A 576,716-nucleotide genomic window follows, 5' to 3' on the forward strand; every position below is an offset into this window, starting at 1 on the left:
TATTTATTAAGAGAGTTAGAGACATTTGATAGTCTTTCTAAAACATCAGCTGCTGGAATCAAGAGATTGTATAAGAACATCTGCTTCCATTTTCTAAGTGTGCACACTTCTAGCACTCCGTATGTGAAGAAAAGCTCTAGCCCATGAACAAAATATACCACAAAGGCTATGAACCCAGAGACACACAGATATAACTGAAAATATATTTTTCTAAAAAATCCCCAAACCTTTAGTCATATTTTTGAAAGCTCAAAGTTCACATTACTGCATTACTAATATTTTATACTTTAAATAAATCATCAAGGAGATTATTAACAGAAAGAACAATGAAGTGGAAGGGATGGGAAGGGGAAAGACACCAGACAACAAACTGGGTAGTGTTAGGGGTAAGACGAGGCAGAAAAGATCTTTCAGAGGAAGAGACAGGACTGGTAGTATATGTGGAGAGATACTCGTGCAAAGAGAGTCAGGCAAAAAGAGATGATGGGCAAAAACTGAAACAATACTGAATACAGAAAATCTGATACTGGTGACCAATAGATACAGGCAAGGCAAAGATAAGCCAAGGCAGGAAAGAGGCAGGAAAGGGTCAAAGAGAGGGAAACTGGGATTATGAAATCAGTTGACTAGGATTGTGAGAAGAACTGGGAGACAGCAAGGCACAAGATCAAGGAAACAGAACTGGAACAAGAAGCTGCAGAAGCAGAGTTCGAGGCTTAAGAAGACTAGATACAAGATACAAAGATGGATGAATGTAAGATACTAGCCAGAAGAAGAAACAAGGTTGTGTGGACTGCCCAGAGAGGTTGTGGAGACTCCTCTAGAGACATTCAAGACAGACCTGGACGCATTCCTGTGCAATCTACTCTAGGTGTACCTGCTTTAGCAGGTGAGTTGAACTAGATGATCTCCAGAGGTCCCTTCCAACCTTAACCATTCTGTGATTCTGTTGACTCTTTGTTTTTCCTGTGCAGCCCCCAACCACAGAACCACAGACTCGTCAGGGTTGGAAAGGACCTCTGGAGTTCTTCTAGTCCAACCCTGTAAAAGCAGATTCACCCATATATAGAACTTCTTATGTGATATAAACATTATTAACATTGTAACATAAACACAAGTCCCAATGTGGATTCTTCCATTATGTTATTACGTGCATTTTTTCCAGTTGTCATACTGGAAGAAGAAATCTGCCCAGTGTCATCTCCAGTCATGGTTCCATCTACACATGGCACACATCCCAAATGAAAGCTCTACCCAGCAGCTGACTAAACATACATCCTCCTGGTGATTGTAAAGGCTGCATGAAGACCACTGCCCGTGGAGTACTCAAGGAGCCCTATGTCCATTAAGGTAGCCCTATACTTGTTCCAGGAATGTATTAGGATGCTCAAAAGGAAACAGCTTGCTATAGCTACTGCTTCGTTTGTCACAGAGGCTGTAAGATCTGCAGCAAATGAGGCTGTGGATTACAAAAAAAGTAAGAAGTTGTCTAATGGCTAAGTCAGTAAATGACCATGTCAATACTTTGACTGCAAAATTCCTGTGGCCAGAATGGTGCTGGGGATCCCTCTCTGTTTCAAGATCTGATCCCTCTCTCCTTAAGAGTCTGGGTTTCTCTACAGAAATACTGAATGCCTCTAAGCAACCTTCTCACAGAATAGTACATTCATGAGGTATTGGAGCCTGGGGAAGGAGAAGGGACCAGAAACTAGTTCCTGACTTCACATGTAATTAGGAGAGACAAGAAAGAGAACTGTGAAAATACTTTGGTTTAGAAAGATCAGAATGCTTTCTTTGTCACTCCCACTTCTTGCTCCAAATTAGTATTCTCCATTTAAAAAGATGGCTGAGCATTTAATCCATAAATAATAGCAAAGTGAAAGCCAGTTCGTTCTGGTTAAACAGAAGGGAATTGTTGCAGTGGAAAAAAAAAAGGAAAAAAAACTTGATTCTATCCAAATCAATTTTTCTCCTGTTTGCTCATTTGTTTATTTTTCCTATTCAGTCACCTAATGAAAAATATCTTATTTGCTGAGCTGTTTTTCTGAGTGCTCAAAATGGCAAACTGAAGGCAGTGGAAGTCATACCTTGAACATATAAAGTGGCAGGCAGCTCCAAGTACTAGCTCAAACTACCTGCTGCCGACCAAGCACTTGAAATTAGTAGGTACTTTTGACATCTCTTTTTTTCTGTGTCAGGGTTCTTGTCTGCAAAGTGAGAATCTCAAGATTTATGTTTTATGTGGAAGAATAATTTCCATGTAAAGATAATTTAATTAATGTTTGTACAGTATTCATACACTAGAATAAGGAGCATCATAGAAATGCTTTGTCTTGAGAAAAATGCTAAAAGAGTGCAGTGAATCAAGCATGAGCTATACACAGAGGAATGGAAAGAAAACATGATGCTGAATATCTACTCATTAGATAAGAACTGTCCATTCTGTTCACTTAGTAAGATTGCAGTCCAGGGGGAACTGATATTATCATAGTGGAAACACAAATGGGAACCATACCAAATATGCTAAGACAACCATACAGTCAGGACCATTTGTTTTCCTAACTTTTGCATGCTTAACTTCAAAACCTCAGTGATATCTTTATAATATATTTTTAATTACTGTGTAATTTAAAGAAAAAATACTACTTGATATGTAGGACAGAGGGCAAAATACACTGTCTTTTTTCACAAGGATGTAACCATTAGAAAAAGTCTTAGCCATAGAATTAATCCTCTACCTTACTTTTTCTGAAAGGAAGACTGAGATGTACTGAACTAAGCTATCTGTCTCTAATATCAAAAACATCCAGATACTTGAAGGAAGGTTCCATCTATTTGAAAGTAGGACAGTATCCAAAGCTTTAAGATAAAGCCAAAGCTGTGATTTTGAGTATTATGAAAGAAAATGTTAAAAATAAACACAAAGAATGGGAAAATACAAAAAGGTGAGACTTCAACAATAAGAAACTGTAGTGAATACAGTGCAGTTTCTTTTCTTTCTAAAACACTGCCAGTATCTCTTCACTTAAGGCTATTTTAGCAAAACTCTACTCACCCCACTGCAATTACTGTACATTGATGGTAAAGATGTTTATGCTGTGGCTAAAGCTGAATAAATAACTGGAAATTGTTATGTAGTATACACAATTGACAGTAAAAATGAGGAAAGAGTGATATATGGGACCTCTGCTTAAAAATATAGTAACATAGAATCTGGCAAACTCTTCAGGGTGTAACCTACATTCCTGCAAGGTAACCATGAAAGTTTCCAAATTTTAATTGCTCAATATTTACTACTCTGCTAGTTATTTCCATGGGACACATGTAAATTAGCAGCATTTAAAAGCTTCCTCCAAGCTTCTTGCAGCATCCTAGTAAGGACTTTGAATAATGGGATCTTCACAAGGGGGTAAAAATGAAAAGAAACTTCCAGAAAATATTTTATGTGCAACCAACTCCAAAAGCTTCAGAGCTGAGTAAACTGCACTGCTCAGTGATCCCACTTCATGCAATATTATATTTTGCCTGAACAACAGTGTCCCATATTAGGTATAGTGCAAAAATGAGGAGAGATACAAACACAAGCGCTGCCAGAATTATTCATGTTGTTTGTCTCATAGTGCCTCTACCCATTTTCACACCCTTGCCTGTCAATTTCCCTACTTTGTTCTAGACTTTTCGGTCTCCTCTTGGTCACCTATCCCTAGTGTATCATCTTTCCAATCCTACCCATCCTTTTCTCTCTCCATTTTGTCAGTTATTTGAAAAGAGAGCAGTAACTGCACTTTGTATTTCAGAGGCCTCCAGAAAAATAGTAAAGCATTTGTAAATAACTCTTGTGCTACCGGATACTACATGCAATTACTGGGCCCAGGTGGGTGCCATCCTCCCAAGTCTCTATGACAGGCAGTGAAGTGATACTTCACCAAAGACAGTCTGTGGAAGGTGGCAGCGTGCTGGTTCAGAGCATCAGGAGGACACAGAGAGAGAGCTCTACTGATACTGCATGGAGGACAGGTCTCCTCCCTGGCTGAGCTTCCTTGAACCATAAACATCATGGCCTTCAAAACCCATGAGTAGTACATGGGATGTTTTTTGTGTGACAAAGGTGTAACTCTGCTCCAGTCCTACTTAAGATAACCAGCAGAAACTGTAAAATGAAGCAAGATCAAAACCAAAGAAGTTTGTTTATGGCAGTTTCATTTCACATTTAAAATTTATTTCATTGCTTTTCTTATTTGCCCAGAAAAAGAACAGGATGCATGTTAAACCACAAGAACATTTGACCACAGAATAAAATAAGTTATACTTAGCTAATGCCAGACTAATGATGAACAAGAGCAAAATATTTGTGATTGGCTGATAAAAATAAGATTGCATTGATGTTAATGTTGCATTAACCTTATAAAATAGCTGATTTGGGAAGTTAGGGTTTTTGAGTGATGAGTGCTTACACTCTCACTTGAAATCCAGTTTCATCCTAGGAGGTACTTACTGGACTTAATATCCTGTTTAATTTTTTCAAATTAAGGTCCCTAAACAAAGGATCTTAAGTAAAAGATCCTCTCAGGGACAAAAGGACAAAAGAATAACTTAGGAGTAAGAAACACTGATTGAAGTAAACAGACACACTTTTAGTGCAGAGAGCAGTTGCCAGCAGACTATTACTGAGGTACATATTCTTAATGGACATGGAATAGGAAGGAAGAAGTAAGGTGACAATGTCTGATGATGATACTAAGTTGGTAAGAGAGCTGACTGCAGAATTCCAAAAATGAACAACTGGGTATTGAAATGGTACATGAAATTCAACGAAGAGAAATAGAAATGTAACAGAAAAATATCATTTTATAAGTAACAATTATTGCCAAGGAGGAACAAGATCTTAGGACTCTAAGGTCTATGAAAACATCATTTTAATGGCCACTAATAGCCAGAAAATAAATTAAATATCAGGATGTACTAGGAAAGGTATAGAGAACAAAAGGAGAAAACACAACTCTACCATGTTATAAATCTAAGAGTTTAAATCTTGATTACTGTGCCCAGTTCTGGCCTTCCTCTATTTCAAAAAGAATATAGAATGAACAAACTATCAAAGAAGCAGAACAACAATAACTGCAGGCTTGGAATGGCTTCCATGGGAGGTATGCTAAGCAGGTTAGGAAAATTCAGAAAAGAGACAACTGAAAAAGGTGTTGCATAGGTCTTTAGTATTCTAAACTATCGCAAATAGTAGCAGAGCAACAAGGAAAGTTGGATCTATCATCATACCCATAATATAGAAAAGATTAGCCATGCAAGTTCTACAGTTCCTTCACATTGGAGGTAGTTCACAGACGCCAATGAAAAAAATATCCAGCAGGAAGCAGAGGACTGTAACCCTTCACACTCTTAATTACTGCATCTGGTGAAAAAACAACAATAACTTAAAGGGGACTTTTGCAGTTAACAAGAAGTGAAAACTAAACAATTCTGCTTTATTTCAAATTCCAAGAGTGTGAGTCTTCCCTCAAGATACATCTACAGGAATACATGTATGTATTCTTTCATACACACACACACACGCACACATACACACATATATATATATAAAAGAATATCAACACACATAAGTGTTCAACATTTAGGTGTTCTTCTAGTACCTTAACTGAAATATTTACTTTACTTCCCTAAAAAAAAAAAAAACCAAACAACTATTGCTTTGCTTGGGGTTAAAAAAGGTTAGATATTAGACACATAAACTGATGTTACCTTATTTGTGAAATTACTCATTCTAGATGTAAAAGAATTTATTCTGCTCTATGCAAAATCTGTTGTTCAGTGTTTTTCTCTACTCTACTCTACTCTACTCTACTCTACTCTACTCTACTCTACTCTACTCTACTCTACTCTACACTATGTTACGCTATGTCACACTGTGCTACTCTCTACTTTTCTCAGTGTTTTATACCTCTCTTCAACACTGGTGAGGCCACATATGGAGTACTGTGTCCAGTTCTGGGCTCCCTGGTATAAGAGAGACATGGACATGCTGGAGAGAGCCTAGGGAAGGGCCAGCAAATGGTGAAGGAATTTGAGCATCTCTCCTACGAGGAAAGGCTGAGAGAGCTGGGACCGATCATTCTAAAGAACAAAAATACCTAAAGGCAGGGTGTAAAGAGGACACAACCAGGCTCTTTTCAGTGGTGCCCAGTGACAGGACCAGAGGCAGCAGGCACAAACGGAAACACAGGAGGCTCTGTCTGAACAACAGGAGAGAGCTTTTCAGTGCCTGACCAAGTACTGGCACAGGTTGCCTGGGGAGGCTGTGGAGCCTCCATCCTTGGAATTATTTAAAAGCTGTCCAGACCCAGTTCTGGGCAGTCTGCTCTAGGTGGTCCTGCTTGAGCAGGGGTGTTAGACAAGGCAACTTCAGAGGTCGCATCCAAACTCAATTCTGTGATTCTGTTTTTGTTACTGTCTTGTTTACAGCCAAACAAAGACTAACAAAAGACTGAAAGTGTGTGTATATGTATGCATATACACACACATACGTTTATTGTGACAGTGCAAAATGTTTTTCCTTCCCAAATTATAAATAAAAAGGATATTGATCCAACAGATTGTTACATTTTCAAGACAGCTGCCTGTAACTAAGTACCTATTTAATGATTAGTCTCATGCCAATCTGAGCAATAATAAGTGCTATATCAGCCTAAGATCATAAAGATAGAGGTTTGTGTAAATTCTTTCTTTCCTAATAATTATCTGAGAAATTACCTTTCAAGCCGACATCATGAATTATTGATATTGATTTTTATAATCTTTTCCTTAATATTTAGTCCCCTGTTATGAATTAATCTGAATTATTAATTGAGGCATTAAAATACATATACATGTTATAGGAAACCAGCTGAAGGACTAGGTTTTTGGATGCAAGCTCAGAAAGCAGTCTTAGCAGGAGCTGGTACTGAAAGTGTCCTGGAAGAATTACTCTGTGGAACAGAAATGGCAAGCTAATTCATCTGTTCACAAAACATTTTCTTTCCTGCCTCAGCATGAAATAAATGTATTCAATAATAGATCTAAAATATTTTGCTCAAATATTCTCGGGAAGGAGGGAACAGTGTCTTTGGGCTACAGCAGTGGAACAGACCAAAGAACATGACCTGTGATGAGCAGTATCCAGAAACATTTTTCCTGGGGTGTTTGAAATTTATTCCAATGCAGCAAAAGATCTATTTGAAATCTGCCTAAGTTCTGTTCAGGGGCTTATGCTGCACGCAGATCTTTTAAGAGCTCTTTATACACAGCAAATCTTATGGCTACTGGTTACTTGTGTTGCTGCAAAAATCAACATTCCTCTCAGTATTTTCTGTCAGTTTGAGGGGCTGAACTTGGGATACTGTCTGTAGCTGACCAATGTGGACATGGGCAGAGTATTGAACATTAAGACAGTTTGTTAATCTAGATCAAGAAAAGCCATAAATAGTATAACAATAGCACAACACTGTACACATTCTCATTTTAATTTCCTTTAAGCCTACATACTTTGGTATAACAAGCCTAATAGCTATTAAAAGAGAACAGAAAATCCTCCAAACATGGGAAAGCATTTGTAGGAAAGTCATTATTGTTACCATTACTTTTGCTGAAACTCTACTGGGACCACAGTCTTTTTATTTTTTTATTAGCTCTCTACGAATAGGATGTGAATTCCAGCATATGCACTAATCAATACTTTCTCCTTTAGTACCACAAGAAAATAAGTGATTCAGATGATATCTCCTTAAATGTCTTAAGAGAATGCCTATGGCATCTCATATGCCTTAAATGCTAATCTGAAAAAAAAAAATCCAACCAACCAACAACAACAAAAAGCTGAGTACATCCTCCCTCTCTGTCGTGAAACATCACATGGTTTCATTGCACAGCCGGCTACTTTCCATTTAAAAGCATCATGAAATAAAGCTTATTAACACTTAAGGTAAGCTTTAAAGCTACCATAAATCTCAGTAATCCACCTTTTTCAAAATCTGCAAAACATTTTCGGTAGTCAAACAATACCAAAGACCGTTGTTTTATCCTGTGTGTTAGAGGCCTGATACAAAGCTATTCATTAACTTCAGGGGGACTTAGATCAACTTTTTTCACTCATTAAATGGTCCAGGCTTTATTTTATTAAGCCTGGACCAAAGATTTGTCCTCTGTTCAGAAGAGAAAAATACCTTATTGATTTATAGCATGATACTGTACAACTACATTGTCTCTGCCTATTTAGGTGGTTGCATTTATATGATAGTTGACAAAATGTTTCCAAAATAGTCTGGCCACAATTAAACACTGAAACAAATTGACTAGATTCCCAAAACCTGTTTTTCAACTGGAGTTCCCAAGTACTGTAGCTTCAATCTTCTGCCAAAGAAAGACTGTTCTGGTTGGCAGAATGGCTTTTTTTTCCAATCTCTCTCTTTTTTAAAAATTTTTTTTAAGATGGCAATAATAAAAACATCCTCTATTCTAGCAAAATATTGAGGTCAAGATTTGCCCTTCTCACCATTATGGTGAGAGGTTTTGCTTACTCTGTAACAGCATTTGAGGAACCACGAACAGCAGCACTGTGGAAAATGTAGTGCCAAAGGAAGAGGTGACATGGATACGGGATTGCAACTCAAAGTAGAAAGTTTGCTAAAAAAAAAAATCTCATTTGCATTCTAGTGCTTAGATAATAGCTCTGTATTACCCACATCACAGCATATTCATTTCAGTTCCCTCTCGGATGATCTCAGTTCACAGATCTGAGATGTCAGAAATGGAGTAAGACCATTCTGAATGAATCACCTTGTTGCTAAAACATCAGGGGGTGATAAGACAGCTTGGAGAGCCAGCTAAGATGTATTTCCAAGAAAGCAAGGCATGACAGCAAGTATCTGCAACCATCCCTGTTGAACATTAGAAATATAATTTAACAAGAGAAAATTGGCTTTCCCAGCACAGATTGAAATAAGCAGATGAACAATGACTTTACTTCCCACAAGACTTCAATTACTCAAACTTAAACAAAAACAAATTCACAAACGCAACTGGAAGAGTAAGAGTCATAGTTCTAGTGCTGAATCAACTTAACAAATGTAATGGTGTAACACCAATAGAGTAGCTGTTGTTCTAATAGCTATATTAAACCTCTGAGCATAATCAAAATGACTTTGATATTTCCATAAGGCAGAGTAAACTCAGACTGAGTACTACGCTTAAACCATTAACAGTATTGTTGCCTTCTTGATGATTAGTTTGTGTTTGGAGTAATTTACTATATTTTACACTAGAAAAGGAGAAATTATGCATTAGGGAAGGAACATTTCTTCTTATTTGTCCCTTTTTGGAAATGGAGAAGTTTATCTGGCCCTTAGCATACTTTTCAAATCTCGTTGTTCTCCAAGCTGGTTGAAGTTGCAAATCATCATCCCAGCACTGGGTGGGCTAAATTCTGTTCTGAAACATGTATGTATAATCCTCAACTTAGCACACTTCCAGGGCTACCCTATACACATATAAAGTGAGAATTTAGTCCTCTTCATTACTTTTATTTGTCTCTTCATAAGGTTATACATTTGTCCAACAAAGCAAAAAAAAAAAGGATACACATCATAAAAAAATCAATAACCATGTGTCTTTCTTGGCTGGCCCTAAGGTAAGGCCCATATGTTTTAAGCAATGCCCCTATGAAACGTAACATCTTCTAAGCGATTTTGAAGGCTACTTATCTCTCTGTCAGCATCCCGCAAGTGAACGCTGTATGCATTATGCAAAGCATTAGCTGGGCACCTGACATGGGGGTGGTCTCAATCTGGAGTCTCATTTCCCAGACTAGCATAGGATGCAAGTGTCACGGAGGCAATGTGTTGAGCTCCTACGAAAGCTGCAAGAAAGAGGAGACGTGTGCCCTCAGTGACGCCTGCACGCAGAGAAGAAGCTGGAACTCTGGTTAGAAGGGCGGCCTGAGACAAAGCCTAAAAAATGAAAGGATGTAAAGAGATGAATGACACAGCCTGCAAAGGATTTGGCAGGGTTCCAGCAACGATTCAGGCTGTCTCAAAGGAGAGGGAAAGGGTGAAGAACAAGAGGGGGGAAAAAAAAGCAAGAATTTCATTTATACCAACAAAAATAGGAAATTCAGCTAAAAGGCTGACAATCTGTTATCTGCTTATCACTCTGCATAGATATTTCAGTGGTATCGGGCAGTAGAGAGTGTCAAATTCTGTTCATGCTGTTACACCCACACACAGCTCAGCAGGTTAAGACTGGTGTGTTCCAGCATAATTGTGCTTCAGTCAGTCCAAGCACATATTTTTGTAAGGTACTTTTCCTCTTTACAGTTTCCTTTTCTTATTTTTATTAACAAGATCAAAAAGGGCACATACAAGAGAAGACAAAAACACAAACCTTGTAAGATTTTATCAGGTCCAAATTAAGCTGTTAGTGTGTTCCCACCAGCAGACTATTCAATGGCACTTGAATGCCAAGCTCTTACCAGGGTTTTACACTCTCACAAGGTGCTGAGTTCTTCTGACGGAATTTGTCACTCACTGTTTCATACTACAACAGTAGCATCCACTGTACTTACTCGTTTTGCCAAGTAACAGTTGATCTCAGGGGCCATTAGAGGGGCACAGAGTGGCTTTTCACATGACAAACACCACTGATGGAATGCTAGCCCACATTTCACATATAACAATACAGCTCTGTTGCTGTGGCATAGTTACACACTGTGTCAAATAGCAGGCTCACATTTATGTCCACACTTTGGGTGAGTAGCCACCAAGTTCAGAAAGAAGACAATGTTCAGCAGCAAAAAATAAAGGTGTTAATACTGCAGGTCCAAAGTGTACCTGTAAATGGGAAGTGGGAAGAGAGAGTGAGGAGGAGGAGGTACGAACTCTTTACATCTATCCTGGAATTTAAATGTCCTCACTCCTATTTTTTCTCCAACATTTTTCATAAAGAAAAAAAAAGAATAATGCATGTTCCATATAATTTTTCTTTCTTCCAGAAGTTTTGAGATAAAATAAAAAAGGCAAAAAAATAATCACATCCAAGGTTATCTTGAACAGAGGAAAAAATGAATCTCTCTTTTTTCATATTGTAAATTCAGTTGCACCTGGTAAGCAATAAAGAATTAAAACCTTTCTTTTATTTCAGGTGGCTAGTTGATCCTGTTCTCCTTTCAGCAACAAACAACACAGAAGAGGATGTGTCCAGGGTAAGAAAAGAGCACACATTACACACCCCCATTACAGGAAGACACTGTGCATATTTCATTTGACAAATTATGCTGCGTTAAAAGGGGTAATGTCTTCTGCATGGCCAGGGATAGGTTCAGGCTGCTGATCTATGCCTTTGAGATACACTAATGACAACAGGAGCAGCTCAGTTCACAGGAACCTCTATTAGAGGGATAGCAGTTCAAATAAAAGAGCCACCTGAATCCTTCTCAGCATCAGGGTGCCTGGAGTTGTCCTTGCTGATGGATGGCTGACTGGATCACAAGAATATTACAGTACTGTCAAAATAAAGCTGAAAAATATTTATTTTCCTAAATATCTTTTTAACGTCCCCAGAATTTCAGCTGAGAAGCTTCATGCTTGTCTGCCAGTCAACCCACCAGCAAATACTTCCCATACACACTCCTTTCAGAAAATGAATTTTTACATTAAAAAATATTTTATTTAATAGAAAAGTAGTTCTACACACTTTATAAGTTTCTTCACTGAAGAACAAGTAAGCTTTCCCTTATACTAATCTAACTGAGAGAAGTATTCTCAAGGGCTAACTTTAATAAAGAGTCAAATTTCCCTAAATGGCCTTTGTAGTGGATAGAAAAACACTTCCATAGAGAGTTAATTCAGCAGCCCCATGGCCACAGAGACCTTGTCTCTCTTCATCGTCTTTTGAGGGAACTTGGAGAGCGTGCTTGATATTAGCGTTCCAGAGTAGCCCCTCCCACACTACACCTGGAAAGATTTGTGGTTGTTTGACCGAGATTATGGAAACAACAGAAACACAAATGAAACCTCCTCAAATATATACTTTATGTAACAAAATAATGGGATATTAGCTGCTTACTACACCAAAGCAGGATAAGAAGGGAAGTTCTGTCTACTTAGGTTACATTCCTATTTTCAGAAGGTTGGGTATTTTTTAATTTATGAAACAATCCAAACACAAACTAGGCAGAATCTGTGGTACAACTTCTTCAGGGTTCCAAAATGGCTTTGTGTTAATTGAGACCAGTTGGTGTACGAAAGGAACAATCCCGTGTAACAGAAGAATTTCATACATGGATGGGAAAAGAACAATAGTGCCTGAGATGTTTTGAACACAGCATGTTGAAAATGTTTTACTTGAAGTCCTGGAATGAAAAGCAGAAGTGTGAAATCTGAGAAAACTGAAGCATCCAGACACAGAGAAGATCCAGAAGACCTTCCAGTGTGATTTGTCTTATCCTGAGCAGCAGAATGAAGCCCCAGTAATGTCTGAATTTTCTGAAGAAAGAGAAATTCACATGAAAGCATTTGGACAGTGACTGGGCAAGGAGCCTAACAGAGCACATACAGATCTCCATAAATAATTCTCGTGTTTGCCTCTGATTCACTAGTCATGAATCAAGTCTTCCTTACAAAGCCTATTTTCCAGTGTTGACCTCTACCTCTTCCCCTCTGCCCTTTTCCAGGGAAATACAAGCTTGTGGTGTGACTTCCCCTTCCTAAACACAGGGAAGTGTCTTTGACCACCAGCACTGCCCTTTGCCTTCTACCAGATGGAGGGAGATGTTTCAGTGTGTGTTCGGTCCATCACCTCTTACAGGCAGTCATCACCTGGTACACGTAGAGGACAAATCTCTTTCCCAAAGCCTTAGCTCTTTACTTGTATGGGATGAAGTAACACGGACATCAAGTAGAGAGGAAGGTGCCAGTTATTCAGTGAAGACTTGTTCGAATGCTAGCACACCATGACAGACCGTTGCATGGCCGACATCCACTTAAATTTCTGGTCAGTGAATTCACAGTTTGTGAACAGATTGATCAGTTAGTGTTTGCTAAAATACCTAATCCATGCATGTTTCCGCTTTCTATGCTTCACGAAGCCGGGTACCACAGTGTACAGGAAAACAGAATTACTTTGCATGAATGCTCTAATCTCCAGTTCCGAAGCGTAACGGGACCACGGCAATTCCACCTTGTTGTAGGCATCAGTTATTGGACCACAAGTTTGTTTCACCTGGAGTGAATACAAAATGTGATCTCTAAAGGCTTGTACTTTGCTTGAACAGAAGATTTTTAAAAATCAAGCAGTAACTTGTTTCTACACAGTTAAAATAACAAGCATATTAAGTTAATTTCTTAAGAATGTCTTCTGGGATCATATTTAAATCACCCCTTTGAAATAATGACAGAGATCTATTTACAGGCAAATGCCAGTAAGAGGAAGCAGCATTTCAAGATGTTTAAAAACCTATTCAAGAAGTTTTCACTGAGAAGCGCAAGGAACCATAAACAAGAGGGGCTGTAGCTGGATGCCATTATAGGATCTGAAAAGATTATTCCTTAGAAAACATGACCATGATATGATTATTTTTATATGGATTGGATACAGTGTTTGGCACTATATCCTTTCTAAGGATGTAGTTAACTTTCTTGAATTTCGTAATAATGGCATATGACACAGTGTCCTCTGGGATTAATCACAAATATTTTTAAAAGATGAGGCTTCTTTATATCTTTGTTCTTTGTATCTTGGCTTTTGTTAACGCATTTTAATTAGGATCTGGTATCTGCAATAAACAGTAAACATAAAGAGCTTTGCAAAAATGTATTAGACTGTTTGTTTTCACACTCTAATGCATATTTGCACAATTTTACCATGAAAAAAGGAAAACATGCTAAGCTCTTGGGCTCTATCCCAAATGTCCTGGAATAGAATCCAGAAATTACTTAGAATGAAACCAAACCACATCATATTTCAGCAATTAACCTAAGAAAAGAGGGCACACTCTCTGTGTGAAAGATAGTTTTGTGGGAGACATTGTGAAGGAAAGAAGCTTCTAGAGAAGATATGCAAGCAACTATTTAGAATTTGATTTAATTTTCTTTGACCAGGTAAAAGCTTGATAAATGCACTGAGGTTATAAACTCTTTTTCTTTCGTAACAGTGGAAAAAATATTTATCATGTATTCCTTGTTGTTGAAGCAAAAGGTGCCTAAAAGAATTTGAAAATAAAAATACAGCCTGAAAGTCAGTGCAGTACCATTTATTTTACCAGTTACACAGATGCCAAAAATACAAAAGAACAACTTTGGGAATGTGCAGGATAAGTAAATTTACAGTGGATAAAAAAACAGATGCTGACAACAAACAGCCTCAGATACAGCGGACTGGATAAATGGACTTCATTATAACCACACGTATACGAATTTGAAGTAAATTCTGGGATTAATATTGCTTTCATAATACACTATAACATCACATTAAAAACCAACCAACCAACCAAACAAACAATCAAACAATCAAACCACCACCACCAAAAACCATGAACAAACAAAATCCCAACAAATTAAAAAAAACCACACCACCACCACACCAAAAAAACAACTCAGACTGAAAATGCCATTTGCCAAAGACAGATGCACTTTCATTTCAAAATATTCCTATCAAACTCTATCAGAAAACTTGAAAGGTTTAAAATGTGGCTCTTGTGAACAATCGGTATTGATATGACACCTTGATAGTATTTGAACGTGACACAGAAGTCATAAAAGTATATAAGCAATTGTAAGGTGCAAAGTGATTTTTTCCCACCAAAGCTAGACTTTAATGTGTTTCCAAATAAAACACAAGATTAAGTAATTTATTTTGTCATATGATTTATTTATGGGCTGAAACACTGTAAACAACAGATAAAAGATACAGACTCAGATGTCAAAGTAAAAGATGAAAATCATTACATTTTATTAGCAGAAGATATATAAAAATGCCAAAATGAACTGTAAAGAGAGGGAAAGTGTTATGCTCAGAGGTCCTGCATCAGAGTTGCATTTGTTTTTCCCACCTCCCCTAAAGGGGAATAATAGCTCTGAATTTAATTAAAAATCTATTTTTTAAGATTAAAGTCATGAAAAAGTTAAAAGACTGAATCACAAAGAAGAGTAACTGTGAGTATCTTAGGGAATATGAACTGATGAACTCCCTTATATTTTATTTTCTGTCAACTGTTAGTGGGAGGATCAGTAGTGTTGCATAGGAATTGTTAGTCCTGGATAAAAGCAAGGATTTTATAAACCAATAAATTTTTCATTAGTTTTACATAAATTTTAGTAGCAATAGTTTAATTCCAGTCAAATTATTTCAATCAGATGAGTTGCTGCTGAATGCAACATTATACATTATATTAACTGGGGCATTTAGAAACCTGGTTCCTAACAGTGCTGCTACGCTCGAGGCATTGTTTGCCATACATTTTTTCTTAACATATAAAATAAAAATAAAATAGAAGAGATAATGAGAATGAAACTGAAAAGGAAAACTTCTAACCATTGAGAGAATCAGAAAACCCAAAGCGACTATTTAGATACTTGTAAGGTTTTTTAGTATATTTATATGCCTAAAGTTTTCTTGGTCCTCTTAGAAACAAGTCAAAAGTGTTATGAAATAATTTCTCATGCTTCAACTGCATCTGCCCTTTTTCTCATGCTGCACACTGAGACTCCAGGAAAAGACTGGAAGAAACAATCATGTTGCATTTAATCCCAACATCCAATTAAATCCTCGATTTAATTTCCGAACTTGGACTCGGGGAGGGCAAAGTGATACATCCCTTCAAGTACGTTCACAGCACACATTAAAATCTCAGACAAGCTCAGGTGGAGAAAGAGAATTTGTCAAATCAATCAGAAGCATTATAAGTAGGTCAAAACCAACCTCTTCTTCATCTACATATCTGGTAACAGACTATGGGACTAAGCATAATGTGGTCCCATTCAAAGAAGACATGGCATCTAGTCACAGTTAAGATAAAGGTTTTCAGGGCAGCTTCATCTGGGTGATATTCCAAAAGTGCAATTCAAAGGTGACAATAGTTTGGGAAACCATGGGTGGAGCTGTTTATGAAAGAACAACTATTGTGCTTCTTTCTTGCAAAGTGGTTGATTGTAACCATCCATTGCTACTTGGTCGTCCACGCTACTTGGTCGTCCACACTTCTTGGCCAGCCTGAAAGAGGATGAGATAATGAGAAAAGAACTGGTATTAATCTTCAAAGAATAGTTTCATTTTTGGGGGTGCATTCCAGTATTTATAGAAAAGAATTGGTATTAATCTTCAAAGAATAGTTTCATTCTTTGGGGTGCATTCCAATATTTATAGGTCAATGCTGGTTGACTCCAATCAGAATTATATGCTCTTTATTATCATTTTCATAATACTCATACATTAGCCTTCCCATTTTGCCTCAGTTAAAATCAGAGAATGGCACCCCAAGGCCTGTACATAGAGTTTTCCAGTGCCAAATAAACCAAGTATATCTTTTTATGCTGTATGGTTTATAATTTTCTTGATCCTGACTTCAATGGAAATGCTGTGTGTGGAAGGATGACAAGATTGGGCCCTCAGGCAAGAGCTCTGTAGAATAATGTTGAGGAATGTTATTGTTGGAATTTCAAGAAACAACATCTCCTAATTGGGCCAAATCCAGTCCATCTCCCTCATGCAATTAATCAGTCAAACTACTCATACAAGAAAAGACAACAGCTATGAATCTATTATGGTTTACTTGAAGAGAGCTGTATCTTTTGGGGAGTCTTCATCATCTGCACACCGTTGTACTAATGCCATCTAGTTGTCAGGAGGGACAGTTCCCTAACTCATTGATCCAATGATACAGATAAATGGATTGGTCTGATCCTCCATTTCTAGTGGGTATTAGGCCCTGTTTAAAAATGGGCAGAAACTTTGCTAACTGTGTTACTGGCAAGGTTAAGCAGAAGTATGGTTCCATACCAAACCAAACCAAACATGGCAACTTGTAACACTTGCTACCTGATGCTTAGCACACATCCCACTAGCTATTGCTCATTTTCATGAGTAAGAAAATCATTATTCATAACATTTGAATTTATATAACTACTCAGAGAATTTCAAGTTTGCCCTTTAAACACTACAGCTCACAATAACTTGACCATTCTTACATAAGTATTTTTAGCAGACTATTTGAAGACCTTATTAAAGTTCACAGTAACTCGGTGCAATTTTATGCAATTATGCAACATGTTTTGGACACTAAAGGAACAATTTTTGTTACCATTCCCTGTGCATGGAGTACTTTTTGTTGATAACTTTATAAAACATAGTGTCTTCTACTAGCCAGCTTAATGGAGTGAGGTGGGAAAGGAGACAGAAGGATAAAAATAACAATGAGAACACAGCTGTAATAAATTCTCAATCTTTATTGCTTGACATACCCTGAGAAGCTTGGAAGTACAAGTCTTTTCCCTACGAATTTTGTCCTCTGTTTGCCAAACATTTTAATTTGTTGGTTTTTTTAGCACTGAAGAACCCAGCATGGTTTTGCCTTTTCCTTGCATTGCTGTCGGTGTGTTAAATTCATACTATTATATTTGTAAAGGTGTCAGCAGCAATGTGCACAGCTCTGGAAACACAGTTGCATACTAGAAAATTGCCATGTAGTCCACCTATTACCTTTCTTCTGTGTAAAAGGCACGTTCCTTGTTAATTACACACCACAGTACATAGAACAGAGGGAAGTCAGGCAGGGGACAAACACACTGAGCCATATCATCCCCCGTAGCGTAACAAGGAAGAGAATGAAAAGGTGCACCAAAAATCTCTTCTCAAATAGAGCAGAGTAAAAAGCACTCAATATCCCCATCACCCCCAGGTGAGTTTGTTCTGCAAACAGAAATCAACTGATGTTGCAGTGAGTGAGAAAGCTTCAGTAATGAAAGGGCAACATTTATCTCCATGCAGTAAAAGCACGTGAACTTTTATCTTCTGGACACCTAATAAACAGCCGGTTGCATATGACCATATTTTGTGAAGGGACAAACTCTGCTTACCATTGACTTGGTGTTTTAATGAGCTGCATCTCAGAGCAGGAGAAAACTCTTGCCAACACCTCAGGAAGCCCAAACAGGCAGACTGTGGGTAGCACTGTGGATCACCCAGTTAACCCTGTGACCACTTGACCACAACACAGCAAACAGATGTAGGAGTTTATTATGCTGAGCAAATGAGGCAGCAGATACTACTCAAACACTGTTGACACAGACAACTGAAAAAAAGTCACATTAATGGTTAAAAGGGTATAGAGATGCTGCCTGCAGAGATAAGGCTCATGGGCAGCTGGCTTAAACATTGACTCTAGTGGCCTTCAACAAGCATGAGAGACCTGCACCAGCAATTAGCTTTCCCCTCTCTCATTCTCTTCACTGAACTCAGGGCATTCTGATGCATATTATGAGGTTTTAGGTGTCATTCTACCTCTCATACAGCTTAATCTGAAGTTTTAAACAAATTGGAAAGTGAAACATTTTGCGTATAAAAAAGTAAAATGCAGACTTGCTGTACAAGCCACAAAGCCATGAAAAGATTTTTTAATATGATCATCGGAGACAATAGCTAAGAAAAAGAAAGCACATACATAAGAGACATATTACCGATTATGAGAACAATAAATCACAGACACAGTGCACCAGCACTTAACAGCTGAAGACAGAATATGGACTAGCACCTAGCCACAAAGAGACAGGCTCCAATAAATGTACTTCTAAGTATGGAACAACCTACCCTATGTATGCTGTTTTCACTAAGGGGTAATCACCCTGCACTACAACAACAATTGGGTGTATTTTCAGGTGGAGAAATGACAGCGAACATTTTATTGCCACCTCTGTCACTGTTCATCGACTTCATTTTTTATGTATATTACTACTTTACATTGACTCAAGACAAAAGAGAAAAAAACCAGCCATGGCCTTAAAAACTTCTTTACAGGAGGCTGTACCTAGCTCTCCTCACAGAGGGTTTGTTTCAGATTCCACTGAAGTCAAAGACTCTTTCCATTCCTTTAATGTGACTTTGTCCAAACCAAACAAACATGTAGGAACCTGCACATGTTGCCACTCAACCCACTCAAGCACCTGATAGCAATTTCATGGCAATTTTCTTTATCTTGTATTTTTGTACTCCATCTTATTTCGACTCTTTTCAACAAAAAGCGAGCCTGTTCCACAAGCAGAGCTCTTAGGCAACACGTAATAATACAGCTGAGTAAAACAAGTGCAGAAGCTGACAGCAGTTTATAAATTTGCGCAGAGTTTAGTTTCCTTTAACTCATGACTATGTGGGTGTATTTTCTAAATTCCTACATGTATTATAGTCTGGATGAACACTCCTGAGACAGAAGCCTTAAATACTGTACAAACCACAAAAGGGCTAGAAGCTTTACCAGATCACAAAGCAGCCCTACACAGCCCCGCACCAGTACAGACAACAAAACCCTACAGGCTCCCTGTCTTCTCTATCATCAGCGATGGCCACTGGGAAGGGGAGGATGACACTATCAGGGAACACCAAATTCTACATGGGCCATACACCCAAAGGTGCCCATTGTAAACTGATAGGAATACTTAAGCCAAGAAATCCGCCTGTACAGATTTGTGCCAGTTCAGGATTTATCCCAGAAATTTTTAAATGATCTCTAAGAAACTGACAACTCTCTATGGAAAAATACCTACATTGCACTGTTAAAACTGTTGTTTTCCAGGCATAAAAGACACTTTTGAGAGGTAGTAAACACCACAGGAAGAAAGAAGAAGAGAAAAAAAAAAAAAAAGAGCTTGAGACATATTGGGAAAACTTAATTTTCAGTTGTTCTGAGAAACATCCATTTGATCAAACCAATGAGAGTGAAAGAAGTGCTTTTTTTTTTTTCAAATTAGCATTTAAGGTAAGTCATTTTGTCAGATTGATAGCCTTTTAACTGATGTTTATTTTTCCACCAGTTTACACAGGGCAGGCTGATTAAAATAAACACTTTGTTAGTTTACCTTGAAATGTGAAACTTAAATCTGAATGACCAAGTTCTATATTACTAAGCAGCCTTTGAAATGAAAAATGCCTTACTCTTAAGACTGGTTATATTTTTATCATACACGGCTTATTTGTCCACGTTCATCTCGCACTGCTTTGATATTTGTAATAATCTGAATACTTATTACAAACCTAATTGTGCCATCAAAATAATAAGAGAACAAAGTGGCTATACTAATAATTCAAACAGCAAAACTGTTTGGTAAAAATACCAAACAAAATGAGAAGATACAATATAGTTTACATTTTGCCTTAGCTAAATTTCACAAAGGAGCTCTATACCCAAGGAAAAGCATATTTCTCATCTACAACTGATTATCAGTGGCACTCATTGCATAAATCTACTTCATACAATAATGGAGTGGCTTCTTATTTAATATCTTTAAAATATATACAAACCAGCAAGCATAAAATTTAGTTTAATAGCAGAGAGCAAATTCCAATATCAATGTCCTTCATCTGGAGATACAGTGATGAACACCAACTATCTGAGAAGCTTGCTGTCATGATGAGAATTAGGCTGTGTGACTACAGTGTACATTCAGAAACACTTCACTTCTGGAGAATTTCTGCTGCTTGCATTTCAATATAAAAAGGTGACAGAATCTTCCCATCAGTTTGTCCTATGCATGTGTGATAGAAAAACAGCAAGAAAAATAATTTAATTTCAGCTGAAAGTTGAATGGAAGGTGGATACTTTGTAGTTAAAAAGAAAAAGGAAATATATGACTGCAAGACTAAAATTTACAAACACGAAGATAAGCAGCTTTATTTCTTGAACCTATGAGTAGCTCTACTGACCCCAATGAAGTAAGTTCAGACTCCTTTTCTGTGGAAAATCAGTATTACATGAGGCAAGGCATTTTTTTGTGGAGACAAAAACCTGTTTGGGAGTAAATTGAGAATTAAAGTGCATGGATTCCTTTTATCTGATCATATAACAGTGAAATAATAGAGATAATTTGAAGAGAGGAGAATAAAAATGGTTTGCATTGGAGATTCAATACTCTATTACTTAAGGATAAAGAATTTCTAATAGCCATTAAAACGAAAATCAAGGAATATATAAATTTTAATTTGGTCTCTGCTTCATATGATAGTGTACTGAAGGCTTTCAAAGTGACTTTTAGAAGCTGGATTTTAGGTGTATGTCATGAAATTAGGAAATGCCAAAGGCAAGAAAAATTGGAGCTATTAGCAAAGCTAACAATAAAAAATTAGAACATCAAAAATCCCATAGTAAAAAGCTTATGTAGAATTGCTACAGATTAAGGCACTATTGAATAATATTGCTGTTAAAGAAGCCAATTATTTTTATAGAGCAAATAAATTTTTCTATGATAATTCATATAAAACTGGTAAATGGTTAACTGCCTTAATAAAAGGGGAAGAGAAATCTCGACGTAACAGCAATTTATAAAAAACAAGGGGTGATAATGAACAAGAAGAATTAGGTATGTGATATCTCCAGGGCATATTATGAGACTACATAAATCTGAAACTTCTGAACATGATATCCAGATTTTGGCACTGAAAATTAAAAACTTCAGTCTTACCTATTTTTTCCTTAACATCGGAATAAAGAGGGTGGCTATGGTCCAAAAGACACTGGGAACAGTCAGACCTCAGTAACACCCAGCAAAGATGGTTGTCCATCAGATGTTTTTCATGCCCCAGTTAAAGCAATTGGCCTCTTCATGCCACAGATCTTTATATTTTCTTTTGAATGGAGCTAAACAGTCTCTATTACATTACTGAAATAATTTCTGTTTTGAAGCAGAAGAAAAGGTCTTTGTGATTGTTCAGCTGTCACCCTTTTCTTCTCATTTGTGACAATACCAAAGTGTTTAGTCAGCAGGAAAAGCAAGTTGGTGAAAAAATACTCATGGAGATCAGACAAATTCCATAAAAAAGACTCCTGCCACAGAACACAAACCAGGTATTAACATTACTAGTAGCTGTGCCCCAAACATTTTTTTCTCCTACAACTGGTAGCTGCAGCAGCTATAGAGACACTGTATAAGCAGCATGATTGGCAGAGCTGCTTAGATTTTTTGAAATAGTGTCTTAAAAAGGCAGCTCTTGAGAGCAAAAGCTCTCATTGAATTAAGTCTTTGAACTCAATCTTTGTTTCAAAGAAACACTTATAAGATGGGATACCCTCCTGAGACCTCTCCCAGACGATTTGTCTTTATTCATTACTAAAGCCACCTCTGGCCAAACTTAGTGGTAAACCTACAGTGACCTCAGTAGGTGAAGATTCTGGTTTGTTCATGTCTTCTGCTGTGATATCAGGCAAATTCCAAGAAGTCAACAAAGACTAACTGCATCTGGTTATTTTCATATTGTTCCCACTACTCAGTTTTGTTAGAAAGAATGGACTAGATGAAGAAGTTGTTCCTCCATTTGACATTCACTACTCAGGGACAGAGTGATGATGCAGGAATATGGATGTTCAGGTGTCTTCCTTTAAATTCATCTACCTCTCCCTGCTGCCACTTGAAGATTTGTTTCATTCTGTATAAAGCTTTATTCTGAGAAGAACATGACACTTGGTCTCTGATCACTCTTGGTCTCAGACACAACTCACTCCAACTGACCCATGTTCTTCTGCTCAGGATGAAACTGATAGTCAAGGAGAACTGAGCACATTGTATGAAGTTTAAAACCTTTGAGTTCTGTCCTTCTCTTGTTGTCATTGGCCTGTGAAATAACATGAAAAAAAGTTGTTCCTGGGGAAGTCAAAAGTCATAGTGCTCAAGATTAGGATAAGAACATACATTGTCTGGAGATGGCTCATAACTAAAAGTGCTATATTTACACTTGTCTAGCTAAAAAGAAGTCCTTTGTGTGGTGCCTTTGAACTATCCCACTTTGGTTGCTCATGTTACAGGTTGACACTTGCATTTTTTTGCAAGAGAAACTGATTGTCCTTTCCCAGGTTTTTGTGTAGACTTGGTAAAGATAGGGAAAGGAATTACAAAACGTCATAGAAGATATTACTAATTCTTTACACAGGTATCAGTCCCCCCTCAAGAAAACTTGCCCTTTGATGGGAGAATGGCTTTTGTTTCACAACTCTTCACGCAGGGACAGTCGTATCTCATTGGTGTGCTGGCACAATAGTAGATACCCTCAAGCTTTATGATTATTTAGCACCACGGGGACTATTAACTGCTGGTAAGACTGCAGTTTGAGTTATTGGATTTCAATAACAGTTGCAGACTTGGCCTTTAATCCGATTTCCAGTGTGCTGTTTTATTTCTGCTTCATCCAGCACAGTGTCAGCAATGCAGGATCAGGCCCTTCATATTTGCTTACTGACTACTAATACAACTCAACACAGAAATCATGGTTTGAAGTCAGCAAGACTCTTCCTACTTACAGACATTTTAAAAATATTTAATAGTTTGACTTCTTGTGATCTAAAGAATATTTTCATTTAAAATGGGTTCAACGAATTAGTGCATTTCTGAAAGGAATAGCAAAGCAGAAGATAGCCATATGCCTTTCTGTTCTTCACTGCAGATCTTTGCAAGTGTTCACTCATCTTTGTAAAGAGTAAAGAAACAACAATAAAAAAAATTAATTGCATTTAGAATTCTAGATCTTCTTCAATAGCTCTATACAGTTCAGATTTGGAAAAATAGCTTTTAAATTCAGATATCAAATTCAATCGTGGACAATCTGACCCTCCGTAAAAAAATTTAAAAGTTTGGAATGCAATTTCTGCACGTACTAAAATTTAGAGAGATTCTTCATTTCTTCAACAACTTCTACAAGATGCTCCAAGAAATAAAACTTCTCTACCACTTGTAGAACAAATTATAAGCATCCGAAGAAGAGAGAAGTACAATTTCATAGGAACATAGAATAATTTATGTTGGAAGAGACCTTCACGGGCTGTCTTGTTCAGACAGCTACACAAACAGGTCTAATAAGATTAAGTTGCTCATGGTTATGTCCTGCTCAGTCTTCAATACCTCAAAGAACAGAGATCCTTTTTGAGAAACCTCTTCCAGTATTTGACCAATCTAATAGTGAAAAAAAAAAAATAATTCTTAATATCTAAAGGGAATTTTCCACGTTCTGTTGCCTCTCTCCTGATTTTTGTGCAACTCCAACCAGTTTGTTTCTGTCTTCTCTGTATCCTCTGATAAGGTGGTTATAGACTGCAATAAGGTCTCCCCTTCTCTTTTTAAGGCTGGAGAGGCCCAGCTCTCTCAGCTTCTCCTTGTCCACCATGTTCTCCAGAGTCCTGGCCAGCATGGTGGCCTACACTGGGAGCTTCCAGTGTGTCAACTGCTTTCCTGTCCTAGGGAACCCAAAACTAGACACAGTACTCCAGATGCAATCTCATAAATGCTGAAAAAAATATATATAAGCACTGGTGGTAAGAAGATTATGGGAGTCTGTATTAAAGGCTTTGCTAAAGTCAAGGCATACAGCATCCATTGCCATTCCCTCGTCCCCAGCTCCAGACTCCATTTTGTAGGAAGCAGTTTATACTACTTGGAAATTGTTAAAATTCAGAGCCAAGTCAAAATAAGTCTAACAAGTTTATATTCTCCAGTTTATTCCTTGTTTGTGTCCTGCCCCTCTATCTGTAGATAAAAGCCCTTAGACCAGGGGTGTCAAACTCATTTTCACCAGGGGCCATGTCAGCTTCGCGGTTGCCTTCAAAGGGCTGAATGTAATTTTAGGACTGTGTAGTTTCACTCCTACAGAAACATACCAACATATCACTTACACCCCCACCTAATACCAACAGAAAAAAATGAAAAGGTGTTCAAAAAGGGCAGAAATAGAGACAAATAATGGCAGTTGTCTTTAGTTACCTTCACACTGGCAAAGTGAATTTTTTCCACTGTCTTCTGCTGGCCCAGGCTCTACAAAAGTTTAATTGGACAGGAATAGGGCCAGTTGCCTCTGTTCACTCAAAGGGGAAAGAAGAATTACAGAGAGAACAAAAATAAGACAATCTTCCCCTGGCAGCACTGCATAAAGTGTTCTAGAGGAAATATTTGCTTCATCCCTTCCCAATCTCTCACCAGTTATTACACTAAAATGCACCCCAGACAATCACTATCATAATGAGGTTAACGGATATGATAAATTCAGCAGAAGTGTTCTTTGTTTTTGATTGACTTTGTGGCTGTGAACTCCTAACATCATCCTTCCCACACTTTACTCCATGACTGACAAATATTTTTAAGGGCTAATCTGAATATTCATGGGGACATTTAAAGCTTTTGTGAAATCCTTGAATGAAAATTGTGGCAATAAAAAGTAATATTATTTTGAAAACACCTTAGAGAGGGAGTTCCTTCCTTTTCTAGGACACCCCTCTGGTGAAGCGGCATGCTGCTACATCAGATCACCAGAGAAGAAAAGATTGTGCTTGAGCACAGAAGATTCTGTGTACATTTTGCAGAGCCAGAGGGTAATTATTGTACTGTTGTCTGGCCCACACAAACACCTTATCAGGAAGAAAGAAAATTTAAACCATGTTTTTAATGCTGCAAGACAGAAAAAGACAGTGCCAGAAACAATTGTCACTATTCAATGTATGATATTTCACTCATTTCAAACTGTCAGTGTCCCTTTTAAGACCCATAAAAATCTTAGCAGTTGTGCTGCTGTAGGGCTTACACTTAATTGTTGTAAAAAACAAGTGGGAGTCAGTGAAATGAAAGATGTGCTCTTGCCCTCACATTCCTTTAGGCATGAAATTAGAGTTCTCCAAAACAGGGCACGGATCCGAACTACCGTCTTCTGCTTACCAGGGGAACAGTAATTTTCAACATAAATGAAAGCCATTGTGTGTTTTTTCACCTGTACATGGGGATGTTCTTTATTGAATACAATTTTGGAAATAGAAAAATCAAAGGGAAACTGGACACTCTCTTTTCCTTTTTTTTTCTGTACTCTTGCTCCTAACTTCCACCTATCCTCCACCTGCACACCAGCAACAGTGTGCACAGCCATATGTTCTCAGCTCTGTAAGCTGAAGGAAGCTTTTGCACCAAGAACTGAAATGTTGGGAGTATTCTTAATTATGTTCTAGGCTAGTGAAAGGACAGAATAGAATAATTATTAGCACAGTACATTAGTGTTTGAGAAAAAGAGCTTTACAATTTGGGTCTATTTTTAGAAAAAAATACCATAAAGTTATATGTGAAAAGGGACTGAGGGAAAAAAAAGCTAACTACAGAGGAAGAAAAATTACTGAAGCAGCCAGACAGCACAACAAGATTAAAAAAGCTGCCAGAGATCACCAGTTACCAAGTACTAAATGTTACTACAAGGGGCAAAGGCTCTTCCAGTCATCGGTACTTTTTTAATTTTATGGAAGTATGGCTATGATGTTAGCCTCATACATGTATATCCAACCGGAGCTGTAAAGCAGTTGGGATGTGGGCACCTTCCACAGTGTAACTAAAGACAGCATTAGTCCCACAGCGAGTTTCAAGTTTTAAACATGAAAATGGAATTACATAGCTTAAATACAAAAAGACTAACCTTTTTCAACAATATTTAAAGAATTGTCACTTTCAGCAGAGGAACAGATTTTGCTTAAACTAAAAAAAAAAGAAAAAAAAAATCACAAAATTTTTCACCAACTTATCATTTCTAAGTAAAGATAAGACCATCTGCCCACTTACACCAGCTGGGTGTCTGGCCATGAATGTCTGATATTTCATGCCAAATTGTGTAGTTATCAATGGTTTATTATTTGTTTATTTAAAAAGAAAAAATGAAACAAAAAACCCAAAACAAACAAACAAAACCCCAACCCAAAAAACCCAATTTGCAGTCAGTTTGTCTAGTTTGCAGTTCCACATTTTCCCCTCATTAGATTTTTAATGCACCTGAAGAGGCTGGTTGCCTGAGGAAGTCCCACCACTTCCAGTGGAACTCTAAGCAAATGCTACCCTGGGAATCAGACTGTACTTTTCAAAAGAACACAAATGTTCATTTATCAAAATAATAATATCAACTGCCATTTGAATGCTTTATTTATATATCATATTTAAGTGGCTAATCAGAAGTAATAGCTTATTATTAAATACAAATGGTTTCTTATTTACATAAATAAGACTTATTTTATTTCTCTTGCCAGTTTTGGCTTCCTTGCTAGCCATCACAGACTGTATTGGCAACCACAGTACGTTCACTGGTCTTGCCAGCTTAAGTGGAAATAAATCTGATCTTTATTTTTAAGTTGCAGATTAATATTGCTGAAGTATACAAGATTGATTTTTTCTTAGACTAGCCTTTCCTACAAAGCTTGGAGTTTCAGAGCATAGTTCCATTGCCATGTTCACTGACTGCAATTTGATCTCATTCCTGCTGTTTCTCAGCACACTGGTGGTACTGGAATTGTAAAAATTAAAGATTTCATCCCTTGCCAATGCAGAATTGCTATTTATTTAGTTTGGGGCCTATTTTAATTTTGACTCATTTGGGGACTTTATTGAATACACTAAGGGTTTGCTTAAACAGGGACACTCAGGAAAGTTAATCCAAAGTAATTAAAACAGTGAATTTAAAGTGGATTAGTTAAACCACATTAAACCCCAGTCCACACTGGGGTTTAATGTGGTTTAACTAATCCACTTTAAATTCATACCTTTAGTTAATTTGGATTAATTTTCCTGAGTGCCTCTGTTTAGACAAGCCCTAAAGCCCCAATCCTGTAAACAATTTATGCACACGAGTATTTGTATGTGATGCACTTAATTAGCCTTGATTCAGGAAAGCACTTAAGCCCTGCTGAAATCAATGGAACTTAAGTGTCAACGGGCGGTTTTGCCTGAATTGGGACCAAAGGCATTATATGCAAAAATGTTGCCCTGGACACTCACATTCACAGGAATTGCTGTGTATTTTTGGATACTCTTAGCAGGAACATTTTCTGATATCCAGTTTGTCTTCTATTTGTCTCTCTGCACTCAATCTTTGTACAGCCTTGCTCTGCTCTAACCAGCTTCTCCGTCTTCCTGGGCACTGATCTAACAGCTATGTAGTACATCAGATTACGCTGATGTCACTCTCGGCTGATGTACCGTGTGTTTCAAAACCAGAAGGTTTGTTTCTTTACACCTTTCAGACGAAGTCTCACCTACGGCAAATTTGAGTACAGCTGGTCTGGAGTACACAGTTCTTTTTATTCTTTCCAACAGTAATTCATCAGTCTCTGTTCTTGCTCACTCCACTTTACTCAATTCCTTTAAAAGTTCTCAGAATGCCTTAAGTAACACCCCTTTGTCAAACTTTTTACTTATTTTTCCACAAGAAGGCTTAGATGGAGACTGAAAAAGATAGAACAAAAATGGTAATTTTATTCTTACAATTGGTAAATATTTTTTAATATGTACCAAAGCAGAATTTGAGAGGGAATAAGTTAATACAATGGAAACTGCCGGCTGACAATGGTGTCAAACACACTGTCCTGGAAGAAAATTCCTCAAGTATAAAATCAATATAAATTTGTTCTTAATGAGTGTGCATAGAATACATTTCATTATAGGGTCTAGAAATGCTGAAAGTACAAGCATTTCTTAGTTTCTCTCTGAGATTACAGCTAATACAGAAGTGGAGCTTCTTTTGACTCACAGGAGAAGCTGCAGACATTAAAACTTTCCTGACATTTTTTCAGATTCCTGAGATTCCAAAATATTCTGGATTACAGATCAAACATGAAATCCAAACAAGATACAGCTATGATTTAAAATACAACCATTTTGTGTATGTATATTCATATATTTATGTATGCACACAATCATATAACTATATGCATTCAGTAATATACTTTGTATATAATTCACTTAAATACATATTAAAAATATGTGGACACTTTATATTCTGTTTGCATGTATCAGTTAACTAAACCAAAAAGTCGAGATCTTTTACTTTGTATTTTATGAGACTGGAGAACCTATACTATACTCTCTAAAAACAGATTAAATCCTGCTAACTAGTTCATATGCATGTAATAGCTTTATGCCATAGTTGATAAACAAACTGGACATCACCCTCTGCAAAGGACTGGAAACTAGAGTGCATTTCTAGATACTTTACCAGGTGAGACTTGGAAGGAATGAATACAGAGCATCAGTATTTTACACTTTTCTTACTCTTATATTGGCTTCTACCATTACAGGTGTGCGAGCAAAGTATGCATTTTTTTGCTGTGGATACTACTTACATTTGAGATGTTATGAACTATATAAAACTTGGCTAGATCATAGACTAAACTATTTAAATGAACAATGTAACTATAAAGGTAACTAAATGAAGATTTTTCAGAATTCCAACGAGCAGCCAAGTAAAATTTTAAAAATATTTCTAACCCTATTTTCTTCACCTATTCAAAGCTTACCCACCTTTACCTGTGACTCTGCAACAGGACATATTTTGAATGTACATAAACACACAGTCCAAGCAGTTTGTTCTTACCTCCCCCCATAATCTTGCAAATACAGAAATTAAAAATATTTGGAACTTATTTTTCCATTTATTGCTATGTAAGTAAAAGGGATTAATCTCTTTACAATGTTTTAACTTTGGGGTGGAACCTCCATTCATGCTTAAATTGGCATTTCAAGTGTTGTGATGAGCCTAACAATTGATTGCCAATGAAACAAGAATAAACTACTTTTGGCAGATTCTGCTGTTGTTTTTCCTGCTGGCTTTTGTTCTAGTTTCAATGGGAAAATTTTCATATTGAGAATACTAAGAGGGCCAAACCTTTTAAGACATCCCCTAAGTGCACACGCAATTAGATATCCTATGCTCATATAATTACTCCAGTAGTTATTTAGACAACTCACAATTGCCTGATTTAAGTACACAGTGAGAGTATGTGCCAAAGGCAGGTGCATGTTGTGGTTGTTTGGTTTTTTTTTTCCTTAACAGTAGTACAAATCTGCAGGTTTATTAAAAAATTGTTTTGATACTTCCAGTAAAATTTGTACTTAGTGAATCCTGTCAATATACCTCTGTCTTCAATATATAATGTGCTATAATCCTTTGTATTGCCATTTCACCTCCCAAGCACATGCTGCTTTCGCATATGTTACTTTTGCATGTGTTCTTGTCTAAAATGCACTGTATTCCAAAGGCAGAAAAAACACATTTCCATGTATTTATAGTGGACAGGTCACTGCGATATACAGAGACTGACTGTAGATGGCTGTATGATTTCTAAACTAAATGTTGTGCCCTGTACTGAACAAAATTATCATTTCACCACTGAGCTGTTCGAAGCATTCAAAGCATGCTATTACTAGACAAGAATTCGATGCTTGACTGTTTGGCTTTTTTTAATATTGCAATCTGCTCTAACGCAAAATAAATGTAAGGACAGACAAACGGAATATCATTATTTCAAATAGAAAATGAAACTATCTGTTCAAAATTAATGGGTATATGGACATGCAAAGAAATTTCTATGACTTAGGGGTTTTTTGTTCTGTGCTTTTTTTCTGTTAAATCTGATATCATTTAACTTTAAGCGGCTCTTTCTACTTTAAATATTCTTTTGTAGTAAGAAATTTAAATGCGCTGCTGTAAAACACTATCATCAGCAGGCTGGAACCTACTCTGGTCTTTCTTAATCAAACATCTGGGATTCAAAAACATCTGTAGACTGGCATGGAGTTAAGACTTCCTCTCTAAGTATCTTTGGCAAAACCACATAGATGGGCCGATTATCTTGCCCTGAAATGGCCCACAAAGCAAAAAAGTTCCTCCCCGGGTATCAGAAAAATTATAGGAAATATCTTCAGAGATCAGATACATGAATAATGTAATTATTACTGAAGTTCCTAAGTTTTATTCCTGTTTTGTATATCTTGGCATATCTCAGATCGCTCATCTTCCTTCCCATGTTGCCATGAAGCACAGTCTAATAGTCAAACAGTGCTACCTTTAGTTTTACCAAGGCTGGTGTTCAAATAATTCTGCTTCAGCTAGCATGGATGATGGAGTATTTCTCTATAGTTTGTCCTTTCTGTCTTCTACTGGAGCCCCCAAAGAAAGCCTGGATACCTAGTGTATTATGAGGCATAATCTGAAATTATACAATTGTCACAAAGAGCAACCTAGGACATGTAACACTTCATCTTCAAAGGGTTGCATAAATGCACACCTTGCAGCTTTTCTTGCAAGTAAAATGAACTCTCCAATACTAGGTGACATTCTACAATAGTTCACATTCCTTAAGCATTTTTTCATGAAGGCAAATGCCAACCAAATGGAAGATTTACCGGATTCCTCAAAACTTAAGAAAGTGAATCTTTTTGATTAAGCTGATCTCAAACACATGTCAGGGATCCAAGCGTGCCTTGCAAATTCAGGTTCTTTGTCTTGGGCGAACTTCTACCAGTTTGTATAAAAACGTTCTTAGAGGGGTTTTCTTTGTTCCTTGGGCAGCTCAAGAACAGTGACCCCACTGGCACCCAGCTCTGACCCCTCTGGAGCTCCAGCTGGAGAACTGGGCACGAAGGGGCCCAGCAAACACAGCCCTGGACGCTTCGTTTTCACACACACCACCACCTCTCTCCTCCTTCCACGAGCACGTTTCCCAAGGCGCCTCAACGCGGCCAGTTGCTTCCAGGGCACAACGTACCGGATTCACGTTAAATTACTTCATTTTAGGTTGCTTCCCCCCTACATGCCCGCCTTGCGTGAGTGGAAACTACACTCCGCGAAGGCTTTATGTAAATCAAAGCGCCTCGGGCTCCCTCAGAGGGTAAAAGGCCCCGAACAAAGAGAAAGCCTCCGATTTCAAAACGCCCTTTTGCCGTTGCCCGCCGGGCCTCCCGGGGAACCGAGCTGCGCCACCGCCCGCCACCAAGAAAGCCCCGTTCATCGCCCTTCCCCTTCTCGGGGGCCGCCACAGCCGGGCTCCCGCCGAACTGCGCTGACGGCGGGCACAGGGAGCTGACGGCGGGCACAGGGAGCTGACGGCGGGCACAGGGAGCTGACGGCGGGCACAGGGAGCTGACGGCGGGCACAGGGAGCAGGCGCGGCCCGCGGGCTGGGCGGCCGCGGCCTCACGGAGCGGCAGGCGCCTGCGCGGAGGGAGCTGAGGGGGATGGTGGGGGGCGGTGCCATCGCGCGTCCCCGCGTGCGGGCAGGGAGCTCTTCCCCTTCCCTTCCCTTCCCCGGGCCTCCCCACCGCCTCCCCCTGCCCCGCGTCCCTCGCAGGGCGCCGAGCTGGCGCGGGGGTCTGTGTGCCGCGCAGGGAGGGAGGGAGGGAGGCGGGGAGGGAGACAGAGAGAGAGAGGCTGAGCCAGATCTTCATGCCACTGCAGGCAGCAGCAGCAGCAGGTAAAACCAGCCCCAGAGCATCTGCTCCCCTTAACCCGCTTGCCCCCCTCCCCGCCGGCCGCCCTGCAGTCAAAGTCCGCTGCCCCGGCCCCTGCCGAGGCCGTTCCCCGGCGGCGGCGGCTGGTCCCGCCGCCCCCGGCCGTCAGTGGGCAGCAGCGGGGCCCGCAGGAGCGGTGAGGCCTGCGCGCTCCGGGCGGCCGCCGCCGCTCCCCGGCCTCCGCAGGCGCCTTCCCGCGGGGCTGCCCGCCGAGCGGGCTCGGCCCGGGGAGTGCGGGGGGCAGCGGCTGCCCGCTCACGGACCGCTGGAGCCAGAGCCTCGTTCCTGGGAGGTGAAAGCAGGGAGGGAGGAGGAGGCAGATTTGTCACAAGGTTTCCCCTTCTGGTTTTTTTTTTTTTAATTGTTGGTGATGGTGATGCTGGTGGCTGAAGGGGGAAGTTAAGGTCTTCGTGATTTTTTTGTTCCCCCCCCCCCCCCCCTTTTTTTTTTTCTTCAGGCCTTGAAAAAAGAGTTTTTAGAAGAAACTTGGTGTCCCTCCACTTTTCCTGCCCCAGAGCCTCTTTTCTTCTCTTTTCCCACGTATCTGACTCAGTCTGTGCTAGCCACCCAGTTTATTGCCATCAGTGGTAGATACTTATATGTCACACTTGTTTTTCTTTGGGGTACAGTAGTTCAAGTGGTATACAAGTTTGGATTTCAGTGCGAGGGCTGCAATTAGCACATTTTAGCAGTTGGAGAGTTTTATACTCTTAGATTGCTGTACTGTACCCATTAGTAGTTTAGTTACGCTACATATCCTATGATATTACACATCCTGGAGGCTTTGTGGTCTGATTTTAAGACATAGTTGCCTATCATATGGACATAATATTGCTTTAGTGGTATATACACATGAAAGTGGTGTATACGTGAAAGAATCATATTCCAAAACGTACTGGGATGGCACTTGGGAAACAAGAATACTCATCTTGTTCTGCTGCTCAGCTCCACAGCATCCATGTACCACTTTATTCTCAGTAATCCTGCTTACCTTCCTTTACAAAGCACTCTGAAACTTGATTAAAAAGCAGCATGTAGGGGAAGTATTTATTTTCAGACCAATGAAACTTCATTAAAGTTGTAGTTTGTCAGTTCCATTACTTGCCACACACGAACTCAGCTGGTTACTGGTAATACCTCCTCTGTGAAAACCGAAGCTTTCAAAATGTATTCCAAATAAATGTGGGCTGGTTGTTAGTATTTAAAATAATTTTAAGCATTTGAAGATCATGAAACATTCAGTTAAATTAATCCTAGATCCCACCTGTCTCTGAATCATCATCCACTATTGCATTTATAGCTCGCAGGTTGAAATACAGTAAGATCTGAAACTGGGCAATAAGAAAAAATCATTGTTTGTGGATGATAATGATTTCTGGTTTTGAAACCAATATTTCTTTTTTTATGTAAATGTAATAATAGTCTGAGTTAACACAGCTGTGCATTACCAGTTGTCATACTTCTTTTTTGCTGACACATATGGCCAATGTATGGCCTAAATACTGCTGCCCTAAAAGTCATAAGTATATATATAATAGTAGTGATTACTGGAATTGTTAAAATTAAGGTTGTGTTGTAATATGTCCAGACTATTAGGTAAACACGAAACTAGACACAGCCTTTACAATTTTTGTAAGTTTTCTTAGTTGAAATCGTTAATTGCTGCAGAGGCAACAACAGGAGCTTACCCTTGGATGAACTGTGAACATACATAATGAACTTCAGTTCATGACAAAGTATGAGCAGTTACCATGTATAAGTGCATACTGGGAAGAAGGTGCATTTATTCCCCTCTAGATTTTGTGGTGGGTTCTTTAGGTACTATAGATATGATAAACTCCTATGAAAACTGAACACATTTTGAAATATGTTAATAGCATCGTTTGGTTAGTGAGAACAAGAGTGTGTTCTTTGGTTTTGTGGATGGGAAGGTGACTAAGTGAGGCTCCGCTAGTGGCTTCCTTTAACGATTAGTTAAACTGACAAGATACTTGTATGTTTCACTTCATTTCACCTCAGAAATCAGAGGAAAGACACAAACTTGATTTTTTTACTAATTGTTTTCAGTGTCTGCTGCAATATTAGCAAAGCTCACTTGTCACACAGAAACGGTTCAGAGCTTTTCTTAAAATGCTCTGCCACCTGCAAAAGTGGCACTTACCTTTGAGTGAAAACATTCCTCACACATTTATCTTTTTTTTTATGTTTGCTTTCCTCAAACATTGTCCTGTGCACTTTTGCTTGCATTTGAGTAGCACTTGCATCTTTTGGACTTTGGTACCTTGTATTAATGTGCAAGAAAAATGTGCTTTGGTGGAAATGTGTTGTACATTTTCTGCCTGCCTATGATTTATGCTAATGTAGAGATCATCTTTGCCATCTCCCAGTTATTGTTGCTATTGTAACTTAATTTTTCACTGAAAAAGGGCTAAGTAAAGAACTGTTTTACACTTTGTCCTGAAAGAAATTCCATTGATGAAGTCTTAGAAAGTTTACTTTCTGCTCCGTCCTTATGAGTTTTGTCTTAAACTGTTAGGTACGCTGCTGTAATTGACAACAGCTGTTGCTGAGAATTGTAGAGGGTGGATGGTTTCTAGGATAATCAGTTCCTAGTCCATTTGAGGCTTTGTTGATTAGCATGTGTAAGAGCATTTTGGATCAGAAGCCAGTGATGTCTGCAGAGTGCAAATGTGGTATGTTATCTAAACTGTTTGACTTAGACTCTACACTGCTTTTCAGTAAATAAGCTGGAGGTTTTGTGTGCTTTTTCTTCTAGCCCAGTAAAGTGCCCAGAGCAAAGTCAGTCTATAGCCTGTAAAACCCCAGATCTTTGGCTGGGTTGTGCTCTCAGAAGGTTGTTAAACAGGATGGGAGGTGTTGCTTGCTTCTGTTTGGTTGCTACCTTAGCAAAGCTTCCACTTTCTGGTTTTGACCTCCAAAAGAAGGGGCATAGCTATTACCATTTCCAGGTTTTGGGAAGGTTGCTTCTGTAGTTTGTGTTTTGCCTAGTTATCCATATGTCAATAACTTTTTTTTTTTTTCCCTGATATCACAGCTCCTGTGATCAAATACTTAAAACAAACAAACAAACAAAAAACAAACCAACTTGAAAATGATGCAGATTTCAAGATCCCAGTTAAATAACGTTATAATCTGATGATTCGTATTCTTTTTATTGACGTTGAAAAAGGTGTGATTACTCCGATTCTTATAGGAATCTATGTGTGAAAATCTTTGAGGAGACATGGTTGACCATATTTGTCCTGAGAGTTGGGATAAGAAGCAAGAGCCAAGCTGCAGCAGTTAGTCAAACTGCATCCAGATCTTGGAGATGAACATTTGACATTTAGCATATTTTGGGTAAAGGTTGATGAATTACGAAACAGAATGGAAATGAGTGTTTTGCCTCTGTTAATGGTTTGGTGTAGATTTCCCAAAAGCACTGAGTCATAACATGACCTGAAGTCTGGTTGGAAATCGTTTCAAAATAATAGGAAGAATCACATGTCACTGATGTTGAACGGTATGCAGCAGAAAAGAGACAGCATCATGGTGTCCTGTGTTCTGTTTGAGGGGCTTTTCCTGTTAATGGGCTGGTAAATTTTTATTTTAGATTTATTAAAGAAATTTATTACCACACTACTAATGAATCCAGTTGTGAGTATGTGAAAAGTTCATGTGCTATGTGCTTGCTTAAGCTGACTTGCATTTAGTGCTGCACATGGTGGTGCATTAGAGTGGGGATCAATTCTATCTTCATACGTGAACATTTCACTTTAAATGTATTACAGCATGAGTTTTTCTCTTGATGTTTTGCTTTTTTTTTTTTTTTCCCTGAACTTCTAGTTGGCTAAGCTTCTTTTTTTTTTTTTTTTTAAGTGCATCAAGATACTGAGAATCTACCATTTACTTCTCTGGATGACTTGTTTCAGTGATTCATCTTTTCCACTATTTAAAAATAAGGCGTGCAATTATTGTTTGAATACATTTGAGTGCATCTGTCTTTCACTGGTTCTTGTTATCTCGTCTGAATTCTCTATCATATCAGATTGCCTTAACACTTGATTTGTCCCTTTGACACTGAATTTTCGCTCCTCTGCATGGTGGCAGTCCCTAGCATTTAAAGACAGATACAGTTATTAAAATACATAGTTTTAAAAGAGCATCAACAGATCGTAGATTTGCTGGGCTAACTACTCCAGGACTCTTGGATAAGTTTAACAAGTATGCTGATTTAAAATGTTTGTCTTGCAATGTTTTTTTAACATCTGATCTGGAACATCTGTTTAACAAATGAGTTGGAAAGAAAATCAATATAATGTGATACAATTATACCATTTTGAATCTTTCCAACTATAGAATGAAAGTATTTATTGACTATTTTTGATCTTCCCGTATGATTTTTAACACTTGTGCCACCTCTGTCTGATCACGGGCTTCCGCTGTTGTTGACGTGGTGTTTGTTATTAACGTACTTGGCTGTGTCATGTGGATGTTTTATGGCTCTCAGTTTCAACACTCTGTAACACTGATTTATGTTGATGGTGATCCAGCCTCCCCTTTTCTACAGTGTTGATCTTATTTTTTTGTTGTTATTTTTTCTTTACACTTTTTTGTTTGTTTGTTTCCCCAAAAGCATCAGGTTTTGAACAACTGAGATGAGCTGTAGCCAAAGTTGTCCTCTTTGTTAGCTGTAGAGTTGCCTGAGCATAGAGAAATGTCCTCTTAAGGAAGTTTCCATTTTTGTGTTTTTCTGTCTGAGGTTATTCTTCCCAAACAATTTTGTTCATAAATCTTTTCAGCCTCAGAAATTTTGAAACCTCAGGAATATTAGTGTGGACATGCATCGTGTGTTTACATAGATGTCAGTAATCTCTATCTGGCTATGTAATCTGGTCATGATCGGTAATCCTTAGACTATCTCCAATTTCTAGTCCAGTGATTTACTCATTTTAGCTGTTATAATGGGATATGTGATAATTTCTCTGCGTTGGTTATGGTCAGTGCTGTTAGAAAACTGTTGCTAATAATTTTTAAAAGCTGATGGTTTTGCTGGTGATTGCATAAGATCCTGAGATATGAGGTTTCATTATTGAAGACTTCAGTTTTGACATTTTTCTTCCAGCACATTACAGATAGGGGCTTGCAAAAAGTCCTCCTGTTCTCTAGCTTGAGTTGATGGTCTGTAACAGACTTCTCCTGGCATCCCCTTCTGAGTGAGCTGTCACATTTAGCCCTTAGACCTACATATAGTCAGTATATCCTCTAGTCCTGAGCTATCAAGTAATGAATGTCTGAATGATGTTTCTTGAAACCTGAATTGTGCCTGCTTGATAATAGCTGGTATTTTAATTTAATCTCTAGCTTTTACACAAATGGACTTTTGACTTTTTTCCTGTTGTGGAAGAAGTATAGCTGTATGATATATATTGAGAATAGACTTGAATTTCGAGAAGCTATGGAACTTGTTGAAAGTTTTAAAGAATCTTTCTAGAATTCCAGAAGTGCATTTTGAGAGTTTAGACATCACTGTGATGTTAGCATAAGAATTGTACCTGGCATCAGATGAACTGTCATCCAGGAAGTTGTTTTGTCACTTAAAGTGGCCAATAGCAGGTGTTTTAAAGCAAGTTACAAAAAAAAATTCCAAATGGTGGAATAATCTCCATACCATGGAGCTCCTCAAATTCATGTTAGTTTATAATACTTTACGGTGCTGATATTGAGCTTTCTTCCCCATAATATTTTTCTCGTTGATATGTCATTCTATAAGGGTGGGTGTTTTTCATTATGCACGGAAATAGGTAATCTTTTCACAAATTTTACAGTGTTGTATTTATAATCTACCTTCCCACTGTCATGATCAGCACTGTTTTCTGAATTGTTAAGATTAGCTTAAAGCTCAGTAGTTACTTGAGCTGATGATTATTTCTTATCTCCTGTGCTTTAGATGCATCCACAACAAATTTGATTTGCCAACATGCCACCCGTTTACTTTTTTTTCTTTAAGTGTAATTAATCTCACATAGTATTGATGAATATAATTGTATTCTGGGTCTCGAAATTTTCCATTCACCACTGATGGATGTGACCAGTGACTATTGCCTGCTATATGATGTGGATATACACAATCTTTCCTCCAGCCTTTTTTCTTCTCCTGCTATTGTTGACAGCAAGACAACATCTATAGCTGAATGAAGATCTGCCTATATTTTACTGATTAAAGCTTGACATGCGGCAGAGTTGAAAACTGTTGATGTATTTTATGATCTTCCTCAACAGATTCTCTTTTTCAATTATTTTCTTAAACTGTGATTACTTTTTCTGTTATCTCTGCTTGAAAAGTGTTTGCCTGTGTTCCCACTGACCTTCAGATGTGAACTTGACCTCTTTTAAAATTAGAGACTTCTAAGCTGGTAGTAGTGTGTGCCATGTTTATTTCGTAATTTTTTTCACATCAGCGTGCTTGCTGCACTGTAAAACTGACTAAGAGGACCCAGTGTCAAGGTGGTACTTTGATTTCTTGTACCTTCTTGACTAAACTTTTATCTGGAGTATTCATGAGGAACATTTAGTAGTTTTGTAGAGCCTTTCATCTCTAAATGAAAATAGCATTAATCATTTTCAGTGAGAGAGAAGTGATTTATTCAAAGCCGAACAACAACTCAAAGGGGAAGCTCTAGTTAGAACCCAGATTTTGTAATATCCCATCATAGCTAAATGGGAGCACACTGTAAAATGTTTAATAAATCACACAACTTAAATGAGTTTGTTAAACGGGAGAGATGAAAATTAGCTGATACTCATGCTTGTTTTGCATGCCCTGCTTCCTGTAGAACTTACATGTACTTTCAGAACAGTGACTTGGACACTTGCAGCATGTACAGCCTGTTATTTCTATTGGAACCATGTATTTTAAAAAATATGTGGGAGCCTTGCTTGTCTTTCAGTTATTCATGAGTCAATAGCATAGTGTTTCCTCCTTTAGGCTTGACTCATTTTTCGTTTACATCATTTACACGTATGCCTATGGTGCTAATAAATATGCATAGTTTGGGGAAAAGTTAATAAATTCAAATACATAACTGGGCAATTCTTTTATATATCTCTGTGTCTTTTTTTGTAGACTGAAAACTAAATGTAGTGCTGCTTGTGACGATACCTTCTAAAGTTTGTTATACCTCATAATCTTTATGTGCTTTAAGTAGTCAAGGCTAGCAGGCCAAAGATTTCACCTTCTTTGGTTTTCATTGTAGATGCACATTTACACGTAAGCTTATACTGGTTGCGCCCTGCCAGTTTTACTACTTCATGAAAATATGTAGCAGATAATGTTGAAAATATTCTTTTGTTTTGAAGTGTGCAGAAATCTGGACTCCTGTAAATTTAATTTTTTATGGCTGGATGAGAAAACAGTGATGAGCAAAAGTAGAGGAAAGTGCAACAACAAACGGGAAGTTTCTGACTTCCTGTACCAGAGGAAACTTGTGTCCTAGTCACTGGAAAGGTTTCTTCTGAACACATCAGTGGTAAATGTTCATTGTGCACAAAAAACATTTAAAGCATTCAGTCAAGACCGTGTCTAGATTGTGGAAAAAACAAACAAACAAACCTGCAATAATAAACAAATTAAAAAAAGCTAGCATTTTAGATTGATGGAATGTGTGTGTTACAGTTAGGAATGTTGAATGGTTTTTCAAATGTGCTTTTCGGAGAAGGCAGACAGTTAAAAGAAAGAAGAGCATTTTATGAATTAAAGTAAACTTACCTTTTTATTTGTGAAATTTGCTTCACATTTTTCTGGGGAAGTACTTAGGACAGTGTGAAATGCCCTTTGAAATTTTCTGTTGGTACTTTGCATATTACTTTAAGGTAATTTTGGGCAGTTATCCTTTCAAGATAAAATTCATTCCTATATAATATTTCTGAAAAATACTGTGAGGCAGTATACATATTTTACACTTGGAACTTTAGATTTGCCTTTTCACAAGGTTTTCTTCTGTAGGCAGGATGTGTTTCACCTAGTAGAAAGCTCTTTGGTTTTTGGATTTGTGCAGTGGTCCCAGCTCTTATTTATTGTACTGCCCATGAGTTTTGGTTTGAAGATTGCTTGATTCAGGTGCAAGATGACAGTAGAGGCTCACCTGCAGGTCAGGGAATTGGAAAGACTTTTAAGGGATAGATGGAATGAGGTGTGTGTAGGGCAGGATGTGCGTTCTCCATTTCCAGCTGATTACCAGCTGCTTGTGGCCCCTTTCATGCTACAAATTTTTCAGAACTGTATATGGACCCAGTCACTTTGCTGGTTGCTTTTGTTTCCCGCCTTTGATCAGTGAAGTTATTTGTTGATTTGACGCACCTTCAAGATAAAATGTCAAGCTCCAGTTTGCAGAGATGGAAAAGCTGCCCAGTCTTTTATGACTTTTGTCTTGAGCCTTAAATACTTCCTAAGGATGAAGTGAGAGGAGTTCTGTACCTGAGAAGAAATTAAGACCTATATTGGCCAGATACAAGTTAATGTTGATTTTTAATAACTATAACTGATGGTGATTTCAGACATATATTGGTACAGTCGTGTTGCCTTTACCCACAGATGCAGAATCCATTTATTGCAAGGTTCAGTCCTTGTGAAAATGAGTGGGGAGGAGCACAGGACAGTCGCAGCTGCTGTCACTGGACATGCTCTATTTTGAGGTTGTGCATGACTGCAGAGGGTTGGGGTACATGTACAGAATGAACAAGTGGCACTGTCAGCTGTTGCAAATCCAGCTGAGATGCTGTGTTACTTCAGTAGCACCCCTGTGCACTCCACAGCCCCAGTGATTGGAGAAATTCCTAATTAGTTTTTAGTATGCTATACATTTTTGTTCTCATCTTTAGGGATTTTAGATAAACTGTCAAAGTTCTTGTATATTAGAAGAAAAATACGTAGTTCTACCTATAAGTCAATATTCAAAACTGACACATGCTGGGAGTTAGAGCATGCTGTTGCTGTTTCATGGTTGTTGGGTGAGACTAGATTTTTACATTAATTTACAGTAATAGCGTATGATCAGTCATGGTTATAATTTCCACTGTGAGTAATTTTATCTGAGAAGAGGGGAAATGTGGGATGAGTGAACATCATTTTACTCTTTATAACAGCTTACCCAGATTGGGATAAAAGTATGTTGATAGACTCATGCTATAATTTTTGGAGGTTGACTGGAGTTCTTCATTTGCTAGAGCTGCTGTTATTTATCATTTAGTCCATAAGCAAGTTAGACATCTCCTAAAACAGATAGTCTTTTACCAGTGTTTCATGGTAGCTTTCAGTAAGACTCAGGGTAATGTCCTATTTTCTATTATGCTCAGAAGCTCCAGACTCACATCATCCCCTTCCAGAAATAATAGATCAATCTAGCTCAAGCTATGCAAGCTTGAGAAAGAAGAACGGCTGGATAGGAAGTGTGTAACTAGGGCTTAAACCAGTGGGTTTAAGAGGAAAATCTTCAATGTAAAGCTTATTGACAGGCATTGAATAGCTTAACAGTGAGCATTTCTTTTAGGTCCCTTTTACCTGTTTCTGTGCAGTCTCACTCCACCCTAATGCTTGCAACCCTGGACTTTCCTCAGCATGAAAGAATCTAGCATACTTCCAAGATTCCCCCTTCTGGAAAAATGGAATAAAATCAAACCCAAGAAAGCAGAATGTGTTTCTTGAACCCTTGCTGGCCATTATTCTTTTTTGTTTTGTTTTTTATAGTATGTGTCTTAATGCTTTGTTTGCCTGATGTTTGTGCATGTCAAGCTCCTCTGTCTTTGTGTTTTCAAGCCATGAATAGGTGCAGCTGCGACAGAAATACTTGTAAGGCGATGTTGCGGGTTAACCACAGTAGGCAGCTCAACACCACATAACTGCACACTAGAAAGGAAATCACAGAATCATAAAATGGTTTGGGTTGGAAGGGATGTTGGGCAAGGAAGAACAAATACACTGCTAATAAAAATAGTTTTAGATATTGAAGCACATATTGCCTAACTGCATTTGTGAGAGTAATGGAAGGCATAGAGTTTTACAAGGGTTTTTACTATGGTTGCCGTCAATTTTTGTAAAAGGCTATGCAGTGATAAAGATGCAAACAGAAAGAACAATGTAGAGTTACTGGTGAGAGGCATGATCATTAAGTCTTAACACTTATTGAAGACTTTGGCAGCCAGTGAGTTGAGCGTTGTAGAGGTTACTCACTGCATGGATTGATTAGAAGGTGAGTTGGATTGTATGGGTAACTGGGGAAAATGAGAATTTTAGATGGATAGGCAGGTTGACTCTTATACATATAGGTCGTATTAAAAATAAGAACAAAGTTTCAGATGAGATCTGAATATATTGAAAGATGAAGAGGAGCTAATAAAGATCATCTCATTTTGAACCTGAGTGGTGAAAATGGTGACGAAGATATATTTGGTACTGAGAGTGAAAAAGTATTCAAGGATTTCTCATTTTTCTCAAATATTCAGTTTGCTTTAGGAAGAAGGATATCTGTAGCAGTACATTACATCAAGCTGACACTCTTTCTGATGGGTTTGGTATACTATTTGTACTTTATCCTCTAATAGAAAAAGACTCAGGTTGCCAGCAAGTCTCTAGATTGCTAGTATTTTATTTCGGCTAATGTTTCTTACTCACCCTGACCAGACAAATTCTAAAATTATTATTCAGGTTAACTTCAGAGTAAATGAAGGTTGGGTAGCAGTTTCATTTTTTTACCATGAGAGAATTTATCTTTCAAAGCTCCGAGTTACAGTTTGCAATGATTTCATCATTGAAAAGTATCCTGAACTGACAGCAATAAGTTAACTGCCATTTCACTTGAGACTAATTCCTGTCTACAGTTAAGAATTTTGCTTGGCGAAATGTTATGGCCACGCCAATTTTATTCTTGTTCATTTTGCCTGGGTTCTGAAGGAACTGAAACAAGTGTCCAGAATTCCGTTGTAGCAGCTGGTAATGGGTTTGCCATGATTCATTGCTGTGTCTGTTTATAGATCCACTGGATACTATGGGTTTCCAAGTAGTCCCTTCTGAGATGCTAACCTCTTCCCCGTAACTTGAGATACGTTTCTGTACTTTCAGTGTCTTTACAGAATGTTTCAAAGTATTTTTACTTCCATTTGACCTTTGCCTTTTCAAACAAAATCTGTGGCACCATTATGATATGTTGACTTGAAGACACAGGCAAAGGATGAATGATAGTGAAATGAGAGTGAAATGCAAACAGAATTTCTAGTCACATGTACATGTAAACAAATGAAAAAAGATTTAACTGACATCTGTCATCTTGCATAGGTGAAAGGCAGAGAGAGAAGCTCTCTCTTCCGCACCAGACATTTGCTTGGATACCTACGTCTCAGAGCTCCAGCTCTACCATCCAGCCTCTTTAGTGTTTCTGAAGTGGACTGTCTTAGAGCTAGAGCTCGAAGTTCAACACCCTGCTGTAAGCCCTGTCATCTGTGACACTTGGTCATGGATCATCTGACTGTACTGGACCTTCCTGGGCATTTCTGAATCCATGGGCATGTATAAGTTACACCAGTTCTTGAAAGACTAGTTATTTTATTAGTACTACCATTAAAGAAAAAACAACCAAACAAATGAATACAATCCCAAACCTCCTGTGTCCTCAGCTGACCTGGTCTTTTGAGGAGAATTTCTTTGTGACTTCTCTAATAGAAAAGTTCCAGCTTCCAGTCTGGAAGCGCTGCCCCTTGTTAGTGACCCAACTTCACCTTGATGATGGAATGGCAGAGATCCGTCATCTGTAGGTCTAGACCGGGGCTGTCAAGCTCGTTTTCACTGGGGGCCACATCAGCCTCGTGGTTGCCTTCAAAAGACCGAATGTATTTTTTAAGACCGTATCAATGTAACATTTATACATGCATCCATGTAACACACATGCAACCATGTAAAACTTATACATGCAACAATGTGACATTTATACAGTTTTAAAATTACATTCAGCCCTTTGAAAGCAACCGGGAGGCTGATGTGGCCCCTGGTGAAAACGAGTTTGGCACCTCAGTCTAGAGGGAATGGCAGTGATGAGGTGAGATTAAAGCTGGGCTTTTGTTTCACTCTGCTCAAGTAAAACTTCATTTGAAGTGCCATTCTATAGAAATACAGTGAGGAGTGACTGGTAACCATGAGGGGCTGCTCGCTGTCTGCCCTCTTGTACACGTTGTCAAAATCCTGCCAAGTGATGTTTGGCAAGGACTGTAAAAGGGAAAGTCTGTCACCAGAAATAAGCAAATAAAAACCAACACTGTATTGATGTGAATGGCTACCATGTTCTGCCCAAAACAGAATTATCTTTTTACTTTGATTTTTCTCTTTGTACATCTGATCCTCACACTTTTTAATGTTCAGTAAGGCCTTTATGGGCCAATTGATAATGTGTTACTAAGAAAAACTCATTCATTAACTGAAATACTTTTACATGGTCTCATGCATCTTTGACCATTCAGCTGTGGTGGACCTTGACGTATATGCTTGTGTCATCCAGTCTGTCTTGGTTATGACAGTTTATGAAATGTGTTTCCAAGTACCACCTGTTCTCTTAATTATCTCTAATGAATTTAAAGAAAAAAAAAAAGTTGTTTTTTTGCCATAGTAGCTACTGGGAGATTTTCAATATTTAGTCGGTGTAAAAGATGCGTATACATATAAGCATTTTAGAATTCTAAATTGGATACATAAACTTCATACATATGCATAGTATTATAAGCAAATTATCTCTTTGCTTTCAATGAATCTTGATCCTAAGGTGTCTGGAGCATTCTGTCCAGAAAACAGCTGCCATTTCTTGAACAGCACTAGAATGTGCATACATGGGAAAAAAGCCAGGAAAACCTGTTCTGTGATAGCTCACCATGTGGCCTCTCTGCTCACATGCTGTTAGTGCTGCCTTAGTCCATCAGAAATTTGCTACAGTCCAACAGGTGGACGGTATTTACTAAACTAAAGTCTACTTGTTAGGCATTGCTACCCTCAGTGACTGATTTGCGGATGACAATGTTACAACAGCTGGTCTTGTATGACAGCTGACAAAATGGTTCTTTCTTAGACTTGGACTCTGAGAGCACAACAAAGTTTTTAAATAAGCAGAAGTAACAGTAAATTAGACTTGCATTTATTAAGAACTTTCACTTGATACCTTTAGTTCTACAGCTCAGTCACTTGATCAGGTATACAGTCAGTGAACTGGGAAATTTTTTTGAGTAGTCCAGCATGTGGAACAAAGGAGGGCTAATTAACAACTAGGGCTTTAAATGGTGACCCAGACTAATAATTAAACGTACAAGTATCCTGGTAATCCTTGAATGATGTAATCTTTGTGTTATCTTGTTATGTGACTAGAAGATAGAGATGCAGCAGATTTCTTTTTATATTTAAGATCATGTGAAATTTGTATCTGTAGTGCACCTCTTTTGATCCTGTAGGTAATAGCTCATAATAGAAAATGTTAAAGAACTTTAGGATACATTTTTGAAGTTGATGTATTTTGCATTAGTAAAAGTACAGAAGATTGGGAAGTACAGGCTATAAAACTTAAATGGACATTATTCCTGCTGTTTATGGTTGACTTGGCTTCATATTTAGATTTTGAGCTTTAACGAATTTTGTTAGTTAAGCTAATTGGTTGTTGAATGTTGTTGTTGTTGTTGTTGTTAGTAAGTATTACTTGCATTATGTGTATAAATTTAGGTTAAAATGAGATGGATATTTGTGATGGTAAGCACTCTGGATAGGTAGCCTATGCCATCTCACAAACAAAAGGTTTAATGAAATTGGTTTACTGTGAAGTAATATATGTGATGCTGTACATTACTGAAACCAGTTTTAACAGTAGGATGGATAATTACTTGAATGCTGTGTACTTTTTAAACCTAGTTCACTTCTTCACAGCATATACTCTTTGGCTTTTTCTAGCATTTGAGAGGTTTTCTGTTGTCTTGCTTTGCTGTTCTGAAGGCATTTATCTCTGTTATGGAAATTAGTTGATCTGACAGGGGTCAGAGGAAATATCTAGCTGCTGGTTGCCCATATGTTTCTGCTGCATGTCAAACAATGCAGTTGTTATCGTTATGAATTCTTACGTAAAACGGATAATGAAATGCTGATATGGCTAAGTGAGATAATGCATTGCTTTCTGGATGCCTGCTGAGTAAGCACTTAATTCATGAAGTCCCGGGCTTCTGGATGCTTAAGATTTGTTCCAGAAAGAAAACGTTTGTCTGTAAAGTCCTGAGTGACTTTGCTGTTGACTTCAGAGATGCAGAAACCTGCAGCTAAACAAACTTGAACTGACCCATATAGTTATAATTAGAATGAATTTACTGGAGGTGAGAGGTGGGAAGAAGAGGGTGTGCCCCAATCGGTTAAGTTAAACTATTGTCTACCCTTTGTTTCTGGCTATGTTTCTAGTCATTAGGTGTTTATTTTTGCTGTTACACTTCTGTAGTGTTCATGGCATCTGCAGTTTTTAACATTAGTTTACTTGGCATGGGTTAAAATTAATTTCAAATAAAGTAATATCTAAAATGAGAAAGTAGACTGATGAATTTGGTTTTTAATGGCTAGCAGCAGAAATATTATAAATACACTGGAAAATTACACTGGAAGGGATTGTGTTGAAAGTTGTTTAGTGAATGTAGGCTTTTTTTAAAATTAGAATTGTTTGCGTAGTAAGGATGGGCAGAATTATGTAGGACATTAGAACTGACGCTGAGAATCAGGAGTTCAGGAAGGACAACTAAGGATAACTTCTGAACAGAAAAGATGGTATTTTTAATTGCCTTTATTTGAATTAAGAGCATGAAATAATGTATTTTAATGCTTAGTCTTTAAATGGGGTGAATTTTAGATTCTGGTCTCTATCAGTGAAGTGTTTTATCTTGAAGTCTTGTGAATAACAATCCAATTTCCATGTGACTAATACAATATGGATACTTTGGAGTTTAGTCAGTGAACAGGTCTGAAAAATTGTTTAGATTTAGGTAGTGAAACAAAAAAACATTGGTTGAAAGCCACTTAAAAGATGATTAAAACCTTTGTCATCTTGGTGCTGGGATTTCGGTGACAGCAGGAAAAGTAAGATTAGTTAGAAAAACCAGTCCCATGCTTGTTTATGGGCCTGGGTCATATACGTTTGCCTTGGTAATGCCTGTTTAGTTTGATTAAAAATATCCAGAGCTTATGACATCAAAAACTCCACTGTGTGGAAAAAACAAAAAGATTCCTTACTGTTGACTGTGGTGTTATGTTTGGCTTTGAAGAAACTGACTTGTTTTACAGTTTCAGTCAAAGATCAACACGATCATTTGAGCCTTGACTTTCTCTTCCAGGAGTCTGACAGAGCTGGCGGCATTTTTTTCCGTCAGGCTTTTGTTGTTTAAGATCAACTCTTTGACTCACTGACACTATAATGAGGAGTAAACAAGCCTTATTTCTTTGAGGCAATTTGTAGTATGTTTCTAGTGGATTCTGGATTTAACAGTATTAGTTTAACAGTTGTTAAATCATGTAGCTGTAGTAAACTACTTTACTTGCAGTAATAATTGTGTTGAGGAAATGAGTATCACAGCCCCATATGGATGAGTTTATCTTTGGTCCCCCTGGTATTAGCTTTTGCCCTCCACTGTTACCTGTCCCCTTGCGTTAGAATACCATCTCCTCTGTTCTTCTGCATTTAACTACTACTTTGTAGTCACTGGATTTTTGAATGTCCTGCTAGGCCTTTTTTTCCCACTGAAAAATTCTTTAGGTTATTGCAGGTCCATGTGTGCTTCCGATCAGCTTCATGAATGGATGTTCTAATACAGGGAGCTTAAAAATATGTGTCTGTCTGAGAACAGATGCTCATAAGGTATTAGAGGATAGCATGTTACTGAGAAGCAAAGGTTTAAATTGCATGTAATGTCTGTGATTAGAGAACATAACAGTGGTGTCTCTTAAAACCACCATAAAAATAAACATCTAGGGGTATTGATTCTATCTAGCAGGTATATAAGCAACTGAAGCCTTCTGGATCTCTGTTGTTAAAAAAAAAAAAAGACAGCACGTTGTGTCTTGCAGAATCTTTAGTATAATAAATGTAAGGGTTTTTTGTTTGTTTTAGAGAAAATTATTGAATTTGAGATTACATTTATTTATTTGTTTGTTTATTTATTTATTTTGTTCTGTATTCTAACCAAATGTTATCTATGTTTATTTCTCAGTGGATGGTGTCTATTCAATGTGCAGTTTATTGTTCATTGATGACATTTTCAGCAGGCCTGAAAGTTATGGTAATTAGGTAACAAGAGTGAAAGGAAAGTTATCCTGGCATAATTATTTGAGAAAATTTGCCTCTTTTGTTCCAAATTCCATATGGGGTAAGCTAAAGCATTATTTCCATGATTTTTCGGTACTTCCACGCAGTCATTAATTCATGTTGAAATCTACTGTTAAGAAATTACATATTGAGAATAAAGAAGAGGTTATATGCTTATTTACCTGGAAATAAATGAAGATTTGATAATGCTGGATACCCTTGACTGGGGTTTTATTGTAAAGTTTTACATAAGAAAGTAATTTATTTAGGATGAGGAAAAGATAAACCTTCTTTCATGCATCCCCAGGTTAATATATTTGATTTGGTCTTAGGTAAACCAGCAGTGCGTGTTCCTTGATTTGACGTTCTGTGAGCCATTCCGTGCAGACATAAGTTTTCCACTCACTGAACAAAAAGATCAAGAACGAAAAAAGTCTCAGATCATAGTATCATATAGTATTTTGGATTGGAAGAGACCTTCAAAGGTCATCTAGTCCAACCCGCTGCAGTGAGGTGGGGCATCTTCAACTAGATCAGGTTCCTCAGAGCCTTGTCCAGCCTGGCCTTGAATGTCTCCAGGGATGGGGCATCTACCACTTCTCTGGGCAACCTGTGCCAGTGTTTCACCACCCCTCATTGTAAAAAATTTCTTCCTCATGTCTGAATCTCCCCTCTCTTAGTTTAAAAGCATTACCCCTTGTCAGGCCCTGCTGAGAAGTCTGTTCCCATCTTTCTTATCAGCCCCCTTGATGTACTGAAAGGCTGCAATAAGGTTTGCACAGAACCTTCTCCTCTCCAGGCTGAACAGTGCCACCTCTCTCAGCCTGTCCTCACAGCAGAGGTGTTCCAGCCCTCTGACCATTTTCGTGGCCTCCTCTGGCCCCTCTCCAACAGGTCGATGTCTTTACTATACTGCAGGCCTCAGAACTGAACATAGTACTCCAGGTGATGGTTTAGAAACACTAAGTCAACAAAACTCTTGCATGATGGAATGGTGATGCTGTTGCCAACATTTTTTTGGCTACTACCTCCGTTGCTAGAGCAGTCTCATTGGTCATAGGAGATCAGGTTCAGTAAAGTCTTTTTTGCACCAGGGAATTATTTTGTACCTGTTACCTCCTAGAATAATACTGGAAATTTTGGGTATGAAGTGCTTATAATAAGTCTCCTGTGTAATAAAGTTTCCCGCTATAGAAATTAGAAATTAACTGAGGCTACAAGTGGAGCTCATGGCACCTACATGATGGGTGAATACTGTCATCAATAGAGAATTGAGTAGCTCTCAGTGTTTCCCTGACAATGCACGTTTTTATGCGAAGTGAAGCAGAGATAAGAGAGCACAAATGGCAAAGGAGGGATTGGTTTGTCTACTTTGTGTTGATCCTCAAACCGCATGCACCTTAGTACAAGGAGAGTACTATCTGGTTTTAGTCATGACAGTAAGGTTCTTTTTGATTGCAAGCTGCCTTTATAGATTGAGTAACAGGCATGATCACAGCCAAACACCAACCAAACTGGAGACTAATAAAAGCTGCAGCTCGAGTATCTCATTTTTCATTCCACTGGTAATTGTAACTATAGGGAAGGGTCATACGTAGTTCATCAAACAGTTTAATTAATCATTCTAAACATAATAAAAGAAAAAATCAATCTGTATGTATGTATTTAGTTGAATTAGCCTTAAAAAACATTGATACAAGTATGTTTTGTTAATTGTCAATTACTATAGATATTGGGTCCTGATTTAGAGGCTGCACAATGAAAAGAGTTTTTATTTAGTTGAAAAAAATTATTTTCTTGTTTTTAGATGACATTGGAACTGAAATACATAATCTGTAATGCCTAAAGAAGAAAAAATTAACAGCTTTTTTTTTTCCATGTAAAAATTAGATACACAGTTGTTAATCTGAAGCCTTTTACCCAATTAAATTCTGATATAGGGAGTCCTTTTCCTCTTTTATTATAAGAACTTACGTTTTTTTGTATTTGATTTCATCAATTAATTGGTAAACCTGGCTCAAACATTTTCTTGTAACAGTTAGAAAAGAGGTTAGTGCATTACTATTATATCATTTAAAATATTAATTTACCTTAATGAGAGATTTAATTTTAGTTAAAGGAATGTAAATAGTGAATGTGTACAAAATATGTCAACCAAGTCTTTGGCTAAAATAAAAAAACAAGGTTTTGGACATTCAGACTTAAAGATATATTTTAATTCAGGCACAATGATCTTGTTAAGTCAGTAGTTCCTGTTCCCATAATAACCTTAATTCTGTCTTCCTTCAGGTACTTTATATAGCATAGTATGTAACTATGTAACTTATTTCCAATAGGATACCCACTAATGATCATTGTCTTGAAATATCTTTTGAAGTCTTCACAACTTTATTTTCCAATGTCCTTTGTGTTTAGGTTGTCTGAGTTAAAACAAAACAAACAAAACCAGCACCACCACAAAACAAAGAAACAAAAACATTTAAAAAAACCCACAAAAACCCCAAAACACACACACAAAAGTAATGGCAAGGGACTTTGTTTTTCCTACTTGCCACTAGGGTAGGTAACTTGTCTGCTGAGAAATAATACCAGAGACTTAAATGCTGTCATTTGAGTTTCTGTTAGTTAAATCTTTCCTCCCTTTTTGCTGTTTTATCTTATGCTGACAAAATTACAGCATTTTCAATGATTAATCCATTCTTTTTCATACAGGACTGGTATTCATGAGCCTTCTAATGTATCTGAGTAACTTACAGGACATAGAAATTTCTGACATGTAGTTTTGTCTTTTCCAGACCAGGTGTTTCTATCCTTTTATATTTAAAGGTGAAGCCCTGGTTTCTTTCTTCACTAGTACCGTATTATTCTATAAATCTAATAATCTGTTTGGTCATTTGAGTTATAAAAGTGTTCCCAGTCTTACTGTAGTGGATAAACCAAGTTCTTTAGTACAGCGCTTGCTAACAGAGATGGCCATTTTATTGATGAATATGGAAAAAATGTATAGTCCAGTGCTTTGTTCCATTCCTCTAATTTATGACACCAGTAATAATGGATGATGAATGAGATATCCAAAACATTAATAAATTATCTTAAGAGGTATACTAAATCAAAGAGGAGGAGACTGAGAAATAATCTCATATAATGCCTCCAAGAAAAGTAAGCTAATTCCAGAGTCATTTATTCAGTGATATGCAAAAACCCAGAGAAATTTGTTGAAATTAAACTGCTATAGTTAGTATGATGTTAATATAACTCAGCGTTCCAAATGCGCTATTCTAGACATTTGGATCACCAGCTTCAGGTGGCAAGAGATGTAAAATGTGTAGATTAAAATCTTAAATATTTAAGTTAAAACGTTGAGTTTAAGCATGTTTTAAAATAAAATCCAGCAATTTTATCCTAAGTTGATGATGCTTACATCCTCTTCCCTCAATTCAGCTATCCACTAACAGGGTTGAAATTTGCAGCAGTTTTCTGCTGTGGTTTGCATTCAGTAACTGGATGATTTTCTGTGAAATATTCATTTATTCTAAGAGAAGCTGTGCAGCCTTTTTTTTTTTTTTTTAGCAGTGAGTTGCCACATTTTGTCCAGTCGGATGCCACGAGTAATAGTTCTCCCAGTGACACTGGCTACAGAAGGAATCTTCATGTCAGAAGAGGCATTTGGCTGCTTACAAAGTATTCAATGTACCATTTTGCTATAGACAGGGGGCATCAAAGTGGTGGGTCAGTTTTGTGCAAACAAGCTATTGGCATTCTTGTTAATCTGTTTCTTGTTAATAAGTCTAGTGAAATTTAGTCACCGTCATTAAATGGAATGAGATTTAGGAAGTATAAATGCAACTGGTATTAGTAGAAATAAAACATCCTGGAACTTGTATAAGATTTTCCATTTCACAAACTGACAATTTTGAAGTTCTATGAATGTGTTTTGTTGTTGTTGGTTGGTTTGTTTGTTTGTGTGTTTGTTTTTTCCCATGTTTAAATGACCTGTGTGTGGGTTTAGATCATTTTGTCACCAAAACGAGCAATATGTCCTTTGTCCTTCTCTCTTTTTCTTTTATTTATTCTTTTTTTTTTTTTTTTTTTTTTTTTTGGTATTTTCTTTCCATGTCTTTACTGGGGTTTAAATGGCTGTATGGGACTGATGGAGCTGATGGGTATAATATATTTTTTTGTTATTCTTGTTGAGGTTATGGAATAGTTAAATGTTTTTGGTGTGGAGTTAACATCATAAAGACTATAGTTTCTACGTCAAGGACAACAGAGAACCTTTTTCCTTCATTTCTAACCAAAGTGAATCACCTTTGGATACAAGTGGTTACTCTTACCTGTCTAGTTGTATTGAACTTACTATCTATTTCCATGTTTATTTGTTATGTATAGAACAGTGCAAAAGAAAATCTTACTGTACAACAGAACCAGGATAGTTATTTGTTTTCTGTATTTTGTTGATCTCAACTTCATTTTTGTGGCAGCTGGATACTAAGCCACTTGTTTTGAGCTTCTGGATTTTTTTCCACCAGTTCACAGGGAAGTGGTTGAGGTCATTAGGGACATGGTTTAGTGCCAGTGTTAGGTTAATGGTTGGACTTGATGATCTGAAGAGCCTCTTCCAACCAAAATGGTTCAGTGATTCTCCCTGTCATGATCCCCTTTAGAATCTCAGTGATCCAGACTGGCCATAGTGGTCTCGATGGTGTTACATTGTTGCTGCACTCATAATGTTTCTCTTATGGCTGGACATTTTCTAGCTATGCTACTTTCTCATTTCCCAGAATGCATTTTATTGGTGGTGTTTTTACTCATAGCTTCAATTTAGACTTTTAATGTGGAATTTATTGCTAGTGTAATTCTTGACATAAAAGTTGTCATCGGAAGTCACCAGTTGCTTTCTACTTTTTGTTCCCTCTCAGGTTTTAATAAATATACTGAGTATTTAGTCATACTCTACTTCTAATCATTGATCTTTATGATGAGTAATTGACATACTTTATTAAAACAGTGAGTTGTAAACAGTATTTTTTTTTGTTTCCACCTTAAACCAAGTTCAGGAATCTTGTGAAAATGTTAATATTAATTCTAACTTTAAATGAATGTGCTGTATTTATGAGTCAGACTAGCACTGCTTTGGCTTAGTTAGCCCATACTTATGCAGTTGTTAAATTTTACTTGTTTTTCTCTGTAGCTGACGTGACGAGGTCTGCAATTTTTAACACTGTCAAGTTTAAAGAGAAGTGGAGGTTATCAAGCATTTTTAGAAACGAGGAATTGTGTCTATTTTCCAAGTTCATTAGAACTTAGCACATAAAGAATATATGTAGATTTTCTTCTCAGTGTATTTGTCTTACCTTTCATGTCCTACTGTTTTCTTCTGGCCATTTATATTTGAGTTTCACATATAATTTTAGAATCTTTACTTCACCCTTCCATTTATCTGAAGGTCTGCCTTGGCTACAGAAGTATAAACCCTATAGTTGGTCTTTAGGGTGGTTAGCTTGCAGCACTGCAATGTGCAAAAGAAACGAGGGGCTTTCTGCTTCGATATCTGTGGTGTTAAAATTAGGTTAATGATTAGTGTGGGATGAATTTCCCCTTTCTACAGATCTCCAGACTTTCTCATTATGTTCAGGATGAAATCCAGGATCTGCTGGACACCAAGAATGGATATCCCAGTAAGGGAAAGATTGAAGAGAATTTATTTGCATTACCAGTATTTACCATCATGCCAGACCTTAGTTTAAGAAAAGCAACTATTAAGAAAGCAACAGAATCATATAATATATTCAATACTTCTGTCATGTACAGTGTGAAATCAAGACATTTTAAAAATCAGAAAAGTCCATTAACCAGTGCTTTAGAGATTAAGGTACTTGTTCATGATTGTGCTAACATGGCTTTAAGTTTCTTCTGTCCATGATACATCATAGAAATTTGTATCAGCTTTATATAGCTGAGTGCTCTCATGTCTTTATGCTGCTTTTTGTTCTGGAGAATGTATTCCCAAATTTCATAATGGATAAATTTCACTTGAAATTAATTGGAGCAGACAGCCAAAAAGGTAATGGTAGCGGAACCCAGACTGTATGATGCTCACCTGGATAAAAGATGAATAGACTGAACACATCATTCAGTTATTTATAGAAAGTAGAAAGATTCTGCATTTTCTGCAGAAATTACAGTATCTGTATCGGTGTTAAGATATACCAAGAAAGGGATTAGTCAGCTCTTGCTTTACCAGAATTGGAGCATAAGTCCACCAACTACTAAGACCTAAATCGAGAGAGCCCCGATTATGGAATAAGAGATGATTTGATCTTTTTGAGAGCAAAATGCAATATCCACTCTCTTTTATATTAATATATTTAAAGAACAACCACCATTAATTGTATGAGATGCCGATTTCACACTGTAGAAACTTAAAAAGGCATACTGTTGAAACTTTAAAAGTAGTCAGTCCTTCCTATGCAAATCTGTGCAATTTGTTATTTTGTATTTGATGCTTCAATAAATAGAACATTTGAAATACAAATGTAATTGCAAAGAATAAATTTTCGGCTGTGTAAGGAAAAAAAAAGTAAACTCATTCAGTAGTATGTTTTGTGACTGCAACAGAGGAACGCTTTGGCGTTAGGCCTATTACTTGAGAAATATGGATCTTATATATAGGGTTGTATTCTGTCATGCATATGACATTTGAGTGTTTATTAGAATCAAGAAGTGCACGACTAATGTTCTTTGAAAAAGAGAAAAGAACTTTAAGTAGCAAAATGTTAATAGAAAATAACTACATTAATTCTTTGCCCACTCAATTTATTTAAAGATTAATTATATTTCATTGTTTCTAATTAATATACAATGCATTGTTTAAATAGAGTAGTAATTTTTTTTAAACACAATAGAAGAGTGTCTTTAATTGGAAAAATAAAATTTTGCTACCAGAATAAAGATCTCGTAGTTTAGATTACTTCCAGGTTGATGTATTATGGAGAAGTCCACAGTGAATACTGCAAATCAATACAATGAAGGGTTAATTGTGAAAACTGATATAAGTTTTATTTTCTTATAAATCAAGAGGTTGATAAAATGTACGCTTACTGTTGATCATTAGAATACAAAACTATCTGTTAAAATCAATTAACATGCATATCTGATGACTGATTATATAAATATGAAAGTCAAATAATTGTAATCGTTAACCATGGCTTCAGGTCATATGAGTTGTCAGCTCAAAAAAACTAGAGGAGAAGGAGGTTGATTTGCATATATTTAATGTGGCATGCTGTACATGTGGGAATTTGAGATAAACCTTTGCTAGTAATCTGCTTGTTTTTATCTAAAAATCAACTAGGAAATGTGGGTCATAACAGTCAAATGAGCTGTGTTGTATTGATAGCAGTTGATTCCGTAGCTTGGGATTTCACATTTTACTATATGTTTTAATATTTTAAAATTGATTTTTTACTAAGAGACACTTGGAAGAAGCTGGTTAAGAAGTTATTCAAGAAACACTCAAAGTTCTTACCAGCAACATACTCAAAATTATCATAATTGGTTGTAAGACTGGGTTACTTTTACAGTTTTTAGTTAGACTTATACAATATGGGTAACAAGCACCTCTTTGCTTTTTATGATAGAAGAAATCAGAACTATATTAAAAATTTAAATGAAGTACTGTATTGAGTCACAAAAATATCTTTCTATGTGAAGCGAACAGATAATTTTTAATTTAATTGATCAATTGTATTTAATAGCAGGAAGAAAGCATGGTAGGGGAATGAGCTTTCTGTCCTGGAAAGGATTGAAATATTATTCAAGTTCTTGAGTGTTATAATCCATTGCAGGGTTTTGTTTGTTTGTTTTTCTTCCCTTCATTGATAAAGCAAAATATTCTATGTAACTCATAACAATTCAGAGAATCGTTGAAATGTGAGTCAGAATATAGTGGTCAGTACATTACATTGCCTATAATTTGGTTACGCATGTCTCTCCAATCTTTCTATTTTCTCCTGTGTTTACACTTGAACCTAAAAAAAAAATTCCTGCTCAAAATTTTGAAATTGTATGGTAATCTCTTTTCCAAATTTCTGTGGTTCACGAGTTGCCAAGGGGAGGAGCAGCAGTATGCGCTTTCCTTTGATCTGATTTATACCTGCAAACTAAGAAACTTTCTGATGATGGCAATATCAGGAGGTGAAGAAGCAGCGATCTTGTTGCTTGATGCTTTTTACTGTGACCTTTATTTATAATTTTGCTGCTGTAAATACCTGAAATTTGTTCTTGCATACGTGGTACAATTGAGTTCCTTGCATTTTCACCCCAATTAATTTAAGTACTAGCAAGGCGGCTTCCTTATTGTAGCATTCAGCTTCTCAGAGCACAGAACACACAGTTCATTCTCTTTCTAGTGTTCTTGCCCTGTGAAGTAGCCCCGAATGGCTCTGACTTTTACTTTAGTTGTCCATTGACCAGTCTTTTGAATGATCTGTTGAGTAAAGGCAACTACGCTGTGTTTGAGGGCTGGCGGGGGGGAAGGACCAGCTGGTAGGACAGAGGAATGGAATAGCATTCCGTTTCTGTCCTTTACTTCTTGTCTAGGATGGAATTTGCCTGTGATTGCAAGAGAGAGAAAGGTGGCTCTATCCCAGGTCATTGGCTGTTTTGTCTTCTTTCTTTAAATTATTTACATGTCTGTTTGAGCAGGGAATTGTGACCTTCTAACTTAAACAGAAATAGTTGCGTACAATAGAGTAGAAGCACAAATTAAACATGAAAGTAATTAAAAACTAAGCAAATTTTAAATGGAAGGAGGAAAAAAGTGTTTTTAAGACATTGCAGTGTTTTTAATGACAGTTGTAGCCCTACTGCAACCCATTGGTGAAAAATCACTTTGCTACCAGACTGCCAAGATGCAGATGAATGAAGATGATCTATGTCTAAGTGGTACTTCCTAGAGAAGGTCTGATTCCAGAATCTCAGATAATTCCTGAGCTGTTGCATGTCCCAGTAATCCTCAAAATCTTTTCATGTGTGAAGGTATATACTGCTTTTACAAGAATCCATTCCTTTGAAAAAAGAAGAAATTGGGATACGTATGATTTGTTTTGGGGCTAGATGGGATTTGCAGTTGTGGTGTGGGAATTGTCATTTTCAAACAGAAACCTGGACACTAAAAGAGAATACCATAGCAAAAAAAAGAAAAGAAGTCTCATTTGTCCCACTTCAGAAACATATATTTTGAGAAAAAAGTGCTTCAGATTCCTTAAAATATTGAAGTTTTTTGTACTGTTGTGTTCTGGGGCTTGCAGCCTTGGTAGCTTAGAGGGGAGGTGTGCTTTTTCATGATGACTATATTTGGCCAGGAGGAATAGTCCTTTTTAAAGCAAATTGAAATGAGGGTATGAGAGCGTGAAATTATCAGCAGCGCTGGTGCACATTTACATTACTTCTACATACTCTTTTGAATGACCACACAACAGAACAAGTACTTCATTTCCACTGTGTTGATTTTTCTTGACAAAACATGGCAGTCTATCCAAAGGAGAGTGTTTAGCCAAGATAAATATAAAATTTATGATTAAGCAAAGTGTTTCCTTATTATAATCCCTAAAGAGAATTTGAGACTTGTTAAATATAATGTGCCCAGGTAGTTTTAAGAGTAAATTATCCTTTATAATTTTAACTGCTGAAATACAACAACACCATCGACCATTTGAGATCTTACTAGCAGAAGCAACACTACATCATGTTTTTCTTTGAACCGAGTAGCAAAAATCATACATATGTAAAATATATAACTTCAGATTTGATGTGTTCACTCCCTTTTACAGACCTGTAGAGAAATCAAGAATCCATGTCAGTAGCATGGTTTATAAAACCATATGTCACGCTTTCCTGTAACATGTGTTATAGAAGAAAGCAAATAAACGTTTTCATAGGATGAGTAAAAATTGATAACATTACACTTCTGACACATTTCTTTAACTGCTATGTTTAGGGAATACCACTTGAAGAAAACTATGGTGACTGTCAATACTATTGATTAAAATAAATGGGAAATGAAAACTGATTCAGGAGATGAGTGGATTTTGACCTTTATGGTGCCAGTGTTGGCTTTGGAGTGCAGTGTTCTAATTAAATTGTGAATGTACTTAGATAGTGGATATTAAATGATCTCACTGTATTCTTTCAAGGACTATGAACTTCCAAAATCAAGGATAACATTAGATGTCAGCCAAGTATTTTGTCCTTCTCGTGGTTTGTCTTTACATCTGAATTAGTGCCAGTTTGCACAGATTGTGTGTCAGCTTAAATACAAGAAACAGGCCTCAGTCTGCTTGAACTCGTTCCACCAAAGACTTCTAAAAACTTTCGGTAGTCTGCAAACTGTAATGGTTGTTTCACATTAAGTTGCTTTGTAGAATTATAAAACAGCTTTTCTTGTGCTTTCAAATAAAATGTTGTCATCTGCTAATGAATGAGATACCATCTGTAATAATTAAGGTTATTCTACTTGTTTTCCCCCTGCAGCAAAACTTCTGAAGGTTTGCAGAAGACAGTAAGAGAACCACCAAGAAGGCTATTGCAGTATTGTAAGTACTGCACCCAGAAAAAGAAAAAAAAAAATATATATACATATATATATATGTGTATATATATGTGTGTGAATTAAGAATGTTGTAAAGAGATTTTCATTTTTTTTTTTTAGGGGTGGAAATGAGGAACATAAAGGGATTACGTGTAAAATACAGAGCAGGATGTATTGTAGCAATCATGTTAATAATTTACAAGGGAAAAACTGCACTCTTGTAAAATCTAAAATTGTATCCTTGTGCAGTGTAATCAGGAATTTACCAATAGCAGTGAAAAATATTTCTCTAACCACCAAAGATTGATCTAGTTTATATACATTTGTTTATTTAAAACTATCAGAATTTAGAAAATCATTGTAGTTTTGTAGGTTTGTCATTTGTTTTAGTGACTTATTGTTTAGGTTATTTTGCAGAATTATTTATTTGCTGATTTATTTATGTATTTCATTATTTATTTATTTGATTATTTAGTAAATTATTTATCTGATGAATTATTAATACATCTTCATGACATGCTTTAAATTATTTATAACTTAATTTTGAGTTTATTGCTTTTCGACGCTGCATTGTTACTGACTAGTTTTGATTTTTTTCTTTTTTTTCTTGGTTCTTGAAAATTAAAGTACTAGCTCTAAGGCAAAAGTATATTCTTTGCAGAATCCATAGATGGTTTTCAGTGAAGTAATTTACCATGTAGATACTGATTTTGTTTAGCTCTATATTGCTTAATATAACTTTTCTACTTATTTAGCTCCTGCTTCTATTATTCCATAGATATATCAAGATCAAATGAATGACCTCTGAGGAGCAAAGATAAACGCTAACTTTAGAACACATAGAAAGAAAATAGTTCTATTTTCCCTGTATTAATTGTTATTTAATTATTCTTAAAGTTAACTTGAGATATTTTTGTCCCAATAAAATGGATGTTTTTTAAATGCGACTCTTGATATTTGAACTAATACATTTAAGTTCTAATAAGAAAATAATATATTCAGATTAATAACTCATAATGAGAGTTCCTCTTTAGTGACAGGGTTTTAAATACATGGGGAGGAATGGTGGTGTCTTTGGACACAGGCAGAAGAAGATACGTGTCTAGGGGGAAGGTGGGTAGTAGTTTTTTGGGGTTTTTTATGCACAGTGTTTTTTGCCTGCATAGGAATTTATAAGCTCTGAAAATGTATCATCTCTGTGTTATTGTCTCTAAACTACTCTCAGGTTCTGTGTTCACAAAGAGTAATTTCTATAGCACAACATGTTGTTGTGAAGTCTGTTTTTGCATTGCTTTCTTTTGCCAATTAACGAGGTCAGAAGTATCATATTTTTCTCCAGAGGGACTTCAGTGGCTGTATAAAAACAGTGTGAAGGGCCAAATGTAGGCTTCACATATGAGCACCAGCTCTGTGGAGTTTAAAACAGGTGCCTGGGATCGGGATTTGACTCAGAGTCAGTTCTGAGTGCTGGTGTTTTTAGGAGCGATGGGCCTCTCACCTGGAGTTGCCTGGTTGACCTCGGTTAAGGAGTAATTCTCTGGGCAGTCGGAATCCGCCTTGCATGGGAGCTCTGCGACCGACAGCCTGTTTCAGAGCTGTCACGAATAGGGCAGAGCAGCAGCTCCTCTGCAAAATGCGGTGTGCATAACGTGGCCTTTATTCTATGTTTAGTGCCTGAACTGAATTACTATATGCTTTAAAGTTTTAACACAGCATGGGAAGGCTGCATTGTACTTTTCAAGTTTTAGTGCTGTTGAAATACAGAAGAAATGGCCTCTGTAGACAGGTTTCACTATAGAACTTAAATTATGCATGTGTATATCCAAATTCCTTATTTTGAAATATTGAATGTATGAATATTTAATTTGTATCTTGCTTTAGTATCTTCATATGCTTGCCTTAAAGGAAGCTGTTTCCTTTGATTTATATACATGGATAAAAATGTGTGTACAGTATGTATCAATGGTTTTTCTCTTTACGGTGTTAGATGAACAGCTTTAGATAATGATAGCTGCTGATTTTTATTCTGCAGCTTGCTACCATTGTATAAAACATAAATTTGTCGTATTTGTTCTATTAATCTTACTTGAATTTCAAATTCATTTGCTTTCCAGAAATATTTTCTTAATTACATATGTTAAGAAAAGTCAAGTATGTTGCAGATCTTAACGATGCAGTATTTTTAGTCTGTGCACAGTAACAAAGCTCTGAATATTATTATTTGGGGCAGAATTCCAAACTGAAATTTGCGTTTCTCCTTATTTGAATGTTTTCACTGAAGCTGAGAACTCCAAGGGAGTTCCTCAACATGTACTAGTTTATGTGATATGCTCGATGAAATTCGGTACAGTCACTCTTATTCTCTTGTGTAAATGAGGTCTTATTATTGAATAAGACCTATTATAAGCAGTTGCAAAGGTAAATGCTGTCAATACGTTCTGCCACCCGTTTCTCGGAGTATAAAACACTTCCTGAAAGACGTGCTACTACTGTTATAGGGTAATGTAACGCAGCTTATGTGTTGGCACTGAAAGTAGCTACTTCATAATGATGACAAGTGAAAGTACAGCCAAAGGTCACATTAAACAAGAGATTTCTTTCACACCTCATCCGTTTTCTGGATGTGGTATGAAAATAGCTTTGTTCCATACACTTCAGTATGTTTAAAAAGAAGTTATCTTGAAGTATTTTTTTATGCCTTGTATATTACTTTGTTCATATTTTAAGAGATGCACTGTGGAATTCTAGCACACTAACTTCAGTGCTGCAAGTGTTTGAATTAGGTTAAGTTTTGGGTGCAGTTAGACAACATACGTAGTATTTCATCTCACTACATTTTTTCTTTGTTTACAGATTTCCTTCAAGGCATAGCTTTAAGTTCTAAAAAAGGATTATTAATGTGCAGAGCAGTATTTATATTGATTTTTTTTACTAACCATGGTTTTATTATTTTTGTATCTTTTAAGAAATATATGGATTTTTTTTCTGCAAATTGCAGTCTGTTGTTCAGAAATAGAAAAAGAGTGAGCCCATCCCTATTGGCACACTGTTTCTTAGCTCTGTTTTAAAGAGATCCCACCAGTAATATGAAAAGATATCTTACATTGTATGCTCAGTCAGTTCCCCATCTTACACTGATTGCTAAAATAAGGTGTCATTTTAAAAACCTGAATAGTCATGTATTAAATAATGAAAATGAATCTGGCTTGTTTCACAAAGGTTGCTGAGCAGTTAGGAGATGCTCGTTGGGAAGCCTAAATCTGGTGTGTTATTGGTATGTGTATTTCTGTTCTAATCTAACTCCATAGAAATCGCAGAAGCCATATTAAGCTCTTCTTCAATTTATTCCATACAGATAAAAGAATTTACATCTCATGAGTCATATATTTCCTGTTGTATCTTTAATACAGCCATTTTTAGTATTTTTCTTGCCTCTCTCCTCTATTGGTATGCTTAGAGAATCTGTGTGTAGGAGCCTGTTATTTCACCCGTGAGGCAAGGAGGAGTTCAAATCAATAGCAGTGTGTTGTTGACACTAAATGATGTTTCTTCTTGCCACAATAAGACTTGATTTTGTCATCCTAATGACGCTAGCTTGCTTCACAGAATAAGGATCAGCACTCTCTCAAATCAAACTTTACAAGTATTAAAAAAAGTAATTTGAAGGAAATACTAGAGAATTACTCCAGTATTTGTAACCAAACCCACACATCGGCTTTGTAAAATGAATATCCAACTTCTGTTTCACCTTGTAGGGAAGCTGCTTTGCAATGCAATTCGGAAATCTGTGTTAAAGGATGTAGGACTGATCAGAGCTGACGATAATGAAGCCATGATGTTTTAAAAAGAAATGATGCAAACATTATTTAAAGTAAAAGTTCACATAAAACATGGATTGTAGTAAAAAACAAACAAACAAACAAACCCCACACCACAAAATAACCACACACCGAAAACCAACAACAAAAACCCCAAACAAACAAACAAAACCAACAACAAACTGAAACCAGCCAACCAGCCAAAGAAAAAGCAAAACGAAACAAACAAACACAACCACCACCCACACCACTCCCCAAAAAAATGCCTCAAGCTAGTAGAAATTCTGTGTGTTTCACAGAAAAATCTTTACAGCACTGTGTAGAAAGAGACTGCATGAGCAAAAAAGGACAGCCAGCAAGATGTTAGCATGCTAGGTCTGGGATTGTGCTCTATAGTGTGGTCAAATGGAGTAAGCCAATGTTCTTAACTTGAACTAAGGATCCCACAGGGAGATGGGAGCTGTAGAAGGATGGGAATTTGAGAGGAAATAGTGTAACCATGGGAAGCAGTAGCATGATGATAGGAACTTATGGGCATGATGTTGGTAGCAACAGTGGGTTTTTGAGCAGCACAGGATCTTTTGTGTTGGACATCTGAAAGCAATAGCAGAGTTGAATCATCCTATTAAATTATTAAAATATCCTGCTCCTTACAACAATGTGCATTTATACCCATATTTTTCACTGTACGATAGATGTTACCTTTTTTTTCTGTCTGAAATAATATTAGGAGATATGGGAGATATGCATGGTTAAACATTCACATAGTAAGTTGTGAAATTTAACTTGAGTATTGAACCCCAGAAACCTGTTCTGTGAAAGTCTTTTAATACTAAGCAGCTTTACTACTAGCTACAAACGTGTAGCTTTTCTATTTGCACTATTTTAATTGTTTTATATTTGACGCAAAACATGGGCTCTCAGATTTTCATAGTGTAAGCTGCAATGTAATATTTTTGGGTTTTACAATATGTCCATTTCTCATTTCTTCTATATCATTTTCATACACTCATCTGAGGTAAACCGCCTGCATATCTTGGTGACCTTTCCTGGAGAGGAAATGCCTCCTGTTCACTGCAGGCAGTGAAAAAATCATCCTGAGAATTGCAGTAACTGGTTATATTTCAGTAATGATGATGGATATTATATAAACTTTAAGCAAACTTTTGTAGGTTTTTTTTGAATGTGTGTTAACTGCAAGAAATGAGTAGCACCTAACAGAAGATGACCATCAACTTCAGAAATATAGCTCACTGAGTTTTGTCTGCCTCAAATCCAGAAAGTTTTTGATGATTCTCCTTCTCATTGAAATATGTTTTGATGAGTTAGGTCAGGTCTACATCAGGAGCACTTTGCCGTTTCATTTATACTAGCAACACACGTCTACTTCAGGTGCAACTCACCAGCAAAGTGGTAATCAGAAGAGCTTAGTCTTGTTCACGTGTCTCCTGCTTCTTCGTACTGTCACCAATGTTGAGAGAAGCTAAAAGTCAGTTTTCCTAGTATAACTTCTCCTTATCTCCATGAAGATAACACATATGAAATACCACCAGTATACTCTCCTGCCATGTGTAATCTTACAATATATGTTAAGGTGCCTGCCAGAATGAGCCTCTGCCGTCCTGTCAGCAGTACACTGAAGATGCGAGTTCAGTGAAGAACGCTGTGCCTAGTGTGGTGACTTGTCTCTAATGAAATGTATTTTTCCTTTCAGCTGATATTCTGATCTTGTAACATGTGCGCATAATTTATGACAAGCTGATAGTGGCACTGAAGTTGATGAATACATGCTCTTACAGCGTTATATTTAGTAAACACTGAACTATTTTCTTTATCCCAGGCACTTGCACTTGACATATGGTTATAGGTGGATTTAATGTTTCTTACACTGTTGTGAGGGTCAACAAACATTGAAGACATCCCTTATAGTCATTGTGAAAACAGCAAAAATATAAAATGAAAGAGTTTTATTATTCTTTCTTCTTTGGTTGGTGTTTATGTTGTTTCTCATGTGTATGTGACTGCCATGTTTCAGTTCACCAGAGTTTTCAAAGACTTTGTGCATCTGGGATTATCCATTTTGTTGTATTTATGTCAATTTAAACATTTGAAAAAAAGTTGGGAAGTTTATTTTAATACTGCAAAACTGAACTTTTGTACAATAAGTTTTAACATAAATTTCATATGACTTGTATGTTCACACGAACAAGAAGTAATTCCTTTGCAACTGTAGTATCTGTTGATAAAAACATATTGGGTGTATATGAGTTATCTAGAAAGTCAATGTATAAGCTTTTCTTCGAAATTTCTCCCAATTTGCAGCCAGCAAATGAAATTGTTGTAATTATTTGATGAGATAAATTTGCTTTTTTTCTGTTTCTATACAAATGTGATGTGTTTTGATTTTGTTTGTTTGTTTTCATTACTACGCGATTACTTGCCATGGTTTATTTAAGCTATTTCTTCTTTAATTGGTTCAAAAGATAATTTTCTTAACATTTTCATTCACAATTTATATAGAGTTCTATTTGCCTTTCTATGCTCACTTGTACTTAATAAATATCTGCACTGCTTGGCAGTGAATATAAAAATAATGTGGTGGTGAGAAGTATATTTGGGTAAAAACCTGAAAAACGGTATCTTTTGTTTCTCTTTAACCACCTAAAATGTACAGTACTACTCTTAAGACTCTTTCTTAGAGAGAGACTTGCTTGTATGCATGTGCACGCAATAAATTCTTAAAACGATGAGTAAAACTACAAGCACATCAGAAGGCATGTTCTGCATTTTCAGTGAAACATATTTTGAATAAGTAGCTGATCTATTGAGTATGGTTGTCCGTTGATTCTAAAGATACATTTTTCTGTGCTCAGACAAATCTAGATAGTAATCATTTATAATTTCTTGCCTTGATGAAAAGTAGTGATGAATAATATGATTGGAAGGAATGCATGAGTCATGAAATGGGGAGCTGGGCAATCATGGAAAAATTCGCTTTAAAAACTCTCTTCTGCTTACCAGGATCCTAATGTGAGTTCAGTTTTCTGTAACATAATTCAGAAATTACAATGGTGGAGGTTTTAATAAAAGCCTTGGATGGATGAACAACTCCGTAAGTTGACCTGAACATTGGTTGGTAGGTTATAAAAAGGAGTTTTTTAACTCTCAGCTAAAGTTATCATGGATACAATGGTCAGAGGACACTCTGTCTTCTCACACCCACATAAGTGTGAAAATAAAATGTCTTAAAATATACTATAGTTAATATGGAGTGAATGGAGATCCTACGGTCCTGAAGATATCTACACTACTATAAAACAGCTTTTAAGAGCTGTTAAAATATTGATAACTTGGTAGAGCTCTTCAGAAACTCTCATTTCTATTTCAGATGTACATCTGTGTAGCCGGTCAACGTTTGTACTCTTGAGTGTACAACTACACATAAAAGAGAATAAAACCAAGTATTGTTACTAAATAAATGGCTTAATTTGTCATAGAAAAAAATCCATTGTTTTTCAGCTTTTTCCCATACTAAAGTCATCAAATGTATTAAAAAATTGCTAGGTGAAGTCAAGCACCGGCTCTGTGTCCTGGGCAAGGCTTGAAGAACCAGCTGTTGTTCTCCTTGCAGTGACCTGGGCTAGGCAGCCTAACATCTGCTTCTCTTTTCTTTCCAGTGACCCAAGCCAGATTTCTTCAAAGCCTATTGCTGTTATTTTCCCTGCAGTTGCTCGTGCTGTTTTCTTTTACATGCTACAGCTGTTCGTGAAAGATTTCTTCCCTTTTTCTTTTCTGACTTATTCTTTCTGTAAATTTAAAGAGGTGATTTTAAAAATTCCTGGGTAATGTTGAGCATAGGACTGTTCTGGTTGTCTTGCTTTAAGGCATATGTCAGCAGTATAGAAAAAGGACAAATTAGATTTAGTTTCCAAAGGAAGGCTCAGTCTTGCCTTTGGTTCTTATGGACACAGAATCCTGATCTTGAACTGAGTTAATTACATGCATTTAGCTTGTGACAATTGAGGTGAGGCTGTTGGTCGTGGCTTGGGACAGGGCAGAGTTAAGAAACAAAAAGGGAGATATTTTGCTGGGTGAACTAATAGTATGAAAAAAATATGTGACAAAATGCTCTAAATGAGGATAAAAGTGAAAGGCTATCAATGACACAAACCTTAGTCAATAGGATTAGGCTGACCTTGGGAAGGCAATATTACTGTATGCTTAAATGCAAAACATGAAAGTATAAGTTTGCCATTTTGGAGGAGATACAGCTTAGCTTTCACAATCATCGCCTATGGAAATTATGGAAAATCTTTTAGAATGGCTTTTTTTTTCTGGTAAAAACGAGATTGGTTGGTTTGTTTGTTTGTTTCAATTTTTTGTAAGACTTTCAAATGTTAAAGTGAGCAAGACGTTCCTGATTGTTTGCATGTTTCATGCTGACTATATTTTAGGAAAGGTCGTGCACCTTGCTTTCAGTTTGCAGTCTTAAAATTTCTCTGGCAGCTCCAAAACAGTTTATGTGGGCAAGTGATTTTTTAAAAAATACACTGGCTATTACTGAGTGACTAGAGTTTGCCTTAGCTGAAAACGCAAATTATATACATAAGATGAAAATTTTAGCCTTTCTAGATCAATGTGAAGTGCTTTTTCAGTCATCATTGTTCCGGGACAACTAGTCTAATTATTATTTGAATAGATGCTACTCTACAATATAAACTGAAGCATAGTAAGGACAATTGATTGGGAGAATCACTTCAGAAACTGAAGAAGGTAGCTTTCCTAATCCCCTTTCTCTAGCCATGTGTTCTCACCACTTATGCAGGTTGCTCCTTGCGCACCCATGCACTCTTTTGCTACAGTAATTTTAACCTTTATTAATTTTCTGATCTGACTGCATTAGTACTAATGGTAGTTCAAGGAAGGAGTGGGGAAGAGAAGGTTGAAGGGGATAGGAGGCAGTCATGAAGCAATACTCTGAGCCAGTGCCTACATATGGTGTTCAAAGATATGCTGCCAGGTATGTAAAAGGCTAGGGTAGCAATTGCTCACTGTCTCTGAAGATTATCTCGCCGTGTTTTACAACAGCAGGGGTGTAAATTATAACATGTTTGGTTACTTCTAAATCTGATCTACTCATTTATACTTTTGTTGATCTTCTACAGAAAGTACAACTCTTAAGACACCAGAAAAACTAATGCAGAAAAAAACCCCCCTGTATTGACTGAAAGAAATGTGCTGTTTGGCCCAATGTGATAGAGCTTTTCTTACATAAATTCCCTGTGACTCATTGTCTCTTCAGTGTTCGAAAGTTGTCTTAAGGTAAAAATTTATGCATAATTTATAAGGCCTAGTTGACATCCTATGTATAGAAATTCAAATTTTATCTTGTAATTTTTCTCGTTTACATCTCCATTAGTTCATCTATCTTGAAAGCCTTTGGTTCTCGAGATTTACCAAAATTTTTCCCTACAAAGGATTTCTTTCCAGTTCTTGTACTCTTCTGGTACAAACATGAATGTGCAAATCCTCCATGTTCAGAACTGATGCTGTAGTTAAATTCATTATACGTGTGTGCATACCTATTTTGATGTTAAAGAAATACTTTTGTGTGGTTATTTCATGAAGATCGTGCTATAAAGTACAGTGTTTTGTTCACATGCATTCAGAGTCTTCAAAAACAACAGAAAAATAATGCATGTGACAAAATATCTGAGTAAAGATTAATACAGTGATTTGGGAGGACCTACATTAACATGCTATTTAAGGTCCTGTTGCTGATTTCTATGTAATTAACACTAGTGATGTATAAATATCAGTTGAATACAAATAACTTGAGCAAAAATGTTTATGGTTTCCCTTAAATAAAATCACAGAATCACAAAATGGTTGAGATCAGAAAGCACCTCTGGAGATCATCTAGTCCAACCCCTCAGCCCAAAGCGGCGGTACCTAGAGCAGGTTCCTCAGGACATTGTCTGGTTGGGTTTTGAATATCTGCAAAGGTGGAGAATTCATGAATGGTCTGGACAGCCTGTTCCAGTCTTCCATTATTCTCATGGTAAAATAAGTTTTTCTTATTTTTAAATAAGATTCTTGTATTTGTGTCCATTGGCTTTTCTCTGTTCACTGGATACCACTGAGAAGAGTCAGGCTCCATCTTTTGTACCCCCTTATATAATAATCTGAGCCTTTTCTTCGTGAGACTAAACAATCCCAGCTCTCTCAGCAACTGTTCATACTCCATATGCTTCAGACCCTTAGTCATCTTTCAAGCCCTCTGCACATATGTCCATGTCTCTGTTGTACTGGGGAGCCCAGAACTGCATACACTAACCTCCCTCAACTTTCTGGTAATACACTTCAAGCTATATGGACTTGTGAGCATCTGGTTAGTTTAAATATTCCCAAACTTTGTTGTGCTCCACCTGAATCAGTCTGCTGTGCCCTGGACTTTCACACTGGTTTCATGGGCCTGGGATTGCTGAAGGCTTATCTCACCAGTAATGACTGAGATGAAGAAGGCATTGAGGATCTATTTGTCCTTTCTGACCAAGTTCCCATTGAGCAGTAGGCCCACTCATTCCCTAGGCTTCCTGTTGCTGCTGATGTACTTGATGGCCATCAAATCCCTTGCCACAGTCACTTCTAGCTGGGCTTTCACTTTCCTAATCTCATTCCTGCATATTTGGATGATGTCTCTATATTCCTCCTGGGTTACCTGTCCTTGCTTCCATCTCCTGTATGCTTGCTTTTTTGTGTTTGAGTTTTACCAGCTGCTCCTTGTTCATCCATTTAGATTTTTCTGCCATATTTGCTTGATTTCCTGCTTTTGGGGATGAACCATTCTTAAGCTTGGAACAGGACATCCTTGATAATCAAGCACCTTTCCTGGACCCTTCTCTCCACAGCCACCTGCTGCAGAATTCTTCTGAGCAGATACCTGTGCAGGTCATAAACTCTTTTACTGAAGTCTGCGGTCATGATCCTGCTTTTTGCTTTTTTCCCCTCCTCGGAATGCTGAATTCCACTATCTCATGGTCACTGCAGCTAAGGTTGCCTCCAGCTTTTACATTCCTGATCAGTTCTTCTTGTTTGTAAGTGTAAGGTCTGGCAGAAGACCTTGTCCTCAATAGCTCATTGACAATTTGTGTCATTAAATTGTTGTCAATGCACTCCAGAAAACCTCTGGATTGCTTGTTCCATGCTGTGTTATTCCTCAAGAAGCAGGTACTCACATGATTGAAGTCCACCATTGAGGATCAGGGCCTGCAAATGTGAGGGGAGTCATAGGGATTGTTACCCAACGGGTTGTTCCACTCATAGATTAAGTTGTTAAAGGTAAGAAGAAATAGTTCCGTTTGACAAGGGAGAACGGGTAGAATATATGCATTAGGTTAGGAAAAAGTAATTACTTTCTTGTCTGATATTAGGAATTGGTCATTGGCCTAATTAGTTAGAAGGGATTTGGGGTAGAGATCTTTTTACCCAGATACTGTTTATGAAGCAAGAGATTAGTGCATATTTTGCTAAAAAGCTTAGAAAATTGCAACTAAATATTTTTAATTTCCACATGTCTTATTAACAATGCTTCTGTGAAAACATGATCATCCTCACTATTTCTTTTTGACAACTGGAGGAGGAAGGGATTGCGTCGAAGAATTGCCAAGAGTCCTGTGATGCAAGGTTTCATTTTTGTCACTGATAATTTTCCGATACTCGGTCCCTTTCAGTCTTTTACCTTCAATTAATTTTTAAAAATATATTGTTGTTAGAACTACAACTGAAGTTTAGTGATTTATCTGTTTGGTGGGTTGTTTTGTTTGTTTGTTTGTTTTTTAGAAGAGGACAGTTAGAGCATGCTAGAGACCTCGTGTTTGATTGTATTTGAGCTTCCGAAGTTGTAATATTCCAGCTTTCTTACATTGTTCTCAAGTAGATAGTGTGTCCATAATCTTAATAATTTAAAGACAGCAAAGACACATCTGAAGTGCATTCCATTCATTCAGTAGAAGAGGCGTTACTTGTTCCATATGGTTGTGTCTACCAACCTGTTATCTAAAACGTGATTAGAAGTTGAGTTGCTTTCTCTCATGCTGCCTTTGTTATGCTGATCACAAGAGTATGCCACTCCATCAGTCTGGGCATTTCTTTACGTAGAACATGATTTCTCACTGAATAGTTATGCCTTTTATTTGTTGTGTGAAATAGCAAAATGAAGTAATTTGCGCAAACTTTTTTGTACAGAATACTGAAAATAATATAGCTTGTGCTGTTGTTGGTATATGCTCAAAATGGCTGTTTTATTGCAGGGATGAGCTATACATTCCCCAAGATGTGGGCAACATGAATGAGGCCTGCTTCTGCTACTAAATAATAAACCTCCTTTACTCCCTTATGTAATGTGACTTCCTATCTTATCTCCATTTGTTTAATCCATTTCAGTCTTTGAGGATGATCCTTATGTGTAGAAAGAAAAGGCTTTTACAGGAGGATAGACCTGAGTGTCTGCAGATAAGAACTGTGATAATGGAATTTTTTTTCTTCAACATCAGACTTTTATATATTGCTAGCTTGACTTGGTAACTTGCATGTTAAAATTAACAATAAAATGAAGCAATTAAAAGCCTCCTTCAAGAGGAAGGGGAGAATTGTCTATTTTTACAATATTTTTCAGGTGTTTCTATATTGATGTGGTTTACTTTTTTTGATGAAACTTCTAGGAGTGAGTTGCCTTTTTTTTTTTTTTCTTCCTCCCTGCCATGCCCCTGAGTCTTCAATTGGTTTGAAGCCTTTATGACAATTGACAGAGGTCAATTCAACTTCTAGCAATTGTCCAGACATTGGTTAGTAACCCTGAATTAGGTCAAAATGATATTGGGTTCTTTCTTAATAGCTTTTTACAGATTTTTTTTTTATAGTGACTGGTTTTGCTTAAAATTATTTACAAGCACTGGTAAAGAGGAAAGGAACTCTCATGAGCTTTTTCCTAGATAAAATTATCTCTCATTTCTCGTAGTCTATTGAAAATTTCTTGTTTAAGGTTCCTATTGAGAAACATACCTAGCAGGATTCGTAACTTTGGCTTACCTTGCAAACCTTGTAGTTAGCTCTGGTTGCCATTTTTTGGTGGTGGTGGACAGAAAAAGGTCTTTGGTAGCTCAGGTTAAAATGTAACTTTGGAGAGTCTTGGAGGTTTAGCCTATGCCTTCTGCCAGAATAGTGACGATGGATGCATTGCTGATTTGTGTACCTCTGAGAGTGTCTCTGTGAGACTCGGGAGATGACAAGTTTGGTTCCTAATGTGCTGCCACGAGTGCTCTGTGGCCTTCTTCTGCCTCACTTCCTTGTGGAGATGACAGATTTACTGAATGGTAAATGCAGATAAAACTAAGTGTTCCTTTCTTCTTCTTCATCTCAAGGTTTTGTCAGAGTGTACAAGTAGCTGTGATGAAAAAATGTGAGAAAATGAAACTAGATTGATGGAGGTGAAAAATCACACCCAAGAGTGACTGAGGGTGAGAAAATCTGTGAACCTGTGCCTTAGGTGAAAATGTTTTGTCAAAACTAACGTTTGCCAACGCAATTCTTCTTTTGGGATAAATACAATTATAAATTTACCCAGTACTGCCTTAGAGACATTTCTTATCAGCAGACATTATTGACTATAGATAGACCCAGAATAGATTGGAACATGAAGAAATGCAGTTACTTTCTTATATACCGATAACTAAGTATGAGAACTTCTCATACATTTTCTTTGTATTCTTCTAGAGGCAGTGAAGATTTCAGTGAAACTTTCTAATTGAGTAAATTAAGGCTGATTTACTCTTCTCCTTGGGCTTGATACTTCTTGCCCATGTTTTTAAATCTCAGTTATTTTTTTCTATTTAACCTTTGAAGAAAGTCTAGTTGAATCTACATACTTAAGACATTACTAAATCATTCATATGTGAGAGACGTCATTTGGGAAGTTTCTGATTATATCAATAACTGTGACTGCATTTCCATTAGAAGAAGATCAAGGATTCAGTTCTCTTACCCAAATTGTTTCAGTGTCTCTACTGGGCCATTTTCTGTGACCAGCTATCACTTTGTCTTGCTTTTGCATAAGAGTATGAGCAAACTCAAGAAGTGAGGTCTGGACACACAAGTTTTTTAGCTATAAGGAAATGTGTACAGCAATAAAACGTCATTGTATACTTTCATTCAAGACTCTTATTAACGGAATTGGTGTTGAAATCCATTTTTCTTTAAGTCAAAAAGTCCATGCATTTGTTCAAGGAAGATGCCGTCATAAGTTGGCATCAAAAATTAAATAACAAACCGCATTCCTGGATTTCTTTATTTATAGGGCCCATGTCTGAGTTGTATAAGCCACAGACAACATATTTTGTAATTTTTTTTTTAATTTGGCAACAGAAAGTAGTTTCTTATGGATCTAAATAACTGACTTCATGGGCAAATGGCTTTTGGCTCAGTGATCTGATGCTGACATCAAGTGTATATTCCTCTTTGGTAGGCTTCCCAAAGTGTATTCCCTCTGTCTACTGAGACCTAAGTTCTTTGAAGGCCTTTTTGGCCCAGCTGCTGGGGAAAGCTTAGATGTCAATACCTTGCCTGAGATTTAGTTTCTCCAAGTTTTGTTTTAGTTACAATATTTCTTTTATTTTATTTTATTTTATTTTTTTAGGTTTGGGATTGTTTTAAAGCATCCCTTTTCATAGTGATAAAAATACTCAGCCCTAATTACAGTGTCGTTTTGGGAGACTGAGTTCAGCTGTGCTTGGTTGGTTGCAGGAGATGATGATCTGTGTTTTAAATGAAGAAAGGAAATATCTGGCTTTACAGTAAAATTGGAATACAGATTTTGCAGTCTTACTAGAAAGAATAATTGATGTTTGAGAAATACATAGGATCATTAATTGCTTTCAAATAAATCATCTTAAATTTCCTGTGTTTTTAAATTTTTTTTGTATTGTTAAAAGCAGTATGAAAACATATTTGCATGTCAGCTATTTTGGACTTGGAGTTCATACTGTACTTTTCTCTATATTGAGATTAATGATGAGAAAAAGAGTAAGCCATTTTTGTTATGGCCAATTTATTTCATTTCAGACTGTATTATCATTTGGTGAAAGCCCTATTGATTAGCCTTCATAGCTTTACAGAGCTTTTCTTCTAAGCACTTAAAGTTTGAGTTGTCTCAGTCCCATAGGACTTAAAGAAAGCTGTTAGTACCATGAAATTCTTCTTCTCTATGTTTACAACAGCTTGAAGCCTCTTCTTGGAATACAAAATATTAGCACATTAATGTTATTAACTCCTTTAGTACAAAATGCTTTTGGAAGAAAAAATATTGTTGTATCTTCAAAGTCTGCATTGTTTCTTCTACAAGAGTATGGTTTCTTAAAGCTGAAAAATGTGTTGCTGTGCAACAAACAGATGCTGCTCTAACAATGCAATACATTATGTACCAAAAATGATCTTGGTTTTAATCATAGATGCTGATTTAATGAGACAAGACTAGCTTACATCAAAAATGGATTTAGGGTGTGATTTTGTTTTCTCTGTGTTTTCTCTACATAATTAATAGGAATATGGTACCTTATATATTCTGTTTTAAATTTGAAAGTGTACTTTGGTTCTATGCCATTTTATACTCCTGGTTTCTAATTCTGCCTTGTACAATACCCTTTTTTTTTTATTCCTTTTTGTGATATTAACACAAGGGCATTAGTAAATCATGTATCTTCATTGTATTTCCTCAAAAAGTATTTCCTTTTTACAGAATAATTCTATTTGTGCTTAATCTTTCCATTTTGCCAACATCTCCTTCTTCATTTATTTTCTGAATGTTTCCCATCCAGGGTTTTCATCCTGCTTTTACCACGTGGGACATTTAAGATGTTTGTCTGTAACTAATGTTAGTTTATGAATCAGAAAAACAATGCTAATCAATATCTTCAGATACTATCAGTACTTTATATGTTGTGAACAGGCCTGATCCCCTGGGAGCATTTCATTGTTGATATCTTTTCAGTTCAACTTTCGTTTTATTCTGCAGATATTTTGTAACTTAGTGTTAGTTGCTACCTCTAATCCTTCTATCACAGATATAAATTTTGATTGACAATTTCACTTTTAGATAAAGTCAGATACAACTATACTTGGGGGTGGGGGAAGTCTTCATATTGTGTTTTTAATTCCACTGAACCCAGCAGAGTTAAATGTAGTTTGGATGCACAGGGAAGAATTAATGATTGGAAGATACAGAGTTGGTAAATTATTTATTCTGGCCCTGAGGAAGCTGAAAAGCTGAGTGAAAGACTAATAAATCATTTGTGGTAGTGCTGGTTGTCACTTCCAATTATTTTAGACGGTTTTGTGATAAACTGCAGCACCTGCTAGATATCCCTGCACCATCCCTTGATGCTTGCAGTGCAGCTTGTTCAGTCGATTATCAAAGGCAAATTTGTCTAAAGTTTCCTCAGGTTGGAAAGAGAATTACTTTTCTCAGTCCCCCCTTCCCTCGTTTTTATAAGCTCCTTTTTACAATGCATGCATGAGGTAGGTAAAATTGATGATACATGTAGAATTTTATTGACCTAATGTACATTTAGGTATGGTCAATTGAACCACTGAGGAACAGAATGAGGGTGACATGTCTGTTTGAGTGTAAACCTCCCCTCGAAAGGCTGGCTTGCTTTCATCTTTTTGAATAGCAGCTGCTTCGAAGGTATGAAAACTAGCATTCATCCTCTGTTTTTGAGGACTGGGTTGGAGCTAGTGCTGAAGTTACAGAGGAGACTGACTTGAATATCACTTGACTTGGACACTTGTTCAGCTTTTCTGCTGCTTTTATTTAGAAAGTCTGTGTTTAAAATTACATGTACAGAGACCCTGTTGATACTCAGCACACAACACTTTAATAAATAGATTAAGGCAGAGAAAAGTAGTTGGAGGACTGGAGAAAAGATTTAGAAAGAACAACAAAGTGATTTTGAAGAGCAGAGGGAGCAAAAACATTGGAAAGATTAGGGTTGATAGAGAAAGACTGAAAGTAAGATGAATGATGAAGGAAGGAAGAAAGAACTGAGATGGGTTAGTGGAAGGCAGCTGTTTCTTTATGCCACCTCATGGAAAATAGCGTTAGGCATTTTCTTATTTAGCTGTAGTCTGAGCCCCCTTTTCTGCAGGACAAAAGAACCAGGCCTACCCTGAAAATACTTTCCAAACTGAAAAAGTAGTAAAAAGTAATGCCATTCTATAGGCATTGATGCAAATGGGATGGGAAAGGGGTGATGGTTAGCGATGATATATTGTATAGTGCGGGACCTGAGCATGACATAAATGGTATGGAGTAAGGAGTACAGAATGTGGTGGATTTGACTGGGATAGAGTTAATTTTCTTCATAGTAGCTAGTATGGGGCTACGTTTTGGATTTGTGCAGAAAACAGTGTTGATAATACGGGGATAGTTTAGTTATTGCTGAGCAGAGATTACATGGAGTCAAAGCTGCTTCTGCTTCTCACCCCACCCCACCAGCGAGCAGGCTGGGGGTGCACAAGAAGTTGGGAGGGGGCACAGCTGGGACAGCTGACCCAAACTGACCAAAGGGTTATTCCATAGAATATGGTGTCATGCTCACCATGTAAATCAGAGGGAAGAAGAAGGAAGGGGGATGTTCTGAGTGATGGTGTTTGTCTTCCCAAGTGACTGTTACACAGTTTTAGAAAGTTGAGCTCAGAGCTCACCTTTATGTTGTCCAAAGGATGTGGATAAGGGAGTTCCTGGTTATGCAAGAATAGGTAAGTACATATTACATTTCTGCTCATCTTGGGAAAAGGGCTGTGAAACTTGAAAACTGTATTTCTTTAAAAAGTTAGAATACATACATATTCAGCTTAAAACTGTTGAGATTCTTTCATGTCTCTCGTATTGGTGAAAGTATGCATCTTACACACAGTGCTGAAAGACTTGCTAGTAAATGTTGATTGCTATAACTTAGCAGTTATACAGTAACTTTTTGTTGTCTTTTCCATTATCTTCCTGACCTAATCCATCCAAATAACATTGAATTCTAAACATTCTGGGTCAATACAACCAACAACTTCAATCCATGGAAGGTAAAAAATTCAAGTTTTTTTAATTTCCGTTTTTCCATTAGTAGATCGCAGCTTGGAATTTCAAGTGAAATATTTGTCTTAGGAAGTGATGGTATTTTGATCCAGATAAGTGGTTCAAGACAAATCAGAGAAGTGACCACACTAACTAAAATCAGAATTGAGAAGAGCTTTGTTTTCTTGTTGTATGTATTGTTCAGATAGACTTGTTGTTGTTGTTGTTGTTGTGCTGCTGTAGGTCAGGAAAGAATCAGATGGAAATATCAAGCACAGTCACCTTGCTTCTCCAGATGACTTCCATACAGAGAGATCTGCAGAACTGCAGATCTAGATCTGTGAACTTTGAGAAAGCTCCATGAATACATCCGTTCAAGTTCAAGAAAGTAGATACTAGGTGCCAGAAAAATGTATTAAGCTTTGTCAATGAGTTCTTGTTTAGTTTTCTGGGGGGCAGGTTTTTTTGCTCAGTTTCCTGGAAGGTTTTTTCGTTGTATCAGTGTCCATTATTTGCAACCACTGATGACAGTATAGGAAGGACAGGCTGTAGCATCTAATCTATATTATTATAGTTTTATTACTCTTAGTGTTTCTGTAAGCATGGTAGATCTGATGGTAACAGAAATCAGTAAAATTTTTTGTGCAGTTTGAATCAGCCATTTATTCATGATTTGAACATCTAGACGTACATGGATATTAATTGTCGTGTTTTTACATTCTTACATTTCCAGAGAAACGTGGTGTCCATAGTAAATGTTGATTTTCAAATAAATACAGTTTTGCTGTAGTAGTTTTATGTTTATTTATTGCTAAACACAATTGGTACATTTATGTGTGGTTTTAAATTAATTAAGAACCTTAACATGTACAAAATTAATATTTTTTTACAGTTTTGCATGGAATTCGAGAACCATTTACTTTATTTTTAGGACTTTGAAAATTTATTATTTATGTCCAGTTCGTATAAGTTAAGTACACAAAGATAGCAATATGTAATTTTGTTACGTTTATTTCATTTACAGGATAAATATCTTGGATATATGTTAAAAGGGGAGATGAAAAAAACACATTCGAAATGAAAATGGATTTCTTTTATAAGATACTGCTTGTAATAATATGAACTGTTAACTGTGCTTTAAAAAACCAGTGAATTTTATCTTCAGATACATTAAAATAAGAGAGCAAGTCTTCCTGCTTTTTCTGTTGTTTTACAACTTTCAAAGTCATTGGACTCCCCCATTTTAAATACCATATCTGATTTTTTTTTTTTACACCCACCTGAGAGACTGTCACTGTTTGAGAGGCTGGGTATTTCTAGCTTTTCACTTATCTTTTCTTTATACCTTTACCAGTGGGGTTCATGACAGCCACAGTGGCTTGGGCCAGACACACTTCTAACCGAGGGTCCCTCTTCTGGCCTGTCTGAAGAGAGATGCTTAGGGGAAAGTTTGAGAGGTCTGTGACATCTTTTCCCACATGTGCTCTTCTGCCTTCTGGAGATCTGAAAGCTTTTAGACAAGGAGAATCAGAGATGGTGTCTTTTTATCTAGCAACATTCAACAGTATTGTTTTTGGTTCCCGCCTTGGTTTTCTCTCTCCTGCGAAAAAGTGGTCACTTTTTGAACCTCTGTAAAGTTTTAATGTCCTGTGGCAAGGAGTTCCATGGCTTGACTTTTAACTCTGTGAAGAAATAGCTCCTTTGATTTGTTTCAGAAATAACGCTTATTAACTTCTTTTTCCCTTTCTTCAGTTCTGTGGGATTATAGCAGCAAACACGTAAAGACTGATTTTTTTTTTGGTCACAATTATTTAAATTAACTTTCATAAGTAATTGTATGCCCTAAAATGGCTTGCCATGATTTCAAATTTATTTTAAATATATTTTAGAAGGAATAATATATAACTCAAATATTTCAAAATATGTATACTTCTTTAGGCTAAGGCATTTGTCATTTTGACTTGGGGATGAGAAAGGATAGGGTCAGTTATCTGACCTTCCTTAAACAGGAAAAGATGTTAAAGGAAATTTTTCACAGTATTTTATCTTTTTGTAACAATGTTTTCCTGTAACTTCTGGCAATGAATTTCACAGTGTAGGTGAAACTGTTGTTATTCTCAGTTACAAAGCTGCAATTTTTACCTTTACAAATTTTTGTAGCTTTACAAAGCTACAAATTTTTACCTTTAAAAAATTTCCCATCTTATGGCACAGAAAGGAAGCTAATCCAATAGGACTTCCACTGAACTTCTCAGTAGGATTGGTTTTTAAAGATCTCATGTGTTTTTCTAAAAAAAGTGGTGACGTAGAAGAGCTTTCCTCCAGCAAATAATCAGTGATCTGTCTTTGCATACTGCAGAATAGAATAATGTGGACAAGGTAAAAAGAACATTGTCCCTGTTTTTCTTAAAAAAGCTGGTGAAGGCATGCATTGATTCGTTGAACTAGACTGCATACTGTGATTAAAATACTGATTTAAAGACAGTTTATCACATCTATAAATATCTAAGTAATGCACTTTCTTTTCCAATTAAGTTAATTTTAGGAGCTATTCCAAAATATTGAATCCCTTTTTCTGTGCTGTTGGAAACAGTGATATGTTATAGAATTAGTAAGCCTTACATCACTTACATAGGGTAATTATTGGAAACTATTTTAAGAGTTGTGGTAGAAGTTTATCTGGAAAAAGATCCCTAGGCTAGCTAACCTTGATTCAAGCATGGGAGGTCATACATACGTAATTTACTGAAGTTCTTTATTATATTTCTGCTGTAAGAGGTAGGAGGAGTACACCATACACAGTGCAATCAACTTTGCAAAACAACATTGGCTAACAAACTATAGAACACAGAAGAATATAGAACTGAATAAAAATAATTTTAAAAAAAAAAGGTAAAATGTTTTGTCTTCTATATTAGACCACATTTTAATCCTGTCTCATCTCTGTCAGTTTCTTCCAATAGAAGAAATGTTAACAAAAGGGAGTCTTGTTTTGCATTAAGTGTTTTAAAAACATTTTTTGTGTAGGTTAGCAAGAGCAAGAAGTACACTTCGGACTTGGAGTTGATGATGATGGTGGTTTTTTTCTGCTGGGAATGTTTGTTTTGTGGTCTTGGACCAACCTCCAAGAAAGTTTTGTCCTTCATATGGAAGAGTTTCCCCATGGAACTTTGGGAAGTCATTTAAACTGAAATCAAGCAAGTGCTCAGAAGAGAGAGAGCTCAAAACCAGAATTTTATGACTTGATCTTGAAATATGCTGCAGCTGAGCGATGATGAAGATATGAATTATTTAATAACTTTTAGACGTTGCTAGAATGGAGCAGAGTTTTCCAGCTAACAGAAGAGGTGATAAGTGTTTTTTTCTGCAGATGCTGCCAAATGCCAGGTTAGCATCAACAAAGAGTGGAAGTGTGTTGCTAAGCTACAGAGTAGATTGGCCAATTGTTGATTAAAAACAAACATACCAAAAAAACGAACTCTACTAACTTACTTTTTCATTTGTTTTCTTTTGACCATCCCCTATCTGGTCTCTTCACGTGGTTCGACGCCAGCCAGCTGTTTGTCCATGAGGTAGTTTTCTCCAAGTGCTTTAAGGTGGTAGCATGATCTCAGGAGGCTGCTGGAATGGTGCAGTGCTACACTGCACCCTATGCCTGTCTCACCTGGCAAGTCTCAGAATGGCTGCATGTACATTGTGAGAAGGAGCAGAAAAAGAAATGATACTTTAAAAATTTCACAGGCAAGGAACTACTGGGAATCATCTGGAATTTTCTACCAGAATAACTCAGATCACTCTGTTCAGTAGCCAGAACTTATGTCACTGAAAATTAGTATTTTTCTTCTTCATTGACAAAGAGATTGTTCAGAGATGCTGCTAAGTGCTTTCAGTCTCTTACTTGGTCTGAAGCTAAATAAGCTTGTAGTTGACCTTTGTCAAATCATTTCGTGACTTGCTTAGGGTCAGGTAATGCGATCCTGAGGAGTAAACTACCACTGGTTATGTTTGCTCACTGTTAGATTACTGAATATTTGAATGAGGAAGGAAAGATTCTTTGGTTACTTCACTATTTCTGTCCAGAGCTATGCAAGTTCATGACTCTGCCACAAGACTCACAGATCATGGATTAAATTTGGAAATCTTTACATTGCAGTTCAGGCCTTCATAAAAAGCATGCTGAAGATTGAAAGAGTGGGTGATTACTACTTCTGGAAATGAGTTAAATAGTTTCTTATCATTGCAAAAGCCTTATATATGTGCCTGATCTATGTACTCAACATTGAGAAAGAGAAACCTTTTGAGGCCCGTGTTTTACTCTAAATCACTGCTGTTTGCTGGTTACCAGGACCCATGTTAGCCAAACATTTCTCTGTTCATTTCTATGAATAATGAGTTACACCACAGATGTTTCTTTGAGTAAGATAAAGATAGTTTCCTGCATGCTGTTGGAAAGACTCCTTGGGCTTGCGGTGTGGCCCCAGCCCAGGCTTTAAGACATGTTTCAATTATTATTTTGCTTTCTGTCAAGTAACATTTTAATTTTTGGGTGCTTTTTTATTTTTTAGTATTTCAGAAAACCGGCATAAACTACTACGAAAGCTGGCTGTTTTGGTGGGCTTTTAAGTTCATGTGTGGAACTGAAATACAGTGATCTTTTCACCATGGTTTCATCAGTACTGGAGTTTGTGGATGCCCTTGGCCCTTTCTGGTGTAACCAGCAGTCTTGGACATTCTTGTTGACCAGTACCTTCAAAAAACCAAATTCTGTCAAAAGGCACTGATTGGGTTGCAGTGACCTTAATTTTGACATCTTGCTTCTCTGTTTAGATTTCCACCAGACTTTCCTGTTTGTTTATTCTAAATGCCTCCATTCTGCCGCATGGTGTTCGCAATAGATCTCTTGTGGGCTATTCTCAGAAATAACAACAGTCAGACTAAGGACAAAGTTGCGTTGTTGCTACAGATTGTTTATTTTTCTCTCTAAAGATTTAGAAGATTAAATTTCAGATATGGAGATTATGGGAGAGTATTTGAACACTAATTAAAGGTAGTAAATATAAAATTGTGAATATTACCGTTCTTTTTGGAGGTCGAAATTTACTTCTTCATTGCAGAACAGTGTAGGCTGCTAACTGGGCAGTGGCTACAGTGACCTCTCCACTGTGTTCTTATTTGGATATTAACATTGTAGATATTTTCAGGCTTAGGAGCTTACTATTTCATAATAGAAATCAGGCTGATTAATGTAACCAGCAACTGGAAGAACATAAATGTGCTCTTTAACCGAGTCTTTTGTTGATGAAAATGTGTGTAATGAGATGTAATTCTTTAAAAGTCTGTGTTGCTACTTATCTGTTGTGGATTTATTTGGGGGGAAAGATATGCAGGATGTGGGCATTTGATTTCTAACTTCCACATTCAGGCTTGCTTATTTGTGTAATGCATTATGTATTTAAATGGTAAAATAGTAAATTTAAGATATGTGGCATATTTTGGTTTTCTGTCTTGAACGTGCTTGTATGTATCAGTACTACTGTTTGCTCAATTGTTCTTTGAAGGGATACTTTCTTTTAGTAAACTTTAGTTGAAGTTCGGGTTTTGCTTAAATCTAGGAAAATGCTGTTACGCTGAATATTTGGCTGAAGAATTAGGCTTTGACTTTCAGCCACTAGGTTTCATAGGTAATTCTGTTCTTACTTTGTCTAAAGATGGATCACTTCAGGGTGCAGTTTTTCAGCATGACATGTTGGGAAAATGCTTTGCTTCATAACAAGAAGTTTGGGAATCGGGAAGGCAAAGATCGGAGGAATTTGAAATCAATCTTGAATTTTATTTAATCCAAATAGCTTCTGTGCTATTCTCAGCCTGCTGTATTGCAGCTACTTAAACACATGGGATTTTTAATGTTACATGCATGCAATGGGAGAGGTAATATAAAATCATTGTGTCTGGATAGTGTTTGTGTTTCACATGACTGTAATAATACAAATGAGAGTTTTCTTCTGTCACTGTTTACCATTTTAACAAAACCAGGACATCTTCCTAGCTAAAAAAGCACAAGTTTGTGACAGCTTGAAAAGTTCAGTTCTAAAGATGTGTGGACCACTGTTTTGGGCTAATAGCTGTATTTTTGAAGAGAAAGAGTTTCACATCTCCCAACTTTTGAGTTTGACATTGGTGACTCTGCTAATTGTAATAGAGCTGTGGAACTGGTTTGTTCCAGATGGAACTTTAATCTGGCTTCTGATTGAGCTGAGTGTCCTTGTAGAGTCTCTTAGCATCTGCTTTGGAAATGTATATAACATTATTCAAAATTTGTACCAAATTAAACGGCCCTAAGGCTATAATTCAATTTTTCTTTATTGAGGAATGTATTGTCAACAACTGTATGCCACAGAGTAAAATGTGCACTACATCTATTATTTTTTTTGGCTATTAGCTGTTCATTTAGATTACTGTGATTGAATTTCCAGGTTCTTCAAGTTTACTTTGTCAATTGTAAGTTTATGTTAAGGAATTAACAAATACATGGGTTTTGGTTTGGATTTTTGTTGTTGTTGGTTTGGGGGTTGTGTTAATTTGTTTGGTTTTTGTGAGGTGTTTTTGCTTGTTTGTTTGTTTGTTTGTTTGTTTTCCCCTGAAAGCAGATGAGCTTAAATTGATGCTTTCTAGCATTAATGATTGGGTTATATTTTTATTTATGAAATAGTAATGTTTTTGTAATTGTATATAATATCTGTGGATGAAGTTTGAGATGCCTATTTTTGTATTTGGATTGTAAAATGGAAAAAAACCCCACATGAAATATATTGAAATACACTATACCCCATTCATTTAACTTCTGTACCTTATCTTAGTTTCTCTTGTATCTGTAATAGTTAAGGATTGTGACTTTTATTTTTCAGTTCTTTTAAGTCAGCTGTATTTAATGACGATTTTTGTTTTAAAATATTCCTCTTGAGCTCAGCGTAACTACTGTTTTTAATACAAGTTCTGTTATTGAAGACGGTCAGATTAGGGTAGCAAATTGATGCAGTTTTTCTGTTAAGACTTGATTTGTGAAATGCTTTCGAACTTGAGTAGATGTGCTTAGAAAGATAGAAGTGGTGTTACTAGCAAGATCAAAGCCTGAAGCTTTGAGTATATTAATTGTATTCTAAAGCATTTCTCAGCCTTAAAAAGTCTTGCCCTTTAGTACTGCCCACTCCTAACATTGAATTGGAATCACTGAGAACTTTAGCAGAGTGTTGAAAACTTACGAAACATGTCTATTTTCTTTTACTTGTGACTTTTCTTTTTTTCTGTCTTCATCTTTATCCATCCATCCATCCACTAAATCTATTGAAGAAGCTTCACCAAAAAACACTGATGTGGATTGATAAATTCCTTGCCTTCAACATCAGAAATTTGCTCCTGCTGCTGCTGAGAAGCACAGTGAAGTTGGAAGTGTATCTTTATTGAGTTATGGAAAGCTATTCCAGTTTCATTTCAGCTTCTAAGAGAGTTGATGGGCAATACATATTTGTTGAATGGTAATTTTACTGAAATGTGCAAAGACCTGTCTCTTTTCAGAAAGCATCTATAGAAAAGTTTTAAGAGAGAAAGGAAGATCCTGCCCCTATACAGCTACTGTGTTGTTTTGTAATGTGCTATATGCAAATCTGTCCGCTTTATTTGGACTGATTCAGGAGGCAAAACTGTGCTCCAAGTCAGACAGAATAGTGAGTTAAATCTGGACCTTTTAGTTAAAACTTTTAGTAACCAAGTTGTAAAGTATTATGCAGCAATGTCCGTTGATGGTAATGTTCAGTAGATACTCCTCTTATTTCAATTTTGGGCATGAATAAATTTCAAAACCACAGAGTTATCATCAACTGCAATTTATCTTACATTCCAGATGCTTCTAACAGTTGATTTTAAAACCATTAAATTGATATGAGAACAAGATGTTCGTAGAATCATAGAATCATTTTGGTTGGAAGATACCCTCAGGATCATTGAGTCCAACCATAACCTAACTCTAGTACCTGGTCCCTAAGAACCTTGTCTGAACACCTTTTAAACCCCTCCAGGGATGGTGACTCCACCACTTCCCTGGACAGCCTGTTTCAATGCTTGATAACGCTTTCCGTGAATAATTTTTTCCTAATATCCAATCTAAACCTCCTCTGACACAACTTGAGGCCATTTCCCCTTGCCTTATCACTTGCTCCTTGGGAGAAGAGACCAACACCCTCCATGCTACAACCTCCTTTCAGGTAGTTGGAAACAGTGATAAGGTTTCCCCTCAGCCTCCTTTTCTCCAGGCTAAACAGCCACAGCTCCCTCAGCCACTCTTCATTAGACTTGTGCTCCAGGCCCCTCACCAGCTTTGTTGCCCTTCTCTGAACTCTCTCTAGTACTTCAGTGTCCTTCTTATGATGAGGGACCCAAACTGAACACAGGATTCAAGGTGGGGTCTCACCAGTGCTGAGTACAGTGGCAAAATCACTTCTCCAGTCCTGCTGGCCACACTATTCCTGATATAAGCCAGGATGCTGCTGGTCTTTTTGTCCACCTGGACACACTGGTGCCTCATATTCAGCTGGCTGTTGATCAGCACTCCAAGATTTCTCTCTGCCAGGCAGCTTCCTTACACTTCAGGTAGCCTCATTGTTGTGTTACAAGAGACAATAGCTATGAAGTGAGTGTTCACATGAGACAGAGACACGATTGCCAAATCAGTCTCTCTGGTATTGTAATTCTTCTACTGAAGTCTGAAAACATGTGACCAAATCACTCATTAATGTCGTGAAAGTGGCTTAGAAGTAAATACCATCATACAGACAGTCTTCACCAGCATAGTGTTGGAAAGACCCCAAAACTAACAAAGCATGAATCAAAGAGATATATAGGAATACAGTGATCTTGATACTCCATACTTTTTCCACCATCTTTCCTTTATCTTTCCTTTAATTTTTTTTTATTTCCATACCTCTGGGGAATTTGCTTTTCCAAGTAAGTTTTCATATCATAAACAAGTTAAAAAAAAAAAAAAATAAAGAAGGCAAAAACTAAAGCCTCTTCCATTTACTTTGGTGATTCTTCCATATGCGTCTTGGCAAAACTCACCATTGTGTTGTGCCTTGACTACTTGCTTGATAACTTTCAAAATTCTCCTACTTTTTTACATGCAGAAAATTGTTATAATCTGGTAAATGTTACTTTGCAGGTGTATATCTAGTTTTGAAAGGATAAAATATAAATTAGGACTTGCCTTTAGTCACAAATTAAAAAACAATGTTCTAACGTTTTTTAAAGCACACAGTGAAAATTTTCAGTCTCCATAGAACAAGAATTTTATGTTGGTTCTTTTGATTTGCTCTCATCTGATTACATGAGATTGAAAAATCAAACATAGAGCAAAAATAACCATAAGATACATGAGTTGTAGGAACATGGTCTACCTTCAGAAAGTCACTGTCTCCTTTCTCTTATATGAGAATTTTTTTTGTAGCTCATACATGCCATCAAACATGGAGTGTGATCCCCAGGAGACTGGTGGTTTTACCGTTCAGCTGGTCAACTGCAGAGCTGAAGCTGTTTCAACACCTGTGTGATACCTGCATGGATATAGCAGTAGGAGTCACGGATCGATGTATAGTATTTTTAGACTGTTGCTTGACAATGTAAGTTACTACTTTGCTTAAAGTGATTTGTAAAAGCATGAAAAAATTAATAGGCTGTTTCTTCTGAGTTCTTAGCCATTGATTATTAGCAAGTTTAATTTATCCTCAGTAAAAAGAAATTAAATTGCATAAACGCATATGTCTGACAAATGAACACTTTATGCTTTAGTGATGTTGTTAAAATAGAAAAGGGAATTAAATAAAGTGAAAATATCTAACTCATAGATACGTGCATTTCAGTCTGACCTACGTTTGTTAAAGGCAGATATGTTTGTCATTCTGATGAAGATGCATTTCTTCATACCTTGCTGTTGACAGAACCTCACCTACTTTTCCCATTTATTATGATAATAACCTACCAGATGTCACATGTCACAGCCTAGTGAAGTTGTCTCTGCCTATTACTACTTTATATAGAATGTGCATTCTTGTTTTTCTTTCGTTAATCTAGGAATTTTTATATGCTCTTGACATCCCCTATTTTATGACGAGAAGAATAGAGGCAAACTATATAAAATATTCGAAAGGAATTTTAGAAACAGTAGGCTATTTTCTTCCCATTGTAAGTACCAAAATGTTAAAGTATGCCTTTATGTGGATGGATAACCTGCATCTCATAAAAGTGGTCATATATCTTAAAACTGTAGTAAATTTAGACTTAATATAGCTAGTTGTGTTGTGTGATGCACCTTTTTTGACAATTACTGGTTTCAGTGGATAGATACATAGATGAGTGCTAGTAAGATAGGGTGAAAACACAAGTTATCATATGTTATGGATACCTGCAGCGATAAAGAGTAACAGAGGTCATAATTCTTTACCTAAAACATAAAACTGGCAAATATTTTTTTTTTTCAATATAGTTATAATCTGAAAGACAGGGTAGTCTCATAGCTATGTATGGATAGTTGCAGAATCAAACCAAGTTTTGGCACAGAGAGTTGCAGTAGTTTGTCTTCTGATTCACAGCCTTTGAGCTTTAGTGGAACTGATCTTCAGGACTTGTCATTCAAGGTGTGGCAATGGGCATCCCTGTGTGTTAAAGCTGTGTTGAATACACATCAAGCATGTGATGATAGAAACATCATGTTGTGGAAGTAGAGAGCTACTTGGAACCACAGCCAGATTTTGTAGGTTTTTTTGTTTTGATTTGTTTTTCCCGGCACTCGGGACTAGCGGTTTTCAGTTGTATTGGAAAAAAGTGTTTCCATACAAAACCTTTTGGTTTAAAGTTTAATATCTTGGCAAGAGTGTGTTTTCTACGAATATGAGCAGTGTTCATTTTGCATTATGTACTATCGAGGAAGGTCATTCTAAGTTTTCTTTGTTCTGTTTTTGGTGGGTTTTTTGTTTGTTGTTTTTCTTTGTTTTGTTTGGGTTTGGTTTGGTTTTTTTTTTAATATTTGAGGGTTTTTTGTGTATTAAAATAAAGGTGAAAGTGTCTCCTAGATTTATAGATTTGTGTGCTTACATATTAGAATTTACAGAAAAATTGCATATAAGCCATTCTTTTACTTTCAGAATCAATACTAAGAAGTTTCTTTGCCCAGAGCAACAGCAAGAACGTATAACTATCAGCATTTTAATGTAGTTTGATTGCTTATGTTTTCTGTGGAATTGTTCATACATAAGGTTAACTATTTCATGAAAATGCTTTTATTTTCTACAGTAATAATTTTAGATGAAAGACTGAGTTCTCTGTACATTCCTAAAGGATCATTGCAGTCCTTAAAGGTGCATTATATCGTCTAATATAGATGAATATGCTGAAAGTCAACATAGGAGACTATTATGCTTGAAGCAGAGAAAGTCAATGTGAAGCCTGACATTTTTCTTTTACATTTGCAATATTTATGCAACCAGAATTGACCAAGGCTCAGAATATTTGAAGTTAGACAGTTATGAAGAAATCATATTTGAATAAAACCCAAGTTACTGTCTGAAATCAGTGTTGTGGTCCTGAAGTTTCCTTCAAACTGAATTTTAATTTCTCTTTTTAAAGAAGATACCCAGATTTAATTTGTGTGTCTTTCAAATACTTGAGTTTTTCAAATTACTGTGTTTTACTTTCAAAATGAAAGAAAAGAAATAAATTAAATTGTAAAGATCAATTATTTGTGGAAGTCAAACAAAACTGAAACTTCGTTCAATAGATTCCCTTCTTTGTTGAAATGATCATCCTTCAAACATCTATCTTCATGTAATGCAAATTAGATGAGAGAAATTTGTATAAAATAGGTGATTTCATGTGTGTTTTCTTCCACCCTCTTCCACCCTCTTCACCTCTTCTACCCTCTTCAAATGAAGTGTTGTAGTGCAAAAAGCAGTCCTGTTGCAGTCCTGCTACACTGAGTAAACACCACACTTGACGCACAGAAATGAACCTTTTATTCACTTTTGTGAACTATTTTTAAGTGAGCAAAGCCTCACTTAAAAACAACATTTCTACCTTTCTACAGGAAAGACAACTATAGTATTTAAACTGATTATAATAATGAGAATATTTGATGTGCTGCCTCTACTTCTGATTTCAGCACTTAAACGTTATTTGAGGATTTAAGCACTTTCTTCAATTTTCACCTTTTCAAAATGGAAGCAGTAACTGGTTTAATTAAAGGTGAAATACTCTCAGTTTTCTCTCCTTACAGTCTCTGATGCCAAGTAGACATATATACTTAAATTTCTTATAAAATTGTAAGTTTGAAATAAAAGAAGCAGCTGTCATAGCATTTAGAAATAATTCTACTTTAAAGTTTTGGTTTAGGCTTGCAGTCTTTGCTTCTAGAGCTTTTTATTTTCTTGTGGTGATGATGACGACATAATTTTGAATTCTGCCAACATTCCAAATATGATCAAATTTATGACTGTATTCTTTAACGGAATCTGTTTTAAATAAATAGCAGTTGGTGCAAATTTCCAACATGCTCAACACTTCATTTGCTAATATTTGAATAAGCAGAATATACTTTTTGAAGTAGAATAATTAATTTCAAATAATATTAGCAGTTTTTTCCAGTTGTTCAACCCTACTTTTTTTTTTTCCCCAAAATATCTTCGTTATATTTCATACTTGACCAGTTTGTCTGCAGGTTACCACATTGGGTAAGTATTTGCATTCTCAGTAGCAGTATTAATTTGGTCTAAATACAAAGAAGGAACAGAGACAGACTTGGGATTTTTTCAGTCTTGCATTGTCTGCGTTTCACTCATTTGATTGGGCCAGATAAACGAAAGTGAGATCTATGACTTTGTATGCAGATCGACATTAACCAGTAGATGAGGTTAATTTGATTATGAATTAATATATTTAATGAAACCCCCAAATTTTAACTATTATTAAATAAAACATGCAATTCACAAAATACTACCATTGTCACTCATTCAAAGAATATATTTAATATAGTATTGAAACCGTCTGTTTTACATTTAATTTTAATTAATTAAAATAATGCCCAGTCTCTGAACACTTTTTAATGAGAATAGGTACAACCTCATGTGTTGTGTAATTGTACTAATTTAAGTTGAAGTCATTCCTTTGCCTTATCAAAGTCGGTTCAACGACAGGAGGTGTGCAGAGCTGCAGCAGTGGTTGCCTCCTGAGCAGAACTCGAGCATTACCAGTTCCTGACAGCTGCAAGCCAGCCTCTGGGCATCTTGCTAAATTTTCAAATGTAATTATACAGTAGACTTCCTTTAACAAATTCTGTGTTCCCAGCTATAATTATAACAGCTCTTCTTGCCTATAGCCTGTTCCTTATCTTACAACCCACCTCCACATCTCCCACTGCTGGTTAGTGTTATCAAGTAGAGCTGATGGATCTAGAAAAACAGAGCTTGTTCTCTCTGTCCTCACAAGGATGGTTTCATCAGTACAGAAGATCCATTTCTTCTGATCTACTATGCTGAAATGACATGTCCCATAAAGCTGAATATTGTTCTCTAGTTCACATCAGAGCTGTTGATTAGCATTCCACTTCCATTTGGCAAACAATTTTCAATTGTTATTATAGGGCATGAGGTACGGAATTATGAAGAGCTATCCATGAAATGACCGGAGAGGCCAGCACAGCGAAAGGAGACTTTCTAAAACCACCTTGTTTTTGTATTGTGCAATTCAGGATATAATTCCTTGAACTCTACAGTTTGTGCATTATGTTTTCTTCTATAAAGCTGTTCCTGCTCTCTTTAAGGGCATGCATGTAACATGACAATAAAGATGATCAACAAGGCATTTTTTCTTAAACTAAATGCTAGGTTATTATAGCCAAAAAATGATAAAACAGAAAGAAGTTGCCCACAGATATGCTTGATCTAGTATTGGCTCATGTCAAGGAAATTTAAAAGCAGCCACACAGAGTAACCAACTCCTATCCACCTGTCTGGGAGCAAGTAAAGTTGATGTGATGGTTTTGAATATGGGAGTCTGAAGATAGGAGGCAGCTGAGAGAGCTTCTGCCATTGAAGATGCGCAGAGGCAGCCTTCCTTGTACTTCAGTCTCTTCCTGTGGTTGGCTGTGGCAGGTGTACTGAGGTTCGGGAAATATATTGCCTGGAAGATCACAGATTAGTGTCATTTTCAGTCTTTCCTGCAGTGGGATGAAGTACATTGATCAAACCTTTTCTTGAGAAGCTTCAGTGATTGAAATACCCCAGCAATCCCAAGAAGTCACACTTCTGCTCACTTTTCATAGTTTGCCTACAACTTCCTAAGAATTATGATGTCCAGAACTGCATACAGGACAGTAAGAGATGGAAAAAAGCATTTATCATCTCTTCCCATGCATGTGCATACATGGGTGCACACACCAACCCACCCACACATCACATGCCTGCCAACATATTTCAGTGAGATGTATTTTTGAAAAATACTACCAAATTTACTCTTTTGATTTATGTTCTTCTCTATCCATTGATTCCATGAGTAGTGTTTTATTGCTGGGCCATTTTGTATTCAGGTCTATGGTGTGCCTTTTCTAAATGTAGCTCTTCAAATTTCTCTTTATTGAATCACCTTTCTGATTTCTGACCGTATCTCTCCTCATAAGCATTTGGAAATCAGGTCCTGTCCTCTTATCCCACCTGGCAGACAGGAGAGGGCTTGTTCTAAGTTTTCTAAGCTTGTTGGTGTGTGGAGGTTGATTTATTTGGTTGTTTGGTTTTATGGTATTTTTTTGTTGTTGTTGGTTTGGTTTGGTTTGGTTTGGTTTGATTTGGTTTGTTTTTTTTTAGTTCAGATCCTACCCTGTTACATCTCTCTTCCTCCATAATTTTCAGCATGAGTCTTTTCATTTTTTTTTTCATTCCTTTTGTTAAGTGATTCCCTCTCCTTGATTGCAGGAACGTTATGTGTGTCTTGTATCATTGCAGGTCTCATTGATCACTGATACAGGACAGAGTTGAAAACTTTTTTTGTAGTTATCTATATAACTTGAGAGGATGCGTAGAAGATTTTTTTCTTTGGTTTTGCTTGTTTTGTAACTTCAGAAACACAGTTGGACTTGTAGCAATAAATTTCAAAGGTAACCATCAGAAAATAAAGTGTTCCTTCATCACGTCTTATTTATGAGGTGGAATGGAGTAAACAGGTTAGTTCCAAAGGCAAATGAGATCCAAAACTTTGCTTATGTGAAGTGTAAAAGATAGCAATGATGAGATACTAAAATAATCATTCTAGCCTTTTGAATCACAAACCATTAAAATGTGGAAAATCAGGACAAGGGTGACTCTGTCCCGAGTTGTTACATCAAAATATCTTACAGATGCCCTATTGTCGTGAACAGCTGTGACTTTGGTATGATAGCCCATGGGTGGCCTTTTCTTGATGTTTAATAAATTTGTACATAACCCCTTAAAATCCATCATTTGTCTGTTGTTCACATGTTTTTCTTCTATATTGCAAGACAGAGAATTTTACCCTAAAATAAAACTATAAAATTAGGAGCAGTGAAAGGAAGTGTATTTTTTTTCAGGTCTATCATATGAGCCAAGCCCTCTTACCCACCAATAGAGAATGAGGACAGAAGCCAGAATGTTTATACCAATTGATATTGTCTCTTTAAAATTCAGTAGTTTGTCTTTTACCTTCAGTTTGCTTTATAGGTCACTTATTTTTTTTTGTTGTTGTTTTCTGTTAGTATGAGCTAAGAACAGAATGTTGCTGAATATGCTAAAATAGATGTATTTTTTTTAAGGCTGGCATTTAAGCAGACAAAGAATCATGCTTAATGCTGCTGTGATAATAAATAGTACTATAATTGATTGTTGATAGAAACCCTTAAAATACATTTTTATGGTTGAAATGTACTTTGGGTAAGCAGTGTTCAGTTTGCCTATTAAAATAATTCACTGTATACCGTGGTTTCTTTGAGTATTAAGGAAGTACGACTTTTCCGACAACAGTAATTGGTTGGCACTGCTTGACCTTAATGCAAAGCTACAGTATTTAATGAACAAACGGAGGGAATAAAGTTTTGATAAATAAGGCAATTTTCATGAAACCTTTAGAAATATGCTTGAAGTCTTTTAGTGTTAGATTGACGGTTTCTCCTTTTGTGAAAAGAATAAGTGAATAATTTAAGGCTATATTTCATGTTTTCAGATCTTCATTCTGTCATATAAATAATAGACTGTGAAATGCAGCAGCTCCTGCATTCACAGATTTAATAGACCTACACAAGTGAGTATCTCGCTCGGCTTCTGGCACCTTAAAATGCTTTTTTGTGCACCTGAGAAGCAATGGAGAAGTCGGACATTCCTAGATTCTCTTCGGTAACCAAATACCATACTTCAAGTATGCCACATATTCGTTTTTTAAACAAATTCTTCTTCTTAGGATACTTTTCAGTGGAGCTTGATGTCAGTTTTAGTATTTTTAGTTTTTAATTCTGGTACAGTATTATGATGGACAGATGTCAAAGAAGTAGCACGTGGTTATTCAAAGTTAATCTAGTTTACTAAAATGGAAAGACTGTGTGAAAACCATTCAGCTTTAGATCCAGCATAAATCTTCGAAATGCCACTGAATCTTCGTAAGAAGAGATTCAAACGTATTTACTAAAATAGTGAAATATCAAAGTAATTTGTATAATTTTCTGCGGTTATTCTTAGTTATGTAATTTCTTTTTGTGGGAAACAGAATCAGAGGAGGAAGAACAGAGAAGAGCAAAATAAAACTAGTTTCTTTTCTTTGTGTCCTTGCCTTTTCTCTCCTCCCTGACCCACTGAGTGGCTTTAGCTTAATGTATATTGGAAGGATAGTGAAGTAGGACTTACTGAGAACAAGTGACAAAGCATTACGATTTTTTTCACCTTCTCAGTCTTCCACTCAGGAACATAGTTTTGGGAGCAGTGGACCATGAGAAATGTAAAGACTCCCTTGGAAAGTATGTACTGCTGTGTGTATTTTGTTAGCTGCAAAAGGTAGCTTTCCTAAACGCTTCCATTTATAAATTTAAGTTAAATTATCTGCGTTTTGTTCCTGAAACATTGGGGTAACTCTAGTTGTTAGGTGTTATGATACCAAAATCTTGCTTTCCTCCATCATATGTGGGTATATAGGCATCTGCACAAGTAAGGAAAGATTTTTATTCCTATTTTCAAGACTATTTTATGTGAAAAATGTTCAAGAAGTCTGCCAGATGGTCTGCCTTTGCCATGGCAGTGATTTATGCAGTCCCCATGTAGGTTTCAGAAATGCCTACATGGATCCTTCAGACAAAGTGGTCAGTCTACATGAGGATGTCAGCACCTCTGCTCAAATACAGGCAGTTTTTTCCCTATTTCTGCTTATGGATACTCTCGAGTTCATGTAGTCAAATTACTTTCTCTCTTACTTTTTGAGAAAAATAATCTTTATAAGTTGTGTCGTGTTATACAAAACATAGTCATATGTTCTGTTCTGTAAATTAACTGTAACTTATTCATATCTTATTCATATCTTCGGTTTTTAAATTTCCACTGGTAAAATTTTCTTCATATTCAGAGTAAGTCATTCCTTTTGTTTCAGCTAGTCCATGCTTTTCCCATTCTCCATACTCTATTTGACTCACTTACAACTCAGGAAACATCAATGCAGTGATAGAGACCGTTCTACAGTGTAACTTGTTGAAAACTAATATCACAGCACCATGAATAATATGTAAGTCATTGTGCTGCACTGGTATGAAATACATTGTCACCACCTCTGTTTTCAGAACTTAAATAGAGTAGTATTTTCTTTTGATACATAAACATTATTTAAGCCATTGCCTGGGGATGTTTCTCCTATTTCCATAAGAATTTACAGGATCAGTATGTCAAATATATTGATCTTTCTAAGCAGTCCAGTGACTGATCGGATCCAGGTGTGACTGAGTGGACTTGCGGTGTCTGAGCAATACATTTGTTATTGTTCATTATTACCTCAGTACAAGACTGTAGTCTCAGTGTAGTTAAGTCCTTTGCAAATACACATATTCACTGTTCTTTATTTTCAGGCTTTGGTTTGTGTAAGGGGAAAATGCAGGAAGGAGGGTATAAAAAGCAGCAGAAGAAGGTAGGAAAGGAGAACAGCAAGGAAAAGCAGTAAAGATACTTTGCTAATGGCTGTATATAAATGATGCTGATGGTTGCTTTTAGGTTCTGAGTTCGCTACTGTTCTTTATTTAGTCATTGAGGCTTTTTTTTAAGTTGTTAACACCTATAGAAATTAGAAAGAGCAGTAGTTATGACAAATGGACTATGTAATCTGAAAATTGTATTTTGTCACATGTTTTAGTCACAAAACCTACTTGAAATCAATTGTCCAAACATTCACTTAACATATTAATAAGTAATACAGGAATACTCTGAGCCCTCTTGAATTAGATATATTACATCTTGTTACAAAATTTAATGCCAGGCTTAATAACTCAAAGTATGCTCTACAATAAAAATATATTTATATACCAGTATATTGCAACTAGGAAGCTAATCCAAATTAAAACAAACAAACAAACAAAAAACAACAACACAAAAAGGCCCCACATAATAAAACCAAAAAAACCCTACAAAAATAAACTAAAAAAAAAACCCAAAGCAACCAACCAACCCCAAAAAAGCATAACTATTTAGTTGGAACTGTGTAATATACTCATGTGTAGACAATTGTGTTTATTTTACTTTCTAAAAAAGAAACTCCAAAATTTATTTCTTCAAAGTGAGTGTGTTTTTCACAGTTTATTTTTAAATGCAATTTAATTGATTTTGACAGCAGTGGTCAGATTACAGGAGCCTTTGGATACTTACTTGCAAAATCAGTGTCTTTAAGACTTTTCTTCTAAATGTGTCTTGATGGTTGTGTTCGTTAGTTTTCTAATTGAAACACTGTAGAAACACAGTGAAGTACCAGCTTTTCAAAAAGTGGAAGATGCTGTTTCCAATTCAACACTGTTAACTTCACATATTTTTAATAAGAAAAAAATATTTTAAAATAGCAATATTTCCCATTGTTATGTGAATAGAGTTTAATTATGTCACGTTTTGAAGAATGACTTAAAGAAATATTGATTTACAAGTTCATTATTGAACAGTTAAAAAAGAGTTAATAAAAGATAGATGGCTGATCAGTTGTTGGAATTTTATTTAAATTTTTCTTAGAACCATAGCCTTGAAAATTTTTAGTATGTTTATGACCAGCTGTAGTGTGCTATAGAACCCTGTACATTTTTTTATTCTTATTAAAAATTAATGAACCACTTTCTAGAAAATACATCTAACAATATCAAGTTACTGAAATTTGTAAAATACAGGTTTTTAAGAAGTTCAGTCACAGGAGGAAGAACTGAAAATAATGCTGAGAAATAGCCAAGAATTGCAGGTTGATACAATTTTCAGGTTGAACACTGAAGAAGTCTTTGTTAATGCTCAAGTTCTCTCTCTGCCATTATTGTCTTCTTAAAAGTAAATAAATTGAACCACATGGACGTATCTTACATGTTGTATCCGTCTCTCCTGTTACATAATTATGTGAAATACTTATTTGACTTGAAAAAAAAAAATACTAGTTTTGTTCACTTGACTTTCTGTTATATGGAAATTTCCAGAAGAAATCCAATGCCTTTGGTCAGCTGAATCCCTTCAGGTCAAACTAAAACTTAAAAAATGTTTTTAGCATTTTTTCCTGAAGCATCTTTATTCTCCATCCAAAGGTCAGTTTCAGAAGTCTGGTACAGGGACTGCTACTCCAGCATCCTTGCTCCTGGTGGCTGGGCCTTATCCCAACGCTGCTTGACTGATCAATGTGTGGAGAATATAATTCTAAGGACAACGGTCTCCTTTGCATTTGAGCACCTGCCACTATGTAAGTTAAATTTTCCATGTTTTTTTTCATTGATGTCATAGTTACACATTTAGCATTTATAAAAACAATGTTCGTGATGTCTTTCCTCTAGTTGTCCAAAAATTATTTCAAACACCCTTTCTGTAAAAAAAAAATAAAAATCTTATTTTACCAACATAGGTGCTTTTCTCCCCACTTAACTATGTTACATTTTAAGAGAGAAGTGAAAATATTTACTATAGTATTTGGTTTTAAAAGTGACAGATAACTGTATTGAGATCTGCTTTCCACTGAACTGGTGAAACATGGGCAGTGTCAGCCGGAGCTTCTCTTTGCTTTCTCACATAACACACCCTAAGTCCCGACCTGGAGGGGCCATTCACTATCTAATTCAAACATCTCCTTACATTAACAACATGGCAAGGTTTAGTAATGATACAGTGTTTGCCATTAAAGACTTGCCAGTTTCGCCTTAAATAGCTAGATTATAATACCTCAGTTTGCCATACTCCCTCTGTTTAGTTCGGAATTACCTTGCAAATGTGAAGGTGATGCTATTGAATTGTGTAAAGGAATTAGGAAGTTGAAATGCTAGCAGTGTAGAGTACTAGTATTGGTCTACATAAAAACACTGGTTCAAGAGACTGAAGGTCAGGGAATTCATTTTAATAGGAAAAATTTTTTGCATTTACTGACTTCCATCACTGACTTTAATCAGTTATTTTTCCTTCATATTGCTCTTGATAATTTAAAACCCTTTCTGAAAGATTTTGTAAGACATATATGCGCTTATGTTCTTGTATGTGTAGTTTCTGTACCTTTTAAGTGTAGTTAGTTTTTTTCTAGTGTTGAAATAAAGTACAGAACACTATGCAGTACATTAGAGCCTATGCATCAGAACAATTTTCACGCCTCACTCAATTCTTAATGTAAATTAGTAGGAACATTGGTTATCCATTTGAGAAATTGAGTTGGTATAAAAATAAAAATGCACTTATGGTGTGTGGTGCTTTGTGTATCATCTTGGGAGTGTTTTGCTGTTTATCTGTCACTTGCATTAGAAAAAGCAGCCACTGGCTGCAGGTGACATTAAAAATTAAAGGTTAACCTCAATTTCTTTACTGACCAGACGTGGGGCAGAAAGTTCTTCTGGATGTGTGCCTGAATTTTGGAACTGTCAAAAAGAGTTGAGAGGCAAAGACTTGTGCTTTTCATGGCTTACTCTTTTTGTATGTATGTGGCTGGTTATATGATTTTAGCATTTTCAAGTGTTTAGATTGCTTGTTATAGGTTGTATCAAGATCATTTGTCATTGCATCCAACTTCATGAAATTAAAAAATGGCATGATAATGCTGTAGTAAATAATTATAATTAACTTATTGTACTGATCTACATAATTTTGCAAATGTATTTGTTACTTAGAAAAGCTGATTAAAATAGCTTTTTTCCTATTACTAGAGAATACGTGTCTTTCAAAAACTAGTTAAAATTGTTGAAAATCACTATAACAGCTTTTGAATATTCTGATTGACAGTATACATTTAATATAAGACAAGATTTTTGCCCTCATGAACAAGCCTGGGAGATCTTTCTTTAAGTATGAAGGCTTTTGACAAAGTTGGCTTCTACCCCATGGCGAGTTCAGAGTGAGCAAAGTTCAGTGGTGTGATGCTTCCCTCCTCTCTGACTCCAAGCGTTGGAAGCAGCATTCAGACCAGTGCAATCCACTGGCTTCAAGCAGCAGCGCTCTGTCTGTAACCCACCAGATACCTTTCATTTGCAAAGGGGATGTTACATCTGTTCAGTGGTGGACCAGGGTACAGACAAGTCTTGATACTTGAGATGCAAACTCAAAGCTGTGGTGGCTGCTCTTACCTTCCATTTAATCTCTTCATTTTACTTAAAAATACAGTAACGTAGCATGCATAGAATCAATAGATCTGTGTCGTGGTTTAACCCCAGCTGGCAGCTAAGTGCCACTCAGCAGCTCAGTCACTCCTCCCCCCTGGTGGGACAGGGAGGGAATCGAAAAGAAGTAAAACTCGTGTGTTGAGATAAAGATAGTTTAATAGGACATCAAAGGAAGATAACATCATAATAACAGCGATAATAAAAACAGCAATAATAATAACAGCAATAATAATAAGCAATGATGATGCTAATAATAAGAACAATAATAAAAATAAATAATAATGATGGTTATAATAATAATAACCGCAACAACAACAGAATATACAAAAGCACAGGACAATTGCTCACCACTCATTGACCACTGCCCAGCCTATCCCCAAGCAGTGATCCCATCCCCCAACCAGCTTCCCCCAGCTTATATATTTAGCATGACATTATATAGTATGGAATATCCCTTCAGCCAGTTTGGGTCATGTGTCCTGGCTTTGTCACCTCCTGGCTTTTTGTGCACCTCCCCGCTGGCAGAGCATGAGGAGCTGAGCAGTCCTTAACTTAGCAACAATTGAAACATTGGTGTGCTATCAACATCTTCCTCATACTAAATCCAAACCACAGCACTATACCAGTCACTAGGAAGAAAGTTAACTATCTCAGCCAAAACCAGGACAATCTGCTGCTTCTTGTTGGCTGCTGAGTGAAACTGAGAAAGGAAGAAAAATTAAATTGCCTTCTCTGTCTTCATTATTAAAAGAGGCTGCCAAAATGCACCTGTTTTCTTTCCCCATCCCCCATTTGCTGAACACTGAATGTCTTCTGTCCTTGGCTATTTCACCTTTTTCAGCTGTTCTTAGGAAAACAAGAAAATAGAAATTTCATTAAAGAAAGCAATGAATATTGCTTTAGATAAGAACATTGCAATCAAAGTTTTTGAAGAAACCTAGAATTTCAGATGTGTGTAATTGTTTTAAAAATATATATCCATGTGCTTACTTCACAGTAAGCTTGACACACTTGTTTCAGGACTGATTTGCTGTAGATTTTTCAGACTTTGAATTAAATCATGTTAAGAATTTTGTGGTGGGAAAGTGATAGTGCTCATGTCACGTGTTATACTTATTATTCCTAATTTCTTAAACCTATGTTTAAGACCAATAATTTCTCTGAAGACAAAATATTTGCAAATGACAGTTACTTATTTTCCGGTATTTCCCTCTGCTTGAAATTATTCCAGTCTTCTCCAAGGTTGATTTCACTTAACACTTCCTGGTTTCTTGCATTTCAGACTTTTTATGTTGACATAATAATGAAACTGGTGAAACCAGTTTCACTGTTGAAATTATTTATAAGGAAACTAAAGTACTATATAGCTTTAAACATATTTCCTTTGACTTCAGGAGTAATTAAATCCCATACAATAGCTGATAATTGTTGACTTGCAGCCTGGCTCTGAAGCGTTCGTTTTATAAATGGGGTTATGAAACATTAGGTAACATGGACTTTATTTTTCAGAGGAAATACCTCAGATAATTAAATGTTGCAGAAAGTGCTTAGAATTTGAAATGCAGTACCTTCTAAGAAGAAATCTCTGAATGACTTTATGTATTTTCTTACAGGCTGTAGAATAGGTGGCATTTTATAATTTGTCAGTTACTTCCTTTAAGTTCAAATAAACTTCTGTATCGGTCTAAAAAGCTTTATCTAGTGACTTGCAATCATGTTACAGATGGCATCTTTTCTTAAACACTACAATAATCTGTGGTTTGTGGAGCAACTAAATTACCCATTTGTTACACAGCGACGCAGCTCATAGAGGTCATCACACATCTGTATGAGCTGAACATTTTAAGTCTTTCAAAAAAATGAAAAAAAACCCCAACAAACAGAACCCAACACGCATTCATTGCAGTGTTTTTGTTGTTGCTGTTGCTACAGTGTGGGTGGTCCAAGTGCCTGGACCTGCTTTGCAGAGATGGGCTATAGCAAGCAATACTTGAAAGCTAAGGGTTTTTTTCTTAGATATAGCAAAACTTTCAGGACATGCAGCTTCAAAGAGAGGAAGAACAGGCTTGGGGTTGAGAGTTATTTTGCAAAGCACTAAAATCAAGTTATATCAGTTCCCCACAATGGTACATAATATCACCTCAAGACCAGTCGTTCCCATAGTTTTATTTTCAGTAGCTGTTGGATTCTGCTGGTAGGGAGTAGATCTACTGTGTGTATTACCACATTCTCTTCAGACATTCTTTCTTCTTTCTTGGTACCTTGTCAGGATTTAACCACGATATGTAGCTGATCCTCACTTGACAAAACTGGAACAACTTCACGTCCTCCTCGGTTCAAGTTGCCTCTGGCAGTGATTTTTTTTCTGCTGGATCTCTCTTGCCCCTGCCCCATGGCAGTCTTTCTCTTTGGTCTCCTGAGCTTCATTTTGGACCATGTGGCTCTGAAGTTTGGGCTGGCCTTGGACAGAACCCAGCCAGATCTGGCAGAGCTCTTTTTCATTGTGCTTGGTGCCTGCTTTATAGTTTGTTGTCATTTTAACCAGGAAACTAGCTTCGCTAGTTGGAACTCCCAGTACTAAGACCTTACCTCTGCCTTTCAATATTTAAAGAGCGCTTGTAAGAATGGTGGAGAGAGACTTTTTACCAAGGCCGGTATGGATAGGACAAAGGCTAATGGATTTAAACTAGAAGAGGATGAATTTAGATGTGATATAAGGAAGAAATTCTTCACCATGAGGGTGGTGAGGCACTGGAACAGGCTGCTCAGAGAAGTTTGTGGATGCCGCCCGCATCCCTGGAAGTATTCCAGGCCAGGTTGAATGAGGCTTTGAGCAACCTGGTCTAGTGAAAGATGTCATGTGGAAGAAGCATTTCTCTACAAAATTTCTCTACACTATAAAAAATGTTCAAACTTTGTCTTGGGACATTAATCTCACGTATTTTGAAATCTTGGAAATATATTCTATATATTGAAATATCCTCTAAGCTGGAGCCAAGAAAAAGTTGTCATTCTCGCATAGCTACCTTTGGTGGAGGGAAGAGAGGAACAGAGGGAACAAAAGGAAGATGTGAATATGTTCTTCCAATAAAACATAACAACAAAAAGCAGATCAAGACACTCTCGCTTGGAGACACTCATACCATCTGACAGGAAGTGATTTTACTGAATTTAAAATCCAGAAGCAATAGCATTTCTTCCATGAGTAAATGGGAAGGAGACCTTAAATACACATTGTTCTTGAAAGCACAGATTGTACTTAGTTGTTTTTGGTCATTTAGACTTAGACTTTGGAAAGCACTTAATTTAAAGCAAATACAGGAGTACTTGTCTGAATGTTCAGATTTACTGACTATTCACTAGGAATATAAATACTTGAACGGGAATTTAGTGAAGTTGCTTATGGGGTTTTGTTTTGTGGTTTGTTGTTTTTATTTTTTGCTTGTGAGTTTTGGTTTGTTCGTTGGTTGGTTGGTTTTATTTAACAGAAAACTCATACAGTACCTTCAGTTGGGTTTTGACTTCAAAATTTTGAAAAACATTTACTTTGTAAAAAGTAAGTTCTGACAAAAGCAAAGGAAATGGCTAAATGTTTAAGTTGTGAATCAGTTGTGTCTAATCAGGATTTAGTGCTCCAGTTGAGGATATTTTGTAGTGTGAAACTTTGCTCTGGATATATAGTGACCAGCTAGATGAGTAGTGGCCAAATAATTATATATCTGTATTCATTTCATACAATAAATATATTTTGAGGAATGAAGTGTAGATGTTGAATGAATTTGTAGGTTTGTTTTTTTTTTTCATGAAAACAATAGTTATGAAAGCTGCGTGGATTTGTAGCATTTTGGGGTGAAAAAGTCATGGTTTTGTTTTACTTTAATGTTTAGATTTTTAGAAAATATATGTAATAGGTTATTATAAATATGAAAACATTCTCATACAAAATCTGTTTCTCATTCCAAAAGATAATATAATACATCATTAAAAGGATGAACTATTTAAAATAAAAAAGAAAGTTCTAGTATTCAGCAGATTTCTTCAGTTGTGAAGCTCTACACAGTGATCTGCCTTATGATTCTAGATTCTTTGAAAAGAAAATTTGGCTAATGTAGTTTTTTGTAACTTTTCTGACACTGCTCTTCTGATGTAATTGCTTTCTTGAATATATAGTTAATGGTCAAAATTAAAATGCAGGAACCTGAAACACAGAAGAATTCATGGGCAAACTTCTTTCAAGAGTTGTAGTAAAAACTGCACATCAGACTTAGGCAGTATTCAAATAGTTTTCAGCAACTTGTGACTATTTTAATTTTTGTAGTTAGTATTGAGGTTAGTTCAAGGTTTCAGTATTTTCCAGCAGCAAATATTAGAGAGTGGTATTAGACTGACTTCACTGTTTCCTGTACAAACAAGCTCTGTAAGTTTGGGAAGGTTTCCTCAACATCCCTGATGATTTTGCTGTTAAGGGTCCCACAAAATAACTGACTCTTTTCACAGTATTTGGTACCGGTCTTTGGTAGCCATAATTCAGACCGGTGCAGCAGTGATACCCCTACTGACTTCCCTTTTGCTAGCCATTCAGCAGAAACTTGGGAAATTTAGTATTTCACGCAAAAAATAAAGTTGATTCAAGCAATTGTGGAAAGGGAAATGATACTTAATGGAAGAGACAGTTTGATGGTTTGAGTCATCGATTGAGTCCATACATCTTCCACCTGCCAAACTGGAACATAAAACGTGAAGTCCTTTTAGATTCTTTTCTATTACATGGCACAAAGGTAAGAGTTACCAGAAAGTCACTGTTCTTTATTATAGGGTTTCTCTTCAAATGTATACACAGTCCTTGAGTTTCAAGTTGTATCTTCTAATGCTTACATGCTGAGTAACTTGAAAAACAACATCCATAAGCAGCAATTTCATCATACACGGGGCTGATCTGACTCGTCTCATGTGCCCAGTTTTGCTTCTTTCAGATAAGTAGCATTTCTGCATTCACATAGTGGTTCTCAGGTACCAGGGAATCACCTCTTTAAAAATAACATACGCATCTGAGACTGGTAGTTTGAGAGCTGTTTCATTACATATATTTGCATTTACAGTCTGAATATGTCCTACTAAACTCTTACCAAAAGATAAAAAAGCTCCTCATTTCAAAATAAGTCAGAATATTTGATTTGACAGTTTTTCATTTTGGAAGCGTAGATTTTTTGAGTCACATGTTAAAAGATTGAAGGAAATACTTAGCTGACCATCACAGAAAAATTATGACAAAGCATACATAGAAATATACATTTTTTGTGTGAGTGTATATGTTAAGATAGATATGAGAGTTGAATATTCTTCTTAACTGTAAAGTTCCTTTTCCACTCTGAGGATTTTTAGAAACCATTATATCCATTTGGTGGAGCAACAGCTTATTTAATGAAAATTGATATTTTTGAGTTTTTCATTCTTTTATAACATCTGTAAATATGTTCCCAAACTCTACATGCAGTTCTGTAATTAACATAGTGTTTCCATGGCATTTTGTCAATGAATAGTAAAAATATTATTTATGCAGATGGGGAAAAAAAATCATTTTCATCAGCAGTACAGTTGTTTAATTTTGTGGCAGTTGAAATATAAGCCAGAAATGTAAAATTTGAGTTTTGTTACCTTCTTACATACCTCTGTAGGTTTTATGCGCTCTGAATTAGTGGTGAGGTGTAATCCAACACCTTTTCTATATAGGGGTAAGATTGATTTAGGAACAAAGCATTTTTCTCCTTTTGCAGAATATCTGTACCTCTCTGATCGCAGCACTTTAGTTTCTTTATTTTTCGTTGGTGTTTTCTCTCCATGTAATGTACATAGGAAGTTAATGATGAAACAGTAGTAAAGTGTTCATTGAAACTTAGAATTATAGTATTTGGAAATGTAAAATCATAATTTACATAAATGTTATAGTCAAGAACATTATGAATGTAAATATCCCTTCATCTATTCTCAGTCTTATAATGCCATTCGTTGTCCAGTGGGAGATGAAGAGTGATGTTGAGACTGCCGTTTAACCTATTATAGCAGCCTAAAAAAATTAAATAGCCTTGATGTAAATATGAGGTGGGAAAAGAGTATTCATCTCCATTAAGTGACATAAAAAACCATGGTAAGAATAACAGGCGGGTGGGTGTGCATTAAGCAGTGAAATCCTTAAATTCGGACTCTAATTATAAGCACAAGGACAATTGCCTCCCACGTACTTAAACTGTTATGGGTTTTTCAGACAGAAAATATGCTTCACGGTTATTCAGGCACCAAATATGGATTTTCTTTTGCATTCTTTTTCATCTGATACATAATTCCTTCTCCCTTGCTACTAAATGAGGGCCTAATGCTAAAAAGGTGAGTTTGTTATGTTTTCCTTGATACAATTAGGTCTTTAAGCATTTTTCTGAATCTCGTAACTATGCTGAGGAAGTTCTACCTTTTTTATGGTGCCATAAGCAGGTGTTGCACCATTATATTCAGAATATTTGGGGCAATTATTTTAGCTTTGATTTTTGTTCAACTGTTTCGGCCTCAAACTGAAAGATCTATGGATGACCAGTGGCTGATTAACCTATTGCACCACACAAGTAGCTCTTCCTTTGTTTCTTGATGATATATTCTTCTGAATATACTCTTCCCTGAAATTATTTTTATGTTACATTATATAAAGTAATTTTTTGTATTGAGTAATTGGAGAAATTGGCCTGTAAAAGTGTCTTTTAAAGTTAATTGTTTATAGCAGTTTCTTTAACAAACTGCTTTCAGTTTTGATTATTTAGCCATTCTGTCTTTGACATAATACAAGATAAAGGTTTAATATTTTTTTTAACCAAAATAATTACTTCACCTTTAGCCTTTGATGTTTAAGATACAAGAGGAGATGCTTTATGTCCATAGTTAACCTGATGTAATAGTTAAGATGTTGTATTTCTAGATTGAATTTGTCTGAGTTTTGCTTTGCAGTAACTGTGTCTTACTATCCTTTTCTATGCTCGATTAGAGAGTTATTGACTATTACATCTTTTCCACGGATAGTTATCTGCAGATCTCAAGTCACCTTTAATCTTATTATAAATAAACTAAATATACTGATTTTGTATCTCTTAGACACACATCATAACAAGAAGGTTTTCCTGATTGTTATTCTCGTAACTCCTTTTTTTGGGCCCTTTTAATTTCGACTTTCCTTTAAATTTAAGATACCAGGCCTGATTATGGCATTCCAGTGATGCCATATGTGCAGATAATTTCAGGTCCTTAGTACTACCATATATTTCCCTGTAATGCACCCAGGGTTTGTTTGTAGCTTCTTAGCTACAGCGACATAGTAAGAGCAAAAAAAAGCAGTTGGTTATTTACTTTGACTTTTAAGTTCTTTAGGGATTCACTACTTTCTAGGATGTAATCCTCCATTTTATGTGGCCTGTCTTCTATGTTCTTAATGTTCTTAAGGTAAATAAATGAAAATAATGTAATTTCTGTTCTGAGATTTACTTAATTTATGCAGCTTATCGGAAGCAGTTTTGCTTATTTTGGTCATCGCAGAGCTTCAGCTTTTCCCATAACAGTGAAGTCAGTCACCATGTTTTATATTTATTTTGTGCGATTGATATTTTAAAAGAGACAATAAAGGAGACTTCACAAAGCATTAAAGCATTAATACAGCACAAAGAAGCCTTATAATGTGTTTAGCTTGTGCTGATACCTAATGATACAGGAAAAAAGCACTGTTCTACAAGGCTGCTTTTAAGATCCAAGGGAACCAGAGGTATTGTTAAGAATAATAGATAGCATATCTTGGATTAATTTTTTTAAATTTGTTTTTTAGAAGTACAAACACAAAAATCCTGTCTTAATCTTTCTCTTTCTTTAAGGTATGCTGCTTATTTAGCTTTTAGTAACTTGTAATTTAAGATCACAGTTATTAGGTGTATTTCTGCATTTTATATATCGCTCCCAGATGCTACAGTATTAGTTTTTATCACTGCATATTTTATGAAATGTCAGCCTTCTGTTGGCTGTTCACGCAGCATTGTTAGTGATCAAAGCCACAACATAAAGGAGAGGAATCCAAACAGTTGGCTTATCTTTGTCCTTCATTGTGACACAATACCATAAAATTACTTTGCTATATAAAAGGCAAGCAAAGCTTCATGTAGCACACTCTGAAAAGGTGAACTTTTTGTTATGCTCAACAAAATAGATAAACTCTTATCGGTGATATTTTCTGTAAGGAAAGTAAAGTTAGCAATGATATCTTTTCAGGTTGGAAAAAGTTTTCATCTTTGGCTGCCTTTTTAAAGCACCGTGTTCTTTTTTATATTAAAATGCTATTATAAATTTATCCATTAAGACTTTTTGAAATGAAAGAAATGTTGTGGCCTTTAGAGTAACCTGTGTGATGTATTTCTGAGCTTCTCTGGGAACAATTAGTCAAGGCATGTTTTATCATTTGAAGAGTGATAATTGGAAAGATAGTAGTCTTTACATTATTAAAACTACTGGTGATTATCAAGTATATTTGCCTTCTAGTTTGGTTTTTCATGTGTGAGATTATTTGCAATTTATCTAAATTTCTGGTTAAAATTATCAGAACAAATATCAGCCTTAATGTTTCTGCTTGCCTAAGTGAGTTGTGTATCAGAACAGAAGTAATAAAGTAGGAAAAACTCTATGAGCTCTGGAGATATTCTATAGGAATAAAAATCTTGAATGATTTTGATCAGCTGTTGTGTATGCCCTGCACAGCAGTTGGTTCAATCAATTTTATGTTTTGGGATGGTTTTATTAAAACGAGCTGCTGCGTTCAGTAAATCAGTGTAAAGATGCAAGCTTTGTATATGCTTTTTGGGGACATGCAGCTTACCAGTGCCATCTCTCAAACCTTAAGTTGGCTCTCAAGCCTTAAGTTGTCTCACCAAGAGGCTGGACTGAATTAGCGACCCCCTTACAATGTGGAGTATTGATCAGGACAGAACACAAAAAAAGAAATATAGTCTCATACTGTGAAAGTGGTAGAGAAATTAAAAAGCAAAATATTTCTGTAGTGTTGTGGAGGTCCAAGGCAGGCGTGACAGTAAGCAAAGCTCTGCACAACAAAGCTCTGGACAGTATCTCTTAAAACAGATGATGATGATGCACACAACTTGATAGAACATGTTTGTCTTTCCAACTGCTGGTGTCATCATGTTTTTCAGTAACTTGAATGCATGTATTCTCTCACAGAGTGTGACCATATTTTCATAGATGCTCCAGAGGTTTTGAACAAACTAACAGTGGTATTTTTCTGCATGGTGTTGTGCTCAAGATGGCCACATTAATCCATTTTTACTTGAAATCTGGCACTGAAAGAGATCATTCACATGTACCTTCAAAGATTTTGTTACTTCTTTCGTGATATGTTTCGAAAATACAGCAGGTAGAAAACACACTTCTGTCAAGTGAGTTAAGGTTGAAGATGTTTAGTATATCAGAAACTTTAATTAATTAGTTATTTTCAATTAATTGATTTTGAAAAGTGGAAATTGGAAAAACAAAAAGTTCTGATAAAAATAAGTAGTTAATCCACCAGCTACCTGACAATAGTGTGCTCAGTGCAGGTCATCCTCCCTATATGAATATGGCATCAAACAGAGCCTGCAGAACTTCGACCTCCTCAGCCTCGCTACCAGCATCAAGTTTGTGATCCTTCTCCTACCTCTCACAACTGAAAGGGCTGAACATTCAAAGCTGTGGACCTATTCCCTGCCTTTCTCAGATAAGGCCTTTTTGTAATTGTTTCTGTTCTGATTTATTGAAGAAGGTAGGACTCCTATTGTACGTTTTCATCTACTGCTTACCTGAGAAGTTAAATTTTACGTGTCTTATATCCAGTGTGATTCTGGTTTGCTGAGGAATGCAGAAAAATCTCCAAACCTGACCTGGCTGTGATGACGGATTTGGAGTCCCCAGAAAGACTGCAATGCTTATAGTAAGCTTTACTGTCCACAGTAAGAGCTGTGCTCCTAAGGAAGAGAGATGTAGGAGGTTCTATACACAGTACTATAGGTGCCTGAGAATCAGGAGGCCACATATGTTGGCACTTTTCCTTGCAAGTCCATAAGAAATTTAGGTGGACATAGAGGGAAGGTAGAAAGGAATGATTACAGTCTTTTTACAAGAGTGAAGTGATTTTTCCTCTGCTAAACTTGGTACCTTTATCAGAGGTTTCAAAAGTCTGTAGTTGGAGGGTAAACATTTTGTTCAGGGCTCCTTTTTATTTGTACATCTAAGATGGCTTCAACCACCTGTTAAGCAGATGCTAAAGGCACTGTAAGAGGTGGAAACATACAGAGTTTATTAAAGCAGGTTCTCATGTCTTTACACTGGTAAATCTCTCTGATTCGCTGACCAGGCAGTCACACATTCAATATTAAATGTGCAGCTTTCACGTCTCCATTTGCAAACCTAATGTACACCAAATGCACAGTGACCAAAAGTGGAGTCATGTCCCAATGAAGTATAATACATAGTTGGAAAAATGTGATGCTTCTTTCTATAATTGGTGCTCTGTAATGCACAGTTTCAACCTTTGCATGTAGAGGTGGTAAATAGATGGGATGATAGCTCTTTGTTAATCTACTGGATATAATCAAGGCAGCTTGGTGCCTTTTAACCTGATATTCTTGAATCTTTATATGGACTCCTGGAACTGACATGCTTTGGAAACTTAATTTCACTTTACAGATTTGTTTTTTGTGTGCATATGCTTGAAGTATTTTGTAGATTGGTCCTACAATTTGTGAGCATGTAACCTTGCTTCCATAGAAAGAACTTCTATGACAGCTGGTTGCAAAGGCATTCTTTAGTAGTTGAATGAATGCAGCAGTTTATAGAGCTTGCAGACAATGCTAGCACTGGCAAAACCAGGTTTTTCAGCCCTTTGTTAATGCACAGTATCCTCAAATGTCTGACCTGAGAGTTATAAATGTAACTGACAGAGAGAATTGAGTCAAATTCATAGTCAGAAATTTCTTAATAAGATATAAATTGCTAGTTTGGACTCGATTCCCTGTTGATGAAAATTGTGTTTCTGAAATGTAGCTGTATGAGTTTACGCAAGGGATATCACGGCATTTTTACCTGCGGGATGTATCAGTCAGATTGCTGTTCTGCGCTGCAGAGAGCTCGACGAAGGTGAATAGTGCTTATAAACAAAATCATGTACAAGAGTGTTATACTACAGCCACCCGTTAAGGACTTCATGTGGACCCTATCCTCTCTTATTAGCAACACGCTAAATTGTTTTGAAATGTCTGCAGTTCTTGTGAGTATGTGTCTCTGGGCTGCTAGAATTGGCAAAGGGCAAAGTCAGTGAGGTTTCTGGGAAGCTGTCTTCAGTCTACCTGTTTATTTAATACACAAATTATTATTAATGATGAGTACAATGGGAACTGTGAGTGTTGGCTCACGTGCAGAAGTTATGATGGTAACAGTAGAATAATTTAGATCTTTTCAAAGCTAATGAAGTTTTAGTTCAGAATTTATTGGTAAAATTTAAAGTACAAGTGCTAAAGACATGTTTTTTTTGAATACTTGAGATTCTATATAATTTAAATGGAAGCTGTTAGAAATTCCTCTAACTCAACATTAGGCCACGTCATGTAGTGCTGTCTTCTCCTCCTATGTTTTCCCTCAAAAAATTACACTAGAGAAGCAATTCTGCACATACTGAAGTTTCCCTTTATTCTCTGGCAACTGAGGAAAAACTGCAGTGCTTCAGACTTTGTTTTGATAGTTTCATTGATAGTGACCATAACAATGCCTCCTTAATATATAGTGGAAGTATTGACTTATGATGTAAAAAAAGTTGGGTGGCATCTGAGAAATTTTTACTGAAAATCTTTTCCTATACCTTGCAGTTCAAATTCAGAGCAGTGGAATTTGCAGTGGTGGTAAAAGCAGGTGCTTCGTAAAGCCTTGCAAATGTGTGTCCAACATCAGGCAAGCAGAGGGGTGGGATTCTACCTGCTCTGTCTGAGGAAGAGGAGCTTGGTGGTCAAGTCTTTCACCAAAGTGATAGGGGCAGGTTTGGAAGGGGAGGACCAGGCCTTTGGGGTTGGTGAAGAAGCCATCCACAGGCTCCTTCAGCAGCGTTAATGAAGAAGGAATCTGGCCAAGCCAGAAGAGGAGTTTGAAACAAAGAGGTGCTTTGTAACTGTGGAAAGATTGTGAGGATTAATGGTTGGTTTGGATGCATTAATAAATCCCAGGTTGCACTTCTTACAAATCTGCATTTGTAAGGATTCAAGCCTGTAACATTCTTTGTGTTAAAAAACATACAAAGGTAATGAAAGAGGCTTAGAAAGCTCAAAAGAACTTCAGAGTGTTTCAGTTTGGAGGATATCAACAGAATGCTGAAGAAACAGGAGTATTGCAGAGATTTTGGCTGTATTAAATGTCCAGTTTGCTCACAGAATGTGTGGTGCTAAGCGCTTCCATATAAATACTGGCAAAGACCCAGGTTTCAGTTTCACTGAAGTCCACTCCAGCTGTAATAATTGTAGGCATGAGATTGCAGTACGCTACTACATTTTCATCAGTTGCACTTTGTTTTAATTGTAATATTAAAATGTGGCAAATTGCTGTTCAGGTATGAATGGAGAGTTTATATTCCTAATTTTTATTATATGCTGAGAGGATTCTTATTTCAGCTCGAGGCTTGAGTGTATTTTAAGAGTGTTGAAAAGAAATTTAACATGTTTGACTTCTGATTTGGAGACCACAGAGACAGATTGTTCTCTTTCACAGCAATTAAGAAGGTTACTATTTTAAAATATATGTCTGAGGTTGCAAAGGGTCTAAAGAGAAGAAAGATTAATGGTTTCTGCATTTAACTGATGTGCCATTCACACCAGTTAACAGAGGTTGCTTAATGGTAGATGTGCTGCCTTTCGGGGCTCCTTGTTGGATCACCTGCCAGTCACTGGTGTCCTGTGATTGTACGGGGAATGTGATTGCCTTTCAAACTTTGCATCTGATGAAACCTGTAGGGAGAAGGTGCTGAGAGGAGATAGTTAAGGCTAACAAGTGATAGGCATTGATCGTGTCTTCTGCTCACTGATGAGCTGGCAAATGAGTAATATGTCTCTCTGTTCATAATGGCTAAAATAAGATGAGCTGAGGAATATCTGAACTTTAGGTATGAGAGACTTTCAGGCCCAGGAGGACACAAATGGGTCTGTTTAGGCTTGGCCAGGGAGGCCTTGCCCATCTGTAGGGATAAGTAGACTTCTGCCATGGATAGCACAACAAAAGATCTGACAGATACAAGAACAGTCTCCTGCTTCCCTCCCCACCTCTTCTCCTGCTTTGAATTCCATTATGGATTTTAAATTCACAGAAACGTAGATGATGTACAGCTAAACCAGTGTTTATGTAGAATATATACAGAAAAGGATGGCATGTGCTTTTATTGCTCTTCGTTTTAGATGTGTAATGACAAGACAGTAGGAGAAAGATGGCCGAAAACGTATTCACAGTTTTAAGGGCTACTAAGGAAGAACTCGATTGTATAAACCTATGTTATTTCCCCCCTAGTTCTGTAAATGTAAAGAGAGAAATTCTTTCCACTCCCCTGACTTCATTTTCTCCTCAGTGTTTTAGTTTTTTAGCTTAACCTAAACCATTTGATATTGAGTGAAGAACACAATGTAATGGCAACATTTAGTGCGTTTCTCATATAGTGGACTTACAGTGCTTTGTAATGTCTAGCACCAAGTGAATATTTATAGCATTGGCAATGAGAAAGGAAAAAATCACAACTGTGGCATCATTAAATTTGTTTTGCACAAGCTCAGAGTTTTACTTTCTGCTTTTCTATACAAGCTGAAAGTCGGGATACTGAAAGTTTAGAGGCTAAACTCTTGACTTAATGTCTTGGGCAGAGGTAGGGGGTTCACTTTCATTCCACTTCTGATGCATGAACAGAAGATTGTATTTCTTTAGAAAGTCTCTTTCCTTGTATATTATAACTCATCGTGTCAGATTTTTTAGATTATTTTCTTAGCATACTTTCCTCTTTTGGATAGTCCAAAATATTTTGTTTACTATTCACCCACTATTCCTCCAACCAAATTTAATGCTTCATCTATGCCGAGCACCCCACAGGAACACATGACTTAGGAAAGGGACAAAATCAGCAGAAAAATAGGTGGTCTGAGCATTTATGCGTTAAATATGCATGTTAATTAGAAAAAATTAGAAAAAATATGAAAACAGATGTTACATAAATTATTTCAGTCTCAGGATAGTAGTAACTTATACACTGACAATAACTTTTATACGTGCATATGTATGGATATGTCTGTTTCTGTGTTTCGGAACATTTGTACAACTCCTACATGGATAGCAATAGAAAAATAACTTCTAGCTTAGTTGTGCCCTCTGAACTCTACCTGTACTTGTGGGTGTTTTTCTCCTGAAGGAAAGTTTCTGAAAAAGGCACTGCCATCAGGATTGGTTGAATTTTAAGACTCTCAAGGGGTATTTCAGGTGACCGGCATTAAATCTATGGAAAATATTTTTTCTGCATATTGATATTGTACTAGGCAGCTGAAATTTTAAAATGTAGTTGCAACCAAGTCCTTCATTGTCTGACATATACCCCCCTCTTTGTTGTGATCTCTTTTAGTTCTCTTATCTCCGGTGGAAAAAAAATACATTCCTAGGGCTTGCTAGGCGGATGTAGTCCAGCAAAGACAAATAAATGTTAAGAATGTGATAACAGAAGAGAGAATTCTGTGAGTGGATATTCATGCTAGAATTCATCTGCTCTTAGTGCAGTCATTTTGTCATTTTATAAAGAAGACACTTCTGACTGACAACCAATTTTCTGAATATAAATTCTGATATAATTTGAATAATTACATAATTTCTGTCCATGATGAAAAATCAGACATATGTGCAGTTTGTATTCTAATTATCACCACCAGAGACTGAAAAGTTAACTTCTCAGAAAATGAAGGCGATGCAACATGCAATAAGGGGAAATGTTGAAATATAAGACCTGTTGCCTTCTTTAAATTTTCAGATAATTATTTCACTATAACATTCTACTTTTCTAGCTTGATAGCTTTCATATTGTTTGAAACCTTGTTTTGTTTGTTTGTTGGTTTAGTTTTGTTTGTTGTTGTAGGAAGATAAAAGACTGCAAGAAGTAGACTATGAATTGTGGAAGAAGAGGGATAACAATATTTCTAGCAGATTGTTAGTATTGAAGAGTTTTTAAAATAGTGTGCAGGGTATGCAATTGCTATTCTAGCAGATGCATTATGCTAGTAAATATATGAGAATGTGGTACTATATGAAAGTGAATTACAGAAAACTATTAAGAAATCTTATTTATGTCTTGAAGAGGAAATATATTACCATAAATCCTACTTTATACCAATAAATTCTGTTGCCTACACAGAATTATTTAAACAGGGAAAAAACCATCAGTGTTGTGTTAATCCTTCACTGCACATGTATTCATTCACATTGCAAGAGTCAGATCGCATGGGGAGAAAAGGAAATTGTATAAAAAAGAATAAAATTGTTCCAGCTGCGTATCTTGAATTTTTTGGGAAAAAAACTGCTTTGGAAACTTTGACATTCAGTATCAAACCCATAGTAATGACAACTTCTAGGCCTGGTTTGAGACACTGGTTTTTTCTGTTGCATTTTCTTTGCTGGTTTTGTATATTTGTGTGATCAGGCTGGCTTTGATTTCCTTACCATCTCCTTGAGAAGTCATTTCTCTATTGCAGCACACACAGATGATTGCCTTGGAATATATTTATTTTGCCATTGCTTTCTAGTGGAATAAGAACAATCTTAACCTCTGAGCCTAAACCTGTTAGAATCTCTCCATGCCTTTTCTGCTCCTGTTCTTTTAGGGAAGTAACTCAGCCGTGCATTAGCACAGGTTCTAGCTTCATTAGAAGCATCCAAGATTTTTTCCATAGGCAGCTGAAACTGGTATAAACCTTTGGTCATTGTACCTTGGTGCTCTTGCTGTTGCTGACTTCGATAAAATAATAATGGTAAAGCTGTAATTCCAGCTCAGGATAGTATCCATCCATTAGTTTTGTGGTGGCAGGAGGGACCGAGGCTTCCACATTCAGCCAACCTTTTAGTGTAAAGGTAGATCTATGCAATTCAAGTGCGCTTCCACAAGTAGTATGAACCCCTATGATTTTGCTTCAGTAAAAGATATAACCACTGAAATTTTCTTTGGCCATAGATCACAGTCACATTCCTTTCCTGATGGAAAGCATTGGTTCATTCAGGTAGCGTTCCCAGTTATTCCTTGGTCTGGTGACCCTCCTTCCAGACTCGAGAAGGACAATTCTGAAAGAAATTTGGACAGAGCAACTGCTTTGCTTTTGAAAACCACAACGTTACACAATCAGAACCAGACTTTCCAGGAATCTCTACTACTGTTTAGGCATCAATAAATAATAATTATAAAAAAAAAAAGAATTGTGAAAAAAGTTGGAAAGAGATTATGATATGTCACTTTGTTTAGAAGTTAAATACCTTACATTAACCCTGTGGGCACTAACCAAGTGCTGTTGCTTTCTCTCTGTCTTGGTTACTGTCCATCTAGTTCTCTAGATCTGTGGTGAAACGTGGATCATTAGTGATGCAGAAGTTTACATTCAGCTTCCTCTGCATCATTCCTTTGCTGTTTAGAAATGTGGCGTCAGAGAACTCTTGTAATATAAAAGATAAGGATAAAGATAAGGATGAAATGTGAGACCTGTAGATGAAAATGATAAAGCCTTCTGAGTCAAAAGATGTGAGAAATAACGCTCTTAAGATATTTTGGCTTTCAAACATTTCTGTAATCGTGATTTTATTATGGTATGAACAAAGCACAGAAGTTTGTGTTCTGTGAAAACTTTATTAATTCAATTTATGACTCTGAGTAGCCGAAAAGCTAGAAAATGTTGCAGTCCTTCCCTTCCTCCCTTCCTCCCTTCCTTCCTTCCTTCCTTTTTCTCATTATTGAGATTATGACCACTACCTTCTTTAAACACTTGAGAAAAATTGAATGTTGTGCCTCTTTTTAAAAAACAACAAAAAGTATATGTATATACACATCTATGTGAATGCTTTGTTTTCGCAAATGCAATTGTACTAGTAAAGATTATATTGTTTGCTATACAGTAAGCGTTTGTATTTCATGCAGTTCTTTACTACAGATTTTTATCCCATCCTGACTAATAAATATCAAGGTATTTCCACCTTTCCACCCCAGCAATATTTCTTAGTATGACTGTTTTAAATAATATATCCCTATTTATTGCCATTTATTAAAATTACTAGCATTTTTATATGGAGTGGTTCTCTCTCATTGACTTTCCTGGGAAGGGTATGTTTTTTGTAGGTATGTGTTTCCATCTGTCAATGCTAGATGATGCCGAATTCAAGGAATGTTCCTTGTGTTTGAAACAGAAGGCAGTGAGGCTTTTGGCTATAACTTAGTTTTTGTTGTGATTTTGTTTCATGATTTCTGATTGGCTTTGAGAGATCTCTGTCTGGTGTACCAAAAAGAAAAAAAAAAAAAAAAAGAGACCTTGTCATAGAAAACTGTGCCTTGGTTGACAAGATGTGTGGGACAGCAGAGGTGTCATTCAGCAGCTTTAGGTTGTAGTATGTATTGTGTTCAGTGGAGATAAATAACTGCTTTTGATTCCTGTTGAAAAAGGTGATACTGTCGTGTGTGTTGCTGCAAAGATGCTCTGGAGCATTCAGTACCAGTTGAGCCTTGCAAAGAGCTGGGGGTGACTCCTGAAGGGTGGTACGACACGGCGCTGGTCCCCCTGAAAGCTGATGAGGGCTATGCAACCTCACCTGAGAGGTCTCAGTGTGAGACTGAGTCACAAAGATGTGTGGAGAGGTCAGAGGTCCTGCTTAAGGAGCTAAGATGTGAGCTTCTGGTTCTGTATTGTATCTTAAAAGAAGATTTTGTGGCAAACATTCTTTCATTAAACATGTTAAAGGTTTTTGTTCTCATCTTTCTTCAGAGGAGTAGTAAAATCTATGCTGCGGTGTCTTGGTGTCTCTTTTGTGTACATATATGTCTGTATGCAAGTTAAGTATGGTAGGGAGAAGAGGGACAAATAAATCATGTGGAAAGCAATGGAACTCATTTCAAATTATTTCCTATGGAAGCTGATTCTATAGTCTGGGAGTCATCCAGAAAGGGAATATAGAGGAACATGGTTGTTATGGTTGTTACTGTGGAAGGCTCCTTCATGTCCAAGGAAAAGGGTCGTAGGAAACGGTTTCATCCTGAAATTTTTAGAGTTCCCAAGACTTAGCCTGTATAGTAGGCTTTATGCCCAGGTACAATGCCTTTTGTAAGTCCAGTTGGAGTGAGGAGTAGTGGAGATTGCATTCCTCAGCACAATTTCCCTTAGTTAAAAGAAAATGGCAGGAAAAAAAAGAAGTGTGTTGTTACTGCAATGGGAACGTCTTGCAGGAGCAACATTGCCAAGAGTACTCTTAAAATAAGGATTGAAGTGACCATGTACTACTGCAGCAGCTGATATCTTTCAGCATCAGTGCATACCTTGTTTTTCTTGATTGCTGCAAGAATATTTGGAGGAGTTTTTCAAGTAATAAGTGTTTCCAAAACTGTTTTGTAATGTTATATATTCCTTGTTTCTGAACCTTTAATGTTTTGCTGACTAGTCCAACGGAAGGGAAAGTTACTACAGTAGTTAGACAACAAGAAAAAGATGGCTGAAGGTAGTTAAAAATGTTTCTATTGCTGTGATCAACATACAGTAAGTGTTACATAGGCAGATGCATCAGGCACTACATTTCAAAGACTTAAATATGTAATCAGATGTGCCATTCATGCTTATAATTTACAATAAGAAATTTGTCAGAAATACACTGTGCCTCTAATAAAAAAGTGTATCCATTAAATGTAATAATGTAAGATCAGCTATTTTATTGCATGTTAGCCATTTGCAAACCAGAATCTTATTCTACATTTTTAAATTACTCTGGTAGCATCAGGATCCATAACTCTTGGGTATCCTCATTTTTAAGTATTTCTTCCTCCTCACTCATATTGTGAAGTTAATATGGAGGATGACACATATTACAGTGTTCACATTCCAGTGCATGATGAAACGTGTTTAAAGTAGACCTAAAACTAGTAATGCATAAATTACAAACATCACGATAATTGTAGTCTACCACTCTTCCTATTTAGGTACTGGAAGTTACATATCTGGAGAGAGGGTGAAAGAATAGTTTTCAATAACAGCTAGGTAAATAAGATTAAAATCTGTAGTTAAAACCACTTTTATGAGCAGTTAACCTCAGTATATATGAGTTTGTAAAGACTTCTGTTCAATGACCAAGTTAGCAGTGCGTTATTTTCTTGCTGTAGGCAAGGGATGCATCATGCAGTCGGTTTTGTCTTTCAAGCCATGTACCTCATGTCAGAAAGAAGATAACAATGGACAACAGTAGAAATAATATTTGTTAGATGTTTCTTGGAGCAGACAAAAGTATATATTGGTCTGCTTAAATGTGAAATTCCTAGTAAACATAGGCTGGTTAGTATCTGTAGTTGGAAATCTTTAAGTGCTTTACAAACAGGAGTGAATATTTGTTGTACTGAGGGGTTTGACTGAGGACACTGTTCCTCCCCAGGAACTGCTCTGAAAAAGGAGCTGAAATGCCAGTTAAGCATTTCCTTTACTGCCTGAAGCCTGAACTCTCCAGACTAAATTTGATGAGTTTACAAACTTAGTGCCTTTTTTTTGCCTTTTTATTTATATATATATATATATTTTTTTTTTTTTTTTCCCTGAGCAAGATAATAAGCTTGTAAACACCTTCACTGAGCTGGGACTGAATCAAGGTCATCCATTTTGTGAAACTAAGAGAAATGGCAGAAAATTCGAAGTGACGCTGCAATTGAAAGGGTAATCCAGATGAGCATTTACCTCTCATGTAGTTAGCCAGTATTTCAGCCAGTGCAGAGTGTGAGCTCACAGTGTCTGCATTAAACTCTCCTCTTTTCTTGTTGTCCTTGCACTGAAGCTAACTTCCCTTCCTGGTGACCTCTGGCTCACTGTCACTTTTATGGAAATATAGAATTAATTCCTTACATATTGTGGATTTTCTGTAGCAAGTGGCTCTTAAAGTACAATACTGAAATTCCAGCACTGCAGTTTTGATGGCTAAGCTTGCTGCTTTGGTGATGTGCAGCAATGTTAAGTGATGGCACTGTCCCCAGGGTGGGCACCCCAGTGGCACTGTAGGAGACATTATAAGCCTTTACTTTTTTGGGGGAAAAAAAATCCCCAAAGTGCTGAGTGGAGCAGAGGAGGGAGAGCAGCTGGGGAAGCCCTGGGGCACCGTGCGGACCTGGCTACTGGTGGCCATAGGCCACTGCTGAGGTGGTGGGGACAGCTGTGGACTGCCAGCACTGGGCAGCAACAGGGGTTCACCTGCATGTCCCGGGTCTTTGGCAGCTCCCAGGCGGTTTCCTGTCTCCCACTGCAGTCTGTGTGTTACTGACACTGTGTGAAGGCTGAAATGTTCATTTCTTTCCTCATTTTTACATCATTTAATGTTTTTTGGGTTTGTTTTGTTTTGTTGTGGTTTGTTGTTGTTGTTGTTATTTTATTTTTTTTATTTCTGGGTGGCTTGTTAGAAAGAGTTTGACATTAGGTGGACTTGTGTCCCTTTACAGGCACAGGAAGAAATACTAAAATTTCAAAACTGGGTCTTCTTAGAACAGGCTGTCACTCCTCTGATGCTGTTGATAGTTTTTTTGCTTTTTTATAAATACCTTCTTTAAATGGTGTAAGTTTTGAAAAGGTAATTTTTGCATTTCTCACATGATCACGTCATCTGTCTATAGTAAGCTATTAAAGAACATTTTTACTAAATATTGATTATAAAGTTAGACAAATGTAAAGCACTGTATCAGTACATTCTTGTATCAAAAAGAAAAGATGACTAAAATTCTCAAACATCTAAACAAATTATTTATACACATAAGTAGGATTTGTTGCAAACAAATGAAAATTGGTGCAGTTTTAACTGAGCTGTTTGGTTTTTTTATTATTTACTAAGCATTAATATCAGCGGCAACATTCCTGTTTAAAGATGCTGCTTTTCGTATGCTGGAGTAATGCAAGTGGCTTTATTATTACCTGGGTGTTTTACTTCTGATAACAGTGGATGTGTTCACATATACAAATACATAGATTTTTCTCAAATCTGATTTGATAATTCAATTCCCATTGTTACGTACAGATTAAAAAGAATTTTGCACTGGTAGGGGGTTCTAAAGCCTTGACATTGTTTTAATCTGATAACGAATGGCTTTAAGTTCGTGTTCGTTCAGTTGTTGGCAACAAATCTAAACCTGTGTTTTTTGGATTTATGAGGATAAGTCCTGCTTTGGCAATCTTGTAGATCCTCAAGAGAATAGTTAAACAGTGATTAATCATTGTTTCTTCACTGAGTGTGCAGAAAAGAATGGAAAAGCTGCATTTCACACTTCTGAAGCAATTAATCCCCATGATCTTAGCCAGGTTTGTCTTGTAGATAAGTTGGGATACAAAACTGTACCTAATTTATCAATGTATGCATGCCATAAAGTATAAAACACACAATTTATTTCATATCATTTATAGTCAAATGTAAAAAAAGAGTGACTTTGCCATATCCAAGAGTGTTTCTTACATTACCTTCATATAAACTAAGTACCAGAGATTACAATGGGATTCCTGTTTATTGTGCACATCTGGTGCAGTCACTATGCATTTTCTCATTCACTTGCTGGCATTTTTAGTGATTGTGGCATAAATCACCTTGCTAATCAGAAACATAAGTGACGGGAAGTCATCTCCTTTTTTTGAACAATGGGAAAAAACATATGGCTTCTTAGACAGGACTTGGCTGTTACGCTATTTATGTGGCATTATATTCTCTATTTAGAATTTCATATTAATTGCTGTGGTTTGATTGAAGGCATAGAATGCCCTGTGGTTTTGGTCAAAGTATTTGTTTTATAATCTGCTCATGATGCCTTCCACACTCTTAATATCTGTTGTATTTGTGGGTATCAAAAATGGAATCAAACATGCAGGCTGTATTTTAAAATGTGATATAATGTTTTCAAACACTTTTTAATCAAATGAAATGAGTACTGTATGTTCCAAGTGACACCATATAATAGAATGTTGTTATAAATTGTATGGCATAGTAAACAAGAGAAAGGAAATATTTGTCCTTATAAGGAATGAGAATGCTCTAAACTTCTGTTCCTGCACAGTGTCTGTCACTGGATTTACCACAGGATATATAAAACCAGTTGACGTTTGTGGGATTGTATGAAATCAGGCTGGGAGGGGAGACTGGTAGATTTTGTGAATAAAGTTTATTGATAATTTTGGTTCCGAATTAAAATTCCTGGTGAAATAAAAGATACAGTAAGATGCCAAAATGATATTAACGTGTGAGGAAGATAATTACAGACATGAGCAATTTGAGTGCAATATCAGTTTTCTGTATCTAGTTCCTCTTCTTACATGAATATTTTGCACTTCATATTGTGTCACTTATTTTGTGATCCATTACAGTGGTTACTCCTTCAGCCAAATAGCTTATTATTAATTATGATTACTATGAGGAATTTTTAGTAGCCTCTTGAAAGAACATATTTATTCATAGCCAATGGCTCGCAGTTTTATTTACTATTATATTGTTTCCTTTAAATAATTAACTAAACATGTAACCTAATTCAGTAGTGTTATTGACCAAGTTTCTCTAACCAGTGTGGAACTCAAGAGGATTGCATAGTATTGGAATATACTAATTTCTGATTTGGACAGGACCCTGTATATATAAAAGAAGATCTTTCTTCTATCTCAGGAACCTCATCTTAATAATGACAAAAAATACTGAGTTAAGTAGCTCTTGCGTATCAGGTTCTTCAAGTTGGGGCAGTTAAACAGGATGTAAAAATAAGACCATCCCAAGTGAGCAGGTATTACTGATAACACCTCTCTGGCAATGCAAATTGTTCCTCAGTGGTACTGAAGAAAAACAGGTAATGGGAGAATGCAGAGTAATGCTAAGAAGCGCTTGTTAAGCCTTATAGTGGTCTCTATCTTCTTCGCTCAGGTGAGGGTCTAAATTCACACTACAGAGGTGTTGCTTTTGCAAGCTTAACAGAAAACAAGCTTTTGCACAAGTATTTGGCCCATACTGGGAACTGAACTATCTGATTTGTAGAAAAATAGAACAGCTTCAAAAAGCAATAGGATAGCACACCACCTTAATTCCTTTTGTAGTTGCTCTCTTTAAGTTTTCCACTGTTTCTTTTGTCATCTTACTTAGTGAAACTATAATTTCACTACAAAATTTCAAATTTGGTGTATTAGTTTAACAGGACAGATTCTTCAGAATTATTCTAAAGTATGTCATTGCATCTACTAAGTGCCTTTAAATACCAAAGAAAAAAGGTTCCATCTCTATCAAATATCTCACTGAATGTGATTTCCTAAAAATTTTTCTTTTTTTTTTTTTTTTAGTTTTCATTCACAAAAGCAAAACAAATCAAAACACACAAAAGAAAAATAAGAAACTCAAACCAAAACAACCAACCAACCAACCAAAAAAACCCGCGTAAAACACATGCACATGAACTTTCTGACTCAGTATTACTCTAACAGTTTTCACAGCCATTACTAAGTCTGGAACTGCTAGATTTAAAAAAACATTGACACCTTTCATGGTCTGACATCTCCCTGAATGGTCATTGACCTCTCCTCATGGACCTGCCGAGTGCTTACCTTGCCGCCTGCTGAAAGCAAAGATGAAGGGAGACCAGTGGTATTTTAAGTAAGATGTTCTTTACCCAGCAGCATTATAGCATGAAAACCTGTTGATTTAACTTAGCAAGTGTCAATGCTTCTTTCTGCTTGCAGGCTCCCTAAAAAAACGTTTTAGTGGACCTTTATGTGCACCCTTGAGTAACCAGTTTAATTGAAGGCAGGTCTGATTTTCCTGGTGTGGTCCTAGGTTAACATTTTAGTTTGGATCAGGAATGTATCTTTGAAGCAGATTGTCCCCACTGTGCTTGTGTTCATACTGCTGAGTAGTGCCAGCATTGGGAAAATGTATTTCTTCTGGATTAATCTAAATCAGAAGTTCCTACCAGCAGCATGTAAATGAACTACTTTTAAAACAGCTGCTAGTGGGCTTTTGGCACTGAACGGTCCAAATTAAAACTCCTTAAAAGATACATTGCCTGAACATTGGTCCTCAGCATTAACTATTTCTTCCTACCTGTCTGCCCCTATTGAGTAATTTCCAATGCTGACATAAATCCACCTTTTGTGGATCTCTTAGAAGTACCTAATGGAACTCAAACTGGTTTGTACAGATCTCGGGCTGATCATCAGGCTTGAATGGGTAACACATTTATCAGTGCATATTTTTTATTAAATGACACAAATGGAGTTAGTGACATGAAGCTTAGTTACCATATTTAAATACTGAGTGACTTGTAGAATGATCTGGTCTTTGATGTTGTCCAGCAGTGAAACTCAGAGCTTATCATAAGGTGCAATGACAGAGAGCTAAGAGGGAAAGAACAAAAGAGATGCTCAGAAAACAGGGAAATAGAAAGGGATAAAGCTCTTATACGTTAAATATAATTCAGTATTTTTCACAGGGAGAACTCTTGTAGAGCTGTAGTCTTTAAGGGAAAACTGCCTCATTCACTTGCATGACTTATGGGCAAATTTTTTTACTTCATGCTTTTGTGCCTGGCAATTTAGAAATTTTCTCTTGGAAAGAATTAGATGAGATATAAACTGTAGGCTTACAGTTTAAAGCTCTTTTCAAAATGGATAATTGTAGAATTCCCTTATTTGCCCTAAAACTAAGCTTACTTTTGCCCATCACAATGTAAGAAAAACATTATGCATATCGGACACATTTTAATGAGACGTATTTTAAAATTCCTGTCAATGAGTTGTGAATTCATCAGCAGAAACAATTTAGGAAGTTCACTTTCTTTGATAAATAGTCACAAACAACTCAGGAGAGGGTTAAAGACTGTGTTTAGATAAATTCATTCTCCTTCTAATGAGGAGGGTGGATAAAATAATTTACTTCATTTTAATACAGTTATTTAAAACTTAAATTTTGAGTTTACAACCATCTGTCTCAAGGGCTAAGCTCACTATAAACTATTATAATCATTTAAATAAATAGAGGAAAAAACAATCCATTCAATATGTTGAATCAATATGTCATGCTTTGAATATCTATATAATTTTCCTCACATTAGGATCCGTGGCACATGTACAGTACAATATGGTCTATAAATAGGCCTGGAAAGAATACGGCTGTGTTTTGAACTGCAGAGGGAACAACAGCGCTCCCCAGAACTTGGTACTTGGTTTTGCCTACCAGCAGTCTCTGCCTCTAATGAGAGTGTGATTCAAAACCTAACCAACTCTCATTAAAAGAAGATAAATTCTAATGGCTGCGAGGTAGTGGAGTGTATCTTTGTCATGACTTGTGTCCACCACAAGAAGAATATTCATGTGGTGTCTGCATTTGGTTCCCTGGTTGGGCTTGGAGAAAACTGTTTTTTTCCTGCTCTCATAAGCACGGTTTGGTGTTTCCACTTTGAAATGACTGAATTGTGCAGTGTTCCTGTCCAGTTAGCTTGGCCAAATGAATTAAGCGTGTGCGGCTAGAGGAGTCCATGCTTGTTTCCAGCACCTAATGGAAGAGTGTATGTATGTTATATAGAGTACCTACTCTAATCACTTGGAAAATGCAGACTGAAACATAAGCTGTGGGCCCACCTAAAGCTAAATAGCTCAGGAGTACTGATGAAAAGAAACAAAGAGAAAATTATGGATGGGCAGACATGGGTGAAATTCATAGAAGGAAGGTTCTAAAAGATATTTATAGTATCTAAGTTCCAAGTCAGCTTTGTCCAGGATTGAAGATGTTCATTGTTTTTACTGCCAAATAATTATTTAATCATTTTTAAGTAGCTTCACAGACTGTATTATGAAAGTATGTTGAAGACATGGCTATTGTAAAAATAAGTGGCTTATAATATTTAAGAGATTCAGTACATTTAAAATGTAAATTTTGCTTACATAATACAAGTCAGGTCTAAAGCTCTGTATAAAGAACAATATCAGGGCCTGTGTAACTGAAAATACCCGCTTATTGTAAACTGCCCTTGTACTTTTGTCATGGGTAAAGAGTAAAAATATAACTGTATTATAGGAATGAGACAAAAGATAGCAGTGAAGGAGCAGCGGAAGCACAGTAGGTCCTGAAGCATATTCTGGGACTCCAGTCTATTAACTACGTAAATTGAGAAGCTGCCGTGTTCTGAGTTACAGAATGAGAAAACTCTTGGGGGTTTGTAGTGACATCATGAGCAATAGCTCATGAGGTTTGGTTTTGATGTCACTTGAATCCTTTGATGAAGTCATGGCCTGGTAATTTATCTGTCATTTATATTTATACTGAAAATAAAATTCTTAAGGTTAAATGGATGGATAACATTTCATTATCTTCTGTTCCTCGCTTGTATAAGTAACATACCCTCTCAAGGATACTTAAAAAGGAAAATGCACCACTTGTCTCAACATTATGTCTTGCTTTTCTGCAGTTGAATCTAAATTAGAGCAAGTGTAATGTATTTCTGTTGTGTGAAAGGAGAACATTAGGATTAGAAGAGAATATTGACGATCAAGAAAGCTGGATTCTTGTTTCATGTATATCACTGACTCAAGCCACAAGAGCCTGTACAAGCCAACTCCTGACTGAAAACGTACTGAAATCTTTGTACACACTCCCTTAAAAAAGTTCCACGTGAACACAGAAAAGCGTAGCGTTCCATATACGTGGAGTATTTTACACCGTTGAAGCCTTGACATATGGTTGTGGGTGTCACCCAGCATCCTTGTGCCTCACTTTCTGTATCCATAAGATGAAGAAAATGCTTTGCAAGTAGGTTCGACTCAGCAGTATTTGGAAAGCATTGTGGTTTGCATAAAGAACAGAGATTTTTCTTTTTTTCTAAAATATTGAAGTCTGTTGTTGAGTGGTCAGCACTGTTAAACACCTGACATCTGAGTACTGGTCAGAATGCAAATATTCCAAATACCTATGTTAGTGTACTTTTTAGATTTCTAATACAATAATGTTAATATCCATTGTGGTGCATTAATTTGAGATAAATTTTAGCCACTTGCACACTTGGAACCTTTTAATGTTGTTTTGTGCAATGCTGGTCTCCATTTTCTTCATATTCCTGTCTCTTTGATGTTAATATTTAAGAAAATCTGAATCATCTTATTCAGTTAGATGAAATACCTGTTTTTTTCACCATTTTGTTTTGCTAGACAGCTTGGGCAAATTGCATATTTTTCCTCTTAAGTTTTTCAAGTAAGGAGAATGTAAGAGTAGCTTAACTTTTCTAGACGTTCTTTAGTTTCTTCAGCAGCAAAAATACGCGTTTGTTTATCCAGATCTATTCAGACTTATGCATGCTAAGACCCATTGAAAGCTGAAGTCTCTATGTAATTTATTTTCACTGTGTAGTGTAAACTGCTGTGCTGTATATACATTTTATATTTATGTCAGGAAAGGGTTGCAGAGGGGTACTTTAAAACCACCTTTTCGGCTCTAAATAGCTATTGTGTACATATGGTAAGGTACTGCTGCTTAACAATTAGTAACTGCTTTGATGAAACTAAATTACATGTTTAAGTTCCCATCAGGAAGTCGCTTCACATATCTGTATTAATGTATTCAAGGCTCGAGAAGGAAAGTTAATTTTCCAGCTTAAATATTTAATTCAAGCTTAAAATTTAGTCTGTAATTAGAGCTCCCAAATGGCAGGAACATGGAGTATTTGTCCATTTTAATTAGATTGTTGTTTACCTATTAATTATATATCATATCTTGTCATATAGTTTTGATGGTAACAGATGGTGCTAGGAGTTAGTAAGGGTTTGAACAAAATAAGATTTCACATGATTTATTAAGTTGCACTTTATTAGTGAGTGGTCTGCTTTCGTCAGGTTATTCTGTGGAATAAGAAGTTTGAAACATTTCACTAATTTTGTTGATTACTCTGTATATGCTCTATGGAAATATTGAGTTTAACTCCAAAAGGTGCATTCTTTATGTTTAGAAGAAGACGTAATACTTCTTTGGTTTCTCCAAAGTTAGAATCCCTTAGACTACCCACATGATGGTAAGCTGACATTTTTTTCTTTTTTTTCTTTTTTTCTATATGTTGTACATAAGACTTTTCAAGAGCAACGTCTCTTTTATCTGCAAAAAGTAGTGTCTGGAGCAGTTGTTTCAGAGGGGAAAGACCTGACTGAGTTGTAAAAATGTTGGCTTCTGCACAAAATCTGTGATTTCAAAGGGCTGAAAATCCCAGGAAATTAATTCATTGACTGTTGGTTTTAAAATACATGTGTGTATACGCATATGCGCCTCTACCACACCCAGCAGGCATTTAAATGTAAAAGCTAACAGAGCTTTTTCAGAATTCTGTATGTAGTTCTGGAGAAATCATACCATTATGTCTTCACCCAGTATGTGAGTAGTTTTCCAGTTCTTTGTTAATATTTACTGGTGACACAGCATTACCTTCATCACACAACCATACCTTACTAGGTTCATTAGTTCTGTATGCAAAGTGTCTGTCTGCTTAAGGATGTTTTAATGGAATTAGTGCAGGGCAGTCCACGTTGTAAGCCATGCACACACATATGTAAATTGTACGTTGTGATATTTTGGGGTTCTCATTTAAATATTTCCTTTTAAGATGTAAAAGAAAAGAAAAATAAAGTGAGGATAAGGGAAACCTCTTCTGAGTTTTGAAAGATTAAAAAGGGAGAGAGAAAAATTGAAGAGTTTTTCAAAGAAAAAATATCTATTGGAATTTTTGGGATTCCTGAGAAAGAACACAAAATGCAAGTAGATACACGACACAAGTAAAACAGGGAGAAAGAAGGTACATAAGTAAACAAGATTGTATAGTACAGGTTGAAGCAAGTATATGTTAGTTCTAAAAAAAAAGAGGCTTGAAACAGGTAAAGATTCAGTAGATGTGTGCATGAGCTGTTGCATGAACCATGTTGGAAATGGAAGTGGCTTTATCTATGGAGATTCTGCACAGTGAAACTGATCAGCAATGGAGCTTAGCAGCGTGGTGGTTGTTGGTCATTAAGTACTGATTTGAGAGTATTTGATCTTTTAAATCCACTTTATCATAGATAATTTGAACTATACTGATTTTGTTCACTGGGGGGAAGAGAGCAGAGACAGGTTTCTGAAGTCCAGGTCAGTTCAGAAGCTCTGTCTTACAAAGCAAAGTAACTAAATCTTTTTCTTTGTGACAGACTGGTCTTTCTGTTTTCTCTGGTTGCTTTTTTGGGACCGTGATAGCTTAATCCCTTTGGGGTATAATATACCTGAATAAATGAAGATCCTTTTCCTGTAATCCCTTTTTTTTTTAAATCTAATTATATACTTCTGTCTTCCTTCTTCCTTCCTTTTGTCCCCTTGCCAAGTGAAAAAAACATGCACGATCATCAGAACTGTACCTGCTTCTTGACATTGACCATGGCTCCAAGGAAATTGTAAGAGTCAGAGTTTCGCTAGTGAAAAGCAGGCAGATGGCTGCAGTACACACACTGATTTCAAGGCTTGCTTCAGTGGGCGACTTGACAAACAGGAGATCTACGAAACTGCCTCCTTGTTCTGGGATTCACTTTGTCCGCGCACCAGCAGCAACAGATGCTTGATGCTGACACTAGTTCGTTTTTCTCCCCACGTAACTTTGGTCACATACTCTGAGCTGGGTTTACTGTGACCTCTCACTTGTTTCATAATTGTCCCCATCAGCATGGTTGCTACCTTAAAAAGTATTGATAAATATGCCTGTGTTCAAATCAACTGGAGGTGGGGTGAGTAGGGGGAGGTGTTTGGGAGTGTGTATGTATCTTGGACATGTTCCCAAGCCGAGGATCGTTTTATCACCACCTACATCTAAAAAGAACCACTATGCTGAAATTGTGCAGTTTGATTAGCTAGGAAAAGCTAAGTGACTTGGCCTATTGCCTCTTGTATGTGTGAAAAGATTACCTTCTGAAAATGTGACCTTTTATCCTCTTTTGCTCAGATACTGGATTTTTCCCTATGATTTGTAGAACTGTGTTAATAACATAGAAAACTGCATTCAATTGTTAGCGGGTGAAATATAAGTGATTACAAAAACATTAACACAAGATAGTACTAGTAAAAATATTCTACTTGCTGAGCTTGCACCATCAGAATTTATTTATACATTTTATGCAAAAATACAGGGTTAATTTTTTTGTTCCTTTGACCCTGTATATCAAATGTGATAAAATATGCTATCCTGCAGCTAAAAGCAGATGGAAAAATAAATTGAAGAACAGCATTTAACTGCAGCCTTATCCTAGTTCATATAAAAATATTATAAAAATAAAACAGAGACATAACTAGGTCATTGAAATGTTCTTTAAGAAAGGCTGCTTATGCAACAAAATTACCCCATTTTCACATACTGTGGTTTATAACATTCCTTAAAAAAAAATAAATAAAGATTTTTAAAAAGGCTTCTGAAATATAGTAGCATGAATTTTCTTTTTAAAATAGTTTGTGCTCTTTGGAGTCAATCTTTCATTGAGAATTTTTGTTTGTTTCTTTTGGAACATAATAAAAGTAGTGTGTTTGCATTAAGGCTTTCTTACGGCCATTAGAGAGTTTTGAATCATCTCTTCCAGTTTATTGCAGTGCCTAGCAGGGCTTCAGCTTTACTTGCTACCTTTCTTTGGAATATCAGTCCCGTTTATAGCTTCCGGAATAATTGTGGTTTTGTGTTTGACTTTATAAATAGGTTTTGAAGGAGAAGTGCAAAATCCACAGTTCCAGTAAAATATGTTGTTGTGGATGCTTTGATAGTGAGTGCAGCCAACAGTGACATACTGTCATTTCTCAGTTCTTGACCATTTCACCAGATCTACCTCAGGTGTCAGACTGAGGAGTACCGAATCTCCCCCACAAAGGCACCTGCTTCTCTCCTGGATTATCTAAGCAACTTCAGCATCTCATTTTAGTCTATAAAGTCTAACTTGACTTAGAAGTCTTAAAGCACCCTAAATTAGACAGTGTGGATAACCCTGGGAGTGGAAATGTGAACACCAGCTAATCATGTAGGAGCATCAGAGTGAAGCTCACTGTTTATGCAGATAGGGGCTTCAAATAAGAGGAGTGGGATTTTTACCACGAGAACTGCGAGAAGAAGCAGCAAGATTCATAGCAGATGAGTAATAAAATGGCATTCATCAAATAAGCAGCCTCTATCAGTGCGTGTATTAGAACAGACCTAGTTAGTTTATAGCACTGTGTGGGAGAAATGGCTCAACCTAAACTAATCATGTTGGAAATGTTAATGCTATTACATTTGTTTTCATGTAAGGCACGGCTTTCTTGTTCATCAGGAAAGGTGCGATCCACACCATCCTGTGATGATGATTGAGCAAAACCGTACGGGGTAGGCATTAAAATACCAAAATGAAGAAACAATCTGCTGCCAGAGGATGGTTGTTCTCGAACAGAACAGTCAGGTTGCAATTCTTCTGGAAGGAAAACTTGTCTTTGCTGAATACAAGTGTACTTTGTTGTAATTCTCTAAGGGAATATGAAAAGCATATGATAAACCTTTAATACATGCTGTCAAATTGTCTACAAAAATGGCCCATGTGTTGAAAGAATAAGTATCATATAAGGAGACAAGTACATAAGAAAGAGACTTCTTTTCATCTCTAGTCCCCTTTTTCAGATTTAGCTCTTGCTGCTATAGCTAAGGAAGGTCAACATCTATATAAATGATTAGTAAGATTAGTCAAGAGCTGTTCTGAAACTGCCTACACGATTCTTGCATCCATGAAAGTTTTTCCCTGTGATTTTTTTTCTTCTCATTGACTTTAGTTCTGAGATGGATTTACAGTGATCCTTCGCTCAGAAAGTGGTGAGCATAATTTAATTTTGAATTCATCAGAGATGTACAGAATGATCGGATAGGTTACAGAGCATGAGTGTGTGTCAGTGTTTAACAATCCTTTATGAATAGGATTCTGCTTTAAAAAGGTGCAACAAATAAGAGATGGTTAGCACTGAATGTCTTCCTCTTGACTTGCAAGTGTGCTAAAAGCTTTTTTCTCCCTATGTTTTCTTTATATTTTTTCATATCAGTAATATTGAACAATAGTGGAAGATGCACTTTATTTCAGCATAAAGGATGGGAGATACCATGGCTAGCTGTAAGGTGAAAGAACCTGCTGTTCCCACTAGGGTTCCTGTTGCAATGTCTATTTATGAGAACAGAAACTTTGAAAAAATACAGTTTTACACTGTCAATAGTAAGAAAAAAAATCCCAGTGTTAATTTTAAGTCAGAAGGACTATAACAGTGAGAGGGGAGAAGGAAGGAATTAATTTGTTTCTGACTATAGTGGTGGCTTATGTCAGCTTAGTCTACATGAAACTACAGCATGAACACCTGTCATAGATGGTGGTTCTCTCTAAAAGAGAAACATTATTGTCTTAATTTAGTGATGTTTGTTTTGATGGCTACACACTTTATTTTTAGGCACTTGGCACATGTTTTTCTTTATTCAAATTTGAGGTCCATCTTTAACAGGATTAAATTCTTTAGGTTCTTTCAGGCATATTTACAAATCATTGTGATAAAGTTATAGGTCGGATACAAGTTGGAGCCAACAGTATCTAAATTTACCAATACTTAATATTTGTTTGGTATCCTGGTTTCTCTGAGTAGCACACGCTGTCCTAACAGAGCTCATTCTGAGTAGCAATTTAATGGGTCTGTTTTGCAGAGAAGATAAGGTCTTGAGGGAGCACTGCTGCTTCATCCTTGCTGTATTCTTCCACGTCAAATTGAGACACATTGACAGGTCAGCGAGGAAGGTTGTGCCATGTGCTGTTTTGTCTGCCCTTCCTGGTGGGAAGGGGATTTTAAGTTTATAGTAGTCCTGGTACTCTTTGGAAAAGCTGAAAGGGTACAGAAGTATGGGGTAACTGTTAACCAGTTCCCTCCTTCCCCTGTAAATCCAGCAAATCTGAAACTAAGGCATCTTACATGACTGTGCTCTGATATTGCAAGTGTATAAAATTATTGTGTGATCATACAGACCATATGTGCTGCAAAAGATAGCCATGCTGGCATGAGTTAAGGCTATAAAAAGAATCTTTTCTCCAAATTTACTGATTTAGGTTAGACCCTGTGCATTGTTTTACTTGTACAGTTATTTTTTTGTTGTTGTTTTATGCCCTTTTTTTTTGATCACTGTTCTGTATTTAAACTCCTTCAAATGTGCAAAGATTAAATGTTTAATAAAAATTGCTTGTTGTTTTCAACATCTGTGTTCAGAGAACAATGGCCCACTGGAGTGCAGAAAGCTTGTAAAGTTTTCAAATGTATTGAGAATGACAGAAAGTTCAGTGAAGAGTTTGCTTTCCTCATTACAGAACTACTTCTGTGGCTGCGATTACACTAAGAGCATCTTTAATTGCTTTAAAATCTGAATGCATGATAAGAATGGATTAATTTGATTTTTCTGTTACTACAAGTAGCAGATGGTTTATGTCTTAGGAATGCTCATGTTGTAAAATGAGATCCCCAGCTCATTCGTGATTGGTCACTGTTAATGAAGCATGCTGTGCTGATTATTGATTTAGAAAATGAGGATGACATGAGTATTGTGTGTGTTGCTGTAATAAATTAAAGAGGAGTATTTTAATAGCCAGCAGACATACACCTTAAATAACATGAAATATTTGATTTTCTATTCAGGTGGTCTCTGCCCTGTCAAACTAATTTTATTGTTTATTAAAAAGATGTACTTTTATAGTTTCAGCTAACAAGCAGATGGTCGTCTTTACTTATTTCTGTTTTGTATTGCTGTATGACCGATCGGATGCATGATAGGAACCCAAATTAGCTTGTTGTTTGCAAAGCAATGGTGTAGACATGGGAGGAAGTCTTTTGCAGGTATTGCTCATGTGTAAGTGTGCATACGAGTGTATGTGTGTGTAGGCATGCCTCTTGTATGTTCTGTAGGGTTTAATCCTTATTTCTTAGCGCAGGAACTGTAGTTAAAGGTGCTGAAGTGCGTTAAAAGTTATTTCAGTTTCATTTTTCTCTTTCATCTCCCAAACTTTCGAAAGAGAAGAAGGGGGCAAGTGTTTAAAAACCTCTCATCTATGCAGAAGCACATAAACCAAATTGTAATTTAATGTTTATTTAATGTTGTTACAGACATCATAAATAAGAATTTGTATGGTAAAAATCAGAGTGCTAGTTTGTATTCACTTGTTTCTATGATTTGTAAACTGAATGTGTTATAAACAACTGTGGATTGTGGTATTAATCAAGATTCAGTGCTGCGTATGTGACCCCTGTAGCAAATCGTGATGTTTTACTGTACATTGTATAGATTGATTTCTAGTCCTTGCTGCAGAGCTCCAGTAGCACTGCAGTCTGCTAGTAAAAGGACGAAGAGAGTAATTGTGATGTGATGCAGTATGTGCTGCATATGTGTGCGTATATCTTTGTTCAGAGGAACGTATTCATGTAATTCCTTTCTTCTTCATTAAACTTCTAGAAATACCCATATAGAATGTGCTTATAGCTGATGAAAACATGTCCCACATCCCCTTCCTGACCCCCAGCTCCTGCTCCACTGCGACACAGAAGTTCCCCAGGAGAGCACTGGTAGTTGATGCCACCAGGAACACAACCCTGAGTGCCCAAACTGTGAGCGCAGACATTACTCGACTGCTTTTCCACAGGTGATATTTCACTGCAGGCTTAGTGGTGAATAACAACTGTTGCTTTGCACAATTTTCAAACTGAAAGTATAGCGTTGGAAACCATCAGCCTGAACTCATTCATGGGAATGAATTGTGACTTGGAGATCTGGAGAAATACTGGGGGAAATACATTATTCATTTAGAACTGGTGTACACCAAACTAGTCCAATAGTATTTGCAAGTGGCCGGGGCCCTCTGTGCACTGTGCGAACCAGCACTTAATGTGGAAAGCAAATAAACAGGAGGTTACAGAGATGGTTAAAAGTTCTTGTCATTGGTGTTCTTGGTTTCAAGAGTGCTTTAAAGATCTTAATTTTGCAACAGTATATCTGTATCCTTGTTATAGCATAAAATGTTGAGGTATGGAAGTCCAGAACACTCAGGTGAGCTAGTGGGGTAGAGACTATGAACGTGATGGTGCTTTTTGACAGCCAAGTTCTATCATTTCATGATGGCCCGCTGAGCTGCAGGGTTTATGGAAAGGTAGCGATTTTTGGTGTTGGGAAACAATTAATTAAAAAGACTGTTTGGCAGATTATTCATTTTGGAAATGGTTAACTGATTATAATTGGTTGTGGTGAAGATCACTGTTGTTAATGTGAGTGTCTGAAATTCATCCTTCTCTGAGCAGCTTTCAAACAGATAGACTGGGAGACAATCAGAACTGAATAAATTAATTTACCTCATATGTGCCCTGACCCTCCTGGGCTCATCACAGTTGAGCTGCAAAGGTCCCATGTGATGCCATGTCAGCAGTCCCTGACAGTTCCCTGTTCTGCTCTGGCATTTGGTGAAATGTCCCCTGTGTTGCCTCTACAACTGCTTCCCTTTTCACCTGTGGGTAGTAATGCAGTTGCCTTCTGATCCTGGAATTTATTGCGCTTGTGTGGCTGACCTTAACTGGCTCAACAGATGCATTTCCACTGAATGATATAAACCTTGTTTGGAAAATGACCTGTTTCGAGGACAGATGTGAAAAAGGTGATATGTTTTATCCAGTGTTGGCAGCTTATGGGTGTGAATTGCTGTATTCCTGCAAATGTGTGGTGGTGATACCACTTGATAGTTTTTCTTTCATGGCTTGACCCCAGTGTGTTCTGCTGTTGTATTTCTGGTTACACCATGTGCTAAAGCAGTAGGCTTTGCTGCAAGGCTCATTACAGTATTAAAAATAATGAAATTACCCATATAGTAAGTAGATAATTGGATGTGGTTATGTAATTTCGAACTTCTGGACTTTAAGAGGCTACCATGGCTCAAGCAAGTATAAGACTTTCTGATACTCATTTGGTGGTCATTGAGCGAGTCATCCATTACAAATTTTGAATTTTATGTGTCATCACCTGGCTGCAAAGAAAGCAACCCACAGGCTGCTTGCTGGTTTCTCTGGTTCTACAGAGGAGGTGGGGTGGTTGGAATGTGTCATCTCTGTGGCTGTGCCTGTGCCTCAGTCCAAAACTATGGTTGCTCTTTTTATGCAAACTTGCTTTAAATTAGCAAGGTGAGGACTGTTACAGAGGTGACAACATGGACTTTCACTATGAGATGCTCACTGGTTGTCCTTTATAAATGCTGCATGGCTGTGGCTAGATAAAATCTTTTTCAGAGTTGGTAGCAAGGGTAGATCCAAAAAGATACTGGGATGCTTATCTCTTTGTGCTTGTATTAAAATCAATGAGAATTTAAAAGCTTAGGATTTAAATACTTACAATTTGGAACTATCCCAAGATCCTTGACATCAAAAAGGTGACAGCCTCATTTTGTGCAGATGTCCTAGCACTCAAAGGGTGCATAAATTATTGCACCACTTATCAATTTCTCTTTAATGTATTCCTTCCCTATATCTGGGACACTGTTAATAGAGGGAGAGGATCAAAAAGCGTAAAAATAACTTGCATGTAAGTTTCTTTGAGTTGAAATTACATCAGTCAGCCTGTCAGCACTAACATATGGGAAACATAGTTTTGCTACCATGCATTGCAGGGGCTAAAAGTGCTGTTCAGACCATGTGCTCAACTCCTACAGAAGAGGGACTTCATGTCACTCCTGCAACCCACTCACAAATTTAAGGGGCGACATCTATGGATTCTGAATATACGGTAACCCAAATATTGATCTTGTTACAGAAAATGTAAAATAGAGAGGGGAGTAAAAAAAAAAAAAGATAAAGATGATCTTCTAGATCAGCACAGAATTCAGTAAACTTTAAATACTACATTTTTTATAAAAGCTTATTGTATTGCCATTGCTATATTGAAATGGCAGTTGTAGAAAATAGGGAATTTTCATGTAGCTTTTCCATATCTTGGGCTAATTTGCAGTAACATATAACATCTCCTTGTATCAATTACTGTAAACTAGTAAAGATCCCTACTGTTTTTGTTTTGTTTTGCTTCCTAAAGCCCCCTGCTGCTGTTGATTACACCTAGATCTGCTACTGATTGGAACTGTTAAAAGGCAAAGATAGTGTGGATGGTTTCTGAATCATTTAATTGTAGAACTAATAAGATGTTTTCATTGGGACCCAATAAAACAGATCATATTAATAAGTATGTATACTGTCCATGAAATTTCTGATTGCCTTTTCGTAATTTTTGCAGTTATGAATGTGAGACTCATAAGCCTGATGGTATGTGGTGTGCAAGTTTCTTTTTTTGAATAATATTCCTGGATATGGTATTAAGAAAGAAGTGGGAGCCTAAGCTATCCAAGAGCATCATACAGGAGAGATTTTTCTTTCTCTGAGTTTTTACTTTTTCAGTTGTATGTAAATGTTGTGTGGGCATGTTGAATTAAGTAGATAATTACATGAACAAGATATATTCAGTCTTATGTTAATGCAGCTTTTTAAATAGCTGTATAGTATACACTGCACTTGGTGCATGTGAACCTTGAAAAATTGCTTCCTTAATACAGTAACACTTGCCAAATAATGTCCAAAATTGGCCTAGAGCTATGTTGGCTTATCGTGAAAGAGCCTATTCTTCTATGGACTGTCAATGTCCATTCAACCTCTCAGCTCTGGCAAGGTTGAAAAGCAATATATGAATACATACAAGGAAGTCCTAAAAGGAAGAAGAATAAAAAGTTAAAATTTGAGTTGGTGGCTTTCCTATAATATCTGTGACATGATTTCTAATTTCTCATGTAAATAATTTTCAAGAATAGAGGTGAGATTAATATTGAGGGAGGACAGGAGAGAGAGAAAGGGAGTCTACAGCTACCTTAGTACCTTGTAAATCTGCAGCAGAACTGATAATGCCATTCCAAGCATCCAGGAAATGATGCTGCAGAGCAGCTCTTGTATATCTAGGAGGGCATTACACACAGTGGACAAGTCCTCCCATTATGACTCAATTCACTATTTCTTTTAATGGCTTTGTCAAATTTGTTCCCTTTCCTACACAGATATAATCCCCTCATGTGCTTTGGGTAAAGTAGCAATAGGGACCTTCCTGAGATACCACCTGGAGCTGCAGTCTCCGAATTGTTCTGCTCTTGTCGGTCTGATCAGTTAGACTTTCCTTTGCCCAATCATGTATTTCTTCTCAATCAGATCTTTGTTAATGTTACCTACATTTTGAAATAGAGTTTGCATTTTTACCATTTTGTTACTTTTGCCTCTGACAGCGAGAACAAATTCTGTTTTCACCCATATTGCTTTTTGGCAGTTTATGAGTCATTTTACTTTCCAGTTTCTTCAGAGTTAGCTGAATGTTGTAGAGTTTGAGTTCAAGGAAATTCAATTATTGTTTGTAACAAGTGGGTTCTGAGATTTTTTTTTTTTTCTTTCTCATTTGTGAAAGACTTCATGTTATGTTCTGAGGAATAAGATCTCTTCCCCTCCCCCTTATTCTTTTCTCCTCTTCTCCTTCTTCTTCTCCTTCTTCTTCTCCTTCTTCTTCTCCTTCTTCTTCTCCTTCTTCTTCTCCTTCTTCTTCTCCTTCTTCTTCTCCTTCTTCTTCTATTATCTTCTTTTTCTTCTTCTTTTATCTTCTTCTTCTCCTCTCCCTCCTTCATTATCTTGTAGTAAAAGGAGTAGCATCCCCTATTCTGTAAAGGTAGTATTTTACCCAGATAGTAATGTATATATTACATGAACACCCCCTTATACACACATGCACACTGCTGACTACTTTAAGGTGTGAGGAAGCAAAGCTTTGAAAAGTCATGCCTCATTATTCTAACACAGTGAGGTGCTGGAGAAAACCAGTATCATGTAAAATTAAGTTCTTTTTAAAAATATTATACATACCTCATGCATGCCATTGGTTCAAAATTGATGCTAGAAGGAGCAGAGCTAATCTTAATATTGAATTATGAGGATTGTTCATTTCTATAGAGCACACTGTTCATGGATTGTGAAGAGTTTATTGAAGTGCTGGAACATTAGTTATTGAATACATGTTCCCAACAAATGTTGGCTTTACAATCACAAGGTAGCATGGTGTTACCTTCAAGAATAAAGGAGGCACTTTGCACTTCAGTAGGCTATTAGTTCCCCGGACCAGTTATCTGCATTGATTATTTGATTAAAAAGGAATAAAATAAAATTACACTGTTGTATTTAAAAAGCTTAGTATAGAAGAGGAAAAAAAGAACAAAAAAAACCTAAAAAACCTACTTATCTTAAGCAGATAGCTTTCCTTCTGTTTTTTTCTACTTTCTACAAAGACAAATGCGTTAATGTAATGCTTATTTAATGTAGTAACAACTCTCAGGATCTGCTTCTTTGTTCTGGGTTGTCTTAATTTTCTTCAGCTTATTTTTGCAGAGATCATTTTTTGCCAGACTAACAGAGGCTGAGAATTTTGAACCATATACTAACAGAGAAAATGCGTTTAATTCTTTAACTCAGAGAAAATATATGAAAAGTGGGTTTACGTAGAGTTTGCATTGACAGGTAAATTTGTGTCAATCATTCTGTTTACAATTGGAAAAGTATTTTTTTCTTCACTACTTCTAGTTAAAATTGTACCTGCTGGTCCCTTAAAGGCCAGCAGTTGCTCTTACAGATTACTCCTATAACAAGATTCTGCAACTGGAATTCAGTTTTACTGGAGTGAATTATAATGTAATTTATCTCTGAACACATACCTAGTGTATTGATAATGTGCAGTAGCTTATTAGTAGAATTATTTTGGAACTGAATCTGTGAAAAAGAACAGGCATGGCTCTTTGTATGCTGTTTCTTTTCTCCTCTTCCCCCATAAAGTATAAAAAATCCAAACCAAACAACAAAACCTCAAAAGAAAACAAAACAAACAGCTGGAATAACAACACACACCCATAAAAAAAAAAGGTGTGTGTGGGGGGGAACTAAACAAAACAGCATATTGTCATTATTTCATGCTTGTTGCCATTTAAAATGTCGCCGTTTTTCTCTTTCCTGATACTTTGTTGTAGTACATTATAGTCTTGCAAGCGATGTATAACTGTGTACTGAATTCAAATAGAAGTGCTAACTGGAAGTTCTCATTGTGGTTTTCAGAAAGCTTGCACTTTGGGTTTCCAAGTATGGTGGTATTCTTTACCTTAATCCCAGGCCGCATCACCTCCATTTCTTGGGCTTGTCATCAACATCTCTATCAGGGTAAAACTCCAATGCATGTAGCAAGAAATGAAGCGTGTAGGGGAAAAACATAAAGGCTCTTGACTGAAATAGTTCCTTAACTTATTAACAGACAAGTGTGCATGTCAGAAAAACACACTTGTTTGCTGTGAGTATATGCAATAGCTGATGGGTAAAGAAACAGAAACCTTAATTGCTGCTTGCGTTTAGGTCACTGTTCATTCATTCATTCCTTGCTGGAGCTATGAACTATTCATATGTTGCCACAGTATGTTACTTACACACGGCTGATGGTGAAGGAAGTAAGAGCTAAGATGCTTCACAAACATCGACATCGGGGGGATTAACATGTCTGCTTCATTAATATATATGTGCATACATTAATGTTGAAGTATTGAAACTGTTTCAAACAAGATTAAAAGCTCTGTCTCTTAAGGTCTGCTATAGTCCTTGGAAACATTTAAATTTTTGGCATCAGCATTACCAGTTTCTTAACCATTTTACTTTTACTTTGCCAGTGGGGATACGAGCGCAGCCAGAGTGCTCAGCGCCTGCCTCCTGCCTCGTTTTCTGTTGTTTTTCCTTAGCTAGGTCTGCTCTCTGTACTTGCTAGCCATCATTAAGCATATATGAATCTCTGCGGAGTGGCAGGCATGGATTCTGTGAGTGACATTTCTGGCAGCGTTTCCCTTGTATATGGCACCGGGCCTGATTTTCTGAAATTTTAAGCATCTATGATCCCCATTTGCTTCCGCTGAAGCTGTAGGTACTCTGTCCTTTTGGAAAGCATGCTGCTCTGCGCTTTATCTCAGGCAGTTAAGAGATGAGAAAGTCCTGGAAACTTCCTTAACGCTCCTGTGACAGCCGGTTCTGTACAGCAGCGAGAATATCGCCTGTGTGAAGGCATTCCCCCTCCTGATGTATTAGTTACAGATCCAATAATCTGCCCCTGTGAAACTAGGTTTGGAGATCAGTAGTGAATTGTTTAGTAATATTTATTGGAGCTCTTTAAAATATATTTGCAATGTATAAAACACTTTGATATATAGGAGCTCACATTCTAATAAGATTACATTAAGTATCCTAATAAGATCAAGGCTTGAAATTATGTTTTTCCGGATTTGAGTGATATAAATTAATTTTAGTTTAAACCAGTGTCAGTGTTCTTAGATGTTTGTTATGAATACTCTGTTTGCAGTTTGTGGGTCTGCATTTGAATAAAAAAATTCAATTCTCCTATTAACACAAGAAGCATTTTCTCTTCCTCTCTTTCCAGTATGCTGCAGCTACAGATTATCAAGGCAATGCCGTAATTATTAAACTCAACCAGTAAATTATATAGAGAACAACAGTGGCTGATCACTGAACTCTGCTGGCACTGGCCTTTCACTTCTCATTTAAGTCTAGCCCACTATTTAAAATGAATTCATTATTGTCAATTCAGATCCCTTGTGGAGGCTAATCCACATCACAAAGCCATTCTCCACAAAAGTGAATTCTCTTCAGGAAGACCTTACAAGTACGTGCAAACTAAAATATGCAGGAAGCTTCCAGTACAGACTAAATTAATTGTTACTTATAATAACAGACTGACCAGAGTGAAATGTTGGATTACTTCATAAAGAACCCCACAGTAGTAGTTCCGCTATGATTTCTGTTGGGTTTTCTATTCTACTTTTTATTTTATTGAGTTCTGATTTCTCAATAACCTATCACACAAAACTGTGTGTCTAAAGAGCTAACTAGATCTTTAGTTCTTGTCGTTTTCAGTGTTAAAATTTGGTGCATGAAGTCAGTGGAGAAGCTCGGCTAGTTTCAGCATCATGATATTCCTTTTCTCCTGTAATGGTTTGGATGGAGATATCTTTTTTCTTCCAAGTGGGCCATGCTGCATAAAGATATTAGCTGGTTTATGCCCAAGTACATATGTAACTAAATGATTTATTTATAATCACCCTTCCAGGTACACCGCCTGCTATATCAGACTGATACCAAAGACGATATGGGGGAACAGTGTATAGTCCTTGCAGCTGTGGCCAAGAGAGATGCTTTTGTTTAGTACCTCAGCATTTTAGTACACTACATTTTCTATCAATGTTTCTATCAGGTGTAATAATTTAAATATAAAAGATGGTATTATGTTTCTTGTTTAGATGTTTGATGTTGTATTTCTTTAAGTACACAACACTTCAGAAAATGAGGAGTAACAGGAAAGTGTAATTGGCACTGATGCATGGCTTACATTGAGTGTGAGCTCCTCATCAATAAGCAGTCTTCACACCAGCTCTTCCAACCTATGACCTGGATAGTTTTGTTTATTTCATCGCTTATCTAAATACAAATATTTTGGAGAATATAAAATTTTAGAATTGAGTGGCTATTTTTTTTTTCTTGCTGCATTTTAATTCACAGAAAGGTGAAAGTACCTCCTCTTTCCAAAATTTACCTTGCTGAACCTGATAACATTTCAAGTGCAGAATACAAGAAGCATAACAACTCTAGAGAAGATTTGTTCCAGTTTTCTTCTTAAATGCCAAAATTTTATGTGCAGTATACGAGGTGATTTGTTGCATTTACCAAAGACTGCTTAAGATTTCCCTTTGTCCTGTCCAAATACAGCTGAGTATGTTTTTATGGATGCCTCAGCATAAAAAACCCAGTACATTTCACTGTCCATTTGGCATGAAGCAGTGTAAAATTAATTCTGTGCTTGAATTTCTCCAGTGTCAGGCATGGATCTCGTCAAATTCTTTACTACTTTGTTTGCTCAAAGACTTTGTTTTGAGCTGCGGAGCAAGAATAGTAATGACCTTCAAACTCAATTTTCCAATATTCAGTTTACACTGTAAGCTAGCAAATCCACTTCAAGTTGTTGAATCCACCTCACTGATTATCAAGTAAACAATTTGGTGATTTTTTTGGTGAATTTATTATTTGTTTCTTTTAAATATTGTTTCTCTTACAGCGTGCAAGAAATCGTTTAATTAATAATTTTTCACTCTAAAAGGCTAAGAATGTTAGCATTTTTGTCTCTATAAACATATTTAAAATTTCAGGGAGAGTTTAAATATTTATGAAAACACAAAAGGTAACTTAACAATAATATGTTTGTCTTGGAAACTTGTGGCCAAAACTTATCTGCACACAAATTACTTTTTGGAAAAGAGAAGAGCATACTTCCAGTCAGTTTTAATATTTTTAATGGTTTTCACTTTTTACTTTGCAGATTATATAAAGCCTTCAAATATTAATATATATTCAAGATTAGGGATTTATAGGCTTCTTTCATTTACCGTGCATTGCTTGTGTGTGAAATTTTCATGGTCTTCTGATTCTTCTGAACCATAGTTACTGGGCATGCAGATAGACAGCTGATGTTGCTACTAACTCTTCGTCACGTAAGTAAGTGAAACTCTTGGCCTAAAGATAGCAAAAACCATTCATTCACTCCTTTAAAAATAGCCTACAACTGGAAGGCATATAGGCTGCAGGAAAAAAACACCTTTTTTTCAAATGGTTTCAGTTTCTTGGTCATGGATGTTCTGATATTGGAAGTATACTGACTTTAAATATTTGTCCTTGTCATATGTATTTACTTTTCTGAGATCTTTAGTCTCTTTTTGAAACAAGCCTAATATTTCATATAGATAGTATATCTGGCTATAGATAATATATCTGAAAAAGTCATAGTGGTGGAATTATTTTGTCATTACATAATTTGGCAGGGATTGTTTTTACAGAATCTCTCTGGTTTATTGATGTTATTTAACTGTTGATCTGGTATTTACGTAAAGAAATTATTTAAATTTATTCATTACTCTTCAGAAGTGCGTTGGACATGACTGAATTGTGCTCCCCTATCCTGTAATGAGGCTTTTGTGTGATTTTACACTGACACTTTGAAAAAGATTTAATCATCGTTCTGCCCCTTCTTATCTTCCCGTGTGATACAGAGTTACAAACAGAGATTTTTGTATCAGAAAGCCATCAGTAGAAAAGGTGGATATTCCTGAAACTAATGCTATTTTGCTTTCTGTATTTGCACTATTTCTTCAGTGCTTGTAAATTAAGGCTATTATTTTAATACAGTGCTTCTTCCTTTAAACATAGACAGATATTTTTTTCCTGAAGTAGATACTTCATAGCTATCCCGCACGGAAAAAAAATATTCAAGGGTTTCAAGGAATAGCTGTAGCAATTGCAGGAGAAGTGTATAAATTACCATCTCTTTTGGGTTTTTTCCCCCTCTCAGTGCAACTCTTACTATAATTAGCCAGCATTTAACAGCAAATGTTTGCTTTGGTTAAATTATTCAGAACATTTATTTTACTTGTCAAAGGTTAGATCAGGTTGTTGTTTGAACTGGTAATTAAATGCAGCCTAATACACTGTCATATTTATATGCACTATCAGCCCTGTTTCCTCCTTATTCTGTATAATTTTATACTGTTCAGGGTTGACATTTAGACTTCCAACACAAATCCTGTTTTCCTGTAAAAAAAAGGTAAGATTTTACCTCTATGTTTAGTTGTACATGTGAACGCTTAAGAAAATAAGGTTTAGGGTTGTTTGGAATATTACAACTATGGACTTTATTGTCATAAAACTAGTAAGGCCCTTTGAATATTTTTATTTGCATATTTCAGTAAGTCATTACACAGCATCTGGCATCTGTTAATTTTCCAGAGATGAAGGTCAGGTGGACAAGTGCAGACCTCTTCTTTACTAATTGAATACCCACAAGTCACAGTAACATGCAGTATATTTTAATTACATTGCCAAACTTTTACTGTAAATATGCATAATACTGAAATATATAAAGGTTCCTAAAATAATTACATAGCGGACTCAGATGAATAAACAAAGCTAAAAAATCTCAAGGTCAGAACTTGTTGTGAATCTAGACCAGTGACCCTTGTACATGTACATTAGAGCACTGAGGCTGGCTATCCATCCCGATAAAATCAGCAGAAGTTTTAGAGAAGCCAAAATTCAGTCTTCTGTAGCAAGTTTAGACAAGTTCAGAAACTATTTTTCACACATTTATATTACACAGTCGTTAAATTGAATTGCCAGATACATCCATTCCCTTTCTGTTTCAGCTATGTACGTTTATTTTCTTGATCAAATTTGAAGAAATAATAAATTATACGGCTTCTTGTAAAACTTTTATGCTCATAGGCCTAATATTGCCCAATTTCCTGCATTCTTCAGTGCCTTTGTTGCAGCTTTCTCTTCATGTAACTGATGTAGTGATATGTATACATTTCAACCTACCTTATTTCTCAGCATTTCTAAAACATTTTTGAAAAATCCCACCCATTGTACTTAATGTGTTGAAAGTGCAGTTTTGAAAGTCTCACAGTTGTGTCAAATCAGAGCTACGCTGATTTGTAGCTTTGTTAAGAAACAATTCAGACTTGATGGCAGTGCAATCCTAATTTATCCACTGTCGCGGTGATCTGCCCAGACTGTATTACGTGGTTGCAATAGCTGAGCCAGGAATAAGGGCAAAACATATAAGGACCATCTTAAAAACCCAAATCCACATCTTAGTTCCTTCACATGTGATCTCAGAGTAGCAGAACTGGGTTTTTTTCTTTTTTTTTTTTTTTTTAATGTTTTCTTCCCCATAATAATATTTTATGATAAAACTGGCATAGGCTGCCATGTGCCACAAGGTAGAAAGGTACAGTAAAAATAGAGTATTCTTGATTATAATTATAGCATTCCTAGCGTGACACTAAAGAAACTCAATGTATGGTGTTCAATTTCTTATTTTGCAGCTTGTTAATTTTTTTATACTTCATGGATGTAGGAGGTAGCTAAAAACACGAGAATGTACAGTGCTCTTTCAGAAATTATTTTGACCTCTAGGTAAAGTACATTTATTTGCGTATACATCATCTGAACTGTGAGCCGTTTTGATTGATGTAGCAGATAGCATATACATATGGCATACAGAGGAGCCAGGTTAGGGTAAAGTTCTGAGCTCTTTCATGATGGACTATCTAAATGTAAACTAAAATCAAAATGACTAAATTGATTTGAGTTGTACGGAAGTGCCATACGAGTGTAAGTGTTGGGATGGATATGGCAGACTGTGTGTGCCTTTAATTCAGAAAATTGGTCTTAAGTTAAATTATTGCTGTATTAAAGTTGAAGAAGTATTCAGACATCAGTTTGTACCAAGACTACTATTCATTGAAATGAGAACCAGAGTAGTTGTTTCAGACGTTGCCTTTAAGACCATTGATATTATGAATAAAGAATTTTGACAGTGTGGCACATATCCACAAAAGTCGCCATTTGTAGGAAATAAGTATAAAAGTTTAACATAGAGTGTTAGGGTATAGATAAGGTCTGAAGCATTTTTTTCCATGAGCTGAGGAACTTAGTGATGAAATGGTACTTCAACCATGAAAGAAACAACCCAACAAAACCAAAAATTCTGTTCTTTCCTGAACATCTCTCATGATCATTCCTACTGGCTTTGAGAAAAAGAATGCAAACAGTTTTAGCTAAGATATTCTTTAGTCCTCTGTGTTACTTTTTAAAAGCCAAACTGTGTTTATGTCTTTGGACGGTGAAATCACATTTCTCATCTGCTGTTTCTGATATCAGTGCACTAAAAGAGTTCCACTAAATACAGAGGAAATCTTGAATTTAAAGGAGATGAAGAAATATTCGCTCTAGCAAGCTAACTTAATGTAGGTATACTAGGTGACATATTTTAGAAATCTTTATGTTAAGAATACCATGTTCAGTTATTTGAAAGGATGAAGGGAGTCTTATGTGGTCTTCTTTGGGAGAAAGCTGGCTTGGAGTAGCACAGTAAAGGAGTGATTTTCTGTCTTTCTAAATAATTTAATTTCAGTTATCTTTTATGTTTTGGCTTTAATGCTGTCAAAACCTCAAAACCAAAAATGACAAATAATTTTAAAGTTGTCTGGGTTTGTTGTATTCAGTGATTTGCTAAATCAGAAATGCTAAAATAGAACAGGATTTCCCTTTTTCTTCCACAGCGAAGAACAAGAACTTCCCAAGCACAGGAGTTTGGATGAGTAGGCAGAGGATCTCCTGCCCACCTGAGAAATCCTTAAGCTTCAGACTTCCTGGCAACAGGTAGAATTGCAATGTGTTTGACAGAGAACAGTCATCTCAGCTAGGCAATATCTGTCTGTCACCTCTCCTTTGAAGAAAGATCTGTCCCCTCAGTCAACATTTTCTTCCTTTTCCATCAGGAAGCTAAGAACACCTGCCACTGCCATCTTATGTCTTCCTTTTAGGAGGAAAAGAAAGATGAATAATACATGACAGACCAAAATTTCAAAAGTAACTACTAATTTTAGGTGCTCCAAGATGCACAGCCTTACTATTAAAGAAGAACGAAAAGTGAGTACAGATCCTACCCATAGTCCATGTGCTTGGTTTCTTTCCATTTACTTCTGGATCCAGTTCAAAATGTTCATTTCATTCTTCTTAATACTCTTAAGTGTTCCATGGCCGGGCCACTGCTAGGTCGCTTCTCTGCCTGAACTGGGCCAACTCTCTAGCTCAACTATTACCAGAAATGCAAAAACATAGCAAAAAGTTCATTTTCCTAGGCTTTTGCATGTGAGCAGTTTAAGAAAGAGATAATATAGAGTCTACAGCAGTACAAATTCTGAAAACTACCTTTTCTCAAGTTAATATTTTGTGTGTTTGTAGAGAAAGAAAATAATAAAATTGGTCAGAAGGACAGAAAAAAAAAAAGAAAAAAGGAATTGGAAAGAAGTATGTGAAAACATCTATGTTGTCCAGGAGGATTCAGAGTGTTAATGCTATCGTGATTTGTATGTTACATATTCTTAAAACGTCATACTGATCTGTCTAACACAGACAAGAAAATTATCTGCAAAGGCTTTCTGAAACCAGTAGAAAAAATTTAATCAAGGAGTTTCTAGCCATATCTTGTTTACATCTGTTATATTTTTTTAATAAAAAGGGCTTAAAAGCTTAGCCTCAAAGGTGTTGCAAGCTTTCTGTAAAGTATAATGGCAGCTGTTGTTCCAGCACAATTCTTCAAATCTGTTCATTGTTCTGTGAGTATTCCAGTTCCTCTTTGCTGGTTGTATACAACAAAACCTGATATTCAGACACTGGGAGATTCAGTCATGTCATAGTGGTCGGTGAATTAGAGTGAACAGTCAACTTAGCCTAACGTATTTAGGAGCCGTCAGTCTGTTGAATTACCTCTTAAAAATCAAAAAGCTTTAGTGAGTCCTGCCTGTTGTTCTTCTCTCAATCCCCAGAGCAGAAACACATTTAGAATTCTCAGGGTAACTGATCCCTTAGGAAACTACTTCTGGTTGTGTCTGAGATCTTGCCCTGCTATTTACGTGTTATCTAAAAATGTCACACAAAACCAGGCTTTTACTTCTTGCTGCATAGTGTGTATTGACTCACTTCTAAAACAAAATAAACCTAGGACTTAGGGTAAAGAGAATGAAACTTGTTGGTGACAGATGTTTCTGGTAAGACAAATTTACTGCCAAACCAAAAAGCCCTCTTAACTCATAAATTGCAAGTCACTTTTATTAATATTTCTCTATTTAAGCAGTGTATTTTATCCTTATTTCTGAATTCATTTATGTTATGGATTCTTATTGTTACTATAAATTTTAATTTCTGAAATTCTGCACAATTAAATTATTTTTATAGCCAGACTTTTGTTCCTGTATAACCTTGCAAAGTACCGCTTTCCTACTTGCTGTTTAAGACCTGCATCTGTTTCAGGTTTTGAAGTGGTATGGACAGTGTGTATGTGATGTACCGTGCTGTTCGTACCAGTGACTTCTATGCCTGTGTTTTACATGCTCTGGCAAGGAGCAGGGACTGCCCAGAGAATATTTTAGGAGGAATAAATGCCTCTAAGTAACAGTGCATTATAGAAATCATTATGCTACAGTGACCTTGCCCGCCTAGCTCCTCTGTCTGAAGAGTTCATCAAAACCACTTGTTCCCTTGACAGTCTGATGTGCATGTACAGGAAAGCACAGAACATTTCATCCAGCTGCTCAAAAATCTGAATGGAAAATATGAGACTGCAAAGGGATAGGAAAACAAGTTGTAAGAGATAACACTGTATTAAAAGATCAGATTATTAAAGAAGGGAGACCATCGCACTATATTTTTCTGCCATTTATAACATTATTAGTCTTGGCAGGAATTAGTATTAGGAGGTTGTGAAGACCAGAAACAAGAGATACAGCAGGATGTGCTGAGCAGTAGAGTTCACTGTCTGGAAAAGGAAGAACTTGCTTTGTCTTCTTTTTAGTAGCGTGAAATACAGTGGTGTATTCCTACAAAAAAAAAAAAAAAAAAAAAGAAAAAAAAAAGAAGAAAAAAGTAATTCATAGCAGTATTTATATCTTGATGTAGAGGGCTTTCCTGAAGTCAACTACCGGCTGAGGTTAGCAGGTTTCATCTATACCTTGTGTTTCCAAGTCTTAAGAGGTTCCTTTGCCTGAGGTATTTTATCTCGTTTTCTTTAGGTACTGCTGTTTGAAATTCACTATATCCTAGATATGAATTCTAAGAAAATACTGAGCCCGTCGAGTGTCTCATGAGCACCCTGCTCTTGTTACTTTTGATGTGGCAAGGCTGAAGAAAAGCAATGTGTGCAGGAAGTACATGACATGAATCCTGTGTCTTATATAGAGTATGTGTTGAGACTGATGTGAGAGAGAGCATTCGTGAGAAGTTTCAGCATATTTTTTACCAGGGGTAGCTCTACTCTGAAGCTTTTTTCCTCCTGAGCATGGCTTTTAGACATACTCAGGTAAGCCCCTGCTCCCGTTGACTGAAGTAATGGCAAAGCTTTGCAATTTGCATTCATTGCACTGTAGCTGAATTAGATTTCAGATAGCGCTTTGTCTTTGCTTTCCTTTTGCACCCGGTTTTCCTCTAGAACTGTGCCTGTTATGGGGTTTATGGTTCTTCGCTTTATGTAAAAACTTCATTGTAAGACACAAAACTAATTCTGTCTCTCTCTGTTCCTTTCAAAGCGCACATGGAGTAGTCCTTTTTCCTTAGGAAACAGGGTTTACACCAACTTTCTTTTTACCTCAGCATGAGACCATGCTGCTTTAGCATCTGCATATCTAGAAGAGAAATATTTGATGTAAATGCCTCTGTGTGTGCATGAACATGCTGGTGTTCCTATAAAAATTCTGTCAACCCCTGTAGGAAACTGTTTTCTAAAAATAGTGAAAGAATAAAGGCTGAATCCTAGATTAATTGCTTGCTACTTTAAAGCTGTGATATCCTAGAAACTTATTTCATTGAATACACTTTTAGTGTCTAAGCTAGTTACTATCATTTTGGGTAAGGCTGCAGGCTAAGCTGCCATTTTTTCCAGTTCACTGTTTTGATGATTTCTTTCAGTCTTGACATTCTTCGGCCCTTCGAGTTACATATGTATTACTAAAACATAAAGTGTATAGCATAGCATGGTGCCTGTGTGTTTCTGAAAGTAAAACTCTTAAATACTTAAAAGCAGTCATTTCCATACCATAAACAGCAGTAAACTACTTTGGTTTCTTAACTATCTTTGGAAAGGAAAAGCTTTAATTTAAATTATGTTGAATTGTTTTGTAACCAGGTAGATAAAATATATTCCAAAATAAAGTAAACAAAGGATTTATTTCATGTAATGGGTTTCCAATTGTTTGAATAATTTTAATACGAATAAAGTTTTCAGCGTATTTAGATTACTGTAAGAAAAGAGAGTAGCTTCATAGTTGAATGATGTACACATTTGAAATCTTACTGCATTTTACTTCCCTTCCCTCCTGTCTTTTCACTGAAGTAAAACATTCTGTTTCTTTCAGTCTTACACCATAGGTTGTAGTTTCTAGGCTTTTATTTGGTCTTGTTGCTCTTCTCTGGACTGCAGCAGCTGGTTACTGTCCTTCTGTGCAGTCCTTGTGAAGATGGATACACTGTTGTGGCTCAGGCTTTACCAGCATCAGATGATGGGAGGAGATTCACATATCTCATTTTTAACAACTTGTTTTGGCTGTTTCGAAGTAATATGATAGTGTTGCCTCACTTTCAAATCGTGATCCACTTGCCCATACTGTTTCCATCACATCTGCTTCATAACTGGTTGTTCTTCATCTTGTGTTTTTGTAGTTGATTATTCTAACCAAGTGCAAGGTCATAACTGGTCTTGGTTAAAATTTACTCTTTTGGCAGGATAGCTTCAACCCACATGAGTCAACTGACGTGGTTCCGTGTAGATGCTTGTGCCAGTAGTGAGAAAGCGGCACAGGGTAACGATCACTCAGGAGGAAGAGGATGGTATTGCCTTCTTTGACAGCAGTATCAATTAAGTCAAAACTACTGCATGAAATTACCTTAAATTACATGATGATGTGAAAAGAACTGACTTACCTAGTTCTCTAATCTTTTCTTTGAGTTAACCCACATGCTGTCTAAATGGTGCTATATATGTTAGCCATCAATTTGCAACTGGATCTTAGCAAAGAGTGAAGCAGAAAACACTTTACCTCCATTGACATCTTTTACAACTCTCCCTCTCCTTTAAATAGCAGATCAAATCTTTTCATTGTTCTCTTCTACCCACCAGTGTGTGCATATATGTGTCCTTACACAGTACATAATGTTCCCTTCTTGTTCCTGGTGTTGCTTGTTAATTGCGTCTTATTTGTTCTGTGCCTTTCTGGCTTGACCCTACAACTTTGTGCTTATTTATACTCAACCTCGATTATATGACCTCATTTTTACTTCGTGTGCTGCTTCTTTGTGCTTTGGTTCATTGAAATCTGCAGTTAGCCAAGTTCACGTCATTGTCTTTTCTGTCCTTTCTCTGCGTCAGGATAGCCTACATATAATATGAGAATTTTCTTTAAGAGTTGACCAGTTTATCTGAATTCCTGTTTCCAGTTCTGTTTCTTGCCTAAAAATTGAAGCTTGCTTTGTTGAAATCTTGTTCTTTTTATTATCATGTTTTTTCACCTCCTTCCTTTCCTAAGAATCATGAACTTTGTCCTGCTAAGAGCACTGTCATTTGAACTTTTCATCCTTCTGTTTTGAGCTGATGTGTACTTGTGGATTAGAATCTAGATCAGTTTAATCCAGTGACTGACCTGTCTGTTTTTTCTTCCTCCTAATTTAAAACAAAATGGAAACCAATTAAATAAAAATTCCCTTTCACCAAGATATTTCAAGAACTTACTGCACAGCCAGTGTCCAGCTACATTCCTTTTCCAGCATATGTCTTCTACATATATTGTTTTCTCTCTTTCTTTGTTTTATTATCCCAATTTTCAACCTTCTTTTATGTTTTCAATTTCAGCCTAAGTACAGGTAACCTCTTTTTACAAGGCAGTGCTCTCACTCTTTTAGCTGACATAATATACTTCATCAAATCTTGTTATGCCAATTCAGTTATCATTTTGATCATGTGTGAGATCATGGTGTTCTCTGACCTGAGAAATGAAACCTTGTCATGCCACCTCCCCTCCACCCCTACAAGGAACCTTCCTCTATTACGAGTCATTACAGAAATACGGTGAAAATACGGCAATATAGCATTTTCACATCTGCTGATGAACTGCCAGATCTTGGTGAGGGGAAGAGTGTTCAGGGTATGGACTGCATTTAGCTATTGACTTTGGATCTCTTTAGGTATTTCTTGTTTGAAATCAAAGTTAGACCAAAGTTGTGTTCTCTTAACAGCCTCATTGCAGAGCAGTCACATAAGCCTGCAGTAAAACTACATGTAGTTTTGTGTTGAGGGTGTTGGGTTAGGTTTTTATAGGAAATTCAAACTGAAAAGTTGAGACAAGATTTGGCTATTATCTCACCTGTTCATTGACTTTTTTTTTTTTTTTTTTTAAGAGAGCATACTGAATACATAACTGTAGTATTGGGATTTTAGGATGGTTGGTGCTGCTTATACTGTCATTGTCACCTTTTTCAATGCAGAAGGGAGAAATTGTTTCACCATAAATGTCAAATGACACTATTTGTAGCATTAGACCTTGGGGAACACTGTTGACAAGGTTGCTAGGAGGCTATTGGATACTGAATATAGTGGTCAGCATTACATAAGGATTTAAGTCCTCTCTGCTTTATTCAAGTTTTTCTTCCCTAGCCAAACTAGAGTATCTTACAGGATCATGTAACCTCAAGAAGACTATAAGCTAACAATTGGATGAAGGTGTTCCCTACCTATAACAAATACATGGAAGGTTTCCTATCTTTCAAATTACCAGAATATAAAGCGTTTACTTATGATAAAGTTTTATGTGTTTTATTTTAATTTTTTTCTTTTTTAGCTTCTAGCATAAAAGTTTTTAACTATCCTGTGAATTACCAAAAGAATACATTGTCATGGTCCCAGGCTATTTGTGTTGTTTCTTATCCCTGACATTTTAATTCACTACTGAATTTATACTTTGCATGTTTAAGTACTGGTAAGACATGAAAGTGGTAGGGTTAAATCTGTAGACAGTGCTTTAAAGCTCCTGTGACAACTGTTCTTAGGTATGTATTCTTTTACTGTGGCTCCTGAGACAACTATTTAATAGACAACATTTGAATAATACAAATGTGCGGTTGGTAAAAATGGATTAGGGTTTCAGGGTGGTACCAATGGGCGATATTTAATATTGAATGACATGTATTAAGACAAATGCTTTTATATATAATTTATTTGGCATTGTAAATGCATTTATCTTGTGAGATACAGACCCCCTGTTGCCACATGAAGTATTCTGGAAAGGTTTGGAGTAAATAAATAATAAAACCACTTTGATATACAATCTAACAATATTAAATATTAAGACTTTCACATGATTGATTTTAATACTTAATTAACTTATTTAAAGTCCAATGTAACTCTGTTTTTATATTAAAGATCAGACAGACAGAAGTTAAAATGCAGGAAATGTTATTAAATGGGACAAAATTAATTGCATTTCATGATCATCAGGCTCAGTGGCTGTTAACCTGTCCATCAGTGGCATGATCTTGTTTGTTTTCTTCTGGACCCCAGCTGATGTTCATGTTAATCCGCTCTACCATGTCACTCTATTTATATGTTTGCATCATTCTATTTTAATGATATGTAATCTGATACATTTTCTAAAAGAACACAGACTTGCTTTATGCTATCCAAAGTTTGTCAAATTGTGCACTTTTCTTGTGAGTTAGTACATATTTTCCTAAGAGATATTTTTCCAGTGGGTGGTGGCAACCTGTGGAAGTGGCTGAGTAGAAACCATAGCTAATTTTAAACTGGTGGGGGCATAGTGGGGATTGTTTGAATTTGGTGGAGTTTTGTTGGAGACACTTGAACTAGTATCTTCTGTATTTAAATGGAGGTCATGGTAGTAAAGGGCTCAAGTGATAGAGAGCGGAAGAGCTCAGTGCTATGGGATAGGCGGTCCAAGTGGCCTGAGTAAAAGTCACTCCCAGAGCAAAGAATAAAGCAGTGAATATTACAGGTTGAAACAAAGTTTTAAAAAATGCCTATTAATGAGTGTCTTAGTAAAAAGTATCCAGCTTAAAACATGCCAAATGGTCCTCATTTTCCAAAGTTCTTGCTGAGGACTGTCTCCTGGTCAGTCCTATATTCAGAGAAAAGTTTAGGAGGAATAATTTAAGGCCCAGGAGATTTGCCCAGTGAAAGAAAACCCAGGGTCTGGAACAGTTTCTAGATTATTTGCAAGTCGTCTGTACTTCATTGCTTTAAACAAACACAATCATGTTTATTCTCCTAATACTTAATTCCTTATCTACTTTAAAATGTTTTCGCATTCTGGAGAATCCTCACTTCTGTGTGCTAACATGCTTGATTATTTCATAATGTTCAAATGAGGGGCAGAATTGTGAACCCTCATAACATGATGCTGTCAAACTTAACAAAACATGCATAAGACCATTACCACATCAGACATTTGCTTTTAGTCAGGTCATTTTAATCAATTTGACTTCACAGGGCAGCTAATTTATCACTTAGCTAAACAAGTACTTCCTCTACTTGTCATCAATTTAAGTAATTAAAATGGTAAACTTTCCTATATGGCATGAAATAAAGGCCCGAAGATAATTTGGAGAAGGTGGTTGATACAGTCTAATAGAATGAATGAAAAGTATTATTTAAATACTTTGGTATGCTTCAGTAGTTTTCAGAAATGTCATATTCTGGTAGCTTTGCTGGTACTGATATTAAACTAATTTCTATTTTTAGCATATCCAAGACGAAACAGTGTTCTTCAGCTTCTTCTCCAGTGTTAGTGATTTCTCTTTTTCCTTTCTTTAAGCATATTTTTTTTTTTCTTTTTGCTTGATCATTTGGGGGTAAGAGATTGTCAGAGGGCAAGAGTGGGGCAAGTGCTGTGATTTGTGCAGTTCTGCCCTGGTCCCAAGTACGTCCTCCAGCTGCAGTTCATCTCCTTTCATATCACCACAGGTGGATGAGGAGAGGGGGAAATGGATGTTGTAAAAGCTCAGAATTGCGTAATTATTTTTCATCTACTCAGTTGCACCTTCAAAATGTCCTTTGTGAGACTGATTACATTTTCCAGTTTTGCCCAGACAATGTGAATACTCTTCACATCTTAAACATTAATTTTTATATGGTTTGGATAAATCATTTTTTAGAAGTCTACAGAAACACTGATTAAGGGAAACATTTTAGTTGAGGTATTTTTAGGGTCTTTTTTTAATTGAAATACTTTAGTAACTGTTTTTGAAACAATGCTTATTATCCATAAACTGTGCCTTTGAATACTGAATATTTGTATTCAATTTCTGTTATAAGTGAAGAGATAAATTAACGTCTTAGCACTTGAAATAAGGTACAGTATTCATGTTCAACTGTGCTATGTCTTGCTTATGAAATACTGATTTTAAATTCATCAGATTTTTGAGGTTAGGGTAGTATTGCCACTTGCTCTCATAGTAGTTAATAGTCTCAGAGCTAAAAGAAACTATGTAACGTTTCTTTTCATTTTGAACTTTTCATTTTCTAACTAAACATTTATTATAATCAGTTTATTATATGAACAGTTGTTATAAACTTGTTACAGGTGACTCTGCTGTTTTGTACAGTTCTGGTTATAGATATATACCTTTATGTTTGTGCAATACATTTTTGCTGTGTTTTGCCCAACTCCAGTCCAGATGTGACTGGTGGTTCATTGGCAGTTTAGCTAATGATAGAAGCACATCTCACTTAGACTTTTATCTTTGTCTTGTAGCCTTAGATGGATAGAGACAGTTTATGCATATTAATGGCAGATGAAGTATGGCTGGTTTGAGGCTTTTGCCACTGCCAGTCTGGTGAAGAAGGGGTTTTCATTTTGAGTATTTAAAATATTGGGTTTTTTTAAGCTTTCCAAACTCACAAATTTGGATACAGGAAGAATGGCAACGCTGATGAAGGCACAAATGTGTAAGAAAGACTAATTTATGCCAAGGGGTAATAGAAATGTTATCACATCTTAGAGCAACTAATATGGAAGGCAAAAAAATGTGTAAGCTCTCAGGTGCACAAACCTCCTGATGTCTGGAAAAGAAGCAGCAGACTTCAAAGCTGAGTGCTCGCTGAGAGCAAGAAAAGTTCCCTGAATTGGAATGGGTACGTTACATCAGACTATCTAATGCAATAAGTAGGAAGAGGTTGTTTGTGAAGATGTTAGTAAACATCAGTGAAGTTTCTCCTAATAGAAACAGGTTGGTATTTTATGACCTGTGGAACATGGAGGAGGTCACGGGGGGAGAGGAGGTGCTACAAGCAAGTATCTCTACAGAGGCCTTTTCATATCTGGTGGAGTTCTGTGCTGGGGTCCATAAGCCTGCCTTTCGAAGGAGGGATTTGTGGTGGCCTCCTTTGCAGACCTGGGCCGACAGATCACAGATGTTCTGACGAGCTGCCGTCACCGTTGCCCAAAAACTAGATTGGACTCGCTCCACGTGGGTGGGTGAGGAGCAGATCCGTGGGGCTGGAGCAGCCGAGCCCTGCGCAGGGTTCTGCCCCAGAGAGAAGCCAGGTGAGATGTTCATCTACCCGTCTTTTCCTTGGGCTCATGGGTGCGTTAGCGTCTCTTTTCATTCACCTTGCTAGATAAATGTTCCACATGCAGCCTTAATTATTTTTTCATGTATATTAAAGAACAGTTGAACTCCCAGTGCTGGGAAGGGTGCTTAATCTTCAGAGTTTTTTAACCCTTCATCTTTGGAGGAAAAAGAAAAGTGGGAATAGGTTAGGGTTTAACTAGATAGCCAGTATCAAGTCTCATAATCTAATAATTGAATTTCAGAATTTTATAACACTTTTATTGTTTCATGTTGAGAATGTTTTTGAATCACATCTTATTTAATATGAACAACAACAAACCTATAAAGAATTAATCTTTCTCAGAGTAAGATCCCAAGTGTAAACATAATTGTGTAATAGTTCTCTTTGTTAGAAGAGCTGAAAAGAACTTAAGTATAGAACTGTGAAGAAAATTGCTTGGACGAAGGTGTGACAAGACTAATAAGTAGTGATTTTTTTTTTTTAACACTAATCAAATGTATCCATAAACAAACACAAGTAACTGATTAAGTCACTGTGTGAGTATCGGAAGAAAATCTATTCAGCTGTTTAAAACTGCTCTAATGGTCTGTAAAGTACATTATGACTCCTATGTTGTAAAGGTGTGGCATTTGGGGAGTATTTTAAAAAAAGAGAAGGTAGATGTGGAACAGAATAATATAGAAGAACAAACTTACTAGAGCTAATTTTGTACCGTGTTATGGATGTAAGACAACATAAGTCTGAAGCATATTGTGTCTGGTAAAGCTACAAAGACTGGTAAGGTCATTTTGTGTCTGGTTCTTAGTTTGAAAGGCACTCAGGGTTGTGCCTTGGTCAGATAGTGTAGCAATGTCTGAAGGACCATAAAAATAAAAAGCTCTGGCAGCACAGTTCAAAATAAGCTTGTAATTTTTGTGAAGACAAAATCAACAGAACAGTAGAAAGGTAATTAAAATGATATAGCAAAGAGAGCCATAGCAGCAACTACATTCCAGCAGGAGAAAATTAGAAACATCTCTTTCTGCAAAGTTGTTGTTTCGTTTCTTAGAGTAAATTCTTTCAAGTTTTTCATGTATTTATCTAAGATATCGGGTAGTTATAAACATTTCTCTATATTATGAAGCCATAAGACTGCAAATAAACATTGATATGTTATTTAAGTGGCTAGCAAGTTTATAAATGTTTTCCTCCAAGTTACCATTCATGCATTGCTCATGATTATGGTTTATAAATTACATAGGAAACACACGATGTCTACTTGCAATTATAATACATTTTGTTGAGCTAGTACAGAGTTGTTTGAGGCAATTCTGTGTTTTAGTGGTGTGTTTTATCATATAAGATAGAAATAATTTGACGTGAAGGTGTACCACTGCAGAAGTGTGCAGTCATACTTCCCCTCAGTTCCTGGCTGCTTGTTCCCAAGAGCTTCAGGTGTTCCCTTCCAGCTAAAAAGCAGTGAGAGGTGATGGTGCAATGATTTCAGCCCCACACTAACACAGGTGCTGGGACAAGTAGGGGGCAAAAGCCTCAGGGAATACAGCTGCAAGAGCATCCTTTTGGAAGTTGTCTGGTCACCTTGTTTTGGAAGGAAATGCCTAATAGTGGCCCAACTAGCTCTGTTCGTTATTTAGTATGTTTTTTGTTTTTGTTTTTTTTTTTTCACAGAAATTGGTATGAAAATGAAGCAAATGCATAGTGTATAAGACTAGAAAGGTCTTAAGACTCTTGGTCCCCCTTCATTTACTGACACTAGACCGAAGATGTAAAGCCTATATGGTCAGTGCCATGCCTTGTAAGAACCAAAGGAAAAGCGTAATTGGAGGGATTTCCAAATCGATAATACACCTACCAATCCTGAAAGTGTAGGTGCATACCTCTTTGTGTTTATCTTTATATATTTATTTTTAAATATAATCTTCTTGGAGTTAGAAAGTTATGGTGCTTGTAAAATAAGCAGTTACAGTAAGTGATATTTACAACTCAGCTGGCAGTCATAGGTAGTGACTTAGTGGGCTTGAGCAAGTCAGACCTATTTGGCTGGCACAGTTCTTTTATGTTGCAAGTTAATAAATTGCTGTACTGTGACCAAAATGCAGTCTTGACAAATGCACTATTGCACTGTTAATGCACTAGAAAGGTCATTTTTCCTTCTTACTTCTCTGCTTTTCACCCTCTTATTGGTATCCTTGTGTTTGTTGCAGCCAATATTAGCTTCTAACACTCCTCATGTGGCTTTGTAACATAGTTCCTGTTCATTTAGCTGATAGTGATGTGAATGCCATTCAGCAGCCTGTCATGACATACCCACATCACCTGCATCCTGGGTTTTTGGGTTTGTGCTTTCTCCCCTTTTGCTCTTCATTTTTGGAAGAACTTCTTTGTAAATATTCACTAGCTAGCTGATTATGTTTCTCAAATACTTCCTTAGCACTATCTTTCTAAAAAGCTGCTATTAGCCTTCATAAAACAAAAATCAGCCATAATAGCAGTCAGTATGATCTCATTCTCTCTTTTTGCTTGTGTTTGCATCTGTTATCTTACACTTGACCTATGACTTCTGAAAAAGAAGTGGATAGAAGGAAGTTTTTCTAGGATAAGAAGTCCTTAGTCCAAAAGGCTCCTGATGATGGTTCTCACCTCAGCTTTGCTCTATAACCTTTATAATCACCAAGGACTAGCATCAGTTGAAAAGATGAGTTAGGGAACCTAGAAAAAGGAAGGAAAAAGGCTCCTGCCTTACTTTACAGTCTGGATTTGCAACTGTGATAGCTGGAGACACTGTAACAATTCTTTTGTACTCCAAATAATAAAACATTTGAATGGAAATGCTGTTGTTCTACTATTAGACATCTAATGGTGATGTTGTGCCTGGAAAACAAAGAAAAGTTTTAAGCATTTTTGCTATTGACTTGCGTATTGAAAAACAGGTACAGAAACACTGAAGTGTTTGTTTCTCCGTTGTTTTTTCCCTCCAGATAAATACCCTTCAGCTGGAATCTGCTATTGCCAGTATGTATCATTCTGTGTCTGAAACGAGTCACCCTTTGCAAACGGAAGAACAAGAAATAGGCATTGATCCCTTGCAGAGTTATTTGAACAAGCCAGGGGAAGGTGAGTTTTGTATTTCTGTACTGTTTTGACTCCATAACTAGAAACCGTATGTTCTGTCACGATAACTGCGCCTGTCATAATTTGTTTAATTCTCTTACTGAAGTTGAACAGGGCAACTTAAAGAACATTTTATAGAGTATGTGTAGAACACCCTGACACTAATGAAAACCACGAAAAGTCGACTTTCAATTACAGACAGAAACATTAGCCAAATGTTTAATGCGCTGTCATCCTTTTTTAATCATAAACCAAACACTGACTTCAGCATAAGAATATTGAAATGCAGCATGTCTTTATGTTACTTTCTCAAGCATGGTCTCTTATACTACTTTGGTTTTAGGGATTTTTTTTCTGTTTTCCTTGTTTTAAAATTCTGAAATAAAGTTCAATATGTTATTTTGGATGAGATAATGCAAATAAAAAGGCTGATTTTCCTTTTTTTTTTTTTTTTTGTTCAACTCAGCACTGACATTCTTATTTAAAAAGAAAGTTGAAATAGAATGAACAGGCTCTAAAGGTAGAAATTACTATGTAACTTAAAATATATTAATTAAATGCAGTATTTGGAAGACTGTAATGAACAGTGAGAACAAACTGCTTGCATAATGCAATGCGTGTCTGTGTTGCTTGTCTTTTCTACTCATTTACTAGTAGTGACAGTATAGTTCATTCGAAGAAAGTGATAAGCTTAACAAGAAAGCTCGTCCTTGTCATGAAAACATTCCTCAAGTACTCAGTTATACACAGTGGCACCTTAACTACCTGTAATTTTCCAGTCATTGAACACATGTAACTAGGAGGGCAAAATAAAAAAATTATTTTAAATAACAGAGTTGAAACAAGTTTGTCACATTTCCTAAGTCCCTCACCCAGATGAACTACTCTGTGTGGGTGTATCTGTCTGTAAATTTTCTCTTTACTAGCGCTTATTAAAAAAGGTATGTCAAGTTTTACTTAGTCAGGTGTATTACTTCAGTTTATATGAAGCTGATGTTTTGCTTTCAAATACATTGGTAAAACTTCATTGTCCCTTTGAGCTAGTTTTTTTTCATTTTTTCTTCATTGGTTTATAAAGCTTTTTCAATGTTAGAAAATGAGAATGAACATCAAGGGGGAAGTGGTTTAAAACCTGAGAATTAAATGAAATAGCTTTTCTAGGTCAGTGTTCCTGCTCTATTATATTTGATATCTTAACGATACTGAGCCATTTTAGTTTGATGAACTAAATGCATTTTTGGGCATATTTTTAGAAACTTTAGAATAATTTTTTGCAATACCCTTAAATAATAGCCATTTTCAAGAGGAAATATAGCTTTCTTCTACTCTACCCCAATCAAAAAAAAGATAAGGATTTTCTTCTCATTTTTTTCCTTTAAAAAATACTGGTGAATCTCTCAACCCTGTTTCAAGAAAAAACAAGATTTTTACCCTGTTTAAAAACCACTGTAAATTAATGTTACCCTTTATTGTGCCCAGAAGCAATTAGTTACCTTGACTGAAAAGGTTTCTCATTTTTATCCCAACCTTAACATTTCTATGACATACAAAGTTATTAGTATTGAATTGATGTTTAAAAGTGCCATTAATTCATTTACCCCAAATGTTCATTAACAATGTAAATGTATGCTGATGTTCTATGAGACAAGGAAGTGACTAATGACTCTTCGCACTAACAACACTTAAAATGAATAGAAACTTTAGATAGCTAATCTTGAAGTAATCAAGACCCTCATTCAGCTTGGCATCTCTGTATGCTCTAAAACAGCTGTCAACTGTTAAAAATATATACACAACACACACATACGCACATGCAAAGATAAAGATATGTAAATACATGGTTCCCCAAGTCATAAAGGTTACCAACTATGGTACATTTTTTATGTTCGATCTATGTAAATATTTTATATAAAGCATCCATTTCATCTTCATAGGTTTTTTTACTGTGAAACACATACTGCATTTTAATTTGAAACTTTATATATCCAAAATAAGTCTTTGACGTTTTAGTATTTCATTTTAAACAAAGCATATGCTTAGATGGTATTAGGTCTTTGGACATCAGAGTATACAGTCATTCCTGCCCATGCAATCTGTCCATCATTGTCCTCACAAAACTATTTTAACACAAGGTTTTTCGACTCAGCCTCAAGTGTGATACAGAATCAACTTGGTGAAAATCTATATCTTAAAGTCTTCTGTATCATAGAAATATGGAGGAGTCCCTCAGTTGGAATTGTTCTATCCAATATTGTGGAATGTCAGGACATCTGAATTGATTTTTGAAGCTGTGCTGAATGCTTAAAGTATCACCTTGTGTGCAAAGTGATAGAAGTCTTCACTGAGATGTGGTAATAAACATAAATCACATCACTGATAAAGGTGCTGAAAATAAATTCTTAACCATAGAGCTAGTCAGATTTGTTAATCTCCATGAAATATCGTATTTTTAGTATGTGCAACTGATACAAAACTTGATGGAGAACCAGGAGATGCCATGTCTAGCTGGAGTTTTGAAATTCTCTCATAAGGCATTTTCATAAAATGAACAAAATTTCAGAAGTTCATGGACTGCTGTTAAGTATAGCCGATTGGCAAAACTACGTGCATAGACTACTTTTTGTTCATTTGCGGTCAGCTTGCAAGGATATATTGGATGGGATTCCAGAAATATGTTGAGTCTAGCAGTACTCAGTGCTTTTATTAAAATCTCACTGAAGGTATAAAGAGAAGATGTGCTTTATTTGGGACAGAGCTGTTAGCACAATGGAGGGCAGACATACAATTGAAGGTATTCCTGAGATTTCGAAGAAGTGGCCTGAGAAGAGTAGGACATGGTTCACTGGGAACAGCTGCATGGTTTAATGTTGCAAATGATAGGCAGGAGATAATTACCTAGCTGAACAAATCAAAGTAGAGCATAACAGAGGAGGTGAGTATCACTTGGAGAAAGATCTGAGTGTTCATAGTACACCAAATTTTGTGTAACTGAGGAACTTTGAATCTTGAGTTATGATAAGTCATGAGAATGTGCTTGCTTGCAAGTTTACAAAATTCGGGATGGGCTGTTAACTAATTGACAGTCAAGATCTTTTTTTCTGTCACTTTAAAATATTTTTTAAAATAACAAAAAAACCAACAAAACAAAAACTGGTAAGGTGGTATTTCAGTCTCTTTGTGATGGTCATTTTGGCCTGTGTTATTTTCCATGTCTCTGATTTTTTTTTTTAAGACAGAAAAATGTGCTTTGCATGTGTGCACGCATATATGCTTTTTAAATAGCATTTTTAATGGTAAGAAATTTGTGGCAGGGATTCTTACTTTTGCACTCTGATAGTTCAAATGGAAGATTTTTGTTCCTTTCAGAAATTTTAATTTTGGATTGTATATTTGGATCCAATTGTATTTTAATTTACATGCATATATGTATATATGCATTGTGATGTTTGCTTTTGACTATACTAAGTTGATGTTATTTTGCTACATTTTCTGTTCCAAAAATCTTAATGATACTTCTCATTTTGTTCTAATAATATTTTTGCACGATTCCTACTGAAATAAGAATCTTTATCAGAGAAACTGGTGAATCTTATCTTTTTTTGACTGCAGCAGAGACTTTATAAACCCTGAATATATGAGGAGAGATTTGAAAAACTTTGCTGTTCTACCTTCTCACTGTGTATTGCATCTGAACAACTATTTGTTTCCAAATGCTTCGGGTTTATATCACATTGAAACAGCATAAGTAGGTTAACTGTTTCTAAGCTGCCATAAATTTTTACTCTAAGTTATAGTATTCACCACATTCTGACAGAAGTTTGAAGAGCATAGTAGGTAGTATTCCCATTTCATTGATGTAATGAGAAAGTTGATCCTCTAAGGACAGACAGGAACAATGCACTTAATACTCTTCAATTTAATTTGCTCAATATCATAATTAATACAATTAAGGTCACTTGAAATGAAACTATTAACGAATTGGGTAATTTACTTTAACAATGTCAGTGTGTTCTCACAATTACATTTGCTTTAATTAGTGTACAAGCTATTATTTAATAGCACACTTCACATAGAAAAATGTAATGTGTTCTTTGTTCTTAATAGAAGAAAAGGCGAAACCTTTAATGGGTCTGGGTGTTTTGGTTTGGAGTTTGGGGGATATATTTCTTGTCTAAAGGGTGTCGTTGGTGGTGAGGACAGAGAAGGCTGATGTAGCTGGAAGGACAAAGACAACTTTTGGAGGATGTGACTGAAATTAATCCAGTTGAGACAGATCAGTTGCTCAGCCTCATGCTTACCGTTGTATTCCTTCTGGTTCTCAAGGCTGCCTTGAACAAATATGAGAGGTGGGAAGAGAACATTCTTATTTCCATTTCGACCGTATTTTGTGTGTTTCTGTTGTTCCTCTTTGAAGAATGTTGCTGTTCTGGTATTAACCTCATAACCCTGATCACTAGAAAGCGTTATCCTATAGTACTATGGAACTATACCTTATGTGGATTTTGAGATACCTGGTTTATATAAGCGTTGTACAGAAAACATGTGGAAACCAAAAGGGAATGAAATAATAAGTACCCACATTCTCTGGACCTAACAGGACCCACATGCTATCAGATAATTTCCACAAAACTTAAGTGTAATTCACATGGGACTGTTCTGCTTTTGAGTACATCCTTTTATATTCGTTCTGTGGTGAAGTGAATATTTGTTGTCAGAAAATGATATTATCTTCTAGTCAGTAGCTATTCAGTGTTACTGGTTGAGGGTTTTTTTCCCTTAAAACTGCCTTCAGTCAGGGAGACAAAGCTAATGCAGATTGCTCTGTATGGCATTTATCTATTTCTGTGTTTATAGAGATCATATCCATGATTACACTTAACAGATATAACCACAGAGGTCTAGACTTCTCTGTGTGAGAAGTACATTCCTAGTTAAAAGCAATTTAGGGTGCAAATACAGTGAGTTCTTGAAGCCTTATTAGTTTCATATCTAAATTTTTTTATGTGCATTGTATGACGTCATGTGTGTCATGTAACGTGTGTTCTTTCATCTTCTCTGCAGGGAGGGACACGTACATGAAGTATAGCACTGTGTTTTTAAGAGTCCTTTTAAATATGCATGCTACTTGGTGTTTTCATTAAAAAGACAAGATTGGAACAGAGAACCTCTTTGCATTATAGTGGGAGCAGGAGATGCTGAGGGTTGTGATTTTTCTTAATGCCTCTGGGATTTCACACTGGTTTGCAGCAGGCCCTGGGAATGCCCCATGTCCTTTGTTGGTGAGTTTTACCCTTTGGGCAGAAAGCTTCAGTGTCCCCCACCAGCACAGCTGTTGCTGGTGCTCCTTGATCAGAACTCTTGTTCTTCTCCTTCAGGGCTTCCCTTTTCCATTAAAGACGCAGGTATGATCGAGGAGAAAGAGCTGTCTTAAGTCTGGTTCGCTTTGTATTGGATGGATAAAAGCAAGAATGGTTTTTACATCTCCAAACACCATGTGCTGACATAACAAGCATTTTAATATTCATTTATTAATAATAACTACTGTTTAGCTTGCTTTTAATTGAGCAGCAACAGGGTTGTAGTGACAAAGGCTATTGGATTAACACAATGTGTCTTGAGCTAACGCAGCCTGTCACTTGCTCCTTCCATACGACTCTGCATTTTCTCTTCCGTTTTCTGTATTAGAAATACATTGTTATTAAGAGATCAGTTAACAGAGGAGCTATGCATGTTTAAAAATACATACATTTAATAGAAAGAAAGTTGAAAATAGTCCACATAAAGTCCATTTTTTCCTTTAAAGATTTTATGGGCATTTAAATGCCCTTAGATCAGTAAAATAAATTTACCAGTTGCAGGCCCTTTCATTTCAGTGCCTTGCTGCAAATTCATATTTAGGAACTGCAAGAGTATTTTAAACTTTAGCTGTGAGAGCAGTTGTTGGTACCTGACACAGTCTTGTGGTTTACTGGCTTCCAGAGTTTTGTTTTATTCCCTAGAATTGGTAGTTCCCTTTTTTTTGGTGTTTTCATGTGAGTTGCACATTACATTAATTCCAGTTTGGAGGCTAAGTGCACAAGCATCACATAGAGAAATTGCCTTCAGTGGTTGATAAGGCAGATATTAGAAAAGACCTTTGGACAGCAGTGTCTGTTGATCTAAAATGTTAATTTTGAAAGTTCTACTCCAAATAATCAGTATATGAAAATAAGACTGTTTTCACTAATGACGTTGGCACTCTACCTCTGGTAGATCATGTCAACTGGGAGTTACCAGTTCTTTCCAGATACAGCCCTGCCTGAATACTGGCATAAATCACTTGTCAGCCTCACGTCATTCTTTTAATGACTCCTTGTGACACTACTTTGGGAAATGCTGATTTCAGCATTTCTTTTTGTTCTTTTCCTAGTTTTTCCCAAACCCAGGTTAAAGCTCAGCTAGCTGGCTCTCATCTCGCTTCCTGCTATACCTGTAGTAAAATACATGTGGTATAACAGGAAATGATGCAAGTTGAATGAAAAAAAGTATTTTTTTTACTAAATGTTACATGCTTAGAGAAGCTTAAAATACCAGGCAGAAATTTCCATTTTAACTATAGTAACCAACTAAACATCAAAATTAAAACAGAATAATCTTTGTAATACGACCTCTGTAAACGTAATTAAGAGTATGTTAAAAACTAGCTCATTATTAGAAGTTACACAGAAGCTAACAATGAGAATTGAATAATTCTTTTTACCCAAGACTTGAAACAAAAATATGACGGTTACTACCTGTAAAAACCTCACATATTAAGTGTTTCCAGGCAATGATCAGATTATGTTAAATGGCTCTATCTCCTACATATGGAAAAGGCAGATTCTTTTAATTTAAAAAAATTGAACTGTACAAGTTTGATTGTACTTGTGTATGTATAATAAAAGACTAGTAAATCAGAATTCTAGCTGAGGACAGCATGATTGGTACAGGATAATAATTAAATGTTTGAGTTCACTTCTGTCCTGACGTACAGAAGATTGTAATTTACAAAGCAGCCTGTGAGTTGTGTGCAGCTAGCTGATATTACAGACCTCTGTATCTGAGATTAAATGTATGTTAAAACATTTTGGAAGAGTTTTAACAGCCACAGATTTGATTGTATTAGAAATTGATTGCTCTGTATAAAAGAAATATGTCAGCATAGACGGGATCTTTCCTGTCTTGCGTATATGTGGACATCTATAAAGATCTGGAATTCTTTATTTTAAAAGTGAAGGATTCAACCTACTTTCATGTAAGTTCCAAGTGATACTGCAAAATTTCACTTCTGGGCTTCTGATTAACTAATAAGCCATTATTCTTTAGCTTCCTTGGGTACCCTTGTCCTTGCCTTCTTTGGACATGCACAACTAAGAGGTGTGGAAAGGAAATGAACTAAAGTGCCGTCATACTTATCTGGTAAGATGTGTATTATTTATTGACAATCTGGCCTTTTAACTAAGAAAAATAGGCCTATGCTGAGGTTGCCACTGCTACAACTGAAACAGCTGATACTTTAATGAACAACATACTGAGGGCCATCCAGGACATAAGGCAAATTAAGCAGGTTACAAACTGCATATCTTCTGTTTAGGTATAGGAGATCTCCCCAGCTCTGACAATTAGCTCCACTGATCAGGCAAGCAGACAGACAGAAACAGAAGGAGGCCATTTGTTTCAATTTGAGGAACAGAACTAGTAATGAAGTAAAATATCCATACCAGGTAGTTGCACCTCCGCTTCGGAGCAGATTATTTCTAACTGCGTGTTTCTGCTTCGCAATAGCAAATAAATAAATATGCACTGCTTAACAAAAGCTTATTTTCTGTTGTTTACAAATCGAGAGCAAAGGAATACTAATACTTCTAACCTAGAGGGTTTTTTAAAAAGGAGAAAACATTTTCTGGACATACAAACAAATACAAATCTTGGTAACCTGACAGCTTTGTTTAAACGTTGAATTTGAGTTTCCTTTCATGAAAATCTTTTCAAAGTACAGCAATTCAGCTGTGAAAACCTGAATACATTAATGATGACAAAGAACCTCTGGAATGAGCCAACATTCGTTTTTGTTCTTTTACAACATTTCCTGATGAATTGCACATACAAAAGTGTTGCAGGTTATTTTAATTTTCTTTTCTCACTTTGATAATAAATGTCTCCACTGTTTACCTTTTTGGTTAAGTTACCTTATTATTACTAATCAGCTTTAATTATTTATGGCAAAATGACTGTGAGAGATGTTTCTTTGATGTCGAGAAAGTCAAGGACCTGATCCTGATCCTATTAAAATGAATGGCTAGATTCCAATTGACTGTAAAGGTAAGAAGCTTGAGTGCCCTTATTGTCTAAGGGAAGCAGTAATTTAGCCCAGGATACTGGATTGTCGTTAGGTACTTGGAGTTCCTCGATTTTGGGAGTGTTCAGATTTCAAGCATTCGGTGTGAAGATTTGGCCATGTAGAGGCAGAGTGCATAGAACTGACTTTTAAAAGTCCTCGTCTTCATTTTACTCATAAGATACACAATAATAGGAAAAAAAAAGGCTAAATATACAGCATAATGGGAGAATGCCTTTATCTCTAAACGAAATTGGGTGCTAAAATGGGGGGAGTGGGAGAAATATGCATAGCCTTTCATCTTTTGTCTGTCTCCCCAGTCAACCAAATAGCAAACCAACCCAAGACTAAACAATACTGGATAAAGAACATCATGTTTCAAATGCATATATGTGAGCTTATCTTTAAATCTTGTTTTGTATATGTGCACTATTGCTGGGTTTGGTTTCTAAATATTTCAAGTTTGAGATTTATTTTGATGTATGTGTATATATATATATATATATATACACACTCTATGACAAGATTGAACGCTTCTATCAGATCTAGAATATCATTCATCATATCATTCATTAGTATCCCTGCTTAGCTTTTTCTTTGTATCAGATGTTTAGATAGCTGTTTCACTAATCATGTGACTATAATGTTTCAACTGCAGTGCAAATGACACAAAACAATATAGCAAATTATATTTATTTTCACTATTTGTGACAATCACACAAGCTTATGACGCTGTTTTTGCTTCATCTGTTCAAAAAGGTAATCGGGACTTGGGATGTCTGTTTTGCATCTGTGTGTTTACCTCATCCTGTTAGAAGGTTTCATATACCAAAGCAGCTAAGAAATGAACTCTCATAACTACCATAGGAAGAACAACAAGGCTATATGTTCTCATACAAACAGAAATTTGGAGCAGGCTGAAATTATATGCCCGGTTCATAAAGAAATCTGCAGCAGGGCCAAGCAGTGGACCCAGCTTGTTCAGGTTCCGGAACACAGCCATGGTGACAATGCCATCGTCACAATGTCATCCTTCAGCTCTTGCTTTCTTTCAGCCTTTTTTTGTGGAGAAGGTAACTAGTTCACTAAAATATAGTAACTGTGGTCCATGTCAGAGTTTTCATGTTTTGTATACAAACTAAAAATAAACAAGCACTTGTCAGCATAGAAATTTAGGCTAAAATTATTTTTGGTAATGGAAATGAAAAATATTTTAGAAGACACAGGTCAGTGTCATCTTTTCAGTATTACGAGTAATCAAATAAAGCTAAAATGCTTTGAATATGTTAAACTATTCCCTAAACTTTGGTAAACAGTGGCTCAGTACAGATATATATGGGTGTTACTATTAAAACATGATTTGGCCACAAGTTTAAGGCATGCTACTTCAGCTTAATTAAATAGTCATCAAAGTTGATTTGCTCATGCTTGTTTATTTCACTTTTTTGTATCTCAGCATTGCCAGCTCCTGTCTTAAGAAGAGGGAAAATACTAAAACTTGTCGAGATATTTTTTTAAAGCAAGCACTACATAGTGCTTTTACTGTTTAATTATGTTATTAGATTCTGGGGACATTAGCTGGCTTGACATATTGCTTTATGTACTTTGCAAATCAGTGAATACAGTGGTACCTTCACGTTCACCCTGCAGCTACTGCTGAAGTAAATTGAATACCTGCCTCTTTGATATTTCATGGAAAGTGTGTGAGAAGGTTACAAATCAAATTTATTTAAATCAAATAAGAAAACTGTAATGGCCACTTAAAAAATAATAATAATTAAAAAAAACAACAAACCAAAACAACAACCAAAAAAACCCCAACAAACAAACAAAAGACTGCAACCAAAAAAAACCCTGCTCTAATTTCCTTGTGTTAAATATTTTCTTTAGAAACAGCTGGCAGTTAAATGCTTCTGCTTGGATTCTAGAGTGATAAACAATAATACGTAACCTCTGGGATAGGAAAACTGCACTGAAAGTTTTGAACAAATCCCATTCAGTTTGGTGAAACTGGGACCATATAGCCAAAATACTAGCAAGTAACCTGTATGATAAATTTCTCCACTAAAATTTTGATATCCCAATACAAATTATTATTCTTGATCTTCGCAGAAGTTGAAAGGCACAAACTTCATACAGATAAAGCTTTTATGGTGATGATAATTCTGAGAAATTGGATTTGTAATGGAATCAGTGATTTAACCTTAGGAAAAAATGAACTGTATAGTATTTCAGTACTAAGTGCAATTGAAGGGGCAGAGTTATTGTGTAATACATGTGAAAATATGTTTTCAGTGATGTTTGAGTTCCATTATAGTGCAGTACATTTTCTATATGTTTGTCATACTATTTGAAGATATCATGGTTGATTTTGTTTGCTTTTCATTTGAAATATTTAAAGACTGGAGTAACAGAACATAAATCTGTCCATTAGTGGGCATTTCTACTTTGCACTCAGATGAATTCTCATCAAATGTGATTTGCTGACTGGTGGCCAGAACAGATGTTATCTTAATGGATCAGAGAAGCACACTGAGCCACAGGGCCACCTCCAAACTTCTGTGACCCAATATTGTTTCATTCTTTATTGAAGTACTAAAGAAAGGACTCCTTTGCAAAACTCTACAGAGCTGTGATCTGAACTGTCACAGCTAGGTGGCCACAACATTATCAGCTACACTAAGATTGAGATATTATTGCCAGAAAAAAATGTAGCATTAATTGTTGCTATTCTAAAAACAAACAACAAACAAACAAACAAACCCTGGCTGATTAGTCTGTGTCTTTTGTGTATTTGAATTTGAGAGAAATAAGGGATGTAAAGTCAGGCTTAAACTGTGGAGGACTCTAGCTCTGTTTGGGGGTTCTTGTGACTATAACGAGTGAAAACTTACGTTCAAAAATTTCTGGAATTAAAATTGGCATTTTTCTGGAGGATTAAATTTAAACCATTTTATAAATTTCTATTTATGATAAACACATAACATTTTTAGTTGTGGCATTTGCATGAACTAAAGTTACAATCTTGTAACTGTGTTGTTAGAATGACTACATGTTCAACTCAAGAGTTTTTTTTATTTTAAGAAGCTGGTTTGTAAATCCTTCTACCAGAAGTGAATTTCTGGTTTGGAAAAATATCATATAAACACTGTACTAAATGTTCCTTGGCTTTTTTAAAACCTAGCCTATAAAGCTTATATTAAATGGTCTGTGGCTCTCATATATTTAATTTTTGCAGGATTTTTTTTTTTTTTAATAAAAGCTGCTATAAATGAAAACCACAGATTTAATTCTGGACATGAAAAATCTGTTGCAGATTTTTTTTGTCTTGGAATTAATATGATATTTATGATACTATAGCTCCTCTAGATACTGCAAATTTAGGCCAATTGTTGCAGATTTTCTGTGATTTCAAAGACACTTACTCATATCTGTCAGATCCAATTTGAGATTCCTATGGAAAAATGAGCCTGCATTTGGTATCTGGCATTTGCATTACTTGGCTAAAGACAGTTTTTACTTTTGCATATGACTCTGTTCCTTGCTAAAGCTGTAGCTCAGAGCAGCAACTTTGAAACTTTTGAAGTTATCTGAACGTGTTTTTTTAATTAATACATAAAGCTGACTTTAAATTGAAAATTGTATTAACTGTGACAGCCTCTTAAGTACAGAAGTCAAATACTTTGTGAAGCTCAAATCAATTGTCAGTTGATACTTACTATTGGTATATATAATAAAATTACAATAATTGCATTAAAATAATACTGAATCTTAAGATAGGAAGTGGTGATATCTGAAAATCAAGTAGTGTATTATGTGTCCGGTAATAATCTTCTATTAGTCTGGCATAGAGCACCACTTACACTATGGATCCTACAGCGTGGGTGCTTACGATAATGATACCAGGTCTTTACTGCAGGAGAATAAAAATAACCAGTTACTTAATTCTCCTGAGTCCTTCATACTGTAATGAGCATTAGGAAAAAAGGCCTGATTATTGAGAAATTTTGTTAATCAGATTTTTTTTTAAGGTAACCTAAGCCTTTAAATATTACTTGAGGTATCAGAAGATTGGTCTGGGTCTTTGTGAAAGGAGCAGAATTGTACAAATACCATGTTCAGCCTCCTACCGGTGCTCCTTCTGGCTTGCCACTTAGATAGACATCGATGGCTTAACCCAAGCTACCACAATGAAGTTCAGATGCCTTGTAATTATTCCCCTGTTCAGGTCTTTACTTTGACCACCAAGTGATTTTCTGTTTATAAATTGACATCATTTCGAATCAAAGGTGACAAGTCATTTTTGGGACTTCTGACTTACTTCAGTGGTTCTCAATTAGCAGTAGCTTCTAAGTCTGCATCTGGTTTCAGTTTTGATGAAGTTAAGGCAAGCACAGTTTGAGGGCTTTGGATTGGGTCTTTTTTTTCCTTTTACAAACCATATGTCAGTGCTCCAAAGGCCTGTCTTGTGGCTGGTTAAAACAAAATAAAAATGCCTATAAAAGGTCCCACTCTGAGAAATATGTACTAATTTCAGGCAAAAATTCCTTTCACTCCATGTTTACGAATTGCACTTTTAAAACTTTGCCTAGAGGTAGGGAGGAGTGTTTCAAAAATAAGATGTTTAAGTAAAATGACTACAAAAGCATGTAATCTTCCATTTTAGTGTATTTCTTCTTCTGAATAAGTTATGTTCTAATAAAAATTAAAGAGCAAGTTGCATTTTGAAGATCAGGTCATCGTAATTCATTGACATTAGGCCACATAACTGAATAATGTCTTACTTCAGTGAAATACATCAAATGAGATCAACAATTATGACTCATAAACATGCCTCGCAGGCATAAAACAGCAGGGAATTAGCATGTGAGGCTGATAAATATGCATGTAAATAAGCTCCCAAAGGAATAACATGCGTTTGATTGATAGGTTTAGAATTGGAACATATGTAAACCCCTTTATTCCTCATTCTGGTGTAGCTAAGTAAAGATGCGTTTTACTTGTTAAAAGTTTCAATAACTTTGTAAATCTTAATGCCACATCTGCTTTTGTGTGTGCAGGCACGTGTGGGTGTCACTTGAGAGATTGATTGAATTGTCTGCAAGGTAGATGCCCTCACACTGTGACTGTAGTGTTTGCGCATGTATATTGGAGCAGTTGTGCATGTGCGCGCTCATGTATACATATTTGGGCACTGCATGTTAGGTGGTGTTGAGCAAAAGATTATTCTGGAGTTTGTTTTACTCAGAATTTACAGATTTTAAAGTTTGCTTCATGAGTAGAAAACGGAGTTGTGAGTTTAGTTGTAAGCACCAGTATATTTATTTTCTGAAAATACATTCTGCATTGAAGGTAATTACTATTTATATTATAGAAAGTCCCACAAGTGCTACTACATTTAAGAGTCTGGCAGTGATTCTTTATAAACTTCCATTTTTGTTGGCATCTTACAGCTTGAGCTCTTATCTACAGCTTCAAAGTACCTATCACAGCAGTATCTTTATGTTGATCAGCACAAGTGCTTATGCTGTGCAGAGATTTACATCCATATTGTTAAAAAAAAGTATGTAACGTATTTTGTGTTTATAAAACATTAATACTTTGCTTTGCCAAATACAGACCAATTGGTTGCCATTGTCATGTGACCTGGTGTACATCTGCTTTATTACCGTTCCCTGCTATTAGGCAATAAAAACTTCTCCAACTGATGCACACTTCCTGATGTTGCATCACACTGTAATTATGCTAAAGTGATCTTAGACCAGTGGCAGGCAAGATGCAAAAATATTTTCAATAGTCTGAAGTGTGTATTGACTGTAGATTTGAGGTATGTGCAGTTTATAGCTAAAATAGTGATTCTGAGAAATTTGAGAAGGGGCTGGTATCAAAGATCACAGTTGTTCACATGTGTAAACCTCAATTCTGTAGTACCTGCCTTTTGCTTAAAGGAACCTTTCTGTGGAAATAGAGCTTGAGCAGAATGACTTCCACTTGTTTAGACTTAGAGTGTGGCAGAGAATATATTTCCCAGTTAAGATGAGTGAACCCAGGAGCTACGGCTCAGTTCTGAAAAACAGTTCTTTGCTGCTTAAAAATAAATAAATAAAATTGTAGCACTTAGAGACATCAGCATCAAATCTCATGTGGGTTCTCATGGAGCAATTTATAGCTATCTTGTATAATTTGTATAGAAATGTTAAGATGATCCCTGCTCCAACAGCATCAACTGCTTAACCCAGAATGTAACAGCCTGTGACACCAAGGAAGAACGAGTCCTGTTTACAGAGGAGGGGAGGGGATTTTTCATAACAGAGCTGAATAAGCAGATTGCTGTCAGGAACTCTGATGGACCATGTTTGTAGCTGCATAGCACTGTCCTTTTTCACAGAGGATGCTTAGATATCTCTTGAGCCAACAGAAATAGAAAATAAAGCTTTTTTTTTTTCCCCCCCTAACAATGTGCCCTTTTTACAGTCAGGGCCTTGACAGGCTGTCACTCAGTTTCCACTCCCCACAAGGAATGTCCTTGGATGGCCCAAGAGAAGCCAGAAAATTATTGCTAAGTATTTTTTTCATTCACCTCTAGAATTTTCCACATTTTCTCCAACATGTGTGAAGCCACTGGGAAATATGGTTAAATGAGTTAAGCAGACATCACCCATCTGTGCATCTCAGGGAAAATAAAAACAGTGCTGTCCCTCCGAAAGCTTTCTTGGTACATAACCAAAATCAGAACAACCACCACACTCTAAAGCTGAACTTAGGCAAGGCTCTTGCAGGCAGAAAGGGAGGAGGACTTTGAAGAAACTGCTTCTTCTGGGCTTGTTGGCTTGACATTGTTGGTCAAGAAACCAGTTTCTGGCATAGCGCTATTTGTAGTTACTTTTGCTTTCTCTGAGAGACTGCAAATAATAAGATGTAGACATTAACACCTCATGAATACATTTAACTTTCCATTTAACTATAGCTTTATTCAGCATGACTGTAGATAAGGGTAGCAGCAAACAATCATTGGAGCTTAAAGAACATTTTTAAAATAAGTACCAAGGCCTCATATTTGTTCTGAAACTGTTTGTTTTATTTTCAGGGAATACTGTTTAATTTAATTGTCTTGATTTCTGGTCTTCCTGGTATGTGGTTTTGTAGAATGTAAGGTGGTCCTAGCACCTGTGCTCCTCCAAAATGCCTGAAGGCCACTGAACGCCCAAGAGAACATGACTGCACATCATATCTGCTCCAGATAGTGTTAAAAACCTGGCATTCAGCCCCAGCTCTGAATTTCAGTCCACTAACAAGGCAAAATAATCATGTTGCAGCCTCGTTCTTGTTTGTATAGAAGTGTTATAAATCTAGATAGAAAGCATCACAAGAACCCTACTTTTGCTCCGGTCTTGATTCACCCTTTAATATTGTTCATTACCACTCTCTCTAGTACTCAAATGATTTGTAATTTGTATCTCTCAAACGGTTCTCACTTGGATTTCTCATGCACTGAAAAGTCAGATGCCTGACATTACTGTGTAAAGTTAAGTGCTTGGGGTTAATGAGTGGCATTAAATTTTATGAGGTCATGTCCAGTAGATGTTAAAAAAAGCTTAAGGGAACTTTATCACTGATAGAAATTAACAGTTGGCACAAAAGAATGCCTGAGGGAGTTCCGTTCCAAGCAAACAATAAAATTGGTGGTATAAAAACTAAAGTATAGAGTCATTGTGATTAATGTAAACATTTTTGTTAGGTAAATGCTTACGTGTTTCAGTAAAAGCAATGAGACCTCACAGTTTGAAAGGAAAAAATATTATTGTATTTAGAAAGCAATTAATGTTTCTAGTCAAATTAAACAAAAATCTACATCACATACAATATTTATATTCTTTCAGTAAACATACAACCTTTGGGTCTATCCTTATCAAATAATCAAGTCTCCACTTACATTACTTTTCTCTTTGGGCAAAATGTGTTTTCCCTAGTGGAGTACGTTATTTGGTTTCATTAAACCTTTATTTCTACTCACATTCATTGCTTGCGCTACAGATCAAATAACTAAATTCTGTATACTTAAGTCATCTAAGGTTTGTGGTTTGGGGTGACTGGTGGATGGCATGAAAATTCTGTTTCAAAAAGAAAATGGCTACATTAACTTATGGATAGATCTGTTTTGCATAATTATGTGGGGAACTATTCAGTAATTACACTGGTATTCACATGCTGTAATTTTCGTCATCTTTTTTCGCTGTCATTCCAATGAGGGGAAATGGAAAACTTGTTCAGACATATGTATTCTTTCTTGCTCTGTCTTACGACCTGCAGTCACACCATATAGTACTTTTTCAAATAGTGTCTGAGCTCGCTAAGACAGCTATTGTCTTGAATTTCACTCCCACAGTATGTGTGTAAATTCTGCTCCTGTACTTCAAAGTCTCTAATACCACACGATGGATTTGCCTAAACGCCCTTGTGCAGACCCGTTCCTTTCACATGACCTGAGGTCTGTGCTGTCTGGATGCAGTGTTGGAGGGAACACTGTCAAACCTGCTGGGAATGCAGAACTCTATGGAAGAGTCAGAGTTGCTGAATCAGAGCTTTTTCTCCTCTCCAGCTGGACACAGATGTACCACCGTACCTGTCATACTGTGCAGCAAACAGTGGCCATATCCTGAACCTGGAAGGTGAAATCTGAAGAAAAAGTGAAAATATTTTAGAATTTGTAGTCCCTTAGGACCGGTGTGTTGCTCTGCAGATGATTATTTTTGTGGCTTAATATCAATTGCTTATGTGAAATTCCTTTTCACATTTTGCTTAGGTGGTCAAAAATACAAAGTCAAAAAGCTGATGATCTGTGATGCTGGATGACATTTCTGTTTTCGCTAAAAAACATGGCACGTTTTCTGTCTTAGAGAACTGGAGTAACTGTCTAGAAAAATTGACTACTACATTTTTCCTCTGATTGTGTAAACTAAATCATCAGCCTTTTGGAAGACTTCAGTGCAATTGTTGTGTGCAAGAAAAATCTAGTCATAGTTCTCTAATTTACATTTTTGAAGTCTCATACTTCTTTTGTCTCCAAGTGCTTCGTTCTTTCATTCTCTGTTTCATTCTGAAGTGCCACCAGGGATTGACAATACTCATCGTCCTCACAAGAGGGCAAGGGTGGAGAAAGAAATCCCTCCTGTGGTGGATTACGTGCTTCTTCGCAGAAACGTTCTGTAGGGAGTTTCCTTCTCAGTATTTACAGCAGAGCGGCCATTGTTCGACAAACTACCTTGCACTGCAGTAAATAGAAGTGTTTTGTCATTCTGGCCGTCAATTTGATGCATCTTTATATTCTGACGTAACTGTCATCTCTTAGACATCTTTTCTGCTAATGTGTATATACCTTTGGTCTTCCAGTTTTTCCAGATCCATGATTCACAACATGCCTCTGCTTTTGCACCAGCATAGTACACAGTTGGTGCTCTCCAAATTAACAAAGGCTTGATTTAGAAGAATTTTTATTAGAATCTAGTGTTTTATTTATGCTTCAGCATATTTTGATTTGGCAGTTTATAAACTCTTGCTCGGTACTTCTTTTATACTGTTTTTGGTGGTGGTTTTTTTTTTAATCTGAGAAATTTATAAAAGAATATTGGGTACTCTCCCATTCCATGTTCTCTGAGGTGTGGGTCTACTGGATATGCAGTGTATTCTGAGAATTAGCAGCCTTAACTACAGTCTCAAATTAGGAGTATAGGGCTTCCTGGCTTCATTTTCTAAAGCTGAGCTAGGCAGCTCTCAGCTCAGGTGTCCCTTTCTGATGCAGGTTCCTTCTGTATAGTTAATTTGATTAGGAAAAGGGCTGTTACACTGGCAGCAGTAATGTCCCTTTCAGAGTTGAGGATGCGGCTCTGTGTGGCAGTGGTGTTTATTTTCAGGTTGTTGGGGTTTTTTTCAGACTATCTTGCTAAAGTTTGCCAGGTAATGGTGCCCTAACATGATTTTTTTTTAACAGTATATTTCTGAATTGACTTACCTCTAGATGCTGTTACTGATGGAACATCTCCCAGATAACTTAAAACTTTACCCAGGGACTTCAGCTGCTTTTTTTCAAAATCATTCACGTAATAGATTTGTTTAGGAATGAAAAAAAATGTCCTTTCTGTTGTGTTATGAATGATGGATAAAGGAACTAAAAACCATATGGGCTTCTCAGATATTGCGTTCATGGTTTAATAAACCATTAGTTATTTCTCTAAATTTACCTTTTTCTGTGTGGAATGCTGCTAAAATGTGTTATGTAGTTACATTATTAAAAACGTGTCTTTTTGGTAGATATGAGCAGGATCCCGTTGCTAACTAATTGGACAGATTATCTTGTAGTTCATGTTGATGTAAGTCCAAAGTAGCCTGTCAGACCCAGAGATCTGACTGATGCAATTGTGTGAGCAGCTTGAAGAGGGTACAGCCACCAGCACAGATATCCTGAGCCTCTTGTGCTGCCTCCTGCGGTGCTAAAGGGTTGTGGCAGGGGAGGAGGAGGCTGGAGCTGGAGGAGCTGGAGGAGCTGAAGGAGCCGAGCTTCCCGGGGTGACAGGGGTACTGTGGGTGCCCAAGTGCCTCCCCCTCGCCCTGGGCATTTAGTAGCTGAGTGCTTCCCATGGTGCTGCCCATGGGGCTTTCTTCACATCTGACTGCATGCTGTTAAAACTGTAGAATTTGAGGAAAGCCCAGGTGTTGCCCAGGCAATCCCTGTGACAACTTCCTAACTTCAGGGTTCTCATCTGCTTCCTCTTCCTCAGCACTGAAACCCAAGGTTCAGCTGCTGGCTCCTGGGGTTAGCGCCAGCCCCTCCACGGGGTGCCACGTAGCTCTGCTGCCTTTTGGTTTCTCCCGTGCCTGAATTTCCGTGTTTCCATTTGCAGCAACAGCGCTGCTTCTTTCATCCTTTCTGTTCACCTCCAAGCCATAAATGCTGTCTCTTATCCCATTCCAGAGAAGCAGGTACCTGGTTACACGTATGTCAGCACGGTAGCCACGTGGGTGCTCCAATTTCAGGCTTTCCTCTGCCCAGCACATAAACATGAAGAGGTAAAGTGGTATGAGTTTCACAATGTTCCTAAACATAATTATACTCAAGGAAGAAGGTCCAAGAAAGTGCATTCTGCTTTCAGGGGAAGCCTTTGACATCCATCAGTAGTGCTGTAAGTCGTCAACCCGCTGTAGTAGCTTCCTTTGATAAGAAACAGCAAAGAAACGAAGCAGAATTGCTCCTGCTTTCTTTAACCTCTGGTCCTGGTTATCATGAGACCACCGCCGCAGCTTTAGGAGGTGAGGCTGCGAATTGCTACCACGTGGCTTCTTGGGCAGGCTGGCTCTTCTGATAAAACTGTTATTCTCAGTTGAAGAGCTAGCTTCTTGTTGAAAGGGCAATTCTATTTCAATAAAAGAGCATTTAATCCTTTCTCCTTTGTCTTCTTCTATCGTTTAATCTTGACAAAACAACAGCATGTTAGAAAACTTCTGCTCAGTCTTTTTCGGCTCCGTCTTTTTCCTAGGCGCAATGGAATGTGCCTCGCTACTTTAGAATACGACAATCAAACTATACTTACATATGATATATTATCCCAAACTGAAGGACTGCATCTATCTATAAGATAGAAATGTGGTTAAAAATAGGATGTAATTGAAGTAAATTAAGGGACAATAGTAGCATTCGAACATCTGAAGAGATGGTATGTTTTTCTTATTGTCAGTGTAAATGGTCTCTGGAGACCACCTTTTTACAGTGATTGTGCATGTCTAAGATTAAGCAAAGCTGTGTGACCAGTGCTATCTCAGGAAGATGCTGAGTCATTAACTCATATTTCTTGCCTCTTGCCATCTTTAGATTATTGCAATTTATAGCTCAAAGGCCTTTTAGGCTGTTTATAAGTTAAAATTAGCTAAATTCTTCTGGATGCAAGTGATAAGTCACTCGGCATTTGTACATCATGGGATGTAAGTTCCTAGCAATGATACCAGGCAGCTTCTAAGATTTTTTGCTTTCTTTCTGTGGAAAGTCTAATTGTAGTACTTGTCTCTAGTTATACTGGATTACTGTATCCTTGCTGATTTGTTAATTTGCTGGGTTTTAACTGTATATTCTCTTAAAGAATTTACTAAAGTTAGAGATTATATTGTTTATTAGGTATGCAGCTTCCACTTCAATCAGAGTGCATTAAACTGTTTATATATTATACTGGAGTCTTTTGAATCGCAATTGATGATGACCGAGGAATTTGTTTAAGGTTTACATAGTAAAGGATCATCCAGGTTAAGCAGCAGTTACAGGGTGTAGTACTGAGCACATTAACAGAACTGAACATAATTTATTATGGACCAAAGAGAGGTGCACTAGGAGAAATAATAACTGAAGAAAAACTTAGAAAAATAACTTTTTACCTTATCCTGTGGATTTTTTTTCTTTTGCCAGTCTTATCACTGCTGGTAACAAATTCAATTCTAGCATTAGTGGACTAAATGCTTATCGACTCCAGCAGAAGCCACGTTTGCTTACACAAGCTAGTATTGTGTGGTCCCCACTAAATGGGAAGTCAAACCATTTTTCCATGTATGTGCATTTTCTGAAGTGTTTAAATCACTATTAACGTCACAGTTAAACTTGGCCTTCCCATCATACTCAAAGAGATTATATTAAAACGCCTCTAGATGTAAATTATTTAAGATTTTGGTACCTTGCAGTGACCTGCGAATTCTCACACATTCCTGTGAATTAGTTCAGTGGTATTAGAATAAAATTCCTTATTCTATGTATTTTATTGATTTTAGTTTAGAACACAATGTATAGCTCAGCCTGTTTTAGTAGACACAGAAGCTTCATTAGGAAAAGAAATATTATAAATAAGTCCTTTGAATATACTTAAAGTTATATTTATTTTAAATTGAGTTTTAAGGAGCTACATTTCTTAAACAGTGAAGCTACATTCTAATTTTAAAATAAGTCATCTAGACTTTTGTGTATGTTTGCCCATCCACACTTTTTCACACATACATTTTCCATGTGGAAAAGCGGCATTTTAATTTACAGGCTAAACTAATGGCAGGGTTAGTGTTTAGATTTGTGAACAGTCAGAAGCAGTTTCACTTAAGATGGAAACCCTTTTATTTTATGTGTCTTGATTTAAACTGAAGTGTGTAGACAAAATTATCTCAAACAGAGATTTTGCCTGGAGAATACACAGTTACTCATATATCCGGATACACATATGCAACGGTGATTTTATATGCAAAGATCATAGAAAATGCCACTTGATAGTCATAAATCAGCAATCTAAAAGACACTGGAACTGACTGGGTTTGAGCAACGTGTAATACGAGATGTTCTTATTATCTCCAGAAGTGTCTGTCTATCATATTATTCAGCAGCTTTCTGCAGGCCTAAACCAAGCTTTTATTTTGCACCTTGGAGTCAACGTTCCCTACCTGTTTCCACATGTGACCAGTTTTTATAATCATGAGATTAGCATAAGTTTGGGGTTTTATATTTGTGTTCCTTTCCTAACTCAAATGAGCTCAAAGGAGTAAAAACACTGTTGATGCTTAATATATTTTTCTCTATATTTTCACTATTGAAGGATAAACAAATTAAGTATTTCAGCCCATGTAAGACTTTTTTACTTCTATTGGCAAAATCTTACAATTATATGTACATATCACTAATTATCATAGTGCATCACTTTTTGTTTTATTCCTGGCAAAATACAATATTTCATGGCACAGTTGTTGAAACTTAAATGCTACCAAAAAATCTGTCCCAAGCAACGCACGCATTCAAAATATGCATCTGATGCCAAATGAACATGAAGCAAGGGATAGAGTCACGTTTGTCTGTAAGAGATTGCTTACTAAAAAGTTGCATCATATTTATTTCAGCAAACTTAAACAACTTGCTCAGAGTGCAGTGTTCTTCAACTTTCCAGCCTAATAATTATTTTATAAATATCAGAAGTGCTGTGCACTTAATTCTTTAGCTGACGGCATTATTTTCAGTTTCCGTACGCTGCTTCGAGCTACCTCCATTTAATCATTTTAGAAGCTTATTTGGTGCAAGTTGAATTTTAACACTGTAGTTGCAAGAGCGTTATGTAAAAAGTCCGAAATATTGTTGGTGGTGTAAGGGCTGCGGGTACCAGTGATGGAGCTTCGGGATGGCAGCAGCGACGGCATCATCCTAAACGCGGCAGCACCCTCTCTTGACACGATCCAGCAACACCCTCAGCTCCCCCTCGCTCCTCGGGAACCTCACAAAATATATAACAGAGAAATCCACAGCTCCGCTACGTTTTACTTCTTCAAGATCTAGTTTCTGTAGTAAAAACTCAATTTGCCGTATGTTTTGGGATTAGTGCTTCTTTTATTTTTATTTTTTCCCCCTCCTTACTGCCGTTTTGGTCTATCAGCAGACTTGGATGAGAAAGCTTCAGTTGTCTTCGTCTTTTTGTATTTTATTTTTTTTTCCTTTGCTGCAGAGATTCTGAAGACTTTCCAAACTGCATATTTGATGCTGTAGAAATACAAATTGTATGTTCTTTTGTAAACCTTTAAATTGTCAGACTGCTCTCTTTCAAAATAATAGAGGAGCCTGGAATCGCCCATGCTAAAATTAAGAATTTATAACTATGTGGAACAGATGTTTTCATAAACATTTGCTATAATTAATTTCAACTAGGGGATTGAAGGAACAAAGCAGTTTTTCCCTCTTCAAAACTTTATTGCCTTTTCCCCATACAGTGAACTCAGAAATCTTTGCTTTAATATTGTTAATGAAACAAATTTACTCTTCTGTTTGGTTTTCATTGTGAAAAATGAAAGCTTAATTTGAACAAGATACTGGCCCTTGGAACAATGGACAAATATGCTGCATTTCAAACATAGCTTATAAAGCATTAAAAAATAGAGCTTAAGTCTTTAGGTGCTCGTTTCTGAGACCGCAACTCTGTGGTGTCCATTGTCAGAGATTCCTGCATATTAGAATAAATTTTGTCCAGATCAGTTTGATGAATATCCATCTGTGGAGTAAATAGTATGAAGGAATTTTATGTTTGAAGAGTTGTGAACCTTGGTGTTAGAAAAAGAAAAGGAGTCTCGTGGCATTATATATAGTTTTAATGCATAGTAAAATGCTTATTGTATGTTGATTACCCCTTTATATTCACAATAAAGGTCTGCAATCTGTTAAGCAATTTTTTTTTTTGTTTGCATTATATGAGGAACACATTTCGACTAAAATCATTCTTCCATATTTGTATTGTCACTCATTTTCTGGAGATATTGTTTCAAATGTATATAGTTTAGGATCAGAATTTTGGTGTTGAGGGAGAAAAAATATCCATACGTTGTTGTTCTGTTTTTACCGCTTCCTGTATATCATATAAATATCATTTGAGGAAAAAGAAATGTTTAAAGTTTTTTAAAAAGCACAGCTTAATTGTTTTACACCTGAAAGAACCAGTGCAGCTGCAAGGATTTCTTGAGCAAACTAGAATTCCTGACTGATCTGTCATCTATAAAGTGTGCAAAGAAAAATAGGTAGCTGTCATTAAAATTACATTTCAGCTTTCAATAACCATTTAATGAGTAGCGTAATTATATAAGTATGGTACCTCAAGTACTTCACTCAATAATTAAAAATAATCTCATCTTTAAAGTGAAAGCGCTATAATTATTATTTGACTTAACCAGGACCACTGTTATGATCTCCAGTGGCACCCCAGATTGTTCAAAGTGGTTTCGAAAGTATAAATTAAAATTGGATAAATCATTAAATTATTAAGCTTTAAATATGCTGAAAATGAATATAGCATGGAATTTGGAAGTCATGTTATAAGAATTGACAACCTTAGACTGCAAGCATATATCTGTGTTAAAATTTTTCTTGTCTCTAATCATAAAACACTGCATTAATGATCCAGTGTTTTATATCAGCCTGAACTTCAATTTTCAAAACTGTTACATAAATTTTGGTTTTTAACAACATTTTAATCCTTGATTAAAATGCAACGAAAATATCAAGTAGAGTGCAGACTTGTCAGCAGAGACATCTATCTCCATTTTGACACTTGTAAGCAGGGGAATGCACAGTTTGATTTCCTAAGTGGAATCACTTTTATCACGAATTCGTAAACTGCCAGCCATAAAACCCTTTCATAACTGACACAAGATTGGTAAATCAGTTAGCACTATATAAATATATGTGTGCCCACACATAGACATGCATACGTGTGTATACATACATTCAGAAATATGTATATATGTAAAGACATTTCTTCAGTATCAAAAGAAATTTTCAAAATAAAAAAAAATGAATTATTATTAAATAGTAATAATTATTAATTAAATTATTTTTAAAAGTAGGAGTATAAGCATAGAGCGAGGGGATGTAACTCAAGCTTCGGCTTCTTAGACTTACAGCTGGTTATGATAATATCCCACCCTTCCCTGTAAGAAGTCCTATGCTGAATTTTTGCATTTCACAGAAAATAGCTGTTTTCAGAGAGGTAATGAAGGAGATGAGTGAGAATGTCTGATCCCTACATCGTTCTTCGCGGTTTGTTTTTTACTCTCGTTGAGCACATGCGTGAGCTCCGAGTGCTCGTTGTGTCAGGTGCACGTACCCAGAGCATCTTCCCGCTCTTGGACTGGGGCTCTGAAATGTGATCCAATTTCTTCTTGTTGCCTAAAGTAGAACTGTGTGCTACACCCTGAAAAAGCTCTCCTTTGAGAAGATATTATACTACTGGTATAATAGGCTGTTAAAAAAATACAAAAATAGTGTGCATATTTAAATTAGTCTTCTTTCTACTATTTCTACACATGGTTTTCAGGTAATCTTCAGAATGTATATTTGGCATCCTCTTTATTCTGGGTTCGTGTATTTTATGCCTAAAATCTCAAACATCTTCCAAGAAAACAGTTACTATGAGTCACAGGTCTGTGTGTTCTAGGTGAAACTAGTACCCTAGTAAATGTACAATTTGCAAATCCATCTCCATGCATCTCTGAAATGTAAAGAAGCCGGAATTTGAAATGTTGTTTTTTGACGGGTTAGTAAAAGCATCAATTTCAGCTTGTGCAAATTCTTTTCAAACAGCCTCCAGCTGTGTCCAGCAGTACCAGGTCCCAGCTACCCAAGTCCCACCTCCCTATAGCCCTTGATCTCCATGCACAAGAGGAGCCTTTACTAAAATAGAGCGATACAACTGAATTCTCTCGGGAGAAAATGTTCATTCCCAGGAGAGGGAGTTTCTCCAGTTAAAGCTTTGACTGCTTTAGCGCTGAAAGCTGGGCACCTTAGCTGTACTTACTTTGATACTGATGCTTGTTATGGTACTGGTTGTTTCCTTTCTCTTTCCTCTGAAAGTGTGATAAGATTTATCTTAACTTTTTTTTTCCCTCTAGCTTTTGCATTTGAAGTTCGGAAACCTTTTCAGGAGGTGTGGGGCAGGGTTGGTAGAGCATCTTCTGTTTCTTCAACAGAGCCTTTCTTCCCATTTTCGAGTCTTAGAAAGTATCTGAAGATTAGGATAATATTAAATCAATTAGGACTTTTAAAGGAGACCACAGATTCTATTACCAGCATCATGAATTTTATATTCGTAATTGTTCAGTATGCCTCTTATTTTTACCAGAAAGTTGAGTCATGATCACTGAAGAAGATACAAGTAATCTATCTGTTCTGCTGGGAGTTCACCATACTTTTCAAAAGGCAGAATAACTGGAACTTGCCTAAGGAGAGGTGATTCAGGGCATAGATTCCCACAGTTTATTGTCATTAGTTAGTGAAGCACCTGTCCCATTTGTTCTTGGTATTGCTGACTATGAAAACTGACCAGGATTTGCTGGAAAGCCTTTTGGATAAAAATAGGAAAAATGTGGGGAATCTTCTTTGAAGTTGATTAATACTTTGAACTTTGCTTTATGATTTTTATCACTTTCAGTGAAAGACATCTAATTCATTTCTCAAGATGTCATAACAGGTATAGCTGTCTTAAAGGGGTTGGAGCAAGAAAACAACCACAGAAATGCTCACTCCGCTAAATTCTGGTTTTGAGAACTGAATGTACCTAGTGCTATCCAGTTTGGGTGGTGGCTGCTAATGGGACAATGAAGCAGCAAAAGTGTCTCTCAAGAAAAACCCCACAAAACCCCAAAACCAAACCAACAATAACTTGTATGAATATGAAATTTATTAACGATGAGTATACAATTAAGAATGCTGAAGTACTGTGTTGGTCACTTAAATAAAGGAAATAATTGTCTTCTAAGAGAGTGCTTCAGAATAAAGCAAGCTACACTTCGAGTCGTTTGTGCAGGACAGATCAGTGGATGTAGCAGACACAGGATCCCACCAAATGTTCATTGTGGGATCATGATGAAAGAACAACTTTTATTCACCAAGATTCTGGTTTTCCTTGCAGAGTCCTGTTGACTCTTCAAGCAGGAGAAATGGTTTAGTTGAAAGATGATAAAGGCCTTGCATTTTTTGAGATATGAGAAGGTTGTTTTGCCATTCTTGAAAAGATTCGGCATAGGAGCTTAGCATTGTGAATGAGTTCTTCAGTCTGACTAGTGTGATAGGTGAATGCTTAGAAGCTGTCTAAGTGTAAATAAAGTGCAGTAGTGCATTCAGGATCCATGTTGATGTACTGTGTCCCTATAAACAATTGCCTAGTAGCATTGCACCTGGCCATATGGCTTTAAAGAGACTGAACATAGTTCAGTCATTTCTCTGGATGCTCAGGATCAGATGTGTAGATGGGCACTACATGAAAAAGCTCATTGCTTAAAATTGTCCCAGTATGGGGAGACTATTTCCAAGATACAAGAAAAAGAAAGGAACAGATGGTTATTAATAATGGGAGGGTCAGCTCCGGGATGAAATATCTGGTGTTGTTCATTTGGTTAAATTTAGTAAACAAAAAACCAGATTGATTAAGTAGGATTTCCATTTTCAAAATAAATTGAGAGAGCTAATTAGTGAAATCAACTGGACTGAGCAATTTCAGGCTAGAATGTAGTAGAGGTTTGGGATTTATTTTAGAGAAAGGTGCAAATATTAAGAAAAAATGCATTTCAAATTACATGAGGAAAAAAAAAAAAGAAGGAAAGTTCCATGCCAAAGTGAATGATTAAGTATTTCTAAGGAATGTCTGGAGTAAACAAAGATCCCAAGAGAAACAGAAAAGCAGTTTGATCTGCAAAGAAGGCAACGTCCTGGGTATCAGAAAGTGTGGGGTTATTGTGACAATTAGCAAAAGTTAAGCTGAATCAGATCATAAGAAAGGAATTTAAATTAGCAAGAAAATATTACATGACTATGTAAAGAAGCTTTATGGGGAAGAAAACTGGAACCATCGTGCAATGCAAAGGGACAAATGATATTAAATGTAATCCAAGTGTGGTCTAAACCAGGAAAGTTTTAATTTTCAGTAAAAACAAAATTTCAGGCAAAGGCCTGAAAATAAATAAAATAAAAGGGAGGATTGGATAGATATTATAAATTAACACCTACAATAAAGATTAAAGCTTCTGATTTGCAAAGTATCACTGCACTGCATGGGACAATGTTTTAGTCTTTGAGTTCATGGCTGATGCCATATATTTGAAGGAGGTAATGTAGTACTTGTACTTAGATTAGAAGTAGAAGCAAAGCAGCTGTATAGGTCGACTATTATCTGTGCAGTGCTTTAGAAAGTTTTCTAACGACTACGTAAGAGAGAAAAGAAAAGCAAATAGCATAACTTTTAGTGTGGGGTTTTCGTTAAATGGGAGATTTTATCCAACTAACCTGCTAACCTTTTGAAATACACATTAAGGAAATGTGCTGCGTCTATCTGAACCTCAGTAAACCATCTGATCTAGTGCTACAGGAGATGTTATGAAACAGAAAGGATGGGGATTAGTGAAGTATATTAATTACAAGAAGAATAAATGCAGATTTTAATGAAATAATTCTTTTTAGTGGAGTTTGTGGTGGAACTGATCTTATCCAATATTTTCATACGTTGTCTTAGCACAAAGTGAGACCACACTGATGGGCTTTTATGAAGAAATAATATTAGAAGGTAATATCCAATACGAGCACAAATAGAATAGGACTGGTCCTCTCCGAGAAAAAGAAGACTAGAAACAGCATGAAACAGTCTGAAATAGAGTATTGTACTAGCAAGAACTTTTACTGCAAACTGCAAACTTCTTTTTGTAAATAAAAATGGAGAGTAAACATATAAGGGTTGGTTAAGGATGGCTGTGAAACTGTAAGGTGGTGTGGCATGGCTATACTGAGCAAGATTTTTTTGATAGTGAAGAAAACCACTCTCCAAAGAATCAATTGATTAAACTCTTAGCATGCTGTCTATAGTTTCTGTCCCTTCTTTTCCATATAAGATGGACTGATTTAAACAAAATAGAGAATAAGAAGCCTCATTTAGTAAAAAGACTGAAAGAACTTGTTTTCTGTAAACAGAGGAAGCAAAGGTGCACGATGCTTTCTGTAAATGAATTAAGGAAATACACAGGGACATAGAAGAATAAGGAAGCTAACAGACAGGTTGAGCAAGAATAAATAGTATAAAACAGGACATGAATAAATTTGCTTTGCAAAATAGATTATTTGTTCTGGCTTTTAATAGTCCTTCAATAGAAGTAGTTATTATAGACAGAAAGGTTTCCTTGTAATCCTTGGTTTCTGTGAATGTCACACTGTTCTATGTATAAACAGCCCACAGGACATAAAACAAGATGTTTTGCAGACATGTTACTTAGATAGTTTCAGAGAAGCTTTGAACTTAAGCTACGACATTAAATATCTGGTATCATACAGTCAACTCAAAATTTTCCACAAAATAAATGAACTTATACTTTCTTAGACTTAATGTTAGGAAAATCAGATTCGTCTGTTTATATGGTGTACTTCTGTAAGCTTATACTAGTAAAACTGTGTTTAATAAGTTGATAAGGGCCTCAATCAAACTTCAAGCAAAATTAAATCTCAAATTTTCATAACATACAGGCTCCAAATTGAACGTGGAGTTTAGTTCTCTCTCTTGCCAGCCGCAGGAATTTGAAGATGTGAAGTTGAGACTCGTCTGTATAAGTTTTGTTTTAAACTAAAGTTAACATATATGGTAAAATCAATTGCAATCTCATTGATACTGTGTTATTTATTATCAGTGTTTGTCTTATAACAAAGATGTTTTCTTTTATTTCTGTATTAGGAGGATCAAATGAAAATGGAAGCACACACCACACCTCAGACTCTGATGGAACATTTATTTCTTACAGGTTGGTAATTTTTATATTTATTTTCTAATTTAAAAAAAAAATGAATATAATAAGCAGCATGATCGATCTAAAGCAAAAGAACAGCTCATATACTTTAAGAGTAGTGTACAATCTGAAAGTGGCAACAATCAGTAAACTAAAGGACATAAAGCATGTAATTAGGGAATGATCTGAAAAGTTGTTTTCTGGATTATTATTTTTTTGAGAAAGCTGTTCAAAGTGCTTAACTAATTTAACTACAGGATGTTTGTAAGCCTAAATGTTTTTAAGTGGTTTTTTTGTGTGTTTTTGTTTTCTCCAAAGTATGCAATAAAGTAGAAATTCTCACCTAAACTCATAGCAGCTAAGCTAAATGTTGTTGAAACATTTAACTCGCTGGAGAACACTTTTTTGATCTTCTCCAAAGTAATTGAATCAGTCGACCACATGGAACTCTTATTTTTTCACTACTTCAGGTCAAAAAGCCAAAGCCAGGGTTTGTTAAATTTGAGGTTTTCTAACAGGAAAATACTTCATTTGTGTTGATAGTAAATACCAGTTGAAGAAACATGATGCTGAGCAATGTTTGCAGCACTGTCATTGAGTTGAGTCTTGCTTGGGTCCATACCAGAGGTTGTCTTGTACTTGAAAGCATGGAAAGGTAATCAGCAGATGTGTGATTTCATCTTTCAGCCAGCAGAATACTGGCTCTTCTACAAATGCTAAATCTTTGTCCTTGTGACTGGTAAATGAATAGTAAGATTTGCACTAACCAGAATGACTGCATCTGATTTTGATGCTTCAGTATGGTAAAATAAAACAAGCTTACCACATGATTATTTTGGATTCCTTTACTGAACCATGATGGATGGCATCTTTTTCATGGTTATTTTTGTTTGTAGTCTACTGGAGTCTGTACTTCAAAGAGATGTAGGCAGGCGGGCAGGAGGAACCTGCCCGTTTGCCTTGTCCTCGTGGCAGCCGGCGGGGTGGGGAACGTCACAGCCTCTCGTGAGCTGTGCAGGCTATGAGGAGACGTCAGGTGTGGGGTGACAAGGAGGGACACGACACCTGGAGAGCCTGTCGCAGGCTGGAGACCGAGAAATTGCTGAGGAAAGCAGGGAGCGAACAGCCGGGTCTTCAGGATGTTGAAAAGAAAGACTTTTCGTAAGGACCTAGAGGGAGCAGCGAAGAGTTTGTTGCGATTCAGACACCCAGAGGAAGCTTCTGGACTGAGAGCAAGGTTGGAATAAAGGGTGTGCTTGCAGGGACACAGTGGGACAGGGGAGGCTTGTTTTACGAATTCTTCCAACTTTCTGTATTCTATTAAGTCTGCTCTAGTGAAACCTTTGTGATGGTATAAAACCCTTTGAGGGAAGTTAGCATGCTCACTTTGAGAAAAAATGTGTTAGGAGATCCATTGCAGTGTTCTGCCTGATGTATTTGTGTTCTCTGATGCACGCAACATACTAAGTTAAAAGAAGGGCTCAAAAATACTCTCCAGAAGAATCTTCGTGGTTTTCAGATGAGAAGCATGTGTAGATACAGGTACTATGAAGCAGACTTTGAAAAATTGGCAAGCTAGAATTTAGCCAGATCAGCAAGAGGAAGGAATCGAGAGCTGTCTCTGTGCTTAATTCCAGGACACTTATACCTGGAAGTCGTTAACTCAAGAGCCCCAGCAGTTGTACCTGCCCAGGTAAAACCTGAAGAAGCAAGCAGCATTAGCTGGGCTCTGGTTCCACAGCAGCGTAAGCTGTGGGACCAGCTCTAGCACTTTCTTCCTACCCCTTCTTCAGTCATCCCATGGCACTCATCTCTCAGTGAGTCAGGCCAGGGGGGCTAAACCCGCCCAACCTAAACTGTACTGAATCCTCAGCCATCTTTAATGCTCCACAGATAAGAGGAGGTTAAGGTTGGCCTTTGTATCTCCAAATTCCTTAGTCCAAAATGCATGTGAAAAATACTACATTAGCTATGACTTCCACTGAGTAATAACAGTATTCTGTCAGAGAGGATTACAGCCCAACTTACAAAACTGAAGTTAATTAATATTTTAAAAGTGGTCCCATATACCACTGCCAGAGTAATATTGTTATAATTAAAGGCAAGAAGATAAAGCAAGGTAGTACCATATATGTCACATGTCTGTGTGTGTGTACACATTTATATAAAAGAAACCTCTGACTTTTAATAGTTGGCTAGATAGCACTATTATTAAGTAGTATTACAGTGTTTAAGGTGTGAAATGAATATTTTCTGCTCAGTGGCAAGTAACTCCCATCATATAATGAGACTGGATGTAAATTTGCTAGTTGGGTTGAATATTGTGTTGATAGTTATAGTTCTGTGCTGCATGTTAAGTAAAAATGAGCAGCTAATGCTTTATGAAAGACAAAAAGTGAATCTTAAACTACTTTGAAAGGTAACGATGGTAAATGGTTGTTATTTCTTTAAGGACTCATTAGAGATTTGGACTTATTTTAGGATGCTGTCAATGAATATTGTTTCAATAAGTTAGAAATTTGATAAAACTAATGATAGTCTTGTTTAGCCAATATGTATCAGCCTATTGTATTTTAAAAAGACAAGCTAGTGAATTTTTGCCCTAAAAGAAGCGAAGGCATCTTTGGATCCTGATAGATTTCATGCTTGCAGAAAGCTAATTCATACAAAATTCTACTGGAATTTTTTACTGAAACAAAAGCTGCTTTATCTTTTATCGCTAGCAGTCACTTTACAATTTATTTAGGAGAAGAGGCAACTCCAAATGTTTAAAAATATTTGAATTTGAACGTGTTTTGCTGTTAAAGTGCTCTTAAAGAGCATATTGTTTTTACCACAATTGAAAAAAAAAAAAAAATGGAGGGGGCTGTTACTCAGTTCCAACACTATTTTAAAGGACAATTTTACACTATCCAGTACAAGAATCCAAGTGTGTGTGTATATTAATAAAGCATGTCAGATCATTATCCTTTGATATATTTATAATGCTCCAGAACTATATGTATGGTTTTATTTTTAGTATGATAGTGTCACCTTCGAGTTTGTGGCTCTTGCTCGTGTTGATCACAGCGCAGATTTAATGCTGCTTATGTTCACCTAGTGAGCATTTCCCTTTAGGTCATAAAGTTTGTGAGTAATGTGAGTGAAAAGCACATGTGAATGGCACATATTTCTAAATATCCTGTGAGTTTGTGAATGTGTCCTGTCAGGTCACAGAGAATTTTCTGGTTGGTCTTCAGGCTCTGATGGAAGTATTCTATATGTATATGAGAAGAAGCTTTACTAATCAGAAATTATGAAAATTATTTCCTAGAACCGTATCATTAAAAGTTGAAGTTCACTATTAGAAAAATTTGGACAAGTTTTTAGACATATAGTAACTCTCATCTTGAAAACATAAGAAACTCAAAGAAAATATTTGAGCTCTGCTCTACTTTATTAATTTCCTTCGGTGGTTAAAGCCTTTTCTCAATGTGCAAATTGCACAGACTTCACCAAAAGGAAAAGAAAAATAGGTGTGGGTCTCTAGCTTCAGTATCTGCAATGCAGTGCCACTGGAAAGTAGAAATCCTGTCTTTCTCCTGCCTTCCCAAGGGCAGCTGACCTTCTCCTCGCCAAAGAGGTGAACCCCTTGCCAGCACATATGACTACAGACTATTACATTAATCTGTTTAGCCTCAGTACCAGCTGCTTGCATGTTTTTAATTATCTTATTAGATGGTATAACAGTGACCTATGAAATAAAATGAAGGTGAGTATTTTTTAACTTTATTTTACAGGCTATTTTTCTAAATATATTTTAATGACCTAATTATGACTTTTAGGGAGAGCCATTGATGCAGACATTCAATTTGGCTGATAGAATCCAACGTCTCAAGGACGCTTTTTTTTCTTCCAAGGTGGATTCATACATTAATACTGCTTCTAATAAATATATAGCCTAAAAAAAGCTCACTTCTCATACTTGTGTTGTTAACTTACTTTATGATTCAGACACCCATGACTACTACGCTGGATAATTTCATAATACATCTCTGCACTTGTATATAAGTTTAATTTCTGCCCCATGTATCAAGATAAAGTTCTTTCCTGTGTGGATTAAACTCCATGACAAGTGATGATTGCTCATAGTTGTGAGTTATGTAGACAACGTATATTCCTCCTTCTGCTGGTATTTCAAATAGGCAGAAGATCTCATGTAAGAAAGACTTTCATTTTCAATTTTCTTACCCTGACTTCTTACAGATTCTGCTTACCAGATGTTTTCTTTCTTACTGCAAAAAGGCAGTGTGGTCCTGCTGGCCGAGGCATGTTTCTTGTGTGCCGGCCAACAACCGCAGGACTGATACTGAGCACACAGAAGAAAGACGGCAAGGGGCGCAAGCTGTTCCTCCCTGTTTCTGCCCACTTCCAAAACTGGATAGTGAAACTAGGTTAACTCCTTTTTGACATATGACTTTTCTTGGCATCTGAGCCAGAAGTGGCTGCATAGCCTCTGTCCTTATATGTTAAATGTAGTGTGAAGGTGTAGGCAACTTATATACCTCTGCCTTGTGGAAAACTCTTGTTTTAACCGGTTAGGAGGCAGCCCATTCCTGCCTACACAAGCCTATTTAGCCTTGTTCATACACAGGTGCTGTTCCTTTATTGTTCTACTTTTAAGCCACCTCTGTGCAATCTTAACCTATTTTTCATAACTTTGTCCACTGTGTGTCCACACATAATCAAGAGCTGTAAAGAACAAGTTCATTTCTATTGGGGTTTTCGAATATTTTGAGATACAAAATTTGGGAACAGAAGGTGAAGCAATGAAGTGCACTGCACCTCTGCTGTGTAAGGAGAATCCTCAGTGCTTGCATCCTTCCTCTCTTTGCACAGGAAAGGAGGCAGTGAAGCTGCCATCTGTGTTTGTTTTGTCTTACCTAGAACCATTTGATAGACACTGTCATGGTTGATGCCATTTATGTGTGAAGAGGCCTTTTCAGTACAAGTTAGTTTTGTCTGAGAGCTTGTAAATGCTCTCCTTGAATCTTGTGTTTCTTCTGAAATATTATAATCTTCCTCTGGATGTGGTGTTCTGTGCCAGTACTCTCATTTTGTCCCTGTTTATGAAGAAGTTAGCAATTCCATCTCTCAAGTCTCATATTTACAGCAAGAGAAGGTGACTCTTTGCACTGATCACAGGATTCCTCAAATAGTTTTTTTCTCCAGATTCAAGAAGATCACTGTCAGACCTACTGAGCGCTTAGAAGATTTCTGACTTTCCCTGAATTCTTTCAAAATTATTTTCCTTTCTTTTTCTTTCCATCTCCGTCTTGTCAAACTTACTTTATTGACTTCTTCCTTCCACAGCTGATCCACTCTGCACTCCTTTCATGCTGTCCTAAAGAATTTGCAAGGATGTCATAAGACAAGGAAGAATAAATGGTGACTGAGGAACTGAAAACCTTTATGCAGTATACTTTTTCTAAGATCTAAACATGACAACAGATATAAATTGTGGATTTTTTTAAACATTTCCTGTGAAAATTATGTCACTTTCTAAAGAGGTGGAAACAGTAATATAGGCTCACTTTCTGTTTGTATGTGGTGTGATTCCTTAGAAAATAGTGAATAGCAAATTTAACAAATTTACTTAAAGCCTAAGATGCTCTGAACAGGGAATCAGAAAGGAAGGATTGAGTACTAGTATCTTTTATTGGCAGAATGCTTCTTGATGGATTGGTAGCAAAGCTGAAAGAGTTAGTGCATGAAGAGAGGCCATGGAAAGGAGAATGGTGAAAATTTTGCTTTACTCTTGATTTATTCTGTTGTACGTGAAAATTGGCATGTATACCACTGATGCCATATCCAGCTGATGTCATATTTTCCTTTACTAATGGTTTAAGAGTTTTCCATTATGGATTTCCATTTCCTCTCTCAATAATCTTTGAACAGTCATGGCAGCTGGGAAAGGTGACTGACGACTACAGAGAAGCAAAGAACTGGTGCTCTCCAGGTTCTCTTGATGCTAAACTCAGCCAACAACTCACTCCCCATTCTTCAGCAGATATTCTTGCTTTTATGTCACTGCACATCTCATGGACTAGAAGCAAACAGCAATGTTTTTAAGATCTTAAACGGTGTACATTAGCACCAAGACAAATATGATGCCATTCACCCATCAGTGATAGTCATGTTCCTGCAAAGATGAGTTCTGCATTTTAGATGTATGACAATTATGAAGTTCCTTGCATTGATCAGACTGGCTAACCTTCAGAACTTTCAATAAGGAGGCAGAAGTTTGAGAAAAAAAGGAAAAGACATGTATTTTCTAAGCAGATTGATAAGCATTTACATTAAGGCTGTCAAGTGGATTTTCAGGGTAGCAAATAAAATCCATGTATTTCAGAAATGGCTTTGTTTTAGGAGCTTACAGCTTATTACTTGATACTACCTTTCAATTGTTTTTTCCCTGTTTTCATAGAATTAACTCTGTTTTCATTACATTCCTGGCTGTTGCCTCACTTTTTTTCTCAAATGTTCATTTTATGGCATAATAAATAATACAAACTATGCATGTTTCTTGGATTTATGCAGTATGTTTGAAAAGAACTGTTGCCTCTATTTAAATATAGATATTACATTCACTTATTGATGTTCCTATCAATAAAGACCTCATATTGCAAAACATATGACACAATAATTCAAGAATTTGTTTTCCTTCTGATAGCCTGTTGAGTAGCCTGTTGCTTCCTTGGGTGCTTCTGGGGAGCTGATTTTGGGTCTCAACATTTTAAAAAGCACATTCTGAAGATTAACAAAAAAAGGTATGAAAAAGAGAAATTGGCTTTTCTGTGTGCATACACACTACTTTGTTTTAGATGGTCTTGCCAATACTAGCGGCACTGCTCAAGAATTTTCTTTGGATCTCTACGAGACTATCCATTTTATCCTTCAATATTGGTCTAGAGGGTAGAATAAGCTCAAGATTTAGATTGAAATTTCAAATATGTATGCAAATGTTCACACCTTTCAGTAGTATTGCAGTATTCTGTCATGAACTGAGAAATATTCCTTGTTATGTAAATGTTGTAAATATTGAATTGGTCTTGTTTCATCACAGACACATAAGAAGGGATTTCAAAGATAGTATAAGATATTTTTTAAATGCATTAGATAAAATAACTATGCCCACTGTCTAATGGCCTCATAGATACTGGTTTCTTTGTTAACCACAATTTCAACGGAAAGTGAAACTATTATTGTTAAGGAAGTTTCTTTTCCCTGAAGCAGGGACTCAGTCGTGGATTCCAGAAACTCTTCTTAAATAAATCATTTATTTGCAAAACATGGCATAGAGAGAAGTGTGAGCTAGGTGGCTCTGGAAGAGAACCCTGGGCAATTTTACCCTCACAATCTAAGCTTCCCAGCCCTTGCATGTCAGTTGGGGCCAATTGTAAAACCAGGGTCTGGTGTCTCTCTGTTCTTCACTGGATCTCTTCATTGTTGTCAGGTGGGCTGTTTGTTATCTCTGCAGGTAGTGGTTGGTCTTTCACCAGCCCGGCTGAATGTCAGTTCTAGGTCCTCTCCATCAGTTGCTATTTTGCACCTGCAGGTGGGGAGGAAAATAAGTCCCTGGCAGTAACCAAAATATTCTTCTGTTTCTTGTCTCCTTTTAGACACACTGTTCCATTCCTTTACTTATTTCTAGGGATGCAGCTCTTGCTAACAATCAGAAGCTCCCTTATCTTCTTGCTTGAACAGACTCTGGGGCCCTTTTTGCTTAATGAGGTGGAAAGTTCAAAAGTTCACAGCTTGAGGCCTAAGCAAACTTGGTTATTTATGATAAGCAAGTTCTATATAAGCAGTTTCTAAACAATTTCTCTAAGAAGCAGCATACCAAATAATTCAATAAGCTAAGGCAGCCTATTCCCTAACAATTACGGCCAGCACTATTTACCTGGTAGGTCTGAGCAGTCACATAACTGAGTCTTTGCCATTTTTCAATGACAAAGATTGTAGTTTGATGTGGCTATTGACATTTTTACCTTTCTATGGGTTTTAGTGTCTGAACACCATGGTACAAAAATCGTTCTTGCACTAGTTTTAACCTCTGGAAAGATTTGCATTTGTGTACATTAGCAGCTTTATCCAGTAAACAGGTAAATGCAGAAGTTAACTAGCGATGATTATTGTCTGTGCTCTACTACTCTTCCTCAGTTGTATGTCTTCCTTTTCTGAATAGAGTATTTATCTTGTGGTGAGCTTATGGTGGGCTACAATTGCATTCTTTTGCATGTCTACACTCAATGCATTGGTTTAGCCATTATTCTCCAGATCAAAATTTATCATCAGAGCCAGAGGCTGATGTTCCACTACTGGCTGTCAGTGGCATGAAGTCTTTGTTACCTCTCCCCAACACGACCACAGCAAAGTGTTGCCTCAGTAGAACTCTCAGAACTGCTATTTGAATTCCAGAATTATTTTCCATGCATCTTGTTACGTCTTTGGTGTCACTCATTTTTAAAGAGTTCCTTCTTCTTCTATAGCTGTGCCATTGTAGCATTTCAGTGTCTTTTATGAAGATGCTAGACCTCAGGGATGTAAATATCTTTTAAAAAATGGTGTTTAAATGCATGTAAAATTTTATTTAGTCTTCCTGATGTGAAGTCCTCCTTGTACTCCCTTCCTTACAATGTGTCATCAGAGAAAGACATTTCTCTTCCAAGTCTTTGGACTTTTATCTCTGAAAACCTAATGTTCATAATTATCTTAACAAGCATCAGATCCCCAAAACACATCCTATTGGAAAGAAAGAGGAGAATAAATATGCCTCTATATGGTTTTCTAGGAGATCCACCTCATTCCCTTAAGCAAGAAAGTGCGTGTATTAGAGTGGACCCCAAATAAAATTCTTTTGCAGATTCAAACTCTTGTAGTTATGATATAAATGTGTGTTTCAAAAGACAGAAAGGAGCAGATGAGAACTAAGAACAAACCTCACAGAACAAATCTGCAACCTTCATCCCTTCCGTTGATTTGCTTGCTTTTTCATTTGTATATATTGAGCACTCTTCCCACTTCTAAGTAGTGCGACTGTCCCTTCCTCATGTAGTAAATATTTTACAATGAACAGTTACTGCATAGATACAGCATGTGAAATTAAATTTCTTAAAGAAACAATCGAGTTGTTTTTTTTCCTTTGTGCAGGCTTTAGAAAACTTTACAATATGTACAATAGTCTATTAGGATATTTACCTAAGAACATGAAATGAAAAATATGTGCAGAATAACCAGAAAACATTAACATTGGCATTTGCCTTTATTTTAATTGTATAACCTAAAGGTGGTATTACCACATGATTATGCATTTAATTTTCTAGTTTGATTAAAAACAATAGCATGTGCTTATTCATACTTTAAGTGGCTCCAATTGGCTCTTGAAGTCTTTCACTTCAGTGAAGCAAATGGGATGTGATAGACTTGAGTTCAAATCTTCATTGCTCATTTCGCTTTGGCCAATGAGTTTTCTGCAAGCCAGGGTTAACAAGGCTCATAAGATCCTGGTTTAGAGAGTAGGGCTATGTCATTTTAAAATACATCCTTTTAAAACTGATAGCTTGCTGATATTACACAGCGTTACCATTATTCAAACAGTCTCTAGAATTGTAAGGTTTAATTTATTAGCTTTTATTAAAAAATATTTAAGCAATGAATTAATGAATGCTGTTCAGAAAGGATTTTAGATATCATTCAGCTCTGCTAAAATTAAAGCAGATTCCAGCTTCCAAGTCCTTTTTTTCAGTTGCTCATAAGTTTTCTTTTTAGTGATCCCAGCAGCCAAGGGGGATGCAGAAGAGATATGATCTTGCCAAATTTATTTTTGGCTGTTTTAAATGTGATTTTGTTCAAAACGTGTTTGGAATTGCATTACAAATTGGGGAAAAAAAAAAAAAAAAAAAAAAGAGGCATAGTATCTGTACTAATACAGTTTTAAAAGTGTTGAAATTACTTTTACTGTGGAGCAATCACTCCCAGCAGTTGGTGAAAAAAAATAACGTGGAGAGTTTCTTTCCTCTCTGTTCTTTCTATTCACAGTTACACAGGTTGAAACCTTTTGCTAACTCAGCTGACATACCAGCACTTTCAAAGACATTGTGGGAATGTCATCTGCTTGCAGAACAATGTGAAGAGCTTCAGAGTCTGACCTGCAGTGTGCGCAGGGGAGTGTGTCACTCTTGAAGCATCGCTACCTTAGGGAGGCAGCTTGGCAGTGGTTGTAATGGCCAACGATGCTACAAAATTTACAATGGCAAACAAAGAATATTATACATGATAGAAACAGCAGGGTTATTTAGATAGGCATAATATGCTATAGTTACTGAAGTATAAATGACTGTGAAAGAAAGGTCCAGATTTTTCTCAAGCTGTGTCTGCTATCTACCATACGTTGTATTTAAAGGAGACAGAACCGTGGTAAACAATTGTAGGCAGCTCACTGCAGAAGGTGAGGATGAACTGGAGGTGGGAAGCCAGTGAAATGACCAGATAGTACTTCTGCCTTGGAGAAGGGGGCGTGTGGCAGGAAGGAAGGAAGCTGCTCTGCACCTTTGGAGTTACTTGCTGCTGTTTGGTCACTTGGGAATATTGGCAGCTGGTGGAAGCTGAAAGCAACCCTAACCTCTGCAAACTCACACTGCTTCAGTTGTCTTTGTCCTTATCCGGAGTACCTCACTTTTCATAGTCAAATAGTCAAGGCCCAGAAGTAAACACCCATTATTTTAGAAAACAATCCTAGCTGCAAGGTCATGCATTCACAAACACAACGCTTCTGGTCTCAGCGTGGAGCGTAAGTTCGCTCCTGCCTCAGAGAAACAGGACCAGAATTTGCCACCTCGCCAATTCTGTCCTCCAACTATTCCTGGCAACTTTATTGTATAATTCTGTTCTGAAACTGAACAAATTTTATCTAAAACGGGGTTTTAAAAAGCTCACCCTCACAACTCAGCTTAAAAGGCTGAAAACTAACTAACTTGCATATATTTAGGGCAGTTTGCAAAACTAGAGTTTGCTGGTATTTAGTATAACCCACTCTGTGACCCTCCTTAGCGAAGGAAATCTGGTGAGATCTTACCCTGCAGTCACAACAGTAGTTTCCCTCTTCCTGGTTTCATTTGGTCTCCCAGGGAGAAGTAATAGTCTCCCATGTGACAGTGGGAGAATGAGATGTTCACCTTAAGGACATGCATTGAAAATAAATCTGAAACGCATTTCCTCGCACATAACCCAGCTCTTTACATTTAAATTACCCTTTGGATTTTAGAGTGGTTGCAGAAAGTCTGTGCACAGGTCCCGGGCTACTAAGACCATCAAATGGCTTATACTGTTCTTGAGATTCGTTTCAGTAGAAGGTGCAGGAAATATAGATTTAATTCTTTTATTCAAACTCAGTAGATGGTTTGGGACAATTAATTTCCAATTGTTTCCCAGTAGAGCAGATTTACTTGTATATTAATGAGGCACAGGTGTTAGGCCCCTGGTGCCTGCATGCCTGGGAGGCATATTTAGGTTGTTTATCTAGTCAGCCATAGGTACTGCAAGGTACTCAAGCTTGCCTTTTAACAGTTTATACAGTGAGGCTTTTTAATTTTTTGGTGTTTTTTTAAATTTGCTAGCACCTGTTAAAATTTTAAAACTGATCATGTAGAAAGAAGTAGGAGTGATTTCAATAGTAAATAGCACTAAATGTTAAAGAAAGTCATCTTCTATTATGCTTAACTGCCCAGCTTGACATTAAGAAGAAAAGGAGGTTCATTTAAGCAAATATGTCATGTGAGGAGCTAATACAGTCAACAGTATACTTTTCTGTTGCATATTTTTGGAATAGGTACTTCTTTGTCTACAGCTGAAACATGAATGTGCTTATATTAATATTCATTTTTCTTGTTTATTCACTGAACTGCAGTACCAACATTTTAGAGGAAATGGAATAGCCTCCATAGACATTATGAATTTCAGTAGCTGGCATAATTATAGCGATCTACATATTCATTAAATCCAAAGAAGAAATGTGTCCAAAAAGACAGCCATGCGTTTAGAAATGGTACACAACTAAATATATACATTAAAGAAAAAGTTCCTTTCCTCTGTTTATCCAAAATTGTGTGGTGTCATATAGTCCTTAAATCAGCTAAGGCTATTTATTTTGTTGTTTAAATGTTCATTCTTTTTGCCTTTGCACACAGTAAAGAATGGGAAGAACTATTTGTAAACAACAATTACTTGGCAACTATACGGCTGAAGGGGATTAATGGGCAGCTGAGAAGCAGCAGGTTCCGTAGTGTTTGCTGGAAGGTAAGAAGAGAAAATATTTATTTACAGTTTGTGGTTGCAATATATCAACACATTACCTGATGCGCTGGAAGATTATTGATGCAAAGAATCATGAATTTTCCGAGAGACTTCATCCCGATGTTTTCCTGCTCATTTTTATAATTCATAGGACATTTGCTAATCGTATCGAGTTGCCTTAAAGCTGAATTGCAGGTGATAGCAAAAGATTCCTAGGAAAGAAAGTCTTTGTGCTGGGTGGTGTGTTTAGAATTGAATGCCACACAGCCATCTCTCAGTCTCCATGCAATGAAGTCGTGCACTGGAAAGAAAAAAGGAAGTTTGTCTCACAATTTATGTTTTGTGGAACTCCTTTAAAATCAGTCTGACACTTCTGCTAGTAGTATTTCCCACTGAAATACTGTTGCCCTGGCATCAGGTCTTCTGTTCTCCACGAACTATGATAGTAGAGAACATTTTCCCTAGTAAAGTTGCTGTGTGTTTGCACCAATAATTTAAATTACCTCACTTGGAATTTCTCAAGCTTCACTTTGGCACAAGGCCCGATCAAAAGAAAATGAAAATACTCTTTATATATGAATGAAAGAAATTTGAAAATTGAAATTTGAAATGTATTAGGATTCAACAAATTTAAAGGTAATAAAAACACTTTCTTCCAGAGGCCAGATGAGTATATGCCACAAGCATTGTTTTACCAGTCTACTTCTTCTTGAGTCTCTACATTAGGAGGTCATACTTCAAACCTCTGGACTAACAAAAGCATTAAGTTTCTTATTGTCCACTAATTAAATCAAGGAGTGTTTTTATTTTAGAAATAAGGCTGGTTTTATTTGCGTGTCCCAATATGGATTACGATTCTGGTTTAGACTGCCAGTTTTAAAAATATTGTCTATGTTTTTGTTAAGTTTTGTTAAGTATTTTTAGTAATTTGGGAATTTTCTTGTTTGATAGTATTTACTGTTTCTCAACAGTTTATAATGTGTAAATAAAAATGTTGAAAAGGTGAGACAGTACTCTGTTTTTTTCCTTATTTTATAGGCAATTAAATAGTGTTCTCCAATAGGTGTTTCTTTCTAATAATTTTTAAACAGAAATGTGAAAGAATGGGATGTAGGCATTCTCAAGGACTTTTTGCAAGGCTGACTTTCTTAACTGTCTTGTCGAATTCTAGAGCATGTTTCTTTTCTATAGATTAAGATTTTCCCTTTCTACATTTCTTAGGTAGAATGTATCTCTGAGTGCTTAGTTTCTGCTCTGCAGTCATGTTTGGTTTTAAGCATTTTGCATTAGCTCATTGGTGTTCTGTAAATAGCTTCGAGTTTTGTTTATTTTCATGTCTGCATTTTGTTTCTGCTTTGGAAGTCTCAGTCAACTTTACTGAAGTTGTGACAGTTTACAAAGCTTGAGTTTGTGACCTCAGGTTTTATAATGCTTTATTTCATAGTGTAGAACTGCTATTGTTTCTAGCTTCTTGTTTATTGACTGGAAACTGCTAAAGCTAGGAGTATTTTATAGGTTTTTGCGTTCATATGTGTAGAGTACTTGCTCCTCCTTTCTGGGTTGGTTTATACTGTCTGGTAGAGTTTGTATGAAAATGTATGTTAAACTGATGAAACTTAATGGTTTTCTTCTGTTTGTTGATAGTTATTTCTGGAGGTTCTACCTCAAGATAGAAGTCAATGGATTAAAACAACTTCAGACTTACGAACGTCGTACAATAAGATCAAAGAAATTGTAAGTTGGTACAAAATAGGCTCTGTATTCTCATGCTTTGACATAGATATTAATACTTATATTACAAGAGAGTTTGATTTTTTTTTTGTTCTTGTTTTTACCCAGCACATTACAAACCCTCGGAAAGCGGGACAGCAAGATCTGATAATCAACAACCCACTCTCTCAGGACGAGGGGGTAAGTTGACCCTTGGTTTTATCAACACGTGCTACTAAAATTCTCATAATCATCATCATCATACTGACACAAGTGAGTTCTTTCTGAAGAAGGCAAAATAGCATGTGCTAAAATCTCCCTCTTACAATTTCCAAGCTGACTTTTGTTAACAATTGGTTCACAGGCTCTGCTCAACAACCAGAAATGCTCATCTCCAGGTTAATATTCTGATTTTTCAGGGCTTATTGCAGGGAAGGCAGTGATGAACCAAAAATGAGTGCTGGACTTTAAGTCCAGTTTCACGGCATATCCTTTCTTTAACTGATAGGCTTTTTTATTGCTCTGTGTTTTCATTTTATATGTAAAATGGCTCCAGTTGAAGGAGTGTTTAAATAGTCAATATGAAGGGAATGCTATTAACAGCAAATACTGAAGAATCCCTCACTGGAGAACTGTTCAGCCTTGGAAGTTTTTCTCTAGCAAAAATAGAATTGTTTTATGTTTGAGTTATAGGTGCTGAGTTAATGTATAAAGTACCAGGCTGCAAGATAGGCATTTCTTGCAAGGGTTTTATTTCTTTTTCTTTATAGATAAAAGAAACAGAAGTTTCTTTTGCCAGCTGCAAAATGAAAGATGCAGAGTTTAAAGAAATATTGAAAATGTGGTTAAAGTATTTGGCCTGACTGTCTTCAAGTGCAGAGCATCCAACTCTCACCAAGATTAATAGGACCTCCTAGTAGCTTGATATTTTTGAACTCATGACACTTTGAGGAGGGCTTACATGTAGATTTGGGAGATTAATTTTGGGCAACCTTTTTTTTTATTACACTGTTTTTCTACTGAATTTTGTTATAAATGAAAAGCTCTTAATTATTTTACAGCACATATCTTTAAGCTTTTTTGTTAATTATGCTACCATTTTTGAAATTTTTTTTAATTAATTTTTCAAAATAGCTTAATACCATGAAAATAATTTGTTTAGCTACATTTAAGAGATATACACCTGGAAAGACTGTCACAGATGTCTTTGGTACTTCTTGTACTTCAATTTTCTTCACAAATGGAAGCCCATATTTTGTTTTTATGTAGTGTGGTACTCTGCTTCATATTTAATGTAGAAGGAGAGATTTGCTTGTTGAAACATGGAATTATTGATGGTAAGCACATTGGTGGCTCTGCAACCAGTATGACTGTGTATCCCATCAAACCATCCTTGCATCCAGCTGGACAGAAAGCTGAGTCAAATGTATAAGATTTAAAGTTTTTCTGCTGTGGTTTGTGATTATACACAGAGGTACAATCTTCTTTCTGCTTTAGGAGACAGAAGACAAAGGTTAACATGTCAGAGTATGTGCCATGGGATTAATCTATAAAACAAAGCCACGGGCTAAATCAGGCACAGAAATGAAGAGCAAAGTGCCTTTGAGCATCTGCAGTGACTTAATGCTTTACCCTTTCAGTGTCCTGGGTTTTGCTTCCTTCTCGCAATGCAGATTCTGTTCCCTTCATTCTTTGCTCTGATGGACTGGGGTGAGAGCAGGGACAGGGGAGTTTCAAAATGTGATCCAGCTGCTTGAAAAGAGCTACTAGTTAAAAAGATACTGGTTTTACATAAGACATCATCAAGGACATAATGATTTTTAAAATTTGGAGATTTTTTTTGTAGTTTGTATGGTATCATAGAATCATGGAATGGTTTGGGTTGGAAAGGACCTGAAATATCATGTAGTTCTGACCCCCCTGCCACTAGACCAGGTTGCTCAAAGCCCCATCCAACCTGGTCTTGAACACCTCCAGGGATGGGGCATCCACAGCTTCTTTGGGCAGCCTGTTCCAGTGCCTCACCACCCTCATAGAGATGAATTTCTTCCTTATATCCAATCTAAATACACCCTCTTTCAGTTTAAAGCAATTACCCCTTGTCCTGTCACTACCTGCACTTGTAAAAAGTCCTTCTCCAGGTTTCATGTAGGTCTGACGAGAGCAGAGGGGGAGAATCACCTCCCTTGAGCTGCTGGCCGTGCTTGCTTTGATGCAGCCCAGGATATGATCGGCCTTCTGGGCTGCAAGTGCACCTGGCTAGGCCATGTTGAGCTTCTCATCAACAGACAGACACCCCCAAGTCCTTTCCTCAGGGCTGCTCTCAATCCCTTCTCCACCCAGCCTGTATTTGTGTTTGGGATTGCCCTGACCCATGTGCAGGACCTTGCACTTGACCTTGTTGAAACTCTTGATGTTTGCACAGGCCCACCTCTCAAGCTTGTCAAGGTCCCTCTGGATAGCATCCCTTCCCTCCAGCTTGTTTACTGCACCCCACTGTAAAGTGAGATAAGGACCAAGCAAAACAAGTCGATTCAATGTGAATCACGCTAAGCCATTTATTACAGAAACAAGTCTCCTTATATACGTAACTATATTCTAATCACGCATCCACGCTCCAAGCATGGATTCATTAAATGAGTATCGTGGGCTGTCCGTGCTCTGGAGTCTCACTGATGATACGTCCGATGATTCACGCCATGCCAGGAGCCCGGTGATTGAGGAACGCCCCTCTTTCTCACAGCAGACTCTGTTCTCGAAGTGGCCTTGAGATACCTTTGAGCCTGACTAATTCAGCAACAGGTCTTAATCTATCAAAACCCATCCACACCCCACAGCTTGATGTTGTTGGCAAAGCTGCTGAGGGTGCACTCAGTCCCACTGTTCATGTCACAAATAAACACTGTTCATGTCCCAATACCGACCCCTGAGGAACACCACTCATTCCTGGTCTCCACCTGGACATTGAGCTGTTGACCACAACTCTTTGAGTGTGACCATCCAGCCAATTCCTTAACACCAATATAGAAATAGTTTCTTTTTTGTTATTTTATCTTCCTTCTGCTAGGTAACATTAATTTCCTTTCTCTTTTCTTTCTGTGGAGCACAAGCACCACAGCAATGAAATTGTTTACAGGGGTATATGAAATTCCAGAAGTATTGTAGCCACTCTCTTTGTACAGTATTTCATTCATTGGTGCTGCTGCTGTCTGAAAACTGACCTGCATGAAAAGACTGCTGTAGATTTTGTTCCTTCTGTATTTGATCAATGTAGCCAAGCTACAATCCCTTTACAGTAAAGAATGGGCTTTTTACAATACTTTTTCTGTAGTATCCAAACAACAACATTTGCTGATTTCTTTCAGGTTAGCTTTTGGAAAATATCATTAAACAAGGCATAAAAACCAAAGAAAGAGAACAGAAATGGTCATAAGCACAGATATAGAAGCAGCTAAACCTACTTCAAACACTTTAATCTATTTTTTTTTTTAATCCTGACAGTGAGATTTAAGTGCCCTGGTGTTTCCTATAAGAACTTTTTTAGAATGGTTAGTTTTGACCTGCACATTGTGTATGTACCATTGGAATTATGTAATTTTCATGATAGGTATTTGATGATCGTGCATTCCTTATTTGATTTTGCCTCTACTGAGACAAACTAGTTTACTTGCAAACAAGTTCTTAGTATGGAAATTATAGCAGCTTCTTATGAGAGTCTGTACATTCATAGGAGAAATGTAGTACAGTATGGTGGCATAAACCTTTTTCTGTGAGTGAAATACTCTTTTTTTTTTTTCAGTAGGACTACTGGTTCTGGTACATTTGAATTTACTCTGCCTTTCTAAATATTCTTCATAGACCCCATTCAAGTAACTCGCAAACCCACAGCCATCCAATGAGCAAATGGAGTGAGCCTGAAACAAGGATCCAGGACCTTGAATGTTTTCATCTCTGATTTAAACTGACTTTCTCAGATACGCTGGGTTGGTCACCAGCATTCTTTTTCACCCACAAAATATTTATATACCTATCTACCAGGAATGCTGAGGATTAATTAGTTAATATTTGTACAGTACTTTGCTGATGTAGTATATAAGCCTTAAGTATTAGTAGAAGTCTCTGTTTCATACAATTATTTTTCCTTATTTCAGAGTCTTTGGAATAAATTTTTCCAAGATAAAGAGCTTCGAGCAATGATTGAACAAGATGTGACAAGAACGTATGTAGATCTTTAAAGAAATTTCTATATATAAATATAGATTCTGTGTTTTTATGTGGTATACATTATATTGTGTTTTCTTGACTTGGGTTAGTGTAAATGTCAGGATTGTTGAACATGAATGTGTAGAAACATACATTAAGTGTATAAAAATACAGCTTTCTTGGAGTGAAAAATGGGAAAATCGAGTTAGACGTTAAACCCTGGAGATTTATTGGTATCATTGAAGAAAAGCTCTTCTAAATTAAGATATTAGGAAATGTATTACTATGTGAAATTTAGAGTAGAATTTTCCATATGAAGCAAAGAGAAGGTAAGAGAAAGGTCTTTTAACTAAATAATGATTACAATAAAAGACTGAGCAGATAACTTTCTTTAATTCTTTAATTCTTAACACTTTATTCAATCAATAATAAAAAAGCAGTTTGTAATTAATAAGGGAAATGTGACTCATCTAGAGAGGTTAAGCATTTCTGTTTTTATTTATCACTTTTCTAGTGTTCTTTGTGGCATATGCCTTTTAAAATTTATCCCAGTATTACAGCGATTATGTTTTCATCTTTGTGGCCCTTAGATCATTCCTGTTTAGGAACTTGTTTGAGTTAGAACACTCAGTTCCTGAAAATATTTCAGAGTGGAAACATTAACTGATGTGTAAATCTCATTAAATTCAATTACTGTTTTGCTACCATATGAAATTTTGCTGTATTGCAAATATTTTTCCTTATACCTTGAAAAAAAGTGGTCATAGTCGTAGATTTTACAAATCCCAAGCTCACATATTTTCATTTACAGGAATAAAGTCATGCAGAAGAAATCATTGCTGTCTGATTTTGGAATACTTCATATGTTTGTCCCTAGACCCATTCTTGAATGCATTTTGCCATGAGATATATAATTAAAACCTGAGTATGCTTTCGTGTGCATTCTCACAGATGGTATTTTTTGTTTGTTAAAGTAAACAGTTCAGGATGTTCTAAGATTAAAATACATACGTATCTAAGCTATAATTGGAGAATGAAAAGTTGTATGGAAGTTATGTTGGATATAAGACTATTATTTAAATATATATATATATTTATATACACATACAGAAAGTCCAGACTCTCACTCTGGCAAATGGCAGAGTAAGTAATACTAGTATCAGTAACAGTGACTAAAGACATTTTAATTTACATATTTATACAAAATAAATTCTACTTGAAACAATAGCAGTATACATTATCAAAATACAGTATCAAATTAAGTCAAACAATGAAGGAGCAAAATTTATCAAAGTAACATGAATTTATTTGATAAACTACATGCCTTTTTACATACACTTGTTGTTTGCCTAATCATAAAACACAGTGTTTGTTTTACATATACATTAGTGTAAGAAGCAGGAAGTTCTACATTCCTTGGCTTTGGAATATATGTACCCTCTCCTTAATGTTGTCCTTTTCATTTCCATTGTTTAAATAAATTCCTGGATTACAATTTAAAAATTTGTCATTAACTTACATTGCTTTTTATTAAAGGTTAAAATAATTGAGTATTATATTCAGTTATGATAATCACTACCTTATGGCTTTTTATATTCCTTGTCGTTGAGTTCAACGCTCCATCGTCCAAGAGCATCAAGTAAATAGTGCTGTAGAGAGTGATGCTGACTGCACACAGAGTAGCAAACCAGACTCCCATCTATCAAAGCAGTTAACGATTTGCTCTATAATGTTTTTATTAGAATTCACTGAAGTGTAGCAATAATAGATGAGAAAAGTGGGTAGAAATATGCTTTTTAAATTGGTATTGGTTTAAATTGTTTTAAATTTCAGATTTCTGTTACCTAAAGGGAACTGTGATAAAGTTTGTCTGTTTGTCATATTCATATTCATATCTCACCTAATAACTAGATTTTTAAAACACAGATGCTCAAAACAGTGCTAATCATCCTTTGGAGTTTATGTACCTGAAGAATTCTGAGACAAAAATCCTCTCTTCCTAAAGTAAATGTCTAGTATGGATCTGATAAATCATACTTTAGAGAAGTATGTTTTTCTTCAGAAATTATAGAAGACTTCTAGCTCACCTGTGCCTAACTCAACTGTAGTAACCTAAAGTCAGGTGAGAGTAATGCAAGCCATAATGTCTTGTATGTAATTTTTTCCCCATTACATGATAAGGATTTCCAAGATTTACAAGGAAAGTAGGGAAGGATTTTAAGTTAGTCCTAACTCATTAGTCATCAACATTTCTAATTAATCACCTGACTTATTTTTTTATAGTAGTGTAGAGGTTCAGAATGGATTTTCCTTTAGCTGTCTAGGAACGTGTACTTTTGACCTGGAACCAAACACCATCTCTTTCAGTCTCAAGTGAGAAGCTTCTAAAAATGAGGGTGGGAAGGAGGATAAGGGAAGTTCACTATAATGCAAGTAAAAGACTTACTTTAAATGTAGATAGTTGTGACCAGGTTATGTCTATAATACTGCAATCTATTATTCTAGTAAAAAAAAAACAGGTATATGTGAACTAGCACCATAGCAACTCATAATAGGGTTAAGAATGCAGTAATTAATTACTGTCATTTAAAAGATGTATGAAGGACCAATGCTGATTTGTTTTGTGATGTTTAAGAAGATAAGTGATGAAGAAGAATTTTTTAAAATGTCCTGCAGAAACGGAAATCAGCAGATTGACAGTTGCAAGAGCATCTAGCTACCAGTCGAATCAAAATACCAGTCTGCTTTCTGGCATCACCTTGTACGTCTAGGGTTGTGAAAGGCTATATTTGATTGCCCTCTTTCTTTTTCCAGTATTTTAAGAAAACAAAATGTTTAGGGGGCATTCCCAGTGAATCAAGTGAATTTCTTTTCTTTTGTAGTATTATTTTTATATATTGGTATACCTAGAGTCTGCTTTGGGAGTAGCAATCACCATTTAGGACAGTGGAAGCTGTGTGAAGATGAGTAGTGGTAGATGCTGCTGTTTCAAACTCTCCATCTCCTAAACAACAAAAAAACCTGCACACCCATAAAAAAAGGTAGTGGAGAAGCCCTTGGGTGCTACATCGTTCCTAAGCATATAGAAGAGATGGGAAGAAACAGCAATTAATTGAGTATGAACACAGGAGACAATCTAGTATCTGTGTAAGAGGTGAGACTGCTGGAAGGGAGAGCTAGCTTTATACATCAATTTACTCCTTTTCAAGAAAAAAGTGAGCAATGGCAGTGTGGGGAAGAGTGGGGGGTAGTGGCTATTATTATCCTCTACCAAACCTTTGCAATTGCACAAGCATCTTCCATTTTTTTTCTGGTTTAGTATTTTTCCCCATTCCAGTTGAGTAACAGGGTTGGGAAATGGCAGGGAATCGAATCTGTTCGTGAAAAAAAAAGATGGTCAGTCTATGGCTGTGGTCAAGAGCCTAATTTCTGTGTGCTACTAAATTTTTTTCTTAAAGTATTTGTGCATCCTTTTATTTGTTTGCCAGCCTAAGATTTTTCTGTGTCAAAATCTGGCTGCCTCTGGTGTAGGGACCCCTAAGTGGTCTTAAGGAATGCTTTCAAAAATGATAGCAAACTCATGCTGGTCTTTGCTTTCAGAAAGCAGAGGTTTGAATGTGATGTTTGTAGCAGTTACGGTAAAACAGTCTAGCAAAATTCCCATGTCCTTATGCAATCTTTTTCAGAAATGTAATTAAATGTAATACTCTAGTGTTCATGAAAAGTATTCTTACCTTGCCTGATTTGAGGACACTGTATTTCAAAAACACTGCTTTAATCATAAAATGACATTCTCCGTAAAAATCCATCCTGAACTGATAGTTCCCTCATGATCTCTTGTATTTACATTTACTATAATTAATACTTCAGCCAGCTTATTCCTGAGTTCATTATTATCCTTTCTGTCACAATCTCTGGTATTACTAGATCCTCACAGATATCTCTGTGTATTTTTGAGTTTTCTTTGTTGGTTTTCTCTTCCTAAACTTCATAGGGCAGGCCTGAATAACAGTCCTTCAGAAATAATCTCTTCAAAGCCCTAAATTATGTCGATTACCATCTGCTGTAATGCACTTTTGGTCTCAGCTGTGTCTGTCCTTTACAGTAATATGATTAGTACGAGTGCATATGAGTGTCCAAATGTTGGTCTACTGTTACCCCCTCAAGGTGCCAGGAGAACGTTCCACCCCTCATCCCAATGCCTTTCTCAGGACTTCAGCATTGCTGCATTTAAGCCACGGTGTCTTTGCCTTGGCTCTTGGTCCAGATCCTTCATCCCAGGATTTCAAAGCACCTTTCTAGCCTTAATTAGTTATGTTTCTGTGCTTACCTGTCATCACCTCTGTGAGGTGACCATAGTAATAATTAACACCAATAGTTTTATCTTAATTGATTATAATTCCATATATTGTTTCTCCAACAGCCTTAATATAACTGGTCTAAAGTTTAGCATTGAAACTCAAACTTGGAAAGCAAGGAAAACAAAAACAAAACTTACCTGTAATCTGTGTGTTTCATTTTAAACCTGACAATACTATAGCCTTTATTTCAGCAATCTAGGCTGAGGCCTACTCTTGTCTTTTTAAGTATTCTTCATTTTTCTTTGTCCAACTTTACCTTTTCCTTTCTTTTTGGTATTATACCTTTCCAGGTTTGTTGTTGGTTGGTTGTGTTGCTGTTGTCTTAATTTGTTACTGCTCCATATAGCTGCATGTGGATTGGGCTGCTTGCTTTATGAAATGTTTTTTGCCCTATAGTTAGTACTTCAGTAAGCATGAAAACACTTTTGTTTTGTGCACTTGTTTGTTAAAGTGCATTCTGCATAACCACTGTATTTCCTACTTCCAACACTCAAGGAGCAGAAGGCACAAGTGAGAATTTCTTCGAATAGTTGCAGATTGTCAATATTTACATTTTCCTGAATTATACACAGGTAACAGGATTTTCTCAGAAGCTTTTTTTCCCTTATTGTCACACTAGTTCCACTTGATTCAATTTCACTTAAAGGTTATTTGCCCTACCAGAGTATCAAATGATTTCATAATATTAAGTTTTGTTTGAGACAGCTACTAAAGACAATGAAATGCCTAATTATGGTGCATCACAAAAGATGCTAGTAAGGTATATCGGAGCTTGCTTAGAGCTCAAGAAAATTAGGATACTGGGGTTTGTCAGTTGTGAGATATTTTAATAATCTTGTCATTAAAATGCTAATCATTTTTCAAATGTTCATGAAATATTGAACACTTGTGTATATGCTGCTTCTGATGTACTCTTCTTTCTTCCATTTTATTCCAGTTTAGAACTGGTAATTTTACAAACTTCTCTAACGTATTTTAGCTCTTCTACACTTCCTTTGCCCAACTTCCATCTTGAGAATGACAAAGAGCAGGGCTAAGCACCGTTTGTGAAACTGCAGGGCACACTGATGATCCAGTTACAGCTGCCAACCTAACACAGATTTAAAAAATGGGAGCATGTCATACAAAGTATGTGTATATCTATAAAGATTTGATCTTTGGGGCTTATTTTTCCAGTACCTGAATCGAATTAATCAACAGATAACTGTTTGCAACAGTTATAGTTTTAACTGACTTGCGTTTTTTAGGAGAGAAGAAGGTGCCTGATTGGTGGTTTTGATCACACTCCTTTTCCAGGTGTTCCTAGCAAGTTTTAGATTCATTGGCCAAGGACTGACAATCAGGGGAGCACAGTCACGGAGTTAGTTACTGTTGGGGTGCTGTGGCACTCAGGAACAGAACAGTCTTCTGAACTCCTGGGTTTGACTGTAAGAGTCCGTGCGCAGGAGGGAGAGGGAAGATCTCTGCTTCAGACGTTGCCTCTTATTCTGTCACCTTTCACTCTGCTTCAATTCGACTTGTTTCCATGACATGGAGGAGGAAAGGGGTGTGATCCTTAAGGTGGCTGGGAACATACTCATATGGTAGATAATTTTATTTGGATTAGATTCTCCAAGTCATTCATTTTCAGTGGATTGGCTGTGTGTAAGAAGTTGATGATTAACAGAATCTGCCATTGTATTTCATTCTTGCAGATCTCTAGTTTTCACAGTGTTAAAAGGAATTAATTGATTAAATACAACTGGTGATATCATCATATCTAAGTGGTGGACTGATGTATATTAAAGAACATGGTTCAGAATTTTGGTGGCAAAATAAAATAACAGGTCTTTAGAAGTATTCTTACTCTAGCAGCACCCACAATTCACAAAGCAGTGGGAAAGCAGACAAAGGAGGTGCTCTCTTACCTGAAACAGTTTCTAGAACACCAGCAACTGAGATTCTGCAGGCTGTATTGTTTACTTTCGCTGTATTTCTTCATTTTCAGCTTTCCTGAAATGCAGTATTTCCAGCAAGAGAATGTGAGGAAAATTCTTACAGATGTTCTCTTCTGCTACGCAAGAGAAAATGAGCAGTTGCTTTATAAACAGGTAATGAAAATACCGTACAGGTGGCACTCATTGACTCAACATCTTCTCTACGGTTTGACAATAATGTAGTTCTGTCGTATCTGAAGCTGTATCATAATGCTAAAGTAATCAAAGAGCTGCTTGTCAGCTGGATAGTAAGAAAAGTAAGCTTATTGAATAACATATGCATTTTCCTTATGAGACAGCCCTTCAGATTGTTTTCTTTAAGGTTGCTAGGTTGTCTAACTTCAAGTTTCTTAATAGACAATGTCTCTTTCTTCAGTGATGGTTAACAAAGAAAAAGAAAGGTTTTCTGTTCTTAGGTAAAGAAAGTATGCAGCAGGATTTAAAATTATACTGAATAAACAAAAAGCATAAATAGTGACTTCTGAAATTTAGGCCAAGTTACTATTTTAAGTCTTAAGTAATATCTTAAGTTCTTCTTCAAATTGCAAAAGCCATGCAGTACATTAGCAAGTAGATCCTTCATCTAACTCTGTGGCATCCAAATACAATGCAGCTGACAAATACCTCTTAACTGAAGGATAAGGGTGCTACAAATACCACTTTTACAGTGTTACCTGCTCAAACCATTTTTGATAGAATGGTAAAGAAAGCCTTAAAGCTGCACTAACTATGCATCCATATGGGATGCAGACTAAATTAATCTAACATTGGTTCTGAAGGTTTTGAAGTGGGTATAAGCTAGACACTAAATTAATGTAGCAGGACTGATACATGGAGTTATTGACATATTTGTCTATACAATATTGTATATATTGTTTCTCCAGGCTATTAACTGTAGGTTGAGTAGGGACTGACAGACTAAGGCATACTGTGTGCATGGACAAGGGATAAACTGTAGAGCAGCAAACTTCACATGGACAAAAAAAAAAATCATTAAAAAAATACAGAGATTCAGTAAATATGAAGATTTTTAAAAGATGCTGCATGCTTTCAAGCGTGATCTGTGACCACCATGTCCTTAAGCCAGGAAATTAGTGGCGTTTCATGAAAAGACCAACACATATGAGTTGAAGGAACAGTTACTTCTGAAGAGCTGTCTTACAGATTATACCAGAAATCAAATATATAGTTATCAAAGATAGCAAATCTCCATCAGCTGGTTATTTCTCATGTTTGACAAACTATGAGCAGGGAATAGTCTTGCATGTTAAAAAGAAAAAATGAGATTTGTGAGCTGTATTTTGAAGGGCACTTCTAAAGAAAACACTTCAGCAGTATTCACCCTCCCCTTTCTACTGAATATAGGCCAGAGTACTGATGATGGGAAAATGGAAGAACACATTCCAGCTAATTTAGTCTATCATTTACTGAACAAGAAGCATTATTTTATTCTTTGATATGACTTAAAAGGACTTAATTACCCTCTGCTTGTATTTAAAATCCTCTTGATTCCTTACCAAGAAATAATACCTTTCTACATAAGGATGGAATATTCAGCCAGATCAAATTTTTAAAAAAAAGCCCTGAGTTTCATCACAAGCTGTTAAAGCTATTATTTTCTACTAGGTGACACCCCGTTTAACATAGACCATATTGTTAATAGTTATGGGATTTTATTGAATTAATGAGACTGTTATCATGTAGTAGAATGTCTTGCTGAGTTAATTGAAACTGCAGAGATTATATAAATGGTATTAATGAACTTTGACTGCCTGATGCCTCAGCTTTAATAAAGACTGCTTGGTGGGCTAAATGAACATAGGCAGATAAAAGAACAGGTTCAATTTTGTGAGCCTACAGGCTGTTGACAAAGAAAACTTCTCTACCTCTGTTTTCAACTGGTGTTGCATCAGTGGTGCAGTAATTTCAGGATGGGGTTGCCACAGGACTAAAAGGACAGATGAAGAGCAGAATTTTTTTTTAAATGGATCTTGAAAAAGAAAACCTGTTGGATTAACCTCTCCAAAGTGTGTCCGGTGTATCACCCAAGTCTGGAGATGCTATGTCAACTCCACAAAACAGCAAGCTATTGTGGGTTTCCTCTCTTTTTGTGAATATGTGTCGCCTTTATTAGGAGCTTTTATTTTTTCTTACTTCACTTTAAAATGACGAGTTTGTTTGGGTTTTGGTTTTTTTTGGTTGTTTTATTTGCTTGTTCATTTTAAATTAGAGCTTCTGTTAGCTTACTAGTAACAATCTTGGTTTTTTGCCTCCATGTCCCTCTCTTTTTAGATAACGTTTCCTTCATGTCCATCAGTACACTTCTCTGAATTAGCTAATAGGAAGCAGAGTTTGTGCTGGTGACAGGATATGGCTTTTTCCCTCTTTTAGCAAATACCTGTGTTGCAGTCAGTCTTCTTGGCCTACTATTTTTATTGGTTCTGTTTTTACCATTGACTCAAGTCCCCCTTCCCATAATAATTTCCACTACATCAAAGCTGAGCATATTTTCTTGAAATTAATGAAGGTTACCTTTATCTCCAAGCTGCTCTCTGCAGTGACCTGAATACAAAGGCCAAATTAACACGTTTGTCTTCGTATTCAGTATCCATCATGGAACTGGTCCTGTTGTTCTCTCTGAGGATTCCTCCATTTCATTTTGATGACCACATACAACAGCTACATTTGCTATAACAATTATAACACTTGGCCAATAAATGAAAACTTATACTTCTGTCTGTCAACATCTGTACAGAACCCAATGTTTCTCTTTCAAAATATTTGGAAAAAGTTCTAGTTCCTTGACAATTCGCATCCTTAGAAATGTAAATCAAGTGTGTCTGAAGTTTGCAACATTTTTTTGAAGCTATTACATAGCATCAGCATATAGTCTTACAAGAAGCAATCAATAATGTTTGTTTAATATGCATATATGCATGAAAGTTGTCTTTGTAGTTAGGTTTGTGGGGTTTTGACCAGCGTGAAGTAACATTTTATGTGATAAAGAAAAAGATACTTCTGTCCCCAGTCAAATGGAATAGAATCTTGTGAAGCTGTATTACAGATTTTAAAGACAGAATCCTCACTGGGATCGTTGAATTTTTAAATAGCAGCTGTAAATATAAAATCTAAAGAGAATAGTATATTGTACTTAAGAATATGTAAAAATTACTCTTAGCATTCTTTGTAAGAGTGGTGCCAAAATTCTGGCCCTAGTTACACTGAAAAGAAATAGTGACAATTAAGCTAAATCACTAGGCTAACTATTGTTCACTCAAGATTTGGTTGCCCTTAGAGAAGACGATATAATTTTGAAATGCATTGATTCACTTTTCATTGTAGAAATGCTATACTTCTGGTTTCCTATCTAAACCATAGTCTGTGTTATGAAATCAATATTTTGTTGTAGCTGGGAAGTGTCATAAAATTATCTGAGCTCTGTCAACTTATTTATTAACACTGAAGAGTTTTAGTAAACTGCAGCATTGAAAAAATATGTGTATGTATATTACACTGGTGGCTTTTCTTGCCAAGCTAAAAATCTCTAAACATTTGAAGTACTCTTGTAACTGAAAGATCAGAGATATCTTTTTGAAATCCTGATATTCCATCATCTGTTTGCTTTGTTTTTGTTGTATGTGGGCAGCCACATTATGATTCTACTTTATTATAAATTTGATATATTATTATGTTGGAAGAATGCATGATGTGCTTTTATCTTCTATAACTAATTCTTATTTTATGTCCTCTTTCTTTTTCTTCAGCTTATATGTTTACAGCTTAGGTGGTAGTTTTATTAGATAGTCAAGTTTTTGGCATTTCCATTTCTCTTATTTCATGTTAGTATATCAGGGCGAATAAAAGATTAGACATGGAGCTGTTAATTAACTGAGGGCTGTATGTATGAAGAGTACAGCCTAGGTTATCTACAGTTTGTTTAAATATTTTTGCCACTTACATTTATTGTCAAATCCTGGACCTATCTCGTTATTTCTCCTATTATTTTTTCTCTTGGTATGACCATAAGACTGTCAGAAAGCTAAAGCTGTCAATTTGTAATCTAACCCATATTGTGTTGGGGAATTTTACATCAGCTCCTGAAATCAAGGGGCTACATTTGATTTAATTTTTTTTTCCTAACTGAGTTTATATTTAGCCTTCCTCTTTCAAAGTAGTCCCTAAGGGTTCAGAAATAGGAACAGAAAGAAAAACTTCAGTCTTCAGTAGTTTTGCTGTCTCTAGATCTGCCCAATCAACTGGCTGCTGCTTCTGTATCCCTTCAGTTGAGGCTGTAACAGTCATCTCAGTCCTGAAGAAATTAGAATTAAATTCCAGTCGATAGTACACAGAGAAAGTTCTAAATGTCCTTTTTTTTTTTAATCTTCAACACTGCCAGGTATTGGAATTTCCTCTTACGAACAGACAAAATTCACTAACATGCCTCCAAGCATACTCAAAACAGATAATGATCTTGAGGGGGCTTCCACATCTACCTCTCTGCTCCATTTGGACGACTTAAGGAAAATCCCCATTATTTCCAACAAAAACTAAAGGTTTTTAGTAGTTAGTGGACCTGTTTGATACATATGAAGCTGATAAGCTGACTCCCTGGTATTGAATACTCCTCAGATGCTACATGGAATACCAAGTGTTGTGCCAGCAAAGCAGCAGGGTAGCTGCACAAGTGTGTGACTGTCATTGCTCATGTCTGTCCATCACTGAAAGGGCTGGAAAAGCAAGTGGACAGGCTTCCTAGCTTGGAAACACAAGCACAAGAGTAGAACAGCTCCTGTCTGGGGACCCATCATCTGACTCCTGCCAGCTGCCTCGGCTGCCTGTGAGCTTGATGGGCCAGCCCCAGTGCTCTTTCTGCCAGCAGATAGACAAGATGGTCTTCCTGGCACCCCTGTCTGCCCAGAGCATGCACCTGGAGCTGGGACTGAGCCTCCACTTGGGGCAGCAGTCGCACTGTTGAACTGGAGCACTGCTGGCAGCCCACGCTTCATCCCACAGCTGGGACAAGGACTCCACCTGGAGCAAGACCCACCCGGGTAGCCTGGGCACCTGGCACCAAGTCCCAGGTGTAGTTGGGGGTTTGGGGCTGAGATCAGGAGTTCCATCCTCTTGAAATGATCCCTGTATCCAGTAGCAGCCAGACAGGTCTCAAGCCTTCATATCGCATCCCTTCCATCACTGAAGGGCTCACTTTTCCATGGCTGATCTCCAGCCCAGCCTGTAGCTTGCATAGTTCCTACTTGCCATCTTAGTCCACCACTGGGAGCCCAGTTTCCCCTCGCATAAACAAATTCCCCAGTTATGATACCCCAAATCCTCCTTTTCCGTGATCTATTCTGAGCGAAAGGGCAGAACATCTGCTGAAGATGAAGTTCCATTCTGCATGCTGTAGTTTTTACCTGGCAGTGCATTGCCACTTGCCAACGGGATTGCTCTTTTCCTGAAGCGGTTGCTTCTGATAACAAATTGACCAGCCCCAGGTGAATCAAGGCAAATCAAGACTCCTGTTGTGTTGCTGGTGAGCTCTGGCTACAAGCATCGATGGCTGGCCTGGGTGGCCCAGCCCTGCTGCTAATGCTGGCCTAAGTCCTCAACTGTCCACCAATCTTTTCCCATCCTGCATGTTTCTCTATTTTTCTTTATCTTAATATAGTTTGTATATATAAGTAGTAGTTTGTAATGGAACAGTACCAGGTCTCCTATGCATTGTGTTATAATGACTTTATTTTGAATATTGACATAATGGCTTTCGAAAAAAAAAGGAATACCAAAAAAACCCCTATTTCTTTTGTCTATAGGAATGTAAGTTTCATTTTCTCATTTCTCAAATACCTGTCCTTGTCTCCTCTAAAGGCTACTGCTATGCTGGTTTTGGAACATTATCAAATAAAAAATAATAGTACATTTTGCAGTTTGTCCCTATTGCAGATCTTTGTACTGTGGATCACGATTGTAATTATCATAAATAAAATTCATATTTATGAACACAGATCTTGGAGTAAACTGCCAGGTGCAGGGTTGACTACCATTGCCAATTTGTTGTCTGTTGTGTTAGAAAAAGGAAGAATAACTTGTTTCTGTATGTTATAGAAGAATAAACATTTGGATTTAATCAGAATTTCAGATAAAAGCCATTGATTATGAAACTGTTCTGTTAAGAATATAAATGTTCCTGCTTTTATTTAGTCTGCACCTATTACTGCTGGCTCCCTGTTGCTATGTATTATGAACTATTGTATGACTGGAAAATCTTACTCTGCTTTTGCTTCTTTTATGTTTAGGGTATGCATGAACTTTTAGCTCCCATTGTCTTTATCCTGCATTGTGACCACCAGGCTTTTTCACATGCCAGTGAAGCTGCACAACCAAGGCAAGCATTGTGTTTTATTGGTATACTATTAAAAATCCATCTTAAAAAGATTAATGAAGTCGGCTAGGTTAGAACTTATGAATGAGTGTTACTTAATTCTTTGTTTATAATTGATAAATTGATATCAGAAATGGTTGTGTCCTTATGCTGTTATGGGAATGTCCTTATATCATCTTCCCTACCACAGCTTCTGAAAGGGGATTAAAAGTGCAGACATTGGCCACTTTACAGGTATTAGCTGTTGAAAAAAGGCAAGACAATAAACTCAAAGGAAAACCGTAATCAAAAAGCTTACATACCTACTCTTGCACCTCATTCTTGTTGCCAGAAATGGTTTAGCTTTTGTCATTGCAGAGAGGAAGCAGATTAGAGAATTACAGTCATTGAACAGCCACATTACCAACTCTCTTTCCTCATATCTTAAAAGAGAAAAAACAATCAGCGCAGACAAATTGTTGTGATTGGTGTTTCTTTCATTACCTGCAATGTTGCAGCTGCAATATCCGACTATCTTTTGACTTGGTAGTAATATTAGGTTTAGCTATTGATTCTCCATTTCACTCACACTGTCTGTGTGTGCATGTAGTCACATACATATGTATAAAATATTACATCCCACATGACTGTCTGTCAGCCAAATTCAGATGCTTTTTTTCTTGCCCTATATGTAAAGCATTTTTTGGGGGGGAGAGAGCAAATGAAATAGTTGCCTTTTTGTATAACTTACAATATTTAGGTCATTTGATTTGTCTTTTAGCACTCTCTTTTAGAGTTCAGCAGTGAATAAGACAATTTCATTATATGTACTGTATAATATAACCTCTGTTAGCACTCCTCAGTGTTGATTGTCCAAAGGCAGTTAAGCATAAGGATGGAGATGATTTACAAGTGTGTGTTTTTATTCAATGTCAGTCCTTAGATATCCTGAAATTACCTTGAAGATGCTCTTCAGTGCTAAGTAACTTAAAATAACCATGTGTTATGCACAGCATTCTGTTCCATCCCCGCTGAAAAAGTAGAGCTAAGCAGCAAAGTAGATGGAAAAGAGGTGCTGTCACTGATTAATTGCTGTTAAAGTACAATAAAAATACAGACTATTAAAACAAAATAAATTAATGTTTTGATACTGCGTATTTGACCAGTAACCATTTTTTTTTTTGTTTGGGACAAACAGTGATAGATTGTGCAGCAATCAATTATTCTAGATCAAGCATATTCAAATAATACATTGTGACATTCAGTAATTTGTTATTTGGAATAATTAGATGGTTACTTCATTGTAGTGCAGACAAGGCAGCTAATTTGGTTTTGATCTTTATAAAAAGGAAAGACTTCATTTGTTCAATGGAGTTGCTCTTTTTAATTAAAAAGGCTAGTTTTCTCATTTGCACTTTATATGAAAGTTGGCTTATAAATACATAATAGTACATGCAGAACGCTGACCAAGAATAAACATTCACATTTGGATTGTTCACTGTTGCTTTTTTCAGCGAGGAAATGAAAGTTCTTTTGAATCCTGAATATCTGGAACATGATGCCTAGTAAGTTTTAACAACTTCCTTTACATTTAATTTGCTTTTATTTGTAATACATTATTTAACACCAAGTTTCTGGGTTTTTCCCCTTCAGTGCAATGTTCACACGTCTTATGAAAACTGCAGAACATTGGTTTTCAACTTTTGAACATGACAGTCAGAAGGTAAATATTGCTCTAAAGTGTTGTGCAAACACAGATTCTCCTATGTATGAGTGATGTTCTTGTGCAGCATTCGAAAGGTCAGTCATAGGCACATCTGTGTGCCCAAACCTGTGTAAATGTCATGGTAAATAAATACATACAAGCAGTGTTTAACGTATTGAGACTTACATTGTTTTAAACTGTTTACAATATAAACAATTTGCTGTGAAAGCAAAACTCTGGTCATAGATTGTCTGTCCATCACAGGTCAGGATGTGTATTTCTCTGATTTTATCATTACATTTCCTTCCTTTTTTATCTTCTTAATCTCAGGTATTCAAACAGGGGGACTGTCTGTGCCTCCTTAGATCTCCTGTGTAGCTATACAGATGCCACTGTATTTAGTATGTTGATTCTTTGCAGGGACCATCTAGGGAGCATCTAGGCCTTGCCTGTAGGCATTTGTCACGCATGGCATGAAGGATAGTTCCCTCTGTCCATTTTGCCTCAGGCAATTGCTCAAGATTTCCTTTGAATACTTTTTTGCTATCTCTTTCCCTGTTTATATAGCTCTTTTTTTAATTCTGAAAAATGAATTGTGTGATGGATTGTATGTAGAAGGCTCTAGCAAAACATAGTTGTATTACAGGCATCATTACAGTGTATCATATCCTCCAAACTTAGTTCCACCTTGATTCACTTCAGCATTTTTCACATAGACCATGGGGAATCTAGAGTTAACAAAATATTAGTCCAAGACTCCCATAAAAGCTTCTCTTCAAATATTTAAAGGTATCTGTGCCTATATTTTATTAGACATGAAGCATCGATATCTTGACCTAAGATACCTACTGTTGTAAATTACTGTTTGAAATAGGATTTTTACATAATTCTCAATAACTAAGGATAAAGCATATGAGATACAAATTTTATGAACTTATTACACAGTCACTTTTATTCCAACAACAAAACTGTGAGACATGTTTCTCTGAGCGTGGCTTTTAAGAATTCATTGTATCCAAATGTATTTGTTCCAATTTCTGTGATGGAGGTGGTGAAGTCTGAGGCTGAATTTTATTCTGGGAAATAACTAGGTCTGCTTACAGTTTTACAGTGCTTGGGTAGAAGGTGAAAGTTTACATTGCCCTTTCCAGTCCTTTCATGGCATAAAAAATTAACAATGCAAAGCGCATGGATTAATATCTAGTTGTTTGTTCTTGTTCTTTGCAAACATGTATAATCTTTAATAATCCTTTCTTGTACATATGCCTTTTACGATCATGACTTTGAGGGTTGGCTACATAATAAAGTCTGAATCTTCACAAAGGCAGCAATGAAAGTTTGTGCTCTGAGAGACATGTTACATTTTATAGCCTCTAACAGTTGGTTCCATTATTCCCAATTGCCATTAGAGGAGCTTCTCCAGCTACTCCATTCCCTAGTGGTTAATGAGAGAAATCTGTCCACAGTTTATACTTGTACTATGTCCTAGCCTCTCTTTACTGCTGTAGCATTTGTTTCCTAAATGCATGAATGTATAAATTGTATTAGTATCGACTGCCAGCCATTCCAATTCGTGTTGTGGTAGGTAAAGTTTTGTGGCAGGATTTGGTTCCTAATATTTGATCTGGATTTTTCAACTGCATTTCACTGATATCCATATTATACTGTTCTTAGAGGTGAACCTGATGCTCTCCTGTAAATAGCAAATCTCTGACCTGTCCCCCTTTTCATCTTTTTATTGTGAACCACATCCCTTTGGGACTCATCATTTATATTTCGTGTTAGCAGTACATGACTAAACCCATACACTCAAATGACTTATTAATAGAAGCCCACAAAAAGAGAGTGAGTGTTTTGTCTCATGTGGCAACTTAATATATAGTGAATATGGGCAGGGGCATGGTGTCATGTTGTCCACTTGGCTTCTGTGCTTTAGGCACAGGCACTGTGAGTAATTTCTAATTAAGCATTTTGGCAGTTTGGTTGTATTAGTCGATTTGAGCATCTTTCTATTCAGGCAGTTTCTTTCACACTAGCTGACGTGATTTTTTTGGAGCGATTTCAACAGACTAAATGTGGTGTCATTTTCTCAACCAAATTGCATGACAGGAGACAACAGGCGTATCATGTGCACTGTAGTCATCCACGGGGCTTCTCGGTGGAGTGCACCAAACCAGGAGGCATGGACAGTCAGGGCACTGATTATTGATTGCAACTGCTGTCCCCACAGATTCTGTCATGCTTTGAAGATTTCTGTTAATAGGGCTAATTTCTGAGATGCCGATGAACTGTATTTTGATGGATACCATTTACTTATCTCATGTTTTTAAAAATGGTAAGCCAGCTTGTATTACTTGATGCACTTGGCCATGTTGATAGTCAGTCAGTCTGACAGTCAGCAATGTGTCAGTGCTGCATTATGCCAAGGTGTACAAATGCTGCAAGTGACAAATAACTCCAGTTTTGGCACTACTCCGTAATAGGAAGCTTGCATTGGTTTTGATATTCAGAATCTTTCGACACTTGAGCCAGTGTTTAAGGGTCTGTCTTCTAACTTTGTAAAGATGGCTTTAAGCCAACAGATGACTGATTGTGTAAAGATAACTCTGGGTAACTAGCTAGTCTTCTCATATTACAAGTTTGACTAAGTAGAAAGATTCTAATATTGAGATTTCTGTATGAGAATGTATGCTTATAATGAAGAAAAGCTTAAAAATACAGATCTTTTGAGTCATCAGAGTGATTGCAGTGGTATCAAGCTGAAGTTAAACTCAACTTGTATAAACCAGAATAAAGTCTGTACCTCAGATATGTGCCAGCTGATGGAACATGCACAGTCTGTGAATACGTGCAGTTACACACTTCTATGATTAGTTTCAAAGATAAATTAATAAGTTTATGCAAAAAATTACTACAGGCTGGCATGTAACATTAAGGCAATATGTTTTTCTGTATAGATTGGAAGGAGATTAGTGGATACCCTTTTTCAATATTTTGCATTCTAGCATGTTACTAATATGAAATAAGCCTGAAACAACAATTCAAAATAGCCATACAATGGAGAAACAAAAATCAGGGTAAAAAGAAGGCTGCCCAAATGGCTAATAAAGAAGTTAATAGAATAGTTACAAAAGGAGGTAGGAGAAATATAATATCCTTTCCCAACATACATGCAGCTCTGAAGAGCTTCAGTATTTAAGTAAGTAGCAATATTTCCTATTAGTCCCTAAGATGCTACATGTTTTATTTTACATTTCTGATTGGGAGAACAGAAAAGATTTTGAACGAAAGGATGCCATTTCAGTGAGCTTAATTTGACAGTCTGAGGGAGCTTTTGTCAAGTGATTTGCTAGGGCATGTTAAATGAATATGTCTTGGTACCACAACAGCATGGCAAAACACCACCCTGTAATAGACAGATCAGTCCCTTTGCTGCAGTTGCTGTAGCAAAGCAACAATTAAGCAGATTTTAAGATACAATTTACAATTAATCAGATCTTTAAACAGAAACATTTGACTTTAAATCGCTGCTCAGCACCATACAATATTTTTTGCAATGCAGAAATGGAATAATTAAGAAAAAATATTTCAAGCAAAGGAGATCAACATAAAAAATAGGCTTTTTGGTAGAAACTATTAAATATTCACTGCCCACTTGAATGTTAAACCATGTTGTAAATGATTGTGAAGTATGGGGACTTCTCTGCCTTCCTCTTAAAATGCTGATACAGAAAGATTGGGGTTGAAGAGGGACTATAACCATAGGAAACAACCTTCGGGATAGTCTATCGAACAAAAAAAAAGACCCTTTCATTGTTATTGAATGTTAAAAATAATGTGCTTTTCACTGTATTGAACCACATGAATTTCGGCAGTTTAAGCTGTAATGAAGTCTTCTGAAAGTATTAACCCTTTGACCTTGATAATGCTTCTCTGTCAATATACTGAGCAAAAGGATAGAAAAACAATAACTATTGTTTAAAGTGGAGCTTTCGGGTCAGAGAGCCATGATGACATATTGCAACAAAGTTATTGTGAAACCTTCTCTTCTTACTGTTCAATTTTCCTTCTTATATAACTTTAATATTGTTCCTGACAGCTCCGTTTCCCTTTTCTTAAGTTTTCCCTTCATAGGTTTGATTTGTTCTTTTTTTATTTCTCATCCTCCTTCTTACACGATTCCTCTTCAGCTGAGTTCATTACTTGGTGCGGTTCTTGCTAGCGTTCTCTCTTTTTTTCAATAATACTTCACTCTTTTGCAAGAAGAACATGTTTAAAGCAATATCAGGTTCAAGGATGCTAATGCTCCAGTAGTTTCCTTCCTCTATTTTCACTTGCTGTGTGTCATGTTCTAGATCATTACATGGTTTACATAACCTTTACGTCCAACCTAGTCATCAGGTTCATCTCTCTATTCTATTTCTTCTTTGCTTTAAAGGTTTTCTGATGCTTTATTAAAGTTGCATGGATTTTGAAGTACAGTCACCAGATTTTTCTGAGCAAGAGAAGCCTGTTTAGAAAGGCTTGTTCAAAAATAAGTTACTTTCTATTTGGTATGCAATCTATTATCCTCTGAGGGCATATATTCTCTACTAAGTTACCATTCGTCTGCTTTGCTCTGGACTGACTCAGACTGCTGATACTAAAGTTGAAATAAAGCTGCCAACATTTCATCAGAGCATGAAGAGTAAAGCACACAGGTAAAAATTGACAGGGAGAATGAGAGTGTCAACCTTGGAATCACCAGGAAGAGAAGTCTCACAATACGTTCCACAGAAGTGGACACTTGAGATTCCTCTTTTGCTGGAAAAGAAATGGGTTATTAATTTGTTTACTTGGAAGCCAATGATTACAATGAAACAAATCTCTTTTCAGACAGTCCCTTTAGACAATAAGGCTTCATGAGATGTTCTTTTTATCTTGTGTTTTCTGTGTCTGCAGGAGAAAGATGTGATGATTACACCTATGCCATTTGCAAGGCCACAGGACTTGGGCCCATCTATTGCTATTGTAGCAAAGGTAAACCAAATTCAGGATCATCTGCTGAAGAAGCACGATATTGAGCTGTACATGCATCTGAACCGATTGGAAATTGCTCCACAGATTTATGGAATGTAAGTTTTTGCAAAGCATTATTTAATTCCTTCTTGGTTTATTTCATTGTATTAGGGCATTTTTTTTTTCCTTAAATTTAAGATTAGTGAAAACACGATAGAAAGAAGTAGTTGTTATCTCTTAGGTGTTACTAAATTGGCAGCATTACAGTAAATGACACCGCACGGTTATATTTATGACAGAGGCATTCCCAGTAGAGATAAAGTCTGTTCAGCAACATGTTAGAGAACTTGATGAAGACTGCCAGTGCAGTGATGAAGTACGTTCTGAGTCAAATACATGTTTTACCTGTGCTTTTGACATAAGAAGAACTGGGATAATAGGACACAAAGAAGAGGGCAGAGGGGAAATCATTAGTGTTGAATGATTTATTTACTTATTTCTATCACCAATTCAGTATGAGTGAAGTTTTCCCTATTGTAATAACGGGATTTTGGATACTGGTAGTACAGATGTGGTGGGGCATGTTAAAAGCTAAGGCATGGAGATAATAAAGTACCTGTGTGATGGGTCAGCCCACGTAGTCTTTTTTCCATTGAACTGGCTCAGATCCATTCAGCTGGCTTTGTATCATGTGTCCTGTTCCAGGGGGTGCTTCTTGGACCAGGTAAGACTTTGGATGTGGCCTTGTCCATGTGTTTGCACAGCATTGCATCCAAACCTGTTTGGCTGCCATAGTCGATCTGGGTCAATACAGAGCATGGAACTTGGATGAACCATGAGTTAACTGTGGTTTTAAGAAGGAATTTTGCCTTCATCACCTGGAATTCTAGACAGTTGGCTCATTTTGATAATTTCTTAAAGAGTTGGTGAACCATATGTACAGTTGCGGTGACAGAAAAATTACACTTTTAATTTGTTCTATTTTTCATTTTTTACAATGATATAAAATTAAGCTTGGCTTTGCCTTAAATAATAAAAAAAAAGGTTTAATTTCTAGGTGTGAGTTTCCAAATGTAATTGTGAGTTACATTTAACAACTCAATAGAAAATATAAAAAGGGAGGTAAAAGGTGACTAGGTAAATGTCAGACCATAACTGCAATACTTAACATTAAAGTCTAATTTGATGTTATAGTAAAATGGAAAAATGCTGTGACATAGAGAAGAGTTAAACTAAGACGAAGTAGTAGTCCCAGGCTTACAAATAACATGTATTTGGAAGATAAATGTAATTCTACAAAACTTATTTACATAGGTTTGATAGCAATGGGTTACAGGAAGAGGGAGAATAAACCAAGTAAACTCAAGGTATTAAAGGTACAAAGAGGACATATTGTCCTATTACAACATTTTTTGCATAGTGTGGAGTTGTGTATTTTCTTAATATCGTCACTAGTCTGAAAGAGAAAGCAAGCATCCTTAATAAACTTCAGGGGTAGTAATGAATAAATATGCAGTGTAAATTTCAAGGAAAACAAAAAGACAGTGTTTCTTTTTTATGCAATCTTATGAAAACACACAGAAAATAAAATAAGATAAACCTCAGAAATTTGCAGACAGATATTTTGGGGCAAAAATAATTTGTACTGTAAGTATTCACTTCAGTATAAGATTTTGCCTCTCAGTAAGAGAAATAATTGAAAGAAAAAAATCAGACTTTAGCTCAAACTATAACATTATACAGAAGAACAGTGCAGTCTGGTGTGGCATAAATAGAACTGAATCTGAATAAAGAAATTTACAGTTAAGGGAATGAATTATGAGAGAGAGCTTCAGGCTGACTATCAGGAAAGCCTTACTAACAGGGAGCTGTTAGACTGTAAAATAATATATCAAAATTAACAAAGGAAAAACCATCAGCATATTTTAAAGACAGGCTTTGAAAAGCTCTCAGAAATGGGTAGTATCATAGAGAATGACTCTACACTGGCAGAAGAGGAAAGTAGGTTGCCTGTGAGGTCATATCCTTCTCTGATTTCTGATTTAATATAGAGGACAGGAGAAAAAGAAAGGGAAAGGAACATGACTGTGTTGTATTATTCTCACCTTTAATGATGTCTGAGCTTTTCAGAATAGTAATTTCCAGTAGCAAGCCAGCTGACAGTCTCAGATGCTGGATCTTTTCCTGTATTTAGCATTTCTTGATCTAGAAACAGCATTTCTTCAACGTAATAGGTTATTAATAATTGCTCAACCTAACCCAAGTGCAGAATTCATGTGAGCTTTTTGCTGAAGTTTATTGTTTTGCTCAAGTTTGTTGGATTTGCCAACAATAAATACTTACCTGACAGCCATCAGTCAAAAAGCGTACAAATTTTTGTATTATCACTCAAAAAGCATACAAATGCTAGAAGGAAGACTGGAAACTTTCCTCACAACATATTGTGGCATTCCTGGTGAAAAGTGTCAACATGAAAGACTGGTATTTAGTGGCAGTCTTCCGTAGCCTGAGTGAGTTATACAGTTAATTTATATAAAAATATAGTATTTTATGCTTTGCATCCTTCTATAACCTTCTGAGGGAAGGTAGAAACAATTCTTGTATTTTCATACAGTTGATTTCAAGCTTTGATGTTTAAAAATACTCCTTTTATTTTTCAAACATTAGGGAGACTTGTTCTGCTGGGAGAGCAGGTACCCTGGTCTGTTGTACAATTCCATGGTCAGAAACTGTCCTTTAAAATAACAGGTGGTTACATGCTTCTTGAAATTATGCTTACCTGCTTACAAGACCAACTTTAACAGGCATTTCAGTACGTGTGATACAACTCTTTAATTTTGGTTGCTGTCCAGTGGTGCAAAGGTTGTATACTGGCTTTGTGGAAAAGTGTACTCATTATAGTAATTATCATGTCACAAAATGTTAGGGGGGGATTGGAAGGGACCTCAAAAGATCATCTAGTCCAATCCCCCTGCCGGAGCAGGAACACCTAGATGAGGTTACACAGGAAGGCGTCCAGGCAGGTCTTGAATGCCTCCACAGTAGGAGACTCCACAACCTCCCTGGGCAGCCTGTTCCAGTGCTCTGGCACCCTCACTGAGAAGTTTCTTCTCAAATTTAAGTGGAACCGTTTGTGTTCCAGTTTGTACCCATTACCCCGTGCCCTATCAGTGCGAAAAAAACATATATTTTTCCTTCATTGGTTAGTCCTCTGCAAACCGCAGTGTCATTAGCCTGGTCTGCCAGGCTGCACACTGGAGGTGCTGCAAGTACGCAAGAAATCTTTTTCTCTGGGTAGTTCGCATTTTGTGAAGTTTTAGGTCAAGTGAGCGGATATCTTTATCTTCTGGAGTGCTTCAGTTACATGGCTGTCTCATTTCATTGCTGATCAGAAAGAGAACCCTGTTAGTTATAGTAGGGTATACATAAGTGTGTGTATATACATATGGGTGTATATATATATATAGGTGTACATATACTAGGGTCCTGGCTATGCCACACTTCTGTGCTCTGATCATTCAAGTTGGTGTCATATACAGTAGCAGCCTTAGCACTGGAATTTCTGTAGCTGGAAATTTTGTGAGACGGCTCATTCATTGACTTGCAGTCAGCTGCTGCGTGTCCCTGTGATAATTATTCAGCTGCTATCAATGTCACCTAAAATGGAACCAGCAATAAGGCTTTGTGCCTTGTGATTCTTCAGCCTTCTTTATCTGCCACGTCTCTGGCTTGGTTTTAGACCCTAAAATCATGTTTTGCAGAATAACATTTTTTCACATTCTTGGTAGCACTGGAAATTGTGTATGGTCTAACCATAGTTGCCTAATCATGCCTCATTTTGTAGTTTGTAAAGTAAAGCAGAAGAAAGGTTTGAAAATAAATTGGAATTGATTACATCAACAGTTCAGTGACATGCTTCCTGATAATAAACTTTTCTCTAAATAAAAACAAAAAAATGCTCAGATTGAACAAAAAGATTGGATACTCTGAAGGGCTGACAGATTGAATATGCAGTTTAATTGTAAAATTAGATGAGTTAACAATGATTAATGTCCTAGGTTAAATGGTATTCTAGTGTTAATTTCTTTGACCCTTACATCTAATTCATGTTAAAGTACAAAATAATTATTGCAGAACCACTCTGCAGTTTCTGCGGTGGCCAAGTGTTTGCAGTGGCAAATTAAGCAGGTCGTGCTCTCAGCTTGAGAAGGGACAAAATTTGAGGAAAGTCTTCATATAACTGTATTTTAAGACATTTTCTTCCATTTCTAGTAATTTTTAGTAGAGAACTTCTTTTACATTTCATTGGAAAGATGAATCAATTTGAAAAGTTCCACATAATATGATTATTATTTCTACTTTATGTTGTGTAGTGGAGGTTTCAAAGTGAATTATCTTGGATCAAATGAAATTCTCATAGAACTGCATGCAATAAGTACAGCCAGATCATGTAAATATATATGATACGGTTGTATAGAAACACTGCATACAAAGAAAATGACAAGGCATAAGTACGAAAAGCTTTATTTAAGAACGAATATGAACTGTTGGCATAAACTCACTAGCTTCTGCATCTTAACAGTGATGGCGATATTACATTGGTTAAGCAAACTCCTCTTAAGCACATACCCAACAGACAATAAAGTGCATGCAGAAGTGAGCGTAAATATTTCATGACAGCTTAGTCTTGATACAAAAAAAGGCCTTCTTAGAACATTCGGTGCCAATGACTTTACCTCCCGCTGCCACCCTGCTCTATGATGATCAATCAGACAGACAGACTGCCTACTGCAGCTCAAGATGTGGTTTCAGCCCTTTAGGCTGACACCACCATTATACTTCAGGAAGAAGCCTATCTCATGAAGCAAAGGAAAAAATAAAATTAAGAGAAGGCTGGAAACCAAGTTACAAGGTAACTAGGCATGAGTGTAGCTTGGAAACTAGCATTAGAAAGGTTATGTGACAGCAAAGTCAACAGCAGATGTGCTGCTCCACTATTACTATTCTTAGCTGGTTTGCTATGAGCAGTGCTGTGGGGCATCCACCTGTTTTAGTTTCTCTCCCATGCCATTATGGTACCAGGCGGTATTCTTTTTTGTAAGCACATTGGTCTCTGGAGGGAGAATATAAAGGATTTTGCCTGTGCAGTGAAGGAACATAAATCATATTCATTGTATCCAGGGAAAAAAAGAAAAAAAAAGAAAAGAAAAGAAAAGAAAAAGTCCCACCAGTCATCAGAATAAGAAATCTTCATGATCTCTAGAAAAAGATCAAAGATCAGTTTTCCTAAGGAGAGCTTTACAGATCATCTAGGATGCCTGAGTTTATTTTGGATTCTCACACTTCACCAAAAAAAAAAAATGAGAGAAATAATTGTTCCAAACCAATTACAGTTCTTCTGTAGTTTTTAATCCAATGTCATAAATTAATTGGACAGCAATTACAATGAAAGCAACTTTGAGCTATTGTGGATGTAGTAGGAGAACCACCAAAGTCTGGTCTTGCTAGTAAAGTAAAGGAGAATCTAGCAAGGGCGAAGACAAAGCAAATATGAAGTCTTTCTAAACAAAGTAATAATTCTCATTTGAATGACCAGGACCAAACTAATCCTGAACTTAGTAGCTGATACTGCTGTTGATTTCCAGTAATTATTTTCTGTTTGACTGAAACAAAGCCTTACATATAAAGCACATTTTAATGGAATATAAATCCTAGCTTCTCTGTCAGTAGAGGGCTTGTTAAGGATTTAATGCTAGATGAACAGGCCTTTCTAAGAAAGGTTGCAATCCACTGTTGCTCCCAGAAATTAAGATAACAGGCTGCTGGATTTTTACATAAAGCTTTGGGAGCTGACTCAGACAACTCAAGACTTTACCGCCAGTTCTGTCTTGCATAGTGAAAAAAGTATTGTGGGAAAGAACCAGTAAGTTCAAAGTTAGGTGACAGAAGAAAACGCATCTGAAGCTAATTGAGAAAGCTACAATATGTTTTGATGGAGAGGAGGATTGCCTCACCTGCTGTTGACATATGAGTTGTATTGCGATGGTTTACTAACTCAAAGGATTTGCTCTGTGCAAATAAATGTGGACGGTTCTTGAAGCATCAGGGTGCTTCAGGTATCTCATTTTCAGGCAGCAAGGAAATCCTGCTTAGCTCCAGAAGCTGCTTTTCTTCTGTTTTGAAGCGAGGCTACTCACTCTTTTGTGTTCTTAAATGATAGATATCTGTTGCTCATTATTGAGTTTCTCCAAAAAGCTTTCTGGTTCATTGATTGAAAAAATGTATATTTCATTTTGTGCTTGCTGCTTGTTGTATATTAGGCTGAAAATTACAGTATGCTGAACTTCCAATTTTATCCTTTTTCCTGACTGTCACAAATAGTATTTTAGTCTTATCTTAGACTTAAGACTTTAACATAGACATAATGTAAAAGCCCACTCTATAAACAGAATGAAGGATTGGTTGAGGTGTCAAAAGTGTTCATCTGAGTTTTACTCTCCTGCCGCATAATTATGTGCTGAGATGATAATGAGTAGTACTGGATGGCTGTGAGGACGGAATGCAGATTTGTCATTATGTTGTTCCTTGATGCAGGTGATGTGCTTCCCATATGAAGTACAGGGAATTATCTTTATCTGGGAAAGAAACAAGCAAGAAAGCTTCCATTTTGACTTTTGTCACATACCCTTAAAAAAAACCCACATCTGGTGGAATTAAACATAAGTAGGGTTAGAGGCTAGTGGATTTGAATAGAATAAATAATCTTCTGAAACCTGTGATGAGTTTACTAGGAATATATACATGTGTTTGAAAGGCTGTCTTTGTTTGTTTGGGGTTTTTTTGTGGTTTGGTTGGTTGGTTTTGGGGGGCTTTAAGTTTGGCTTGGAGGTTTTGGTTGGTTAGTTTGTTTGTGTTTGGTTTGTTGTCTTTTGCTTTTTGTTTGTTTGTTTTACTTTTGTAGCCAGTAGCTATTTACTATAAAAGCTGAAAAAATTAAGGAATTTAAGGTGCCTTATATCAAATACTTACTTCTCCATTGCTTTCTTTATACTTAAATCACATCAGCTGTTCATGTTAACCAGTACTGTTTAATTTCATGCATCATTTTGTTTCTTTCAACTACACAGAACTTAGTCTAGAAAATTCATGTTGGAAATTGGTTCAGAAAAGTCAATAGGTAGGTCAAGCAGTTGTTGGAGAAAGCATCTGTCTCAGGATATGCCTAAAAAAATGAAACTGTGCTAACATGCACATGTTAACGTGATATTAGCAAGCAAAATACAACACTTGGGACTTAAGCACTTGATAGCAAACAAAGCATTTCCCCATAGAATCCAAGTCTGTGGATAATTCGTTTTCTGGTTAACCAGTGCTTCTTCCTCACTACTTAGTCTTGCCTGGTCTATCTGAATCAATTTAGTATGTGCAGACATACATTCCTAGCATGCCCTTTATTTTCCTGTGAAAACATACCTTTGGGGATGATAATAAAGTAACGGATAGAACCATGTGTAACCATCCAGCAGGGACAGATCATCCTGTCATGAATCCTTAAGATAAAAGCCAATACCCAAAGATAATCTGAAGACTGCTAAACCCTGAGAATCTTTTGGTTTTTTTGCATCATCCCGATGCACTTAAACAATACCACCCAAAGAGAAGCCAGTAAACCAGTAAACACATTTTAGTGACTAACATGTAAAAACTCTACTGTCATCTTCAAATATAACTGAAATCAAGTGGGTAGTACAGATGAGAATTTTGTTTGAAATATTTAAACAAATGAGCATGAAATACTTAAATGCACGATGTAGGCCTGCTGGAAGCACAAGAATTAAGTTTCATTAAAAACTCAAAGTTTTTAATATTTCATTGTTATTCCATGTCACAATAAACTAGACCTGTTTGGATTTCATGGATGGGGAGAAGAATGACAGGGAGTTGTGTTCAAGAAAGAAACAATATGAACTGCTTTAGGGTGTGGGATATCAGCTTCAGGGATAGCACAGTCTTCAGTCTGAGTCTCCCTCAGCCTAGGACAACATATTAATCATCTAGTTCTTCAGGGTTGTTTTCATCTGAGTCCACAGTTTTAGCAGAAAGTTATATCCTGAAACCACAATTCATCCCCGATGAAAATATTGTTGAAATTAGTGAAACAGTAATTCTGTAGGAATTCTGTCTGCATTTTCTCTAGAGGTGCCTGGTTGCGCAATGGAATGCAGCTAATCTGGAAAATGAAAGGCAATTCAGTGTCAGCACTGGGAAGAATGCTTGCTTTTTCTCCCCACAAAAGTAAGAGTTGACCAGGCGGTAAAGTCGGTTCAATGCTTGTTTGCACTTCGAATAATGAGCATAGTTCTTGGATGTACCCATTTCCACCCCTCTGGACAGTGCTCTCTCGCCCTTCAGTCTAACCAAATGGTACAGACTGAGGTGAGGGGTTTGGAGGGGAAAAAAAAGCCACCAAGGTGGGAAATTCAGGAGACGACCTATATAATTCTGATTATGTCTTTTGAGTCTTCTCTGACAGCTGTTCTATTGGGAGTTCTTGAGTTGGCAGCACATGCAACAGCAGAAGGTCTTGCCCTGAAACTAATACAACTGACTGTCCTAACTTTTAAAATGAGTGAGCTGGATAGTAGTTCTCCATGACTTTGTGAACCTGCTTCCAGTATCTTGCTAGACTTGTAGAAGCTTTAGCAATAAAAAAAAATAAAAAATCTTGTTCCAAATAGGTCATTCCTTGAGTATCTTTTCTGGTTCTGATGTGGTTTTAAGCAAGAATTTTTAAAAGTATCCTATGAAATATTAAAGCAAGTCAGCCATATCCGAAAAATAAAATCCATTAACACAGGTCACAGGAATAGGTTGCTCAAGAGTAGTGCTGCTAATTAGGGTGCACAGTTTTGTCTAACTTTTGCATATTGTATGAATTCACAGTATTTTAGTCTAGGTGAAGAATGAGAAATTAGTTTTGAGAAATATTTCTAAAAATAGAATTATTTTACGAAAATAGTACTGTGAAAATAGTGACAATATTTCTTCACCCCTCTTACTGAAGGTGATAGCACAAGGCTCTAAAGGGTTAAGTTGTGTAACTTAGTTTGAAGCCCCCACACATTTTAGCAAGAAGAGAAAATCTGTGCACAGCACTGCAAAAGAGAATTGCGTAGTGAAAAAGAACAAAAGCAGACAAGAGTAGGAGCTCATTTCAAATACATGTTTTGAAATCAATGAATGAGGCACACCTCAATTTTTGCAGAAAGCCAGGGGTGCTGCTCTTCTGTTTTTTTCCCCTGAAAACACTCTTAACATGCCATTCGCAGCTTGGTATAAACTGCTGTTGTGATATCCTTGAATTTTCAGGTAGCACTGTTTGTAAGGAAAGAAGGCAGTGGCTGCACCTAGACCTTGTTATTCAATTGTGAATGTATTGACAACAGGGCAATGAATTTTCCCAAATTTCAGAAATTCAAAATGGCATCACCCAGTATAATATCAGCTTGGGAAGTCCACAAGAGAGCATCTCTTTTCATAGACTTTTACACTGGCTTCTGTAATTTTTAATGATCTTCTTTATTTCTTATCAGCTTATTTGAAATTAGGACCATACCATGTTAGCAGGTTTTCTCTATGTTTGTCTTTCAAGTTTGAAAAAGTGTTCAATACAGTGATCTTTGAATGCCACACAAGCAGTATGTTTTATTTGGCTCTTGGTCTTGAGAAAGGAGAGAGATAAAAGAAATTTCATATTTTCTGTGTTTTAAGTTCATATTATAATGTAATAAGATACAATATAAAGAAACACCCCCTGCTTCAGATTGCTATTACTCCTACCAATAATGCTGCCAGGTTTTTATTAACAGAAGTAGAGAAGTTTGTAAAAAATATTTTGATACTTTGGATAAATCTATACACATACCCAAGTGTGCAATGTAGCAGCAGAAGAACTGTGTAACACGTTGCGTGTTATTAAATATCACTACAGTGCTTAAATCAAAATTCCAGACAGCATCTAAACACAGTCCTTAGTTTTTTACAACTTACATCAATAAATGTTGTGTGTTCTGCTGGAGTTTGAGCTTGGGCCTTCTGGTTTATTTGGTTGCTCCTAACAAGTACACGTGGGAATGGCATGCAAAATCAACACTATCAGGTTTGGGGTTTTTTTTAATAATGCAAATATAGTGAACTGTAAGTGTATGAGACTTCTTGAATCAAGGAATTCTCCCCATTGTCTTACTTATCTATGAGAGAAATAACGTAAGAGTAATCAGGCAATAGAAGAAAAGAAATAACTCCCACAGAAAGTTTGCAACATGCCATTCTGCTTTATATCTAGAAAAGTGAATGATTGCACATTTGTATTTGTATAGACTGAACAGTAAAACGATAACGGCATCTTTCACCTCAGCTAATTCCTATGTTAGTATTAATGGTTTGAGATATTCTGTGTATTGAAAAATTGTTTAAAAGAATTGAAATAGATTTAATTCCTCTTTTCCTTATTTCAATAATTGTAATTGAAAAAACCTTTTTAATGGTATAATCCCATGTCCAACCAAAGTACTTAGTTATACATCCTGCTTCACCGTATGTCTGAGCTCTGGGACTCTGCCACTGAAACGCGTCTCCTGATTTATCTTCTGTCTAAACTATTTCTTACATTATGACTCTGTGCTGCAGCCTTTGATATTCCCCGTGACATCATGAGACAGCTGTGTTACATTGTGTTTAAGCAGTACTAAACCTTTAAACTTTAAACGAATATTTTTCTTCTTGGAGGTATAAATAGAATATGTAATAAGCATCTGTGGGATATGCAATTAATGTCACTTGTGAGGAAAGACCTTCATGATGCACTTGGGTTTTGGCACTCTTAAATTATGAGCTCTTTACTACACTCATGGGATAAATTCCATATCCCCCAGATGCTTATTATGTATCTTCCATCTCCCTTAATTCCTATTAGCTGGATTAGTAGTTGTTGTGATGTTGAGGTTTATGGTAATTTAACTGGGGTGGTTCTCAGTGATCAATAAATAAACTTCAAAAGTTCAGTAATTTTTATTTTCTGGCAATTCCAGTGTGTATAGCTGTAACAATTTACATTAAACGCTGGTTGCGTATAACAAAAACTTTGGTCAACTCTACACATCAGTGTATCCAGTATGTAAATTTCAAAACCCAAGCAAATATATAAAGGCAAAAGATGTCAATAGCCATGAATGAGCTGAATTACAAGGTTTTTGGGGTGACCAAGACAGAGGTACTCCCTTTAGCATCTGCAAATCTTAAATATTTATTTATTTATTTATTTATTTATTTTCATAGAGAATAAATATTTTGTTGTTAAATGACAATATTATTAATGTTCTAGTCACAGTCATTATCTGGAGAGTTTGTCAAACTGGTACAGAATGGCCTAGATTAGTTATCAACTCAGGAGCAAATAAGATTTTTAAAAGACTCAATAAAGTCCAGTGATTAATTGTTATATATTCTGATTCATGCCTATCCCATTTTATCTAATTTAATGAAAGTCTAAAATGATGATTAATCCTTTCACACTAGCAGTTGCTGGTACATCCATTACATGTCCAATCTGAATTCCTCTGCCAAGGAGTTAACTACTATTTTGAACTTGGTGTGAAAAATATCATTATAAATTTCATTAACCTGATCATCAAATTTAAAAAAGTCAACTCGTAAAATCCATTACTACATATCATGCATCGAAGATTAAAAACTGGTCCTCAGTGGGCAGGAATAGCCAGGATTTAATTCCCACAGCATATGTTTAAAGTGCTCATATGACATTATTGTATCTGTAATTATCAGAATTTTATGTTTATTAACCCAAGTGAATTAAGGATCTTGTTTTGCGTAAAATTTAGCCTGCATGTTAAATTGACCATTAATTCAGAGCATATCAATGTATATGTATTTACTACAAATGCAAAGATATTTGTTTAGCATATTGTAATAATTGTGGCACTTAGAGAATTGCCTTCCTTTAATATTTTCTTCTCGGATAAAATAATTTACTTCTTCAGTGCTTCCACTTGGCTATCTTTGTGTGAATCCCCATGGGTGCCATTGATTTAAATCTTACTTGAAGTAGTTCTTCTGGGGGAAACTTGGAGTATTTCATGTTTGCACTATATCTCAACTATAACTAAGTCTTCATCTTCAATAAGATGTTTTTCCAGCTGTAACATTGTTTATTCCTCACTGCTGCCTGGCCCATCTGTAGTTGGATCCAAGAGAGATGTTTCTCTGTGCTCACCATTAAAAGTGTCTCGGTGTAGAAGTAGGTCACAGCGGTGTGGGATTCGCGGTGGGATTATAGCTTATTCTTATGAGGGTTTGATCAAGATGGAAATTCAGTAAACGCATGAAAAACACGTTGCTGGAGAGTCCACGGGTGCCTCCCTTTCCATGTGGGTAAGGGGGATTTGAACCCGGGTCCCGCTGCTTCTGCAGCCGCCGCGGGAATCCCGGCACAGCCCCGCCCCCCGCGCAGCCCCGCCCCCCGCATGGCGTGCCAGCGGTTGCCAAGGAAACGGCGGCGGCGACACCGGCCGGGCCACCGCGTTAAAGGAACCCGGCCCCAGTGACCGTCCTGCAGTCTGGCGGCCCCTCTGGGCTCTGAGCTGTTCCTAAAGGGAAAATGTTTTTAAAATAGCGCGTGTAATGCGCCGTAGGAAAAACTAGGAAACAGTAGGGACAGGGATCCTTTGCCGCAGTCAGTAATAAACAGGTTATTTGTCACTCGTGGCTGCAAAATGGGGTCCCCTGGTTGACTCCAGACAGAGGGATAAAAGTCACCTGGTTTGAGAAATTAGGAACTGCGGGGTTTTAAGCAAACCATTTTTTTAATATTTTTTTTTTTTTTAATTGGAACAAACACCTCGCACCTCCCTCCCAAAAGAGCCTTTTGACTGCAGGAGCCACTTGGGCTCCAGACATAAAATGGAGACAGAGCAGGTGCCGGGTGGCGACGCTCCTGCGAGCAGCCGACTGTGGCTTCTGCCTTCTGCACTTGGCACGGCTGTAAGCTGAGGTGTTTCGGACAAGAACAACTATTATTCTGTGCTGCAGGGCACTGGGTGGCTTCCTGCCTTGTGCAGCTTCACCTGACATGTTCCTCCTTCACCTGCTTTGATGGCTTTGCCCATTCCCCTTGCCCCTGCTCCGATGTTCTGCAGAAAGAAAATGGTGAAGAGTGGAAAGGCCCTTGTTTATCCACCACATCCCTACCTGGCGAAACACGCTTTGCTCCTTCGTTTTGCAGATAACTAGTGTCATTTCAGCAGCTACTCATGGCGGTGCAGAAGCGTTTCGGCACAGCCAGGCGATTCATCAGAGATGTATATCACATACTCAGATTATCATAAAATCATTTCAGTCAGAAGAGACTCTCAGGATCATCAAGTCAAACCTTAAAATAACCTAGCTCTAGCACTATACCCTAAGAACCTGGTCTAAACAACTTTTAAATGCCTCTGGGGATGGTGACTCCACCACTTCCCTGGGCAGCCTGTTCCAATGCCTGACAACCCTATCTGTGAAGAATTTTTTCCTAATATCCAATCTAAACCTCCCGTGGCACAACTTGAGGCCGCTTCCTCTTGTCGTATCACTATTATCAGGTGTTGTATTTGGAAACACATATTTGTAGCATAAGACAGCTTAAGTTCTGCTGGTACGAAGAAAGTGGAGTAGAGTGCCTAAGTGGTTTTACTCTTGGATGGACCAAAACTTACTTCTGAGGCTCACATTTAAATCAAAAAATGTTGTCCATTGTAAAATCCTTGCCTTTAACAACCGTGTTGGTTGAATTATCTTTGGTCTATTTTTTTGGTGCCTCTTTGATCTAAATTTTGTTTAGATCTATTAAATGCTGGGCTTAGAGCAGCTTTTTCTTCTAACAAATGTTTTAGATGACCTGTCTGCAGTACTCCACATAGAGTCCAGCAACCTGGGTAAAAAAGCTCCCCACAGAGTCTGCAGGTGAATGTACATGATTGTAATAGCATCTCCCAAAAATTTAACTCTATGGGCTGGAGTAATGCCCAACTATATTTCACAGGATCCTATAGAATTCTGTAACTTCTTTCAGTTTTCAAACACTACGGCGAATTATTTTCTAAACTTTGTGGAGGAGTTAGTATTAATTATCTAGTCTGGCAAAAGACGAGCAATGCTACGTTTCCTTAAGAGAGATTTAAGAGGTTAAAGTTAAGGTTATGGATAGAGACCTTTTTTTTAATTATGCTTTATTTTTACATTTCAGCAGTTCCTATTCCACTTAAAAATCTCAGATATCATTAGTTGGCTTTCGGTGTGTGCCCATTCCTGAAAAAATTGCAGTATTTTTTCTTGAGACACTTTCAGTAAGTGGCATTTGGGCAGAGGTAAGTTTGGCCTGGCTGCTGAGTCACCTCAGAAGAGAAGTCATCTGTAATAAAATGTCACACTGATATTTCTGATTCTTCCAAGTGCCCGGTCATTTATTTTTTCTTAAATCTCAAAAACGGCTAACGGTTACATGGTTTTCATCATTACCATAGTAAGTTTGGGTTGCAAACTAAACTACCATCAGAAAATAAGACAACATGGTAAATATGTGGTTAGTTAGGGGGGAAGAAGGTTGAGAAACTGTTAAAGGACATACTGTGTGAAGGTTTGGGGCAGGAAAGGGAGGACAGTGTGGGGAAGCAGAGATGGAGAGACCAGATGTAAGACCTCACTGCTTGAATTGCTGAACCTGGAGAATATAAGGTGTGTTTTCAATGTAGTTCGGTCATTAAATAATGCACTAGTGTTTATCTCACATGGCCAGTTGCAGTGCTTGCCTGGTAGTGAAAGGATGAAATAAATACCCAATGTGTAAACCTAAACGTATGTAAAATAGGTAAATACACTGTAGCCTTAAACATGGAGTTTCTCATTCTCTGTGTAGAAGTAGGTGTGGATAAAGTCTTCCATATGCAAATACTATTAAAACCCAAATTGTTTAGCTAACTCATAAGTAACAGACTGGTGAAAAAAAAAAAAAAACCACGATGTGGTTTAACTAATTTCAGTATGAGTAAGGGGGAAAAGAAGGTTCTTTTTTTCCTGTTTCCTCTAGTTATAAAAATTACAGTGATTACACATCATAAAGCCTATCTGTAATAAAACGCATCAGCTGGCCAAGGTTTTCATCGCTCACTCAATAATCCATTAATACAGCAACGCTGCCCAGGCATCTTTATAATACCAACTCGGAGGTAATTTTAATCAGCTAGACCAGCTGGTATTTAACAGCAGCTGCTGGAGACGCCACAAATATACTCAATAGCTGACATCTTTATTTGCAGTTTTTCAAGGGGAGAAGAGATCCTCCTGTGGTTACTTATATTAAGCTCTTTTTTTTTATATAAGTATTGGTACTGGAGGGTAATACCTGAATGAAAGAGGGAATAGAGTTGATACAAAAAATAAAAAATATATTCTTGGAGTCAGAGGGCTTTTTTGTGAAGTCCTTTTCATAAATGAACAAAAACATAAAGCGTAGGTGCCAGCTTTGTTGGAGTTTCGAACCTTTTCCTGGTGCATTTACACTAATCTCAGACACGGCTTGCAGCATAAAATGTGCTCTGCAGTGCTGCATCGCCCTGTCTTACTGAAGCTTTCCTGTCTCTCCACAATATAAAGATGTGATAAATAGTGCTCTTGGTGGAAAAAAGTGATGCTTGCTCACATGTGTTCAATTTTAACTGACATGTACTTCTTTTGTCCTCAGTTTTGGCTTAGAGCGTCTGCATGCAGGAGTGTATACGTATGTATCTATGCTTAAAGACACCAGTGTTTGTGTATAAATAATACACAATATGTTTATTTGTACTTCTCATCTCTTATAAGGCTAGAGATGAATCCAGCAACTGAATAAAGTGCCGCTCTCTGCAGCAGTAAATGTGGAATACTATTTTGCGTTGGGTTTGGGGGGGAACAAGCAGAGGCAACACGAAGTTAACAGTCACAAACACATTATAAATAAAAATTTAATTACACATGGGGGAGCTTGGCTTACAAAGCTCACAAATCCATAATGGAGCTTGCTGGTAATAAAGGCCTGATCTGTTTGTTAAACTCCAATATTCCTGTCCTCCTCTATCTCTTCTTTTATATAAAACTTCAGTTTCTGCATTGATTACCGATTGCAAAAAAGACTGACTTCACTGGTAAACAGGTTTTTTTTTCTGTCACATGGCAAATGCTGTATCTCTTTATTAAGAAAATAGTTATGACTCTTAGGTAGGGCAGGGAAGGTGCTATGAGAAGTGTATCTGTTTTCATGGATTATTTGTAATACGTCATCGTGGAGGAGATCTGTGTTTAATGTGGATTTGACATGCTGGAGATACGTTTTTGTTAATGTATGAACAAATTCTAAGGTAGCAGCTTCTTTGTAATGAAGATGAAAATAATGCTGATAATAGTCTAAATGGGTTATGAATGTTGAATAAAATACAGTATTATTAAACATTTCAGAGGTGTAAGTGTTCTAGGACAGTAATGCTGAAAAGTAGTACATAGTTTTAATTTTTCTTCTTTCTTTTAAATTTAAAATCTCATAGTTGAAAGAAGTTGATGGCGTAAAGGAGTAAACCTGAATACACAGATATAAATCCTTAACCAAATTTGGGGCTATAGTAGTGATTTGCAGGTACTCATTTGTTAGTCCCAGTGAGTTACTGCTCTGTAGTCAAATAAGGATCTGTCTGAGACTGTGATTGACTACTTCAAATTAAAATCCAGTGACAGAATGGATTACTGAGGTTGCAATTTGACTAAAAAATACTTAGCAAGCATGTTTTCTCTTATTTCCAGTGAAAACAGTCTGTTGAAGTTTGTTTAGTGTGTTTGACAACAGACAGTTTGATATATTGCTGGGCACAGCAGTAGGTTGGACTTGAGTGGTATTAGCTTTCACTGTTTTGATTAATGGTAATTGTTTCGATGAAAAGGCATGTTTTACGTACAACTCATAGTTCTGGAAAACAGAAGTCAAATTGCAAGATCTGTAATTACCGTTCTGAGTTAGCATATAAAAAAACCTTGGAGAACATGCAGGCAAATCACAGTAGGGAGGTGGTTTTTTTGTATCTGTGTTTATTTTGTATGGGATTGCATTTTGTAGCTTTTATACACTGCTTCTTGTCTGAGGAAATAAATCTTAGGTTTTATCTCTTCTTGAATGCTGCAATGTGCTTTAAGATATATTTCTGAATTTCACACTGTGGTTCAGTCTTGGTATGGTGAATTTTTTTTCTGTGTTTTCAATCATCAATAGCAACAACAAAAGGTCAACCTGAGACTCCCTTGTCTCCTCACATCCCCACACAGTCCTGGAGGGAAGGAAAAGATATCTGTTCATCTTTAAAGCCTGTTTTCTCTAGTTAGAAAACCACCGCCTTCTCCCACTCTCAGAATGTGTTTTCTAGTTTTTCTAAGGCCCTTTTTTGTTAATAAATATTTTATTTTCAATGTATCATGCAGAGGAGGGAAATAGCTGATTATTTTTGTATTTAGGTAAATAAAAGATTGCAAAGATATGTTCAGATGTAAGCCAAAACCAGCCTAGTAAAGGATGTCAACTATTATTACTAATACCATCTTTCATTTATATAGTGCTTTCATCCTAAAAGATTCTGGTTTCTAGAAAATGTAGATTTAAGCCAAAACACAATTAAAAATATATCTCCTTGTCCCTGCATGTTAGCTTCTAAGTATTGTTTGTCAGTTTAACAGACAGTACCAAAATATCTTTCTTCTGCTTTGCAGATGCAAAAATGTACTATGAAATGAATATGCTGAAAGTACTGTTAAACCATCTCTAGAAGAAAAGAAAATTGGTTTTATAGGTTCTTCATTTTATGACATGCTTTCTTCTCAGATTTTAATATTTTGCAACATGTTTTGAAAGAAGAAATGAATAGATAGTGGTTTTCTATATCTGAAACATGTAGGGGCATCACAACCTACCTGAATTGTTCCCTAGACAGTATTAAAACGAAAGCAGTAATATCTAAATTGTAGGGGGAGGCAACTAAATTTCTAAGTGTGGTGCCAATGTTTGTAGTCAACAATGAGACATTAAAAAAATTGTAGCCCATGTTGATAACAGCAGGGTTTGAGGCTTGTATTATTAGAGCTTGCCTAAAAGTATTAACACACAACTCATGTATAGCCTTTATATAAGCTATGTTCTATTATATATTTGGGGGGGAAATAAAAATCTGTAAAGCATGAAATTGTGGTGTTACAAAACGATTATTTCTAAAAGTGAATTATCTCGTCTCATAGTAGTACTAGCTTGGATTGCTATGGTAGATGTCAGGTGGTTTATTTCTGAGCAAAATACAAATTAATAAGTGTACATTTTAATACTTACTTAAACCAGTGACAAGAAAATAAATACTACTTTTTATTTACCTTGCAGTTAACAGCCATGTGTCATTGTGGCACCTTTTATTGAAAAGAACTTTATTTAAGTAGCATAAACTTGTTGGATGGGCTTCAATTAAATGATGATTTGTTAATGCAAATGTGTAGCGAATGACTGGTAGTACATCTGTCTCTTCATCCATAGGCCATTACTGTGCAGCATTAGCACATGATTGTAAAAAACTGGAAATCATTATATGCAGGTAGTACATATTCAATCAATTCTGACCTTATGTCTCTGACGAAATAAAAAAAAAAAGATGCAATGTAAATGATATTTAATCTGAACAAAAAAAAAAAAAAAAAGAGGGAGAGAATCTTTGAATATCTGCGATTCAAGCTGTTAGATGATGTGAGGTGACTGCTGTTTGGGATTGATTGTTATTGGTGGCCCCAGTGGGGAACAGCCAGCACATTAATCCTCTCTTACTCCTCCCTCATGCTCCTCCAATCCAAATAGTATTTTTGTTTATATTAGGAAATAAATACTGTCCTGTTTATTTTAAAATTCCCTTTTTTACACCTCTCCTTTGGAGATTGAAAGGAAAAAGCTCTGTATTGATGACCAATGTTAGCCAGTTAAGCAGGCAGTGACAATTAATACAACAAAAAATTGTACAATTAGCTTCAGCTCCGTAAGTGTCTAATGAGCCATTTGTCAGTCTTTTGGTGAAATAAACTACTCTATCTTAATTCTCCACTCTTGCAGCAAATAAATAGAAGTTATGAAACACCCGGGCACCAATAAAATATAATTTATTTTGCAGGGCATGGCAGAACTCCTTACATATCTAAAATGAGCATGTTATTTACAAACGACTTGTGATACCAATATAAAAAAGGATTTCAGTGTTAACTGCTTTCGTTCTGCAGTAGATATGTTTTCTTCCTGATTTGTTTAATCATTTAAATGTATAATTACTCCTAAAGGCATGAGAGTTAAAATGACTTCTCCTGATGTGATTAACTCATAAAGCCAAAACGAACCTCAGAGAGGACCCTGACAAACACCGGGGACCTTCGGTCTGCAGCTGAAACCACCGCCAGTGTCAGGAAGGGCAACACATGTGTTTCCATTTGGGAACGCAACCTTGCCACTGTTCCCTCCCTGACCCTTCTGGCCTCCTTGGTGGTACAACCACCTTTTCACAAAAAACACCGCAGCTGCCATTGCTGTTCAGGTGCCACGGTTGGTGATGACAGAGGTGGAGCCAATGCAGTTGGGCTGACAGAAGCTCCTTATACAGGCACTTGTAACCATTCTGTTATGGCCGCAGATCTCCTACCTCTGCCAGACCTCACCAGAGGTGGACAGGAGGAGCGGTGGAATATCTGATCTAAGGCACCTAAGAGAGACTGTCTGCAGAACCTTTTATTATGCAGAGCAGGGATGTTCTGTTTTCCTTCCCCATTCAGGTAGACTCTTTATAACACAAACTGGTGACAATGGACCGCCTGAGTTCTTCCTCCCTCATTGCTTTAACAAACGTTTGACTCTGGTTCAGTTTTGTGATGTCTTTCTGGCCATCTGTCTTCCCAGGCTGGTTTTAAAGCTGCCAGTAACTTGATATTTAAAAAAAAAAAAAAAGACAGAAGAGGACAGGACAGAGCATAATGTTTGGAGAGCTGAATTGCTGGGTCTCAGAGAGGAAGAGTATTCCAAATGGCAGAACCCAGAGAAGAGACAGCTCTTACTGAAGAGGCCAGGGTAGAGGGATGCAATAGCTGCTGGTAGGTGGATATCTGAGGAGAGAGTGAGAAGGGAGTATCAGTGCGAACAGAGAAGGGGCTGCCCTCACCAAACTAGGCTTGAAGAAAGCCTGGGAATTTTTCGGCAGGATGAAATATACACTTAGCTGAGTGCCCAGCCAGTTCTGTTGCTTCCAGGTGCATAGGGGAAAGCAACTACGTTTGGGAATCCAGAAGACTGATTTCGGAAACCCATAGAGCAGGATTCAAAGCTAGACACAATGTTGCATTACAATGGTCATTTCAAGGTTGTAGTTCTTTGTACTCGACCACTTGTATAAGATGACAAGCCAGACAAATGTTGAACAAAAGAATCGTGACTAAAGTATTCCTAGAAAATTGTGAACACTTTCTAATTGAAACAGACACTGAATTTGTAATAGCAGCGCTCTATATAAAGCTGGCATAGACCATTTGAAATTTACTCTAAGTGGGAAGTCAGCATTTCTGGGAGACCAAATGCAATAACTGGAGAGGTTATTGTACAAGAGGCATGGGAGAAAGGTGTTCTTGGGAAAAGAAAACATTTAAGTTGTAATTTTTAGACAAGACTGAATAAACCTTATGCATCCCCACCTAGTTTTGAGCTAATGTAAGCAGTTTGTTCTAAGCACACTCACAGATGAAAAGGTGAAACCCTAATTTGGTGCATTTTGCTTATTTTAATCATACTGTCTTGAAGCCCTTTGAGGCAGTTACTTCCAGTTTCCTCATTGAAAAAAAACCACATTCTGAAAAGACTATTTCAATTCTAGTGCTTATGTTAGTGATTCTTCTGAGTGATCGATATCTTAAAGTCAACCATCAGTCTATGGTCTAATGTGTTCACTTGCCAGCCACATTTTAGAAGGACTGTGCTGTGTGTTTCCACACACAGAATGTGGATTCAAGTTCTTCTTTCCTTTACTTTTCAGTTGCCTTTTGGGCATAGTGTTTTCAGAGCATGGACCTCCAATCTTGAAAGAATGTAGTATATCCTACTAAGCAACACAAATATGTCAAGGATAATCTATTTACTGTACTGAGGTTTCCCTTAAAGTTGTTCTGTTACAAAATTTTATCCTTTGCTTAACTCCCTCGGTATATAGTTTACTGTTGTAATATTTGCAGATGGCAGCTAGAAAGATTTTTCATGAGGCTTGCTATACGTTATAATATTGTACATAGCAAATAATGTAATTGAGGTCCAAATTCTACTTCTATTACAAACAACTGTTTTTACTGGTTCTTCACTCCAGATCTTCTCCTTTGGTCCCTTTTGTTCTTAACCAAAACTTTAAAAGAAAGCTGCAACTAGCATTATATGAATAGCAGACAACTGTAGTCATGTTTACAGACCAAACTAAATGATGAAATATTTTTGTATTCTGGAAGGATTTTATTTTGGAATTCATGTAAAATTCAAAGTCTACCAACTCTCAGTCCTTGAATAGACTCAAATAATCACTAGTCACATTGCTGTTCTGAGGACTTAGAATTTACAGCTTATTGGCATTTAAAAAACTAAGAGGAATATTCTGAGCAATTTTTACAGGGGCTTAAAACCTCAACAATGGTTTCGCCTCTAAATACAGTTTTATTTTATAAATTATCACTAGGTGGCAATATTAGTGATGTCCACCCAGCCACATGAGGCATAACTGGTAAAATGCAGGTTGGTAGAGCAGCAGAAAAGGAGTCTCTGTTTTTTACTTCCCCAAAAAGTTCAATGACAGGATGAAAGTGAGTCACAACATCTAGGAGCAACCAAATGGATGAGCTGTGTAAAAGACAGATGCTCTCAGGCTCCCCGTGTTGATGCCATTGTACAGGTAGTAGTAAGATCTCATCTGAAATGACATAGACATTTCTGGTTAGCTGTATTCAACCAAGATGAATCCAAACTGCTAAGGCATAGCCGCTAGCATCCAACTTCCCCATTCTTCTGATCACCATCATGTTTCAAGTGGAGCTTAGGAGAGTTTAACTTAGATAGCTAAGTCGAACAGAAGGTGAGAGGATACTATTGGTCTCTAGAAATGTGTCAGGGAATCAATATTGGGTAAGAAAATGAGTTAAAGTTGGACAATGTTATCAAAAGCAAAATGCTACACTGAATATCAGAAGGTTGTAAGGGGGGGCTGTAATTCTTGCTACCTGTTGTAGGAGTGAGACTGCGGAGCTGTGTGATGACAAAAGAACAAGAAACATCAGTACAAGATGAATCTTAATAAAAAACCAACCTGTAATACATTAACTCACAATCACAGGGAAGTGAACTAAACAAGATGAGGCTTTCAGTGCTAAAAGAAGCCTCTGTGGGTGTTTTAATGTGTCTCCTGACCACGGGATGGCCAGTGTTAATCCACACGTAGCATTTTCAATGGGCAGTCTCATCAAAGGCTCTTAATGTTTATACCAGTAAATGGTAGCATTTGCTTAATTATAAGTCATTCTTAAAAATGAAAAACTGTCTTCATTGGTTACTCGTAAAATTTTCTTGTAGTCTTAAAGGTATTACTGCTGGGTTTTTCCTCAGGAAAAGTCCTTCAGCTGCATATGATTTCTTTGGGGAAAACTGCAGGTTTTCCACTCTAAACGATGAGATTACATTTATTATTTACACTTAATTCAGAAATAGGCATTGTGTGAAGTGCCTATTTTTGGGAATCCCTACAGTATTTGGGAGCTTTGTGTGTTTTCCTTTCCATAAGCAATAAAGTTATAATGGGGTTACAGGATCACACTGAATCTGTGCTAAGGCATCTGCTAAAACTTTCTAGCAGAGCCTAATAAAGCCCTGCCCCATTTGTGACATACCAAATCACATTCTCCTTGCCTGGTCTGACAACCACAGCTCTTAAACAGCTGCTGGGGTAATTTGCATAAAGGAGATTGTAAATGTCTCATCAGAACGCATGCAGCGCAATCCACCCCAAAACCACTGCCTGAACACCAGGAAAAGAAGATTGTAGTCATAAAAATTGTGGCTCTCATGATTTTAGATTATGGTCTCCACAGTCTTACAGCTTTTGCAAATACCAGGCTTTTGTTTAAAAAGAAAAAAGGCAAAGTTTCATTTACCGATACAGAACAATACAAACAGATGCAGTGTTGCTCTCTTGACTCAGTCTAGCAGAAAATTGACTTCAGCAGCTAAGGTACGTGCTGACCCCTCCTCAGTTCTTCACCCCAATGATAAGTGAATTGATCTGATTGAAACCATTCAGAATAACATTAGTATAACCAAATTATTTTTATGGTAGTGAAAGGAAAACAAAATGCAAAATAAAGTTAATGCAATACAGAGGATTCAATAAAGAATAAAAAATGCCGAAGTTAATACAATATGTTAATTGTCTGCATGCATCTGCTGTGTTTTATGATGCATATTTTAATAGAAATTAGTATTTAAATTATGCATATTTTGATAAAAATCAGAAATAAAGGAGATGTACGTGCAGAACTAGGGATTTCACAATGTGACAGGAACTAGGTGTATGCATTTCCTGACTTTTCCCAGTGTAACCTCAAATCTACACTTCGAAGCATCATTCTACTTTGCGTTGAATGAACTATAATGGAACAGTTTAGCATGGTAATGAAACTCAGTCTTGTAACTATAAAATAGAAAAGTCATTAAGCTCCACAAAGTTAGTGTCTACGTCAGCTAAAGGCACTAGTTCACTGATTCTGTACTCTGCCTAATTTGTAGTCCAGGCTGGGGTTTACTTGCGTGGTACCTCCTTGGTTAAAACACCTCCTCTGGCCTCAGTTCCTGGAAACAGATGTCATGCTTGCAACTACATCAGTCTCAGTTGCATCATCATCAATAAGTACAAAATTGCTAATAGTAATAGAACATATTGTTGTCATCCTCCTTTCAACTCCAGTGTTTTATCATCCAGGGTGCATACGTTTATTTGCACCCAAGTTACCTATATCCTTGCCATTAAGGGTTTACTTACTATCTTGCTAAAGCTGAGTTTCTCAGAATTAATAATTTTACATATATCTGTGCAATGGCACAACTGACAGCAATTGGTTCAATGCCTATGAGTTTTAATACTGATCATCAACGTTAAAGTGAAGGGGATTTGCATACTTCTACAAGGGGAATAACCTCAAAAAAATCAGAAATGAAGTATTTTGCCTCCTGTAAATTCCAACTGGTTTAGTAAAGTTTATCAAATCACTTTAAAGGATTGTTTTGTCTCTTCATGTAGCAGGATGTCTAGTTTTAAGGCAGTGATGCTAAACCAGTTGTTACAGTGCAGGTTCAGCATCAGTAGAGCCTTTGTCTGATTGAGAAAATAAAAAGGTATTGCCAAATAAATGTATCATTAGACATTAAAAAAAATCGACATCAGTACTTCAGGAAGTTTCCTGAGACACTGGAGAAAAAATACTTCTACACTACAGGTGTCTTCTTCTCTTGGCTAGTGTTCCTGACCAAATACAATAAATAAGTACTGGAAGGTATATGCTTCATGTACTCATACCAGTAATTAAACAGTTCATAGTGATGTGGTTGGCTGATAACATAGCAAGACAAGGTGTGTAAGTAGTAATAAAATCATTTCTTAAGGCAACCATTGTGGTTGAAGAAGTACACAGGCATTCATGTACACAAGCTTTTCTTCAACTCCGAAGTAGACCCACCAAACTGAAGACCCAAGTTTGAGTTAAGGTTATTGCTCTGAATTTAGCTAGTAAGTTATCAGCCAGTGAATCTGAAAGGTATCTGATGCCTGTGGAGTAGAAGTTTGTTAATAGAGGAGTCAAGTGGTAAGGTGGATTCTGACTAGGGATAGGAGAGAAGTAATTTACGGATTTTGAAATCTAAGGTTGAAAGTGCAGTGTACCTTAAAACTGGTGTCCTTATGTGTTTTTTTTTAATTTATTATTTCCAAACTTGTTCATGTTTCTAAAATAACATGTCTACATTTGCCCCATCAGCCTTCAAATAGCCTCTTTGCAAGCAGAATTGTGTCTTATACTGTGCACCATCCTTGCCTCACATATGCAGCTTTTTCCTTTCTTGATGTGTGTATTTAAAATTTGTATTTCAGAAGGGTGCATTCACAATCAGAAATTGTGACCTTTTATTGTTTTCTAATACTGATATGTTAACTGATCAATACCACCCTAACTTCAGGCAGTGCTAAGAAAAGAATATCCTTTATATGTATGAATCTCAGCCTCTGGGTTCGATGTGTGAAAAAAACCATCATTTTGTATATTGTGGTATTCATGAAAAAATTATTCATAATTGTTTCATCACAATATTAAAATACCACTTTTTAATTTAAGGATTTCACTGATAAAGATTTTAATATATAGTACTTGATGAAAGTTATTGTGCTTATCTTCCAAAAAGAGAGGAAAATGATGTGGGACAATAATTTGCGTATGGCTGTGTCTCCTGATTTCTAAATTGGTTCCTCATCCTGTGGGTTACTTTACTTTCCAAAGATAGATGTGCTTTCACTTACTTCTTTTATTCTCCATACTCTAGTTCTTACTCCTCGCCAAGTGCTTTCCTAAAGTTGGTGCTGGACTTAAAAAGTCATATTTGTTTGAACATAATCAAAACAAATTCCTCAGAGTCCATAGATTCTCACAAACTCAAGGTGAAGTCTGAGATTATGTGCATTTACTGAAGATAATTTTCAGCAGACAATTCAACAGGAAATTTAAATGTGATTGCTCCAACAATTTTTGTAGTACAAGTTGCTTCCCTCAAGTATAAGTGAAGTCTTAGTGTATAAACCTCTTTGAACCTCTGGGTTTAAACCTCAGACTTGGAGCTTCTAACAGGAAAAAAAAAAGAGATAATGCTGCAAGGATAGCCCACGTTTTCAAATTCTCTGATCCAAATCAGAGCTGTTGCTGAGTCAGCCTGTTTTGGGAAATCAAAAGCTTGCTAAACCGTCTGATCCTTTGAAGACCTTGTAAATTCTGTATGAAAGTGAAATCCATAAAATCATTGGTATTCTGAACCGTGACCTTTTAAAAGCAGGCATGGGATCACGTATCTAAGATTGTGGAATGCCATTCAAGGCAGTAAGAAAGTTTATAATAATCGTTGGCAGGTGTTTTCACAGCGTGGTTCAACTGACAGGGATAGATGCCACCTCCTCAAAGTATGCATTCTACCTGTCACAGACAACTAAATGCTCAATAGTGTAATTTCCTTCCAATAAAATACTGCCTACATCCCAAACAACCATGAGCAAGAATGAGTCAAGAATATGTGCCTTGAGGAACTACTGAGGTTATCACGAATCATCGCAGTCTGCTTTAGAGCACTACTCTGTTCCCACAACCCAAAGGGAATATTTCAGTCCATCTGGCAGGTGGTTTCCAGTGGTGGGTGCTGTGCTGCCTGGCATGATCTTTTCATCCAACAAATTCATATGGCTCCACTAGGCCTGATGCAGCACTGTGCGTATTTCTGGGTTCTTACCCTTCGGGTACATTGTGGCATCATTATGCCGGAGCATGGAAGAGTATGGTGAGATAAATTAGCCTTTAGGCACAGCCAGGCTCCAACCCATCCTTTTCACACCTCCTCTTAGGGATCATTTATCCTGTATCTGATCACATCCCCGTCCCATATCTCTATTTCTGTAAAAGCTGGGGAGCAGCCTGCAGAAGAGCCTACCCGTGCTCATGGAAATACCTCTGATGAAGCAGGTGTTCACCTCTACCCCATCAGACTGACACCTTCCCCAAATGTGTTTGCCAGTTGTAGGAAATGTCAGAAGATTGGAATATCAGGTACTTTTTCAGGCTGCCTAAAAACAATCCTGGAATGTCACCTTGTGCAACTCTGACATTAACATTGGAAAGTGGTAGGTTTGGAAAAAGACCTTTCTCTTCAGAAGTTAAAATAAGTGAAGGAAATAGATCAACGTATAAAGAGGGCAATGGAATTCAAATTAGTGTCATTCTGAGATATCTATTATTTCAGATGTGTGAGTGTGCAACAGGTTTTCTGCCAGAGAGCCAAAGAGGGATTTTTAGTGTCCCTTTTCTATGCTGAAATTTCTGAGAAGCAGGCAGAAAATTGGAACAAGAATTCTTTGCTGGAAGAATACTTCTGTTTGGTAAGAAACAAATAATAAAAAGTACTTTCTTGATTTCTGAAATGGTGCACCTGTTTGAGGTAGAGAGGGGTGTAAAACCCAGGATATTTTTCATTGTGGCTGGTTTTGGTCTGTATATAATTAGTTAATCTAAACCAGTAAATTAGCAGGGAAAAATAGCGTCTAGAAGTTCCAGACAAGCTTGCAGTGCCAAGATTAATCAGAAGCCCACATACAAATAGTAGAAGGGCCCTGCAAATACTTAATCTGATATAAAGAAGATAGAAATGGAGAAGAAACAGACTCCACTGTCTCTCTACAACACTGGCTGGAGTTGGGACTCAAGAGTTAAAGCATGGCTTGCCCTAAGACTTGTACTTTTGGTGCCCATGTGGCCAGTCCCAAAGGCATGTGGCAATGAATGTGCACCCAGCTCCCAGGACAACCCAAGCTCTCATATGTAGGATACCACATTGCCTTGCTGCGTGTGGCAAAATCTTTTCCTAGGACAGAGCTTCTTCCTAGCATAGAAATTTTGCAGACAACTACTTTGCCCAAGGAGGAATGATTATGGTCTTATCTGATCTGCCTGTATTTGAGGCATGGGTATGATTTGACTTTGGATGTGGATAGCATAGTTTTTAACTCTTTATCCTCCTAAATATTATTGGTACTAGATGAAAAGATAGCGTATGTTCAACTATACTATGTCCAAAATTTGTGGTTGGTTAAGTAGAAAACAGATACATCATCTTAACTGTAAGACTACACGGTCAACAGTCTTGTTATTCCTTTTGTTGTATTTGCGATTGTGTTCTTGCCATGGCCTGCAAAGTAGAAAGCAGATTTCCGGCATGGCAAAGAGCAGCGCTTCTCCCTCTGCAGGGTCACGTCTTCAGCTGCAGGATCTTTCCTCTGTCTCAGAAGCCATGTGGTGCAGGGGGAGAGCCGAGCAGACCCTTTGGAGAGAATAACCAGGTCAGCGCTGAGCAAGACCCATGTGCTGCCTTCACCTCCTACCAGCACCCGCTGTGCGTAAAGAAAAGCTGAGACTATTGCACAGGCTTAGGGCTGAGCCCAGCACACACATTACACACAAATTACCCCTTAGGTCACGTGTCCTCCACAGCTCCTATGAAAAAAATCCTCAGTGATACTTCCAGCTAAATCTTCTGTACTTTCTTGACTGCTCCTCTTTTTGTTCTTTCCCGCATAGAATTTATTTATCTCGTTTCCCTCTTTGAGTTATTTGCCTCCTTTCCACCCAGTCCCCCTCCGCATATGAATGTCTGTGTGCACAGATGGGATTTCTAGGACAGTCAGTAAATAATTTTCCACAAACACTGTTATTCAAAAACAAACTTGATCATCTCAATCAAAAGGGCATCAATGGAAAAAGGTTGGTTTTTTTTTTCCAGCCTTAAAGCAGATCCAGTCCCTCCTTTTTGCTGATAACTTCATTTTGCTGATAACTTTATTTTGCTGATATATCTCTATTAGTAGTGAGCTGTGCAAGGTGTGCACATAATTCTTGTTTTCTTACCTGGACATTTGTCAGCAAGTTTTGTGCCCAGAAGTCTTGCCAACTAAAATTCTTCTCTTTAAATAATGAGTTAAATTTAGTTTAAAATATTACACCTGCTCAAAATCCTCTGTCTATTTTTATTTATTTAGAATTACTTTTATGGTTTTAAATGATGCTTCTGTCTCCTCGCAGTGTGTGAAAGATCTATACAGATGGAAGATAATGACTATAAAAGGAAAGGTACCGTTAAGGTAGAGGTAGAAGTATTGGAAAAATAGATGAAAAATAGTGATCGTTGTTATTTTTAACACTTGCCAGTGAATTTCTGCAATACTGTGGGTTTTTCTCAAGTTCTGCACTTCCTAGAAACCTCTTACATAGTATCATTTTACTGTGATTTCCACAACGTTGGGTTATTGCTTCCTTGTCTCGTGTCCAAGATAGGGAAGCACACCTTCATCAGTTACGTATATGGCATCCCTATGCAGCAAGATGCTAATTCTTTAGTGCTTCCTACTCCTTTTAATAAAGACTAACTTGTTGATTCCTAACTGTGGACAACCAGTCAAGTTTGGAGTTGTCTTTGATTGCAAACATTTTGATTTTGAGTGACATGGCAAGATAAACACATTTGCGTTAGCTGATTTGCAAGAAATGTTAGGGAAGTGGTAAGACTACTGCTATGCTTTCAGGAGAAGAAAAAAAAAGGCAGCCTTCCATTATTAATGAATTTTTAAAGCTTCTCCTTGTGTCTTAGAGATTAACTTTTAGAGATGAGCAGGTATTCTGACCACAAAATGAAAAGAAAGAACAGTTAGAATAAGTTTGCTTTTAAGATATACTTTGTGATTTTAAAAGATGGCTCATAAAAATGTTCAGCTCATGTAGCTGTCGGTTCGGCTGACCAAGCTGACAGTAGCGCTGCCCCATGGTCCCTCTACTTGGAAATATACATTTCAAGCACACGGTAATATGTAACTCATAGGTGTATGAAATCATAATAGAACATTTCATCACACCTAAATAAGGTTAGGTGCATGCTGTCTGAATGGTTAACTGTTGAAAACATTGAGTACAAGACATTTGACACTAATTTTACTGGTCAAACCCTCCCCTGAAAGAAGTCTGCTTTGCCAAGCTGTTTCACGAGGTACGTTTTGCAGAGCAAGCCCGCCTTGATGGGTCGTCGCGTAAGCTACTTGACATTTGTCCCCAGTCAGACCGGATGCCACATGAAAAATTTACTCAGGCGCGGGGCTCCCAGGAATAAACATTTCTCTGGTGTTGCTCACCGGGGACTCGGCAAGGTGAGCGGAACTCCAACTTGTCACGGATGCTCTGTTCTGACAAACATAAGTAGATGCTAATGGCTAAATCGTGACAGAATAAAGTCCCACAACCATATGGCTAATTGCCACAACAATATCTTCAGTGTTATTAATCAAGTTTTCATAGTGTGCCATGATAATTGGAATAATTAGAAACAGCATAGGCATTGCTTGCCTCTGCCGCACTCACTGCAGACAGGGACCTGGAACAACCACAATTGCACTTTCAGTGCAGCGTTGTTTAGTGCTTTCCTTTCCAGCAAATACTGTGGTTAATTAATGAATTAGCTGTTTGCCACCAGAGTGTTTTGTTGCTTGCAGGGCTTCTGCAGGGGCACATAGGTAGCTAAATGAGACCACTAAGCCCTTGTGCATCTCCAAAAGGATGCGGTATTCCCATAAGGCTGCCTCTACGCAACACAAAACTTCACCATTGACAGGTACTTTGTTTCACAAAATTTGAATTTCCTACTCTTGTAACTGATAAGAAAACCAACTTTTTTTAAGTATATACAGAAAGGATAAAACATCTTAAATTGTGCAGCTTTTTCGCTTCAGTTTAAGTGAAAGCAAAACCCTGGATAGCAATGATGCAATTATCTTACCTTGCAAAAGAAATTAACTCTTACTTGCTGTACCCTGCCTGGTAATGGAATTGGGCTCCAAACTTATATTCTGCCTTTGAACTAAGATTATAAATGAAGTGGTGATTCTTATACTATTATTTACACTAAGCAGCTAAACCCTCATTTTTTGTGCTACCTATTGGAACAGCCTCACTTGTTTCTTATGTTCAGGGGTAGGACATCAGGGAGGAAATGCTTGTGTTTCCTTGGTGCGTACATCAACATGTAGTTGGCTGGTCACTCAAGCTGGCAGATTGATGATGATGACTCCCTTCACTGGATGAAGGCATTTAGCCAGACTAATAGATTAAAATGGACTGCTACATGTATGGCCTCTGAACAGCTTCTTAATTTAGTTTTAGAGCATACAATAGATGTAATATTGAATTCAGTGACAATATAAATCTTCTCTCCCTATTTTAAAAAACAAAGAAATTTCTCCTCTGGAGTGGAGAGCCACCCAGAGATTTTGAAATGTTATACACTTAAAGTCTGAAGAAATAAGCCCCCAATTCAGGAGTTAGGTAGAAATTCTGCCCGCTTTAGGTTTATTACTATTTAATTTTGACTCTCAAAGGGAAAGCATCTCTGAAATAAATCCGTTATACTGTGATGAAAAGAAGTAAAGAAAGCCAGGATTCTCTCCCATCTGAAGGCTAACTCGGAGGTGGTCAGGCCCCTGTGGGCAGCAGATCCAAAGATGGCATCTCCAGTAGAGTTCCCTCCTCTATGAATTTGCTTGGGTGCTCCAGTCATTCATGGGCGATACCCAAACAAAACCCTGGATACACAGAAAATGATACTTTAAATAAGTATTTGCCTAGCAGAGTTTTGCACGTATTTTGTTGTCCTATTATCTCTACACATATTTCATACCATTTCATTGGCAAGTAATTTATTTATCTATGCTGGTCCAGTTTTACCTATGTTCGTATTCAGCATAATTAGTAGGAATTTTTCTAATACTAAAACAAGGCTTTTACAAAAGGTATGTATAGTAAGATTTAGTTGACGTTAATAAAGCCTTCATTACTGGTGCCTGTTTTATTCTGAGCATGGCTGCCAAATAGCTTAATAAGTTTTTTTGTTTCATTCATATCAAGGTATCACAATTTCAATTACTTATGCTTTAAGCCCAGCTGAAAGATTAGCACTTTGTAAAGGCCCTGTCCTTTTACTTCAGGTATGCTTGATGTATATTTATGCAGTTTTATGACATAAAGGAGACAATCTGATATAAAAATTGATTTCGCTTAAAGTTACTTTATAATGCATATTCTTGGATATATTGCAATCCTTACTTTTATTATGAAAACCTGAAACTATGTCTTCAATATCAACTGGAGTCTCTGTAACACCAAAGAAAACAACTGTTCTGGAGAAATGGGATTAGAAAGGAAAAAAAATATTAACATGGATGGGTAAGGTAGTAGTACAGTCACAACAAGCATGTTGCCTTGTTGATTTAAATACAATGTGTTTTCCAAGAGTAGTTCCATTGCTGGACATAAGCAGATAGCTTCTGAAGAATTAAAAAACAAACAAACAAACAAAGAAGTTAACTCTCCCAAAATTTTTAGTATGTTTTATTTAGCATATGAGAAAAAAAGTTCATTTGATTTAACATTTCAATACAACACAGAAAGATGGTTCAACTTTTTATGGACAGAAAAGGCATTTTGTGATAGGGAAGTCTCCAATATATAATATAAATTTCGTAATATTTTATCAGCAGTTATTTGTTTACTTTATAGCTATTAACAAAGTTATCTCTATTCCTTTTATTTTAAAATATATATCATTTTTATTAAGTCTTGTCCAAGTGGCTTCTGCAGAGAAAGGTAGTAACTTGCAGAAGTTTTAACAATATGGAACAGTAAAATGTTATAGATTCCTCTTTTGAAGCGAGATTATACAAAAGGATCACAATCTTTTAAACCTACTGCACGCGTCTTGAATCGATGGATAAAGCTATTAGCAAATTTATTTTATCATCTTAAGAACTGTGCTTTAATTGCAACACTGAGAGTTGTTTTTCTAATATAATTTCTCCACTTTAAAACCAAATTTAATCATTGCTGTTTAAAGATGGAAAAGTTGGGGGGGTGGAGTTCCTAATTGCTAATAGCTGATATCAGTAGGAACTTCACTAATTTAGAAGTGCCTCTTTTGTTTCAATAGGTTTATTGCAGCAAACAGTGTTTAAAATCATTCACCTGTAATTATTTTCGCTAAAAAAAAAAAAGAAAAGAAAATGTTTTTGCTACACTGCAGTGATTTTTCAAAACAAAATGCACGTGTCATCAGTATTTAGGACTGTGGATTGAAATTGCATAGAGGCAAATAGCAGTAAGAATTCAGTATGCACCCTTAAGGTCTTACATTTTTCTCTTATGAGTGCAGATATTGGTCATTAAATTAGGGGCTTAGGTATGTATCAGAGATGAAGTCTCATTCTCCTTGCATTTATCGGGTGTTTATAATTGATTTCAAAAGGTCTTTCCCAGTAGACTGTAGTAGCCCCCTCTGATCTTGCTAGTTTATCACCGCAATATTGTCACACTAAACCTTACTTCTAAAACCTGGGTATTGGCTGAGCTGTTTAAATTTAGTTGTTCCTTTTAGATGAGTCATGATATAACATCTGGATCCTTCGTGTTGTCACCTCTGTATTTTGGCCAACATTTAAAAAATTAGTGCCTCAGATTCGATCTGTGGTATTTTTTGTCAACTTGAAGCACCTGTCACTGAAACTATGTTAGATATTTCATTGCGATCATTCTTTATAATGCACCCTTCACAATAACAAATGGTCAGTAAATTCTTATAGTCCAGTAACTGGACATCATATTTACTGCAAAGACAGGCTAGTGATATCTATACAATGCTTGTAAGAGCCATTAATTACAGAGCCTTTACAAAGTGGTGTGTATGTGAAATACTAAAACTGTCGTATTTTAACTCTTAATATTTAGAAGGAAAGTAAAAGCAACTGAAGAGGGTACTTTTCTCCCACTGCAGAGAGTTTCTTTAATTGCTACATGCAGTGTAAGTCTCTGATCACTTAAGAGTTACATCCACAATATAAATTTCCACCTAAAGTTCCAGTTTCTCCTATCTTCCCTGCTGAAAAACTGGGAAATTTGTTTCTATTTTCTCTTCAAAACACATGCAAGTTCTTGGCTCTGTTTTTGAAGTTTTTAGTGCTATGGAAAAGCCAGTTGCAAACTTTTCTCTGATACTAATCAAATCCATTTTCGAATCAGTCGAACAGGATAATGACAGAGGGTGGGGTTTTTTTCACTCGTTCCTATTCTGCAAGCTGATAGTCTTGTAATATCTCAAAATGTTAGCGGGATGAAGTGGAGAGCAGAAGTGTCTGTAATCTAACCAAGCCAGTACAGCAAACTCGAACTGATGAAGATCAGAAATTATGATGAAAACAGTCCTTGTATCTTACAATGTGTTAGTCCATAACTACTGTTACAAATAAATGTAGATTCAAGCTTCTCCAGAAATGGACTATTTTAAATTTGATATGAGAACCATTAGCAAAGCCTGCAAATAAAACTATTACCTTAAGAAACATTTGAAAACTAGAATTCTCTCAGAGAAGGTCAAAAGCAAGTTGACCCATTAGGTAAAGAAAAGGTGAAGCAATTACATGCACATTAAGAGCTTATTTCAGCCAAATGTAGTATTGCGGTTTTACTTTAAGAAGATCTATTAAATGATTTGCAAAATCGGAACAGTAAACCAAGATTATCCAGATCTATAAGTTTAATTATTCTGAATTCCTACTTTTATAGGTCTTTATCAAATAATCTCTGAATCATGTCCAATCTTCCATGATATCACTCCAGAATTATATAAAAACATCTGATGAGAATTTTAAGATTCAAATATGGAAAACCACCAATGTTGGTTTCTGCAGTGGTGTACTGCCATTACAAGGGTTTTATTTTTGTTTGTGAGGTTATTGTAGAAGGGGAGAACAACTTGTGGTGTTCTTTTGGTGTATATTTCACATGCTTTTTTACTGGTGTGAATTTGCATATCATTTGTCTTCCCCTTGGTGAAGCTGTGCTGTCTGTTCCCAATGATTTTCCTGTCCTTCATGTGCCTGGAAATGGTTTCCAGGATAAGCTGCTCCATCTTCTTCCCAGGGATTGAGGTGAGGCTGACTGGCCTGTAGTTCCATCGGTCATCCTCCTTAACCTTCTTGAAGATAGGAGTGACGCTTGCTTTCCACCAGTCTTTAGACGTTCTCCTGGTTGTCATGATTGATCAAATATTATTACAAATGGCCTCGCAAAGACATCCACCAGCTCCCTCCACATTTATGGATGCATCCTATTCAGAGCCCATGGATTTATGTATGTCCAGTTTGCTTCAGTATTCCCTAGCCTGATCCACCAAGGGTATGTCTTCCTTGCCCCAGCATTTTCCTTTGTCTCTGGGACCTAGGGTTCCTGAAAGGCAGTTTTGCTAATGAAGACAGAGGTGAAGAGGGCATTCAGTATTCAGCCTTTTCCATGTCATATATAATCAGATACCCTGCGTATAGAGTGGAAATGTTGAACATAGTTTCAAAAACAGGGATGGTTTTTAGTGAGTATGGTGACTAGTAATCCTCTTCATACAAGTTTTTTAAAGCAAGTTCCTTATTGTTGGGGTGTATACTACAGCAGGGTGAAGTGGCAGGAGAAATGTACACTTTGCAACTGCTGTATGAAGAAGCAAAATGCATCACACTTGTCAGCATTAAGTGGATTCCCATAAACTCGCACAACATAACTTCCAAAACAAATTCAGAAGAACCTGAAAGTGCAAGTATCAACACTTAAAATAGTACAACAAGCTAGAACTACATTGGGGACCAAAACCTTAGCAAGAACATGAAGGAAAATTATCTTCCCTCTAGCGGGGGCACCACCACTTCTGGTGAACGTGTCCAAGGCACCCAGCAGTAGTTGCTGGTATCACCCAAGAAGCTGGCTGTGGGTGGCAGCCCAGGTGACAGTGACAGCCATGGAAAAGCTGAAGCTAAGGGTAGCACCATTGTCGAAACAGGTTCCTAAAGTTAGTTGTGAACTGGAAGAGAAACATACCCAAAGCAGGCACACAGGTTCAATAGTTTTATTGTATAAATTGTATTGTATAATATTTCTAAAAATATTAAACATCACTGCTATGAAGATGCAATGGCACCTTTTTCATTAAGCGCATTCCTGCAAATGAGTATATTAAAATTGGTCTGGCTTAAGACAGCGGTAGGACCTTGTGCAAAGATGGGTAAATTACAGTAAGGAGGAGGAGATAATTATTAGGAATTCATTTTTTAGAAAGAAAAACCTTCTTTAATAAGGAAATGTGTAGAGTCTTCCAAAAATGGAAAGAATTTTTCTTATATGCAAAACTGAGTAATCTTTGCAAGTAATCTTGAAGAAACCAAATGGGAAGGGAAATAATCCACATAACAATTAGATGTTCATGTCATTTATTTGTAAAAATAAAATTAAAGCTATTTATTTTAAAGAGATATGCTAGTCTGTGTTTGATAAGGTAATCACTGTTAAAAATTTTCAGGATATGTAGAGCAGCAGGAAGTTTCAATAGGACAAATCAAAACCTTTCTCCCCAGTGGAAAGAAGGCAACAAAGTAAACTACATACAGTATTGTTGTACATAGCTTAGCCTAAATTTGAGTAGATTTATGTTAATAAATGAATGTTTATTATAATTATTATTTAATTTTAAATATTTATTTTCTGATGGGAAAACCTGTGGCAGAGTCTGAAACCCATATAATCCATAATGTAAACGTGTAGTTTCATTTTTGTTTGAATTGTTTTCAAACTCCATATTTTTTATCTTTACATAATGGCCCAGTATCTAAGCTTTGAAACAGAAAGCATATGGATTTTATCATTGTTTTTGAAGTTCAGGGGGTTTTAATATAACTAGATAAAACTTTAGGAAAAGAATGGGTGTGACTACAAAGCAAACAGAATTTGAACCAGGAAAAAAAATGAATAAGCTACCCTGTGTCCACCCAGCAGTAGAGCCACAGTTCATGCATGTGGTGCAGTGATCCACCAAATCTTCATGCAGCCAGTACCGGAGAAGCTGGATGAAATGACGACCCCACGTGAGAGGTCAGGACAGGACAATCCCACACAGATCACAGTGACACCAAAGCGTGTGTGTCGTTCTCTGGCGGAATAGTAGTCCACATACAAACCTGAAATTATTATACTTAAACAGATAAGGCAGATGTATGAGCACACATAAGAAGAATCTTTTTTATATACTTTCCATTATCTCTAAGGAGAAGCCGAATGATTTGTTAGATGCTGGCACACATTTTTTCCCTCCTTATCACACTTGCCTACAATCAGCATACACTGCTGGAGACGATGTGGTAGAAATCTGTAATATTTAAATGTTTTACAGCCTAAGGGAAATCTGATCATCTTGTCTGCCTTCTCAAATGACAAAGGCCGCATTATTTTATCCAATAAATCTAGAATTAACATTTGAATTTATGGCTGAAGTAAACACATCTTCTAGCAAGATGTCTGTTTTCATCCCCTTCACAAGTAGATTAAGGCAAAAAATTGAACATATGCTGTAACAATATCTCACTGTACATCCTTTATGGGTGGTGTGCATATGAGGGTATGCTGTGTGTAAAATTTTCAGCGTTTAGCTCGAATACATCAGAAATCTCTGTAAATCCCTGAAGGTCTGATGAGCTTTGCACATAATGTTTTATACCAGTTTTTTGGCTTTATTGGGATTTCACATGCTTTTTTCTGTTGTGACAAAATATTGGATTTTAATAAGGTTTTGTTTATTTTAGAAATGTCATTTTGTTAATTGTTACACTCAGCTTTTTTGCATTTCTTCTCATCCGTGATCATTAAGAATTTCTCATGCACCACGAGCAGTACAGCCCTTCCACAAGACCCTTGTAGAAGAGTAACTTAAAGAACAAGTTCTGATTATACCTTGGGCATGTTTCCTTCACTGTCTTGTATCATTTGAAGGTTTCTTAATACCTTTAGGACATTCTACACAAAACCTCTGAGCTGTATAAAGCCATGAGAGTCTTACCAAGAACAAGAGTAGTGCCCAGAGTAGCACATCCTGCCTGGCATTTAACTGTCTAATTCTTTGTCTTCCATATTGCTTTACATTATTTTGAAAGTGTTATACGAATGTCGCTCCTCAGCCTTTTTCCATATCATATTTTTGAACAAGCGGATCACAGCTCAAGTCTGTCTGCCCTTTCTCCTGAATTATTGACCATGACTTTACATAGTAAATTGCACTGGCTACAAATGTTTGCTTGAACATAATTCATGACAGAGTTTAAAGAGACAGAGCTTACATATCATTTTCTCAGTCTGTAAACAACTGATGTTAATTCTGGCATTTCTCAGCTTCCGAGTGCTTATTTTTGATAAGATTGTGTTCTTTTCCATACTTACAGTCCATTTAAATGATTTTCTTATTTAAATAAAAAAAAAAAAAGCAGCAAAACTTGCACTGGAAATTATACTTACATCCTGCAAAATCCTAAAATCCAAAAGACTTCCCCTCACCAGTCTTGCAAGCATTGGAAAGCAGATCAACAGCGTCCTCCGCCATCACATCAGCTGCGCGGCACTGGCCACTGTGGGTGGGTGATTCAACCTTGGCCAGGAGCGCACAGCTGGGGTGAAGGACCAGGAATTCTCCGCAGGGGTGGCAGGTGCACCCTTGGGTTGATGGGAAGAGTTAGGAAGAAATAGAACCTACTCTGTGGAAATCCACACTCTGCTGTGTTTAAGTCAACCAAGGAATTGTCGGATTTGAGCTTTTTTTTCGTATACGCAGCAAAAAGGAAATAGCAGAGACCTTGTTGTTTTGATTCTAGACCTTCTTAATGAAATGCTTGGGGAAAAAATAAGTTAAGCATGAGCAGAATTTTTTTTTAACCTTGTTCTAATGAATAGTATCAATGAATAAAAAATACCAAGCTTTGAGCAGATGCGTGGAGTGGAAATTGTACTGATGATTGTATTTAGCAAAAGGATAAATGACTGAAAACAGGCTTTTACAGTAGAGTTTTTAGGGAGCTTGGTACAAGTTGTAGGTCCTAGATTTAGTCATTTAGAAGTAGCTTCGGAGTCATGCTTTCTCTTTCCTGGTATTGTGTTTTTTTCTTATTCTTTCTGATTTCTATTGTGCTGTTTTGTCCTTGTAAACACTCCTAAACTGTTTCTATTGCCTCATCTGTAACCATTTCTTAGGCCTATTTCATTTTTTTAAAGAACTCTCTGCCTTCCAAGAAGACAGAGAAGATAACCAGCTGAATATGTGTATTGATGCTTGGAGAATTGTCCTGTAGATCTCAGTTAAAATAGTTGTGGTTTTTGATAAAACTGGTAAGACTGGATCATTTCCTTATTTAATGGCTTTGCTAGAGCACAGTTTTCTTCTCCTTTCTCTCTGTTGTAGGTCATTAATGAATCATTAGCTGATCAGTAATTACTGATCTTTTGAGAATATTGGTTTAATTATTTGAGAATCATAAGTGAAAGATACAGTTACATATTCTGCAGTGTAGGTAGTAGTACCTTGGTGTATTATGGCTTTAAAGAATCTGTTTGTGGGGTTTTTTGTAGGTTTTAATTGCTGAGTATGCCTGGTAAAATATGAATTATCGTATTACTGTATGTGATAAAAGGTATACTGTTGTGAGCCTCACAGTCTGCAGGTGTAACAGATGTAAGGCAAGATTAACAGGACAGAACAATAATTAAACCACAGACAGCCATCTCAAAAAAAAAAAACAACAAGGTTTGTCACGTCCAATGCAATTAGGAAATGTGTCTTAAATTCTCTGCAAATATTTGTAAAAGCAATAAGAACATGTTAGTTTGGAAGACAGCTTTTCAGTGTGGACACTTACTTTAAGGAATTAAGATCCCTTTTTATGCATAGAAAAGCTGAGTGAAGTCCTGCCATATGGCAGCATGGTTCATAGGCAATAGGGTCCTTGGCTTATAGATGCTATGAGCTAAATACTGCTGAACAAAATAAGAGAACAGTCAGTATATATGCATTTTTAACAGTATGAACTGCTTACTCCCTTTAAGACGAGAAGGTTCAAATAATTAACGGTAATATTATGGTTGCAAAAAGAAGTCCAGTTGTTCTGCAGCAGCCTACATCTGTGAAATGTGGTACCTCTGGGGACTGAGATTTAATTTTCCCAGGAGAAAGTATAAAAGCAGGAGAAAAAAGTAATGACTTCTGCTTGAGCAGAATAAACCTGCATCTACAAACGATTAACACTGTATAATGAAGTAGTAAAGAAGCAAAGGAGATTTCTAATAAAAGACTAATAACAAATCCCATTATACCGTGGTGTATTTTTTTCCCTTGAAGTGTATTAGACCTTTAGCAAGGCTTCTGAATGAGACTGGGTAGTTGCAAGCAAAGTCAGTTCAAATGCTTCAAGCTTAGCTGAAATTTATTGCCTAACAGTTTGTGTAACTTGAAAGTTGTGGTTTTACAGGTGGAAGGGATTGTTAATGCAAGTAATAGGTTTCATGCAGAGTTTGGGTAATGTTTGTGTCACCACAGGAAAAGTCTCCTGTAGACTAGGCACTGTAAAGTAACGTGCCACTATATGGTAAAATCCCTTAGACAGAAGAGAAGTGGTATTAAACGCACTAGTTAAGCCTCACTTTTGTGTTAACAGCTCTTCTGACTTCTCCTCTTGAGGCCTGAAAATAAGTCCTCATAGGAAAGGGGTTTTTATCAGAGAGGTAAACACAGAGTTTGTGTTTGGTCATAGCTAGTATTGTGACTTCAATAATTACTATGCTAACATTAAAAGTTACAAGACTTAGGCTATCTAAAACACTTGTGGTCGACCGACGTGTTGAAATTCATTTGTCTAGAAATGAACTTTTATTACTGCAATCAGGAAAAAAAGGCCTGGTACAAAAGTGGTTAAACATGAATTCTTGGTGAAATTTCTAGTTGCCTTTTTAGAAATTTTTGTGAGTTTTAAAGAATGACTTAATTTGCTTAGGAGAAATTTGCAATCAATCTTTTCTTGCCACTGAATAAACAGATTCCACATGCGTAGTAATTTGCATATCCCAGCTAAAAATGTAATACATTATTTTTAAGTCCATTTCGTAATAACTATTTCAGGATTAATGTTGCTAACTATTCTTTAGCTCTTTCAGATTTAACCTTAGATAATCCTACCCAAAAATGTACAAAGCTGGCAGGTCTGTTCTGGAATTGAAACAGAAGGGACCTTTCCTGAGGTCAGCAAGTAAGTTAGTGTAAGAGCCAGAACTGGAAATGAGAAATCTTGAGAAATATTTTCTTCTACTGCATCTCAAGCTTCCAGTCTCAAGCAAATATTACATTTAATAAGACAGACTTTCACAATTTGCTAGGTATGAAAACAGCACAGATATGAACAGGAATTAATGGTATAGTCTACATTCAGATCCTCACTAAATATGGGAAAAATTTAAATTAGATTTAATCAAAATAGCATCCATAGCATGTTTTACATGGAAAAACACATCAGCAACAGGGAGGAAGCCTCTTCAAAATGTAACCTGATCCATTTTAACTGCTGTTTGGCATCTGCCTCTGACCTCGCTTTCACTTGACTGGGCACTTCAGGGGCTTCTCCTAAACCACTGGCTTCACCCCCCTGTTCTTGCTGTTGCAGGCTATTCTGACATAAAATTTTCTCCCTTTCATCTTAGATCACTATCACATTAAATGCTGAAAAATACTATATATAGGATTGATATGTTTTGTCCTTTGAGGTTCACCCACGTAATAATATTCTTCAGTTCAGCTTCTACAGTCTGTAATATGTCGCTTTTTTAATGTAGCTGCAGTAACATTTCCACAAATGCAATTAGTTAAGTGATTATCACAGATCTTCACGCTTTTGCAAAAATTTCTGGTAAGATGTTTTGGATTGGACTTAATCCTGGGATATATACCCTGACTTTATCATACTGGGCAAAACAGAGAACTACAAGTCACATCTTTCCCTTTTTTTTCAGGCGATGGGTACGGCTCCTGTTTGGACGTGAATTCCCACTTCAGGACCTTCTGGTTGTCTGGGATGCTCTATTTGCCGACAGTATCACCCTGAATTTAGTTGACTACATTTTTGTAGCCATGTTATTATATATTAGAGATGCCTGTAAGTATCAACTATCTTACGATCCTTTAAAAAGAATGTGATCCTATTTTTCAAAGAAAAAGAGGACTTAAGAAATGCTAAATTTCACCGTGACTTTTTTAACATACTGGAAACAGTTTCAAATGCTAAGAGAGGAGCCATTTGTTATTAGACGTGGTCTGCTGTATTTATGAAACAAATTGTGTCTTGGAGTTAAATGCAGGTTTGCTTTCGGAGTAGTTCTGTGTTTTTATATGGAGTTGCAGATTTGATGTGCAGTAGGTGATACAGGTATGTATACAGCTCCACCTTCTGACCAAGCCGATGAATTGAGTAAAGACTCCCTTTGACACTGGAAATATCTTTATGCTCTTCTGCTGTGAGAAACGTGAAAATGCACAAGACAATGACTCATAATTTCGAAGATATATCTTGAACAAAATGTAAATGCAGAGATGAGTAACAATTACAAAATAGGTTTATTCCATGCAGGAGTGGTGTGTTTAAAAAATGGTCATTTCATTTTAGTACGCCTGAAATACGTGCAAAGGTGCTTTCTTATGGATCAGTGATGACCAATAAATACATTAAGTTGAGACAAACAAGAAATCACAAAAAACCTGTTATCTTATATAATTGTGAATGGGAGGCAGAGGGTATGTAAGGATTAATTGAGAGGCATGTATTTCTGTCCCATCATATTTTGCAAAGAATCCTGTGTACAACTTTGCTGCAACAAAGTGTGTGTTTTGCATCAAGATGCATGTCTGTCATTAAATATATGAATTCTGCAGCATGCTGTTCAGAGTTAATTATATACAATCTGTAAGCTTTGGTATATAACAAGGTCATGTATTTGACACAATTTTGTATTCTAGGACACATGAAGTTTTCAACATCTGTGGTTCCTATTTTAGGAGCTATTCTTGAAAATATAATATGCATGTACTTTACACGTACTGTCGTTCCACTGCCTGCCTTCATGTGTTTTTTTAATTACTTTTTAATAAACATGCAGCATATAGAGCTACCTTACATTCCTCTCAAAGAAGTGTACATTTAACTCAGTTTAGAGGTTTCAAAATTAATGCTGCTTTTTCAGGATGTGATTCTAGGTCTATTATGTTCTGCAATCTACATCTTGCTTGTTTATGTGCACTAAACTAAAATAGTCTTAAAAATTTTGATATAGATATGTAGTGCAGATGCATGTATAAATGTTTCTTAACACCAGTATTTTATTTTGTGTCATCATTTCCCTTAAAAAAAATAATTTAGAGCTGTCTTTGTAAGCACTGTCTCTCCCCTCGGGGAGGAAAGGTTCTTCTGGATTTTTCTTGTTTTGTGTTGCTCACATACAAATATTGGTATGAGGTAACTAAAAAGATCAGCTAAAAATGTGTTCTAGGCATCTGTGTATGAAATTAGTCTCCCTCTTTTCTCTGAAAATCCCAGGCTTAGTAAATACAGCACTAAATAGCTTTGGAGTACATTTGCCCAAATGTGATGCAAAGTCATCTCATCAGGACAGCTAATACTTCATACATACACTGTTTCTGTAATAAGTAACTTTCTGTTCTATAGTTGGACCTAATTACTTACTCTAAGCATAATAGAATGGTGGAACAAAACACCTAGTCATAAATACTGTAAAGCTGAGTATATTTTCAAAGTCAAGCTCCGAATATAGCGACTTCCACAGTTCTTGATTTGATAAAAGAAAGCTTTTCTTATTTATCTGTAATAGAAGTGTTTTGCATGCCTCCTCATTGTTTTATTGCTGATAATATGTAAGCTTTGTAAGAGGCCAAAGTTCTGTTTTAATATTTTTAAAACCCTTTTCAAATAAAATAAGTTTCTAAAGGTTTTTATTTTTTTAGTGTAAGGAAATGTTAGTTCAAAACACCCGGTGATGTTAATCATCTATAAATAAATAGGCTGGAAACTTTCAGTTTAAAAACTTTGAAACGATAGGAATAATAATAGAGCTCCTAAGAAATTACGTGATAAAAATGTCAAACACAGCCAATGATAATAATACAATACAGAAATTATTTGGAAGTTTAAAAATGATGCAGTTTCTTTTATACCAACACAGTTGGGGCCAGGGGAGAAGTTACTGGCTTGGGAATTGATGGATTTTTTCTATATTTCATTGTGATGTTCTCAAGGACATGATTTTAAGAAAATATTATTTTTGCTATATTTTTCCTTTTTAAAAAAAATCCTGTTACTTAAATGATGTATTATTCAAGGGGAAAGGAACATTTGGATTATTAGATTATTGTTTCTACATTTGAGAGATTAGAGATAACAGAATCACGTACACAGCCGTTCTATAAACTGCTCTGTTCAGTTTTACATCTGTATCCAAGCAGAGCTTTACCAGCGGAGTGATAATTCTCACAAGCCAAGTGCAGGGTTGTGTACCAAAGTGTCTGTGAGTTTTAATAAATTATATTCTGCATTTCTTTGGAAAAATTCATGCAAAGCAACCTTTTTTTAAAAAAATCTTTCAAATCAGAAGTGTGTATATGTTACTTCTTTTTCACTGGTATGGAAGCATATACAGTTCTGGATGAAATCAGAATGGAGGGGGGGGTGCAGTGCAAAATTATGTCTATTTTATATATCTCCCTTCCCTTCAACAAGGACAAAAATGAACAAACCTGGAAGACTTGTCTATATTTTGCACAGTAAACTTGCACCAGGAGCTAGTTTTGTCTGATCAGTGTTAGAATAAGTATACTTTTATCATGTTCCCACTTGAAGACTAGCTATGGCCATTGCTAGGATTTATGTTTTCTTATATAAAGGCACTCTGATATTATACATGTAATAAAGGAGCCACAGCCTCTTCTTAGAGGAGCTGATTTGTTATTTTTGAGGTTCATATTATCTATGTTTAACTCAGTTTAGGGCCTACTAAATAGAACACAGCCATGAATAAAGCAATGGGGGAAGTAGTCCCACCTTTCCAGGGTTAGGAAGTCATCTGGATAAAGGACTGGTGGCATCAAACATTAAACTCTAAAGAAATTACATGTGGCAGAAAATTAGAACTTGGTTGAGGACAGGTGCAGTCAGATTACATGTTTTCCACCACTTGTTGCTGCTTGCATCCAGGAATGGTTATTGGACCAACAGAGAAGAGTCAGCCTCATCTAAAGCAGAACTGACCTTCAGGGATCATCTAGACCAAACTACCTGCCATGGGCAGGGCATCACTCACTAGATCAGGTTATTCAAAGCTCTGCCCAACCTGACCTTGAACACTTCCAATGATGGGGCATCCACAACTTCTCTGGGCAACCTGCTCCATTGTCCCACCACCCTCATTGTAAAATATTTCTTCCTTAACATTCAATCAAGTTCTACCCTGTTTCAATTTAGAACCATTGCCCCTTGTCCTATCACTACAGGCCTTGGTAAAAACGCTCCATATTTCTTGTAAGCCCCTTGTAATTACTGAAAGGCCATAATAAGGTCTCCACGGAGCCTTCTCTTCTCCAGGCTGAACAACCCCAATTCTCTCAGCCTGTCCTCACAGCAGAGCTGTTCCAGCCCTCTGATCATTTTGGGGCTTCCTCTGGCCTCTCTCCAACAGGTCCATGTCTTTTCTGTACTGAGGGCTCCAGAGCTGGACACAAGACTCCAGGTGAGGCCTCACCAGAGCAGAGTAAAGGGGCAGAATCACCACTCTCGACCTGCTGGCCACATTCCTTTTGATGCAGCTGAGAACACGGTTGGCTTTCTGGGCAGCGAGCACACATCGCTGGGTCATGGGCCGCGGACAGATCACTCTGAAACGAAGGGTACCAACAGGTGTTTCAGCAAACTAATCCCTTTAACCCAAGGTTTCCCAGCCAATAGAGCATTGGCAACAATATTTTCTTCTGTAAAGATTTCTACATGAAAAGGGGGCAGCTGAATATGTGGGGAAAACCCTAAAGAAAAAATAAATATAAAAGTTAGCAGGACTTCCTCGTTTTTTTAACTTTCATTGGATAGTAAGGTTTCATGGGGTCAGAGGGGACACAGGTTATTGCCCAACAGTTTGATTTTTTTTTCCATTATTCAATCGCTTAATTATTATGCATATCAGAAGATTAATAATTAGAGTAAGTGTCTTGTGATTGAAAATACAATTTTTTTTGTCAGGGGTCAAGTCTGCACCATTAAAATAAATCAGCTTTTTAATATTTACTTTTCTCTGTGAGACAGCAAAGAACTCTTCCAGGAAAAGTGAAGAAAGGATAATTTTAATCCATTTTACATTGCAGAATAGAACACATACTGATCTGTTCAAAAGAGAAATGTGTTGGTCTTACTGCCTGCCGTTTATAAAAGGGTTTAGAATTCACGATCCATTTTCAGTATTTTTATTTGCTTTGGTAAAAAGGCATCATGATCATAACTGCAGTACATATCTTAAATTTGATTTACGTATGAGAGTTTGATTTGGTATGTACTATGTGGTGCTCGTATTGTACTCCTGTGAAAGAACTCTGACAGAGACCATTGTATTGTGTTCATTATGCCAGCTTTGTGACTTCAAGTAGAAAAAAACAGGTACCTGAATATGAACAAGAAAAACAAAGGGTAGGAAAAAGAACAGGCAGAACAGATAAAGAATGAGTAGGATAAGTGAGTGCTTTACAAATGAAAGCAGATGTATGAAATTACAAGCTGTCGGATCAGCAACGGAAATGAAGATGATAAAGTGGTTCCCTACACAGATTATAATTATTCATTTTGCCCAGTCCTGCATCTTTTCCCCATAATCCTCTTGTTGAGGGAGGAAAGGTACAGGAGCATATGAGGCTTATTCACATGAAAGAAAAAAAGTAAAACATTTAAATCTTTCTGTCTGCAAAATGGTCCTTTATTTTGCCTTTTATTGATTGAAAATAATTTTGTATTTGCAATGATTCTTTCTGGTGTAGAGATTCATTAAAAGTATTTCTTACTATAAGTAGAGTTCTCAGAATAGCAAAGTTTGTTAAAAATGTATTTACAATCACTATTGTTGGAGGCTGTCTTTATGTTGCAGAGTGCAAGCATCATTAACAGGCATTGCTTGACAGCTGTGGCAGATGGATTGCCTGGATTTAGATGGTGCAAAAGAAATGAAGTAGCTTACATAGACCTGCCTGAAAAGATGTCTTTAATAATTGCACTCATAATTAGATTGATTTTGGGGGAAAAAAAAAACAAACACAAACACACAACAGAATACAACAATAACGAAGAGGCATGAAGAGCCATAGAGTATACTTGCATAGATTCAGATAAGATCAAGCACAATTATCACGAAGTTGTGAACTTTAGCAAAGCATGCTGAAAATTTCCTGATTAAGTTAAAAATTCTAATAAAGCTAATGGTATATTATATTTTTAAGTATTTATGAATTTAAAATCTAGCCTTTTACCTTGTTCCTGAACATTTCATAAGTAGTTTCTGATTTACGAGAAAACCAGGAGTTGTTGACATCATTTTACATATGTGTGTACATATGTGTGTGGGCACGTATGTGTATAGATACATAAGAACAACATAGAAGATATTTCAGCAAAGAATTGTCAGAGTGGGAGAAAGTCATCAGAAAAGCAGAACTGAAGGTAGAATTTATCTCACAAATTTTCCCACTTAAATTTGGGTGTCTGTGGATGAGTATCTGTAATGTCAGTGTCCATTTTGGAGCACAGAACTGGTTCTTCAAGCTCCACTAATATGTGATGAACCTATTGGAAAACATACTTGTTTGAAACATCAAAATAAGATAGTAATATTACACTCTTTTTTTCTTTTTTTTCCCCCCCAATTTTAGTGATTTCAAGTAATTATCAGACCTGTTTGGGACTTCTGATGCATTATCCACCCATTGGAGATGTTCACTCCCTTATCCTAAGAGCACTTTTTCTCCGAGATCCAAAGGTGAGATGCATGCTTTGCAAATACAGGTTAATAAACTCGTGTAATAAAACGTTCTAAATACTATGAAATTAATAACAACCTACATTATCAGGACTAAACTGAAGTTTAAAGTGTCTTCTTCCCTGACAAAAAAGCTGAAGGAAAGAGTTGGTAACCAATAGCAGAAAACAAGTTGCTTTTCTGTTTAAAGGATGCTATTCTATTACTTCACTAAAGTTGTCCAGGAGCTCTGGGTAGTTACAAATGTTTATGCTCTTTAGAATACCTTTGCTTGGTATTCTGCACAGACGTTTTTCATAATAAAGTATACTGTTGAGGGAAACAGTAGTATTTTATATAATAACCTAGTAAACTGTATAGAAACTGTCATGCAATTTCATCTGTAAGTCCTTTTTCATGAAATTTCTGCAAATTGAGCACTGTTAACCCATATGTAATAGTTATGTTGTTTTTCAATTAAAAATGAGAGTTTGCTGTTACAGCCTGGAAAGATTCTCGTGAATAAAATGTATACATTCATAAATTTTATGTTACATATTGCTAGTATACAGTCTCTGATCTACTCATCCTTACTAAAAAAAAAAAAAAGGCAGACCTCTTGCTGGTTTAGAATGGTGTGTGTGTATGTGTGGATAGAATATACACAGTATAGTGTATAAAGTATTTGAGATGAAGCTGTACATAGTAATCTTTGCAATATTCAGCTCTTTGGCAGACAGCAGAGTTTGTGCTGCTGGTTTTGAACTGTCTTTGTGCATGTCCCATTAGTTGGCTGCCAGTGTAAAGTCTGATTTCCCTCATCTTCTTGATGCGCGTCACCTTTGAAAGTGAAAAATTCATCATTTCTGCACTCTGACTGCCTTCTGCAAAATTTCATTCATTACCAATGTTTACACTTTTATGGATTAAGAAAAAAAATGTCTCTTTGTTTCTGTATCAGTTTTTTGCAGAAATCTGCATCCTTACGGCTGCTTTCTTCATTCCTCTCAGGCACAAAGATTTCTTTCATGATGAGAAGTAAAGGATATCGTCTTTTCAGTTTTTAAGAAAGTTTGTAATGTTAGATCTCAAGGAATCTTTCTTAAGATTTCAGCAGCAGTCTGTGAAATCAGACTGCCCGGCATTTATTTATATAGTCTCTTAGCAAAACAATAAGTAAGTTCTGGAGGGAAAATACAGTGGGAGGAAAATTGTGCTAAGATATCAAACTAAATCCAACATGTAATCTGTCATTTATTGAAGGTATGTGTGAAAAGATAGAATAATTACTAATTATTCAGCTGTCCTCTGAAGCATCCTAGGCAGAATGCAACATATCCTACCAGCTGAAGGGGACAAAAATAAACCACCAGCTTGCCGTGGAAGAGGCTTGATCACTGTTCTGCTCCTTACACTCTTCTCTCCAACAGAATGAAGTTGTCAGGATCTTAAGACATTAGTGTCCTATTAATTAATATTCTTGAGTGCACCTTGAACACTTTTCAGAAAAACACTGGATGTAGTTCCTACCTGTCTTTTAGGTAGCTCTCCCTTCGCTCAGGTGAATAAGTACTTAAAGCTCTTCTGCAGAAAGACTGCTAGTTGTTTTGTCAATTTAAATACAATTAATTACAATTGTTCCTCATTGCTAAGGTATACTTATCTGCTTGGGAAATACTCGGAAGGTTAAAAAGCTGGGATTTACAGAGAATGAAGAGCTGTGAGGGACTTCCAGCCTCCTCTCCTTTTACATTCAGTCTTTGCGTTGACACTGCATAAACAGATCTGGACTTCTTACAATAGGGAGTTAAACTGTTCTAAAGGATCACTCTAAAAGGGAAAAATAGCTTCTGGTCTGAGAAAGAAATGTGTTTTCAATGCTATGACTTGAGTACCTGTTTCTTATCTTTACCTAAGTATGATTTTAAGTTTCACTTACGTGTCTTGAAGCATATGCTGTTTCAATCCTACATATTTCTGAAACTGAAGTCTTGTTATTCTGCAAGACCTGCACATAAAAAATTTCCAAGTCTGACGAAATTTTTCATTACACAGAATGAAAGAAAAGACTCAACAAGTCATCATGAGTGCTGCAGGAGTCCAAAGGCAGTACCCAGATCATATACTGATATAAATGAGAAAATTATTATACCTTTTTTTTCTCTCTCTCTGCATAAAGATAATGCAGTTTGCCTTTATTCTCTGAGCAGATAAAAGGAGATTGGAAGAAATGACAAGGAGATTTTAGTCAGTAGCGTAACTTGTAAGTGATGATTAGCAAATTCAGTACTTAATGATTTTTCTTCCTATTTTGATGTTTTCCTGCGCATTTCTCCATCACCACCTTCTGGTTTCTAATGGGAAATTACAGTTGGTTTAGTGCAATTTTGATCTCCTGAGCCCGGGCTAAGTTGTTTTGTGAGGCATTTCATCCAAGATTTCGCTTGGGTTTCAATATGTGAAGGTGGGGAACCCTTCTGTGGGAGACCATTGCATGGTCCAGTGGCTTATTTTGTTATTTGTTAAACATAGCAAGAATGTTTAATGTTGTTTCAAACATATGAGAGAGGCTGGCTCTCTGCCCTTTGGAGTTTTAAGTCTCAGCTGGACAGGAAATACAGTTTAGAAGTCATGGGCAGGGACAAACAGGTATCATCCTCTTACAGGTTTGTTAATATATATTGCTCATGAGATTATTTTTGCAGCTAGGTAAATGCCAAGTAATTTCACTGAGAGGAAGTTGTGGGGTATTTGGACTAAGAAAGGTTGATGGTAGGTACATAAAATGGAAGGTTCTTAAGGAACAATCCTGTTGTCACCAGGAGAGCAACCTAAATGTGGAAAAAAAACTATATGTAAAAGATGGGTGACATTTTTTTCTGACAAATGGATAAGATAATTGCCTCACCTTTTGTGGAATCAAACCTTAGCATTATCCAGTAATAACAATAACAAAAAAGTAATTAGTTTTTACCGTTAATATAAAGCATGGAGCAGTTCTCTTTTTGATTTAGTGGACCCCAGTTGGCAGCTGGAGTGAGAGGACATTTTAGACTCCACATCCTTGATATATTCCAGTGCCATGGAAGAGAAATACATATCTCTGTATAGCTGAAAATAAGTTAATGCACCTGTCTCAGAAGGGGGATCTGAGAGATACAAATTTTACAGGTATGGATCAATGCAGAATAATTGAATTTCAGCCTTTTCTGCATTTGGATGGTTCTTAGGAAAATGCGGAATGAAAACCTCAAATTGATATTGTTGTCTTTGCATAGGGTGATAAAGATAACCTGCTTAGCAGAGTATTTGTTTCACATTTCTAATCTTTGACCAGATAATTACCTCAGTTATTTACATGAAAGTAACTTCGATGCACTTACAGTCCTTCTAAATATAAAAGTAGAGCTTCTTACGGAAGAAGGGGCTGTTAAAAGTATGTATATGTGAAATTAGAAAATAAGGGACGGGTTTTTCTGTGTCTATCCAAAAGCATTTACTAAAGGTGTGTCTCTATGTATTTCCTATCCCACGAGTAGCCAGTTTTCTTCATTTTTTTTTGTTATCAAAACCACTGAGCGCTGTTAATTTTCAAAGCAAAGGCTGCGAAATTAAGAAATAGAGATATGGAGATAGGGCAGTGGAAGAATATAAAGTGATTAAAAAACATAGTTCTAACTAGAGTTGTTCAAATAAAAAAAAAAAAAATTAAAAACCCAATTAGAAACAAAAGTCATAGAAAATGTGAACATATTGTGTTCCTTAAATAACCAGATGTTCTTTCCTTCCTGAAGGCAGCCAGGGCTAGGAATAAAAGGTTTAAAACTATTGTTTTAAGTTAACTGTGAATTTTGCAAATCTGTTTTCACCCTTTAGCAAATAAAATTCTAATACAGCAACATAAGCAAAGTAATTTTCATCTTTGGGTGTTCTTATTTGTATGTTGTTCTGTGTTGAGTGTTAACCTTATCACAATGACTTATTAGAAAACTAAAGCACTATATAGTATATTACAGTTTTACTTTGCATACTAAGAACCTGACAGCCATCCTTTGTCTGAAAGCTTACTGTATTTATTCTTCATATTTTTTGTAAAATAAGTTTGCTCTCAGGTATTTTAACATAGCAAGTTACACTGTTCATTGAACCAAGCTGGTTTGGAGCTTAATGGAAGGGACACACCTTTTGTCATAAGCCATCGATTCAAAAAACGAAAAAAGAAAATGGTTGTGCTTGGTTGGTGGGAATTCATTTGTTATTTATGCTAATAATATTCTGGTTACTGCTGCTGATATTTTCTCAACATTGTATTTTAAGCTATTTGCTGACATTGAAAATGGTCGTACAATAATATTAAATTCTAGCTAAATCCATGATGAAGCATACATGACATTTCAAAGAAGTCATATTAGTTCATCATGACTGAAATTAGAGGGACTGCCAGAAAACCTAAAGAATAATATATGGTTATGATCCCTCATATAGTGATTAGTCTAGGAAATCTGCATTCCAGATTTTAACACTTTTCACAATCTGAGCAATAAGTGACAAGAGAAAAACACTTTGCTGAAATTTTGAACCAAAGTCTTTGTACGTTTGTTTTCAGCTGAATTTTCCTCTTAGGTAGCTGCCACCATCTCAGAGTGTTCTCCAAGCTAGTTTCATGTGCCTGAAAGGCTGTTGAGTTTCACTTTCTTCTTCTTCAGATAAATTCTTTTCTATACACTCATTAACTGAGGTGCCGCTGCAGAGCTGCAACTGTCCTTTGAAACCTGCCGTTATGTCAGTATTGTTTGTTTTGCTGTTTGTGGCAGGAGAAAAGCAGGTTTGGGGTTGTTTTGTTTGTTTGTTAGCATTGTGTGTGCAATCTGGCATTAATTACCTCTCTTTAATGACCAGATTGCAGCCAATCGGAAGTTGGGTTCTGGCAGGGTTTGGGCATTAGCAGCTCATTAATTTGTACCTGCACACTGAGGTACTGCTGGGGCGTCCAGTCCATTTTGTTAGAGGGGTTTCAACAAGGGGGAGCGGGGCCCTGAACAAACATTTACTTTATGCTTTCTTCTTTTTTTTTTCTTTCCTCTGTCATGAAGAATGTGACCGATCTTTCAGGAGATTCACAATTACCCATTAGGGTTTTTGGGGTGTATGAAAATTAAATATCAGAAATCTGGGATAATGAGTCGCCCAATGCAGTGTGAGCTGCACCTACACTTTAATAAGAGAGTTGCCTTGACAGGGGGTGTGACTGATAAAGGAAACAAGTTTTTCCAGAAAAGCCAACTACATGTACAAGACCTTGGAAGTTTAACGCAATGTAGGTAGACTTTAATGGACAAAAATGCGTCACAATCCTCAACTGACATCTGGTTTTATAACCACATTCAATTCTTTGTAGTGAACGCAAGCATTTTGGTGGTCTAACTTCCCCATTTGCGAAGACAATACCATTAGATGTAATGTAAACACCTCACTTTTTAAAAATTGATGTTTTTTCTGTAACCCCATGGTAAGCTTTTTAATGTGGGGCTATACAACTAAGAATTGCAGATATTATACATGTAAAAGCCAAGATAATCACTTGTTCTTTGTTTATGTTCCTGTTCTTAAAATGAGGAACTTCTACTTTCCAAGGAGATAGGCCATGCTTTGTTTTAAGAATTATTGTTCTAAATATTCAGTTATTGTGTTTCATTAATAGAATGAGGTATGACAAGCAGCTCTGAGTTTAATGATAAATTACTTGGAATAACCACGTTGCCATAGTACCACATAAAAATAGTAAGTGTACCATGAATTAAAAATCCTCTTCATTTTTCTACCTTTGTTTCAAAACCTTCATTTCCAGTGCACCTGTTCATTTACAAACATAAAAAGGCTTTGTGGTCAGTACTCATAGTATAAAAACTTCCTCATCTCTCCCAAAGTTCATTGCAATTTCCCCTGATACGTTAACCATTTAATCAACCCACCATAAAATAGTCATCTTCTTCCAAGTATCCTGTATGTCACAAGTACTATTTTCAAGAAAAAATCTTGGCAAGTGGTTGATTAGTCTTCTAGTCAAGACTTTTCGAATTATAAGTCTTTCAAAGTCCTTTTCATTCCTCAGTATCATATGTTAACCCAGTAGACATCACTCAAAGGAGGGAGTTGGTCTCTTGGATTGCCAGCCATGGTGCAGTTCCCAGTATTGCTCTGTCTTTAGTGTTATTATGCACAGGCCAGTTATTTGGTTAAGAACCCACAAATACTGTATCAATGCAACTTAAGCAGCCACCCCATTTAAACAAATAGGAAAATAGCGGGAAATAATACAGAATGAATCAAAGCTTCCTGAACAATGACACCTTTCATGGTCAAGACAAAGCTGTGCAGTAGGTAACATGGTGCAAACACAAGAAAAAAAGTGACTGCAGCTTTGAATCTTATATGTAGATTTTGTTATTATGCCTTTTATCAAGGTGTTTTCCCTGTTAATCAAAAAGAGAAGGCATGAGATGCAGCAACATCATGTTCAGGGTAGTGGGGCAATTGGGGAAAATTTGGAAATAGGGAAGGAATTATTCTCCTGTGCTGATCAGCACTCCCGATAATATTGACTGGGTATTCATAAGCTCTGTCATGTTAAGTACTTTGGAGGCGCAAGATGAGGAGAAAGTTACCATTGGAAGCCATGGCTTTAAACTGTGCTTTCTCTTTGAACAAGTTAATATACTTAGTAGCGAAGTAAAAGCAATTCTGATTGTACTTGATGCTAAAGCAAGAAGCTGAAGCACTTTAAGCTCTTAATTACTTTAGCTACCAATAAAATTTATTGCTTGTGAATTTCTCGGGGCTGTTGCTTTCAAATGATTGGTTTACTTGTGTTTAAAAAGTCATCTAGAGCTGCTGACCCTCTCCTAAAGAGTAATGATGTTATTTATAAAATTACACTAATAAAACGTATTTAACAGTGTTAGAGTGAGGTGATTGTGGTTCTTCTTGTGTGCAACCTGACAATTCAATTAATCACTTCTGGTTTGCAAAGTAGTTTATCAAAAGGAAGCACTTAAACACTTAAAGCACTTTGATTCTACCTAATCAAAAGTTCTGTGTATCATAATTTATTTATTTGACTAAAATTTGCAAAACACAAACTGTGACATATAAAAATAGATTCATAACTTTTCAATAATGTATGAGTGATTAGCTACTGAATCATACGCAATCTATTATGATGAAATTTAAGTTCAGTGTGTTCTGATATAAATGTAGATATACTGCTGGTGTATTGACATATTTTGTAGTAAATATTAATGTATTAATTGTTGTACACGAAGCTATTTGAGTACATTTGTATTAGAGAACACTTCTCTGAAAGGGCAAAATAACTTTCAAGATAGAAGTGGGAATGGTACATTCTATCCTTTGCTGTAATGTACAGAAAATTACGTTTGGAGACATGATGTCTTTGTCCTCTGTCTTTTTAAGGAGCAGTAGTGATCAAAATGGCTCTGCAGTACCCTCATTATTGCAGTTCCAAAATGAAAGGAGTTGCTTGTCCTGCAGCACCAGGAACTTATTTTCTCTCTGCGTTTTAGAGGAAAAGACTTGCACCTCAGTTTCCTTTTGCTGTGGTGTGTGCATGGGGCTCTTCGAAAGAGCCTTTTTCACTTCCCTAGGGACCTTCTTCAAATGGTTTACGTAGCACATTACACACGGAACATAAATTAATCTGTTTCTTTTCCACGTAACAGAAATAACCAAATAGCACCTTAAAATGCTCTCTTTTTCTTCCTGATGTGTGGGATTTGTGTACAGGCATGTATCTGGAGAAGACATAATGCTCTAAGTGTGCTTATAAGGGTTTTATCAGTGTAAGCTTCAGATAACTGCATTACCAACAAAGCCATCAGTGAGTTATGCAGGTTGTCCAAAACGAGTGCCAATAAAACCATAATGTGGTAGCTTTTCTGTACATAAAGATGTCATATTTTAAATCTCATAATTTGGAGCATTCCGGAGTTTAAAGCGAGGCTTGCTGTGTGTTCCCTTCAAAAGGCTGGATCTTTCCTCCACAATGTTGTAAAACTCCTGTTCCTAACCGTGCGGGGCTGCAAGATGCCAGAGCATAAATCTGTCACGGGGTAGGGCTGAACACTGTCAGATTTATACCTCACTATTTAGTTAATTTACTTCTTAAAACCAAGGGTTCAGCTGAAAAATAGGCTACTAAATTAAGAGGCAGATTTAAAAGGTACTTAAGCGATTTCTGTTCATGCAAAATGGGGATTTTACACAGGTTATGAACTTGAACATTGGCAGGTCGGAGTCTTTTTGTCTGGAATATCGATAAAAGCTGATTTGGTAGGATTTGATCTTCTTATTAAAACGCAATACCCTGTAAAACTATAAATGAAAAAAAAAAAAAGGCTTTCTGTTTGGTTAGGATGAGAAACCAAAATATACAACTAGAAATTTATTTCGGTCAAGTCACTGAAGCTTTTTTAAATCTCACTTGTCATTTTTTTCAGTTCTTCATCTCTTGTCATAGAATGTCCATGTGAAAGAAAGCATGTGCGTATGAAGTTAAAAACAGACCATAATGCACAGTATTTAAAATATCTTCCTGGTATCTGAAATTTCTAGTTGCCAGGGGAATGGAGGGTTGTCATGTAGCAAAACTGGAGTTAATTTCAGCTTGAGCAGAGTTCAGGGGTTTCTTCCTTGCCTTGACCCAATTAACTGAATTTTCTTTCCTTTTCAGTTCTTTCTGGGAATTTTTGTTGTTTCAGGGAAAAAAAAAAAAAAAAGCAAGCACTCCCTAATTTTCTTTAGAAACAATTAAATATGATAATTCTTCATGCTGTTATTGCATTGTAAATAACTAGTTCTGCGACTGAGACCCACAGCATCTTTCTGAAAAATGTAAACAGGAAGCATTATTCCCAGTTTGAGGATTATGGTGTTCCTTTGCCAATGCCAGTATTAGCGCACAGATCTCCTGACTCTTCTGATTAAAGGAAATTCTTTATTAGTTCTGTTCAAGATACTCTTCGCATTGTGCTACTTGCATACATTAGATCAATAGCTGCAGACTGTCAACCTGGGTTTTGGATAATATTTTGCTATTGACCTTGAACCACTTTAGAATTGGCAATAGCACATTATGTCCCCTAATGTCTCACTGTTGTTTCTTTTCAGTAAGTATTTAACTCAGTATCTCTTCTTAGGTGGATGGAATACCTTTTGTTCTCCAGCAGGTTGGCTTTTCTGCAGAAGGTATAATTGGGGAGGAGGAAAATCAGGAGGTGAAAGTAAAGTTTTTTGGGGGGAATGACATTTGCTTTGGTGCTCTAGAGTTTGGGGTGGGTAGGTTGTTTAGTATACAAAATATTGTGGTATGCTTGTGTAGTGTTAAGCCGTTGCTTATACTGTATAAGTCTGATCATGGAGTGAAGACAGCTGCTTAGATACCTTACAAAATAAAAGGAGAAAAGGTGAAATTCTTAGTGCAGCTAGGCTATTAGGTAATCATTAGTGTGCACTTCATACCAGTAATTAATGCCTAATAAAAAAACTACTGCCAATCTGAACTAACTGTATTCCTTATCAGATGCTATATTTCAACTCTGTTGCCAGTCCAAATTTTTGCCATGTTTGTATCATCTTTATTGAAGAAAGAAGTGTAGGTGATCTAGAAGGAAAAGGTAAACCTTTGCTGACCTTCCAGTCATTACTGAATATAGGGCCATATGCTTCTCCAACTTTCATTAGAAACAAAGGAAAGGAAAAAAATAGCATTTTAATACAAAAATTTCTTAGGCTGTATGAGAATTATGAGAAAATCCAATATTACCCTGTCAGCTGACGGGGGGAATAAGAAGCAAGCTGGCTCCTTAAAAATATTTGTTTAAATACAAAGAACAACACTGCATCATTATGCTTCCCTTTTTTAGCTATGTTTAATTCAGTATGTTCTTTGGTTTAGGCTTAAAATATTATTAGTTTAGAAAAAAAAAGATATATGTTTGGCAGCATTTGTTTAATATATTGAAAAAAACCTAGTTTTAAAAAATCCCATTTGGCACTAGTGAGATGATTATTTTGGTAAGCCTATTGCTGTGTCTGTGTATAATTCACTGCTGCTGTTTTGTTTGGTGTTTTCTCTGTTGCATTTAGGTTATCTAGTTTCAGATACAATCTATTAAGTGGAGTATTTTTCAGTAACTGAGGTTTTCCCACCTGTCTACCCTAAAACACCTGCAACATATGTTTGTGTAACCCTGCAATGCTTTGTGGTTTGGGCCTTGAGAAATTCCCCCAGAGCTTTTTGCTTATAAACAGCTGAGCAATTCATTTCTCTAATGACGAGTGCTGTTCCCTTGGCATTGAGGCAATAGCATGTTTGCTAAAATAAGTCTCATTTTTCATCAGACATATTGAAAATCTTTTTTCATTATTATCTCTTATTCTGAACCTTCAGATTTTGCATAAGATTGTATTTGATCTTTTTTTTTTGCCCGTAAGTAGTACTAAACGCGGGGGGGTGAGAAGGGGGGGCAGGAAATACCTCAACAAAGAAGAAAAAGTGTTGTAGATATTCCTCTGCTTGCACCTGCGTGTAAACTTGTACAAACAATGTGTATTCAGGTGGTGAAACGTTACATTGCAGCAGTAACCTGGTTTTCTTGGTACGTTGTACAACAGTCTGCAGGTGACTTCTGCCACATGCGAGCGTGCTTTGCTACATCACATCTATTCCGTGGCTGACGTTGCACGATATGTCTCCGGAGGCCAGGGAGGAAAAGGGTTGTACACAAGACTTAGAGCATATGGAGCACGATCCTTAGCTGGCTGGAATTTTAAGAGCTTTTCAGTGGTTTAGACAAGTTTAGGGAATCTCTGCTGCATTCGGTGTTGTTCTGACCACGAACTCAGCCCCCCACCTCGGGAAAAGAGCAGGGGTGGGTATAACTTGCCAAAGAGAGAGTCCCCAAGAACCTCCTGCCAGCTGTGGGACTGGGAGTGAGTCAGTCTGGTGGTGACCGGGGACAGAAGCAGGAGGGCAGGGCAGGGGGTAGCACTGCAGCAGGGAAATGGCAGGGGTGAGGGGGTCATCTTTTAGGCAAGGGCGGGCTCAGAGGCAAAAGTACCTCACAGACACCTGAAATATTTTAAGGCGTCTCTTCCCTTTGGGCTGTGGCTAGTACATTTTGAAGAGACAAAAGCCAAAATCGCATCAGTTTCTATGTGCGCCTCGATACCTGAATTCCTTTCATAGTCCTTTTAAAAGTATGAACTGGACATTTTCTGCCAGGTGAAACTAAACTCGCTCTAGCTAGAAATCAAGATTAGGAGATTTATAAAACCAGCAGACTGCTCGTGCAACATGGATGTGGGGAAGGGGGATTTCTAGTATTGGCACAGGCAGCTTTTCTCTCTGATTTCTGCACTTTCTTTCCTTAGAAGGGGAAAACAATACATGTGTTAATCTGTATGATACCCTTACACAATTTATTAGGGAGATTCAACAAACCACTAATTTGAAGCATTGATTTCTCTGTCATTTTATCAACATTATTATCCTTTTAACAAAGCTAATTTTATCTGAGGTACTAGTCAAAATACATATGTAAATTGAAAAAGGAAAATCTTTACTTGCTTAAGGAATTAAAAACATGAGTAGGATCATTCTAAATTGCACTGTGTAGGAAAAAAATGTGGTTGCTGTGAATATTTTAGGCAACGGTGTTATGTTTTGCTGTAAATAAATTTGTTTAGTCTTCTGTCCTAATAAATTGAATGTAATATAGGGGATAGCTAAAATTGGATACTTAGAGAGGGGAATTAGTTTAAAATTAATAAGGCGAGGACACTGTAACTGTGTAGGTTTTCCTCTCTGCTTCTGACTTTTCAAAAATTCAATTTAAAGGACATCTCCACATAAAGATCATCATGTACATAAAACCGTATTTTTTGCTGTCTGAAGTGCAGTTTTCAGAAGGATTTAAAATTTCTGTGGTAATACTTTGCCGGCACTTGTCTGATAACATGTATGTCAGGGTGTCTTTTTTAAATAATGGAATAATGGAATTTTCCAAAAGGATATCTCTGTAGTGTTACAAAAGGAGATGCAGCAATAACCCTTGGTATTTACTGTCTCGCATTTCTAATGTTGTTTTTTCAACAGCATTTTTTTCTGGGGGCTTTTTTTTTTCACTGCATGTAATAGTACTTTAAACTGCTTCTTCCTTTGATACCTTAAACCTCATAGGAATTTAAATAGGCCCCTGTGCAAGTAATGCTTGAGCCTCATTCATATGTTCGACTTAGATCATTATTCCTATTAATGGCTTTAAGTGCTTAGATAGTAGATCAGCCTTTCGTGTCTTGAATTGCTTGTCACTTCTGCATAAATATGTTTCAAGATACCATTCCACATGATCTTTCTCTCTTTTTTTTTTTATTCAGAAGCAATGTGTAATAATCCTTTATTTATTGGGTGGTGGAAAAGAAGTTTCATTGGTTTTGCTATGTTTAAAATATATACTGAGTTATTCGAAACAAATTGCAAAAGTGGCTAGCATATGATAACGTGAATTTTTGAAAGGGCTGCCTTATGACCTGGAAGTGCCTGTTATTTTAACCATCTCTTACTTGTCCACCTTGGTCATCAAGACACATAAAGAACAAGTTATTTAATTAATGAGAGAAAAGTTACACTGTTAGATTACTCGCATAACGGTCCCAGAACCATCAGTTATCCTCATCACGTCAGTTTGGATTTGATTATCATAGAAATGCATTGAATTACCAAACTCGAGCAATAGTAACTAAAGCTGATTCATTGTTATTGCTGTCAGTTGATGAGGACTGACTTACAAGCCATATGAATGGGTAGAGTTATGCAAATATTGTTTTTATAACAGGAGAAGAAGAATGTAGAGCGGCCATTACAATGTGGGTGGTAGGATAGATGAGGAAATTTTTAATGCTTGTCTAATAGCTTTTAGTTGTTGTTTCATTTTTTTATTAAACATTACAAACAGGATGTATTTTTTAAATGTTTAATGCGTTTCCAAAGAGGGAAAAGGAGACGTTTCATACAAGATTAAATCTGACTGGATGAAACAATCTGGAAATTCCCAGCCTTAAGTTTGACACCAGAAATCACCCCGGCCTTTGATAACAATCTACCACCTCTTTAAATCTTCCTCTCTCCTTTTGTGCCCATGCAATATTTTGGTCTTTAAAGTGCAACTCCTATATCCTCCTCCAAAAATAGGAAGGTTTCCAAGGACAGAGGGTTGGTTATCTGCAGTTATGTGGAAAACATGAGGATAAGGCTATGGATACCCCAGCCTATAATGTAATCTGGAGGGATGAAGACTGACTCGATCAAAAATATAACATACTCTCACCTGTGAGTGACTATTTTGGAAAGGTCATGGTGTAGTTTATTAAAACTGTATTTACTACCATAAGGACTTAAGAAGGCAGATCAAGTATATAAGGCAATGTCCTGTGACTGAATAAACCTTTAAAGAGAATACTTGGAAAGTATTTACCTCTATTTTAGGCACTAAATCTGATCATTATGCAGAAATTTACCACTTCGTTTTCTCATATACTAGAAATCAATTATTTTAAGGCATTTATCTTCTAATTTATATGTATTTTTATATATGTGTGTGTATATATATACATATATATACACACATATATTAAAAGGGCCTCTCTGTACCTCTGTGTTATTTCAGTTACATCTGTATGCAATTTTTTTTTTTACTTAAAAATATATACTTTCCCCAAATAATGTCGTTCAGAATGTATTTGCTCAAGATACTTGATGCATACACTGTGGTCTACACTTCATTAATGTTCAGTAGATTGTTGGATCCAAGAAGGACGATTTCAGAACTACTGAAAGCAGCGTGCTTCAGTGAAATAGTTTCGTTGTGGCAGAGGTGGAAACTAACAAGTGGCTTGTGGTTTCAGTATTAATTATCTAAATTTTATTGTAGGAGAACAGTTCTTTATTTGCGGCCTCTGTTTCGAACAGGGTGAAAATTAGAGGAAAAAAAGGCTCCGTGTGCCATCTAGTGGCAGTGTTCAGGTTATCTCTAAATTTAAACCTTTGCTTAACCGAGAAGCTCCTAGTGATGCGTTGAGTTAAAAATGATAGCTATAGTTTCTCCTTACTATTACCATTTTCTTTAAAAACATACCACTTTAGCTTGGATGTAGTAAAATTCTATACGTGAGCTAAAGGAAGCAGTCAGATCAGTATCTGAACTTGTCCAAGAATTACTGATTTAATTACAAAAGTTACCACTACAACAAACAGCTTCATTGCTGTGTGGAAGAAAACTAATTTCTGTGAGCATGGAGTGGACTTACTGGTGACACTTGGTTTATTTTAAGTATTTTAAGACTTCGCTTTTATGTAACTGGCATTACTGCCTTGAGAAACCAAGACCCTGGGAAACAAAATTATTCTTTACATTTCCAGTCTTCATTCATGAGCGTTTTTCTTGTATCTGCTCTAAAGGTCGCAGAAAATTCCAGTAAAATATTATTTTTTAAAAATAAATATTATTTGTTTTCTATTTTAATGCTTTCTTTTTTTGTTTACTTTGTTTGTATTTTAGAGAAATCCAAGACCAGTGACCCACCAATTCCAACAAAATTTAGATTATTACAAAGCACGTGGAGCAGACTTGATGAACAAAACCCGGTATGCTATTTCTGAATATGTGTTCACTGAGCTAAGATTTACATAAGCAAAATGTTTCATAAATTGCTTTTATCCCAAACAGGAATTGCGGAAGCAGTATTAGAAGCGCAAGTGTTTATTTCTTGACATTTATTTAGAATCATTACCTTGCCTATTATTACATGAAAAATGAAAGTTTGACAGATAGCATTGTTGTGAGCTTGCTGTCATTTTTTAAGGCTGTGGACATCCATATGCAGTGACGTGTATACTAAATGCAGGGGGTAAAACATTGCCAATGTGAGTTCTGTAGCCAAACTACTTCCAATAACGCATCTAATTGCAATCTGGAGTATCCCTGTAGAACCAGAAGCTGTGGAAGTTAAATTGAATTCATGTAAATGCAGTTTTAAGTCATTTTTACTAAGCCTTTTTGCAGCAGTCCTCCCTTGTTTTAGAAAGGGTTCATATCAGTTCTGCTTAAATTCCATGTCAAGGCCATTTTATCTGGTAGTCACAGGTGTAGAGGTGAACCTGTACTGACCAGGTGGTCACAAGGTGGGTGCCAGTTGCTGGTGGGACAAAGCAGCACAGGACACAACGTCGTGCTTCAAATGGTACCATCACGAGCAGTTTCTTGGCTTACAGGTGGCCCCAGCTGTACCCTGTGACTGCTGATCCACTCAAATTCTGTTTAAATCAGTTACATTTAAAGCTATCTAAAATTAAAATTTAGTGGATTAAAAAGCTCTTAAAATTGGAGAAAGGAGCAGAAATTAAAGCTGTGACAGCAAGAGCTTTTTTCTTTTTTAAAACCAGGCTTTAAAGTTGAGAGTGTCAAAAGTTACTGCATTATATTGCATTTTCTTAATGTTTTTACTTATTTATTATTTCAAATAATGTTCTCAAGAAATGCCTTAATGTGAAAAATATGTTATTTGAAAATTCAAAAATAAACATTTCGGGGATTTTGAAAAAAATAAATAAATCATAAAGTCCAAACATTAATGACATCTGTTGGAAACCTAAATCTTAAGGAAACAAATGTCCATTAAATCTGTGTAGGAATATAAACTCATTTCACACATATATACAGGATGCACACCAAAGAGGAAAAACTGTTCAGAATAGTCCAGATAGAGGAATAACTGGGATAAATTTATCACAACACAGGAACATTTAGAGTAGGTCCAATGTGGTAAATCTGTATAAGATTGGACTAAAGCGAGAGCTGGCAATGTTTCTCAGTGAGCAGAGATTTGGATTAGATCAGCTACCAGGTCTCTTTCATCTTAAATTCCACAGGCTCAATGATGTGTTTAAAATATCTTGGCAAATATCTAATATATATTGCTTATTACATATAAAACTTTTAAATCCATCCTGTTCGTATATTTGTCTCTCATCTCTCATAATGCCTACTTACTGGAGAGAGAAATGCCTTTGAATAAGGCTTGGTTAAAACAAAACATTTTCATCTTAGCAGAAAACTGCAGAGATTGAATCATCTTCCTATTGCTAGTTTAAAAATATACCATTCACAGTCAAGGTCAATGATGCTTATTGTGATGAAATAAAATTGTTTGCTTCGTGGATGGAATTCACATCTCCTTGATACTCATATTTTTAAACTGATGCCTTTAAAATGCATCTGCTGATAACTCTACAACATAATCAATCAGCATTTTTCTTGTAATTGTTGTGCATGTCTGGTACATTTAGATGGCTAAAATGTAGGAATTGATCCGTGTTTAATGGCTGTAATCATCCTTTGCATTAATATATCAGACATTTAAATTGTAAGGAATAGATACATTGTTCTTCTTTTCCTGAAATTCAGCTCAGTTTTAACTTACCTCCTCCAGAGAACCAGCACCTCGCTGTTGTTTATTTTCTGAAGCTGTGATTTCGAGAAATTGCATAATAAACTTTACTTCAGAATACATTTATTAAGACGACCTCATGACAAGAACTTTAGATAGCATTATTATTTATTTTTCATGTATCTGTATGTGTTCTGCGCTGATCAATAGCAGTGTCAGTTCGTAGCAGAGCCAAATCACACAAAGGTATTAGGAGCTCTGATAACTATCCTTTTCTTCTTCTCAAATAATTGTAGAACAGTATTGCACATGATTGTTGAAAGCGTTTTTTAAAATCGTATTTCAGACATAACAGCTTCGAGAAGATTTTTAGTGTTTGTTGATCCTGTAAATCAAAGTTTCTCAAAAAGTCTCTTTCCAGCCATCTGAAAAATATAAATTAACTAACTCCTCCCGCTTTACATACATGTCAAAGCAGCAGATAAAACAGTGTAGAAGGAAATCTTACACTTTTTGTTAAGCAAAATATAGCTTAAAAAAAAAAAAAAAGAAGAAGAAAGAATGAACACAAAAGAACACAGTGGACACGAATACACAAGGCTCTGTATAAGCTTTGTCTCATGCATCTTTGGACCATCACGATTCCAATGATGCAGTTAGCTCAAAGCATCCAGTGGCTTTCTTGCTCACGTAGACTGTCAGAGAAAAAGATTTACTTCCAGTAAATACCATTCCTTGTGCAAAGTCAAGAGTTTTTTTAACTGTCAAGACTCTAGACCCAGAGACAACACAAACCTAGGACTCAGAGTGCAAGCCATTATCCTCTTTGTAAGGCGATGTTTCAGGTGAGTGAGTGATATATACCACACCAGTCTTGGTGATTAGTTTCAGTAGACCGAGGGAAAATAATACGCCAAGTATAGTCAAGTTTAGATTCTGAATCTCAACCAAGTTATTATGGTATGACCCCTGAAATCAGTGATATTATTAGATTCATTGCAAAGTGTTGATAACTGATTGATACCTGCTAAGCAAACATTTGGCATTTCTTCTTCCACCTTTAAAGCTACGATCTTCGTTTCCTTTCTAGAATGGAGAAGACATTAAACAAAAGGATCTGTGCTGACTGTTCTGATGCCGCATATATGTGATGGAATAGAAAAAAAATCTTTATGTTCCTTACATGTCTCTGCAGTATCTTAGGGAACTGATTAATGACTGAAACTACTAGATAGTAGCAGAATAAAATTTAATAGTAATATACATTTTACCACATCCTCTTCTTTTAAAATCTTTAGGACATATTCAGTTTGCTTTTGAAACAATTAGGGACTCCTGTAATAATACTTTCTAGTTCTGAAGATGGTGAATTACAGTGACTTTGTCAGTCATTCTGAGGTGGCTGCAGAAAGACTTTTTGCGTTACCAGCAGCAGTCAATGTGGAGACACAGAAACATTCTGTAATCATTATTCAGCAATCATACCTTTCCAGCAGCACTTTGTGCCGGTGTCTGCCCTGCTGTTCCTCCTAAAAAATGCTACGTACTGTATTTCTTCATCACCCGTGTATGGCAGAAGGGCCCCATACAGCTCGGGGCTATATCTTGCAAGCATGCAGGCTCATATACTTTCTTCTGCTTTCTCTCATTTTAACTGTATCTATTCTGAGTCTAAACAACTCAGCTGTTGTTATTTTCTGGATGTGTTCTATATGTGTGCATGTATTTGTATTATGTATTCTAAAAAAAACCATATCTGGAGAAAAATAGGGAAATGATATGAAAAGCAAATTAAAAATTACTTTTCTAGGTGCCTGAACAAGTTACAAGCCACCTATATTAATTCATAATTCATAATTTGTAATTTATTTTTAAACATCTCCAAAACATTGCAAAACTATTTTTTTTTTCCTCAGTACAATGATTGTATTGGTTTTAATTACATGTATTTTTTCAAATTGTTTAGAGGCAGCTATTTATATCCCTGAAGTACAGATCACTAAAATAAAACCTCAGGAGTAGAAAGTTCTCTGTGATTGTGATATTTTTCTGTGAAGGGTATTTCAAGTATTAATTATATAAAACAGGAAAATATTGTGTGAACAAATAGGAATGGCTTTGCTGATTATGTGAACACTTCTACTGGGAATTAGAAGCTTCTTTGCCTCTTTATTTTAGACAGATTAAATGGTTCGACAATTGCCTCGTTCTTAATGTTGCATGTAACTGAAGTGAATTAAATAGCCACTGTAGTTAAAAATGAAAAGGAACAATGATAAGGATCGTGATCCGGTATATGTGTTATATCCTGAAGCCATTCTTCAGTCAAAATCACTTTAGAAATCAGGATTCCCATTAAAAAGTACTTGGCTTGAAATGGCTGGGCTGGGCAGAAGGTGAAGTAAAAGCGAGACATCTAGCTCTGCCAGCCTGAAAGTAAAGTCTAGTGTTAGTTTTGCTTGTTGAAAGAAATGTTTGGGTTTGAGTTATTCTAAACATTTGATATAATTTAATCTAGCAAAAGTAAATATTAAAGCCGTCTTTGAATAAGTAGTGCCAAAAGTCAGTTTTATAAAGTTTTCGATGCTTCAGAGCCTGGATTGCATTTTGTCACTCCTTTTTTTTTTTCATTTAAAAAGCCAAATTAAGAAAATTTGAACAAACTTGATTGCTTGGGGTTAGCCTTCATTTTTCAAGAAGAAAGGGCCAAAACCATTTGTGTACTCCTGGTTGGGAAAAACTCGCACCACATGCAGTCGCTGTGTTTCCTGTGTGTATTCCACTATAACCGTGCCAGGACACCTTCTCTGTAAAGTTCAAATCTTGCTTTTTTTTCCTCCCATTTTCGGAGAAAAATGCGTGCGTCGCTGTACCCGTCCAAGCCATTGGCAAAGGTGTGATGATCTCTCCTCTTCCTTTTCCAGCGCCAGCGCTAAGGCTGCCCCACTCAACATTAACAAGGTCTCCAACAGTTTGCTGAATTTTGGCCGAAAACTCATTGCTCCGGCCATGGCTTCAGGGGGGGCGGCGGGTGCTCCCGCTGGCGGGGGCGGCTGTGCTCCCCACCCCATGCCCGGCAGGAGCACGGTGGAACCCCCCCAGCACCAGCACCACCAGCACCACCACCACCAGCACCAGGTCCAGCAGCAGAGGATGATGAAGTCTGAAAGCATGCCGGTTCAGCTGGGCAAAGGTAAAGGTGGGACGTGTGGCACAATCCAGATACGCAGCTTCTCTCAGAATCATAGAATAATCTCAGAAATGGCTCCAGCAAGGGGTTTACAGTGCAAACGTGAAACTGAAATGTAGTGAATCCTTAGTGCTAATATTGTTTGGAACAATGGAAGTAAAATTAGGCGTGGAACAAAATCACTTCCACAATTTTGGAGAGGCTCTTTTGCTTGCTTTTTAAAAAAGCTTTCCATAGTTCCCATATCACATTATTCTTTTTTTACCTTTTTGTTGAAAAGTAGTCCTTGGTTATTTTCTTTCCCTGCTTAATATAAAAAACACGTACAATTTGAAGCAACTTCTATAGATGGGATCAGTTGTAGCTTAATTTTTATCTAGATGGTCAAGAACAACCCTATTTACACTTGTATGTGCCAGCTAACATGTTGCATCATCCAGAAATGCACCTGACACTTTCCAAACAGGTATCAGGATAAAAAGTTGTATGTTGGTCATTGTCATATACAAGCTGCGCACATATCTCTCTATCAACGGGAACATGGAGATTTGGGAAAGTTATGAAGAAATCATGCAAATTTATGATGTAGGTCACAAACCATTTTCGTGGTAAGAGGAAACAAAACATACTGCAACACTTCCGTACCTGCAGCTTCCTCTCATCCTATTCTGTCTATCCGTATTTGGTACAACACTTGCAGAAGTAATTTAAAGGCAACAAAATGTAGATATATAATACTTTTTTTAATCCATTGAGTTGAGAGTGAGTTTTGTTTTACATATTAGTGCCATGCTTCTTGTTCCTGACCTGTACTGTTATCACTATCTGCCTGTAGTTGGACAGAAATTTCAAATGACAGCAGCTACCTACAGTTGCAAGTGCCATAATTTATATTTTTTAAAGAGAAACCCAAAATGGCAAAGGAAATATAAAGTATCATAGAGGCTGCCCAGTGAATTCTCTCTAAGTAAGTTTAAATGTAGGAATAGCTTAGGAAAAAAAAAAAATAATAAAATTTATAAAAAGCCTATTTGCTATGACACTGTGGCAGAGACAGGCTGAAAAGACCCTTTTGGAGCATGCTGCAGATAACTTTGTATCAGCATCTCTGGGGACTGAGGGCACTCTCATGCAGCTCTGAGAAGTTGTGGGTACTTCTATCCCAGGCATCCAGGCATTAGGATTTAGGATTTATCCATACCCTGAGAAGGTCTTATTTCAGTCCTTCGGTTTGTGCTGAACTTTTAAAGTGCCTTTTTACCTCCTGCACTGCTTTTTTTTTTCCCCCCCAAACTCTGGATTCTTCTCTAGGTTTTGAGTATCTAAAACCTACTTGGCATCGTCTGTTACTATAAGGCTCCCAGGTTACTAATTAGCTGGCACTAATTGTCTTAAGTTCCTGTTCTTCACTGTGTTTTCAGCTCTCCTCAGCCTCCAGCAGCTTGGTTGTTTAGCTGAGGTAGGCAGAGGCTCAGATTTAGCATTTAAATTGATAGGCATTTGCACTTCCAGTTGATCTAACACTCACACATGCTCAGTTGGACACTATACCAGACCAAAATGCTGTAAATATGAAAGGCATCAAGGCATAAAAGAAGTTATCAATTTTTTTTCATGTTGTATTAGTCCTTTTAGGTTTTGAATGCTCAATGCTGATAATTTAAATTAATATGTAGAGGATGATAAGTTTGAAGAGATTAAATTAATTGCCTGATTGCCTTTTTTTTTTTTAATTAAATGTGAAGTCCTTTGGTGACAAGGTATCTTGTAGGACTGGCAAGATGATCGTATCCCGGCTTCATCATCTGTGTTAGGGCAGAGTTCCTGTACACAAACCAGCAGCAGTAACGGGTGCCATTCGTGCTCCCACCTCCAGGGGTAGCTTGTGCTGTGCTCTAGAGGAGGGATGACTGGTTTCTACAATCAATAGCAATTCTTTCTCACTCTGAAGTCTTGGTACTTGCTGAATTTCTTTAAGAAAAGAAAGAATAATATAATTTAGATAATGTAAACAGAAAAACAGCTGACTAATATTGGTTTAAAAAAGGAAAGACAATTCCAGATGAGTGTTCAACATTACAAATCACAGTTGAACAAAGCATCCAGACACTTATTTAGAAATTCAGTTCCTCCTAATAATATATTAATCACATTCAGCCTGTCCTTGCCTCAGAAGAAGATTGGGTATCATTACTGATCAGTTATGCAAGGTAGCCTGCTAATAGAAAAGGGATTAAAATATTCACTTGATCCTACACAATGAAGGAATCCATTGGAACAAAAGTTGAATTCAAATCTCGAGTTCATTGGATTGTCAATTGAGTTTGTTGTCTTGAAAGAGAGAAATATTGATAATAAAAAAAAGAAAAAAAGAAAAAAAACAAGAAAAAAACACAGAATTGTAGCACCTTGTGTTCCAGTAGATTCTTGAGCGTTCAGAAACTGGATACTCTTTGATTACCAAAAAGCAGTGTGTTACCAGAAAAAAAAGCATTTGTCTTTCACTCGTAGTACCAGATACAGCTTTTCTTCTAGGTCATTTCACACTGAAGCCCAAAAAGCTTTTGATTTTAATGTTGCTTTATCACAAGGACACGTTAGAGGACCAGTTTGAAGATGAAGTTCTGCCAAAACTGTGATCAGCTATTTAAAGAGTTTCCAGACTACTGTTTGTTTTATGAGTTGATACTTTTGCAGTAGTTGTTGTAACATGAACAGAATTTCCATAGTCACCGAATATGCCCTAAAGAAATTATCTCCATATTTAGAATTATTTATGAACTATGTCTAGAAAATGAGTATGCTTTTTCAGAAGGAAAAAGTAGTTGTCCTTACTGATAGCAGAACTGAATAAAAGTGAAAGAAATAAAATGCTAACAAATGCTTTTTCCCTTTAAAAAATAAGTATATATATTCTTCAAGAAATTATGAAGTTTTATTGACAGTGATGCTCCCAAACTAACAAAATGATACCGTCAGTGTGAAATATAAGAAACAAAATGGTTTTGATCGTGTATGTTAGTTCAGATTTTAATATAACCAGTCTTGAAAACACTTGTTTTTTGCTCGTGTCTGAATGCAGCACATAATGCACCGATTATTAAAACTCCCCATTTCTTTCCCCCTGCTCTTACAACACCGTTTGTGTTCAAAGCAGGGTCTTCCAGCTAGAAACCCCAAAGCTCTTCCCTTGGGTGGATTGCATTGGTTTGGGGCAACCCTCTAACGCTGTGGTTCCTTCCCCAGGCGAGGCAGCTGCCGGCAGCAATGGGGGGCTGCCGGGCCCCCCACAGCACCCCCCTGCCCTCGCAGGTACGGCTGCCCTCGGGCTTTCCGTGCCCATTGCCCTCCCCCTGGCCACCCCCGCGGGTTTTTCCATGCGTGGCATCTCCATTCCCCATCCTGGTCCATCCACCGAGTGGCACTGTTGGGTAGAGAGAGAAAACAGCCGCTCCACTCCATCACTCCCTGGCTGTGCTGTGTGTGGCCCTCCGGTTGCATCTGTCTTCGTTAAAAATGTGTGTTTGCCTTGTACTTCGTAGCCCATTTCACGCTATCTCATGTGGGGCAATTGGACCATCCATGTCTCTTGGTTGTGTTACTTCCCTGTTGCTATATTCAAGGCAAGTATTTTGAGCTGAACATCTGCTTTAAGGCACTTGACTGAATAGGAGCTTACCTGCCTTGGTCTGAAATAATAAGCGTACAGATTTGTGTGATGAGACGGTTTGAATACATTTTAAAAGTGCTGGAAGCCTTTGTTCCAGTCTCAGTGCAGGAGAAAAAAGGAAACTAATTTATCTGAAGTTTAAAAGTTTTATAAAACTCACACCATGTGTTTTGCAGATTTTCATACTCTGTGTCCCGACCATTGCAAATACAGAGTAATAGATGAGCAGATCTAAATGGTTTTGAATTATAGATCATGCCTTACTTCTGTACTTCTTAGTATCTTAGTCCTTGCTCTCTTTATAACACTGAAAGCTATTCTTTTCCTTTGTAGGGGCCAAACAGAATGAGCCATCAGGTTTTTATGTGTTTCGTGCATCTTCCTCTGATTTTTCATATATTTTAGTAGTGACCTCCAAAGCTCATGGTTATCTCCCTTATAACTTAACTCAAACTTGGTAAAACCTGCAGCTTGCTTTTCTTTCCTTGTAAGTCTTCTCCACTCTCACCATCCTCTTTTACTTTATTATAAATCCTCATTATCAGTCATGTTACATTTAAACTTTCCAGCTTCTTTTCAAGACAGTTCAATGTCTCCACTCTCTGCCCTGCCAACAATACCAACAGTTCGGTCGCTTTTCCCACTATCATATCCATGTATTTCCAAATGGTTTTGATACAGCACATTTGTAACCCAGCAATCATTAGCAGCAGGCAAGTAGTGATCAGTTAGATGCCAACAGAGGTAACGCTGCTCATTTTCACCACAGAAGGTGATGTATTTTTTGTGTATTAAATGCTGTGCCTTGTTACTAGGAACTATTTATGCATTTTAGTGTGCATATATATATTGTTTTGAAACATCCTACTCAGTAATGTGCTCTGACTACTGCTCAAGTCAGGGATCTTTAGCTGTTTGTTCTGTGTGCCTCAGAAGCATCTATTGGGTTTCTGTGTTTGGGGTTTCTTCAGCGTGTTTCATGTGGGCTTTAGGACCTCCTGGTATACATTTAGAAGGTCAGAGATTAGGTTTCTCTAATCTTCTTTCAAGGAGGCATAATGTATTTATCTGAGATTGATAGAATGAGCAGAGGAAAATGAGGTTTGATTCAGTGATGTTCTCGGGTTGCTGATTAAGCTGCTAAAGAAGGAGATGAGTTTGGCTAGTTATTAACTATAGTTTATTGCATCACTTTATACAATTTGATTGTACATGGAGGGCAAGGGGGGTAAGAGTTCTCTTTTTTTTTTTTTCCTGAGGAATAATCCAAAATTAGAAACTCTGTCGAATAACCTTCTTGTTAAGCTGTTGAGTGAGAACGTACCACACTGGTTATTGAAAAAGATGCAGAATCAGTGAGATACACACAGAGAAAATACAAATGACATTTTGTGCAATCCTCCCGAGAGCTTGAAATCTCTGTGTTGGCGCTACAGTGTTATGTCCAAAGTTACGTGAGGGTTCTTAATGCCACAGAAATCGGTGCGCACAAAATACATCTGAAAGGCTTCAAGAGCATCACGGTAACTTCAGTTAACTGTTCTCGTAGCAGCTTCACTCAACTTCTGTGCCGGGAAGATGACAGGTGGCTTTTTTGTTACATTAGGCAAGACATGATTGGTGTGACTTGTCCTTCAGCATTCTTGTTATGTCCAGTTGTAAAAATGATGACTTCTCTGGAAATTGGAAGAGCCTGTTACAGTCGAAGAACTCTATGACTTGCAACACACTGTTAATTATACATAAATGCTGTTTTTTCTGTCTTGCTTAATTCTTAATCACATCCCCAAATAATTCATGTCACAGTGCTGTTCACAGGGCTGGAGTCAGAGTAAAAATTCAGTGTTTCCTGATAATAATTTTCTCAGATTTGCTTATTCATGCATTAGGATCAGGTGCCTCCCAAGCTTTCTTCTTACCAGGGTATCAAACATACAAAACCAGCATTTTTATCACTTCTGTTTTACTGCATCTCTATCTTTGCTTCATTACATCTTCCATTGCTTTTATCTTCATTATGTTGTATAGGCCATGAGAACCAAATTAGTCAAAGCTCTTGGTGTTATTTAAGCAAATTCCCTTTTAGAATAATTGTATCATTCTGTCCACAAAATCCCAGCTATACATATTTCTTCTCTTGCTTGGTTATGCTAGTTGCATATTCCATTCATCAGAACAGTGATCCATCTTTGGAACTGTAGCTGCTTAGTAAGCAAAGTGGTGGTCATAAGGATGGTTCTCTGTCTTTTCAGTTTCCTATTATATTTTGGACTTTTTTTTTTTTCCTTAGAGCTGAAAGACAGATGTAGAAAAAAATATCCTTAAAATGGATTTTTCCATCATTTTACAAAGCTATATTATTTCATGTGCCTAGTTACCTGAAATATATTTAGTGTCCCTCTCTTAATGTTATTGATGAAATTTTACCACATATCTGCGTCCTTGCAGATGAAGTGGGTTAAGTGCAGGCCATGCAGTGGAGGTATGTGAAAAACATACAGTGCTTCCTGTTTGACTCTTTTTTTAGTCTTGAGCCCATGTGAAAATATCTTCTTATTATTTGGATGGGAAAGAGGACCCATTTAGTCTGATTTATACATAATAAAATACTCTTTCATTGTACTTCATTCTGTCCACCAAATAGACATTTTTATGTTTAGCATCTATATTGACTGCTCTGGCTTAGCTGCGTGAATTTCTTTTGTAAATACTTGATTTGCTAAAATGTGTAATTTCATGTGTTCCAAAACTATTTTAAGTTTTACCTACTGAAAAACCACACTTTCATTGTAAATTGCCGCTACGAAATGCATGAAAAGTCTCCTTCTTACATAAAGGCAACTGTATGGATAATGGTGTTGCCAAGTGACATGACTTTATTCTGAAATTAGAAATCTTCTGAAATCTTCCTTGTCAATGAATTATGGCTGATGTTTGCCAGGCAGTGTTTTCTCCTTTTCTACCACTGGAGTTATTTACGGAATCTGAGATTCATGTTCACTTGGTTAATGTGTATCTCATTTCTCTATAAAATGTGAAGACAAAAATTAAGTGAAATCTACAGCTGTCGTTCAGACTAAGTGGTAGGTGATAAAGGACGAGAGGGGGGCCAGGAAGAAACAGAAAAATGAAATTGAATGAGGTTGGTGGGAAGAAAAGAATATAAAAAGGAAAAAGTCGGAATAAAGAAGATGCAGAGGCAGAAGTGGCAACGTGGAGGGGTCTGCAGAAGAGTAGGAGGTTGCAGACAAAGAAAAGTCCTCAGGTCTATGAGAAGCAGGACATAAAATGTGAGAGCCAAGAGTAAAATCAGGCAGGAGAGAATGAAGGAGAACGTGGGAAGCAGTTTATATGCCATTTTTCTTCCTGAAAATGCTGAGATTATTTAACACAGATCCTTTCTTGGGTTGTGTCCTTTTTGGTCTGTTTTTTCACATGCGATGTTTTTTCTTTGTTAGTTCAGTCTCTTTGCATTTAAGTCTTCTTGCTAAGAGGACATTTTTAATAGATCTATATTTATTTCCTTAAGAGAACGTGAATTGCTAGTTTCATGTGGCTGCGGCTGTGCAATAAATATATGCTGCGTAGGTCAAGCACCATGGAGAACTTGGCTTGGGCTTTGTCCCCACCCGGCAGGTGGCCAAGCGCGGCACCACTGACTGCCACAGCGCTTCCAGGACAGCTACTGGTCTAGATCTTAAACAACTGAATTAAGTTAAGGTGCTTCTGCGTGAGTAGGTTTTGCTAGTTGTTTCCTTTTGTTTAAAATATTTGAGCTCAACAGAGCTGGTCTCCTTCTGTATCTAAATCTAAATTTCTTTCTGTGTTTTTTCTGCAGCTTTTTCTGCCTCTATTTTCTTTCATTTCTCTGTCTTTTAGTTTTTACTCCTCTAGAAACCTGTATCATAGGGAAGACCACAGTGCACAATGAAGGGGAGGCTGACCCATTGCACAAAAGGAGTTAGTTTCGTATTTTCAGAATTGGTAGCGCATCCACAATGACAAAACACGAACTACATTGTAAGGCCTGTCGAATAATATGTGGCATATCTGGGAGTAAAACTGGCATAGAGAGTGGGAGCAGCTCAGAGTAAAGAAGGATGAACCACTGGCATCAGCGAGGGACGTGGTTTCAAATACGATCACAATCTTGCAGGGGAGATGAAGCTGCACCTGTGACATCTGAATGTTTTTGTTTCAGAGGATCTTTCTTGATGCCATAGATGGTAGCAGGAAAAGCACAACGGAAGCACGGGAAAGGAAGAAGGGAGAAAATCAACAGACTCATCAGAATAGCCAGCAAAACAAGAAAAAGGAAGAATTCTAGAGCCTTAGTTTTATGTGCTATTATATTTTTCAGAATGGACAATTCTAGAATTGCATCATGTCACACTGGATTGACTTCCTCATAGACCTCACTGAAGTGTTTTTTAAAAGTAGTATCTGTCCTAAGGAAAGCTGACATATTGTTTTTTCTTCTGGAGCTATTCAAAATAAAATTTTAAATTAAATATTTCAAAACACTTTGTGGGTCTTGACTGGAACAAATGGCTGCCGGACTGCATACAGTGTCATGGTGAAACAGCCCAGGCATCTACCCAGATGTCTTCGCTAAGACAGTGGACATCACTAGATTCTTATGAAAAGCTGCCTGAAATATCAATAAGTAAATACTGAGTAGTCTTCATCAAAATATCTGTTAGGTGAAGATTTGACGCATGAGAACTTACGTTCTTTCCAAAACCTACCTTGCTTTTTCCTGTTGTAAGTCGAGATATCATCATCTAGATGTTCAATGTCCAGCTCATTACTGGAATCTAACGTTGTTGTTCTTAGCTTCCTTTGCCAAGTTTTATTTTCAGTTTGTCAAGAGAAATAGGGTTTCCATTGTAGTGTAGATTATACTAGATTTTTTTTTTTTCTTATAAGATGGCACTTTTGCTCATTATGGCACACAGGGAAGAGAAGGTCCTCAGTCTATGGATATAACAGACTATATATACTGATACAGTATTTTTATATAAGTGTATATATATAGTTTAGCATATATATATACACTATATGGTGTGTGTTTGTATATGTATCTGTATATACACTAAGTTTTTCTGGTTTTCCATGTATGTCAGAATAGTCCTTCAGTCTCACAGTGCATGCTGACGTACTTCGACATTTCATTTTCTGTTGATCTATCTGTAAATCTCGGTGAATGACAAGACAAATAAGTATTTACAGAGAAAAGAAACTGCCTGTTGGTTAATTCCTGTATTACTCTATTCTTGCTCTACAGGCCAAAATTCTAAAAACATCAGCTCATCCCCAAGCATAGAAAGCTTGCCTGGAGGACGTGAATTTACAGGATCTCCACCGTTATCTGCATCAAAAAAGGATTCGTTTTTCAGTACAATCTCCCGCTCCCGTTCCCAAAGCAAAACCATGAGCAGAAAAGAATCGGTGAGTTCTTTAAGTTTTAGAGCTATTTTAATGTCACACCGCATTAACTGTTAGAGCCAATCGTTTCTTCCATTCATTAAGCACTTGCAGTTGAAAATGTTTCCCTAAGCACACATTAAGGGCAAAAGCAGAAATACGCTATTTCAACTGTTTCTGTCTCCATTATGGCTTCCATCCCATAATCCTACCTGAAGTGAAACCGTGAAAGCGCCCTCTAAGAAGGAGAAGTTCTGTAAGTTGCTTTGTTAGACTTTTGGTGTAATCCTGCAGTTAATAAACAGTTCAGTGGGGAGCACAAATGCTCAGCAGATCCAAACATGTCCATCTGTTGTCCCTGAAATTCCTTAATACGTCAGAGGTTTCCCAGTGTCTGTAGCATCTGTAGTCTGCAGTCACAGTTCTATTTCTCGCACAGCCCTGACCTTCCATTTGGCCACAAGATACTATTATTTAAGCAGATTGTTTTCATCCCAGAAAATCGGCTCATACCATGGGTGTGCTCCAAAGAAATTCTCATCCCATCAAATATCTTTTAAGAGCACTACTTTGGTAAACCTCATATGCCATGGAGCAGGAGGTCTCTTCTTTATTTTATATACACGTATCCCATTGTCTTTCTGTTAATTAATAACCAGCTATATAGTAGTTGTGAAAAGCTGTATTTTTTGTAACATGAAGACATAGTAGTTCTCTTATTCCATTTTCACAAATGTATGCTCATTGAAGTTCCTATTGATTACAATAAATAGGAATTGTAATAGCAGTATTTCTGTATAACAGAATTCTTCAGATGCTCAGAGGTAAATAGTATGCAGAAGTTTAATCTGAACATTTCAGCATTTTTGTCCGTAAACAGCGGAATCTTTATTAAGTCACATCATATTTTAAATTTGACGTTTAAAATGTCCTAATGAAATGCACAACTTTGTTCAGTTTTTGTTCACTGAAAGAGAGGGTTTAATCTTTGTTCCACATGCTTTAATGTTGCCTAAAGAAAAGCTGTTTTCTGTGGTTAGTCAAACTGAAGCTATAATTTTGGTTTGTGTTCATTTAAGACATATTGAATGGAATCAAATTTAAAGCTAAAATTGAATTAAATTTAAAGCTAAAACAACAACTTAATATCACTCTGCTTGTCTTGAGTTGAAGAAAAATAAATATACCAATACTGAATTTTTATGTGGTTTAACAAGATCTAAATCCAGCTTTTGTTTTCAGTTACTGTTCAGGTCAGAATTTGGGTATTTTGCACTAGGAGAGTATAAGAATAATTCCACCGTAGTTCTCTAATAGGACACTTAGGAGAATTTTCCATTATAGTCTTCATACTCAGTAAGAATCCATTAACAATTAACATTTTTTTCAGGTAAATAGCTTCCCAAATTTGTGGTAATTTATTAAATTTCTTTCCAGTATTTTGGACAAAGAAGTATTCATTGGAGTGGATTTGTAGTCCTTATGATAATTTTCAGTAGACTGGTAATCACAATAAGCTAAGCAGAGCGTAAATTTTCAAAAGAATTCTTTGACTGTGATATATACTTCATATTGTAGCATTTTATGATTAAGCAGTTAGAAAGTGGTTTAGGCTGCCAAGATCTGTTTCATTACATTCAGTTTTTGACTGACCTTTAACACTGGGAAAAGGAATTTGTAGCAGCTGCAAGAGGCAAAGGTTTCTTAGAATCTCTTTTCTGTTCCTCAAGACGATGTTTGGTTTTTGTTTTCCTGTGGATTTCATGATACCTGGTTTTCCATGTAGGGAAGAAAATCCCTAAGAGTTCATCCTGAGACTCCAAAATAGTTGCATCAGAATACTCCAGTCTCGTAGTTGCTTCATTTACAGCTGTTTTCTGGAGGCAAAAGACAACTTGAAAAAAAAAATCAGTTCACATCTTTGTTTTATTTGTAAAACCAAACTGGTTTATATTTTTACGTTTGTCTCTAATAATTATACAGATTTTATTGTTAAGTATTGGGAAAAATACCTTTGTTGGAACATGGCCATGCATCAATCACTTTATGGAAAGGTGCTTTTAAAATCGGTCATTCTTGGTGTGATGGATGAAAGACAATCTATTTCCCCGTCATCTTTGTGCTTCTAATTAATGCCCTTCCCAAGCAAAGTGGAAATGAAATACGGATGTAAAAATATGTCCTTCAACAAGAAGTAAAAAATATATATCTATATATTTTCACAGACCAGAGGACATTACCATAATGCTGTCATGGGATGAACAGAAATGTCATCACCACAGGTGGCACCTGTAGCATTGTGTCCAGTGCTGGGTTCCCGGGGAGACATGGACATACTGGAGAGAGTCCAAGAAAGGGCCACGGAGATGATTAAGAGACTGGAGAATCTCTCCTGTGAGGAGAGACTGAGGGCTGAGACTGTTCAGCCTGGAGTAGAGAAAGCTCATGGGGATCTTGTCAAAGTCTTTAAGTATCTGAATGGACAGTATAAAGAAGACACAGCCAGATTCTTCTCAGTGTTGTCCAGTGGCAGGTCCAGAGGCAATGGGCACAAACTGCAACACAGCAGGATCTGTCTGAACATTTGGAAACACTTTTTCACTGTGAGGGTCACTGAGCATGGGCACAGGTTGCCCAAAGAGGTTGCGGAGTCTCCATCCTTGGTGGTATTCATAAGCTGCCTGGACACAATCCTGGGCAACTGGCTGTAGATGATTCATATTGAGCAGGGGTTGGACAAGACCTCCAGAAGCACCTTCCAACCTCAACCACTCTGTGATTCTGTGACAGGATAAACTGCCATGGTACTTGTCTAAATGCTTTCTCTCCTAAAGCCTGTCCAACAATCTGGACTTTCTCTGGGACAGTTGTAATCAAAGTTGGTAGTTAACTTGATTCATTGCCACCAGGAATAGGATGTGTCCGTTTCGCATATTACGGACTTCTTAAGGTAGTAACATTTGCGTTATATTTAGTCTTCTAGTTCTTTTTTTTTCCTCTCACATACAAAGATCAATGGAATGACTTTTCTCTGGTGTTGTGAGAAACAGATGTCCCCTTTTTTATTTAGTTAAGGAAGTGAATCTATAGCTTCAGATCATGTTTTGGCAACCCAAGACAGCCTGATGTTTTTCATGTTGCTATTGAGTGGCGCTCAACATGAGGCTCACCAAATGTGTCTGAAAGTCTGTTTTGTGCTCAGCAGTGAGATGGTTCCCTACCTCTTCATGTAGTGTGTGGCTTTCATAGAATCATTTCAGTTGAAAGAGACCCTCAGGATCATCGAGTCCGACCATAACCTAGCTCTAGCACAGAGTTTTTCTGACAAGAACTTAGGTTGCAGTTTCTGGAGCTGTCTTCCCATGCACTCCAGTGCCTGGTGTCGTCTCGTTGGGTCAGTCTTGATGGAATAAAGTCCTAGAAAATTTCCTCTCATACCCTGCCTACTGCCCCCTCCTTTTCAGCAGAGTTGGGAAGTTGGTTGTATTTGTGGCCTGTTTATTTCTCATTATGTTTCATTTACATCTCCAGCAACTATCAAGGACAGTCGTTTTGGCAAATAGCAAAGCTGCGTAAACATTAATTTTGGCAATTATGGTTGGCTGGTCTCAATTTCTGGCAGAATATTCTGTAAATTGCTTTCAACCACTGAGGTGTGCCAGAGAGGGGATTTTGTATCGAACAATTTAAATGCTTTTAAAACTTACATTAAAAAAAAACACAGAACAAAGATGGTTTGGGCTGAAAATAAAGTTTTCATTTAGAGAAACTGTGTGTTTTAATAAGTAAATTTGTAGATAAAATATTTCAAGTTAAGAAAAATCAAATTATCCACTTGGAAAATGTTAGTTAAAAAATTCACAAGAAGGAAACATTTGTAAGGAAAATCTGAAGCAGTTTATTTTCTTTACGAAAGTAATTTACTAACATGGTCAATTAGAATCCTCATTTCTTAGCAAAAAAAATCCTGAGCAGAAGTGTCATGCATCATGCTGATTTTGATTGCACAGACTTTTTAATTAAATCAAATTTGACAACATATGCTATTGTCCCCACAAGCAGGTAGAAACAACTGTTATTGTCTGTGATTTACATGGCTAGTCTGGCTGATTTGAAGTTAGTTATGAGTACCCCTACAGGTTAGAAAATTAATGTATACCATTATTTTCAATTAAATAGGCATCTGCTCTACTGATTTAAGAACCTGATTTTAGGCATACAAACTTGACAGTTTTGCTCAAGTAGAAGCAGTATACAAAAATCAAAGAGATAATAAATACTACACAACCACACACACAAAAAATCATACATACAAAAATTCCTTTAAAGAAGAACTTGTCTTTTGTGCATGGTGCACATCTTGAAGCCTTTTTTTTAATTACCGTATAAATTTGCCCTAAACATTATTTTTAAAATATCTTCAAAAGGTTTTAAGCAAAATACTTGTCAGTCCATACTTAGCAACGCCAAACATTTATTTGGAAATACACATGCTATGATGAAATGTCATTTTTTAGTTAAGCATCATAAAATGTGCCCAGAATAAGTTAGCATCTGTGTTCAGCAGCCAGTTCCTTGATCAGTATGTTGGATTTTTTAGGCCTAAAATTAAAGACTTGACGATTGTTCTCAGTGCCATTAAGTTTAATGAACTTCAGTGCCTTAACATTTAACTGCAGTTAATACTAGAGGACATATGTCTTCCTTATTCTGATGTGATAGGCCAACTCAGACACCTGAAAAATGTGATTTATTTAGTACTTCCGCGCTTGTGTAATTTTAAGGATAGATGAAAAGAACATTAAATCTGAGACGCCGCCAGGTCATGTGAATAGAGTTCATAGAAAAACCTATGAGATATTTTGGAAATGTGATTTTTTTTTCTCTGTTGCCTTCCTCAGGCTCCCACAACATGCTGTGACGCAAATGAAAGAGCTGAAAAAAAAGTGCAAGGGAAAATAAGCTGCCTTTTAAAGTATTTTATTAGAAATACTTCCAAGTTTCATATAATTTAGTAAAGCGACAGCTGTATGCATGAGTGGCAGATTTGAGTCCTAATGCTCCTTACATTTTTTGGAGTGATTCATTTCAGGAAAAAAGAAACTGTACTGTGATAAAAACAAGAAGTTAATTGCTTAGGAAAAAAAAAATATATTAATAAAAATCCAAGTGGTTCTGCAGTGCTTTTTGTGTCATATTAGGAGCAATAAACATGTATACAGAGCAGATCTGTGGGGCCATTTGGAAGATTTTAAAAGTGTAAACTGCTGTCTTTCTCTGGTGCAAGAGATTCAGATACGTGCCATTGAATCACACTTGCCATTAACTTCTGCACAGAAGCAAATTAGAGTGATATCACTTGAAAGAAGACTGAGAACTTCTGAAGTTATTGGGCAGCCCTTTAAAACTGTGAGGGAGAAAACAAATAATAGCAAAATCATGAGTGAATGAGACTATTGGCAACGTCTACAAAAGGTTCAAAGTGACTTAGGAGCCAAGAAGTGTGAGCTTTCACTCCACAGCAATCGTGTGACCAGCAGCAGGTCCAGGACCTGCTCTGTGCATCCTCTTTCCATACATTAATCATGAAGTTAATGTTTCAGCATCCAGTGGCAAAGGAAAATGTATCATCTGAGGATCTTTGTTGGTGGTTTGAGCTGCCCTTTTTTCCTCTTCAGTGGAAATCTCATCCCTTCATCCTGCCCTTTTAAGAAAACACCACAAAATTGCATTTCTGTGAAGAGCTGAGGGACTTGTACTGAACTCTCAACAAAAACATAGACATGAATGAGAAACATTGCTCTAAATCAGGGTATTGTTTTAGTTGGAGCTTTTCTTGAACAGAAAGGGTTTCTGTTTGGGGAGATTTGTTTTCCCACTGAAATAAATTGTAGGTATGTCTTTAATAGCTTCATTCGTATTTTTGTCTGTGTATAGTTAAATCAAATCATTCCCTATAAAAACAACAAAACTTGTGTTTCTGGTTTTTTAACAATGTAGTACAAATAGTGTATATTTACAGTCCCTGCATGATCACTATACTTAAGTTTTAGCCTCCCTAAACTCTGAACAATGTAATCAGAGATTCTAAAAACCCTAAATAATAAGATGCTGCTATGATCTGTGTCCTCAGTCATGTTAGGAACCAAATCAAAGGTCAAATACATCCAGCCTGAACAGAGAAGGGGTTAGTCAAACTTTTTCGCAACTGATGCTTAAAAAAAATTAGTGAGTATGAATTAAACTTGGAGAGCCCTTCATAAAGGATTGTATACATCGAACTGTGTGTATGTTAAAATGCTTATTCAGGCAGCAAAATTAAGAAGCATAATTATGTAAGTATATCACACCAAATCAACCATTTCAATAACATTCAACCAAATACTTCCGTAATATAATACTGAAGCGTGGAGCATGAACTTTCTTCATTGCAGAGTACCTATCTATTAATCATTCCATGTGCATATCCATATGCATTCAGAATACTTACTACATTGTTTCAGAAAGCTCTAAAATCGTAAAATGATGGGGTTTATTTCCTCTGCACACATTTCTGTTATATTTGCCCTCGTGGGCCTATGCAGCAATGTGTGTACCAGACAGGCATAAAGCCCATCAGATGTGATACTGAAATATAATGGAGGAAATGGGATTCTCATTCGCATATGTGTTTATTTATAACTATTTCCAAAATACTTACAGTCATACCATTTAAATTAATAGCTCAGTTTTATTATTTATGAAGAGATATTCCAATATGGTTAAGTCAACAGTGTCAATAGCAGCACTGAGATAAAGCTTTTATCAACATTTCTATTCAAAGGGATAATTTCTGTTACCCTACAGCTCTTTCTGTTCTTTTCTATTCCCTTAACAAGTGAAATACTACCAATTTTCTCAGCTGTTCAGTGCCTACCCGTCCACAATCAGTTATGCAAAATGTTTTGCATTCTCTACATCTTCCAGCTTTTCATGGTTTTTTTGTTTTTAAACTGTCTCCACAGTCCCCTAGAGCAGTGCCAGCAGGTGGACTTGTGCAAGCAGCAGGTAGATAAGTCCCACACGTCTTGTGGCTGCTTGAAGAAGAGGTCTATTTCCATCCCTACTTGCTTTGTCTCTAGGCAAGAGCATCTTCCATTATTCGTGTTTATCCTTGCCCGTCTTCATACTAAGGAGAGATTATCTGATCACAGGAGCAGGGTATTTTTAAGAGGAAAATATACCCAGGTTAGATGGAAAAAAACCCTGCTCATGCCCCAGTAGCACAGGTGCTGGTTTCCAGTTCTGCGACACAGAGGCTGGTGCACCTGGAAGCCGTTCCAGTAATAGGTTTGACAGTGGGAGCTGCTTTGGAAAATGTCCAAGCCCATGGTCTTTTGCTGCTATCATCTCCAGGCAAGGTGAGAAGTGGCAATCTAGGCTGACTCCAACAGCACAGCACTGTCAAATTGACTTCGAACGGTTTAAGATGGAAATTCAACAGCAGGACCTGGTGTTCAGAAGCTGTGAGCCAGCGTTTCAGCTATTTTCAGGATTTTAATTGAAATGAAATGGCTCTGTCAGGGGGCTAGGGAGACCCTCTGTGGCTCCATCTTTCACTTTCTTTCAAATGTCACTATATGTAAATATTTTTAGCTTTGTTTTAAGAGACAATCAATCAAATAATTAGATAATTCTATATCAACACAATGAAACAGATATTTTGACTCACAGTCACTAATCTTAGTAGAGATTATAAATAAATATTGATTGTAAATAAATATTTTTTACCTCATAAAACCAGAGGGCAAGGAAGAGGGACAAAGAGTTATTCTAGTTCAGAAGATGAGAAATAGCTGACCAGAAATTCATATTTCTTATGTTTCAGAAAAGCTACAGATGCATAATGCATTAAAATACACATGTATATGCATTTCACCCATTTTCAATTTTTTAAAGGGTAAGAAAAACATTTTTTTTCTTGGATTTGAAAAGTGTGGTTCTCCCTGAACAATGCTAACTCTTCAGGGTTGGAAATTTGAATGTTGGAAGAGAGAGTTCCTGGGTCACTGGCTATTCTGAATCAGAGTTTCAACCCTTTCCGTTTTGTTGGATTTTGTTTGCTGGTTTATGGGGCTTTGAGCACAGAAAGGTTGAAATTTTTATTTATTCATTTAATCCTTTACCAATAATCTGTTGGTTCTGTTTACATGTGCATAGCTTGGGAAAGCAGTGTGTGATGCCATCCCTCTCTATCTTGTTACTGAAGCCACACAGAGGAAGTCAGGATTGTACTAGTGCCCAAAAATATGTGCCTTTGCAGCTGAATGCCTTCTAGCATTTTAATTTATTGGCAATTTTTTCTTGGTATCATCCTAGTTGAACATTTTTATCTGTATTATAAAATTCCTTTCTTGTTTTTGATACTTGTTTTCAATCAGAGCCCTCTGAACCAAATACTTTAATATTTTTTTGTAGCATTGGTGCATAACCTGATTTAGCTTGGCTCCTAGGAGTCACAATGAATATTTTGTTGACCTTCTTCTCGTCCTTCATTTTATTTTCTTATTTTTCTGAATTCCGTTCTCCCACCCCTTCCAGAGGGTTGTCACGAACAGTCTTCACTAAGGATTATGCAGTGGCCGTCCTCCTTCAGGTTTTAAAATAGGTAATTCTTCTGAATTTAATTCTTTGAGCAGAGGTTGCATCATGCTCTGAAATGTTGCATTTTGAACCTAAACTTTTAGGATTACTTTTTAGCTAAGTCATTTGTGCTTACTCTTATGTGCCCTGATGGATTCTGAGACATATAGAGAGCAAAACTGCCATGTTGCAAAGCAAGAGTTCAAAGTAATAATCCAGGCAGAGGAGGAAAGAGATAAAAAGAAAGGTTATGTTTCTGCAGGTGTTGTATTCCCCTTGTCCTCCTCTGATGTGGATAACTACACCATTTCCTTTGTTAATCTGACAGAAAGCCTGTTTGTGCTTTAAGGATCCTGATCTAGGAAAGCACTGAAATAAGCATGTAACTATTAGCAAGTATTGCTACTCTGAGCAGCTATGCCTCCCACTGCACGGGGAAATCAAGAGAGAAAGGGATTATAGAAGCAGCCTGAGTTTAAATGGTGTAAAACAAAAAGATGAGAAAGAATTTAAATGGTGTAAAATAAAAACATTGCTCAAGTTCACTGTGCACACAGTCCAAAGAAACAAAATATGTTTGTAGGATTTATTTGAAAATACTATTCTTAAAATGTCCAACGTAACTAAAAGTCTATTCAAAATAATAAAAAACTGACAGTCATGAAGATACAAAGAAAACAAAACATGAATAAGGTGTATTTGGAAATACATTAAGCATGGGGATACTTGAGCTAGCACAGGGACACAAATATTGTCAGGTAATAGTTCAGCACAGGAGATCAGTACATAACCTCTGCTTCTGCAGGAATTAATACCTGAAGGCAGTATCTGAACTTCTTTGTGTCCTCCCAGGGTAATATATTAATATCTGAAATAATTCCAGTTTGTGCAAACATTTCACAAGTAGCAAAATTCTCAATGTAAAAGCGACAATATATATTCCATCCCTGGCCCTGATACGCTTGGTGAACTTGTATCTAATAATTTCATAGCCCCTTCCACATAGAAAAAGCTTTCTCTGAACATCTGCAAAACAAACGCCTAATGAAAACTCTCCTAAAAATTCCACCTTTCCAATGACAACAGTTTGGTTGCTAACATGCCGAAGCCATATCTGTAGTACTGACTAATAGCCATATTGTTCCCATGTCCTCCCCATATGTGTGCCTGGAGCCATCTGTTGCCTTTTGGCTTACACTGTTAAGTCCTTTAGAGAAGCAAGTTTCTTTCTTTCTGTGTGTACGGCACCCAGCAGAGCGAGGTCTTGGTCCTGATGAGTGCCCATGAGTGATACAATTAAATAATAGAGAAGTCAAATTAGTAAGTTAGGTACATTTACATTTTGTTTTAAATTCCACTGTATGTAATTGATTGTTCAAAAACAGTGGTTTATCGTTTAAATGTCAGCATATGCTGTTGACTATTCTGTGGCTGGCACAGGTCATAAAAAAATTATGGTGGTGTCAACCAACATTCAGCTGACAGTGGTTCAAGATTAAAAGGTTAAATCTCATATTTAATTGTTAGATTAGAAAAATAAAACTACATAAATTCTCACAAAATGGAAACAGAAACCACTGTTTTTTACTCCAGGGAAATCTGCATAAAATTAAATGAGAAAGCAATTTATGCCATGCATCTGAATCTTATTTGACATGTAAAATGCTACCAATATCCAAAAGGTATACTCCGTGTATATTTTATAAATAAGCACTAAAGTACTGCCAAGACCCTTAGCAGGTCCCTGGCTTCAGGATTTCCCTGTATTAATCTCATTTTTCCCATTATTTACCTCTAAATGTTTAAATATCTCATCAGATTTATTTTCTAATTTGCTCTGCCAATTTTCCAAGAGCTCATGGGATTTTTTCCTTAGTGCTCTTACTATGAATACTCAAGCAATTGAAAATGTGACCAGGCAGATTAATATAGGACAAGTAGCTACTAACTACACCAAAAAAAAAACCACCCCACACTTTTCATTATGCTTCACCCTGCCCATCATTGCCCAGCATCAGATCCGATACCAGGAAGACAGGGCCATCCCTCCAACACTAGTTCTGTCACTTTTTGGTGGTTTTAATTGCAGTATTATTGCTTAAAGACCTTAAATACTTCTAAATATTCTTCTCTTTGAAAGTAGTTTATCTTCCACTGCACTTAACACATGGTGGTGCTGCCAAGCTAATTCCTATTCAGAAGGATTCAGCTTTAAGATGGAGTTTTCCCATTCTGAGTGTTTGTGAATGAAGTGCCTGGACATGCATTGTTGTAAGCGTTTAACAACAGTTTACTCTTCCTTGAGTTTCTACATGAGTAAAACAGGCAAAAATACATTTTTTTCTTTAATTTCCTAAACAGTAAATGTTAGCATGAAAGAAAGAAGTTACAGTCCTGGTTTTGTGGATTCGTATTCTGTGTTTTCCAACTCTTTTACTTCTTTGTTAAGCTACCCGTCATGTATTGGGGAGAAAACGTGTTTTAACTGCTATAAACAAGGTTGAGAAAGAGTGGCTTCTGCCAAAACTACATTTTGCGAGACCTTGGCTCATGTAGGATGCTAAATTTCAGTGTCCTTACCCATGTCCGCAAACCATATTGCAGCTTGTAAAGTGATGAGCTGTAAAAGGATAGGATTGCAATGTCAAAACTGTAAAACTTTCTGTAATCTCTTCATGAAGGTGCTGACCACTTTCAGTTAGTCACGGCTGTTTTTCTGAAACAGTAAAATTTGATGAAAAACGGGGTATGGTAGAGGCATCACTGATCTCATTATGAGCTCAGGAGAGAAGGAAGGATATAAAAAATTTATTTCCATGGCCATCTTTGTAAAGGTGAGATGATAGATGAAAGGAAAGGTAATAAAAAGGGAAGAGTGAGCTTTGGACAAATGGAGAGCACCAGAACTGTATAGACTGGGGAAAAAAATAGCAAAGAGATGACAAATAATTAATCATAAAAGGAATTCACTTTCAAGGCAAAAGAAAAAAGGAAATGTAACAATGTAAGCAAAGCTCTAGATGATAAGAAGACAAATATGAGGAACATTAATGTAAGTCAATTTTTTTGCAAATTCAGTCTTGCCACAACAAGAAAATAGTTGGAGACCTGTATAAGGAGGTACTCAAATAGAGTCTTGCTTTGACTGGAAACATAAATACTAGCCTGCTTTATATTGTCAGTGAAATGTAAATCAATGTGGCATCACAAATAATCTACCTCCTTTTTACTCTCATATTCAGTTCAAGATGTTACTAATCATCAGTAAGGCTTTATGTCATCTGGCATGTTGAAAGATTGGAAAACATTTTTTGAGGACCCCGAGACTAAATTTTCAGAAAGTATTATCGACTTATTTTTCTACAAGATTGCATCATTAAATTTGCACATCTTGGTCTCCCTTGTCTGATGCAGTGATTCCTTTGTTTGATTTGCTGCTTGATTTGTTTTTCTTCCTCATAATGCAGCTCCCAATATTGGAAAATTTTGAGCTTATATGCTTTATAGGACATGTTGTTTGCTAAGGTGCTATTGATTTTTTACTTCGGTTAGTTATTTAAATGATTGATTTTTATTTTGTGGTCAACTGGTTAACCTTTGAGAGCTGTGGCTGAATGAACTTGAATCACGTTTCAGATGTTTCTGTTACTGTGTGTGTCAGATCAGCCAAAAAGTTGGTTTCTCAAGGAAGCATAGACCATAATGTTTTTCTCTTGACTTACATTTGGTCTGGTCAAAGAATTTGTAAGTCTCTGTTCATGCATAAGAGGGATCAAATCAGCACTGCAGTTTGTACACAGAAGAAAAATGATATCTAGGGTACTCACTGTCTCTGCACAATGAAACACAAAAGTTGGCACTTGGAGAAAAGTGCGCTGAATACTGTCTGGATGAGGATCAAGAGTATCTGCACAATACTGGCTCCAAATCAGTTTTTTCATCTATTACTGTTAAAGAATTTTACTTTAGAATACTGAAACGAAATTATAATTTTTTTCTGAGGACTTTGTGATTTTACTGCTTACCTTTACAAAACGTTAAAACGTTCATAATTTGCAGTACAACTTTAGAAAGATACTGTGGAAAGGTTAGTCTTAGAAATGTTGATTATAAGCTGCTGCTTGAAGCAGGACAAAAACTAGCATTGGATCAGGTCAGTGACTTTGAATAGAAACTCTACCACTTCTATGAGTAACCTCTTCCAGTGCTACACTGCTCTTCTAATGAAAAATATTTGTCTAATGACCAATTTGAACCTTCCAACGGGCATTTTGGGGCCATGGTCCCTTCTATATTATTTGTCACTGCTGGGAAGAGTTTGATTACATCATCTTTGTAGCTCCCTGTAGTTGCAGGCTCCCAGCAGATCCCTCTTAGCCTCCTCTTTGCTAAAATAAACAAGTCCAGCTCTCACCACCTGTCCTACTGTAACCATCACAGTAGCCCTGCACTGAACCTCTCCAGTTTCTCAACAGCCTTCATGAAACAGAGGCCCAAAATATTATTCAGAGGACTCACAAGCACTGAGTAGAGGGGAGTAATGACTTCTGTGGATCTGCTGACCAGGTTCCTCCTACTGTAGCCCAGTGCACTGTGTACATTATTTGTGATAAGAAAAATTTATTAGTTTATAATCAGCCCAGCAGTCACTATAGCCTACAGATCTTTTTCCAGAAAGCCTGAAGCACAGCAATTTCCTTCCCTGTCTGCCACAGTACATTGGGTTTTTGCTCCTCAGATGCAGAATTGTGCACTTCTTGAAGTTTCTAAAACAGAAACCTCAAAAAAGTTTATTTTGCCTAGGCTTCCAATGTCTTATCATGTTTCTGAATTGAAGTTCTACCAAACAGAATGAAAGCCACACCTCCTGATTTTGTATCATCTGAAAACCTACTGAGCGTACATTCCGTCTTCTCATGTGAGCTGCTGATGAAGATTCTGAACAGTATCTTCATAGCAGTCCATTGGTTACTGTGCTCATTTCCAGCCGCCAACTGGACATTAAGCCATTGATTCTAGTCTTTCAGCACGGGAATCTGACCAATTTTTAGCCCACCTACATCCTCTCACTCATTTCATACTTCCTCGTATTATAAATGGTGATGCTTTTGGAAATCAAATCAAATCAAAAGCCTAACTAAAGTAAAAATGTATTTTATCATATTTTATTCAGTCCTCTCCCTTCATCTGCATGGCCCGTCATTTCACCATAGTGGACAACTAGATTGGTCAAGCATGATTTGCTCTTGGTAAATCCTTGTTGACTTTTCTTGATTATTATCTTCTCCTTTACATGTTGGAAATTGATTCCAAGAGGACATGCTCCACGATTTTTCCAAGGACTAAGGTGAGGCCGACCATCATATAGATTCTTAGATCCTCCTTCTCACTTTTCTTTTAGTGTTTCTCTAGTCATTAAGGATGTCCTGTAATAGCAGTGATTTTTCACGGATGGTAGCTGGTAGTGTTGCAATCACATTGTCAGCTCTTTCTGCACCCATGAATGTGTCCCATGTGGCCCCTTATATCTGGATACATGCTGCTTCTTCAGGTGTTCACCAGCCTATTGCCTCCCAACTCTTAGATATCCCTCTCCTTCCCCAACTGTACATGCAGAACTCTGGGAGCAAACTTTGCCTAAAAAGCAAGAGACAGAAGTGGTAGGGAGTGCTGCAGCTTTTTCTGCCATTATCTCCCTTAGTAAGCAATAGACCTACATGTTCTTTGAACCTCCTTTTTCTGTTCTCATACTTGTAAAATTCCTTCTTGTTACCCATTAATGTCCCCATTAATTTTGTCTCCAGCTGGGTTTTGTCCTTCCTAGTTTTGTTTCTGTGCCCAAACAATGACTGTGTACTTGTCCTTTATTTCCTGTCATTCTTTCCACATGCACACCCTCCATTTCCACCATTTCCATCTCCTTTCTTTTTTTCCATTTTTTTTCATTAAGAAGCTCTCGCTCAGCCAAATGGACCTTCTGCATACCTTCTCCATATGTGTTGCTTCCTCGTGTACGTCTGGGTTAGGTCGCTGTTCTATGACAAAGTCCTCCCCACTAGATTAGCAAGTCTATTCACAATGTTCTTCTCTCTCTTTGCCAGGTGGACCTATTCTCTAAGTTGTCTTTTTTCATCTCATTTGGTGCAACAAGAAAAATAGTTGAAGCCCAACTAGTGCCATCAAGTATGTAGCCATATGTGGGCCACTGGATACATCTGCGGCTATCCAGGCTTTTCCCTTTTGCCATAGATTTAAAGAGGAACACCACCAGGAATCCTGTACCCTTCACTGTTGCCCAGTCACTTTTAAACTGAAATGGTTTCACATCACCATCTCATTAGTGTATTTGTGAATAAGCAGAAAACATCAGAACGTTAGGTGATCCCAAACAGTCTTTCTGCAACAGCACAAACTGAGGCTCCAGGCAAGCAGCAAACCTCCCTAGCTAACGGGTCTGGCTGCAAGACTCGCCACCCGCTCACTGTCACTCATTGCTTTCTCTTGGTAGTGCTCTGATTGCATGTCCAACCTGGATTCTTCCTCTGAGGGAGCTTGTTCTTCCCCTCTGCTGCCTGGGCCCTGCACCCCGGGCAGCCCTCCTTCTGCCAGAAGTCACGGCCTTCCAGTGCTCACCCCCTTAGGAGTGCATGTCTTCTTCGCACCACATCTTGCATCAGTTGCATCTTTCCTGTTTGTTGTATAAGCTTTTACACCTTGAAGGATCCCATTGATCACCTGTTTGTCATTTTGTTGCAATAAAACACGCTTGCCTCTTCTTGCAGCTCCTCACCTGCTGCTGCGGCAACTACAAAAGAGCAAATATCCCTCCTCGGAGATCACCCTCGGGGCTCCGTCTGCACAGAAGTTGCCACAGCACTGTCGGTGAAAGCAAGGGCAGGGGCTATGTCTTTTAGCAAGTCATCACTGTTTGGGTGTTGTCTTCCTGTGCAAACAACACATCTGGTTGTCTCGTGTGCCAAGTTAACTGTCCTGCACATCCCACTGGCAGCACTCCTTGGTGCCCTTCCTGAGGGTGCCAGGTCAGTCAGGAACTCCAGGTGCCTTCACTCTGCCTTGTGCAAGGTTTCCCACTTGGCAGATAACCTCTTGCACTGCCTGTGAGTTCCCAGCCTCAGCACCTTCCTAGGTAGTGCTGGGTCTGCTGAACGTTTCTGCTCCCCATCCTGGATCCTAACAAGCCAAAAGAGTGGTGGATGGAGGTTACACTTGCGAAATTAAGAGGTTCTGTTGTACAGTTGAAGAGGTTGGTTTCAGAATCTGCCCAAGTCGATAGAGCTGTCCAAAAGCATTTTAACATCGATTTGCTGCAGTTGTGATCCATGAACAAGAAAAAATAGTCTTGCAGACTTGGGAATATTTACTACCAGAAGTTAAATTTGCTTATTCACACAGATAAACTGTGTTTCAATTACTGGCTTAACAATTTTAGAATTTGCGTTATTTTATAGTAAAATACTCAAATATTGTCACCTTTCCCTATCTCACAGCTGCACTTGCAGTGCACTGACAATTTAAAATCCATGGTAGGTTATTTCTTGCAATTTCTAGCTATATGTACTAGGAAAAGTTCTGCAGGGACGTAGCTTGAATAGAAAAAGTAATGCAGATGTGCTTGTAGAGGCTGTGACAGAACAGCAGACATTGAAAGAGGTTCGTCTTTCAGCAACTATAAATTGCCAATATAAAATCAATCCCTTGGAGGCTTAAGTGATCAAAGTACAAGGTTGAGTAAAATAAGGTGAAGGTATATTAATTTAACGAAATAGCAGAGGAAAAGTGTTTAATGTCTGTAGATTATGTGAGGAAAAATTGTGTAGGGAAAAACTGATATTGGCAGATCTTGCAAAATGCTACCGTTAAATTTACTTTTATTTATTAATTCCATTTGGATCTGTGCTATATTAGAGCAAAATTTCCTTTTTACGGCTCTGACTCAGTTTCTGATGGAGATTAAGATCCCTTGCACCTTTAAATCAAGATCGATTGATTCTCTTTATCCTTGCTGTTCAGTTTTGGATTTTTTTCATTTGAAATGAAATTCACACTCTAATGTTCAGCAATCTCCATCAAACAAGAGTACGATAAAACTTCAAAACTCCTAAGAAAAATAGGAGGCTAAAAAGTTACTTTGCCTTTATCTGCTTGAATTCATTCGCATACTTTAACAAACTAACAAAACCTCCTTAATACTATATGTGACTAAGCCTTGAAAGAATTTTTCCAAAGGACTGGTGAACTTCTCTGCAGTATTGTCTTCAAAGTCAAGACTGGATACATTTGTAAACCGGCAAAGAAAGGAGATCAATTATGTTTAAATAATATGCATCAAGTGTAATTTAATATTTTTAAATATTTTTAAATATTAAATTACACTTGATGCATATTATTTAAACATAATTGATAATTTAGAGTAACCGCTTTATAGTATGTGAGTTGAAAATAGTTTTCACCTAAATATTATGTAAGACGTTGTGTGAAAGTGCAGTTGGTTGAGCATGGACGTGCAAGTTTTTTGTACAGATAGAGAATGAAATATACGGCAATAACACATCTTTGAGGTATGGAATTAGGTCTTATGAAATATATGCCTTGACATTAAAAAAATATATATATATAATTTTGCTGAGATTTCAAAGGACTTGCTGTGGAAATTGCTCTGCCTGAAATGAGAATTTTTCTCATTTGGTGAATTTTTTCAGCTATTGCTGTGGTACTTTGTGTGCACGAGCAAAAACAGGTAGCTAATCTGTAAAAGAAGCACAAGTTGTTAACTTTTCTTGGATCAGCGTAGGCACATTTTTGTTTGTCTCTGAAGAAGGAGAAAGGGTAGTATTAATAAACACTGAAACATTAAAACCAAACCCTATTTCCACAAAATGATAAAATAATTTAAAATTCTTGTGATAAATCAGCTGGGAGGTGATTCTCTCCATTTCCAAAATTTTCTCAATAACAAAGGAATAGGAGAAGTCAGAAGATGTCTAAGCATGTCAATAGTTAGCTTACCAATTTTACTGTGTATCATTAAAGGTACTTTTTAATGCTAATGACCTCCTAATTGCAGGAGGAGGAACTGGAGGCCCAAATTTCATTTCTACAAGGCCAACTAAATGACTTGGAAGCCATGTGCAAATATTGTGCGAAGATGATGAACACACATCTTGGTGAGTGCACTACCCTGTGTTAACCCTGTAAACCTCTGCAAAGGCTCTTTCCATGTTTGTGTTAGAACTAAAATAATATTTATATAGTACAGTGCATGTTATTTTATAAGCCACAAAGAAGATTGAATAGATGTATAGATGTACCTAGTTATCAGATGCTGCCAACTATGTATCTTTATACTGTCGTACTTTTAAATTTGGAAGTATGATAGCCACTAATGATGGTAAACAAAATGTAGGTGCATTTGGACACAAATACCCTTTGTCTATTCTTAAGATTTATTGTATTGTAAGAGACATGCTGGAGCTCACAGCATATGAGCTGACACTTTTTAAGCCAGTTTACAGTTCAACAGCCCCAGAATGATACTTGATGCATGTGGTGATCGTTGTATAAAATTCATATGCTTTCACTAAATGTTGCATCTTCACAATCTATGCTGATCACCTTCAGAATGTAAAAAAGTGTTACTGTAGGCTGGCTAGTTTGTAATATTTTTCTCAGACCAGGAGAAATATGTTAAGATAGAAGCCAAGGCTTTGGGAACAGAATCAGCAAAGACTCCAATTTAAAATTTGACATATATATTGCCAAGACAAATCAGAGAAAGTAAACAAAAAGTTTTAGTCAGTTCAGATGTAAATATGCTTAGGTATGCTATGATAAAAGCACCATTTTTAAGGTATGCTGAACTGAACTCCAAAAGTTAGTATATTTAGTTATGTGAAAAAGCACTGTTGTTAAGAAATCAGAGCACAACTGCAATAATTTTAAGGTTTATTTATAGCCTGCAACATTTAAGCAAAATAAATTAAAGTTGAATATTTCTGTGGTTAGAACTAAGTATATGATACCTAAGTTCACCAGATGAAAAAGATCAGATGTGAAAGCCGTGTTATACTTGTATTTTCATTTTCTTTTATGTGAGTGTTTTAGTAGCCACTGTTATGAGCCTAGGAAAAGCTATAAATATTGTTTTATTTGAAAGTTTGGAATCACAGCCTTCGAAAGCCAAGTGTAAACCTCTAACCCCAGCAGCTTTAGTCTTATGTATTGCATCGCTTCTGTGAAGGTACATGAGTGATGATGAGACTAAAAGGGATAACTTTTTAGCTGCTGATATGATAGGGAAAAGATTACTGTGTCAAGAAGAAAAGCTGAAGTTTCTCTCCTTTAGGAAAGAAGACGAGGAGTGTTTAGCAGGGGTATCAGTTCAAGTACAAGCATAAGCCTTTCAGCAGCAATGGCTCTGGACTAGCGATCAGAACAAACCCAGACACAGATATCTGAAGCAGTTTGCCTTTCAGCACTGAATCCACGAAATTAAAGCAAAAGATTTGTGATAATATGCAGGTGTTAAACCCTTTCTCCCAAGTAAATTATAAACAAAAACATTCAGGGGCAGTAGCATCCTGAGAGCACTGTGGGGCGGTGTGTTACCCTAGCAGGAAGGAGAAAGCCGTCCCCTGTACAGCTTTGGCTCCGGGGGTGCAGTGGCTTCATCCTTGCACCTCTGCAACTCTATCAGAGCCTTCCAGCCTAGATTCTTCTAAGTCCCACTCCCTGTACATCCTCACAATATTCCTGCATGTCTTGTCAACATCATGGGCTATTAACTTTGTAAATTTGGGTTACACTAGTGCATTTAAATCCTGTAGAGATTAACAGTTACATGCAATAAACAGAGCACAAGAGAGACTGAGATACCCCCAACCTTCACAGCTTCTGTGCTTATAGCAAACTGAGAAAGTGAGGTATCCCCAAATGATCCATGGGAAGGCAGGAAAAAAACCCACCAGGATTCTTGCTGAAATCTGTCTGTCACATTCATCCTGGTAGTCTGAGCAGCACTTGCCAGCAGGCTGTCCAAAAAAATGGATTCTCCATGGCATTGCAGAACACCCCCTGAGGTTTATCTCCAGTGTCCATCCACTGCTCGGGGCTTCAGGTAATGTCAGGAAAATAAAGCTCAGAGCATATCTGGTCATTCCTGGGTTAAGGGAAAAGTTAGTGGGGGCTGCTCTTCCACCTGGTCTGATTGTCCCCCGGGTACCTTTTACCCATGAAAACTGCTTCGTTTCAGAGATCGCGGAGCAGATAATGGTGAGTTATATCACTCCTCTTTTAATCTGTCAGCACGCTTAATTTCAAGGATATACTTCTTCCTGTGAGGCTGAATTTTTCTGACTTTATCACACAGGTTTGGGGTCTTGTAGCATTCTTGATAGCGAAGTTCAAACTCCTCATGTAACTGCTATATGCAGTGATTAAGTAATCTCTCCACACTGTCTTTGCTAAGTAGGACACTTTCAAATTCATTTTGTAAGGATTGCTTTTTAGACCAAATCATTTTTGTGGTCTTCCTTTGAGTTCTTCAGGGTTTTCATATGCCTTTTGAAGTGGGTTAATCAGATCAGGATATGCCCTACCAGCACTGGGCTCAGTAAGGTGATTGCTTAGCATGTCAAACCGTTATAGAATGTTCATTTTGCAGTTTCCAGTAAAACAATTCAGAACTTTTTGGCCATCTTTTCTCAAGAACCTTACAGGGGGGTTCTTGATGACAGTCGGGGGCAGTTACTTCATGACAGAGTTGTCATGTGTTGTAGTTCAGAAATGATCAAAGTAAGTATGAAGTCATCTATTCTGTTTTGAATCCCTAGTAATTTATAATCTATTTATATCAAATCAAATTATACCAAGTATATCTTTATATGGTGTCTTTTAAGAAAAAAATTTTAATTAAAAGCTCAGGCAGACTTTGCCATAAAATGATATTACATTACCAAGAGCATTGTATTTCTATAGTTTTCAGTAGATATCTGCTAATACTGCATTTTCTTTGCATAGACCATGAGGAAAGACCAGAGGGATAGAACAGCAGTTTTTATTTTGTTCATATATTTAAAGGTTATTTCATTAAATGTTTATCTCCTTCCATAAATAAACCACACTATGCCACACGGCAACAACATAATTAACTGCTTGTAATATCAGGGGATGCTACTGTAGGAACGAATGATGGTTTCAAAATATTACTACTTAGTGCCATGTGCAGAAATTAGACATAGGTTTTTGACAATGAAAATGGAGGAAAGTCATTCTGTGATCTTTGTCTCCTCCTTAGGACTGTGTATTAGAAAGAGTTTTACTTTTCTTCCCCCTCTCCCTTAACCACCGAAGAACTGCTAAGATGGAATGCCTTTTTTTCACGAGCTTGTCATAGCTTTTAAAGAAAAATAATAATAATCCTGTGTTCAATTTTTCCATTAATGAAATGAAGATATATCCAATCTTGTAAGCCTGTCCTGCAGATTTGTTTGCAACATGAATGCAGAGTAGTAGTGAAAAAGTATAGTTGCCATAGCTATTACTGCTCCAGCATCATCACAGATACATCTTCTTGATGTTATTTTTTCACACACACTGGCCTTTTTCTGGAAATAATATTGTCCCTGGTGCATTCAGTAATATGGTAATGTTCTTCGGCATTTTTCTTTTTGTGAGGTGCTTTGCCGTTAGTGCACATAAATACCTTAAGGCTCAGTGATTCAGAAAGCTATAATATACCAGTTAAGTATTACAATATAACCTGTCAGAATGTTATTTACTTTTTGAAGTATTTTGATTGTTTCCTCCTTTCTTTCACTATGTGGAAAGAAAAGCATCAGGCAAGCAAGTGCATTCAGAAGATTTTCACAGATCTATATGTTTGATGTCTTAGACCAGATCATTAATTTCTTTAGGAGACACACACCCAAACATCACTCAGAGGGTCTCACTGCTGCAAGGCTCCTCACTTGTCCTTCACATTTGACATGGAACAGAGTTTGAGGTGTTGGTTCAACATTAAGTCAATCTGGAACATCTCCAAGACAAAGTTTCATTACATCCCAGGCTCAAGCCAAGGCAGTGCTGTTCAATGGCAGTTCAAGTGACACCAGTCAATGATGCTGCCATCTGACACCTTCTGCTATTCTGGTATCTTTAGGGCTTGGAGTGTGTCGGCTCTGTCCCAGGATTTTAACAAAAAGTAAATTAAAACCCTAGAGAAGTATCAGTCCTCCATAGGCAAATACTAATATGAGAGATTGTGAAGGATGTTTATGAGCTTGCCAGTTTTATTCCAGAGAGGAAAGGACTGAATTTTAAAATGTCATCTGTTTATAAGGGACAGGAACCAATCCATCACTGTTCTCTGAGACAGAAGAACCTATCATTTGCTTCCAGCAGAGACATAGTTTCAGACTTCCAAGTATGTGCAGGTTTACAAAATAATTACACATATAGTACAGGAAGTCATTTTCACAAGAAGCAATTTGAAGGAACATTGGTTCGGTATTAACTTGGATATGGAGATCTTTATATAGAAACTATTCTTTTTTTGTTGGGCAATTTATCAGGTTATAGAAGCAGAGAAACTAAGGTCATTCCATGCTGGCTTTTGCTGAAGGGCAGCACTATGTAAATGCAGAAGGTTGCTTCCCCAGCCAGCTGAGATTCAGAAGCAATTTACCTGCTTTCTCACAGCATAGAGCCTCAGCTAATAAGCCCTGCAGACTCATACTAGCTCTGCAAAGAGTTAGCTCATGGAGTTCTGCATAAAACCCTAGAAATATGTGCAGAGGTACCCAGTTATACAAAAGAAATCTAGGTCTGCCTGGTTTTATTAACTTCATCTTTGTAGAGGTACTGCTAAACTTGAGCCAGCTGCTAGAGAGACATTCAGGTGGGTCTCAGAAATACCTTGCTCAGTATCCAGGGTTTTAAATCACTTCTTGAATTGGAGGCACCATCACAAAAACCTCTAAGCTCCGACCCACATGTAGTATGTTTATGCTTAAGCATGCTGGCTTGTCTAAGCCAAAGAAAATAAATCCTTCTCTGAGCTACCCACACATGACTGGTTGGGTTGTCCTTACGGTGCGTTTTCTAATGTGACTTCTTGTCCTGGGTCATGGGAGGGATGTGGAAAGATGATGTTTTCATCCTGCATTCCTATAAACACCACCGGCATTCTGCCACCAAAATGACACACCAGCTCTTTGCTTTCATGGGTAGCCTGTAGGTAACTGTACGTATTTACAAAATGCCCATCGCAGTAACAAAATGGCATCACAATAACAAAAAAGTGAAAGCTGAGAGCTCTTTGAGATGGGATCGCAGCACGTGTCCCTGCCACAGCCATCCGGCAACGCTGGCAGTTGTGAGATTCATTTACCCTTACGCGGCCTGACATCTCCCAGACAAATATTATTTGGAACACTCATTAAACACAGTTCAAAGCCACCTGTTCGCTGTGATTATTGCAAACACCATGAGCAAGGAAGGAAAATATAAAAATACAGCAACAAAAACTTACAGGATATAGTTGCTAGGATAATTTTAGTTATTGTGTGAAATAAATAGCACCTTTAAAGGCTTAATTAGACTGGCTTCGTCCATTCTTCCTTTAATAGTCAATGCTATTGTTATAAGGATGCATTTCATTATAAAGATCATTTGCAGTTGGGGGAGAGAGAGGAAAAAGTTGACTTAGTTGCTCATTATATAGGGGCTGATATATTGCCCAATATAGATCTGGATGCAGTACTTGTTAAATGTATGCAAGACGGTACTGAATTCTTGTTTTATGTATCAGGTGATGAGATGAAAGGTTATGACATTTTTGTAAGGATAAAATGAAATGGAAATTATTCTGCTGCCCTGGGTTGAAATTAAATACTTCATCATTTGTTGAGGTAATAAGAGCATTAAATGAGTTATCTTATGCTTATGACATAAATAAAATAACCCATAGTTTATAAATCCAGTGTGATTAGAAATGCTGTAAGTAAAAAAGGCCACATCAAACACAGCCCTGTGAGTCTAAGGGGATGCTCCTTTGCTTAAGAATAATGATGTAAAAGAACCTTTTAAAACAGCTTATAAGTAAAGAACATTAACAAATTTATTAAACTGGATATAGGAATGGTTACTAGGAAACAAATATTTATTGTGTAGCTTGGCTTTCAGACTCTCGCTTCTACTCATGCTTTTTATATATGTACAAAGAATAAAAGTGTAATTCTTCATGCCCTGTGATTTTAAACCACCTTTTTGTCCCTTGAGGACAACTCTTAATGTCAAAACCACACAGTTCATCTGATAGAGAGCTACTTTCTTTCTACAACAACTGTGCCAATCCTGAAAGTCCAACTCTGCTAGGCACCTGTTAATACAAACCCTTTCAACCGCTTAGTCTGGATGAAAAGGAGATTAAAATGATGAAGCTTACACACCCCATCATTACCTAAATGAACACCTTTCTCTGCAAGTTTCAGCAAATTCCTTTTACAGTGTTTACTTCCATCAGCTTCTTGCTTCCTTCCATTTGTATGGTGAACATCTCCCTGCTGCTGACAGTCACTGACAGACCATCCTTCCCTTCCCACCATCTTAGGCATTGATTTCTGATGTCAGCTTTAGAGGAATAAAACCTTGGCAGAAGCTAAATTTCAGCATGACTGAATTTTTATTTTCCCCATTATTTCCATAAAGATCTTCAGTATTAGTATAGCTAAGCCTTGCCATAGTTACTGTTTTGCTTATTATTATATTGTCCAAGATCCACCTTTATTTTAAATCCTCATAGCTGTGTTATAACCTACCAGGTGAGCGGGGGCATATATTATACATTTCTTTCACTCTTCACGCTTTGTTCAGCCTTCCATGTTCAGAACACGTGTTGTCATTGGAGGAAGGGCACAGAGTTACTCAGATAACCCCAGAAAAACTGTTCTCATTGAAGAGAACTGCAGTAGGTAGATGGGCCAGGTGACATGGAAAAGTCCCCATCTTCAGAACAGGGCAGCAGCATGACTCAAGATTGTACAGGGGCAGCAAACAAAATCAGTACATTTATAAAAGCTGCAGAATATATTCAAAAGTGCAGGGAACAAAATTAAGGCAGAGGAAAATAACTTCCCTTTAACATGTGTTTCTAATTATTTTTATTAACATGAACATAACCACACTTCACAGCCTGGATTGACTTGTTTTTCAGTTATAATCTCGGCATAAATCCAGCACTACTGTCAGCAGTCTGCTCCTAAGGACTTCTCAATGAGTGATACAAATATGTCATAGGGCTCACAATATCTACTGTAAATTACAATCTCTTCTGCCAAGCCAGTTCATTCATTTCCAACATCCAGCTTCTCAGGCAATAAAACAGAAATTGCAGTCATCTTACACAAAACCGAAATACACTTCATGGATACTTAAAGCATCTTTAATAGCATAACATCAATTTTATGAGTGATCTCCCACCTCCTCATGGCATGTTTGATAGTAATATGTTCTTCTATTACAGAAATGCTGTCAGTTAGAAACAAAGGTTTGTAATAAACAGAGAGAATATAGTCAATACACCGAGATTTCTTAAGTGAAGGTATAACCACAGAGTAATCATAAAAGTCTCAAAAAAATCTCAAAAAATAATTTTGGGGGAAAAAAGAAGTCTAAAAAAAAAAAAGTTATACAAAATATGTAAGTAACTAACACAAAATAGTTTGAATGATACAGTGAGGTTTATAAATCACACCCATTCCTTCTTCCCTGACTTCTGGAGACACTTCAAATAAGTGTCTTTGCCATATCACCCCCTGGCCTTAAAAAGAACTGGAAAGTCCTCTAGTTGTAGTCAGGATCCATAATTTCTTTGTATACACTACTTGAAAACTGAATGCACTTGTTTCAAACTGCATATTCCTTCCTAATAAAGAGTAGTCTTAATTTTCATGCTTTAGGTTTTCTTTCAGGTTAGAATAGCTGCAGGAAATGTACTATTTAGTGAGCAGCAGCCATAATAATTACATTAATAACATGTACTGGATGTATTTATTATCTCCTGTGTTGGTATCAATGGTTTCCTGTTCACCCCAGAAGAAACAAAATCTATCCAAGATTTAAACCATGGCTACTCTGGAGATTTTAATCTGAAATAAGTTGCAACATCCATTTTTCTGAATGACGGCACAATTTCACTAGCTTCATAGCACAGAAAAGCGTGGATGTTTTTAAATTGAGAAATGTAAACTAACCTTTTGCATGCAATATTTAACTGATAATTCTCCAGTATATTTCTGTTTACATAGGCAAAAGTTGCACTGACTAAAATCATACACACCATCAATGCAAGTTATTCAGCTGTGGTTATTAAATATCAATTACCCGGGTAAATATTTAAACAAGATAATGTTGGTGTACCTGATCCATAATTTACAAGTTGTCTGAGGAGCTATTGTATGTTCTTTGACCCTCAGTCTTTCAAGAATAAAGTGTGCAACAGTAGCCTTTTATAATGAAATCTTTACAGTAGGAAAAAGTGTAAAATGCAACACGGTATACTTATCTTAGACACAGAAATAAACAGATGCTTAATGCTTTAACATCACACGAGTTCCTCTACACAGGTCAAACACTAAAGCTGACTGGAATGAAATAATTTGTATGCTTAATTGTTTCCATAAGCCCTCACCAGAAGCAATTAGGTTGACAGCACGGTAGAAATTAATAACTGCAATAGTGCTTTTCATACCGATAAGGAAAACACTAAACAGTGATCAATTAAAAAAAAAAAATACATGGTAATATAGTCAGAAGTATTTATTAACACAGGTTGAGATAACATGATACTTCTGTACTGGAGAAAATGATCTCATAGAAAGCTTTGAAAATGGCTTTTGCAGTTTGTTGTCATTTATTCTGTATATGACATGCATCACAGAAAATCCTTTAAGAATGCTTTAAATGGAATTTCAGGCATTTATGGATGTTTGCTTTCAAAACTCTCAATCTGTCCAGGTTTTTGTGTAGCATTTACCACAATGGTATTTGAGTAAATCATTCTACTTGGAAAAACAGGAACAGTTTTAATGAGTTCAGCCATGCAAGTAGAAAACCTTACATTTTCAAAATCTCTCCGTGATCTACAATAACTGTCCTTTACACAACCATAGCAATTTTAAGGTGTAATATCTGCAATCTTTTGCAGTATGAAGGAATTGTTCAGATTGTAAGGAAGTGAAAATGTATAGTTTCTCCTTAGGAAAAGTTTCCATTTCCTATGGCTATTTCATTTGTCACTTATGAAGAACAAGTTCTCATTTGCTTGTCACTTCTCACCAGAGTAATTTTTCTATTTCTAGTGAAACAGCGACAGGAAGAGAACAATTCTGCAGAAGGAGAGAGAGAAAAACACTTGCTTTGAACTTTAAAAAAATATGTTGCTTGGAGGTGCTTAGAGGCTGGTGGCCCTAGCAGGTGTTTGCAGTCATGGGTAAAGAGTTTTAGTGAGCAGAATGGAGGTGGAGGAATAGGAAAATATGACATCTACACAGATGTCATTAGTCTCAACAATGATCAGCACTATACATTCATTTAAGGAGTGTGAGATGATACAGTCTTTGGTATCATCACCATCAGGACCAAGATTTCTCCAGAAAAATTAGCTCCGGATAGGAGAAGCATGCTCTGTCATCCACCATGGGAGGCATGGTGCCCGTGCTCTTTTATGTTCTCTTTGAAACCACAGGATGGCTGGGAATACCCTCCTGTCCTGGTACACCTTGGCTCTGATACAGACACAAAGTATTTGTTAAGCATAATTTGCTTATGATGATGATTAGAGTTCATAGTGAAGAGTTGATCTTGCCTTTGAGCAAAGGATGGACAAAATTACTTCATGACCCTACCAACCTCGTTTTCTGTACATCGGCAATTCTGTGCATTTCTGTGCGTTGATGATTGGTGACTCCTTAGCACATATTTCTCTGGTGTCACAAAGCATTACTACACATTAAATATTGATAAAGTGTTGGTGCTCCACACAAGACACATGAATCAGAAGTGTATGCTGTGTAAATACATAATTTATATTAAAATAAATGTTTTAAAGAATGCAGTATTTCACAAAGAATTTAATACTTCATATTTTTAAGATCCTTAAATTCTTTAACACTTAAATGTTGCTAAGTGATGCTTTCAATATAATGCTTAATTGTTACAATAACAGTTGACATTGACAATGAGATAGATGAAAGGAAGTTAGGCTCCTTAGTGGTGTTGCCTCCATCAACACTTAGATCACAAACTCTGTTGTTTGAGAAGGAAATATAACTCCTCTCATTTGTAATTTTAATGCTGGAAAGAAAATGCAGTATTTGGAAACACCCCGAGCTGCATTATTAAACAGCAATATCACTATGTCATGGGCTATAGTCTTTCTAGAAAGGACACAAACCACTATTAAGTTCTAAATTTTCTGCCCAATTTTAAGGAGAGGGCACATTTTTCTGCTCAAAGTCAGATGAAGTTCAGATAGGGAAGAAGTATTTGTTATGAGAAGAAGGAAAAATTGGTTATCAGAAGCTAAATTCCCAGTCCATCCTTCCAGCCCTCTAATGTTAGTGAAGAAACAGTCTTGCTATCAACTAATATATTGTGTAGGAAATGTTGGAAGCATTTTCTGTAAACCCTAATTTCATAAAAACTATCATACAAAAGGACTGGAATATGAGTCCAAAGAGTTGTCTGTCCGTTGACATCTGTGGGAACCTTGGGAATTTTTTGCTAAGGAGGTGAAGTAATACACTGAGTTCTTCCCTTACTGCTGGCCTACCTTGGCAATGTGAAGGTAATTTTGCATTCTGGGTTTGAGCTGCCTTCCCAGTAGCAGAAAGCAAGGGTGAAAAAAAAGTCTATTTAACATTATTCTGGCACAGTTGTTCACAAGTTGTTGATCAGGAGCTAGTAGTAGAAAAGCAGCATCCAAAATAAAGCTTGCAGCTATTTCGAGTTAGCTTCTCTCAGCAGGACTCATCTTCCTGGAAGGGCCCCACAGAGACCGGCTTAAAATAGAAATCATTAGGAGGGAGATGCACTGAAAAAGGCAGCCGTACAGGAGAAACAACCTAAGAGAACAAGGATGTTAAAGTTATCCCCAGGTTCAGTTTTCTCCACCTCCATCTGATTTTGTATCAGTATAAAGTTAAGTCTATTTTGTGCCTCCATCCCATAGGGCTGTAGCTCTCACTACAGGAAAGACATGGACCTGTTGGAGAGGGTCCAGAGGAGGCCACAAAAATGATCAGAGGACTGGAACACCTCTGCTGTGAGGACGGGCTGAGAGAGTTGGGGCTGTTCAGCCTGGGCAAGTGAAGGCTCTGGGGAGACCTTATGTGGCCTTTCAGTCCTTAGAAGGGGCTTATAGGAAAGATGGGGACAGACTTTTTAGCAGCACCTGTTGCGATAGAACAAGGGGTAGTGGTTTTAAAGTGGTTTTAAAAACTAAAGGAGGGGAGATTCAGGCTAGACATAAGGAAGAAATATTTTACAATGAAGGTGGTGAAACACTGGCCCAGGTTGACCAGAGAGGTGGCAGATGCCCCATCCCTGGAGACATTCAAGGCCAGACTGGACGGGGCTCTGAGCAACCTGATCTAGTTGAAGATGTCCCTGCTCCTTGCAGGGGGGTTGGACTAGATGACCTTTGAAGGACCCTTCCAACCCAAAACATTCTGTGATTCTACGATCTCCTACTTCTCTGGTGGAAGGGAGGAGGTGCAGGTCTGTCTTCCAGATGGACAGGCATGAAGGGATGCCTGAGAGGACCTTGGCTACAGCAGACTAGTTTTCCCACTCCTTCAACACAGCTCTGGGTGGGTTTCTTGCAGAATCTGTATTGAATGCATGCAAAATTTTCAGTGAAAGTTAGTTTAATCAATAAGCCTCTAAAATAGTTAGCCAAGCCTAACAGCTTTTCGAGGTTCAGAGAGGAAAGTTTTGAACAGCCCCTTTCCCTGGGTAGGGAGCTCAGCAGTGGCTGCACACACCATCATGCAATATGTAGCAGTTCAGTCATCAAAGAGCATAAGCCTTCTCTAATTTTCCTTGCTAGGAGCTGCTGCAGATTATTTTCCGCTTTGATCTCTGTATAGAAGATGATAGCATGTCTTCAGTTTAAATTTTAGAAATTAAGTTAAGGAGGGGAATTAGAAACCTTGATTTTTCAGAAAAAATACTTCTACACTTAGTTTGCTTGTGAACTCATTTACAATTTGGGATAACTGTAAGAGCAAGGAATGAAAAATAGATTCCATCTTAATTTTTATCTGTTTCAGCTGTTGCTACCCAAAACACTGCTTGATCCATTGTTTTTCTATATTTTGTAGAAAATAAGAACAAGAATGCAATCACTTTCATGGTACTGCTCTGTAGTTACAGTTGACTTTAAAGGCAGCTGAGCATAGTCTTGCTGAGGAAGTAGTTATTCATTTACTGATCTAGTATCTATCAAACTTAAACGAACCTGCTCATTTGACAAAATTAATTCTAATCGGTTATATAAAAGGCATCTCTTGGGTTGTGAGTCTTGTTTGAGGGCAGCCATAATTGATTTCTGAAGGGAACAACTGCTTTTACAGCTCTGGTATTTCTGAGGCTTAGTCAAGAGTACAGTCAGGCTATGACAGTTCATTTTGTGAAACTTAAACGTTTGTTACTATTATGTTGAAACAAATCCAGAATCGCAATTGCTGGCTGAGATGTCCTACATCTCACAGCAGTGTTCCAACCACCAGGTGACAGGTTGCAAAATTCACCTTTCTGAAACAGAAATATTTTCTTTTTCTGCAGAAAGCATTTGGCATCAGCTGAATGAAATCTTGATGACAGAAACAAAACAAAAATAGGTAGTCAGAAATATTTGACCTTAGCCTTAGTCTTCTAACTACCTTAGGAGTTGTTTGTTAACTTTTGGGTGACAACAGCTGTCCGAATAAGATAGGAATTTATAGCATAGAATCAGACTGGACTCAGTTTTGAATAATCTAGAAATCACATAATCTGTTTGTTTGATTCGTTGTATCCATGTTTGTTTTACAGGTAGGAAGATGTTTTAAGTTCCTAATTGACATCTATGGGGTGCTTTTAAAAATATAGTTATTATTTTATGAAAAAAAATAATTAAAGCTGCAAGGTACTGATATAGAGCATCAGATAAAGAAAAAATCAATATATGTCTAATTCATTTCTATACGTAAAGCACTTCCCTCAACATACAGTAAGATCTCCTATGAAAAGAATAATTAAATACGTCTCAGCTTAATGTGTAAATCCTTCAGCTGAGCAATATCCTATTAAATGTGCTTCCTAGCACTATTTTTAGAAGCATTTGTAGTTACAAGGGTATCTTTTGAGATACAGAAGGGTAAAGTAAAAAGCTTTTGTCTGTACTTGAGAGCTTAGTTTCCCGGTTTGTCTCAGCATTCGACTGCCCTGTGAGGTTCCCCCAGCAGTGGGAAGAAGCTTGGATGAAAGTCCCTCAGGTGGGGTTTGCTGAGCCCTGGCACAGGATTTAATTTAATTTAATTTTATTTTATTTTATTTTATTTTATTTTATTTTATTTTATTTTATTTTATTTTTTAACTCCTCTCTACTCTTTAGTCAGGGAAAAATAAGGGCTGATCATTTGAGTTCCATACTTATCACTTACTTGGTAGGTAATAAACTCTGTGTTCAAAACGGATGAGGGTAGTAGGTGAGAAGCCATGTGCAGTTCAAGGATAGACTTAGCAGAAGAAAGATCCATTGCCAGTTCCACAGGGAAACCTTCATTCTGCTTCATTATACTAGAGAAAGACAGCCCGATTTATGACCTTATGTCACAACTGTTACTTAATGGCAGGGGGAAAGTGGCTGATTACAGTGATTTGCATCTTGGGGCATCTTTCTGGGTTAAGTGGAAGTGTGCTCTGTGAGTCCAAAATTGTGTCTTAGAGCAAACTCCAAGAGAAATTTTTTTCCAAAATGCATTTCTGTGATTTTAACTGACACAAAATAATAGACCTTACATGTCCAAGACATATGTCACACTGTACTTTAAAACATACTGCAGATTGAAGGAAAAAATGTTAGAAATTCAGTAGTTTAATGTTAGAAAATTTCCTGTATTTCCAGCCTTTTATTTCCTCATCTTTTTTCTCTGAAACTAATATTAAAATCTGGTATTAATTTTGCTACAGTAAATATGTGATGATATGAACATTTTTATTAATTTTTACTGCTGGCTGTCGTAGTTCCATTCATGAATTCTTAGAAATCTCTCAATGTACTGGCTCTTCAAGCATAGGTACAGCTTTTTTTTGTGGCAATGACAGATTCTTTCCCGTTTTTTGAAATAATGACTTAAAACATCTCTAAAGAATAGAAATAGTAGTAGATTATATCCACATTGTGTGGAATGTCTTTCAGCTTTCGTTCTCTCGCTCCTATTTTCCCGATTTTTTAGATTTCCCTTATTTGGTCTTCAGCAAGTTGAAGATTTGTTTTGAATTATTCTCTTGGTCCATCTGCTTAGTCAGTATGCATATCTTAGGTTTTTAATGCATGGTTTTAATTTATCTGGGGATCAAACACTGTAGAAATGCTTTTCTTTCTAATTCTGCGAAAGGAAAAAGACAGTTGAATTCAGTGATTCAGGCTGTGATTATGCATTGCTTTCTTGCCTGTGAAGACTTTGGACTTCTGATGTTTCAAGTTCTGAACCTTTTAAAAGTAGGAAATCACAGATTGTTTGTTAAATAGTGGAAATCAGGACCTAAAGTTTTATTTTATAAGTAAACATTAATATCTTTCATTTACTAAGTTGAGAGACTAGGCAGTTTTGATGTAAAATGTAAAAAAGCAAGTAAAATGTTGAATTAGTTACGCTTTCTCTCAATTCGTGATGTTACATATTTGTGGAAAGATTTAGTTTTATTTTATCTCTGGCCTTCATAACGCACTGTCTTTCTGATATAAAATCTATACTAGGCATTGTTCAATTGTACTACATTTGAGTTCACTGCTGCAGGACACTGCTGCTGTTATGTGGTAAATAATGAGTTCTAAATAATGTAAACATGGGTCTCCTTGTTCAGGTAGGCTGTTTACACAAAGCTGAATTGTCCAATCACCGTTTTCTTGACCTTGAGCACACCACCTTTCACCATCTCTTGTCATCTACCATCTTTCATGGCTCCAGCCTCTTTTATTGCTTCTATTTTTCAGATTACTTCTTTAGCAGTTCATTTAGTGCTTAGGCTTGGATCCTTTCCCCTCTTTGCCCTTTCCATCTTTCATTTATAGCCATTACTGATTTCAGGCCCTCACACAATTTCAAACATCTGTGTTTATACGTGGGTTTTAAATCCACATCTCTACTTTTAATCTCCTTGTCCAGTCTCCTACATCTCATTCTGTTGCTATTTATTCTGTAAACACAAAACTTAGGCCAAATTGCTCAATGCTTTTACTTGAAACTTTGCATTGTGTCAAAGTTGGCAGTGTCATCGTATTCATCCTTGTCAGCGTAATCTGTGACAACAGTTTTGGTTTTTCACTGATTTTGGCCCTGAAGTTGTAGGATATTTTTAAAAACAAATGTAATGCAGGTGTGAATTGATGGTATGAAGATCTAATTGTGAAGCACCTAAGGATACCGATATTCATGAGCAGCAAAGCCTTGTTCCCAAATGAGTGTCAGTGGGGGATTTGGGCTCAGCTCTGTGTATGTGACACAGAAGTGGCACAAGAGTATCCTGTCATTTTCAGTTGACAGATGCCATCTCATTCTGTAAATCTGTCACTAGGAATCATTGCTGTTTTCTTAAAGAGAGGACAAGTAGGAGCTAGGAGGCCAGAGAAGGACCTGGCGTAGTTTGAAGAGTAAGCAGAGCCATTGGAGCAATAGTTTATCGGGGCTGGTTTGGGCTTCAGCATCTCCTGGAGTTTCCCTGGCACAGGCAGGACCAACACAGCTCCAGCTCTGGTGTGTTAACTAACCTCCAGCCCTGACTCCTGCAAACACCCTCTGCCAGGGCACTGAGTGCATCCTCAGAGGACAGTGCTATAGGTGTAGAAGGTGGGAGTCTTCCAAAGTGATGACACAGCACCGCTCTTTCTGTCAAATGAGTTTTGCTCAGCCCTGGGTCTTTCACCTATAAGGCAAGGGTTTGGAAAGGGAATGAAACTTTCATTGTTTTTGTGAAGAAGAGTGTTTGAGCATCTGCATTGGCCACAAGATTGAGATAAAGATCGCTGCACTCCTAATTTAAGCCTTTCTGTGAGATGCAGCAGATTCCTGCAGTAGTTCTTCAGTGCTTCCAAAGCATTTGCAGGCTCAAAGATTTATGTAACTCCATTAACCACAGAGGTCAATGCCTTCTTCTAGGGGCCAGTAGTAGCCTGAGTCCCTGGGCACACTGGCACAGCAGGAGTCCAGCAGCAATACAGCGTTGCTGGAGATCTCCTGGCAGCAGCGCCAGGCTTGGCCTGGCCTCACCTCCACAGCTAATGAGGCTGTCAGTCTCTAGGTCTGTGTGTGAAATTGTGTTTGCAGGTCACAGGATTTTGGTTTGAGAGCATAAGTCAGCAGTAAGTGGCAGCACGTTAGAGAATATTTAAGGAATTTTCTCTGTTTACCTTTTTCCTTTCAATGTTGCAGGAAATATTCAGGAAGTCATATTACAAGAACACTTGGAAAAAGAAGATGAAATTCTGGTTTCCTTGGCTGGTTTGAAGCAGGTATAACTATTGCTTAATTAAACTTCTTTGTATCCATCAGTGCTGTAAGTCCTTTATCTTTTTTTTTTTCTTCTTTTTGTACACTGCTGTTGTATCATCTTGCAGCTGTTTTGCTAATACTAATGCATCAAACATTGCAGCATACTTTTATTTCAAAAGGTAAAACTCAGCTATAAAGAGTACTATAAATGACTCGCACGGTGTTTGCTCCCTGAAACGTTCTGGATACCTTGAACCAGAACTGAGGCAGCACGACGTCGAGTTCTGGACTTGAGCCACAGTGTCATTTTTCTTAATGCAAGGTATACCTCTAGGCAATAATCATGCCTATGTCCCCATTTTTTAAATGTGACCGTGCCTGAATGTCATTGAATTAAAGGAAAAAATACTATGTACATAAAATGAGAATGTTGCTGAGCATCTGTAGCACTGATTATACTGCCCTCTGCTCCCTTAAAATATATTTGTGCGGAAGGATGTGACGTATGTTAAACCTATAATAGGAATAGGCAGGGAATAATCTTAACAGTTTCATTCTCTTTAGATTTCTTGGATAGTTGTTTTCCAGACTCTGATACAACCACATTTCACTGATATTTACATCTTTAACCACTATAGATAGGTTGACTTGTTTCCTGTCTCTTCAAGGCAAATATTTTGGGGAAATGGTATATGAAAGTATGCTGCATGGAGCTTCAGAAAATTTAGAATTCCTCCAAATTTCTAACTTACGTTGTTTCCCCTCCCATTCAACAACAGATCAAGGATATCCTGAAAGGTTCCCTGCGTTTCAACCAGAGCCAGCTGGAAGCTGAAGAAAATGAGCAGATCACAATAGCCGATGATCATTACTGTTCCAACAGTCAGAACAAGGGGACAGGTGATGTTCTAAAGGGACCTGTTATGACAAAACAACAGTTCATCTCAGGACGACAGGTAAGATGAAAGTATCTCAAACAGGCCATTGATGGCATTACTCTGATATTTTATGGAGACTTCTTTTAACATGTCCAGACACTAGATGGGAGCACACCAGCATTGCTGGTGCATATGAAGCCGTGGTTCAGTGTCTCTCTAGCTACTGTCCAGCTCCCACCAATTATTTTTATTGTAGCCTTATGCTCCACACACAGATATTTCAGTGTTTTTCAGTGTTACGCAGTTTTTGCAGGGGGATTCTTCTTTCAGACTGTTGAATCACAGAATCACAAATTAATTTCCTACCAAAAGGTGTAAAAAATGTTCCCATATAAAGTGTTCTCATATGATTATTCTCATTGTCCTTGTCCTACTGAATCCCATTATGTAAGAGCTGATAATCTGCATTGCAGTGTATCCATGGCCAGTGCCAAAAAGGAAATAGCGAGGAGGTTGCTTTTACCTCCTACTCCATTGTATTGACTTTCTCCTTGAATCAGTAAACAATGTTTTCACATGCAAAGCATACAGTCACAGGACAAGTTCGTACACAGAAAGAGGTATTTTCCTTCCATTTGAAAAGGTTCCTTTCTGTCTAATACTCAGTCTGACTCAGATGTGATATTAAAAATAAGTACTTTTGTATATGCACATTTCTGTGTTGTAGTTCTTTTAAGTCTCCCACCCCACTACCAATTTGCACACTTGTAAATCAGTGGCAGTACCATCACCTCAGAGTCTGAGTCTGCAATAAGTTTACTTTTGACAAGTTTACTTAGGAACTACAGGAAATACTTACACATTTTCTAATCATGACACAGGGTTGTTTTGATTTATTACACACAATCCTACTGAGTTAGATCACTTTATGTTAAAATCATATTTTAATTGTATTTCACTGTTAGAAGCAATGCCAAGATTTATTTTTTCTTTTACTTAGTAATGGCAGATTCAAAGAGGAAAGCTCTGCTAGAAAGCCTTTATTGCTTGTTTAGCTGTTGTCATTACAATCACTACTTTCTGCCATAATAAAGCCAGAGGTTAAACTGACAAAGTTTTCATGTAATGACCTCCTATTTTTTCCCTTTGTCTCCTGGCATTTTATACAAAGTAGCTTTTGCTTTCTTGCCAAAATGCAAATAGTACTTTTTTTTTTATTATTTTCACTTGGATTTATTCTAGAAGTGGGAAGGTAGAATGCGACATAACACGACAACATGCTATATGAGTGTGTGCTGGAGGGGCCCTGACTCAGATGCTGGTCTAAACCGCGTGTCACTGAGCCGAGGTGCTGGGCCTTTGAGAGTGGAGCAAATAAAGCCTGATCTCTGCAGGTTTCTTTCCAATGGAAACTTGTGGGGCAGTGTGTAATGAAGTCTGGTCTTATCCCAATGTGTAGTCAGAAAGAAAAAGATGAGGGTTGGAAGTGGCAGTCCAGGAGGACTATTAGTGTCCTGTCAGTCTGTGCCGTCTCCGAGCCCATCATCTTTACCACCAAGTCTAAAATCAAACAAAAAGAGCTTTGGGCCCTTTTGATAAAACACAAGGAAATAAAACTGCTGAATTGAGTGGGCTGTGACATTTGACTGTTAACTGGTGGGGCCAGTTGTTGGCCCAAACTGGGCCACAGCCCAGGCTTTTGGCTCTGCTGAAGAAAAGGGGCTGTACTGGTACCCTGGGTCAAGCCAGGGGTACTTACTGAGAGCTGCAAGAAGATGAAAAATTCTGACCAGTTATAGACCATTTAATGCATTTCTTGCTAAATAAATAAAATTTTACTCTATTTACATTTTCTGTGACTTCAGTAACGCATGTAATTCTGTTTTATGGTACTTACAATATAGAGATCTTTCTCTGGTGGAATTATAGGGTTATATTCTAGGACAGATGGAAAAGTTACAGGTGTAGCTATTGTGTAATTGAGATTAAAATCTGGTCTTTTGTGCTTGGTTGTTATGTAAGTATGAATTATTTATCATCTTTACTTTTTTAAAAGTGGTCTTCCTTTCTTTTTGGCCTCAAAATCCCTTTCTGGAAAATGAGGATAAGGATAAAGCCCTTCTTTGGAAAGGAAAGCTGCAAAATTAAAAATGAAAAAAAAAAAAAAAATAAGATAAAGGCTCAAAGAAATAGAGCATTTTTTGGAATGTTTGGCTTTGGTAGCAATGTGCAGTTGACAAACAGAAGGCTTCTGTTGCTAAATAATGAATGATAATTAACACATTATCTTGCCTTTATGTCTGTTCAAAGAAGGAAGCAAAATGAGTTACTGTTCTTCTAAGCTTTCCCGAATTGTATCCTTACAGTTAGTTTTAACTCATTCACAGCATGAAGGCAATTGAAATAAGCCTGGTCCTAGTAGCTGATATTCATCAGGAAAAAATGTTTGGAGAAGCCATATGGCAACGGGTGTAAGGTTGTTAACTTTCAAAGCTACTGGAAGTATAATTCTGTCATTTTTCATTTATTCAGTAGTGGCAGCAGATGGGAGAAAACATGGTTCACGTCAGCATGAGTTTCCTGAAACAGAAACAGGCAGAGGAAAAAAGAAGGAGGTATTTTACCTCTGGAAATATCGATACCAAAATACCAATGTATGCCAAGGATAGGCAAACATTTATGGGAGGCCCTTTTGTAGCATTTTGAAGGCAATACCTACACTTTGCTGATTTTTGATACTTCAGTGAGCTGTAGGTCTCTTTAACTGAACCAAGAAGTGTGGGCAGAGTGGAAAGCGGTGTTGCAAAGCACAACACTAAAAGAAATCGGAATGCGTAGTTTTCTTTCCTTTCCCTTTATTAAAGGGCAGGGTGCTTTTTTTAACTATGCATTTTTGGAAGCAGAATTTAGGAAATTGTGACACCAGCACAAAGTGTTTAGGACAGAGGTTCTTTGGTGGAGCTCACTGCCAAAAAGGAAGAAACCCCGTTAGCATCCTTGGGGGTGCCAGTGAGAAAACCACCAATCTCACTGGGCGAGTGTGTCACTAGGTGACATCTGTGTTGCCCCACGCAAGGTGGAGCCATCTCAGATGTGAGGGCTGCGAGGACTGAAATAGCCTGATCTTGATAGCTTGGAATAATAAACTGTATAATTTTGCGAAATGAGACTGTACTGCATTCCCTGAGAGCTTTTAAATAGCAGTGTGGAAAGAAGCCAGGTGAATTATGCAACGGTGGTTGTTTAAAGAAACGTATATTTCTGCTGTAACTAACGGCGGGGATGGAAACGAAGCGCTGAAATTTTGAACGTGGCATTTAGAGCTCCCAAAAAAGCGTCGCCTGGACCTGTCTTGTGGCTGCATTGGGTGCCTATGAAATCAGGCAGCTCTCACAGGCTGGTGGAGCAGAGCAGCCGTGATGTGCCACCCGTGTCCTCAGCCCCCGGGGATGGCAGCCCATTGACTGACAGCTCATGGGGACAGCATTTCAACCAGAGCAGATGAAAGCAGAAAGCTAATTAGTAACAAAGGATGTCTCAGCTCAGAAGTGCTTAATTACTGGAAGTATCCTTCCTTGTAGGATAGATCTGTTTGTTTTTAACTTCATGGAAAGTGCTTGAAGTTGTTGATATTGGAACTGCCCTGGTTCTATGGAGATCGTGAAGCTTGAGATCAATGTTAATAGCTCTCAACACAAGATGGTTGTTGGTATTTCTGAAAGCAATATGCTTGTTTTGGTATGAATTCTATTAAGTCATCTAAGGAAAATGAATTATTTTCAAAAAATAACAGATGTAAATTTCTATCAGTTTGACAACTGTCTTACATTGGGACCTTTAAAAATTGTTACCAATACGCTGGACTTAGATATCTTATTTCCATTTGAATTAAAAAGTATTAAAATGGGTTAATTACAAAACAGAATATATGTATTATTATACCTAGATAATAATACAATATTATTATAGCTAGACACTATCTAGATAACACAAAAAAAATTGTATAGATTATAAAAACAGGATGTCTTAAAATTTAATGCAAAGGGAGACATTTAACTCCTTGTTCATATAAATTCTGGAAGGGAACAAGTCACAATTCTGTATTTGAGCATATTTTCACATTCAGCTGATATTTGTCTTGTTTCTGGCTTTTAACAACTTGGAATGACTATGTAAATAACAACCAAAGACTTCCAGGTCCCTCGTTTCATATTACAATCACTCTTAATCTCTGGTGGGTTTTGCTCCCTGAGCTACTCCAAAGTTCCCTTTCAAGAGAGTTCTGCTCTATAATCAGTAACCAGAGCAATGGAAAATTGTTTGCAGCTGTAATAATAAATTCGGCAAAATAAGTTTTGCTGGAGGCCATGGCTCCAAGTTGTGGTTTGTTGATACTTGTGATGACCTCCATACTCCAATTTTACATACTGTACTGAGCATCTAACTTTATCTCATTCAGATTCTTCCTGTTATTCTTTTTTGTTACTGCTTGTTTGATTTTTTTTTCCTGATACCTACAATCTCCCTTTTACCCCAAAGTGAATTTGCATTTTTTTGTTTATTGAAGGAGACACAGCTAAAGGGCTTGTAGTTGACACACAGGTCGACATACACGTTTCCACAGCTGCCTCTTTACTTCTTTTTCTCAGTCTTGCAGTAGTGTAATCAAATATATTGTATTCAATATCACACAACTTCAGGATGCTTGTCCCCATAGGCTTCTTGCTAGATTGCATTATTACACTGAAAAAAATTGTGTGAGAGCAGCTAAGAAAGCAGTTGTATTCTTGTTAGAAGAACACAGTGCTAGATAGGCGTCAAATGCATCTATTGCAAAAGAAAACAAAGCGGTGTCTGTTTGGGTTGCATCCAAGCTGCTGGTTGTTCAACAAGTGAGAAATCCTGCTCTGCTGTATATGGCAGTCTTCCCTTCTAATTGCATGTAGCTCTGGCTGCTGAAAAGCAGGATTTCTCCAGAATATGGCTAGTTGGAGTGTAAGATGGCCAGTTCATAGGTTTTCTGGTGCACTGATGTGTAGTCTTTATCCACTACCAGAGTGCTCATGTGCACACATTTCCCGAGGTCTAATGAGACAGAAGAGGGAAAAATGACACTGAGCCTGGAAGCCCTGGAAGCCCTGATCTGCCAAACCTGAACTGGTGAGCACTAAACCAGGTCTATGTACAGCTCAGATTCCGCAGGTTGGGGTTTTACTAGGAAATTTTCTATCATCTAACCATTCTGACAAGTCCAAAATGCCATTGTATGTGCAAACTGGCAAAAAAAATTCCTCAGTACTACTTCATGAATTACTACAGAAAACTAACAGCAGCGAGAATGTAATTGCTGAAAGTCTTCATGACTGTAATGTATGTGTTAGGTGCCTAGCAGCTGTGATCACTACATCACATGCCCTGTGACAATAAAACATATAAGACTGCTATACCCAATAATGTGGTTTTAAAGTGTTAGCTTTTATGCTTTTGTAAATAACAAATAAATTCTTTCATCCAGATTTAATACTCACTTTATTTTTTACTTCTTGATTTGGGCACTACTACTTTTGAATAACGATTATTCCTTTATCCCTTTTTCCATGTCACTGACGTGCATCGTAAACCTCATTAAGTGGTAAAACTGGTACTAACTTTAAGTCCCTTCTGTGCTGTTCTCTGACAGACTACGACTGATTCGAGCGCTAGTGAGAGCAAGAGTGCTGATGACTATATTATGGTTTCCAAAGAAGAGGAAGGAAGCAGAAGGTCTGTCACGGAGCCAGCTCAGTCCCATCAGGCACACAAGGAGTCAGTGGTGAAGCCAGAAGCTCCGTCTCGTTCTTCTTTGATATTCTCTGACCCACTGATGGGCTCCATTTCAGCCTCCTCCAGCAACCTGAGCTCCAGCCCTGACGACGACAGTAGTAATAACAGCAAAGATTCTGACTTTGCTATTGTCAGCCCCCTGGACATCTAAAGAAACAGGTTGGGAAAGTTTAGGAGGTTGCAACTCAGTTCAAATTCCTATGATTCCATGGGCTGGATAGTTCTTTGGATTTGAAGGACAGAAAATAGATAAAGGTAACCCATTTCAGCTGCCAAAATTTTTATATATATATATATAAACCCATATAAACCAAAACCCATAAATTGCAACCTTTCAAAAACAATATACACCTTTTAATAACTGCCTTAAAAGAAGACCCAGTAAAAGCCGGTTCTAGTATACAGTTATTCTTAGTTGTAGAGTTATCTTACTTAGGAGCTTTGTTACTATAGAACTGTTGCTTTCCCTAAACATAGAATAGTACATGCTACGTACCATAATGGATTAGGAAATATGTAGATACTTGGCATCAGACCTGAAACAGCAAAGACAAGCTAGATTTAATATCATCCTTTTACAAAATACACTCATCTGGGTTTTCTGAGTAGGGAAGGGTACCGTTTCTTCAGAGACTGTGATGAGAGAAGTAGGGAATGTATATGAGAAAGATTAAAAGCATCATCCTGGCAGTAAGCTTGTTCTCAGTTGAGGAATCCCAGTTTCTTCATTTTCATCCGGCAGTAGCCTGAGGTGTGTTCCAGGCAGAAGTTTGTGCAGTTGTTCCTCAGTGCTGTCTTACCAGGAAATGTGTGACAAATTCCTTGAGAACAGGGACCTACACAACAGAGCCTTATTTCCCTTTGCCTTCTTTTTTTTTGCCCCTGAGAGTTCCCAGTTTACCTCTCCCCCTCTTTATATCCATCTACTTTTACTCCCCCGGCATGAATTATTTTTTATTTTACTGAGACTACCATGGTTAAAACAGTAGGTGCAAGGGAAATTACGGTATTTTGTAGTGTAGACCTGAGCCAATTGAACTAAAACTAGCTTGAGCATGATAACTTTCCAGGGAAGGGTGCAAAGTGAAATGAAATGTTCATAATTAAAAGCACTTTATGTCTCGTTACTATTATCTTCTATAGACTGTGTTTACATATATACCTATACGATTTCTAGTCAAGAAAAGCGTAATGGTGCAGCAGCATTAACCAACGGAAAGTTTCTAATTAACTCTACAACTTGTTCTTCAGTGGAAAAGTGTATTTCTTTCCCATCAAGTACATAGTACATCTAATAACAGTTTTTCGAGTAAATAAGGGAAGGGGTTTGTACTTGCTGATCCCTTTAAACTCTGCAGTAATTGATGAAAAGAAACTGGTGGTGAGTGAACACCTGCTCTTGCAGGACCTACACGGAGCTTGCTTGAGGAAGGAATGTTAGAAAGTTACTCTATTTATAACAACAGCAAAAACAATTACATTATTTACTTTTAAGATACATACACATTACACCATGCAACAACTTCATAATTGCATGGCAAAGCTTGTTTGTATGGAGTTAAGAAGTGGTAGTTATTTGCTTCTTAGTCTGTAATTGTAAATGCAGTTAAGTACCGTATTCCAAAGATGAGATGACATGTAGTTTGCTGGTCTTAGATTTTACAAGGTCTGTGTCAGTGACTGTAATGAAGAGATAATTGTCATGTAATTACATGGTAGCTGCCGTATCCTTACACACTCAAAAGCCACCGTGTCGTTCTTCTGAGATTATTTGTGCCTTGTAAAATGATAAAATGCTAGAATGTTGTGAGCAGGCATAGCATCGTACGTCTCTGTGACAGAGCAGTATGAACAGTCAGGTGACTGTTTAGATGAAAGATCTTAGATGCATAACATTTCAGAGAGGTGTTTATTTTGGTTTCATTTTAAGCTTCGTAGAAAATCACTTTTGAATTCAGCATGCATGCCTGCCTTCAGGTTTATTTTATTTCCCTGAGTTTGCTTGAATGCCAGGGGATTAGGTGGCTGTTGATTTATTTAGGTCTTGCAAGCTTTTCTAGCCTTAACCCATTCAGCCAGGCTTGTGCCACACCACCAACAAAGGGGAGTCTGTTCAAGAAGTACCTATGGAAAGAGGAAAGAAATATTCTGGGGCAAAGTTTTATATTCTGTGATACATAAGCCTTCAAAGATTCCAGAACTTTGGCAGGGGAATATGTTTTTACTTCTTTTTTTTTAATTATTTTTTTAAGCATCAGTCTTTTGATTTCTGTTCTGGTTGTTTGTTTCAGGGATCACGTTGCTATTTTCTTGAACAGTCTCATGGCCGATGGAAGAGTGTGATTTGTACAGTTCTTTTATTTTTGTAACTTAGTTGTATCTTTAATATTGCATATTTTAAAACAGCGCTAGAAGTATATAAAGATTTTGGGAGTTTCTAACAAGTTTCCACTAATCAGTGAATACCGATGAGCCGAATGGCTATCACGCTGTGCGATATGATAAAAATCTTCAGAAGCAGAGAGATGATTATACAAATAAGATCAGAGCAAATCCCAGTAAATGAATCTGGTTTGGTTATACCATGTGCTTCCACATCTCAAATATGTTGTCTCTGATACTTGATCGTAGTGCAGAGATAGTTAAAATTTTGTATATTCATTAAGTCAGAAACTTTTAAGTTAGACAAAATGTCAAGTCATCACCTTGTCTTACATTATGTTAAAAATATACCCAGAAAGAAATTGTCATTTAAAATACAAGATTACTCTTTTTCTCCAAAGATGACCTGCTTGTAATATTCATGGATAAAAATAATCAGGTAGAAAATTTATACATATTGCAAATTACTGATGAAAACTAATATGAGATTAAGATATCTATCTGAGGCTGTTGTACTGTATCTCACGTCTGTAATTTGTGACTGTTTAAAGTCTCTTGCATGTCATGTCAGTTGTATTTACTGCAGAAAGGCAGTATCATATTTTGACTGGGTATTCATTTAGTCGTGGAACTTTGTATCTTTACTCTGGAAGAACATCTAGCCCGCTTTATTAAAGAAGGAATTAACAAATTTTCTGGGCTGTGCTTGTGCTGTTTTCTCAAAAAGGAAGGAAAATGTTTTGACTAGAATGCTGGAATTATGATTTCTGAGAACAAGGATGATTAAAAACTTTAAAACTATATCATTACATAAGCACAAATATTATTAATATTTTAATCATATTTTGTATATATGATCCAGGGAATAAAACTGGTTGTCATTTATCTCACCCAAACAACATAGAACATTTCCTATTTTACCATATTTATGGTGTCTGAAAATAACAAACCAGAATTTAACGTGGTATGTATGACTTCTCTGCAATTTCGTGAAACTTGGTATAGTTACATCATTGTGTCTCAGTCACAGGATCTGTACAGTACTTTTCTGAATCTCAGTGCTTTATTTAACATTCTTAAACGTTTCCTGTGATTCTCCAGTATGTTCTCATTAGATGGCACTGAGGCATCTATTTAGAAGATTAAATTTCAGATTTAAGGTGAATTTGTGCCTGACAGTTACAATGTCATCTGTTCAAATACGGACACAGCAATCCTAACGTCGTGAACAGATTTCCAAGTTCTGGGTGTCAGCCCTTAAATAATACTTTTGATTTTTGTGCTGCATGTGCTGGTCTTGAGTGAATGTCTGTAATGGTTTATTAGATATGAAAAGGTGCAATTTCATAAAATAAACTTCATTTGGCTACGGAATAGTAACTACACTGTCTCATAATCTGTGCTGTTCTTTTAAAGAGTGATTGTATGCAGTCTCTGTATTAGTTTTTCCGTGTTACCGAATCTGCTAGACTCCCACTTCAGTAGCTAGCTAAATTTAGAGATGAAAGAGCATGAAAGAAGGTCATCAGAGAAACAGCAACTTGAACTGTGCTCATAGGCAACCTGTTTGCCTGCTGCTCGCAATATATTTAATCGCTAAAATGGTGAGGGAGGTTTTAGATACGGGGGAGGATCCTACAAGAGACTAAGTGCTTAACCCTAGAAACAGTCGATGAGCCGGAAGGGATGCAGCATGAGACTCTTAAACTACAGATTCTTTAGGGCAGGAACCATCTTTCTCTCTGAGTTTGTACAGAGCTTCTAACATAGTTTGCCATAATCACAGATGCGGTCAAAATTAGTATAATAGTAATAATGTACTAACTATTTCACCAGGTTTTGCTGTTTCAAACAGTAAGGTAGCCGTAATCCAATAATAATAACTGCTGATAGCAGCACTACTGTATCAGAGGAGTTCAGCCCCACACTGCTGAAATAAGTTCAATTGAAGAGCAGTAGCTTAAATAATAAGTTAAAAAACAAAACCACACCGGAAACAGGACAACAGTGTTGCAGAAGACAAAAAGTAATGTTTATCTCCAGACATATGTAAAGTATAGGAAATATTTTCTAAAATATGGTTTATGTAGTACTTGTGTACCTCCTTTGACTATTCTAGGTAAGTTTGTGCAAACCTATCTTTGTTCTTAACTTGCAAAATCGTTGCTGACGCTGAGATACAGGAAGCATTAAAACACAGCAGCTGCAGAGGGAAGCTGCTGTGGTTCCACTTTCTATGAATGGTAAGAATTTGATCTTTCAAATCCCACTGATTTAACACTTTCGCTCTCTTCCATGGTGACAACATGAAAAACCCTGTAAGCATTTCCAGAGACCTGACGGGACCTCTGCTGCTGAAGTCATCATGTACAGTCACAGAGCTTTGAGCTGGGAAAGTTTCTGCAGCTTTGCCTTTCTCTGTGAGCTTCAGGGACTGTGGCAAGGTTAGGTGTTATCTGAATTTTTAACAGGGACAAAGAAGCATTCAGTGATGCTCTAAATCATCATGTCAGTATTTGAGACCTCTTGGAGTAAAAATTGCTACATGGTTTTGGGGTAGAAGAATAGAAGTAGCTGTTATGGTATCTTGATTTTCCACCTGCTATGTTAATTGAATTCGGGGGATGGGGAATATAGCAGCATTTTGAGATCAGCATTAAATTCCCCTTCAAAATAAGACAAAATATCAGTCAAACAGATATTAAAAGGCAAATTTTCAGAGGTGGCATATAGCTTTCTGCATATTACATACCTCTGTGCAATACTCAGGAATGAACAACATTTTCATCTATAAGCAGGGAGACTTGCAACAGCCCAGAACACATGGCAGAAAATGTGCATGCGAGTCTGTTCTTAAAAATATTTTTAAAGAGCCAATGATTGAAATACATCAAAATGTTTCATAAATAAATAAATACACAGAAAGCTTATTTAGGCTTGCAAGGATTATGAGGTCTCAATTAAGTTTCAGCCAGCTTAGAAAAGTGTTACATTTTCTTATTAAAATCTGTTTCCTTATTTATTGCTTGTTCCACCACACGCCTTTGCATTTACCCCTGACGCTGCTATCTGTATTGCTGCAGTATTTGTACCCACAGTCACTGTAATACCCACTCCACCAGCAACCCAGGGGTTCCACTCTCTCAGAGCAGGTTTCATTGTGAGCACTCTGAATGTTACTTTTTCCAGTTTTTGGCTTCCTTACTTACTACTGCCCCACAGACCCTACCTGTGCTTTATCCACAAGTGTCTTTCCTTTCTGATCTTCGATTTTAAGGTTTGCAAGTCTTTCAGCATCACTCGTGCATTGCACGTGGAGCGATGAAACTCTGGCCTCCAGGTGATACCACAGCACAAGTTCAAAAGGCATCTAAAAGCTGGAGTTTAGGACCACAATGAACTTCTTGTATTTTGGAATGATGCTTCAGACCAATAACTTTCAAAATCTGGAGACAATTAATTCCAGTATATGAGCAATGAATTGCACGTTTACTAAGTTGTGAAGAAGCTGTGATGGGTGATCTCCCCAGCAAACCCTCGTTCCAAACCCCTTTTGTTCTCATTTCCCACAGTCAAGCCCATCTGGCAGTTTTGTGATACCAGCCATAACTAACCCATAAAGACTTCAGCTGTTTAATCTTCTTGAATAAATGAATTCTCAGTCGCTGTGATCAAAGTTAGCTGTTCATCATCGGGGGACTCCAGTACCCTCTGCCTGCAGCCTGGCCACCAGCCCAGCCAGTGTGCTCCTTGTTCTCATGTAAAATCTGAAATCTTACGAAAAATCTCACAATACTTATACAGCAGGTGGTATCCATATTCAGCCCTCATAACTTCCCTGTGGTAAGCTTTATTGTAAGTTTTATTGCCTAATATTTTCTCTATCCACACTTTCTTTGTAATTCTTACAATCAGGGAAAAACTGGAAGAAAAGTATTGGCTTAGCTCGACAATGGTTTGCTTTTTTCCTTCCTCCCTCCTACCTCTCCTGGTAAAGTATCTTTGCTGGGGATTTTAGGTTCTTTTACTTGTAGAACGCCCTATGTGTATTTAAACTGGTTATGAGGTAGAGTTATCATATGATTTTGTCTTTAAAATGCTGAAACAAAACTTTGATTTTTCCAAAACTTTTCCCATACTGAGTAAGTGGAAATTGAGTTAAGCATCAGCTTTACAAAACTATAAATGGGAATAGTGTATATTTTCAGTTTCTAAAAAAAACACCACATTTTGGTAAACACACTGGACCACAACTGGGCAAATAATATACTTAACAGAGCTGTGCCATTTTATTTTAAAAAATATAACATTTCACTGTCCCCTCTGGTGAGACCGCGAAGAGGGAGAACAGCCTCTGGCCAAGGAGGCCGATGTCGTGTGGTACCAGAACTTGCCCATGTTCCTCAGGAGGGACCATGGCTGTATTCAGGGCAAGGTGCCCCTGCGTATGGGGCAAGGTGGCCCATAGCTGCACTTGGAGGAAACACGGGACCCCCCGAGGGCTCATCCTTGTGCAAGGGCCAGAGGCTGCAGTGCTGCTAGAAAGGTGGAGCATCAAAAGATGGAGATTAGTGTTTGCTGCCTCTGTGGACCTTTAACCTTCAGCGTCAATAAAAATGCTTGCAATTGTCAAGCATCATTAACTGCGCTGGCATTGCAGTCACTGCAATGTGCTTTCCTCAGTGTTTTCTTCCTACAGGATGCAAATTTTACATTGTACAGCATCTTATAAAGAAGAAAGAAAAAAAATCTTCTTTCTCCCATTTTGGCATTTTTGCTGCATGTGGATTTTTTTAAAGAAATATTGTTATGGATGTAAGACCACAGAGAGACTGTTACAACTTCTCTATCTCCAATATATCTGTTGTTTTGAAGTAAATGAAATAAAAGAGAAATAGCAGCTTTAAAGTTCTTGTAAACTAAGTGTTGGGGTTTTTTACATGATGGGATGAGTATGTCTGGTAGATTGCATGGAGTAGGAAAACAGTGTCTATGAAAACACATTGGAGAGAGGCACAATGTCTACAACTCCCCAACTCTGTGAGCAGAGAACCGTTTTCTGCCAGTGCTTATCAAGGTACATCTGGCCTTACCAGAGAATGTTATGATGAATATGGCTTCTGCATAACTTTTTTTTTAAATAAAATCACTACATGCTTTTGCTTGTAAAAATTCCTGTTGTATTGTGAAATCTTTGGCTTTCTGTAAGTACTTTTTTGTGGTGCTTTTCTAAAGTACAGCAACAGTTTGTTTTCCCTCCTTGTCATCCTCTGTCTGTACCCCAGCATGTGCACATCCCGCAGAACCATCTGACCCCCCTTGCTGCCACCTTCCCCAGGTCAGGATTTATGAGCGGTCCAGTTGCAAATCATTTGGGGAAAGCCACAGCAAGGGATGTGAAGGTACGACACAAATCGCAGCCCGACACAAAACAGCAAGTCACACCTTGCCAGAAAATGAAATGGATTGGTTCTCTGACCTTACAAACCCACAAGCATAACAAGAGTCACGGGCTGTTAAGGGTCTGGCTTTGTGGATGCTGAAATGATCAAGATATATACAGATGCTGGGGGCTGGTGATAAAAAATACAAACTCCAATTTCTACTGCATAACGCTGATGAGACCAAATGGAAACATCAGGTAGGAAAAAGGTGAGTTCGACAAACTGTGAAATACCACCTCCTTCCTTCAGAAAGAAACTTTAAAGTTCCAAATATACTATTTTGATATTCTTTAAGTAAAAGTGACCTTCTGGTTCAAAATAATTTCATTTTGAAATTTTACATAATCTTTTACAGGAAGTAAAAAAAAAAAAAATTAAATACATACAAAATATTTCAAATTCATCAACGTCTTTCATTTCATGACATTTTAAAATTCCTTTTTCAAATCACTGGTTTTTGAATGAAGGGGACCTTAAAATCTACACCAGGAGGGTGTCGTTTAATATTGAGACGTAAAATTTAGGGTAGGACTTGCAGCTTACACCCTCACAGCCAGGATGGGTGTTTTAGGGTGCTGGCTGCTGGATCTGGAAGGTTTCTGTCCTGAAAAGCCTCAGTCCTGTAGGAGAGCCAGTGAGCAGTATGGTCAGAGATGGTTCATACACTGATGCAAACAAGTGTCTGTTCGCTGTCCTTTATATGTGCTCAGTCGTCTGTCTGTATTGTAGAGCATGCTGCACTAATATCAAAACCATTAGCTGTGTGATTGGCATTCACCGTATTTTGGATGAAAGAACATTAGTTTAACCAAGGTTTTTAGCATTGTGCTGAGCACTCTCAAACCTTATGACACATGCAGAGCCACTGTTGGGGAGGTAAATCCTCATTGTCAGAGCCTGCAGCACAGACCTGAGTGCTCAACACAGACCCAGCCTGTTTGGATCAGATCTGTCCTGGGTCCAAACCATCACACTTCTGACCCTAGCCATCACAAAAGCTTATTGAGATCAAGGTACATTTCTCTTGCACCCGGTGCCTGCTGGCCTGGATAACCATGTGCATCAATGGTTCATTGCCAGGCTTAGGGTGGCAGTGCAAGCCAGCAAGTCAAGGTAATGCAAACACCCTCAAGAAACAATTCCTCACAGCAGTCACTGAGGAGAATTTTTTAATTGACTTTTTGATAAAAGGATCTGTTAAAATTTGCGATCTTTAAAAAAATTGACAGAGATTAAGTTCATTAAGAGCATTTTGCATACCAGCTATATTGCTGCACTGGTGACTTAGGTAACTTGGATGCTGGGGAGAGCCTTCTCTCCCCTCCTGCTCAATTGAAATATCTCTGTGCTAGCACTTGTTCATCTCTGCTGATGGCAGGTGTGTCTTCCTGATTTAGAACACCCATAAGAAAAGATGTGGGTCCTTGTCCCATCCAGGGCTGCTGGAAATGCTCCCTGCAGACACAGCCCCCAAGCACCCCTTGGTCTTCAAAAACACTGGGCACGGCCCACACTTTCAACTTTGAGGTTCAGACGGTTGTGTGTAAAATCTGTGTTTTTACACCTCTGCTGTGAGCAGTTTACCACAGATCCTCCCCATCGGCTCCCGCCACAGCTGCTAATGGTGTTCAGTCACGTAGCAAACCCAGCGAGGACGGTGGCAGCAGCCACTTCTTGGAAGCCATTGCCTCAGTTCAGGGAAAGTCTAGCAGAGGAATCACAAGCCACTGGGTGTCTCTGTGACGAGAGGGAGAGGACAGGACACCTGCCAGCATGTGGCCTCACCGAGACCACTAGCAGCACATGGACAGCACAGACCTGGCCCTTGGCCACTTTGCAGCTGCTGCATTGATTTTGGGTGATCCATGGTGCACAGCACGCTCCCCGCCAGGGCTCCTTCTCGTTCTCTGCTCCCCAGCCTCAGCATTATGGATCACTATTTCAGGGCTGCTGTGCTGGTAGTAGCAAGTTTGCAAAGGCTTTCAGCATGAACAAGCACTGAGCCTCATACAGGCTGATGTATTTTAATTTTCATGCATCCGTGTGTCCTCCAGTTAGGTGACATCTGGGGGGAAACGTTTCTGTTTTGCTTGTAATCAGCTTCTTGCTGACAGTCTTCACAGAGTTGTTCTTGGGACTTGAATTCAGAAAGACCTTTGCACCTTTTGGGAGTGGGAGGAAGGATTGGTGTTCTTCTCTCTTTCAAATCCAGGAAAGTGTTGGGTTTTTTTCTTTCTTTTAAATGTGCAGTGACCCACCTCCTGGCAAGGGGCATGTGGCCTCTCACCATGGGCGGTGGCCGTGGGTCACCGATGCGCCCCAGAGCCCTGCTCCTGTGGGGACATGTGGTACCAGGATCTTGGTAACCTGAGCGTGAAGAACCCCATTAGCAAAGGTCCTCTGCAGAGCAGCGTGTGGACCAGGAGCTGCCCTGCAGCCTGCAAATGCCCAACAGCCCAGTGAATCTGCGCTGACCTGAATCAGCATTCAAAATAGATCTCAAGATACAAGACTGGGGAGAGGGGAAAGGCTGAGCATGAGCTCATAGCTACTGCTGACTTTTGCATTTGAATAGATTTTTTTTTTAGACAGTAAACAAAACGTTAATATCTGATTAGACTGTTGTTAAACTCAAGTCCATGTTTTAGCACCATAATCACTGTTGCGTTCAGTTTTCCTGAATTTCCTTATTTTACATTTCATATCACTTAATGAAAGTGGTTAAGAGATTTCACTGAAAATGCTTGTGCAATATTGATTAGGGGGATATTTTTAGGAATGTTTGTTAACTAGAACACATTTTCTTTGTCATAAAAAATACTTTTTTTCTAAAAAGGTTTACAGGTTTCCTTGTGATTTTGTGGCTTGCCTTCTCAGCTAAAAATTGAAGATGAGTTTTTCAAAGTAAAGGTGTGGGAGTGAAGAAGAAACGAACTGCACCAAGGTAATGAGGGGAGAATGAGAGAGCAATGTGAAAACTGTTGACTCTAGTTGCCTCAAAACAGATTTACAAACAGCTCAACGAATAAATTTAAATACACATGAATAACAAATGCATTAGTCACATTAGGCTTTAATGAAGTGTTTATGAAATAGCAGCTTTGCAGCACTATCCCTTCAGGAGTAATTTACCAAGATGGATCTGATAGTACATTCTTGTTTTACTTTGTCTACTATATAGGCTGCTTAGGAAGCAAGACGAGGATAGCATAACCATCATTGCTTCAGGATTAACAATCAACTGGAGAAAGAAAGTTAGACATTCACCTCTAGTATCTGTGCTTTGCCAGATGCTACTTTACCTGCAGTAAATTAACAAAGGACATGAAAGCCAATAGTAGAGCCTGCACAGAGCTTGGACTTTCACCCAGCTCTTGGTAAGAGCAGTGTGGGAAACTGGGGCTGCCAGAAGGATTCAGCTCGTAACAAATGAAAACTGCCAAGCACTTATCCTTTAATCAATGCAAGGCAAAGCACTTCCTTTTCTGCCCCACTTTGGACACCTGCCCATGCTGTTTGTCTTCCTCAGGTGACCTGTGATTAGGAAGTCTGAGATCCTCCAAGGGCAAACACTGCAGTCTCTGCTACAGTCTCTACAGTCATTATGGAAATGGGGAATATGCTGTGCTCTGTCAAGGTCTACCAGCTACCCAAGTGTCATACAGAGAATCAAGGACTCCAATACTTCTGTTTTGATGTAGGAGAAGACCAATGCGACAACTCATCAGCAAGCTAAAAGTCCTGACAGAGAGCAGTGGGCAGAGCTGCACTGAGGAAGAGCAGGAGCTGGTTCCTCTCTGGTTTGGTTGTGACCCCATGTGCTCCACAAGAGTAGAGTGGGCTACCACCTACCAGGTGGAATGCTGATTTGGGACCAGATGGAGTTAACATCTCAATGGCTCAGGTGCCTGAATACCACTGAACTGGATATTTGGATGTGATAGTTGATGTGTTTTGATGCTTCTGACAATACTGCTGGCAGCTTTGGAAGGCTTGTCTTAGCTCTTATATATGCCATTTCCCAAGCTCTGGAGATTATAACTAGAGCTTTTCACTAATATTGCATAATGAATGTATGAAAAATTGTATCCTCTGCTGCTAAGGTCATATGGAGACCCTGCTTTACTTTGGATTGATAATTGGAGCAGGTTTATTGATTATGGCATTTCTGAGGACTATAAACTTTGAAATTAAAGAAAATTAGTTGGCTGCAGAGGTAAGTTTAAAGGTATTATCGATATATCGCTAAAGTCACATACTTATTTGTAGAAACTCTGCAAAAAAAAAAGCTGCAATGGCTTGTATGCTGAGAGCATACCTGCTATTCTCCACTTGGATTTTCTACAGAATTCAAGATTAAGGCCATGTTTGATCAACAGCCTGGATCAAATAGGTACATGCAACGAAAGTAATCGGATGAGACTGCGTTTGCTATATCTAAATAAAGTTGCTGTCCTGACAAATCATTCTGTGACTGCAATAACTCTCTGGGCATGGAAATATTGACTGACAGATGCATGACTTCTTCTGAATTATCACTTGCCTACGTGCACTAAAGCAGAGAATATAGAGAGTGTCTTTTCTTTGCCAATGACTGGAAAAGTAATTCACGCTTGTTTTTAACATTCATGTGGTTTCTAACAATAAAGGCTGGACTAGCTTTATGCTTTCATTAAGGAGTAAATCCAGCACAGAGAAAAAAGGGTGTTGGATACGTCAGCCTCTGCACTGTTACGTGCCAATTTAGCCAATATCATGTAGAACAATCTCTCTGCAGCATGAGAGAATGAAAGAATTTAGAGCAGGTTCTTTTCCTGAGAGTCTTTCACACAGTACAGCTCCGGATCTTTGCAATTCAACCTATTCTGCAAAAAAAAAGAAGGCGTAAATCTATGTATATGTGTGGTTTGTTATTTGGGGGTATTTATTATTTTTACATAGAAGAGCTGAACTTTATTTGAATTCATTAGTTCAGTTATTTTGTGGGAGGGGAAGTTTCCTGCAGGAAAAAAACAAAAACAAACACCACCACCACCACCACCACAACCCTGAGTTGTAGAAGCCTGTGCAGAACAAATATGGTATGCTTTGGTGTTTTAATCTGGAAAACAAGATTTCTCCTTTTAGAAAGTCTGAGGAAGGATACCAATGAACTCTTACTTATGGGATGACTTTAAATAATCTTCCTCAGGCTGAAAAGCTCTAATATTAACAGAGGACCTACTATCTTTTGGGAATATAAGCAAGCCTTTATGCAAGGATGAAGGGGGTTTGGACCACGGTGACCTCTCTGAGTTCAAAAACTAACCTGCTTCCAATTGGTTTGAAACATTTTGGCAGTTGCTATGTTTTAACTTGTTTCCTTTGTATGTAATGAAAAACTTTGCTAAAACAACAAATAACTAGCCTGCAATGTTTATCTGTCCTTAAATGAAATATTAGCATCATGGTATTTGACAGTCATCCCAGTCACAGAGAGGACTGTTCCTTTAGCTCTTAGCTACCTTTAAAAAGCATATCGCCCAGTGTGCCTCTGATACAGTATGATGCAAAGAAGTTACTGCCAGATGGTTGACATTGCCAAACTGATCTTTTATAATGATCTTCACCTGCCAATTGCTGTGTTAAAAACAGCTTCCCATCCCTCCATATCTGAGCATCTTAGGTAGAGACATCCCTAATGGACCTCCCAATCTTCATATGGCAAAAGACAGAACTCAAAAGGGCACAGCTATTACTCTACTGGAACTGATTTTCAATCATTTTGGGGAAGGGAAGAAATGGCAGAACTCTCTTTATGATGGAGAAGGATTTTACCAACATTGTTAGAATTGTTCCTAGAGGGTAGAACTGTGTCCAAGAGCTCACTGGAAAGCATACCCTAAAGATCAGAGCTGGAGCTCACCTCACCCCTGGAGATCTGTTTTGGAGCTAAGAACTATAAATATGGAATGACAACGTGCTGTTTACCCCAGTTCTTTTCTACTTTTGTTGGTTTGGTTGTCATTAGTGTATTTCTTACAAACTACCAAATTTAATTACTAAGGATACGAAGCCCTTGCATTTCAGATAGTGTGTTAAATAATATAGATCAGGGTACTTTCGGGAGAGAAAAAAATCACCTGCTGAGAGTGTCCTTGGTGATACATTAATTCTAAAAAGTATGTCCTTCAGGAAGTGGAGAGATGTCGTTCTTGCATGTTATCTCTCTGTATTTCCTGTGAGGCTCAGCATTTTGGTTGGAGTAAACAAGGGTACACCCAGACTGTTGCTGCGGGTTATTATGAGTTCAAATAGCAGGTAGTTCATGTTATTTGTGTACGAAGTTTCAGTTCCTTAATAGAGTACTAAATCTTGAAACTAGTGTTATACACCTTTGTGGTACTTGGGAATGATGCATGTTTCTCTAGGAAAGGTTTCTTAAGCAAATACAGATCTTGATGCTTTGATTATAAATTCTGTACATTGAATAATTTATGTTGACCAGGATTCTCAAAGAAAAACAGTGAAAATGCAAATAATTCTTGTTCCTTTTCATAAGAAAGCTTCTAAGAGCATATAAATATTTTGTTAGAAGCTCCATTTCAGCTAACAGACCTCCAGAAATTAGGGCACTGAGCTGTAAACTTCACATCATGTTTTTTCCTTAAGACCATCTGGGGAAGATAATAGAATCTAGGCTTTGCTGTCTTTCCATAGATCATATGCAAGATAATGGTGCAAGCTAAAATGCTATCACTTGCTTTGTTGTGTTGAGACTGTCACCATTTGTGTGAAGACTAAACTTCATATTAATCTCTGAACCGTGCTGGCTTTTTTCTTTTCTTTTTGGTTTTTTTTTTTTTTTTCTTTTAAAGCAGCAGTTTTGATTTAAAAGCTTGAGGTTCTGGCTGCCTGAGGCTGCTGGGGTCTATGGGTCCCCTCGCAGTAGCCGTATCTCACCCAACTCCGCACGAAAAGATGCTACACTCACTCACAGCCCTGGCAGGAGAAACACAAGCAGAAAACTTTGACTCTGGACTTCCTTCTTCCCGAACACTGCAGCCGTATCAACACCACTGAATATTTTAGATCCTTTGTAAATTGTGTGTTATATTGATAAATAAGGATATTTCCTCTAGACTCTCCTCATATTACTGACGTACACAAGCCAAGGAACTGCGTGTTTCACAGCCTCTGCGATACAGTCATTGCAGCGTTGTTACAGGAAGAGGAGACCTATCGATGCTCTTTTTGCAACAAAGGATTCAGATGTTGCACAGAGGAAATAGCAAACCCTTCAGTATTGTTACCTAATTTTCCACCCTTCTGAAAAGAAAATAAACTTCGCGGTCTTTTCGAAATGCATCAATGGGATAGTTCATTATTTTCTTCTTGGTCTGTGTTTTCAGAAGATGACCCCCATGTGGTTACTGCTAAGGAGTCAAGTTTTCTTTTTTACATTTAATATAACGGGCATAATATTAATGGGGTTTGAGGTTTTGTTTGCTCATTAAGCAGTCAGCAGGATCTCACTTAATGGAGCACAAACCCACAGTTATTACACTGTCACTTAATTATTCAGCACCAACATCACTGCATCTTCACAGCAGGCATCCTTGCAACACAGAAAGGGGCGCATTTCACTTCAGCTTTGTACATCTTGGCAAAAATAGGATAACAGGAGTGGCTGGAGGCAGCACTGGGATGGATTGATCCTGCTGTACTTACCGTATACAACCTTTTATGCAAACCAGGCCTCGGTGCAGAGCGTGAGCCACGGGAAGTTGTTGTGAAACAGGGCAGCCACAGGAACGAGTAATCAGAGGAAAGGACCTGGCAGTAAAAACGTCACATTGCTGTACAACTGTACTCAGTTAGATATTTTTAGGTTGTTTAACAGATAGAGAGGGAGAAAGGGCTGGGTGTTTTTGCAAGGGTAAAAAGGTGTTCAGGTAGATTTTCTGAAGTCTCAATTCTTTTGACAACGCACAGGTAAAACACATTTCAACACCATGAAGCTGCTGTTTTCCCATGAATTAGTTTATAGTATAGCCTTCTATGGAGTCCTTGGGGAAATAGCTGTTTCTGGAGTCTTTCCCAAACAAAAAACTGTTAAATGACTAAGCAACACAAGTCAGATTATCCCACCTCTCCACAAAGCAGTGGTACGGGTGGGGGTGCTTTTTTCTGACAAAATCTTTGACTTTTTATTCTCATGATGGAGTTTGGATCATATTTCAAAAGTAGTATAGCAAAGGACAGAGGCCATGTGGTATAAAATCTTATCAGAGTCTCTTTGTACAAGAACTACACTGCCAAAGCCAGTCATTGTTCAGGTGGTAAAATTGGGGTCCTTGTGGATCAGGGTGGGAGTCACTGGTGCTCAGCTTTGCAAGGCTGCGCTCCAGCTCAGTACAGATAATGTGGAAAAGAAGCATAGCCTGCTCAAGGTTTTTCATTGTTGTTGTGCTGTGCAGAAGAATATGTTCTCTTAAGGTTTTCTCATGGGAAAAGAAAAATCTCTTTGGCCAGAATGGTGTTTTATGGAAGTGACTGGCAGATTTACTCAGCAGCACCTGCCTATAGACAAGTGATTGCTTGTAATATAAGGGAACAACTTTCACAGAAAGTCCTGAACACACAGCTTTCAAGCATTTTATATTCAGTGTTAAGAATACAACATAAGATGGGAATTGGTACTCACCATAGCGAGATGGAGATCCGTGAAGTTTCTGGCAATGACTTTACAGACTATATTGCTGTGTCACTCTGAGGCTCAGAGATTATTTTAAAGGGTTATATGCAAAGGCAGAAATGATTTTGTTCTATTGACTTCATCAAGGTGCCTACTTTTGTGTTCAGTCTATGGATCTGAGTTCGGGAACTTGCAGCCACCAAGGGATCTGTTCTTCCCATTCCCTTCTTATTTACTTTTGTGTCCATCATTTTCTTATTGCAGTTGGCAAGGCAACAGAGAGATCATTGCAGTTGCTATAAATCAAAACTTTGGTTTGTTTAGCAGAAATTACTCATTTTCAATTGCTGGAAAATTGTCTGAGAAGAGACATCTAGTAATGTTGGGGGGGAAATACAGACAAACTACTAGTAACATATGAGGCTTGAGAAAATGGCTCTGGTGACTTGTGGAATATGTCACAGAAGAGTGACCTGTAGACATGGTTCAAAGCTTTTACCTACTTGAGAGGCTGCTGTCTGGTATGATTTCACTAATTGAGTTTTTTTGATCTTCTGGGTGTTTTGAGTGTACTTTAGAAATCTTTGTCTTAGAGCAGGGACACATAGGACATACATCAGATCTCTGATATATTACTGTATAATCTGCATATTACTTCAATGGACCCTGTACTTAAACTCGTGGACTTTTCATGAGGTAAATGTCCTCTGTATGCCATGCAGGTGAGGCAGCAGGTCTGGCAGAAGCCAAGCAGCAGCAGGAGCCCTGCAGTCTGGTGCATGCAGATGCAGGGGTTAGGAACCCCACACCAGCTTTCTTTATAGAGCTGCCTTCATTGCAAGTTTAACTTAGATGATTGGCATTTGGGTGTAAGCACCTGGAGCAGCTAAATTCAGCTGTAAGGAACTGCGCTGTAAAACTAGTTGACACTGGCATCATATTCAGTCTTTGGGGGCTGAAGGCATTCTGCAGCCACAGTATCATCTTCTTAAAATTGCATCGCTCAAAGTAATCCTGTGACTTCTTTCCCCCTCCTTCAATGTTGCTTTTTTCTTTTTTATTGATAAAATTGTCTGGCCACATAGGAAGGCATGATCATAATTAAATTATTTATTCAATAAACAGCTTCTGTCTATGGATTTGTTCCAGTGCGGGTTGAGGGGGGAGAAGCCAACACCTATAAACAGCCAAGGATGGTCACGACCTGTACTACCAGCTGGCATCAAAGCAAATCTATTTTTGAGAAAAGGAGGAGGTGCCTGATAAATCCAAGACATACTTGGGCAGTCCCAGTGGCCAGCCACTCATTACCTTGAGAAGACTGGGTAGCTACAGCAGCAGGTGGGCTTTGATAGCTGCATGCTTCTGCTCCATGGAGGCCAGCTTTCTCAAATGGCATGTGTTAGTTGTCCCATCACAGAACACACAGAGACAGAGGACATGTCTGCTTGGAGGAGGATGGGCAAATGCCAGTTCTGAGTTGCTTACCTCCCCTGGTACTAGTGGTGATCAAGTAAGTTTTTAAGAGCCACTCATGGAAATTTGCCCTGCAGCTGTCCCTGTGGCTGGTCCATGCATAGCAAAGATTGCCAAGGTTTAAGTAAAGGAGTAGTAGATATTCCAGACTGCATAGCTATCAGGGGAACCCAGCCAATAGGTCTTCTGCCACTACTTACACCATAGAGAGACAACTATTCACTTATTATGGCAGCCTTCACAGGAGGTTTGTTACACGTTGGGTTTTTTTTTTTATGGTTGCTGCTACTGTTCAAAAGTCAGTATGTGTTACCAGTGAATGGGGAAACGACTACTTGGAGAGCAGCATTTAATAAAGTGCAGAAGTGACACCAGAAGTGTTATTTTTCTGACTTGACTTTTAAGTTTCCCACAATGAGCAGAATTGCCCTATGTGTTACACTTTCTATTTTGTGACATCACTCTGCCTCCTACCTGAAAACTGGACTTCTTATGATCCTTCAGTTCATCCTGCTCTGCTGTCCATCAGAATTGTGACTTACAGCCTTTTAGGGCTGTGACCAGTGTTTCCTGATTGTGCATTAGCCCAAGCTATTTTATGCATTATTTGACAGCATTGAGATGAAACAATTAACTGTAAGTTGATTGCAAATGTAACAACCCTGCTTTGCAACTCCTCTGCCTTGGGAATTAATCTGCTGCTTTAACTTGATACAGAGAAAGCCTTGTCTTCATTGCTTACACCTGGCTAATTGAGCTCTTGTCATCTTTGTTGCAAATGAGACTTCTGCATGCAGGAGCTGTAGTCTCAAGAGCACTATTAATCATCTTAAAGCGGCTCTTTTACTGTAGGCCCAGAGTAGCGGAGATTGATCAAGAAACTGAGGGGATGAAAACAATCCATCTGACAGGTGTGCCTACAGCCAGTGCATAAAGGAGGAAGGAAAAAATGCTTTCTCTGGATTAATATTTAGCAATACTAAATTCTTAAAGAAAATTAATGTAGCTAGCTAAAATATTCAAATATTAATTCTTTCCCCCATATAGATGTATTTGACTCTAAAATACCCTGGTCAATTGAAGCAAGGACCTCCAGGAAGGTGCCTCTCATCTCCTGTAGCACAAAGGGGTGCCACCCCACTCTGATCTTCTCACAGCTTCCTTGTACTTTGTCCCTCTAATTTATTCCTGAGAGGCTGAGGCTAATGAGGAAGTGATAATTATGTGCTCACTGCCTTTATTAACCTTCAGTGACCTACTCCTGTTGCTGGTTTGGCAGGGGCCCCCCCCTTCCCCACATTACAGGGAGGTGACAGAGGTGCTGCTGGTGCCCCAGTGGGTGTCTGAAGTCTCACATGTGAGTGCAACCACCTGTGCTCCCTGTTGATCCAACATATCTAAAATGTAAAATTAACATGATGAAGGCAGTCGGGGGCAGGTTAATGTGAAGCTGGAGACAGGCTTTTTCTTTTCCTGTTCTTTTACTTTATTGTTTTACTACGACCCTTTGAAAGGTTTTTATCTGCTGCACAATGATGCTTCTGAACAGTGCTGCTACTGTTCTTGCAGAAAACTCTGATGTGTTTCTTCAGGATATTTAATTTTGGCACAGGAATCTTGTGTATGGCAAGTTATAGAGCTATTACTAGCAAGAGTTAGTGCTCTGTGGTTCACATCCTCTGCACTTCAAGAGAAACTGGGCTGAATCCCACAAGAAATTTAGGAGCTGCCTCCAAACAGGTATGGCTAGAATGGAGAAGCAAGAACCTGCCAGCTGGCTGGTGCTTCCCCCTCCAGCAGAGAGTGGATGGGCAAATGTAAGCCTTTTCTTCCCCCTCGCCCCATCAAAGGTTGTCTTTCCCAGTCCACTGTCAAGGGCCTGGTACCAATTTTTGCCCTGAGGAGCAAGAATACAGTGAAAAATACCAGAACTAGCTTTACCTCTCTCACAATAGTATCCTTGAGACTGCAAGCCAAGCAACAGCAAGCAGTCATGTTCACACTCCTAGAACAATGCAGGTATACAATAACATGGGATAATTTAAATTATATCCTTGGCTGTGCCATTATCCTGGTTTTGTTAGTAGACAGTGACAGCCATTCAGGATTTTACAGATTCTTTTCATTCCCAAATTATCTCTCCAATCTTTCCAAAGTAAAGTTTAGTAAGTATGCCTGCAACCTAAGAGAAAGCACTTAGGAAACAAGTGACAAATGCTTCCCTCTCTGGCTAGTATGGCATGTTGTATAGGCATAATGTACTGCCTCTGTTGAGTAGTATAGAAAAATACTTGCATACTACTAGTGAATTATCTTTGGATACATAAAATGGTTTCATTTAAGTCTTCTTATGTGGTTGGCTGGACTAACCTTAATCCACCAATCTTGTCCACACCATCCCATCTTTCTCTGCTCCAAAGCAGCACCCAAATAAGAATCTGAGTGAACTCTAAGTATCTCAGCAAAGGATGCTAACTTACTTTTATACATTGGCACTACAGAAAAAGAAAAGTTTTATCTTCAAGCAGGACCTCACTTCCAGGAGGGTTTGTGAATGAGTGTATGATAACTCATTCTGGCTCTTTGTTTCTTCCCTTCATTCTGATATCCACATTTTTATTTTCATAAATGCAGGAATGCACAAAGTCAACTTGGCTGTCTCTTTGTGGAATAGACTTCTTCTGAAAAGGATTAAAAAAACCCAAAAACCAACCTTAAGCTCCTTGCATAACACAGCCTCTCCCACCCCACTCCAAAACCCCAAGCTACTAATTTTGTTAAGCCATGAGGCACAGAGTAAAGAAAAAAGATCAAGGTATTTTAGGCAGGGAACTTGAAGAAAGCAGAGACTAAAAAAGGAATTAATAGCTCAGTTAACTCTTATTTAAGCAACATTGGCAGAAGTCCTTCGAGTGACCTCCATAAAGCTTTGCTGAGACATCCTTTTGTACTCTTCTATAAGATTAAAGCTAACTTCCATAGCTTTAAATCTCTTCTTTCATAGATGCCACATGCTGTCATTCTTGATACGTATAAAAGAGAGCTGATTAGAGAGCCACCTTGAAGACATTACTATACTGAGTCATCCAGTTTTGGAGATACATAAAATTGTTGCTGTTTTCTGGGCATTTCTCCTGAATGAACTGATTAGGCTGAAAGTGTCATTGGTTTTTATTGCCTGCAGAACCAGCCATCACCTCTAGTGAGAAGATAGAGAAGAAATGCTGCAGGCAGCTATTTTAACAGTACTTTACCAAAGACATTATGCAGGATTTGTCTGGCACTGAATCACTGGCTTGTGTAAACACCAGATGTAAGTGAAATGCAGCGTCTTAACTAAAATGCTGTGTTTGGGGCAGTGAAAACAGCATATTATTAAAGGTAATGCTATTGTTATGTACCTGTAGCATCCCTTTTGTCCCCCGATCTGTGCCAAATCTGCTCTTGCACCCAGACACTGCGGGTCCCATGGCACGACAGGGTGCTGCTGAGGCCCCTGTGTGTGCCTTGCCCTTGGGCTGGGCTCAGAGGCGATGTTTCCTGATGTCCACAGAGATCAGACCTTGCAGCTTGATGCCCTGAAGAAGGGCCGGGGCACCAGCAGCATCTCTCTTCTCACCACAGCGCCTGCACATCTGTCCTTGGGGGGGTGTACTGGCTCCAGGCTCCCCAGGGAGAGGCATGGACAGGGCCTTATTCTGTCCAGAGGGAAGATGTGGCCATGGCCTGCTGGGATGAGTGTGGAGGAAGAAGGGCATCCTGCAAAGCATTTAAACTACAGGGACACAGCCCATGGGGTTGGTGGCTGCCATTCTGTCCTTCAACGGCTGCCAAGAAAATCTGCAAATAGATGCAGGGAAATGGCAGGAAGCTGTTGTCACAGGGCTCTTGCCTTCCCAACCCAGTCTTCTCCCTGCCACTGCTGTCCCAAGTCTCCGGAAGGGCCACACATTGTGTGTCCAGGTGAGTGCAGGACATGGGTCCATGCAGGAAAGCCCTTGCTGGGTGGTCCAAGGAGCTGGAGGTTGGTGTCCCTCCTGAAGGTGTTGCTTGGGGCACCTTCCCACAGCCATCCACAAGCATGCATCTAATGGAGGTGCACACAATCAGAGGTAGTCATTCAGGGTGCTGAACAGCAAAGCATTTAGGTGGTAGGTGACAAATGTGAAGTCAACAGGGCTTTGTAGGTGTTTACGGTAAGCATAGCCTTGGGGTATGAAGAGGAGTTATATATATGTATCTACACACACAGTGTATACCTCATGAAGCTTTTCATAATCTCACAGAAGTCACGTGCCTGAACTATAACTGAACCTGCTCTTGCAAGACCTTGCTTCGGATTTTGTTCCTGGAAGGGCAACAAAACATTTGCTGTCCTGTCTTCCGGCTCTGGGAAGAACTGTGTTGTAAAAACACTCCTTACAGGTCTGCAGAAAAGGATGATGAAAGTCATATGCAAATGGCAACTGGTAACAGTAATATGCTGTACATCTACTACAATGAGGGGATTCAAGATCGTCAAGAAAGGCTGCTGGTGTATCTACACAGGGTGACCAGCTGGCCAACAGCAGAATAAACTGTATTACAGAGTCAAGGCCTGCACTAGTGGTAATCGTTTTACAAACAAACATATAAATACATTAGGTATATTCAAGTGTAAAGGCTGGTGCTACAGGGTTAGGCAGTGCAGAGCCAGCGATGCAGTGGGGGGCTACTTGGTCTCCCCTTGCAGCAGCCAGATGTGGCTCCTCATCTGACAGAGGAGGAGAAAGAGCAGCACTTCATATTCAGTCTGATACTGCTTCATCCACAAAGTGGTGCAGCAACTGAGGACAACGTCTGAAGTTTTCCAATGTTGTTCTGATATGACAAAAATAATTCAATTAGCTGACAGAACAAATGCAACTTAGAGGTACGCAGTGCTAAAATGTGTTCCTTCTCAGTTAAAGCACATGGTTATGGAAGGTCATTAACTCTGCTGCAGAAGAGCTGTGAGTATCTTGATGCTTTATTAATCCCATGACAAAATGTGAGGTACCTGTTTAAGTTCCCAGCTTTGCTTAAGCCATCTGGGATCTGCACAAGCCATCTGATAACAGGTTTGCACCACTGGTCTGTTAAATGAACTTCATTAACCTCCCATTCTGTAACACTGAGTGGCTTTACGCAGCTTTCTCTTTCTATCATGCACTTCACTGAATTACCCAATATCCGAGGAAACCACTGTTCTCCGAGGCTGGAAATGGCTGGAGAATATAGTTTTCATCACAGTGATCTTGAGTCTGAACTCTTTAAATTAATCCCCTGTTCATTCTGGCCGCTTTAAAAGGGAAAGGTTTGCAACTTTCTTTTTTATTACTGTGGCACCACGTAGCAAGGAATGAACTAGCTTTTCAATTACAAAGCACTTTTTCATTTCTCAGCATGCTGAAACCTGGCACACAATGCTAACACAAGATGCAGGAAGTTTTTTTAGCAGCTTAAAGAGAATTAAGCTTGCTTTGAGTTTTGGGAGCAAAGAGGGTTATTTGTTTCTGAGGGAAAAAAAAATGGGTGGTTTTAGCTGGAGCCTGGCAAAACAGTGTAAATATAGAGCCAGGAAAGCCAGGTTGTTTTGCTGGCTCTAAATATACTCTTTCCCCTTACTCTGACTAAGATTTTATTTTTAAAAACAGACAAGATTCCAGCAATCTCTTAGTTCTTGCTTCAAGTCCCCTCTTTCGTTCATGTGCTACATTTGACTTTTTTAGTTTTCCTTATTTTGTTTTGCCAGTTCAGTGCTGAATACAGCCATCCCGTGTCCTAGATTCATCGGCACAGGAAGAGATCATTCCTGTTCCCATCACAAGAAGCTTCTTTAGGTCACTCCTAGCACAGCACCCTTTGCTCAATGTGATCCCAAACAACATAGATCTAATCCCTCCATGATTTCACAGGGAATATAAGGACGGCTCATATCAGTCTCGCAGTAATTTTCCCAAAACATATTCCTATCCTGTGAAATAGTATCAATGTAATAAGGAACTAGAGTGATTATTTCCAAGCTCATTTCCCTTCTTCGATCCCCCAGAGATGTAGCTCTCATTCCCCAAAGAGGGAGTGAGTTTTTCTCTCCTCAGTCACTTCTGCTGAGAAAATGTTAATAACGCCACTGGTAATATCATATGCTTTATGGTCAGTTGCCTCTGTTTTATTTGTAAAGTATTCTGAGATGCCTGAGAAAGTCCAAAATACCCTCCAGCCATGAGCTGTGCTTGAGGAAAATTGATTGAGTGAATTGAAGTCATTAGAGGAAGTAAACAGTGTTAAGCAAGATATATGAATGTATAAACCTACACTGCTGCTTTGTCCATTTGATAATCACAGTGTAACACAGATCTATGATCTCTAGTTCAATTTTGACTTAAATTGGTTGGTGAATGTGTGTCAAATGTTATTTTCTTACAAAAAAATAATATGTTACACAGAACTGGGTTTTTAAAATTAATGTACATCTAGTTCCCTTTAAATCACATGCAGGATCAGCAGAAGCGTGGATTCTTTTTTTTTGCTTTTATAACACCAATGGTGCTGCCATTTTTGTGCTACCCCCTCCTAAAGGCAAAACTGTCTGTGTGCCTGTATCTGTGCAGTGAGCATAATGAACATTGTGTTAATTTAGATCCACCCTCAAAAACTAAACTAAGACAAAATCCAAATGGAAAAATATTAAAAATAAACTTCCCTTCTCTGTAAAACCAGAACATGGGAAAAAGTCACCCTTCAGTAAGGTTAATCCTTTGTGCTCCTTGGAGCCTGTAGACCTCAGAGCAATCTGCCATGGGGAATTTTCATCAATATGTGCTTCATCCTCATTTAACAGTGGGAGGACACTGATACAACCCATCTGTTTCATTTTTGAGGTACAGAGCTTAGGAAGCTGATTTGCCACGCGTAATTTGATGCACTGAATGACAATGTCAGGAAGGGAGCTCAGGTCTTGTGTGTTCACCGCTCTGCACTCACTGGCTCAGGTCAAAGCAGCCCCTTCCCTTTAGTGCATCGGTTACAGACAAGCAGCTTCATAAATAGCCCAGCAGCACTTGTGTGCTGATCAGCACATCATTCAATCCCCCAAAAGTAACGCTGAGTCTAGTTACAGTTATAGTTAGTGTAAATGTCCCACAGGAGAAATAATATCCGGTGCACAACTCACACTTCCATTTTTCAGTTTCAAAGACTTTACGCTTCAGTCTATTTTTCTTAAATAATGGTACTATGTTTGCTACATGAAGAGCCTCTTGTGATATCACTTCTGAGTCCTGTCAATAGTTCTTGTGCCACTAAAACCACACTGAACACACAAAAGCAATATTTCCCCCTCCCCGATTTTTCTGAGCAGACATTGCTTTTGATGCAAAGAGAAAGCTCTCAGTTGTGGCCATAGCATAGAAGTCACATTGTGCATCTGCCTCTCTTGATGGCACAATCAGCTTTGCTGGGACACTTTCTCTATATGAGCATCCTGCTGTGTGCGCCTGTGGGAGAACTTTGAATACTGCAAAGATGGTGAAAGTAAAGATTTTAATAAAACCTCCAACCCCTCTATAAAGCTGGTTTCTCATTTTAATAAAAACTCTACTAGTCTTCCTTCATTACACTAAGCAACTTCCTGGCTCTAAGAGCCAAGGACAGAAACTCAAATGCTGTAATTGTGTGATATAGGGAATGGAATACATTTAGAGCTCGTAGCAGCAGCAAATTCCCATTTAAGAAATGAAGAAGAAACCACAGTATGTTTTTGTGGCTGTATGTTATCCATTGTAGTGTTAAAGGCTCAAGCCAGAGCAAATAAAATACCATCTTCTGAGTCAAGGTACCTGATAGAAATTAGTTCAGTGGATCCAGGCAGGAGGACTCAAATGGAAAAAATCTCTCAATTCATATTGAATATTCCCTAAATTTATTTTGTCCAAATAGTCCCTGCTTGAGGGGATCCCTGACCACTGGTTTAGTTCTGATCTGGACTTTTTTTATTTAACCTTCCTTTACCAGTACTGATGACCTGTGCTTGGAGACGTTTTGTAGAGAAGAAGCACCACACATATTGTTGGAGTTTTTAATCAACAGTGTCTAAGTGGAGGTAGATTAACTGCCTCAGCCACACTGAGAGTGATCCGTAACATCATACAAAAGCTTGAAATGCACCAAACACAAAAGCTGCTGAGATATTCCAGGCTTGCTTCTTGCTGAAGCCTTGGGTTTATTGTTTTATATTATCTCATGAGAGTTTTGTTTCCCATGTGCTTCCCCAAACCAGCCAGATCCTTGTGCAACAGAGCTGGCACCTATCCACCCAGGAGAACACGCTCTGCAGTGGACATTCCTCCAAACTGACATGGTTAAAGGGTCAGGGCTGAGAAATAAAAGAAAGGCAGAAAACAGTCATCTTTGCTACAAACAAGGAGATTCTTCACACAAAACCAGGAGCTAACAAAGATGAGGTTTTTAGCCGTGAGGTCAGGCTGTGCAGGAAGGGAGACAGAGGCATCTCTGTGGCCGCATCCTCAGGACACCATGAGCGGGCAAAGGGAAGGAGCCAAGCCAAGGGAGAGAGGTGAGACCCAGACACAGCCAGCTGCTACACGCCCTGCTTTCAGAGCTCACCAGGCATCTGAAGCAAAATTAAGCGCTAGAAAATCTCCCACTGGCTGCCGCAGGAGCCTCCATTTACAGAGTCCTCAGAGCCATGGGGAGGACCCACAGGAGTCTGGCTGCTCCGTGGGCAGAGCCCTGGCTGCACGCAGTCACTGCTAACCTCACCCAGAGCTTGCTTAGGCAGGGGACATCAGTGTCCGGTCACCACTGAGGACTGAGTGGCTCCCTGCAACGGGGACACAGGTACACTCCCAGGCTTCAGAGCCCACTGAGTACTCTGCAGGCAAAACATTGGCATTTGGGAATGGTGTTAAAAAAGCCCAAAATATCCTTCCAGGTCCTGCTTATTAAAGCTCTGAGGCTGGCAAGAGTCATCATGATGAGATTTCCCCACCTCCCACCTCTTCCTCTAGTTACATTTATCTTCCTGTCAGGTCTTCTTGTATCTGAACAATAACAAATATATCAGCAGTTGAAACCTCATTTCCCCACCCTGCCTAGGAGCCACTTCAAGTCTGTCACTTACCCGATCCAGGTACTGTATTATTTTGCCAAAGTTTCTCCAGACCCCACTTGACACCTTCAAAACCCTCACTTCTCAACCTGCACCATAACTAGACAGTGGCCGCTATTCTTAAACGCAAGCTTGTCAAAGCTGAGCACAGCGGGTATTAATAACCAGCTGCTGCTTTTCCTCTCAAGCAAAGCAACAAGAAGCTGCTGAAGATCTGTTTACACGATTCTTAAAAAGCAAAGTTCTTCTTTCTCCCCAGAAGCGTTATTGATTTAATTGAAGAACTCCCCCGGGGGAGGGGGTTGCTTGCGGAAAGGTTACAGCCTGTTAAGAAAAAATTATCTCCATCAATTGTCAGCTCTTTAACCTAATGATGATAATCTTGAATAGCTTGCTCTACTCTGCAAAATTACATACAGCACTTAATTAGATTAATTAGCAAAACAGAGTTATCATAAAGAGTCTGGCTCTATATTTCAGTGCCAGAAAGGAAGGTGGGGGAAAAAAATAAAAAGAAGGAAAAAAAGAGTGCGAGTTAGCTTGAATGAGACCTGCCACTCAGTAAATAACAGCTGGTAACTGCTGTGTTTTGATTGTTGAAAATTTGTTTTCAAGTCTGCTCCAAAATCTGAAAAATGAGCTCAAAAACTTTTTTTGGGGGGATGGATACTTGCAATGAATACAACTTAGGATTGCTTGTTGCTGTCCTCCCAAAGGGGAGGATTTCAGTACAATGAATCTATCCTTAAACTGAGCAGAAAGGTGCTGTAAGGGGAGGTAGCCAAGGCAATGACGTGGCTATGTCAGGTTTCTCAGCATCCTAGTACTGTGCAAGCACAAGCATTACCAGTTTCTTCAGAGGAAATCATACTTTAAAAGGAAGAAAAAAAAAAGAAAAAGTGCATAAATGGATGGTCTTTGCCAAGCCTGAGACTTGTGAGATTCAACGAATGATGTTTTGTGGGTTTGCAGTAGACACCGAAGTGAGTCAATGTTATGTTTCATATTTCCTGCTGCGGAGCATTGACACTCACATGATGTTCAGTAATGAAACCCAAGCCCTGGTCTGTGCTTTTTTTACTGAGCACAAACCCCCGTTTCACACTGAAGATGACATTCTGCTGTTACTGTGTCCGTCAGATGTTTCAGAGTTGTACAACATTACTTCAACCAAGTCTTTATAGCTAAAGTAGTGGTACCCTTCAGTAAAAAGGATAGATTTGGATCCCCCTTGTCATGCAGGAATATGAAAAGAACTGATCAGAAACTTTCTGAACCTTTGACTTTGTTCCTAAAGGTAAACTGAGAAAGTTCTCAGGACAGAAAAGCCAGAAGACCGGTACTATTCTAAAGGAGTAAAGAGAGAGGTGGCATGATTTCTGCTGTCTTGGAAAAGAAAGCTTAATACATTACTTACACTAATCAAAAATGGAAGTGAGAGTGAGAGAAATCAAAGGGTGATGATTTAAAATATTTCAATAAAAAATATTTTACTAAGCAAAATGTCAAGTAAGTTTAACTTCTTATTTGGTGAGATTGTAACTTCATAATTACATACTGAGACTCGGTGTTATGCCTGATATCTTCGATTTAAAATAATTGAAAATGCCTAAAATTAACTTAATGTTATTCACATGTAATTAACTTTGAATGGGAAGACACCATCCTGAAGAAGCATTTCTAGTGGAGCCATGTGGTGTCTGATTGTTGCTTTCAATTTCTTTATCCTGAGCTGAAATAAAAAAGAAAAAATTAAGGATACAATTTACAGAGGACACATATGACCGAAGTATAAATAAAAGGGAGGTGAAGTGATTTATACACATGGATTTACATCACTCAGCTATGTGACAGCATTAAACACATTTAGAAAAGAAGAAATGTGTGACTAGCAATGGGACCCCATGTGATGTATCACTAGCAGGGATCACATCTCTGTCATTCCTGAAATGCTGTATATGTTTTCATAGCGTAAAGACCAGAATTTATGCTTAGAGGTCAAAAATTATTAACAAGGAAGGCAAAAGAATGACTTGAGGTCTTGACAATGCACTTCAGTGAGATACTTCAAACTGATGCGTAATATAGTTCATGTTTCAGCATGATTAGACTACAAGAAAGGTTTCTGGTGAATGAGTGAAAGCTCAAGGCAGAAAAACTCAAACTAGCAATAAAGTGCAAGTTTTACCATGAGAAAAATTAGCCTTTGAAAAATATCACCTATGAAAATGGTTTCATTTTTAATTTTCATAATTTTATGGCTCTTAGGAAGGAAGGGATGTGGATATAAAGACCTGCTGCAGGTGAAAGATCTAGGTAGGAGGCACTTGGTGAATGAGTGTTTATAACTGGTGTTAGGCAGACTAAATTATCTGAAGTGTTTCCACCTAAATCTCTGAATGCCTCTTTTTCTCATGTGTTGAAACAGTGTTTGCCAGAATTTTTCAGTAAAGTGCATCTGAGACCAACTTAAGCCCACACAGTGGCATCCCTCATGCCAAGGAGACGGAGCAGTGATATTTCCTTTCATTTTCTGCAGAGCTAAAGAATTAACAGTGGCTGGCGAGATCATAAATGTAGCTGCATGGCAGCTTTCAGGAAAGGTGGCAAGAGTGTTATAAATAAGGACAGGCAAACCAACTGAGATAAAGTTGGAAACAGCCTCAGCCTGGACCACAGACTAGTATTTACACAAAATGTGTGGAGGAATTGGAATATAAATAGCTGTCAGTGACTAAAGGCAGGATGTTTTACATGATTAAAGTACCCCAGGGAAGACATCTGATGGTTGTTTGCATTCTGAGTGACGTTTTCAAAGATTGGGTCCCAGAAGCGTAGCTCAACAAATCTTGATTTTTAGTGGTGCAGCTCTATTTTGAGAATTGTGGTCTAGCAAAATGGGTCTGCCATTCCCAGGAGCGGTGGTGACATCCATCTGGCCCAACTTTTGCTCACCTGGACCTGAGTCCCTTCTAAACAGTGCATGAGGTCTGTCACTGAGCTTGGCAGTAGTTTAGTTTTGTTGAAGTATCCTCAGAGAGGAAATCCATAGCTCTGCCACAGAATAGCCAGAAATAGGTTGTGGTGTACCCCAATAACATGTGACACATAAACCATACAGAGCCTTCCTGCCAGATCCCAGGAAAGCAGCACACCTATGCTCAGTCCCACAGACACTTAGTCATACGTTCAGCTGGGCTGAAGAATGCAGTATGGGTTTGAGGTCTACAAAAATATATTTCTCTCCCAAAATAGGCCAGGCCAGGCCAACCTCAGCTCAGTCTCCAAACACCCTTGAGATCTCATTTCTGTTCTGGATTGCAGGAAACCAAACAACTTTTCCTCTACTTGTAGTTTGCTTCCTCAGGGAAGCAATTTGGAGGCTGAGCTCAGTTCTTCTGAAGGTATGCACATCTTCTGGCTGGCAGAAGGATAGAGATCCCCTATATACAAGTTGCATTTGTCTCCCTTAAAACTTGGCAAGCATAAGCCTTATGCTACTTGGAAAAAGATGAAACTGTGTTTCTTAGAAGGGTCTTGGCCACTCTTTGCAAGACAAAGCCACTTGATTTCAGGGAGTTTTCCTGTCTCCGTAAAAGAATGAGCAGTAGAGCCACCTCTGGTGTGACCATTTGATACAGGTCTCTGGAGACAGACAGATCTGCTATGAGTTGACTTAGATGCTGAAACTAGGAAGAGCTCATACTGGATTTCACCTGAAAATGCACCTGATATGCGTGACAAGGTCTGCTCATACCTGTATGAGGCTGTTGTGTCCTTGCATAGATTTAAAGATTTATACATCAGAAGCTCCTTTTGTGAGGGCAGCCCTCTCTAATACGCCAGCAAGACTTGACATCCTCTTCCTTTGTCAGTGCTGTGCGTCAGCATCTCCCTTGGCAGGGCAAACTCAAGGCAAGCACACAAGCAATAAAGACAACCATTGCTGCTGCTCTTTCGGATTTATTGTACTTTCTATTATCAGCTCATCAGTTGCTGAGTCCTGTCTGTCTGTCTGTCTGCGTGGTCAGTCTGCGGCAGAGGATGAATGCAGCTGTGGTTGGTCACATACTTACCCGAGAGTGTAAAAGGCCTGGTGACAGACAGTCAGGCCACATGGGTGTGTCAGCCGCTGACAACATTAAGCCAAAAACTGTTGCATTGATGGGATGTGCGTTTACACCTCATGCAGAGTACATGAGAGAATAACAACTTGCAAAGTGCCTGATCCCCTTACTGCATTACCAAAAGGGAGAGACCTGACTGCTGCCCTGCTCCGCCATCCTCTTCCTCACTTTGTGTCGCACGTGGGGGCAGCTGCTGCATCAGGGGTGGCTTTGGGCTGCTTGTTGCCTGCCCGCTGCTGTGACACGAGGTTTCGAGGCACTGCAGGGGAAATGGTTAATGAAATAAGCACACTCTGTTACTCGGCCGTTTAAACTATTTTCACTTGTGTCAGGTTTCATTTTACAAACCCCTTGTGTTGTGCCTGAAACAAGTTGGCAGTTTGAAGCTTTTGAGAACAGTTTCACAATGGATCATCCAGTGTGTGGTAATATGTCTTTATGATACCAGATCAGTGTTTTGTACTTCTTCCCTTTAGACCTTCCAGCTGAATTTGAGTTTTTGTTTACGGCACAAGCGTCCTTCCAACTCCAAATCCCCTCAGCATGCTACAAACCGCTGGAAAAGTCTGAGCTTTCAGCTTGTGTTTGCAGTTCAGCTGGCTACAACAATTTACTTGAGAAATAGCTGGCATTTTGTCATCTTCCCTGCTTCTGCAATGTTAGAGCTCTTTCAGTCTTAGAAGAGCTGTGTGAATGAGGAGAAGAACAAAGTCCCACTGCTGAGACATTTAAATGCCGTAAAATGTCACAACATCAGATAAGCTTCAAAATCTTAAAAAAGGATTAAAAGTGCAGAGAGTTTATTGGATGCTGACACGCACTTAATAGCACTTTCGCATGCAATGACTTCACACAGTGTTTCTGTGCAGTTCTAAATGTCATGTAAGTGTATAAATTCCACTCAAACATAACCTTTATTATGAGAGCATCAGTAACAGAAAAATCTAATTAAAGGATAAAAGTCTTGGTGGAACCATAACCTTTCTCATATCAAATTGGTAATGAATTAATAGAATTCTATGAAAGATATTATTTCAGAGGAGGACTGACTAGCACAGGGAAAACCCTGCCTTCCACCACGCAGTTTAGTGGAAGTTCCTCCTCTCTCTTCAGCAACCCATCCTCTCCCTTTGTAATCCTGAGTGACTTATTATTCCATGTGGCTGCATCAAAATACATGAAAACAGCAGCTGGACCTTTGAAATCTCCCCATTCTGTTCATCTTGAATCATCTACACTGGGACACTTGCCACATTGCCACAGTCTATTACACCCAGGCCTGTGGCTGATGAATTACAGCTCTGTCAATCGTCCTGTCTAGCAAATTGCCAGCACATGAGAAGGAACCCAATATCATTATCAGCATTACAGAACACCATGGACAAAGTAATAGCAGGCTACATTTCCCTCGTTCAGTGCTTACTCCAGAAAACTAGGCCATGGTGTCCTTCAAACCATAATGAGAATTACTATTGAAAGCACTGTCAATCTACATAACAGAAGAAATGAGGCTTGACAGTTCAGAAAATTGGGGATAAGTACAGTAGCAGAACCAATCACTGCAAAAGGATTCATTTTTTTCCTCTGCACTCAGTCTAAAAAAAACCAGAAATGACCCAGGCCAAAGATGTTGTCTAATTTGGACAATATATGTGCTTATCTGCATGTAGCTGTTGATTTTGGCTGGGAAGACTTAGAATGTGATAAAGCTCCATTTAGGGCCTGTCTTTCCCTAAACCATAATTAAGTCCAAGGTATGAACATGCCACATCACACTGCAGATGGATGTTCAAGAGAGCTCTCATGCCTTTTTTCACTATATCCCTATAGAATCACCATCTTTTTGATCCTGTTCTTTGCATTCCAAACATCACTTGCTTCTCTTCTACCGTGATTATTCAGAAATGATTACTCCTCCTTCCAGACTAATTAAAGATATGACAAGTCATTTGAGACATACTGGAAACTGAGAGTCCTCACTGACAGTGACAACAACAGCTCTGCAGGACATCGGTTTTTCAAGTGCCTTTCTCTGTGACCCTTGGCTCCCCACACTGCAGGGTTCCCTCACTCCTGTTTCGGAAGGGCTTTCACCGCTAGCCCCAGGCCCTTTGATTCTCACATCTTACAGAACAGTCCTTCTTATAGTTGATAACACCAAGGCTGCTGGGTCCTGCAGTTCCATCAGCAGCTCATCAAAGCTGTAGGTCTTCATCTCTGCGTCTCTTTCACCCTTGCCTCAAAATTGCTCTGTGGGGCGGTCTGAGCCCTGCTGTAGCCCCCTCCCAGGTCAGCAGCAGTGGCAGGAGAGGACAGTAACTGTGATGGAAGCGGCAGGTTTGGAAGCTGCCAGCACCGTGAAACACAGGTGTGAGAAAACCACATTTCTGGGCTCCCTGGGAAGAGTCTGTCAGAGCATCACAGGTAAAGCTATGCTTGCTGCCTTCTTGGTGCCAGGGGTAAGCACCTTTGTGTCACACATAGCTGGTGGCAAACAGAAGAAACATCACAGGCCTAACCAAGAAAAATCGACTCAGATTTATGTGGGTTTTTTTTCTGAGCATCATCACATGAGCTGACAAACACAATGAGGACTTTGAAAGCCAGCCTGGATGCCCCCAGCTGAGTGTCTCCCACTGTTGTTGTCCTCTGCCTTTCAAATTGGCTCTCCAGCTTTACATGGTGTCTATCATCAGCTTTGCTAAGCTAAAGACATCTCTTGATGTCAGGTATTTCATGGATACTTCACTACACCATTGGGAAATCCATTTAGATATATAACCTGGTTTCTGCATTCCAGTTTATAGTCAGGGCTTGTGGGACTCAACGTGACCATGTGGGTCTGAATAGCTCTGGAATCTGTGTCTGGTCCTTCATAGTGTCAGCAATGCTGGGGGGAGGAGGCCTGCTTTTAACATTCTTGTGGTACAATAATGGTAATTGTAAGTCATGTGCCCTAGATATATAACAGGTATCTTTTAAAATTTACTCAAAACCACAGGAATTATCTTGTGGCTTTAAATGCATGATCTACTGTAGCAGCTTGTGTTGGCCATTTACCTGGACCAGTTGTTTCAGTAGATAGCTCAAAGTTCTCTCAAACAATATGAAACAGGTTATTTTAGGCCTTGATGTATGGCATTTAATCATCCCTTGTTTAGTGCAACACATCGGAACTCTGACATTCTATATAAATTGCAAGGTATCCTTCTTGAGCTTGCTGAATAAGTCAGCCTCAATGAAATCCTGTGGCTGTGACTACTCGCTATGATAAAAAAACCCAACATTTGCCTTTATGGATTTCTGTATTTTGCAGCCTTTTGTCTTATTAAAGGGTTTCACGATTTACCTGCCTCATCTGTATTTGAAACAGTTCAGCAAAACTTAGAAACAGTCATATTTGAATATCAAATATAGCCACTCTTCTGGTATTATAGGTATTATTACTTGCAGTGCAGATCACAAGATGATTTTAATCTTGCTCTTCTGATGAAAAGTCTATAACAGAATCTTAAACGTGACGGTCTGATTTTCAGAGAAATTCAGCACTTGGGGGAATTGCATAAACATCATTTGCATTTTATATACTTAGGCAATTTGCAAAAGCTGCATTTTGAGTGTTGCTCATAACAGTGTTATTTATTAACTGTTTTACTAGTTTGTATCTGTACAAGAAAGTAAGTATGCAAAAAATATAGCATGGCTTGGAAAATGGACTGGGGATGTCTTTTTCTGTTTGGATTATGAAAATAGTGGAATTGTTTGATTCTAGGACATATGGTGATCCAACCTCTTCTGTGCATTCCCATCAGTACAGGTGAATATTATCTTTTCAGGGTCCTACTCCTAGGATCATACTTTCAGTAATGTAGTTGCAGCAGACAAAGCTGCAACTACAAATGGTGCTTCTGATTAGCTTGAAACACACTGATTATATCTGATCGTTGTTCTTGCAGTTTTCCTCTAGGCTTTGAGCTATGGCAAAGATTTTATGTAGGTAGAAAATGCCATTTTTCTTTTGCCAAAATTCTTCTGGGGAGGTGCTGTCAGAGTGCTCCATCACATGTGACGGACCATCACTTACAGAAACTTATCTCTAATACAAAATTGAGTTTTTATCTTAAATTGTCACGTCTGAGAAGTCTCGCCTGTGACACGGGGGAGGTGAAGGAGCTGGATTTAGTAGCTGATGCCTTTTCCAGGACTGAATATATCCTCTCATACCCAGTTTTGTGCTTAACCTTGTAACTGCTGCTGCCCTCCCTTCCTAAGAGGTCTCCTCAGTTAATACTGGCTCCACTTCGGCCTCCCCCAGTGTTAAGCTATACTCACATTACAGTGACCAGACTTTCAGTCCAAAATGATGTGTTGTCACAGCGCTGACACCACTGGTGCTCTTCATGCTCCCAGGCTCTTCCTGTTTGTAAACCATTAGCGGTTAAAATCATGTTGGAAAGAATGCTGGAAAATACACACTTAGCAAATAAGTATAACACTCTCCAAGGGAATAAACCTTGAACACTGATCATGAAACAAGGCTCAGAAAAAAATGTATGGTTCTGTAAAACTGTATGCAAATAAATGTAAGCACAAAATACTGCACCCTTGAAAAGGATGTTCAGGAAATGATATTTCCAGTCCTGCTTGCTGACTGCTCCCTGTCACAGGCATGAGGGTCTCCGAAATGGAGGGACAGTCACTTCTCTCCTGGGTAGCTCCCTACCCACTTCCACAGTCGCAGAATCATAGAATAGTTTGGGTTGGAAGGGGCCTTCAAAGCTCATCTAGTCCAACCCCCCTGCAAGGAGCAGGGACATCTTCAACTAGATCAGGTTGCTCAGAGCCCCGTCCAGCCTGGCCTTAAATGTCTCCAGGGATGGGGCATCTGCCACCTCTCTGGGCAACCTGGGCCAGTGTTTCACCACCCTCATAGCAAAAAATCGCTTCTTCATGTCTAGCCTGAATCTCCCCTCCTTTAGTTTAAAACCACTGCCCCTTGTTCTATCACAATAGGCCCTGCTAAAAAGTATGTCTCTAATTACAGATTCCTGGTTTAACAGGTGATCCTTATTTCTCTATCCAAAGAAATTCTGCCTTTCTTTCAGTAATCCTGGCACAAGTAGCAGCACCAGTACATTATATAAAAAGATATTTGAAGATATTGTTACGTAATCAGACTTGAGAAATGTAATCCTTATTTGGTTAAGGCTGTATCAAAATCACAGTTCTGGAATTCGGGACAGAGGCAGATCTGGAGCTGAACCCTACAGCTTTTTCTGAGATTTCTGGGAGGGTATTTTTTTTATTAATAAAACAATGTCTGAAATAAAAACTACTTGTGGTGTGAGCCACAGCATAAAGCCCAGATTATAAGAATGTAACAAAATCTTTTCACGCTCTTACTAGACAGAAAAAATATTGAACTCCCCAGGTCTTGGGACCCCACGCAGACATTCTTATTAATAATCAACTGATAGCATTTGTATTTCAAAACCAATCAGCACATTTGAGTATGTCTGCTAAGTACATGCCACTGAAAAACTATGTAGGGATAAGTGCACACTGGAAAACAGAATCTAGTGAAACTTAAAGTACATGGCATTTAAACACAAAAAGCGCTGCCTTCTCACAATGTACTATTTATGTCAGTTTATGTCACTCTTAGCTGCCTTCTGTGGGGGTTATTTTTTTTCTGCGATGACATAGTGTGTTTCTTCTGCTATTTCAAAAAGTGGTAGGTGTCATTTCCTCCAATTTATCGATGCAGGAAGTTGAGGGCTGAAGAACAAAGCTCAGGCCTTTGAGTTCCTGCGCTGTTTCCTGGCCTTGCCACTTTCCTTCTCCCAGACCGTCACCACCGCACAGGTCAGCGCTGCACCCAGCGAGAAGATCCTCTGCTGGTCCACATTTATCTCCATGGGAAACAGACAACTAATAAAACATCTCAGAAGGCTCTTGTATGGACTGCAGGTGGCTTAGCAAGACTGGGTTGCCCTCCACAAAGCAGGAGATGTTCACAACAGCCAAATCTCTGTTTTTAACTGAAAATCCAACTCAATTGACTACAATGGATGCTCCACCTAAGCCTCTGAGGGCTTGTTGTTTCTCTTGTACTGAAGTCCTGTTTCTAATCTTTCTGCTACCCTGTCTTCTCACAGCCGCCCAGAGAACAGAAGTGATGAGTCAGAAAGGGAAGTTTAACAGTGTCCAGAAACAGAAATAACCAGAAAACCTCAAGAGTTTTACTGCCTTTTTCTGAAAACAAGTTGTAATGAACAAAGAGCATCACATGGTTTAGTACTGAATATTAGCAAACTGGCCTGCCCCACAGCTGCTTTCAAAATACGGAGAGCAGAAGGAATCGGGGGGTGGTAAGAACTGTGGAGATTTTTTTTTTAATGCTTACAGGAGTTCAAAAGACTGGAGGTCATTATAAAATACATGCAGATCTATTAATTTTTAAACTGAGTTATTAAATATTCCATTTAGAAAGCTTCATTGGTCACAATGAGTAGGTGTGAATAGAAAAAGAAAAAAAAGCGGTGAAGTTCTACACTCATTACAGTCAAAAGTGGCAAACTGGTGACTTCCCCAGTTTCAGAATTTTGCTCATGGTATTAAAACCCCATGGGCGAGCCATCCTCTGGCAGCAGCTCTCCAACTGTTAGCTGTATGGGGATAAAATAATTTCACAGTGAAATAAATGTCATTGCATGTACATACTGCACCATAAATATGGCTGCATGGTGGCCTTTTTCCAAATATTACTCTTTTACATTCATTTTGAACCTTTGGCTCACACGAGTGTAAACCTAGGTAGGCTAAGGCTTAATGAAAGATGATGATACTGAAGACACGACATTCAGGAGTTTCCTTGATCTGTGCAGCAAACAATGCACATAGCAAGAAGAAATCAGTGTTAGCAATAAAATAACATTCATGCAGTAGCAAACTAGGAAATCATACACTGCAAGAGTGGAGGATTCAGTCCTTTCAGATTAGTTCATTTGATTAGTAGACCAGAGTTATAATCTTTAGTCATCTTGGAACTCACTTCCATTTTTCATGCTGGCAACTCTGAATCATCTCTCTGCTGCTTCAACTTCAAAACAGGAAAAATTGAATACAGTAACCAGCCATGGAGTCTTATAAAATGTTCCTGTGCTGTACAAAGTAGCAGAAAAAAGGCTTGAGTCACAGAGCATCTTTCACCGTGCTGCAGGGGCAAGCTTGTGAAATTGTGTGGGGCACCAATCTAGTACTCCTTGCTGCAGTAACCTGAGAATATGAAGGTACCTGAGAAAAAAGGGAAATTTTGCAACACTGCATGTAAATCGTGATCCCACTGACTGGAGTAGAAGGCTACCGCCAACAGCAGAAGGACCAGAACTTCATTGGTAGAGTTTCGCCCCCAGCTCTGTTTCGAAGGCTTTTGCTGTTTTAGTGGCATCAACGGGCTCAGCAGTGCCCCTGGCTAAGTGCTGCTGCGGGAAGTCCTGGAGAACAGAGCTGTCTTCTGTAGCTGGCTGGTGAGGTCAGAGGATGGAGGACATGGGCCTGGGCTCTGTAATTAACTATTCAATGGCTGCTATGTACCACACCAAGCACGACCGGTAAGGAGGAGAGTTTAGGCAGGAAGAACGCAGATGAGGCTTAGAGAGATGCTCCTTTTTCTAACAGTCACTGTTCAGCCTTTTTCTTGCATTCAAAAAGCGAATTCACTATTAGCATCCTCATGGTTAATCTGCGTGTGAACTTTTCCTTTCCCAATTAGTGTTTTCTTTTAAATTTAGCAATATGTTCACTCAGATCTCCATACATACCCATACTCACTCACTAATTACTGGAGCCAAACAAAAGCCAAAAAGGCAGTCAGATAAATAGTCACTTGTGTTTTGGCTCCATCTTTCATAGTTCAAAACTATGTAAACAGTTCCACTGTATTACGGCACATTTAACAAAATAAAGGCAAAAAAAAAGTGTAAAGTCAACCTGTGATTAATTTTATCTGGAATACTTCCCAGCTCTTGGGTGCTTCTTCTTCTGTCTAATCTAAACTGAACACTGTAAAAAGGACTAGAACACAAAGAACGCTTTAAGAACGTGCAACTGAGAAAAATACGCTAATAAAGTTGGTTTTGAAATTATCATCACTGGGTTAACAATAGAGCCTGATACTTTGCTTGCAGGTGTTTATCCTGCATTCTTTTAACATGCAACATGTAAACTCCCTAAAGGATTTTTAGCTACACATCATCCTTCAAAATATCTGCTTGACTGAGTTCATTTTAAGGCTTTATGGTACATACAGATCTGGGTTGAGTATGAATAATGCACAACAGTGACCTCCATTTTAAGGAATCAGCACTACACTTGTATCCAAACATATTTAAATGGTCACTTAGCTAAATGCATGTATTTTAACTTTTTTTTTTTTTTTTTTAAGCAGATACTATGCAAGGATATTACTCCAAAAAAATATATTCTCTTCCTTCCTAACAAGAAAGAACAGGATCAGAGTAAGCTGTTATATATATTGCAGAGTTGAACATACAAAATCTGATGGCTCTAGCTTATGTGATACTCATCCTTCACTTACTTTTCCTTTTTCCTTAAAATGAGGAAAAAACCCCCACCAAACTATGTTTAATTCTTTCAGTGTTTCCTCATCTCCTTCCAGGTTGTAATGTGCTAAACAGAAATATACAAATGCTAAGAATAACCTGCCTGGAGAGACTCCACAGAAATGCTTCATGTGTGATGTAAATGACATAATTCAGTAAATGCCATGCAGACAGTGGTGGGCCAGGACCACTAATGGAGTTTTCCCAGCTTTTAGGCCTCTTTGAAGTGTCACGCTAACCATACCGACGTTTTCCCACAGGCTACACCCTTCAATTAGGACTAAAAGTCAATAGTAAAATTCCAACAGTCTAGGTTTTGGATTTTCTGATAAAGTCAAACTAACCTTATATATTTATGGCTCGGCTGAATCTTGATCTAACACAGTTATTTTGCAATAGATAAATCAGATTTAGATCTGATAGATTTGGCCCTGTAAGACTAACATTGTACTGGCTTGGAGCATAGTTAGCAACTGTGAATTTCATGTTGCTTCCCATCAACTTCAGGCACAATTGGAAGACTTCCAGCTGACAACCCAGAGAAGGACTATTTAAAAAGCAATGCTTGCAGGTGTTTACGACAGGTTAAACGTTTCATTTTGTACAACACGGAATATAACTCGCTCCTGGTAGGATCATAACATTGAGGTATACAATCTGTCACTAGACACTGAAATTGCTTAGCACTTTCTAAAACTGCTCCTAACCCATGCAGCTTGACATTTAAAAGTGCAGTCTCTAGATGTGACATTTACTATACAAATTGTTTTCATCTTCCCTGTCCCTTTTAATTTTATAATGACTAGAAAATAAATTTAAGTTCCTAATAATTCAAATTATGTGTAAGTATACCAATGTTCTTGGTCAGCGCTCCACTGACTTTTTACAGGATGTTATATATATGTTAATGTTCACGGCAATCTGAATGCAGAAACAGCATCTTGAATTGGTTGAAAAAAATGTAGAACGCATCTCCTGAAGACCTTCGATTAAAACAATGTTTTTCAACAGACATCACTATCTTTCCCTTTTTCCCCACAACTGAACAAAAACTGCAGTTTGTAGGGCTTTGCTTGTTTTTCTTCAAATTTATTAGCTTCTGTAATGATATAGTCCATTTTATTGTTAAATCAGAAACAGTAAGAGAACACTCTAGGTTGGTATAGTCATTTTACAATGAGCATATCAGCTACAATACCTTTACCTAATGTTGTCAGAAAACCAAAACAGAACCAGAACAACAATTTTTTCTTTTGACAAACCTGCTTATTGAGATATCATCTATTCTGTAAGGAAGAAAATACTTGAAAAATAAAAAAGTTAAAATTTAGTTAAAAGCTTTACTGTCTGGGAGCAATCTCATAAAACTCTTTAATATGAGCACTTCACTTCACAAAATGAAAAACTATTTACAACATTTTGCTTGCAGTTTGGTCACATTATCTACACACATTTGCAGAAGATCTTAGGCAAAATAGGCATGTATCTTCTTCTGACATAGGCTATCAGATTGATTGCACGTTCCTTTTACATAATGGCTCTCCTATAGTGCACTGAAGTCAGTGATCACTGTCTAATTACATTCTCATTTTAATTTATGGCTCAACAATAAAATCAATACCACTTCAAACCGAAATATCTGAGCGGCTGAATTACATATAGTGTGAAACACATGGATTCTACTTTTTTGGACCTGATTTTCAAAAGAATAATTCCCCTCACCAGCACAATTAACAAATTGTGCAAAGAAATAAAGAACCTGTGCATCCAATTTGTTTGAAAATCAAGGCATCTTGTTAAATTCTGTCAGCTGATTTCCCTCTAGTTACAGCTCATTCAACAAACGTTCATTTCCCTATGGCACTATAATGAACTTTTCAGCACGCTATTACAGTATCTTTTACATATATACTATATTTTGGCCAATAATGTAATTTCCATGTTACACAATATCATTGCCTTCACAAGCAGAGTTGCTACATACATTCACAGTTTCAACAGATTGCAATTAGCTTCTCCAGTTGTGCTTTAAAAATTCCAAATATTTTCCAACAGTAAGTGCAAAGCAAAAGTCCTATGCAGCTACAATTGGTCACAGAGTTATAAACTCCATAATTACGAGAAGAGCGTTCTCTCATTCTCCATTTTCATCACCTGCTTTTTCAGGTATCACTTCCAGACTTCGACGGGGCTTTGAGATTTCTGCATTTTCAGTGCCTGGCTTATTGAGTCCACACGTAAGAGTGGCATAATGGATTTGTTTCAGATTCTCCAGTGCTTCATTTTTAGCATATTTGAGCAGATCGGCTTGTCCCTGTAAGAAAAAAATGCAATCAGTATACACAATAGGTAACAGGACTATCCTTTTCCCCCTTCTGTTTGTTTCAGATTAATGGTACAGTTGTCCTGCTCAAAAAAAGAAGAAAATTAACAAACAAACAAAACTCAAAAAAAAAACCCAAACCAAACCAAAATCAACCAACAAAACTAAGAAATGGATTATTTGAAGTTAGTAAGAACCAAGCTCTTTGCTTTCTCTGGAGCCAACTGGTTGCATAAACAAAGGGAAAGGGATAATTTCTACCTAACAGTTTTCAGGAAAGTAATCTATGCTGTATTTTTATTCCAAGACTATAAGAGTTTCTGCATAGACAAAATGGCGAAGGCTGATTTTAATACTTCAGGAAGCCATTAAACTGTTCCAGGTTTTTTGTTCTTTGAGATTTTTTTTTATCCTAGCAACTTGTTTCATTCAATACTAGCATGGTAAAGGATCAAAGTCTGTCAAAGAATGATATATGAAAACACAGGTTGGCAAGCAACATGTAAAAAGGACAGCGATGACAAAAACTTTACAGGATTGTTTGCAGTTCAGCGCTGTCACTGTCCCTCTTTACTTGCACTTATTCTTCACAGTAATTAAGGTTTAAGTAAAGCTGTAAGAGAAACTGTCCCAGACTTGGGTGATTTGGCTCTGTCCTGCAGTATTAGCTGCTCCATCTCTCTGTATTGATTAAAGGCCTCTCAATAGCAGACTGGGCTGCCTTTCCTGCAGACCTTACCTGCCCTGCCCATGTGCAGGCAGTGAGCAAAGCTGCAGCACGTGGTGGGCACGTGTGTCTTTCTGGTTCACCCAGCAAAGTTCACAAATGTGCAGAAAGTCTGCAAGGGCCAGAGGGACCACGCTGTGCCTGCGCTCCCCAGGGAGAACTGCCCCGCAGCTTACAGGAAAGCAAAAGCTTCATTTCCAACGGAGGGGAGGGGAAAGCACACACACACACACACACACACAGACCAACCAACCAACCCCAGGTACTGAAGTGCCTTGAGACTGTCAGCTCCTATAATGTCTAATAAGGTATGAGCACTGACTGCACCCTTTCCTGTAACTGGGGTATTCATGTCTGGCCTGTGTAAATTCTGGTTCCTGACAGACACTTCTCTTCAAGAGATGCGGACGTCTCTTCTAGAGGCATAACAGCCATGTTGCCTCTCCTCCCCAAATAAGACTGAAATCCAACTTTACTTTTTGATTTTAAAAAGAAAGGAAGAGAGGTAGAATGGCAGTCAGACAAAAGCTTGTGCACTCACAGTGTGATACTTCAGCCTTACTTCTTCAGCAACTCAGAACATAAATAGTAGCCTATGAAATAAGTAGAATTATGCATTTGAGGCACACAAATCAAAAGCAAATACTGGTTTCTTCAAAGAAATAATGCCCCTTCTCCCCTTATCCGAGACTATAACAGTCAATGTCTTTTTTTCTCACAACCAGAGAGGAAAAAATCCAGAAGTTCACCAATCACAGTACAAGCTTCAGTAATATTCTCTTCTAAAGAAAACCGTGAGTACTTCTTTTTTTTAATCCCGTATTTTTTTCAAACTGACAAACAACTAAAAGCTAATTTAAAACACTACAGCAGACTAAATGAGTCATATCTGGAGTGCATCTGTTTCTAGACCAAGTTCCATTTTACATGGATTAGTAGAATATAGTCCTGGAACTTTAATCAAGTTGTTTATTATAGGCAGAGCTGCTAGCAACAGTCTATTAATAAGGTTGCCCAAAACTTCTCATTTAACACCCCCCCCTTGCTTTCAGTTGCTTATATGCTTGCCAAACCTTAACTACTCAAGCTGATACTTTCTATGCAGGATTTTTGCCTTTGGCAGATTTTATTATTATTACTGTTTAATATTATTATTTAATCTCATCCATATGGTTCATTCAGTTCTGAAAATAAAGACAGGAAAATGCCGTAAGAATTTTTTTAACAATCTTCCACTCTTTCCTCCCCACTCCCACTTGGGGTAGGGACTTCTAATTCAAATGACTTTAGGGCCTCAGAGTAGTGGATCCAAGTTATGAGTTTTTAATAAACAAAAATCAGATTTTGAACGTGGCTAGTGAAATCACTCAGGATTTAATTCTCAATCATTCTTCACTTCTTGACAGCTTCAGCATGTGGCAAGACAATGCATTTTCCATTCCCATGCAATAATGAATATGGGTTAGAAGAAAAAGCTGGGTTTTTCCTGTATGGCTTCTCCAAGTTGTACTACCACCGCAATTTAGTTGCCAACACAGGGAGTCCAAAGTTAGACTGGAGGAGGGGAAGGAAGAGCCTGGGACAGGGGCTCTGGTGAGGAGGCAGATGGAGAGAAGGAGAAGGCAAGAGTGATCTCTGGGACTGACCTGGCAAGAGGTCCGCGACTGCAGAAAGGGAAGCTGCACTGTACTACATGAAGTAGAGACTAGATGTCACCGAAAGAGGACATTGAAATAATGGAAAAGGAACACAGTGTGACGATGAATTTGGATCACATAAGTGAGCAGAGAAAGGGAAAGATTGAGGCAGCATTTGGGATTTGAATACAGAAAGAAAACAGACCGACAAAATCCACCATGTTGAAAGAAGCCTGAAAATGACAGACAAGTAGAAGGACTAACAGCTCAAAAGGAGTGAGAGAGCTTGGTGATGAGACTAAAAGCTGTTGAGAGAGAAAAACAAGCAAAAATGCAAAGCAGGGAGAAGACTGCAGACTACAATGAAATCAGGTAAGGTGATGAGAAAGCTAAAATTAAGACTCATCAGGAAGGATCACTAGAAGAGGCGAACAGGGGGCAATATGAACTGCAAAGCAATGGGACAAAACTAACAGAAGAGAAAATTAGGCAGCAAGGAGGAACAGAATACCGGATGGAGGAGAGAGGGTAAGGAGGGGTTAGCTGGTATGGCTGGATTTTCAGCAGGGAACTGATCAGGGATGATTAACTTTGTAGACAAGAGAGGTTCTTAATAAGGGCCTGGCTTACTGCAGACAACAGGAGTTCAGACTAAACACATTTTGCCAAGTGGGACCAAGTTTAGACCAGCATGAAACAGAAAAATGAATCTATGTACATTAGACGCTTCTCCAATGCTTAGAATGAAACAATTGATTTCTGAATGCCACTGAACTCAGAGAAGTGTTTGTGAAATCAACTGTGTTGTCATTATCTGCTGGCATGTCATGTTTACAAAGGAAAAAAAAGAGCCAACCACTGCTCCACTGCTACCAGATACGGCACAAGCTCAAGTGAGAGAGGTCTGTGCAACTGATGTAAAGAGCCTTGCTCTGTTGATGAACCATCATGAAGCCATATGCTGGAGAAAACAAGCAGTATGCCTCTTAAAAATTCAAGTTTTAGTCACAGTGAATGCTGTTGAACAGGAACACAAAGCATCTGAAAGGCAGAAAAGTAAAAAAGTCATCCAAATCTGAAAAAATTGTCCCCACACACTCAGTTAAAAGAACTCAAATTCCTTCCTTCTAGTTACATATCAAATGTCTCTTGTCCAAGGGCTCTCAAGATTCAGTTGCAATTCTTTATATTCTATGCATTCTGTAGCTGCATAAGATCCTGTGCCATTGATTTAATAAGTAAATTAATAGTACAGCCAGTTGACTACAAGCTGAAACACAAGAACCTCTTGCATCTATGGGGTACTGGGGGGCCTTTCACCTTCTTACCAGCCCCAAAGGGCCATACACTACATGCTCTTAAAATGCACATTGTAAAGCAAATACAAGAAACCTATACCTATAAACGGCTCAAAACCTAGTCAAGCAGAATTAGCATAAGGAAGTAAAGAAAAATTTACACTCGAAGATACAAAGCTGGTCCACAGAGACAACTCAGTGCTGGAATCTGGAGCAGTTGCAGAACCAAACCCAGATGATGTTTCTCACTATACGGCAGGGCTGACTCTGTCAGCCTTTCACCGCAGGTAACTGGGAATGAATTCAGTACTTTAGTGTTGTCTGGCAAACACACCACAAAACTCAAATTTACTCCCAGGACTGTGGATAAAAGGCATTTTGTGACAATTCCCATCTAGGAACAGGACCAGTACAGGCCTTGCAGAGCACTGGGAGAGCACTGTCCCCATGGCAGCAGACAGCAATCCCTGCTCCCTTCACCGTGGTTAAAATCCACTAACAGAACTGAGCACTATGGAACTTTAATATCTATTTCACATAATGATGTTGACAAGCTTCAGAAAATTAATCAAGCATCAAGCTGCTTTGTAGGCAGACATGAAAAAGACCTTAAATAACAACAAAGAACAAAACTGAAATTCATTCATAAGCTTTCAATAAACAACAACAATGAAGGATGTGAATTAATGTGGAAGCCAAATTCAATACCCTTCATACCTCTCTGACCCAATATGCCTGTGCAAACTACTCTGGGTTTGTTTGTTTGTTTGTTTGGGGAGGGGGGGTGGTGGGGGTTTTTTAATCAACATTATCAATCTTCTGTTTGTTCTGACACTTGTGGCTAAAAGGCAGTGTTTCCACTGAAGGGTAGCTCCTGAAAGGTAATTAAAAGCAAAACCAAAATGGTTCCTATCAGTTCTTGTACATACCAAATGACATATCATTTTAGGGTCAACTAGAATGTCTCAGCACAGCTGTCTTTATAATTTGGTATGTATTCACTCATCATTTTTGGTTAACAGGTTCTTCAGTGAGTGTGTGAACATGAAAGTAAAACTGTAGAGATAACATTTGAAATAACTGCATGAGCAGTCTTCCTCCCCAAAAAATCCCAAGAAACTCTATCAGTAATGACTGGGCTTTAGCTCGGGTTCTGGTACCCAAAGCTTTTATCAGGAAATGTAAGAAGCCAGCATCCTTTTCTCAAAGTGTTTCCCTGAGCGGTGGCTGGTAAGTACAACAGGACATACTGCAGTGTTCCATGCCCACCTGATGTGCTCTGATTGCATTTCCAGAATTAGCACATAAAGGACTTGACTTATAAACATGGGTTTAATTAGGAGCAAAGTCCCATCCAACCAGCAACATCAAGGGACCAGTAGTTTTAGACAGTGAAATGGAACTGGAATGTGGAGGTTTCCTGAGTGCCTACAGGAACAGGCTGCAGCTATGAGAGGCTTAACAAATGCCCCACGGTGACAGCAGTGCTGCCTGAATCCACTTGTAGATATATTCCACAAAATTCAGATTAATATATATATTTAAGAAGTTGCACCCCTATAAGTGCCTAGAGTGTTCAATTTTTAAATGCATTTATAAAAAATACTCTAGGTGCAGAACCCATGTCATTACAGAGACAAGAGATGCCATGAGCTGCATGCCTTGGGATTTCTTTCAAGTCAAATTAATTGATGTTGTCTAACATGACATCTAAAAACTCAGAGGCAACAAGAAGTATCTAACAAATGCTGGAGTTAGGAATCCCACCTTCATTCTGAGGACTTACACTGAATTCTTTGTAAGTGTTTAGAACAGGTCTTTGTTGCAGAGACTCATCTAAAGACGCTGTTATGCTCTTCCTATGGGTATCTCAAATTCCGAGCCTATTTAAGTTTTTTTCAAAGTTTTGCTTGTCTGCAACAGCACTTACATTGATTTTATTTCTTCAACTGTGTACTCCTGGCAGGAAGTGTGATTATCTATGTTTAGAAAATGAGAGTGCCATCAGTCTGAGTAATAATAAATAAATCACTCGCAAATGATCTTGCAAACTGCCTACTTGAAACAGAGCAATATTCTAACACTCTACAATCTCTAAATCTCTCAGGCAACACAGTTTACTAAAACAGACTAAATTTACTCTAAGTGATGCCCTGAAGTTAAACAAATATCTCTGTGTGCATATATGGGCTGCATAAGAATGGGAATGTGTGCATATACACACTCACAAATTGAATAGAGATACTTAAGATGAATTCAAACATACTATACCAATAATAAATTTGGTCACATGCCTTCAAATTAGGAAAAATAAAATCATTGGAAACAGTAACTGTAACATGCACATGCGCACACACACACATATAGATATTTAATAGCTACGTCAGATGTACTAAACAAAGAGTTCCCCTACAATTAAGCTGTCAATTTTGTTATTTTATCAAACTTTCCATTGCATCAACTGCAGTCAAAATGTCCCAACTGAAAAAAAAAAAGATCAATATGCATCTTGAGGGTAAAATGCCACTTAATCAGTTTGGAAAAAACATCAGCCACACTATGAGCATTCTGTGATTCCTCTGTGATGGAGCTGAGGATGTTGCTTGTGCAGAATTATTTAGTAATGCTGTTGAGAGCCACACAGCAATTCCTAAATCATAGACAAGAGACCGTGTAAAATACTGTTCCTAATTACAGAAAGCATAAAAAGTTAAATATATCTAAGCATGGCACTGCCTTTGGTGTGTTGGTTGTTCAACCGTCTTGCTTGTTGAACAGCAAAATTTGGGGACACTGAATAGGCAGGGGTTTATTTTTGTGGTATTTAAGAGGGAAGTTAATTTCACATAGGCAGGGAATTCAATAGAAAAAAAGAAATTCTTAAAGCAGGCCAGATTGTCACTTTCCTGATCAATTCTTTCTCTAAAAAATGTGGGCTTTTACCTTCCATCCCTGTCCTCACATACTTTTTAGAGAACTGGAAATATGGAAATGGAAAAAACATTACATTAGATTGAAATTATGACTCTAGGTCTTTTTCTACAGACAGGAAGAGTAATGTCTTAGAACCTGATAAACCTTTTCTATTTTATTATGTAAGGCAAGACAAGTTATGGTTACAGCCTATAGATAAGAGTCTGCAGTTAAAAAACACAATGTGTTTTATTTCAAACAATTCAGAACCCCTAACTTCAGTACATCTAAATGTGAATAACAATACTTAATAGATGTCTATGTGAACAGTAATATCTGTAAATCACTTTTAAGATCTACCAACACATAAGAATTTTCTCTAATAACACCTCTTGTTAAAGTTTAAGCAACAGGCTGATTAGGTATCTCATCAATTTTTTGGATAAAGTATCAAGTACGTGACTAATTGTACCCTCCTACAGAAAGAACCTTAATCAGTGAGTAGGAAAAAACCCAAGTCAATGTTGAAGAGATTTTCTCAATAATCTCTTCAAAAGGAAGGCCTTCTTACTTCATAATTATGTTAATCCCAAGGATATGCATAAAAGCCCTTCAGTGCTTTGAAGAGCCAGATCTGCCGTGCGGGTTCTCCAGTTCCTGGCCTACACAGAAATCATAACTTCACATTCCAGTTGCTCATCAGCCGCAAACCTCCCCCTCCCACAACCCTTGTGTTCTAGGTGCCAATCAGAGATGAAGCAGAAGGACAGCTGTTTCAGCCAGCATTACAATAGCTATGCCTATCCAAGCTGATATCTGATACCTTTGACAGAAAAGTAAAGAAGGGATAACTATTTCTTTGACATTTCCAAACCTACTGAACAGACTCCCCTCCACTCTATCCCCCAGGTCACACAGGAACGGTACTTGACACGTCCTATACACGGTCTTCAGGAAACCCCGCTCTAGTAAAGGAAAAGTGATAGTCTGGTCCTTTTACCTATAAACAGAACCCACATGCATATCTGTAGAATATATTAACCATACATGCAAATTTCTCCTCTTTTTGATTCTCTTCTGCATTGGAATTGTGTGGCGTAACACAAGGGGGACCAGAACACCAAGCAACACTGTGGAAAGTTTCACACTTAAAACCAAGCTGGAAAGCTGGAGAAATACATGTGTATTACTGCTTTTCTGTAGTAGTTCACTGTCAAAAGAGATGATAGGGAATTCTACTTTCAAGAAGAACTAAAAATAAAAAAATACGTGTGAGAAAATAATTTTCTCTATAATTAAAACAGACTTTCTAGTTCAATGTTGTGATGAAATATTTGATTGAGTGGGAGAGAAGAACTCATTAGTGGATGTAAACACAAAACTTGAATAATTTGGGCTAGAAGGATAGTGTCAAGGGAATAAATTAAGGAAGGCAGTTTTGCTGTCTCGGTAACTTTTTATATACTTTGCTGAGATGAAAGACCAGCAATAAGAAATCTGAACTGTTCCACATTCTAGTTTCCTGAGGGTTTCTGCCTGAAAGCTTTTTTATACTTTAGAACTTACTGATGTATCAAAAGGTAAGCAAATGTACTCAACAAAATGCAAACAGAACCTCCCAGTCCATATACACTCAACTTAGTCCAGTCTGAATTACCAATACAATTTGTATGTATCATTAATCATCATTCCTCACTGACTGAAGTAGCAACAGGTTCCCTTTTCTTTTTTTTTTTTTTTTAGTGACAGCATTAACCTTAACACTCTTGCTCCCTTTCAAATCACAAAGCAGGATCTAAGCGGCAGCATCGTTTCCTCCCAGCCCCAGTCACTTCATAGAAATCAATACTCATTGTTTCACCCATGTATTCCAGATCACAGTGGATCCTGTTGACGTTAAAAAGTCGTAAGAAGAAATTGTCAGACAAACTAAATGAAACAACCCTCTACAACAATAGAAGAAAAATCCTCATTGAGAGTCTGTTGTGTTTTCAAGTTATGTAAACTAAACTGAATATGATGATGTAAGTGAATAAATCACATTCGAACCGTGACACAGAATAATGACCAGTAACAATATCAGAATATCAGTTGTGAATGGAAAAATACAGTAACTAACCAAAGGAAGACACATTACCTTTAAAATTGTAATGTTCCACGTAAAACTTTCTACTGATTTTTGCAGTTTTCTTTCTTTTAAGCCTTCTCTTGCTCCTATATTGTGCAGGTTTTCATGAAACTCCATTGCTGTGGAGAATAAAAGAGGGAAGAATATAGTAACTACTGTAACACATTTTTGTGATCACAGAGAGATTTGAAACTCATAAGGCAAAAGGACAGTGAGAAAGCTTCTGAAATTTTGTTCTTCAAGCACAAATGTATCTGACCCAGTAATGTGCAATGATATACAACATGCCAATATATACAGACCTCTAAGCCAAAATCCACACTGAAGTACCTGCTGGGTCACTGCTATATGCAGACGGAGCCAAGCAAATATTTACTATACAAAAATATTCTTTAAGCACAGCCAAATTTGTCGCACTACACGTAAAAACCTCTTTATGAGTTGCTATAGAATGGAAACAGTAACTTAACAAAATACTCTATCCCAGTAAATTTATTTTGTGCCCTGCTCTTTTATGCACTACATTTATATCACAGTTGTCCAGATAACAGCCTACATGATGAGGCCAGTCCAGAAAATAACCTTCTCACCGTACCCTGAGGAGAAAAGGCGTTGCTGTGCAGGAAGAGCGCCAAGTGAACTGCCAAGGACATTTAACCACACCCATGTAAATTACTATGTCCAAAAAACCTGTACCTGACAAACTCCAAACAAAAATTTTTGGCAAAATTCAGATTAGCTTGACCTAAACATTGAGTAGAGTGACCAGAGCTTTAGTTGTAACCCAGTGCACTGCACAGGTCTAAGAAAAATAATTTGCTTTCCATTGAGCTGTTAGAAGTCCTATAAAAATAAATTTGAAATTTTCCTTCCTACAGGGGAAGTAAAATGTCCTTCCATGAGTACACACATCAATCCAACATGGATTACACAAATTCTCCTATGGAAATAATACATTAAGTTGTGCTCTCAAGATCACCATCAGTAATAACATAAAAGGTATTTTGAGGGCAAAAGCTGGCAAGTGGTTGTGACATACATCTATGAACGTAAAATTGAGTTATAGCTTAATAACAAATTATAATTTTAATTATATCGATTGTGATCTTCTATTTGCTTAGTGAGTATATGTGCTTCAAAAATTACATGTAATTAATTATCATGGAATAACCAGACAAGCTTGCATTGGCTGTCAATCCTAGAGTAGACTGACTTTCAAGGACATTATAGTATCTGTTCTTCATAAACTGTCTACCCCACACTCAAGTCCCATTATGAGATATAACTGAATGTTCTCATTGTACATTCCCTTATCTTACTCCCATATATATATGCACAGATCTCTTTTAAGAATTACTTCATAAATTCATTTGAAAAACAAGATTGTTCTTTTTAGTTTTTCTCACTATTTTATATTTTACTACAAGGAAACCCTGAATTAAACTACTGTGTCATTTTTATTTTAAACACTTCTCCATAACTCTGACTGCATCTAGAGTACAGCCTCAAGTAAACCATTCATATTCTGTTTCCCAAAAACACATTTCTAACCAGGTGAGAAATAAAAGTTCATTCATCCATCACTGTTTCCAAGCATCCATTTCGCCTTCACATCATTCAAAAAAATGAACTCCCAATAAGATCATGGAAAGATTATGCACATGTCCATATTTATAACATTACATTTCTAGAGCTACCACAAAAACACAAATTTTCTCATTTGTACCATGAATTCTGAGACTATACTGCTAAACTTTTGGACTTCTGTATCTCATTTCCATTGTTATAAATATTGCCCTTCAAATCCGCGAGCAGCAGTGATCGATAACAACCTTGAACTGAAGCCACTCAGAGAGATATTAAGAATAATGGTGAGGGCCTGCATGATCGATGTAGAGTATGAATGCAGCACAGCATTTCACTGTTGACTACATCTCTCTTAGTATTCCCCTTCTATGCCCCCGCTTGGTTTTCTTGCATTTTACTTTGGAACTACTTCATGCATTAACAGTGGCAAAGTAATAACTAAAGTGTTAAATACCAAAATGAAACTTTCTTAGAAAATAACAATAAAAAAAGGGGAAAAAATAAAATAAGTACACAGAATTTTCTATCTCCTTGCAAGTAAAAATTAAGTTCTCACTCTCCTTAAGCTATAATAAGCAAACTGCTTTTACGAGGCTTAATTACTTCTAGAATTATTAGTCCATTAGTAATTTTGCACTGCCTGAGAGCTCTTAAGATAATAACAGACACAATACTAACCTGATTTATCAGTCTTAATCTATTTTTGTATATACCACTTGCTTAATCCAAAAGGCACAAGTTTCATGTTTCATGTTTTCCATTTATACTGGCAGATGTTAAAAAGGATATTATCCTCATCTTCCTGACTGACCACAAATATTATATAGCATGTGTATTATTCATGGGTTCAGATGGAGCTCCTGAGTTATAATTTGGGCCCACTGCACAATATTTTTTATATGTAATGAAGTTATTATTGATTCTTGTCCTGGGCCAGAAAGATAAGTTCTAAAAACTTCTTTTGATCAGAGGTGTCACCTTTACCAAATCCTTATTTTCATAGAATCATTGAGGCCGGAAGGCACCTCTGGAGATTGTCTAGTCCAACTACCTTGCTCAAAGCAGGAGTAGATAGAGCAGGCTGCCCAGGATGGTGCCCAGTTGGGTGTTGACTGTCCCCAAAGATGAAGACTTCACAACCACTCTGGGCAACCTCTTCCAGTGTTTGACCACACAAGATCCCCACTGAGCCTTCTCTGCTCCAGGAGGAACAGGGTCTGCTCTAACTCTCTCCTTATATGAAAAATGCTCCAGACCATTAATGAATCACCTTTCTGGCTCTTGCTGGGCCCTCATCAGTATGACTGGGTCTCTCTTGTACTGAGAAGTCCAGGCCTGTAGGCAGCACTGCGGATGGGACCCCAGCAATGCTGAGCAGAGGAGAAGGATGACCTCCCTCAGTCTTCTGGCGATGCACTGCCTGAGCTGTGTGCAACTTCTTGCCCTCCAGGACACACAGGTCCTTGTCTCTGCAGCTGTTTTCCAGCCAGTCGGCCTCCAGCCAGCACTGCTGAGTGCGTGGGGTCATTGCTCTGCATGTGTGGGACTCGGCACTTCCCTTGGCTGAACCCTTTTCAAGGACTTCCCAGCAGCTCCCTTCTCCAGCCTGTCAAAGTCCCTCTGAGGAGCAGCACAGCCATCTGCTCTATCCGCCCTCCTCTCAGTTTTATCTCTTCTGTCAGCTTGCTGAGGATGCACTTTATCCCATCATCCAGGTGATAAATGACGATGCTTAAACAGTCATAGCTCCAGGATCAGCCCCTGGGGCCCACCAGTAGTGACTGTCCTGCGGGTGGGCTTGGTCCTGCTGATCCCAATGCACTGAGCCTGGCTGGCCGGCTGGTTTTCAGTCCACCTCAGTGCCCACTTACCTGACCTCTACTTACTTCCTGAGTTTGTGTGTGAGGATGTTACAAGAGACAGTGTTGAAATCCTCAGTAAAGTCAAAATAGAAACCATACACTGCTCCTCTTTCCTCCTTCCCTTTGTAAATCCATCGTGACTTTCACCTATCACCTTCTTGTCCTTCCTGTGTTTGGAAACAGTTTCTATGAGGATTTACTCCACCACCTTTCCAGGGATTGAAGTGAGGCTGACTGGCATGGTCCTACTTTTTACCCTTCTTGAACTTGTTGAACTGTGCTAACTCTACTGCTTCTGACAGCATGATGAGGTTTCAAAGGCCATTACTTGATTCCATTCTGAGCTTTTGCTTCTGGAATACTAGGGCACTTAGTTTGCATAAGCAGAATTTATAAGTCTGGTCATTCCTACACCACTGTGTGTAAGGCTTAGCTGACAGAAGCTATACCACTTCCTATGTGCTTGCAAAGCAACTTCCAACCTTCATAATACCATTCAAGTCTTCCATCTTAAAAGTCAGTTTTGCAGTGCAATGTTCACCCCAACTACCCTAAGTCATGTAAATACATTTTAATACATGTAACAAAATAGCAAGAACAGGATTCAACAGCAGGTTTTTAAATTGAACAAAATATTGCCAACGAATTTTCCCAATCACAATCAAAGATTTCACAGCATATCCTTCTCCACTGCAGTTTACTTTTTTTTCAAAGCATTCTCATAAGCAATCCTTCAGTATTTCCAAATAATTACTTTCGCCTTCAGTGCTGAATCACTTTCTGGTTCCTCAGCGAATGCTGATTAGTTTAACTTGAACTTCATGATTGTCTCAGCTCTCCCCTCTCTCGCACCTTCCCTCCCCAACCCTGGAATGCATTAGATGGCTTTAATATTTCTTCATCTCTCCTAGAATACCTTATTATTCAAGATGCTTTTCTGAAATTTTATGTACAATTATTTTTTCCTGTTTGCAATAACTTCAAACAGCATGAGGAAACAAGAAGTTCTCTAAGCTGATCAGTTCAATAGGAGCCCTACAGCATGTGAAGAGACTAATAAAAATTTGCTTGGTTAATCTAGCGAAAAGAAAACCAAAAGGGGAGTAACTGCTCTCTAGAAATACATCAGGCAGGTAAGGCCTTGGGCATCAAAATTATCTCAGCTAAAGGACAATATTTAAGGTGAATGTGCATCAGTAAAATTGGAATGTATGTAAAATTTATAACCATTGTAGATGTGGTTCTGCAAGCAGCCTGGAAAAATTACTTAAAGCAACAACTCATATTGATTTTAAAATAGAGCTCAACATGATCAGTTTCCAAAAACTGCACCTGAGAGCAGAAAGAACTTCAGGATTTTCCAGTCCTGTGTTTCCTCAACCAGCTGCAGGATGAATCCTTCAAATACTACTACATGGCAGACCTCAAACCTGCATTAATTTATGCTCGGCATATTTTGATGGAATGTTCATGTCTATAAACTAATCAAGAACTGATATGACAGTATAGACACTGGGGTGTCCGATCCCTATGACATACTTCAATAACAAAAATCTCTTTCCTAAATAAAACATGCAAGGCAATACAACAGTCCTGCTGGGCTGATAAGAAACCTGACCCATCACTTGTCAGAATAACTTCCAGATTAGAATCTTAGCTTATACTACTTTATAATCAATATTTTAATTGTCACAAATATGCTCAGCAGATACGAAACCTTTCATAACTTACAAGCATGTGAGCTTATAATATGCATGTTATTGTTTTGCTGATGCTTGAAATGCTGGAACAAGGAAGATGTATTTCTGTTGCTGCCCTGCATACTGGGTATGTCAGCTTTGTAGAGCCAATATCGTACCTCCAGGAAAAGGTTTTATTTGGGGATATATTTCAGAAACAACATCGTACAGACTATTACAAGTTACTCATCTCCAACTGTATTTAGCTTGGAAAAAACAGTCTCTTAATTTCTTCAAAATGAAACAACCTCCTATGAAATTCACTGTCCTTAAGTACTAATCAGAAATTACACCTCTTGAAATTTGGTTAGCAATTCCTCCCACTGCTGGAGTTTCACTATAGTTCCAAGGTAGTATACTTAGGATGTTGATTAAAATGTGACAAGTAAGGCAGCAGAAGTGATTCTGCTATTTCTAAACTATTTGATGCATATATATTGCATATATTACACAAGTAGCTTTAAGTCACTGAGCTGCATGTGTTTATATTTTTGCCTTTTTACTGTACAATACATATATCTTCGCTAGAAAACTGGGATGAGAATTACATTTAGAATCAAGACATGAGACTGTAACAAGGAGAATTGGGGGGTGTGGGTGTGGGTGTGTGTGTGTGTGTAAGGCAGGAGTTCAGACTGTTTGGAAATCTGTAATTTGTTTGCTTTTGTAAGAGTTACTATCACAAAGCCCTGGTACACCATGTCATTTTATAGGAAAACAATTCACATCTTTAACTGAGAGTTGAGATAGTCATCTTTCAAGGAATCTTTAGCAGAACAGCGAGCACTACACCTGCTGTACGGTATTTCTAAAGCCAAACACCTACTCGACATACTCCTTTGTTTTCCTTGATGAAAGCTTTCTTGACAAGAGCATGATTTACAACCTAGTTGAGACATGATTATACAGCAGGTGTGCTCCTCTCGGTATTGTTTTTTTGTCTTAAAAAGAACTTTATCAATGAAATTTAAGGATGGTAAAATTTTGTCAATAAACGTTTATACTGAGTATGCCTAATATGAAATGGGTAGCAAATATTTGTCCATATTTATATAAAGTGACACTGATAATAGTGCAGGTAAGCACTTAACTTCACAAAAGCCAAATGTATCTTATTCATTCTTCATAGAGAACTTTGATTTAAAAGCAAATTAAATACTTTGCAAAAGAGTAATAAATAATAAAAATTAAGTAAACATTATATATTCTTAAAATGCAACAATAATATCATACAGCTCTTGGTTAGGTTACTACAAATTGCAGCTCAATTACTACATACTCTATTCTAAAATTCTTATGAAGTTTCTATGAATAATTTGCACACACAGATTTGTTCCTGACAAGAAAAAAAGCCAATAAAGCACTTCATACATTAAAATATTTCTTCCCAAACTGTGTAAGTTAAATGCTAATATAGTAAAGGAAAGAATTCTAGGAAAGAATTTAAGCTGTAAGTGCTCATTTCCACACATAAATATTTCATCTGCACATACAACCGCTACACTTGACCACATCTTTAAAAGCCAGGGCTTTAATTTTTTATAGAATTAAATAAGTTTCTCAACATTTTTCTTTCAGATTACATTCCTTAAACAGTCAGGTAGTTCAACGTGACAAACAATTTCCCTCAAACAAAATTTATCAGAAAAGTGATCTGGCTACCAGATCACATCAACAATAAATCAGGTTAGGGAAACAACAGAAATCACTATACCTGTAAATTCTCACACATTTTGTTTATAGATTACCGCTCACACAAAGATTTAAAATTAACCATAATAAATCAGTACTTAGAGCATCTCTGTATTATCTAACTGCAAAAACTAAGTCTTAACAGGAACAAGCACTATTATAGATTCTCAAATACTTCCAAGAACCTACTTCCCACTGAAGTCACTCAAAACATTTGCCATCGTAACTAGAGAATTAGAATTTCTTTGCAGATTCTGAGTGTGCTGTGCTTCAGCTTCAAGAAGCTCTAGGTATCAATTATTTGCCTTGAAAATATTTAGATTAATACTTGATGAAATAATGCACTAATTAAATTAGTTTTTCAGTATTCTTTAGTTATTTCAACTTCTTTCACAATGTGCAGTATCTCTATAGTAAGTGGAAATTTTTCCCAGTCAGTCATGTACTGCCTGAACTTAGAAGGTTAAAAATACATTGTGGTGCCTGCTGCCCCTTTATATTCTTTAACAGTAGCAAACGCAAATTCTATGCCTGAGATAACCTTCTTATCCCAACATCCCAAATGGTAATGGCATCACAGATTGCCAAAAGCCATTTTCTCTGCAAGAACAAAATTAGTAGTTAGACTTCCAATCAGGACTCATGCAGTTCCATTCGTAATCACAATAATTCTGTTTTCAACATAAGACACTTTCTTTAATGCTGGTCACTGATTTCTGAATCATTGTCAGAAGATCTTCGAAGTAGTTGCAGCTCCAAGCTTACACTGTTATGATGTTACAAAGAGGACATCTGTGACATCTGGCCTTGATTTAATTAAAACTCGGTTTCTTTCAAGAGTTAAGTAACCAGCTCTACCTTCCTCAAACACTTGCAAGACGCTGCTGTATAACATTAACTTTCTAGACATCAAAGTCAACAAAAACTGTATCAAGCTAAACAAGACATAAACCCCACACACCAACACTTTTTCTGCACCTCCAAAACAGCAGTCCTACAAAATACACAGAAAACCAAGCATTCATATATCAAAACTTTTGCTCTGAAGACTCATGGTATTCCACCCTCAATGTACAGAAGATTTTCATCCACAAGAACAGTTTTCCACGAAGACAAGCTGCATTTCTAAATGTGGTTGAAGTTAAGCCACTACTATGTATGAGAATGAACCAGTGCTGTCAATAAAATGAAAAAACAAAGAGCTACAATAGAGAGGACTTTTTCAACAGACTGCTGTTTCCCTCTTTTATTTACCAGCCTTGGACCTCAAGAGACACCAACAAAAGCATAAGGAAAAAAATCTGATTTTATTGAATGCTAGAAAGCAGATTTAGTAAGGACATTGATTTATGGCACATTATAACTTCTCCAAATATTCAGATCCTGCTGAGCCCACGTTGTTTCACTGGCAATAGTAATTACTATCTCTTTCACTTCTGCGGGAATGTAACTTCCCCTTTCTTTACTAACACCTTCTGCACCAGAGAAGTTGGGTACCTTATTCTTTCAAATTGGCTGATTAAGACAATTGATTTAAACTCAGAGTCATTTCCCCAACCTGTATTTAACAGTTGTAGTTGTTTAAAATACAAAGAAGGGAATGTATATCTGAAACCCTGTTCAACTTCTCCACACTTTAGCTAATAAAGCATGTTCCAAAATTTGTCTTTCAACCATACTGATTATAACATTTTACTACCTCTGCTTTTGCTAAACCCCCATCTATGGACAGGTTGGAACTGCTGGTTAGTCTCAGTCATCAGTTGTTGTACTAGTTATGTTGTCACGTGTATATATAGAAAGCCCCCAGGGTAATAAACTAACTCTTCATCCTTTCCTACCATTTTGGATGAGATTGTAGTTGGGATAACCATGTGACTGTTGAGCAGATCTTACTACATAAAATGCCCACTGTATTTGTGCACTCTAATATACTTCTCTATATCTTAAGAGATATAATTAACTTGTCTCTTCGATTACTTTTGGAGGTACAAGGCAACTGCTAAAAATATGAACTACAAGCTAATATATAATAACAGATTGATTTTGTAAATACTTCTGTACTGGAAAAGGCTATTTAAAATAAAGAATTCTATTTTAGCCTTACAATGCTATTGTGATTTCCACTACATAACCGAATTTTCCAGTCATTTTTGCTGACTGAGGTTGCTACAAGTGGAACATGCAGCTCTAGATAGTCATAATTAATATGATCCAATCTTTTACTGGGGTAGAATTGCATTAACAGTAGGGAAGTAAAGGCTTAATGTGGAGAGGCAAACTCAGGAAAATAATACAAAAGTCTATGTTAGTTTATGTCTTTGCACGGGGAGGGGCAAATTAGATAATTCAGAACATCTAAAAGCACGTGAGGTGTATCCTAGGGAGCATCCACCTCTGTGTATGACATATCAGATTAAAAAAAAACCCAAACTAACTACTACATTCAAGGTATCACAGTGAGCTATGTACAAGGAGCAATTCATCAACGCTACATAAGCTGATTTAAGTGCAATTCTTCCTCTTTTTCTCTGCCGTGGCAGAATGTGGTTTTGAGAATATTCAAGGCACAGGAGAGGAAAGAGATTACAGAGTCAGGGAGAATACGCAATGCCAGGATAACTTAAGCTGCTGTAGAACTGCACCTGGAGATTCTTAGTGGAACTGCTTGGGGAAGAAAGACAAGTAGGAAGAAAAAATGTAGAAAAAAATGGATCCTATTGTGCACTGTGTTTATCTTCAACAGCATCCAGAATGGTTGGTTATTCCCTTTCTTGAAACCATATCCTGTTTCCACCACTGCCAAAGGACTGCTTCAGAGTACACGTTAGAAAATATACTCAGTCAATGTCTTTTAGTACTTGCATTATTTAATAAACTAAGTTCCTGCTTTTTTAGTCACTGTACAGATGGAATAAATAAGACAATCCCTGCTCCAAAAACTTAGAATCAAAGTATGAGGGAAAAAGAGAACAGATGGATAAAGAAAGAGTGGGGAGTACAAGGAAGCACTGAAAACTATTTTGGTGAAGGTGGTAGGAGGACATGTGTCAATCTAGCTATCTTTGTGGGAGAATTTTGAAAACCAATTCAAAGGAAGTAGCCTGGTGGATGTTTGCAGTGAGCCTGTGGGACAACATGATAGAACGCATGACGATGGCTGTCAATCTACCAGGCACTGGAAACTCTTGCTACCAAGTAAGCAAACGTAAGAAATGTGAAAGCAGCTCAGTCCTGACGTCCAATGAGGAAAAAACATAGAAATGAATATAGGGACAGACATCATCAAAATGACAGCCAGGGAAATGATGTACATAAAGCAACACTGTAATGGTGAAACTCAGAGAAAAGATTGTGTAGCTGAGATCTCAGAAGAACCTGGGCAAGAGTTCTGGATGCACAGCTGACTAGAGAAGGTTACACCTCTAAAACCATACAGAAAAACGCAATATGAATTATCAGCACGCAGGAATGCTTATTAGCAGCAAATTGATATTGTTAGACCTGTATATAATAGCTTCATTTCCTGAATTAAAACAGAAACCTTAGAGATCACTGCTTGTCGGTATTGTCACGGCTACTTTTTCCCCTACACACATTAACTTAACCTTACCGATGTTACATTTCACACATTGTTTTATAATTCTCGGTATCACAAGATCCTCCTCTACTTTTTCATGGTCGTATCTACATTTGATTACAGTCAATAATTCTTTGTCACCAGCAAACTGTGTTTGCTCATTATTTGCTCCCCGATCATGTAATGAATACTTGGAATATCACAAGTCCTTTTGAGCTCCCACTGCTGAACACCAAATTAATTTCTAAGCTGTGTTTCTCTCTCTTAACCAGTGATTAGCTCAGTCAGTATTTAAATTATAAAGCAAAAGAATGCAAAGGAAGATTCAAAGGACAAGTACAAGAATTATATGAGTTGGGTACAAAGGCAACTAGGGATGGTTACGGAGACCTGGACATTCAAATGCTTTAGAGAAGATGCAGGAGCATTTTAGGTCTTTAACAGATTAAGGGGGTGCACTGGATTATCTTTAAATTCCCTTTAGCACCTACATTCTGTTTTCTTGCAGGATCTTTAGCTGTCTTTATATCAACAAAATAAATGACACTGCAATCATTTTGAAGTTATGCAGATTTTTTTTCTTAATTCTGTTAAAGAATGAGAAGTACAGTGGGAACCAAAGCAATATTATGTTACCGTATATTTTCATTAATTAATGTATCTAAAATGCTTTCAATAGCTATTTAAGAACATACTGTGTTGAGCTAAAATTAATATACTGATATGAAGATAAGTTTTTATATAGTTTAATTTTAAAGAATCAAAATGAGAGAAGTTTATAGTTAAATGTTCTTAGAGAATATTAACAGTAAAGAACGTGAATCCTGAAAAAAAAGCCACCTCAAGAATTGTATCTTTGCTTATTCAATAGGCCATCAACCTAGAAAGAAATAGCAGTGCCTGTATTTTAAAATCAGTTCTGAATTTTAAAGGAAGCCAAAAGTCTTATTATTAAGCTTCAGTTAGAAAATGGTTTAATAGAATGAGTCCACTTTGCTTATTTAAGAGAACTCTCTTACGAGCCTGTTCATGACAACAATAATTTACTGCTTATTGGCAGGTTGAGTATTTCTTCTTATTTTAGCAGCTTTTTCAATCTTTGAGCCCCAGAACAAAAAAAAAAAAAAAAAAAAGGCCAGACAAGGGCATAATTTTGCTTTTTTCCATATCAAGAAACTACATAGAAAAACGTATAATCTTTTACTGAGAATTAAATAGAGTAGCATGTACCGAGATCATGAGATTAATTACAAGAAAATCTTCAAAAACCATTGATATTAAAAGGCAATTCTATTCAGCTCATTCATCTCAAAAAGTACCTTGACCCTGCAGGGCTAAAGCTGCCCTAAATAGCAGGATCTATTACATAATCCATACTTAGGCTTATGTCACCATGCTGGAGTTTTCTCATTTAAATGAGATAAAAATCTCCACTATATAGCATAGGCTTTAAGTCTTTAGCATTCTTAAACAAAGGATTCTTGGACCCAGCTGCACTTCATGTAAAACAAGGCTGTAAAACTCAAGAAAATGGAAGTTTAGTTGAATCTGTATGAGCTAGTATAAAGCAATCTTTTCTGAAGGGCAACAATTCTAGTATATGAGGTAAACCAGGAATTAGCTTTTGCCTTACCTCTAACCAAGGCACTAAACAGCTTGAGACACTGATGAAGCTAAAAAAAATCTGGCACACCATCACCACAACAATGGAAGACAATTCAAGGAGTAAGTCTACAAGACAATGTCCTTAAGGCAGCATGATGTATTTTGAGTTTGGTATTTTAGATGAATCTCTGCATCTACTAACAAGATACATGAAATAATATTTTGTCACTCATGGCATTTATGATTATTTATGTTTGACAGCTTGAAGTAAATAGGACAAATTAAAATTTTTAAGTATTTCGACAGTTCTATGGTTTGACTCAAATTCATGTAGTCTGAGGAATGTGTGCTGTGAATAAAGGGGAGATCTAGACATTCAGAGTGGGTGAGCCTTCTTGCTGCTGATCTGAGTTGGAAGACACTGATAACAGAAAAGAGTTTGTAAAGGGAGGGTGAGGGTGGAAGAGCATTCTTTTTTTCCTTTCAGGAAAAGAGAATAAAGAAAAGGGACCAAAATTTATAGGACAGCAGAGAAGTGGATCAAAGAATGGATGGAAATAATGGAAAATGATGGGAGCTGCAGGATGCTGAATATCAGATAGATGAAAATGTTTTGTATATAAAATCTTTTGAATCAATTGAGTCACACAAGGCATGTTTGTAGACACTTTGAGTGACTCTGGGGCAGACTACCTGTTTCTGATGCAAATGTGATGCATCACTACCCTGAGTAAATTTATAACATCGTTTAAAAATACTTTAAAAAGACAAAAAGAAAAGAAACATGAATAAACAGCAAGGTTAGGGATGCTATCCATAGTAAGAAAGAAACCTTTAAAATTTAAAGTTGTGTTCAAATGACAAAACCATTACAATATATCAGGTGAAAAAGAGGCAATTTGTGAAGGGATTAAGAATTAACGGTACAATCTGTTTCAAATATATATCAGACACAGAAAAAAATGCAGAAAATCTGTGAGACCAATGGGTCATAACAAAGTTTAAAAAAATAGACTTTCTGCATCCATGTGGTTTGAAAGCCTGCCACAGAAGATACATGTAATTGTCTGAGTAAAATTGTTAGAGTAAAACCAGTTTTACTCTGAATAGATAAAATAGTAACGAATCAGCAGAACCAGAGGGTATTCACCCAGCAGATCTAGAGAAATGCAGGGACAAAATACCTGAACTATTGTCAGGTAATTATCAGAAGGCAAGACTCTTTACCAAGGCTCTTGAAGACATTAAGCCTACCATGACAAAAGGGGAAAAGTTATCACATAGCAAAAGAGGAGATCTGAGTAAATGCTTAAAAGATTTCATTGTGAAGGAAGATAATTCACTTTCTCTCCTGTAAACATATGTTTATATTTGTGGAAATACTATACTGACAAGCTACTGTCCATATATAAAATGCTGACACTGTCAAGCTGTAATTCTAATTCTATGGATCTTTTATTTCCGTGATTTGATGTGTCGTTTTCCCTATTATTGTATGTGCCCAAATTAGATTTTTTGTTTCTGGGAGGGGTGGGGGGCAGGTGTTGGTTGTTTTTCCTATGGTTGAATAAATAAACTCAATTAATAGTTCTGTGAAATAAAGAAAAATGCAGTAAGTTCTTTATAACATTTTTAAAACGAGCTTGTACTTACCTGCTTTCTGACACTGTACTATCTTCTCATATAAACTATCTGTACTTTCAACTAGAGTCCTGATGGTCTGTATCATCTGTAGAGAAAATAAATTAGAATAGACAGAAATATCAGTAAAATTCGATTTTTACTGAAAAATTTTAATCTGTAAAAAAAGTTAAAATCTGAACTCAAATCAATAATCTAATATTTGTTGTTAACATAATGAATACATTCATTTTCCTGGTCAGGACCAGACAGAGAAGTGTCCTAAATGCGGCCTAAAGACATAAAAAAATACTATGTTTTTTGGCTGGGATCTGTGAACCCTGAAGTAAAATGTCTACTACATAATTCACTGCCTATCAAAGCAAGTGGAAATGATACAGTTATTTACCAGGTAATTTGCTTTTGGTGGCTTGGGTAAGACAACCTGGATGCAGCAGGTTTCTTCTTCCTCACTCTGACATCTGGGATGATGACCACTCACCACCCAGTGCTTCCTTTCTCCTAGGGATCATCTCATTGCTTTTCCAGATCTGTTCCTCTACATTTTCCCTTTCTGTGGCTTGACCTGTACGTATGTATGAGACAACACTCTACAGAGGAAAACAAATCACTGCAAGCTAGTACTGGAGGATAAGAAAACAAGAAACACCTCCTTTACTTGATCTTTCTAAACAAAAAGCCTTTTATGGAAGCTCAGCTGAAAGCACATCGAGTAAGATGGAACTGTGCAGATTTTTCAGCCTAGGGTACGTACTGAGAAGTAACGACTTTGTTTCACACCTTACCATTGACATCTCTGCTATCTGCTCAAGCAGACGGATTTTTCATCACTAAAACAATGACTGAAGTTTGACATGTTACTTATGTGGGTGTTCATATAGAACTTGCTTTTCCTTTGGAGACCACAATTGCTGTTATGAGCAGGAATGTTCTATGTTAAAGAAAAAAAAAATAACCACAACCTTCTCTAAGACTTCCTCAGAGAAATAATGCTTCAGGAGGCATAGCTACAGTAGTCCTTCCTCACACGTAATAGAAGAAGTGCTCTCCAGCTGAGTGACATTGAGGCTGTTTTTCTTAACATTGCTCTAAGGCATAAATTAACTTGGAAAAGCAAGTAAGCCTCAGATTTTTGATGATGGCAAGTGTGCAAGCAAGGAGAAGGAATACCTGCACAGATGTAAACTGCTCTGCAGACTTCTAGTATTTCCAGATACTTCTATTGTTTCCAGATACACAAAGATCTGGTTTATTTAAATTACAAGGCATTTAAAAACAATTCTGTTCCTATAATAACAATATAAAATGAGAGAATAAAGAAAATTCTGCAAACTCACAATTCTAATGCTATGTACAAACAAGCAACTTTAAGAGTATGTGGAGGACGTTGCACTAGAGAGTTTAATTTAATCTTCACATCTTGATTAACTTGTATTTAATTTCAAAGTATCTATTTACCCTGATTTCTATCAAATATTTTTTTTAAAAAGGCAAATTATAATAAATTAGGAAAAAATAATAACTTGATCGGGTTGCTAAGCTGCAAGTGAAACACTTCAGCTTACCATTTTTAACTGGATTGAGTATAAATATCAATATTCATTCAAGCAAAAGCTGTCTATAAATATGCCAATTAATGATTAGGTGTAATAAACGGAACTATTTTAAAAAGAGAAGTATACTTAAATATGGGAATACATTTCGCCCAGATAGGCTTCCTTAGGGAGCACTGTAAACTGACTATTCCTGATGCGTCAAGGAAAAAGCTGCAATTCACCATGTTTCATTATTATTTGGTCTTTAAAACAGTATTCAGAAATCAAAATAAAGCCACTATAAACTTGCTTGAAAGGCAAGGATTTTACCTGTTTCAATATGTATGTCAAATAACACATTTGCTTCTGTAATACACTTAAATGAGGAGAACCAAAACACAATTTGGTTCAATCACAAATAAATAATACTTCCAATACCTGATGTTATTTTGCTAACTAGCTGAAATGATACTGCAAAGCATCATCCACTGAGCTTTTGCTGCATTGAAAATCACCTTGAAAAATGAAATGTTGAGCATGTATGGCTCTTGTTTTGTCAGGATGCTAACACACAATGAGGACTATAGTGGGATTCTCTGTTACTAAGAATCCTTTCATCACCTGAGAACCCATTTGACTGGATTTCACAGCAGAGAGAGACCAGTTGTGCTGCCTATTCAAGGTATTTGTTCTGGAAGAACTGTAAGAAATACTGCAACTGCCCTGTGTTAGTATATTCTGTGTTCCTGACCCCATGTATGTGATAATTTCTAAGTGACCTCAGTTAGGTCCTACTCCAGACACAGAACATATCTATCTGCTCTGTTTCCTTCATACAATACATTCTACATGCACATTTCATAATTTATAAATCGGAGAGAACAAGTCTCAGCAGTTTAGAAAACTTACTTTGAGACCTTGCACTGATTTTCAGCAACAAGAGAATTCAAAAATGAATAAAAATGCTTACATCACTACTTCTTTGTTTACTTTCTGTATTGACAAGCAAGAAAGCTGTGCTAGTTCTGCAGATGAAAGGAAACAAAACTAATTGCTCTTTTATGTTAGCAAAGCTAACACTGAAGAATAATTTATTATAACGTGCAGACACAGTTTTGGTACGGAAAGCTGCTGTGCCTAAATACTCTCAGATCAAAAGCAACATCTTCTTTCCAACTTTGGAAGAAAAATATCAGTGGGTTCCACGTGACAGAAATTATTCTAATAACAATTTTTGTATTACCAAGGCCAGTAACAACTACTTTCTTTATCTTTGATCTCTAAAATACATACAACGGTGGATTTAAGAATAACAGCATCACTAAGCAAAACTGGCTGAGTTAGCAATAATTAAGGGGTTGATTGCCACTACCGTTCAATCAATATTAGGCTACACCCTAATTTTGTTCATGTCCTTCACTACGGAAATAAGAGAGCAGTATTATGTGTGCATTTCTAGGTGTCACCTTGCAGTTCTGTTTGATTAATAAAGTAATAGTATTAGTTCATTATAATTTTATTCTGATACTGCTCTTCACCGTGCAGGCACCTTTTAGTACACATTCAGATATTTGTTACATGGCTCTTATGGAGTGTTTGAACATATAAATTCCTTTTGGCGTTCAAGCCAAAATTATAACATCACGAAAACATTCATGTAGATATTAACAGAGACTGAAAAACTTTTGGTAGACACAGCATATGGAACAACTGAGTATAAACGGTTATATTTAAACAAAAAATTAGCCTGATCCAAGTGATACTTGTATATGCTCAGTATAAAAGCGAAGTAGGAAATGATGAGTAAGCAGGAGCTTCAGTGTGAAAAACAGTATGTCTGCAGCAGAATGAGAAATTAAATTCTCAAGGCAAATTAGTTGTGGAAGTTGAGGAGAAAGACCAAGTAGAGTCTAGTATATATTTGACTAGCCTATACTGAACAAGCCAACCAATAAGCAGGTATTTGCTAATGACAGCCAACTTTAAGAATATTATCAGTGACAAAACTGGAAAGAGAAATTCAAATAAACTTAATAGGGAACGACGAGCTACCAGCCAATCATTAAAAATGTATTGCAAATTACCCATGCCTATTCCAAGAAAAGAACAGATATTACATGAAGCTTAGCTATACTTTCTAGCAGGTATTTTAAAATATTAATTTCCATCTCTAACCTATGTTGCTCTGTTCTGGGAGTAAAGATTCAAAATATCCAACAAATATATTTTAAATATAGAATACATAACACTTGCTGGAATTGCTTCATCTCTCAGTTTGATTTCTGCCTCCCCATCCCACCACAAACGTAATATGACCAGTGAGCTGCTCTGTTACTCACTACATACTGGACTACCTTCTATCTTCTTTTTGTTTGTGGGATTTTTAGTTGGTTTGGGGTTTCTTTTGTTTTGTTAATGGAAAATGGGAAATGCAGAATGGTATGTTTTATGAGCCTTGACATCATCCCATTTTTGCAGAGGCCAGGCTGACAGTTTGATCTAGTCATCAAACTCTATTTGTTCAATCTTGCAACCATTTTACCCAGTTATCAAGAAAACTGTCAGTAATTCTAACAAAAGGACAAATGTCAAGAAATATGGGAAAATATTTAAATTATTTTGAGAGGTTTTAGAAGGAAACACTAAATGATTAGTCCAGAGTTCTCAACAAGGATTAGAAACCTATATTATTATATATTGCCCCTGCCTTAAAAAGCATTATGACAATGGTTAGAAATCAAAGTGATTCTTGCTTCAAACTGATGGAGCTGTGTTGCGAACAGCGCCATTTACCACTTATGTGACTGTGTCTTCACAAATCAAATAAGAAGTCATATACATAAAATATATCTATCCTCTTCCTCAACAAAATAGAATTCTCTCAGTAAGAGAGACAGTTACAGAAAATTTAAGAAAAAATTATATGTCTAGACTACCCTTTAGGCTTATTTTTTATGTTGCAAAGCTTTTTTTCCTAAAATAACAACAAAACAGACTTAACAGAGATAAATGCTATGAACTAATGCTACGTATGTCTATGCATGTACGTAAGTGCTTCCACGTATGTACACTTGCATCTAATTGAGACCATTAATTCAGTTGCAGTTGAATTTGAACAAGTGAAGATGTATTTCTAAAAGGTTCACAAGACAGCTCTTCTGGTAGAAGACAGAACATCCTCTTTAGGCCCGCAACTTAGGGATATAGATTGAACTCAACCCTAAATACTTTAAACATCACATTTAACAAAGAATACAGACCCTGAGAAAGAAATCTTTAAAAAAAACCAAACCCAAAACCAACCAAACAAACAAAACCCACAAACAAAAAAACAGGGTTTATTAATTCCTCTGCATGTGGAACTGGTTGGTAGCACAGCAAGAGAGACATTAGCCACACTTTAAAATGGAAAAAACAGCCAACAATAAACTGTGTCTGGCTGATGAAACTCAGTGAGAGAAAACACCTTCACTGACAGAGCTGCAACACCGAAGAAGAACTTTATTTTTAGCAAGTAAAGCACATTACACATTTACATTTCAAAATCTGTGAATAAGTGTTGCCAATATTGCTAGACCTACATTCCAACAGTAAAATTGAAACCATACTTACAGTAGGTATAAACCAAACCTTTATTAAATTGGCACTCTCCACAATATGATGTTCACATTATCCTTTTGTCTCAAATCTCAGCATATTAGATGTACTTCTGAAACCACAAACTACACCATTTCTGCAAACAGTTTAGTATTCAGTGGCCAAATCGATGCTCTTAATAGTAGTAATAATAAAATGTCTGGAAAACGCAGATTACATTTTAAGTATATAACAGTACAAATAGCACCAATAGCAAATAGCCCTTCACAAAAAAAAACAAAAAAACCCCAAACAAACAAACAAACAAACAAAAACGGAAACCAAGCACAGGGCATCCCAAACTACTACAAAACATAAACTGCTAATAGTATCTGCACCATTTCAAAAAATGTGTGTGACCAGAGAGGGTCAGAAGTTGCTACCACTGCCCCGAGCAATAATGGCAAGGGAAGGAATGCTGGTAGAGACAGCATAGAAACACTGGAATTCTCAACGAACCATTATATGTACCAGCACCAGAATAGAATAAGTTCACTTCACATTAAATATATGTATAAACTGTATCCAAGCAGTCCAGTGTTCAATGTCAATGCATCAGAAGGCATTTTTGTTGGGCTACTGGAACAAGTAAAAGAATCATTCTTAGAACTTTCAGTGACAATTGCCATGGTCGGCTTGCTCTGAAGCTGCATAAAGAACTGTTCCAAACTACATATGCTGCCTTTGATTTCGACTGCAGAAGACTGGTGTTATAGCAAGAAGGAAGGACATGAATGGCAAATCAGATTGCAAACTCATATTAAACCTCACTACTTGAATTGTTGCAAGGATGCAGATACAACACTGAAAGCATTCTGAAATGTCCACCTTTTAACCAGCACCACCATAAACAGAAGTGGAATTCTAACAATAAGGAGTTTCATGTTCACACTACTGAGCCAAGTTCAAAACTCAATAAGCAGTGATAAAAACCTTACACCTACCACCCTTGAGACTGCAATCACCACAAGTTCAGTGCTACTCAGTTTTCAAAGAGCACAAGGTCCTCGAGTTCAAACAGAGTGATATACAGCGAAGAAAAATGTTGCAGCGATTACGAAGCAGCATCTTAACAGAAAGGACAACATACTTTTCTCTGTCCCAAGTTCCAGCTGCAGTCTTTCAGGAGACCTCTTAGCACAGCTTTAAAGTATCTGAAGAACACCTTGCTAAGTTGCATGGAAAAAAATAACTGAAAAAAAGATAGTTGAACGGTTTTTAGCAATTACAACTTTCTGATGACTACCACTGACGAGTAATGAGAAAAACCTGCAAAGGCCCCAGCAGAACACATTATTGTTTTTATTTTAAAGTTTTTCTTCAAATCCCAGAGAAATTTCAGAAATTAACACAGTAAGATCACAGCCGGTCCATGAGTTGATTAATTCCTGTTAAGTAAATCAAGTATTGATTGGCAACAGAGTCTGGTTTAAAGCCAGTTTCATCAAACACAGAGACATACGTGTGGGATGTAACCATGAGTCCTGAGGGGGCAGATTGATGTGATGGTTATCTTTGGAAGGTCATGGCAACCAGAGGACATTCCTGAGAACACAAAGAAAGCAAATTTCACTCCTATCTACAAGAAGAGTAAGAAGGAGGACCAAGGAACTACAGGTCAGTCAGCCTCACTTCAATCCCTGGAAAGGTGGTAGAGTAAATCCTCATAGAAACTGTTTCCAAACACAGGAAGGACAAGAAAGTGATGGAGGAAAGTCACCATGGATTTACAAAGGGGACATCAGGCCTAACCAACATGACAGACTTCTACAATGAAGAAGGAAGGAGGAGCAGTGTATGGTTTCTATTTTGACTTTACTGAGGATTTCAACACTGTCTCTTGTAACATTCTCACACACAAACTCAGGAAGTAAGTAGAGGTCAGGTAAGTGGGCACTGAGGTGGACTGAAAACCAGCTGGCCAGCCAGGCTCAGTGCATTGGGATCAGCAGGACCAAGCCCACCCGCAGGACAGTCACTACTGGTGGGCCCCAGGGGCTGATCCTGGAGCTATGACTGTTTAAGCATCGTCATTTATCACCTGGATGATGGGATAAAGTGCATCCTCAGCAAGCTGACAGAAGAGACAAAACTGGGAGGAGGGCGGATAGAGCAGATGGCTGTGCTGCTCCTCAGAGGGACTTTGACAGGCTGGAGAAGGGAGCTGCTGGGAAGTCCATGAAAAGGGTTCAGCCAAGGGAAGTGCCGAGTCCCACACATGCAGAGCAATGACCCCACGCACTCAGCAGTGCTGGCTGGAGGCCGACTGGCTGGAAAACAGCTGCAGAGACAAGGACCTGTGTGTCCTGGAGGGCAAGAAGTTGCACACAGCTCAGGCAGTGCATCGCCAGAAGACCAAGGGAGGTCATCCTTCCCTTCTGCTCAGCATTGCTGAGGTCCCATCCGCAGTGCTGCCTACAGGCCTGGACTTCTCAGTACAAGAGAGACCCAGTCATACTGGTGAGGGCCCAGCAAGAGCCAGAAAGGTGATTCATGAATGGACTGGAGCATTTTTCAGACGAGGAGAGAGTAAGAAAGCAGAGACTGTTCAGCGTGGAATAGAGAAGGCTCAGTGGGGATCTTGTGTGGACAAACACTGGAAGAGGTTGTTCACAAATGTTGTAGAGTCCCCATTCTTGGGAACAGTCAACACCCAACTGGACACCGTCCTGGGCAGCCTGCTCTATCTACTCCTACTTTGAGCAAGGCAGTGGGACAAGACCATCTCCAGAGGTGCCTTCCGACCTCAGTGATTCTGTGTAAGTAAGAGTTTCAGCAAAGTCGACATCTCCGATCAAAAGAAGTTTTCAGAACTGAGCTTTTTGACCTAAGACAACCATTAATAATAACTTCATTATACATAAAAATCAGGTGTGGTTTTGCCCAGACAGTCCAAAGCTGCCCTATAATGAACAACTGATCTTTCTAGTATCCAGGTATAGTCCAAAGTGTCAAAGTAAGAAAATGCCATCTGCTACTTCTGCACACACAGAGGACTCCTCATATCAAACTAAAATTTGCTTCCAAGCATTTTTTTAGCAAACATATTGTCTAAATTAGAAATTATCCCTCTAGCTATGCAAGAAAATAAATGTAGCACAGAAACACAGAGTCACTGAGGTTGAAAGGGACCTCTGGATATCATCTGGTCCAACTCACCTGCTCAACAGGGTCACCTAGGGCAGGCTGCCCAGATGGCTTCTGAATATATGCTGGGATGGACACTTCACAACCTCTCTGTGCAACCTGTTCCCCTGCTCTGTCACCTTCACAGTAAAAAAAGTGTTTAATGATGTTAGAGCCTCCTATGTTTCATTTTCTGCCTCTTCTCCTGTCACTGGGCACCACTGAAGAGCCTAGCTCTGTCTTCTTTGCAGCCTCCTTTCAGGCATTTACACAGATTGATGAGGGGGCCCACCAAACCTTCTCTTCTCCAGGCTGAACAGTCCTGGCTCTCTCAGCCTTTCCTCACAGGAGAGGTGCTCCAGTCCCTTCATCACCTTCATGGCCCTTGGTTGGACTCCTTTCAATACGTCCACGTTTTTCTTGTACTGGACAGCCTGGAACTGGACACAGTACCCCAGGTGTGGCCTCACCAGTGCTGAACAGAGGGGAAGGATCACCACTCTTAACCATAACATGTATGTTATGATATCACTAAGTACTATGTTTCACTTTAGACTTCAAAACACTGTCCTTTTCTGAGACAAGGCAGAGGAAATTTCCATTATGCTTCCTCACCTCACTGGCATATTATGATATAAACATACTGCTGTGTCCAATGACAGTGGCAGTACACCCTCATAAGTGGGAAAAACATAGGAACGGGCTCATGCTTTCACTTTTTCAGCTCTTCTTTCCTCTCTCACTTCTTCTAGAGATGTTTTATATTATAGGAAACACACACATGGAACAGGGATTTCTTTGTCTTCAGAAAAAAGCAAACTGAGATTATGCCATAATGCAGTGCAGGAGCATAAGAGATGAAATCCACTTACCAAAACTAATTCTTGTAGGCCCAAGAAAAAATAGGACATCATCTGTTCTTAATTCTGCAGTATCCCAAAATGAATTCAATTTCCCACAGTTCAAGAAAATTTACCAAAGGAACAAACAGTCCACAAGTTCTCCATTAAAAAGTCTTATTTCTTTCTTAATTTCTCATGAGTAAAGTATTTGAGAAAGACGAGGTTGAAGACAGAGTAAATAAAACAATTACCAGCTCTCTATGCACACAATGACATCAAACTATTTTAAATCTAGCAGTCATTTCTCCTTGCTTTCATGACACTCTGGCTGTTACAGCAAAATAATTTTTAACATTTTTAAATTAAAGTTGATAGAATGAAAACACTATGTAAACAGTGGACAATACTGAATCACATACATTTGAAAGGAAAATATCCTGTATCTGTAAAGGGCATAAATTTATCATCCTTATGAAAAAAATAATACGTAGTGTTATTTTTGAAACTAAATCTGTCAGTAACAGTAGCAGTAACCACATTTTTTTCACCCAGAAAGTGTCAAAACGACAAACAGAAAATTAGGAATTCATTGAGAAAGAAAGAGAGAACTACTATTGGAGATACGGAGTACATTTAAGAGAAGTTGTTATCCATCTGACCTATTTTTATGCTCTTCCATAAACGTTCCATTGGACTACATTTGAAACAGGATGGTAAGCTAGATGAACTCTTCTTCCTAAGTAGTCATATTATCTTATGCTCTAATGAATACGGTGACTCAGCCATTAGCCGTAACGGGATCAGCGAGAGGATACAAAAAGCTTCCCCCTTCACGCTCTTAACAAAAGAAATGAAGAAATCTTGACTTCCTAGAAGCGTCGAGTTGTCATTATCAGAGCTTTTCAATCTATGTAAAACAGCTCATACTTTACAACGTTTGGCACTGGAGTCTGAATATCTAAAATTAGATGTTTGTTTCTGCCCTTGTGGACTGGAAAGCCCAACATTAACTGAGGTTATCATCTGCAGCTCTGCTTTTGTAAGCATAATTGCAACCTTCAGTTTAGAATGACTGTCCTGTTATAAAACAGGAAAATAAAAACTGATAATAAGCAACATAACCCTTTTTGAAGAAACTGCCCAAGCTATTTACTATATTTTCCATCAATAGTTTGTTTTCCATCAGTTTTTGTGACAGACTAACAACTACACCATCAGTAACTATTAAATTAATCTCAAAACCCAGGATCTACAATTATTATAATTTATTAAACATGGGAAAAAACATTACCTGGGCTATTTGCAATATTAAATTGCAATGAATGATGTTTTTCTTCCCTTAGATCTCTTCACCACTGAACTACATCCATTTATTACCTAAATAAAGGGAGTTCTAACTCTGCAGAGACTTGATAATGACAGTAAACATACTGTACAAAGCCAGAGGCAATAATGAAACTAGTGAGACAGTGTGTGTTATCAGTATTTAAATACTGCATTCATATTGCCAACTCTGAAACTTATTGTTTTAACAGACGTTATAACAATTTACCACTGAGACTGAGAAAATTCTTTAAACTCTAAGCATCCACATACCTCACACCTTGATGATCTTTGCAAATTTGGGGGCATCATTAAGTCTTCCATCTTTAAGAGTACTTCGCTATTTTAGCTAGGTCAAAGCTGCTGGAGTTATGCCTACCATCCACTTACTGTAAAAATATACTCTAATGCAAAAATTAACACAAGCAACTATATTTAACAGTTCCTTTCCTGTTGGAACATCAAGTTAAGTTCAACATTTACTCCAGCTATCAGAAATGAGCTGAGAATTTTAAAAGGCTAAAAATTTAATAGAAACTTTCTTTCTATATTGAGCATTTGAAAAGGGACTTTGTGAAATGCTATTGGAAAATCCAACCAGACTAATCTTCCATGTCTCCATGCTTCTTGACTTCAAAGAACACCAAGAGATTAAAGAGCCCTTCACTTTATAAAGCTGTACTGACTCTTGCCCAACATTACATTTTTCTCCATGTTTCCTCTCATTTTCTTCTTCAAAACAGCTTCTACCCATTTTCACAGTACAGATGTCAGCCTGTCTGATCTGTAATTTCATGATCTTCCCTGGAAACCTCTTAAAACATTGGCACCACACTAACAACTTTGATAGTCAGTTTTAAGTGAGAGGATACACACAACAATTAGCAGTTTGGATATATCTTGAGATCTTTCAGAACTCTTGAATGAATATCACCTCTTTCTGCTAATTTTTTTCTCAGTCGTTTTGCTGTTCCTGTGTAATATCTTTTACTGGCATTTCAGTTAGCAATGAATTCTACAAGTCCTTCATAAACAAGTGTTTCATGTGAAACCTTAATCTCCACAGGTAAATGTATGAATAAATTAATTTAGCGTTGTGGCATTATTTATTTTCCTGGACCTTTCTTTTATACTTTGATCAACTAGTGGTCATACACACTCTTTGACAGGCTTCATGTTTCCAGTATTTTCAGAAAAGAGTTACTGCTATATTTAAGTCTCTGCAGGTTGATCCTGAAATTCTTCACTGTTGGCTTTCTTCTATTTTTTATTTAACCATGCCAGGGCTAAATATCTAACCTCTCTTCCTCATTTGCACGTGCCTTCAGCTTTCTGGAAGATGCCTCCTTCTTTTGAACAGCACCTCCTCCTCTTTTTGTCCTCTTCAAGTGTTTTTTGGTAGGTGGTATATATTTAATTCAAACCCCCTGTGAAGTATCTTCCCAGCGTCTACAATGTCTGTTCTTTTGCTTACTTCTCTTACCTTTTTGTTTTAACAGTTCTTCATCATAATGTAGTTAAGCTCTCAAGTATAAAAGCAAGGAATTAACAGCTTTTTAACCTTCTGTGCAAAGGCCAAATTCTTTGCTTTGTAAGTCAGACAATGCTAAGAGTTAAACTGTAGGATGGAACACCCACGGAGCTGGACTCCAGAAGACATGGGCTCAAGAACAACATTCTGAGCCAACCAGGAATCAGAACACAGCTGTCACAGCCTATGCCAGTCACGTACTCCTCAGAAAATATACCAGATGGAAAAATCTGTATTGTCTTTGGGTGCACAAAGCAGACAGTGGTCAGAAGCTATCACGTGATTTGAAATAATGAGATCCAAAGATTGAGTTTGATTACAGGAGATTGGTGATCATCTTGAACTCAGCCTTCTCTGCCACAATCAGAAATCAAGCATTCAGATCGAAACAAAGTTACTCAAGAGTTAAAGGAACCTACTCATTCACTCAATTTTTGGAGATAAACTGGTAATTACCAGCACTGTATCTAGTACTATATTTTTTGGTTACCCCAGCGGTTTGCAACCTCAAACAGCAACTTGAGGAATAAAGGCTTCTCAGCTGAGCATCTGTGGCACATTAGTAAGCTGAGATGAAGTAGTAAAGTCTTCATCTACTTGTTCTCTCAAGATACAATTCTATAACCACAGCAGAATGACTGAAATCCCTGTCACCATATTGCAAAGCAACCATAACCATGGACCTACATCAACAACATGGTAACTAATACAGATTTTAAAAGCTAAGTATAACTCAAAAGAGATCTGCTAATCATTCTTTTTCAGGCCCTGTGAAAGTGGCAATGGATATATTCTTTGCTTCCTTCAGAATTACAAACTTCAATCTACCATGCCAAATTCAGAAGTGCCCCACCTAATTAATCTATAGATATCAAGATGAGTTTTAAAGGTAAAGAATATTTAGGGGTTTGAGCAATAGCTGAAGTATAGCAGGACTATTAACATTTTACCAATACTACTATAGAGCTACTAATCATCAATCATATGTTGTTTTCCAGTTTACTAGCTTTTCTGTATCTTGACATCTCCCATTTTCTTCATCTCACAACCCCCTCCACCAATAAACAAATCTCTGCTCTCAAGCCTATCCTTAGGGTATGTATACAAAATCTATTAATCTTATTTGATTTCATTTGAATCAAATCCAAACCTCCTATTCTGTAGTCTGCAGACATTTTGAATTACATAACCTCAACATTAAAAAAAATAAACCAAACCAAAAACACAACAACACAGAAACACCATCAGAAACTGTGCAAAAACAGACCTAGCAGCATTATCTAATTAGGGTTTAATAATATTTAATTTTAATTATTGTAACAACATTACTTTATCTTCTTTCACCCAGGTAGAGTTCTCTGACTTTCCTGTCTTAGCTTTCCTCTTAGAAGCAAACAAATGCTTGCAAAGTTCAGAAAACCTTATCTTCATCATCAGGGACACTCCATCCTCCCCTACGGGCAGACAGAGACAGCCAAGTTCTCAACAATATCTGCTTCATTTGTACGATCCTCTAGCACATCTTTGCAGTGCTATTATACTCATCACTGAATAATGCTGCAGACTTAGGACAAGATAGTTGTGGGGTTTTTTCTCTTGTCATAGCATAACTTTTTACGGTTTACTTACTGTTTTTATCTTAAAGGTTATAAGACATTTCAAAAAAACATGCAATGGTGTGGAAGAGGCACTTGCCTTAACTCCAAGCTTCAGTCTGCAGCACTGATCAGTGATGGGTGTGATGACACCAACAGAGTGCATGCTGAAGGATCACATAAAGGAAGCTAAAGTTCATGAACGAGAGGGAAAAATAAAACATTGTTAAATGGTGTTAGGGTGAAAAATACTCAGGAGCCTGGAGAAGCTAGAGCAAAATACATAACTTAAACTTGTCTTTCTAAAAAATTCCTAGTTATATTTGTTTTTCATTATTCTGAAAAGACACCTCAGCTCCTGCAACATGGATGAAAGCAGAAAATCCTTGTATTTCCTGGGTAAACTTCTGGTTCCAATAACACTGGTGACAAATTACTTATTGAATTCAAAAATACAAGATTTTAACCCATGAACAGAACTAGCCTTTATCACTTATAGCTCCTCCATTAAACATAGTAGTGAATGCTGACAACTTAAGCATTATGTGCTAATAGTTTACACGTAAAAAAACCAATTATCTAGTGATAACCTAATTAACTTATTAGCATTTGCCTCATTGGTTCTTTGAAAACATATATATGTACCTGTGCCATGCTGAAGACTTCTCACTTTTCCACATGCCCCTACAGTATTGCATAATTTGTAATTATTTCAATGTGGACCAACTGTGCCACTGTAAAGATCTTACATCCTTTCTCACTTAACAGAGCAACAAGGAGCCTTTTAAGCATTCTCAATGTAAACAAATTCTGAATTATTAAAAATCTTGGCTGAATATTGCTTTCTATGTTTACTATCATTTTATAAAAAGGAGAGTATTTCTGACAAAGAAGAATCCCTTCGTTAGCCAAAAATATGGTGATCCTGAAACAGCAGTACTTTGAGAATATCATGATATGTCCCACATTAAGCATGCACACAAGGTAATAACAGCTTATGCATTTATGGTACTAACCAAGGTTTATTTAATAAATATTTAACACAGTCTCTGTTCTCAACATGATTTCATACTTAAAGAGTACTTGACACACTGGAAGAGCATAGCTATATAATTTTGACCTGTATTGAGGCCTAAGCCAGCAGAAAATAAGACAAGGAGGTAATAATCACTCTGATGGTGTATCTACCCTTCCTTAATTCTGCATAAGGCTTCTCATTATGAAGCTGAATTTTACAGCCACCTGTTAATTAATCATATAAAAAAAATCGCTACACCAAAACCAACCATTGAGATAAAATGTGTCATTTTGAGGGCTCACTATAATAATTTACACCGAAAACACACAAAAAGAACACATTCTGTGAGAGTATCAGACTCTAAACATCTGCCACTATAGTAAATATCAATATAAGAGTTAAGTAGCTTCACATCTTTTCTCCTTTCCTTGAGGGAAGGATGCCACTGGTTCACAATGTTTTCAGAAACAAGAGCTACCACTACAACTGCCATGGCTCACTTCATTTTCCAATATACCCTACAAATTTTAATTGCTTAAAACCTTCTGTCAAACTGGACAGAGTATTAGCAAGACCAAATTTCACAAATTGAAATGCACCTCATTATTTTAATTTATAAGTTTTATTTGATGAAAATAATATTAATTTTTGCTTATCTTCAACACGATTTAGAGCTAGAAGCACTAGTCTCTGAAATTAATTCTTTATTCTTTAGGGAAGAGAAAATGTAAAAATGCTTTGAACATGTCACTAAATAAATATTCTATTATTCTTTCATATGAAGAAAGAAAACAAACATTCAAATCATGTTTAGACTACAGGATATGGGAGAAAAAAGTCATATGTGAGAGACAAAGAGCAAACCAGTCTTGGATTGTAAAGGATTCTGGAGTCATGAGGCACCTCTATCTAACAGACATTCAAACAAAAAATTTAATCCAGACTTCCAAAAGGATTTTAAGTATCTGGAATAGCTTAATAACTAATCAACAGCATCACCACATCAGAACAAACTGCAGGCAAAGACATCTCCATCGACAAGACAGAACTTCATTACATACATGCTACAGGTGTAATCCCATCGATCAAGCTTGTTCGCATCCTAATGATAGTGATATCCTGCAAGCTACCACTAAGAGGCTATACCACTGTCTTCTTGTAACTGTGCTACCCTTCCAATCAATTTCTATTGTATTGACATAATCACCAAACTACATAAACTCTACCTAAATTGCTAATTGAAAATGAGTACTTTTTGGATTTTGGTCTAGAATTGTTCTAAAGCTGCTTCTTTTTTATCACGCAGTTTAGAAGATATATGTGAAACTGGGCTACTGGTTTCTTTTCCTTCATTTTCTTTCTTTAAATAGCAAGGACTGTTTTTAAAGCAGTGACTTGATCATGCAAAGTGAGGTTTCTCATTTTAACACACAAAATTAATGCATTTTTTTCCTAGAAACGTTTACTTATTATCAGATGATATAATAACTTAGAGAAATCATTAAATAAATAAATAAAGGCTCAATTACTCTGTGCCAGGTTACTGCAGTTTAAGTAAGGAGGACATTTCAAATCATACTCGTCTGGATCTTTATTCCATACTTCAGCTAAATGCAAGGCAGATGTAAATCAGTGTTTACTTAGTGTTTTAGTTCTTCCTGCCTTCTTGCAAGATGTTTCAATTTCCACTCTCTAAAGATACAGTTTACATATTTACTGAAATGTAAGGGCTGAAGTTAACATTACAACTGCTTACAGATGTAAAAATGCCTAATCAAATAAGATCTATAAGAAAGATACAGCAAAGAAAAACAAAAAAGCATGTGTAGAATTTAACACTTCAAGGTGCTTATAAACCTAAAATTCCTAAAAGCAGTTCCTGACGTTTTTCTATTCTATGTTGAGTCAAAGCCAAAGGAAATCAAGGTCCACAAACTGGAAAATGTAAAGTAGCAAATTAATATAAGAGGTTTATTGATATGCAAAAAGCTTCAAGTTACTGCAAAATAGGTAAATTAATACATGCTCTTCACATTAAATCCTCTTCATTATAACCACTTTGCCTTCTGAAGTGTACAAACACATATTTGCATGCAGTATATTAATCTCTATGTTTTACTCAATATGAAAACACTCTCAGTTGCTGTACATTCATGGGAATGACTTTCAAGCCTATGTAATGAAGCATGAAGTAGGAAGTCACAGGTTAAAATGACCTTTCAAAACAGACGTGGTACTGTATATTACAAAAAGAAAGGCTTTCAGATAGCATATAAAATAACCGCAAAGGACTACTCACCATGTCATATGCTGTTACAATCTTTTTCAAGACCTCTGGAACAATCCCTTGGAGCTCCATAGTCGGATACTGATCATTGAGATTCAGTACTACCAAGGGTGTATTATCCGGCCCAACCAAGCGCGTAGACACTGCCAAAATGCACTGCATAAGATTTGCTACAGGAGAGAGGCCACATAATTCTTTGAATGAAACTACTGCATTCTGCAAAAAGGAAAGAAAGAGTTTCCTTTACAGTTAAATATGAATTTTAGTGTCTCATTCTTTCAGGATAAAATACTTCATCGTTATAGCTGAGCTACAATGTGGAATCACCACAGATTTTCCCTGAAGAACTGCTCGTTTTCCAAAGCAACCAGTATTGCTCATCTATTTTACCACAAATGTTAAAAATTCAAACAGAATACCCACCATGGGAAAAAAAAAAAGTCTATTAAGAACAAGTATGTCTGGTCTCTATCACAACTAAAAGTAACCATGCAAATAAAGGAATTCTAACACATACTGGTTACATATTTTGAAAAATTCTAAAAGACACTGCAAAGTAATTCTTTAAATGTCACCAACAGAAACAAAAAAATTAGGTGCTGAATGTTCCAAAGAAGCAAAGTGAAGTGGAAGGAGGAATTAAGCCCATTTGTAACTTTAAACATATCTGAACTATAGTCCAGACGTGCTGTGGATCTGCTGGCTCCCATTTGGTGTGATTCGCAAACCCAGTACTCCATTACTGATGGCATTCCTATCACAGCATCACACTTAAGTGAATTTTTAAGGTATTTTAATAGAAATACCAATTTTGTACCTTTCCCTAAAATTTATTATAGTTGTATTTTATATCCAATATGGCAGAATATAAGATCATACGTTTAAACGTGAAGAAAATTTCCAGTATTAGAAATACAGTGTGACTCCAAGCAGCCACTGAAATTCCATGATGGGAATATTCTCAGCACTGTAATGAATTTATGATTTTATACCAAGTGGGAGCTGGTGATCTCTGGCAGGTCTGGAGTTTGTGTTCCTGTAGGAAACAAAAACAAAAACATGGTATATTTAAGTTACAAATGTGCTCAGTCCTCCTTTCTCTCATGTCTTAACCAAGTAGGGTATCTGACTAGTTTTAGGACACAGATTTTCATTTTTAACCAAAACCACTTTCCATCTTGTTGGCATGGAAAGACTCCTCTGTGGACAAACTTCTCAGAGAGACATAATGTCAACCTTAATGCAAACAGGAATAAAACATGGAGCGTTTTGCTCTCCTTTTCTGACACGAAACACCCAAAGCAGACTTACATATTCACGCCTGAATACTAAATTACATCTACTACAGTCACAGTGTACTTTAGTAAACATGTAGAAGCATCTCATGTTACACTTTAATCAGTGATGAATATGTAACAAGTTATGACATCAGCTTTTGTCATGATAATGTAGTACCTAACCAAAAGAAGAAAATAGGCTAGCTATGTGTATAAAGATCTAGAGAAACCACTGAACTCATTGCTGCACGCTTTCTTTTTTTCTCTTCTTCCACCTTGTATTAGAAAAAAACCCCAAACCTTAGCTCTTTATAATCTGGCTTATGGGGACATTATGTATTTATGTATCATAAAAATCATAACAATTTATAATGCAAAATTTCAGTAATACAGAAATTAGACGAATCTCACATTCCCTGACATAAGTTGATATTTATTTTGACTGGTTTATTTACTGTTACTAGCTGTACACCCTTAGTAACACAGTGTTTAAATTGCACACATTATTTAATCTGTCAGTAAAGCTATGCAAAACTAATATTCTCCCATGTTTCTAAAATATCTTCTGGATAGCATTTTGAGAAATAATAATGATGGATTTAGTCAATAGCACAACTTTCAAACTGATGGAATACATAAAATACTTTTTAGTAACTCATGTTCAAAGAAAACACACTGTAAAGCATTTTTTCTCTTAAATCCGTTCTGAAAAATACTGCAGCACACACAGTAACGAGTAAAGAAGCTACAAAAATTGTATGTTTTCGTTGTTTCCTCAAATCTTAGGTTAAGCTCTTACTTGAAAGTTATCTTAAAATACAGAATCCTCTATAAGACATACACCTATCCTTCAATAGGTGAACTACAGGTAAAGTTCACTTAATATGTAGCTCGTAAAACGAAACTTATGAGTCAAAATATCATCCCTGTATTTTTTTAGTAATCTTTTAGAACAGTAATTTCATATACCAAATGGAATGGGAGAGCTCTATAATGCTGTACTAATTCCTTCTTTTATATGAAGAAAATTTGTTTTAAAACTGAGTTACTATTAAAATCTCTCCAATATAAGATCATTCATGAAGAAAATTTTTCAACACTGATGTGCCTTTAAAATCCAAAATCAAGTCTCAGGCGTTTCCTTTAATAGGTTTCCCCTTAAGGTTACGTAAGAGGATTTAATAGGTCACTTCATTTGAAATGACTATGCTTAATTTTATTGATCACTGCTAGTATTCCATCAGAAGTTTATAGATAGTTAAAAGCTTTATTAAATAAACCACAACTTTAAAGATCACTTTAATCTATGTCTAAAAGGGTTTATTTGCCTAGAATCTTCATTGGATCCAAATTAGGCATTTTTCAAGTGGGATCTCTTGGCTTCCACAAAAATAAGCACCTCTGCCTGTACTTTTTCCTGAAATTCAATGTGTTTACTACACATGACCTTTAAGATAAGGTAATTTCTTCTAGAGGATGCCTTCTAATATCTTAGCGCTAATTACAAGTATTTCTAATGTTTGTTGCCAGAAGAATCGTGGAAAGCAAATGGTCTTTCTGAAAGTACTGCCTTCTATTGGGAAGGAGGAAAAAACAAAACCTCAGTGAAACTATGCTAAACACACTTTCACGTATAAGAAGCTTTTTAATAAGTAGCAAAGTCTCTATTCTATCAGCTACATTTTCCTCTTGCATTCCTGTTCAAATTAATTTTCTAAAACTGAAACATTGCCATACCTTCCTCTAGTGTATATAGTATTCCTTTAGACAGAGGACTAACCAACAGGCTTGAGTTCTAACACCAGAGTGGGATTTTCACTTGCACTCAACAAAATATGCACATGCATCCAAGGTTACTTCAGCAGATGGTATCACCTAAAAGATTGCTTTGATACAACCCATTTTTTAAGCTATTCATCATTAGACTTAATGTAACTTACAAAATGCAGCAAGACTCTAAAAAACACACATTCCGTAAGCATCATACAAAAATACACACAAGAACTGATTATTAAAACTGTACCTGCATATTTTCTCTCAAATCTGTGGCATCTCGAATAGGCTGGAGAGCATTCTTGAACACTTCATCTATTGTTTTAATCCACAATGTTCTCATAGAAGCATATTCCCGTGATTTCTTGCCCTTCCTCACAGAGAGGCCCCGCTTATGAGGTTTCCCACCACCCCTGCGATTAGTAATGGCCACATGCACAAAGAGGGAAGCATGTGCTAAAACTTCACCAGTTAAAGACTGCAGAGGAACGTGCCGATAACCAGTCTGTAGACACTCAAAGGGAATAGTGTATTGCCCGATAAACTCATCCCCAATGTAATCATCATCCAGCACTACAAAACGCACCATAGCTAGTTCTGGTAAATTTATTTGAAATTCAAAACTTTCATCAAAAATTGGGTTATCCCCATTCTGATGCATAGTTTTAGTCCTTTGCTCTGCACAGTCAGCAGGGATTCCATGTATTTCAACATAGACATAAGGATCCACAACATCACCTTTGGCACCTGATCCTTTGGGTTTAGGAAAGTTTTGCCCACTAATGATTTTAATATGAAGCAGTTGAGGTGAAACTCCAGGCACGGTGTCTTTCGTATTCGCGCTAAAGAAGGACACTTCTTCTCTCATGATAGCAGGACGAAGGACGTAACCACAGTTCCCATTTTGTCGAAACCAACCAATGTTAAGATCCATCATTAAGCCCGGTGTTTGAAAGTTCATTGCTACGATCTGACAACCACACTTCCAAAAGTCCTGGGGATTCATATTACTAGAGTCAATCCTCATTGGACTGGGAAAAACTCTGGCAAGAAAACGTTTGTTGTAATTTACAAAGTCTCCTGGGTTTTCATTGGCATATTTGCTAGCAAGCACTTCGTTAAATGAGCACACTTCCCAGTACTTCTGGAGCTGAAATGAAACTTGAAACTCTTTGAACTGAACTGACTTACAAATGCTTACCAACTCAGAGAGTTCTTTGCAGAGCTGAAATCGTTTCCCCGTCATCGAGTTTTGCTGTTCTATCCCCTCTTTCCCCACTCTCTGTGACATTTCTGCTCCTTCATCTTCATCTGTAACATCTCCCTCTAGTCCAGAACAATTAGAGGAAAGCTTCTTTGCTTTAATTAGTATTTTCCCTTTCAGTGATTCCGGTGATGGAAGATAAGTCTCTTCAATGTTTGGAGACTGTGTATGTAGTTTGTCCCCCAAAATTTTCTTCATGTGTTGTACCATCACTTTCTGCTGCTTAATAGAACAATGATTTTCTAAACACAAAATAAGAGGGTATTCTGAAGCAAAAAATGCATACTTGTTAATAATGTCAATCACACTACGGAAGACAATCTGCGATGTCATTGTATGTCCTGTGTAAATCACAGGCTCATTATCCGGACCATCCCATACATCCAGTTCAACACTACGACAACCCATTTTAAGAGCACGAATGTAACCTGTGATGTCAGAAGGCCCTCGAAACTGATCCTCTATCAAATACGTATTATGGGATGAATTTATAAAATAATGAGATAAAGGTTGTTTCATATCTTGACAAACTTTTTTATGTTCTGGATCAAATATGTGGCAGTCTGGTGACGTAAGGTAATTCGTAAACCCATCTATAGAAAGACAACCCTTTTCCTGGCCTTCTTTGGCTGGCTCATATTTCTGAATAATTTCAAGGCTTATTTCTTCCGTGACGTGTGCCATACCCTGTTCTGCTTCTAAAAACATCATGAGGTCCTTGGTATCAAGAAATTCTTTATTGCTTGAAAACTGAACTAATAAGAAATAGATTTCAGGTCTGGTACAAAGCTCATGAAAAACTTCAATAAACTCCTCTTTTGTTACTTCAGTACCAGTTTTTTCCTTGGATCTATGTAACTCCTTGAATTTTAGTTCAATTTTATTAGTTTTTAAACCTGGATTTAAGTCTTTTATAAACTGTACAGCATTACACAGGGGTATATGTCCCAAATTATCTACATCTGATTCAGTGAACATTTGTGAAAGCCATGAAGTCCGCATATTATCTTGAGTACTTTCTATCATATCTAGAGTATGCTTTCCATAAGAAATCAGGTATCTTAAGCCAGTAACCCAAATATTTGCAACGTCTGCTGAGTTAGCAACAAGATCTAGTGACTCATAGTTTTCTCCATATATAATTGAAAATGCACAGTCTTCTGATATCTGGTCATATATTCCATTGCTGCGAAAAATATCTGTATTTTTTCCCGTTCTTACTTCTTTGATTGATTTAATATCAATCTTTGCTTTCTCAGAATCCTTTTTTGAAGGTTCCCAGCGTAGAGACTGCATATCTGCATCTAGAAGAAAGTATCGGTGATACACCCTGGAGTTGGATCGAATCTTTTTGAGCTCAGAGCCTTCGACCATCGCATTTATACAGTCACTTGCACTGCTGATCTTTTTCTCAGTTGGCATACTGCTGAATGACACAGTCTTTTTCCGTTCTCGCTTTTGTTTCGTACCATCCTGGTAAACAAGGAGAGGGAAAAAAGAAAACATGTATCAGTATGATTTTGCTCAACACTGAAATAGGTTTCAACTTACAGCTGAAAGTTCATTAAGTAATTCAAAAAGGTCTAGCATATGTGTGATGACCAGCAAGACAGCATTTCTATTGGAATTAAAAAAATAAAAAATAAAAAAACCACCAACCTGATAATGGCTTAATGTTTGTTCTTGGTTGTGTAACTGATCTTCCAGGATCTTTTTTTTTTTTAATATTTTGTTTGAACAAGAAATTAAACAAAGCAAGTTTTGAATGCTAATGAAATAATAATGCTGTATAATTCCTTTTTTTTCAGTAATAACCTACTTACAGAGATAAAGGGTTCTACAGCTAAGACAGTAGAAAGTAAGATTTCCTCTGAGTCCTTATACAGTCCTACAGATACTTGCTGAACTTTGTCAGTAGAGAATCTAAGGCTTTAATACCATGCTGACAGGGTCCTCATGAACACCAGACAAATGTTAATACACACTTGACTACATGAAATACATAATACACGTCCATTAAACTGAAAGAAAATAACTAAAAAAGAAAAAATAATGTAATTTAGCTAGCTCTATTTGCTTACATATAATCAATCTCATGAGAAAAAAATGAATTTCAGAAAACTCTGTGCTTTCATTATCTGCATTTTCTGAGACTGAAAAATGCTGTGGTTTGGAGTTTTTTTAAAAGCATCATGTGTCTTGATAAGCTAACTTTTAGTCCAAAATAATACTTTCATGAAATAATCTTTTTGTGTTAGGTATCCTATTTAGAAGCATTCTTCTCATATTCCAGTAGTGCTCAAAAAAATTACTTTTCCAGCTTTATACAAACAGAATGCTGATTTTCCCTCTAGTAGTTTTAGATTTGAAGTATGTTCCCGTGCAAATCAGCATTGCTTATATGGCAAAAAGGAGAGGCAAAAAAAACTTTGAATGATTGCTATGCTGAACAGATGTTCAAGGAAAAACCATCCATTACAAAATGCATTTCCAGTTCAGGGCATATGTGCTGTATGTTTAATTTTATTACATTAAAAATGCCGAACTCTGCTTTTGTAATTTAATTTATAAGCATCTGAAAAGCCTTTCATTGAAAACAATTATTAGTAAAGAAGAAGACTTAATATTTGCTGTTCCGTGTTTGAGTAAATTAATCAACTACATAATTCTTGCACCTTTAATGACAACAGAACTTGCTTTACACAAGTTCTCAAGAGACCAGTAGAAGTGAATAACCCTATGGATGACTGTTTTATTTCCAACTCCAGATCAAACATCTGCAATGGATAACACACAGGGCTGATTCTTGGAATAACTAATTAACATGTAGTTTGGGCATGAGGACTGCTTTCAAACAAAAGCAAATTTCCTTTTTTTTCTTTTTTTTAAAAAAAAAAAAAAGAAAAAGAAAAAAAAAAGAAAAAAAATATTTTTGTTCTATTTTAAGCCCAGCTTCTTGTCTGGCTGTCTATCTATTTTCTAACCTGACAAAGTAGCAAGGGACATCCCCACAGACATGAGGAATGACATCCCTGCCCAGTACTTTGGGGCTTAGAATAAAGCATGCTGAAACTCCTTAATGCTCCAGATTGCTCAGTCACAGATCTAGGAGAGGAAGGTATTTCTTGAACTCTTCAGTGAGAGCCAGCTGACAGATAACCTCCTGACACCAGCACCCTCCAGGCCTGGGAAGTATTCCCTTGCCTGACCATGCTCAGTATTTACCAAACAGAGGGAAGGTCTGTGCCTTTCCCTATGATGAGCATTGTGTCTGAACCAAGATACTAAATAGCAAGGGAGACAAATATCTGATGTTTCTTGATGCTATCTGATGTAAACAGGTCCACCTTAAGGCAACACCATTCCCAACTCTAGTTACTGAACTGGAGTTTACACATGTGAATCAGAGGAATAATTCAATCTACCACCTGTAAAGCTATTTTGCTTGCCTGCCAGATGAATTTGAAACCCGTTTCACAATATTCTGCATTTCTGCAGGCTAAGGCAATCTCACCACTTGGCTTATTCATATAAAGCCTTTTGGCGGTACACATCACTGTCTGAATGTGATGACCGTGCAGACAAATTTTAAAATACTCTTGTGAGTTTCTCAAAGCTCTGAACTCCAGAACACTGTTCATTAGTTTTTGCTTCTCCACAGATCAATGACCCCAAGCTACCAGATTGCCTGTGCAAGTCTCCATCCTGACAGACATGGCAGTCACAATCAATCTGCATAAACGGAAGAACTTAGAGGATATTTTCCCAAATTATCCACCTGTCTGAAAAGAAACAGAAAAGAAACTCTCACTCAAAAGCTGAGACTGTAATTGCATAGAGTGTGCACAAACTGTATGAAATAGGTTTGTGAGCCTCAGAGATATAGTGTGGCATGGAGAGTCAGATATATTCTGCTGTACAATGTGGAAGATTTCACCCTGAAAGTGGGGTGGCATTCATGAATCATGGTCAGGTCTCTCATGGCCTTAAGTTTGTCTTGAATCAAAAAGCCTGTCACTTCAGAAAATGGTATATATCTAAACAAATACTGGAGCGACTTTGCAGCATACAAGAGACTCACAGTGGTCTTAATGCTGTTCAAGATGCTTGAAGTGAGGGTGGCTGTGCAGTACAAATTAATAATTCTGTCCACAGCAGAAGCTACAATTTTTGTGCTGAAACAACTTTCAGAGCCATTCTATGATCTCTCACACAATGAAGACCATGCCAATCTTCACATTACAACAGGTACTTATAAGCAAATACTGCCTGTTCTTCAGAAGACTGTATCGTTGAAACCGAAACGATCACATTATCAATACTTTTCCTAAAACTATCTGCGACACATCCAAGAGCACCTGCAATAAGTTTTAAGAAATAGACCAGACCACAGACACTTTGCTAATATCCACTACAAGTGAAAACACAAAGAGTTTAGTTTATCCAGGAGTTTGTAGCAACAGAAAGCAAAGTAACCAGCAGTTTAAAAACCAGGAATAATCCCAGCTGATATCTATGGCACTTAAGAGACAGAGACAGCAGCAGCAAGCCGCTTAAAAGAACAAATAGGGAAGAGTTTTTCCATTATAACTTTTTTTTTTATTATTCCTCTCAAGGTACAGACAAAAAAATGGTTTTATGACTAACTTGGCACTATCTACAAAACAATTCTGGAGATGACAAAGATCTTGAATTGGATGCTGAGAAATATGCACATCGTTCCCAAACAGCAACGCTTTTAATACATGAAACTTTATCATAACATTACTTAAACAGTAGTTCAAATAAACACAGGTACTGATAGGGACAGTGGTGGAGTTCAGAGATTTGATCACCTAACAGATGAGGTTCATAGAATCATAGAATCATAGAATGCTAGGGACTGGAAGAGACCTTGAAAGATCATCTAGTCCAATCCCCCTGCTGGAGCAGGAACACCTAGATGAGGTTACACAGGAACATGTCCAGGCAGGTTTTGAATGTCTGCAGAGTAGGAGACTCCACAACCCCCCTGGGCAGCCTGTTCCAGTGCTCTGTTACCCTCACTAAGAAGTTTCTTCTCAAGTTTAAGTGGAACCTCTTATGTTCCAGCTTAAACCCATTACTCCTTGTCCTACCATTGTTTGTCACTGAGAAGAGCCTGGCTTCATCCTTGTGACACTCACCCTTTGTGTATTTGAAAACATTAATAAGGTCATCTCTCAGTCTCCTCCAGAGTTGATAGAGGAAACAATGAATAGTGCAAGGTTTGTAAACATCTACTAAAGGAGAGTGAACTTTACGACCTGTAAATGCCCAAATGAATCATGGGAAGAAACTGGGCCTGCCACCCCCCTGAGGTGTGAAGCGAGGGGCTGCAACTGTGCAGGACAGTCCTTCCACCAGCCAACAGAGAACAGTCCTCACAGCCACCAATGCAAACTTCAGAGATGGGTGTCTGCAGCCCTGCCCATCTCCATGACTAAAGCAGCTACCTGCAGCTTCGATGTGGTAGTTATGCTCACTGGCATTTGAAGATTAAGGCCTCTGTCTGCATCTAGCCCACTAAGGTACTCCTTTTGGAACAGAAGACTTTAAAAAGAAAAGACAATAGTAACAAGAGGAAGTGGCAAAATGACATGTTTTTAGAGCACTCATCTGGGAAGTTGACATCCCTGATATCATTACCCCTTAAACATTTCACTCAGTGACCCTGGATGCAAAACATACTAACAGTCACATAATCACAGAATGGTTGGGGTTGGAAGGGACCTCTGGAGATCATCTAGTCCAACCCACCTGCTAAAGCAGGTTCACCTAGAGCAGATCGCACAGGAATGTGTCCAAGTGGGTGTGAGGGTCGGTCCAAAGAACAGCATCTGCCTGAACATCACCATCAAGAAATGAGAGAACTGAGGCCCTGACAGAAAGAACGCATGGACAGTGACTTGGAGAGAGGCCTGAGGAGAAGCATTGTGTTGTGCAGGTCTCTCTGACCTGGATGGCTACTGCTAACAATGGCTGCTGTATGGACTTCACCTGCTGCTTCAGCCAAGCTAGCCCCCGCCTCCTGAAAGGGATTGTTATGTGGGTCTCTTCAACTCAGGGACAAGAGCTGCCATCCAGAAGATGGATTCTCACCTGCTGCCTCAGTCACACCTTGCCCCCCACCTGCTCCCTCAAACAATGGCCAATGCTGGCCACGTAAGCGCTGGCAAGAGAGGCGAAGATCCTTCGAGCCTGCGCAGTTTAAGCCTGGGTTGCGAAACCAAGGTGGAGACTGGCCTCAAACAATGGGAGCGAGGCAGGGGTGAAGAAGCATAAAGATGATTCCTGACTGGACATCACTGAGATCTCCCCACCAGAGGATCCCGAACCATGACGGAGGACAGGCAGGACTCTACGGGACCGGAGACCAGAGGGACACCTCTGAAGCTTGACTGGTGGTAAACGCATCCTCATTCCCACTTTTTTCTTTCCCTGTTTCTTTTCCCCTCTCCTTTTTCTTACTCTCTCTCTTGCTATCGTGTGCTGCTTTACAGACAAAATAATAAAGTAACACTGTTTGATTGAATTATAACCCCTTGGTGTTTTGGTTGCCTTGATTTTGCGCTCTGAGATCAAGGTAAACGAACCATCACGAGTCCACCACCGAGTGGACCGTGACAGTGGGTTTGAATGTCTCCAGAGAAGGAGACTCCACAAGCTCTCTGGGCCGCCTGTTCCAGCGCTCTGGCACCCTCAAAGTAAAGAAGTTTGCCCTCATATTCAGATGGAACCTCCTGTGCTTCCATTTGTGCCCATTGCTCCTCATCCTATCATTGGGCACCAATGCAGTCCACACAGCAGGGACCTGAACACTGAGTTTAGCCCTCACCTCCCCAAGTGACAGATCCTGCTGCTCCTTGTTTATGCTCTAACTGTACAAAACTTCCATTTGTGCTTATGTACCAGAGGTTCATCAGAAGCTTAGAAGGCAGCTCCATCCTAATCTTCTGAGCACGTGGCTAGCACATGAGGAGCTGCGCATTTGAAGATTCCCCAGGATGACAGACCAGAGCCCAATTACTCAGCAATGAGGGATGCTTGTGAATCTGAGGGTCAGTGTTGTGGCAATGCTGTAAATGATTACTAATGAGTAGGTGAGAACACAGGCCATGCCTAAGTTTGGTTAATTTTACTTTGTTATTTTTTAAATCACACTACAGTAAAAGCTGTAATTTAAGGTACATCTGTAGCCAACAGTTGCAATACAATTCACGACTTTATGATGAGGACAGTTTAATGATCTTCATTATGAACACAGAGTGAACTACTCTTCTGACGCTATAGAACTCATTGACAACTTGGTTTTATAGTGCATGTGACACTTAGGTAGCCAATTTGAGTATGAAAAACTGTCTTCTTCAAATGCAATTCAGCAGTAATTGCAAAATCACCTAGCTTAACAACACAACGTATGACATAAGCCTATTTCAGAACGTGGTTAAAAAAAAAACCCTTTGTTTATTTAAGATTCCTAAGCATTTTTGTTCAGAACCCAGCAAAACAAACCCCCAGGAATTTTATAGATTTTCTTTACATTTAAAAAAGCATTCAGGTATGTCTATGTATAGTTACATGTATTCAAATGAAAAAGCCACTGATATTTAAGACAGTATTTTAAAATATTCAATTTCTAAATGCATTTTAATAAAAATATTATATTGGTAATTTGTTCTTTTCCAAGGTTACACCTGTAGTTTTAGAGATATAAATGCAGCCATAGATCAGCAAATGAGTTACAAATACAATGTCAGCATAATATTAACCTTCTCTTTAGAAATATTTTCATTGCAAAAATACTTAAGAGTTTTCTTTAACAATATCTTTAACTGACAGGGCAACAATAAACAGGACCGCTTACTTTTGCAAACACACTAAAAAAAACCCAAAATTAATTGTTATGTGCAGGTTGCATATCTACAGCTGCCAGCTCATTCCAGAGTGTGACATGCAGCATTCTAGAAGAAGCTAAGCATGCTTTTGTGTGAAAGAGTCAGTAGAAAAAAAAAGGAAGGAAAATAACAGGTAACTAAAATCAGCAACATTTCATCTTTGTTACACAAAATTAGCCTTTATTTCAAAACTTACATGCAGTTAAAGGCAGAGTGAGACTCTTCTTTGGAAGAAGATGGGAGAAGGGGGAGGGAAAGAAGAGAGAAGGTGGAGCAGGAAAGGCAGTTCAGCATGAGGAGCCACGTCCTCAAAGGCAGGGGGGCTACATCCTTGGGATACCCTCTCTCAGCCTAATTCTCTCAGCCTAATTCTCCTGGAATCAGCAACTTGGCAGAAGAATCTGCTGACAGCCACCACTCAGCCTCTCTCCTCTAGTCAAGTATCTATCTTCTTCCTAGTCAGTACCTCTTAAGTTGCCATTACTAGGAGATTCTGACTAACACAGTGACCCAAATTCACTAGAAAGCACATACTTTATATAATGCTTTAACACAGCTGTCCAAAGCTCGCAGAGCATGTGGAAATCAAAACAAGAAAAAAGTCTCAAAGTAATTAGCAGTTCAGCTGACAGAATTCCAAACACTTCAGAAACAGCACATTAAATCACATCGTGTACAATAGTTTCTGAATGGAACTGCAGCCACTGTTTAATGGTACACAGCACTGAACAGTTTTATTTAAGACAAAGTAAAGAGTCCTCAGCTGAAATAATAGGCATTTGAGAGGAGACAAAACATCAGCTATTTGGAAAACACGAGGCCTCCCACACCTCGTGAATCACTATGTTTGAGCTCAGCATTTGAATATTTTTCCAGACCGGTATTCACAGCATATCTGCTGTTTGCAGAAATCTTTTAAGAGAAACGTACTGTTTCAATGTGTGGTAGGTTGATCCCAGCCAGACCCAGTTTCTCAATGTTATAAATAACAGTGAGAAGGAAAGAAAAATATGAAGAATAGCTGCACAGGTAACTTTTTTATTATTTTTTTTTTTTAAACTAACGGAATTCTGTTATTAAAGAAATATGGATACGGGGGAAGTTTTAGCTCCAACATTCAAACAAAAATTATCTATATTATTTCAGATCAGCTAATTGCATGGTTCATTACATTGGGTTTGTGTGACAAGGTTTTGGTAGCCAGGGGCCTACAGGGGTGGCTCTGTGGGAAGCTAGAAGAAGCTTCCCCACGTCTGGTAGACCAACGCCAGCAGCTCCAAGACGGACCCACCACTGGCCAAGGCCAAGCCCATCAGTGACAGTGGTAGCGCCTCTGGGGTAACACATTAAGAAAGGGAAAAACAAACTGGGCACCAGCAGCCAGAGAGAAGAGTGACAGTATGTGACAGGAACAATCCTGCAGACACCAAGGTCAATGAAGACGGAGGGAAGGTGATGACCATGGTGAGGCTGGCTGTCCCCCTGCAGCCCATGGAGGTCCACAGAGAGGCAGAGATCCATGGGCAGCCCGTGGAGGACCCCTGGCTGGAGCAGGTGGATGCACCAGGAGGCTGTGACCCCATGGGAAGCCCACACTGGAGCAGGCTCCTGGCAGGACCTGTGTACCTGTAGTGGACCCACAATGGGGCAGTCTGCTCCTGACGGACTGCGTCCTGTGGAAAGAAATCACGCTGGAGCAGTTCATGAAGAACTGCAGCCCCTGGGAAGGACTCATGTTGGAGAATTTCATGGAGAACTGTTTCCCCACACTGGAACAGGATTACAGTGTGAGGAGTCCTCCTCATGAAGAGGAAGGAGCTGCAGAGACAGTGTCTGATGAACTGCCCACAACCCCTTTTCCCCATCCCGCTGTGCCACTGGCAGGGAGAAGGTAGAGAAAATCAGGATTGAGGTTAAACCTGGGAAGAAGGAAGAGGTGTGGGGAAGGTGTTTTAAGATTTGGGTTTATTTCTTATTATCCTACTCTGAATTGATTGGTAGTAAATAATTAATTTCCCCAAGTCAAGTCTGTTTTGCCCATGATGGTAACTGGTGAGTGATCTCCTTGTCCTTATCTCAACACAAGAGCTTTTAATTGTATTTTCTCTCCCCTGTCCAGCTGAGGAGGGGGAATGACAGAATGGCTTTGGTGGGTACCTGGCATCCAGCCAGGGTCAAACCATGACATTCATGATACAGTTAAATCAATTTCCTCTTCAAACTCCCTTAAAACATCATCTGTCCTGTGTATTCCTCCTCCTGTCCCAGCTGCACCTCTCTGCCCTCTCCTCGCCCCAGCTCCTCCAGCCCATATTAGCACCCGTCTGACACACAGTAAGTGAACTCCCTTCACCACCTCAAGAAACAAAAAATCCCTTTTTGCTGAATTAAGTTTTCTGCAATTTTAGTGAGCTGAAACCATTTGTAATGTGATCAGGCGAGTAGCATAGCTGGTTGAAAATAACCACTAGAAACAGAGAGAAGACTAAAAATAGGATGAAAGAATATAATAATTCACTTTTCTCAAGAAATTAATTCATTTTAAATCCATGAAGTAAAAACTGTTCTGTTGAAATAAGATCCTATGTGAACCGAACGTCATTAGGAAAAACAAAATCTCTCATCTTGGTCCACCTCACTGAATGTACATCAACAATTTCATAAGCATATTGAACATAAAGGCAAGGTATAAGAAAGAACTACCATAAACACCATGAAATAACAATTTAGGTTCTCGGGGCTCCTTTGGCTCATTTTGTTCTGCCTCACTTCAAGAAAACAAGACACCAGAAAATGTACGAGTATATTATATTATTTGAGAGAGATCACTACTACACTACGTACTAGAAAGAGCAGAGAGAAATGGTAGACTGTATTGTTCTTGCTGCTTTCAGTGCGGACAATTTAACTCAGTTAAAGACTGCGACTGCGATGAGCAAGGAAATAACAGGATATGGCTTTGCAAATAAAGCCTAGACTAAGGCTTTCTTTGCAAAACTTCTTCCGGAAGTTCTTATTTAGTAATTTGATCAGTTTACCAAAAGTAAAGAAACTTTTCTGTTAATATGCTTTTTATGTTGCTGTCTAAACTATCCTTCAGTTCTTCAAAGTTCAAATGGTCTCGCAGTATGTCGCAAGGGAGTTTCCCATGACCCTCTGCTACGAGACAGAGGCTTGTCCCTCCAAGATACCCATGACATCCACACACGTGCTGTTGCTTGCTCCCCATCGCTCAGTTCTTCAAGCTGCCACAAGCTGAGCAAGGTAAGAGAACGTCCCAACTCCAGCACTAAAACTCGTTAAAGCAGCATGAACACAGTTCATGTCTAGAAGCGCTAACTGTATTATATTCCTGACTGTTAGCATTTGCAAGTCTTGTTGGTTAAGTTCTACATTAAAAACAAAAAAGAAACCACAGCTTGCTTAGAAAATGTTCTTCAGTTAGATGACAGAATGGCGATTAGACAGAGCACTCCAGGTTTTCCACATTTTCAACAGGTGTTTCAAAGTTTTAATTCTGAGCCTCAGTTTCAATCATAACAGAGGCTAGATAACAAAATACTTTAGCCATCTCTTCTTAGGGCCATGTATCTAATGGCAAAACATATTCCAGATCTCTTGAGGATCAATTAATTAGCTTTTAAAAAACAAAATATTAATTTGAAGTGATATTTCAATACATTAAATGAGCACACACAAATCCACATCTTTCAAACATGTATAAACAATCTGATATTGCTTACTCTGATGAAAATAAAGGAGTTGTAACTGTTTATACTGTTTGATTTTCACCTAAATTTAAAAAAATATATATAGTAACCAAGACATGGCCATTCTGCAGTTTCATGCTGCCAAGTATGTTTGCCTTAGAGCAGCAACTATTATAACTCAGAAATGCAGTTATGTTTATAAAGCAATACACATAATGAGAGAACTTGATAATATTATATCTAAATATTAAAATACAACACTAAAAATGACATTCAAACACCACCGAGGTGTTCTTTCATATGTAAGTATATCTGAATATTTATGATAGTAAAATAAAGGAGCATTTGGTTTCATGAGTTAATCTGCAACACAAATGAGCAAGGGAAAGACAAGAAGAAAAGTCTAGCTCAAAAGAAAATAAATAAGAAGTATCTAAGGAAACTGCCCAGACTGCTGTGAGCACAGAGAGAGCCAAAGCCTGAGTTACGCTTGGCATGAATGTCCAAGTTTTTGATTTTATTGAGTCCGTTACAGTTCAGGCTTCTGGGTTTTATTTCCAATGGAAGCAAAAGAGGTATCCACATTTCAAAGACTCAGTAAAAGCAAAACTTGTGTATTTCGGATCCAAACAAGCAGGATTTTAACCAAATTCATTAAAACTACAATAATTATTTATGAAAAACAGTAGCTACTATGTACTGTTCAGTCTTAAACCGAGGAAACTGCATTGACAGAGTTGTTTAAAGTTACTTAATGGAGTGAAAAGGCTAATAACCCTAGATAAGCATGTAGAAACTGTGTCAGACTCCTAATTTCTCATGCACTAAGAAATTATATTTGAAATATGGCAAATAGATTTCAACTGCTATGGAGAAACTCATGTTTATTACATTTATTTTTTCAGTCATCAACGATCAGAAAAAGGAATCATAGTTATATATGCTTTCAGCTTGAAGGATAACTGCAGATGACAAAGCTGACACTGCCAAAGAAGATACTGAATTATTCCAACAGGCAAGTTGGCTTAACAGATTTCAGTAGCGCTCAGGAGTGGAGAAGTCTCTGAGCCTTTCCTGTGCCCCTTAAAACCAGCAAGACACTCTTTCTGCATACATGCCCACCCATTTAACTCTGAGCATTTCCATTTTCAGTTCTTCAATAATGTTTTAAATGCACAAACATTATATAGATAAGGTACACTCTCATGAACATTTTAATCAAGACCTATTGATAAGATTTAATATGCAGAATAGTATAGCAATCATTCTGAAGATGAATCTCGGATTTTTTCAAATATTCATAGCTGCAAGTCAGTTCCACTGGTGGAAAGCACAGCATTTTTCCATTTCCCATTTCAGGCATAAACAACAATTTGACTGAATTGGCAAAACAAGTAACTTCTGTAACACAGCTGTCAGGCTTCACAGTCTAAAGCAAAAAGACACCATGTGGGTGACTTACAAAGATAACACAATAACCGCATTTTAAACGTTTGTAATTTGAGATGCAGCGCAGGCTCTGCAGAAAGCTGCTTCCCCTCTCCCTGTGCTGCTCCTCTCCAGCACCAGAGAGGAAAGAGAAGCCACCAGCAGGACCAGCAAGAGATGAGTGTGAACACTGGCTCAAGCCTCCCCACCCTTTCCCACTTCTGTTGGTAAAGTCTTCCAAGCAGCTTTTCCAAAGATTCCCCCAGACATAATCATTGGGTCTGTTTTGGTTACTTGCTTGGTTGTTTTTTACCAGCCTTCCCACCTAATGGGCCCACTCTCCTATCTGATTCACAACCCACAAGGCAATTTCTGTGCAGATCTGTGCAAGCACAATGTGTTGATCCTCAGCTACAGACTGCTGCTTCTGCATTATTTCCCAATAAGCGAAGTAGAATTAAATAAGCCTTTGAAAAATCTGACAATGTGCCAAAAAAGCAAGCCTCATTGAAGGTGTTTTGAAACATGAAGACGGAGGTGGCGATCCTCTGTTCACAAAACAGGGAAACTGCTAAAATGTGCCGGCCTCTCAACTGTTACCTTTGAGAATCAGTTCACGAACCTAACTCTACATATGTACGCGGTATATTTTCACGCTTTTGTATAATTTAAAATGGCGGAATCATATAAGACAAGTAAGGACTTATTCTGAGGTATCATGCTGAAGGACATTTTCAATGCCAAGAGGGCAGTTATTTTCAGTCAGAGTTGGAGTGCCCAAGCCCTTCTGCAATTGACTGTGTTAAGTGTCACTTTATGAATATCAACATTCCGATGTTCTGCATGTCACACATAGCTAAGGGAGACAAGAGGATAAACCACCTGACAAAAACAAGCTTGTAGAGCATGTATCTTGGGGTGCCATCATAGGCACATACTCCATAATGCAACTGAAGTTATATACATTTAAATACTAAATAAATAAATAAATAAACGGAAAAGGACACCTTACTCCATGCAGGCAAGACTCATATTTTTCAATGCTGCAAATGCAGCCCACAAATGAAAACAATTGTGTTTGTTATGACTATTTTAGTCAGAAAGCATAAAAGTACATTGTCTCTCTTCTACTATGATAATTAGTCTACATTATATTCCCTTAACTGTCAAACAACTCTTGCTCACAAAGAAATAGCAGCACATTGACCATGGACATGTTCAAACAATCTAAAGGACTGACTTTTTCCACACATCCCATCCAACCGCTCAGCACAAGGTTATTACTAAATCACACAATCTGACTTTCAGCAATGTGGCAAAATGTTCATTTCCACCTGTACTGCCAGTTCATATAATTTATCCAAACTTCAATTCAAACGTCATCTGCCCTCTTGCAAAGTTCCGTGTCTTTTTGTGTCCTTTCCTGATGGCAAGTGTTTACCAGGAATGACACATAAGTAAAATTACTACCTAAAGGGTATTTTATCCAAGTAAACATTCAGGCTTAAAATGAATAAAATATGTATTTTTCTTTTTATTATTCTAAAGACTACCATTACCTCTGCCTTGCAGCTTTCTATTCATCAACCCATTTGCTTCATTCTAGTGACAGATGGTGTCTTCAGATCTGCTTCTTGACTAATAGTAATTGGACTAGCAAATTTCCTAAGATAAGTCTAAAGAAAGAGGTGGAACTTCACAAGATCAATTGTTCTGCTTTTGTGGTTTAAGTTACTTTTTGTCAAGTAGGAAAGCGACCATTACCAATATTAACTCTTCAATGCCAAGAAGAGGTGATGTACCTAATTCAGTATTAATTACAAAAGTTGGAACTTTTTAAAACTTAACTACTTGCTAAACAAATATGCTATTGCAAATTCTTCTTTGAGTGGCTACTTGAACCTCATTACTTAGATGGCAACGATAATTAAGCACTGATAATTAACTGTTTATTCTTAAGGAGGACAATTCTTATGAATTAGGTGAAAAATATTCATTGGGCTAGCATTGCTCAGCGATCACACAAACACAGAAGACGTGAACCCAAGTACCTTTGCTAACCACATACTGCTGCTTCTGATACGTTTTCCGTGTTGATTTTCAGATGCATGTAATTTACAGTTGTCAAACAATTATAGGAAATTCTAATTCTGAATGCTACATCAATGCCCTTCTTCCCCCTTAACTCTCTTCTTTAATCATTCATAACAGTTACAAGCACTTAGAAAAGAACAGTGAACTATAAATATTTAATAAAAGATGCCTGTAACAGAAAGACATGAGAGAGAGTACAAAAATGAAACAGTATAAAGCATTTGTTTATCCTAAGACGACAAACAATAAGCAAGGCATCCACTCTTTAGATTTTAAATTCATATAAATGTTCATAGCTTTGACAAACCAAACCTAGTAAGTCATCTATATGCTTTACCAAACAATTACAATTAAACAAATAAAAATTAGCAGGTACGGTAGTTTTCTCCAGACTTTTACTATTTCAAAGGGGTCTATTTTGATTGTTTGCTACAAGGTTATTTTGTGAGGAATGCTGAATAAACATCACTACAGGACATTACACTTTTGAGCAGTTAAAGTCAAGATAAGACAATTTCTGAATTTCTGAAATTTCTGAAATCTCATCTACAACAGCAGCATCATAGCAAGCAGTTTATGATCTTAACTCAAATTCTCAATACAGATTAGAATCCTAGCACTTGGGGTGGTAAGAAGGTATGCAAGGATTTCAAATATCTTAAAATAAAGTTTACAGCCCTTCTAGATGTGGAGGGCTACGGATCCAGTATGCACTCAAACTTCAGGATAATATGGCAGATAAAAATAATCCAACTTTTAGTTTTCAGAGCTCACTGTATTTAATACTTGGTATGGGCAATAATGAAGATATGGTAATACCATAGTTGTGTTCTGTGGATGAAAAGATAATTACTAGGAAAACAGGACTCTTTTTTTTAAGTCATTAAGACATACTAAGGAAATACCATTTTTTCATTAAAATATTAATGTACCATATCTCAACACACTGTATACAGTTTTCTGAATATCTTACACATCAGAAATACTCAAAAAGTCGCATTTTAGTGCACAAAAATTAACTCAAACGACATCTAAAACCTGAAACCAATCATAGAAGGAAAACATTTTTCTCATATGTTTACTTGGAACTGAATTACTGTCTGCTCACTCGGAAACTCAGGGTCTCCACTGATTCTGCTCTCAGCAAAGAGTGACATCCCTGTCCTTCAAAATCACGCCAGTGTCCCACTACAAAGGCACCTCTGCCTGAACCAATAGGAAAAAAGGAATGTGCTTAGGGTGGTCAAGAAAAGGCTGAAGAATAGTTTAGATAATACTTAGAAACTATATTCATATTCCTTATCTCAACTTGATAACCACTCACAATGCAACTTCACAGTGATTAAATGACTTCATGATGAGAAGTTTTGTTCTTGTTCAATGTAGCGAAGAGACAGAAATTACAACAATTCCATTAGAGTCATGCCTCTCACTCTCCCAGCTTATTACATTCAACTGTTTTTTTCTATTTTGTTACAATTACTGATTTAATAAAACTTTCCAAACACATTTTAGTATTTCAAGAGTTCATATTTCATTATTTCACAATTACTTAAACATTCATCTTCAACATGGAAACATAGAAACATTTACGGAAAAAAATCTTTTCTTTTCCTAATATTGTTAATCAGAACTGAAATTAAATCACAGTAACTACTTTTATACATAAAGTGTATGCAGATAGTGTAATCAATATGTGGTGGAGAGTATATTTAGATTATATTGGAAAGTTTGTCTCTACAGTTAACAGTAACATAAAGAAAATCCCAGCTGTAAATGACATTAGTGCACCAGAAAAGTACTAGAATAGACACAGTTATATCTGCAAACGCGCCTTTTGGTAACCCAGCTTACTGCTCTCCCTAGTTAAACTACACCAGCAAAATAAGTCTGCTGTTGCAGTCTGGATAGTCCCTAAATATAGAGCTGCCCCTCATGTCATCTATACCAATAAATCTAGTCAGAAGCAGACAAGCCTACAGTATTAATACTTATATTTGAACCCTGAGAATAAAGGCAAGCATTCAAGCGCTATAATAAAAAACTGAAGGAACTACATTTTGTATATTAAACACCTCTCAAAATAGTTTAACTAATACACAGACTAAAATAGTAAATCTTCTAACTTCTTACAAAGCCAAAGTTATTATTAGATAAAAAGCAATGAAAAGCATTGACATCAAAATTGAAAACTTTTGCTTTATTTTTTTTTGCTTTAAAAATAGGTTGTATGTAAAACATTTCAAAAGCACATCTTTAACCAACTACCCAGATTTCCACACATTTTGGTAAATTCAGGCTGCAATATGACTTGCCCTGTTAAGTCTGAAATGACAGAGGAGCCAAAGAGAAGCATAAAAACTGAGAGGAAGCAGATGCGCCATTAGTGTAATGCTGCTTCAAAAGATTTAGATTTCTGTACTAGACAGAATAGAAAGAATACATGTAAGGGAAAATAATCTGCTTAATTAATTTGATGCAATGGTTAACTGAAAAGTTAACAAAATTATTAAATTATTTTAACACTGCATCTTCCATATTTGTATATTTGAATATAGAATTCATTATCTACTAACCACTTCAAATTCTGAACTAGTTACATTATAATTGAATAAATTATAAATCAACCAATAAATATAAATCAACCAATCCTCTGAGGTACAAAGTTAACTGAACACAACAAAAGCATTCTGGCAATATTAATAGAACTGTCTATTCATATCTGTAGTAACTTCTTGCTAGCCAAATTTCTGTATCATTGGATTTTAAATGCCAGTGTAACTTAGAAGGAAAGAACAAACAGTTAGTGGCATAACCATTTCACTGATGTTTGGTAACATTAAATATATGTTGAATCCTTATTTCAGTAACTTGCTCTATGCTGCAATTCTATTTCAATCATTTTGGGAGGGTGTGTCAACCTGCTGGAAGGCAGGAGGGCTCTGCAGAGGGATCTGGATAGACTGGAAAAGTGGGCTGATTCCAATGGGATGAAGTTCAATAAGGCCAAGTGCCGGGTGCTGCACTTCGGTCACAACAACCCCCTGCAGCGCTACAGGGTGGGCACAGAGTGGCTGGAGAGCAGTCAGGCAGAAAGGGACCTGGGGGTACTAATTGACAGGAAGCTCAACAGGAGCCAACAGTGTGCCCAGGTGGCCAAGAAGGCCAATGGTATCCTGTCCTGTATCAAAAATAGCGTGGTCAGCAGGACAAGGGAAGTGATCCTTCCCCTGTACTCTGCATTGGTGAGGCCACACCTGGAGTACTGTGTTCAGTTCTGGGCCCCTCAGTTCAGGAAAGACATTGAAGTGCTGGAGCGGGTCCAGAGAAGAGCAAAACGACTGGTGAAGGGACTTGAACACAAGACCTATGGGGAGAGGCTGAGGGAGCTGGGCTTGTTTAGTCTGGAGAAGAGGAGGCTCAGAGGTGACCTCATCACTCTCTATAACTACCTGAAGGGAAGTTATAGCCAGGTGAGGATTGGTCTCTTCTCCCAGGCAGTCAGCAATAGGACAAGGGGGCATGGGCTTAAACTCTGCCAGGGGAAATTTAGGCTGGATATTAGGAAGAAATTCTTTACAGAGAGATTGGTCAGGCATTGGAACGGCCTGCCCAGGGAGGTAGTGGACTCGCCGTCCCTGGAGGTTTTTAAAGTGAGGTTGGACATGGCACTTAGTGCCATGATCTAGTAAACAGACTAGAGTTGGACCAAGGGTTGGACTCGATGATCTCTGAGGTCTTTTCCAACCCAGTCGATTCTGTGATTCTGTGATTTACCAAAGCATAAATTAGCTATTCGAACTTGTGGTAATAGGAAACAAAATAAATTTAAAATACCAAAGTTCACAAATTTCACAGATTCGGAAAATCTACAACAATTTGGTCGCAGCCTATTGCACTAGATTACTTACTTAAGCATTTTTTAAATAGTTGCAGTTGTACACATTACATGGTAAAAGACTCATTTGGGGCTCAGTAACTTATTATAAATACCCTTCATTTAAATGCTCTTCATTTCCTGCGGGTTCCCTGCAATACAAGTATTTGCACACTTCTTACCACGGCATATAGTTACAATAAAAAAAAGTTCTTGAAAATAAGCTACATATTTATGAGAAGGAAATGATGGCACAGTAAGCTTCATGATGATAAAAGTGATTGAGATAGAAGCAGGCTGTTTCCAGGGCTACCAATGAACCATATTTTATGTTTTAGCTGGTTTCCTAGGAAAATAATCCTAGGAATCACATAATCTATGTGTGTTTCCTTATGTATCCTTCCTCCCAACTTTAGAATTTATTTTTTTTAATTTCAACTACATCTGACAAAAGAGGAGATCTAAAGACAACTAGACTCCACAAATTTTCCAAAACCAGGAAGCCAGGAAGAAAAAAAGAATCAATAAAATTCAGAATATTAAAAAAAAATAGATCAAGAGTTCACATTTCCTTGGATCACCAAGTCAACCAAGAAAACACAATCCTACTGGACATCATGTTCCATTAACCTCGTGGCAGACACAACTGAGTCCATAGCAGAGAAATGATCCTGCCACTTCCCACATTGCCCTCTCTTCCACAGGTGAGCAAAATTTTAGCCCAAAGAACAATTTTTCCCCTTCATTTTTTTTCATTCTGACTTCCCATAAATGAAAAGGAAATACAGCGCTCAGACCTAAACATCTGAACTACCTCCCTGTACTGCCGCTTGCTCAGACTGCCTCAGCAGACATAACGCCATTGCCAAGAACTGCTGAGGGCTTGATAAGAAAAACAGAATCTCATTGTAGAACATTACTAATGAAACCCTGCTCCAAGAAGGGCAGGTGTCGAGTACCTGCCTCTTCAAAGACAATGTTCTCTGCTACTACAGACACTAAGACTCCTCATCTCCTCTAAGTAAGAAACCACTGAGAGGCCTGTCTCATGGGAGCATGACCTGCTGCCTTCCCACAGCAGATACTGGCAATTTTGAGACAGAACAGTAAGACCTTAACTGTGTGAGAATCCCTACTGTGGTAAACAGGTGTTTGTTTCAATGTAGGAAATTCATGTATTGCCTGATGTGCTTAAAACCAGCTCTCTTTTTTAACAAAACAGTTGTAAATTGCATCTAAACCAAACCACCCATCTCACTGGCCTTAGCAGGTACTGACAAGTGGCAGATACACACACAAGAGTCATGAAACTTCCTTTTATGAAGACAGTCTTTTGTCTGTATTAGAACATCTAAATTAAACCATGAGATTTCAGAAACAAGTTCTCTGTCTTAACACAGTACGGATTACCCCAATCTCCATTTATTTTCTTAAGGGAGAGCACAGCTTCTTAAGATTGGAACTGTTCTTCTGTAGACACTGCTACTAAAGAGACCAAGGTCTTGCTCTAAAATAATACCAAGAGCCTCGCCCTGGCCTGCCTGGAGCTTTGCTTTAATTTGTCTTGCTGTAACAGCAATGATCGAACAACCAGGTGATTATTACCTGCTTTGTTTTAGATTTTGGCCAATTGCACAATGTAACACTGTATATTTTCTGTTGTTAACAGACAGTAATAAGGAGTAGACATAAAGCAGAACAAACTCTGTGACCCTAGAATAAAAACAAAGTATACAACAGAGAGCTGGGAAGACAGCAGGGGCCTTGAAAGTACACACACAGGATGATACTGGACATCTAAAGGGTTTAACAGTCGTTACTGTTAGCCAAAAGAATGCAACCTTGGAAAGTGGGTAAGAACACTTTTAAAGTAAAAAAGAACAAATATGCACATAGGTAGAAAACTTGACACAATGAGGTATGAGCAAGATGTTGAGCATGTTGAAAGCGCAATAAAATTACCCCAAGGAGATCCCAGGGTGAAAAGGAAAAAAGAAAGACAAAACAAAACAAAACACCAACATCGTATTCTTCCTGAAAAAGGAGAGCTTGCTGACAGGACAACTCAAGGCGGACAATGAAAATTTGCCTTGACACTTGGCCTCATCCCAAATGAAACCATTGACTGTAGCAGCTATGCATAGGGGCAGTGAAAGTCACACCATAACAGAAAAAGGGGTATATACCAGAAACTGTGCCTATAAGGACTTTAACTGTACATAATTTGAGCCGTGTTACTATCATAACTGGACTAATAAGAATTCTTTCATTAGACTGCTAAGATTGTTTGTAGGGTCCAGAAAAGCTTTGTGTTTTGACTCACACCAAACTTCAACTTCTGTATCACTAAAGTGCCATCCTGACACAGATGCCCAGAACTTTTTAGGTGAGAAGGGATCTCTTGAGATCATCTAGTCCAACCCCTCCACTCAAAGTGGGTCACATAGAGAGACCATGTCCACTTAGATGCTGAGTATCTCCAAAGACATAGATTCCACAACCTTTCTACACAACCTCGTCTGTTATTTGACCACCCTCACAGTAAAAACATGTCTTCTTGTGTTCAAATGGAATTTCCTAGTTTTTTAATACATGCCTGTTGCCTCTTAGCCTGTCAGTGAGCTCTGCTGAGAAGAGTCTGGCTCCCTATTCTTCATTCCCTCCCACTAAGTATTAATACCTTGTTAAGACTCCCCTGAGCCTTCTCTGCTCCAGGCTGAACAGTCCTATCTCTTTGAGCCTCTCCTCATATGAGATGGTTCAGTCCCTTAACCCTCACTGTGGCTCTGTACTGGGCTTGCTCCAGTAGGTCTGTATATTTCTTGTACTGGAGAAACCCAAACTGGACCAACTATTCCACATGTAGCCTCACCAGTGCTAAGTTATGGAGAATTATTACCTCTCTTGACCTGCTGGAAACACCATTGCTAACACACCCCAGGATACCACTGGCCTTTTTTGCCACAAAAGTGCATTGCTGGCTCATGGTCAGCTTCTCACCCACCAGGATCTCAAGGTCCTTATCAGCAAAGTACAAACATTTTCATGTTTCATTGACAGATGCCTTAAAGGATAAAAATAGCTAAAGGACTGTAAAGAGGAAAAATAACAGTTGAGTTAACAGAGTAGAGATACACATAGTATTGATTATTTATATCACAAGTGAGAACCATATCTATTCACTTGCTTGTTTTACACACAATCCATTTTAGGAGCTTTGCTCCTGAAGGTCTTGTGTCCAGTGAAATAAATTCAATGAAAATTAATTATGCAGAGAGTTCATATTGGCTGCAACCTATGATAATTTCAGTATAATTTAGGGGCTACTTGCATTCTCAACAAAGTAGCAATGCTGCTCACGCCTTCTTTACCCATTGTTAGGAACTCCTTTGCTTATTATTTAATAGTCTGTTCCACTAGCTATTATCAGCCTCAAAGATGAAGAAACTGAATATATCAAACTCAGACTTAAAAAAACATCTACAGTTCCAAGGACAACTTATACAGTGTGGGTGATGGAAGGTCACCTGCCTTCCATTACATTAATTGTTGTAGGGAAAATTGCTTCTCTCTCTAGCATATCAACTACAGCCATGCTTTGAGGAAAGCATGTTGAGAAAGAAACTGGCTATGGCTGTATTAGTTGACTCATAAAACGTTTCAGAAATATATTTATTTCCACACCATTTACAGAGGGACAATCACTTCTCTAGTCCTGCTGGCCACACTATTCCTGATACAAGTCAGGGTGCTGTTGGCCTTCTTGGCCACCAGGGCACACTGCTGGCTCATATCCAGGCAGCTGTTGACCAACACCCCAGATCCTTCTCCATCAGGCAGCTTTCCAGCTACTCTTCCCAGAGCCTGTACTGCTGCCTGGGGTTGTTGTGACCCAAGTGTAGGACCCGGCACTTGGCCTTGTTAAACCTCATACAATTGGCCTCAGCCCAACAATCCAGCCAGTCCAGATCCCTCTCTGTATGGCCTTGCTTTGCTACCCTCCAGCAGATCAATGCTCCCACCAAATTTGTTGTCGTCTGCAAACTTACTAGGGGTGCACTCAATCCTCTCATCCAGGTCATTGATAAAGAGATTAAACAGAACTGGCCCCAGTACTGAGCCCCAGGGAACACCACTCATGACCAGGCACCAATTGGATTTAACTCCATTGACCATAACTCTTTGGGCCTGGCCAATGATCAGTTGATTCTCACATCGTTTTGTGTTCTTTAAATAGGGGAGAAAAAAATACTGTTTCAGCACATAGCCTACCTACTGGTTAATGAGAAAGCAGCAGCAGAAGCAGTGCTGAAAATCCTTCAAAACAATACTACAAATATCAGAGTTTACTGTTTAGCTTGTTAACAGTGATTATAAACAATCTGAAAACCCTCAAGATAATATCTGCTATGTTCCTCAAGATTTATGACTTGCAGGCCATGGTTTTCTGTTTCTGGATCATTTCTACATGATACATGAAAGGTAACTCAAAGCAAAAGTGCTGTTAGACTTTTTCCCTGTTAAAACACTACAAGATAACTCTGGGGGTCTATAAACTAGACAATACGAAAATGCACTAAAAAAAAAACTCAGTAAGTTAAAAAAAGATTATGCAATGTTGTTATTACATGCCCCTAAACTTTCTGGAGCAGCTATTGAGTTTTGGAGCTCAACTTTCAGCTGCTTCCAGCAAACTTTTTACAGTGATTTATTTTCCTGACCGCTAGCAAAAACCAGTTGCTCCTTTAAGGAGGTGCTGGAAGTCAGACACCCAAAATGAACAGTCCAACATCATAATAATTTCCTATGTTAATGCATCTTCAATCTCAGGGAAATCTTATAGGACTGCAATCCTCTAATTAATAGTTGTTGAAGCAGTATTATAACACCAACATTATATTTCAAGATGCAGGAAGAGCGTCCAAAATTTTCTACTCCATTTAGCTGTTCACTGCACTTCACCGTGAATGTATCACAGCTACAGAATTACGAATCTAGTTTTGTTCCCACATGCCAGATTGAAAAAATGTTATGCAGAGAAATTAGATACATTTTATGGATGCATGCAAGTATATTATTCACTGATTTATAAGACATTGGCAGCTAAAAAGAAATGTTTACACAGCAACTTTCCCAAAATTCTCTGCTGTATGGTAATAGGACTGAAATTTTGCTTGAGATTAAAAGTAAATTACTATATCCAAAACCAGACTATAGGTATACGCGTAACTGTATGAATAGCAAGTCTGCCATACACATCCTTTTGTCATGGACACAACTGAACAACATACACGTTGGCAATTCAAGACTCCTCGAGAAAAACTGGCAGAATTCTCACAGCTCTGAATCCTGCAGTGTGTGGAGAAGCCATAAAAACAAGTAACTGGATGGCAATGAGTGCTAATGGTGAGACTGCACACTCATCTCTCCTTGGCTGGTTGCAGAAACAAACAGCTGAACCCAGAGGGTAAACAACAGTAAATCTTTTCAGTGCTTTTCATCCAAAGACTTTAGGAAGTTTCAGGAAAATGTTCTAAATTCAGACTGCAACTCTGACTCACTGTGTAACATTAATTTGTTTCAACTGACTTTAAATACTACAAATGTGGTCCGAAGCCTGAGGAAAATGGAGAGGCTCATTTGTCATCATCAGATGACGAGAGATAAAGAATATGAGGAACATAAAGATAAAACTAAGATTCAGAAGCGTGAGAGACATGGGGCTCAATCATGTATTCTCTACCTGACAGTCAGCTCCCTAATACATAGCAACAGAGATGAGCAGTACTTTTATATATTATTTTCTTCGTTTTACCTGCATGTTGCTACAGCAGGCCAGTATTTATAGACTCCGTGACCTTCTGAAGCTTGTTTGGTATGGTCATAACATTCGCCTGTTAGTATTTTTTCTTTATTTAACAAAAGTATTTAGATAACTTACTTCTGCATCCACAAACTAGTTGCAGGAATATCACTTTGATTCCCTTGAAGAGTAAATCAGCATTTCCTTCAGGAACGGACCATTCTTACTTTACTACAAAATACACAACCATAGTAATTGTATGCGCTGTTACACCTTTCAATATTTTAATATATTCTTGTTTGATGATATTACTCATCATCCAATAATTATGTCACTGGTGTATACAATTCTGATCTTCTTATTTTAGTGGAATTACAGTAGTATCAGGAAGTTTTCATGACACTGGTCTCAATTCTTGTTTTACTAGGAAAATTCCATTGAGGTATGTGTTGAAACCAAGCTGAACAGCTACTAAATTTAAATATGCACCACATGTCAAGATTTAAATAAGGATTCACAAGTCCCACTTTTTCTTAAATGGAATAAACTAGACTGCAATTCTGCTTTCTGCAATTCCTATTTATAGCTGGACATGAAAATCCACAAAACAAAATAAAAAGCATTTCAGAAGACAAGGTAACTATGAGAGAATAGGTATTCCACTATGACTTAGGCGATACTATGCATCTTCCAACCGAAAGTTGGTGGAAACACAGTTGATTCTTCCTCTGAACGACATGAACAAGGTGCCAGCACTAATAAGCCGCTTCCTGCTCAGGGTTCACAACTAAGAGAGAGGGCGGGAAACAAATACTTACACTGAAGATAATTATTCCCTTATTAGAAGTTACACTTACCAAAACTCTGCTAAAGTATGAAACATTCAACTGTGAATACTAATCCATATGTTTTTTCCTTAGAGGGGGAAATAATTTTATTAATTAATTAATTTTAATGTAAAGATTAATTATTTATGAATTCATCAATTTTATTAATGAATTTGACTTGAATTCTGGGGAATTTGTTCAGTTGAACATCCCCACCATCACATAATTGTTTTCTACTGAAGCTTTTATAGAAGAACCACCTACAACAATATCATTTGTGTCTCCTAGTTAAAATATTCTATCTTCTTTGCTTCTTCATCTAGAGGCCAAAGTGTCAAAGTACCTTGATCCATACCTCTTCATTTTATGTCATATCAAGGCAGAAGTCATTCTTCTAATGACTTAAATATAATTCTTACTAAATGAACTTCATTTGTTAATTATGTCATTATGCTAAAAGTAGAAGGCATCATCAAATAACAGCTCATAATGTGGGAGAGTGCTCACTGATGTCTTTTTAGGAATTTTCAACCCACAGAATTTCAAAGTGCATGCTATCTTAAAGATTTATTTTTATATTTGGGTGAGAAGACTACTAAAACCACATTGATATAACCCGTTTAAAATATAAACATAATTACTCAGTATTTTTAGACTTACTGCACTGGCATGTGGACTTTGGGCCACTTTTCGGGTATATTTACAGAGACTCCTGGGACACCAGTTACCGGGGCAACCTCCAAAGTCACCATCAGCTACTGTAAATTACAGATGTTTCAAGAGACTTCAATTTCTGTTAAAATTGCATGTCCCATGCATGAATGCAGCCCACTGCACCGACCAAGCCCATACAGCTGCTGCAGCACTAGAAGCCAGCCCAAGCCCAAAAGGGCTCTTCAGAGAGAATTCCTCTGAACACAATCGACAGAGGGGAGCACAGGGAGAAAACAATCATTCCCAGCCTCAACACATCTGAACACAGCCTGAAGCCACGTTTTCTCACATTGCCAGTTTCTACAACTGCTGCAAGTCTCATTTTTAGATGCATCTCTGATCTTCTCAATCACGCACAATCCTCTCCTCTACCTCTCCCCATTTTCTGTAGTTCCCTCCCAATCCCAACAACACTCTCACTTCACGTGAATCCCAATCCTTTCCTTTTGAGCCCTGCTTATGCGGCTTGCAGGGTGGCCAGCAGACTGCATGTGTTGTATTACAACTCATGTGGAACGAACGACACCTGTGCTGAAGGTGAGGTAATACAGATGTGTTGCTGCCTCAGAAAGTTACTACTAAGTGAACAGACAGTGACTGCACTTTCCCAGTTATTGTAATGAAGAATAAACAGTGGCTCTCTTCTCCACCTAGCTGTAAATGTTCATGACATTTAGAAAAACTGAATTACGTCCGAGACCTCTGTTAGCCTTGTGTGGTAGAAATTAGTCAGTGGCAGGCAGATGCAGCAACTGACTTATTCAGGAAACTTGGCTGGAAAAATTATCTCGTCATAGAATTCAAATCTAAATTTGATAAATACAAATGGGAATCTTTGGATTAAACTCTAGTATCAAGGTAACTAGTTTATTACACATCTCATTGTCTTTCCGGTTTTTTTTTTCCACGTAAGTAAGGAGCTGTAATCTGGATCTTCCAGTCATTAAAGGGAAAACACGTTATATGGGAAATACATTCCAACTATCATTTGCCCTTTAAAAAAAAAAAAAAAATCATCTTAAGGGTTTACTTTAGCATCCTAGAACCTTAAAAATCAAATTATTTTTCCATTTTCTGACCACTTCAGACAGAAAGCCCATACAAAACACCAGCCTCCTGCTGGCTGTATAAAAACCAGATAATAGCTTTTATAGGAGAGACGAGACTGGAGACTTCGAGAAAACACAGTAAAACCCAGGGTGCCTTCTCATTTATCAAAAATATTTTAGTGTTTATACAGTATGTCACACTGCCACACAGAACTTTCTAATTTGTTTACTATACGCACTCCTACATTTCAAACTAATTTGCACTATTCTCTCAAAGAATCACAGCTTTATATTTAGTTTAGCTTACAAGCCTCTTGCTAAGTTTTTAAACCAGCAATATAGAACAATATCTCCTCTTTATTATGTCTTGTTTTTGGAAGGGGACTAGCCAAGCAAGCCTGCAGGATAAAGAAAAAAGCTCATTTGTAGAAGTTTCTATCAGTTCAGTAGAAAAATCCAGTGGAGTTCTTTTATTTCTAAAAGTATCCAACAGAATATACTGAGATAATCAGTAAGAGTTTCTGTATCATTCTCTGAGCTCTGGACTGCAGACAGAAGGAAGCACAGCTCTGGAACCACTTTCAAAATAGCTGACCCTATTCTGCTTCAGCTCAGTGGTAGCAGAGAAAAAAACTGATGGTCACACTCTTCAATAACTGATATTAAAAAATAAAATAAAAAATTAAAAACTGATGTTAAAAAGGAGTGAAGACTCTCTTTGAAGTTTTCCATTCATTAAAAAAAGTAATATGCTTTTTAAACGTTTAAAAAAAAAGGATAAACTACTCTAGCTTTCTTATACTTTTTATTTTCAATATTTAAATAATCTCTTATTTACATTTTATTTATTAGAGTTAAAACCACTTCACAGTATAGGTTCACATTTCTTAAAGAGAAAAGGACCTGTTTTTAAAGTGGGAACAAACCATGACTCTCAAGGATAGCACACCATGCTCTCTGCGCTAAATTAATAAGAGTACAATGAAACAGCAATAATTCTGTCTGGGAGGGGAGAGAAATTTAAGGGCTTCTAGGTGTGTACATATACAGACATGTAAGCAGGCAAACACAAAAACAATAAAAGGGGATGGGGAGTATCCATCTTCCAGTCTTACATAGTTTCTGCCTTGAAAAGAAGCACAAGGCAAACCAAAGCCAAACATCGCCACCTGTATTGTCTGCTGTACTTTCTCCTCATTGGCATTAATGATACAAATATGATTGCATCAGAGTTTTATAGAATGTTTGCATACAATGTCACGTGTAGTAGTGTCCTGATTTCAGAGCAACAGGCTTTCAAAATCTTAATCAAAACACATTTCGAGCTCATCTTTCAGTGCTTTGCAACTAGCAAGAATTATCCAGATCTGTAGATTATGGACACTTTGAGTGCATTCAATAATTTATAGACGTAAGCTCTGTAAAAAACAGTTTACATGGATTTCTAGAAACATAGTAGCTTTTCTTCCAGTAAAAATGTTATTTGAATTACCAGGTTTGCCCACAACATCTGAGGCCCAAATTATGCATAGAATATCAGAGCGTCAGATATGCAGTGAATAAAAAAGAATAGTTGGTATTCATTCTGAAAGCAAAGTGAAATATGCCAAAAAGAAATGAAAAATAAAACTGAATTGTAAATGTTTCTTTAGATGGTAAATGTTTCTTTAGATTGGTCTCAAAATATTACCCAATACATTCTCTACATCTTTACATCTGTACAATACATTCTCTAAATTTTATAATAATGAAGATACTTAACATCGTTCTCACTAACACACAAGGATCAAGAGTCAGAAAACTTCTCCGCATATTTCCTCACTTCTAAATACGCAGTCAAGTGATCATAGCCATGGACTGGAGGCAGAAACACCTTTGTTGTCACATAAAGTGACATTCTCTACATTCTCGAAGTTTTGAAAGTCCCCCCCAAGAGTGCTAGCCCTTCACATTTCACTGTATATATTTGTAGATATATTCAATTACTATAAAGTGAGTAGCAGATTACTGCCAAAGGAATGTCCTGTACTGTTGGAACAAACATTTTGAAGGGTATTTGCCACATATTCTGACTGGGGAAAGGAAGAGATATTTTGATCCATGTTCAGAATCACAATTGTTTTCTAACATCCTCTAGAAGTGTTTGCATTTAGAAAGTCACAGCATATACACAGACATGTACGTAAGTGACTGATCTGGAACTTCTGTGATACAGATAATTTTTTAATTCTGTATGTCAGCTCGTTTAACACATGACTCTGTAGGTTTAACCTGAAATAACTTTATCTGTAAAAACAGGGAAAAAAAGGAAAATTACTGATGATTAAAAATCTTATCCAGTTCACATAAAACAGACAATAACAAAGCTATTAGAAGATCATGTCTGCTATGCAACCCATCATTGCAACCGATTCTAGTCCTGTAAAGTCAACATCCACAAATAAGTACAAACTACAGTGAAATAAGAAAGAGTTCCTTTTAAAAGAATGATTACATGTGAAAAAACTTATCAGTTACAAGGCAAACAATAAAGGTTGTACTTATAATCAAATATATTACATTTTTAGATACAAATCAAACTTAACAATCTACTCCTCTCTTCTTATTGCATATATTACTTGCCTTCAACTAAATTTCTTAGTGAAGTGCTAGTAGTTTGCAAAATGAAACCTCACCTGAGGTCTTCTAGGAGTTACAGCAAAGTACATGAAACAATTTTACAAAAAATAAAAACCCAGGCAAAAACTGAAATTTAAAAAAAAAATCTGCAACAATTTTTTAATAAGAACTTTTTGTTTCAAAATCAATGACACTTATACTCCACCCTGTCTCTAATTCCAACAGAATCTATTTCTTTGCTTAACCACTCTCTAACTACTAGCTGCCGAATAGCATCCAAATTCTCCTTGTTGATCTGCTTTCAAATCAAACATTAAAATCAAGTATTCTGGATTTTTAATGCAGTGCAACTAGGCAGGATTCGACTCAATAGCCTTTAAATTACAGTAGAACTAGTTTGCTCTGGCCATTTTTAGAATTTAACGGATTAGTCTGTTGTTCACAGTCTCCAAGGCCTTCCTCGTATTTGTAGGAAATTTGCTTTAATATGTAGGAGTTTTATTTTCCTGGGTGTTTTTTTTTTTTTTCCTTGCAGACACTACAAAAATCTTCACAGCGAAGAAGTATGCACCCCAACAACAATAATCATGACAGAAGCCAAAATTATTCATCATTTCCTGAACACAGTACTGTCTGATTTGTGAAATTCTACCATTCTGTTCTTTCCAATGTTGTAAACCAAAATGCTCCTAGGCAACTAAGAGGACAGAAAGAGTAAAAACAAGTTTTTATTAATTCAGTGATAACATGAAGTTAGAAAGCAAGCTCTGTAGTCAACAACAAAAATGTGTTTCTTCTTCCACTGATGCTACTTCAGCTTGTCAAAAGATTACCGCTCATTCTGCAAAAACTAGCCAGTGTTTTTGTTTAAAAGTTTTTGCCAAGTCCTCAACCACGAGAGCCTCTAACTCATAATGCCATTGATCATACCACAAACATTCATTAATCAACCACTGTAGTAAAAAAATACAAAAAAAAAAGACAGGTCTCAGAGCATGTATTTTGATTTTACAGTCTTTACAACACATGTTTACTAAAATTAGCTTGGAAAAACACTGAGCCAAAAAGAGTTTAAGCACAGTTTATTCTCTTTCCTGTTGCAGCTGTTTTAAGAATAGATTAAAAAGATTCCCTGCTCCCTTTTCAGGCTGTAGGGTTCAACTAACAGAGCAACCAGGAATCATGAGTTAGTAAGGAAACAGTAGATTACAGGAAGGCAAAATCTATTCAAGTAAGAAATTATTTGTTAGGCTACAATAAAGAACTATGGTTCATGAAAAAAATAGCTAGCTTCACTAGTACCAGAGCTATATTGCTATCATCTGTCAATAGTAAAAAGACTCCCTAAAAAGAAAGAAAATTTCCATAGAAAACTGTCAAACAGGAAAATTATGAGACTGACAAATGAAGCACAACAAAAGTTACATAAGGCCTTGGCATTGTTCTAAAAAAGAGGTTTTATCCTTATTGATGTAATTAAGTTTCTTCCTTCAGAAACAGGTAAGTCTATATTTTTAAACTACCTTTCTCTAAGATCATGTACATTATATAAATACTTTAAATATTCACCTAGTTGTCATTCCTTCCTTCTTAGAGTCCCCTACTCACAGCTTTTAAATGTATTAGCCTATCTTAATTAAATTCGTAAAAAGAGACAGACATCTGTTAACATCATTTTATTCCAGCAGTTGTCCTAAAAATCAGTGGGAGGAAGAAGACTCAGATTAGTATTTTTCACTAGAAAAAGTGGGCAAAATTAAGCTGTTTATCAAAACCCATCATCCAGTTGGCATATCTATAGCTACCTACACAGCTTCCTCTTCAAGAATGAGGCGTAACAGGAGAACTTCACAATAGTTATTGTTATTGTGAAGTTCTTAACTTTCTCATAGTTATTGTGAAGTTCTTAACTTTCTAAAGATACAATTATAAAGTTTGATATGTAAAGCTTCATTTTTTTCTATTACCCATAAAACACCTTGTGTCCCTAACGAGAAAGATGCACAGAAGTAGTGAAGAATCTTAAGATCTGCATTGAATCCTGTCTTAGATTTAGAATTTCAAACAAAAGTATATTCTACCTCATCTTCAGCTTCTTTAGACAGCAAAACTGTAGCTGCTGATTTGTCAAACTGCTACAAAGCCATTTTGGCCACTGTCTCACCTTTAGACCCAAGAGAACCATTTTCCATTTTCATCTTCTCCAAAATGGAGAAGTAGCATTTAAGGAAAAAAAATCTGTGGTTTGACTGAGAAACCATTTCATTAACACTGTGACTTCCAAGTGCCAAGTTTCTTTTGCCGTAGACAAGGGCTCAGACATTCTACTCAAGGAGATTTTACATTGTCTACCACTACTGATAAACAGCCTACAGCTGGATTTAGGATCTTACGGTCTCGGTATACATAGTTAATCCACTCTGAAACTTGAGTAGTTGCAGCAGATGGTAATCAGACATCTCTCATCAGCCCCAGAATATCCTCCTGGTGTATCTTCCTATAAATAAAGCATATCCCATTCCCCCTGGGCTGTAGAACTGATTACGGAATATCAGAAGTTTCTCTGGATTACAGAATGCCGCAATGTCTTACATCTCTTATTTTTGAAGTGGAGTATTTTTATGATGAAGGTAATGCAGTTTTGAAAAATGACAGACTCATTTGAAGCTTATGCAATTGCCATTTTACACTAGAATTTCTAATTGACCAATGCCGTTTTTAAAGCATGTTTTGTGTTACTACTGCTATTATGGGCATATTTTGAGTTTTACAGACTTGTAGTCAGCTAAAAGTATTGAAAACTAATGACCTGATTTGATTTGCAGAATAAATTAGTTCTATGCATTTAAGAGCTAGTGCTACTTATTCAAGGCAGAAAATGGTACATCTGACATCTGAACACTGGTGATAGGTAAATGAGATATATTAAAACCAATTACATGTTCTGGTTTGTTTCCAGAGATCTTCAATAACATTTCAGCATGAGTCCCTTAACAAATAATCAAGCATTATTACTCCTGACTTTAGTCTTTATCAAGGGTGAGGAGGAGGAGCTGACTTCAAACATTGGTTTCTTGTCAGCTAATAACAGTTGTTATGTTGACTATAGTTTTTGTGTATTTTCTATTAATTTCTGTCTATTCCTGTGCACATACAACTGTATAGAATCCACATAAATGTCCAGGGCTTCTAAAAAAATAAAACCTGAAACTGAAATTTTGTATCACAACACTGTTAAATGCTCTCTCAACTTTACTTTCCAAGTATTAAAAAGGAACATTTATTTCTTCTCTTTAAAATTAATTTGCAAATAAGGACAACATGTTCTGAAAATCTAGGAAAAAAAGTTATTTTGAATTACTTCCTGAATGTGGCAAAGTCAACAGTTGTCATTACTTCTTCTGGCAACAAGTTCTGGGATTTCCTCAGCTGTGGGGCCAAAGATGAACTTTACTTTCATCTACCCTTATATGAAATCAGAAAACTTTACCAACTAAGAACAACATCAGTATCAAGATTTCTTGCTGACCAGGAACCTTATTTCTTGAAACATAAAAATACACAGACTCGCCTTCTGGTATATGTTTACATCTGCAAAAAAATTCGCTCAGATGACCCAGTCCAACAGGGTTTGACGGCTGCAGCAGAATGCAATACCTATCAATACTTCAGAAGCACATGACACACTTCAGAATACTTCCAAAATAGTTTAGAATCAACTGAACTCTAATAACCCTTTTAACCTCAACACCTGCACTAGTAATTAATTTATATAACCTTTTTCAGAGATCTCTTCTCCCAGCCCTTACTACTTGACTACACAAAAAGTCAACATATTTAGCTGTTCTGAAACTTCTGATTGCATCAGCAAACACAGTCAAGTACCCAGATAAACATAAGTAATTGAAGTAATAATGCTTATTAAGTAATCAGTAGTTCACACATTCCATTTTCATTATTACACTACCTATCTGTACTGATACAAGGGCAGCAGCCACAATCAATGAGCGAAAACAAATACATCATTTTCTTTTCTAGTGATATATTTCCTAATGATCTGATAGACAAAAAAGGATTCAGTATCAAAGGGTGTGCAAGTCTTTGAGACATTGGGGCAACTCAGATGACTTCCCACGCCAAATGTGGAATTGGTTTGGTCAGGGGAGGAAAAAATTATTCCTGAGACTCCTGACAATCGAACAAACAAAAAAATGCTGATGTTTCTTAGTAAAGCAGTGAGGAGTGTGCCTGAACCCCATATTTTACTGAGAATCTGTCACAACATGGTGTAAATCAGTAGACATATACCAATATACCTTACAATGTTAACACCAGTTCAAAAATCGTTTTCAAGTTCTAATTTTTAATTAAGGTATTTAAGTATGTGTATTGCTTTGGATGTTTTCTATTACAGAATTTAATAACGATGGGCAACATTTATTCACATTCATTCATTTGTACCTGGGAACTCTAAAGTCAATTTCCTACCCCTTTTTCTCTCATTACGCTGTATATTACCTTGTCAAATTCATATCCTTATTTCTAGTAGCTTGTAATACATAACACTAGAATTCTCCATTTAAGAGGTCCTCAGTGAAGGAGGATATTCCATATGAATAGCAGGAGTAGCTTTCAAAACACAACATTTTCAATTACATATTTTAATACAGTGAGAGTATTTTCAAATCATATTTGCAATTTTGTTTTAGCCATAGATACACCAAAATAAATAGAAGAAAACTGAGATGTCAATAGGGCAAATATTTTTAAGCTGTATTATATGCTAAAATCTAGACAGTATATTTACATTAACATAGTACAAAAACAAGCTGCTAATGTTAGTGGTACATTCTGTGCCCATCATTATTTACAACTGGTACAAGCTGCTGCTTTGTAATTAACTAATTTCTGTTAGTTACATACTCCCCTTTCTAGCTGCCATGCTCTAAAATCTAAGCAAATACTAACAGCCATTGCAAGCATACTGACTACAGAATTATCTCAGCAAATTTGTTCTGCTCTTGGGTGAGAGATTACAAATGTTTGCACACATTTGGCTAATTCCTGAATGGCAGCAGAAGGAAGAGACATAACCTCTACACTGTCCTCCAAAGTTTACATAGAAGTAGATGCAAAACTAAATCGGCTAAACAATTACTATAGTATGTTGTGATAGTGCCTAGATGTACAGTTAGGAGAGGTACCTGAACATAGGTATTAGACACTGCCAGTCCCCGAGCTTACAAAAATAAATCAGAAGTCTATAAACTGCTAAACAATAAGGTTGAGTGTGTCATTCAAGATGAGGAATTTTATCATACATTAAGTGATCAGATCCTTCAGCATCAAATCATGCAGACGTATAGTCCCTTCACTGCTTATAGGGCACGCAGAATGAACTTCCCAGAAATAATAAAGAAGGTATTCACAATTAGAAAGGTAAGAGTCCTTGATGGTATCCCACTGGGACTGGTAGAAACTAGGGAAGTGATAAATAAAATAAAAGGACAATGATGCATAGAGAAGTGAGGGAAACAAGAAGGTATTTTATCACTATAGCAAGTAGTGTGATGAGGGCAAGCAGAGGAAAACATACGTCACTGGTGAAGAAGACAACAAAAGCCATATTCATTTTGTATATTCATTTTTAAGAAATTAAGACTGGATTCTGTGCAAGTAGATGAAGATAGGAAAGCAGTTCTGATTGACCTGGGAGATAATGAAACTAGAGGAAAAGGCAAAGGCAGCCTTAAGAAATGTTCACAAGGAAGAGAGAGGAAGAAAGGGAGGAATTGGTGACTTCTTCAGCAATGTTTCACATGGTAACTAACCTAACCTTTGGGCCACTTTCCACTGAAAAACAACACAACGGTAGAATGAAAATCTTTAGAAACTGTGTTCTAGAACAGTGATAATACCACTTCTCCAGCACACAAGTCCCTGGAGAGGTAAATGCACTAGCATTAGAATGGTGCTGTGCAGGCACATTCATAAACAGCAATGTAGAACTACTTTCAAACTTACTTCTCGGAATAAGTATTCATTAATAATCAGTAGTTCTGAACATGTACATCTTAGCTGAGTAACTCTGCAACAAATGAAGACTACAATTTCTTTTTTTACTTCTTTGAAAGGTACATTTACAGAGGGACAAAGAACAGACAATATCAGGTCAATCACTCACCTGCACCGGCCTGCTACTGCCTCTATAAAAGTACAAATCTTTTTACAAAAGATCTGAAAGTGGCCATTCCATTTGTGTATTTCTGGTATCTTATTTTTCTGAATTATATGCAAGCACCTTAAGAATAACTCATTTATCTTCAAGCTTGAGTGATTTCTCTGTTATTTTACTGTGTTTTATTAACACACTGGTCCTGCCTGAATATTATGAGCACTCTGATACAAGTTAAAATGAAATGGAAAAGTTACATTTTTAATTTCAAGTATCTTCAAACAATATACTCCTGCAATTTAGAGGGATGGTGTTGTTCATGCCATTTGCTTTGAAATCGAAGTACTGAAACTCATCCACTATTTTCTTGTTATTTCTGATTTCAGGGTAAGAAAACAATGCTTTTCAGCTGATCACAAAATATAAAGAAAGTTTATTTTCACAGGTAAACCTATTTCATAGGTTTATTTTCATAGAAGAGCACAGGCAGAAGCTCTCCAGCACAACACAGAAAGTTAATTTTTTGCTTTTAGTGGTACGACCCTTGCACTCCTGTGTTTAACACTGAGCTATATAACAGCTGCTTACTCACACTTCAGTGAGTGCAAAGAGTGATACCAGTATGGTTTGGCTTCTTCATTTCAGCACCACTGGCTCTTTAACATACTACGACATTTCACATTTCCTTTCTGCCTTCATCTACTTAACATCATCTTTCTCCCAAGCTTTAAAACATTTAAAAAAAAAAAGAAAAATAGTTTTATATTTCAAAACTGAGAACATAGTAACAGATACAAGTACTAGAATCTAGCAGAAATATTAGATTCTGTAAAATGTCTTTTTTCTCCACCACCATGCCCCAACTTCTAAATGGATGCTAATTGAGAACAAGTATGTTCTTTCCACATTCTGTGTAACCTCGGCCAGTTTTATATGTTATATTTCAACAACTAAGGAGTGTAAGACTGCTAAGAAGAAAAAAAAAGAAAAAAAAAGATAAAAATACCCACTTCAAACAATTGCTTTTAATAGCATAATAACCTTGTTCCAGCATTAACAACTCTAGTACTCTTCTATTCCTAAATCTCAAAACGAAAAGTTTCTCACTCCTGTTTGAATATATCAGGTTTAATAGAACTAATATGCCTTAATAGGACTAATGAACTTTCTCTAACAATGCACAAACAAAAAAAACCCAACTGTTTGGCATCTCAGTAACAGCTGACGGAAGCTTGTTTGATAGTGGCTGTTTGCAGAGGAGTCTTTTCTCAGCAACTTCTATACGGTGTGAGCGAAACACAGTCTGCAGCTCACACTTTGGCCTCTACCGTACTGCAGGTAGAAAGAAAACTGGCCAGAGGATAAATCCAACACTACTCTGGCACTGCTTCCTCCTCCTTTTCTCCTTAATGTGTTTCAGTACAGACCATTCACAGATATTTTCAGCAGTGGCAGACTCAGATGCCAAGCTCAGGAATGCTATTTTTCCACTAGTAACAGTTTGGTCTATGACTGTTTCTCAAGTCTTCCCATGACCTGTTTGCTGGCACGTTCAGCTGCTGCATGCAACGCCAACACCCTCCACGGTAAAAAAATGTGCAACTTCTATAGCAGAAGGTCTTTCTTCCCAATTCCTCTGTTGATGCTGCATAAAACCACAAGAAGAGCCTGAGATACTAAGGGCACTCACATACTAAGCTCTGTGACAATACAGATGTAAAATCAACACTGCCTTGTTTTTTAAAATAGCAAAGAAACATTAGTCAGCAAATGTAAATATATGTTCACATGTCAAACAAAAAACATTTTAGCTACAATATTCTGATGGCTACAGAAAGTAGTAATACATATATGCCAATTTAATTAATGCTAATTTAGCACTTGGTGTATCTCTCATTTAATTCAAAATCATCCATGTATAAAATTACACCTATTTGTGCCAATGTAGTTAGTTACAGGAAAACACTTAAAGTCAAGCTTTGCATTTTCTGTAAGCATTTAATACTTTACTTTGTAATATCCCTACATAAACTGAAGAACAACTAAGAGAATCAAAAATATTTGATTTCGTTTACACAAAGATAATAACTTTAAGGCTCACCTCTAACTTATATTAAGTCAACCATCCAGACCAAAATTTTATACAAAGAAAAATAAGCAAGGGCTTCCAAGAGCAGTTAAGTTCCTGTTCTAAATATAATACCTACACACAGAAAAAGAAGATTAGGCAACACAAAATCTAGAACCTGTTTCTCAAACCAACTCCTGTTAAGCTACTCACCTCTGTAACAAAGGAAATAAATCAGTCTGAACAATGGAACAATATTTATGGTCATCTCTCTACAGTTTCTGTGTGACAGTTTTTATGTGAAAGATAAACCTCCTTTTCTCAAATATATTAGTACTGTTTCACAAGCCACAACACTTTCTCTTTGAATTCAAGAAAAGTTTTTGACAGTTCAGGAGCAATTAATTGTTTAAAAAGTTATTCAAATACTATTATCTTATAAGACTTTTTGACCTGCATGTACTACATCTTTCCTAAAAACTGACATACAATTGCTGAAATTATAAGGAAGTCTGATGCATTGAGTAGATTATCAGATGAAAATTAGAATTGATCAAAATCTCTCCCTGTTACTAAAATTAAACTGTACTTTGAAAAACTCATGAAGATTTTGGCTCTCTGGCACTGAACTGTCACCCTTTTCCAAATTACCAGTGTTTGTCTTTTTTTCATTAAGACTGAAAAGACATTATGGCCTTGAGATTTTTTATTAACACCACTCTGTTCTCAGCTGGCAAAATGATGGGAAAAGGCACGGACAATTGTGGAAGAGACAGAAACTGGTATTAGCAGCAGCCAAGGAAATTTGAAGGCAAAGCAGTTGTAAAGCCAGTCTTGATGGCCTGAATGCTGCGCCAGTTTTGCAATGATTCAATCTCTATCACAGCTTGAGCCAAATTTTCTAATTAATGTATGTAATACTTAAAAAATTAACTACTCTACAGAGCTGCTAAGCATTTAAAGGAAATCCCTTTTCAAAGCCATACTAGCTGTATGCAAATTTTCTGATCACAAATCTGTTGTATTCCCTATGTTCATCAACACCAAACCACAAGACGTGGTTGAATCAGAAGACATCAGCCTACAAAACCAAAATACACGCAAGGAAAAACTCCAGAGCATACATACCCATACTTATTTGGGAGAAGTGTATTACTCTGATGACTCCACTCTGGGACATGGGAAAACCATTGTCTGCCTAGGAAAGAGTTAACTTTCTTCACAGTAGCCTGTATGGAGCTGTGTTTTGGATCTGGGAGGGGGCACAGTGTGGATAACACACCAATGTTTTGGTTGATGCTGGATAATGCTTGTGCAGTGTTTAGGCTTTTTTTTTCTTCACTCTGGCTCCCACTCCAATTATGAAGCTGGGGGTGGACAAGGAGCTGGCAGGGGATACAGCAGGGACAAATGACCAGAACAAGTCAAAGGGATATTCCACACTATATAACATCATGCTCAGGAATAAAACTCAGGTAGCAGAAAGGGAGGATTTGTCTTCCCATGTGGCTGTTGCTCAAAGACTTGCTGGTCATCGGTCTGCTTGTGAGAGGTGGTGAGTGATTTCCTTTGCATCACTTGTTTTTTTCTTATTTTTTCCTTCACTTATTAAACTGTCTTTGTCTTGAACAACTCGTTTTCTTGTTTTTGCTGTTCCTACTCTCTCCTCTGGCCGTGGGAGGGGAGGGCAAGTGAGCGGCTGTGTGGGTGCATGGCTGCTGGCCAAGGTCAACTCACCACACACAGTAACTTCAAGATCCTTCCCAGCCCTGTTTTCTGCTAAAAGGATCATCACTAGCACCTTCTTGGAAGTAGCAACTCTGTCCTTGTTGTCTTTAAAAGATAGAGGTAAAAAAAATAAATAAATAATGAAAAGGAGAAAAAATAGCCAAGAAAAATGCTGCAGAGCAAGCAATAAAATGGGTACATTTCTGACTAAGAAAACTTACCAATTCAATTTCCCCTGGGGCTGTATTCTCATTACTTCGCTACTAAACCTGTATACACTTCTATACGTCACAGGAGCAATTTTAGATTCTTAAGTTAGAAAGAGTCATTTTAATACACTGTTCAACAGCTGTGTTGAAAGTGATTCCAAATTTTTCTCAGTACCTCAGGAACTGCCATTTGTTTAGTCTAACCAGTCACAGTCTAGATTGTTTTCTCTAGATTCTACTTCCAAGTTATCTGTGGCTTCTAGTACTCTAGACAGAAAATGTGTCCAACAATCTTCCGAGGAACTTACCCACATATATCCCTTGGGAGAAAAGCACATTTCTCCCAAAGGTCTTGACAGAAACCTCAAAGCCACCAACTAGTATCAAAACTAACAAAAGAATTGTCACTTGAAAACAAAACTAAAATTCCTGTGAATCCTCCAGGTGGAGATTCTGCCATTCTAAGCAACCAGATCTACAAGGTCATCTTCCTTAAGTTTTGGGGGTTTGCATTTAATTCTATGTTCTAACTTGAATCTACAATAAAAACAAATCCAAATATAATTTCTTAAAAAGCATGCAAGTAATACCAATAGTTTTCATCTTTCTTTCAATCAGTAATAAAGAATGTGGCAGCAACAAAGCCTGAATCCTAACCATGAGCTGTGGAAGAAATCCTCTCCTGTAGCCTCAGCTTTTAGGGATGAACACTGAGAACTGTCACTTTCACATCTGCAAAATTCTCGCCAGTTTCAAATTATTCAGATTGACCTACTAAGGACCCTCCAGATCAACTGAATTTTATCAATTCCCATCAGTATATTACTAAACTCTATGGACAATCACAGAGCAGTTTTCTGTTCATTTTCATCTTTCATACACACCACATTTACCTCCTGCTTAGCATGAAGAAATAATTCCAGCACCCACGATGAGATAGCCACAGGTATCTTAAGTTCAGTGCAGGCACTTTGTTAATGGATTCAACCAGCAAACGATTTCTGCTAACAAAAGGCCAGCTTGAACTCCTTGAAAAGGCATCGCGAATGAAGAAAATAACCTTCCTCTCTCCAATAGGCAGAAGTCATCAAATCATTCCAATCATTTTCAGAACTAAGAAGGGTTTTCTTTTTTATATGGGTAAAAGAGGTGAATGGAAGGGAAAGGGAACAAATAAACAAATATAGAGCTTGCATCTCCCTGGAGAGGCTGATTTGGGGAAGAATAATTCCAAGCAGATTTGCCAAAACTAGAAGAAACAGAGTGAGCACATACTGGAAGAAGGCTTTATCTAAACCAAAAAGAAATAGTGTCAGCAACTTAATTCAATACTTTTCTGTGACCTTTTAAATTTTAATAGCTGAGAAAAACCGTTAAGGATTGACTAGCACACAATTTAGGATGATTAATCCTTTGTGGAAGAATCACAGTTAACACTTTATACTCAAATAAGAAAGAGGATAGAAAGTGACTACACTTCGATTGTGGATGAGGATAAAATAGAGCAGAGACATTTAAACAAAACAGACAAACAAGATGGAGAAACAGGAATGCCAAACTTTAAATGGGGATGTTGATGTGACAGATGTTTCAGAAACGCAATGCAATGAAGACAACCAGTGGGAAATTACTACCAGCACACAAGTTCACAAAGTCAGAACAAGCTGTTAGCATGGAAGAGTTCTGCTGTCAGTGAAAGGTGGCACAGTTAAATCCGATACACAAACTGTCAACACACATCACAAGATCCTTATGAATTCAGATTCCAGGTGTGGCCAAGATACTTTCATATACAGATGAAAAAGAGGCTGAGGACATAGCACATTATTAATAAAAGACTTCAATCCTTTCTAAGTAGACTGGACAGCTGTTATGTTAAAAGTATGATTTCAAGATCTCAAGAAATCTTCTAAGTTATACACCATACATGACTACTTTACAGGAGAGCAAATTTGACATCAGAACATTAATTAAAAAGTGAACTAAATAATATTAATAAGGAATGATTGCTCATCATCTCATCCTATAAAAAGAATTAAGGAGACATGGAATTAAATTAGCAGGTGGTAGTCACAAAATAAAGAGATGGTACCTTTTTCCTTAAAAACACATTTAAAACATGGAACTCTGAGCCACACACACAGCCAAAATACATGCTACAGACACCAAAACATACAGGATTCAAAAAGAAAGTTGGGAAAAATAATGGGAGCAAAACCTGTCCTTGAATGTAGATAACAAGAGAATACAACCTCTGACTCAGAAAACCCTTGAGCAATAGGTCACTGAAAAATACTAGGTCAATATTGAGGGATAATGACACATATTTACTTCATCCTTGCACATCCCTCTGCAAAAAGTGGGGTGGGGGGTGGAGTGGAGGAACTGTGAACTTTTTTATTCTTGAAGTCAAAGCACAGACCAGGTATTCACTGCCTGTTTCCTCCCTCCTCCACACTGAGGTTTCTGAGACAACAGGGGATGCTGTCCCTGATCCCAAGTGCTGTGGAGCTTGAGAGGCTGTTCTAGCACCTGGACACCCCCTGAGGCCTCTCAAACCCTGCAGAGGTGACGAGGCCACACAGCTGGATGTTTGGCTTCACAAAGCTGCTCTGCTATGGCTCTCACCCAGCTTCAGCCTAGGCAAAGGCAGCAGTGATGGCTGCACTGGCCCTGGCGTGACTGTGTCACTCCAGGTGACCTCATCGTGAAACACCTGGGTTGCTGGAGGAGGTCCAGTGTGATACTTTGGTAACCTGTTCTTCCCTGTGCTAGAATCCAGGCAGTGCTTGCAGATTAGGGACAGGGCAGCCTGGACATTCAGCACTAAAATGTCTTTTTCAGTTACTAACCCTTTGCCATGCTGTGCCAACTTCATTCCCCGTACTTTCCTGAGCAGGTTGTCTCCATCTAGTATCTATTCAGTGGGCACTCGCACATCAGTTTATTTTGTCCTGTTCCTCATACTTTGCCTAGGTGACCTTCAGCTTTGCTTTCCTTGCATGCTTCTCAAAGCCTACATTCTAGCAGTCATCTGCATGCCTGTTCTCACTGGAGATAGAAAGGATGATGGGCTAGATGCAGAAAGGCCATTCTTAACAGAAGACTCAAGAAAGAGACGTGTGCTTGAGAATAAACTACTTTAATTTACATTCCATTTTTAAGTCCCTGATCCACTTCAAATTATGGAGATTGTTGCACCACCATGCTTGCTTTACAGCGCACCACTGGTACAGAGCAGCAGCTAAATAACAGTATAACAGCTTCCAAAACCCACCTTTTCCTTTCATGCAGGAGCGTTGGCTAGAAGGAAGCAATTTCTACTGAGGAACTTAAACGCAGAGCCTTTGCAGCAACTCATGAAGCTACCTTCACTCATGGCAAGGATCCCGTTAACACATCTGTGGCTGGCCCCCAGCGAAGAAGAATATATAAGGTAGCTTTGAGCTACTTGCTATTTCCTTTCTCCTTGGCTTTATCAAAGTGTAAAGGAAAATGAGATGTAGAAGAAAGAGAACACAAGAGATGTGCAAATCCAGTACCCTGTGCCTCTCCCTTTTCCCTTTATATAAACACTCTCCCTTAATGCTCTGACCTGCTTTGTGCTGTGTTTTTTTAACGATACAAACTTGTTGGAGCAGCAAACTGGTATCAATTCTGGACCAGAAGCCAGCTGGCGCATTTGGCACACCATTGCAATACAACATTCTCTTCCAGTGTAGTTAATCATCTCCAAGCCACAAAATAAACCTGAAGGGTAACTAGTATTTTTAATTACTCTGAAATTAAATAAGGAATATTTTCAATATCTCTGCTTTTAAGTTTGTACCAACAATTTTAAATGCAAGTAGAATTCTATTTTATTCACACATCTGGCTCTTCCAATTAATCCCATAAATCAAGAAAATTCCTATGAATCAGGAACAAATACAATGAAACCCACAACTTTTATTTGATGACACTCATATTAAATAGAATATTTTGTCTTCCTGGTAAACTAGTCTTCCCCTTAAAATACATATATACAACCAAAACTAGAGCAGTCTATTCAATTAATCCTGTGCATTGAAGTAAATAGAACAAACTTACAAGTTTGGCCAAAGAAAATGACAATAACTTCATGCTACTACCTTTTAAAAGAAAAGGTTCCAAAAATATGAAGTGATACACAATGGACATGCACGCTATGAGAAGCTATATAATATATAATATTATATAGCTATATAATCAAATAATTGTATGTATATAGTAGAGAAAAATAAAATAACACTATTCTTTTTTTGTTCTTAGCTACCAACATAGGTCAACTGCTAGAACTCAAATAGCAGGCAGGCCAGGGAAGTGACTCCCCTCAGTCTCACACACACATACACAAACATACAAACAAACAAACAAACAAAAAAGGTAACGTGGATGGAATTAAAAATGGAGTTACATGATGCCATTTTAAAACACAGCTTTTTGTATCGAGTGCTTATTTCCTTCTATTTGATAAACTGCTAGATTTCTTTCGAAAGTATTTGTTAAGACGCATTTTCTTGATCACAGTTCTGTCCCTCACATTGATTTCAAAAACCTTGTTTCTTTATGATATAGAAGTGCAAACACGCGTCTCCATCCTAACTAGCTTTGCAAGTACTGGAGGAAAAGAGATTGTGAGAAGTTGAGCATAACAAATACCTTTAATAAGAAATCTCAAAATAATTTGGTCAAGGAACTGAAGAAAAACCTGGAATTTTTTCTGGTATTCATGGTTTGTGTCACAGCTTAAAACCAGAGCTTTTTTTTTTTTTAAATTATCACATGTAAACAAACAGGGCCATAAAATTTTAGCAGGTGTCAAGTTCTCCCAATAATTCTTGTGAACACTGAAACAAAATGAAAAATGTGAGATAAGTACATTTTTCAGTAACAGTTTGGTTCAAAGTCTCCTACAGTTTTAGTACATTTCTTATTGTGTTTTACAGTAACAAATTACATTAAAACAAAGATTTCCTTAAGGCAAGGAGAAATGGCTTTTCACTGCCAATTTAAAACAAATAATGAGTTTGGCAAGCTACAAAAACAACAGGGATGGAAATGAGGAAGTTTCAAGCGGTATAATTTCTGCCTCACAGAACAGCAGCCAGTGTAACACACAGAATGACCACAGTCATAGTGAAAAGAATTCTCCTGCATCATCTACATAAACATAGGTGGATGAGAATGTTTCTTACTCCTGAGCAGTAGTACAATGTAAGACATAAGTCCAAACATGTTTTATTTTCTCTAAAGTGCTGCCTCTCTCCCTTTCCTCAATGCAGCAGGTGCAAGAATGGCAGTCCTGTTTGTTTTCTCACTGGAACGCTGGAGAGAAAATGCAGCTTCCCCACAGGATGACAATGACTTTCATTAAAAGAAGGGTAGAAACAAAAGAAAGATACGTTAGACGCAAAATTGTATTCAACTTATACTAATAGAGAAATCTTATAAACTAAGAACCACCATAAAAAGAACCGTATTTCCAGAAGGAGTGTTAAGAAATGTCACATTAATTTCATACACTGTAATGCTGAGAGAAGATGATTTGGCAAGTCACAGAGGGATTTTGCTGCTGCTCAAGAACTGCCTCTCACAATAAGATCTCCCAAGACATTTCCCAGCAAGAAATTAACTGGCATCCCAGAAAGAGAGAGAAGAAAGAAAGAGAAGAAGAAAAAAAAAAAGGAAGGGAAGAAAAAGGAAGAGAAGGAAGGGAAGGGAAGGGAAGGGAAGGGAAGGGAAGGGAAGGGAAGGGAAGGGAAGGGAAGGGAAGGGAAGGGAAGGGAAGGGAAGGGAAGGGAAGGGAAGGGAAGGGAAGGGAAGACCACCACAAAATACTAATAAGTGTAGCCTTCCACAGTGCTATACCATACTGAAATCATTTATAAGCTACCAAAGTTGTACGTAAGACTCAAAAATATTTTACCTCATTCAGTCGCATTACTGTTGGCATAAAACTCATTTTAATCCATGACCAGAAATACTTTTTTTTCCACCGGCTCTCAAAAACTACTTAGCAACAAGGAACATCTGCAACACTTCACACACCTCTTTCTATTTGTTATCATATGCAATCCTACATTTTTCAAGTAACTCCTTTAAACATTGTGACTAATGACTTATATCACAGCTATCTGTGAAATCATTGTATTTCCCCTTCGTTACCAGCCCTGAAACCTGCTAACATTCTCAAGCCTCCAGTTTCAGAAACCCTGGATTCAGGTTTAAATTCCTGCCAAGTTGTTGGCCTGAAATAATACAGAACTATTTTTTTTTTCCTTTCTAGGATAACAAATTACGAGTTTTGAACCAAAGCCCCACTCTGAAGCTTTGCCACTCAAAAACAGCATTTTAAGAAATTTTAACTATCAGAACTTTTTTTTTTTTTAAACTGATATACTTCAGGTCCTCAGATTTCTGTAAGTGGTTATAAGTTTTGAGAGTTTTGTAGACCTACTTATCCTATTCTCTTTTCCTCCAGAGACATTTTCATAAATAGTCAGCTAAACAGAAGTTTGTGAGCATCTGATTCCTGTTATCACCACAGCATGTGGATAAAGTTTGCAAGGCCTCTATTCTAACACAATTTAGAAATATATGGTAATTGCTCTCAAATTACTGAAACAAATACTTTAAATATAGGATCAATTTAAACAACACTTAACATCCTTCCTAAACATAGCATTAGATGATTAACTAACAAAACTCAAGAAATCTCTGTCAAGAGGAAGAGTTTGAAACTACTTAAAATATGTATTAGCACCTTGCTAATCTTGATAATAAAAGACAACTAAAGAAATAAAATAATAAGACCAAGCATGTAAATTGATAAAAAGTAAAATGGCTTATCAGTATTACATTCTGTTATCTACTGTTATTTGTCCGACATAATGGCAGTCTGTGTAATAATCAAATGGTCTTCCAAATGCTATGGCAAATGTCGTGTTTTCTTAAAGTGCTTATGGATACCTGTACCTCATAATTTCCAAATTTTCTATGTGTTCACACATTCCTATTCCAAGAATCGGAAAACACAGCACCCTTGCATAATGGCTTAAGTCAAAGTACCACTGAAAGGAAACCAACATCTTAATTTTCATGTCTTATGATTTTTAAAGCAAATCAATTGTTTGAGGACTTGACTGATGATTTTTGAATGTTAGACAATACTGTAGGTAAACATAACAGGAATGCAAAAGATGCACTTCAAACCCTTCACCTCAAAAGGTTTCAGTACAGTTAAAATCAAAGAAAAAGGCTATCAAAGTAAGCAAAAGAGTATGCACTGTCTAAAGCAACTGGGGGATCAACAAAGGAGGAAAATTCAGTTCAAGGATAAGGCTGAAAAAATTACTACTATGCTTATGAGCATGCTTTTCATGAGGACTTACTGTACGTCAGCTTCATGGACAGGAATATACAATAATATTGGTTTTATCCTGAATACGATCAGAATTCAAGGATAGGGAAGGTTATGATGGGCTTTAAACATCACCACTAGCTGATCAGTGCAAGATCAACACAGTTTATGTTGTCCTGCAAGGGCCTCCAAAAGTTTGTTAGTGATGTCTTGTAGACAAGTGTTCATACAGCTGCATTGTGCACAATTATATAAGATTTTTAAATCAATGGACCAAGAGTTCACCTGTATTATATTTTTGAAAAATCCTGGAATAAAGAAGTAAATAAACACAAGCGTCCACCTGGCTTATGATCAAAGCAGCAAACAGAAGTTTGCAATAGAAACCCATGACTTACACCCATCAACCACTGTCATTGGTGCAGATCAGACATTCAAAATGTGGAAGGATTATGAGGTGTGCATTTCTAGAATACAGAACTTTATTCTAAATATTTTAAGTAGTAAGCATTAAAAAAAGGAGCGGCTTTCCCAATTACTGATTTTTACTGTTGCAAAATGTAGTGACATGGCAGATACGGGTAGGTTCTGAACCAAACAGAAAAACACATAATGTTGCTCTACATTTCCGCTTCATGGACTAAATAATTTCACTTGTATTTGTTTTATACAATTTTTTAAACATTTAACAGTTATGCTGTATTTTATCAGAACACATCAGAAAATTCTTGGTTTTCCATTATCTTAGCCACAAGTACCATTTAATAAAGTACTCTGAGCATCTACCAAATTAATACAAAACCTGTCTCATGGTGGAGAATTAGGAATCATATTAAATCACAAGGTGATATGTTTTCTCAGTAAAAGATGCATTTAGTTGATGGTATTCCATAATGTAATTTTATTAAATTCATCAGAAAAAGTGAGAAAGACCTGAAATAAATTCAGTAATCAATTATTCACTTCAGAATATTTTCAATACATGCAGGGATTGTTTTCAGACTGTACTATAAATCTAAACATAAAAATTTAATTTTTTTTATAATACAAAATTAATTCAAGATTCTTAGGTCTGTGGCAAGTGGTTCATCTTGCAAATCAGTTTTTACAGGCCAAGGTTTTAAACACAAGGCTCTTTTTTATCCCCTTCACCTTGCTCTCCCTCAAATTATTATTGTAAATTTTACATATCCACTAAAGACAGAGCTGAATTTGCGATTAGATGTGGAAGGAAAAAATACATTTGTTGCAGCTGACAGCATGGAAAGTATATATTTGAGCTATGATTTCTGGTTACTATAAAAATTAATCAGCAATTGCCAGGACAAAAAAAAAAAGGTAATTTTTCTCCTGGCAAGGCAGGAACTCCTGAAATATTATTCTGGAAGGTTAAGTTCAATATTTACGGACAGAAATATTAATTTCCACATGTAAAACAATGTAAATCTATCTCACATTCTATTCCTGTTACTCTGAGTGTATATCATTTTCAAAGAGAAGAAAAACACACATAATCAGACAAGTAGCAGAATTATCTTAAGCTATGAAGCTTAAGAAATATATAATGTTGCTGAGAGTGATGCTCAGAAAATTGCGAGTTGGGCACTGGACTCTGTCACAAGTGGACACACAAAAGCATGAGGATTCAGGAATCCTCAGGAATAACGAAAGTGCCTTCTCCCATCTCAACACAGCAGACTGACTGAACAGGAACAGGCTAATAGGGATTATGCCCCTTGTCACCAGCCAGAAGATTCTGAAGCAGGAGAAAGAAAAAAGAAGAAGAAGTCAATTTCCCTCCTCAAAGGAAGGAGAATTTTATTATTATTATTATTTTTAATAGATAGATAGATAGATAGATAGATAGATAGATAGATAGATAGATAGATAGAGGGGGAAAATATCTCAGGAGAGCAGAGAGCATCCTAACAGACACCTCACACCACTTCTATTTTCAACAGCTCAAGTGACAAAGTGTTGGGATTTCCTTCCAAGATAATGCTGTTGTACTAATCTTGTGGGACCTAAAAACTTCCAGTTATTTTCATCCTTCATTGCTTACTGCAACCACTTAATAGCATTTTAATCCTCAGATGAATTCTTCTTTGAGGTGAAACATTAGATACTCTTCTATTTCCAGGATGCTATCTGACCTCATTGTTATACACTTTGTGTGAGTTTTCTAAAGTCCAGAAATGCCTTCTTGGCTCTTCTGGACTCTGGCACAGGCATCCTGAAGAGCCTCACACTTTATAAAAGCAAATGAAATGTAAGATTGACTGAAATAATCCATTAACCTGAGTGCTGGGTAAGAACTTTAAAACTCAAAAATCTAGGACATCCATAATACTATCAGATTGTATTTACAAAAACAAGGTCCGCTCTCTTTCTTTCATATTTAACAGCTTCTTATAAAATGAAAACACTTTTATTAGTACTGTATTTTTCATCTTTATGCAATGTCCGTGCCATTTTATTCTGCTATTAGGCAAATGTACTGTACCATAGCTAGAAGCTAGCTGTGCTAATCAGCAATGTTTTGTGTCACCAGCACCATAAAAAGACTTCATAACATGTTAAAAGATTTCTAACAGAACTTCAGCCTCCTGCAAAGTTGTTAATGCGAGCCACTTCCAACACAGGCATCATCACCAACAGACATTCCTACACAGTTCCTCAAAGAGAAGGTTTTAAATATTTAGTAAAGGTTTTTAACAGCACTCTCTCATTGCCAATTAGTGACAGTGATACCATTTAAATCTTTGATGATGACAATACTAAAAATAAATAAATTACAGTCCAACTCAGTATCACAATATTGCTAAACCTTCATTTTGCCATACTGGATTTACACATTTGTCTGGCACACATTTTGAATGCTATTTTAGTCCTGCACTGCAAAAAAATAATTAAATGGAAGGAAAAAAATGCATAAAAGAGCACCAGAATGAAAAAAAAATCAGAAAAGCTTCAATAAGTGGAACAACTAAGTACATTAAAATTCTTCAGCCTGGGGAAAAAAAGCAAAATGACACAAAGCAAATGTGATGAACGCTGTTCAACTAACTTGTGGCACGAAGAAAGTGAGTACAAAACAACTGTTTGTTACCTGTCCTAACACAACCACCAGAGGATAGCAGGTAAACCATAAGTGGCTGCCAGGTAAAACCAGGCAGAAGAGGACTTCTGCACACAACACACAGTTGAGAAACTGCCACAAGAGTTACCGTGGTAAAAAGTTTACAAAAGTCAAACTGGCCTTTGATGATGGAAAAAAACACGTAAGGATTATTAAACACGAAGATGTCTTAGGTCCAAATCACTTAAGGCTGGGATCAGATGTCAGGAAAGGAGGCCTTTTCTGTTTTTCTGTCTCATAGCAGTTGCTGTTGGAGGCAAACTAATGAGCCAAATGGACTTTTCTTAAATTCACAAGGTCTGGCAGCTTTTGAAGACTGAGGGGAAACAGATACATCTACCCCAAGCTGTGCCATGAGCCTTCATCATAGGTGCAGGCCTCAAACCCTGTGGGACTTAAACCTGCTGTGAACAGCCTTGCGCTAGAACTTGAACTCCCTTTTTGTTCCTCCTTTTGTGTGGCTTCCCAGGCAGACACAAACTGTTGCAGTTCTGCACACACCACAGGGAGAGCTCTGCTCTAGCACTTTGCTGGGAATAGATGATCTCCACTAGCTGTTTAAGAAGAAAAGCAGAGTATGGCCAGTCTGCGGACTCCCTGCTGCCAAAGCAGAAGAGCCAAACTGTATGAGGCATGGGGAGACACCAAGGAAGGGGATAAACAAGCAAACAGTGAGACACAATAGAGAAGATGACACAAACCAGAACTAGGACAAGCAGGATAGTGGAAGACTGATGTTATGAATTCTTCCACAGCCTTACTTTCCAAATCTACAAAATACCAAAAGATAACACAACCAAAAGCACTTGGTGACTTCACACTATCCCACCAGTCTCAGAGCAGACTCCAAATCAGGCTGGCCATTCCCTGGAGAAAGACTAAGCATGAGGCACACGGGATGCCTTATTGAAGATGAGGAACAAATAAAGCTGAAAAGTGTCAACTTTGAACAATGTTTATGAGATGCATCACTGCAACTATTACAGTTGAGGAGAACAAAGAGAAAATAAAGGACAGTTAGAGTTTAACAAATAAGTACTTCCACTAAGCCATAACATGCTCTTGGGGGTTCTTCAAGGGCAAGAAAACATAACACTATTTGAATTCAAACTACCTATGTCTGCTCTAGCTTTCTCCACTATGTGGTAGTAACGTGCCATGACTAAATACATTCCTATTTCACATTAATATTAGTCTTTAACTCCAGGACTCAGACTGCAAATGCTTTTTGCAACAATTTACCATCAACATATCTAAAAAAAATAAATATTTGGTGACCATTCCCAGTAAATGGCAAAATATGTTTCAGTTGATTTAAGCTATTTCCTGGAGTGATTTATTTCCCACTATTACTGAGGTTTTCCCAACTTATGTAGCAAAAATGTATGTCTTCGTAAACACATAAATATTACACTGGATGCAAGTACTATTTCAGGAATTCAGAAACTAACTTCTCCTACAATATGTACATGAAATATACTAGTTCTGCTTCTAATTAGTAAAAGAAAAAGCATGGTAGAGTATGTAAGTGGTTGTCTTGCTTTTTTTTTTTTCCTAAAAAACAATCTTTCCTGTACCATTTACAGGAATGACTTAAACACAGTAAAAGACTGCCTATCCTGAAAGCACCAACAATAACTTGTAGGAAGAAAACAAAAGATTTGACAGTGAGCTGAATTCTTGTCCTTTTAGTTCAAATTAGACTTCAATAATGCAATTAAATTATTTTCGTTTTATGTAAATAAACAGTAATTTACACTTTATTTTAAGGAATGCAGTTAGAGTAAACAGTTGACAGAATGTCAAACACTCTTGTCATTGGGAACTGGGTAATGAAATACATAAAGCATCCAGGATTTTACATCATAAGAGTTGCTTCACAAAACAAAAACCATGTAGACTGTTCAGCTGCTGTAGAATTTCACAATCTTCCTCTCCTATCCTACACTAAAAACAGTACTAAAGGATGGGGATATATTCACATACATGGACATTACGACATCGAAGCACGCACAGAAGAACCTTGTAACACTCTGCCTTTTTTAGTGAAGGCAAAATAACGCTGTTAAAAAGAAAGTGGAAAAAAAAATATGGAAAATAAAAATAAGTTATAATCACAGAATCTTAACCATAAAAAGAACTTGAAAATTCTGTGTAAGTGCTTTCTGATAAAAGAGCATCAGTTCTTTCTCTTCTGCAATACTGATTATCTCATAATTTAGAGGAAATATCAAACCATTTTCAGTAATTTTAGCAAAGGTATTAGCACAGTCCTGACACTAATATGCATAATATCAATTATCCGCTATGTATTTGTAGAGTACCGATTTCTTATACCAAAATAGAACCCGCAAATAGGTTGCTTTTATTAAAGTAGATATGTTCACATTAAATTTGGAAATGCAGCTTAATATCATGTTATTTTGTATTCTTCATTTTATAAAAATCTCAGCTGCTTCTCTGCAAAGGGTTTTGTTTGTTTGTTTAAAAGCACTTCCCATCTGCCTGCGTTCATGAACTATGTCCTACAATTTCCAGGACATGAAAGTTTGGTGTCTGAAAAGATCCCTGAACACAGTACACAATCTGAAGTACTCAGGGATATTTTATTACTTACTCCAAAGGGTCAAATGACATTAAAAGGAATCCCAGGAGAGGCAGAAATGAATCACATCTATTTAACTTTCCCAAGGCTGCAGCGGTTAACACAGTGAGCCTCAGCACTGCTGATTTCCAGTCACATGCTGTATTGCATCCTTCACTATCTTGAACGTCACCGCTTTGTAAGGTCAAGGTCTAGGAGGGAAGAGGTGGGTGAACTTGAGCATGCTCCTCTTCAGAAGCAAGGGACAGGTAAGTTTATACTGACAGGTCTTGAAAAGAATCTAAATCAGTAAAAGCTCAGAGATGTACTACAATCAAGAGCCTTCCAAAGGATCACTCCAGATGTCATCTCCTACAACAGGAAGATTAAGTGCAGCGATGGCACTACCCCGTCTTTAAATGGCACGCCAGATGTGAAAATTGACTGTAAAACAGTAATGATAGCCTTTATAAACATAACTGTAAACCAGAAAGACAACACTTGCTACTTACTCTCCTTAAAGACAAACAAACCAGCTCTTTCAGTGCAGCCTTTTTATGCGAACACTGCAATCTAGTAAGTACATTAAAAATGTGCACTTACTATCTATTATTTTCATATATTTAGAAAGACAGACATTTTCTCCTAAATTGTATTTCTGAACTAGATTCTGCAACATCCTATTGCCTAGTTTACAGGCAGTAAAGAGTAAAAATAACTGATTTTTATTTTAACCATGGAGTATAGAATTTGATCAAATATTTAAAACCCATAACCTATAATCATTTAACAAAAAAATAATGTATCATTGTATGAATGAAATGAGAGCATAGTTAAAACTGTCTGTTCACCTGAAGATGGAAGAGCGGCATGCATGTTAGAAGGTAAGTTGAAAACAGAAAGAAATTGAGAAATTGAAGATATGATCTGACATAATTAGAATGCAGTCAGTAGGACAAGTACAAGCTTTTAAACTCTGCAGATGACTGCTTTTGCCCATACACAAAGAGAAATAATCAGCCAGCCATTCTGCATAGAAGGATCACAAACAAAAGGTGATTAAAAGACAAAGAGCATCATACTGAAATTTATTAACAGTTGATCCTGTGGCAGAGCAGTGGAGCAGAGGAGACTGACCTCTTGAGGTCTCTTCTAGCCCTATTTTTAAACATTCTTCAATACAAATACACTGCTGCTTTTTATCGTATTTCCCTCTTCCCTGTGTAGGTTAAAAAAAAATATTATCCACCTTTCTTCCCTGCAAAATCTACCTGCTCATTTGCTTATATTTAGATTTCTGCATTTTGAACATAATCCCACATTTGTGTGCAAAGATAAATATTTTAGAATTAATGTCATAGTATCATAATACGTGTTTTAACTTCATCTGACGCTTAAATATAGACACTTGGCAAATTTTATTTAAGAGGTTTTTTCAATAGAGTCAGTGGGAATAACACAAAGATCTATGCCAATATCAGTCATGGACCAGCAAAGCCTGGGAAACTATGCAATTAACTTGTCCTGTCAGTCTCAGTTTAAATTTTTTAATCTTCCATGAGTGCAATTAAATCATAGGAGCAACGTATTATCTGTGAGCCATGGGTATGAGACCACTGCTCTAATTCCTAGTTTTAAAAAAAGTCAAAACTAATACTCTTATCTTTGATCAGGCCCGATAATAGGCATTAAAAAATCTCATCAGGTATTCATAATGATTTTTAAATGCCATTAATTAATTTTTCCCCACTGAACAGACTATATGTTTTGTGGATATTCTAAAGATTTGGGGGTGGAGGGGGTGAAAGAGTTGTTATTATTCACACTAGCCAAGCTCTTCAGAAATAGACAGATAAATTGTCCCAAAAGAGAAGTCAGAGAAGCAAAATTCATCCAAATTAAGCTACCACTCCAAGTCACCTTTTGGAAAAAAATACATTCTCTTCACAGGCTATAGTACATAAGCTAACTAAATTACACGCTGAACCAGGGTAAAGTGAACATCCTTGTGTATAAATTTCTACAAACACTTTTTTTTAAATTGTGTTACATGTATCCAAAAAAAATTTTCATTATTGCAATCTGCAGAAAGTACTAATGCAAATAACACTATACCAAATGCAATGCACAACATAACCACTCAGTGGGTGTGACATAACCCATATCTGAGCCCAGTGTCACTGTCAACAAGTAGTAAACTGCCGGATATGTCTAATGTTTATATATGATACTATATGCAACTACCTAACATATACAGCTTCTGTATGACAGAATACATGACTTAGGAAGAGGTACTATATGCTGTTAAGTATTGCTCTAAAATATAGATTATATTTTTAAAAAATTAGGGAGCCAGTATGCAACAAGTAGTAGAGGATGAAGAAAGAGGAATATAAATACTGATAGCTGCTGGTAACCTCCTATAGTCTCGCTATGAGTCCAACAAATCAAAGAGAAAGTACCCTCTAAAAGAAAGCTCCAGGATTTATGAATCTGCAGTTAGCCATTCAGGTCTCTCACACTATCTGACAAACCAAAACGATGAGATAGATCTAAAATAAATCAACAAGAAGAAACTAAGAAAGAAACAAAACAAATCCAGAAACAGCTCCTCAGAAAAATCTGTGCTTTAGTTGTCTAGCTGAAAGCCTGGCCAAGGTAAGGCATAGGAGTAGCTCAACTATCACCGCCTTGTTTCCTAAATATATGCTGCTTTTTTTTTGTGATGTCAGTTTTGGCATCAGCTTGTGTGTTCTGAGCAAAGTATCTTATATTGTTGGGACATTCCTGTCCTTCTTCCACAGGGATCTTCTGTAACTAGGAAGAATTCAGCTCACACTGTAGGTTTTTGTTTCCAAGAGGAAAGGGCATAGAGAAAGCACCTGCTAGTTTTCTCCCTCATTCCTCTATAAGGCTGTTTTCTTTGAACTTAAGGAGTCTTAGCACCTTTGAGCCTGTGGCTGCTCAATCAAGTTTAATTCAAAATGTCTAGCACATTAAAAAGCTACCCAGATACAAATCCATCTCTCTCAACAGCATCACTACACAGGTTTCTTTCCCAATATGAAAGATGACTGAAAATTGGCTAATTTCATATATTTTAAACTGATTCCAGCAGCTTAATTCCTTTATATCCTTCTAGATGGAAGCTGAACATGTATGATCTATTTCTGGGTCTCCATGAAGACCTGCTAACATAACACTGTGGCTAAGGTAATTTAAGACTGCAGAGAACCTAGATCTACCAAAAATACTACTTTAGAGTTTAGAGGAACCCAAAAAGCTTTATTAGAGTCTTTAAAACAGTCACAGTGGTAGAAAATACTGCATACAAACAGGTATACAGTATGAACTAGAGATCATTGAAGACTGATCAGGAAAACTAATGTATGCTGGCATTGCAATAAGAAAAAAGGTCTCGATGCATATGCTGTAGAACTCCCCAGTTGCAGAAAGACACAGATATAAGAATGTTTACTTTCAAAAGCAAATCTCTGCTGTAAATTATACCCTAGAATATCTACCTGCTAAATTTGGTTCCTCTCTTCTCACAGACTTTGGAACTCAGACATTGCAATGCTCAGCAAGTGTATGACTTGAGAAAATTAAGGTTTGAGTTTACATGCAGAATAAAAAAGGAAGATTTAAGTTATTGGCCAAAAAATTTATCGACACTGAGATCAGTATTACTATATGCAAAACAAACAAACAAACTGGACTTTGCTTCCAGACACATTTTGACAAGAACAATCCTGCTAACAGAATGCCAAGCCACCTTTCTCCATTTATTTCTCTTTGTTGTCTTCCTAAATAACTGCAGTCTCTCCTAAGTGTATCTCTTCTCATTTTATTACTGTAACATCTCTCCTAATACAGACATATTTATCCCACTGGATCTTCTTCTGTCTAGGTCTATAGTTTTGACAAACCATGAGGTTCTGTAAGCATTTGTTGTTACTGGACACCCCTGGAAGCAAGCAGATCTGAGGAAAAATATGCACCGCAAGTCATCTGACACCTTAAAAATTCTCAAACTCCTACCACATCGAAGTCTCTTTAAGAAAGATGCAAAGGAACCTCACACAAAAACAAAGCAAGCCCACTGCCAACTGTTAGAGCAGCTAAGAGAAGTTCACATGATGCTTAAATCCACTTTGAGCTGCAAGACAGACTCACTGTAAATTCAGGGAAAAACAAAATAGTGACCAAAAAACCCACTATGTACAAATAAATGGTACATAAATTAGTTCACAAAGCAGGTGTCTGAAGAGCCTAAATCCCATGAATGCAAAACGTGTCGTCACTGTCACCTCTGAAAAAAACAGAATCTCATAAATAGGGACAGTAAGAAACACAAATTGGTAAAGTTTCTATAAACACTGATATGCGGTCTGCAGCCCTCAAATCTCGTTCAGCAAAGTTAAGCAATGAAGCAAGGGTACAATCTTTAACACTTGCAGCCTAAATGTAGCTTATACACGAGAGTGAAAGGTCAAGGAAACTACCATGGTATGAAGATGGTATTAGCTTTTCCAGTAATAGTGGCCCTACCACCTGTCATCATCCTAGATGACACCTCAGCCTCAAAGAGTATATCCTCTTGTACCAAACAAGAAAAAAAAAACAAAACACAATATCATGCAGGTGCACAGAAAAAAAAAAAAAAAAGGAAGCAAAAAATATGGAACCAGTGAAAGAAGAGAAAGAACAGAGACTACAAGAAAGGAAAAAAAAGGCAGCCACTGCTGAGAAGAGTTATGAAAACAGACAACCAATAGAAGCACAGACTAAAACCAAAATAAAATACATTTTTGTGCTCCTGATTTTCACACACAAACATGCAGTTCTAAAGAATTCCATCTCAACTGGAACTGTTATTCAAACATCAATTTTCTGTTTGTGACTCAAAAGCCTACACAGTAATTAGTAGGCAAAGCGTTTAAAGTATTAGATATTCCATAAGCATCCATTTTACAGATCAACTAACAATGTTATGTTTTGCATGAAGGTATGAAATCTGCATCTGCATGGCATGGACCTGCTTCCTAAGGTTATTCCATATATTCTTTAAGAGCAGTTTTACATCACTGATCTAAGGTACTAAAATTCCAGGAACATTTTCCAAAAATAGATTACATTTTACTTTTTCCACTCTGTTTTACAGACTTTTGCTCTGCAAAAGCAGAAACCAAGAAGCATCTTAAGGTTTATTACTCATGCCAGATTTTCCAAAGGGTTTCATATTGAAAACTAGACACCTACACAACCAGATTCAAACTACCTGTGAACTGCCGAACTAAGCAGGCAGAAGAATATTCAGTATATATAAAGACAAGAGATTTTCCCCATAAGTATTAAAATAGTCACATCTAAAATTAATGTGGACTACAAAACTTTAAATGTAGTAGTGTCAGATTTTTCCACTCATGTCATAATTATTCAAACAATAACACAAAGTTGTAGTAATCAGTACTTGGCAGCTAAACAGATTACTGTTGACTTTTACAAAATGGTATTTTTCAATAATAGTACCAGAATTTTGCATAATTTTATATTCCAAAGTGCTATCATCTTTGTAGAAACTGAGAAGCTTGACTCAGATATTCATGAAATGTAATCCAAAACATACTTCCTTATCTCATGCCTCTTCATCTTAATACATCACATCCCTACATGTTGTATCCTTGTTTGGTCCCCAGAGAGGCAGAAGGTTGCCGTATAATCAAATCACACACTACCAAGTAGTATGATGGCATGATACACACTGCAAACAACACTAGTATCTTTCTTGGGCTACCAGAGAAGAAACAAAATGGTGTTAGGAAATATGAGACCTGCAAAAAAAATCACTGACAAATCCAGTAAACATTACGTCAATCCAACACCAAGCTCGGTTGCCCCTTGTCTATTGTTATAATTTCTTTAACACACACACACACACACAAACGTACACACCCAGCATCAGTGCTGGAACAGGAAGGGTGGGTGCCGGCTGTCAAATGTGTTCCACTGCTGACTGCCCTTGCTCTCCCCTTGGGTTTTATAGCAAGGCCCAGGAGACAGTAACACAATTTGAGATACACCACTAGTCCTGAATTTCCACACGTGTTTTTCTGTCATCCAGCCAACACAACTTCATATGCTGATTTCAGAGGTATGTAAATATCCGAGAAGATAAAAAATCTAGCTCGATTTTGATCTAGTTGACCTTTCTTAAACTCAGTTCTTAAGTACCAGAAGTTGCACTTTATTTTACAGCTAGTACAGCCATTATACCAATGGAGTAATTTCTCTGTGCTCTCTCAACCTTTTCACTGAATTGGGAAAGCTAACCTAAGACAAAGTGTCATCTCTCAGCAACTGTGAATTTAAGAAAAGAGAATAACTGTATTTGTACTAATGATTGTATTAAAAAACACTCATTTTTCCCCAATCTACATTCTACCATTGATGCTCCCCCTACTTTTCAAGCTGAAACATTAGCATTCAGAATATGCAGAGCTAAGTATAAATAAAGATGTTTCTATAGGTGAAGTGCAACACAGCCTGCTGTTAAACGAGCTGTCACTTTTAACAAGACGAATGCTCCCTATTCTACCTTTTCCCACCCCCAGCCCAATGAGATCCCGAGTCTCTCATCACCTGCTGTGTGCCTGTCACACACAAAAGCCAATGGAGCCACAAAATTGCTCTGCACAGGTGCATCCCAAACAACAAGGATACCATGTAATCCATGTCTTTCCCTGCCAAGCGGGTGCCCATGTTGTCTTTTTAAAAGCCAGCTAGTTCCTTTCGCCTTCTCCAACAGGAGTTAGAGCCTTCTGTTCTAATAAGCCTTAAAACATGACACCTCCCTCGCCAACCCTCAAGCGTGGATCTGTATAAAGCCATCCTCTCAGTGTTGTCCACTTCTGACAAAGGAAAAATCAAGTCTTCCCACCACAGGGAGGAAAAAAAAAAAAAAAGCCGCCTATCCTTTCATCTAGAGCCAAGGCTCTGTGAGCCAAATCTATCGTCCCCATCTCCCTGCCTGTCACAGAGAAAGAGCCGAGACCCCGATAGGGAGGCGCAAGTGCTCTTACCTTAATTATGCTGCTCCTCCGGGGGATGCCGGGTTTGCCTTCTCGTTGTTGACTGGTGGAAAATCCTTTCTCCTTGCCGCTGCTCTCCGGGCTTGCCGGAGGAGCTGATCCCGGCTCCTCGCCGGCTCCCGCCAAGGCACAGTCCCCGTTGGAGACCCGGCTGCCTGCACTGTCACAGCTGGATCTCCCGCCGCCACCTCCGCCTCCTCCTTCCCCGTCTCCTGCCTTGAATGCCACCTTCCCTTGGACCGGCCCCGGGGAGGCAGGGAGCCCCCCGCCGCCGGTGCCGCCGCCGCTGCCAAACTCCGCCATCAGCCTCCCTGACTACAGCAGAAACAATATTGCTGTCCCCCTCCCCTCCTCCTCCAGCCGCTCGGCGGTGGCTCTTCTTCCGCTTTCTGTATATTTACGATCGGGGGATTTTCAGCAAAAGTGTCTCCCCTCCGCACATTTGGCAGCTGAGGCCGCGTAGCTCCCGGAGGGAGGACAAACCTCTCAGTGGCGTCTCGGCGAGCACCAGTCCTTCAGCACCTGGGGAAGAAAAAGAAACCAGCCGTGACAGTCTGCCCTCGCAGGAGGCGGCGGCGGGCGGGGGAGCGTTACACCACACACACTCACACACGCTCACACACACGCGTGGGAGGGGAGGGCACACGCGCGACCCGGCGGCTCCCCCGGTGCAGGGCAGCGCCGCGGGGGCCGCGCAGCACGCCGGCAGCGCCGCGCGGGAACCCGGCGCGCAGGGAGCCCAGCCCCGCCGCGGGGGAGAGGGGCCGGCCCGCCCCGACCGCTGCCCGACACCGGCGGCGGGGAGGGTAAGGTTTGAGGGGGACGGGAGGAACTGCGCTGTTGGGGCTGCTCAACCAGGAAAACAAGAGAGGCGTTGATGGCGGTGTTTTCACCGGTACAGTGAAACTTGAAATCGCAGACCAACGAAGCGGGAGCGAAAAGGGAACTTGAAGAACAACACAGCCCAAACCCGCTGGCCCCAGCCCGGGGAACAGCCCGTCTCACGCACCGCGGGGACGACCCGCCGCAGCCCCTCTCCGGCCACGCGCGACGGCGAGAAGCGGCGGAACACGATCAACGCTGCCGCCCCGCGGGGCACCCTCCCGGGCGCCATCGGCAACTTTTCTCCTCTCCCCGCTGCCTGCCGGCATCCAGCCGCCTCACAGCGGCTCCAGCCGCGGCCCGAGCAGCAGCAACACCCCAGCCCTCCCGAGCGGTGCCTCCACCCCGCAGCCGGCCCCCTCCCGCGGGCTGCGCCCCCGCTACCCACCTCGGCGGCAAGGTGGCACGGGGAGCCCCCATGCTGCCGCCGCTGCCGCTGCGGTAGCCGCTTTTCCCCCTCTCCCCTCCTCCCCGCTATGGTCGCCGCCTCTGCCCGGAGCCGGATACAGAGAGAAACTGATTCATGTGGTTGCTTCCCTCGCTCTCTTCTGCTGCTGCCGCCGCCGCCTCCCCCGGCTCAACGCTCGGCAGCAGCCCCGAGGGGGGAAATGCCGGCAGCGCCGAAGGGAGACGCAGCCCCAGCCGCCCTCTCTGGGAAACTCTCCGGGGAAAGCGGAGTGAGCGAGCCGGGCTCGCCCCCCCCTCCGCCCGCCACTGCCAATCACGGGGGCCGGCCTCGTGCGGATTGGGCGGCCACGCCGCCAGCACCCCCCTCCGGTAGTTCGGGGCGCTCCGCCGGACGGCAGGACCCGCGCCCGACCGCCCGGCCCCTTCCCGCGCCTCGGGGTGATCGCTGGATTCCTCCGCACGCTGCCGCCCCGCGCAGACGCTCCGGGCTAACACAAAAGCGCCCGCTCGCCGCCGCATCCTCCGCGCTGCTCCTCTCCCCGCCAAGGCCGGCGCGTCGCGGCGCTGCGCGCACCGGACGGCGGCTCCCGCCGCGCCACGAGCCCTTCCCGCCCCTCCCGTCCCGTCGGGGCCCCGCGCCGGCCACCCGCCCTGCGGCCGCGCCCATCGCACGGGCCGCGGGGCGCGCGGGAACGGCGGCCCAACGGTCTTTCCCGCGCGGCGGGAGGTGACCTGTGGCCGCCGGAGCGGGGACCTCGCCCTGCCGCCAGGGCTTCAATTAGATACAGCGGTTAATAAAGGGAAGAAGGTGCAACTTGACAGACAGTTACAAGTGTGTCCACAACAAAGCGAACACGGCCGGTGTGCCCTTACATACTCCATACGTACTTGTTTACTCTTGCTGTGAGACAAGCACCAGTAACTTCGTGTATGAGGAATAATTCAAAGAGCCACACATTTATTTTTACATCTTGACGCTGCGGTGTATTGCAATAGCTTGATATTTCGTGATTAAGTTGAGTAAAGGGAAGTGAAATGCCACAGTTGAGGCACTTGGCCCTCTGCTTGAAATTCAGCAGTTGAGTCAGACGAGGAGGTGCTGCATCGAGAGCATGGGCAAAATTAGGAATCGCAGAAATAGGAGCACAAAGAGTCACCCTGAGCAAAGAGACACCTAAAACGGCCCACAGCATCTGACCTTCGGCATTTGGCTGAGGTGCTTAATGCAGGAGCTAGACTGGGATTATAGTCGAATGAAAGAAATGGGATTTTAATTTTGATTCCCCCAATTGCCCTCTGGAGATCACTGACTGTGTCTGGAGCCTTGGCACCAGAGATCAGACACCTGTTGTAGATCAGACACCTATTGTAGACATCCTATTGTAGGATATAGATTGCTGTATACCTGGTATACAGCAGCATAAATGCCCCTTGCTGGTGTGCTAGTGCAGAGAGTCACGCAGTGGAAAGGCTGGAGAGAAGAGTACATTTCCAGTCCTGTCCCCAGCTCCAAGGCCTCACCACGGACTGCAGAGCTGTGCCTCCATCTATTGTTGGCCTACAGCCTTGAGCTGTCTCCAAAGGGAAGGCACTTCCATCTTCTCCTTCAGGACACCCAGGGACAGCTCACTCCTCTGAAACTCGGAGAGCCACGGGGTGATGCCTTCTTCTAGCCATGTTTAGTGATTAGATCACTTGGGGTGTGAGAGCCTGTATTTCAATTCCCTCTCTTCTTGAAGGGTTGCACATCCACATCCCCACTGCCATTAGACAGCCACAAACTTACACACTGCGTCTGGTGAGATAATTTTCCTCAGGAAACTCTGCCACGCTACAGAAAGGAAGCAAAGAGACACTGAGCCACAAAGAAGACAGAGCACAAGTGGGACTGTGACCGCAGTTTAGCACTAATCTGCTCATCGGTGTTATTAAATAATTGTCTTGGTAACAAGGAAAGGACCAAACAACCCACCCTTGAGGCGAGAGGTCTAGTACAGGAACCCACTTGTTCTTATATCACATAAGTGCCACGCCACTCCCACTGAATAAATCTGTTTCAGGTGCCTGATAATTACAAGTAATAAATTATAAACCAATCTGGTAGCTTTCTATGATGGCATGACTGGCTGCCTAGATGAGGAGAGAGCAGTGGATGTTGCCTACCTTGACTTCAGCAAGCCTTTTGACACTATCTCCCACAACATCCTCATAGGTAAGCTCAGATAGTGTGGGTTAGATGAGTGGATAGTGAGATGGACTGAGAACTGGCTGGATGGGAGAGCTCAGAGGGTTGTGATCAACAGTGCAGAGTCTAGTTGGAAGCCTGCAGGTCGTGGTGGTCCCCAGCACTCAATACTGAGGCCAGTCTTGTTCGACCTCTTCATCAGTGAGCTGGATGAAGGGATAGAGCATACCCTCCTCAGGTTTGCTGGTGAAACAGAACTGGGAAGAGCAGCTGGTACACCAGAAGGCTGTGCTGCCTTTCAGCAAGACCTGGACAGGTTGGAGAGTTGGGTGGAGAGGAACCTAATGAAGTTCAACAAAGACAGGTGTAGGGTCGCGCACCTAGGCAGTAATAACCCCATGCATCAGCATAGGTTAGGGGTTGACCTACTGGAAAGAAGCTCCCACCTGGGTGTCTTGGTGGACAACAAGTTAACCATGAGCCAGCAATGTGCTCCTGTGGCCAAGATGGTAAATGGTATCCTGGGGTGTACTAGGAAGAGTGTGACCAGCAGGTCAAGGGAGGTGATCCTCCCCTCCTCCTCGGCCCTGTGAGGCCACATCTGGAGTACTGCGTCCAGTTCTGGGCTCCCCAGTTCAAGAAAGACAAGGAATTACTGTAGAGAGTCCAGTGGAGGGCTATGAAGATTATTAGGGGACTGGAGCACCTCTCTTAGTGAGGAAAGGCTGAGAGAGCTGGATCTGTAGAGCCTAGAGAAGAGAAGGCTTAGGGGGGATCTTATCAATGCTTATAAGTATCTTAAGGGTGGGTGTCAAGAGTATGGGACCAGATACTTTTCAGTGGTGCCCAATGATAGGATGAGGGGCAATAGGCACAAACAGAAACACAGGAAGTTCCACCTGAGTATGAGGAGAAACTTCTTTACTTTGAGGGTGACAGAGCACTGGAACAGGCTGCCCAGAGAAGTTGTGGAGTCTCCTTCTCTTGAGGTATTCAAAATGTTCCTGGACGCAATCCTGTACAACCTGCTGTAGGTGATCGTGCTTTAGCAGGGCAGTTGGACTAGATGATCTCCAGAGGCCCCTTCCAAGCCAAGATTCTGTGATTAATCTCTGGTCCATGACTTGCAGACAATATTCTGCCTGCAAGTCTGGACAATGGTGTTCCTCAGTGTAGGAAAAAGGGACCATGAAGTATGATCCAGCTTAGAAGAAAGTATGAACCTATTTGGAAGATATTACTTGTTCACTGTCATTTCTAGTGGGTCAAGAAATTTCAGAACCTGACAGTGCTACATCACTCACATATATAGTCCCAATTTTAATCAAACAATTAACAGTGCTTAAGTTTGAATGAAAACCTAGACATTTTCAGGATTTAGGCTGTAAACAATGAGAGACACTAATATTAAACTTAAGATTTGAAATAGCCAAAGTTTGTGGTTTTCATTAGCTGGAGATACAGTGATTTTACCGTTTGTCCTTATCTGAACATCTCTTGCCTGAACATCTTGCCTCACCACTTAAGTAGGAAGACACAGCCTTGAATATTAAAGAAACATTTGGTATTGTATTTGCAGATGTGCGCATCACAAACCCTCCCTACAGGAGACACTTTGTCATTAGGATCATCACTGTTTCTTCTGGAGGAAGAGATTTACACGCAACAGGTACAAAATGTTATTAGAATCATTTGTCACAGAGTGTTTCCAGTAAACTGGTGAGGAAGATGATGTGTGCGATCTGTCATGTTGCTACTTAAGATGCACATACTAAACCACCATTTTTAAGGCCTTTAGCGAAATTTGATCAGTCCTGTCTCAGAGAAAAAATAAGAAAAAAGCCCTCCCTTTTCAACTCTGCTTATCTGTCCAACTTGTATAGAAACAAGATAACACCACTGAAAAATAAATCATTTAGCTTTAGCCTTGGCAGTTCTGTAATGAATGATATCAACACCTGCAGACATTGCCAGACTTCTTGCTGTAAAAGTGATGATTTAATACAAAGGAACTAGTAAAACTTCTGAACCTCACCTTAAGGACACATGCCCATCAGTCGATAAGCATTATGCTTATTCTAATTACTGAAAGTTAGTTACTGATAAAAACATGGTATCAGATACTAAACTAGAAAGGTTGTGCTAGAAAGACAGAGATAGCAAATAATTGTTTATCTGACTCCGAGATTTCTTATGATGACGATCCACTGATTTTTATTATTGCCCCGTTCTGTTTTACAGAAGTTCCTTACAAAGCAAAGTGCTTATTCAGATGAATTTTAAATGCATTAAGTTGAAAAATACTTTCCTATACAAAATGAAGCATTTCTGATAAACTGAAGTCCCAGAAATGGCCACCAAGACTGGTCTACTCTGTAGACACCTTGTTTATTCCAGTGAACTCATGGTTCCACAGTAGTTGTATATACTAATATAAACCACCCACTTTATTTGCCACAACTTTTTGAAGATCATGGGGTGAAGAAACTTTCTCATTTTCATTATTCAACAGTGGCCTCAATAGGCTCTATTTGTTTAATTTTTAAATGAAATAAGGATTATAATGGAATAAAAAAAGACCTCTGTGACAATAGTTAACTGTGAGAACTTGCTGTCATGCTATTTTCATAAAATCTCATTAAATGTCAGAGTTCCACAGCTAAGCTAATATTACCCACTGATCTTTTCTAACTCAAATAGTGTGGCAGTAGAAACCTGCCAAGAAACAGGCTATGTTTAAAACCCTGAACAGTGACTAACTGACCAGTATTTGAATAAAACAAATACCAGATTATTACTAATCCTAAATATTTTTATTCCAAACATTAAAAATTTAATTAGCAATTATCGTGTTTAAATGTTGCTTTTCTGACATCTCTGCTTGAAATATGTTTTTTCATTGTTATAAGTATCTCTACAATTCCAGTGATAATTTTTTTAATTGCCTGACTTGATTGTTAAGGTCACAGGCTTGCACATACTTGTTTATTATAGTTGTTTATAATTAAGTACACATGTTTAAGCAGTCCCATTACAGTTGGAATCCAATTCATAATTAATCCAAAGCAAAATTTAGCTCTAAATAATGCATTATTGTATACAACATCTGTAAAGTGCAGGTGTATCCTACTCACATAAAAAGAGCAGACGGTACAAGTGGGAGAATATGAACAGATATGTGCTAAAGACAGAAAAAAATGTAGGTAGGCACACATAGGCTAAATTGACAGATGTGTTTACTAGAAAGCATTTGTTAACATTGTGTATTTTAAATTAATTATGTTTTTAATTTTGGAAAGTTCATTATACTAGTATGAGGATTTCTTTTTATCAAGTAGATCAACCATTTTAGCCTCTTGGTTGCAGCCTAAGGATTGTTTACTCTCTATCCTACCTATCATGCCAATTAGTTTGGCTACCAGCCTACTAAATTTGACTGTTGAGGATTAACAAGAGCTTAACTGTAAATCAACTCTTCCCCTACAGACTATTGAATCTGGAGGAGTGTTTTTCCAAGTCAGGATCATTCAAAAGTTCTTCTCTAAACTGTCTATTATTAAGACTACCATGCTGTGGGGTTAGTTGGTTGCAACGTAGCTTTAAAATCACATTGCTTTGAAAATAAGACTGTTTATATGTTTTTTAAAAAGGTCAAGGTTTTTCTAATCTGAGCAACAGTGTTCCCTACCTTTTAAAACAGTGAACTAGACACTTAATGGAAAACTAAAGAGCAGACATGAAGGACTTTCTGTAAATCAGGCTCCCTTAAGGCCTCTGTTTGCAAACTAGAAAGTAAGTCTCTTTTGAAAGTCTTGACCTAGGCAGTAATTTTGAATAATTCTGTTGGGTATTCTGAAGTTATCTTAACCAGAAATGAGAGTTGATCATACTCTAATAACATGTTGTTTGTTTGCCACTGTTGAAAAGACTGAGAATCAAATATTTTAGTATCCCATTTGGAAAAAACGTATTTTGTAACAATAATATTGGAGGTTATATTGTGTAAAGTTTCTGTGGAGCAAAATTTCTATTTTCTTCTACTAGGAAAGGCAGACGCAGTGGATAAGACTCTCATAATGTGCATTTCATCTGAGGCACACATGTTTTACCAGAGAGACTGTAACAACAAACCTGTTCTTGAAGTGTTTCCGATGCATCATTAAAAAGAGCACACAAACAGTGTTTGCTGTCTCCTGGTGCTGTACTCTGCCCTCTAAGGAGAAGTTACAGAGTTACAAAATGGGCTGAGCGCCAGAATTCTGCAAGGATTGGATTTCATTTTGTCCCTCCTTATATTTGTTAGTAACTATTGGATATATACAGAAGCATATGACTTCTGGGACATAAGGCATTTCATAAGTCATCTATTTTTGCGATTTGAGGCATCGGACTCTATTATGACAAGAGCATGGAAAGAAAATAGCCCACAATGAGCTTTTATAACTTCTTCAAACCTAAACTTTTCTTTTGCAAAGAAACCAACTTGTTAATACTGATCTGAACCTTTCAATGATTTCTCACATAGAAAAAAAAAAAAAGGAAAAGAAAAAAAATGAAAAAAAAAAGCTTTTAGTTTGTAATTTCAGGATGATATGCTTTGCAATATTGTTTCATAGCAAATTATTAAACACTTTCACTCCTTTGAAGAAAATTGCATCTCTCCCATTACACGAGTAAGGAAATAAGGTGATTTTTATCAGCCGAGATCCTTCTAAAATTGTCTTTATTATGTGCAAGAGGGTAAACACTGGGTTTACAGTGGCTTAGTTGGAATTGAAGTGTATTATGTCTTCACTATGAAGATATAATAAGAAAGTTAACATGAACATACTTCTGCTGATAAACAGTTAACAATCTGCTGGTGTCAGTGTCTCTTGTTAGAAAGCTTACGACAGACAATACCACAGAAAGAGGAAAAGATATATATAAAAGAGGAATGTTCTTTTAATGAATGGCAGTCAAAATCCGCATTATTCACTTCAGCCTAGTAACTTTTCTGAATTACAAGAAATCATATAGTATTTTTAACATATGCCAACAAAAATAGGTGGAAGGAGAACATGAGCTGATTAAACTCGTCATACCCCAAGACACAAATGTGTTTTCTTTTAGTAATTAGAGAAAAATCACAGAGTACAATTTATTTGAAACAGTTTTTAAAAGGGTTACTAACACATGGTGCAACATAGTTTTTCATGCAGTTTGACGTGAAGACTGCAGGAATGCCTCACAACAGCCAGTGAGATTGTATCCTGTAGCAAAGCTTGTAATGCAGTTCCTTAATCCCATTGATTTCTTTCCTATTGCTCACATATGTAAAATTAACATTGGCTCTTGTCCCATAGCGATGGTAGGGTTGGCTATGTTGCACTAACCAGCACAGGTCTTAACAGAAGTCAACCTCAACATTTCATTTGTTACCTAATCTTTCAACTTCTGAAGCGTAAGTCAACAGTTATATTTGTTTTCTTTATTTTCAGCTCTAAAAATGCTAATAAGTTACAGTATTTATAGATGCTTTCACATCCATATTCAAAACTTCTTTACTAGAAATAGCTTTATAGTTGAAACATCTGGTCAGAAGACTTTAACTAAGCATCTGTTGTGCCATTATCACAAACTGATAGGAGTGCAGTAGGCAGAAAATACTCTCCTTTTTTTTTTCTCTGAAACATTTATGTTTTGTATAAGCCATCCATTAAAATGAGGGTACTGATTGTTAATGTAGCTTTTCCTGTATTGTCTGGATTTATACATATAATATATATATATTAAAAAAACCTCACTGTTAATATTTGGCAACTTCATTCTCTGACTAAACAGCAGATAAAGTAAGGAGAAAGAACCAGTTTTCTTCTGCCAAGAAAATAGAAGAGAAATCCGCCACTTCTGTTCTGGAGCCAGGCTCTTCTCAGTGACAGCCAATGATAGAACAAGGGGTAGTTGGGTCAAACTGGAACATAAGAGGTTCCACTTAAATTTGAGAAGAAACTTCTTCTCAGTGAGGGTGCCGGAGCACTGGAACAGACTGCCCAGGGGGGTTGTGGAGTCTCCTACTCTGGAGACATTCAAAACCCGCCTGGACGCCTTTCTGTGTAACCTCATCTAGGTGTTCCTGCTCTGGCGGTGGGATTGGACTAGATGATCTTTCGAGGTCCCTTCCAATCCCTAACATTCTGTGATTCTGTGTGATTCTGTAATGTACTCCTGGAGGAAGAGCTGCCAGAAGGGAGAATCTCTAGTGAGACAATGGTGAGACTAAGCAGGACATGAAGAATTTCTAGTTCTCTCACCTTTCTTGCCTGTATGTATCAGGAGACTGGGAAAACAAAGTTATTCCAGCTGGCACTCAGCTCTAACTCCTTTTTGTACAGAAAAAATTCTTCCATCCTTCTTTCTCCCAGTCAGCTCCTCCTTTCTGTTAGGGATCTATATGTTTCACTTTTCTTGAACTCATTGTACAAATTGCGTCTTCCTTCTTCAACTAAGATAAAAATCTACAACCAAATTCAATCCTCTGAGCATTCCTAAATCACTGCCCAAGGACAAAAGGATGAAACCCTGGAAATGTTATAAAGTAGTATTTAGGAGAAATGGATGAATGAAGAAAATCAATTAAAAGGGGAAACAGCAGAGAAGAACAAAAGGACATAATGGTAAAAACTAACAACATTTACTTATAACAAGTTTCAGAATTACTGTCATCATATTGCATAGCACTAATGTAGTGACGGGGAACAAGAGTGAACTGAGAGATAAAGGGCAAGTTGAAATTGGAGGGGGAGATAAAGACAAGGAACAGGTAAATGAAAAGTCATGGTAGGAGAAAGGGAGTAAGAACTGTTAGCCACTGGAATTGGAAAAGAGGGTTGAAGACAGGCCAGGAGAAAATTAAAAAAAAAAAAAAAAAAAGGTTGATCAGATGGAAGAAAAATACATTATTGCAAAGAATGTCTTGAGATACAATATTACAATAAAATTCAAAGAACCTGCTTTGCTGTCAAGGGTTATGACTGTACAGGGGAAGAAGAAAACTAGACCAATCTCATGAAATTATTATGAATGTAAGAGCTCCTTACATTCAGATACAAAGAAGAAGTAATAGACACAGGCTGAAGAAGGGATTTTCTCTTTCACACTATTTGCTAACATTGATATGTTCCATATGCAGTTTGTCCAGCAGAATGAGCTGAGGCCTAAATGCATCCTTCTTGACTATTTGACATTAGTCATTTCAGTACTTAATAAAGTCACTTTCTGGGGAAAGAGGATGTTGGGGTTTTGCTCCATTTAAAGTTCCTTTTCTTTCCCCCCAGAAGTTCCCAAGTTCTTCCTAAGCAAGAAACAGCACAAGAATCTGCATATCTATGAAGAATAAGGTCAGATTACTGCTTTTAATAATTTTAAAATTAATGTTATTTGTATCTGCATTACAGAGAAAACTAAGGGTCCCAGTGAAGATCAAGGCTCACTGCCGCTGACACTGTTCAGAGCTGGCACCTGGCCATCCAGCTTGGAACGCAAGCAGTGTTATCATGCATCTGCTCGCAAAAGACCACATAGACATTCTCTGGGTAATTTAGAAAATGTCTAACAGTTGTAAATGGATCTGGGACCTCCAAAATTCCTGACTCCCTTTCTAAACACTTGATCATCTTTCTTCTCTGGAAGAATGCCTTCTGGTGCATATGTGTGTACCTAGAAGGAATTTAGGACAAAGAGCAGTGAAGAAATGAAACACTGTATGTGCTCAAAGGATCTGCCAGTGTACATAAAGAGGCTTCACTGATTTCTACCAGTCTGGATCTTTGTGTTTTCATTTGTTTTAATTATTTTAAGGCACCTCATACACTCTATTCTTATTTGAAGTCTCCAGTAAGAGGCACAATGATAATACCAGCCTTTTTACATAAATGATTATGTACAGGTGCAAAGGGTGATGGTGTCAATGAAAGGAAAATTATCTTTATTAATCTTTATTAAGTGCAGCATTTTAGCATAAGATGGGCAATGAAATTCAGGGTCTGATTTACTTGGTGTCTTTTAAAGCCTCACAAAGGCTCCCCAGGCATTTAGAAATGCAGATGTGTTTATCCCAACTTTTAGAACTAAGTTAGGCTTTTTCTCTGACCAGTTATCTCCAAACTTTCAATTCTGATGATTTCAGTCATTACTTCTGACTGAGAAGGTACCACTTAAAATGTTTAAATATTTGTCAACTGGAAAAAAATCCTGATTCTTTGTTTTTTCTTTTTTTTGTTTTATCTTGGTTTATTATTTTTTTTTCTGTCTAGCTTGTTGAATTATTAATAATGCTTTGTTTCACACTGGTTATCAGCATGGTTTCTGGATGATGAGTATGTACACACACACACATGTTCACGACTATTCTGTGATGAGCATCCTTTAATTATTCCCTGATAAAATACAAAGCTATGCTCTGGGAAAAATAGATGAGGTTACATGAGGCAGATGAAATAGATGTTTCCAGCAAGGCAAACTATGTGAAAGAGCCAAATAAAGCTAAAGAATGATATACAGCACTGTTCCCCAGCATCAAGTGTGGGAAACACCCCTCACAAATACTGTTTGTAAATGTAAACATGAGTTGCTCAAGGAAAAGGGAAAAAAACGGCCAGAAAAAGAGTGGATTCCATAAACGGGCACTTTATTTGAATTTCTGGGGTTTGGAACCAACTTCAGATTTTAATATGTGAATGACTTACAGATCCAGTGGGAACCCAAAATGAATTCAGCAAAAAAAATCTTTACCCTAAGGCTTTGAGATTGTTTCATTATATGTGAACTAGTTTTCCTGAAACTGTCTAGTGTATTTTTAAATTAGAACAGAAGTAATATAACATATACAAACTGCACAGTAATTCTTTCTAGGCAGTTAAAGACTGACCTTTCAGTTCACTAGCACAATTTTCTCTGAAATATCTGCCAGGCAAAGCAAAGCTTCCATCTTGATTTTACGCTTTATTACAACAGTTTGACATTACAAATCCACCAAGTATTAAACCATACTGTTCTACATACAGAGCTGCTTTTCTTTCCAATGCAAACTATATTTAGCTATTGCCCTCCTTCTTCTCCCTTACCTGAGGCTAAGAGAGTAGTGCTAGGTAAGGTGATACGTAGGTCCCTCGGTTGTCAGACTGGCAAAAAGTCTGTATAATGCAAACAAGAGGACAGTTATTCCCAGAGACACAAGAAACACTGGGCAGCACCTTGACATTACATATTTTACATCTTGTGAGCTGTGACTTAATTAAAGCCTACAGAAATTATCTGAATATCTGTGTTTTGTTCTGTAGCCTAGGGTTCTCAGGGTGTTCTTTATCAAGCTTTCAACTAAAAAGAATTACATACAGAATTTCATTTTCTTGTAAAAAGACAGTAGTTGGGAAATTCAACACATAAATGAAAGATTATCTACATACATAAGCCTGAAGTTAGGTTGTCTGCACCAACCAAGAGTATGAGCTGCAAGACCATGGCTATCTTAGCTGCCCTGAAGGGAATTTTATCTGATTCACAGAGACATGCTTGGGCTCACATTATAGTCACTTTGATCAATATATAGAGAGGATTGCTTGTATTTAGATTTTCCCAATTCTTAATGTGACCAAGAGCACCCAGGGACACTGAAACTTTGTGGACTGCAGTTCGTGGTCTTAGGACCCTTCAGAGAGCTAAGGGTCAGGAGAGAAAGAGTGTACTTCAGCCTTCAGGCAACCTGATTTTGGAACTACGTTCATTTGTGTATGACCTGCCTCCATTGCTGGGACTACAGAAGCAGTAAAGCACAAAATAGTCCCCCACTGCAAAATGAGTGCCAAAGAACCCCATAACTCTGAGTTGCTAACAAGATAATCATTATCTCAGTCAAAGTCCCTCTGTTTTCCAGGCCTATTCCATGTTTCAAACACCTACTGATGTTCCTTTCCATTCCCTGGTATCGCTGTCTTTATATAGTAAGTCTTCTCTACAGCAATGTCAATCATTAATGATAAACTACATTCCTTAAATAAATTATCAACTATGTTATAATGTCATTAATGTCATACTGTCCTTTTTAATTTTGCTTCACCTTTCTGTGACTCCCACAGACTACAGCCCTTTGCAACAGGTCTTCTTAGGGCCTTGTCTTACAAAAGACAAAATGTTCTGGCTCTAATCCAGGAAAGCACTTAGATACATGTTGACATTTAAGTAGATGAGTGGCCTTAGTGAGGTCAATTGGACTACTTACTTGTGTAAAGCTAAACCCATCCTTAAATACTTTGTTCGATGGGCATAGACTATTCAGCACTTTGAATGACTGAACTCTTTATGAGATCATACACAAATATTATTATCGCACAAATGCTTTATGCAACAATAATTACCTCCCAAATTATTTGAAATATGCAAGTTTATACTCAGTGAACAATTACTGAATCAAATTTCAATGCAACCCCATGGAAAAGGTATGCAATTGCTTGCAATAAGTATAAGGTATTTCTAAGTGTCATTGTGTATTTCTGCAATGTCGTGGGATGTTGAGATTGAAAGGATAGGACGTACAAGGGTCCATGTGTGACCTCAAATCTGGCCCACAGAGCAGGGCTAAGTCTCTGTCACCCCTAGTTAGCTCTCTGGCAAACATTTGCAGCAATGCTAGTTCTTGCATCTTTGTGAAGGAGCTTCTTTTAAAACAAGGCAAATGACCAGACTTCAAACTTGCTAGCATTCCACTGATGGAAAAATAACATCAAGATAGCTCAACATGATGTTGTCTGTCTAATCATAAAGCTGGTATTGCAGTGTGGCGGCTGAATACTGGTTCTTTACCCTATAATCCAGCAAGTTGATTATTCAATATAAGACATACCTCAGACTTAGTTTTTATTCTTCCTCTACAGTAACTGGATATCTGTCTGTGCTCATTACTGATATGTTTTTTCCTGTGTAGCATCATTAACAGAAAATCAGAAAAAATGAGGTTTTGTGGTCACTTACCAGTTCTTTCTTTGAGGTATCAAGCACAGAAGAGAAAGAGGATACCCCTTTTATGAGGCCTGATAGGAAAGTCCAGCCATATCTAGCCCTTGCAGACCTCTCCAATCCTGCTAGTTTCTGCTGTGACTTACTGGCTACAAGGCCTTAAGAGCTCAGTGGACCACCCTACTGGGAGCAATTAATTTGTTAACTAGTGACACGGTCATGCAGTCAGAACAACAGTGCTCATCTGTCAGCTTCCTTCAGACTTTCATCAAACAACTTAGATTCATTATTTTAGCAAAAATTCCAAGGCTTTCTATTAGAGCAATATTACTTCTTGATCCCGGTATGAACACATTACCTGTGTAAGTACAGAGGAAATATTAATTGGTAAAATGCTAATTAAGAATTTTCCAGCGTGTGTGTACTTATATTTTAAAATTACATTCTGGGAAAGGAAAAGTGAAAAGCTAACACACTGATTGCATTCTTCATCCTGCACATGAACTCTCTGCCACCAGCTGAATGCCACAGAAGGTTATTACAGAGGAGTTGATCTCTGACCTTAATTTTTCCAATACACAATAAACAGTAGAGTGTGTCACTCCTTCTTCATAGCATGCTAATGTTCAGCATGGACTAAAGCATTACTCCACAGGTATAACGAAGAGTTTACAAAGCTTCTGGAGTTTAACTAGCTGCCAGAAAAAAAAAGTTGCATTCAGTTCCATTCAAACAAACACCTCAAAATTCGAAGAGTTATCTCAAATCTCACATGGGTTACAGGATCCTTTTAACTTCTCAAAACAATGTTGTAAATCTTGCAGCAATAAAGTGCCTTGCAGGCATCCAGCACTTCCTGCTTGCTATGCGGTAAGAAGAAAGACCATGCAATAAAAAATACCAAAGACCCTGGTCAGAAGCAGGAAGTCCAGGAGGCGGCAGAGAACAGGACGTTAATGCAGTCTCTTCAAATCCTCACCAGCACTTCGTCTGAGCTTGGCTAAAGGTTAAACGGGTTCCCGTGAACCCCTTCTGCCTTTATTTTATGCTGACTTTCTGTCGCGTGTAAAACAGGAAGCTATGGCCAGACTGAATTTCAGCGAAAATATTTTCTGTTTTTCTTTCATGTTTGTTTGACTCAGCAAACCTATTGTTTAATTGTTTTTTATTACAATACCTAACACCTCAGTAATCCAGGAACTGTCAGAGCATTTTGGCTTTGAAAATACATTTGTGATCATCCAGAGTTGTTAAGAATATCAGTTCATAACACTTCTGCATATTTATTTTGTTACAACACTATCAGTGCACTATTCTAAGGAGAACACACCTTCAGAAAGTATTCAAGAATGTATATTAAGAAAAAGGAACATTCCTCTTTCCAAAGTATGCACATTTTAAACATGGCTTGGAAAAAAATAAGCTTAGTCATTAAATTCTAACACAAGAAAATAACCTTCTGGGGTTGTTAATGGGAAAAAAAAAAAAACACCTTACAAAACCCTATAAGAACCTTGACCCAAACTCCTCTTCAAAACTGCTTGGAACAAATACCAGCTTTATAAGTCTTCTGCTGAAGTGTGTGCAGTTAAGCTTTCTCTTTCTCTTTTCCTATCAGTGTTTCCAAAGTGCCTCCCTCTCACTGGTTACCAGGCAACAGAACAATATTGCTCTGCATGCACATCCAGCAATAACTGACATTATACTGTATTTTTGCAGAGTTTCTCAAAGAAAATAAAGATGTCCTGAAATACTGTCTTGTGTGATAAATAGCTACTGCCCAGAAGACATTTAAACGCTTAAAATGCTGGTTTCTTTCTTCATAGAAATGCAGAGATTGGAAAAAAACCCTCTTCTCTAATAAAGGAACTCCCATCCAAAGTGAATTTATAATGCTAAAATAGACCACGCTGCAGAAGAAAGCTGCTTCAGTTGTTATCTCAGAAAATTAACAGCCTTTTAGGTTCAACAGGCACTTGCATAAGCCCTTCTCTTACAATCAAGGCAAAACTAATGAAGCAGCTGCAGACATCAAGCTGAAGTACTTTTCAGTGTCCTAAAGACTAAAATGCTGCCTGTATGACAAAGCTCTTGTTATTTTTTTTCTTGTTCTGCCTGCTGGTTTGATATCAACAAAACAGTCAAGAAAGTTCAGCAGTTTGTCCAAAAATCTTTGCTTCTGATACTAGTTATTAAAGATGAGCCCAGATCCAATCTAACCACACATCTCTTAACTCAAATTATCATTGGGAAGAAGGGATGATTTGCAGCCCTCCATCTGGAATCAAGTTGCATTCAAGAAAGGTCTTGACCAAAGTAACTCTGGGTCCTTTTATGTACTTGTGACTCGGTTTCAGATTTCACATTGTAGGTCAAATTCACCTTTATGTAAACTAAGATAAGAAATTGAAGGCGTTTGCAGTTATTTCACTCTCAAAATGAAAGAGGAGTCTTTAACTATAGACAAATATTCTATGTAATCCCACCAAAGTATGCAATGTACTGAATTCTTAATCCCTATTTCTTAAATACTAAAAAGGTATGCAACAGTATCAGTGTTTAGCCCTCACAGGTGTGTTACACAAATTTATCTTAAAACAATGTAAAGGGTGAAATCTCAGGATACTCAACAGCCTGTTTATTGATTCTGCAGTGGTCAAATGGTATCATTTTATAAGATTTTTTTAATTTAAAGTTATAAGGGTAGCTTTCATTTTTCTTACACTTCTGTTAGACTTTTTTTGTTTGCTTTACTTTAGATGTAAAACTGTAAATGACTAATGTTTGCAGACTAGATAAAAATCTGTTACCAGTCATGACCTTCAGGACACACAGTGCATCAGGATATATATGACACCTGAAAAAATAGTTCCATTCTCTACTGCTGTTGATGTAAAAGTGGCATACAACTACTTGCTAGATAACAGCAGAAAGATTTGTGGTTCTCTTTCTTGGATCTGGGAAAGCGCAGAACAGCATAATGATGCATTCTCAGCTTGTCTAGATAACATAAATAGCATTGCTCAACACATACATTTGACACTTTATTTAGTCCAAAAGTCAGCATAGATGAGCACTGAGTCTGTACAATAAACACCTCAATTCTGTTTCTAGCTCTTGCAGGAGGAAATCAAATACAAACACTGGATTAACTTATTTACACAATGGCTGGAGCATTAGCTAGCTATTGCCCATAGTGGGAATATTATACCTTGGTCAAAAGAAAGACTCCAGTCTCCACTGAAATATAAATAGCAATGACAAGAACTAACACCTCAAGGCATTACCTGGCTTGTAGTTTACTGCCATTTCTTGTATGCCAGTCCTTCTCTATGTACAGCTTCTTTTAACTGAACAAGAAATATCAGCTTATTTTACAATTTGTAAAATCCAGTACACTCAAGACTACTTACTGAACCTTATATTAAAATCCCCAAGCGGTAGGCAACAGCATATTTTCTCTGCAGAAGAAAGCAAACAATTAAATCAGATGGGATGAGAGTGAGTGAAAAGACAATGTGTCTACAGAATCAGCTGGATCCCTTACGTGTTCATTCTAACAGTTGACTTTATTCGTAGAAGTAGAATTTTTCTGAGAAAAAAGTTGAAGTCAAGCAGCAGAGGGGAGCTGGTGGCATCTGAACTTCCCTGAAGCCAAGATCCCTTTTTAAAATATCCAAGTTATAATATTGAGTGGTCTTATCAAATAAGGGGAGAGAAAAGCATATTTTAAAATAAGAATTTATTTTTTATAGCTTGCTGAGAAACAACATTTGCATATTGAGTCCCTTTCCACATATACAGGCACACAACTTGCAATCCAATTATTTTAAGCTAAACTAAATTAAAAAATAAGATTGTGCTATCGCCTAAAACCCAATCAATAGCCACTGTAAGGATCAATAGTCTAAAAAACTATTGACTGCCCATGTCACAACCTGTACTTTCCATTCCACACTAAACACAATTGTAGATCAATATTTGCCAGATGTTCATTTGGAAACAAACTATTCTGTCTATGGTGTCTGTCCTTAAGTTTGCAAAAAATATTGTTCTTCACATTTCATTCAAACATCCCCTGGTGTGCTGTCGTGTTCCACTAGCAGCATCTCCCAGAAGTCTCGTTATCGTCCTTTTCTAAATGTAGCAAGGGAGGTACTTTCCATGGCTTTCATTAGTCTGCCCCACACCATATGTTCATTGTTCTGACAGTAGAGGTGTGTTTATTCGGAAGGGGATGAGAGGAAAGTTCTGATCTAGTATTGAGAGGCAGTTCCTTATCTTTAAAGAGAGTTGACTATCAAGACTCGCACTCCAGTCAAGCAAACATGCTTCTCTTGCACACTATGTTATTGATGGATCTCCTAAAATCAATCACCCCTTTTTTAAGAAATAACAGGCTGAACAATACAAAAGCTCCTCGGCTGTTAAAATCCCATCACTACTCCCCCAAACAGATTCAAAGCACTGAGTTTGTTGAGTGGGGTGACGTTCCTATCTCTCAGTTGTGGGTGGCGGGGGCCCAGACACCCAGGGGGCTGCAGTGCTGGCCCAGGCTATGCCGGTGCAGGATTCCTCTCCTCCCAGTCCGGCAGGGAGGACTGAGTCAGCCATGTGGCGCTTTGCATCTGAAGGAGGAGCTGGATCTTGTGTTGTCAGAGAGGGAAAGAAGGTTTAAATAGGTAATTTTTAGAGACTGTCAAAACTGAAAAGTGTAAACATTGTTAACATTTCTTTAAAATTCTGGCAGGGAATGAAAGCCACCTGGATGCGTGCCATCCTACAGTTGCAAAAATGTTTAGCAAACCATATGCTGCCCTAGAAGAGAGAGGTTCTGGGCAAACCCTCCCTGATGGGTTGGGGGGCAGCAGCAGGCAGGCCTTGGAGCACGGCTGCCATTGCCCCACCCAGCACCACTGCCCTTCCCGTTTTGGCAACAGGCTCCGCCAGATGTGCTGCTGCACGAGGTCCTAGAGATAGTGTGCAGCACTGGTTTTGAAATGGGAAAGTATGGATGCATCTCTTTTCAACTGTAAATAGTTCCTCTGTCCATTTACATTCATGTAATCAGGAATAAGATATCCTTCAGACTTACCTACGGGTTATTAAAGAGTCTAAATTTCCTTTGATTTTGCGTAATACGGTTCAAAAGAGTATAGTTCTTTATCAATATAATTCTGTGGTAACTTTATGGGCATCTTTAATTTTACATCAGTGTGAGATGGGTGTAAATAACTTCAAAGTCAGACATTAGGATTTTTCATGAGTTTTCTGTAGCTTAGAAAAAGCACTGATTTAATAACCGCAATGTAGATGTTTTTAACATACTGTCAACGATTGCTATGCAACATGACTCCAAAAATTAAAAAGTCAATTGCTTACATTTTACTCTGTCGTCTGAGCAGTCCTGGTGAATTTGTCAGTTACTGAAGCAGAATTTCACACAGTGATGCAAGATGCCATTAGTGTTTCAAAACAGGCAACATTTTGCAACAATGACAAATACCCTATAACTCACATAAATTACATATGCTTGCACAGACTTCTGTTTGGTTGCACAAAAGACTAATTTTTTTCCCTAAATTCCAAATGGCTAAATCTGGATCCTTCACCCTCAGTCAGAGGTTCCTGCATGCCAACCATCTCAACATTAATAAATTCTACACTTCTTAATCCTGCATCTTCTCAGTCCCATAAATACTGGTCCATCTACAGTGCATACTGGTCTCTCCTTGCTTTGGTACCTGCAGCCTGTGATACAACCATCAGCTTAATCATCCTATCTTGTCTGCTGTCCATCTCTGCTCCTCCTACACTTGCATAGCTTCTCCCCTCCTTTTTCAGGGCCAGGGAGGAAACTTCAGGTGTCTTTCACTCCTGCCCATAGCCCTGAACACCTGGGAGAAGGAGGAGCAGGGCATTTTTTTAGAGACTGAGGCACAGAGAAAGCTTGAAAAACCAAGAGCTTTTCTTGTAGATGAATGTCTTTTCTTAGTAGATTAATGGAGGAGCTGTTTTGAGCACTGCAGTCACACCAATAGATTGGCAATTTTTCAGTTACTGGCTATAATCTAGATTTCTGCTAAACTGGGGAAAATGCAAAGGTCCCAAGAGTGACTAATTTAGACATACTAACTATTTGGGCAAAAGAGCACGGTCAGTTCCTGTGGGAATTTTCCTGCCTGACAGCTTTGCAGCATCTGTATTTTGGTAGCTTCATCAAATGCTCCCAGGAGCACACAGCTGCCAGCTGGAGGCTGGCAGAGCCTGCAGGGATGATCGCTGCCGGCAAACACCCTGGGGGCCATGCTGCCTTCCCAAAAGGCTTCTTCCCAGCTGTGGGCTGCTGGTGCTGAGCAGAGAAAGCCACAGCCCTAGGGACAAACAGCAGGGAGACAGAGAGAGGTGTCAGGAAAGCTGCAGCAGCAGGACGGCTGCAGAACATTGTACTGAGAGAAAGAAAATGATGAGATGAAGGGAGGGAAAAAAAACCCAGCCTCTGTCTTTCCAGCTAAGTACTGTGTTCTTCCTCCCCTCCTCCCCATCCCATTTTTAGGACTTTTAGGAAAAAGCAGACCCCTGCCGCCTTCTCATACCTCCATCTTCACATACCCGGGAGCCCACAGCATTTCTGGAGCTGTGGCTGTGCATTTCAGGCACGGCCACGATAAGGCTGCTTCATGTCCCAGCCACAGCCAGACCACCCCAAGGACAGCAAGGACAACGCTGCTGACATGGGAGATGCTTCCATTCCCTGCAGCTGTAGGGAAAGGTTTAGGCTGGATCATTCCATATCTTACACCGATTAGGGAGCCTGATGCTATGCACAGCCACACGGTACTGAGAAGCAGGACTGAGGTAAAAGAACAGAGCAATATATTCTGTGTAAGAGCTATGTTTCCCTAAATGTCACAGCTGCTGGCCTCTTTGTGGCAGGACAAGAAGCACAGAGCATGGAACATCAGAACAGGCAAAGAAAGGATCCAGGCTTGGCGATAACACCAACATTGAAGAAAAAGATTATTTCCAACAGGGGAACATGATCAAGGCTTAGCAGAAGGCACCAGGAAATGAGAGTGCCCATGTGGGAAGGGAACCTGCTAAGAATTTGTGTTTTCATATTAGAGGAATCTAATATGATCTTTATAAACATATATGCCAGATCTTTCCCTTACTCCAACAGGTTATTATTCTCTCTCGCAGCTTCAAAATCAGAAGCCTGAACTCCAGTAGTATGTCCCAAACCCTTTTAAAAATAGCCTACTTAGGAACTTTTAAATTTGATTACAGGACCGTGAAAATTTCCAGACACATTTCTTGGAATTATGCTGCCAAGAAACTGAGTAGCTGTCACAGTCTGCTAATACAGTCACTCTGGACTGTTGTATTTCTAGGAAAAATACCAGCATCTCGATCCAAACAACAATGACTTGGAGTAGCCTGAACAAACCAGCAAGAACGTGATGCAGAATGCCATAGAAACCATCAACATATTTTACTAATTAGGTTAGAATTAGCTGGAGTTTGACTTTTAACTTGTAAGCATTTACTGTGTTATGTACCCTCATGACGTTAACATGACGTTGAATTACAGTTACATACAAATAAAAGCTTTTTCAATGAGCAATGAAAACCAATAATTTCCCAGTGAACTCTTGAACCTCTATTATTTCAAAATGTATTAACATGGCTGGTAAGGGAAGAGAGACAAATTTATGACGGGCAGTTTGGAAATTCTTGTTTCATGAAGCATTCTGAGGAAAAAACAGTCATGAGAAATGACATCTACCCCGTATCTCCCCAAGTAATTTGTGCTCTAAAGCTAAGCAGGAAACAATCCCAGCCACTATTCAAACACGCCATAAGCAAATATAATCAGTTAAAGGAAATACGTTAATAATGCTTTAATCCCCAATTTATGTAATCAATACCTAAACAAGCCAACGAATTTAGGGCTGGAGATGTCACCATAAAAGACTGGAAAGGATCGAGCTATCAAAATCTGTCCTGATGGTAGTCAGGTAACATCTTATGCTTCTGTAACTTGGTAAAGCTATTTTATTTGTCTATGACTCAACAAAACTTCTGTGTCACCAGTAAGTTTGGATTTTAATACGACTGAGATAGAAACCATGGTAGTCCTTTCATTTTGGTTGAGGTAGAAAACACTCCTGTAACTGGGAAATGATTCTGTAACACTGGCAAAGTCAACGTTAATCTTCCCTCTGAGTACAGTGAGCACTGGCCCAAGCCTTACATATATTAGGACTTGCAAAGCAGCTGTGAGATGGCGACATCACTGCACATCCCCATGCTGAAGAATGTCCCAGGTATCACCTGATACAGTATTTCCAAGTAATTTACAAAAGAATTAAATATCCAGCATAGTTTTGCCATTTGCAATGGGAATAATGAAAGTTTTCAATAGTTATTTCAAATCTAGTAATGACAAGCACTTCTTTAACAAATAAGTACTAAATCAGTTTTTCATCCTTGTTACTGTCTTCCTTGTAACCCATTTCTCCTTGTTACCTTCTTATCTTCCATATTATCTTCTACTGAATATGTTGGTAGAGACTGTGTAGTCTGACTGCAGGCATGACAGGCCAGAGAACCTGATGCAATCATCTACGCATCAAGCCCCTGTAGTCTTTTTGGGTTACGCCCAACAAAGATGCCCATTCTTCACTTTTTAGTTTTAGTGCTCTTTCCCTACTCCTTTCTTCTTCTCCAGCAGGCTGAAATAATTCATAACACTGGAGACATAGGACTGTGTGACTTTCTTCTTTGCCTGTGGGGTCCATTGGCTCAGAGATTGTGTTTGGTTTCTTTTTCCTTTATTACATAATTTAAAATACAGTAATAAATTGTAGCATAACTTTTAAATTTACCATAAGCCACAAAGAGAAGCAGTGCATTTTACTGCAGTGGCATCTGTCTGCACTACAACTAACTAAATACCGTATTACACAAACTCTGAAGTTGGAATTTGGTTTAATAGATTGGAAATGTTGTTTCAATGGTTAATTTATTGACTGCCTCTCTAAGACAGATTATGCAAAGAATTCAAATCCTATATATTCCAGCCCTGCAAAGAGTTTATGGATTATCTGCTAAAAGATGTAATGAATTGTGTATTGTATTATATATTTATACTTCATTTGATATAATTTTTTGAGACAAATTGCATTTTTCAATGGAGTCATATTTACAGGCCACTGTAAAATTTACCCTTCCCCCTCTCCCTACTGTCTTTATCTGCTTTTCCCCTTCCTTCCCTTTTTTTTAAATGTCTTCCACATTTCCTGGCCCCCATGTTCTCCCTCCCTTCATTCCTCTCTCCAGTCTACATCTTTTCCACCTTTTTGACCTGTTTTTGTTTCCTTCATTCTTTCGACATCCAGGATCTTCATGTCTGCTACCACTACATACAAAATCATCCCTTCTGTACTGTCGGTTATTCCCCACCACCATACAGTATCAGAAAATATCATAAATGACTGCCTGCATCTGTCGCTCCCTTGTCAGAGCCTTACCCCATTCCTCAGAATGCTATCTGTACATGCTGCATACCCTGCAATCTTCTCTTATTATCCTTCCCGCTATTCATTCAAGCTCTTGAAGCTCATCCAGTTTCTGCTCTATGCTTTGGCTCTTTTTGCTGCCAGAAAATGTTTTAGTTCTCATATTTCTGGGCAAGGAAACAATCTCCATTTCCTATCCCACTTCCTGGATACCATTTCACCATAAAATGTCTCTGTCCTTTATATTTGGCCTCTCCTTCTTCTCAGTCCTAGCAGATCCTAAATTTCTGCCTTGCTTTCTGCCATTTAGAGGTTCAGGTATCACAACATCATTTATCCTTAATGTGTATCTGTCTCTTTTATGTGTAACTAATCCAACATCAAATATAGATAACTGACTTACCACAAACTCCTCTCAGAGTATGGATTTATTGAGAGACAGTTCTTTCTAGAGAAATTATTTACAGACCAAGTTTCATTGTAGAATAAGGAATTACATTCCGCCCTGTATAGAAATCACTAACTCTCAAAGATACACCTGAAAATCCCATTCAATAGAGTTTAGTGTTTTGCAGTCTTTTGCATTTAAACCAGCAATAGAGATTTTGATTAGTATGGCCAGATTTAGATCCTCAAAGCAGTAGTAGTTATTTTCTCTGAATATCCTGGGTTTCCCCATTCCCTCATTCATCTGTCAATGCTTATTCCTTGCTGTAGATATCAAAGATTTTTTAAGTGATAACTGCTCTTTTAGTCACTTAGAGCCTTGTGTGTAGTTTTGATCATCATTTCCTCCCAGTGTCCCAGATGTCTAAAACCAAGGTCAAGCTTCTCTTTTCTCCTCCTAGGGATGCCCACTTTACAGGTTGCACACTTAACCTTCGGCCCAGAGGGTTAATTCTCTGACAGATTTTTCTGAGATGACAGAAGTCCTAAGTGGCATAGCTGTCTGCTGCTTCTTCAGAAGAATTATACAGCAGTGTTTGCTTCTATAGTCCAATAATGTAGCTGTATTCCTAGATATAGTACAACCTTTCATATTCAAGAGAAAAAAAGAGTATTTCACTTGGGTTTACAGTGAACTCCTCTAGTCTAGACTTCAAAGTGAGACTGTATTTATGAGATCCAGTAAGCACCAGTTCTGGGGGCTCTTAGTCTGAAAGTCACTGCAGAAGTATCTGAAAACTAAAAAGTTTGGAATCTTCCCATCCTCTTGGAACAAAGTTATCATTCATGATCAGCAAGCAGGCTAAAACAAAATTTTAAAAAATCAAAAAGGAAAGCAGTGATTAGAGAGTCCAGTCACATCACATCTAGCATAGTCAGGTTCAAGACACTACTTCTCAGTGAAGGCAAATTCTTCATTTTCCCCTAACACTTGCTGAAGAGATCTTATCCAAACCACGTTCATTATGGGCAGGTATTAATCCTAACTTCTTATAAATGTGTCAGCAACCAGAGATGAACCCTCTGCTGTTTTTCAGTGATGCCAGTTCCACAGTTAGGCTGGAAATCTGAAGATTAAACCTGCCCATCATTTGTACTCATGATGCCTGCTGCTCCTTGCTGCTCAGGATTGTCCCCTTTGTCTTAGAGGAAGCTTCTTCTAGGTCATAAAAATGGGAAAGGTCTCCAAATAAATGTGGTCAGACAATTCCTTTCCTTCAGCCCTCCTCCTTTGCTTTACTATACCAACCACAAGGAGAGGGAAGAAGTGATGTCGCTAGACGGTCTCTACGGTACGCACACAATGTACATGAAGCCACTGTCCCTGCGCCAGGTCTCCTGCCAGGGGCCAGCCACTGCCACTGTTTTATAGCACAAAGTGCTTGTACTGCATTAAAGAGCATGACTGATTGTTTTCATTACTGTCTATATGCCATGTAACTTCCCACTGCCAGCTTGTAAATTCTGAATGTTAAACAGTAGTTTTGATTATATTTTATTATTGGTAGAACAGTCTGCTGTTCTTGGAAACATTTCCTCCTTCCCTTCCCTTCAAGACACCTATAAATGATTTCAGCCTTTTCAGGATAGGGATTTCAAAGTGCCCTTACAATTAAAAACCATTTTACTAGCTTGAGTGTTTTTTTATAGTTCTGTCTTGAGGAATAGAAGACTGAGAGAAGAGAGACTGAGAGAGCTGGATCTGTTCAGCCTGGAAAAGAGAAGGCTGAGAGGGAATTACATCAATGTTTATAAATATCTCAAGGGTGAATGTCAAGAGGATGGGACCAGACTGCTTTCAGTGATGCCCAGCAGTAGGATGAGGGGCAATGGGCACAGACTGAAGCATAGGAGGTTCCATCTGAATATGAGGAGAAACTTCTTTACTCTGAGAGTGCCAGAGCACTGGAACAGGCTGTCCAGAGAGGTTGTGGAGACTCCTTCTCTGAAGACATTCAACCACCTGGACACATTCCTGTATGGTCTGCTCTGGGTGAACCTGCTTTAGCAGGTGGGTTGGAATAGATGATCTCCAGAGGTCCCTTCCAATCCCAACCATTCTGTGATCCTGTGATTGAGGAATATGGTAATCTGAAACTACAAGGGAGGGAATATTGCTGGTTCTTCCAATAGCCTGGGATGAAGCACGTTCCAGGATTAAATGGCTCTGCTTAATACTTGCAGCAATTTTGTCTATAATTATTTTCAATGCCTGAGAAAGGTCTGCATAAGTGGGAAGATCATAGCTTTGTGGTTGTTCAGAGTTTCTGAAATTCTGCTCATTCAATTGTGTTGTGTTTGGAGTCTGCTAAAAAAAGTTGAAATATAGCTGAAAATGGACATTTCAGAATACATAGCTAGTGCAGACTTCGAGGAGTAAAATTTGTGTTGTGCAATCACAGAGAGTAAAGGTAGCTGGAATTATTCCAGATGTCACATTTTCAAGCACATTGACATGGACATTCAAGATCAAACACTTTTCACTTAACAGCATCTTTAGGATGGATGTACACACAGCCTCTCACATTCTGCACCGAGCACAGCTATACAGTGTATATTGTGCCTAATCTCTTGCAGAATCCCAAGAAATTAAAAGAGACCCTGAAACAGAGGAAGGAGAGAAAATTATGAAAGCGCATATGGACAATGTATCTTGAAGATCACTATTTGCAGAGCAGATCTGTGCAAAGGCTGCCACGCTTACTGTCCCAGGTGTGACCTGATGCCTTGTCCCTAGAAATATTAAGTCTGTGAAAAAATATAAGCAGGTTGATGTCCTGATTCCAGTGAAAATCTGATTTAGCATAGATAGAAACTGTCTGAGAGAAAAAAATACCACACAATTTCACTTATTTTGTGAAAATATCTATATCCATTTTTTTGCTTGTTTGGGGGGGGAGGTGTTTGTTTAAAAAAAATACAGAAACAACAAACCCCCACACACTTTAATGTGGACCACTACTGCTACAAAGAAGAGAATAATATTTTTTTTGAAAGTTTTGAAACTCTACATGGAACAATTAAAAATCCACAAGATCAAGTAAATCTGAGCAGTGCACCAGAAGTTACAATTCCTATTATCAAATTCCCATCTTGATCTACTGCAGAATTACCCAGTTCAGTCAGTATAAATGAGGAAGCTAACAGAAATCATTATTTCTGTTTCTCCACCTTCCAACTGTTTGCTTTGTATGACTTCAGCTAATTTGGGCAAGACTCTGCCAAGTTTTTATATTAAATACTCCAAGAGAAGAGGGGAAACAATAGATGAGGAATGTTTTCTGGGCTTGAATATATATGCTGAGCAGAGGTAGAGGGTGGATGACATTGCAAGTCTCTTCAGAAATGCTCAGTGCCAAAAGGGATGAGATGAGGTAAGTGTCATAGGTAGAACCGTATCTCCACTGGCCACTTGCATACCAGGTCCGTTGACCTGATTTTAAAGTTGAATGTGTATCTTTACCTAGGTCAGGGGAAGGGAAACAAGACACCCCAAAAATTTGTTTCGAAATTAAATGAAAATTTTTCCTCTCCAGTATACCAAATTGTATTCACCACTGGTTGTATTTTATAGGCATTACACAGAGACCCTAAGACAGGGTAGCTTTATCTTAGAGATTGTACAAACACATAGGAGGAAATGTTTTTTACTTCAAAGAACTTCAATCAACTGTTGCTTATAAATAATAAAAACAAAGCAGGGGGAAGAGAAGAATGGGACTAGAAGTATAGCAATCACACAGCAAGTGAGCAGCATGGTCTGACTTTGATGTTAGTCATGCTGGAATAAATCTGGAGTGGGTAGACTTCAGCCAGAAGTCCTACACCAGCCTGAAAGCTGCATCAATCAAGAGAAAAATAAAGTAAATTCTGTGATTTCTCGGGACTAAGGAAAAGTCACAAATGTAGTGTACATCATAAAGAGAGAAAAAGAGAAGTTAAAAAATTACACAGGGTGAAGTAAGATGCTGCCACTCGTCTAGGAAGCATTTGATAGCACACTGATGCCTCTTCTGTGAAGCGAACCTAAATGAGCTCTGAAGGGGACTTCAGATAAGCCAATTGGAAAACAATCTTTTCAGTGGGCAAAATAGATTATTTAAAGCCCATCAACCTGGGAAGAAGAGGGAAAAGGGAATACATTAGTACAACAGTATCCAACACAAACTATGAGTGTGGGCCACTAAAGACGTAGCTCAGCAGGGTTAGGGTCTCCTCTCCTTCTCCCCATACTTCCCACACGGTGCTCCCCAGCAAGACTTCCCACAGGTCTGTCTGCTGCTGGAGCACTAGGAAGATGTCACCTGGAAGGACATACATGATGGAAAGCCCAGCAAGAGCTCCCAGGTCTCACATGCTTCCCCCCAGGCAATCAGGGCCAATGTTAGTTGGCCGTTTTGCCCACAAGCACTTTCCATCAGAAGACTGGGGAAAACACAATTTCTTGTAGATGGCCCAAACAGCCAAGAACTGGGTTTATCTGTGTGACCAACTCACCGGCTGCAGGAAAAAAACTCATCTCTGGACTAGCTAGCTATTTTGCAAGATGGCACATAGCATTGCCAAAGCCAAGGAGTCAAACTGTCTTTCAGCTGCTGATGGGCAATGAAATTGCTTGGTCAACTAACTAAAGGTCTGGATGAGATGTAAGGCACCTCTTCTGGATTGAGCTTCACTTTTAGTTTTTCTCCTTTTAGCTGGGTAACAATATAATGGGAGAAATATAGTCTGTACACAACAGCTAGCAGCAAGCACAATCAGCAAGGTGAGGCTGGAGTAATGGTACTGTATGAAAAAAAGGTTATAAGTTGATTTATTTCCCCCACTATGTTGTCCAGTCATAAAATGAATCCATAGCCAAATGAAAGTACAAGACCTCAGGATATTTCTAAAATTTTAACATCCTTCTTGTACTGTCTGGTTTCGATGATAGAGAGGAAAAATTAATTCCTCTTTTGTATGCTGCTTAAGTGAGAATCACCAAATTAGGTGTATAGTTTCTGTCATATTATTTTATTGTGCTGTAGCTAGAAGAAGAAATCAATACATAAACACTAAAAAGGTACATCTCCAGAGAAAGTTAATCAACCTATTATTGATTAACCTATGGTTACTTTTTGAAGACAAATATCAAAATGATTTTCAAGACTCAGATAACTTGACTGAACACTAAGCCTTGGCAGTTTATAGAAGAGCCATCACAGTGGCAGAAAGACAACAGGAAACAGCTTTTGCTGGGCAGAGGTCACTGCTAGAACATGCTTCATGGCTAAGGACTCACCAGGCATTTGAAAGGAATAAAGGATGTGCATTGCATTTTCACCTCTAAACACTAAAACCAAAACCATATACAAATGGATTTTGGAATATGTATATGCATATTTACATATCTGATTTCAATAATACAAATGTTTATCCAAAGTTAGATGCTCAGTCACTTGAAACTTTTTGCTTGTGAACCAAAGGACTGTTTTCCTAGCACGAAAGAATTCAGCGATGTCCACATCCAAAGACAAACCCTCAGACGTTATAAGGATCAGAAATGCAAGAGCCCACTCACATTGTATGAATCCCAGTACAATGCGTTATGTACCGTGTAACATTCCTTAGTTTTTCTGCAGGGCAATGATTTCATCTGCAGTACATCTGCTCCCTGTCTGCTGGAATAATTCACCTCATTCATTCAGAGAATATTTTCTAGCAGCGCTGCCCTCACGTCTCCGTTTAAGAAGGACAAATAGCCCTCTTAAAAACAAATGTCTGGCCAAAACTCTTATAATAATTGCAAACGTTAGGCCATAATTTAAAGGAAAGATCGTTACTGATTAAGGTTGTTTCTGCTTATATGCCAAAAAGACTTCTTTTTTTTTTTTTTTTTACTTTTCCTGCCAGTCAAATAAGCTCACATTTCGTATTCACTTTTGTTCCAATTAAAGAATTATTAGAATCTGCAGCATTTACTTCTTAAGTTAAATACTAAATTTTTGCCATCAATATAACTTAATAGACCAAAAGCTTCAAAAACCTCAGGCCAAACTTGATTTTCTGATGCACTCTAGTTTTAAAACACGTTCATTGCTCTGAGTTAAGCATATCTTAATTATAGCATTCAGGTTTCCTTTTTCTCTACAGATCTGAACAGTAAGCTGACTTATGGAATTAATCCCCAGAATCAGATGAATCTAATCACTGCTTATTGATTTAACAGACAAGGGTTTATTCGAATTTGAAAATGTTATTTGTAATTGCTAATAATATTTTTATCTGTGTATTTTTAAAATGCAAAATAAATGATGGGGAAGTCATCTTTAATATACATAAAGAACTGTGTCATCTACCATTCATACATATAATCCCTCATCATGCACAGCACTGAAACTTTAAGTAAACCAGTACTCATGAACAGTACTGGATAAAATTTGTACATGGCATAGTGTGTATTACCTGGAGGAAAACCCATTTTAAAAAAACTACTGAAAGAAGTTGGAAATAGGTATCTATTCTCAGCCAGTAGACCAAGACATTGATTTTCTATGAAGATTCATGTGGATCCATGGTGGAAGAGGATGGACACAAGAATGTGACCTTCCACCACCAGTGGCTGTAGCCTCAGCAATGCTGTTCTTTCTGACTCAACAAACACCTCCCACTCTGCCAAGCAGAAGTTACTGAAATATTCCCAAAGTGGTTATTTTAAGTTCTTTTCATGTTATCAAGCTTTCTGATACACATTAATAAATACATTTTGCAATAACTAGGGTTTCCAAAAGCATATAAATTACATAGACTTTGTACAGGATCTGTTTAGTTACACTGCTTTAAAGCAAGAGAAAATCATAGAGCCATAGAATAGTTTGGATTGGAAGGGACACTCAGAGGTCATCTAGTCCAACCCCCCTGCAACGAATAGGAACATCTTCAACCAGATCAGGTTGCTTAGAGAGAGGTCTGTTTCTTGAATTGTTTAGATTCTAGTCCTGCATATGAAATTCTGAATAAAATCTGTTACCAAGGAGTTCATAGCAAACCCAAAGGGTTTATAGCAAAGGGGTTTATAGCAAACCACAGGGGTTTATAGGAAAGCCCCTTTGGGAGATGGTTACTCATAACTTCCCTTCCCAAACACAGCATAATTCAGAATTTCACATACCGGTCAATATATTAGCTGATGGTATTTGAATTACTCTGAAATGCTGCCTGAGCCAACAGGTGCTGCCTTGAAGCATTGGCACCAGCTCTGTCACGTGGCAATAAATCCACCGCTGCTGTATTCTGGAGCAGTTCTCTCTTGCTGTGAAGGCTGCTCCATGCTGTACTCGTTGCTTGAGACTTTCTCACACAAAATACTCAAATCAGTGCCCTTATTTCCCTCCTTCCTGGTATTTAAATACAGCACTATTTCTCCATAATCTGCATCCTTCTGATGCAAAAACAATCACGTAACCATTGGCTATTTCTTGTGGTAGCACTGCATTTTCAAACATTATTTTCCACTGTAGGTATCTGAAGATTTTCACAAGGAAATGGTGTGCTCCAAGAGCCAAATTTTACTGGTGGTTTGCTCCATCTACCCGTCTTTTCATCTTTCTGAGAGTCCCCAGCATTTCTGATCTCGGTTTCCAAGGATGTGATCATACTTGGTTTATGAACCCAAAAGTTGAATGAATTGTCAGTACTGACAATCTGGTTTTCACTTGTTCTGTTCTCTAACTTGGTGACACTAAATATGAGTAAGAGTTTAGCTTCATGTATTTTTAATAGTTTGTTTCTCATTTTGACATTTCCACCAACCTGTATGATCAACAGCCAGGGTAACCAAAATTCATATAGCTCAGCTGTACTCCTCTGCAAACTACTTAAGTTCTTGCCCAATAAACTGTAGCCTGTGGCAAACCAGAATGTACTTAATTTGTAGATAGAATTCCTTCAAAGATGTATCAGCAATCTAAGTTGTAAATGCACTTTACAGATTCAGTAGAAAGCATTGTTATTCAGGAGGCTCAAAGAACCACCTGCTCCCATAAGCTGGTAAACAAAGGAAAAAGCTGACCTTTTAGCAATGAAAATGTTACTTGCCTTGAACCCAGTTTAGTGATAGCATAGAGTAGATTAGGCAGTTTTGGAGACCACCAGAAGGAGGACACAATGAAGGTTAGGGTCAGTTGGTGGTGGCAGATAGTATGGAGTCCCTGATTAAATAGATGAAATGAGTTCTACAGATCACTCAGGAGCTCCTGGGGCTTCAGCCTCCTGGGCTCAGGGCCACATTGGAGATAGTGCAGCTGGTGGCCTTGGGAGAAAGACAAGAAACCCCTGTGCTCCTGGCAGCCTGACCCCCAGGGAATGGCCTTCCCTGACAGGTGTGAAGAGTGACTGACAGGTGTGAAAGGAAGAAGAGAAAATGGAAAAGAAGGTCCCGGCTCTAATATTATCCAGGCAGTGCTACAGGTTGCAAGGGACAGAAGAATCCAGGTGCATAAGATGCGTAAGATCTGATCAAATCTCATGCACAGCTTTTCTGATCTGGAGTGGGCAGAGGGTTAATTTGATGTAGCCTTTAGCTGCTGACACGCAAGTCACACCTCAGGGGACATCATGCGTCACTCCGTCCCTGCTTTTCCTTTGAAGTGGTGTGGCAAGATGGAGCTGCTATTCATCCCTATGAAGGAGTATCAATATCGAGCACCACAAGAGAATCCCTCACCCTCTTCCTTTTAAAAAACAGCCAGTGAGTGGACTGAAAATCTTCCTTCTGTTGTCTGGACAGACTGCTGAACAGCAGCAGGCCGCTGCTGGTGTGCGACAAATGGAGCTGGATTGTTTTTTTCAGCCTGTCTCAATAAGTCTATACCTGTTTTGCTTTAGGAGGCCAGCAATTTCCCTGCTACCAGCTTGGACTTTTTTGCTTGTCTCTGCTTCATTTATCAATTTTCATGTATTTTAATATAAACACCTTAAGAATCTCTGTCTTTGTTCCTTCAAAACCCAGTTAAAATTGAAATTTGCCCCTTTAATTTTCAAAACGGAACTGGGAAACATTGTTATGGTTATTCAATGATAACATGTTTAGGACTTTCTCTAAGCTCTTAACTTCACAAATAATTTAGTTAATCAGACTCCATATTTCATCTCAGTCCAGCCAGGTTTATTTGGTTGTTACTTTTCTTTCCAGATCAATATATGTATAAATGAGCTCTGTAGTCTTTGTTCCACTGAACTGCTATCCAATGAAGACAGCATCTGCCATCAATACAGTTTATTCTGGAGGTGCAGTCTGCTTGTAAACATGTATTTGTAGATTAAAACATGTGCCCTGCATTCTCAGGGAGTTTTTTGGCCAGGCCTTTTTGCCATGAACAGCTTATGATCAGCTCTGACTAATGCTAACCCACCGAAATGCAAAGACAAAAGCCTTTTTCTGCCTGCCAGTGCCTGCCAGAGCCTGTGACGCCGCTGTGCCCACAGGCTTTCACTTTTTAGCATTGACTAGGATGCTCAAGTGCTGTGCTCCTGATTTCACACCTCCTGCAGCACAACAGCCTCCTTCCACAGCACCAGCAAGATGAGGCAAACACTTCCCCTCTTCATCTTCACATATTCTCACCGACATGAATAAGACTCAAGTTTTGCCTGTTTACCTTCTGCCGATTGTGGCTCTTCCTCCCAGCTAAGGTGGCTGTTGCAGCTGCAGCAGGGCCTGGTGTGCTTGACTCCCACTTAAAATGAATAAAGCACTTCCTATTTGCTTTGAAAATGACAGGCGGCTTGGTTTGTGCCGTGATGCTCTCCAGCAGTTCTGGGAAGGGTTGCTCTATGCCGCACCGTCCAGACTGTGCATGGTTTGAAGCTGCCTGCAAGATTTATTTCTGTTTCTGGAAGCAGTCTCTCCCTGTGGTGTCCCAGTCACAATCTGGGCTTTTTTAATTGCATCTCTGTCCCCCATCCCTACTTGCAAAATGACTCTTCTACCTTAGATCAGTCGCAAGCATTGCACTCTCTTACGCTGCTTTGTTTCCACTCAGTGCCATTTCTTAACGTGTTTTTCCTCCTGTTCCCGAGTCCAATCAAAACCATGGAATAAAACAGGAATCTGTTTCGCCCAGTGTGTGATTTTTTAATTGATATTTTGCCTTTTTTTTTTTCCTGAAACAAATTAATAAAAACAACACTCCCAAAGAACATGATCTACAGAAGTACTCCAGCCTTCAATAAAAGACAAGCACTGAGATACAAGAGCAAGTGCTCAAAATTAAGACCTGTCAGCCCGAGAGCTGTAAGCTAGGCACAGCCAAACACTTTCTCACCCAGAGCAAAAGACAGACTATAGGGCAAGAGAACTGTGTTTAGGCAGGGAATCTTAGCTTCATCTTCTGGATGTGGCATACTTGACTAAAATCTAGAGAATCTCTGTGTATATATTGGCTTATATGACATTATTTCGTATAACCAAAAACAACAATAAACCAAGCACAAACAAACAAAAAAACCCACCTCCCAGAAACTTTGCAATGAAAATCCAGTGGCTCTTGTTTCACATTCACAGTTATGCTGGGAGAATTACACAGACGTTGTGTCTTCACTCTCAGTTATTTATCACTCTTCTAAAATCTCATTTCTGCTATTCTCCCATTTTATTTCTCTCTAACCATATTTTATTCCAAGATCACGGACACTTAGTCCGTGTAAGTGCATAATGAGGACACTGAGACTAAGTGTAATTAAAATCCTTCTAAGTAAAATGATTACATATTCAATTAATAGAAACATACTTAAAATTCTCCCTTGATTTTTAATCTGTTGACAGTGGCAGCTGCTGCTTCCAGTGGTCTTTCTGTATGCATTGACTCTTCCAGTCAGCAGTATTACATCAATAAATGCATATGCCTGTCATGCTCTGATTAAATAACAAAACTAAATTGTCTGAATCCTGTCCAAAACATTCTGTGGCATCTGATTTAAATTTTATTTTCAATAGTCTGAACTTCAGATAGCTGTACGTCAGGCAAGTGACTTTTGAAATTATTCCATTGCATTTAGGTAGGAAAATAATACATTTTATTTGTATATTTCAGCAAATCCCTCGAGACCAACCTACAATTTGTTTTGTAAGGTGTAAACACTTTTAGAGAGAGCATAGTTAAATAGTTAAAACAGATGACACACTGCAAGATGCAACCATTTGATTTTGCTCTGTTTGTCTCATAATTAGAACATCGAAGACAGAAACTCAGCTGGGATTTCCATTTAACTGCCATCAGAGAACTCATCATATAAACAGCTGAAATGATGTCACTTTTAGAAGGTACACAAAACAATAATTGAAAATACTGTAAAATAACTTACAATATGAAGAAATACATCACAATAAAATAGTAAAATATGAGGAAGCATGGGTATTGCTTCTGATAAAAGGCATGGGGAGTACTTTTGCTATATAGTTTCCAGATTCTACCATGTCAGGTTTACTTGCTTTGGCTCCAGTTATCTCGTCACAGATATTTTCCTTCCAAAAAATAAAGAAAAGGTCTGCATAGATAGCACAACAAATTGTATATAAAATTAAAATAGAAATTATATTACAGAACTGTTGGGGACACTCCCAGAGTGCCCTTCAGGACTTATAAAAGTGGTCAGTAGAGTGTCTGCTTTTTGGGGCTGATCATGTCTTTGGTTTGAAAACACAGATTTTTTTTTTCAAACTTGGAAACAACTCCTGAAGAAAATATAATTCATGAGCAAACCTTATAAAACCTTTGAAGTCTTTGGGTTCCCTCTTGCATTTGGAAATATTGGTGCTATGCACATACTGCCAGTGCATTGGCAGCTGTCGGAGACACCCGATACGCAGCCTGCTGCGATCTACATACTTCATATACATGGCCTGAAATAGGGGTGAAGGAAAGCAGTGAAGAAACATGGTGACCTGAGGGATCGAGTTTTAAGTTTTTGGCATAGGAAAACGTGTTTACACACCGAAATTACACCATTTTGTCCTACAGAAGTTACAAGAGTATGATTAGCTTGTGTCATCCTAGTACATCAATTTAAAGGTGCTTGCCTTGTGATAGTTTATTCTCTCATGGAACAGCAGAAACAGCTACAGCAGTTAGTCTTTCTATAAATGGTGCGTGTGAGGAATTGTGCAATGTAGCTCTACTGGAAAAGAAATTGTAACCCTACCACCTCACATTCTTCTCGCGTTGGAATAACTACATGTTGATCAACCCTTAACAACGGCACAAATTGCCAAGGCTGGGACTCTCCCTGCAGATAACAGAGAAAGGCAAAACAGTCAAGGAGGAAAAGACTGAAAATATAGTAAAAAGCATCATAACTGACTAAAGTCTTCATAGTTAATACATAACCCAATATTTTAAATGAAGGTAGATAATACTCAGTTGAGAAGAAGTCATGAAATCTTTTTCTAATTCAGGAAGTGCTAAAAACTGATTTGGGAATTGGAGTGTATATTTTTTATGGTTTAGTGACTGAAAATGATGATATAAATGAAACCACTGAGCAAGAAAGTTCATTTCAGGCTAATGTGCAAATAGAACTGGAAAAACTCAGGGCTCCATTATCTTATAGAAGTAATTGTGGCGTTTATCTCTATCTGATATAGCATGCTTTTCTAGTAAAAAGCCTTACAGATGATGGGCATAGCTACCATTTTTCAATATAGGAGATATTGTACGCAAATTTAAACATAATTGTAAAAAATAAGTTTATGAAGCAGATACTTTTCAAATCTCCTAAGAAGAAGAATGTCATTAATTAGAAATACAGAACTGTCTTTTTCCAGAGCTCAAGGTTTGCCACTTAAGGTATATTCCTGTCACTTTTTTGTTCACTCAAGTATACCTTTTACTAAGAGGGAGATGGAATGACAGATAGGAAAATGTAATTTTCTTTTTAAAAATAAATCTTTATTAACTCTTAACCACAACTAAATGAAACACAATGCAACATGTTTCATTTTTGTTCATCTGAACAGCACCAGGTGAAGGCAGCCAGAGAGAAGGACAGGGCAGGATCTGTCCCCACCCCACCTGTGCAGCCCCCATTGCCACCAGTCACACCCCCGTGCGTGTCCCACCTCTCAGTGGTGCCATCAACCGCGAACATCCCCTCCCTCCCCTGACTACATTGTGGGTGCAACAGCCTCTAAGTGCATCGACGAGAGCCGATTGACATCAGTGGAAATGTTTGGTTGTCAGGGAAGGGAATTCGATTCGGAGGCAGCATCCCCCCCTCTGAAGGTGTCCTCCCCAGGCACTCTCCCCACGCAGGGCTGCAGAGAGACTGGCGCACAGGCTGCCCTGGGCCAGCAACAGAGGTGGCTGTGCTCAGCACTAATTTCAAGTCTCGTCTGTTGCCCTTGTAATCCTAAAACATCACTTTTTTTTTTTTCCCCTCCCCCGTCTTTTCCATTTGAAGTGCCAACAAAAAAAGAAGTGAGGGTAGTGTTATTGTAACATGATGCTGAGGGCATGCACAGCACACCATGAGGGCACAGAGGGGTTGAGGTGATGTTGGGACAGCGATGGAGGACCGGGCAGAGAGCACGGAGCCTAATTTAGTGCAGTCTCATCTCTGCTGTTCCCATCTGGAACAGTAACCGAGGTAAAACCTCCAGACACACCCAGGTTTTCTCCTACAGGGAACCAGCTGCTCTGATCCAAAAGAGAAGCCGAGACCAAAGCAACGTGAGTGCAGGAGGCACAATCGGGCACAGACGCAGGGATGCACCAGGGATCTAAGGCAGATGCACCCTATTGTAGCCCCCCTAAAATCCATAGGAAAAAATGGTATTGTCCTATCCTGCCTGTCATCTAGTGGAAGAAAAAGCAAACTAATAGAAACTGAAGCTGGAAAAATTCAAACCAAAGCAAGGTAAACATAGCAGAATTAATTACTCATGGGAAATGATATATTCATTGTAACTTCATCTGGTCTGACATTATTGAGCTCCTTCTAATAGTAACGCAGTGGAGCGATGGGCACAGTGTAACAGTTTGTGACAGCAAAGATAAACAGCCATCACAGAAGCAGTCCTGAAAACCAATTATTTAACTACATAGGCTTGCATCTGTCTTCTATAAAATCATATTAGCTATATATGACACTAAATAGGTTAAGAATGCCTCCACAATTTGTGAGAAATTCTGATCTATCACCATGCAAAATAAGGACATAGTGTTTTTCTCTGAAAATTCCCCCTGCCGATATGCTAATCGTATTACTGCTCATGCACGGGGCTGGGGAGGGTAACCTAATACAAGAGATACACAAACCAGTGGACGTAACACAAGGCACAGACATACATTCTCATAAACCTCACTTCATATTCAATATAACTGTTCAGTTTTACTGACAAACAGTTTAAATTGCAATGACAACGAAACTGAAGTCTCCTATTGACTTTAATATAACTATCCTGTATTTTTTTATTTTTTCCAGCAGTAACAGAAGAAAAAAAGAAGGGAGGGAAGAAGTATGTTATGGCTTATAGCTGCTGAGCTGAATCAAAGCTGCAGATTTTTTTAATAACAGCTCTTTCCAACCTTTAAACAAGCTTTCAATTAGGTTGCATTAGCAGAGGTCAGAAAAGATGAGAATTTTCTAATATCTTCCAAACATCAAATCCTTTTCCAGAGCAATTCAAATCCTGTGAGAGCTCCTGTGTGCCTTCTAGCGCTCACTTGAGCAGTAGTAGCCCCTTATCGAGGGTTGAATGCAACGAGCTGTCCCCAATTGCCAAGATCTTCCATACAGTACAGCAGGATCAAAGCGCGAAGCTCGGAAAAGGAATACTTAGGTAGCAAACCAATTCTCCGTCTAATTAAAATGCCTGAAGCCTATACATGTTAAAACCCAATTTTCCACAAAATGACCTTTCTTTCCAGTAATGTTCAATGGTGAACACTTCTGTCTACACAAGGGCACTTGGGTACCTGTGCTTCTGTCCAAGGATCTGCGCCAAGTACCACATGGTTCAGTCAGCACATTTACTTCAAACAACTCCTTCAAGGTGTCCCACAATAGCTTGCTTTCTATGAATAAAGGTGGTCAGAGCAACCCATCTAATGCTGCTTTTTCTGCTGTAGCTGTGGCTGTTTTTTCTTATAACCAGATAGTCTTTGTCTTACAAACAAGGGGTCACCACTGAGAAGCTGCAGACACAAAGCTAGGTATGAAGGGTAATCACTAGATATGGTCAAAGTCTTACTAGAACAGGAGCCAAACTTATCTGCATATGAGAAGCCACAGCTGGATCACTGCTTTCTTGAATAAATAATAATTCAGCACTTTGTGCAATTTTTATTCCAGAAGAAAAACCCAACAGATTTAGGAGCTCAAGTCCAACATGAAAAAAACCCCAAACCAACAACCATCCTTAAAGCTGTTTCACTGTGTGTTGTCATGTCCTGAGTGCACAAACACACACTACAAGCTCTTAACCCTTTGCGCTCTTCCCAGGGGTTTGGCTGCCACTCCTCAAGGTCAGCTTTGATACGGTGGTGTTTAACTTCATATCAGGCTTCTCTGAAAAGCTTTGTAAGAGAAAGAGCCACAAGATGCATTATCTGTGGCCTCTGCCCCTTGGCTCAGGAGCTGCATCCGAGCTCAGGCCCTTGCTATCGCTCCTCACCTGAGTTGCACTATAGATATGGCCATGCCCGGCTGTTTCCTTTGCTGGTCCCGTGATTGCTTTGCTGATTTGGCTTCCTGGCTTGGCCTCAGACCTGCTTCATTACTACAGACGTTTCTGCGTAATTTCATTACTGTTGCCTTAATCTGAGAGGTCATTCAACAAGCAGTGGAATTAGTGAATCCTGGTCTGTTATGGATTCATGGACACTACGATTCCTTCCCTCTACCTCTTGCATCCTCCACTCAGAAAACACCAGGGCTGCCCTCGCTGTGTCTGCAAGACCTTGCTTGTATTAAAAGCCTGAGTTCCCAACCCACATTACCTCCCCATCGGCACCATGCCTCAGCATCTCTGACCACACAGACCGTGTATGATGTGACCACCCTACGAGTGTGTAGGTGACAAGTCACCTGTGCTGATGGGTAGCAGTAGATTAACCAGAGCAGGTAACACTTGCAGTCACACGTCAGCCCTTCACTGAGGACACTCACTTGCCCAAAGCTTACAGGAATTTCCTATCTTTGTAATCCTTTGCTCCTCTGCCAAAATTGCGTTGGCAAATAGATACAAAAGCTATCAAACCGAAAAAAAGATACAAACAGTAAGAGACCAAGTAAAAAGCATTACTTGAATGCTACTAATCCATCAGATTTTGAACATGATTACATGTTATCTAGCCACGTAGAAAGAAGTTTCAGAAGTTTATTCAATTAGTATGCACTAATTATGCAGCCAGGAAAGAAGTAGCCAAGTGACTACAAAACAAACTGACAAACTGACATAGAATTAAATAATTCCCACTAAAGGCTCCTTTGAGAATTGCACAGCACTGCTTGTATCTCATGGAGACGATTAAGTAGGTTTGACAGGACTAGTCCTCCAGTTCCTGTTGTGCATCTTACATGGGAAAGACTAACACAAAGCACAGGTTACAGGTGGACATGCCAAAATACCTCCACGTTGCCACAAGTAAGATGTGCACAGTGAAACTCTTCATATTTATCCATCAGATAAGCTGCAGTAGTTGGCCCCTGTTTTCCCTCAAACAGCACTGAGATGTAAACTCTGATCCTCTCATCTAACAGGGCTATATATTCTCACAACCAGATTCTTTGCAAATTGCAGATCCTCAGGAGCACAATACTAATCTACAAACATTTTCTATTTTTCCTGTTTTCAATGGATGGTTTCTCTTTAATCCCAGCACACTGATGTTTCTACTCCAAGTACCTGTAACAGAACAGCATTTACCTTCTGCTTGGAAAATCTCCCTCAGCTTTGATGCATTTCACCTGGCCATTTATATCTTTATGAAATTTGAAGTGAAAGTTTCCTCATATTTCCCTTTCAGTTTTGCAGTCTCTTATCTTTCTTTCAAAGCACTATCATAGCATTTAGTTCTTCATTAGCCTGAGGATACAATGCTGGTTGTTGTCTACATACAAAGGCTCCTCTTTTTCTCAGGAAAAATATTGAAGTTGCAAAGATATGAATTGTCAACTGTTTGTGAACATCAGTTTTCTGACATTCTTTCTGTGCTGAAAAGAGTAAATGGAACGTCATGACCAAAGCAGAGTGACCTGTGATAGAGGCTACTTCTGGCCATTTACTGAAGAAATCATTTAATAGAACATAGCATTCATCAATGACAAATGAGCAGAGAGGTCTACAGTGTTGATTGCCAGCTTTTCCTACACTCACTCAAATAAAAAGATAGGGTGGCATCAGCCTGTACAAACTCACTCTTGTTTTGTCAGGTGAGAGAAACTGTTAGAGTAGCTTGAGCATCCAGCCCTGGCTACTGATGGAGAACTTATAATCACTGTTATGACAACCCACTGATGTGCATCATGAGCGCAGTGTATTGATTTTGCCTCTAATTCCTCCAGAATAATACTTCTTGCAGAGAAAGTTCAGTCCAGTTCAAAGCATAGCGGAGATGAATTAGATTTGTTATGATTATTACTCTATTTTGCTGTCAGAACGCCATGTAATTTCTGCTTAACAAGACAGACTAAACAAGTAGCTTTATATCATTCTTCTGAAACTGCAGCAAAGACGTATCTGATCTGTTCCATTGCTTGCATAGTAGACTACTTCTGAGCATTCAGAGTATTTGGGGAAGAGAAAGATGAGCAAAACAAGCACACATCACATTTTCAACTCCTCGTTTGTTTTCTATGTCACATATAAAGAAAATCATTTTTATTCGCACTTCTCTGAGTCTTTTCAGTTTTTACTGTACAATAACGGGCAAAGGAACATGATCTGTGTGAAGCTGAATTTATGGCCAAAAGACAGGATGTCCCTTTTTCTATTACCTCTATGAGAGCCAATATTTCTTCTCCAAGGTTGGAATACTTTTCCCTCGGTTTCTGTAACTGTTCTTGAAGAGCTCATAATGGTCTTCTGAGGGTTGACCTCGTGTTTGGGTAAATGTGACTACAACACACTGAGGCATTTCTATAATACTTCATTCGGCAAAGACAAAGTAGCACAATACTATAAACTCTGGTTACTCATAATTATAGTTTTCACCAGTTCAAAATGAAGTGGTGCTACAGTTGTTCAGGAGACACTTTAGATTTCATACTTTAAACAGTTTTACACATGAAACATAGTTTGGAATGAAGTTTTCATACAATAATGTAAGAATTAAGGGGAAGATTAAAATGCTTGTCATGGTCTTACTGGAGGGGCTAGTACAATCACAGCACCTTCTTCTGCGCCTGGTTTCAGTATATTCCTCTGAAAAGACAACTCTATCTGAAGTGGCATGTGAAAAAGTGAAGTTTCAATTCTGCCAAGCCAATGTATTGTACTATGTCCTGTAAATGTTCTTCTACTTGTATAATGACTCATCAGATAACTCTGGATTCCGGGCTGCTTACTGAAAACACTGATCATTAGTTCTTTTAAAAGCATTAGAATCAAACATATGGCATATGTTTTAAACACAAAAATGTTCCGATGAGGATCATGTGAGGGCTGTGAGGGTTCTGTTAATTTGCAAAAGACAGAATGTAAATCAAGATTGAAAAGCATCTTTTCACCCTGAACACTTGCATTAATCCTGCATGTAGACACAGTTGGCTTGCAATCATTACAGCTTTATTTAGCTTCCCCAGATCTACCCAAAGACAATATTTTCTCTCTTCCTTGTCAAAAACTGTGGAAATATCCACTCAGGAGATATGACTTATCTGATAGAAATGTTCGAAGCAGATCCTTCAGCTCTTGTGGTGCCTCAATTCTACAGAAATTGACAGCTGACTCAGAGTTTATTGCCTGGTTATCAACCTAAGTCAAATTCTAACTCCGAATAAAAGGCTTCACACAGCTATAACTACTCTTTGCACTACCTCGTGTAATCGATTAAACTTGAGTCAATGTTATGGGAGTGTTTTACAATGTAGAAGCATTTCCTCTTGTTGAATGCAGCCAATACAAACTTACCCCCTATAGGAGCAGACATGTCAGGGAATCCAGCAGTATAAGTCAAAAATCTCATTTACATGCAGGCAGCCAAGCTCAGGATTTGTTTCCTCAAGTGGTTTATGAGATACAGTCTTGATTGAGTAAGTGAGAACTTCCTAAAGCACTGATTTGAGCAGTATGGGGACTCCAGCGTGAGTATCCAACATGAAATCTATAAGCTTGCCGCCGCCTTCCAAATGCAGCAGAAATATTAACAGCGCAGCTCGCTCCCAGCACGCTGCACTCAGGATTTCTATCTACATCAAAACACTGGTCCAGGGACAAGTAGTTTCATACTCCTGCTGTTCACGTGGAGCTTTGTCACAGCCTTTATTGACATTGTCCAAGCAGCTTGCAGCAGGCGGGCAAGTCCTTCTCTGGGCTGTACGGCGCAGCCTCGCTGCACTAGGAAAGTTCTCCTTTTGCACTGGGAGTCTGCCGACCTCTGGCTGTTTCCACTGTCCACAGCCAAGGTTTTGGTTGCTATCTGAAAGGCACCCTCTTCTGTTCAGCACCCAAATTGCACCACCACACTGTCTTTCCCAGATGATGTGTCCTGATTCTGAGAATGAAAATTGCGGTACTGGTGTTTGTGAGATTAGTAACAGCACAATCCATCCCACTCCATGACAGGATAGAAAACCATTCTACATATGTTAACGAAGACTAGCAGGTATAAAGGAAAAATTTGAATACTTTGAAGAAAAGCAGGACAATTTATATTGGACCTGACTGACGGAAAGAACTATTTTTCCAGTGGAAATGCAGGCAGCTGAGTGATAAAGACTACGATGAATGCTCTTCACTGCATAATTCTCTGAAGAACTGTCCTTGATGAACAAATGCAAGAAGTTTACTGTTTTTTTCTGGGTGGATTGTCTCAAACTTTGCGTTTTCACTAGAGTAGTCCAGGACTAGGAATCGCTGCCATGTCTGCTCCAGAAGGAGGATGTTTTTCTTGTTTATGTCAAAGTTGCAAGGACATAGTGTCTGTCCCAGCTCACATCCATCTCCATAGGTACGTATTTATTTAACTGAAGCAAACAAACAAAGCCTTAATTTAAACTACTTCATCTTCAGGTGATTTTTAAGTGTTTTTTCTAGGGAAATAAGGCTTCTGCAGCTATACTGTATCTCCACTGACCCCCAAAAATCATAGAAACTACGAGCCCATTTCAGAGGAATTTGACAGATGGACAGAGAACTCAAACACAGTAAGCTCCTGCAAATTTTCTGATAATTGGCAGCTGGACAGAAAAGCCTAATAGAAAGGGCACAGCAATTAATGCCCCCATTCAGGTCACAGTCTGCCACACCACGTGCCATCCCATCTCCTTGGTGGCTGCAAGGAAAGAGCAGAGGGAACGGAGGGGAGTTCAGAGGAGACATGGAACAGGAGGAGGAAGCTGGACAACCACACAGATGTGAAATACAGATCACCGAGAAGGGAGATTTCATTAGGTCAACTAATAGCTCAACTTATTTTCTCTCTTCCTTGTGGTCCGTAGTGTTTTAGAGCCATGTTATTTGGATTGACTTTGGCAGCAGGTAACTAGAAGATCAGAATGCTGTCTACCCATCTGTTGTGTCGATCACTGTAATTTCTTCCCCTATGTGCTGTTTATATCATGTTTACATGTTATTTTGAGACTTCTTGTCAATAAACATGGCAATAACTACTATACAGACCTCCACCACTGTGAAGAGGGAAAACAAAGCTAAAATGATGAGTTTGGTAATGTTTAGTGAATTAAGAAATGGCTCTTAAAAAATCAGGTTTTTTATTATTTGATTCAGTGCTGTGTAACAACTCATTGTAGAAAAAAAAAATCTAGTCAATGGTTTAGCAACTTCAGCACCTTTTAGGACAAAAATAACCTAGAGAATATTAGCTAAATCTTTTTCATTGATGAGGTCACATCAGGTTCTCATGCTTTTTCCATGGAAAACAAGAGTTGACCTTCACCTTCAGGCACATACAATGCACCAAGAAGGCCATGGTCACAGCAAAAGAATTTTAAAAGCTTTATAAATTAAAGATTTCATAACATATCTGTAGGTATTAAGAGATGCTTGAGGGCACTGACATACAAATGGGTAATCCAAGCATGGATTGAATTTCTACCATACTTCCATGCTACGTCCTGTGTAAGTTTACGCCAAAACAGAGTTTACTTGGACGAGATATAAAACCAGGTACATCTCTTTTGATGCTGTAATTTTTCATTGCAGTCACTTAATTACACAGTTAGATTTAGATTTCTCAGGAGGATAAAGAAAAGATTCCTATGTTTTCCACGATTACAGGAATTTTAAAAATTTCCATTAAATCTATTTTATTTTGTATACTGTGTCTTCAGAGTAGAAGTTAAAAAAATGAATACTTTAAAATAAATTGGAATTGTGATACCCTTAAGCTTATAAAGGAAATTTCTAAAATGTTGAAACGTTAATTTAAAATATTAAAGACAGGAATTGGTAAACGTGTACTGTATTTAAAGAACCAGCACACATAAGGGTCCTTGCTGCCTGAGCTTCAGCACACCAGTCTCCCCCCCTAATCCTGGTAAGTACAGCTGAGGAGCAAGAATGAGCTTGTGATGCTGCAGTAAACCGCAAGTATGAGTGACACCTGTGAGATGGTGAAGATGGATGTTCCTTCCCTTGTGACTCTGCTCCTGCATACACAGGGTATTGAACTCATATATATATGCGCATATGTCAAGTGTACATATGCCAAGAGCTTCAGAAACCCTCACGCTGCTCTCCAGTGGAGTACCTGGGTGAGATTGTTGTGAGACTTCAGGCGGATGGAGCTCAGTCAGGTTCTGCACAGCGCTGCCAGCACTGGGGGCAGGAGAGGACTCACAGCAATGGCCAGTGCTCCCTTGCCAGACGCAGTTTAATTAGAGTTCATCTGGGATATCACCCCGTCGAAGAGGTCCTGCTGGTGCTTCGCCTGCACAGGGTGGCATCACGGTACAAAAGCAGAGCTTGTGCTGGTTGAAGTCCTGCAGTAACAAAAGTTTAACAAAATTAAGTTGAAGCTTTAACAACAAAAAACCTCTCTTGCAGTTTAAGGCCACCTAAGTAAGGTTTGGGTTTTGTTCTGATTCAAAAAAACAGAGATTCAACCAGGTTTTTTTATTCAGATGCAGGGTTCTGGTTCTGCTTTCTGGCAGTAACATACGACATATGACAACGTATGTTGGTCATCAACCCACAGACAGATCAGGCTATAGAGTGGGAAAATTTGGATGCTATTAACAAACAGAATAATAAAATGGAATGAAATGTGGTAGAGTAAATGCTCCGTCATGCTGCTGGGAAGCAACAGGAAGAATCCTCAGGATGAGCTGAGGGGGCTGGAAATGCCAGAAGCAAAGAAACACACAAGACAGTCACAGGAAACTGTCAGCAAACTGTGAGCCACTCAAACTATGATGCAAAAATGTGCCTAGCTGCAAAAAATGGCAAGTAGCAAGAAGAATGTGAAAGGGGGGGTGTTTCCAGCAAAGATACCTGAACAAAGCTCTTTTAAAAATTGCTGGGTTTTCCTCTCAAATGCTGCAGACAGCCTGTGTACTCTTCAGGAGGGATGAATTCCCACTGGGCCACGGCCGCTCAGGTGGCAAAGGAAGCACAGAGCCCCACGCTGACACGCGGCTGAATGAGTGCAGTGTACTTGGGCTGCAGAAAGGAAGGCTGCCAGGGAAAATGACCACACAGAAATCACATCGTAAATGACACTTTGGAGAAAAATACAACGCAGAGAACAGGGTTTTTTTAATAAGAAATGTAAAATGCATAATGGGTATATTTAATCTAGGAAACAGAAAAATATTTTTGATGTACAGAGAGTTTTGAGGCTCCAGGACAGCTTTTCAAAGGGACTAACGGTAACAAAAAGCTAAGTAATTTCAAGATTAATAATTTCAAGGTTAATAAATTTGTAAATGAAAGGATAACATATGTGGTGACTTGCATTAGGGAAAGAACAGCAAAATTGTCAGTCATTGTCAGGCCTATGTTCATATCAAAAGTTTCAGAGAAACAGGAGCTCTGACTGGGTGCTGTAAAAAGTTCTGAAACATAACTTTGGAAATACAGAGACCACCATTATTAATTATTTTATTGCTGCTAATTTTAGTGGAAATCTTTTTGGCAAGAGAGGCTTATGTCACACTAATGTATTTTCTTACAAACTGGAAGATTGAGTTGTCTCTGAACTATCAAAGTTTCTATTTTCTTAACACTTGCATTTCAAAGATTTTAATGTACTTACTTTATGGACATGTAATCATCAGTTAAAAGTTCACCTGTTGAAGGGCAGGGTTACTCTGAGCTCTGGTTTTGTCTCTTTAGAACTTTTCTGACTTAAGAAATGTTCAGAGAAATTCTTCATCTTTTCAAATCTGTCACTGTCAGTGTGGCTTACTGGAGCCACATATTCTCATCTACATAAAATTGTAGACTACAACTATATTCATGCAGAATTTTAAAGCGGAGATTCAAAGGTATTGTCTTTACTGCCACTGCTCTAATTGCTCCAACAATAACTTTATAATATCTGCGATCCCAGTAGGCAGTAGAACAGAAAGGAAAGTCATAGCAGCTTTGTTTTTCAAAACCTGTCATGTACTGTAAGCAGTGATGAATCCAGATACAGAATATCAAAAGACACACACAGTGTTCCCCTTCATTAAACAAGCATTTGATTTTAAAACACGTATTGGCTGCCAACTACAAATACAGTTTTCTAGATCAAAGAGTCTCCGTGAGGTACAAAACCATTGACGGTGGTTGTCATCACAGCACTGGGTATGCACACTCTTTCTGGATACTTTGAACAGGTGCAGCCAAGTGTATAAGCAGACAGCTGAAGCAGATGAGCTTGTCAAATGAGAGTTATTGGCAAGAAAAATGAACCTATCTGAGCTCCACACTGCTGCCGCTAGGACACTCGCAGTACCTGTGCATATACACATATGAGTAGGTGATTTACACATCCGCTGCACTGCAGTGCGCAGGATAAATTTATCCGCAGATGTGGAAGATGCAAAGGGTGATGCTGAAAATGACTCAGTGGATTTCAGCCGAGCATCTGGGACGCTGAGCCTGCACAACAGCCGAAGGGCAGAATCAAGCTTATCCTGCCTGCCCTCTGCAGCTGAGGAAGACAACAAAGTAGGAGCAATCAAAGGGATTTTAAGGTGAGACAAAACTCCTGAAATCCCACTGTGACTGCTGTTGTCAACTGCCTTTGAAAGAAGGCCAGAAATGGCCCATGTGAAGGATGACAACCACTCTGCTGATACGAGCTGGCTTGTCAGCTGGAGTTGGCGGGAGTTTGTACAGCTACCATAGCAGTAACTGCTTTGCTGATGAACTCTGTGGATGTCAGCATGACATTTCCTTTTATTCAACATGCATTGATAAAACCACATGCACCTGCACATGCAAATGCACTTTAAAAAAAAAAAAAAGTCTTTAATACAAAATATTAAGCATTTTTACAAGTTTTGATATGTCAGTATTAAGATTGCCCATGATGCTTTAATTTCAACTCATTGTGCATATTTGTATTTACAAGGTCTACAATTAAATGACTGTACAACCTCTCACAATGCTGCATGTGAAGGGTGAGTGGGGCGATTGAGCCTCTTTCCCGCATCATCCTTCTCATTTGCTGCAGAGATGGAAAACTGCATGGTAAATTGGTCTGAAAACTACAAGAAGAGAGAGTCCTGTGATGTAAAACCACATATTGCTGCCCTGACCCAAGTTGTTTCAAAAGCTGTTCCCAGCTGCCTTTCGCCTGCTAATCTGTGCCTCAGTCAGCATCACAGCAGCAACACAGCACATGGCTGGGGGCACTGGCTCGTCAGGAATACTGATTTATCCTTTGACACTTGGTACATGGAAGACTTCACGTCGCAAACCTGAGGTGGCACAGCATAGGCTTCCGAACGGTGAACGATGTGTTCATAATTAGGTAGCAAAACAATATTCAAAAGCGAGCTGACTGACAGACTGACATACACTGAGCAATAACCTAGAGGGCCATATCTCAGACCCTTAGGAGAAAATGCACTATCAGATGCTTCCTCACAAATAAGCACCACCCGTTTTTTTCATGACTGCGGCATCAGCCCTGTGAAGAAATAGTGTGATTGTTTAATTAAAAAAATGTATCATAGTCCACATACATAAAACATCTAAAAGCTACTGCTCTATTATAACGTGAACAACACTTTGTGTATTTTTTTGTGCTTAGCTCTCTAATATTAGCAACATTTTTTTTCAGGAATATTTGCAGGTATATTTTATAAGCTCAGGTGAAAGATAATAAAAAATTACAAAATAATGTTAAAACATTAATGCACCGTAAAGCAACAAAACTCAGTTTCTTTTAGGACACATCCATTTGAACCAGAGAGTAATGACAGAGATTAAGGTTATTGAATGCGTCAAGAATACACAAATCATGTTTCCTTGAACAAAACAGAGATCAACCTTTGATTATCAAAGCAAAAGACACCAACGAGTTAGTTGGGATACAGTGAATGACTCGCTATTTATGGTATGATTAATGTTAGAAATTTCCAGGACTTACTACAGGAGATTAACATCAATTATCTACATTTTCAGGTGTGCAGCTGTTTGGCTATACTGTCTGATATTATTGTATACTCAATCCAGCTGCCTACAGGTTTATTGTCACACTGTATTTTAAAATGTTTAGACTTTGTCAGTCATAGCTGGAAGTCTAAACTAATGCTGGGATTTTGATCTCTTTTTGGAAAAGACCATACTTCTACTAAGTATTTGTACTATGAAACACTGGTGCCTTCCTGATACTGCAACAATATAAGTAAATGAATGGATAAAACTAGAAAAATAGTAATACAGCAAATCACTTTTACTCTAAATCACTTACTAAAGCTTAAAGAACAAGTATCAGTGGAATTTTCTAAGGACTACAGAAATTGAGGGTTTTTTTCAAGGAAATTAAGAAAAATTAGCAAATATTGGGAGTAATCCTTTTCAGGGGATTTGTATTGATATAAATGAGATGGTAATCAGGCCAAGGGATAACAACTTATCTTTGGTTTACTCACATTAATTCTTATAGTACTACAAATATAAATGATATCCACATTTTACAAGTGGCGAGAGAAAGAGCAAGCAATTTGACCCAGCAACTGAACAATTTCTACACCCAGAAGTACAGAGGCTCAGCTGCTGCGAATAATATGCAAAATACAAACATGAATATACATATATGAACATTTTCCTCTATTTAGGAGCATATTTTCTATATTTGCTCAGAAAATCATAAGCATTTTTCATCTCAGCTTGAGTCTTCGTAGTAAATCCTTACTGTAGTAAGAATAAAATTTCCATTTTAATGTACAGCAAATAAATTCCTTGAGAGAGGCCTCACCCCTATGGGTTGAATAACATATTAACATACTTCAGGTGGTAATTATACATACCTTATGCTTAAAACTTTGTTTTGTGAAGCCTTTTTTTCTTTTTGCTTTGGAACCAATTGTTAAGTAAACTATGTGTGAGTTGGTACCAAGAAAGAAGAGAAGCGATTTGGTTTAGAATACATGAGCCAATGAAGAAATGCGTATCATTCTTTCGAAACACATGAATTTCTAGCACCCACAAAGTTAAGGAAGTCAAAACACAAGTGTCAGTATGAATGGGGAGAAAATGCATTGAAAGGGATTAAAGAACCAAGGAGCAAAAGAAAATTAGCAGAGATATAGAAAGCTAAGAGGAGTTGGGTGGGTCAAGGCTAAGGAAATAAAACTGGGAATCAAGTGATATTTGAATAAATCATTTGGGAAAATAAGTAGGAGTCATAGTGAGAAAGATCACAGGAGCACTAAAAAAAAAGCAAGAAAAATGATTGCATTAAAATCTGTGTTTTCTTATGTACTTTTAAACTGTGCCCGAGGGGCAAAACATAATCTTGCATTAAAATAGAGTGTATTTTGGATTTAGCTCATTGTCAACATGATTTATGAGATGAAGAGCAGTTACTGAGGGTGAATAAATAGTAAAGCAAGGTCCTATGGCATTGGAGGCAGAAAGGGAAGTGGGAAGCTGCACCAGATAATACCACAGTGACAGATGAATGCAGACACATTCTGGTTTATTTTAGTATGCATTCAATTCCATGATAAATATGAGTTTCAAAATGCAGCAAATTGCATACAGAAAGGATAAGTAAAGAAACATCGCCATAAGAAGATTGTATATTCATCTGAAGAAGTGAACTGCAAATTCAACATTAAAATGCTGTATATTTCACTAATATATCTCCATCAGCTGTGGCAAAAGTAACATTTATCATGCTAGATATTAATATGCATACTTTAGTGTTCTTCTAGCATCATGTATAAACTAGCTTCACTCTACTGCTTCCTCACTTTACAACAGCCCAGTTAACAGACAAATCCTCCAGATAACAGATCTGCCTGGCTGTGAGCAGTTATTTAGTAAAAGGCAAACTAACAAAAAGCCGCATAACCCAAATCCATAAACATTTAATACCCTTCCTTGCTCCTAGATGGAGAGGTGCAATTTTCAGTGTGGTTAACTCTACATACACAAAAGAGACATCTGCACAGTAGCCAGGGAATATGATTGAATATACACGGAGGTGAAGTTGCAGCAGCACAGATGTCACTCTCGTGGAGCAGAGGACACGCATTCAGGTCACTTATCACACTGCCCACTTGTACTGCAACAGGGAACTAACCTGGGCTGGGCATGCTGACACCTGCTGCAATCACATCTTTCTACAAGTTCTAGATATGTCTTCAAAAAAACACAAAGGGAAGTACCTCAGAAGACAAGTGGCAGGAAGATGTGCCGGGGGAGGGTTAGGTTGGACATTAGGAAAAGGTTCTTCACCCAGAGGGTGGTGGAGCACTGGAACAGGCTCCCCAGGGAGGTGTCACAGCCCCAGGCCTGACAGTGTTCAAGAAGAGACTGAACAACACCCTCAGACACACGGTGTGAACTGTGGAGTTGTCACATGCAGGCACAGGAGTTGGACTCGATGGTCCTTGTGGGTCCCTTCCAACTCAGGGCATTCTGTGATTCTAAGACCAAGAAGGACTTGTGAATGGCATGAGCGGGAAAGATAAAAAGCTAATTTGTAGTTCATGTTCTAAATGCTCCACTTGTTCTAGCTTCTTAAGTTATTCAGCAGACTTAACAGAACTTTTACATTTGCAGTTTGCTTTTCAGGTGTGTAAATTCTGCTTTGGAACAAAGTTGGTAACGTTAAAGCTTTACTAAGTAATCCCTTAAGGATAACTTTGAAAAGAAATGTCTGTAAGGAAACAGAATGGAGACATTTAGTCTGAGCTAAAAATACATACTCACTGTGTAGCCTGGTGTACAGTGTTAACTTCAAGGGGTGAAAGAGGGAAAATAAAATCTCAAGGACAACTATATTTACTGACTGGGACTTCTATTCAGAAAAACACATGGTAAAACAGTTTTAAGACTTGAAGTGTTGTCTACCTTTTAATTTCTAAGTAGAAAACATGACAAGGATATAGAAAAGCCTGCAATAGTAGGAAGATGAAGTAGATTAGACACCTCTCTAACAAAAATCTGATATTGGCTAAATTGTTAAAAAATAATAAGATATTTTTTTAAATCTCTGAAGATCCTATGGTACCTGTCAGATGATCCATGACAAGAGGGCAGGTAGTCTAATGGAATGAATAGTCTGTCTTATAGTCAACACTATACATGACAAAGAAATCTATAACCCATCTTATTCCATTACACAAAGGTGTACATTTATTCTTATTTTTAGGAAACATAATATCAAAGTAAATAAAAACCTTCTTTAAATGAGTTTAGCAAAGTAAATAGAAATAACTATTTAATATTTTCAAAAACAGTACAACATGAGAACTTACTATGAAAAGGACACAATTAGTTCTTTTATTTAAAATTAAATATAAAACAATTATATTCAGGACAGTAGGACATAAAATTCAGAGTGAAGCTTAGAGGAAAAGGACAAGTGATTAAATTAGATGTTAGATGTATAAGAAGTAAGAAGAGTAAATGGTCATGTAGGACATGAAAACATTCTCAGACATCTCTCAACAAAATTACTGATGGGATGAGTACTCTTACAAGGTAATAAATGCACTCAGGGTTCTTTGTTCACTGAAGTACCAAAACTAACTTGTTTTTCTTTTAACCATATGCTTTTTGATAATATTTTACACTGTTTGTCTCTGTAGTGCCCTATTCTTTCAGCCAATATTTAGATGAAAGTTTAAATAGAAATTACCTTAGGACAGACTCTGCTGGAACCTCACTTAAAATTCCCTCTCCATTTGAAGCATTTTGCCCAGCACCTTGTGTCTATAGAAGAGAGGTGGTGTTGCAAATGAGAAAAGTAGGATGGGGAAGTGCAAGGGCTGCTTATAATGGTTGGGAACTGTTGGTCTAGAGTAAATCTGAACATCTCTCACTTTAAATATTCTTAAACCTTTTCCATCTCTCTTCAGGCTAAATTTTAAACAGTAGATGGAAAAGAAAGCAACTAGATACGTTTTTAAAAAATTATTTTAAAAATCCAGAAGTTCACAACAAAATTGCATCGTTTAGTCCCTAAAATGCAATATGATTTGTTTATACATAAATGAATAATGCATTGCAGGAAGATGTCAATAGTTTAGTATTAAACTCAATAGCAAGAAAATGAGTCATTGACACCTATCACCTATTTTTCTCCCTTTCAGATGAACATAAAGCAAGGAACAAGTAGCAGAGACAGGGAAAAGCAATAACATACATCATGAAGATTTGAACAGTCACTTGTTTTTCAAGATATTAAAAGTCCCGTTTTAACTCACCTTCTCCTTTTATTCCTTGCTGCTAAATTATATGGTTGATTTTAAGCATATACAGAAGTTTGCTATTTAAAGGCATTCCAGAAAAAATAAACTTCCTTTTTCAGGCTTGGAGCAGGTAAGAAGCTGTGAGCTGTGATAAAGTGGTAGAGCTAAAAGGGAAACATCTGCATAATAACTGCTTATACCAATGCTGAGATCAGCTACTGCTCTCAGATCTATGCATGTTAAAAATAATTTGGGCCCATTGATGCGAACAATACTTTTTAAACAAAGATTTTGATGCTTGAATCACTGTATTAAAGGTGACGTGCCAACAACACAATAGTAGAATTTCTTAAAAAAAAAAATCCAAACCCACGCTACACAAATATGAAACATATCTTCTAGGTGAATGGAATGCCTACTTTTAAAACCACCCTTACCCTCTTAAAAATAGCTTAAAAGAACAGAGAGCAGTCTATAATACTTTCCTTCAGGAACTTCTTAGACATTCTTTTACTCAGGGCCAGGTGAAACACATTCTGCTTATTCCTACCTCTTGTGAAAAAAAGTATTTTGAGTAATTCCTGGCCTCCAAAGGATTTCTCAAAGATACAAGACAAAGAACATGTGTCTCACCCCTGTGTTCCTCCTGCTGTACAGAAGGAAATATTCAAATATTCAAACCCCTGAAATCCACCGATGCTGTTCTATGCATTGGTATGTTTAAAATCTCTTGTGAATTCACTTCAGTGAAATGAGTTGAAGTTTTCCTTTATGTATTTGCATATGTATGGTATGAGCTTGTGTGAAATATGCTTTCTTAAAGCAAATGTTTAAATAGAACAGATGTTCACTTTGTTTGCCTTTATAGTGCTAGATAAAAACACTAAAATTGTTCCAATATATGGTCATAATATTTTCTCCTTTTTTTGGCAGCCATCAGATTGCTTTAACTTGGTTCAAACTCAAACAAGCGGTGCTGTAAAGGCAGGGAAGGTTTGCTCTCCTATTATATGTAATGTGATGCAAATGTAGGTTTCTAGGACAGAAGTTGTCCTGCCTTGTGTTACCGTTCTCTCCCTGCTCCCTTGCTCATAGCCTCAGGAAAGGATCTCCCACCATTCTGTTGGATTCAGTAATTAGGAGCACAAGAAGTGCCCTCCTGGGTCCAGCCAGCGGTTCATGCTATCCCCAGACTCTGACAATGGCAGTGCCACATGCTGCAGAGGGAGAATCATCTCTGCTCAGCACAGATTTTGACACAAATTGTAATGACAGAGGACAGGATCCAGGATGATGCCAGATACGCGGTGCTTTTGAAAATTATCAACTTTGTGATACTTTTAGAAAATAAAACTGTCTGAATATTCTCTCAAAACAGACATATTCTTCAATTCTTAGTAGAGACAAAGAGAAGGTATCTCCCCTGTTTTCACCACTGCTTTACATCAGCTTTTTGCTTTTTGCTAACATGTCCCTACTTCTGTGACCTTTCTGTTGAACACACTTGAACAAACATGAGCTATTATAACTCCATTCAGCTTCTCTGATTTGAAAGACGCAATTCCAGATGTGGCCCGGTGTTTACCTCCTGCGCACAATTTCTTGGTTTCCAGTACCTCGGTGGGCATTCTGTTGGTTTTCATAACTTGATCTTTTTTATTCATTGCATTCACTAATGCATTGCTCTCTTTCCTTCTCTTGGTAGCATGAATATAGGATATATGTGTGGATTTAACATTCATGAACTTGGCTTGCTGCTAAGACCTAGAAATTGAGACATGTTGTCACAAGAAATTCTGTATAGAATAATTATTTTGCAGAGATGGCATTTCCAGGCTAGGGTCTTTCTTTAAAACAAATGTATTCAAAAGTCTACTATAATAACTGAAAAGACAAGAAATAATGACTATAGCATCAAACCGACATGGTAAATGTCACATGCTCACTCTTCAACACTCTAAATATTTTTTTAATTTGTGTAATTTTTTTCTTTATATCCTGTTACCAAAGATCTGCGTGTACCTAGTCCTTAAGTCAACTTGAAAATGTCAAGAGTGGTTACAGCTTATGATGCTATTATGAAATCACGAAGCATGGTTTATGTTTTTATCTCTGGTTTTGATACTTTCCTTGTATTCTTGACAGTCATACAGTCGCATTCACTACCTCAGTCACAACCTCCCCACCCCACCACAAAACTGAATCACAGAGTAGATTTTGGAAGAACTTCTTTACTTTTTTTCATCCCCCATCACGACATAATCAAAGATTATTTGTTACTTCAGACATAGTCATCCACACAGACCATCAGTTTTCATCCATGTGACTCCAGACTTGTTAAAGATTGTGGTTTTTAGAGCATTTGCTGCTAGCACTTAAACCATAGGGCTGCTCAGAAACATTCTGTATCGGTGGAGTTTGAGTGGGTGGACTGCCTTCGAGTACTATGTAATGGGCAAACACCACTAAACTTTGTCATTGACAGCATCATTGGTGCAGTCACAGAGATAAGAAATTAATTGCGCAGTTTCTGCAAGATCTTCCAACAATCAAAACAGACAGATAGTTTATGACATCTAGTTCTATAGCTATTGCTCACACTATTTCTTAGATGCTTGTCTAACTCTGGAAGCCCCCAGATAGTTCAGCCATTATGGTTTGTCAGCTATTGTGCATCATGGTAGAAAATTATTTGTCAGAGCTTTCAGAGATATAAGAGACAACTGCAATTGTGTCTTTTGCAAGCTGCCTTGCAACAGGATGATTACCGAGCTTGTAAGCCATGAAGTCATTAAACCATTAAAGTCATTAATTTTGTGGATGGTAGTAGCATTTGCAAATATACATATACTTTTACACTGGAAAATGTGATGATGTGATGATCTCTGTGAATGAAGGTTGAGAAGGTTCTTCTTAAGAAGGCTGAGAGAAGTCCAGGAAATATGCTTTGATGTTACACATCTGACATTCTGAAAGCCTGAAATGTCATAGCTATTTCTTCTGAAAATGAATGATAAGACATCTCTTACTTGGATTATTAGAACAGCCGGAGAGAGACTTTAAAGAATTTGTGCACATAATGTTGCATTTAAATGTCTTGGGGAGCTGAGGAGAAGTGAAATATAGCAAAATAAAATGGAATCTTACAATAATTTGTCAGTATGTTCAGGATTACAAATTTGTGTCTGCCCTACACATTTTCATAGGCCTCAGGTTTGCAAAGATACCACCTTAAATATTGTAGCATTGAAAATATGCTGCTTCATAGCTGGAAAATGCTTAAAAGTACTGCATTTGATGGAGGTTTTAATATTCTCTTTGACATTTACTTCATGTACTGGTTAGCTCTTGATTTGCAAGGCACTTTGTAAATATTTTTCTACGGTGACTTTTAAAACTCAGGTATGCCAAATGTTACAGTGAGACAGTGGGAAGAGGAACCAGACTGACTACTACAAGGATTGAGGTTAGTGAGGTAAAGGACTAAGTTCTTAATATTGTGATAAGTTCTTAACTGAGCCCTTAACAATCTCTATTTTTACCATGCAGGACTCATATTCACGAAGATTATTGACTCACATCCACCTAACACAATCATGTCAAGTTGCACGTGACAAAAGCAACCCAACTGTAGCTATAACCATGCAAAGTGATTATTTGCAATTAGGAAAAAATTAATTAAAAAATAAATATTTACCCGTTGTGGCGTCTCCTGCAACATTTATAGATTGAGCGTTCTCAGTGCTAGGAAGTCAACTGAAGACAAGACTGTGAGGCTGAGTGCTTATTTCAAGTCCATGATCTATTAATCCTTTGGAATTCAGATAAGCCTTTTTTTTCCTGAGAACAGCTCTTGGCTTTTAACAAGTTCTCAGATCAAAAGCCTTACTGGTCTCCAAGTCATCAGCTGGCAGAAGTGACGGCTTATGACAAAGATGTGGGCAGCTCCTCAATAAGAAAGAGGATTACAATTAGATGGTTATTTTTCTTTTACGAGCGTTTCAAACCCTTATCACTGACCTGTCATGAGGTCCTGGCTGAGATCACAGCCCATTGTCTCAGTTCAGAACTCTCTTGATGATCTCTAGCAAAAGCCTGAAGATACTATCCTTGAAATATTGAATCACTGGAACTTTTTGAGTCCTTTCATAAATCCTGAGTGGACAAGGCCATTGCAATGTAAAGCCACTGACATCAACACGAATAAAACTCTCCTATGTAGGTGAGGTCCCACATAAGACTATCTAGTGACTTCTAGTCATTTGAATTTTATGAGGGAGAACGAGGAAGATAAATTAGCTAAAGCACACTTTGATTCAAAATGAAAATACAAATTAGCACTGCAACAGCTGAAAGAACATAAAAATTGAGTAAGTGCTACAACAGATTAAAAGTCTTAATCTCTCCCAAGAGGTATATATATCTGAGCTAGAAAAATAAAAATGCTTCAAGGATTGTGCTGCATAATTCTTCTCTCCCCACCCCTTCGTGTTCAAGTAACATGTAAAAAAACTGAAGGAACACAAAAAAGTGGATTTTTTTAATTCAATGTTCTTTCATTTTGATACCTGTTGTATCACATGGTAGAAAACATGCAGATATCGATCCTTTTCTCAGGTACACTATTAATGGCCGTTGTAATGTACTTTCACCGAAATCAGTGAAATTGTAATAGTTTGAGTCTTGAATTTCTGACAGGAGGAGGAACTCCAGTATCCAGTTGTGTAACTTCTAACTCGGGTAACTCTCCCATTAAATTCAGTGAAAAAATAACCTGGCTGAAGTGTAGAAAATCAGGCCCATAATCATGATGCCAGAGAAAGAAGTTTCATTCAGATTTTGTGCTATCAAGGAATCTTATATGAAGGATAAAGGCTTTAATACGTCCATCAGAGTTGTCTTTGGATAGGACAGGGCTCTCATGTAGGTGCTGCAACAATACAGCCATTTTTTCCTCCCTGGGCATGTTAACAAAATGAAGGGCAGGATGAAATTACACTGGCCTGTCCATTCCTTGGGATGGCTGAGAGTGGGCACCAAGACTGCTTCTCTTCCTCTTGCTGACTTTTGTTCCAGCACAGAAACAGAACAGCAAAAATCTGGGCTGAAAGACTACAAAACACAGTGCCTGTGTATTTTTTCTGTAGTTTTTTGGGCAGTCTACTCTGCAAGTTAATTTAGCTGTAGGTAGAGTTGTTCATGCTTTCACTTGCGCAAACTCTCATTTCCGTGTTCTTCGCAGATAGCACAAGTAAAAAAGCCCTGAGCTTGTCTTCTGTATGCAGAATGGAGCTACCTTAAAATTACACATTGGCCATCAATTTTCTTGTTCTTGAATAGTTTCAGAAAACAGGATTCTTCTGATCTGTGTGGCATTCATTTGTCACTGATTTGTTTTACTGAAGAGTTTATTTCACTTAGTTACGAAGTAGTTTGTACAGCGGGTTACAGCAGTGAACACATTTTAATCAGCTGGAAATGTGTGGAAAGACAGTTTTAATACTTTAGGAAAAGCTAACAAAACCTAGAATTAAACGAATAAACTATGTCTGAAAACACTACGACAAAACCATTATCACTTTTTTTTTCCCTCCTTAACTATGGGTAATAAAAAGCAGTCATGACATCTGTGCAACAGAGGATTGTTGCAGTCCAACCCAGATTCTCTATATAATGTTCCAGTTTCACAGAATCCACCAGGGACAATACTCAGCAAAGCTGAATGTTCAATTGAGACAAAAACCCTCTTCCTCTTATTTGAGTAAGGCTGTGATTATTCAGTAACCACAACATCAGCATCAGAACTATTAGTATCACAATTTTTAACAAGCCACAATTTAAAGCAAAAACCACAAGCACTAGCTAAACTCAACGTTAAATTTTGTATTTTGCACCATTTTTCTGGTGTTGTAACAGGTGTTGATTTAGAGAAACCATTTATGTTGCTGATTTGAATACTTCAGTCTCAAATAAACTGGAACAGTATGAGTGTAGTTGCGACTGGAAGGCTTGTTCCAAACACAACATGGCATTTCTCTTTTCCTCACATTCTTAAATTAATTGAGCTAAGGGCTGTTCTATCCACAGTCCATCAGCATTAGAGTATCAGTCAATGCAATCAAAGTGCTTCCAGCACAGACACACCAGGTTTGCAACACAGCAATAAAACTATCACTTCTGCAAGGAACATAGTAGTAAGACCACAGCTCTTTCTAAATGAGGGACACAGAAACCTTGAGCATAGACATCTCTTATAAAAATCGTGTGTTTCAACTTAATAGTTTAAATACAGTGGTACAACACATCTAGGAGTTTAAAGTCAGCTCAGTATGTCTAAAAGATTAACAAGTAGGAACAAAAATTAATTCTGATTAAGTAAATCATAAATAGTGAGAAGTGCCTGATGACTGTAAGTGAAATTCTAGTAGTTCTACTTTAATCAAGTTTGAAGAAACTTAATTTTTCCACAGACACTCCACAGTGGGTATAAATACTTGCATAATAGTTTATGAAGCAGTGTAGTAGCACGGCAATCCTGTTACTGAAATAGGTCATTCACTAATTTCTTATGTGATAAAAATATTTTAGAAACAACCTTATTAAAAACCTTAAAAATTAGGCACATATCACAATTTTAAATTCCCAGGGTATTTATGGATGAGATTTTTAAAAATAAATAAATAAAATAAAAAACATAGAAGCCCTCTAGTTCTCCAAACAAACAAATTTAATACCACAGTTAAAATATGTTCCTGTATCTTCTGTTCACCTGATGCAAATACATTCCAGGACTCGTACAGTGTATGTGCTGCAATGTTTGCTGTAGGGAGGAAGGGTAACTCTGCACAACTACTCTGGAGGGACTAAGTTTCCTTAACTCAGAATGACTTTGCTTATGTAAGACTCTCAAATATAATTTTCACATTATTGTTCAATACAACAGCGCAATTCAAAATTGAGTTTTAACCTTGAACTCGTTATCTTTGCTACCCAAATCAAAGAGACTCTTTTGACTCTCATTAAAAACAGACAAATCAACCCTTTGCACACAGTTTCCAAATGCTGGATGCCTTATGGCTACTTTTTAACATGACAGCTATAGAGGTTAGATACATGTATTTTAATGCTTTCTTCATGCTCTCAAATAATTTGCTTATTTGTTTTCTCCTAAAAATTCAACTAGCACTGTCTACTATCATGGGAGACAGGATATTTTTCGTGAAGTGGCCCAAGTTATCAGCAGCAACATTTTGAATGAGATATTCATTAAAGCTCAACCATCAATTAGGCATGTGATTAAGCCTGGCTTTTCACAAGAGTTGTCATACAAAACTCCCAGTCTTTAGAAGAGAACTGTGCTTTTTTCAATAATCCAGCTGCTAGCATTACAGTGTTCAAAATCAAGATGATACTTTTGTCTTCAGTTGAAAACTGACCCACAGTTTATGGGGAAGGAATGTTTGATGGTCTTCACACTACAGTGGGGTCTGCAGGCTCTCATGTGCCGTGTTTACTAGTTATAGTGTATAGAAACAGGAATAATTAAAAGAAAACAAAACAAAAACACCCCCAGAAGCACACAAAAACAACAACAAAACCAGACATTGCCGCCAAAAAAGGTTACTGTAAATACTGTCACTAGAAGGGCTTTAACAGCTTATTGTGGGCATTTGAAGAATATTAAGTTGAACTGCAAGGTAAGAGCAACAAAAATTAAAATGCATAAGACTATCTTATTTACCCATTACAATACTGATTTGGTATTCAAAACTGCATCAGTTCTCCCTGAATGAACAACATACTCCAACGCTTCTTTGTTTTCTCATTTTCTTGTGGGTTTTATTTTCAGTTTTTCCCCCTCTTAAAAACTGACAAAGAATGTTTCCTATTTACTGTCTTGCATTTTTTAACATTCTCCACAGCTGCTGGAGGCAATATTGTTTGAATCTTTCACAATATTGATATCAAAACATAAAATCATGTTGCCAAGTATCATGACATTCAAATCTTTTAAGAAGGACTAGGTATAAGGGTCTCTCTCTCCCTCTCATTGCTTCCTTGTCAATCTGATCTTGTCAGGAGTCAGGACCTGCCTCGGAGGGCACGACTTGCCTGGCATCATCCTGTGATGGAGGCTGCCGTGTGCTGATGTTGGGATCCCACCGATTTCTTCCTTGACAATGTGTTCCAAAAGCACCACCTCATAAAATGGGATCACAGCTCCTTCAAATTCATTTGTCTGGCACATATGTTCTGTCTACTACATGAAAGAAAAGCCCTATCAGTTGATAAAATGAAGGACAGTATAGCCTAACATTTGTCCCTATATTTTCTCCCTGGCAGAGCAAAGATGCCAAGGGCCACCCATCCTAATCTTTGGGAGATGGACTTGGGAGGAGGACAGCAAAGACTGAACCACAACTGCCTAAACAGACTGTACAGATCAGAGCATCCCTTTATAATCAGTGCCACATCATAGAACTACCACAGTACCATCACATTTAATCATCACAAAACCAGGACACACACCTTCACATCGCCTAAGATCTATGGCACGGTAAAGGAAGGAGACTGAGATAATGTCACAGCTTTACACTTCATTTTTTTCAATCCAATGTATATATATATATTTTTTTTTTATTTATTTATTTTTTTACTTTGTAAATAGAAAGAAATAATACGTTAAGTAACAAGCTAACTTTCTGTTGCTTCCCTGCATAAGAACTATAGTTTAGAATACCTAATACAGAATATGTCACTTTTCCATGCTCATGCTCCATTTGTAGTCCCACTCCACAACACTGCAATGTGTTGCAGGGGCAAATGTCATGTGAAATGTGTGAATGGACCTGAAAGTCCTAAGAACAAACAAGCTGACATATCAAGAGCGCTGCAAGAGAACATATTTGTCATATAAGAGAACATGTTTGTCACATAAGCCTGCCTGGGACTCTAGGTATTCATGTGGATATTTGAGCCACACTATCATACCTTGAACAAAACTTATTTTTACTTAAATACCCACTTTGACCTACAAAAAGATTTGGCAACAATATTGGTAGAATGTAGATATATAATGTGCCAGACACCCACCAAACTCCGCACATATTTCAAACCCTACATTTTCACAAACACCTCTCTTGAAGACACCTGAAGATCTGTTTCCACATGTGTACCTGCACCTTGTCAATGCTGGGCTTGTGGAGCTAAGGATCACTGCCATCCAAGTACAACCATTCAAATAGCACAATTTTTATAATGAAGAAAACACACGTTTATAATGAATGGGAAACGCAGAACAATTGTCATGTCAACTGAATAATTGAAGTAATTTATTTTTTTAGGCAAAAGTCTATCAGTAATCGCCTGAGCAGCATCATTTCCACCGGTGTTATTTCAGCATTATAGTCAAGGATCTCAGCTCATTTTAATGCTGGACTGCCAGTGTGGCAGGCTACCTAAGGTCAGTGCCTGATGAAATTAGTATAGAAATGTTGTCATTCTCGGCAAATAGCTCATATAGACTCAGGGCTGAAAACACTTGAGAGCTACCAGTTTCAAAATGATGTTCCAAGACTTTTATGATTGAATTCTTTATGTGCATTATGCTTTTCTATTTCCTTTTCCTAACTAGGACCATCCTGACCTACTAAGTCTTTTCTGTCCCTGGCTTACATAATTAGCTGTTAAAAGAGCTGCCTTTCCAATGCTTTAGTGCAGACTACACAAGGTCCAAGTAAAATGTCACTTGAGCCAACAATATTTAGTACTGAGCATCTGCCAGCTAGCGCTTTGCTTTCTGAACATGAACATTAAATTCATGTGTAACTGTTTATACCTTTATTTCACACACATCTAGCACATTTATCAACACAGTAAGTGTAATAACTAGATTTAGATAGATCCTAATCTCTGCAACAGAAATTGTATCTTAACATACATAAAGGACATAATTCACCTTGCAAATCTTATTTTTGTTCTCTGAAACTAACTAATTTCTTCTCACGAGGGCTTCATACAGGCATTTTCAGATCCCCTCACTCTACTGCAAAGTGGATAAGCCAAATATTAAGTAGATGCATCAAGATAATGCAGTAAAGTAAGTAACAGATGCAGTTTTTATCACAACTGGCACATTTATTTTTCCTCAGACTAGGCCACCAAAGAATGAAGTACATGTGCAGCAAAAGATTGACACCCACTCAGAAATCCACACCAAAGTATTTTTATAAAATGTCATACTTCTAAAATCAATTATTTTTGGAGCCCTATAATTTTTTTTTGAACACTTGGTTTTGGCAGAAAACTTTTCTAATTTTTGGTTGCTAAAAAGAGCTTTAAAATGCAAATCCAAAGCACTGGAAGACAAGAAATCAGACAAAAAAAGAACCAGAAACCTGTGTCTTTCTCAAGCTTCTAGTTTTTAAGTCATGTAACAATTACTTATGTCCTAGACTATGATTTGATGCTTGAGATGTCAATATTATAAAAATGTGAGACAGGATCGCTAGGAGGATACCAAGATTTGCTTCCAAGGCTCAGTCACATGCAAGGATCAGAGTGACAGAACTGTCTATAAGACAAGAAGCCAGTATCCAGCACTAAATGCATATGCGACATCTATCATGATACTTACTGCAGAGGCGATTTAGCTCCATCAACAAGCAACTATTTCTGTGTGTGGAAACGATATGTATGCAGAAATATTTACAGGGGCTGTCAGAGCAATGACTGCTGTGCGGGACACATGGAATGCCACAGTCCTCATGTAGAACCCTGCAAGGCAGTGGGAAATGCCAGAGGGTTGACAGTATTGCCGAATCACTAAACTTTATCCTTTTCTAACATAACTTGAGTTTTATAAGGTTCAGCCTTCTTTGAAGAGTCTCCCTTCGACTGCAAATCGGAGTCCCTACTTCACTGTTTGTGTCCTCCATGTACAGCAGCTCTGCATCAACTTGGTTAGATCGTTTCTGGTCATGGAAACAACATGATTCGAGCCAACTCAGCTATCTCTACACAGCAGTACACTGTGTCAGGTAGTCATGAAGAGTGAAAATAAGCTGGATCACATATTCAAACAGTGTTCAACAGAAGAGCCAGGTACTGTCTTTAGGATTGTTACAAGTATGTATAAAAGCAGCCATAGAAGAGTAATTCAAAATTGACAGAAAATATTCCACTGTGACTAAGTGAATGAAAAGGTGGAATTAAAAGCAAACCTCTCAAAATCTTGCTTCCAAAACGAACCATTACATATAACTTCCTTTCCTATCTTCCTTTAACCAAGACTGAGAAACCACCTCATTAATAAGAAAGTTGAAGCATGTCATAATCTGTTTTCAAAGAGATAAACAGAAGGCCTGGGAGGATGGACAACAGCATGTGTGGGCAATTGAGGGAAGATTCCCATGATGTTAACAATAACAGAATACGCAATTTAGTTTTTCACTGAGTTTATCATTTTCTCATTGCTCCACTGAAGTGTGAATCTGCAGTAATCTACATTCATAGCAGCAAATACCTGACGCTAAGATTAAGATCTGTAAATAACATTATTCAGTAACTGCCATTATAAATCAATTCTGAAAGTCTGCAATTCAACTATGTAAAGAACTGAACGAGTTTTCCAAAGGCTGATGAGGCAATTATATTGTCCAAATTCACATGCTTCTGCCTATCAGCTCTACAGCATACAATTTCATTGGTTTTCATTGTTTTCCTCCTTCCAACAGTAAGGAAGAATACAGGTAACAATTCCACCTGTATTGAGATCTTCCTTAAATTACTCTCCCACCCCTCCTCTTTTTAAAAAAGAAATTCATAGTAAGTTTAACATAGAGCATTTTCTAAAACAAATAATTGTCTAAAAAGTTTCTAACACATCTCAGGGCTATATGATCTTGTGTAGACAGCCCTAAGTAAAATTCCAACAGTCTTACTTGATTTAATGCCAAATCCCTGATTTGGTGGCTTTCCAGCATCTTCTGGGTCAGAATGTGAGTTATCCTCACAGTGACAGAGTTTCCCCAGTATGCTTTTGCAGCCCTAACTTCATTTTCTGAGCAGCTATAATGCTACAAGAAAATATCAACAAAACACTCTCAAACATCCCGCTTAATTATACTGAACGACTGGTATCAAGCCTAAGCGCTTGGCTTCGTTTGGCCTGGTGCCACCACTCCAGTACGCGAGTCCGGTGTCCAATGCCTGGTCCTTTCTGAGCACCACTGCAATCGGTAGCTACAGTCACCTCCACTTACTTCGTTCTGTATAATTATTTTCCAGTCTATCGTGGCAACTGTGGAGCACATCCATGTTTTGAAAAACTGTAGGCACAACAAAGTGGTGAACGCTCAGATTATTAGAGAAAGTTTCTGATTTCAAGTAGATCTCTCATGGAATTCTGATTAACAAGTCAAGGAATGTCTGGAGGACACAAAAGGAACAGTGTAAACTTTAATTCAGACAATTCAGTTAAGCGAGGGTTTTCTGAGCAGGTGACTGATGCTTCCACTAAATGAGGAAATAAATGGTTCACTTTGAAAACAAGATTTTGAGAGTTTTGCTTCTTTTTCCACCTGACAAAAAGCATTTTAAAACTTTTTTTAAGTCAAGTACCAGACCAATGGGGGACACCAGTCATCTGGCTTGACACACCCTTGACATCAGACCTATTCAGGAATTAAAGAAATTATTAAAAGCAAAGAATAAAACAGAGACTTTCTTTTAAAGACAAAAATAAATAATAGATTTTGGATACGCTTTATATACAAAGGCACTCAGAAGTACTGGGAACCTGCTTTGTTCTCCAATACTCCTTCCTCTCTTATTACATACAAGTCATTGTGATACATCAGAGTTGACTAGTGGGTTTCTAGACACCATTAAAAAAACCCCCATGTTTCTAATGAGAAAATTATTTATACATGCAAAATGATGATTTTGAATGAATTCAAAGAAATGTCTATTAACTCAAAACTAGCACTCAAACCTAGCCAGACTGTGAAAAGACATATTCAAGGAAATTAGAAAAACAGAACAGATCAATGGAAATTCTCAAAGATCGAGATAAATTACTGCTCAGGAGTACTCAAAAGAAACAAATAAAAGACAATAATGTATTTTGCAGTCTTACGCATTCTTCTCTATTCTGTAATTGATATAGTTTCACTGTCAGAAGTAATATTCACAGATATAACAGTGGGATTTACTATACTGTTAAATAAAAATGGATGGACCATACTGTATTTCAAACTTAAGAGACTAATTACCAGCATAAACCAAAACATTAGACTATCATGTCATCATTTTGTCCTAAATCAAACAGCCCAGGAAGGACACCAAATGTATCTATAAACATAAACATCTATTAACATACTAATCTATAAATTTTCCTCAATAAAGAAATTTCCAGTCCTTCTGGCAATGAAGTTGACAGTGTGAAAGTTTACTTCAGAACATTCAATATTAGTTAGTCTAATTAAAGCATGTAAGAGGTTTATGGTATTTGGCTTTTTTAGTAAAATCAAGAACCTAAACTTAAAAAAGAGAAAGTGCTGCTCATGTAACATAAAATCAGAAAGCATAACAAATTAAGAACTTTAAAAGATTCTTGTTCCAACTCCGATTTCCTACCGATATACAATAAGATTTTCGAAAGAAAAAAAATTAATCATTAAGACTACTGGCAAAAACTCCAAACCAAAGATTCAGTGCCCAGTTTGCAAGTAGTTTAGTATCCTATATATCCTATATATATATATATATATACACACACACACATATATCTAGATCCAAATATACATTCCAGCAAAGACACTGCAAATGAAACTCATTCAAAAGTTAATTAAGGCTTTTCTACACATGGAACTGTTCCTGATTAATTCCATATGGGGCCATTCTTACTACAGAAGTGCCTCATTCCATTTTAGTTAAAATAAACTGGTTTGTTCAGGAATGAGAGTTGCCCATACATGGAATTAATCAGACTAGTTTGTAGACTATTTTAATTTCTTGTGACCAAATGGGATTAAAAAAAAAAAAAAAATCATTAGGCTTTAATTCACAAGAAGGTTTGTGCTGGCCTAGTAGTCTGTCTTAGGGGATCTCCTTGTAAGAGCATTTAAAATTAAATATCTGATAAAAAAATATTAATTAGTATGGCGTAATATTTTGACCTTTTTCAATAGGTATAGGAAAAAAATAAAGCAAATACACTGTAGTGGATATACACACAAGTCTAAAGTTTCTGAAGGGCTTTTAGGCTTCGGGCCTTGTAGCTGTTTCACTTCATAAACAACCTGATGTTATTTGAGGCTCAGGACTGTTTTATAGTCCACAATAACTGCATAACAAAGATTACATCAGAAGAAGGCACATGGGATTGGAACCTCTCTCTCTTCCTCTGTCTTGTGCAATAAAGGAATTCGTCTGCCAGAGCAGCAGCCTCACCTGTTTGCCACACACACGTATCACCTTGGCTTTGTCCTGACACAAAGGGTGGAATGAGGTGCCTCAACACTTTGACATTGAAGTGGAATGGGAAAGCAAGAAGATGAAAATGCCCATAGAGAACTTTTCCAGGAAGGATTTCAGAGAGCCAGGCCACAGGACTAGTATTGCAGATAACACGATAGTATCATCACCTAGCATTTTTGGCATATGTTTAGACTGATAATACACTTGTAAGACTCGTACATAGCCCATTCTCAACACCTGCCATTCCTCTTGTTTCCTTTGATTCAAATGTTTTTGAATGCTGGAAAAGTAACAATTTTGGCTGCCTGTTCAGATGATCAATCATGAAATGATATTGTAATCCTGTGAAAGAAATAAAAAAAAAAGAAGTGCACTTTGTTTTTTATAACCCTATGTGCATCAGCTTTGTGGGAGACACACTACAATGATAACCCTTAAGTAGTCAGTACCTTATATATTTCTTATTCATGATTTGAATATATTATTTTCACCTGACAGATAAAAGATTACAAAAGATTTGGAAAACCACACCTCTCTAACATGAAGTGCAATTGGAAGGCAGTTAATGACTTCTGGCTTAGTGAGTACCGACCTCTGCAAGTCACAAAAAATGGTGTAACACCAGAAACTATCTGAACATATTTGTTGGCTCCCCTTGGCAAAAGCATGTTTAGGAAGCTACTGTCCATCCTAAAGAATTGTAGAAAACAGGCTTTAGAAAACAGGCTGAGGTACGAAGTTTGCAAAAGATTTTGTAGGATTTACTTACACAACAAGAATTTTTGGCGTAACGTGCTTGCTATAGAGACTGAATAAACTTTTTTTCAGTATATACATGCAACCACGAGTTCTACTGCAAATGCAGTTACACAAAACAAGTAACTTGGATAATATACCCTATTTCTCCTCTAGTGGAACACAGCCGCTTTCAGAAAACGGGCCTTTCTGCCCATTTGTCATGTAGATATGAATTGTGTTTACATCATTAGACTTCGTTCATATGACCAGTACAAGGGCAGCTTTACCAGTAAACCTGTCAATTGTAGACAGTCATATGTAAATAATCCTCAGCTATTCAGCACTGGGTCTGTAAAAGGTCTGTAGTTACTGGTCTAATAGCCGTTAAAGAGCTCACTCAACCTGCTATTAACTCTCAAATAACCAACGACAACTCAAATATTCTACTGTTGACTGTTTAACTCTTTGTGTAAGAAAGGAGAACACAAGCTAGAAATGTAGTGTTTCCTGTAAATATTTAATTCTGATACTGAAACCAGCAGGTGATCAATAGCAGTCATTGTCCTCTTCCTTCTCACTTCAGTCAGGAAGATGTCAGTCTAATGGCATCCATAAATAAATCCAAGCAGCCAAATGTTGCTGTTTGGGGACCTGAGAAAGGTTTTGGGTGACTCATTATGTGCCAGGTGGGAGATCATCCTAAGCAAGAGAGAAGCTTTAACCGCTGTTCCAGCTCCTGTAACGAGCTGATGGGGCAATGTTACAAACTCTTTTAGCTTAAGTATGGATCAGCTATTTTGCTTCCAAAAACCATAGTGTGGGTTCTAACCGGCTGTCTGCAAATGCAGCAGTCAGCACAGCTGTGAGGAACTCAGCGTCAGGTATTTGCATCAAGATGCAGTTTTCCTTACATGAGCAAAACCGGCGAAGATCTGCTGGTGCTTTCCCATCTTCTTCATGGTGTCAGCACATAGGATGAAAACTTTCAGGGAAGGTAGAATGCAGTTTGCTTGAATTTAAGAGAATAATAAACCCAGCAAATAGAGTTCAGTGCAAGAGGAAGTTAAAACTAGAAATCAGGATCAAGAAATCTGAGACATCCCAAGATACAGAAGCCTGTGGACTTTAAGCCATAGATGAAACCAGCCCAAAATCAGAAAGATTTGTCCAAGATTCAAAATACAAGCAGACATCTGCGGATTCAGTGCACCAAGTTTTCTTTTTAGGGTTTCCCAATTCTATACACTAGTGTACGAGAGTCTGGATACGCACATAAGACTGCAACCAACTATTTCAATCATGACAAATGCCTACGTGATTTTTAATCTGTCGTCAGAAACAATCTTAAGAAGCTCAGAGTGTTTATAACATCTACTGTAAATAGCAGTTTTAATTAGAATTTTGTACAACAGAAGGCTTAAAAGTACTGTTATCCCTCTCTCGGCTCTATACTTTCTAGTAGACAATTGTTATAAAAATAAAAAATGATAAAAACCAAACTGTCGGGTTTATTTCATCAAATGCAAAATGCACACTTTGTAGAAGTAATTTCTTTGCTGAGGTCTCTCTTGGTTGAAATTTAGGCCATAAAGAATGGGCCCAAGTGGTATATGCAAAAAGGTATCTTTAGATTCAGAGGCATAAGAGGAAAAACATTTCAGTTCTCAGAATCACTGAATTGCAGGGGGATTTTTAGTGTTTCTCCAGAAAGAACTATTCACAGTATGCAGTGCATCACGTGAGCACCCATTAGGCTCAGAAGCACACTGAAATCTTTCAGAAGCCAACAGCTGGGCAAAAGATGTGGTACATCAGGGCCAAGGCAGACAGTTGAGAGGGTTCTCTGAGCCCTGGGTGTATGTTTCCGTAAAGGCTGGCATCCCGCTATAAAGTATATAGAAAAGCATTAAAGGATGCTGCCTTCCTCCTCTTCTTTCTTCTACAGCAGATGGAAGAGTGATTCTCTGCAAGGAAGCTACAAGATTACATTAGTAATGCCATCATGCAGTGAAACCTGTGTGACAGACAGTATTTGTTCTATTTGTCTGTTCTAGCTTCTACATCCTGTTCTTTCAACACAAGAGGTGCTACGGTGAAACTCCCTGAAAGATGGGACACAGCTCCTGTCATTGCAAGCAACTTGTGCTCCTTACGGTGCTCAGGGAAGAAAAGTTTTGAGAGTCTCTAGGGTCAGAGTAAAGGTAGAAGAACGTGCAGCACACCCAAGAAACATTATAATGAGATAAGCAGACATTTCCAAACTTCTCTTGCAAAGAAAAAACTTCCTAAAAATTAGAGGCATACAATATGTAACGATTCAGAGCAGCCCTTGCCTATCCACTCTGTTTCAGTGGCTGATCTGTCCTGAGCGTGGCTACTGCTGCAGCTGAGGCCTTGAGTCAGGGACACAGGCAGGCAAAGCAGATTAAACAAACGCAGGAGCTGCTGCCCTGGGAGGGGCTGAGCAAGCCAAGGCAGCTGCCCACTCACCCATTCTGAAAGCTGTTAACCTGAGAAGAGGGAATATTGTTAAGCCTCTTCAGTCTGAAAGCTAACACAACTGAAGGGTAGCTACTACAGAGGCCTATAAAGTCATGAATGGCATCAAAATGTGACAAAAGGACAAACGTTGGCTTTTAAGACATAACATAAATGGCTTTAATGAAATTATCAGGAGAAAAGCCAACAAGTACTTTTTCCAAACAACGCCTATTTGCCTTGCAGCACTCAGTGCCAAACTCTGGTGTGCAGGCCTAAGTCTAAGTCGAGTTCGAAAAGTTACCAGATAAATATCCAGGAAAAATCACCAAGTATTATTGAATACATTACCAAAGGGGCCTCAAGGGATGCTTTTGAGGTTGCCAAACACAAGGAGGAAACACAAGCAAGAAAAATCACTCTACATCTGTCCTGTCTTCACATCCCTTCCCTCAGCACTCCTGCTGGCAACTGTGAACAGATCCTGACCCAGAGGGACTTCTGATCTGAACCACATAGAGCCGTTTTCACATGTTCCTACGTACTTGTACAACTCATTCTTGTAAAATGTTTGGATGAAGAATATTACATATCTGGACAATATATTATTTTTTTTTCTTTCAGTCATGCCACAGTACAAACTAAAGCTTTCCCACAGTTATTCAGGTAAAGTTATTCAGGTTAAAATTTAATGAATTAGTCAGAATTTCAATGCCTAAGGGCTAATCACAATTAATTGGTAGTGTTAAATATAACTTTGACCACAGAACAATCTCATACAATGATTTCAACATTGTCCTGGCTTAGATTATAGGTAACTCAAGTATGTTCAGTTTAGGTGTTAAGTTTTCACTGAATTATTGCCTGTATATTGCATTGAGTTAAATTTATTATCAGAGTAATTAAAGTGTTCTAAAGTAATGCAGTTCCTAGAATAATAAGCTCCCAAAGGAATTCCACTCCTGAAACTTAAGACAGTGGATTAATGTTCAAAATAATACTTATGCAAGTCAAGGAAAAAACCAAGTAATTTTATTGGAATTTTATACATGCAGAAATTCACCCTGTCTTTTAAAAATAATTTGTGTTCCATTACTTCTTACAGAGATAGGGAGAAAAATATTTTTTAAAAATCAGTCAGCAAATGATCTACTACATTTCCAAGGATTTCACCATGCCATTAAGAACATTGATTCTGTTTTGCTTACTGAAGTAAATGGAAACTCTGCTAGTGATTTCAGTGTGAATTATAACAGCATGTACTTTTTTTTTAAAGTACAGATGTTCATAACAAAATCATGGTATATCCCCTTAAATAGCTCTCCCAATGCAAACAGCAGTAAAGGAAATGTCCAAAATTTAAGTAGATCCAGCATGATCCCTTAAAGCTGACTGCTGTGAAATGCATGTGGCATTTGCTCTTCAGGACGAAATAGGAAACTCAGAAAACACATTCAAATTCTGTCTGGTAACTCAGCATCTTTTTCTTAAGCAAGTTTGCCCAGATGTCTAAAAACTTCAAACCTCCTTCTGTTGTTCTTAACCTAATAGCTTTTATGTCCCTCTTCATGTCCCCATTATTTCCTAAGAGCAATTAGCTCCTTTAGCTTCACAGATTCAACCTGATTCTCAAGAAAAGGTCTCAAAACAGTGGAAGAGTTCTAAGAAATGCTACTAAAATTCAGATACTGTATTTTTGCTATCCAGTTTTACTTCTACATCTAGGAAGACTAAGTCTAACTTGATCTTTAAAGTATGTACTTCTGACTATTAAATTATAAGATGTAGCCACCATTGTTTGTATCAGATTCATGACTTTTCACCAGACTTTTTGTAGAATCCTCACCCTCTGCAGCCTCTGACATCCCAAACCAGAGACACCCCCTGAATTATTTTGATTCACCAGTAACCCTAATGAAAAAAAAAAAAAAAAAGGCAAACAACCTAAAGGCAGAAAGCCAAGCCCTGATTCATCTTTATGGTAACATTGAGACAATCACACTAACTGATCATAGCTCCTGGATTACTTAAAATCATAAGATTCCAGGACAACACAAGTCAGCTAAGATACTCAGTTTTTATTTTCAATGTGTGTTAAAGGGAACTAAATGATATATAAGATTATAAAATCTGTTTCTTCTTCTGCTACTTAGTGCATTGAACAAATAAAGTTATTTAGCAATAACCCTTCCAGTAGCAATATTAATAAAAGAAACCAAGATGATAATTTCCTGATCTACTCCTCCTACCTCCTTTGAGATTCGTATAGTCGCAGCGGAAAATAAATTACTCTCTCCTTTGCTGTAAGCAACAGATGTTCTCCAATTTTAGAAGCTAATACTGAATTTAGAAAAAAGCAGGACAGAATCCCAACTCAAACCCAGTCCACAGAAGCTCAGGATACCATCACAAAACTAGAATCTATAATGCTTTGGTAAGGGTGACTTTTTATAGCAAACTACACAGCTCTGCTATTACAATGTAATCATACTAGTTTTGGTAGAAAAGGACAATACTCACCATTTCTATGATAAAAGGTAAAGAATGCTTTTTCTTGGAACAGTATTTGTTTTATCACTTCCAGGACAGTTATTCTCTACTTCACAGCACACAGGGGCTCCTTCTAGTTAGGGCCATAGAAAAGTAAGGAAGGTAAAAAACCACCCACATCTCACCCTCAGTCTGGCTTCTGCTCTATTTTGGAGTATTAAGACTAGCTTTAGTTTCAAGAGACATTAAAAGGAGAATTACTCTTTTTGCACTTAAAAAACAGTGGTACTAACCTACTGCCACTCTTAAGGCCAAATATGAACTCATTTTATTGAAAAAGATATTATGTAATATTTTCCCTATATTGTTGGACAATATTTTCAAGGCCTCAGCTATTAAAAATTAAAAACATCTGATATGGTATTGTAGAACATCTATTTTATTTAAGTAAATGGGCATTAGTTGCATGAAAGCCCACACATACACTTACCTTTAGATAATACAGCAACCCCACTAGCTTTAACAAAACCCCTCGTGCAATTAACATAAATACATCTTCCGTGATGAAAGCTTTGTTATTGCTAATACCTAAACCTGCCCTGGGTCCAGGTATATTTAGAGCAGCAGTCTACTTTCGACTATTAATATCAGCATCTGAAAAAAGATGAATACTCGGTACATTGTTAAAAAAAACCCAAACCTATGTGTTAAAAGAAATAAAATCTCACAGGAAAAAATAGCTTACTTGTTATATGCACTTCAGTTTATCAATGTAGCTTTGTACTTCCATTTTTCGTCCTAAACAAGCATCATTCGTAGGCCTTTGCCATTCAAAACGAACAAAGAAAAACCAAAAAATAAACTCATTCCCCCCAAAACAAAACAAAACACAAACCATAAACCAAAAATCTAGTCCAGTCGAAGGCTCGGTTTATTTTGGTGAGGCATTATAAAATCATTTAAGTTGGAAAAGACCTTTAAGATCAAATCCAACTGTACATTTCCCCTCTCCTTGAAACTTGTGAAAATCTGTATCTGCTCTGAACATTTGATACCAGTGGCAAGCAACTACTTAAAACTAATTTGCAAATTAGAAGCATGTTATTACTGTAGAACCAGAAGGTCGTCTTCCAGAGAGGTTTCCTTCTAGAAAATTCTTGGGAACTTGGTGAGGGGAGAGCAGGTTGGTTTCCAGTGCAGGCAGCAGATATGGTGGCAGCAGCTTGCTCCAGAACGGCTGTATAACATATTGGTTCATGAAAACACTGATGAAAAAGCTTCAGCTTTTGTCTCAAGGTGAAAGCCTCTTTAACAACACACCACTCTCAAACCTCACCAAAGTGGTAGCTCTCGTCAAAATGACAAGCATGTGCTGCTACCACACAGCGCTCAACAGCAAGGCCACAAATAATAACAGTCCCACCTAATCTCTTAACAAAGAGAAAGGGCACGGAGCCGTCCAGCCTTTGTCTGCAGACAGTGCCAAAACACAGACAGGAGCAGCGCTGAGCGGGGCAGGCCGGGACGTGAGGAGCCCTCGGAGAGCCCCTCAGGCCGCGCCGCTGCCGGCTGTGAGGGGGCGGGTGTGGCCTCTCCCCGCCCCTTCCACTTGGGGCTACTTAAGGAGACGAGCGGTACCCCACAGTAGCCGCCTTTCTCTAACTTGAAAAAAAGAAAAAAAAAAGAAAAAAAAACCATAGAGGCCTGTACGGTGTTTATCTTCTCTGAAAAGTTCGTATTGTTTTTGTTTTAAAGGCCTCGTTTATTTTTAAGTGTGTGGGCGCTGCCTCAGCTTCGGTGAATGATGGTGAGTGGAGAAGAGGGGAGGGAAGGGGCGCCGCGGCCGGCCCTGGCAGGGGCAGGGGCTGCGCTTGGACCATGAGCTGTGGGGCGGCTTTTTACTGGGGGCTGCAGTGGTTTGGTCGGGTCCTCCCGCGGGGAGCGGAGGCGAGGGCTGAGCATTAACTGAACCCCTGAAGGTTTCTGTCATTTTTAATATCTTGAAGGTTTTAAAGTCTTAAGAGGAGGTGAGGGATTAAGGTCACAGAGTGGATACGGCAAGTAAAAAGCCTAAGGTTTGTGTGAGGGCATGTGTCACGGCTCGCAGCCATCGGCTCCATGGCCTGGTGCGGACTTGGCGGCAGGAGGCGCTTCACACCACGAGCGGCCATTTTGTGGCGGCCCTGCCACATGGCGCCGCTCCGATGGCCGCTCTCTGCCGGCAGGCCGAGGCTGCGCTGGCGGCGGGCGGCTCCGTCTGCCCCCAGCTTGCACTCCCATCCCCACTTGTCGTTAGGCTCTGGCTCTGGAACCCTTGCCCCCGGCGTCGGCGGCTTTCAAACAGCTTCCATTGTCCTCAGAGGGACGCCTTCCCTCGCCCCCGCGTCCTCTCTGGTAACGACGCTGTTATGTTAATGGCGACGTGCGAAGCCCGTGTGGACGGGAGGCCGTTAAATGGCTGCGGGGCGGCGGCTCCGTAACGCGCTGGCCTCAAGTTCTCTGTTTTATTTGCACCTGCCAGAAAAAAAAGGCGGCTTCGTATAGTGCGTTGTGGAGTCCATGCGGTCAGTGGGAATTACTGCCTGAACCCGCACGTTGCTCCTTCACCATGCGACTTGCTGTTTCTTCAGGATTTTATTATTTTTTTTTACCTGAAAAATTTGCGACTGTAACCTAGACGCTTCAACACAAGAGTAGGGTGTTCTGTAAGCCAACAGAACAACAAAAGTTAAGCTTTGGCAGTCGCAGGCGTTCCCGTGTTACAGCACTTGCCGATGGCTCCACCTGCTGCCGAGCGGGCCGGCGGCGCCGCGCTCCCCAGGCGGGAGTCATGTTCTGTGAGGAGGGCGCTGCCATGGAAACCGGCTCCTGCGCACGGAAACTGCGCAGCAGGACACGTATCGGGGGGGTTAGATGTTTACATTTAAAGAAAGTTTAATACCTGTTTGAAACAAAAGATGTGTGAGGTCGGGGAAAGAGAGGCAGATGCCTGAGAAGGCAGGGACTTGTGTGGCTAAGGGAAAAGCAAAGGTTTTCATCTAGTGGTGCGTCAGACTGTGATGTTTGTAACCCACTTGAGTAGTTGGGTGTTTCCACCGTGTGGCCCTAACGGTGTCCTTTTCAACTTTTTTTTTTTTTTGTCAAAACTAACTAGCTTTATTATTGCTGTAATTAAAAGGTTACTCCAGTTTCCTGGCATCAGCTCAGGCTTGATACTGGAATAATGCAAAGAGCAAACTGATGAAATTTACCTCCTGGTAAGAGGAAGGAATAAGGAACTTTTTAATTTCAGTAAACTGAAAAAAAAAAATTAATAAGCCCTAAGTTCCCTGACATCTAGAAACTTGATTTTGGAGATACCGCATGAGATGGATAGACAAATGAAGCTCACTTCAGGTGTTTTTGAAGGGCTGGGTCACTTAGGCTGATGGTAAAATTTCAGTGTAGCAAATTGATAAACTTCAGGACTTTCTGTGTTTTGAAAACTTGTGAGGGGCTTAGGCTTTGTACACTGATTCAGCAGCAGTGTGAGTTCTTTGCCTGTATGGTGTAGAATTACAGTTGTTTACATAATACTACATTAGGTATTAAAATAAGAATTACAGTTTGCACTGGTAAAATAACTTGATTTTAGATAGGGAAGTACTTTGTTTGAATTGGCAGAAGTTTTGCATTGTAGTACTGAAGACTTGAAAAGTAACTTTTGAAGGAGGAGATTTTGTTTCCTCTCTTTGTACCACAAGACTTTTCCACTGTGCTTTTTTCAACAACCGTTCCCTTTGAAGTTATAAATACATGTATTAAAAAGTCTTAAAGCTTATTTTTGATGTTGACCGGTTCTTAGAATGCCTAAGCAGCCTGTTTACACTGTGTTTTAGGTATTTGATGTGTTAAAGCATTTAATAAAGTTATTTTCATGAAAAATTGTTTTGCATCATCCGTGTAAGAATCAAGTGCTACACTTCTGTGGTAGCCAGGGCCACCTGTGACTTGTGTGCCAGCAGTATCTGTCTGCCCACTGTCTTGTGCTGGTTCTGGCACTTGCTGGGTGACTCTGCTGTGAGCTGTTTCACTTTCCAGGTTGCCAGAGAAATTGTCCAGCAAAGTGAATACTTAGGTTTTAGCCTGGTTCACTGAAACAGATCCAGAAGGAGCAGAAGACAACAGTTAGGTCAGCCTGAGGTTGCTCTGGAGCTGCAGTCTCAAACTTCAGGTGGCCTTCAGCTGGGGGTACAGCCACAGGAGTGGTCTCCTGCTCAGCTCTTGCTTCACTTTTGCCCTTGTTGTGTTCTTACTTTAGCACAAGTGTTTACGTAACTGCAGAATGAGGTGGGATCTGAAGTGGATGTGTCTGAAAAGGACTACAAAATTTTTCTTTTGTGAAACGTAGGACTGATTACCTTGTGTGGTGATGTCCTCGTACAATAGGAAAGAAGGGTGATAACTGCCCTTGTGTTTACAACAGAAATGTTCTATTACACAGTTTTTACCACCATGGAACAATGGAAGTTGTGGTGTCCAGCTTCACTGGGGGGTAGACAGAGTTCTTAAAAGATAAAGGGAAAGCAATTACATGTAACTTCTATTGAGAATTTGCAATAGGAAGCATAGTAATTGAGTAAATTGAGCATAGGAAACAGTATCTGGTGTGATGGAACCTGATTCTAACATGAAGTGGTTTTGAACTGAATTGATGGCTTAGTGCTTCTCAGAAGAGGCTCAGCCTCCTCCATTTTGTCTCCTGCATCCACTGATCCTGAGGTTTATCTGCTGCTTGGCTGTTAGCATAGTAAGCTGATACAGTCCTCTACAACAGAAGAATACTAATTGGGTGGAAAAGTCCTCTACAACAGAAGAATACTACTAATTGGGTGGAAAAACTGCTTGCTTTGTGTTAATCTGCCTGCCAAATTGAGTTCAGGCAGTTTAATTTGAACTGATAGGTGTTAAAACTTGTGCAGAGGAGGTGCAGGAGAAGGAAGAGATGGGGCAAGCCCTCTCTGACTTCTAGTAATGGTGTGTTGTAAATTAGGTTCAGTCACACTGATACCGTATTTGGAGGTCTGAATTCTAGTTTTGGCTTTGTTTAATTGCTGGGCAAATTGTGCTGCGTGTGTAGTTTGATTCCTGTAGTTTTCACATTCCATTACTTGGTGTCCAGTTTGAATGAGTGCTCATTGCTCAGAGCTGTGGTTTAAATGTGTATTAAAGATGAAAACTTGGAAAATTAGATGCCACCTATTGCAAATTATTAGATTTCAAAATACCAACTAAATGACTAAATCAAAGTTTGGGGTGTCTGAAGTAGAGATAAAGCCGCATCAGGTGAATCATAAGGAAAAACTTGTTAGTGTTTTGAAGTGCATTAATGTAGAGGCATGAGTAACACTGAACTGGTCAGAGTAGTTCTTACAGCCAGGCAAAGCATGGCACATAGCTAGAACTGTTCATTCAGGAGAGAGAAAGAAGGGATTGAATTTGTGATGCCTGTGTTGCTTATGTTGTGTTTTAGTTCTTGTAAATAACTTTGTTAAACACACTGTGAGCCTTATGGAGAGTATAGAACACATTTTTTTCTACCATCAGTTGCAAGAAATGGAATTGCGTGTGGTCTGTTCATCTGAACAAAATATTGAATTATTGCTTGTTTATGGAGCATTGTATCTTCTCTGCACTGAATGAATCTATAATCCCTAGATTGTGACAAAAATTTAGAACCAAAAGAGTGCATCTGCAGCCTGGATGTGCAAAGCACATTGTGACTATAGTTGCTCTATAATCTTAACATTCTTTGCAGTTCTGTATGTGCAGTGCATGTTTGAGAACCTACTATGGTGCAGACAACTCAAGTCTTCAGTCATTCGTATTCCTGTTGTAGTTAATGTTTTTTTTTTCCTGAGAAAATGAACGGCATTAATATTCCATCAAGGTCTGATTTTCCCTTCTTACAACTAACTTGTAGTGTAACCCTGTTACCTGGGCTCTGAGGCTGTTTGTAAGCTTACACACATCTCACGTATTTAAAGCTTTTGACCAGGAGGATGATGGAATTTATTCTGTTGGATAATCAATTTACAGTATCTTTAATGTTATTTATTGATTAAATCTGAAAGAAGTTTGGTGAAGTTCTGAAATTACTTATTTTGGTGTTCTCACTGTGTGTTTAGTAGTAGCAACAATGATCATGGAGCTTTATGTGGTCAGACAGGGCTACTTAAAGTAGCCTAGGTAGGTTTAATTTTTTTTTTTTAAAGCTTCTTAGAATAATCACTTCAACTTTTTTTCCAATGAATGGTCTATTTGCAGCAAGTACTTCCGTTAAGTAGTTGGGAAGGTGCTAATGAAATTCGTTGTCCTATACTATTTCGATATGAAGGTGTAGGCACTCTGGTATCTTAAAGTGTACTATAATAATTTTACTGAAATGTCTATCTGTTTAAATTTTTCAGTCTGCAAATGCAGAGGCCCAGTGTGCAGGTGTCTCCGAGGACAATACCCGTTTGTCAACAACCAGTCAAGGATATGTTTTACCAGAAGGAAAAATCATGCCAAACACAGTCTTTGTTGGTGGAATTGATATAAGGGTATTTATATCTTTTTAATTTTTTACGTAGGTATATGGCCCTTCAGTGGGAAGGAGATGGGAATTCAACTACTGAGGGTGTGTGGTGTGTCTCGTTTCTTTTTTAGTAAATTTACTGATCTTAAGATATTGCAGTGTCACAGTATCTTTGTCATTGGTATCTTCACCAATCTTAAGGTATTGTAGTGTCATGAAGGAGTTATGAAACAGTTGAGTAATTTTAGTTCTTACAGTAGAAGATGGGTTTAAAAAACTATATTGGCTGCTTTAAATTAGTTCTGAACAGTTGGAGGTGTTTGAAGACATTGAAGCCTTTGTTTCTTTCAGATGAATGAAGCAGAAATTCGCAGTTTCTTTGAACGATATGGTACTGTGAAAGAGGTGAAAATAATCACTGACAGAACTGGTGTTTCCAAAGGGTGAGTAGAATATAAATAATTGTTTTAAGTTGCTGCTTACATGGATATAATTCTGTCATTATGAGTAGCTGCTTAGCAACATCCTTGACATGCGTAGGTCTTAACACTAGGTTCAGTTTTCTGTTGTGGTAAATTAACATTGTGAAACCTGTAAATGTAAATTTCTCCTAAATCTGTATAATCTTATTTAAAAAAAGCTGGTTTTTTGTTTTTTTGTTTTTCTGACTTCAGTCTACCTGTTCAGGGAAAAGAGAGTTATTCTTGCTTAGCTGGTGGAAATGTGTTTGAAACGTGTGTGATACTTATGCACACAGTTTTTCCATAGAACGTTTCTGATGGCCAGAGTAGTTGACAGCAATCTGGAGAGAGTTCAGGATGGTTAAGGGAAGGGCTAGATGGTTTATTCAGGGCAATGGGACTGCATTCTTCTGGCACTGAGATAAGTTACAGAGAAAACAACTAAACTTGTTTGGCTGAAGAGTGAAACTAGGTGAACAAATTCCAAACAAAGGAAATATATAAAAATTCTGAATTGTCTGTGGTGAAGCATGTAAATTAGAGTGTGTAGGACCTTAGCTTGTTGAGTTCTGAGGAAGCTTTCCCAGTTTAAGTTATCCCTGCTTTGAGAAGGAGTCTTCACCCTCTGGAGGTTCCTTCTACCCTATTTTTTTCTAAGATTCCATGAATGGATCCTAAAAAGGCATGTTTTTTACTTTGGGCATATGCAGTAGCACGTGAGCTGGGAATCTGTTTCCTCATATACCTTGCTGGTCTTCATGGTGAATTTTGATGTGCAATTAGCCAGCGTATATTCTGAGTACCGATAACAAACTGGGATAGTCTATTGATTGATACAACTGCTCTGGAAGTATCTTCATTTTATAGACTAGATAAACTAGGGGGGGCAGTGAAATAAATTGAAAAATTTCAAGGATCCCTTCCCCAACTAGTGTCAGTGTTCCTGTAATGCATGCTTTGATCAACCTTTGTGGTAAATACAAAATCAGATGATAATTCAGATCTTAATACTTAGAGATTGTTGTGCATGTTTTTCTTAGTAGTATCAACAAAAGTGCTCATTTTGAGTAGCTCACATGGAAGAATAGCCCTTACTTCTATTTCAAATTATTCTAAAATCTGGCATTCAGTTCTTTTCATGTGGCCCGGTAGGATATGCTGCTGGTTAGCAGTAAATACATTTTCATGCTGAATTCGAAACTAATGCTCTACTTGATACTTTTGACATGCAATATAATGTACCTGATGTATATGCTATTTATTAACTGGTCTTGTTCAAAATAATTTAGCTAACAAATCAAAATCTGGTTACTGAATAACCTGTTTTTTCTTTTCAGGTATGGATTTGTATCTTTCCTGGACAATGTGGATGTTCAGAAAATAGTAGAAGTAAGCTTTTTGTCTTAAATTATCTGAAGAAGTTGATATGTGAAGGCTGGAAACCATGTTCAGGGGAAAACAAGTCATGTACCCTGTAGAGTATCACAGTATGTTTGGGATTGGAAGGGACCTCAAAAGATCATCTAGTCCAATCCCCCTGCTGGAGCAGGAACGCCTAGGTGAGGTTGCACAGGAACACGTCCAGGCGGGTTTTGAATGTCTTCAGAGTAGGAGACTCCACAACCCCCCTGGGCAGCCTGTTCCAGTGCTCTGTCACCCTTACTGAGAAGAAGTTTTTTCTCAAATTTAAGTGGAACCTCTTGTGTTCCAGCTTGATCCCATTACCCCTTGTCCTATCATTGTTTGCTACCGAGAAGAGCCTGGCTCCATCCTCGTGGCACTCACCCTTTATATATGTATAAACATTAATAAGGTCACCCCTTAGTCTCCTCTTCTCCTAACTAAAGAGACCCAGCTCTCTCAGCCTTTCCTTATAAGGGAGGTGCTCCACTCCCTTAATCATCTTTGTTGCCCTGCGCTGGACAAGGGAATTCTAGGGCTGCCCAGAAAGTAAACTTGCTAAAATCTCTACTGGTGGTAGAATCTCTGTTTCTCTAAGAAACAAAATTAGTATTAGCCTTGGTGTGCTTGAATGTTTCATGTCGTATTTCTGGTTATTCTCGCTCATTTGTGTGCTTGAAAGCCTTGTGGGTTTTTTAGCAGCTTGCTTTCTGTATTGGATGATTGTCGTAGAACCCTTGTGCTTATGGCAGACACACAGGTCTGTCAGTGTTACTGTTGGGAATAACAGTGACATAGGAAACAGCATTTGTTTTTTACTTAAGTCTCAGCAGTTTAAATATATGGGGTTTTTTCTTGCTATATTTATGCATTTGGATGTCACCTGGAGTGCAAGTATTTTTTTAAGCCTCCTTGACTTTAAGATGCAGCTGTTCACATGTCACTTGGTTTTCCTGTAGTTCACACAGGAGATAAAGGGGCAGAACTGTTTACAGCACTTCTGCTTTTAGAGTTCAGTATCGGAGAAATTTTAAATCTTTCGAATCTCAACACTTACAACCAAATCTGTTGTTTGGTTTTGATAGCTGGTCATACAGATGAAACTTTATTGTCCCTTTTTCATCCAAAACTGCGTGCAATGACTGTGAAAATAGCATGTATTGAAATACATTCCTCTGTTAAGTCTTTGTCTCAGAAAATTCCCATGTCTCTGGAGGATGAACACTCTCTCAATTGCTTCTGAAGCTCTCAGATAGGGAAGTAGATCTGAAAGACAATTACAGATAAACATGCCATGCACAAATTTAGTGTTCTGTGATGTGTTCAGATGTGTTCACTGGCTGTCCAGCTCCTTAAGGGGGAAGAGAACATGTTTGAACAAAGTGGAGGGCAGGGAAAATGCAGCAGGAGACTCTTGATTCTCACCAGAAGGCTTCAGAAGCTTGCTGTTGTTCTAAGTCTTGTGGTATGCTGACAAAATTCTGCTGTATTGAGCAACAGACTTTATCTGAGAATACTTCTTTTACCATGGATTGCATTTATTGTACTAGGTCAGTGTGGAATACCCACTCTGAGGCAACAATCTCATGTAGAGAGCTCTTGAGTAGCATTGTCATTTGAGCCATGTATGTTGCTGATTTTCTGTGAGCATTTCTTCAAAACTAAGTCTTCAGTATATGTCTATTAATATAGTATTTACTGATGTGGCTTTATATACCAGAGGTCTTGGAAGACCCGGAAGTACATGGCAGATTTTAGTGCAAGTTTCAGGTGTAGAAGCAGTACAAATTACTATCTTGGGAGGAGGAAGCATCTCCAGATAAAAATCAACTTACAAAGCTGTTGGCTTCTGAAGGGAATGAAAACAGGAGAATAATTAATATCTGCATTTTAGAACTGAAGTCATAAGCAGAGATACCTCAGTAAACCATTTAAGTCATTATCTGTATTGAGTGGTCACGGTGTTCTATGTAAATAAACAAGATAAAGCTTCCCCATGATTAGAATCACTCTTGATGTCTGTGTTTATCTGCCTATCTCTGTGCAACCTGAAAGTATTTTTCTTCTGATCTAGGTCTGATTCTATTTATAACTGCACTCTGGTCCAGGGTAAATCTGTTTGCAGTTCAGAACAGATATCTACTTTCTGCTTTGAGGGGAGGCCTATCTTTCA

General features: G+C 37.7%; 3 protein-coding genes across 3 annotated transcripts in view; 2 read left to right on the forward strand and 1 right to left on the reverse strand.

Annotated features, from left to right (window-relative positions):
* Positions 1-59,429: 59,429 nt before the first annotated feature.
* Positions 59,430-345,389, forward strand: TBC1D5 (TBC1 domain family member 5; the record flags this gene model as incomplete). The annotated part of the gene is made up of 21 exons (XM_080339712.1): positions 59,430-59,468; positions 159,951-160,086; positions 189,691-189,757; positions 201,970-202,078; positions 203,720-203,809; positions 203,915-203,986; positions 207,937-208,004; positions 214,337-214,439; positions 220,622-220,719; positions 222,201-222,251; positions 222,340-222,409; positions 227,333-227,505; positions 269,291-269,433; positions 275,244-275,350; positions 289,966-290,051; positions 294,778-295,046; positions 304,001-304,164; positions 321,848-321,947; positions 338,478-338,557; positions 339,317-339,493; positions 345,096-345,389. Exons 2-21 carry the CDS (start codon positions 159,987-159,989, stop codon positions 345,387-345,389), a joined length of 2,421 nt encoding a protein of 806 aa, XP_080195838.1. The 5' UTR covers positions 59,430-59,468; positions 159,951-159,986.
* A 41,864-nt stretch (positions 345,390-387,253) lies between these two features.
* Positions 387,254-491,773, reverse strand: PLCL2 (phospholipase C like 2; the record flags this gene model as incomplete). Its single annotated transcript, XM_080339213.1, has 6 exons — positions 387,254-387,433; positions 396,155-396,264; positions 409,864-409,939; positions 426,757-426,960; positions 430,045-432,531; positions 491,462-491,773. 6 exons carry the CDS (start codon positions 491,771-491,773, stop codon positions 387,254-387,256), a joined length of 3,369 nt encoding a protein of 1,122 aa, XP_080195339.1.
* Positions 491,774-568,896: 77,123 nt separating this feature from the next.
* DAZL (deleted in azoospermia like) overlaps positions 568,897-576,716 on the forward strand; it is a gene marked incomplete at both ends in the record, with an annotated part of 16,233 nt that continues 8,413 nt past the window's right edge. The window contains 4 exons of the mRNA XM_080364194.1: positions 568,897-569,019; positions 572,572-572,706; positions 573,033-573,124; positions 574,480-574,531. Of these exons, the coding sequence (XP_080220320.1) occupies positions 568,897-569,019; positions 572,572-572,706; positions 573,033-573,124; positions 574,480-574,531 (402 nt within the window). The remainder of the gene's footprint in view (positions 569,020-572,571; positions 572,707-573,032; positions 573,125-574,479; positions 574,532-576,716) is intronic.

This window comes from Nesoenas mayeri, assembly GCF_963082525.1.
Source record: "Nesoenas mayeri genome assembly, chromosome: 2".
NCBI lineage: Eukaryota > Metazoa > Chordata > Aves > Columbiformes > Columbidae > Nesoenas > Nesoenas mayeri.